The following is a 540,534-nucleotide window of genomic DNA, read 5'->3' as shown; positions in this document are numbered from 1 at the left end:
ACATAACAATCCAGAGGGCTTTTATCATGTCCTGAAACTTCTTTAAGAACCAAAGACTTGTAGCGCATCTCAACTACTCAATGCTGATGGAGCCACATTGATTAATGATAATGACATGGCCACAGAGAGATGGGCTGAACACTTCCAAAGTGTCCTCAATAGACTATCATTTATTGTTCAATGATAAAATCACTGATTGTGTTTACCTCAGTTGAAATCCAACTGAAGAAAAGATTTTTAATGTCATTTGACTCATTTTCTGTTGCAAAATACCTGATACTGATTCAATTCTAGTTGAGATTTGCAAGGTGGAGAATCCATTGGGCATCTATATACAAGTTGATTGAAATTTTCCAAATTATGGGGCAAGAGGAGATTATCTCCAAAAGTTTAAGAATGCCTTTATTGTCCATATCTATAAAGTTAAATGAAATAGATCAACCTGCGACAATCATAGTGGGGTTTCTCTCTTAGTCATTTGCTAGCAAGATTCCTGCCACAGTCCTCCTTAAGCTGATCCTTCAGCAGGAAGATAGTTGTTTACTTGAGAGTCAGTATGGCTTCAGAAAGGGCCAGAGAATGGTCAATATGGTATTTGCTGTCCCCAAACTTCTGGAGAATTGCCAGGAACAGAACAGAGATCTGTACATGATATTTGTAAAGTTGACCAAGGCTTCTGATACCAGCAGTCATGAGGGTTTATGGAAAATTATGTCAAAATTGCCCAGAGAACTTCATCAGTATTGTATGTTAATTTCATAGCAGCATGCTTCTGGATAATGGATGATGCTTTTTTACTTTCCCAGGCTCTAGTGGAGATTTCCAATGTTTTTTTAGCATGATATTATCAGTCATGCTGATAAAAGCCTTCAATGAGGATTAAAAAAGCATAGAGTCAGTTATCACACTTTTGGTAAATTCTTCAACTCAAAACAGCTACAAGCCAAAACTAAAGTAGAGGGAATGCTTGTGCAGATGATTGTGCTTTCAATGTAGTGGCTGAAATTGAAATGCAACAAAATGTGGATCATTTCTCCACTCTGGTGCTAATTTTGCCATCACAATGAACACCATCAAAACACAGGTGCTCGATCCATCCGCCTGTATCAGACCATCCAGACATAGAAGCATTGTTATAGCTAATGGAAAAGTTTTGAACACTATAGATAAGTTCACTTATCTTGGCAGTATACTTCCCAGGGATGTCCACAGTGATTATGAGACTGAAACATGCATTGTCAGAGCTAGTTCAGTATTTGGGGAGACTCCAAAGGAAATGTGTGAGAGAAGAGGAACTAGATTAACTATCAAATTAAAGTTCTACAGAGTCATTGTGCTGTCCTCATTGTTATATGGGAAACCTGGACAGTATGTTAGAGTCATGTCAGGAAACAGAGCATTCTGAACTCGTATTGGTCTGATCAGGCGCAGTTGGATACACTGTAACTTGATTCTAACACAGTGATATCATACTGGTCCTCTTCAAGAACAAAGGACAATAATTACACCATTAACCATTCTTCAATACTGAGAGCATGTATCCTGATAGAAAACAGCCTTTGGTCCTCTGGGAGTTTGAGACAAAAAGGACAGGATAATTGGCTAGTAATCTTTTCCCTGACTAAAGAAGAAAATGCACCACTTTGGAGCTAAAATTGTGTTTTTAGGTAAGATAAAAATTAAAACTAGAATGTTTATTTCTAGGGTAAAATTATTTCTAGGGTACAATTGTACTTTTATGATGAATGTTTTTTCTGGAAGGAACTGTGAAAAATTTAGTAAAGAGTGTGTGATCTATTGGAACTGAACTTTGAAATGGCTAACTACATGTTTGCTCACATCCAGCTTCAATGGCTACAAGTATATATATTTATATGTATTTACATATATATATGTATTTACATATATATGTATATATATGAGAAAGATTTTATTATTCAAAAAAGTTTTCTGTTGATATCATTGTTTTTATATTGCCTAAACTTTTTCTATAATCTTTCTCCTCCTCCTCCCAGAGAGGTATCCCATATAACAAAGAACTTTTTTATAATAAAAAAAGAAGAGGAAGAAAGGCAAAACAATTTACAAAACCAACCAATTCATCCAAAACATTTGGAAATATATGCAAATGTCCCATCCAGTTGGAACTCCCATCTCTTCAAACTGTCTTCTCACATTTCTTCTTTGAGGTCAATGCTTGTCTTTTAATTTTGTCAATTTTACTTTTTATTGTTTTGTAGTTATTCTTGCCTTTTACATTGATTGATGTAGTCACTGAGTATATTATTTTCTTATTTTTGTTAAACTTTGTGTCATTTCATGTAAATTTTCCCAGGCTTCTCTGCATACATCATATTTTTTCTTCCTTTCTTCCTTTCTTTTTTTGAGGCTGGGGTGAAGTGACTTGCCCAGGGTCACACAGCTAGGAAGTGTTAAGTGTCTGAGACCAGATTTGAACTCTGGTCCTCCTGAATGCAAGGCTGGTGCTCTATCCATTGTGCCACCTAGCTGCCCCTTATTTTTTCTTTCTTATAATACAGATGTATTCTTTTTTTTCTTTTAATTCATTTTTCCAAATTATCCCCTCCCTCCCTCCACTCCCTCCTCCTGATGGCAGGTAATCCCATACATTTTACATGTGTTACAATATAACCTAGATACAATATATGTGTGTAAATAACATTTTCTTGTTGCACATTAATTATTAGCTTCAGAAGGTATAAGTAACCTGGGTAGATAGACAGTAGTGCTAACAATTTACATTCGCTTCCCAGTGTTCCTTCTCTGGGTATAGTTATTTCTGTCCATCATTGATCAACTGGAAGTGAGTTGGATCTTCTTTATGTTGAAGATTTCCACTTCCATCAGAATACATCCTCATACAGTATTGTTGTTGAAGTGTACAGTGATCTTCTGGTTCTGCTCATTTCTCTCAGCATCAGTTGATGTAAGTCTCTCCAAGCCTCTCTGTATTCCTCCTGCTGGTCATTTCTTACAGAGCAATAATATTCCATAACCTTCATATACCAATTTACCCAACCATTCTCCAATTGATGGACATCCATTCAACTTCCAGTTTCTAGCTACAACAAAAAGAGCTGCCACAAACATTTTGGCACATACAGGTCCCTTTCCACTCTTTAGTATTTCTTTGGGATATAATCCCAATAACAGCAATGCTGGGTCAAAGGGATACAGATGTATTTTTGAAGAAGGCATTTATTAACTGGGCATGGTTGGTAGACAAAACACTTCTAATGGTTGATTACAGATTGATATCACTGATGATCATACTGTTGTTTACCTTTACACCACTAGCTGCATTTTGTAAGGTAATAAAGAGTTATCAGGTTCTTGGTACTGATAATCTAAGTGAAATAGCTATTTTACTGCAGAATCTAAAGTTGAAAAAGAATCCATCTCCTTATACATTACTTCCTACTATGTACTCTTTGATCCAGTGATACTGATCTCTTTGCTATTCCATGAACAAGGTATTCCATCTCCAGACTGGGTATTTTCTCTGGCTATCTCCCAAGGCTGGAGTGCTCTTCCTCCTCAATTCTACTACTGACTTCCCAATACTACTACTACAACTACTGACTACTACTGATTACTGTAAGTCCCAGCTAAAATCCTGTCTTCCATAGCAAGCCTTTACCAAACCTTCTTAATTCTCTCATTATCTCTTTATTAATGATTTCCTATTAATCAGATTTATAGCTTCTGTTTTGTGTTTTCCCCACTAAATTTTCTGCTCCTGGAAGGCAAGGGACGGTTTTGTCTCTTTTTATATCCCTAGAACTTAGCAGAATGCCTGATACAATGCCTAATTAATGTTTATTGTTTGATAGATAAGTGGATACAAATGCTATTCTAAAAATGATTAAAATGACATTTTCTTTAACAACTTTCAGATTCACAAAATTCTTATTGATTTTTCAGGTTCATCTCTCATGGGAGTGCATGAAGATCAAAACCAGAAATGACAAGATACTGATTTGTGGGGTATTGAGGTTATTTCATTCTTTATTTTTTTCTATTTATTATATTTACATTTTTAGCCATAGGAAAAATTATCCATATGCAATTGTTTTTTTTTTTTTTTTCTTTTAAGTTATGTATAATGTGCTGTTGTCTCCAGAAGCTGCTGATCGCTCTCTGGGAGGAGATCTGCTGTGTCAACTCAAATCTCTCGGACAGATTCTTCTTCCTGTAGAGAGCTCAACAGCTTCATGCTTTCTAGAAACCAAAAATAACCCAGGGGCTCCATGAGGGATTGAAGTAAAATGCACGCTGCTGAGCACCCAGCATGTAGAAATTGCTGCTGCTGTAGTGCTGAAGAAGACTCTCTACTTTGGACCAGAGTTGGCGGCAACTGTCTGGAGACAGGAAGAAGAAGCTGTCTGAGAGATTTGAGTTGACACAGCAGATCTCCTGCCAGAGAGCAATCCGCAGTCTCTGGAGACAACAGAATATTACAATGAAGAATATGGTATTGTTGAGGTACAGTCAGGTTCTCCCCATACCAGGCCATCAAAATGATATGGATATGGGGTATGACCCCAAAAGCATATTGAAGTTACAGGCTGGTGTCACAAATCATCCCCACAGAATTTGGAGGCAAAGACCTCCCATTCAAGGGATAAAGATTTTATTATGCTACTAAGATCAGGCTAAATTCCAAGAGGAATTAGAAAGGAAAGTTAACAGTTAACAAGGGGAAAGTCAAAGTTCCCTAGTGGAACTCACAATCAGCCAGGAGGAAGATGCCATAATGTGACTGGAACTTTTTTTTAAAAAATACTAGCTTTTAGTTTTTCAAAATGCAACAATAGTTTTCAACATTCACCCTTGCAAAAAACCTTGTGTTCCACATTTTTCCCCCTTCCTCTCTCCCTTTCCCTCCTCCCTTGGAAGCAAGTAATAATCCAATATAGGTTAAACAGGTTCAGTTCTTCTAAACATTTATCATGCTGCACAAAAAAAAAAAAAAAAAAAAAAAAAAAAAAAAATCAGATCAAAAAGGAAAAAAAAAAAAACAATAAGCAAGCAAACAATAACAACAAGGTAAAAAAGGTAAAAATACTATGTTGTGATCCACATTCAGTTCCCCTAGTTCTCTCTCTGGATGCAGATTACAAATCTATTGCAATTGGCCTAAATTGCTTCACTGCTGAAGTGCCAACTATATCAGAGTTAATCCTCACATAATCTTACTGCTAAGTACAATGTTCTTTGGGTTCTATTCACTTCACTTAGCATCATCTAAGTCTTTCTAGGCCTTTCTGAAATCATCCTGCTGATTCATATACTATAATTTATTCAGCCTTTCCTCAATTAATGGGCATCCACTCAGTTTCCAGTTTCTTGTCACTACAAAAAGAGCTGCTAATTTCTGCACATGTGCGTCTTTTCTCCTTTTTTATGATCTCTTTAAGATACAAGCCTAATAGAAACATTGTTGGATCAAAGGATTTGCACGGTTTGATAACCCTTTGGGTATAATTCCAAATTGCTCTCCAGAATGGTTGGATCAGTTCACAACTCCACCAACAATGTATTAGTCAGACTGAATTCCAACAAAGGGTTAGCAGGAAAGGGGATTGCAATGCTGACTGGTGGGCTAACTCTAAAAGCACCTTAAAAAGAGTTAGCTATAATAAAGAGTAGGTCATTGACTGATGGAGTAAATTCATAGAGAATTTAGGGAACATTTTTAGTAAAAGCAGATCTTTAGAAGGTGAAATATAGCCTCAGACATTTGATAGCATAACTTGGCTTTCTGATTGGATGCGTATAGGTAGGGTTTCTATAGGCCCATCTGGGGCAGGACTACAATCAGAAGTCCCCTGGAACAAAAGGCCCACTTAAAGATAAGATCACCTCATTCATGCTCTTCCTCCACTATATCTTATTTATCAATCTATCTTATCAAAAAGCTTCAGGCTTTTTCTGCTAAAGCCCACCCAGTTGTCCAGGACCTCATCAGTACCTTGGATAGGCCAATATTGAATTTTGGTGTCAGAAAGATCTCAGTTCAAATCTAACCTCAGGCATTTACTTGTTGAGTAATATTGGGCAAGTCACATAACGGTTTGCGTCTCAGTTGCCTCATTTGTAAAACAGGAATAATAAAGTGAGGATCAAAGGAAACTTTCCTCCCTTTTCTCCTTTTTCTTGTTTTTTCTTCTTGTTCTTGATCAACATCATCATCTTCTCCTCCTCCTTCCTCCTTCTAACTGATCCTCCTTCTCTCTCCATATATATATATCACTTTGAAAAACTAAATTTTTTTCTAGAGTCCTAGAATAATATCTGCATTCAAAACCCTCCTCTAATATCTCTATGATTTTGGACACATGATTGATTTTACCTCCCTAGACTTCATATGCCCTCACATGTAAAATGAAAGGGTTTCACAAGATAGCCTCTCAGGTTCCTTTCAACTCCAAATCTGTAAGCATAAATCACATTACTATCCTGGATCTCAGTTTCCTCATTTGTAAACTGAGGATGTTGCAATACAGAGTCTCTTTCTCTTTGAGTGAGACAATTCTTGGTTCAATGGATAGAGTATTGCAGCTGGAGTTAGGACGACCTAAGTTTAAATCCTGATTTCTATTTGTCACACTTATTACTTATGACTCTAGACAAATCATTTAACCTCTCTCAGACTCTGTAAAATGAGGATAATAATAGTATCTAATTCCCAGCAATGTTATGATGGTGAAATGAGATATTTTTTTTTAAATTTTTATTTTATTTTATAATTATAACATTTTTTTGACAGTACATATGCATGGGTAATTTTTTACAACATTATCCCTTGCACTTACTTCTATTCAGATTTTTTCCCTTCCTCCCCCAACCCCCTCCCCCAGATGGCAAGCAGTCTTATATATGTTAAATATATTACAGTATATTCTAGATACAATATATGTGTGTAGAACCGAATTTTTTGTTGCACAGGAAGAATTGGATTCAGAAGGTAAAAATAACAGTTTACATTCATTTCCCAGTGGTCCTTTTCTGGATGTAGCTGGTTCTGTCCATCATTAATCAATTGGAATTGGATTAGCTCTTCTCTATGTTGAAGAAATCCACTTCCATCAGCATACATCCTCGTACAGTATCATTGTTGAAGTGTATAATGATCTTCTGGTTCTGCTCGTTTCACTCAGGATCAGTTGATGTAAGTCTCTCCAAGCCTCTCTGTATTTCTCCTGTTGGTCATTTCTTATAGAACAATAATATTCCATAACATTCATATACTATAATTTACCCAACCATTCTCCAATTGATGGACATCCATTCATCTTCCAGCTTCTAGCCACTATGAAAAGGGCTGCCACAAACTTTTTGGCACATACAGGTCCCTTTCCCTTCTTTAGTAGTTCCTTGGGGTATAAGCCCAGTAGTAGTATGGCTGGGTCAAAGGGTATGCACATTTTGATAACTTTTTGGGCATAATTCCAGATTGCTCTCCAGAATGGTTGGATTCTTTCACAACTCCACCAACAATGCATCAGTGTCCCAGTTTTCCCACACCCCCTCCAACATTCATCGTTATTTGTTCCTGTCATCTTAGCCAATCTGACAGGTGTGTAATGATACCTCAGAGTTGTCTTAATTTGCATTTCTCTGATCAATAGTGATTTGGAACACTCTTTCATATGAGTGGAAATAGTTTTAATTTCATCATCTGAAAATTGTCTGTTCATATCCTTTGAGAAATGAGATATTTTTAAAGCAGTTTGCAAACCTTAACATGCTATACACATTTTAATTATTATTCACCAGAAATTCTATGATCTTCTATAGGGATATGCCAAAAATGTTGAAGTACAATAGTAGGGGTTGCAGGGTCCTAAAGAATTTAGGTTCAACCTCTGTTCAAGTCAAGCAAGGGCATTTATTTGGTCATTTACTTGGGGGTAAGGGTGACATACCCTTTAGTCCTCCTTAAAGGAGAAGGGCAAACCAAGAGAATGAGGTGAGAACTCAAAATGAGAAAATACAGAATTGGGCAGAGCAAGAAAATTGGATGAATTCAGAAAAAATTGCCATATATTTGGACAATATTTAAAAAATATATATTTATAATTCAATTTATAATTCAATTTTATATATAATTCAATTTATAATTCAATTACCCTGTAATTGAATTAAGGTGTGCATAGAAAAAGGTAAAAAATCCTTTTTTTTCTAATGTGGTTCCAGAGACTTATAGCAATAAGATTATTTGGACTGGGGCAGAAGCTAAAATTCCATGGCTTCCTCCTAAAACAGCTTCCTCCCAAAATGTTTATCTATCCCACAAAGCTGTGGGGTGGGGAAGAGTCCAACGAGATGCTAAATGTAAAAGATTTTGCTGTTTTCAAAGAGCCATAAGAATGAATGAAAGAGCTCAAGAAGTAGGGCATTGTGAAAAGCCAGTTCAAAAGCTAGTGACCACTATTCTTTTAATATTCTCAACCTGGGAATTCCAGGTCATGGGGTTTTCCCTTTTTATGGGGTTTGATCTAGATTTCCAGACCAGATTGTCTTCCAGAAATAATGCCCCGGACTATATTGCTGGGAGACATGAATGAGTGGAATTGTTTCCTGAGTAGACTCTCTGCAGTTGGGTTTGTTTCATCATCTCTGTCTCCTGTTCCCCGATCCCCAACGTTAAAGAGTGTGAAGTGGTGCCTCCTAATTTATCTAAATTACATTCCTGTGATCTTTAGTCAGTGGAACAGCAGGCTGAAAAAAGTTTTACTAAGACAGAAGTCTTTCTCCCCACCCCCACCTTCACCCCCTCCCCCGCAATCTGGTACACAAGACTCCAGTGAAATTGCCTTCACTCCTCTTCCCTTCTATAAATTTGTCTGATGGGGATATTCCCAACTCCCTGCGCCAGAGACACCCTATAATCTCTCAGTCAAAATGCTCCCAAAGAGGCCCTTTTCATTCAAGTACAACTTAAACTCACTCGAAACTGAACGAGTTTCGGACTAATTGGGCGTGACCTGATTTCACAGTAAATTTAAATGTATGGACGACGTCCATTGTTTAAGAAGTAGGTGTTTCCTTCTTAGGTATGCTTAATGAATTGAGATTTAAACAGCTGTTGAATTAGATCAATTAATTAGATAATGAGTTTACAAATCGAGATAAAGGAGCCAAAAAATTGGAAAGCAGAGGAGGATTTATCTTTTCCTAAAGCAGAGATTTAATCACATTTCCATTTAAAAAAAATTTATTTATTTTTTTTAAAATTTATAATTATAAATTTTTTTCTGATAGTATACATGCATGAGTAATTTTTTAAAAATAACATTATCGATTGTATTCATTTTTCCAAATTTTCCCCTCCCTCCCTCTGCTCCCTCCCCTAGATGACAGGCAATCCCATACATTTTACATGTGTTACAGTATAACCTAGATATAATTTATGTGTGTAAATACCATTTTCTTGTTGCACATTCAGTATTAGCTTCCGAAGGTATAAGTAACCTGGGTAGAGAGACAGTAATGCTAATATTTTACATTCACTTCCCAGTGTTCCTTCTCAGGGTGTAGTTGTTTCTGTCCATCATGGATCAAGTGGAAGAATCACATTTCCACGGCTCTCGCTTTCTTTTACATTTGCATTTTCCTTCTGGGGGTAGCTGGGTCAAGGTCTCATACCTCCAATCTGGCGCCTCCCCTTCTCCGTCATCCTTGACGTCTCCAAATTAGCCAATCAGAGAAGCCAGCCCGGCAATTTTAACTCAGCCCCATCCTCCCAGAGCCAGATCTTCCCCATCGTCCACGCCCTCACACCTCATTCTAACTCCAGGCGGCTTTCTTGGAGGACTGCTCCTCTCGGAGACGCTCTCTCCACCCAGCCAAGCGGAGCCGGCTCCGGCCCACGTCTGCCCCGGGGCCTCGGCGGAGGCCGAAGCGCCGCGCTGGTGGAGTCTGGGCCACCTCGGGGCTGCCGGAGGCCTGCAAACTCGAGGTGAGGACGCCAGCCCTCCTTGGCCCGGACAGCTGCAGTCCTCCGAGGACAAGGACGCTCTAAGCAGGCAGCTCCCCTCGACGTTCTTTGGAGAGCAGAAAGTTTGCGCCGCTCAACCATGGGCACCCAGCCGGAGGCCAGGACCTTCGATGTGTGGGACTACTTGGTGTTTGCCGGGATGCTGCTCATCTCCACAGCCATAGGCCTTTATTATGCCTTCTTCAAGAAAAAGCAGCAGACCCAGAAAGACTTCTTGATAGGTGGGCGGAAAATGACGGCGCTGCCCGTGGCGCTGTCCCTCACGTCCACTTTCGTGTCTGCCATCACCATCCTGGGTATCCCTGCCGAGATCTATCGCTTCGGGGCTATATTCACCATGTATGGCTTCTCCTACATCCTTATGGTGCTCATCACGTCGGAAATCTTCATTCCGGTCTTTTATAAACTGGGGATCACCAGCACTTACGAGGTAAGGAGACGTCACTGGCCACGACCTTTGGGGGTTTGCGGAAAGGGTTGGAGCTGGAAGTGAGATTAGAGGGGATGTCTCTAACAGAGACTGGGAGACCAGTTCTCTTACGTGCACCCACGAGAAAAATGCTTCAGACGAGATCCAGAACCCAGTCCACCCGCTCCACCTCGGGAGCACTGGCTTTCCTCTAGGTAAACAAATTAGAATACTTGCTGGATTCTTCAGCACAAGGGTAGGTTGCCTTTGGAAGCCAACGGGATTAAGTGACTTGCTCAGGATCACACATATAGTAAGTGTCTGAGGTCGCATTTGAACTCGGGACTATTTTCATTTTTATCTATGCGCTCAAAGCATGTTGTATAAAACTGCACAGAGTGGAAATGCGATTAATAAATGCACAGTAGAATTTTTTTTTTAAATGCGCGGGATATTTTTGATCATTCTCCTAGTGGCTTTTTCTAGAAGTTTTCAATGAGCATCTGTGAATGGGGCCCTTGCAGAGTGGAGGATGGAGTCTTTTTTTGATACTGTTGCACCTAAGGGAATGTGGGACAACTATCTAGGTGCAAAGCCAGAAGAAAGATAAGTGGATCAAAAAACAATTTAAGAAAATAGATGGGAGACCATTCAAGAAAAAAACCGATCATAAAACAATTCAAGGAAACAGATAATCCAAGAAAAAAAACAATTTAATAGAGCAACAGAAATTTAATATTTCAATTTAATTTAAATTAAGTTGAAAGATTAATTTTTTTTTTTTCTGAGGCTGTGACTTCCCCAGGGTCACACAGCTAGGAAGTGTTAAGTGTCTGAGATCAAATTTGAACTCAGAATTCCTCCTCCTGAATTCCTCCTGAATTCAAGGCTGCTGGTGCTCTATCCACTGAGCCACCTAGCTGCCCCCAAAATATTAAAATTTAATAGAGAAATAGATCAAGATAATATATGAAACCAAACTGATCAAAGCCTGGCTCTGCCACTAGTTTACTGTGACCTTGGGCAAGTAACTTAATTTCTCCTAGCTTCTGGTTTTTTCATTTCTAAAATGACAGGGTTGGACTCCATGACCTCTGGGTCTCTTCCCGCTCTAAATATGTAATAGTGTGGACAGAGTAGGTCATCCATACTAACGATTGTACCCTCATTTTCATTTTTTAAAGTATCTAGAGCTTCGTTTTAACAAATGCATTCGCCTCTGTGGAACGTTTCTGTTCATCCTTCAAACCGTAAGTGATTCTCCAGTGTGTCCCATCTGTTTCCCCTCATCCTCTTTTGTTTAAAATATTTTGGCAAAGTTATTTTTATCAAGATATTATTAAAAAGTGAAAAATGGACGAATTAAGAAGAGGACTAGAAAGATCTAGGAAGAGAATTCACAAGTTTCTGCCATTGCAGGCCAGAGGCCTCAGCACCGAGATACTGAGAATTTAGCTTCCTGAGATGATGGAATGATTTAAATTACACAATTCATTTCCTTTTCGTAATAGCTGTTTGTCCTGAATCCTAAATTAAAAAAAGAAAAAAAGACATAATTCAGATGACAAAGATATTTGATTACTTGATAGTACTCAGGAAATAACAATAAATAACAAAGTCCTTACAATTTTATGTAACAAAGTCCTTACAATTTTAAGGATTGCAAAGGATTTTCCTCCTAATTACCCCATGGGGATGTAGGCTGTAACTATACCAAGGATGGTAAACTAATGAAGGCTGTGAATATTCTAAGGATGGGATGGCTTCTGAAACGGGGATTCCCCTTGGCAGAACAGTCTGTCACCTGATCCAGTTGGCTACTGTGGTTTAAGAAATAAGCCTTAAGGACTGCAATATGATTACAGCTCTTGAGATAGGACATTTGTGGCTATCTAGCGTAATTCTTTGCATTTTACAGATTATTTTACTGATCTTGACCAGGCCACACCTATAGTCAATTAATGAGTTAGAATCTGAACTGCTCCTTTGAGCATTTAAAGGTACTTGCCTGAGGCATGGAGATAGTTTCTGTGTATACTCTTCTGGGTTTTTTTTTTTTAAACATTTGACATTTTTGAGTTTCAAATTCTCTCCTTCTCTCCAGTCTCTTACCCACCCATTGAGAAGGCAAACAATATATCAATTATTCATCATGTAAAATATATTTTCCTATTAGAGGTGTGATGTTAAGTCATTAGTTCCCATGTCAGCTTTGATTTGAACTCATCTCTTCCTGACTCTTATTTCATTCAGCAGAAAATCACAGAATCCTAAATTATAGAGCTTCAAAATTACCTTGAATATCAACTGGTCCAACCTTTTTCTTATATGCTTAACAAAACTGAGTTTCAAAGAGATTTAAATAACTTGTCTCAAATCAGATCAAGAGAATTTGAACCCTGGAACCAGAGCTTCCAATGGTTTCATAGAGTTCCATAGTACTCTATGGTACTATGGTTCTTCCCATGCTCTCACTTTGAACAATTAATCTTATTACCACCATTAACCCCTTTCTCTTTAGCCCCATTTTACAGATGAGGAAGCTGGTGTTCATAACGGTTTTGAACTCCAGATCTGTAGAGCAGGACTCTGAGCTCCACTGAAATGATAGGGTGAGAACTCAGTGTCAGAAAGGAAAAAAAATACTAGAAGGAAATAAGTACATTAAGTACCTACACTGGGTACTATCAGGGAGAATAGGGTGCTATTATTCTCTTTTACAGTTGAGGAAACTGAGGCAAACTTAAATGATTTGATCAAGGGCATACAACTAATAAGTTTCTCTGGTTGGATTTCAACTTCTTGTGGACTCCAAGCCCAGCATTCTTAACTGCTAAGATATATGGATGCATTGACATTCTCTAAGACCTTTCTAATAACTACAAATTTTGTTGCCCTAAAGACAAACATGAAGGCTCCCCAGAAATATCTGTATGAAGCTCACAAAATTGTTTTGTCTATAGTTGTTTTAAATGGAATTGCTCTTTCTATCTCTTGCTGATGAGCTTTGCCAGTAAAATATAGAAATGCTGATGATTTGTATGGTTTTGTTTTATACCCTGCAACTTTGCTAAAGTTTTTGATTACAAAATATTTGAAATGATATATTAATATTTGAGAAGCAGTTGGGGTTAAATGACTTATTCAGGGCCATAGTAACATAATTGTCTGGGACTATAATTTGAACTCTGGCCCCTAGAGCCTTTGCTCAATATACTGGACTACCTCAATACACTGGAATACCCTCATCTGTAAATTGGTTTTAATACTACCTCTCACCTTGTAAAATTGTAGTGAGGATTAGATGAGAATTACGTATGGCATTTTGCAAATCTTAAAGAACTTTTAAAATGCTACTTAATTCCTATTAAATATAAAATCCATCAAATGCACAGATTATTAGATTTTATGCAGGGAGCCCATTATGCTGGAAACAGAACCACATATGCTGAAGAACATAAGACTAGGAAGAGATGGAGCTCTTAATTCCCCATCCAAAATATATTACTTAGCATTCAAATTCTTTATTCTCTTCCTAAGTAAGTTATAATTAAGGTTTGATAATTTCATGTTCATATTTCATAATTTTTTTTCTAGGTTTTATACATTGGAGTTGTCATTTATGCGCCAGCTCTTGCTATGAATCAAGGTAAGTTTTATATTGTAAACAGTGTTACTGGTGGTCATTTTTGGATAAGCCCAATTAACTCTTGATTGGTGATGGGGATGAACTGCTAAAATCTTTCTATAATGAAGAAGGAGCTTTTGTCTGCTTTCATGGGTTCATCTAAGCGCTCAGAAAAAGATGAATCTTAGATATTGTTTAATCATATGTGACTCTTTGACCCCTCCCCCCTTGGAGTTTTCTTGGCAAAGATACTGGATGGTTTGCCATTTCCTTTTCCATCATTTCACAGATAGGGAAACTGAGGCAAACAGGGTTAAGTGACATGTTCAAGGTCACACAGATAATACATATCTGAAGTCAGATTTGAGAGGTCTTCCTGATGTCAGTCCTAACATTCTTGTGCACTATGATACCACCTAGTGGCCACTCCAGTAAAAATACAATAGAGAAAATCCTGGGTAGGAAAGTCCCAGAGTGCTGTCTGCAAAGGACAAAAAAACATCAATGGACTGTTTCATATCCAGAAACAGTCTGAATCTATCTATGGAGTCTGAATGCATATTGAAGCATATTTTCACTTTTTTTCAATCTTATGATTTCTCCCTTTTGTTCTGATTCTTCTTTCACAACATAATTAATATGAAAATATCAGAGTTGATTGTACATGTATAAGATTGTTTACTGTCTTGGGATGATGGGGGACAGAAAAATTTGGAGTTCAAAAGAGAAATGAATCTTTACATATAATTGGAAAAAGGTAAAATATGAAAATAGAAAAAGGGGTGTTGGGAGGAACCAGCCAACCCAAGGAAGGGGCCAGAAAGGACTTCTTTTTTTTTTTTAAATAGTATTTTTAAAAATTTTATAATTATACATTTTTGACAGTATATATGCATGAGTAATTTTTTTTATAACATTATCCCTTGTATTCATTTTTCAAGATTTTCCCCTCCCTCCCTCTACTCCCTCCTCTAGATGACAGGCAATCCCATACATTTTACATGTGTTACAGTATAACCTAGATACAATATATGTGTGTAAATCCCATTTTCTTGTTGCACGTTAAGTATTGGATTCCGAAGGTATAAAGTAACCTGGGTAGATAGACAGTAGTGCTAACAATTTACATTCACTTCCCAGTGTTCCTTCTCTGAGTGTGGTTGTTTCTGTCCATCATTGATCAGCTGGAAGTGAGTTGGATCTTCTTTATGTTGAAGATTTCCACCTCCATCAGAATACATCCTCATACAGTATCGTTGTTGAAGTGTATAGTGATTTTCTGGTTTGTTCATTTCACTCAGCATCAGTTCATGCAAGTCTCTCCAAGTCTCAGAAAGGACTTCCAAAAATGAAGTTCAGGAATAGAGCTTCCACAGGGAAGAGATAATAGAAGGCATAAAACAAAAAAGATTGGTCTAGATGATAGCTTTTGAAATGATAGCATCATAGGAAGATAGTCAATTACCCACGTTCAAATCCAGCTTCAGACATTTAACACTCATTAGCTGTATAAATCTTGATGGAATCACTGAACCCTACTTGCTTTGAAAAAATGCAAATAAAAGTCTGGTGGACTTCCTGTTTGATTAGAGCACAATTCAGGAAGTTGCCATTTTGTTCACAGCCGAATAATGAAACAAAATTCCATCTCTATGCTGATCTCAGTGTTTATCACCTGGCATTTATAAAGCTTCCTGTTAGAAATTGTTAGAAATTGTTAGAAATAAAATTTTTCCCCTGAGGCAATTGAAGTTAAGTGACTTTCCCAGAAAGTGTTAAGTATCTGACTTAATTCAGGTCCTCCTGACTTTAGGGCTGGTGCTCTATCCATTACACCAATTAGCTTGCTTTTTAAAATAGACATAATACTATTAATCAGAGGTACTTTGCATTCACTCTAAGAATGGAATTTTGTGTATCTAAAATGCTGTTCTATACAGAATTCTTTGAATGTTCTATAACATTGTCAGAAGTGCCAATAATGACTTTTGTAAATCTCTAATCATTAGAAGTAGTCTTCTTAAATTACTGGTTTGCTTGTTTATCTTTGTTTATCAAACAAAAATAAAACCTAAGTTAAGATAAAACAGTTAAATTTTAATTGAATTTAACAAGTTTTCACTAATCCCAACCTCAGGGGGTTAAAAGGATTTGGGAGGATTGGAAAGGCTACTAGAAAAACATTTGCTTTATACTTTGTGATCTACCTAGGAAGGTTAAGCTTCTAGCTCCTTTATTGAAATAGCTTGAGCTTAAGTAAGATCCAGAACTCTTGGTGATGAATATCTATAGCACTAAATGCTTGAGAAATTGATGCTTGATTTCAGGTTGGGGTAGAAGCCAATGCTTTGGCATCATAGAACCTGGGTTGAGGCTATGTCCCTAGCTGCCCCCTTTTTAAAGCACATACTATTTGAATAGCAAATAACTCTATTTATCCAATTTATAGCAAATGAAGTCAGAGAACTTATACTTATCAGAATATACTGAACAAGTCACAAAATGAATAAGGACCTCCTTAAGGAATTTTTATCCAGAAAGATAGATTTTATCCAGAAAGTTCTAAATTCTAACCTTCCCTTTCTCTCTCAGATGGTAAACAATATCATCTTATACATGTGCGATTATGCAAGACATTTCCATATTTAGTTATTTTGTGGAAAAGGAACAAGAAAAAGAAAGTGAAAAAAAAAAAGCTTTGGTCTGTATTCACACACTATCAGTTCTTTGCAGGCAGATAGCATTTTTCATCATGAGCCCTCTGGGAGTGTCTTAGATCATTGTATTGCTGAGAATAGCTAAATCACTTAGAACTGTTCATCATATAATAATGCTGTCATGATGTACAATGTTTTCCTGATTCTGCTCACTACATTGAATAAAGACATTTTGAATGTGGGATTTATCTTACAAAAGTCACCCAGTCCAATCTGTGCCCCTTCCACAAACCATACCTGTTGTCTTCCTGGAAGATTCCAGTGAAGGTGGAATCACTATTTCTACAAGCACTGTAAAATTACATTGCAGGTCATGGAATCATAGGGTCTAGAATGAGAAGAAACATTGGAAATAATCTGACCTCATCCTTTCCTTTCATAAGTAAGGGTACCAAGAATCACTTGTCCTAAGTGATATAGGTGGATTTTGAGAACTTGCTTTCTCTGATTCAAAATCTTGATTCTATAGTGCTTTGAATGAAGAGAGATGGGGTACAGTGCAATGCAGATCATTATAGAACAATATTCCATAACATTCATATACCATAATTCAGTTATTCTCCAACTGATGGGCATCCACTCAGTTATGAAATATTATTCTATAAGAAATGATCAGCAGGATGATTTCAGAGAGGCCTGGAGAGACTTACATGAACTGATGCTAAGGGAAATGAGCAGAACCAAGAGAACATTGTACACAGCAACAACAAAATTGATAGACATGGTGATTCAGACCAGTTCCAATGGTCTTGTGCACCTTGAGAGAGTATGGATCACAACATAGTAGTTTCACCATTTTTGTTGTTTGCATTTTGTTTTCTTTTTCCTTTTTGATTTTTCTTTTGTAGCATGCTAATTGTGCACATGCTTAACATTGGATTCACATTGGATTAACATTGGGAGAAAGGGAATAGAAAAAAAATGGAACACAAAGTTTTGTGGGGATGAATGTATACGTTTTAAAAATCAAGCTTTAATTTAAAAAATAAGCTTTACTTGTTAGCTCTTTGAGCGCTTTGCTTATATGCAATATATACATATACAGACATTGAGATCTATTCTGTCTACATGATTTTTGTGGGTTTGATCATATATTGCAGTGGTTTATCTCTTCTGTATCTCTTGGAATCACAGGGTAATAAACTCTAGCAGATAGGACTAAGTTGTAAACTTTCGTGATTCAGTTAACTCATCTGGATGACAGAATTCCTCTCTACCAATCAAGTCATCCCACACATTCTCTTTTTATATTATCTAGGATTACAACAGGAAACTATATTCACAGAAGCTGTCATTTGTCATCCAGCTCTTCTGGTGATTACTCATATATACTTATGTATATGCTCATGTACTCTAATCCTTCTGATGGAACTGGGGCATAAATCTTAACCATATATTAATACATAAGGTTTCCAAATGGAGGCCACATTGTTATCACCTTTCTTGTGAAATAAAATGTTACTAGAAAGCTTCCACTCCTCAAGACATAGTTATATTTATGTGAGCTGTTGCTAAAATGTATCACTCCTCCTTCCAAGATCGTTTTCAGGGCTTAATGCCACATGGTTCAAGAGTTGTATTATCACGCAGTTTACAATGAAAGTCCAGAAGCATAGTACTTTTACCTTGTTTTGTTTGCTTTTTCTTTGTTATCTTCTCCCTTTTGGTTTGTTTTTCTTGCACAACATGACAAATATGTAAATGTTTAAAAAGATAGCACATGTTGACCCTATATGTTGTTGCTTGCTATCTGGGGAAGGGGGAAGGTAACAGGAGGTAGGGAGAAGCATTTGGAGCACAAAGTTTTATAAAACTGAATATTAAAACTATATGTGTATTTGGAAAAAAAATACTATTTATTGAAGGGAAAGCTTTTACTGAAATAGTAGTTATTGAAGAGATGGCATATTGTAAACATTGGAATCAAAGGAACTAGGTTCAAATCCCAACTCTGAATAATTCCAATTATCTGACCTTGTTAGCATGTCACTTGACCTTTCTAAGCTTCAGTTCCTTTTGTAAAATTCAAACCTTAGACAAGATCTCAGGTTCCTTCAAATTTGTAAGTATGTGTGTTGTGTGTGTGTTGATGATGATTGGGTTTAAGTAAAATCCCAGGATCACACACCTAGGAAGTACAAAATGTCTAAGGCCAAATATGAACCAATGTTCTATCCACTGCTCCATCTAGCTTATATGTAAATATGTAAATGCTAAAATTTTGAAGGTCATCTAATCAATCCCAGAAGTCTCCATTTATTTAGAACCATGATTTGATTCCCCGAACCCAAATGAAAAGCTTTTCCCACTGAAGTTTTGTGAGATATCATTTTTAAGGAGTTGGAAAGTTCAGATTTCATGGGGATGTATTTATTTTTCCTGCAGCCACAGGACTCAATTTGTGGGGCGTAATTCTTGGCACAGGAGTGATCTGCATCTTCTACAGCTCAATGGTAAGATTATCTTCAATTTCCACCGGACATTGCTGATTACTTATACAGTTATCACTTCTACATCATTGTGATTTTGATATATTGTGCATTGGCATATGAAATTAGATGGGAATGTTGGGAGTTTTGTGGAAATCACAAAGAGGACACAAATTTAGAAACTCAGAAATACATAAATTATATACACAATATAAACATGTTTTATCTGTTAAACCATAATAATTCAGGCCAAAATTTTTTTTACATAGATTTTTCAGATTCTGTGAGTGACGTACTCCTAACTCCCATGACTTGGTAACATTTAAAGGTCTCCTGACCAAAAACCCTACTATATCTTGTACTCTAAACCTTACAGGTGTTCATAAGGAAATATTGTAGTGTTTATTTTTGACACTAATGGGAAGAGATTATTCCCTTTTTTGGGAGGGGGGGGGAGGAATCCTGGATTCCTTTACAAATTGCTGGATTTTTTTCCTAGTAAGGATTAGAATTATATGGGATTTCTCCTTAAGCTGAACTCAGGACTTGGTTTAAAATTCCTGTGTGACCATAGGAAGGTCAAGTCTCTGGGCTGCAGTTGTATCATTTATAGAATGAGTGATCTCAAAATGTTCCTTTTAGTTCATATCTATGATCCTATAATAGGAATGGCAATATGTAATATAAGTCAACAATATGATTAATGTAACAGAAATAATACATTGTTATGTGATTCAAACATATGCTATATTTTATATAATAGATTTTGGCACATTTTTATGATGTAATTATCATATAAAATGCTACAGATGATATACAATTTTGTATCATAATGTATAGTATAATGTTATGTGATGCATTGCATTATATTGCATGACATATATATTATACATACATTACAACAATATAATATGTTATATAACATACAACCACATAGAGCTTATAACCATAGGTATTTATTGGTAGACGGGACATTTACATTGTCACATACAGATTTGTGTATGTGATAAATATTTGTGTGCTATGTATGCTAAATTATATTAAATATATGATTTTTTATAACACAAAATATTCTTTCTCCAAAAGGGTGGGTTCAAAGCTGTCGTCTGGATACATGTTTTCCAAGCTGGGATCAAGGTTGCTGGAATCTTTGCCGTGATCATACAGGGTACTATAGTTGAAGGTGGAATCAGCAATGTCCTAAACAATTCCTATCATGGAGGAAGATTAAATTTCTGGGAGTAAGTTTCCATTTTTCATTGGGAATACATGTGTGTTTTCAAGATAAATCTTCAATTTAAAAATGGCTTTAAGGATGGCATGTAGTTCATCAGCAAGCACTTGGCATGCCAGGTCTTGTGCCTTGCACAGGGAAAATAATATGGAAAGATTGAAAGAGGCTGCCCTCAAGGAGCTTACATTCTAATGGGGGAGACATTATACATAGAAGTAGAAAAGGATAAATAAGCTAGGATTTAGTTGATATGCCGTGGACCCCATGTTTTAGGGTAAAGAATCAGGATGGAATCAAAAACCACTTCTGATATTTGTCACTTTTATGGCCATAGGCTAGGGAAATGACTTTTTCACCTTAATTTTCTACAAAATAAGGATGACACCATTAGTGTTTTCTAAAAGACAACATAAATTTATTTATAGGGTTGGCCTTGAGGTATGAATATTTGGGTTCAAATAATGACTCTAACCTATTCTTAGCTGTGAACTTGGTCATAATTTTCCTGTGGCCCAAGCAACTCCCTAAGGCTAAAGATTTGTAGATGAGTTGCCAATCTGGATTGGTGGAGAGTATTTTTATGTTGGGATTTCCTTATACTAAAGAAATCACCAAAGTCCTGACTTTAAGAAATAGATCTTAGAATAATTATGAGAATCAAATGATCATGAATTTGAAACATGTATAGATGTGAATGTCAGAGAAATGTCATCCATTGCCATTAGAAAAGAGGACAGCTAGATGACTTGATGGATAGAGCACTGGCCCTGGAATCTTGTCTTCAGACAAGATTTTAGTTACTAGATGTGTGACCCTAAGCAAGTCACTTAAGCCCAGTTGCCTTGCCAAAAAAAAATGCTATCTGGGAGATTGTAAGATTATAACTTTTTATAGATGACATATTTAAAGGTTGGAAGTTCCCAGATTTTTCTTCCAGTTTTTCCTCATTCATTGAGCTATTTGATATTCACAATTACCCACATGAAGTCACACAGAACATTTTTCCAGGGGAGGGGAGAATAATGGGATACTCTGGGAGAATGTCCTTTGAATTTGTCATAGAGACAAAAAAGCTTTACACAGGCTGATGTAGATTATGGGAGAGTGTACAATATTCTGAAGGGAAATTTTGAAGATACAAAGAAAAACACTTCTGATTTATAGCAAAATAAGTAGCCACTCTCTGAGAAAAATAAATACATGAATGATTAGAGCATATTGGTGCTGGAGGATCCTCTGGCAAGAGGATCATTGTATAATTCCATCATTTTACAGATGAGGAAACATGTTGTCCCATAGCTAACAAATGGTGGGATCTGAATCAAACTCTGGTTTCAGTGCTCTTTACTTTGTTCCCTAGAACCTCTTGTAAGCCAAATGCCTTATTTTTTAGACAGGGAAACTGAGGAAAATTATAGTTTAATAATCATAAGACCAGCCTCCCCTACCATTATGTATCAAATTTCAGTGGGAATTTTACTGATCAATGTGAAACCTTTGGGCAGTGTTCATTTCCTCCTGTAGTCTAACTTGCTTTCTGTTTTGTGTTTTTTTCTATTTTATTTTAGCTTCAATCCCAATCCTCTTCGAAGGTATACCTTCTGGACCATTATCATTGGTGTGGTACTATCACCTGGCTCAGTGTCTTTGGTATTAATCCAGCTCAAGTTCAGCGGTACAACTCCTGCAAAAGCCGATTCCATGCAAAACTGTAAGAGCTATTCCAGTATACTATATCATATATAAGTTAAAATATAACAATTATATAATTATATTTATAACATTATATTAATATTATATTAATTTAATTATTATATTAGATCTCATATAATTATTTATATATTTATTAATTAATTTATATTAATTAAATATAATTATATTTATAATTATATTTATATAATTAATGATAATGATGAGGGACAGACAATGAGGACAAGCATTAGAGTTAGTAAAATTGTATCTTGCTTCTTTTTTTTTTTTTTTTTTTTTTTTTTTTGAGGCTGGGGTTAAGTGACTTGCCCAGGGTCACACAGCTAGGAAGTGCTAAGTGTCTGAGACCAGATTTGAACTCGGGTCCTCCTGAATTCAGGTCTGGTGCTCTATCCACTGCGCCACCTAGCTGCCCCTGTATCTTGCTTCTAATGTATATTAACTGGGCAAATTAATTTCTCAGATCCTTAGTTCTTTGCCTAAGAAAGGCAAAGACATAGTTACAGGTACAATCCCATATCTTACAAAATGAGGAAACTGAGGCTCAGATAGGTTGAGGTTCGCCCAAGTTCATGCAAATGTCAAAAGTGAAATATGAACACAGGTCTTTGAACAAATCAATCAAGTATCTTGCCACTGGATATAGATGGGTCAGGAGGAGAAGGTGAGGCTGACTTTGCACAGTCCTGCCTCACTTAAATCTAGTTCAATTGCATGTTAAGATGTCTCCTTCATGATGTTGTGGTCCTCAACAACGAAGGACAAATAACCTGTGAATAGTAGTGCTGCTCCACCAGCTTTCTGACGGGACCAGGAATACCTTTATTTGAAAGTAGTTGGTTTATATCTTTGAGTCAGAGGAGTGAACGCATTTTGAGGAATAGAAGTCAACCAGTTTAAAGGCATGGAAATGAGAGATTGAACAAATGCCTTGTATGTGGAAGAGATAAGACCATTGTTTGGATAGTAGAAAAGAAAGGATAAATGGGTTGGAAGATGAAAGGGGGGCCAGATTATAAAGAGCTGGCTTTATTATAAAGCAAATGGCTTTATTTGGAGCAAATGTTTGGTAAAAAGAAATAGGGTTTATTGGGGCCAATTAATGGAGCATTTTTTTTACCCCCCAGTGTTTGACCTTCCTTTAATGGAGCATTTTGAATGCCAGATTACTGGAACACAATAATTTATATGCTAGTCTAAGGGAAAATAAGAGGGCTGTATGTATTTTTGAGTAGGGGATATCTGATCTTCACATAAAACTTCAGGTTGGGATCTGCCTTTGAGGAAAGTCACTTTGGAAGCTATGTGGAGAACATACTGGAGTGGGGAGACCCCTTGTGACTGGAAGACCAATTAGGAAGCTATTGGAATAATTTAGGAGAGAGATGAAAGTCTACTGGAGAGCAGGTTGCAGATGGTAGAAGTATTGTGGAGGGAGAAATGGCAAGACTTAGCAAGTGATTGGATATAGGAATTGAAGGAGAATTAGGAGTTGAGGGTGTTGCTAAGATTAGGAAAAAGGTCAGTTTAAGAGGGTGGGTTTCTTTTCTTTCTGTATAGCACTGGAGGGAAGCACTGGAAAGAATAATTGTCATTAATAAAATTCAATCAAATGAGCTGTAATCTTTTTTTTTAAATTTATTTTTTATAATATTATCCCTTGTATTCATTTTTCCAAATTATCCCCCCCTCCCTCTATTCCCTCCCCCCGATGACAGGCAATCCCATACATTTTACATGTGTTACAATATAGTCTAAGTACAATACATGTGTGTGAATATCATTTTCTTGTTGCACAATAAACATTAGATTCCGCAGGTACATGTAACCTGGGCAGACAGATATTAGTGCTAACAATTTACATTCACTTCCCAGTGTTTCTTCTCTGGGTGTAGCTACCTCTGTCCATCATTGATCAACTGGAAGTGAGTTGGATCTTCTTTATGTTGAAGATTTCCACTTCCATCAGAATACATCCTCATACAGTATTGTTGTTGAAGTGTACAGCGATCCCCCGGTTCTGCTCATTTCACTCAGCATCAGTTGATTTAAGTCTCTCCAGGCCTCTCTGCACTCCTCCTGCTGGTCATTTCTTACAGAACAATATTCCATAACCTTCATATACCATAATTTACCCAACCATTCTCCAACTGATGTACATCCATTCATCTTCCAGTTTCTAGCTACAACAAAAAGAGCTGCCACAAACATTTTGGCACATATATGTCTCTTTCTGCTCTTTAGTATTTCTTTGGGATATAAGCCCAGTAGTAGCGCTGCTGGGTCAAAGGGCATGCACAGTTTGATAACCTTTTGGGCATAATTCCAGATTGCTCTCCAGAATGGCTGGATTCTTTCGCAACTCCACCAGCAATGTATTAGTGTCCCAGCTTCCCCACATCCCCTCCAACATTCATCATTATTTGTTCCTGTCATCTTAGCCAATCTGATAGGTGTGTAGTGGTATCTCAGAGTTGTCTTAATTTGCATTTCTCTGATCAGTAGTGATTTGGAACACTCTTTCATGTGAGTAGATATAGTTTCAATTTCTTCATCTGAGAATTGTCTGTTCACATCCTTTGACCATTTATCAATTGGAGAATGGTTCGGTTTCTTATAAATTAGGGTCAGTTCTCTATATATTTTGGAAATGAGACCTTTATCAGAACCTTTAACTGTAAAAATATTTTCCCAATTTGTTACTTCCCTTCTAATCTTGTTTGCATTAGTATTATCTGTACAGAAACTTTTTAGTTTGATGTAATCAAAATCTTCTATTTTGTGATCAATAATGATCTCTAGTTCTCCTCTGGTCATAAATTCCTTCCTCCTCCACAGGTCTGAGAGGTAGACTATTCTCTGTTCCTCTAATCTATTTATTATCTCATTCTTTATGCCTAAATTTTTGATCTTATCTTGGTATATGGTGTTAAGTGTGGATCCATATCTAATTTCTGCCATACTAATTTCCAGTTTTCCCAACAGTTTTTTCCGAATAATGAATTTTTATCCCTAATGTTGGTATCTTTGGGTTTGTCAAAGATTAGATTGCTATAGATGTACCCTTTTTTGTCCTTTGTATCTAATCTGTTCCACTGATCTACCGGTCTATTTCTTAGCCAATACCAAATGGTTTTGGTGATTGCTGCTATATAATATAGCTTTAGATCAGGTACACTTAGACCACCTTCCTCTGAGTTTTTTTTCCATTAGTTCCCTTGCAATTCTCGACCTTTTATTCTTCCATATGAATTTTGTTGTTATTTTTTCTAGGTCATTGAAATAGTTTCTTGGGAGTCTGATTGGTATAGCACTAAATAAATAGATTAGTTTGGGGAGTATTGTCTTCTTTATTATATTCGCTCGGCCTATCCAAGAGCATTGAATGTCTTTCCAATTATTTAAATCTGATTTTATTTTTGTGGCAAGTGTTTTGTAATTTTTCTCATATAATTCCTGACTTTTCTTTGGTAGATGGATTCCCAAATACTTTATACTCTCAACATTTGTTTGGAATGGAATTTCTCTTTGTATCTCTTGCTGTTGTATTTTGTTAGTGATATATAAAAATGCCGAGGATTTATGTGGATTTATTTTGTATCCTGCCACTTTGCTGAAATTTTGAATTATTTCTAGTAGCTTTTTAGCAGAGTTTTTGGGGTTCTCTAAGTATACCATCATGTCATCTGCAAAAAGTGATAGTTTGATTTCCTCATTTCCTACTCTAATTCCTTGAATCTCTTTCTCGGCTCTTATTGCTGAGGCTAGCATTTCTAGTACTATATTGAATAGTAATGGTGATAGTGGGCAACCTTGTTTCACTCCTGATCTTACTGGGAAAGGTTGCAGTTTATTTCTATTGCATATTATGCTTACTGAAGGTCTTAAATATATGCTCCTGATTATTCTAAGGAATAGTCCATTTATTCCTATACTCTCAAGAGTTTTTAGTAGGAATGGATGTTGGATTTTGTCAAATGCTTTTTCTGCATCTATTGAGATGATCATATGGCTTCTTATTAATTTGATTATTAATATGGTCAATTATATTAATAGTTTTCCTAATATTAAACCAGCCCTGCATTCCTGGAATAAATCCTACTTGATCATAGTGTATTATCCTGGAGATGATTTTTCTTTCTCAGTTTTCGCAAATGAGCTGTAACCTTTAAGAACTTGCTTAATTTCTCTGGGCCTCAATTTACTTTTCTGTAAAATGAGGAAATTGGTAAAGATTGTATCTTGCTTCCCTTCCAGCTCTAGGGCTATGAAATTATAACCATGCTTCCAAAAAATTATGGTAAATATTATAAATAATAATTTTAAAGCTTTTTATTTTCAAAATATATATATGGATGATTTTTAACATTCATCTTTATAAAACCTTGAGTTGTAATTTTTCTCAAGTGTAATATAGATTGCTTTTTTTAAAAATAGGTTTTTATTTTTCAAAATACATGCAAAGATAGTTTTCAACATTCACCCTTGCAAAACCTTGTGTTTTTCACTCTCCCTCCCCATCTCTCCCCTATTCAACAAGTAATCCAATATAGGTTAAACATGTATAATTTTTCTAAACATTTCCATAGTTGTCATGTTGCACTTAGCTTGCTCTTTTGAGAGAGAAAGTGCCGTTCTAACCTGGATTCAAATATAGCAGCATGACTTGGACCAAATCACCTCACCTTTTTTTAAAAAAATGAACAAATGCTTATTTTGTGCCGCTCCTGTTTCCCCATTAAAAAGCAAGAAATAACCTTTGCAACAAATGAGCAAGTAGGACAAAATTTTCTCATTGGCCATGTCCAAAAATGTGTATTTTGCAAGTTGAATAAATCTTTTAGGTGAGGGTCAGCATTCTTCACCACTCATTTAGTCATGATATTGAGCAGAATTCTCCTGGTTGTGCTCATTTCACTCTGTTCCTGTAAGTCTTCTCAAAGTTCTCTGAAATTATCTCTTTGCTTTATAGAGCAAAATGCCTTCATAGTCAACTCATCTGTTTTCCTTCATTAGATGCTGTTATAAAGAGAAATGCTGATACTAGAGTAAACCAAGCAAATTTTCTTTTTCCAACTAAATGGTTTATTCATTTGCTTAATTAATTTTTATTCCCATTTATTTATTTGCTTAATGAAGCATGGAAGCAAAAGTAAGGCTTGTTTTTTCCTCTAGGTGATGTTTTTTAAAAACTCTGGCATGTTAATGATATTTTATTTATTTTTTGTAGGTCCCTTTATTTAAATCTTATAGGATGCTGGGGAGTTCTTGGCTGTACAACATTGTGTGCTCTTGTCCTTTATTCAAGATATCATGACTGTGATCCTTGGACTGCAAAGAAAGTGTCAGCACCAGACCAGGTTCAGTATTTCATATTTTATAAAAAACATTTTAAAATATTTTTATTTTTATAATATAATATAATATAATATAATATAATATAATATAATATAATATAATATAATATAATATAATATAATATAATATAATATAATATAATATAATATAATATAATATAATATAATTTATTTATAATTATAATTATATTATATTATATTTTTTATTTTATAAACATTAGCCATAGATTATGAAATAGCTAGGCACACTAGAAACTATTAAGATTGGGCAAATTTATATATTATATTTTATTTGGATATGTGTACATATATCCAAATGATGAATCCTAGGTATAAAAATGTGGAAACCTGAAGAAGATATTAAAAGAAATTGATATTTCTGGCTGAACAAGTATAATAGATCAGCCTCTGAATCAAATGGCTCAGATTTAAAACATCTTTGAAAGTTCAGTGTACTTAACACTTATGAAGCTTCTAGGGCAATTTTTCAATAGAATTGAATATTTTTCTTTTGTGTGTTCTCTTTTGTTTTTATATAATTTTCATTTCTGAATGAATCACTCCTTTCCACCCAACCTCTTGTAACAAAGAATCTTTAGCAGCATTTTTTCAAATTCATGTAAAGATAGTTTTTAACATTCACCTTTGGAAAATCTTTTCTCCCTTTCCTCTCCCTCCAAGACAGCAAGCAATTCAATGTAGATTAAACATGTGCATTTCTTCTAAATATATTTCCACATTCATCATGCTGTACAAGAAAAAAATCAAAAAGGAAAAAAGAAATAAAAAATAAACAACAAAAAGAAGTGAAAATACTGTTAGTCACATTCAGTCTTCATAGTTCTCTCTGGATGTGGATGGCTTTTCTATCACAAGTCTTGGATTTGCTTCATTGTTGCCAACTTTTCAACAACCCCCTCCAACCCATACACAACAAAAGAAATCAAACTTTCTTTTGCAACGTGATAAATGTGGAAATAATGTACATTAGAATTGGCTTACTTGCTTTCTTGAGGAAGATAAGAGAGAAAGGGAGGGAATCAAAAAAGGGTTAATCAAAATGTTCTTTTATAGTATTTTTCTACTATTCATCATTTCCATTGGTTGACCTGACAAGAGGTACCTGTGTTCCATTGGGCTACTCTTGTAGAAACCATCTTTAGAAAGTTATTCACAAGTCAGAGAGAATCAGGATTTTTCTGGAAGATGAGGAAAACATTTTGGGGACAGCTGTTTTATCTTCAGTAAATTTTGTCACATTACATTACATTGCCCATATTGGGGTACTTGAATATAATGGCACATTATTTCTATAACATTTTGTATTATAATGTGTAGTAATGTGAGTAATATGTAATTTCTGATTAATTCTGAAGGAAATGAGCTTGATAAACAGAAGCAGGGAGAAAATTTATTCTATACAAAGTAAAATAAGCAGAGCCAGAAAAAGTGTGTGTGTGTGTGTGTGTGTGTGTGTGTGTGTGTGTGTGTGTGTGTACACAATGACTATGATTATTTAATGCTATAATTTAAGTTTAAAAATCAATCACAAAATATTCAAAACTGAATATTGCAAATTTAAAAATAAGTTTGGTTATAAAGAAAATATGAGAAGACAGTTTTTCCTCACTTCATTCCTTGGGCCAAAAGGGTAGAGGGGGTATAGGAGGAGCAAGGCTGGAGGGAAGTATTCAGAACAAAAATCTATCAAATCTATATCAAATTTAAAACCTATTTAAAAGCAAAATATTCATCCATTTAAAATAGCTCATTCTCTGACCATACTAGATAAATGAGAAATTGATTTCCTTCAATGATTATAAATTCATTTCTATAAGGGCCAACATTAATAAACTTTGGACTTTTTCAGCTCATTCCCTATTTGGTATTGGACATCCTACGAGATTTTCCAGGACTACCAGGACTCTTTGTGGCATGTATATATAGTGCAACATTGAGGTATGAACATTATGTAATAAATGAAGTGCAATTTTTTTTGGGGGGGGGAGTGCTTTGTAAAGATCTTTCATGAGTTCAAGATTCCAGCAATAGGAATGATAAGCTTGTAACTTAGATGGTAGACTGATACCTTCACAGGCATATATATATTCTCTATATCTTTTATATATGGTCTTCAATATTTGCTCTAACCAAGAAACATCTCAAGTTTATATATAGTTGACCAGTATCTTTGGATGACTTCTATATCTGTATTACTCCTATCAGAAGTTGTTCTATCCCTAAGCTCCTAATTCTCATAATTTTTCCATATTTCCAGTGAGATTTCAATAATTTTATGTCAAATTTTTCACTTTTTTCACTATCAAAAAACAGATGCATGAGTTGTATGGCTCAGAAGTATGAAATAGTAGATAGTAGATAGAATGCAAGAGTCAAAAAGATCTCCATCCAGAACTGATGCTTCCTAGCTTTTGTGATTCAAAGCGTAACATTTGACATCTCTGGGTTGTGCTCAGTGTGTGGATCAGATGTGATCCACCTTTCCTACACTCTGTTTTGACAATCTGGTGTAAAAATATAGACCCCTTCTTTAAAAAAATGCTTTTAAATGTATAATGTAAAGTTTGATTGATGGATAGAGATCCTACAATCATGAAATCCTAGGTTATATCAGCATATAAGGATGGTTACAAAATGGGTAAAGACATGCAGAATGTAGAGTATCCATTTCTGTGAATTATACATATTTGCTGAATTTATATGTATTGATATGTATACTGAATTATATACTTATATTATATAATGAATTATTTACATTTGCTTTCTCAAGGATCCCATATTTTATGCCCAAGCTAGTTTAACTGAATTATATACTTATATTATATACTGAATTATTTACATTTGCTTTCTCAAGGATCCCATATTTTATGCCCAAGCTAGTTTAATCTTTGTGAATTATGTCTCTTGAGAACTTGGGATTCTCTGATTTCTCTTAGGGATTTATTTTAAGCATTAGAGATATGGTAGCATAGTGGAAAACTGGCCATGAAGTAAGAATGAAGTGGGGTTCAAACCCACCTACTAGTCATACTGGCTGTTGGCTATGGGCCTCTTCTGCAAAATGGGGTATTTTTATATTACATAGCTTCAGAGGTCCATTTCAGTTCAAGTGTCTGAAATCCTAGAAATAGAATAAAATATTGGACAATACCAATTTTAAAAAATTCCTGACAGTTTCTGTTTTAAATGGAGTAAAGCAAAAATTTTTCCTTTGTCTTTTCTCTAGCACCGTGTCTGCCAGTGTCAATGCTTTAGCTGCAGTAACAATTTCAGATATCATCAAACCTTTCTTCCCATCGCTCTCGGAAAAGACCATCTTTTGGCTTTGTAAAGGGACAAGTAAGTGACCGTTGACCATTTCAGTTTTTCATATAACATTCAAGAGAGGAATATCAAGCTTTTTGTCTCTGGGGACCTGACCCAGTTTGGGGGAAAAATATTTTTGCACTGACAGGGAATCCTAGAGCTAGAGGAAAGCTTAGAGGTCACCTCAGGAATTAGAGATCACAGGTCACAGGAGCTAGACAAAATTTCATTTGCTATTTAGTTTATCTCGTGTCTGAAAACTGGTGTCACTTCTCCATCATACTCAAGTGATTATCTTAAACTTCTGAAAGAAAGGATAAAATGTAGGAAGGGAATGAGAAAAAGAGAGGGAGAAAAAAGAAGGAAAGTTGGAGGGGAATGATGAAAAGAGAAAGGAAAGGAAATACAAAGGGGAAACAGAGAAGAAAGGGGAAGAGTGAGAGAAGAAAGGAAATAGCATTAATTATTTTATGTACATGACTTGGACTGCTGGGTAGTGAAGTAGAGTGATGGTCCTGAAGTCAGGAAAAGATCTGACAGTGACTAGCTGTGTGATCCTGGCCAAGTCACTGTCTCATTTGTAAAATGAGGTGGAGAAGGCAAGCTACTCCAGTATCTTCCTAGAATGGAGTCATGAAACAACATTAATGACTACATTCTAATGCAGCCCATTCCACATTCAGATAATTCTAATGGTTTCTTCTCCCCACCTCCACCCCTGTAGTCAAGGCTAATTTTTCCTCTTTGCAAATTTCAATTGCTTCTTTTGCCCTCTGGAGACAAAAATCCCTCTTCCAGGTAACAGATCCTAAAATACTTGAAGAGAACTATTAATCCCTCTAATTCTTCTAGGCTATGTAATATTAGTTTACACATGATAGATTTTTTTTAAAAAGTTGATCAATGATGGACAGAATCAACTACACCCAGAGAAGGAACACTGGGAAGTGAATGTAAATTGTTAGCACTACTGTCTATCTACCCAGATACCTTCGGAATCTAATAACGTGCAACAAGAAAATTGGATTTACACACATATATTGCATCTAGGTTATACTGTAACACATGTAAAATGTATGGGATTGCCTGTGACCTAGGGGGAGTAGAGGGAGGGAGGGGAAAATTTGGAAAAATAAATACAAGGGATAATGTTATAAAAAAAATTACTCATCATATATACTGTCAAAAAATTTTATAATTATAAAATTTTTTAAAAAAATCTATCATGTGTAAACTAATCTCTCTGGATGAATCTATTTTCATCATAAGTCTATTAGGATTATCTTCATTGTTGAAAAGAGCCATGTCCTATCACAATTGATCATCACATAATCTTGCTGTGGCTGTGTATAATGTTGTCTTGATTCTGCTCACTTCACTCAGCATCAGATCATGTAAATCTCTTCAGGCTTTTCTGAAATAATCTTGTTCATCAATTGTGGTTATTGTTGGCCCTTCTGTTTTTTGTTTGTTTGTTTGTTTGTTTGTTTGTTTGTTTTTTGTTTTATTTATAAGATATATGCATGGGTAATTTTTCAGCATTGACCTTTGCAAGCTCATCATTTTTTATAGAACAATAATATTCCATAACATTCATAAACCATCACCCAACAGTTTCTTGCCACTACAAAAAGGGCTGCTGCAAACATTTTTGCACATGTGAGTCCTTTCCCCTTTTTTATGATCTCTTTGATCATACACTGCTAGCTGGATCAAAGGGAATGCACAATTTTTAGTCTCAGGCCATATGAACTCAGATTTTTTTGACTTCAGGCCCTATTACTCACCATTTAGTCTACCTATTTACAATCCAATCTCTTTGCTTCAACTGTCTGGTTTTACAGATGAAGAAACTGAGTCTCAGAGAGGTTAAGAAATTACACAAAGGCAGCAGAGATAAGGTTCTGTTCATATACGATGGGGCAAAAACTAGAAGCAGTACAGAAGCTTTATCTTAGACCAAGCAAGAATGAATGAGATCTCAACTAGGGTAATTGGAGCTTTATGTAGAGAAGGTGTGAGGGATATTATAGAGATCAATAGACCTTGAATGTTAAATGAATATAAGTAGTGTTATTTATATATATATAGAAATGGGCAAAGCTAACTTGAGGTTTTAAATCTGGATGATGTAAGAGAATAGTGGTTTCAACAGGAACTTTGTGGAGGGTAATTATTTGGAATCCCACAGTGATATAATTTCATCTTTATCAAAAGAGGAAGAACTAAGCCAGGAACTACCAAAAGCCAGGGAGGAATATGTCTTATTTTGAAGAAGTGATGTATATCCAAGTAATGGATAACTTGGTTAATGAATGTTTGCTGGCTTGACTCTAAAGTAGCAATTGCCACACATGTTGTGGCAGTCTCAACCCATTAATCAACAAACATTTATTAGATACCCAATATGTGCCAGGTGTTATGCACAAAAGTTCTGGTCCCAATGACTTTATGGTCTGCTGAGGTGATAGCAATCTTATTACTTCTCCCCTGGACTATTGAAATAGCCTAATTGTTTTCTAGTCCTCAAGTGGAGAGTCCAAAAAGGTATGTCCATAACTCCAGTTTTCTGATTGGTCTATCTATGCAAGGGTCTGTCCATCCTCTACCCAGATGTCAAAGTTTTGGTCTCATCATATTGGCTGCCTACTCAATTTTTAAGGGTTCCTCCTTCTAGGTTCAAATATAAATTTTTTGGTCTAGCATATCAGTCTCTTCACAACTGTATCCTTTTCTCTTGTAATCATCTTAGGCTTTATTCCCCTTAATGCATCATTATGTCTATCCATTTTGTTCTCCTTGCTGTTACTTGCTCATGATATTACATATTTGAAGTGTTTTTTCCTTTCTTACCTCGAAATATTTGGTTTCTTTCAAGACAGAGTTAAAACCTTCTCTAGGAAGAGAACTGGGAACTGCTGGTGTTCTCTCTCTAAAATTACCTCTATGCATATATTGTCATCCTTATTAGAATATAATAGGATAGAATGTTTTTGTTTTTGTCTTTATATCCCCAACATCCAACAGAATTCCCTGGTACTTATTAAGCACTTATATTTATTGATTTTTGACTAATCCTGAAGTACAAACCTCAGGAGTCTTATCTATCAATTTTGCATAGACTTAGGAAAACAGATCCATGTTTTTTCTTTTTTTTTTTTTACCTACTTTTATCTATAATGGCCAGCCTTCAGGTCAGTCTCTAGGTTTTCTCTAGGTGTGAAATCTTTGAATGTATTACTTAGAGAATGTTAAATCATCTGCATCAAAATGATTTGGACTTTGTTTCCCCAGGTTTGTTTTATGGACTTCTGTGCATTGGAATGGCAGGTTTGGCATCTCTTTTGGGAGCATTGTTACAGGTAACACTTTTGTAGAACGTTCATAAGTCATCTTGTTAATATATATACTGTAGATTTTCTTTGGGGTTTTGTGGAAATGATCTTCACTGAATCCTGCCATGCTATTGTTCAAGGTATCATCCTAAAGATCTTTCCTTAGTCAAACTCCAAGAAAAATGCTGTTTATCTCTACCTTCTCTCTGATTTCTCAACTCTTTGTAGTCTGGCTTCTGACCTCATTTAACTGAAATCACTTTCCAAAATTGCCTTCCAAAAATTTGTTAGTTGATAAATCTGATGCTTTTCTTAGTTCTCTGCTGCATTTGGCCCTGCTAACCAAATTCATGTGTATTTTTGTCCCGCTTGTATCTTCTTACCTATCTGTCACACTACTCTTTGAATCTCCTTTTCTGGTTCAATATCCAGGCCATAAATCCTAATTTAGGTTCTGTCCAGTAGCTCTGTCCCTTTGACATGTTTTCAAATTTAGATTTATTTTCCATCAAACACTCCCATCAAACTCCTTTTCCATTTTGGAGAATTCACTGTTACTGGTCTCTAATCCATCCTTTTCTGTTCAAATTGGAAAACTAGCTTCTCACAGCTAATCCGCGGCATTTTATTCTCCTTATAGGTAGCAGTCACTATTTTTGGTGTGATTGGTGGACCCCTTTTGGCCATATTTACTTTGGGCATCTTGGTCCCTTTTGCCAACTCAATAGTAAGTATAAAACATGCTTAACCTATATTGAATGTCTTGAGGAGGAGGGAAGGAGAGGGAGAAAACACGAGGAGGAATGTCTCTATATGCATTTGGAAAAATAAAATACTAGAAAAATTTAAATTAAAACTTTGAATGTTAATACTGTATCTTCCCCTTTCAAGAATAGTGGAAATTAGTAATTTTCCCCAAAGATAGTCTTTTCCTAAGAGCCTTTGGCTTTTATACCCTCTTAGTCCCATTGCCTTTTTTCTAAAGGATTTCAAGAATTGTTTGAGATAGCTCTCTAAAAGGAAGTCTTCTGGGACTTTTTTGAAGATTTTAAAAAAGATTTTAAGATAAAGCAAATGCCATATTGTCATCTCTGACTTTTATGCTCTTTCCACTATAGCATTCATTCTTAGGTATATACCACTGTAATTTTGCTGCATATACATACTTTCTCTTCCTGGTAGAAGGGAAGCTCCTTGAAAGGAAGGCGCTATTTCATTTTTATTTTGTATACCCATTGCCTCACTTGGTACTTTGCAGGCACTGAATAAATGTTGACTGATAAATATACATGCCAGGTACTTTGCTGGGTTGTAGGGATTCACTGAACAAAATGCCTGTTTCAGACCTCTGTTATATTCAATTATACTTTAAGATGAATGTAAGAATTTTAGCTTTAAATACTACTGTTAATCATACTAACCAATATCTAATCTGCCAGTGTCTGGAGCTGAACAGTGCAGACCAGGCAAGAATGAGGAAGCAAACAGAAGTTTAATTTATTTGTGAGGAAAATGGCTTGCCAGTGGAGTCTTCTTTAGTAAGGAAGAAAAGAAACTAGACACAGATTGCTTTCTTTTCCTCCAAAGAGGGGAGGGAGTTAAAAAAAATTTACAAGATAATTTTATCATCTGAAATAAATAGTTTGTATACAGTTGATTTGCTATTTCATGTTCAGTCATAATTATGAAAATCCTTGCTAATAATTAATTTAATAAATTTTAAAATAAATTTTTTATTTAAAATAATAGCTTTTTATTTTCAAAATACATATAGTTTTCAACATTCCCCTCTGCAAAACTTTGTCTTTCCAAGTTTTTCTTCCTCCCTTTCCCTAACCCCTTGCCCTAGACAGCAAGCAATGTTAAACATGTGTAATTCTTCTATGTTTATTTTCACATAAAATTTTCTTTTGAAAAAGAAACTAATGTTTTCCTCTCATTTCTATTTTACAGGGGGTTTTTGTAGGGCTTATTTCTGGATTTATCACTTCCCTCTGGGTTGGAATCGGAGCTCAACTATATCCCCCACTTCCAGAGCACAATTTACCTTTGAAACTTGTTACTGATGGCTGTGACATGAACTTGAACACAACAGTAGGAGCTCCATTGTCTCCAAATGCTTTTGAAATTCAAAATGTTGAAAGGTATTGAAATATATTTCATAATGTCACTTTAATACTTAAGTAACAGAAAACAGAAGACTCCTTAGGGTTTTAATAACTGATAATACACTTTGGATTGATGATTATTTTGCTTCACTACTGATATTTATTTTTTATTTTTTAATAGGATCTAGAATCTGCAGTCTCATTAATAGTTGAACACCTTGTAAAAATGCAAATCTCAATCTTTACAGCAACCTGTCCTCATCCATGTCTTCCCTTGAATACTAATCACAATCGAGGAATGAGGAACTTTTTTAGCTTACATTTTAAAATATTTTAATGAGCAAAATTCTATTTTCTCTTTTCCAATCTCCCACTGACAAACATTTCCTACCTGTTTGATCCTCATCCATATCTTCCCTTGAATATTAATTTGAGGAATCAACTTTTAAAAATTACATTTTAACCTTTAATTCCAGTTTTTTAATAAGCAAAATTCTATTCTTTTTTCTACACTCCCACTGGAAAAAATTAAAACACCTCACACAATAATCTACCTACTCTGTTCCTTATTTTTTATTGGGCTGCCTATGACAAAATGATGGCATTATTAAAAAATCTATTTTCTGCAAAAAGCCTTTCCTGATCTCTCAGTGTTGCTGCTTTCCCTTTACAATTATCTCCAATTTATTTTGGCTGCATTTTCATACATAGATGATTGCATCCTGACCCCCTCATTAGAATGTGACCTCCTTCAAAGCATAGAATATTGTTTTTTGTTTTTCTTTGCCTTTCCTTGCATCTCTAGAACTTAGCATAGAGTGTAGTCTATAATAGATATTTTATTAAATACACACACACATACACACACACATACACAAATTAATTTTCTCATTTGAATACTGAGTCCATCACTTCTTAGGAGCTAGCTCGTTTCATCAAGAGTCCTGTGGGATTGTTGTTTTGATCAGAATTCTAAAATCTTTGGATTTTTTTTTTTTTAACAAGGCTTTATGTTGTATGTTGTATATGTTCTCTTGTTTCTGCTCTTTTCACTCTGAATCTGTTAATATTGTCTTCCTAGGTTTCTCTGATGCTTTTCATTACCTATAGTATAATAGTATTCCATTATGTCCACATGCCACAATTTATTCCACATAGTCCATAATAGTATTATTATGGTAATATAGTATTATAATAGTATTATGTTTACAGGTCTGTTCTTAATAGAGCACAGGAAGAATCAACAATATAGTAGTATCTTTTTGTTTTTTAAATGTTTTATGCAACATGACAGCTGTCTATTGGTGTTTTTATGAAATCTGTAGATTAATCTTTAATGAGATGTTTCTTCTTTTTTTATAGAACTCCCCTAATGGATAACTGGTATTCCTTGTCATATCTGTACTTAAGCCCCGTTGGAGTGCTTGTCACTATAATTGTGGCAGTAATTGTTAGTCTTTTAACAGGTATTTTTTCCTGTATTGCTATTCTTTTGAACTTTTACATGGCAATTTTTGGTTACTTGAATCAAATTAAAATTTGGCAAGAGAACTGAAATGATAGGGAAATGCAAGACAAGAAAAGTGGTTTGCTGGTAATATTCTAAAGGGAATTTTGCTTCAGGGAAGTGTTGGATTAGATCATGGGCATCAAATTGAAATAAAATGGGAGCCAGTAGTGCAATATAATGTATATACAATACGATTTCTTTTATAATATTTAGATTTATTTTGTAAACTATTTTTTGATTACATTTCAACCTCATTTGGGCTGCACTCAAGGAATGTCAGCCATTGGCTATGTGTTTGAAACATGTAATTAAGCTTTAAGAATGTGACTTTAAAAAAATTCTATTTCTATTTTTCAAAATATATGCAAAGATAGAATCAGATCAAAAGGGGGGGGGGAATGAAAAAAACACCAGCAACAACAAAATAGGTGAAAATATTATGTTGTGATCCACACTCAGTCCCCATAGTCCCCTCTCTGGATACAGATGGCTATCCAAATCCATCACATAATCTTGTTATTGCTGTGTACAAATATTCTCTTCTAATATGAAAAAGTGTTTTCTACTCACTTCATTTAGCATTAGTTCATCAGTTCAGGTCTCTACAAGCATTTCTGAAATTATCCTGCTGATCATTTCTTATAGAGAAATAATATTCTTTTACATTCATATGCCGTAATTCAGTCAATCCTCAACTGATAAGCATACAGTTCCTTGCCATTACAAAAAGAGCTGCTACAAACATTTTGCACATGTGGGTACCTTTCCCTTCTCTTTTGGGATATAAGCCCAGTAGAAACACTGCTGGGTCAAAGGGTATGCACAGCAGAGTATACTTTTCAATCAGAAATTCTGAAAAATTTATTTCAGAGTAATTGCTATTTTTCTGAAAGTACAAATGTTTGTTTTTCAGGGGGAAGAAAACAGGTCATAGATAAGAAATTGCTACTAACCAAAGAAGATTTTTTATCCAACTTTGATTTTTTAAAGAAGGTATGTCACTCTTCATGTTTCTTATAAGAGGAATGGATTGTAATTTTTCTCTGGAAATATGAGTAGGGGAAAAAACAATTATTGGACCTCTAATGGAAGGATTCTTTACCTACCTTGTGTACTGGACCCCTTTGCCAGTAATTCTCAGAATCATGCACATGTTTGCAAAAGTTTATTGTTTTGAAATACATTTACCAAAATATCCCCAAATCTAAAAATATGGTCATGTACCTCAGGGTAAAAATCCTTGCTCTAATTATACCTTCCAGTGGGTTCCAGTTATCAGCTATCAAACAATAGCATTTGTAGTCACCTGGGTCATTGGCTTTATCCTCACAAATGTCCATCAGTCAATCACCATCTATTAAGCACTTGATATGTGCCAAGAGGAACAACCAGGTAATGAATTCAGGAGCACATGAGTTGAATCCTGCCTCAGACACTTATTAGCTATGTGACCCTGGGCAAGTCACTTACCCCTGTTTGCCTCAGTTTCCTTATATGTAAAATGAACTGGAGGAGGAAATGAAAACCTCTCTGGTACCTTTGCCAAGAGCACCCAAATAAGGTTACAAGAGTCAGACACAACTGAGAAATGACCAAATGACAAACGTGTGGCAGGCACTGTGCTTAGCTCTGTAAAGCTTGATAAAGAGAAAAGATGGTCCCTGCCCTCAAAGAGCTCAGGTGCTAATATAGAAGCCAGCACACAAACAACTATACATGCACATTACCTATTAGATACGCTAATATATTTGAGTATATATGTATATGTAATGCTGTGTTAGATTTGAAATCAGGAAGACCTGATTTCAACGTCAAATACTTTTACTGACTGTGACCTTGGGCAAGTCCCAAGAGTACTCTGCCTCATCTGAAAAATGTTTCATAATAGCACCTACCTCTCATGGTGACTGAGATTCAAATGAGGTAATATATATGTATTTTAAAAATATCCTTTTATTTTTCTAAACATATGCAAAGATTTTTCAACATTCATACTTGCAAAATCTTGTGTTCCAAAATTTTCTCCCTCCATCCTCCTCTCCCATAGATAGCAAACAATCCAAAATAAGTTACGTGCAATTCTTCTAAACATATTTGTCATGCTGCACAAGAAAAAATCAAATCACAAGGTAAATGAAAAAAAGCACAAAAAACACACAAGTAACAATAAAAAGATGGTGGAAATATTTTCCTTTAAGGGAAGGGAGGTAGTCATACAGGGAAAGAGTAAGTATCTGTTGGACTTCTTTAGTGTCCATGGACCTTTGACATCTTTCTCAAAAAATTTCTTTCAGGAATTTAGTTCAAAGAGGAATCCTTTAGTGTTGAGCAGGAATTTGTCACCTGAGGAATCAGGTCTTTGGACAGTCCATTGACATCAGATCTTTTCAGATCTTTATTTTATTGTCAAATCAATTTTATTATTAGTCAATTAAGTTTTTATTAATTAAATTTTATTAAGTTGTGATACATTATAAGAATTTTTTTTTACCTTTAGGGTGAAAGGCGGTTATATGGAATCCATGTTACAATGGTAAAAATAATTTTGAAGTCCTTTGAATTCCAAATACTTTGATACTATTACTTAATACTCTATTACTTAATGTTACTCTATTATGTAATGATACTCTCTTACTTAATGTTTGAGTGACCCTGGCCTGGCCATATTAACTCTCGTGGGCCTCATGTAAATGAAAAAAATGGACTATATGGCTTCTGAGCCCCTTCTTGCATGAAGTCTATGATCTATGAATATTCATTAACATAATTTTGATGCAGTGAGGTTTACTAGAAAGTCAATGTAAGGAGATTTTTTTTTTTTAAAGAAAATCTTTGTTTTGTAGGTGAATACTTCTCCTGTCTCTTCTTCACTCTATTCCTTTTTTAAACTTCATTTTGGTAGGGAGTTAATTCTCAATCCTCAAAGCCTATATTAAAGGAGGCCAACTTCTAGTGAGAAGCTTTAAATATGGGTCTGGTAACAGATTTCTTTTTTTCCCTTTTTCTTTCATTGGAGGACTAGCCTAGGTAAAATTCAGCTCATGCCAAAAACTTAGTCATCAGGAGAAGATTTTCCCCAATCAAATGCAAAACATTTTTAAAAAACACCTCAAAAAAAATGTATCCTTTCATCTATATTCAGACACAATCGGTTCTTTCTCTAAGTAGTGACAGTAGTTTTCATCACAAGTCCTTCAGAATTGTCTTAGATCACCAAGAAAAGATCTTTGCAGGCTACCATAATTCATAGACTACCTATTATCTAGAAGTTATTATCCAGGGAAGGGAGAACCTAAGTTGATGGGACCATCATGGAATTTTTTGAAAATAATCAATGGAATATAACATAATGTATATAATATAATGAATACAATATAATGTATATGATAATATATAATGGAAATTTTTGAAAATCAGTGGTGTATAATATAATGGATAATAATCATGGAATTTTTTGAAAATAATCACTGTTAACTTTCAGGAGAATCAAGCTGTAAACCAACCACTTTATGTGATAGAAGATAGAGGAACTAAACGGGATCAACCAACTAATGAATTAACACATCTTTAAGGATCAACTACAGTGAACTATTCCTATTAGTCTGAATCTGTGAAATGGTCACATTTGAATCATCATTGCAGAGTTCCAATGGACTGGTGGCACCAATAAAACCAATATTTTGCATATAATAAATTTGAATAGTGCAAATCCAGATACAATTACCCCTTCCACAACATGACCCATCATGGTTTTGATGTTTTTAGACTTGGTATAAGAAATTAAATGGCAATTTGTGGGGGAGCTGTACACAACATAAGAAGGCCAGAAGGTGATGCAGAAAAAGTCTAGATACGTTTAGAAATGTATAAAGAACTTGTATTATGTAATATTAACATAGTTTATCTTTTAATAATTCAGCCTTCTGGCACAAAGGGAGAGCCATAACATTTTATGTTAATTATTGACATGAACTGAGAACTAGCTGCCTGATAGCTTCTTACAAATCAGAAGCACTAATATGTACAGATAAATATGAACTAGTCCTGCTCTCAAGGAACACATCAATTTGAATTTTGCAGATGACAATAAAAAGATTCTTACAACTGGGAGACAAGCATTTAAGTTCCTACTATACATCCAAGAATTGTATTCTGCATTTAAAAGACAGTTCTTGATTTCAAGGATGATGCATTCTTTTGGAATGTAGAATATATGCACATGTGGATTTTAAGCACTGGATTAGGCAATATGTGTTTTCTTATGTATTTAGGTAATTATAGAATTGATCTTTAAAAGATATCGGGATAAAGGGGAAATTGAAGTCAGACTTGGGTTTGACAGTTCATTGCTTTGTGAAAATTACCTAACCATTCTGAGCTTATATTTTCTAAATCTGTAAAATGGAAATATTATGATATCTACCTCATAGGACTGTTGTCAGAAAACTTCTTTGTAAACTTCAAAGTGCCATAGAAATATGGTTTGTTTTTGAACAAAAAGTAAATGTCTTTCTGGTGATAATAATAAATTTTACATTTTTTTAAATAGCTGTTACCATTTTGGAAAATTTCATTTCTATTTAACAAATAAATTGCTTCTTGGACCAGATTGAGCTGAAGCACTGAAGCCTATCCTCTACAGACTCATTGTCTGTAGAGACACTGCTTTTGAACTGACAGTCCTTGAGGACTTTAATAAGAGGTTATACTGGCCTTTTTCAAACTCTGGCTAATCATATTTCTACCTCCATGGGGGAAAATGACTTTAATTTTAGGTTGTTTTTAAGTTAGGTCTTGTGTCACCAAAGTGAGAGTAGATTGATAAATGGATGAAATGGATGGATGAATGGATAGGATAGATAATGGATGGATAAGTAGGTGTATAGCATAAATGTTAATTAAACAAATATAGTCACAAAACAGATTTACTGAGCTTTAAGAGGATTCAAAGCAGGGAAAAGGAAAACAAAAAACCTATAATCCAAGGGATACTTTAAATGTTCTCTTGTTCAGCTGGGAAATGGCTAAGCAGATGGTAGCATATAAAGATAATATTATTGATCATAAGATGATGAAAAAGACAATACTGAGCATTCTCGATGTATGAACTAAAGCAGAGTAAAGTGAACCAAATCAAGAGGACAATTTACACAAGAACAAGAACATTGATTTTTTTTTCCCACTTTCATATTTACATTTCCAAGTTGTCTCCTCTTCCTCTCCCATCCAAAGGAAAACAAAAGCCATTACAAGTATGTAATGGTGTAAAACATTTCCACATTAGTCATGAAATATAGTAATACTGTAAAGAAAAAAATGACTTTGAAAGGCTTGAGAACTTTGATCTAAACAATGATCAACTATGTCTCTATAGAATCTATGGAGAAGCTTATTACCAACTCTTAAATTGTGATGGACATCAAGTTCAGAGATGTACATTTATGGACATGGTCACTGTGCAAATGACTGAAGCACTCCTATTATAGAGGATTGCCACTTTTTCACTGGAGAAGAAAGTCAAGAGGAGAAAGACCCATAAGATGTTAGGAATGAAACCAAGGGAGATAGCTAGGGGGCATAGTGAAAAGAGCACTGGCCCTGGGATCAAGAGTTCAAATCCAGCTTCAGAGACTTGATACTAGCTGTATCATTCCGGGCAAACACTTAGCCCTTAATGCCTCTCCACTAAAAAATAAATAAAACCAAGGTTGACATTGGTGCTTGATGTGAGTGACTTCAATTTCTGGGAAACACTTGTTCCCTAAAACAAGAAAATTAAAATAAAATAAACACATTGCAATAGAACTTATGAAAAGCCTTAGAAATTGTACCTCTCATTCTGCTCTTAAATTTAGAATTGAATATTTCATGTGACTAGTATTTTCTCTTTCCTCTTTACTTCCCTGGAAAACTGGTAATTCATCAGTCTTAAACCACAAAGAAATATATGCCATTTTTCCCAAAGGGGGATTGTACTCTTAATGATAAAAATCACATGTTTTTATGGTGTCATTAAAGTGATGGGTGACTTGAGACCTAACAATAGTCTACAAAGAAATAAGGTACTGGATTGCTTAAGGGATCATGGGAAGCTACATGGTAAGTCTGAGCAGGCACCAAAGTATTTCCAAGGAATGATTCCATGGGAAATACAGGAAGCATCAATGGAAAAAGTGAGGAAAGTATGGTAAAACTTAAAAGATGGTTAAATCATACCACAGGAGTGGAAACATAAATTGTGGAGAAACCTTAAGCTCTACTGGTATTCCCCGTGTCAAGACATGTAGCCACAGGTTCTCTGGGCAGATTGGTTAATACTTTCATTATGGATTTGAGAATATGAACAAGTATTCCTTTGAATTAGTAGGAATGTTTGGATCTGTGTCACTGGGAGGAGTATCCACATTGTGAGATTATAGATATAGCAATCCATCAAAATAACCAGAAATCTGCCTCTGTGGAGTCGACACCAGAAAAAAATCTACCTTGTCCAAAGAAAGGACATTGCAAGAGGTGGAAGGCTCAAAGGCAGCTTCAGATATTAGAGCTCTTGGGTATACACTAATGAAAGTAGTTGCAAGCACGTCATCCCACTTTTTACCCTAAACTTTCCCCATTCTATTAACTCATACTTTCTAGCCTGTATCTGACATCAGACTACAGTGAAATTTTTTCCATCATAACAAGTGATTTCTAGCGTAGAAGTCCACATCCTAGTTTCTAATGTCAACGAGAAACCAATCTTGACCAGCAGAAGTAAAACAGGATTCTAGAAGAATTCCATTTCAACCACTCTGAAACATTTCCTTTTGTACTTTGCCCACCATAAAGTATCTTTCATCCCCCTCAATTCTGAAAAGAAAAGTGGTTTTTTTTCTGTACAAATATTACTTGAAGCCCCACTTTCACAGACAATCCAGAGTCATAAAAGGGACCTCAGGTTATTTGTATCTGACCTAACACAGCACAGTGCCTGGCTCATAGTAGATGGTTATTAAATATTTATTAACTATCAAGAATTTTAGGGAAGGGGACATAGAATAAGGGGAAAATGATTTGGAATGAGAAAACATCTGTTCAATTTCTGCTTCTGTTCTGTGGGCTCTTGGACAATTGTCTTAATCTTTCTGAATCTCTATCTTTCTGTAAAGAGAGAGATTTGTTCTAGTTAATTTTTGAGGTCCTCTATGGGTTGAAATCTATGATCTTATGTCTTCTACAGCAGGGATTCTCAAACTGTGGCCCGCTGAGGATGTTTATGCAGCCCACCGGGCTATGGCAAATGGGCTGAGGGGCAGAGACAGAGTGTGAGCTTTTGTTTTTACTATAGTCTGGCCCTCCCACAGTCTGAAGGACAGTGAACTGGCCCTATTTAAAAAGTTTGAGGACCACTGTCCACAGTATTACTGACAAATGGTCATGGGGTCATGCAATTCAAATATCAATGCATTTTGCATAATTGTGATTTGTGGATGTAGGAAGGAAACAGACTCCATGCTAAGTACTTTAAAAATATCTCATTGATCTTCAAAAAAACCTTCAAAAGGTAGAAGCTTATTATCCCCATTTCACAGTTGATGAAAGAGACAAACATGTTACATGACTTGTCCAGGGTTAAACATCCAGAAAATTTCTGAGGCCAAATTTGAACTCGTCTTCCTGATACTTGTGCTCTATCCAATGCCCTACCTCACTGCCAGAGTATTCCTAGGTTTTCCCATATTTCTGTGCATTATTCACTTTTATCAATTAGTCCAAAACAAGCATTTACTAAACAATTGTCAGATGCTGTATATTTGTTCTTAGGGTCTTCATTGACTCACTTGACATTAGTTTTAAAAATCAATGCCATTCCAAATCACTATTGATCAGAGAAATGCAAATTAAGACAACTCTGAGGTATCATTACACACCTGTCAGATTGGCTAAGATGACAGGAACAAATAACGATGAATGTTGGAGGGACTGTGGGAAAACTGGGACACTGATGCATTGTTGGTGGAGTTGTGAAAGAATCCAACCATTCTGGAGAGCAATCTGGAATTATGCCCAAAAAGTTATCAAAATGTGCATACCCTTTGACCCAGCCATACTACTACTGGGCTTATACCCCAAGGAACTACTAAAGAAGGGAAAGGGACCTGTATGTGCCAAAATGTTTGTGGCAGCCCTTTTCATAGTGGCTAGAAGCTGGAAGATGAATGTCCATCAATTGGAGAATGGTTGGGTAAACTATGGTATATGAATGTTATGGAATATTATTGTTCTATAAGAAATGACCAACAGGAGAAATACAGAGAGGCTTGGAGAGACTTACATCAACTGATGCTGAGTGAAACGAGCAGAACCAGAAGATCATTATACACTTCAACAATGATACTGTACGAGGATGTATGCTGATGGAAGTGGATTTCTTCAACATAGAGAAGAGCTAATCCAATTCCAATTGATTAATGATGGACAGAACCAGCTACATCCAGAAAAGGAACACTGGGAAATGAATGTAAACTGCTATTTTTACCTTCTGAATCCAATTCTTTCTGTGCAACAAAAAATTCGGTTCTACACAAATATATTGTATCTAGAATATACTGTAATATATTTAACACATATAAGACTGCTTGCCATCTGGGGGAGGAGGTTGGGGGAGGAAGGGAAAAAATCTGAATAGAAGTAAGTGCAAGGGATAATGTTGTAAAAATTACCCATGCATATGTACTGTCAAAAAAATGTTATAATTATAAAATAAAATTAAAATTAAAAATAAAAAAAAAATCAATGCCAGCAGTATAGCTAAAGGATTATGAATCCATGCATATTTTTTGACCTAGAAATATAACTACTAGATCCACATCCCAAAAAAGATAAAAAGCAAAAAGGAAAAAGATCTATAGATACAAAAAAAAATGTTTGTCAGCTATTTTTTTCCCTGAGGGCAAAGAATTGGAAATTGAAGGGATGCCTATCAATTGGGGAATGGCTGAATAAACTGTGGTGATTATGATGGCATAGTTTTGTAACATAAGAAACAGCTAGATGGTTCAATATAGAGCATCGGCCTTGGAGTCAAGAGGATTTGAATTCAAATCCAGCCTAAGATACTTAATACTTCCTAGCTGTATGATCCTGGGCAAGTCATTTAATCCCAATTGTCTCAAAAAAAAAAAAAAAAAAGATGATAAGCAGGATCCTCTCAAAAAACAACTACAACAACAACCTGGAAAGGCTGATGCAAAATGAAATGTACTGTGTACAAAGTAACAGTAATATTGTAAGATGCTCAGATGTGAATGACAACTATTCTCAGCAATACAATGATCTAAGACAACTCTGAAGGATCTATGATGAAAAATGTTATCCATATCCAGAGAAAGAACTGATGTATCTGAATTATCTGAATGCAGACTGAAGCTTATTAGAAATATTTTGCACGACTACACATAATCTATATTGAATTAATTGCATTCTCCATTGTGGGGATGGAATGAGAAAGAAGGGGAGAGATTCTGGAGCTCTAACTTTTAAAAATGAATTTTAAAAATTGTTTTTATATGTTAAAATAAAATATTGAAACAAAAAAATTAATTAAGGCCCCAAACGCAGCCTCTTTTCCTCGGGATCCTAACCAATGACCTGTAGGCAGGGAAGCATATGCCATTTGTAGTTGCCTTCCCCATCATACAAGTCAGATGAATCTAAAAGCTTCTATTCTAGAATTCCACCATTCCCTAGATATCTGAAATATGTAGATGACTATGGAAAAAACCGACAAAAGTGAATTAATCTCTGCTCTGAAGGCATTTATATTTAAACAGGAGAAATAGAGGCAGCTAGGTGGCGCAGTGGATAGAGCACCAGCCTTGAATTTAGGAGGACCCGAATTCAAATCTAGTCCCAGATACTTAACACTTTCTAGCTGTGTGACCCTGGGCAAGTCACTTAACCCCAGCCTCAGGGGGAAAAAAAAATAAACAGGAGAAATACACATATAGAATGTATACATAATATTTATAAAATGAATACAAACTAGTCTGGGAGGGTGAACAGGAATTGAGGGGAAAAAGGGAAATCAGAAAAGAGTTCATGAAAAAGACTGCAATTCAACAGAGTACAGAAGAAATCAGATTCCAAGAGACAGAAGTGAAGGAATGAATTCAGTACTAGCCTGGGCAACAGACTATGTGTTTAGTCTTTATTTGCTTTTTGTTTTTTTGGTAAAATTTGAAATTTATTTTAAAGTTAAATAGAAAATGAGAAAAGAAAAAAATTGCCATATACACAACAGAAGATTTGCTATAAAACAATAAATTTCCATTTCAAGAAAGCTTATATAGTAAATACTCCACATTGTTTTCAAAACTACTAAGCTTTTCTTTACTTCCTTGTAGGTCTTCTTTTGTTCTCTGTTATTCACCTTTCACTATTCCCCCCCCCCTTTAGTCCTTATTTGTTGAATTTATTCATCATAATTTGTCTTAATAGTATTTGCTCTCATTGGGCATCAGATGAGTTTCTGACAAGTGTGTAAGCCAATTCTTTGAAACAAATTTCTGAACCACTCTAACCCTAATCCAATTACACACATTGTTTATTTTGTAATTTGGATCAAAGGGAGGCCTGACAGGTGGGACTTAAATGAGGGGAATTCTCTGGAGATATTCTTTCCCTCTCATTTAAAATTGCTTCCTACTTCCCCAATCGACTGGCCCAAACTTTCATTTCCTCCTGGTTAGCTAGGGAAAGTTCAAGGATGCAGGTCTCCCCAAAGCAGCCACCAGCCCAATATCTGGCATTTAAGCCTCCAGGCTCCCTCGATGTCACTTTCGTGGACTGATGTCCAGCACATCCGGGACACCCCAATAGCGCAAACGGTTCCTCTTGATCTCCTTCCATACTCGTCTCTCTAACTCGATCAAGCACCCTTCCGAGTGGACAGCTCCCTTCCTTGATTTAGAAGGAGTCATCGCACTTTCTGGACGTTACCCTCTTAGGGCTCAGAGGCACCCTGCTGACAGAAACCGAGAGCAGGCGCTCAGCTCGCCAGCCTTGCCTGGCACGGAGCCAAGCAGCCACCGCGACCTGGCTTCTGCTTATTCTAAGAAAGTTTGCCATGGGCATCCGTCAAGAAACTGGGACTTTTGGCGTATGGGACTATTTGGTGTTTGCCGGGATGCTGCTCATCTCCGCAGCCATAGGCGTTTACTATGCCTTCTCCAGGGGCGGCCAGCAGACCCCGAAGGACTTCATGATGGGTGGGAGGCAAATGACAGCAATCCCGGTGGCATTGTCCCTCACCGCCAGCTTCATTTCAGCCATCACCGTCCTGGGGACGCCCTCTGAGGTCTATCGCTTTGGGGCCATTTTCAGCATTTGGGCTTTCAGCCACATTATAGTGGTACTCATCACTGGTGAGATTTTCCTCCCCGTCTTTTACAGGTTGGAAATTACCAGCACTTATGAGGTAAGGCCTTCTTTTGAGGGCTTAATGTAGAAGAAAGCTCACCACACTGTTTTGGTTTTGTTTTTATTTTTTAAAATTTATATTTTATAAATTATAAATTTTATATAAATTAATATGAATTTATATTTATTTTTTCTGAGGCTGGGGTTAAGTGACTTGCCCAGGGTCACACAGCTAGGAAGTGTTAAGTGTCTGAGACCAGATTTGAACTCAAATCCTCCTGAATTCAGGGCTGGTGCTCTATCCAATGTGCCACCTAGCTGCTCTTTGTTTTTGTTTTTAGCTGGAAAGGGTTTTCTTTCTTTTTTTTTTTTTTCCTGAAGCTGGGGTTAAGTGACTTGCCCAGGGTCACACAGCTAGGAAGTGTTAAGTGTGGAAAGGGTTTTCAATATACACAATGAGAAAGTTCTAGCCCAAATGTCTGCCCAATGTCACACAAGTAGCAAGTGTCTTCTCACTCTACATGGAGAGCTCTGTTATGGCCCCTCTGCTACTTTCCCATATAGCAAATCATCTCCTTTGCTTCTCAAACGTTTCTTGGGGAGGTGGGGCACTAAAGAGATATTCTTTTCCCCTCAATCTTGTTGTTTCAGAGGGAAGATTGTTGTGATTGTTTTAAGGAGCTATGCAAACCCTCTGAAATGTGAGCCTTGGCTCCAGAGTCACCATATTCCAAATTAGAGTTAGACTGGATTGTGCAAATAGAATTATTATCCCAATTTAGTGAGAAAGAGGAGAGACAATTGGGTTGGGAGTGAAGGGAAGTGGGCTTTGATCTAAATTTCCTCATTTTTGGCTTCCACAAGACAATGAAGCACCAGTGCCTATCTCAATAGCCATAATCTATATACCCTCCCTGTGAAGCTTCATTAAACACCTTCCTTGCTTCTCCTTTCCGAGTCTGTGAAAAAAGGAACAAGATAAATCAGCCCGCTCTTCTATTATAGCAACATAAAAATATTATGGCTCATTGGATAGCCACTGAGTCAGGAAGATGGGGATTTAAGCCTTGCCTCTAATCATGAGCTCCTCCATTAGACTGTGAGCTACTTGAGAATAGAGACTGTCTTTTGGTTTTCTTTGCATTAACTGAACTTAGCACAAAAACTGGCTTATTATAGTACTTAAGTGATTTCTGACTGACTAAAATATTAACTGTAAGTCACTTAATATGCCCCCAAGTAGCTCTCTAAGATAGGAAGTTACCGAGTATTGAACTTCATCAATGAAAGGAGTTTCCACCATTCTACCTCCCTCTTTTAATGAAATCATAGGTCTGGACATATACACTTATATACTCCAAATCTCGAAAGTATTTTAGAAAAAAAATGCCAAGTTTTGTAAATTTCCTCTTACGGTCATTTTTGTCTATGCTATATTCCTGTCCTGCAAGGATTAGAGCTGTGTTTTCTCTATTTTAAAAAATCTTCTCCAGTGCCTAGTAAAATGCTCTGTACATATTTACCACAGAATTTTTTGAGCTGAAAGGGACCTCAGTGGTTTAAGAATTAAGCACTTTAAGAGTTTACTGTGTTCCAGCACACAACTGATGCTTAGTTACTTGGTTGTTGGATTGAGATAAAATACAGGAATTGGAGAGAGAAAAAGGAAAAGGACATTTGAAAGTGATTTCAGGAAGTTCACATTTTCTTAATTATGGGGTACTTTGAAGTCTTAGGGAGTGCCATCTAGCAATCAAATATTTATTAAGGGTTTCTTTCATGCAAGTCATTCTTTATAACCTAAATTCTATTAGCCTATGACACACATAGAAAGCAATGTGTTTCTAGTTACCATTTCAGAATGGCCATGACTACATTTAGGAAGTGCATAGTTCTTCATAGAGATGGATGGTGGGTTAGGATTTCTCTGAAATTAGTCCTTCTCTTGAGATGGATACCTTTTCCAAATGGGAAAACTTTTGTGGGCAGATAGGAAGCTGTATAGAGCAACCATCAGCACTAGAGACTGATTTACAAGCTTGAGTTGTTGTGTCCCATATCACTTAACACAGCAATTATCTCAAATCTTTTTAGTTCTCTCGAAACCTCTCATGGCTCTTCCTCCTTCCATTCTCTCATCTGAGAACCTTGCCTCACATTATACTGAAAAAATTGAGGTTATTTTCCCTCCCCCCTCATCTCACATCCCCCAGATATCTTGTCACTATCTTCTCTCCTTCATTTTCATCTCACAAGAAGAGGTGAGTCTTCTCCTTTACCAAGGAAAATCCCTCTACATGAATAAGTGATCCCATTCCATCCCATCATCCCCAGTAGATTATACCTTCTGTCATACCTACTTCCTCATTTATCTTCAATCTGCTGCTTTCTATTGGTTGATATTCCTCTACGTATAAATATACTTCTTCATTTGATCCATTTATCTGTGCTAGCTACCATCCTATAACTCTCTGCTCTTTTACTGGTTAACCTTCTTGACAAAGTTGTCTACAGTCAATGTGTCCTTTTCCTTCCTCTCATTGTCTTATTATCTATTATCTAACCTCCAATCTCATTTAAACAAAATTTCTTTCTCCGAAATTACCAACAATCTCATAATTGCCAAATTCAACAATATTTTCTCAATATTCATCTTTCTTGACCTCTTTGCAAACTTTGACATTATCAATCATTCTCTCCTCTTTGATACTTTTCCTTTTAAGGTTTAATGATACTGTTCTCTCCTGGTTCCCCTCTTATTTATCTGACCATTCCTCACTCTTTGGGATCTTCTCATCTTTTCTCCCTCTCTACTATTTCATTTAGTGATCTTATCAACTCTCATGAATTCAGTTATCTCTCTGATGAATATTCTCAAATGTGTTTATCTAGCCCTAACTGCTCTGCTGACATCTTCACCTACCTATTGAACATTTGAGACCATTTGAACCATAGGAATGTTGGTGGGGAGGGATGGAGACAACATTTGCAAATGTGTAGAGGCAGAGATCAGACAATGGAGAATAACCCAGGGAATAGTGGGGAAAATGCTGTAAAGATAGATTGGAGCCACATGATAGAAAAGCCTTAATGTTCAAATAGGCAGTCCATGTTTTATTTTGATAGGCAATAAGGACTGGAATTTGTAAAATAGAGAAGCGATATTATTGAATTTGCCTTTTGGGAAGATTTCTTTGGCAATTATGTAAAAGATTAAATGGAAAGAAATGGGAGAGGTGGTTCAGGACAAAAAGATAAATCAGAAAACTATTACAGATTAAGATAATAAAGGTAGTGGCAGTAGGAATTGGACTGGAAAGGGGGCATGGATGTTTGAGCTAGTCTGGAAATAGAAATGAAAGGATTTGAATAAGGATTAGGGTGAGAAAAGGGAGAGGGAAATTGGAGAAGGTTTTGAACTTGGGTAACTGAGCTTGACAAAAATAGGGAAGTAAGGACATTTTTTTAGCTTCTAGCATTATTGGTCTGTGGGTCTGATATTAGGCAAATCTCACCTTTGTTTAGAGTTCATAATCTGGGGTTTGTGAATTTATATTGTTTTAAAAAGACATTTGTATATCTGTATTTTAATATAATTAGTTTTCTTTTTAAACTCATGCATTTTTTTTGCTGCATTTAAGAATTGTATTCTGAGAAAGGGGTCCCTAGATTTCACCAGACTGTCACAAAGGTATCCATAGCACAAAGAAAGGTTAAAACCCCCTGGCCTAGAGTTATTACAGCTTTCAAAACTCTTTCCTATAAAAGATCTCATTTGAGCCTTACAGCAAATAAATAAGAAAGGTGAGGCTCATATTGTTCCTGGAGCTTACCCAGGGCTAGTAAAGTGACAGCCAGATTTTGAACCTAGATCTTCTGGCCCCAAATCCTTTCTCTCTTGATCCAAATCACATGTGTAGTGTGGGTTACAAAATTTTTTTTTACTGATTTGAGATTTGAATCCAGGTCCCTAAAATTCTGTATTTTTCCCATAGATATATTTTGATAGAGAATTGTGATATGCACCCCCCCCCCAGAAGGAGATATAGAGAGAAATAGAAAGGATGGATCAAAGGACAGGAAAAGAGACAGAAAGATGGACAGACAGAGATAGAGACAGACACAGAGTGAGACAGAAAGAGACAGACAGCAAGACACACACACATACACAGAGACAGATACTGAGAGAGATATTGAGAAAGGGAGAGAAAGAGAGAGAGAAAAGGAGAAAAAAGAGAAAGACAGACAGAGAGACAGAGACAGAGAGAGACAGAGAGATTAGAAGTCCTTGTGCTGATGGAAAGTGACTTCATATTTGAAGACCTGGGTTCAAATTCTGCATTTGCAACTTACTATCAGTTATAACTTTTGAGATCATACATAATCTTTGAGGGCTTTTCTAGCTTGAAATATATGATACTATGATAGTGTGGGACACTGCTATATGAAACTATTGATTGTGCATATTAATGATTTTACCTTTAAATTTTTTTTTAAGTATTTAGAACTTCGTTTCAATAAACACATTCGTCTCTGTGGAACCATATTCTTCATCTTTCAAACGGTTAGTATTTCTCCAGAATCCCTTTTATTTTTTAATAACATAAAGTGTTTGGGGAAACAAAGCACTTTGAGTTTTTTTGTTTGATGCTTTGTCATCTGGTCATCTGTCTTAAGGAGTTACTAAGTGGATTTATGGAATGTTTAAATGAAAAATGAAGAGAAAAAAGAATTGGAAATAGGAAACCTGTTAATGCAGAACATTGACCATGGAGATCCTTAAATAGCCTTTAGAAAATAATCTTTTTTCCTAAACCAAGAGGTTCGAAGAAAAATCTAATTTAAAGGATAAAAAATATTTTCATTGAAAATTCTTTGGAGTTACGAGTTACTCCCAGATCTATGGGACGCTAAAGTTTTCAAGGGCTTTTCTTACAAATTTCTACGGTTATCTGAAGTGGAATAGAAAGCATTTATGTGGCAGCCTAGAATGGAGGTGGAAGACTCCCTGTTGTGGAAACTGTCCAGCACTGAATATCCAGTTCCAAAGTTTTCCACAAGTAACAATCCAAAACTACAGAAACATATGCAGGGAAAGTTGACTTAAAAGTTTGGGGAGATAGGTTTCTGAGAAGCAAAGGCTGTTAATTATCATCCGAAGTGCTTGGGGTTACCCATGTGGCCAAGTGCTACCACAGAGTTTCTCCTCTGATTTAGCTGCTTCAGCATTTTCTCCATTATGAATGAGGGTTTTGGTGAGGTGTGCTGAAATCTGATACCATGAAGAAGGGTATCTCAACTGTTATCCTTTTTGACAACTGAAAGCCATACAGAGAGCTCTCATGTTGACTCAAATGGTACCTAGTTCAAATTTGCACCCCAATTCTCCAAAATGTAGGATAAAAATATTTAAAAAGAAGAGGTGGGAAAAAACAATCTCAGTACTTGGCTTAAACCATTGAGCCCATGAATGTATGTATGTTGCTGGTGGTATCCATGTGCACTGCTAGTTGGGTCATCCCCACATCACTATCAGAAGTACTCAGAGAAGTTATGGGCTAACATTTCCCCCATTGTCTTCCCAGAAATGCCTATGGCTTGCTCATGAAATTTTGTCTTAAAGAATAGTGCCCCACTAGGTAGCTCAGTGGATAGAGTACCAGCCCTGAAGTCAGGAGGATCTGAGTTCAAATGTGATCTCAGACACTTAACACTTCCTGTGACCCTGGGCAAGTCACTTTACCCTAATTGCCTCAGCAAAAAAAAAAAAAAAAATAAAAAAAATAGTGCTCCTCCATCAAAATAATAAAGAAGCTGAGGGAAGTAATCCTACTAAAAGAAAATCCTCTTCTTCCTCCTCCTCCTATTAAAAAGAAAAAAGTAATCCTACTAAAAAGAAAATAAGGGACCTTTGATTTACTTTACTCTTTTTTAAAAAAATTTAATTTATGGTATAAAACAAGTATTTCCTTAACATAGTATAATTTTAGAAGATGACTCCATTATGTACAACTTGCTATTTCCCTTAAATATACAACAATTATAATTTAAAAGTCTTTTCCCCTCTCTCCCTTCTCCACTCACTAAAGATAGCTACTATTAGTGGAAAATGGCTAAGCAGATTGTGCTATATTAGTGAATATAATATGCTCCCCTAAAGACAAAGATAAAGTCTAGAAATTTGAAGACCTACGAAATGAAAAAAATTAGCAATAGAACCCCAGGAGCACAGAATGCCAGAGAAAGTGATCTTAGTGACTACTGAGCTCATCCTTTACCTGAGTAGATATTCCTTCTGCACTATTCCTTAATAAGTGGTCATCCAGTCTCCCCACAGAGCCTCCAATGACAGTAATTTCACTATCTTTTTTGTGGTTTATATACTTCTGGGGCAGCTAAGTGGTGCAATGAATAGAACTCCATGCCTGGAGTTAGGAAAACTCATCTTTCTGGGTTCAAATGCAGCCTTACTAGTTGTGTGATCCTAAGCAAGTCACAATACTGTTTGCCTCAGTTTCCTACTCCATAAAATGAGCTGTAAATGGCAAACTCCTTCAGTATCTCTGCCAAGAAAACCCTAAATGAGGTCATGAAGAGTTGGATAACAAAATTTCCAATTATGGAAGTTTTGCCTTTGGTAAAGTCTGATATCCTGTCTTCTTCCATACTTTTTTTGGACTCTGCCTTCTGGAATGGGAGCAAAACAAATCAAAATTTTCTTCCATTTCTCAGCCCTTCAGATACTTGAATTCAGTTATCACTCCTCTCCATTGCCATTACTGACAATTTTTATTCTCCAGGCTAAATATCCCTAGTTCTTTTGATCCCCTAATGATATGAAACATGCTGTCATGAAATGATTACAGTTCTTCAGATGTGTTCTGCCTTCAGAAGCTCTTGAAGAAATAATGTTTTTTATAAAAAATATGTATTCAGTACCTACAACGTATGGAGCACTGTAATAAATGCAAAGAAGAACAAGACATGAAGATTACTTTTATGGAACTCGAAATGTAGTAAGGGAGATAAGACTCATGTACAAAAAAATTAAAATAATACTTCAAAAGAAAATATTCAGAATTGGGAGAGTTTTACTGCAACATCATAAAACATATCTGTGTAATAACTAGAAGCTATTTTAAACAAATTTAAATATTTATTACGACACATTTCCAAATATGATAGAAGGGAACAGAAAGAAGGTAGAAAAGTGACCCATAAAATCACCATGAAGGGAGGAGGAATGCTGCAGAACCTCCCCAAATGGACCTTGGGGTCCAAAATAAGAAAAAATTCTAAAGTTCTAAGGGACCCAAAAGGGGTGAGGTGGGGAAAGGCGGTCAGCCAGGAGGAAAATATAAAATGTATTTGTAAAGCACTTTGCAAACCTTAAAGCAGTATATAAATGTTAAATATTATTATTATTAAAATTAGAATTAGATGAAGCTACAGCATATTTTGATGATCTATTGTCATTGATAAATGAATGAAAAAAAGCACTTACTATGTTTTGGGTATTATACTGAGTGCTGGCTGGACTAATTAACCGCTGGACAGCTCCAAGTTCTGAAAGTTTCATTTTGGGTAAAGTCTGACCTTCTGCAACTTATTGCTTTGAGCAGACAAAAAACAAAACAAAACAACAACAACAAAAAAACAAACCTTTCAGGAAATTTACATTCCAATAAGAGAAAACCACTTACCTGTTTAAGGGACTAGAAGAGAAAGAGCAGGGGGATGTGGAGGTTGCACTTCAGGTATCATTGTTTGAAAATGGCTGAGGGGATAAGATGAAAGCTTGACAATCAGAGTCCAGGGTGCTGAGTTCTTGTAGGAGAAGGATGAGGTGAGTGTGTGGTCTGGAGATGATTATACGTATAAATTTATCTTGGGTTTTGATTAAGCATTAAATCAACAAAGGATACAAATTAATCAGTGTTTTTCACATAGTGAAACTGCTTGTTCTAAACAGATGAAACTCAATGACCTATAATAGGGAACTAGGGGTGTACATGAGAAGCTCTTCCTTCTGTCTATACCCCAAAAAATTCAATTATAGGAAGAGGGAGAAAAATAAATGTGAACACTAAAAAGTCTGTAATATAAATGTCTTTATGTATTTAATTTTATATTCACAATTTATACTCTAGTTTTCCTTTTTCTAGATTTTGTATACTGGGATTGTTATTTATGCTCCAGCTCTGGCTTTGAATCAAGGTAAATTTTTGCACAATTTTGGGCCTACACATGGTTAATTTTGAATAAATGTCTCCAGAGAGAAGGAGTGCCAGGGACAGGAGGTATTGAGGAGGTGTGAATTTCAGAGATGAAATGATGGTACAGGAAGATGTGTTTCTAGAGACAATGGTGCATTATAGGGGAGCAGCCATGTGTGAAATGATGATGTGGTACTTCCTCCTCAAAGAAGGATCTGGGAGGAGCTTTGACAGATCACACCAAAACTAGATGCAAAGCCAGGCTATGACATCAGATACTCTCCCTCCAAATCCAACCCTATTTCAACAATATATCTGTTTTGTGAACTCTTATTGAAGAAAAAAAAATTTTACTGAAATTTTGGGGTGTGATTTTTGAGAGTCAATTGAAATGTATATATTTCAAGGGGATTAATTTTTTTCCCTCTTTTTTCTTCAGTCACAGGATTTGATCTTTGGGGTGCAATCATTGTCACAGGAGTGGTCTGCACTTTCTACTGCACAATGGTATGAGTGCCATTTATTTCTATTGGTACATGTCTCATGTGAAAATTCTAGGACTCAGACTGTCCCTCTTACTGTCAGAAAATGGATTGCCCATACATTTTTAATTACACAAGAAAGATGGGAATATTCAGAAGGAAAAATTAGATTTCCTCATAGTATTTGATGATTTCTTTACTACATTGGTAGTAGTGAGAGTGGGGTGAGAATACTCAGGAGGGAGTTAGGATCTTGATACAGTGCTATATATTGATCTAATAGGAAGGATATAGTGGAGGAACCCTTGAGAAGCAGAACCAAGACGGTGGAGAAAAATCTGACTTCTCCCAAATTCTCCTTTAAATAGTTTTAAAATAATGTCTTTAAACAAATTCAGGAGTAGCAGAACCCATAAAAGGACAGGTTGAAACAATTTTCCAGCCCAATGCAACTTAAAAGCTCAGCAGGAAAGGTCTGTCACACCTGGGTGAGGATGAAGACAGTCTACTGGAGTGATAGATTGAGCCAACTGAGCCCAAGCTAGACAGTAGGGCAATTCCTCTTTCTCCTTTCCCTCTGTTGGATATGGAGCCAGAAGACTGGCTTTTATTCCCTGGCTATGCCCCATACTAGTATATTATTAACTTACTAACTATATGTTAATTTGGAAAAGTTATTTAATCTCTCTGACCTTATTTGTAAATTTAAGATTTTGGATTAGGTAATTTCAAAGATTCCTTCCATGTCCTCTGAGCCAATGATCAAAATGGTAATATTTTAAATGTGCTTTCCCCAACAAAGGGTGGTTTCAAAGCTGTCATCTGGACAGATGTTTTCCAAGTTGGAATTATGGTGGCAGGACTTTTGTCTGTGATCATAAAGGCTGCTGAGATTCAAGGTGGGATCGACAATATTCTAAATGATTCTTATCATGGAGGAAGATTAAACTTCTGGGAGTAAGTTTTCATTTGTCTGTGCCTGTGCATATGTAAATGTGTGTGTGTGTGTGTGTGTGTGTGTGTGTGTGTGGTATTTGAATATTTAATTAATTTTCTGTTACACTTATTTAGTTTTATGAATTTTGAATGATAGATTTAAAATTTTAATTTTAACAAGAAAGGGCATCTTCTATTAAGCACTGAGATTTGCCAATTTCTGGATGACATTTTCTCAGATCAATAGATAAGTAGAGGAGCTCAAGTGATTGGTCGCATCAGCTAATCTTAATTTATCTCTATTAGACTTTAGTTAATTTAACTCCATTAGACTTTTTCACGTAAAATATGTTGTGGTCGCATCAGCTAATCTTAATTTATCTCTATTAGACTTTAGTTAATTTAACTCCATTAGACTTTTTCACGTAAAATATGTTGTGTATGGATCAGTGCCATAAGTTTGGGATAATTTTTAGGCTGGGATTATTACAAATGCAATATTTTCAGTCTCTGAAAGCAGTCAAAGAAAGTTTTACAGAGTTCAAAAATCAACTAGAGTAGTGGCTGTATTGAAAAATCAACACAAGGTGATGCACAAGATGGTAGTTCTATTGAATTTTTATAAGAAATACCAGTATTTTAAAATTTTAAATGATTAACTTTATAAGTTTTTGTTTATTGGTAGTATTTATGTTCCTGAAGTCATTAAATCTTAGAACTATCTTAGAACTTTTAGGACACCTTATTTATCTTGTTTGATCCTCACTACAAGCTTCCCAGTTGAGGCTTGTACAGTTGAGGAAACTGTGGCAGACAAAGATAAAGTGACTTGCCTTAAGTCATAAAGCTAGTAAGTTTCTGAGGCTAGCTTTCAACTCAAGCCTTCCTAACTCCACATTCAGTATTCTGGCTACTGTGCCATCTAGCTACCCAGGAATAGGACCTTATGTTTCTTTCATTTTTTTAGGTTTTTATGTTTCAATCTCCTAAGGGATGACTTTTTACTTCATTGGAATTAAATATGAAAAGTTTCTACAGTATTATACTCAGTGCAATAGTATGATATTTTGTTTCCTTTCCCTTCTTTTCATTTAGCTTCAATCCAAATCCTTTACAAAGGTATAGCTTCTGGACAATCACCATCGGGGGGACCTTCACATCAACCAGTATCTATGGCATCAATCAATCCCAGGTTCAGAGGTACATCGCTTGTAAAAGCAGGTTCCAAGCAAAAATGTAAGAGCCTTGGGTATCAACAGCCTTTAAATATCTTTCAGTTTTTCTATTTCACTCTTTGCATAATGGCAAATAGGGCAATTAAGTGGCAAAATGGCAAATAGGGCAATTAAGTGGCAAAATGGATAGAGTACCAAGTCTGGAGTCAGGAAGACTCATCTTCCTTAGTTCAAATCTGGCCTCAGATGCTTACTAGCTATGTGACTTTGGGTAAGATAATTAACCCAGTTTGCCTCAGTTTTCTCATCAGTAAAATGAGCTAGAGAAGGAATGGTAAATAAGGCAACTAGGTGGCAAAGTAGATGGAGTACCAGGTCTGGAGGCAGGAAAACTCTTCCTTTGTTCAAATTTGGCCTCAGACACTATGTGATTCTGGGCAAGTTAATAAATCTGATTTGCCTCAGTTTCCTCATCTGTAAAATGAGCTAGAGAAGGAAATGGAAAATCATTTTAGTATCTTTGCCAAGAAAACCCCAAATGGGGTCACAAAGAGTCAGAGACAACTGGAAAACAATTGAAATAATAAATAATATAGCATAATAATATAATAATACAGTAACATAATGATAAATGATGATGTTGAGGATGATTGAGATGATGGTGATAATGGTAATTATGATAATAATGGCGGTGATAGTGATGATGATGGTGGTAGTGATAGGAGGCAGTGCAGCAAGGTGTATAACCTGTTGGTAATGAAGTCATTTCTGAATTTAAAGCTTTACTCTGATACCTACCAATTATGAGATCATGGACAAGTTTCGCTTCACTGCTCAGGGCTCTCTGTTCATTTATATTCATTCAATCAACATTTACAGTCAAATTTTTCATCTGTGCCACTGGCTTTTATTCAATGATAAAATCACAGATCTGGACAAAATGATGATAAGTTGATTTTCATGAAGCATTTTAATTTTAGCAAAGTGCTTTACACATTATCTCTCTCTTGTTTCAAAACAACATTAACAGGTACTAGAGGTTTTGCCCCTAATTTACAGATGAAAGAAATGAGGCTAAGAAACTTTAAGGTTACACAGCTAGAGGTAAAATTTGGATTGAGCCCTTTGTGACATGAAGGCTTATTTATTTTTAAATTTCAATAGTATTTTATTTTTTCAATTACATGTAAATTACAATTACATTCATTTCAACACCGAGGCTTTAGAGAGACAATGTGATATACTGCTCAGAGCCCAGGATTTAGATTTGGATCTTAATTCTGTCACTATAGGTGTTGGACAACTTACCTCTCTGGACTTGTTTCCTCATCTGTGATTTGAATAGTTTGAACAGATGACCCTTAGATTGCTTTTAATTCTAAAGGAGGGAGAAGGAAAAGATTTCAATATCTTCAGCTAGTTATCACAGTGGATGGAGTGCCAGATTTGGAGTTAAGAAGACCTGAGTTCAAACCTCCCTCAGATACTTAGTGCTTCTTTTCAGGAGCAAACAACTTTCTTTTAGAGGACTTCAGTGAATCATTTGAAAAAGGTAGAATCACTGGACCAAAGACTGACATCTTTCCTTGTTTTCTAACATTAGTGGCTTGGATAGGGTGAACCATTTTGAGCTAAAGAATCCACCTAGGGATTATAGTTGATTACCATGGCAACATCACAAACTATTTTGTGCAGGTGGCTCTACTTGAATGACACTATGGTCAATTACAGTAATCACAATGTGATTCTGATGTGAATGTGACTGTGGTAAGTGCAGGTGTGTAGATCTGAATAGAAGAGTACCATAAATACCTGCACTTATTTCCTTACAAAATGGAAGTGAATACTCTTCTCCATCTTCCATTGTGCCTTCTAAATTCCAAAGTATCCAGGTATCCATTTAAGAGAAAATTAGAGGAGATACTTTTTTTTTGACACTATATATGAAAGTACAATGTTTGGAATAATCAAATATTTTATTAAAAACTTGGTTGTTTCATTATTATGTTGTATGATAATGTTCTTTGTAATGTTGTAGAATTATTTAAATAATATTTTAAATTACATGTAATAATAATCTTTAATATTCATTTAAAAATTTAGTTTCTAAAATTCTCAAAAATTCTTTAAAATTTTTCAAACTCTCTCCCTCTCATTCCCTTCCCTCTTTCCTTTTTGAGAAGGCAAGTTGAAACATATTATACATGTGCCACATGCAAAATATATTTCCATATTAATCATGTTATGAAAGAAAACACAAATAAAAAAAAAACAATCCCTTAAAAACCCAGAGTCAAGAAAAATAAAGAAAAAAATTATGCTTCAGTCTACATTAAGATACCATCAATTCTTTCTCTGGAGGTGGATATAAGTTTTTATCATGAGCCCTTTGGAATTGTCTTGAATAGCTAAGAATAGCTGGTTCATTCATAATTGAACATTATACAATGTTGCTATTCCTGGTACAATGTTCTCCTAGTTCAACTCATTTCACTTTGCATCAGCTGATATGTTTTCCCATGTTTTTCTGGAACCATCCTGATTGTCCTTCCTTATAGCACAGTAGTATTTTATCACACTCATATACAGCAACTTGTTCAACTATTCCCCAATTAATGGACATGCCTTCCATTTCTTCTTCTTTGTCACCACAAAAAGAGCTGCTATCAATATTTTTGTAAAAAAGACCAATTTTTTTCCTTTTCCTTTTTAAAAAAATCTCTTTTGGATACTGACCTAGTGATGGTACTACTGTATCAAAGGATATGTATGTACAATTTTACTGGGTATAATTCCAAATTGCTCTCCAGAATGATTGCATCAAAAGAAAACAGGTAGTGGAGAATGAAAGAAAAAAGATCTTGAATCTTGGTTCTCAGGCTCCAAGTTTAGTGGCTATAATATGATCTACATTTCTGATGTCATAAAGATTGTTAAATTAGAGCAAAATCCACTTTTTTTGGTCCAACTAAATGATTATGTGTATTTACTTTATGTAACTATGGAAGCAAAAATGGCAATACTTTGCTTTTTTTTTTTTAACACTTACATAATGCTACCTATTAGGTTCAATGATTGAATTTTATTCTTTGTTTTAGGTCTCTTTATATAAATCTTGTAGGACAATGGATCATTCTTGCCTGTACTGTTTTTTGTGGGCTTGCCATTTATTCAAGGTACCATAACTGTGATCCTTGGACTTCAAAGAAAATATCAGCACCAGACCAGGTTCAGTAGTGTTGCTCTTTCGTGAATGCATTTGTCAGATTAACCAAGCATATTATGAAATGATCATGCTTATTCAGAAAAATCCTACACATTAAGCAAAAAAAAATGTGGAAAAACTAGAAACTCATTGGATTACTTGCCATCTAGGGGAGGAAGTGAGGGGAAAGAGGGGAAAATTTGGAACACAAGGTTTTGCAGGGGTCAGTGTTGAAAAATTATCCATGAATATGTTTTGAAAATTAAAAGCTGTAATAAAAGAGTTGGTTTTAAAGATTTAGTGAATTTTCACTTTCAAAGTTATTACTAAAGGAATCTTGGGTACAAAATTATAACATGAAGACAAATTTTAAGAGGATGTATAAATAATGTGTTTGACAATAATTAGATGAATCTCAGTTGTGTTTTAGAAATTAGTTTAATTGCAAATATAAAGATTGGTGGAAAGCAATGAGGAAATCACACAGTCATAGAGAAGTATTGAAGATTTTTTAATCAATCAACAAACAGAAATAAAGTTTTGTTATAGAGCCAAACAATTATCTCACTTATTTATGTAAAATAATTCATTCTCTGACAATGTTTAGATGACTGAGAAATTGTTTTATCCCCTTTATCAGTTGGAAACTTATTTTCTGATAAGTAAATCTGGGACTTTTTCAGCTTATGCCCTTTTTAGTGATGGATATTCTACAAGATCATCCGGGACTCCCTGGACTCTTTGTGGCATGTGTATATGGTGGAACATTGAGGTATGGAGTTTATGTAATTCATGGAGTGTGATTTTTGGAGTGCTTTGCAATGACTTTCATATTTTCATGAGTTAAGTTGGATTTTAAATATAAGAACAATAAAAATGAAACTTATTCTATTGTATACTTCAAAGAATTGTGATATCATTGATGTCCATAGGATAAATGAGATAAAATTTTTAAAGTGCTTAACACGGTGCCTGGCACATAGTGAAGACTATATGATACTAATTATTATTATCATCATCATTTTTATCTAATATGTTACCATATTCTCTTTGAGGCTTCAATAATAATAAATAAATGTCATCATTGTTAACTTTCAAAAAGTTTTGATATTTACCAAAACTAGGTAATCTAATAATTTTTCATTCATGTACAGATATACACATATTTTTTCCCCCACAAATAACATTTTATTGCAAGGAATCCCTTTTCCATGTGACAAGACTTCAAAAACTTGGTAACACAATCATATCTGTTGATAAAGCACATCTTCCACCTCTTGACAAAGAGGTGCTGGATTAGAAATGTAGAATGAGGCATACATGTCCATACTTGGTCAATATGTTGAAATATTTTCCTTGCCTATGAATATTTCTTTTTTTTATTAAAGCTTTTTATTTATAAAGCATATGCATAGGTAGTTTTTCCAACATTGACTCTTGCATAACATTTGTTGCAAATTTTCCCTTCTTCCCCTACCCTCTCCTCCAGATGGCAGGTAGTCCAATACATGTTAAATATGTTGAATACATGTTAGATCCAATATGTGTACACATATATATTCCTGGTTGTGCAAGAAAAATCAGATCAAGAAGGAAGAAAAAGAAAAACTGAGAAAAACAAAAAACAAAAAGCAAGCAAATAATGAGAGTGAGAGAGTGCTGTGGTACATACTCTATTCCCACAGTTCTTTCTCTGGTATAAATGGTTCTTTTCATCACTGCACAAGTGGAACTGGTTTGAATCATTTCAATGTTGAAGAGGGCCATATCTATCAGAATTGATCCTCGTATAGTCTTGTTGCCAGTGCACATGTAGTTTTGCACATACCTATACATATATGTGCATGTGTGTGTCTGTACATGTGCACACACATAGAGAGGGAGAGATACAGAGAGACACACAGAGATTGACACACAGAGAAACATATGCAGAGAAGCACATACACACACAGAAAGCAATAGAGACAGAATGAAACACACACATACAGAAAGAGAAAGTATGAAAGAGAAACACACAGAAAGACAGAGAGACAGACAGAGAGATAGAGACAGATACACAGAGAGAGAGAGACAGAGAAAAACAGAGAGAGATACAGAGACAGAGAGATGTGAAGGTCTGGGCTAGCTCCTCTGAAGGGCTCAGACACAATAAGTCCTTGTCAGGATAAGCAAAAGTCCTTGCCCCATGTTGTGGGCACCAATAGGTAAAGGTCCTGTTGTCTCTCAATTGTAATCCTTCTCTGGGAGGAGGTTTCTTTTCTCTCTGAATCTTTTTCTCTGTCCTCTTCTTCCCCTCCAAAAGTATGGGATTGCTGGACTTGCGAATCCACGGGATGTCTTCTCCTTGACTCAATCCAGAATTGACTTTCCAGACTCTAACTTCTTCTTTTATCCTCCCAGAGAATGGGCTTGGGTGTACTTCAGGGGCTTGTGGGAAATTTACTTCAACTAATGAAATTGCTTGTTTGAACTAAAGGTGTGAGCTCTGAGCTAGAGAATTGTTAAGTACCGACTTAGCACTTAGTAAGAACCTAACAGAGAGAGACAGAGACACAGAAGCACACAGAAAGAGATAAAGGTAGAGACAGAGACAGCGATAGAGAAATACACATAGAGAGAAAGCCAGACAGATAGAGACAAAGATTGAAAGAGAGAGAGAGAGACAGAGAGAGAGAGAGAGAGAGAGAGAGAGAGAGAGAGAGAGAGAGAGAGAGAGAGAGAGAGAGAGAGAGAGACAAAAAGAGAGAAGCAGTATGGCATGATGGATTGTATTGGTTTTTATATTGGTTTTTGAGTTAAAACAACTGGATTCAAATTTTGCCTCATACTTTCTAGCTATATAATCATGGACAAATCACAACTTCTTTCTACCTCAGACAATGCTTCTAGAACTTTAGAATATAGAAGTATTGTTTGTATTTTTGGAAGGGATTCTTTTCTATTTCAATGAAATCCCTGGTTAGTCATGCATTGATGATTGTGATGAAAAAGAAAGGGGAGACAGCAAACACAATTATATATCGACAAGCTAAAATATAGACTAAATAGAAATGATTAAGAGATAGATGATACTAGAATTAAGAGAGGTTAGAAAAGGTTTCCTGCAGAAGAGTGGATTTTAGTTGATTCTTGAAGGAATCCAGGGAAGCTGGGAGATAGAGAGGAGGAATGAGAGCTTCCAGGTATGAGGGACAGACAGTGAGAGAGAGTTCCTAGAGTGGGGAAGTAGAATAGTTTGTGGACTAAGCATGAGATCAGAGTCACTGGATGAAAGACTATGTGATAGGGAGTATGGCATAAGTAAGTTGCAGCTAATAAAGGGCTTTGAATGTCAACAGGAGATATTATATTTGATCATGGAAATGATAGAGAACCAGTGGAGTTTATTGAGTAGGGGAACTTTAAAATATTTTGAAATATTCTAGCAATCATAGTTTGTGCATATTACTTGGGCTACTCTTCAACAACTTGTGCTCCAAAAGCACTGATTATGTCAACGAGTGCTTACGTAATTGCTGGAACTCTATCTTCCCAGAAATCAGCAGGAGTCAGGATCACTAAATGTCTTTATTCTAGATCTTTACCATCGCCTCCAACGCCAGGCCACGAGTGCAAGTGAGCGTGAGTTCCACCACCCAAGTTTCTCTTACTCCTCCCACACAAGTCACTTCCCCCTCTTTGTCCCACCAATCAAGTCAGCACAGAACAGCTGGGGAGGGTCAACCTTCAAACAAGTTAATAGGGAACCGTCCAATTGGCAATTAGTCTCACGTGCTTCATTATCCAAGTGCATTGCTCAGTTCTAGCCCTTTACACGTAATCAATGCTTTTCATACTATGCATGCTAAGAAACTTTCTCTCTAGTAAAATCATACATTGCCCCTTTCTCCATCTTTACTCTTCAAATAAAATTATAACATATTTTAAGGAAGATGGACTACTAGTTCTTTCATTATAAAGATGAAAAAAAACTTCACAATCTTTTTGTCTTCATCATGATTATCTCTTTTCAGCCAGAAGAGAGAGAATTCAGAGTATAGAAAGAGAATTGAGTTGAAAAAAGAAGATTAAAAAAAAAAAAAAACAAAACCAAGTCTGTCTCTTGTTACATGTGTTCCTCTCTCTTTCTAAAATGATTTGGACTGGATGATCTCTAAAAGTCCCTGATACAATATAGTCTTCCAGTAAGATGAGGGTAGCATTAGCAAAGTCACATTAGAATGTAAACTCCCTGAAGGTAAGAACTATTTTCCATTTCTGTCTCTTCTTCATTAATGTCTTACATGCTGCCTTGCTTGTGGATGGACCTCAATGAGTGTTTATGGAATTACATTGAATTCAATCAGGTACTACAATACTTTAAAAAATAAAACAGCATTGTAGTAATAAGGAAGCCTGAGTTTAAATTCTTGTTCTTCAGTTTACTTCCCATAAGACCTCGGTCAAGTTATTTGCTTTTTCTAGAACTTGATTTCCTTATTTGTAAAGTATGATGTCTTCCAACTTTATATTAATGATCTCATTTGTGGAATTAGGAGCCTAGGTTTGTCTTTTACTGCTTGGTATTGTTCTTCCTCATCTGTCAAATGAGCTGGAAAAGGAAATGTCAGAGCACTTTAGCATCATTGCCAAAAAAAACAAAAAACAAAAAACCAAATGGGGTCACAGAGAGTTGAACACACCTGAAAAATGATTAAGTAACAACAATTGTAGGTAGACTAGATATTATTATGTTGAAAAACTATGGAGAAATGCTTTACAATGAGAAACACATCTGTCTGTAGGCAGAAAAATAGAGCACATCTACCCTTTTTGCTGTAACCATAGCTCAATTAGCTATGGTTCTTTGCCAGGATATTCTAACTTTTACTTGATCATGGTGCTCCACTAACTAAACTGTGTATGTTTCTGGTACTCCCCAATTTTCTATGTCTCCATTGTTGAGTGTATTTTGGACTCCTTTCATTTGATTTTTTTATTTCTCCAAAGATGATAAAAATGTTAGGAAGATTTTGCTAATGATACTCTTTAGCAACTCTATGGCCTAATTGTTGCTTTGTGCTCATACGACATAAGAAATGTTTGGGCAAAAAAGAAAAATGCAAAGAATTAAAGAAATTAATTCATATATGAACTGAATTACAAATAATGATTACTACCATTTTTTGTTTTCCAACTTCCTCTTTATTTCTTTGGTCTTCATAATAGGTGACACAGTGGAAAGAATGCCAGCTTTGGAGTCAGAAAAACCTGAGTTCAAATAAGTCCTCAGCAACTTATTAGCTGAGAAACTTACTTACTGAGCAAGTCACTTAACCTGCTTGCCTTGGTTTCCACATTTCATACTGATAAAATAAGGTGAAAAGAAAATGCAAACCACTCCAGTATCTTTGCCAAGACAACTCTACAAGGGGCCAACATTCTCTTAAAAATGACTAAATAATAATAATAAAGTCTTCTTAAAATGCTTTAAAGTAATTAGGTTTTTACTTGTCTCCTTCAGCACAGTTTCCTCCAGTATCAATGCATTAGCTTTAGTAACGATTGAAGACCTCATCAAACCTCACTTTCGGTCACTCTCAGAAAAGACTCAATCTTGGCTTTTGAAAGGAACAAGTAAGTGACCACTGAATTTTTACAATTTTATATATAAAATCCTTTCATATAGATCATTAAAAATATGGATGAATGTTTGCTATATCAAAAATCTTTATTCCTACATTCAGTCTAGCTGAATTTAGGAAGGTCAACTATTTTTGTATTAAGAAGAGATCATAGATTTAGAAATAAAAGTTGCTGTAGATATCAAATAATTGTAGCTTCTCGGATGTGGAAGAGATCTCATTGGATAGAGGGTCCTACCTGTAACTAAATAAGAATACCCTCTGTAGCTTACCTAGTAAGTGGTAACCCAGTATTTATTTGAAGACTTTAAATGAGGGGAAACATTACTTACTCCCCCGATAACTCTAATTATAAGAGCAGCAAGCCTCTGTTTCCATTTTTAAGAATTCCTGTTTATCTTTCCTGGTTTTGCCCTTTGTACTTAGAGAAATTCTAATCCTTCTTCCATTTACAAACTCTCAAGTAATTAAGTAGAATCACCATGAATTCCTTAAATCTTCTCTTCTTTGTGCTAAATATCTCAAGTCATTTTGTCCAACTCCCTCCTCCCTATACTCCCCTTGTTTTAACAGATGGGAAAACTAAGGCTCAGAGAGACTAGGCAAATTCAGTTACATTCACTCACACAAATATTACCTAGCAAGGCAAAAATCTGAATTCATATCTTCCAAGCCAACTTTTCCCACTATTCTATGCTAAATTATAGCAATATCACAGGGAACAGGTGACATCTGAGCTAGCTTTAAAAGATGAAAAGTTAGAAATGAGGAGCAAGTGCATTCTAATATGTAGGATAGTCCCTATAAGTGTGCAGAGGCTGGAAGTTGAACTTTTAGCTTACGAAATAGCCATGTCAGTTTACTTGAAAGAGTCCTAGCTGTTCCATGAACAAGACACTCCATCTCTTGGCTCTGGACTTTTTCCTTTGATTGTCTCTCATGCCTACAATATTTTCCCTTATCAACTCATATTACTGACTTTCCAAACTCACCTGCTAAAGGAAGCCTTTTCCAGCTCTTATTAACTCTAGTGCTTTCCTTCTCTTAATTATTTTCCACTTATTCTGTACATAGCTTGTTTGCAGAAGCCTTTTCCAACCCTATAACTCCAGTACCTTCCTTCTCTTAATTATTTTCAGGATTTGTTTGCATGTTCCCTCCCCCTTAAGATTGTAATCTTTTTAAGGTCACTCACTGTCTTTTGCCTCTTTTTGTACCCCCATTGCTTAGCACAGTACTTGACCCCTAGTAGACATTTAATAAATATTGATTGATTGATTGCTAAGGTTAGACTAGATATTAGACAGAGAGAATGTGAAAGTGAGGAATGTGAAATGAAGTTAGAAAGATAGTCAGATCCCACAATGTCTTTAATATCAGGCTAAGAGGTTTTTATTTTATACTGGAGATTATAAGGACTCATTGAAAATTTTTGAATGGGGTAATATACACAGTGAAGTCAATGTCTTTGGATGCTTTTGGTGGGGGCAGCTCTACAAGGATGTATTATTTAGGAAAGACACTGAAAGTTGAAATGCCAGTGTCTTAGGCCAGGTACAAGCTGACCCAAATGTAGGTTCCCAATATGGAGAGATTGAATCAGTGAGGCAGATAATTTTATTATTATTATTTGCTAAATATAAATACTAAGAAAGGATATAGAAATAATGTTTAGGAAGAAAAGAGATGTATAACGTTCCAGCTTCCCGTCTATGGGAATCAGTGACAACAACTTGAGTGGTGATAAACCATTCATTTATCAAATGTGAAGTTACGGTTCCTCTTGACACTGGTTTATATGTCCTCCCCCCAAGAGAATTTGGGTCTTCATAATTAAGTGTCGTACATGTACTTCAAAATTATCATACAACAATACTAGCCCATTTAGGACCTGAGGCCTGTGCAAAACAAATAAAGCTCACATCATTCCACTCCTTGGTCTCAATCCTATCACAGCCATATCAGGACTAAAATCACAGATTATGCTCAATTGCAAGTAACTCCAATATCCATTCTAAAGACTAAAAAATAAGATATTCATTACTTTTTACAAAGATGAAATGAGTAAAATTTCAAACCCCAGTCATTGATGTTGCCTAATCACAAATTGCTCAGAAAGTCACAATGGAGCCAAAGGCCAATTGATAAAAGAAACCAGACAAATAAAACTGGCTATTATCAGAAGCACTTGAAAGTATTTTCTGTGCCAAAACATCTGAAATAAGTTATATATGGAAATGAAGCTAAAAGTTTAAAATATTCTTGCTTGAGACTTATCCTTTGACTCAAGATGATAGCTCCTTCACCCCCACTCTATTAAAATTACATATTTTCTAGATCTCTGACTATCTTCTTTCCATCTCAGGGATATCTTATCTTAGTTCCAATGTGTAATAATACTCATTATTTCTCTAGTGGTTCTATTCTCGATTTCCTCAACTTTTAACCATAAACCATACATAAGAATTAATTGGACAATATGACTTTCCCATTTCGCAAGGACTCATCAGAGACAGAATTAAACTCAGCAGGGAATTATCAGGGTATGCTAAGTATACAGTGGGTATAGACATCTGTAAACCAAATACCAGAATGTTTAGTAGTATCCAAATTTTCATAAGATACTATCCAGATGGCAAAACCTAACAGTTGTAGATCACTGGGAATATCACTCTAAAGTAGATAGTCAATGATCTTTTCATGAAAGATATTGGTAACTGTGAGCCTACACTTAGCATATTCTAGGATCCTGTATATCTTATTAAAGTTGATATCTGAGAAATATGCTGAATTAACATTCCTAAAATAAAATCTCAGAAAAAAATAACTGTGCAATATTTACAAACAGAATTTCAGAGGGAAAAAAGAATGGATTGGTCGACACAAAGACTCTAAATAGAAGAATGAAAGAAGAGCCAAAATAAAATTGAATGAAATTAGAATATTTGGAAAGAGAATAAATAACCTAGAAAAGATGGTGGAAAACTTTACCCAATAGTGAATTCTCTGAAAAATTAGAGTGGAGCAAAGAATTAATAAATTAAAATTTTTTATTAAGGGCTTGCTATGCTAAGCACAGAGGATGCAAACAGAACAGCAAGCCAGTTCTTCCCCTTAGGGAGCTTCAATTCTAGTAGAGGAGATAACATGTAAAGAAGTTTTCAGTTCCAGTTCAGATGGTTCCATTGTACTTAGAGTACAGCAGCAAAGCAGATAATGCCTTTCCCTTAATGCTCTACTCTTTGATAAATTCATACCAGCTTCTGGTAGTGAATCTTTTGACATCCCATTGATGGCAAAACTTTTCTATTCTGGTCTTCAGTAGCTATGGCTATAGTTCATAGAGGAGCAGCCCTCAAGTTGCTTCTCCATGATGTTGCTTCTATGATTGATGGCTACAGACATTGAGCTAAAAGCATTGCTATTGCTCAAGGCTCTTGGGTTCAAGGTCCTGGGCTGCTTCTATCAGATTATGAAGAGAACTAGTGGTTTTGACTTCTCTGGAACATGCTGCATTCAGGGTGTCTTGTTGCTTCAGGTAGGTTGACTTGTCTGCTCTGTATGTGGCAACTGGTTGAAAGTTAAAAGGGTTGGCTGACTTCTTCATAGGAGTTACTCTTTAGGATGATCTCAGTGAGGGACCAGTAGTCAATACAGGGGTATTGACAATCTGAGGGATCATTAATTCAATGTGACAACAAGAAACATTGGAGCAAAGCAAAAGACCAGAACAGAAGAAAACATAAGATATCTACTACTAAAAACATTATTAAAATTGTTTAGAAAACAGGGTATTTAAAGATTGTTAACTTTAAAGTATTTCTATATTAAATTCTTTGAGTGTGTGTTGGAGCCATCCGGTTATACAAAGTAGTTCTGAATAGAAGTACTGTGTTAGTGGTAAACTTAAAAAAAGTTATATAAGGTTTCCCTTAAGCACAAATGTTTGTGAAGGATTAGCTTAATAATAGTTCATAGGCTTATGATCTCCACAGTTAATTCTAGGGATTCTTTACTTGATGTAGTCTAGTGTTTCAACTAATCCTTAAACACAACACAAGGGTTTTGTTTATCAACTTTGTACATTGCTTTTGCTTTAGGAAATACACTCTATTTTTAACCCTTTTGCCTACTTTGATCTCTTTGGCAATCCATGGACTAGACTGTTTATCAACTTGTTTGAAAACTATGATGAATTTATTGCATTGGGAATATTAATTAGGCACATTGGGATCTAAGACTGCTTTCAATTTATTCCCCCAGGTGTGTTGTATGGAGTTCTGTGCATTGGAATGGCAGCTCTAGCATCTCTTATTGGGGTTTTGTTACAGGTAAGAATAGACCTCTTACAGTCCTATAGTGAAAACAGTGATGAGCAGTCACCATTGTGTTCTTTTTTTTTTTTTTAAACTTTAGTTTTCAATCAAAAAGCATTTATTAGGGTGAAGTATTGTGGTAGGTATTGAGAATACTAACACAAAGCAACAGATCCTTTTTTCAAAATCAAAATTTTTCAAAATTCATGAGGAATTGAGAAGAAGGAGAAAAAACTTTGCAGAGAAAGCAATGGTAGAATGCTTCTTGAAGGAAGAGGAACTCATTTATAAGGTAGAGGGTAGGAGGCTGTCCATTTCAGGGAAATGCAAATTGTAAAAAGATGAGAGTTAAAGAGATGATCTTGGCTGGATTATAGAAGCAATATCTAATGAGGTGAGAAAAATAGATTGGGATTAAGGACTTTAAATGTTAATCAGAAGCATTTCTAATTTATCCCAGAGGCTATAGGGAGCTGATAGAGTTTGTTTTGGAAAGTGATATAGTTATGTCAGTATTTATGGAAAATTACTCTTGTTGAGATATATAGGGTGAAGTAGGCAGAGATTTGGGACAAACAGACCAATTACAAGGGTTTAGTAATAATTTAGGTGAGAGATGAAGATAGCCTATGTAAGTGGAGAGAAGGGAATTAATGTAAGAAATGTTGTGTAAGTAAAGATAGTATGATTTTTCAATTGATTAGCCATATAGAATAAGGAAAGAATGAGAAATTGAGTATAATGCTTGGGTTACAAAATTGGGAAACTGGAAGAATTTTGGTGCCTTCAGAAGAAACAGGGAATTTTAGAAGAGTAGAATAGATTTGGGAAGAAATATTGAGTTTTGGCTCTATTAAATAGAGACCTACCATGTTGAATTTGAAGTACTTCTGGGACAAATTATACCTTATATATTCTATTTTTGGTTCACTCAGGCTATTGAAATGCATTTTTGTAACTGGAAAGCCAGGCCTGATCATTCATTAAAATAGGGGCCTTGATGCTAACATGAATCTTGGGATGGTCTCAGAAGCTGCAGGTTTTGTTGGCCATCTCATCAATTGATTATTCTTCAGTTATTAACTCATTTGGAGTTTTCTTGAAAAAAAATACTGGAGTGGCATTCCTAGTAGCATACCTTTCTGTTCATATTTATGACTAGTACTTGTCACTATTTGTCAAATATGGTCATTGTTAAATTTGTTTTTTTAATCCTTTCTGACACTTATCATCCTTTGCTGCTTTCTTCATCAGCATGCTATTTATGTAGGTTGACACCATAACTCTTGGTTAGTCAATCAACACTCTCAGATTTTAACTTTAAATCTTAGATATACTGCCTTCCTTTCTATTATTCTCTATAACAGAATCTGAGTTGCAAGATCATTCCAGTCCAACTCATATAGCTATAACACAGTGGATACAATCATCATTGAACTCTGTTTTTGCTTGAAGACCTGGAGTGAAGGCAACCTTACTACAATTCCATTTTTTGGACAGTTCTAATGATTAGGAGAAGCAGCAGTGGATACATTGCTAGGTTTGGTGTGAGGGAGATCTAAATTTAGTTTTGCATAACTTCATGTGTACTTTCTTAGTGGGGGCTGGGTGTGGGGATAAGGAGGAGAATATAGAACTCAAAGTTTTAAAAACAAATGGAAAAATATTTTAAATGCAAATGGGGAAAAATAAAAAAGATAAAAAATTTAAAAATATTAAACAAATAAATTAAACAGGAAGACCTGGGTTCAAATCAAGTTTCAGAAACTTCATAGCTTGCCTTAGGCAAATCATTTAACTTGATTGACAATGGAAAAGGAAATAGCAACTATTTCAGGATTGTTGCCAAGAAAACCCCATGGACAGAGAGGTCTGTGGGATTACAAAGAATTGAGCACAACTGAAATGCTGAACAACAATGATTAGGAAGTTTTTCTTTACATTGAATGGAATTGAATTTATAATCCAAAGCTTCTATTCTCCTTCTAATTCCATTCTTGGAAATGATACTCAATGTATATAGCATCAAAATCTCAGGGATTTAGAGTTGAAAAGATCTTGAAGTACAATCTTTTTATTTTTCAGATGAAGCATACATTATTCTCATATTAAATTGAGTGTCTGAGAAATTAAGCGACTGAGAACCACATAGCAAAATGAGTCTGTCAGTCAATGAACAAGAATTTCTTATGTTAAGTGCTGGAGTTGTGAAAGAAAAGGAGAAAACACTTCCTTTGTCCTTAAGGAGCTCACATTCTAATGGGGGAGATAACCTGTACATACAAGATGTAAAGAGCAGATGGAGGCAATCTTAGAAGGAAAACATTAGCTTGGAGAAGGTTAGTGGGGCACCAGGAAAAAAATCTTTTTAAATAAAATAGGATTTCTGCTGAGTCTTGAAGGAAACAGTGAGAGCATTCCTAGTACAAAGACCCAATTTCATGAGATTAACAAAACATAGTGAAGACTAGTTTCAAAATTGAGTTGGTTTGGTGTGGAAAGGGAAGGAACCAGTTAAGACTCTGTTGCATGAACATTGACTCCATCTTGTTCTACCCCATGTATTATCCTGCAGCTTGTTGTTTTTTCCTGCAAATCATTCATGAGAAACTAGATGGTATACAAGTCATCTATTGTTTCATAAATGCAGGTGAATGCAATTAATCATCATGTCTTAATTCTGGGAAAAGAAAGATCCCGAAACCAAGTTCCTCCTCCCAAGTTGACCGAAACTCACTCTTTCCCCCTCCCAACTTGTAAAGCCCCTAATCTTCCTGCTATTAGAAATTGGATCATTTAATTTTGTATGCTAGCTTGTATGCTAGCTTGTTTTCCTTTTAATTAATTGGTCTTATTTGATTGTTTTTAATACATAAAAATCTGTCTCATTCTGTATCAGGGTCTTTGGACTAATTGGGAAGTCCATTGATTTGTTTATTTTTCCTATTTTGCTAATAAGTTGTATTTCTCAGATTTTCTCAGTTATTGTTAGTTATCCATCACAATATGGTATTTTATATACAAGGAATAGCAAGTAACTATAATCCTTTGCCTATTCCACTATACCATGTTGCCCAGACCATACCATTTGTCAAATTTTCTGAGGCTTCATCACATCCAGATTTATCCTCATTAATTCTAGTGGCACTTGTTAGTCAGAAGCACTTATTAAGCACCACTTCGTGCCAGGCACTGTGAACTTATGTGTCAGGATCAACATTTTTAGGCTATTCTATCATCATAAATGAATTCTTTCTTACTCATAATATTAACATCTCTGGCCATATTTCAGCTTGGTCTCTTTTTCCCAATTACCCCTAATATTTCTCCACTTGTTCCCGGACTTGGTATTTACTTTAGCGTATTCATTGCCATAAATGTACTGAAACCAATTCAAACGGAGAGATCTGTTTGTTAAAGTTTTAGTGTGAATATTTATACCTCAGAAATCAGGACTTGATTTATTGTTTTGTTGATGGCTAGATTTAAAGAAACAATGAAGAAAATGTTAATAATGCAGAATAAACCTAAAAATGTGTTTTGTATGTACATTTATAACATTTATAATCTTAATTTACATAAAGTATACATAATATAAATTATTATAATTATTTATGAAAAATTATGCATGCAAATAAATTCCCATATAATATAAATATGTAGTGTGGTAATGTAATATAAATATATGCTGTGGCAATTAAAAAGGTTTGAAAGACATAGTTTCTGGGTAATGTAATCATTTTATTAATACAACCAATTGTTTATTGTCTGTTTATTGATAAAAAAGGGTCATTTCCCCCCTCCTTTTTTCCATTTTAGGAATGCCAAACTTATTAGTATATCTCTCCTCTTGTTTCCTAAAATCTAGGTTGGAGACCTATATTTTAATGAGTCTTTCACAACTAATTTGTGACTTCTTATTTTGTTCTTAGGCAGCCATCAGTGTATTTGGTATCATCGGTGGGCCCCTTTTGGGTTTGTTTTCTCTGGGCATCTTAGTTCCCTTTGTCAACTCAATGGTAAGTTATAAAGGATAAAAATGAATATAATGTCTTTCCTTAAAGTGTGGTGGAAATTAGCAGTTTTTCTCATTGGTAAAAATTTAGTTCATGATAGCTCAAGTTAGTAGCTTTTATTTAAATTTTGTTTTTTTTTAAATCTTCACTCACCCATTATTTATTTATTTTTCATTTTAATAGTATTTTATTTTCCCAAATACATGCAATGATAGTTTTCATCATTCACCTTTGCAAAACCTTGTGTTCCAAATTTTTCTCCCTCTATCTCTTCCTCTTCCCTCCTCAAGACAGCAATTAATCTGATATAGGTTAAACATGTGCAATTCTTCTACCCATATTTCCATAGTTATGATGTAGACAAGAAAAATCAGATCAAAAGGGGAAAAAAACATAAGAAAGGAAAAAAACCCAAGCAAACAAACAACAACAACAAAAAGGTGAAAATGTCATGATTTGATCCTTTGTTCTCTTTCTCTCTGGATGTGGATGGCACTTTCCATCATAAGTCTATTGGAATTGCCTTGAATCACCTCATTGTTGAAAAGAGCCAAGTCCATCACAGTTGATCATCACACAGTCTTGTTGTTGCTGTGTACAATGCTCTCTTGCTTCTGCTCAATTCCTTCAGCATCAGTTCATGTAAGTCTTTCCAGACTTTTCTGAAATCAGCCTGCTCACCATTTCTTATAGAGCAATAATATTCTATTACATTCATATACCATAACTTATCCAGCCATTCCCCAAATAATGGTATCCACTTAATTTCTAGTTCCTTTAAGTCTATGGCTTTTCTTGTAGATTAAAAATGCTTTTATTGACCCAACTGGGGTAATAGAATAGCAAATTTAGAGTCAGAAGAGACCTTCGATATCATATAAACTACAGGTGTCAAATATTCAGCTTCTTTCCCATGCGAAATAATATTTAACAAAATTAACAAAAATACAATAAAATGAAATAATATCACATTTTAAAGTACAGTTAATCTGTATCCCATAGAGATCCTTTGTTTGTATTTGAGTTTGACACCAATGATCTAGAACCCCATGTGGTTCATAATCTCATATAAGGCCTTATACCTGAAGGTGTGAAATTATGATTTATTATTAATAAATGTTTTGGTTAAATGCATATTTTATATATCTATAAACACCAAGGGTCATATAAAAATTTCTCAGGTAAAAAGGGGTCATGAGTGGAAAAAGTATAAGAAGCCATGCTGTAAACTAGCCCTCTCATATCACAGATGAAGGGACTTAAGCTTCAAGAGTTTAATCAGTCTCCCCAAGCTTCCATGCATAGCAAGTGACTAAGTGTGGATTCTAATTCATGTCCTCTGACTCTAGATCAGCATACCTTCCCCTCCATTTCTCCCTTATTCTAATATCCTATAGGCACAAAGCTAGCAGAAATCATATTTGTCATCCTAAAATAGCAATAGTCTCTGTTGTATTGTTGTATTGTACAGAAAAAGTACCATTTTTCCTATCTTTTAATTATTGGTAGGTGTTCATACAGTTCAGTCATTTTTCCATTGTGTCTGACTCTTTATGACCCCATTTGAGGTTTTCTTGACAAATACATTTGAATGGCTTGTAATATCCTTTTCCAGTTCATTTTACAGATGAGAAAACTGAAGCAAACCAGGTTAATTGACTTGTCCAAGGTCATACAGATAGTGTTTGAGGCTGTATTTCAATTCAGATTTTTTCTAATTCCAGCCCTGATGCTCTATCCACTGTGTCATTTACCTGTCCAGCTGCTCATAGGATGATAAGGATGGTAGTAATTGTTAGTACTTAAATAATTCTTTGAGATTTTTAAAACACTTTACAAACATTATTTTGTTCTCAAAACATATTGATAAGGTAGATATTATTAATGATACCCATTTTATAGATGAGGAAACAGGTTAAGTGACTTGTCCAGGGTCACTCAACTAAATAAGTTTCTGAGTTTGGATTTGTTTGAATGGAAGTTTTCTCAAGTCTAGTACCACCATTTAATGACAGAGATGATTTCCGCCAAACAGTTGATGTTTGTTTTTAAATTCTGAGATGTGATGTCATACTTTGTAAGAAAGAACTATGAAATCTGATCTTGAATCAAGTTGGTATTTCAACCAATCCATGATAAAATTTTCTAGCTTTGCCTGAGATAAGATGAAGTCAGGGGAAATATCAGGTCATGGAAAGAATTTTCGCTCACTTCATTGGATCAAGGACTTAGAGCTGGTGGGAGACCTTAGGGATCATCCAGTCCAGCTCCTTCTTTTTAACAATTAGGGAAACTGAGATGCTGAGAGGCAAAGGACCCCATGGTTCAGCTGAGTTTGGATAACTGATCAAACATTGCTATTGACAAAGATAAGGAACTTGAAAGAAGCACCTGATTAGTGAGGGAAGATGAGTTTGCTTTTGGCTTTGGTGAGTTTATCGATTGGCTGAATTTTCACAGTATTTTGGTCACAGAATTTCCAAGTTGGAAGAGACATCAGAGATTGTCTTGTCCAACCAATGTCAATCCAACAGTTTCCTACCCAACTTTCTCAAGGAATGATGATCCAGTCTTTGTTTGCAGATCTCTAGTGAGAGAGAACCCTCCTTCCCAAGGAGACCATTCCATTTTGGAACAGCTATTTAAGTTTGCTTTTCTGTGATTAATATTTCACTCATTTTCTTTCCAGTCCAAAGATAACTTTTTTTTTTCCTGAGGCAATTAGGATTAAGTAACTTGCACAGGACAACTAGGAAGTATTAAGTGTCTGAAGCCAGATTTGAACTCAGGTTCTCCTGAGTTCAAGGCTGGGGGCTCTATCCATTGTGCCATCTAGCTGTCCCCAAAGATAACTTTCTTGGTGTGAGATGCTCAAGTTCAGAGACATTTCTATTCCAAATGTTCACATGAACTATTAGTGTCTGACCTATGGTAGAGCCTTCTGAAGTCATCATCCATAGTCAGACACTATATTTTGACTCTAGTGTAGTGATGCCATTTTAATCCTCTTCAAAAATGAAGGACAGCAGCCAACCAATTTTCTGACTCTCAAGGCACTTCTATTTTGCAGGGAGGATTTGTAGGGCTCATGGCTGGATTTATCATTTCCTTTTGGATTGGAATTGGAGCTCAACTCTATCCCCCACTTCCGGAGAGGACTTTACCGTTGAGTCTCATTACTGATGGCTGTAACATAACTGGCTTGCACCACCAAGGGAACTGGAACACAACCACAGAAAGGTCATTTTCTCTTTTCATAGTTCTGAAAGGTATTGAAATAAGTTTTATATATTATTACTTAAAAAATCTACATGAGAGACAGGAAGAAGAAAGAAGACTTCTGGAAAGTTTACTGGATTTTGAATTAGAAGTCCTAGGTTAAAATTTCTTCTCTGCCATTCACTAGCTATGTAATAATGAATAAGGTCACTTAAGGTCTGTAGGCTTCATTTGTAATATGAGAGAATTGGACTCAGTAATATCTATGGATCCTGTCTAGAAATAAATTTATAATTCAAGGACATTTGCTTTTGACTGATGATGCTTAAATACTTCAATGTATCTGGCATCTTATCTATATTGGAATACTCTAGAACAATACAGATCCCAGACTGTCCCTGCCCCTTCATCCTATTAACTTTTTTATTTACTTATTTATGTATTTATTTATTCATTCATTCATTTATTTACTTATTCATTCATTCATTTATTTGTTTATTTATTCATTCATCTATCTATCTATCTATCTATCTATCTATCTATCTATCTATCTATCATCTATCTATCTATCTATCTATCTATCTATCTATTTACTTATATTTATTTTCTAAGGCAATCGGGGTTAAGTGACTTGCCCAAGGTTCCATAGCTAGGAAGTGTCTAAGACCAAATTTGAACTCAGGTCTTCCTTATTTCAGGGCTGGTGCTCTATCCACTGCACTAACTAGTTGCTCCCATCCTATTAATTCTTGTCTTTGTTGCCTCCACAGGGATATCCAACTAAAAGGGACTTTCCTCTCTCTTAAGATTTTAGGCATTCCAAGGAAATACTTGGGCTCTTCATTGCTTTGTGCAACTTTGCCTTGAGACTCGGTCAAATAAATAACAAACATCCTTTTTTTGCATTCTAGAACTCCCCTAATGGATAATTGGTACTCCTTATCTTATATGCACTTCAGTACCATTGGAACCTTGGTCACTATACTTGTGGGAATAATCGTCAGTCTCCTAACAGGTACCTATTTCTAGTTCCTATCTATTTGAGGTAACATTTATATGGTGATTTATAGTCACTTCTATTAATTATTTTTATTACAGTTTTGTTAGTAGAACATAGGAATTATTTCCTCCAGAGAGATAAAAGTATTTATTTGGTGCTTACTTTATATCACATAATCTGCCACACAATAGGTATACAAATACAAACAAGCAACATAGTCCCTACTGTAAAATATAAGAAACTTATATTTCAGTGACATGAACTGAATTAATAAAACTAGAAGCTATTTTAAATAGTAAAATATAATGAAATCCTAGCTAATTTGATTTTTGGAAAATGGGAGAGCCTAATTACTAATATCAAAAATGAAAAAAAAGAGAAGACATTAAGGTCATTCTGAGAAATTATTTTGCCAACTGTATACCAAAAAAAAATCTCACAAGTTAAATGTAAAATACTCAGATTACTAGAACAAGAAATAGAGAATTTAGGGAATTCACTATTGGGAAAACAAATTGAATCAGCTATAAATAAATTTCTCAAGAAAGGGAAAAAACCATGGGATCAGATGGATTTATAAACAAGTGCTACCCAATATTAAAAAAAAAAAACAATTAATTCAATATTGTACAAACTTTTTTAAAAATTGGAAAAATATATCTATTAGATTCCTTCTAAGATGTAACTATGATACTGATACCTAAACCCGGGAGAATCAAAACAGAGAATGACAGCCAAATACCAATATTCTTATTGAATATTGAAGCACTTTAATATTATTTATTTATTTAAATTTATTTTTAATACACATTGCTTTATGATTCATGTTGGGAGAGAAAAATCAGAGTAAAAGGGAAAAATTATTGGAGAGAAAAAAACACAGAAAAAGAAATGAAAATAGCATGTGTTGATTTACATTCTATCTCCATAGTTTTTTTTTTCTGGATGGGGATGGCATTTTCTGTCCAAAGTTTATTGGGATTGCTTTGGATCACTGAACCACTGAGAAGAACCAAGACTTTTATAGTTGATCAATCATCGCACATTCTTGCTGTTATTGTGTATGATGTCTTCCTCGTTCTGCTTGTTTTGCTCAGCATCAGTTCATGTAGATCTTTCTAGTCCTTTCTAAAATTAGTTTGTTCATCTATTTTTATAGAATAATAATATTCCATTAACTTCATATACCACAACTTTTCAGCCATTCCCCAATTGATGGGCATCTCCTCATTTTCCAATTCTTTGCTACTGCAAAAAGAGCTGCTACAAACTTTTTAAAAATTTTATAATTATAATTTTTTTGACAGTATATATGCATGAGTAATTTTTTTTATAACATTATCCCTTGTATTCATTTTTCCAAATTTTCCCCTCTCTCCCTCTACTCCCTCCCCTAGATGACAGGCAATCCCATACATTTTACATGTGTTACAGTATAACCTAGATACAATATATGTGTGTAAATCCAATTTTCTTGTTGCACATTAAGTATTAGATTCCGAAGGTATAAGTAACCTGGGTAGATAGACAGTAGTGCTAACAGTTTACATTCACTTCCCAGTGTTCCTTCTCTGGGTGTAGCTGTTTCTGTCCATCATTGATCAATTGGAAGTGAGTTGGATCTTCTTTATGTTGAAGATATCTACTTCCATCAGAATACATCTTCATACAGCATTGTTGTTGAAGTTGCTACAAACTTTTTGATGCAATTTTAAAAATTATAGCTTTTTAGTGACAAAACATATTCATGGGTAATTTTTCAACATAGACCCTTGCAAAAACTTCTGTTCCAACTTTTCCTCTCTTTCCCTCCACCCCATCCTCTAAATGGCAGGTAGTCCCATACATGTTAAATATGTTAAAGTATATGTTAAACACAATATATGTATACATATGTATAGGAAAAATCAGATTTAGAAAGAAGGTAACAATAACCTGGGAAGAAAAAACAAAAATAGAAGCAAACAACAGAAAGAGTGTAAATGATGCAAAATTTTAAAATAAAATATTAACAAAGGAGCTACAATGACTTATCACAGAAATCATACATTATGACCAGATTGGGTTTCTACCCAGAATGCTGGGTTGGCTCAAACTATAAACTTAACTGACAAAATTCTAATGGTATGAGACAACACAAAAAGAGGAAGTAGAAAGGGAAAGAGTAGGATATTCAAATGGGAACAAAACTGCTATGGAAGAGTAGGAAAAGAAGTTCACAGAGTGGAATTAGGAGATGGAATATTGCTGAGTCACTTCTTGAATTAGGGGTCTGAACAGTCAGCCTTCAATAAGGAGAGTGCATCTCAGGGTGGATGTCTCTCCAAGATAGCAAGGGGGCTGCTGAGGAATAGGAAAAAAATCCAAAGCATGAGGTTGAGAGATTTATAAATGGAGAACTTGGGAAAAGACAGTTTAATAGTAAGCACTTATTTAGCACCTACCATGTATGAAGCATTGTGATTGTTACTGGAAAGATTTAGATAAAACTGGAAACAGTCCTGCCCTCAAGAAGCTTATATCCACTTGGGCAAAAATGGTATATATACAAAGGAAACACAAGGTAACTTTGGGAGTGCTACAATTGGGAGGCTATTGTAAAGATTTCTTTTCAACTCATTAACCATTTTTAAAAGAGTCTACTATGTTATAGGGGATGGATATACAAAGACATGAAGGAGACAGTCCTGGATCAAATGATCTTACATTCCATTGGCATGGGAAGCTGAATCATTTGAGCCAATCTTGGAAGTGAGCTAAAGGTTCTAAAAGACAGAAGAATATGTCTTATCAAATCAACATTCTCTGATCACTTCAATTTTTTTGTTGGCTTGTTAAATGGCATGGTTTATTATGTCATAATATAACTGGATGATAAAGAAAAATTTAATTAAATGACCAAATTTTTTTTATTAGTTTTTTTTTTTCTTGATATATATGACTGACTTTTGTGGGTTCTGGGACTGGGATTTTTTTTCACTGTTAGGTCCTTTCTACTTGGAAACTCCCTCTAACATCAGTAATTCAAATAGTTTCAGAGAATTACTTTGTTACTTGTGTATGATATCACAGTTCATATCGTACAAAGGCAGGAATCAAACCCAGGCCTCCTGGATTTGTGAATGATTTCCTTTAGAGAAGAAACTGTTTTATTATTCTATTCATATTGTTAATAGATGGAAGACCACTTCTCCCTTAAATACTCCCCCCTTTGAGACAATTAAAGTTATGTGACTTGCATACAGTAAATGTCTTTGGTTGGATTTGAATTCAGCTCCTCCTGATTTCAGGGCTGGTGCTCAATCCATTGGGCCCCATAAATGTTTCTTCATTCAATTATTTTTTTATTCTATTCACTCCTCTATATTGCCATTCAGACAAGCGTTCTAGTCATTTGTTTCTGCTAGACATTTATAGGATAAAAACTGGGCATTCCAATGAGATTTAATGTTTACTACTAGCTGTGGCAGAGTACAATACTCCCTTTGATTCATTTCCAGAATGTCACCAAATCTAAAGAATATAAATTAGCATTCATAGTACTGGAATTGATGTTTCTGTTGGCTGATTGCCTGTAATGCCCTTTTGTAATAGTCTAAGTAATTTTCCTTCTTTTCTCATTTTTATAACAGCAAAACCCTATCTTACATTTAATCTAAGTATAAGCTCCATAGCAATGTTTATGGAATTCCCTTTTCATTACTTGATATAGGAAACAGACCTTAAAAATAGGCTTCAGATTTATGAATGTGAAAGTTTTCTTTTTCCTGACTTTAAAAATTCCAGTTGAAGGGTGGAATCCTGAAGCATTGCTTATCCATAATACCCGTGGAATTAATCAGAATGTAAACAAACCACCAAAATCTAAGATTTCATTTTTAATTATTTGGGCTTCCAGATTCTCAATGTGTTATTTTAGAATGAATGGAGAAACCTTAGCTCACATTTTCATTGAGTAGGTAACTCCAGGACCTATCCTGAGAAGATGGATGGGGCTATCTTGCGTTGTCCAAAGGAAAAGGAATCAGCTTTGTCTGCTGGGTCCAGAGGGAAGAAAATGGGGAAGGAGATCTTGGCCTTTGTATAAATAAGAACTTTCTGAAAAGTAAAATCACTCAAAAAAGGGGATGTCTTATGAGAATCTCTGAAATAGAAGATATTTGCGTTTCTAGGTTTGATTGATCTCATTGCAAGTTAAGGACTACCAGAACTTAAGGGTGTACAGAAGGTAAATCTAACAGCCCAAATATCAAGAAACAAATTATACACATACATGCAATACATATATATGTATAAACATATACATGTACATATTTATTGTATTATATTTATTTATTATGTTTATATTTTATTCAATATATTCAATTACATATCCAAATATTATACATTTATTTATTATATTATATATGTACACATTTATACATATGTACACAGATATTTATAGTCTATATATAGTCAAAATATGTATACAAATAAATGTAATAAAATTTAGACTATGGTAATATAATTGAGAGGTTGAAATTTATTAGAAAACATCTGAAAAAGATTTGATTTGCTGAGAATATTATGCAAAAGTTGCATTAGGTGTCTTTTGATATCTTTTCCAATTCTGTGATTCTGTGATGCTAACTGGTCTTGTCTATTTTACCAACTTAATTTTTTTCTTATTCTGTCCCAAACTTTCCAATTATCTGAGACCCCTGTTTAAAAAAACAAAACAAAACAAAAACAAAAACAACCAGAAGTATTAAAGTAACATCATGTTAGATTTTGTTGATTTCTTTAAAGGACTTTAAAACAGTAAACCAATAAAAATAGGATTTGTGAAAATGTTTAAAAAAAAAAGAGGGCTCAATTACAAAGTATTCCTGCTAGGCAAATTATTCTTAGTGATGTGATATTTCTAACTTGTACCAAAAAATAATTTGGAAGTGTGTACCTGAGACAAAACATTCACAAGGACTTCAAAAGATTCCAACTATTCCATAAGTTTAGGGAAATAAAATAATTAGGTAATCCTAGAACTTCAGACAATACCCAGTGTTGTGAAGTATTTGTGCTTTCTCTACTATGTGGAAAAACATGCCATGTGTCCTAGCATCCACATAAAAATCCGTAAAAATACTAGATTTAACTAAGCTACAAATTTAATTTTGGATTAGAAATTCAAAATTGGCATTGTTTCATAGACTAATGACTACAATTAGATTTTCTAAAAATGCAACCTGTCTTTAAATGGAAAATAACATCTAAAAATGCAAACTAATGTTTTTCAGGAGGAAGAAAGCAGGATTTAGATGACAGTCTCCTACTAACTAAAGAAGACTTTTTATCTAACTTTGACTTTTTAAAGAGGGTATGTTGTCTTTCATTTTTGTTAAGAAACTCCTGCATTTTATAATAATAATGTCATGACTTTTTCTCCCTTGGAAATATGTGGAAAAAAGACAATGATCTTTTGATATCTCCACCAAAGTTTCATTCCGGTGAAGTGAAGGTGACCCTTGGAGATTAAAGACAATGCCAACAAGATGGCAACTTGGGAAGATTTTATTGATAATGGAAGGCTTGGTGCCTAGTGTTTGAGAACCAGTTTATCTAAGTTTATTTTATCATTAAGATGATAATTTTTTCCAGTCAACTTATGAAGTCATATATTAAGCAATTTATGAAATCATATATTAAGTGCTTGGAAATATATGGCATATCATAGTGAAGAGAACCATCCTTGGGGACAGGAAAACATGAACTCATAATGTATGCTGGGAGTGTGATCCTAGGAAAGTTTTAGCCTCTCAGTAAACCAGGCAAGTCTCTAATACTATTGAGTTGCAAAACAGATGGAGATCTGAATTGTAGAGAGAGTTTCTTCAATATGAATCCCTTTCACCAAAAGAATCGCAGTTTGGACCTCTCTCCCCAATAAATTAAGGGGAAGCTGAATTACAAATAGGAGAAATATCTCTTCATAAAATAACTTGTGATGTTTAATGGAACATGACTGTTATGCATTATTCCATTAGTAGAATAGGAAATTCTAGAGATTTTAGAAATAGGAAATTAGGAATTTATGGAACTTTTAAAAGAAGTAGAGCATCATCATAATAACAGGATGATACCAAGAGATAATTCCCCTCTTCTCCCTTCTATCCTTCCCTTATAATTCATCCTCAGTATCTTTTCATGGTAGGGAGGGGATATGGAATTCTCAAACAATGGTATGTAAATTCTGACCACTTAAGATTGTTAATTATTAGCTAATTAAAATGAGTTTATTTGAGAATTTAATTATTTTGCAAAAATGTCAATTTTTTCTGAATTTGTCAAAGTTGAACAGTTGCTTAGTTTCCACTCTGCTCTCCTCCCAAGTAACTATCTGAGTTCATATTTTAATTTGTCCCTTTGAATGGTTTCGAGTATGAGTTTGCTGTCAGATTTTCTTTTCTGTCATCCAAGACCAATCTTGCTAAATTCAAAGAAATTCTTCATCAGAAGTGTGGAGGTAATTTTTTTTGTTGTCCTAGCAGTTCACAGAGACCATTTATTAACGCACATTAAAGGCTGAGATAGGCTGGAAACAGTTCCTTTTGGCTTAAATTTTCAGTGGAAGAATTTATACACTGGAAATTGATAAATTCTACAAACTGGAGTTTTATTAATTGTTGACTATCTTAAGGAAGTGGTACAGAAAATGTTATTAATATTGATTAACCTTAAAAGCCTGCAGTGGTACTTTTTTTGGGGGGGAGGGAAGGAGCAGATTGTTAAACATTTACCAGCACATCATTCCTTGTAGAAGTTGCAATCTGCACTAGTGGAGAGAATACCTACACAGATAAAAACCAACATTGCTTGAAGTATTAATGTAATCATTTAACTTTTCTTTTAGGAGAAACTAATTTTAAACCCTCAATCTTACACAAAGGAAGAAGGTGGAATGGATAACCCTACCTTCAGCTACATTGAAATGTACTCCACAGATGAGAGTAGAAAAATCAGTAGGCCATATTGATGCAGAATGAACTTGAATGCTGTGTTTTTTTTTAAAATATACTTTTCTAAAATTATTGAATTGAATTTAGATTTTGCCTTAAAATACATCTAGAGTTTGTATGTGCTTTTGCTTTTGATTTGTGTGCCTGTTTTTTCTTTCTTTCTTTCTTTTTTTTTTTCTATTTGCTTGTTCTGACTTTTAATTGAATTGTGTTTCTGAGATTTTGATGAAGTCTTGTTCTGTCTCTGCCTAACCCTACTCGGCTTATATCCCAAAGAGATCTTAAAGGAGGGAAAGGGACCCATAGGTGCAGAAATGTTTGTGGCAGCTCTTTTTGAAGTGGCAAGAAACTGGAAACTGAGTGGATGCCCATCAATTGGAGAATGACTGGGTAAACTGTGGTATATGAATGTTATGGAATATTATTATTCTGTAAGAAATGACCAGCAGGATAATTTCAGAGAAACTTTCATTAGTTAAGTGTCTCTTCACTGGTAATTCTCTATATCAATGAAGTCTCAAGTCTGTTTTCCCCCTGATCCCTACACCTCAGACACTCTAACTACTCTAAATTCAACCCATTTAGTAAGACACCTTTGAAAAGGCTTTAAATAAGACAATTTCTGATTTGTTTTCTGCCTCCTCGATAATTAGGCAACAGTGTATTGTACTTCTATGTTAAGATATATCGAATTAAAAACTTTTAAGAATGAAAAATACAATGGAAAGAGCACCAGCCCTGAATTCAGGAGGACCTAAGGTCAAATAAAATACTTTCTCCTCCACCTCCTCCTTCTCCTTCTTCTCTTCTTCCTCCTCCTCCTCCACCACCACCAACACCACTACCACTAACATCTCCTCCTCCACTACCTCCTCCTCCCCCTCCTCCTCGACCATCTCTTCCTTTTTCAAAATTAACCCTTGTAAAACCTTCTCTTCCAAATTTTCCCCTGCTTACTCCTTCCCTCTCCCCTAGATGACAGATAGTACAATACATGCTAAATATGTTACAATATATATCAAATCCAATGTAAGTATACATGTTTATACACTTATCTTGCTACACAAGAAAATCAGGTCAAGAAGGAAAAAATCTGAGAGAGAAAACAAAATGAAAACAAACACCAACAGAAAGAATGAAAATGCTATGTTGTGGTCCATATTCAGTTCCAACAATCCTCTCTTTGCCTGTAGTTGGTGCTCTTCATTACTGAACAATGGGCATTGGTTTCAGTCATCTCACTTTTGAAGAGAGCCACTATCAAAATTAATTTTCAATGATTCTAAATTTATTTTCTGGATCTTTTCTCTCCATCAGCTCCATGGCCATACATAAAAATTCTTTTTGTCTCTGTTTTTCTCCTTCTCCTCTACACTATGATTATATGACCTCTAATAACCTGTTAAGTTCTAAACTGATAATTCGTGGTACTGTAGAACTGTCACTAAGTCTGTGTGAGTGGCATGGTTCCCTGTGAGTTCTGCCCATGGCATTCAAGCTCCTTGAAGTGAGCCCTATTTTGTTTATCCTGTGTGTGTATATGGAGTATCTCTAGGCCCCACTGATAATGTCTATATATGGGAACAGATTTAGTGAGTAGCCTAGCCATCATTCATAGATTTCAAGTCAGAAAGAGCCACAGACATCATCTGCTTTAGGGGTTCTAAACCACATTTGTGTCATGGACCCCTTGAGGAGCTAGAAGCTGAAGGATCCCTTTTCAGATTCATGTTTTTAAATGCATAAAATATAGAAAATTATAGAGAAAACCAGTGAATATGGTGACCCAAATTGTATAAGTTCATGTACCACATGTTAATAATACCTGATCTAGTAGGTGTTTATGAAAAATATAAATGCCAACAGTTTACCATGTGTTGCTTATTACAAGACAAATTCCCTCACTTTACATTCAAAGAATGAGACCGAAAGAGTGAAATAACTTGTCAGCCCTAGAGAATCAACTAAAAACTGTTTATAAAGAATCCACAATTTTGGTAAAGTTGCAGGATACAAAATAAATCCACATAAATCATCAGCATTTTTATACATCACTAACAAAACACAACAGCAAGAGATACAAAGAAAAATTCTATTTAAAATAACTGTCCATAGTAGAAAATATTTGGGAATTATATAAGCAAAACTACAAAACACTTTCCACACAAAGTCAGATCTAAACAATTGGAAAAATATTAAGTGCTCTTGGATAGGCCGAGTGAATATAATAAAGATGACAATACTCCCTAAACTAATCTATTTATTTTGTGCTATACCAATCAAAGTCCCAAGAAACTATTTTAATGACCTAGAAAAAATAACAACAAAATTCACAAAAGATTAGGAATTTCAAAGGAACTAATGAAAATGAAATCATGTGAAGGTGGCCTATCTGTACCACATCTAAAACTATATTATAAAGCAGAAGTCATAGAAATCATTTGGTAGTGGCTAAAAAATAGACTAGTTGATCAGTGGAATAGTTTAGGTTCACAGGACAAAAATAGTGAAAAACTATAGCAATCGACTGTTTATCAAACCCAAAGACCCCAGCCTTTGGGATAAAAATTCTATATTTGACAAAAACTGCTGGGAAAATTGAAACCTAGTATGGCATAAACTAGGTGTCGACCCACACTTAACACTGTACAAAGATAAGGTCAAAATGGGTTCATGATCTAGACATAAAGAATGAGATTATAAATAATTGGGATTATAAGATAAATAGGAGAGTTTACCTCTCAGACCTGTGGAGGAGGAAGGAATTTGTGACCAAAGAAGAACTAGAGACCATTATTGATCACAAAATAGAAATTTTTGATTATATTTTTAAGTTAAAAAGTGTTTGTACAAACAAAGCTAATGCAGATAAGATTAGAAGGGAAGCAATAAAATGGGAAAACATTTTTACAGTCAAAAATTCTGATAAAGGTCTCATTTCCAAAATATCCAGGGAATTGACTCAAATTGATGAGAAATCAGGTCATTCTCCAATTGATAAATGATCAAAGGATAGGAACAAACAATTTTCAGATGATGAAATTGAAACTATTTCTAGTCATATAAAAAAGTGCTCCAAATCTCTATTGATCAGAGAAATGCAAATTAAGACAACGCTGAGATACTACTACACACCTGTCAGATTGGCTAAGATGACAGGAAAAGATAATGAGGAATGTTGGAGGACATGTGGGAAAACTGGGACACTTGATACACTGGTCAATGTTAAAAAAAATTACCCATGCATATGTTTTGTAAATAAAAGCTATAATTAAAAACAACTACAACAACAACATTGGTCCCTTGCAAAACCTTCTGTTCCAACATGTCCCCTCCTTCCCCCACTCTCTCCCCTAGTAGTCCAATACATGTTAAATATGTTAAAGTACAGGTTAAAACCAATATATGTATATATATATACATATATATATGCACACACACACACATATATATATACATATGTGTGTGTGTATATATATATATATATATGTACAGTTGTGCAGACTAGGAGACCCACTCCCAGGGCTGTATCCCAAAGAAATAAAAAGCAAAATGGAAAAGCATTTATTTGGGCAAAAATATCTACAACCGTTCTGTTATGGTGGCAAAGAATTGGAAATGGAGGAATAGCCCATCAGTTGGGTAGCTCAAGTTGTGATCCGTGAGTGGGTTGAAACAGCCTTGTGTTATAAAAGGGGACAAACAGATTTCAGAAAACCTCGGAAAGGCTTCCATGAAGTGAGGCAAAGCAGAGGGAGCAGAAACAGAACTTTGTCCACAGTCACAGTGATTTGGTCCAATCATCAATTCTGAATAAGGTGTCTCCTCTCAGCAGTGCAGAGATCCAGGACGATTCCGAAGGACTCTGAATGAAGGACACCATCCCATCTAGAGGGAAAAAAAAGAAACAAACAAACAAAAAATAAGAAAGAAAATGAATGAGAATCAGGCACACTTTTTAAAACCTCATTTCTTTCTCTGGGATTGGAGTGGGAGGAGGGTAAAGTACCAGCTTAACAAGCATGTACTTAAAGAAGTGCTCAGTCCTGGCAAGTCCCTGAAGATGTAAACTCTTGGCACAGTTTTCAAAACACTCCTTGAAGGCTTGTTCCTAGTCCCAAAACACTGTTTAGAAACTAAAAAACCTTTATTGTCACAACTAAACAGATTAAAAAAAAGATCATTTTAATTTATGTATTATTTTGTTTATTTATTTTTATAAACTTGGTCGTAATATTTCTGGATAAAAGGGTTTGGGATTTTACTGGTATAGGGCACAGGGTCAATTTAATTAACAGACATTGGCCTAGGTACTTTGCCTTAAGTACTTTGCTCCGAACATATAAAGTAGGGTTCCGCCTGCCGGCCACTCATTCCTTCACTGCACCAGTTAGGTGAGGGACGGTTCTCTTGGTCTCCCTTTCCCTGAGGAGACCCGTGATTTTCTGGGAAGAGTGGACTTGGAGTTCACTGCTCCAGTTAGGTGAGGGACGGTTCTCTCAGTCTCCCTTTTCCTGAGGAGATCTGTGATTTTCTAAGGAGAGCGGACTTGGAGTTCACTTCACCAGTTAGGTGATTTTCTGCAAAGAGTGGACTTGGATTTCACTGCAACAGTGAAGAGCGATCTGGAACTATGGAACCTAACCAAACCAAACAACTTCTCCTGAAGATGGTGAGATCAGCTCAGCAGCTGGACGCGCTCCTGGCAAGGGAGACAGCCCACCAAGAAGTTTTCCAGCCCCAGAATACGGCCCTAAGGAGCCAACTTGAACAATCTGCCATTCAAGTCATCCTGCTGAGCCCACGAGATTATGGGATGGCCGCAGAAGAGCTGCTGTGGAGGAAAGTGTACTATGATCTCAAAACCCTCTGGAAGATCAAGGGAGCACTTATGGATTCTTGGAGCCCAGAAGGTGCTTAACGGGAGCACTTCAAAAATGGAATTCATGTCTATCATCGCCTTTTTTTTTTCTATGCAAGCACAGTTTGAGCTGAAATTGGAAAACTACATCTACTGGCCTTCAAGCAAGCCTGTGAGCCAAGCGAGGAGGGCGGGCTCTCCCTCCGTGGAAGAAATGGACTGGGCCAGGAAGTTCTGCCATCTTTGTCTGCTTTGGATTGGAGACTAGTACCACTATCTGAAGGACTTCACGGCCTCCGAGGGAGAGAAGCAAGCTACTACCGAGCTCTGACGCTAATTCCCGACATGGGCCTGCCCTTCGTGCACCTGGCAACTCTGTATGGAGCTAAATTTTCTTATGTCGAGGCCACGTGTTTTTATCAGTCTTGCATCCAATCAAAAGTCCCCCACGCTGGAGCCCTCCTGGGTCTTCAGCAAATCTATCTGAACATTGAGGATGAATACAGACAGCTTCCGTGTGCTCCGCCGGGGAAACTAGGCCCAGAGCAGAAGGCGCGGGAAGATGTGAGAAGACTGCTGGTCAGCTTCGTGTATCTCCAGAGCCTCCTGACGCCCCAAGGCAGAAGACACCCGGAGCTGGAGAGACTGTGCGAGAGGGTCCTGGAGGACTTTCATCTGTGTCTCTCTTACCTGTCGATCCAAGCCGGCCAAGGCTGGGCCAGGAGAGCGGGGGCGGAGCAGAGGCAGGGCTCCTCGCTCTTGCCAAATCAACTGGTCTTCCAAATGGTCACCCTGTGCCTCTTGACTCTGGAGAACCTGAAGAGAGCCGGCTCGGAACTGAGCCGCACGGCCATCTCCTTCAGCCTGGTTTTCTTCTCTCATATCGTGCGCCTCGGGGGCGGCAACATCCAGGCAGCGCTGCCCAGCCGGTCGGCGCCAGGGACGGAGGAAACTCAGGAGCCTGAGACTGAAAAGCCTTGGCCGGAAGAGGGAGAACCGGGACCAGAGCTCCCGGCTGCCCACCCCGTCTCGGTTCACGTCGGCGAGTTCCCGAGAGCGAATGGGAGCCGCGTTTCGCCATTCCCCCTCCCGGCCCTGAAGACTCCAGGGAGGACAGCGAGCCGATGGAAGTCTGTGAGCAGGACGGGACCCGGGACTCCACCTGGGACTCCTACTATGTCTTAGACGACAGCGAAGATTGGGGGGACGGTTCTTTCTGTTCCCTCCCCGACTCGGACAGCAGCTTCAACGAAGTACCCTCAGAAGAAGAAGAGGAGAGACCCTCGGAGGAAAGCGCCATTGCCAGCAGCTGGACCCTTCCCCACTTGCAGGCTCTGCGAGAGCGACTGGACGTTCTCGGTGCAGAAGGGGGGCTGCTCCCGGCTCTCCGGGTCGTCCTGCAGTGGCTGCTCACCGATCCGGCCCTCACCGCCCTCGGCATGCACGCGTGCCCCGGCCTCTGGAGGGACCTGCTGCCAACCTGCTGCCCAGAGCCCAGGAGCTCGGAAACCCCCACCTCGGGCTGGCCCCCCGGCTCCGCGAGCTGCTCCCCCACTTTGAGCGGCCCAGCCCCCCCATCTCTATGCCTCTCCCGGAGGACACCATCCTGCGCTCTCTCCTCCCCTTCCAGGCTGCCCACGCGAGCTTAAACTTTGACCTCGACGTGTTTCCCGCTTTCTCCAGGGAAGATGTGGTTCTCCACGCCTGCCTCCTGCGCACATTTGGCCATTTCGTTGCCCACCTGCCTGAAAGTCTCCTCGTGTTCGATTCGAAGCTGGGCCTCTTCCTCTAGACCGTTCCGAAGGGCCAGCCTCCTTTGGGGGAGGCTTCGGAGAAAGGGGCGCCGCCCTGCGCCGGGGAAGGCCCGGCTCATCGGCGGCTGCAAAGACGAGTGCAGTCCACGGAGTCAGACGGCCCTTTACCCTTACCTCATCCCAGACGCCGGGGCTCTCCGGCAGCACCTGCCCCTCGTGAGGGAGACGGCCCAGAGCGGGAGCTTCGTCCTCATAGTCCCCGGGATCGTGATCGACGTGTTAGAGGGGAGGAAGAAGGAGGCCCCGGGCCGGTGCGCCCTGCGCTTCTTGGAAGAGGAGCTAAAGCAAAGGAACGGGCGCTTTCGATGCCAGGAGCAAGTGCGGGGCAGCTGGAGGTGGCCCGAGATAGGAGTGGAAAACGCTACTGCCTGGAACCTCTGCAGCATCCTCTGCGGCTACGGAGAGCTGCTGCGCGCCGGCGGGGAGGAAGCGGACAACGTTAGAGGCACGGTGACAGTCCTCACGGCCGTGAACCTGACGGGGGTGGGGGGTGGGGGGGAGGAGGGGGGCGGGCCCTCGTCGCCTCCCCTGAGCTCGGCGTTTGAGGCTGCTCATGAGGCGGGGGTGGCCATCGCCCATGTCCTTCTCTTCTACGCTCGCTGGAAGGCCCTCAGCTGAACACGGAGCTCATAGTTTCTTAGGGGACAAGATTTCATTCATGCATTTGTCTGAAACTTTATGATGTGAAAGAAAGCTCCAACCCTCTCCCCCACCCAACCCAAGACAAATCAAGGTGTTTTTTAAAGTCTGCCTGATTCTCATTCATTCTCCTGTTTTTTTTTTTTTTTTTTTTTTTTTGTCTTTGTTTGTTTGGTTTGGTTTGATTTCCTTTGGGTTTTTCTCTAGAGAGGGTCTTCCATCCGGAGTCCTTTGGAATCTCCCTGGATCTCTGCACTGCTGAGAAGAGGCAACTTCTTCAGAATTGATCATTGGACCCAATCGCTGTGACGGTGTATAAAGTCCTCCTGTTTCTGCTCACTCTGCTGTGCGTTGGTTCATGGAAGCCTTTCCGAGGGTTTTCTGAAATGTTTGTCCCCTTTTATAACAGTGCCCTTTCAACCCAGTCACGGATCACAACTGGAGCTGCCCAACTCATGGGCGATTCCTCCATTTCCAATGCATTACCACCATAACAGAACGGGTGTAGATAATTTTTGCACAAATAGATGCTTTTCCATTTTGTTTTTTATTTCTTTCAGATACAGCCCCGGTAGTGGGTCTCCAAGTCTGTGTCAAGGTGTGCACAAGCAAGATAACTGTATACAGATGTATACATGTATTGAATTTAGCCTATATTTTAAGATATTTAACATGGATTGGACTACTAGGGAAGGGTGAAGGAAGGAGGGGAAAATTTGGAACAGAAGGTTTGGTAAGGGTCAATTTTTAAAAAAATATATACTTTTTAGGGAAATTTTATATCCTTAGAGGCTTTCCTGAATAAAATAGAGAAAGAGAAGATCAATGAATTGGGCCTGCAACTTAAAAAGATAAAAAAAAGACCAAATTAAAAATCCCAATCAAATACTAAACTTGAAATACAAAAATTAAAAGGAGAAATCAATAATATTGAAAGTGAAAAAACTATTGAATTAATAAATAAAACTAAGAGTTGGTTTTATGAAAAAACAGTAAAATAGATAAACCTTTAGTAAATCTGATTAGAAAAAGGAAAGAGGAAAATAAAATTATTCATCTGAAAAATGAAAAGGGAGAACTTGCCACCAATGAAGAGGAAATTAGAGAAATAATGAGTTACTTTGCCCAACTTTATGCCAATAAATTTGATAACCTAAGTGAAATGGATGACTATCTCCAAAAATATAGACTTCTCAGAATAACAGAGGAGGAAGTCAATTGCTTAAATAGTCCCATTTCAGAAAAAGAAATAGAACAAGCTATTAACCAACTCCCTATGAAAAAATCCCCACGACCAGATGGATTTACATGTGGATTTTACCAAACATGTAAAGAACACATAACCCCAATGCTATATAAACTATTTGAAAAAATAGCGAATGAAGGAGTCTTACCAAATTCCTTTTATGACACAGACATGCTACTGATTCCTCTACCAGGTAAGTTGGAAACAGAGAAAGAAAATAGAGACCAATCTCCCTAATGAATATTGATGATAAAATCTTAAATAAGATATTAGCAAAAAGACTACAGAGAATCATTGCCAAGATAATACACTATGATCAAGTAGGATTTATACCAGGATTGCAGGGCTGGTTCAACATTGGGAAAACTATTGGTATAATTGACCATATTAATAACCAAATTAATAAAAACCATATGATCATCTCAATAGATGCAGAAAAAGCATTTGATAAAATCAAACATGGATTCCTCATAAAAACACTTGAGAGTATAGGAACAAATGGAATTTTCCTTAAAATAATCAGGGGCATATATTTAAAACTGTCAATAAGCATCATATGTAATGGAGATAAACTGGAACCTTTCCCAGTAAGATCCCAAGAATAATATCACCATTATTATCCAATATTGTATTAGAAACGCTAGCCTCACAATAAGACTCGAGAAAGAGATGAAAGGAATTAGAGTAGGTAATGAGGAAACCAAAGTATCATTTTTTGCAGATGATATGATGGTATACTAAGAGAACCCCAGAGATTGTGCTAAAAAGCTATTAGAAAGAATTCACAACTTTAGCAAAGTTGCAGGATACAAAATCAATCCACGGGAATCCTCAGCATTTTAATACTTCACCAACAAAATCCAACAGCAAAAGATACAAAGAGAAATTCCATTCAGAATAACTGTCGATAGCATAAAATATTTGGGAATCTATCTACCAAAGGAAGTCAGGAAAAAAATGAGCAAAATTACAAAACCCTTTCCATACAAATAAAGTCAGATTTAAATAATTGGAAAAATATTAAGTGCTCTTGGATAGGCTGAGCGAATATAATAAAGATGACAATACTCCCTAAACTAATCAATTTATTCAGTGCTATACCAATCAGACTCCCAAGAAACTATTTTAATGACCTAGAAAAATAACAACAAAATTCATCTGGAAGAACAAAAGGTCAAGAATTTCAAGGGAATTAATGAAAAAAAAAATCAAATGAAGCTTCTCTAGCTGTACCTGATCTAAAACTATGTTATAAAGTAGCAGAGAGCAAAACCATTTGGTATTGACTAAGAAATAGATTAATTGATCAGTGGAATAGATTATGATTACAGGACTAGCAATCTAGTGTTTGACAAACCCAAAGATCTCAACTTTTGGCATAAGAATTCATTATCTGTCAAAAACTGCTGGGAAAACTGGAAATTCATATAGCAGAAATGAGGCATGGACCCACACTTACCACCCTACATCAAGATAAGATCAAAATGGGTCCATGATTTAGACATAAAGAATGAGATTATAAATAAATTAGAGGAACATAGGATAGTTTGCCTCTCAGACTTGTGGAGGAGGAAGGAGTTTATGACCAAAGGAGAACTAGAGATCATTATTGATCACAAAATACACAATTTTGATTATATCAAATTTAAAAGCCTCTGTACAAAAAAGACAAATGCAGACATGTTTAGAAGGGAAGCAAGGAACTGGGGAAACATTTTACACTTAAGGGCCTGATAAAGGCCTCATTTCCAAAACACATAGAGTATTGGCTCTAATTTATAAGAAATCAAGCCATTCTCCAATTGATAAATGGTCAAAGGACATGAGCACATCATTTTCAGATGACGAAATTGAAACTATTTCCACTCATGTGAAGGAGAGTTCCAAATCACTATTAATTAGATAAATATAAATTAAGACAACTCTGTGATACCACTACACACCTGTCAGATTGGCTAAGATGACAGGAAAAATAAAAATATGCATATATTGTACTTGGTCAAAATGAATAGTTTCTTACATAAATCACTGCAATCTGTTTGGGTTTCATAAATTTTTGAGTCCGTATTGTCCTATATCTCATAAAAGGATTCTGGTAGATTCTCAGTTTTTGAGAATAACTTATGAATTATAAGTACTAATTGTTGTATACACTTACTAGAATTTTCTTGTGAATCTTACCAGGTCCAGGGGTTTTCTCCTTTGGTATAGTACAAGTTAGATCTTTTTCCTTTTCAGAGATTGGGTTAAATAAGATATCTGTGTGGTCTTCTGTTATTTTAAATATTTTATATTTTTGAAAGTATTTCTCTATTTCTTTTGTGTTCTTGGTTTTGTTTGCATATAGCTGTTCATAATGTCTTTTGATTTTTCCTTTTATTTCTTCTGATTTTGCTGTGATTTTTACCTTGCTATTGGCTATTTTATTGATTTGATTTTCTGCTCTTTTAAAATCAGATTATCTGTGGGCTTATCAGGTTTATTAGCCTTTAAAAAAACTTTTAGTTTGATCATTTTAGGGTTTTTGTTCCCAATTTATTTCTTTCCCTTCTGTGGATTTTTAATAGATCCTAATTTTGTATTTATTTTAGGGTTATTTATTTATTTATTCATTTTCCAGTTTTAAAAATGTATGTGTATTCAGCTCATTAAATCTTTTTTTCCATTTTGTTAATATATGATTGTAAAGATATGATTTATTTTCTGCAGGACTGCTTCTGGTGCATCCTAAAAATTTGGCATATTGTTTCATCATTATCATTTTCTTTTACATAGTTATTCATTGTTTCTGTAATTTGTTCTTTGAATCACCCATTATTTAAGATTTCATTGTTAAATGTTCTTTTGAGCTTGTATCTTTTATGTGTGTTCCTTGAGCCACTTTGTATTCTTACTCTATTATGGTTATATCTATCTTTTTTACATTTGTTTTAAATATTTCTGTGTTTTATATTTTGCAAAAGTTCCATGAAGTCCAGAGAAATTTATATTGTCTTTTGCTATTTCATTTAGAAGAAGCCATAAGTCTTGACTGTAGTTTCTTCAGCATTTTGTTTAATTCCATATTTTTCCTTTTAATTATCTTTCTTTTAGTCTCTTAACACTGTTGTGTTATTTATTGTCATTGTCTTTTTGAAGCTCAGAATTTTTTTCTTTTCAAATTTGAGTGCTAAGGCACTTGGAGCTTATAATTTTATTACTAATATTGGTTTGTTGTCTGTGGTTCCTTCCAACATATGGCTTTCTCATTTGCCCTTTTTATTTTTTGAATAAATGTTTTTGCTTTATGGGATTGTATGATAATAGCTCCCGCTTTTTTGAATTCACTGATGAATGGTAAGTTTTTTGTGTATTTTCAAAATACAGTTTTATTTTGTGTATTTTCTTTTTCAAGTGTGTTTTTTGTAAGCAACAAATTGTAAGATTTTTGCTTTCTTATCAAATTTAATCACTTTCATTTTATTTGGATTGTTTAATCCATACACATTTGGAGTTAGGTTTATATTTTATCCATCTAACTATACATTTTTTTTGAAGTTAGTTTTTTTCCCCACACTATTGTTATGAACAAATACTGTCTATTTGGTTACTTCAATATTCTTTTAAGATGGCTTTGTTCTCACTGCCTTTGCTCCCTTCACCTCAGATCACCTCTTCTCTTTTCTCATCTGTTTTCCTTTGGGGTTTTGTTTATTATTTCTTCTCTCCTACTTTTACCTGGTTACACATTTCTATTCCTTTTTTCTTCTCAGGAAGATTCTTGCTTCCTCTTCTCTTTAACTAGTCTTATTTTTTTTAACTTCATATTTTGGCCCCTTTCAAAAGGGATTTCTTTGAGTTTCTTCATTTTTCAACTTCTTTTTCTTTTTATTATAGAGCCTCATTCTCTGATTGATGATTCTTATATCTTTCTTCAATAGTTTTCATACAATAAAAACTTTTGAGATATCTGGTCTAGGTTTTCCCTCTTAGTTCTTTCTTATGTCTTGGATGGCCCTTTTCTATTGTGTCTTACTTCCCAGAACGGAGCCAGTTATTTTAAGTGTCAAAGAGGATATTGCCCCCTGACTCCTAAAACTTGTCTGAAAATCTTTCTGGTACTCTGTTTTTCTACTCTTCCAGGGGCCAGTTATTCCCCAGGGTTATGAGTATTCACTGGGTCTAATCCAATTCAAGCCTGAAAATTCTTTTGAGACATCTTGAGATACCAGTCTGTGACCTCAAACTTTTGGGATCCTCCTTTCCAACCTCAACACTATTATTCTCTTTTCAGTCTTTTCTCCCCTCCACCTCATCTATTCCCTTTGGGATATTTGCTTCCTGATTCCACAGAAATCATTCTGCCATGTATCATTTCTCTCTTCTGGTTCACTGATTTTTTCTTCCCCTTTTTCATGTATTCTCCCATGTTGTAATGCAATCTTAGAAAAGAAGCATTCATCTGTAGGTGGGGAGTTGCCAGATTCTGTCCCTTACGTGTCCTTTGCTTCTTCTCAGTTAATTCTAGCAGATTTCCACTTTTACTCTTGTCTCTTTCTGTACTTTTAGAAATAAGTCTCTTAACTAGTTTTTCTGTGGTTGGTACTCTCCTCCCTATGGCATTATGTACTCCTCCTATATTTTTGTTGTTTGGAGTGTTTGAGAGTCTGATAATCTCTACAGTTCCCCCCACCCCTCCCCAATATTTCAAATTATTCTTTATTATTGAATTCCCATTTTTGGTTCTGAATGGTTAGACTCGGATTTGCAAAATAGGTCACTTTAACCTGTAATTCTACACTCTAATGCTCTTTTCAATTCATTATTTATTCCATTGCCCCCTTTGGTTCTTAGTGGATGTAGATTAGTTTTATTTGAGTGGTGCTTCTTTTGTATTTGAAGGTCTTTCTCCATAGGAGAATTCATTGTTTCTGAATCAAATTGTTAAATTTAATGACTGTGTGTCTTGAATTTGTAGCTTTTTTTTTTTCTGGAGATGATCTATGAATTGTTTCAAATAATTTCATTTCCCAGGTTTAGAAGTTCTGGGTGGTTCTGTTCTATTATTTCCTTTATTATGGTATTAAGATTGCTTATCCAATCTTTTGGGAGATTTCATATCTCTATGCATTCTGTTTTTGAGTTCTGTATGTTTTGCTTGCATAGTGAGAATATTTTTATAATGGTATTGTTTTCTCCTCTTCTAGATTTTCACTTTTGTTTATTTGTACTTACTATCAATTATTATTTCTATGCTTTATTTAATCTGCCATTGCAGATTAAATTTTTTTCTTTCTGCTTGCTGCAGAGAACACAAATTTAGCTCTCATAATTCTTGTTTCTCTTTTATGACATTTAGGACAGCATGTTATGGTTTCACATTTTCCTGATCATCTACAAAGTCCTCTATCTTAAAGTATTAGCTCATTTTTCTGTTTTGCATTATTTATTCATATGTATGTATATATATATGTATAGATACATATATATATATACATATGAACTTGTTTACTATATCTGAAGACCATATTTCCTTCTGTTGTTACTGGTTTTTTCCATAAATTTCTCTGTTTATATTTCAAGGTCTTTTAGATTTTTTTCTTCCTGGAACCTTTGGTACTTTCAATCTTCTTCCTCCTTCTGATGGAATATAGCTTCTAGAGGAGACAGCATTAATTTTAAGGTCCCCTGACCTTAGGGGCAGCTTCTATTCTAACAATCTGTCAGTGATTCTAAATCTTCTGGCTTGAATCTGTGATCCTCTTCTGATGTAAGAATTCTATTGTTCTGTCAAAAATTGTAAAAGTTTTCTTGATGAGGTTTAGATTTGGGGAACCCAAATGAAATCACAGTTTGTGGTAGTCAGGGAGTTAAATGCAGTCTAGTGGCAGGTTCAGGATTCAGGGAATCAAATGGAATTCCCCTGCAACCCCTTGGGATTTGGCACAAGAGTAGGGAGTTTTGGGGATCTGGTGGCACAGAGGTTCTCTGTTAAAGGAATTTACAGACCCAAAAACCTAGATTGATAAAAAGAGGTTTATTATAGGGATTGGAAGTAGGGTAAAAGTCTAGTTAGGGAAATAGGTGAAGGTAAAGAGGGGATGGCACTGGAAAGAGTATTCCAGTGGGAAGAGGCCCTTGGCGTGCCAAGCATAGCATAGCATGGCATGTTTGGAACCTCTGCAAAGAGAGGATTTTAGTTTGGCTTTTTTTATAATGAGAGATTTAGCTAAAGGGGTCCTGTGGGTGGAGTTCCAGGTTGGCTTCTTGCTGGGTTTCAGTTAGGACTAGAATTTGAATTGAATTCAATGAGTTTCAGGACTGAGCCAACCCCACCCAGATAAAAAAGATGAAACTGTTTGTCCTTTGGGGTGGAGTCTCTCACTGAGGCAGAGTTGAAGGAGATTTTCTCATTGAAGGATTTTCAGAGTTTCAGGGTCCCCTCTTCATTCTGGCCTAGGAGCATGATAATATTTCTTCCCTTAAACTTTAAATAAGATATCTTTGTAATCCTGAGACTCTCTAACCTTATGATGCTATTCTAACAATCTGTCAATGATTCTAAAGTGTTCTGGCTTTAGATTAGCCCTAGGTTTGCTGGTCAGTGATAGTCAACTCTTCAGTTCTATCTAGGTCATCAAATTATCCTATCCGTAAGATGAAGAACTAGATAAATGTCTCTTTGCTTCTGGTTCTCTGCTAATTCATTTAAAACTTTACCAGCTTCAATTGGCAATACAATTACAATAAACTTTGCCTCTTGACTTGGATGTATGGGTTCAAGCCTGCAAATTCTTTTGAGACACTGGTCTGTAACCCCCAGCTTTTTGGGGGTGAGGTCCTTTCCCAACTTCAACACTTCCTCACCTTATTTTCCTTCACTCACTTCTAACCCTTTCCCACTAATTATGGTTTCCTTTGGGTCTTTCCACACTCCCAGTATGTGATTGGCTCAGATCTCTGCTCCAACTGACTTTTGGATGGTCAGAACTGACCTCAGTGGGATGCTTGCTCTTCCCTCAGGCTTGTGTGATGCTGCCCAGCTCCCTACAGACCCTATTCTGTCTTGCTAAGCTATTCTAGGCCTGGCACCGGTGGTTCAGAGTTCCTGGCCCCAGAAGTTCATTGCCTGCTGGCACTAGTATTTCAGAGCCTGCTTTCTGTGGGACAGAGAACTGAGTCAGTTGTAGCATTGGTGCTTCTGGATTGCAGCATCTGGCAGGCTTTTGCTTGAAGGGTTTTGACCAAGATGGTCTCCAAAGCCTGAGAAAACTTCTATAGGTAGAGCCAGGGACTAAAAAGGGGAAGGTTTTCGGTTTTTAGGGGTAGATTTTGATGAAAGCCTTTCTTGTATTTTTGGATCTGGTGTATTTGGAGCTGCTGGAAGTGTGTGAATGGGGAATAGGTACTGAATGAGCTCAAGTTTAGTGAGTGTCAGTTCTTGGGTTTTTCGTTCGCTTTAAAAAAAACAAAACAATCTTTTGAATTTTTGGTGTCCTCAATTATGGAAACAGCTGAGGTTGCTTTCTTTTTCATATATAATTTCTGTTTGAGGGAGGCTTGAGAGGTCAGAGGGTTGGAGCAGATGTTTAGTCCTCCATCTTGTTGCTCATATGACCCAGAAGCCACTTTTTGAGTTTAATATATCTTTGTTGAGTGTGTGTGTGTGTGTGTGTGTGTGTGTGTGTGTGTGTGTGTGTGTGTTTGGGTGTACATATGCTTATTTCAATCTTTTTTTCATCTGATTTAAATGAATGTGAGTCTTGTGATACATTCCTCCAACTTCCTTATTCCATGGCTACACGTTGTCCTCTGGTGCAGTAGTGATTTCTATTGATTTCTTCCTCTTCTTTTCCTTCTCATTATCACCTCCTATCCTTCTTATTTTTGTTTTCCTAAAATCATTTAAACAGAAGAAAACCACTCACACACTGTTTCTTATGTTAACCTTTTTCTATGACCCTTAAAGATAATAAGAGCTCTAAAAAGATATTGGCTTATCATTCCTGTTAACATGTAAAAATATTATATCCAAGGACTCCATTTCAATTTTACAAGTATATGTATTTTTCTATGTTTTTCTTGTCATTATTTTCATTTTCATTTATTTGCTGTCTGATCTTTTTGTCAGGAATGCTTGGAAATACTGTTTCACTAACAATCCATTTTTCCCCCATGTAGGATTTTACTTAGTTTTAGGTTAGCTGATTATCCTTGGGTTTGAAATCTTTGTTTCTTGTATTTTGGAAGTTGTATTCCAAGTTCCTTATTCCTCTGATCTTTCAGATGCTGAGTTTTGTATAACCTTTATTGTGACTTTCATATTCTTTCTTTTGGATTACTTGTAACGTTTTTGTCTTATTGACTGATATTTCTGAGAATTAACTTTTAGGATTTCTTTCTGCTGGTCACTTGTAGATTTTTCAATTTTTACTTTGTTTTTTAGTTCTAGGAGTTTTAAGAAATTTTCATTTATACATTTGCGAAATCAGATTTTTTTTTTCTGATGATAATTAGTATTCTAATAATTTTTAGATTTATTTCTCTGCACCATGTTTTCCAAATCAGTTGTTCTTGATATTTAAGATGTTTTCTTCTCTTTTTTGTTCTGTTTTTGACATTTTTGTTATATTGTTGAATCATTGGTTTTAGTCTGGCCCATTTTTATTTTCAGGGCATTCAGTTTTTGAATGAAATCTTTTTCTGAAGTTCTAAGATAGTAATTTCCCTTGCCATCTTCCCTCCCTAGCTTTTTCTCTTATTATTCTCATCTTTTTACCCAGTACATTTCAGATAGATTTGGTCTTGAAATAATTTACTATCTTATTGTTTTCTATGCTTGGTATTAGATAAATTATTGCATAGGGGATAAAGTGATTGCTCTTTGTAATTTAGTAAAATCATTGGGATGTAAGTTTTCTTTCGTGATCTCAATGAAAATATCTTCAGAACAGTTCTAGTAGTAGGTAGAGTTATGGATGATGACATATGCTTCATGTAGTTTTCATATACCTTTGATTTATGTCTATATTTTGAGAACTTTTAAGTTCTATGAAGATTGGAGATTATATTCATTAGTAACATTTATTAAAATGTTTAACTTAGGTTTTTATGGTTTCGTAATGTTATATCTGGAAGATAGTAGACACAGTTTTTTTCAGTGATATTGTCTTGTTTCATTACAGTTTGTTGTTTCAGTTCTCAAATTTGTCTGTTAGTTTATGAAAGACAATGAACTTTCAATGTATGAATCCAGCTACTAAGTAATAGCTTGCAATTAAAAAAAACATATTAAATGCATTGCTTCTACCATTTTTTGGGGATAAAATTTATGTTGGTTAGTAGAAATTTCAACTCTTAACTTTCCTTCATCCCATTTTTCTTTTTTAAATCAAATTTTATTTTTTCATTTGACAACATTTGTTATCTTAATTCTTTTCCCCATTAAAAAAAATGAAAACCCTTGTAACAAATTTACATAGTTAAACAAAACAATTTATGATGTTGGCCATGTTGAATGTCTGTTTCTGTACCTGTACCTTCTCCAAAGTTTGTCCTGGACCTTCTTTCCTTCTCACTTCATACACCACCTCTCCCCTAACTCCATCTCTCTTCCTCCCAGTTATTCCCTGATGCAGTCCCATGTTGGCAGTGGCTTATTGGATATTTCAGCCAGGATGTCACAGAGATCTCTTTACCTTACCAGATCTTAGATTGGCTGCCTTCTCTTTTGCCATAAAGCCTTTCTTATTTCAAACTCTTTTCTTTTTGTGAAGGGCATTGCCCCCATTCCAGTGTCTTCAGTTCATTATCTCTATAGCATCTTTTTATATTTATTCCCCCTTCCCCATTCTGTTCTTTGTCAGATTTTGCTTTTTCTACCTTCACAACATCTCTCTCATCTGACCTTTCCCTCTTGCTCACATAGCTGCTAGTTCAAACCCTATGAATGTGATGATTTTTCTCCTGGATGAGAGGAGAGAGGGTCTCCTTCTTCTAGGGTCTCCCCATTAGTCCATCCAACTGATTGCTTCTAAAGCAATTTTCCTTATATACTGATTTGATCATGTTTCTCCTCTACTCAATAAACTCTGTGGCTCCCTAATGACTCTGGAATAAAACCTGAGTTCCTCTGTTAAGCTTTTAATGACTTTCATAATCTGGCTTTCTTGAACATTACTCCCTCTATTCTCATTCACAGTTCTTTACATCTTGCCTTCATGCTTTTGCACCAGCCCTTTCTCCTGTCTAAAATGCACTCCTTTGCTTGTCTTTGATCTACAGTTCTTGAAACTCTAGGGGAAGTTTTGAGTCTTGACTGTGCCATTTAGAGTTGTGTAACTTTGAGCAAATCATACATCCTTTTAGAACCTCAGTTTCTTTTTCTGTAAAATTGGGATCACAATACCTCTAGTACCTGCCCTAAAAGGTTTTCCTGTGCAAGGCTCTTTGCAAACCTTTAAAACTCTATGAAAAAGTAAATTTGCCAGTGTATGTCCTTAATCTAGGCCAGATAACCCATATAATTGAAGCTTGATGCTAATAAGGCCAAAGTCATAGGTTAATTTTATTTTCATTGAGTAGATAATTTACTAGATCTTAAGCATGTGATAATGTGATGCAAAGCACTCAATGGGAATCTTTAAGAATCTAAAATGTAATGGTGGTAAGAATGAAATAATTGACACAGATGTATACCTTATACAAAGATGGGTATATAGAGAGGTAAAGGTTATAGAGATATTCACAGTGATTTTGGGAAGGGCATGTCAATGAGATATGGTGAGAATGAGTTTCATGAGTGGAGTGTCATATAAAAATAAAACTTGATTAATTAGACATAATTTTGAATATTATTTATTAATCTGTGCTATAATGTAGTGACTTTCAGAAACTATTTGAGGAAGTCTCTTATCCTGTGTCAAAGAGCCCCCAAACTTGTGTGATTTTATAATTCTTTGATCTTCTTCTTTTAAATTCATATAACTATTTTCAGTGTCTCTGTTTCTTAATATCCTATCTCTCCTAACATTGTAGTTTGGAAACTTTGTTAGAATGGGGGGTAAAATATGGTTTACTTTGATGTTTGAATTTTGTGACAACTATAACTAGTCCCCAAAGGCTAAATTTCTAGTTTATGCAGATTCTCAAGATGGTTGTAGTTGTTAGAATTCTGTCTCCAACATTAGTGGGATGTTACTGTAGTTGACTATGTGAGTGTACATTTTTTTGTGACTATGTTAACTTTATTTTCCTTTTAGATAAACCAAGTAGAAGTTATAGCACCACAAAATTAGCACATTGGAAGAAGTTGATCTTGAGAAACTTCATTAATGAAATATTTTATTTTCCCCCAATGTGCCTTGTTAGGTTTCTTCCCCTGGCTTCTCTACCCCAAGGAAATCACAAGATGAACCAAAAAAAGAGACTGCTGTATGGGAGTACTTGTGATTGTGTGATATGACTAGAATGCGGAGGGTCTCCCAGGGAGGAACCTCCTCCACCGGGGCAGGTCAGAGTCATTGAAGAGTTCTCTCAGTCACTAAGAAATTAATGACTTGCCTGGAGTCACCTCCTCCCCTTTGATTCCCATATAAATCAAAGGTAGGATTTGAACCTGGGCCTTCCTGTGGGACCCTCGTTCTTTGGCACTGCCTCTGATAGATATGTATATGTGTATATGTATTTATGTGTGTATATAGATTATATATACCTAATATGTCACATGTTATACATGTATGTGTAGATATGTGCATGCATTGGTTTATTTTTCTGTATGTACATATACATATGTGTGCATATTTAGTTGGGGGAGGCGACTGGATCCATAATTTTATTGGTATGAGGAACTCCCTCAAGCAATAGTGACTTGCCCAGGAGGCTGACCTGAACTTGAGACTTCCTATGTCTATGTAATCCTGTCTGTAGATTTATTCTGGAATTGTGATTTCATGTATGTAAAAATAAAACTCCATCAAGACCAGGGTGTTGTTCTTTCTTAGCCGAGAAAAAGTATTTGAGATTTTTGCCAGGTATTGAAAATGAAGCTATTAGTGTTTGTGTCCAATCTCGGTTCCCCTGGGGTCCTGATGAAGGCCCTGAGAGCTATGTGGAAGCCATGCTTAGAGCCAGTTTAGAGGACCCTTGGAATAGTATTGTTTGTAAGACCCCGAATGATCTCAGCTCTGCCTCTGGCCCTTTGTTAGTTTTAGATCCAGCCAGTTTTCCCCAGGATCTGCTCCTCTCCCTTGCCCTGCCTCTTTTTTGCTGCAGTCAGATTCGTGCAGGCGAACTCCTCGTTTGCCTTATAACCGGTGGCTGTGACTTCTGTAATTCCACAAAATCCTCACAGTTTAGGATTAGCTCTGTAGGCTTTCATGATCCATCTTTGAGCACGACAACCACTATGGAGGAATCTTCTGTCGGTAAATTGCTGTTTTTGTTTTTGTTTTTCCCAGAGAAGAGAGGATTGATTATAGGCCATTAAAAGACGTGATGATCTTTTGACAGCTTTGTCTCCTGTGAAAAGTGGAGTCTGTGTACAAGCACCGTAAATATATGGATTTCAAGAACAATAAGATGTCAATAAAATACCTGCAAGTTTATGGAGCACTTGGCACATTTTTGCCTTTGACTCTTTGACAATCCGTGAGAGTGCCATGATCCCCTTTTTGCCAATGCAGAAACAGCCTCAGAGAAATGCACAGTACTAAGTGTGACACATGTAGTCACTCGTTGTCAGAGGTGAGCTTTGAACCTAAGGTTTCTCCATTCCAAGTCTTTATGCTACTTAGGCCACAATGTCCCAAATTAAAATCAATAGATTTTTTTTTTTTTACTACAAAGTATAACTGATGTCAGAAATGTCAGGATGTAAATGGTTTGAGTAAACATTATAGTTTTTTTTTTCTCATTTCTTTTGGCTGATAATCCCTCTTTCCCTGTTCCAGTATACTTAGATTCCTCCAGTTAGAAATACTTAACGTATTTATTTTTTATTTGGAGCACTTAGTTTAAAAGAACAAAACAGAAGCTTTTCAGTAGACACCTATTGGTCCCAAAGATATATATGTAAAACCCTAGTCCTATATGGGCCCCTCTGTGAGGGATCCTTTGATAAGAGAACTCTGGATAGAGGTTCTTCCTCCTATGTATTTGATTGTGATAGAAACAGACTTAAGAGTTCATGCTAATTCAAAGAAAAGAAAGAAGGCAGATTTGGAATCAGAGAACTGGGTTTGAATTCTGTCTTTGCTCCTGTTGTGGCCTTGGACAAGTCCTGTAAACCTCCCTGGGGTTAATTTCCATATCTGTAAATAAGGGAGTTGGACAGGATGGCCTCTAAAATCTCTTCCAGCCGCTGTTCTATGATTCCAGGATATTCTTACGTAGGGGAGAGGGGAGCTTTCTCCACCTGTTTTTTGTGACTTTTCCTTACTCCAGTTTCAAGGAAGAGAGTCAGAGTTTTTTGTTTTTCAGTGCCATCTAAAGACAAAAACTCACATATTCTGCAGTGAATCTCACTTGAACCTGAGACTTCCTATTGGTGTCGTTCACACTGTTGTGTAGTTAATCTAGACCTGTGATTTTAGGAATGTCAAAATTCCTACAAGCCCAAGGTGTCACGCTCAGTTATTCATAGCTGTTCGTGCTATTCCCTGCAATTTCCTTTACTAGTCCTACCTATTACTGTGGGTTCCTTAAGTGGATGTTCATTTACTTTTTTTTCTGAGGCTGGGGTTAAGTGACTTGCCCAGGGTCACACAGCTAGGAAGTGTGAAGTGTCTGAGATTACATTTGAACTCGGGTCCTCTTGAATTCAAGGCTGGTGATCTATGCACTGCACCACCTGGCTGCCCCTCCTTAAGTGGATGTTTTTCTCTTTGGATACTCATATGGAAAAGGGAGATTCTGTTCTACAACACAAGCATGATTGTGCTGACCCTGTAGTCTCAGAGTAAACCAGAATTTCAGAGATAGAGGAAATGTGGTCTTCTTTGTGATAAGTGCCTACTTAGTGATTATAGAACTACAGATCTTTTCAGATCTGATGAAGAACTTGTATAATTATCTCAAATGAACAAACATTTATGAAACATTCGCCTATCTAATAGTGCAGGCAATTGTGAAAGAAGACCGTCGGTGACCTGGTCTTCCAAGTTTTGCAGAGATTCGGTTGGTGGTATTTGTCTGTCATTGCCATGGATACAAGGTCACAGGAAATAGGTAGGAGAATTAATTGCTTGGGAGAGAACTGAAGCCTAAGTTAGTCATCTCTGCTTTGTGGCTTGTCAGGCTCCCTTTTGGGAGACAGCAGCCCTCGAGTCGGCCCAGAGACAAAACTAGGAATGATGGTAAAGGGCATATTCTTTATCGCTGGATTATGAAGAGCATGGGAGAAAAAAAAACACTTGAATTGTAAGCTGCACTTGCATCTCTTAAACAGCGGGAAGACAGTTAGCTGTTGCCTAGAAACAGCCATTTCTTGGATGGATGGAACTTTTCTCAGAACAGAGCCCCCAGTGTCTACTGGTATTTAGTGATTCAGAAGCATTATAATTTCATTAGTTATTTGGGGACTTTCCCAAGAAAACTGTCCTTGTAGCATTTTTAAAGTTTCTCTAAGTGATAACCAACACATCTGAACTCTAGGATACTCATGGCAGGCCTCTAGAGCTTAAAGAGAGAAGAAAGAGTGGGGAAAGGCAGAAAACACTTTGAATTCTGTGCAGAGAAAATGTTCACCAACATTCAAAGATTTAGACTTAGAAAAGTCCAACCTTTTCATTCTCCAGGTGAAGACTTATTAAGACATATTTAAATCTAAGTGACTCGGGAAGATTATCCAAGTGGGGTCAAAGGTGAGACTTGAACTTAGCTTCTTTGACTCCAAATCCAGGACTTGTTCCATTTTGCCACCAAGGAATACTAGAGAAGAAATGGATGTCACTCCAGTTTCCTTTGATTCTTAGTAGATGAAAAAAATATTTGAAAATTAAAGTTGAGTGAATTTCCAAAGACTTAAACAGGAAACACTTTTTTGTGCATAATTTCATTTAAATTTTATTGCATCACATTATTGAAGCATTAAACATGGCTTTATGTGGATGACTATTTAAATGTGAAAATTCAACATTCTTTGTACCTTTTTGGCTATTTACAAATAAGGAATTTCTCTCTATGTACTTTATATATATTTATAATATATAACTGTAACTGTATGTACATATGTAGGGATTGGTGACTATACATATGTACATACACACATCTGTGGCCATACACTGATGGCTATGGAGATGTCATATGTAATAACTCTTCAGAAAGAGCTGAAATTTTAGAAAAAAAAAACAAGATTAAATTTGTAAACAGGGTCTCAGTTTTGTTTGGTGACAGATGTAGGACAATATTAGGTAGGAATGTTATGCCTAAATATCCAGATTTTGATATATATGTATTTTTTTGTTAGTGTCTGTAAAATTCACGTGGGTCATATTGCAAAAAAAGGTAGGAAACAGGCTGAAAAACAGTCCTGGTATAAGTTTTCCCTTGATTTTCTTTTTAAATTCACATATTTAACTGCCCGTGAAGTACATGCTTGCTTTGTCAAGAAAATGGTCTATGGATAGCAGTCATATGCTGGATCGCAAAATGATTTCACAGTAAATCCTCTGCAACGACCAACTTGCTATTGAAAATGTCTGTGACATGCACTGAAGTTGCATTTTTTTTCATTTTCTTAAAGGTAGAGCTCTTCCACAGTTGAAATAAGTAAACAGAAGGCGAATCCTTTGCATTCAAATGAACAGTCAGTGAACCTGGTTGAAAAGGGGGAAAACAGGAAGTTAAAATCACATGTGTAGACTGTACATTAAACACAGTAGTTTGTAGTGACTTTTCATCTGTGACACATAAGACTCTAAATATTGAATCATGCCTGTTTTGCAGAGGGATCAACTGAGGCAGGCGGGAGTTTGAAGACCACAATGCAAGGCAAACAGAAGCCACAGGATGATGTTTTGCTCAGCACCCGCCAAGGCGACATGTTCATTATTTGTCTCACGGGTAAAGTGCTGGGAGCACCAGCACATGGGGCTGGCTGGGGAGTGACAAGTTTGGGAAAGTTGGGATGCTGCATGAAAAAATGGTGTGTGACAGGAGGAGGAAGGATGGAGAGAGGTCCTTGAGAAACAGAGCAGGTGTGGGCCAAGAGAGGAGTGAGTGTGGAAAACCAGGTCATGGTACTGACAGCAAAGAGAAGGGAAAAGAAGGGAGCTTGTAACAAGGAGGTGAGAGAATGAGCCCCAATGGGTCAGGATGGGGAGACTGGGGAGAGATGATGGGCTCCTTGTGGGGCTTCCTCCTGGGCCCAGGTCAAGGAAGCACTTCATGCAGACAGAAGTGGATTGGGGCACAGGTGTTGGAGCAGGTCCCCTTCCCTGCTCCAGAAACAGTCCACAATGAGAAAAGGAAAGAAAGACTCTGGCAGGGCTATAGAAGGACACAGGGCAGTAATGGAAGAGAGAGAAGAACTAGGATGCCCTGCCGGCACCTCAGCTTCAATGTGTCCAATGTGGAGCTCCTTCCCCAAACTCCTGATGCTCATCCTCACTTCCCCTTTCTGCAGGGCCACCCCACAAGTTTTCCATTTTTACAGCTTTGGACTCTTCTTCTCTTTCCTTTTTTCTCACCTCTCATTATGTGTGCCTCAGTGTCTTCATGAGGGGCATGGATTTGATGCTTCTGTGTAGTGTCAAGCCAAGGGGAAAGAAAGTACCAAGACAGGGAGCATGAGGACTTGAAAGAAAAGGACAATTAACTGATGATTAGAAGTGTGCTTTCTGGGGACAGTCTCATGTGCAAGGAAGGGATTAAGAAGCAGTGGGGGGTTGTAGAGAGAAGGACCATAGAAGGTTGGATGAGCATTTTGTGTTTATCTGGGAAAGAGCCATTGCTGGAGCAAAGCACTGGAGAAGGAGAGAAGGTTGGATCTCAGGTGGACAGAAATCAGTTCTCATGTGGGTTTTTCTGTTGCCTTATTCTAAAATTGTGGGAAAGCCCAGTGCAGCCAAAGGTAGGTGGGTGTTCTTCTAGTGCCTGCAGCAAATAGGGTGCTGGACGTGAATCTGCTGGTGCCTTGTGGGCTCTTCCTTCTAGCCAGGCCTTGCCCTGCAATCTCTGGAAGCCAGAAAATGGCAGTGGGCCCCCTCGGCACTCCCCACTTCTTTTCAGAGAGGAACTTAACTTAATAATAAGAAAAAATAAGTTCACGAGGTCTGAAGCTGCAGGTGGCTTTTCCCTGCCTCAGGATGTGGGGCTGCTGCTGAAAACCACAGGTGTGGTACCCAGTTTTCCACTTTGCCCTTTCCTCCTGCTTCAGGTGAATGCATCTTAGCCATGGCCTGAGGAGAGACCTCAGGGACAGGACCAAGGACAGCTGCCTCTTTTCACTTACCAGTCAAGGCCACTCATTATGGTGAGCTTTCCCATTTTTCTTCCTCTCTTTGCGTTCCTTCTGGAGGCGTTCCAGTTCAGCCTCATACATCATCTCCTGAATGAGGTACTTCTCTCTCCTCATTCGATCCCTTAAATCTTTTGGAAGGTCTGGGATCAGGTAGGAAATCAGATGCTTTATGCAAAATACAAGATGCTAAAAAACAAGAGAAGACAAAAGGGATTCAGTTCTGGGTTATACATCCTTGCATTCGTTTTCAGAGGGACACTGAGAAAATATTCTGGCTTGGACCATCCCAGCTATTCTGATTCAGTCTGGACTGACTTGAGGCAGCAGCAGGGGGATACATTGGCTCTGGCTTCAGAGGACCTGGGTTCAGATTTTGCCCAGCACTTCCCCATTAGTCTCTTGAGTGTGCACAAAATCTATTGATTCTAATCGGTCACTTGGGGTTCTCTGCAAAGTTCCTCTCTGATTAGGGGTTACTGATCAGGTATTGGTTTCTTTGGGGCTATTCACAGGTGAGGATACTTTGGCCAGAAGTCAGTCACTGAAGGAGTAAGGGGCCCAGCCCAGGGTTGAAGCCAGATTTTTTGGTTCCCAGTTCAGGAATATTTCCTGTAGAATGTAAATTATGCCTCTTCTATTTAGGTTAAAAATGATATATTTTTTTAAAATGTTTTTTATTTTTATTTTTTTAAATTTATAGGCTGGGGTTAAGTGACTTGCCTAGGGTCACACAGCTACGATGTGTTAAGTGTCTGAGACCAGATTTGAACTCGGGTCCTCCTGAATTCAAGGCTGGTGCTCTATCCACTGCGCCACCTAGCTGCCCCCAAGATGATATCTTAAAGTACAGAATCATTGGGAGGTCGTTTTCCCTTGTTCACATGTGAGCAGGGACTCACATATGGGGCTAAGCAAGATGCTGGGTGTCTAAGTGCTTAAGAAACGCCTTTGGACCCACCAAGGGGGCTGTTCTCACAGGAAGAGTGAGGGGGGCTCCACCGGTTCGGTTTGAGTCAGGTCCAACCGACCGTACAAGTGAGGAAAGGGGGCCGCCTGATTTTGGGCACAGTGTGGGAGCCAGCGAGTGGCCCATGTCAGAGCTCACGTCTGGTGCATGTCAGAGCTCATGTCTGGTCCATGAGACAACACTGTGGAGTCGAGATTTTCCCTTGTACAAAGTGCCACAAGATGGCACTCTTGCTTTACCAAAAAAAAACCCTTTTCTTGTAGATGTTTCCTTTTCTCCTGCAGGTATGTCTCTTTTCATCTTTCACAGAGTTACTGTGGAGCTCGAATGTCTTTAAGATGTCTTGCAAACGTACAAAAGCACTTCTGCATTGAGTGTCAATCATTACTTTTATGTTTCTGTATCTCTCATATGCACATACATACAAGTCTGTGGTGTCCCCAAATCTTAATGTTCTTGTACATTGAAGAATAAACGTACACATAGAGACAATATTTACACAAACAATGGGAAGGGTCAGAGGCTAAGTAATAGAATAGCTTATTATTTTATTTCCCTCATAATTATTTTTCTTTTATAACCTTTAATTCTTCCCCCTTCTCCTCCCCGCCTCAGTTATTGATCCTTAAAGTGCAAAAGAGCAGCTAGGAGTGTTGAACCTGGAGCTAGGGAGAGGAGTCTTCCTGTATTCAAAACTGGCCTCAGACACTAACTAGCTTTATGAAGCTGGACAAGTCACTTTACTGAGACTCAAGTTTCCTCATCTGTAAAAGGAAATGGCAAACCACTCCATTATCTTTGCCATGCAAACCAGCTAGGGTTATGGAAAGTCAGTGACTTGCCTGGCATCACCCAGCTCATGAGTCTGAGGCCAGAGTGGAACAGAGGTTTTTGTGACTTCAGGCCCAGCCCCCTGTCCACTATATAAGTATCTATTCCCTCAAAACCCAAATTTAGTCAATCTAGTCATGTCTGACTCTGAACTTTTTTGAACCAGATATGAACTCAGGAAAATCCTAATTCCAGGCCTTGGACTTCATGCACTGTGCCACCTAAAGGTGCTGTAATACAGAATGTATGAATGCAAAACTATGGCAATGTACAGATATGTACAACTTTTTCATTGCCAAAAACTTCTCTGTCACTTCAAGTTGCTTTTTAGAAAAGCATTCTCTTGGAAAGTCACCTTTTTGAACAAAAATTCTTTGGATTAATTATAGTGTCAAAGCCAACCTCCTCCCTCCCCTCCACGAGCCAGAGGCTATTAGCTTGTCCTCATGCATGGGATGGTAGGTTTGAATAGTGATCAGCTTTATTCTCTTTCAAGGAAAGGACAATTAGTAACTTGGCTTTTCTTCTCAACTTTAATTGTATAGATAATTGTTTTTCTCAGCAGCTCAAAGGATATTTACCTGAGAATTCATATAAGCATACAGCCTCAAATTTATTTTATTTTATTTTTCTTTTCCTGAGGCTGGGGTTAAGTGACTTGCCCAGGGTCACACAGCTAGGAAGTGTTAAGTGTTTGAGGCCAGATTTGAACTCGGGTCCTCCTGAATTCAGGGCTGGTGCTCTATTCACTGTGCCACCTAGCTGCCCCATACAGCCTCAAATTTAGAAATCCCAGACACAATTGCTACATGTTTCCATTATATCAAATAATGATCTGATTTACCAGAAAACAATGAAGGAGGAAAAAAAATCCTTCAAATAACTAATTAGACAATTGACCAGTAAAAGTCATGCCCCCATGCTCCCATTTGTTCTTGCATTGATTCAGAAGCCATCCAGACAAGTTAACACTTTAAAGGAAACAAGGGAATAAGTTACAGGAACTGACCTCAAATACAATAATAAAAGCCAGACGTGCGGCCAGGACGTGCCAGAATTGCAATGTGTAGCCATAGGGGACCAGCGAGTGAGGAGGGTCTCTATAATCTCGGTATCTACAAAATAAAAAAAAAGCACATTATCTTTCAGAAAAAGATTGATTCTAGAGTTGGTCCAGTCTTTCTCCCATTTCTTGAGGAACCAGCCAGGCTACTCTCCCACCCCCCTTTTACTGATTAGAAAATGAGACCTCGAGAGGGGTAAGTCACACTCAAGGTCACATAGATGGGAATTGAAACCAACCCCTCAAAATCATTTTCCCCACTGTGGCACAAATCCATAAGAGGTATCCTAGAATTCTTGATGTATTTGCATCAAGACTCCTGGGACATGCTGTATAATTCTTCTTCTAGTCTCATACAGCGAGTATTCCTGTAGTGCTTTCAAATCTGCAAAACACTTTACATAGATGATCTCATTTGATCCTCATTATACAGTTGGGGAAATTGACACTGAAAAAGGTCACTTCTGAACTTAAATGAAAATGCTTTTCAAGTCCCAAATAACTGACTTAAAAAGGATCACAACTATAAGGTAGTACTTTTATAAAAAAAGTCACTTTTTTTTGAGAAGTTATAGATTTAGAGTTGGGAAGGAATCCTAGAAGCTATTTATACCATATTCTCATCTTTTAAATGAGGAAACTGAGTCTCAGGCTAAATGATTAGGTCATAACAGGTGTCAGATGTGGTTTGAACCCATGTTTTCTAACTCCAGAGCCAGCACTCTGGTACTGGCACAGGTAACATTAATGTGGCCTAACAACATTTTTAGAGACTTGTTATAATTCTATATTTTGCCTACTGTGCATTTTACAATTGCATGATAAAGACAAGTTAAAGCGAGGATGGACCTAAGAGACCATGGAGTTGAATTCTCTGGTTTTAAAGATGAAGAAACTGAGGCTTAAAGAAGTAACTTGTACATAGTTAATTGGAAGCCAACCAAGAACTAGTTTTTAAATTCTTTGCACGCTATCATGTTTCTCTCTTCCTCCCCTCCAGTATGGAATATTAAACTTAAGTCATTTAATAATGATGAACTTATCCCAAATGGTAATCAAGTAATTTAAAAAGATAGCAGTCATAGGTATATAATTCAATTGAAAAGAGACCAAATAAATTGTAATTATTTCCATCTCAATGGCTAGGACTGAAAATTCAAGTTATTCTTATGACCCTCAAATCCAACCTTATTTTACAGATGAGGAAACAGTCCTAGAGAAGCTGGATGACTTGCCCAAGATCAGACAAATGATAGCCTCCCCATTGGGAAAATCTAGGTTCCAACCCTACCTGTGACACAGGATCATAAATTTAGAGCCAGAAGAAGTCCCAGAGGTCATCCAGCCCAACACTTTGATTTTACAGCTTCCTGTGGGGCAGAGAAGCCCAGTGATGCCTATGTAATGTTCTTTCCCCTTTACTAGTTATGAGTAATAACATTTAAATGGAAAGAAATAAATACTTTATTCACATGGGGTTTTAAAGTTTTCAAATCATCAAACCATTTTCCACTGAAAAATTAAGGAAAATGGAATAATGAACACTTAGGGAAGCTGAAGACTTTAGTGTGAATTCTTTGTTCACTTGCTTGCTGTTTAATTGTGGATAAAAAGTTTGGGCTTCTCCAACATGGTCTTAGAGTCAAAAATCATGGATTTGTAAGATCCTCTCAGGCCCCGTTTTCATTGGATAGATGTAGCACCTGAGACCCAGGGTGACATATATACAATATATGTAATATACATTTCTAAAATAAAATTTAAGTCATCATAGAATTCCAGCATATGGAATTGCATCCTCTCTTCTCCAGTTCATTTTAAGATCAGTACACTAGCAAAACATAACAGAATACCATCCAGTGGCAACAGCCAAGATTACTGACATAGCGATAGCTGTCAACTATATGTGATCCAAACCAGACTTAAATGTAATTGGGAAATGTTTAGCAAAATAAAAAGGTAAATGACAATTATATCATGCTGAAATCATTGACAAAATCAGTAATAAACATAGTACAAATGCTTTAGCATCCAAATTCATAAAGGAAACATCCAAACTATAAGAAAATATAGTAATGCCATAGGGACGTCCCTCTCTCAGTTTAGATAAAAGGGAAAGTAGAGGGGCAGCTAGGTGGCGCAGTGGATAGAGCACCAGCCTTGAATTCAGGAGGACACGAGTTCAAATCTGGTCTCGGAAACTTAACACATCCTAGCTGTGTGACCCTGGGCAAGTCACTTAACCCCAGCCTCAAAAAAAAAAAAAAAAAAAAAGAAAAGGGAAAGTAGAAAACTAAAATAATGTAGAATTAAAGAACTTATGGTGTCTTCTAAGTAGGACAATAAAAGAAAATACATCTTTCTGAGCAGCAAGTAGAACTCTGATAAAAATTGGCCATAACACAATAAATAAATAAATTGGCCATCATGCAATAAAAAACAATTGTTTTAGGAATCACAAATAAAAGATTTAAGAATGAAATCCTTAAATAATGAGTGGGTCAAAGAACAAATCATAATAATTAGGTAAAATAATAATGATATAACATATCAAAACTTCTGGGGATGCAATAAAGATGATCTTCAGGGAAAAAAAGTCTTTTTTTAAAAATTAATTTTATAATTATAAAAATTTTTTTTGACAGTATATATGCATGAGTATTTTTTTAATAACATTATCCCTTGTATTCATTTTTCCAAATTTCCCCCTCCCTTCCCAATTTTCTTGTTGCACGTTAAGTATTAGATTCCGAAGGTATAAGTAACCTGGGTAGATAGACAGTAATGTTAACAGTTTATATTCCCTTCCCAGTGTTCCTTCTCTGGGTGTAGTTGTTTCTGTCCATCATTGATGAACTGGAAGTGAGTTGGATCTTCTTTATGTTGAAGATATCCACTTCCACCAGAATACCTCTTCATACAGCATTGAAGTGTACAGAGATCTCCTGGTTCTATTCATTTCACTCAACATCAGTTGATTTAAGTCTCTCCAAGCCTCTCTGTATTCGTCCTGCTGGTCATTTCTTACAGAACAATAATATTCCATAACCTTCATATACCATAATTTACCCAACCATTCTCCAACTGATGGACATCCATTCATCTTCCAGTTTCTAGCCACAACAAAAAGAGCTGCCACAAACATTTTGGCACACACAGGTCCCTTTTCCCTCCTCAGTATTTCCTTGGGATATAAGCCCAGTAGTAGCAAAGGGCATGCACAGTTTGATAACTTTTTGGGCAGAGTTCCAAATTGCTCTCCAGAATGGCCAGATTCTTTCACAACTCCACCAACAATGTATCAGTGTCCCAGCTTTCCCACATCCCCTCCAACATTCATCATTATTTGTTCCTGTCATCTTAGCCAATCTGACAGGTGTGTAGTGGTATCTCAGAGTTGTCTTAATTTGCATTTCTCTGATCAGTAGTGATTTGGAACACTCTTTCATATGAGTGGGTATAGTTTCAATTTCATCATCTGAGAATTGTCTGTTCATATCCTTTGACCATTTATCAATTGGAGAATGGTTTGATTTCTTATAAATTAGGGTCAGTTCTCTATATATTTTGGAGATGAGGCCTTTATCAGAACCTTTAACTGTAAAAATATTTTCCCAATTTGTTACTTCCCTTCTAATCTTGTTTGCATTAGTTTTGTTTGTACAGAAACTTTTTAGTTTGATGTAATCAAAATCTTCTAATTTGTGATCAATAATGATCTCTAGTTCTCCTCTGGTCATGAATTCCTTCCTCCTCCACAGGTCTGAGAGGTAGACTATTCTCTGTTCCTCTAATCTATTTATGATCTCATTCTTTATGCCTAAATCATGGACTCATTTTGATCTTATCTTGGTATATGGTGTTAAGCGTGGATCCATATCTAATTTCTGCCATACTAATTAGGGAAAAAAGTCTTACAAAATATATGAACAAACTAGAAAAAAAGAAAGGACTGAATACGTGGTTAAAAAATTAGAACGCCAATAACTAAACTAAAATAAGAACAAAAGAGGAAATATTAAAAAGAAAATAGGAAACCCCCCCATGGAAATGATACTAAAACCTAGTTCTTTGAAAAACTAATAAAATTGACAAACCCTTAGCTAATCTAATTTAATAGAAAACAACAGAAAATCCATAAAGTACAGTTAATACCTACACTGCATAAATTATTCTCAAAAATTAAGAAATTGATAAATTACCAGATGGAAATCAGTCTGACAGAAATTAGGCTTAGACTGTAACATTGCATCATATTCCATAGCATATTCTAAATGGATATGGGATTTTAACCAAAGGAGAGTCAATTAAAAAAGATAGACTAGATAATTTTGATTACTTGAAACAGAAGCTTCTGCACAAAATCAGTATACTTGATCAAATTGGGGAAAAATGTATTAAATTTCTGAGATGGGTTTGGTATCCAAGAGTATATATAAGCACACATGTATATATGATTTTTCCCGAGTCTGAAAAATACAGATGTGTTGTTTCTTTCCTGAACCCTTTCCTATGAGAGCGAATAGTCACCATATATTGAGTGCTTTACATATATTATCTCAGTTGATTCTAATAACAGCTCTGAAGTATGTACTGCTGTCAACCCCCCCCTTTTTTTTTTAACCAAGAAACGAAGGCAGATTTGTCCCAGGATCACATCACTTTCAAGTATATGCAGTTTTATATTTGATATGTATGTAAAAGACAGTGTAGTGTGATGTATAGAGAATTGTCCTTGGAATCAGGAAGACCTGGGTTCAAGTTCTGCTTCTGGCACTGTCTGGCAGCAAGTGCCTTCACCTCTGGGGGCCTCAGGTAGCTCTCAGCTGGTACTGGGAATTGCAGCACCTGGAAGTTTGTTAGCTCAGCAGTGTCACAGTTATAGGTCCTATGGTCTTCCTTTTTTGCTTGTGTGTTTTATCTCCAGGGCCTGGAAAATGGTAGCTGTTTAATCAGTGTTTGTTAGATTTGAATAGAATTGAATGGACTAAATGGAAAGCCTGTTTTATCTGATGTCCCTTTTTAGTCAGTCTTGTCCCCAGAATGTTACAAAGCGCATGCTGACACAGAGAATGGTGAGACATTGGGGATGAAGGTCCCTGGACCGGGCAGGGATGACTGTTATCCTCAGGCTACTGCATTGACTTTCCAGGAGAGCGAGCCTCGGTTGCTCCCTCCTTTTGACTAACGATGCACAAGATGCTGATTCTTTGTACGTTGTTTTCCCCCACAAGAAGGTGAGAGAATAAGGGCCATGCATGTGCCCAGCCCTCAGCAAGCACTTTAACAAACACTTGTTGATTGACTGGCTGCCTCCTCGGATCATCAGGAAGACACCAGGAATCCAGCCCAGACAGCGATGAATGAGTTCAGCCATGGCCATGAGGGCTAGAATGAATGACCTTTGAGGGCCCTTCCATCTGTGATGGGCTGGGTTCTGTGCTCTGGGCCTGCTGCTGAATGAGACCCGCCTCTGGGGGAGTGGGCACCCTAACTAAACTTTGCACTCCCCTCTTCTCCAACATCCTCTTGTCCTTTTTGATAAGGGCACATATTAATGAAGTCGGAGGTAGCATTCAGGAAGGACCATCAGTAGTCTGATTTTTTTCCATCAGCTCCTCAAAGGGGAGCTGGTAGAGACCATAGGGGCCATCTAATCCAGCTTCCTTATTTGACAGATAAAGAAACCCAAACTCAGTGACTTGTCATGTTATATAGATGGCTGAGTCAGGATCCAGTTCCCCATCTAGTTCTTTCTTCAGTGTCCCATGCTGTAAGGGCCTCCTTGATCAACACAGGTCAACTTCTTTATGTCTTAGGTGTTCTGTGGTTAAAAAAAAAAGGATCTCCCCCTCAACCTAATGCTTAGCTTCTCCAGCCTTAGCTAGGTAAGCTGGTACTTGGACAGCAGTACCTGATGCTCTTAGTATTTGCAGAATAAATCTGCTAAGTTTCCGGCAGAAACACCCATGGAGTCTTTGGAATTCTCACTAACAATATGCTGTCCTTGGCCAGTGGGGAAACTGCTATCAAATTCATGTTACAAAATGGGAATTAACAAACAATAAATCTATATTTCCATCAAATCTTAAAAATGATGGGGCTTGTGGAAAAAGGATAATTTGTAATTTGATTTTTACCTTAGTTTTAGCATCTGGAAAAACCCCCAGTACATTTGTTTGTTATTTAATAGGTATGTATGTCTTTTTTTTAGAATGCATATTTGTCCTTGAGAAGGAGCTTTCAAGCTTGAATGATGAGCAGTTGGCATTTTTGCTGGTTTCAGGTATAACCTAGTCATTCCTACATTCCATAACAGTAGAGAAATCTTTCAAGAAAACCCTTGATGTATAAGATTATTATTTTTTGGTAATCTTTCTCTTTTTAGTCAATAAAATGCTTCATTACCCCAAATATGAACGTGTATCTTATTTTGAATAATTTTACATGAGCAGCTAACTTTGAACTTAGGAAACAAATCAATTAATGCAAATCCTATGCAATTATGTCCAAATCAAATGCATGTAGGAGACAGCAAGATGGTACAGTGGATTAAGTATTGGATTTTGCAACCTCATTTATTTATTTAGCTGTGTGATCTTGGGTAAATCATGTAACCTCTGTCCACTTCAGGTTCCTCATCTGTAAAATGTGGATACTAGCACTTACCTCAAAGGGTTGTTGTGAAGATCAAATGAAATGACATATGTAAAGTGGCTTCAAAGTGCTGCATAAATATTAGCTGTTAGTGTTAATATTCATATACACTCCAACCTTTCCAAGTGCCCAACTCCATTTTCACTTAGATTGCTGGATTCCTGAGGAATTTTAAATGTCCCTCGTTTGGCTTGATCTCCCCTCCAACTTAAGTGGATGTTTAAGTCTACTAGTGTAAAATACTGAATTTAGGTTAAAATAATGAGTAAGGAAATAGAAAGATCACATAGGAGAATTTTTATACACTGCTACTTTCTTCGGACAGTTGAAAACACTGGATCTCACTAAGAGACCCAGGTGCATTTTCCCTTCTTAATAAAGAAAAAAAGGAAGGACATACCGACCTCACAGGTTATATACATATACGGTTATTAGGAGTGGGCCTGGGGAGCCCATTAAATTCCTCAGCAAAAATGAGGGGATCAAACTGGATCACCCCAGAGCACCCTTCTTCCCCATCTCTGGGCTCTGAGCCCTCCCTCTGGCAGTTCACAACTGGGTAACTTGGGGCATGAAGCTTAAAGTAAAGGGGGATCAAACTCGATGACCAAACAAGGTCCCTTTGGACTGCAGGACTCTGGGTCTAAGACTAGGTAGACTTGTCCAGTTGTCACCTGGTGATGCAAGCCCCACAGCAGGGAGTAGGACGAGCCAAGTGTCCATGGGGGAGAGGGGCCAGATGGTTCCCGATTCCCCTCCACCTCCTCTGGCTCTTGGGATCTGCCTCCTCCCCCCTAAGCCTCTGGCTCAGTTTCTTTACGATGGTTCTGAGTGAATTCTAAAATGCATCCTTACATTTATTTTCCAAAATTTGTCAACACAAGCCTGGGAGGCGCTATACCATCCTGCAGGAAAAGGACCAGGCTGAAGAAGAGCAGGGTTCGTCCTCACCTGCAGTATTTTAGTGGTGTTCCCGAAAATTCGCTTCCGTCCGATGCAGGCTCAGATCGATTTTCAAAGTCAGAAATGAGAAACACAGACAGGCTGGCGTTAACATACCCCACCATGCATCTGCAAGAAAACCACAAATTTCTCATTAAAAATGTGCAAAAACAAACTCCTGGAGCAGTTAGGTGGTGCAGTGGATAGAGCATCAGCCCTAAAGTCTGGAGGACCTGAGTTCAAGTCGGGTCTCAGACATTTAACACTTCCTAACTGTGTGACCCTGGGCAAGTCACTTAACCCCAATTGCCTCAACAAAATAATAATACTAATAATAAAATAAATCTTAATAGAATGAAAAACTTTTATTAGGGAGGTCAGCAGGTGAGACATAGGATGCTATAATCAGATTTTTGTAGTGCCTTTTTTTTTAAGGTGTTTTTAGGTTTGTAAAGTCTCTGATTTGAGCCTAGTGACATCCTGTGGAGGTAAATGCTGAGGATATCCAGACCAAGAAAAGTTGATTGTCCTGTGCTCTTTGGTTAATAAACAACAGTAACGCATAATAATGATAGATGTATATAACACTTACCATGTGCCAGGCACTGTGCTAAACATTTTACAATGATTTTTTATTTGATCTTCCCAACAATGTAGAGTTGTTATGTTCATCTTACATATAAGAAGCCTGAGGCACACACAGATTGAGGGATTTGGAGCTAGAATGTGTAGGAGGTAGGATCTGAACCCAGGACTTCCTGACTCTAACTCCAGAGCTTGGTTCACTTCATCCCCTCGCTGCCTCCAAAGTAATTCTCCTCAAGTCACTTAGCTAGAGAGTGCCAGGGGCAAGATTTGAACCCAGGTCACCCTCTTTCCAAGTCTGGGCACTGAAAGTTACCTTTTGCCAGGATCATTTTTCATTTAACGATTGCCACCTTCCCTCCAGTTACACTTCAATGCTGTTTGTTGGATTTTACATTTCAGCCTTGAAATGTAATCTCCTCTCCTCCCCCAGAGATCTATGGTTTGTGGGTGTCAGAAGCTCCTTCTACCATCGGAGGCTGATACCTTCTCTGAAACTCAGAGCAAGTAAGTGAAGTGAGCAGAACCAGGAGATCATTGTACACAGCAACAGCAAGATTGTACGATGATCAGTTCTGATCTTCAGGATGGACATGGCGCTCTTCCACAATGAGATGATTCAGGCCAGTTCCAATGATCTTGTGATGGAGAGAGCCATCTGCACCCAGAGGGAGGCTGTGGGGATGGAGTGTGGATGGAAGGGCCCAGTTTTCCCACACACTATGTTTTTTTTATTATTCTTTAGCTTCCTTGTTTAATTCCCCCCAAAAAACCCACCCCAAACACAACTAACATCTTTACCACATGGGAAAAGCAGGCAGGTAGTGTGGTGGATAGAATGCTGGTCCTGAGATCAGACTCATCTTCCTGGGTTCCAATCTGGCCTTAGACACTTGCTAGCTGAGTGACCCTGGGCAAGTGACTTAACCCTGTCTGCCTCAGTTTCCTTCTCTGTAAAATGAGCTGGAGAAGGAAAAGCAAGCTGCTCTAGTATCTTTGCAAATAAAACCCCAAATGGGGTCAGGAAGAGTCAGATACAACTGAAGTGATTCAACAGCTCCCACACAGGAAACCAGTGAGTCATTGTGGGGTCGGGGAATGGGGCGACTGACAATCCAGTCACTAAGGCAGCCATAGAACCCTGCCCGCCACCTGGAGTTTAAGGAAAAGCCCACTCCATGCTTGGCGACCGCTCGGCCTCCATGACAGCTGGTAATCTCTGGTCGATGCAGCCTCCAAGGAGGCTCCTTGGTGATAAGGCTGGATCCAAGTCCACGCTGTGGAGCAAGTGTTTATTAACAGCTAATTACGGGTAAGGTGTTTGTCGCCCCAGCAGTGGATCCGCCTCTCACAGCATTTGTCAGGCCATCATGGACTCCTGCTCAGTTCTCTCTCCTGACTCTCCTCGGAGGATCAGAAGGGTTTGGGCACAGGAGAGACCATCGCTGCCGTGGTTGTCAGGGCCCTGACCCAAGCCAGCCAGAATTCCGATCACCTCACCTCACCTGTGGACTGTTTCCCTTGTGTAGGAAACGGCTAAGGCTTGTCAGCATGGAGACGCAGACACAGGGCGGGCAGAGGCAAATAGGTACAAGGGAGAACATGATAGGACATGAGAGACACAGAGTCAGAGGCTGTGTATGGGCCTGTTCTCAGGGAGGAAAAAATCACTGTTTCATGAAATCCTTGCACAGAAACAGCCTCCTACATCTCCTTGGGGCATGAGAGGCAGTGCAAGCAAGGAGCTAGAGAGAGAAGGGGACAGGGAACCGGACAGATGTTGACCCAAGCCTTGCCTCTCACACTAACTGGGGCCATTCTGATTCCCTGAAAACTCATGAAAGGCCTTAGAGATGGCTTCAGTGTTTGACCCTCTGCCCCCTCTTGGTGCTCAGCCCCTCCTGTAAGAGAATGGAGCTATAAACTCCTCCCAATACACAGGAACGTTCCAGGGAACCTTTCGCTTTCCCTTAGTGGCTCCCACCTCCCAGAACATCATGCTCCCTTGCTGGGGACACCCATAGGTCCCTAGTTCTACCAGGCCTTCAGTTCTAGTTTTCTTTTGTGTGTCCTGCTTCCCCCCATCAGAACCAGGGCATGCAAGCCCTGTGCTTAACACAAGAGAGAATGGGATAAGAACGATAGGATTTCAATTCAGCTTGGCCCATCGCCTGAATGATTTCGCCAGATCCTGCAGACACAGAGAGGGGAAGCGTGATGGCCCGGGGCTCTCAGTGGGAAAGACCTTTAGTTTTCTACCAAAGGAATGCAAAGGCCCAGGAGATATGAAGGCCCATTGTGTTGGCTTTGCGGCTGCTAAATTCTGCCCACACACATGTGATTTCCAGGGAACTGGGCCACCAAAGTGATTCAGCCCGTCTAGTTCTCCTGCAGTTGTATCCGGCTGGGTCATAGCCAACAGCCCTGAATGACATTGTTTTTAACTGTATATAAGGTTAATTCACAGAACTTGTTTGTTGTGTAGCACATTCAATCAGATTGGGATTCATTTCCTGTATTCAGGAGACATGTCTCTATTACAGAATCACAGAGGGAAGAGACCTTGGAGATCCCCTAGTTCAGCTCTTTGATTTGATGAAGTAACTCTCATCCAGGGAAGTGAGGTGATGTCTCTGAGGTGATGTTGCTTAGGATAATCCTGCAAACTTTGCTGACTATCAGATACACAATCTGTCAGTCAGTGATAACTAAGTTCCTGAGACCTCAGTTCTACCTCTGGGCCATAAAGTTAGCATGTCAGTGACATGAAGAACTGGATAAATTTGTCTTCTTGCTCCTGGTTCTTGCTAAATCCTTTTGGAACTTAGCCCGCTTCAATTGGCGTTACAATTACAATAAACATTATCCCTTGACTTGGAGATGGGTCCAAGGCTGTAAATGCTTTTGAGACACCAGTCTGTGATCCCAACCTTTTGGTGTCTCCTTTTGAATCTCAACACTCTGATTCCATAGCTTGTAGTTTTTCAGCTGTAATCCACTTTAAGATCTCTTTTCACACTCACAACTCCATCCCGTATACTTAATTGTCCCTCTCCCAGTTTTATCCCTACCCCAACTATTTAAGAAATAAGCGGTTAAGTACAGGGTGGCTCAGTGGCCCACACTTACTTTTGTCCAGCTTCTCCTTGGCCTGCACAAGGTCCGTATTTGTAAGCATAAACCAGGCGAGGGATGAAGTCCGATGTTATGGCTATGACAAATGCATTTGTGATTACAGAGAGTATCCCAATGCCTTCAAGAATTCCATACCAGATTCCTGTGCAGGGCGGGGAAAAAGGCATTTTATTAACTCTAGGAACATCTCTTAAGCAACAAGCCTCTCTACCTCTCAGTTACATCACATTGCCTGTTCTGATTCTTATTATTATGCAAATACAAAAGCTACATCTTTGCCCTTAAGGAGTTGACAGTCTATTAAAGGAAATCTAAATTGTGTGTGGAGAAACAATTTCTGCTGCAGCCTTCACTGCTTGTAGGTCCCCATTCATCGTCCCATAAGACAAGGGCAGCCAGACAGGCCTTTTATTCTCCGAAGGCGTCCTGGACAAAGAGTCCGCACACACGATGAATAAACTCCTCAGGATCTGATGCTCAGGCAGAGCCCTGGCCAGAGACAGCTTGGCTAAATCTCATCCAGTTGAGTGGGCAGCCAACAGGCCATGATGGTTCATTATCAGTTCATTATCAATGCCACAGTCTGAGCCAAAAACATTAACAGTGGAGGCTGTCCTTGTTCGGGGTCCATTCTTGGATTTCACAGGCGTAGCCAATATTTCTCACCCTAAATCCTATTAACTTCCAAGACAAAAGGTTATCCTCATGGTTGAAAAGCCTGAATTTAGGGTCTCTCTGGCCACTGCCCAGCGAACTTACAATGCTCCAGAGCTTTCTTGTAAAACCACAGGAAAAAGGCTTTCTCAAGGCCACATTATTAGAGTCAGAAGCAGAACTTGAACCCTAGACTGTCAGACTCCCAAGTCTAGTGCTCACAGAAATAAAGGATTTAAGAAATGGAAAAGATATTCTAACCTTCTAGATCAACCTGTTCCTGAAAGAGAATCACTTCTATGGCCTACCAAGCCAGTAAAAGAGCTCCAAAGACAGGAAGCTACTACCTCCCAAGGAAGTCCGCTCACTTAACTTACTGTTAGGAAGGTTTTCCTGACAAGAAGCCTAAATTTTCTTCTTTGTAACTGCCATCTCTGTGTCCTGTGTCTTCCCTCCGAGTCCAACAGAACAAATTTAATCACTTCTCCACAAGACATTTCTTGCAGTATTTGAAGACAGCCACTATTTCCTCTCTGAGTCTTTTCTCCTAATCAATAAGCCATGCTACCTCTCACTTGGACAAAAAATAAAAATATTTTTTCATAGGCAATCCCAGATTCATTCCCAACCCTTTGTAGAAAAATCAATATTCATGGAGTAGATTTCGCTATTTCTATTTTGATTACTTAATTTTTTTTTAACATGTTTAACACATATTGGGAGGGAGTAGGGGGAAAAGAGGAAAAAAATTGGAACGCAAAATTTTGCAAGGGTGAGTGGTAAAAAATTATCCATGTGTATATTTATTTTACCAATAAAAGTGGTAATAAAAAACAAAATATAAAAATATATTTTAATTACCAGTTGGACAATCGCACAAGTTCTCCCATTCATACACGTTTTGGCTCACCTATGTCTTTGGCTCTTGAAGCTAAAGGCCGCCTCCACTGCGTCACAAATTTGTACGCATCCAGTCGGATTTCAATAATGTTGTTCAGTAAGGCGAGGAGCGGTGCCAGGGGGAAGGCTGCGACAAAAATAGTGGTGAAGCCGAACTGAAGAACTAGAAGAGGGAATGGGAAAAGATCACAGATGTCAGTCTTCAACCTTCCCTTTTGGAAGGCTCAAAGCTAGCAGATACCATTACAGCTCTCAGGGTTCTTGATATGGGAGCCTAGGGGAGATCTTTTCCCAGTGGGCAATTTAGCAAGCATTTTTTAAGCACCTACTATGTGCAAGGACCAGTGCTGGGGATAAAAAACAAAATAAAAATGATCTCTTTTTAGCAAACTTCATGGAGTTTCTATTCTGTGTAGTAGTATAATTTTAGGAGATATATACAAGTAGATATTTGAATTATAGCTCCTCAAATTAAAATTTGGTGCTAGTGGGGAGAAGGGATAGTCAAGCTCATTTTTTTAAAAAATCATCCATGTAAGAGGCAAGTAGTTGTTGGAATGACTATTCACTATTGGGTCTTCCCAGCAATCCATTCGTGATAAAACAATGATTAGTGAGAAAGAGCTGATTTTTCATCTGGAAAGAAAACTAGGAAGGTGAAGGGGTCTATTTCTCACAGTGAGAAGATGCATATAAAGGAGAAAAGGATTTTTGTACAATAAAGGCCTGAGGAAGACATGTCTTCATGACAATAACAGGTACATGAAAGATGGAAAAATGTGGCTAGACAACTGGCTGTTTTTGGTCTACATGACACCAAAAAAAAAAATGGTGTTGATGGAGATGTTTCCCAAACTAAGTACTGGTGAGCCATCTGAATCCACTATACCAACCAATCGTTTTAGTGCAGTGTAGACAATTGAGTTCAACTTTTAATTGAGTCTCAGTCAGACAAGGCACTGTGCTAAGTGTGAGCAATGGAAAGATGAGGGAGACATGGGACCTGTGCCCAAATTATGATCTAAAAGGAGAGTTAGAGGATATAATATGAACATTAAGAGCTATAATTTCTATTTGCCAAGAACATCAAGAGAGGTCCGTCCAAAGGGTTATGACAAATTTGAGAAGGAAATGGTTGTTTCCAGCTTCGAGGGTCAGAGGATCTTCCTGGACACCTTGAAGAAAGCAAGGATTGGGAAGAGAAAGATGAAAGGATAGTTTGTTTTATATGTTGGCGATGATGTGAACAAATGCATGAGTACAGGAGAATTCAAGATGGAGGGAGGGTGAATGGTCTAATTTGGCTAGCATGTAGGGTATGTGAACAATAGTACGAGGCCAGGCTGCAAAGTTGATCTGGGACCAGATTGTGGAGAGTCTTGGAAGATAGATTAAGAAGTTTACTTTCTGTTTGTGAAGTCAGTCACTAGAAACATGCATTAGTTAGAGATGGTGGGGAAGAGATAGGAACATCAACTAGGAGGCTATAACAGTCCAGGAAAACGGATGAGACTCTAACCTGGTAGTCACACACTCCACAAGAGTGGAAAAGACGTAAATATTACAGAAGGCTTGGCTAGGATCTGGTGAATCCGAAAGGGGATGATGGAGCCATTAACTGGAATGGAGAAACCAGAGAGGGACAGGTGTGCAAGCTAAGATGGTAGGTGGATCTGGAGGTGCCAGGGGTCATCAAGATGGAATAATTTAGTCAATCAACGAACATTTATTAAATGCTCTCGGTTGTAAGGTATCAAGCTAAGGGCTGGGGATAGAAATAAAAGTGAAACTTGCCCTCAGGGAACCTACATCCTAATGAGAGAAACAACCAGTAAACTTATCAGAATAGGAAATCTATGCAAAATGAAGAAAAGCTCACACTCACATAAACAATCTGAGTCTGGGCCACCTCGTCCTACTTAAACCTGTAAAGGAACGTCCTGTATATTGTACCTGACAAGTAGTTATCCAGCCTTGACTACAAGACTTCAAGGGAAGGGAAACCACTGCCTTCTGACGCAGCCCATTCCATTTCTGGAAAGCTTGGCAATTTTTTTTCCCTTTATCAAATCTTAAATTTACCTCTTTGCAACTCTGACCCCTTGCTACTTGTTCTGCCCTTTGGGGACCAAACAGAACTAGTCTGATCTGTTGTCCTAATGTCCCTTCAAAGTCTTGGAGAATTTGCCTTTTCCCTTTTGTTTCCCCCCCCCAACTTCTCTTTTTCATGGGAAACATTAGATGCAGAGAAACATTGGGTCATAGGTAAGACTTAAGAGTGAGGAACTTTAAGATTACGTCCAACTCTCTCAATTTACAGATAAGAAAACTGAGACCCAGAAAAGTTAAAAGGCTTGTCTGAGGTGACCGGGATTCTGTGTCCTTGAGTTCAGTGTTCCTTCTACTCCACCATGCTGCTAGCCCATTTTGTCTAATTCTCGCACTAATTCTCATATTGCATGGCCTTGAAACCCTTCACTTTCCTGATTGCTCTCCAGCTTATCAATGTCATTTCTAAAATGAGGGACCCAGAAAGGAAGTTACTTTCACTGAAACACACACCCAAATTTCCAGTCCTCTTAAGATTTAAGTTTTCTCTTTTCAACTATTCTGGTTTGTTAGTGTCCTCTTTAAAATATAAGAACTGAGCATAATAACACTGAGTGGATTCTAACACTTAGATCATCACCTTTCTTGTTCTTAGCATTATATCTCCATTTTGATTTGAAATCTAGTTTTTGATGTCAATATCTTTTGCTAGTAACTTGAAATTATTTTTAAAGAAAGCTTTAATTACACATGGACTTCATGCATGAAATGATAAAACTAGAAAGCTCTGAAAGTATAATTTGGCCAGATGTAGGGAAATCTCTGATGCACATTGATTGATTGCTATTTCATCTAATTGGCCTGCCATATTTTTTGAAGAATCTGAATAAATTTTTATGAAATCTGAGATATTTGATCTATATTATACTACATGATAAATTGGATTTAGACTTCTGTCTGCCAATTGGAAATAACACAATAGCCAAGAAAGTTTTCAAATGGACAAAAATTACTATAATTTTTACATTTTCATGAAAGCTAGGGAGAATTTTGAGAGAAGCTATAATTATAGACTCATAGAAATAAAATTTACATTAGAAGAGACTAGGGAGGCTTCTAGTCCAACAGCCTCCTTTTACAGATAAGGAAACAGACTCAAAAACTTGACTTGTCCATGGTTGTACAGCTCAGAGATGGAATTTGAACTTTTAGATTCTAAGTACAGAATTCTCTCTGGTTCATCCTAGTTATTAGGTTCTTTCACTTATGTTTGACTCTTTGTGCCCCATTTGTGGTTTTCTTGGCAGAGATACTGGAGGGATTTGCCATTTCCTTCTCCAATTCATTTTAAGATGAAGAAGCTGAGGCACACAGAGTTAAGTCACTTGCCCAGGTCACACAGCTAGTATGTGTCTGAGGCTTGATTTGAACTCAGAAAGATGCGTCCTCCCGACTCCAGACCTGGCATTCTGTGCTTTACAGCTGCCCCAAGTATCCTCGTACTACTTAGCAGAAAGCTTAGTTCCTTCCCTTTTCAGACTTTAAATCCCAAAAGAGCAATGACTGTATTTCATCTAATTTTGTTTCTCTCCCAGCACAGAGTAGATGCTTACTGACTGCTGAAGAATGAATGTTTGAATGGATGAGAGCAAAATGAAAAGAAATAAGCAAAGTGAAAAAAAGTAATTAGAATGTGTCCATGGGGATTATTTGAGTCATCTGAGAAGCAAAAATATTATGGGAAGCTTCAAAGACAAATGTTTAATAATATAGAGAATTCTCTCTACCAGTGCTGGTTGATAACAAAGTCACAGAAAGTTATCCGGGGGCTCACCCAGGAGGTATCAGAGGCAAGACTAGAAGTCCAGATCTTCCTGGCTGAGAACAACTATCAATCTCCTAAGTATTATATAAATTTAAAAAGAGTTAAGTTTGGGTCTCCCTGGACTATAAAGGACAAATGAAACCAAGAGTATAAATTATAGTGGCTTGAGATTCATCATGGTAAGACCTCCATTATAGTAAGAGAAATAATTGTTTCTCTGCTTTGGCTACAGGAATTTCTCTTTAGGTAATAAGGTTTTATTGGTGATAAAAAGAAAGAAAAGGTGCTGTCAGTATTCTATGAAAGCTATCAACAACCCTCCTAGTGCTTAGAACTTAAAATCAGAAGATGACATGTACAGTGATGAATTGATGTAAGATTTTTCTTCCTCAGTGTCCTCAGAAATTCTAGGCGCACCGCTTGCTCCCCTTCCAGCTCACAGTTCCCATCAGACGCCTTGACTCTGCTTGGAGTTCAACTCATTGACTTCATGAAGCTTTGCCTAGGACTACCACATCAGCACAAGTCCCAGTCTTGACGCCCACTTACCTTCTGGCCTACTCTCCATACCAGCTGCTTTGCCCCTACTTCAGTACTCTCCTTGCCCCTTCCCCCATGGGCTTTCCAATTCCCCTTATGGGCTGTTTTCCCCTATTAGAATGAAAACTATTTGAGAGTAGGGATCCTGCTTTCATGTTCATGTGTTCGCAGGGCTTAGTATCTTAAATGCTAAGTGGCAAATAATAAGCACTCTTCCTTCCTTCCTTTTCCATTCTTTCCTTGCTCTTCATTTCCTAATTCTCTTCTTTTCTTTTTTTCCTTCCTTTTCTCCTTCTAGACCTGGAGCTCTGTGCCTTATAGCTACTCCGAGTATCCTAGTAGTACTTAGCAGAAAATTTAGTTCCTTTCCCCTTTCAGACTTTAAATCCTGCAAAAGCCCCCTTTTCCCCTTTTTTTTCTTCCTCCCCTTCCTTTTCAATTCTTTCATCCATCCACCAAAATTTCTCTTATTTATTGAGGAGGAAGAAACAGTGCAGCAGTGCCTTCAAATGAGTTTATTCTATTAATAAATCGCATTAATTAAATTCTGAATAAATGTTGAAATCAAATTTGATTTCAACTTGATATTATATTATTCAGGCATCTTGTAACTGAAATTCTAAAAACATCAGCAGATATTTAGTGCAGAAGCCATCCAAAAACATTACATATCACTTGGATTTTACTACTGTCCCAAGAGATTTGGTTGTAAATTTTTTTAAACCAAGAAAAGTATTTTAATGGGGGAAAGCTTTTAAGATGCATTCTCAATTTAGTCTCTTAGACTATTTTTCTTACATTGATAAGAACTTTTTTCCTTTGGTTTGCTATTTTCTGATAACTCATTTATGTTCTCCAGTGACTCTGAAAGATGGGAACATCGTGATCTTTCTGGAACACTCTGAAACCTGTACACTTGATGTCAAAAACAAATTAATCAGATTTTTTTTTCCCTTTGTGTTAAATTGTCTGCTCTTTTTGCTATGGTGAAAACACAAAGTCTTTTAAAGTAATAACCCTAGAGATCTGGAGCTGTAAAAGACCTCAGAGACCACCTAATTCAAATCCCTCATTTTATAGATGGGGAAACAGAGGCCCAGGAAAGCGAAGCAGTCTGAGGTCATTGGGTTGAGAATGGAGGCAGGTTGTCTGCCTCCAGGGGTCAGTGCACTTTCCTCTGTGCCAGGGTGTGGCGTTCCTGTGCTTGACTAGAAGCTCCTTGAGGACAAAGGCCATTGCTCGTCCCATTGGGCACCCCCTGGCAGCACTTAGGATGGTGCCTTGCACACAGTAGGTATTTGCTTATCATACTACCAGTCAAACATTGTTCCAATAAGAGGAGTAGATTTAAAAAAGAATAACCCAGAAGGCTAAATTTACATTTAAAAAATAGGCAAAAGAACTTTTCCATACTCATTTCTAGGTATTCATCAAAGAGCCCATAAGCATTCATGGGCTGCAGGTTATAGTCCCTTTCCCATTGTGGGAAACTGGTTTTTCTCTGTGTGCCTTGTTCTTGACGGACTTTTCTCCTGGTCCACCAGTTCTGAATTAACCTGTATGACAAAAAAATCAATTTGGGAAAAAAATGTATTTATAAATGACTTTCAGGGACCAAAGGAGTCACCATATGCAAACACAGTAAAAGGAGAAACTGAAAACTGAAGAATATGTTCAAGACAAGGGAAGGAAGGACCTAGACTTTGGGTCCATGGTGATGGCAACACTGGTGGCGGCAGCTGGCTATTGTTTACAAGCTGCTTTGTGGACAGTTATCCGCCCTGGGACATAATTATAACAACTAGACCTGAGATTTCTTCCATTGGCAGATGGAATTCTGGGGTGGCCAGTGGTGCAGTGTGGAGTACTGGGTTTGGAGTCAGGAAAACCTGAGTTCAAAGGCTGCCTCAACTAGGGATTAGCTCTATGACCCTGGGCAAGTCGCTAATTCAGCCTTAGTTTTCTCATCTCCAAAATGGGGACAATAACAGCACCTATTTCCCAGGGTTGTTGTGAGGATGACACTCGCAAATAACTTTGGGCACCTTAAGAGACCATATAAATGCTAGTTATTGGTGTTGCTGTTATTATGACTACTACTGTTATTAATTATACCAGCACAGACCCACACCTGTTCTGCAGCTTAATGTCTTGGAGGGTCAGTGTCCACCTCCCAGGTCACATTTGGGTTGTGGAATTATTTGGTATGTTTGTTGTCCCTGCTAAGTTTCTTGTTGCACTTCCTATGGCCAAACAAGGCCCCCAACCTAAAAGATGAGAAAACTGGCGCCCGAAGAGGCCGTGACTTGCCCAGGACTGAAGGCTAGCCCATAGGAGGCCAGAGCCAGGACATGTCCCATCAGCCCAATGGGGAGCACCAGCAATAAACCCTTTTTGGGTTTCTGAATAAACCGAATGATCCCATTTGGGTAATTCCGCAGATTTTACTATTCCCGCTCTTCCCTTTCTTGCTGCATGAGGGCCATGGGTCATCAATAGAAAGGGGAGTGTGTGAAGATCAGTGAGGTGTGGGCCGTGAATGGGCCTGGAGACGCCTGAATTCAAATGCAGCTTTGGACACTCACTAGCCGTGTGATTCTGGGCAAATCACTTCACATCTGCTTCAGTTTTTTCATCAGTAAAATGGGAATAATAACAGCACTGATGTTGCAGGATGAAATGAGATAACTATATAACTCTTTGCACAGTTCCTGGCACCCAGTAGACACTGTATAAATTCTAACTATCATCATCATCATCTCCCATTATTAGTACAGGGTCTGTATTTCTTAGCTTAAATTACTTAATTAAGGCATCAGGGTCAGCTTTCTACCTGTAACTGAAAGACATAAAGGGCAATACAGGTAGGGAATCATGCTTCACCTGGGGAATGAGTAGAAAGGAAGAGGATGGGATGGGGAGAAGCTGGGGGGGGGGGTTGATCATCACAGGATGTCCTAACACAAGCCAACAGGAATGGGGGACAACAGGAAGAGCACGGAGCAGTACAGATCTATAGCCCCGTAAAATTAACTGACTCAAATTGCAAACATGGCCAAATTAAAAGGCTTTCCTTATCTAATTATAACAAAGAGCTCATGATAAAGTACAGGGTGTATGTCCACATGTGCCCCCATAGACTTGCATTATTTCTGCTTGGAGGTCCTATGCAGACTGTTCAGAGGCAATCTTCTGGGTCTGTTTTGTTCCTTTTGCTTGTTCTCTGAACTCTTCCTCACGCCCATGTTCTCAGAGGATCTTAGACCTGAGCTAGAAAGGTCTTCACAGGGTAACCAGTCCAACCACTTCATTTTACCAACAGGAAACCGAGGCTTAGAGTTTATAACTGATTTGCCCAAAGTCACACGGGTAATCTATGAGATTGGAACCCTGGTCTTCTGCAGGGGCAACCTCAGAGTTACAAAATGACTCTCTTTCCATCTCTTTCTAAACAGCCGCGGGAGTTCCTGGGCACATGCACAGTCTTTCTGCCATGAAGTTCACAATCATTCCTTGATGTAGGATGAATGCCAGGAGGTGGGGAGGGGGGACCAAGGTGGGGCCCACAAGTTCTTCATCTACTAAGTTCTCTGACAAACTTTCCCAGCCTATCTGCTATTTTAAAATATCACAATCATGGAAGGACTGTATGGTATAATACAGAGAACTGGCTTTGATGTCAGAGGGCAGTGCTTAGCATATAGTAGGTGATTAATAAATGTCTGTCGACTGACTGACTGACCAACCAACTGACCAGGGTACCCGTCCTGGGTCTGTCTCCTCTGAATCCTCATTTCCTTATCTTTGGAATAAAGCAGTTGGACTGCGTGACTTCCATGGTCCCTGGCAGCTCTAAATTGATGATACTAGACAGTGGCTACAATCAGCACTTTGGCCATTAAATACTCTAGAGCAGAGTCAGATTGGGTCCTGCCTGCCCCCAGATCTCCCCATCTTACCCCCATTTTGCCGATGCAAACACGGAGGCTCAGAGAGGCTCAGTGACTTTGTACTATTTCCTAGTTAGTGAGAGTCAGAGGCAGAGGCACAGGTTTTGAGCTGGAAAGAATGTACAGGGGACATTTAATCCACTCCCCTCATTTTTACGCAGGAAGAAAATGGTTCCCAGGGAAGCGAAGTGGTTTGTTAGAGGTCACAGGGCAGTGAAAGCCGAGCTGGGATTCGCACCCGGGTCTCTCCAGGCTCCAAGTCGGGACTCCCTTCCCATGCTACCATGATGCCTCTGGCCATCACTCTGGACCACCGACCGGTCCCGCCTTCCCCATCCCCAGGAAGCGCTCGGGCCGGCCTGCCCCACTGGCAGCTACCCACGGGCCTTGGCCATCCATGCAGGCTCCAGGGCCGTACTTACGGGTAGCCAAGCTCCATGAAGTTGTTCCAGGTCTGCTTTAGCACCATGATAATACCCATTTGCATACAGAGATCAATAAGGCATCCGCTAGGGTGGCACTGCAACAGAAGCAAACACAGACATTAGACCAGAAGCCCCCGAAAGGCAGGTCTGCCTCTGCCTCTTTTTGTGTCCTTGGGGCTTAGCTCAGTGCCCGCACAGCGGCTGGTATTTCAGTCATGTCTGACTGCTCGGGACCCCACTTGGGGTTCTCTTGGCAAAGACACTGGGGAGGTTAAACATTTCCTTCTCCAGCTCATTTTACAGATGGGGAAACTGAGGCAAACAATAATGTGACTTATCCAGGGTCACAGCTAGTAAGTGTAAGAGGCTGGATGTGAACTCACGAGGATGAGACTTCTTGATTCCAAGCCCAGTAAGCACTGAATGAATAAGGAGAGGAGGAGCATGGAGCTTGTTCCCTTCCTGTCTCACTTCTTCCCGGTCCTCCTCGCCCTGTCCCAACCCTCGAGGTGGAGGAGGGCCAGAATTACACATCCTCTCTCTAGTTTGACTGTACCAGTGATCAGATACAGGATCGGAGAATTAGGGCTTAGTTATGAGCTGGGGAATTGGGGTAATAAGTATATAAATAACTATATAAACACATAAATAAAACATTTTCATTCTATAAAATCCTATATCTACACATACAAACATATGCCTGATTAAATTAGCATCCTCTTTCCTCTTCCCTCCCTTGTTTCCCCCTCTGAGAGTAAGAATTCCTACTTAAATCTCTGCCCAAATGAAGGATTTCCCTTCTTTCCCCACGATGTTACTTATTGGAAGGCTTTAGAAAATCAGGTAACATGAAGAGAATACAGACCTCCTCTAGTCTCCACCTGTTTATCAGCCTCAGATAAGCACCTGGATGTCCTGTAAACCTTTAACACAAAAGACCACATTAATACAAGGCATTCTCTATTTGTGCTTGACACAGTTCCTTGTTCAAAACAAATTGTTATGCCACAGTTCTCAGTTTCTCTAATTATCCTGACCAAGTTCTGACTCAGTTTCTCTGCTTCAGTTTACAATAATCAGCTCAAAGCTCAGTCCTGCAAAACTTCCCCTCCCTCTTTATCAGAATACTTGATAAGGATAAAAGATCTTATGATCTTGACTCAGTTTCTCCAGCTTTACAAAATCCCTTAAAATGATGGTGTTACAGAGGTTAGCAACAACTTCCCTTTTTCAAGAAAGAGAGCAGAGTTTCCAGCTGTTCCAGAACTCGGTTGCCCATGGGCAAAGAGACCGGCTCTCCCTTTTTATTTTCTTCCCATGTTCACTATTTGGCATCTGGTGCAATAGGGTCTCCCGACCCCAGAGCAGGCGTACAACTAGGATAAGGAGTGTGTATGAGCATGTATGGGCCCTTCCCTTAGAACAGTATTATTATTACTATGCAAGCTACTGTAAGAAGCATTTTTATAAATCTTGGATAAAATTTAAGTTTTCTATTTCCTTAAGCTGGCTCTCTAGGGCAATATCCTTCACTCCTGGGAAATTAAATTATTTAGGACAGAATTCCACGCTGGCTGAGCCAGTAAGTGGAGAGCTGATAGGAATAATTGTCTTTCTCTCCCCAGGGCATCCTTCCTCATCCTTCTTTTCTGCCTGCCCCTTCCTTGTTCCTCATAGTAGTTTTTGGTGGATGGGTTCATTTCACAAGTCCATTGTTTCTGAGCAGTTCTCAAGCTGGGAGGGGAGGTCAAGAGGGGAGGCTTCATGTGGTGGTCTCTATCAGCCCCATTCTCTGTGACTCAGTTTTTCCTGATGTCAAATCTGTCTCATCATTTTTCTATTTCCTCCTGGTCTCTTAGTAGTGGAGATTTATTCACTCCCTCATGAATAAATGGGTGCAATAATAATTGCACCCAATAATAATAAATGGGCCTCAGACTTTGCTGGGGTGACAGGACATGGGTGATGGGAGGATCTAATGTTCACAAATGCAAGTGAAGTGACCTCCACTTAAATTGGGCAATAAAAGCACAAATGGAAGTTTTAAATGTTGAGAGGAGACGGGAATATGTCCTTAACTGTGGGGGGTGGGGGGATACTTTTGGGGGATAAAGATGCTTTTTGTATTCTTTTAACAGGCCAACCAAGGTTGGGGTTAAGATGGCAGCTGCTCAACCCTATTTTGGCGCTGGGCACTGATCTGCCACACCAATAGCCTTAATAGGTTTCATTTCCTTAGTAATTAGCCCATGGTCCTTCCTGAGAACGACAGTTTTCCTTCCTCCCTTCCTACATCCTTCCCCCTGGCTAAATAATTTTTAATTTCTAGGACGTTTTCATCTTCTCTCAATCCCAAAGGCAAAACACTCTGATGTATTCCTTTCCAGTGATCTCTAACCTCCGGCCAGGAAGCAAAGACGGAGGAGGGCCTGGAATGACTGGGATATAACGGGTTGTCGGCCAAAACTTGTTCCACCTCTCTGATAGAGACCTGATGGTGAAAGGGACCTCTGAGACCAGCTAGATCTAACCCCTTATTTTACCATGTTGAAAAGGAAGGCCTGCGGAGACCATGTGAGCTGGAAAGGACACGAGCGGCAGGGACCTCCTCAAAGCTGTGATATAAAGAAATAGTCCCCAAGGTCCCATCTTGCTATAACTCTATAAGAGGGATTTTCCAGCCATAGGGAACTTCCAGCTGCTTCTTTTAGTGATGAGGACACTGAGATGGGCTCCAGGTCAGACAGAGAACAGCAGCACTGAACTCTAGAACTTTAACTCCAGAACCAGGGCCCCTTCAGTGGACCACACTTCCTTTTCCCTCTGTTTCTAGGACATCTCTCTGTTGTACTCTATTGTAAAAAAGCTTTAGGAGAGATGGATTTCCTCCAGAATTCTGGTGCCAAGTTTTGCGATAAAACTGGGGTAGGATTAAGCATGGGAAGTTTGGGTTTCCTTCTCCAAGAACAGCCTAGTCCCCAGACTCTCCTCTGACAGAATGTCGCCCATGCCCCTGGCTACTATGGAGGAGTGCTGTCTCCGCTCAGCTGTGTGCCCACTCTCTGCTCCCTACATGGGACAAGATGCCCGCGCCCAAGTCCTTACCTTCCAAGGAAGAATGCAATGTAAAAGGTAGAGCTGTTCAAATTGACAAACTGAAAAAGAAACATTTTCAAAGTGAAGCTGTTCTCCCATTCAGATTCAGTGCGAGGCTGCTCTGTGGACAAAGAAGGAGCACAGATTGAGAGCCGTAATCGGACCCTCCGGCCCTTCCCTCGGAAAGGTCCCACCACAGTGAACCTTCCTGCTTTCAGAGGCTTGCTGGCCCCGACCCATGAAAGTCATTAGAAACTAATTGCCAGCTTGGTGAAACAATACAAAGACATATGAAGAAGAAACTCATTGATTCAATCCAAAAAGCATTTTAAGTTCCTACAATGTATGAGTGAGATAATCTCACTTATATGGCAATTGGCAAAGAATCCCGACATTTAAGGTCATAGGATCACAGATGCAGAGCTGGAAGGGATCTCAGAGCCTTATGAGGCTCAGGGAGGCAAAATTATTTAGATAAATAGATCTGTGAAAAGCACTTTACGTCATTTAGAATCCAATATGTTCATCTTATATATGAAGAAAGTGATTTCTAAGGAGGTTGTATGACTTGCCTAAATTCACACAGGGATCTGAACCCAAGTTCTCTTATGCTAGAAACTGTACTTCACCACATCACCATCTAGTAGGTTTTAGTCCATGGCAATGGAGTCAGTTCCCCATGACTTTCTTTTTCTGTGAAGCTAGAAAGCTTAAAAATACAGATTAGAAATAAAATTCATAAAATGCTCTGAGCCCTCAGGCAATCTGTTGATTATAGAGATGAAAAGGAGATTTCCTAGCCAGGGGAATTTCCTATAATCATATATGCACAGGTTCTCACCCTTATTGCATTCTCTACAGAGAAGATTCTTAGCCTTTTTAGTGTCAAGGATTCCTTTGATAGAAAAGCCTATGCACTCCTAGAATGATGTTTTTAAATGTATAAAGTAGAAGATATAGAATTACAGAGAAAACCAATCATATTGAAATAGTTATTTAAATGTTTTAAAATAGGACAAATTAATGGGCACCCTAAAAGGAAAATAAAACAACCCCCCCAAAGCAACCCACTCTTGTATTTCTTTCTCTATAACAACTTCCAAAGAACATCAATGGTAATGGACCTCAATATGAACCCCAAATAAAAGATAATAAAACATTCTTCCTCTTAGTTGAGAAGTGGTGTGTGTCATTATATTGGTCAGTTTTGCTTACCTATTTTTCTTTGTTGGAAAAAAAGAGTTTAATGGGGAAGGAAGTTGGGGTAGGAAATGATCAGGAGATGACTATGCCATACAGACAAAAGACACTAAATACAATTTAAAAATGTATCACTTAACATGGTTCCCCATTACCTTAGGCCTATTCAGAAATTGTTACTACCTCTTTCTTAACATAAGGCACGTTTACCCTTTACTCTGGTGAGTAACTTTGCACATCCCACCCTGAAGTTAGGTGAAGGAAAATATTAGCACTTACCTAAATTTGTCAGAAGAAGAGCAACTTTTTCATACAGCTGCAAGATAAGGAGAAATATATTTCAAAATTCAGAAAGTGAAGTGCCCAGACCCCCAAATATAAAACTAAATAAGAAGGAGGTGATCCAGCAACCAAAGTAGTTTAAAAGAACCCATTCATTTTTATGGTGCCCATGTTCTAGAGGGACCTTGGAGAGGTCAATAAGTGCCACATTTTCTGGGCTTCTTTTTTAGGAGTCAACAACCACTTTCAGGTGGAAATTAGTTGCTATTTTCCTTGGATACATGATAGTTTCTCAGGACCATGGAGAGCTATGGCACAGTTAGAGAAAACAAGCTACAGTTTCAGAAAGTCCTGGGCTCCCATGTGGCCTCTCACATACTCTGGCCCTGGGATTCTGGACAAGTTGATTATTAACTCAGTGCTTTAAGGCAAGTCTATGAGAAACTATAAATTATCCTGTAGGGGCCAGTCTGAGTAGTAGAGGGACTTTTCATGCTTCAATTCCTGAGCACAATGTAAATATCAGCCAACACTTATTGAAGGTTTACCATGTCATGGAACTAGACTTCTCCATTAAGGGAAGCATTCAAGTAACCATCTTGCAAGATGGCCTTATGGAGAAACAAAAAGTGTGAGGGTAGTATAATTTTGATCCATCCCTACAATTAAAATTGAGAAGAGAACTAAAATTCACTATCTGATTATTGGTTATTCTATAGAAAGGATAGACCATTATTGGGTTAGTATTAAATAACCCTCGAGTGGTCCCAAAGAGTTTTAGGGATTCCCACTAAATTATATTGTAAAACTATTGAGAGAAGGGACTCTTTTTGTATCCCTAGTTGCTTAGGAAAGTGCCTGGCACATAGTAGGTGCTTAAAAATTTTCCCCAAGGAATTGATTAGTGATTGATTCTCAGAAATTCTTGTATTTCCATTAAAGACAGTAAGAAAAGAAACAAGCATCAGTGTATTCATTTTGTATATGCTTATGTAGGGACATAATTTCCTCCTTGATAGAGGGGATTATTGTAGACTTCTTAAGTACAAGGACTGTTTTGCTTATGTCTTTATTTCCCTAGTGTCTGGCACATAGTAGGTGCTCGACAAATGCTTGTTGTTTGATTGATGTTGTAAAGTATTTTTTTCCCCCTAAGGATGAACTGGCATAGATGCCTTCTAAGTAATCTGATTTTTATGTGTCTGATTGCCCAAGAACTTTTGATCTATTTGAGGAGAAAAGATGCACAGAGAGAATTAAATTACAAGGTAAGCACATAAGTGCTTAATGGCCGCTTTGGTCAATAAGAGCTATTCATAGAAGTTTCATAGTGAGAGATCACTTACTAGAAGTGTGATTAAGGACGGATTTCAGAAAAAGTATGGATATTAAGAACAAAAATGAGGGGCTATTTATTTTCTCTCTGTCAATATCTATTTTTCTAATGATTCATTTATCCTAGACCTGTTTTCTCATCAACATAGGGTGAAGCATATACTGATCCGATTGTTCCCAGACCTGCTTGTCAGTCAATGTTGGAGGGATGAGGAAAATGAAGTCCCCTGATATTTGTCATGTAGTAGAGAGATACCTGTTTGTATGTAGAAACCATAAGATACTTTTCTACTTTGGGAAGGAACTGAGATGCAACAGCTCCACTTCTTTTGTTGCTATAGTTCTTTCTGAATTATCTTTTATCTTGTTACAAAAGTAATCCATAAAAGCTGTGGCTCTATTTTCAAGCCATTGCTGATCTCCATTGATCAACCTCTCAACATACTGGTACCTTGACATGCTTACAATAAACTCTTTTAAATTCTTTTGTCCCAAATTTTGCTTCCTTAATCAGGGTGAAAGCCCAGAACAAAAATATTCCTTTCAATACAAATGGCCAGAATTCCTGAGTATTATTTCAATTAATTGGAAAATGTTTAACAAGTAAAAATATAGTAAATACAACATAGATAATGAAAATATATGGAATTAAAAATCTATATGTGGCTACTGTTTCTATTTGAGTTTGACACCAATTAATTAAATGATCTCCAAGGCCTGTTAATCAACCAATCAATCAGCCAATCAGCTGCAAAGTATCAATTACCCCAAAATGGCAAACATTTTGTGTTAAGAATTGGGAATACAAAGAGAAAGGTAATACTATCTCTGCTCTGAAGGAGTTTAACCATATGTTTAGAGATACAAATTCATCCCTAGAGTCTATGAGCTTGTCTTTCTTTTTCCAATTAAGCTGGTAGTTGTTGGTGAACACTAAAATACCAAATGAAACTTAAGAGAAAAGATACTCTTCCCCTTTATCCCCCTCCAAGAAAGCAAACCAAATTGCTCTGGAATCTTAAAACTAAGCAAATCTGGAGTCTTAAAGTTGGGAGCATTAATCATTTATTAGTTATCAAAATATACAAGATGATGGGAATTCACAACGCTCTGGATGTTGGCAGTTAAGTAAAAACGATTCATTCAGTCACCCTCTAGGGACATTTTGTGAATAATGCAGTGATAACAACAGACCATTCATTGTAATTTAAGGCTGTGAAAGTTGAATATTTTTCAGTTAGGAATACTGGCACGGATTAATCAGACAACTTAATATGATGACAAAATACTCAAATTATTAGCAAATATACAACATTAAAATCCACTCTACTTATCTTTATTTTAGGGGACGTGGGGGGAGGGTTATTAGGGTTAAGCGACTTGTCTAGTGTCACAAAGCTAGTTAAGTGTCAAGTGTCCCCAACTGGATTTGAACTTGTCCTCTTGTCACCAGGGCTGTGCTACACAGCTGCCCCTACTCTACTTATTTAAAAACAAACAAAAAATCCACATCTTTTGGAGAAGAAGCAAAGGCACCAGTACTGGACTGTTGGGGCTGATTTTTTTAAAATTTAATTCTGTATGACCTAAAATTAAGCATTCATAGTGAGGAAGTGGGTAAGAAGCACTGGCTTTGAAGTCAGAGGATTAGATCTGATTTTTACGATGTGGTCACCAAATGTCCCTGAGATTCAGTTTCCTGCTCTGTAAAAGGAAGCAGTCAGACAAGATTGCCCCCGTGGTCTCTGCCAGCTCTGGATCTCCCACCCTGTGATTCCACAGTCTGGATTCCATTGACGCCCACTCTAGGGGTCCCATATCCACCTTGTATTACAAATGTCTCCAAAACCTTTGCAGCTAAAACCATGTTGTAGCACCCCAGACTCCGAGAGCACCATCAGTAATAAAGTTCTGTTAGTACAGTCGTGGAACCCGATACATATTAATATTGTCACACTGGATACAGTGAAGGTTGGACTCAGTGGGAGGATAATCCCAACAGCTAAGACATAGAAGGTATTTTAAGCTTTGTTTACATAATCTCCTTTGATTCATTTCCCCTGTGAATCAGGTACTATTCTTATCCAGCAGAATAATAATTCTGATAAAACAGTAATTCCCAAAGAAGGATTTCTTTTTAAATGATGAGGAAGTGTTTAGATTTAACCCCTGGATTCCTTCAGAGAGAGAAACTATGGAACGACAGAAAAGTGAGCTCCTAACCAAGAGGTCCAGGGTTCAAGTCCAGCCATGAGACATGCTGACTGTGTGATCCTGGGCATATGCTCTGGGCAGCTCTCTAAGATCTGAGTCAGGAGGAGTCCTTCCATCTCACTGGGAAATCTCAGGTTCAGCCCGTTTCCTCCTTCACAGCAATGGATTCAGACTATGTTCTCCTGGCTACATCTACTACTTTCTAGGTGGATTTTCCAGTGTTGCACCATCTATCATCGTGTGATTTCTCAAATAGATGGGAAAGAAAGCCCGTCTCTGACCAGCCCATGCAAACAAAGCACGAGAACGGTTATACGGTCTATCCCAGGCTGTGGCTGGTAACTGCCTGTTATCCCCCCCCACTTATTCAGAGCTTAAACTTTTTACCAGAAGGAAGCATACAAGACGTTTCACACTCTGCCTACAACTTTTCAAGGACGTGTCCATTTTATGAATTTGAAAAACAAAATGGATTTAGTTATTTCTCCTCCATTTAAACTTTATTATCATCATCAAAAAGCACAGTTTTTGAAAACTAGCGGTATATGTGCTTTAAAGAAATATCAGTTTCTTTTTTGCAGGACTAGTTTACTTCTAGTGACATTATTTTGTTCAGAGAGGACAGCAACTCTGCTATTTGACTGGCAGGGAACAGGATAAAGGTTGCCCATCCCAGGCGGTCCCTTTCAGGCTCACTCCCAGAATGTGACTTGTATGGGCAAGGATTAGCATTATAGGAGTGGAAAGAGTCCCAAATCAGATGATTTTCTGTAGTCAGGTTGTGACCACTGGGGTAGAAATGAGCCTGAAAGCCAGAATGTAGGCTCCCTGTGAACAAAGATTGTTTCCCAGAACCTGAGATAGAAGACACTCAATAAAAGCTTGTTGAAAGATTAAATAGATTAAAATTAAATTAATTTAATTTTGTTATACATAATACATATTATTATATATTATATTATATTATTGTTGGAGGCAGAGTGGCTTTTGGGAGAAAGAACTGGCTTTGGAGTCAGGACGGATTGAATTCATGTCCCATCTTTGCCACAGAATATATTATACATTATTATTACATATTACAATATTATATTATTTATATCACATAACACTATATTATAATTTTAAAAAAAGATCAAAATAAAATAAAATTTAAAAAAAAAGATTAAAGGGGCACTTTTTGTATCCTGGATATATTTGACAAAGCCTTTCGACCTCTTTGCAGAACAATATTAACCATCAAAAGAACAATAATGACAGCCATCATGACTATTAAGGTACCTAACATTTACATGGCACTTCAGATTTATTATTTCATCTGATCCTCACAACAACCCTGAGAGGTCAGTGCCCATTTCATATATGATGAACTGAGGCTGAGAAGGTTAAGTGACATGCCCAGAGTCACGTATCTTTTAGGAACTGATAGATGATAAACTTCCTGTTTGTGATAATGAGATTTCAAAATATAAAATAGTCATAGACCTCAAAGTAACCTGGAGAATTCATCCAGCAAATTGAATTGAGATCAAACCATTGTTATCGACCGAACTATTTCCCACAGCAGACTTAAATTTGATCCATAAAATTTAAGAGCTCCATTTTTCACAGATGGCACCATACCAAATACTTCTAACTTCTAAACTATATGAAACAAAAAAGCTTTCAAAATATAGAGATTTAGGAGTTTGAGGATGCTCTTGGTGAGGCTATAGAAAATGAAAACCTACACAATTATTTTATCTGCCCAATAGCTTGTAGACATTAAATGACCAACAATAATAGCAGGAAGGCCCTTTTCAGGACTTTTACTATTAGGGATCCCATCAAAAATAATCATGATAATGACTCATTTTAAATAGTTAAGATTTGCAAAACACTTTCTATGCGTTTCCTGAAAGTCTTAGTACAGTTTAAGGTTAAAGTCTTCATGTTTATGATTCTCTATAGCAACTCCATAGAAGCAGGTGATAATATTATCCTCATTTTGAAAATTAATATGATTTGCCACAAGTCTTGCAGCCCTTCTATGGCAGAGATGGGACGAGAACTCCATCCTGACTCCAGAGCCAGTCCTTTCTCCCCAAAGCCACTCTGCCTCCAACAATAATAATTATAACAGCATAAATATAGCAGTATATTAATGTAGATCCAGAAGGGCTTGATATGCATACTGATATGTGATCATCACAATGGCACTTAAGGACAAACAGCCTCAGAGATTAAGTGGGGCTCAGGAGGTAAGGCTCACAGAGTTAGCAAGCCCCTGAGGTGGGATGGGAAGCTAGGTTTTTAGCCTCTCACCCTTGGTCTCTGTCGCTCCTGCAGCTTGGGAGGGTACCTTATGCCCAGTCACCTGGGGAATGGTAAGGTGAGAGGCAAGTCAACCCATGGAGGAGCCTCCCTGCTCAGAAGAGAAGGATCTTCCAACCAACATCTCTCCCCTTCCCTTCCCCTCCCCTCCCGCTTTCTTACCACGTTCAGCAGCATGATGATACAAAAGTTGATGCACACTGCTGTTCCCGTGGTCGCAACCTGAGAGTTATTCCTGATTAAAGCCCACTTGAAGGCAGCGAAAGTACTGACAGTCACAACACGATAAATGACGATTCCGAACACGGCGGCAATCACCACACAGATCTATGGCAGAAAAATGGAGAGGGCTTGGTGGGCTTCGTGCCTTCAAGAGAATCATCTCCATCAGAAACACTCTCCTATGGGTGACGAAGCAGGACCTGGTGTGACGCTCTAGATCTGGGAGTGACCAGGAAGGTCAAAGCCAGACAGACGCCACAGATGGATGGCCTGCTGACTCTGAAAACCACCCCGTTATCCTCATTGCATTTCTATTAATTCTATCCTGTTAAATTTAAATTCTATTAATTTTTTCTTAAACATTTCCCAATTATATTTTAATCTAATTGACCTTCTCTTCAGGGCAGGGAGTTTGACACCTCTGATCTAATCAAGGAATATGTTGGGAATAGACAGCTCAATAGGCTAAAAGCTGATTGTTAAATTTTTAATCTTTTAATCTCAATCTCTCTCTCTCTCTTTCTTTTCTCTCTCTCTTTCCCCCCTCTGTCTTTTGTGTGTGTGTGTGTGAGAGAGAGAGAGAGAAAGATACTATCCACTATACCATCTAGCTGCTTCTGATAGTTAAATTTTAATTTTTCTTTTTTTTAAATTAAAGCTTCTTATTTTTAAAACACATGCACAGGTAATTTCCAACATTCACTCTTGCAAAATCCAAAATATGTGAAAGCATGTGTAATCCTTCTATACATATTTCCACAATTGATAGCTAAATTTTGCTTGGAGCACTATTCCTTGGAAATTAGCAAATGTTACAAATCAGGGCTAGATTTATTGTTTGTTTGTATTTTAATTGTCTAGTGTTGAAGTAATGGAGAAAATGTTAATAATGTAAATCCAACTTAAATGCCTCATGTTTTTTTTTTTTTTTTTTTTTTTTTAGCCTGTTATACATTTATCAGCCTACCTTTGATCTAACTCCTTATTTACAGATGAAGAAACTGAGACTTAGGGAGGTTGTGATTTAAGATTTTAGGTCCCAAAATCTAGAGCTGGAAAGGACTTTGAAGGCTTTTAGGTCAACCCCTCAGTTGGCAGAACTTAAGTCATTAGCTCGATGTCCCATAGAAACATCAGAGATGGGCTTTGAACTCAGCTCGTCTGTCTCAAGAGTCAGTTATTTCTCTTTTTACCGTATCTGGCTGCCAAGTAATCATCATTGATATCTTGCTCTCTTGCTCTCACTGTGTGTGTGTGGGTGTATACACATATAAATATATACATACATTTATAAATATGTTTATACATACCTAGATGTATACATACACACATATTAAGAGATCTTTTCATTACATCATCATTTTCCCTGATGCATTTCTGTCTTTTTTGGGAGTATCCTATCAGGAATACTGAATTTACTCGATTGTGAATGATTTACAAATGAGTAACTCATAAAAGATACTTGTCTCTTCACAGTTCTCCATCTTTTGAGATGTGTTTCCCCAGAATGCTCCATTCTCCAACTGGGCTTACTGTTCTATACTTTCTGAAGACTTTAAAATGTGTGTAATATATCATAGAAAAGATAGGTATAAATCTAAACCTTGCTGCTCTGCAATGCCCACTGGAATGAGCATGTGGTAAGTCCATGAAGAGAATCCAGCTCCCTTGGACCTGTTCCACTGAATTCCACAGCCCCATTCTAAAAGTTGACTTTTCTAATCTCACTGGGTCATAAGTATTCTCAAACCAAAATGCTTTCCTGAGTTGTGCTCTCTGGAAAACGGCAATCGTGGAATTTTGGGATGCCAGTACACCCCAAATCTGACATACTCATGATATACCCTCCAACCACAAGTCAGCCTCATCAGCCCTGTCCCTCCAGACATTCTTTATTAAACCCTCTCTGAGTTACTCATGTTAACTGCTAAGTAACAATAACAATAACAAAACCGGAGCTTATGTTTCATAGCCTTTTCAAGTTTATAAAACATTCTCTTTTACTGCCTGGAATGCTCTCCTTCCTCTGCTTTCATTACGTCCCAATTAAAATCCTGACTTCTACAGGAAGCCTTCCCCAGCCCCTCCTTCATTCCAATGCTGTCCCTCTGCTAATTCTTTCTAATTTATTCTATACAGAGCTTGCTTTGTATATATGTATTTGGGCTTCTCCCACATTAGGCTGTAAGCTCCCAAAGGGCAAGAAATGCCATTAGCTTCTTTCTGTATCCTTAGCATTTAGCCAGCCACCTATCAGGTGCCTAATAAATACCTAGAGATGGGTTGACTGACTGTGCCTTCACAATACAGTGTAGAGGAAAAATTGACCTTGGAATTACAAGACCTGGATTTTTGCTTTAGCTTGGGCTAGATAACCTTAAGCAAGTCACTTCTCTTCCTCTGGGCCCCAGTTTCTCCATCTGTAAAGTGGGGATAATAATCATTCTTTTTTCTCCCATCTGCCTCTTGGGGTTAACATGGGGATTAAATGAGGCCAAATTCTCTGAAAGCACTTTATACAAACATGGATGTCAGTTTCATTTACATAAAAACAAATGGAAAAAAGTCCTCAAACCATAAAAAATATTCCAGATGCAGAAACAACAAGTCTGCTGCATTTATCTGTAAATGCTTGATAAGGTTCAGGTTTTCCCGAGATGGGGTTCATCCGCTCTTTCTTGGAGTATTTGGCTTCAAACTGGGGCCGTATTTCTTCCTAAGGAAGAGATGGACAACTTTTATGGACAGGGCAGTCATATACAGGAAAAACCAACAAACAGACCCACCAACAAATAATTCTTATATATTAGCATGCCATTCAATAGTTTGGTACTAGCTTCTCCACTCACCAAACAAGCAACCAAGTTAGCAACCAACCAGTCTAATATGGCAGTCTCTGAACTCCATATCTTAGATAAAAAGTAGTCATATTGAAGAAAGTATACCCCAGATCCACCATTATTGAAAGCAAATGATTCAGATGGATATTTTTGGGATCTCATAAGTATTTCCATTATGTATTAAATCACACTTATAAGTCTCAAACCAAAAAGATTCTTTTAAAGTAGTTCCCTAGTGATCTGAAAGAATGAACGAATTTCCTTTCTACTATTAGGGTGTAACTCAAACATCACAATGAAGATGAAAATATTCTATGTTGGAAAATGGAAAAATGCATTTCTCAGTGAGCTTCTCTTTGTTATCTTATTTGAATAGCTAAAAGTATGACAATTAAATTTTTTTTTATCACAAGCAATCCACCTTTAATCAACTGATTTTATATAAAACAACTGACTTCAGAAACATACTAAAAATCTCTCAAAAACCAGTTACATCTAGGGCTTTTGAGGACTCTAAACAAACAGAGATTTGATTTATTTAACTGAAATAAGCCCAAATAGGAAAGGTCACAGAATAAAAAGAAATTTTGATATTAGGAAAAGAACACTAAGGTGTTAGGTTCTAGTTGAACATTTATTTAATGTTCATGTGTCTTTGGACAACAGAAGAGAGGAGCTGAAACTAGGCTTTTCACAAGGTGGAGGATGTGCAAGCCTAGGGAGGAAGCTGGCCAGTTTTAGGATGGGGAGAAGCCAAGTGTTGAGGAGGGAAAGCTATAGGGGAGATGAACAAGAAGAACTCGTGTTTACAGAATGAAGATTTTCAAAGCATTTGACAAATATCACCTCACTTGGTTCTCACCACAACCTCAAGTACTAAGATCCTCATTTGACAAATTAGAAAACTGAGGCAGGGAGAAGTTAATTGACTTGCTCAGGATTACATAGCCTGAGACAGGACTTGAACTCAGGTCTTCCTTACTCTAAACTGGATGTGCCAACTGAACAACCATATGGAATTCCCATGAGGTTTATGTGAATTAGCAGAGTTAAAATAGAGCAACAGTTGTATCTCTAGTGCTTTTCACACTTCCTGGCACACAGTAAGTGCTTAATAAATGTTTCCTTATTATACCTAGGCAGCTTCTGGAATGAGTTTAGCTTCACTCCATTTATTTGGAGGATAGACACAGAAACTCTAGAAGGTCCCCCTCTACTACCCTTAGATACACAGTTTCAATTTTTCAACTCTTCCTATTTTGTCTTATTAGAATATAGCTCTTACTGAATAGGAACTATCTTGTTTGCTTGTGATTGTATTCCCAGCTCTTGAAACAGTATTGAGCTTTAGGAAACACTTGTTTTGCCTGTCTGTCTGTCTGTCTGTCTCTGTATATATAAATATCTCTATCTAAATTATCTGTCTATCTATCTATCTATCTATCTATCTATCTATCTATCTATCTATCTATCTATCTATTCAACCAGAAGGTAGGGAAAAGTACATTTCTGAATGACTCTGGGTAAAAAGGCAGGGATAGATACTGGATTTGTGATAGGTGACTCCCAGGGAAGTCTTTACCAGTATGAGTCACACTGTAGGTCTCTTGTTAATTTAGAGATTTACCTCAGGCAGTGACAGGTGTAAGGGACTTGCCCAGATTTCCACCTTTAGCTGTGAAAGGCAGAACCTTGACCAAGACCTTCCTGGCCCTAATTCTGGCTTTTTCCATCATGCTATACTGCTTCCATTGGTACAGTTGGAATCTTGGGATCACCCTGGGGAAGGGGATAGTCTTTTAAGCTGAGGGGTATTTTTTCATACAAACCTCCTCTTCTTCCCAGTCGATTAAGTCCCAGTCATAAGCAATTACTGCTCTCCTTCTCTTCCAAAACTCCAGGAAAACGGTTGCTGGAATGGGGAGAGAAGGACAGATAAATAAAAGAGGCTTTGAAGGCATTGGGAGATGAATTGTACTATCGAGAAGGCAAGCTTGAGGACAAGGACTGTTTCAGTTTTGGATCTTCTAGACCCAAAGCCCAGCATTCAGGAGGACTGTGGAATTATATCCAACAGAAGGTGAAGTAGCATTTGTTGAAATAGGGGATAGGGACTAGACTTGTGAGTTCACAGGGAGAAGAGAGCTCCCAGATGAGGAAAGTCCCTCCACTAATACAGGGTGAACCCAAAGATGTTTGGGACTCCTTGTATATTTGGGACCTTTTCTGAAACTTATAGCCTTAGGAAGCTGTCTTCTTCCTCTCCCACCAGTTTCTCTACTTGGTTTCAGCTCCACCATCTTCATCATATTCTTCCCGGATGATCACCAGCTCAACTCATCACCAAGAAATGCAACATCATGGAGACTTTCAGCTTTGGCACTTACCCCTCAGCACTGCCCTTAGTTACTCCTGTTTCTCTGGAGGGCAGAGCAAAAGACTACTTCCAAAGCCTTCCTTCAAAGAGAGCTCAAAATCCCAGCCATCTCTTTGTCACCAGCTGCTTCTGCTCTATCATCATCTTCATAACACCCTCATGTTACTCCTCTTTTTCAGCTTCTTTTTGGGCCTTGTCTCCCTCATTAGACTGGAAGCTCCTTGAGGGCAGGGACTTTTTTTCTTTGTATAGTATAATGCTTGGCACACAGTAAGTGCTTAATAAATGTTTATCATGTCCTACTGTATTATATCAAAGGTCACTGAGAAGTCATAACTTGCCCAGCATTACTGATGATATAAAAATAATACTAATTTTAAAATAATTAACAATAATAATGGTTATCATTTTTATAGTTTTTTAAAGCTTTGCAGAGTGCTTTGTAGAGATGATCCTGGATGCCTTAATATTTTACTAGTGTACAATGTGATAGCTATAACTTTCTACCAAAAGATAATCAAATAGGCTAACAATTTTAATTCATCCCCCATTCTTTGCTTTCTTTTTTTCTTTTTTTTTTTAGACTGGCCGGGCGAGAGCCAACTTATGCCTAAATTCAAGTGTCACTAGCCTCCTGAGTGTCTTTCTCTGGTCCAAGAGCTGAGCATAATCATTAAGATTGTCCCAATCACAGCCATCCATAAATCAACAGGCAGAGGAATGGCGTGGATATTAATGGCGGATTGGGGAGGCTTTTTGTAAAAGATAGGATTCTAGATGGGACTTGAGGAGAGCCAAGAGATAAAAATGAGGTGAGAATTTCACATATGGGGAGGAAAAGCCAGGAGGGCAAATGACACCAATTATCATTAAATACAGTTACACACATTTGCCTTTGTGTGAATATATATATATATATATATATATATATATATGTGTGTGTGTGTGTGTGTGTGTGTATACATATATGTGTGTGTGTATATATATATATATATTTATAGTCAAATGTGTATATGTATATATATATATATATGTACATTTTATATATATATATACACACACATATGCATAGGTACACAGGATAACTGAATATATATAATAGGCTACAATTTGAAATAATTCCTCATACATGTATACATACACAAATTATATATAGTTATATAACCATATACATATTTCTATAACCACATATATTTATATACATGCAAATATACACATGTATGTATATATAGATATACCTGTATTTCTATACATATATATATATATATAATTCTATATTCTCTATATATACAGATATATATATACACATGCATGTGTGTATATATACAAAAATGAAAAGTGTATGTATGTGTTTGTTAAAAACAAAAAATCTGAAGTCAGGTTAACATATCCTTGGATTAGGGAATCCTTAGCCAATATCACATTAAAAAATGTAAAATGCACAATTAAGGTTGAGCAGACTAGACATATGGCTGCTTCTTTCTGTGCTAGAAAACTGAGGATGTCCAGGGATGCTGAACATCAGGCAAAGGGGTTCCCAGTTCCAGCTCTTTCAAGATATTTAAAGGGCTTATGCAATTTTCTGTCTTAATAATGGATAGCATACATTTATCTTCAAGGAGAAAAATATATATTGATTTTTTTCCCTTTGTTCATTAAAAAACAAAAGAAAGGAAAGAAAAGAAGTCTGGGAATTTAAGGAGTGACTTTTGGATTTCCCCTTCCTTATCTTTTTGGAAGACCGTTTACTGCTCACCTTGTGTGGCCAACATCATGGGCAGTGTTATTGAGAACAGAAACAGCCTCTTTATTTTACTGTTCTATTTTCCCTTCTCATTTCTACAAGGAGGCCTGCCCCTAGTTTCACTGGAAACATTTCTAGGGGAAAACAATATTCTTTTCTCTGGAGGGTAGGTTTCCTGTTGAATGCGCCCTATACTTAGTGACTATTTGCTTTATGTAACCTATTCACATGACATCTTCCCCGCCACCACCAATTCATCTTTTTATATCATTTTTATAGGTTTCAAAGCAAGTTCATATTTATCAAGTCATTTTCTCCAATAAAAGGTGAGGTGAGACAGTGGGATGGAGGAGATACAGCATGGGGCTCAGATGCAAAATGACCTGGGTTCAAATTCTCTCTCAGATGTTTACTAAGTGACTCTGGACAAGTCCACTGTTCTCCCTAAATCTCAGATTCCTTTCCTTTTTGTTAAAATGAGGACAGCCCCTATTCCACCTATTGGTGGGAAGAGCATTGGAGTCAGAGAACCTGAGTTCCTATTCCATCTGGGCAAATCACATATTCATCTATAAAGTGAGAGGAGTGGCCCACTTCAGCTCTAAATATCTGACTATCTATAGACACTCTGTGGTTAAGCACTTTGGAAATGCTATGTGAATTCAAACCATCCCCTTCCTCATTAGGCAGCACAAGGATTGCCATCCCTGCTGAGGTGACTGAGAGCTTAAAAACTTACTTAAAGACACAAGAATCTGAGGAGACAAGGGATGTCACCTCACTCATCTAATATTCTCATTGATAGATCTTTTATGCAATTAAAAATCACTTTTCACAATCTCTTCAGGTTGATTCAAGTTGAAATTTATAATTAGCACATATAGTCCAAAATAAGGAAGGCTTGAAATAGATTGAGGGCTGATCTTGGAACTAGGAAGATCTGCATTCAAATTCTGTCTCTAAAACGTCTTAGTTGCCTGCTCCCAATACTCCACCCCACTCTCTGATTGGGACATTGAGAAAATTGCTGACTTACATCAGTGAATGGAATTTTCATACTAGAATTTTCCCATACTGATTTAGATACATGTCTAGAACCTCTGCTCTATATCCCCAAATTAAATTAAATTAAAAATTAAAATATTTTACAAAATTAAAATTAATTTAGAAAATTGCAGTATAAGCAAATATCTTTCTCCTTCCCTCCCTTCTTTCTTTTCTTCTTTCCTCCCTCCCTCTCTTCCTTCATCTCTCCTTCCATTCCTTACTCCTTCCCTTTCTTCTTTCTGCAATGAGAGTCACATTAAAACAGTAATTTATTTTTTAGATCTGGACCTGCAGGGTACTCCTAGGGTAAAAACTTCATCTACTAATATAGATCAGCAATTTGTCTGTAAGTTAGTCTTAGGAACTACCTAATTCTTGATATTAATAATAGGGATCTTGAGAGGTTAAATAACTTGTCTATGCTCATATAGTTAGCAGTTGTTAGAAGCAAAACTTGAACCCAAGGCTTTCTGCCCCTGCCAAGCTGCTTCTCAAACACATAATCATAATCTTGACATTATAATTATACTTGATGAAGATCTCGCTGTTTATTGAAGAGAATTTATTCTTAGCAACAACGAGAGAACAAGGGACCAAAAAATTCCCACCCAAACCCCAAGAGATCAGGGGGACGATCCACTCCTGACTTGTATCTGGCAACATCTGGCTCCCCCCCATTGCTGAGGGCATTTTGTGCCCCCCATTTCCCCATCCTGGGGCGAGAAGCCAAATTGGATTTTGTAATTGCTATTTCTGTGGTATGTTTCTGAACAAAATCCAGCGCTAAGGAAAAGCCTCAGGAACTCCAATTTATGGAGGACCAGCCATCAATTTTACTTGGCAAGGGGCCAATCATCCCTGGAGGTAGCCTCATCTTGGCTGGTCCATGCAGGCTAAAGCAGCCCGCTCAAAACAGAGTCTTGCAGAATCTCTAGAGAAGATGAGAATTGGAGCCAAAAGCAAACAAGGGAACAGACAAGGGGTGTTGCAAAGGCTGGCTGCAGAGAACCTGCATTTGGTTGTAATCTTTGACTTGCCTTTCCATCAGCCAAGAAGCAATGATTAAATACCTGCTGTATGCCAGGCACAAAGTGGTACAGTAGAAAAGGAGGGGAGATGGTGTTTGTAAAGAGTTCTTCATACCTTAAAATGCTAGATAAATATTATTATTATAACCACGTTTAAAATACTAATATAAATGCCTGCTGCCTTATTTTCTTCTAGAATGTTAGCTGAAGCAAATGAAGAGATTCAGAATTTAGTCTTGGACTTAACTTTTTTTTTTCTGGCCTTAATTTTACATTGAGAAACAAGTAACTCCAATTTAGTCAAAACTCTTTTTATGTATTCAATGTTGGAATTTAAAAAGTACATATTCATTGAATTTGGGCAGCTAGATGCTATAGAAGATACAATTCTGGGGCTGGAATCTAGAAGACTTGAATTAAAATCTGGCTTCTGACAATAGCTGTATGACCCTGGGCAAGTCACTTCACTCAGTCTGTCTCAGTTTCCTTATCTGTAAAATGAGCTAGAAAAGGAAATGGTCAACCACTCCAGTATCTCTGCCAAAAACCAAAAACCAAATGGGGTCATGGAGAGTTGGATATGATAGAAGTAACTGAACCACTCATTGAATTATCAGACACAACTATTAAATGGCTCCTGTTTATTGCTACTCAATCACGCCCGACTCTTCATGATCCCATTTTGTGTTTTCTCGGCAAAGATACGGGACTACTTTGTCATTTCCTTCTCTAGCAGCTAAATGCTGAGAGATGCAAAGATAAATAACATGTGGTTCCTCCAATGAGATGCAGGGTCCTTGAAAGCAGGAACTGTTTCTGTTTCTGCATCCCCAGGGCCAAGTCAGGCTGGCCCCTTAAAAATACTTTATAGGATTGCTTGCTGAATTATTTTCTAGGAGCTCACAATCTATAACAGAGAGACTGGGACATAAATACACACACACACAGAAAATTCAAGTTAGATGGGGTATTGGTATCAGATTAGATCAGGGAGAACTGTATTATGCAGTCTATCCGGAAGAAAGTACTTACTGATATATCTTCCAGCAACTTACCCCAAACTGCCATGAAAACAGCAAAAAAGACGGTAGCTCCATTGTCAAAAAGATGGGTTACCTGGGGACAACAAGAATCATGAGTTATACGCAGAGTTTTTCTAGTTTTTTTCTTTTCTGGTGTCTACAAGAACCAAAGTGATTGGTAACTCAGTGATTTCTTCAAAGGCCAGATTTTGAAGGGGGTACTTAAAGCCATGAAGTCAGACAAAGAATGGTTGAAATCTTTTGGAGGAAAGGAGTCGTTACATTAAGGAGTCATCAGGACATTCTCAGAAGGTTAAGGATCAGATTCACATGTTTCTCTGTAATTATAGTGATTCCCATTTTATAAGAATCCCATGCTTTAGGAAGGGCATTAATAAGTGGAGGATAATCAGGACAATGAAAGAACTCAAGAATACCACACATTTATGTTATATAAGCTCAACTGAGCTCTCACTGCTTCTAGGCAATGCTGTCATACCTCCCTCATCAACTCACTTTTCCACTCTACTCCCTACGTGACTCTTCCAACTTTTCATCTTTCCTCAAACCTCCCATGACTCTCTTTGCTTCTACCTCTCAGCTGAGAATTTTGTCTATTAAAATTTTTTTTAGGTTATACAGGTACATTCATTTTTACATATTCTATATGAATCATATTGGGGGAGAAAAATCAGAACAAAAGGGAAAAATCATGAGAAAAGAAAAAAAAACAAGAAAAAAGTGAAAACAATATACTTTGATCTGCATTCAGTCTTCAAAGCTCTCTCTGGATGCAGATGGCATTTTCCATCCAAAGTTTATCAGAAGTGAATTGGATCACTGTATTACCGAGAAGAGTTAAGTCTATCAAGTTGGTCATCAATATTGCTGTAACTATGTACAATGTTTTCCTGGTTCTGCTTGTTTTACTCAGCCTCAGTTCATGTAAAGCTTTCCAAGGCTTTCTGAAATCAGCCATGCTCATCATGTCTTATATAACAGCTGCCTCATATTTTACAGAAGTTGTTGAGACTATCAAGCTCCCTTTTTCTCCTTTCTCATCTTTTATCCCTCAGATACTTTTGCCAATCTCTCATCCTTCACCCCTGCCTCACCTGGTGAGGTAGCCCATTTCTTACCAAGGCTTCCCCTCTACATATTGACCTGACCCCACTTCACGAACAAGGCACTCCATCATCTCTCAATTCCAGGTGTTCCCTCCTGCTGTCCCACATACCTGGAATACCCCACCCTCCTCACTACTGACCTCCCTGGCTTCCTTTAAGTCCCAACTAAAATCCTACCTTTTACGGGGAAACCTCCTCCAGCCCCTCTTCATCCTAGTACCTTCCTTCTGTTAATTATTTCCTATTTATGAAGTATATAACTTGTACTTAATATACCATAGCACTTAATTATTTAAATTTATATTTTAAATTAATATTTGATTGGTTGAAGAGGGTAAGTGGAAATAACAAGGAATATTCAGCTGATGGATGAAAAAATTGTTTGGGTTTGGGGATGGGAGATAGAGGAGACATGTTAATTGGCTCCAAATATTTGAAGGATCATTTTATGGAAAGAGCCTGGATTGTTCTGCTTGCTGTTAATACATAAAACTCGGAGCAGTTCGAGATAGCTATAGTGAGGTAGATTTAGATTTGATGTCAGGGAAATCTCTATGACCAATGGAATGACCCCAAAATGGAATGGGCTGCCTTAAGAAGCTAGTCAGTCAACAAATACTTACTAAGCACCTATTACTATGTGCTAGGTGAGCAGCTAAGTGGTGCAGGGGACAGAATATTGGGCTTGTTAGCTTAGTTTTCCTCAAGAAGCTTGGGACCCTTGAAGAATATTGTTCCCCATTTTCATTAATTTCTTATATTTAGACAGTCTTAAGATCATGGAGCTCAAGGGATCTGAGATTTTAAAGGTAACATGAGACAGTAGGAAGGATGCTCAATTTGGAGTCCAAGAACCTAAGTTCGAATCTTGGATTATCACTTAGTCTTCTTGGGCCTCAGTTTCCACATTTGCAAGATGAGTCCTTTCCAACTGTTGATCTGTGTCCCACTGCAGCAGAACACATTTAGGATTGACAGAGTCTTCAGGGGAAAGGGTAATTATCCTGGTGCCAAAATCTGGGTTTAAATTTTGGCTGGCTTACTACCTGAGGGATTTAAACCTAAGTGGGCACTTAGCTTTTCTGGGCTTTAATTTCCTAGTATATAAAATAAGGGGACCGAATTAGATCGTATTTGAGCTCTTTTTCCAGCTCAAAACCTGTTATTTTATAATCTACTGCAGAAATTCTTAACCTGGGTCTGCAGATACCCCTTCCCCTAAAGAGGTCTCTAGTTGTGAACTTGAATGAGAACAAATTAAATTTATTTTACTAGAACTGGTTTCCTCTTAAATTCTGTTATCTTTGCTTTATTAAGTGAATAATTCGTTCATTCACTCACAGGAAGAATATTTTAAAATACTCTTTTAATACTAGTACCTTCCCTCAGTTGATAGTCACCTAATTACTCTGTCTATATTTTATTGTCCCTCGTTATTTATTGTCCCATTAGACTGGGAGGTTCTCGAGTGCCATGACTGGGCTTTTGGTTTTGGCTTTTCTTTGTATCGGCAAGGCTTAGTACAGTGCCTGATACACAGGAGGCTCCAAGCATATGCTTGATGACTTAAATACGCTCTGTGTAAACATGTGGGGTTTTGTTTCCCCCAATCTCCGAGTTCATAGTTTCTTCATATTAAAAAAAGCCATAGCTGTTTCCCAAAGCAGGCTGGGCTAGCTAAGCCACGGAAACCATCGTTTTGACCCATATTAATGTCTCTGACTAATAGCTATATTTATTCTTTACACATGACAGAGACAGCAGGGGATTTCTGTCCCCCTTGGATCACTTCTGTAGCAGCAAGGGCCCGGGGAGGAGTGCGAGATCCCTGCCAAGCCCAGGCTTTCTATCCTGTGTAAATCACACCGGCACCGACGCCAAGCTGCGATGAATGATGCTTCTTGGCAGAGGAGGGTGGTGATCTTTTTTATGCTCCTATATAAAGCATACATTATCCCCCCTCTGAGAATAAGCCTGCTGCAAAGAAGTTGTTCTCTTCTCTATTAAGGTGCGATTGATTTTAGCTTCTTCTTGAAGCGGGTAGCTTGTTTTTCCCTGAACAAAGGGAGAACAGCAGCTTATTGAACACAGGAAGAGAGAAAGGAATAAAACCTGTATCCTCATCTGCAGTAGAGGCTCTTAGAGCGCATGCACAGGGCTACTAGATAAGTGAAGGAAAATGCATCCAGTAAGCACTTACTGTGTTCCAGGAGCTAAGCACTGGAGACACAAATGCAAAAAGACAGTCTCTGCTTTCAATAAGAAAAGTCTGATTGTATATTTGTGGCCAGCCTTCTGTCTAGTTTTGTTTTTCTGGGAACTAATATTTTATGAGATTTTTCATTTTGGAGGGAAACTGCCAGGGTGGAAACTCCCTTCCCTGGGGCAGACTGGGAACTCCTCTAATTCAGAGTCAATCTTAGAGTCAGTCAGTTAGTGCTTCAGGGTGCTGAGATTGTGTCACCTGCAGGACTCAGACTTCTGTATAATCTTCATCAGAATATTCTAGCAGCATCCCTTTACCTACATTATCTCATGCAATTCTTACCATAGTCCAGAGAGGTTTCAGAGTCATTCTGTCACCATTTTACAGCTGGGAAGACTGAGGCTGAGGGGAGTTAAATGAATTAGGGTCATGGCTGCACCAGGACCTATGTGATGTTAGGCAGTGGGTGCTCTGACAGAGCATTAATGCTTACAAAGCCATTTATAGAAATTGTGTTGTTTGAACGTCACAACAGTCCAGGAAAGCCGAGCTCCAGTCGGCACAAGTTACTTCTCCGGGTGGCAGGGGGCTGGGTGAAGAGCAGACTCGAGATTTGCTGCCTCTTATAACTGCTAAATATCAGAGGTGGGATTAGAACCCCCGACATCGGCCAGGGACGCTGAGTAGAAGGGCAGCATTTACATTGTTGGTAGACCAGTATACCAAGCTGAGGGGCAGCGAGGTGGCACCATAGTGTGCAGAGCACCCGGGCAGGAGTCACAAACACCTGAGTTCAAGTTCAGCCTCAGACACCCACTAGCTGTGTGACCCTGGTCAAGTCACTCGGGCTGTTTGCCTCAGTTTCCACATCTGTAAAATGAGCGGGAGAAGGAAACAGTGAACCATTTCAACAGCTTTGCCAAGAAAACCTCACAGGGGGTCCCGAAGACTGGCTCACAACAACATATAAGGCTGACTGGAGACTGAATCAATTATTGATATCAATGAGACACTGTCTTCAGTGGAACCACTCCAGTCTTTTCAGTGACTACTTTTAGGATCATCCAACTAAAAGGGACTTCAGAGATCATGTAATCCAGGGTCTTTATTTTACATAGAGAGAAACTGAGCCACGGGGAGGGGAAGTGGCGAGCAGAAGAAAGGGGTCATGTAGAAGTGTAATCTACTCTAAGCTGGTTATTTTACAGGTGAGGAGACAGAGGTGCAGAAAGGAAACTCACCCAATTACCACATAAGTAATGAGCTTCTGAGGCGGGTGGTGAACCCGGATCCCGCACTCCTGAGGCAGTGCTCTTTCTATCTCACCATTTCGGTTACCCATCCTCATAATAGCTTCCCCCCTCCCCTCTTTCATTTTACTCAGCCCACATTCAAGGCCAGCTCTGGATAGAGAATACAAACACAATCTAGTTCTCACCTTGGGGTACATTCAGACACAAAATCATTAGAGTCCTTTGGAAAAAACCAGGGGTTTATCCTGTTCCAATATATGTTTCTTTTAAAACTTTTACGATGGATATTCTCTTAGAAAACGCCATTCAAGTCTTACCAGAGACTTTTTTTTTTAAATGTAAAAGCAGCAGCAGAAGGGACCAATCCAAGCTTTCTGAGCAAGAGCAGATTTGAAACCAATCACTTACGGCTCAGAATCTGCCTTTTAAACTCAGTTATGTTTAGAAGGAACTTTCCATCTTCATCCAACTTAAATTTTCCTGACTCCCACTGTGGTGCTGCTCCCCTTCATCTGCTCTCTCCTCTGTGGAATAGAGTTTTCTCAATATATTTCACTTCTCTGTACGCTTGCCAAAGATAGCATGCTTTCTTTTATTCCTTTCAGAGACTCTAAGAGCTCAGACTTAGTCTAAAAGGCAGCAAGATGGCACAGCAGGTAGTGTGATGAACCTGGACTTGGGAGGACTTGAGTTCTAATGTTGCCTGAGACACTTAATAGATGTGGTAGCCTGGGAAAGTATGTTAACCTTCTTAAATTGTATCTTATCCTCAGTTTCCTCATCTGTAAAATGGGGATAGGAGTGTTGTTATGAGGATCACATGAGATTTTATAGCTATATATATATGTATATAACTGTAAGTATATACTTATTACACACAACATATACCTATTATATGATGTATTTGTATTATATATAATAGATATATACATAACAAATATATATTATATATAATACACATATACATATATAATACACTCATTTTCCATCTGTCAAATGAGAGGTGGGCTTTGAGAACTCTTCTTACTCTAAATCTATGATTTTACGAACGTTCCCTCCCTTTTCTTCTTCTTCTTCCTCCCTTCTTCTCTCTCTCTTCCCCCTTTCTGACTTTTCCCTCTTTCTTTCTTCTGTCTTTTCTTTTTTCTTCTTCCCTCTCCCTCACTTTCTTCCCACCTCTTCCCTCTATTTCTTCTCCCTTTTCTTTTCTTCCTCTCTCCCCATCTCTTTTCCCCCTTTCTGTCTCTTCCTTGTCTTTTTTCTTTCTTCTCTTTTCTTTTTTCTTCCTCCCCTTTCTCTCTCCTTCCTTCCTTCTTTCATTTTATTTCCCTTCCTTTATTCCTCTCCCTCTCTCCCTCTTTCTTTTTTCTTCCTCCCCTTTCTCTCTCCTTCCTTCCTTCTTTCATTTTATTTCCCTTCCTTTATTCCTCTCCCTCTCTCCCTCTTTCTTTCCTTCCTTCTTTCCCTCTCTCTGTCTGTCTCTCTCCCCACCTTCCCTTTCCTCCCTGTCACATCTCTGTCTTTCTGTTTCAGGTGAGAGGACAAATAGAGGAAACCACACAGAGCAGCTAAGGCCCCCCTTTGGATCAAGGAGAAAGTATAGCTAAGCCATAGAGAAAACGTAACCTAGGGAGAACATTTACCTTGGCATAAACACAGCTGTCTGACAGCCTCATGAAAGGACAATATTTATCGCACACAGGACACATGATGATATCGGTAGCTTGGCAGACTTCTTTACTGGAAAAGAGAACAGACATGGGCTGCTATTTCACCACACAAGTGTAATTCTTCTCCAACTTTCTTCCCCAGGAGATTGAATCTATCTGGCTGATTACATTTCTGCTTTCACAAGCTCGACAATCTTTTTTTTTTGCTGACGATGGTAAGAATTGTTGATGCCTGCACATTTTAATAATGTGATAAACCATCTTATTTATGATTGTGTCGCCTAAGTCTTACATATTAATAAGCTAACATCAGAAAACTATATTAACCGACATACTTATAGTTATTCACAAAATTAGCCACATTTACCCAAATTTGATCATAAAAATTCAGGAGCTGAAAGAAATCAGTGTCTCTCTGTTTCTCTCCCTCCCTCTCCCTCCCTGCCTTCCTCCCTCCCTTGCTTCTTCTCCCCCATTCTCTCTCCTCCTTCTCCTCCCCCTGTTTTTTTCTTGTATCTCTGTGTCTGTCTCCCTCCCTCCCTCTAGCTCCTTCCTTCCTTCTCTCCCTACTTCTTTCTCTCTCCTCTCTCCTTCCCTCCTTCCCTCTCTTTTCTCCCCTCCCTCCCTTCCTTCCTCCTTTCCTCTTCCTTTCTATCTGCATCTGACTAGCAATAGGATCCATTTTCAATTAATGATGACTGATGTAGAACAAAAAACCATGGATTTTGGTTAAAAAAAAGTGCTAAGCCTTCAGCAAGTATTTTTTAAAGCACATGCTGTCTATACTCAATGTGTCTTGAAATTAGTCCTGCCTTTATGGAGATTACAAGTGGACAATGTAAAAAACAAATAATAATAATAAGATGATGATCATTTACATAAGGCTTGCTAAGCATTTTACAAAAACTATATTATTTTTATTATGAAAGGATTTAATTGCTACCTTGTAGAAAAGTCAAACTTAGCTATTTTAAATACATTGGGTAATTATTTTGTGAGTTGTTAATGCTACAAATGTCTCCAAGATCTGCTGTTTTACATGGGAATCAATTTCCTTCATGAATATTGGTTGTATATATATATATATATATATATATATATATATATATATATATATATATATATATATATATATATATATATATATATATATATATATATTTTTTTTTTTTTTTTTGTTATAGAGTCAGTAGTCTTAGATAACTGGTGGGGATGAAAATCATCAGCCTGTGGTCTACCTGGAGATGAATGCCTCTGGTTTTGGCTAGTCTAGTCTTGAAGGAAAAGATGTCTTCCATCACTGAGTCCCTGTTTGAAGACTTTCTAGAGGGCAGGACTAGAGCTAGAACTAGACCTCTGGGAAGAAGGACTTTGCGTTTAACACAGCATCATCCCCAGATCACTATGGGGCATTAGAGGAAGAAAGCCACAAATACTTGATCTCTAAATGCAAAAGAGAAAGGCTGATTGGGTGCTCCCAGCCATCCCTTCTTACCTGACTTGGCAGTGGTCCAGAGTGGTAACTCCATACAAAAAGACAAAGAGTCCAATGAAGGCAGCTGGGAAGAGCATTCCTGTGTACCAGCCCAACCAGGCAAAGTACAGACCGATCTTCTCGCCAAAATACCGCCTGTGTAAAATACAACTTGCAAAGTCAGACTCGGGGGTCAAATTTCTGCAGAACTGTATAAAAATGCAGAACTGTGGGATTCTGCAGCACTAGGAGGACTACAGAGGTCATCTAGGATAACCCCCTCATTTTACAGATGAGGAAACTGAAGCTGAGAGTAGGAAAGGGACTTGGCAAGATCCCAAAGGCGTTAAGTGGAATACTACGTGAACCAGTCCTCATGCTTCTGAGGCAGCTTACCGAGTGCATGTGCATCACTAGTTTAGACTTTCAGTATGAACATTGTCTTAGGGCTTGGGAAGGACCTGAATTTCAACCTTGCCTTGGACAAATGTGTGGCCTAGTTACAAAGTCTGGCTGAACCTGTTTACACCTGTAAGGCAGGGACAGGCTATGGATAGGGACTGATTTTCCTCTCTATGAAATGGGTTAAATAAATGACACTTTTAGTTCCAGCATTGGGGGATTAGGAATTATTTAAATAATTGCTATAAAGTGCTTGGCAAATTTTCCATCAGTTATTTAAATGTCACTTATGCCTCTGACATATAACTTAATCCCTATGTGTATATATGTGTGTGTATGTGTGTGTATGAATTATGTATATATATATATTTATATATATATATATACATATATATATATACATATATATATATATGTATATATATATATATATATATATATATATATATATATATATATATATATATATAAAATCTATCTATCTATATCTATGGGGATCTTGTGCCTTGTGTCTCAGTAATATAGAACCTACCCAATCTAGAAAAGAATTTGCTACTTCTAAAAATTGGTCTAGGCTTCTAATTTAATTGGACTAAAGGCATTCTATAAAGAAACTACCGATGGAGATAAGGCCTCCTGGGAATTTCTATTCTTAGAGAGCTGCTTGGGACATTGAAAAGTTGTGACTTTCCCAGAAGTACCATGGGGAAACTTGGTCTTCCTGATTGCCCTTCTCTCCAGCAGAGCCTAGTTCTGTATCTCATATGCTGCCCTTCTTAGCTGTGACTCCTTTTAAAAAATCCATTTTGTTTTACTTATGGTTCCAAATTCTTTTTCTTTCTTTCCCCCTCTTCTTTCTCCCTGCTCTGCTGAGACTTGATTCGTGTCTGAAGTCAGAGTCAAACCATTGGATGGTTGCACCCGACTCCATGACAATCACTGATGACCTAGCATTTCATCCCTGATATTCAGGACCATCTACTTTTGAGATTTTCTACTTTAAAAGCATTACTGTTTATGATGGCCATTCATTTAATGGCTTCTAATAATTCATATTTTTAATGTTTTGCTATCTGCGTGCTGCAATATGAGGGAAGTTTGCTGAGTTGAAACAAAAATATACTGATATGTCTTTTCCTATTCAATTTCATAGGCTTACTGGTTTAGAATTAAAAGGGACCTTTGATGTCGTGGAGTCTAACTCTCTCATTTTATAGAGAAAGCAAGCGACACAGAGATCAGGTGAATTGCTCAGGATCACAAAGCTAGTTAAGTGTCTGAGGCAGGACTGGGACCCAGCTCTTGAAGTCCCCCTCCACTCCTATATCATGATCCATGTTATTGGCTCATTTTTCTTCCTCTCTGCCATGGAAGATCACTCTTCTCTGGAAGAGCTTTCACAATATGGTCTATCTACTTCAGTCCCCAGTGAAATCAACTGATTTTCTTAGTCTTTAAATTTTTTGTACTAATTTTATGCTTCACCATAGGATAACAGAAGAAGAGCTAGAGGGAGCCTGGTGGTCAGTTGGTCCAACTTATCCATCCCCTTGATGGCACACCCCAATATGTGGTCATTCACCCTCTGCTTAAAGAACTCAGAAACTCACTACTTTCCATGACAGCCCCTTCCACCTTTGGCAAGGTCTAATTTTTATAACAGTGTAAGTCAGCATGGGGTAGTAGATCAAAAGCTGGCCCATAAGAGTTAGAAGACCTGGAATCTACTACCTGTGGGATGCTGGGAAATTCACCAGGATCTGGTGAAAAATGGTTGCAGGTATACTAGGGCATTATTTTGGGCCCTCTCTGCCCCACCCCAGCTTCTTACCTGCACAATAAGTTAAGTATCTTAGCTTTGCTCCTTCTATATCTGGCAATCCAGAAAATATCCTTAGCACCAAGGTCTGGGTGACCCTACTATTTGATGACACTAGCATCATGTTAGTTCTTGTCTAAAACTCTCTAACTTTGTGCCCCAAAGGGCTCAGGGTCTTTGAGTAGAATGTGAATGTTACAGTACCACTGAATGTCCAAAGCCATTCCCTGGGTGCCGCCTGAACACTTTCTATTTCCCATTGGCATCTGTTCTCCTCCTCCTGTGAACAGCAGCAAAATTTTGTCAGATGCTCTCCCCGGTGTGGTGGTGCTGTTCTCCATCAAAACCATTCCCTTCCATATTATACCGTGATTATTTAACCTCTTACTGCCTCAAGTGACTCTTAAAAGCAATTTTTTAAATTTAATTTTTCCATGTTTTTATATTTTTATTTTCTGTACTACATATAAAGCAATGTTTTATATTTGTTTTTAAGATTTGGGTTCTAGATTCTCTCCCTTCTCCCCACTATTGAAAAGACACATATGAAGTTATGCAAACATTTCCATAAAAGTCATGAATCAAAAGAAAATAAAGTTCTCTGTCCTTCTTACCCCTATATCTCCCCCAAGCCCCAACTCAGGCGACTCTTTAATATTTAAAGCTACCAAAAAATGGAGGGGCCGATCTGCACTGATAGAAGAACTTTCCTCATCTGGAAGTTCTTTATTATAACATATATGGGTCTAGCCCAAGTGTAACACACATTATGATGCTGCAAATGTGTATTCAGCACCACATCTGGTCCAACATGCTTGTTTTATAGAAGAGGGGCTTAAGTTTCCAACAAGCAATCAGAGATCAGAAGCTGTCTGATCTCACCCCTTCACTTCACAGACCCAAGGAGCTTAAATGATGCTCCCGGAACTCTTTATGTGAGGAGAGATAGAACCAATTAAAAAATACAACCACACGCTGTTCATCCATTTCTTATTCCATATTAAAATCATACCCGTGAAAATAAGTTCTTTCTTCTGGATAGAAGTTGCATCTTTCTTTGTGAAAGTGCTATTTCCAAACCCAAAGTTAAAAGATTTTTTTTTAAACAGGATTTTTCCGGTGACCTTCTTTTTCTCTTTTACTATATAATTGCTGCTCAAAGGATCATAGCTTTAGGTCTAGAAAAGACCTTAGAGATCACTGAATTCAACTTTCTCTTCTTAGATGAGGAAACAGACCCAGAAAGGTTAAGCCGATTGCCTCACATAGGAAGCAAGGGCTGACTCTGAGATCCCTTTTATTCTATAAATTCTGTAAATCAGATTGTAGTTGGATTGAAAGCTAGGACCATTTTCCTAATTTCTTCCTTATATGTCACTGCTGTGCACACACTTTAATTTATATTTGTTTTTGTACTTTAAAACTCCAAATTGAAGTCACAATTATGGATCCATCTTTTTCTGCCTATGGAAGTTTTTTCTAGTATCAGTCAATGTAATGTCATCCTACTGGGGCAAAGGCTGGGAGGATTTGGTTGCCTTTGCTCTCTTAAACCCTATTTTATAATGCCCATGTTGAGTTGAAACTCCATGGCTTTCTCTGATGCAAAGGAGATTGAATCAAAGGGGAGGGATTTCATTTTAGCAAACATTTCCCATCCATACAGATCATCAGACCCACTTTTCACTTGCACAAAGAAGAGATTTAGAAAACATCAATCTCTTTTGATCTCCATGAGTGAACAGTTTCAATGGTAACAAGCACACAGGTACCATCAATGATTCTCCAGGGAAATGAAAATGCAAATTGGGAAGCATGAAATTTTTTCCCCCACCCGGCTCACTTTTACTGCCACAGTAAACATAAAACTAATCCAGCATATTTAAGAAACAATCCATGACTCTTCCCAAAAGAAATCCTGAAAATTGGGCTAGTTGGTACTTAAGGCTGGTAATTAGTTTCTGGATAATAGCAGAAAATGTGTTTGTAGTTTCAGCGGAACAGAGAACTGCTAGGAAAGAAAACTCTTAACAACTCAAGGTAGCCCCTATTTTGTGTTCTATAGTTTTAGGGTGTTACAAGCATCTTGCCCAGATTCTTAAGAATCTAAATTTGCTTATATGCAGACCAAGGCAGCCTTAAAATTGAACTGGCAGCCTTCTTTGAATGACCACTTTCCATGGATTTCCAAAGCTTGTGCACAGTAGTATTCAATGTTCTGAAAGCCATGGTGAGAAAATACTATCCATGCAACCATGAATAAATCAGTTAACTTCTCAGTGCTCTCACAAGACTTTCTAAGATCTTTTATCACTGAATGGAGTTTCCACTCCAGAATCTCCTTTTATCAGTGAAATCACAGGTCTGGACAAAACACACACAAGAAGCACAATTATTCCTCTGTGGATAATGTAGCTAAGATTAAAGGATTACTGCTATATGAGGGCCTTCTAGGATCCTTCTTTGAATGGCACTCTCTTGTCAATTAAGGAACTAATGTTGAAGCTATGAACTAGGAAACCCTGATTCCTTTCCCCCTAATGGAGAATGACATGAGACTCAACCTGGTGTACATATTTCGGTGCTATGGGACAGTATTAGTTCTTCTCAGAGCCTTTCTTTAGCAAACAAACACTGTCCTCCTCTGTAATGGGCCAGAACTCTGGAGAAATATACTTGAAGCAAGGATTCTTACAACAAGGTGTTAACTCAGTGGAATTGATAAGATAATAGTCAGCTAGTTTAGCATGGTGATTAATAATTCTCTAGTTCAGGATGATTGATTTAATCTTACAACAAATAATGGTTCCCTAGTGATATAATGATTGATTTATACTCAATAGGATGAATTGATTTAATTATAATAGAGTATGTAAACTGGAGACAAACTCAGCCACAAGAAAGAAGACTTCACCAGCCTCATGGCTCTCCTGTCTTCATCACTTCTTCAATAAGACCAAGGACTCGGGCTGGTCCTGAGATTCTCCAGAGAGCTAGTCTGGACACTATATTTAAATTCACCCTGGTTAGGGGGCTCTAGAAAGCAACGGTACATTTTGTTGCCTCAACTTGGGGGCTCTAGAAAGCAGGACATTACATTTGGATGTGCAGACTGCCCACTGGCTGACTGGCTGAGACTGCTGATGCAGACTGGGAGACTGAAGGAGACAATAAAGACTTTGGACTTTATCCCTGACTATTCTTGTGGTGATTATTATGCTGAAATCAAGGCTGGTCCCGAGACCTCCAGAAAGCTAGCCAGGACATTACACTCCTCACAAGAAGAGCTCCTTCAGTAAGAAGGCAGACAATGGGAAAAGAAGCATTCCTTCCCCCACGATGAATCATGAACCCTTAGATGAGGGCAATTGGATCAACGCAACATTTGGGGATTTCTGCTCCCTTTTTTCTTCTTATAAGGATGGTTACTTCTGCCTGCTGTTGCTCTCTTACTATTAGATCTTGGACTACGGACACGTTTCTGGTCACAAGCAGGTCAGAACTCACCGTATGAGATCCAAGGGCTGGTACTTATACCACACACCCCAGGAGGCCCAGCATTCATACAGCAGGTGCCTGTGGTTTTCTGCTCCGTGAGTTCTAATGGAATTTTTACTTCTGTAACTTCCCTAGGATTGGAAAAAAAAGAAAGACTGTCAATGCTATTACTGACCACTGAGCAATATCACCTAACGACATTGCTCTCTGACATTGGATTAGAAATATAAGAGCTACACGAGCATAACTTCAAAAAACTAATTTCATCCAACATACGTGTATTATGTAGCGACTATGTGCTGGATTGGGGATATAAAGACAAAACCCAAAGCATCCCCTGCCTTCAAGTAGCTTACATTCTACTGAGGGCCTATGGTATATACTCAGATAAATGCCAAATGTGGGAATATAAAGAAGAGTGCTTACTCCCCAAGCAAGAGTGTTGCTTACAACACTCGAACATTAAGCTACTTGTCCAGGATCAGACAGCTAGGACGGTATTAGAACTCTAGCTGTTCTGACTCCCATATTTTCTAGTATCTACTTTTATATGGAATATCTACTAGTTTAAAAGACATAATTTGAAGAGGTACAAAGTAACAGAACAGTATGTCTCTGAACTGTTTTGTTTTACTTTGAAAATACCTTATCTGTAAATTCAGGACTTATTTTAGCAATATTTCTGTAATAGATGTGAATAAAATGTGTTCTCCAGTGTTCCATTTGACTTCCATACTCTTCAAGAGCAAGTCACATTTTATATAGCTTCTGCAGGAGAGGCTTTGGGAAATAGGGATTATTTTTCTTTTGTATGGAAAAAGCTGATAAGCCAGTTGCTGCACAGACATAATATATACATAATAATAATGTAACAAAAGATCATATCTATCCTAGCCCGAGATTAAAACTGGACTATGCCATGTTATTTAAAGCTAGCTTAAAATGCCAATATGAATTTTGGGACACTATTTGAAGTAGGCACCATGGTGTTCTTAGAATTAGCAAGACCTAGACTCTGACAAATATTGGCAAGTCCTTTAAACTTCTAGTCTCCCAGACTCTGTAATATTATAGGTTACACATGACTTGCTAATCTGTATTTGAGAGAGGAAGTCTCTCAATTGGAAATCTTGATATTTAAGAATTAATAGGCTTTTTTAAGTCTTCCCAGCAAAAATGTTTCAGTAGGGCAAAGATCCTGATTTCTTTTTATTTTTAAACTTTTTTTATTTTAATAGTTTTTATTTACCAGATACATGCATGGGTAATTTTACAACATTGACAATTGCTAAACCTTTTGTTCTAATTTTTCCCCTCCTCCCCCCCCCCAGATGGCAGATTGACCAATACATGTTAAATATGTTAAAGTATATGTTAAATACAATATATGTATTCATGTCCAAACAGTTATTTTGCTGTATAAAAAGAATCGGACTTTGAAAGAGTGTACCATTAGCCTGTGAAGGAAATAAAAAATGTAGGTGGACAAAAATACAGGGATTGGGAATTCTATGTACTGGTTCATAGTCATCTCCTAGAGTTCTTTCGCTGGGTGTAGCTGGTTCAGTTCATTACTGCTCTATTGGAACTGATTTGGTTCATCTCATTGTTGAAAAGGGCCTCATCCATCAGAATTGATCATCATATAGTCTTGTTGTTGAAGTATACAACACAAAGATCCTGATTTCTATAAGCCATGCATAAAAACTAGATTTAGTATTTTGTGATCATATTATGTGTGTATAAAAAAGTTTTTTTGGGGCTATTAGATCCATGGTTTTATTGGTGTAGCGGTGTTCATGATGGAGAATTTACTCTATAAAATATCAACCAGTACCTTCTCTACCACATAGAATTTTAGGGAGTTTTGGGGTTATTTCAGAGGTTACATGTCCTAGGGTCAGATGACCAGAATAAGTGGAAGGTGGAACTTGAATACTGACTCCAAAGCCTGTTTTTCATCCACCATATTGGGTTGTTTCTATGGGTATTTTGATGGTGGTGGGGGACTGGACAATGACAAGTCATGGGAAGCTGGAGAGCCAGCTTTTGGAAGGTCAAGATAGGATTGGATGGGGAGGCAACTGTCTGTGTGAAGACAGTCGGATTGTACCATTGACTGTGGTGAAGAAAGGACCTTGTGTTTGGTTACCGAGAGTTCACTCAGTGGCCGACTACTTCCTTTTTTCCCCTGGAGGTGATGGAGACAGAACTGCTATAGGCCTTCAGATGGGGAAAGTAGCACAATGGCCTACTTTCTTTACCCAGGGCCACAGATGGCTGTGAAAACACAGAATCGCTGCTCTTTGCCAACGTGTGAACCTTTTTTTACTCTTAGGTGAGGGAGTATTGGAGATACTATAGGCCCTTGAGCTTCAGAGGTATAAAGGCAGAGCCACAGAGGCCCAGTGGGCAGGTGAGACACCAACAAACAGTTAAGCTAGATCCATGCTAGCCTTTAGCAAGGGGGTGACTCTGATTCACTGAGAAATGAATGTGGTCCAGGCGAATGCTTTACAGAAAGTTCTTGAAGTTTGCATCCACTCAACCTAGTGACCATGGCTCAGTACAGTATGGAGTGTACTCTGCTCCATCTCAATTGGGAGGGGAGGCTTTGTGGTGTCCACTGGTGCTGTTTCATCACAGCAAATGCATCTTTCTAAAAGTCATTTGCTTAAGGTGTTAAAGTAATAAAAATTAAAGTAAATTAATGATTTTGGAGATGCTAACTGTAACCAGAAAATTATATTGGGAAGAACACATCAAAATGGTGGCTCAAGCAGAGATCTTTAGAGAAAATCCCACTTTATCTCAAGGAATACCTCTTAGAACCTTGTGTGCAATTTGTAGCTGAGGATACAAATCATTAGTCTGAGTGGGAATTGGGATAAAAATCTAGGGTTTCTCTGGATTGTTTTCTAAGACAAAAGTCATATACTTTTATCATATATATGATGTATCACTTGTATATGACTTATCTTAGAAAACAATGTTGAGTTGGTTTTGTTTCTACTCATAACTAATGTGATAACATGGTATTTTCAGAATAGGTGCTCATCAGACACTTGATGATAGAATGAGATAAATTAAGATATTAACAGACCACGGAATCATCAGTACAGATAACAAAGGAAGGAAACTGCTTGAAAACATGCCAATTCCTCACAAAAATGAAAGGCAGCTTGATTTAGTGCATGGACAACTGGCTTCAGAGTCAGGAAGACCAGGGGGGCAATTTCACCCTCTACATATTTTGGCTGTGGTGACCTGGGCAAGTGGATTAAGCTCTAAGTGCTCTGGGCAATATTTTGCACTAGAGGGTGCCAACCTGCATTGGTGGAAGCATTTTTCTTATCTGGGAGTTCCCCTATCAATGGCATCCCTGGTTAGTCTTTATTTCCCCCAATCCTGAAAATCCATGATTACATTGTGATGATGATATTTAGCATTTATATAGCATTTCATGCTTTGCAAAGGACTTTACAAACATCTCTTTTGATCCTTGCAACAACTCTGGGTGCTATTTTAACTTCCAATTTACAGATGGGGAAACCAAGGCACAATGAGGTTAAATGACTTGCCCAGGTTCACACAGTTAGTAGGTATCTGAAGCCGGATTTACATTGGTCTTCCTGACTCTGGGTCCAGAGCTCTATTTGAGCCGAGAACCTCTAGGTGACACTAATTACAATCACCACCATGTTTTAAAAGATGGCTTCACAAACTAGTGGGGCCAAAGAGATCGCTGCTAATGAGATTCTTGGTGTTCACGCTCCTGGAGAGAAGCCTTTTTACATTTAGCAAGGCTTAGCTCATGGCGGCTCTCCCTCCCCAGGCACATCCCTCTGAACTAGGTAGCTCCTGCCAGATGTGTGCTCCACTGGAAGAGCTTTGGAGAAGCTACAGTCCCCTCTAGGGGCCAGAAGAGGACTCGACTGCAGGGAATTTTTAGCAATCAGGATATAAGAACAAGCTAGGAATAGAGGGGGACAATACCTCGTGAAGTGGAAATGCAGCTTCATAGGAGCCATTAGTAAGCAATCGATTCAGACCTGGAAAACACAAATCCATCTTAAATCAAAATAAAGCATGAATCTTTGGGAACCATATACATAAAGGTGGAAAGAACCCCTGATTTTACAGGTGAGGAAGTGTAGGAAGGCTTGGTGAGTGTAATAAATGTAAAGGATTAAGTCACAAAAGGGGCAAGTAGAAGCTGCAGGACTTGGAGACTCACAGCTGGGGAGCAGGAAGGAAGCTGGGAGGTCACTTAGTCCAACTCTTTCTCTCATCTTGGAGAGGAGCAAACAAGCAATAGCAGAGAAGATTCTCGTCCAAGATCCCACAGAGAAGATGATATTTATATGCTGGTCTCCTGATTTTAGAGTTATTTCTCCTTCCACCACACTATCAGGCTCGGATTCTCTGGGACAGGAAATCCTCCAATTGTTGTATTTTGGTTCCTATCTGTCAGCACCAGGGGTAGTGCCTGTAACTTACAACTTTAGCCTCTAACTCTTCCCTTTTCCCTTCAGTTATTAAGGGATTTTTGAAGTGCTGACCTTTTTGCAGAAGTTTCTTCTCATTTCCTAAGTAGGACAACCCACTCTCCCCCCCCACACTGTGACATATACTGGGTATGTTATTTAATTAACCTCTTTGTGCCTTAAGCATCTAAGACCATAAATTGCAAAGAAGGTGCTGATCTGCACCTGGGAGTTCCCTGTATGAATGAAGTCAATGACAAAAATTCTATTCTTCTTTTAAGTAGGGTGTCCATAGACAGATGCCTCCTTCAGACAGACATCAATGGTTTACTTCCTAATAGAAGCTTTACAAAGCTCTTTTAATGTGTTTAGTGCTCTCATGCCATAGCTAATCTTGCTTTTTGGGGGGTAATCTATAAACAGACAAGGATCACAACATTAAAGACTAGAGGTCTGTGGGATCTGGAGATGGAAGAAACCTTAGAGAGTTGGAATTATTGATCTACCATTAAAAAGAGAGTAGATCTGCATATCTGAAAATTTCATTTCATCAAACCATTATCTTGATGCAATTTAAGTCTTGTGGTGAAGAGTTCATGAATGTTTCTTGGGAATTTTTTCTGGTGAATTATGGGGGAACGATTGAGGATTCCATCACTTTATAGATAAAAAGTTGATTAGGAGTCAGAATTGGACAGTTGAAAGAACATTGGATTTAATTTAGAAGGCCTGAATTGGAATCCTTTCTTTCTTCCTCACCAGCCAATGACTTGCCCAGGGTCATATAGCTAGGAAGTATTAAGTTTCTGAGGCTGGATTTAAACCCAGGTCCTCCTGACTCCAGAGCCAGTGCTCTATCTACAATGCCATCTGGCTGCCCCTCAAGTTAATCTTTTTGAGCCTCAGATTCTTCATCTGAAAAATGAGGAGGAAGAGGAATTGTTAAGTTCCTTTTAATTATAATTGTATGACTTATTAATTATGTGACTCTGGGCAAATCATAGACCCTATTACACCACTGTTTCCTCATTTAGAAATATTTCCAAAATGGAAATAATAATAATGCCATCTTCATGAAATGTCATCAGCAGCAGATGAGTTGATGTATTTAAAGTCCTTAGCAAATATCAAATTGCTGATATGAATCAGCTTCTGCTACCCCTACAACAACCATAGCAACAACTACTAATGCTACTATTACCAACTACTACTACTAGTACTACTACAACTATTAATACTACTCCTTCTAATACTACTATTAGTACTCTTCAACCGATAGTACTACTACTTCTACTACCACTATAACAGCCATAACTAGCACTACTATTACCAATTATTACTAGTAGAACTGCTACAACTAGTACTACTACAATAGCTAATACTTCTACTCCTTCTAGTACTACTGATAGTACTACTAATACTTCTATTACCATTACAACAGCCACAACTAGCACTACTATTACCAAGTACAACTAGTAGTATTGCTACAACTAGTACTACTATTATAGTTAATACTACTACTCCTTCTAGTACAATTAGTACTACTTCAACTGATACTACTACTTCTACTATCACTATAACAGCCACAACAGCAACTACTAGTACTACTACTACTAGTAGTACTACTACAACTAATACTACTACTACAGGTAATAATACTATTCCTTCTAGTACTACAATCATCAGTACTGCTTCAATTGATACTACTACTTAACAGATCATTCTTCTAAGCTGGAAGATAAATGAGACATTGTCATATAAAAGAGACATTACAAATCTTAAAATTATCCAGAAATGAATTCTCCCTCCTGTGAGCAGTAGACTTTGTCAACCAGTAGCATTTCCTGAGATCACTCACCAATTCCACCTGGGCTAAGTGATTCTGACAGAGTACTTACCAATTTTGTTTTTCCCTTCTTCATATTTAATTCTTTGTAAAATGTGATGCACGATTCTACTTCTGGTGGCGTTGTTGAAGAAAGTGTCTTTGTTGTGAATGATGAAGCTGCACATACATATATAAAAACAGAAGGGTGAGGCATTAATTATAAGCAAGGGGACAAAGACCACCCCAGTTGTTGAGCTGTAACACAAGAGGAGAACCCTTAATTGGCTTGAATGCCTTTTATGTAAATTTTTATGTGACCATGTAGTCTCAATCCAGAAGTCTCAATTCCTGGAGGGCAGGAATCGTTTCATTTATCTTTGCAGCCCTATCATCTAGCACAGTTTATGGCACATAGTAGAGGCTTAATACGTGCTTACTGATTGACAGATCATCTATGCAGTTATTATCCCTAATAAAAAGAAAATTTCTAGCGGGACAGAATCTGCTACAATACCTGGCATAAGGTTAGGCACTTAAATATTTATTGATTAGTTGATTGTCAAAAAAAGGTCAGCTCCTTGAGGACAGGGACTAATAAAATCATTTTTGTATTTGTATGCTGGTGTTGATCACAGTCTCAAGCACATTTATCATTGTTCAGTTGTTTTCAGTCTTATCCCATTTTTATGATTCTATTTGGGGTTTTCTTGGCAGAGATGCAGGAATAGTTTGCTATTTTCTTCTCCAGCTCATTTTACAGATGGGGAAACTGAAGCAAGCAAGGTAAAATGACTTGCCCAAGATCATATAGCTAATAAGTGTTTGAGGCTGGATTTGAGATCAGGAAGATGAGTGTTCCTCTTTAGGCCCAACACTCTATCCACTGAGCCAGTTTAGTACACAGCTGGTGCTAAATACTTGCTGATTGAAAGACTGATCTGAAAACAAACAAAGATTAACATAATGCAAGCTGATCCAACACTGAAGAAATTGCCAGAGTGATAATGCCATATTCTAGGTTGAGGTCCTTAATATGGTCTCCAGATCTTGAGGAGATTTCAGAGATCACCTTTTTTAAGAACCACATTTTATAGTTGAGGAAACTGAAGGCCAGTGAAGAACAGTCACATATACAAGGTCACATGGTTGGGAACACAGGAGCATAGGTTTAGAACTTTTACAGATCACCTAGTATTACCTTCTTATTTTTCAAACAAGGACAATGAAATCTAGCTCAATTAAAGTAAAATTCCTTAAATTGTGTGTTGTGACCCCATATGGGGTCATGTAACTGAATGCGGGTGTTACAAAATTATGATTTCTTATCAGTAAATGTTTGATTTATACCCCTATTTTATATACCTATATACTTGGGGTCATAAAACTTTCTTAAGTGGAAAGGGATTGTGAGTGGAAAAATTTTCATACTTTCTTAAAATTAAAGAGGTAGAAAATAGTAGTGTATGAATTTGAACTCAAGACCTGTAACCTTGAATCTGGTATTTCCCCCCACCTCATTCCTCAGACTCACAATCTGGGACATTGATTTCAAATATTAGATAATGTTAAAAAAAATAAAATCATGCTTTGTTTCTTAGCAGGAGCACTAAATTAAATCAACCAAAAAAATCTAGCTAAAAACAATAAACTTGCCAAGAAAACTTTAAGAAAACATTTCTCTCATCATCTTAGATCCAGGAACTTTTTGTAAAAAAAAATGGAAATAGTAATAATAGAGACTAGGAACTTCTTTTGTTAGAGGGCAGAGTTGGGAAATGTGCCCTAGACTGGCTTTGGGAGGGGGAGTAGGGAATGAATTCAGACAGTTTCCTATGTCTCTCCAAGTTTCTCCTCGAACTCAGGAAATATATGTTCTGTCAGAGCTGGGAACTTTCAGGACTGCTGGTGACGGCATTTCTCTGAGCATGACTAGTGTCATAAAGTGACTTCTGAAATAATCCACGAGTCATAAAGCATGGGTTTCTTAAGCCCTTACAATGTGCCAGGCACCAGGGCTGGGATTTGGGGACACGATTACGAGAAGTGAGAGCTCCAGGATTGCCTGGAAGCAGCAGGGAATCTATGCTCCTCTCTCTGTCCCAGTGTCTCCTCAATGCCACTAATGTTACTGAGAAAGCTCATATTAACTCATGGTGCTAAAGGAAGTGAGCAGAAATGGGAGGATCATTTGTATTATAGCAACGATTCTGCAAGACCCAACAACTCTGAAGAGCTAAAGGTCTCTGGTTAACACTATGACCAACCAAGCTCTGGAGGACCAGGGAGAAGCAACACCATCTATTTCTGGATGGACTTGGGATACAAAATGAGGAACATAGCTGTGGACATGGCCAATTATGGGAAATTATTTTGCCTGACTGCATATTTATTGTGATACTTTTGTTTTCCTTTTCTTTTTCCCATGGAACAAGCAGGAGGTAGAAAAAAGAAACAAAGGCTTATTAATAAAAAACATAAATAATATTTAATTTAAATACTTACGGGGTAAAAGCACTGGGAAATTACCAGGGACCACTGTAATAACTAGGTTCAGAGAAAAAGAGCATTGACTGTAGCAAAAGAGGCCCTGGGTTCAAATCCTCCCTCTGCAACTTGTTACCTGTGGAGTGTTGGGTGATACTACTGAGTTTCACTGGGTCTCATTTTACTTATTGGTAAAATGGAGTTGGATTTGCTGGTTTGAATTCTATTAACTCCATGCCTGAGATCATGGCTCTGCCTCCAGCTCTCCCCATCCTGCCATGCTAGGAAAAACTCAAGTGGAAAAGGGGCTGCTTTTGCTAACAGAACAGCCAATACCTCCTTGATAGATTTGTCTACTGAAGAGCTGAAAAAGAAAGTCATTGTCCTGAGTAGCGTTAAATTATTCATTGACAGAAATGGTTTTAACCAGTTGAACTAACTCAAAAGGAGAAATGTTTGTGTTACAGGTCAATTTCCTCTCTGTATTCTAACTAAAATAAATTATTTGCCACCAGAATAATTGGGTCTTGCTATCTGGCCTGCTGGTATACCTTGAGTACCATGGGGCCTTCCCACTTAGTCAGCAGTAGATCCCCAGTACAAGAAGGCACTTAACATTTCTGGTTAATGCTTAACACTGGCTCCCTTTGGCAAACTTGGTGAAGTCTACAATATTTTTTTTGCAGAGGAATGCAAATGAGTATGAATGAAGTGCCTGCTGAGTGCCAGGCCAGAGGGGCAGAGACTCAAAAATGTGATAGCTCTCTTGGAAAAGCTCCTTCTGAGACTATTTCTTGGGACTGCAGGGGAAGAAGGGGAAATGCTGACATTATCTCAGATGAGATGACTTTGGTTTTATGCCCTTAGCTCTTTCATCTTATCTGAAACACATCATTACATTTTAACACCAAATAAAGTGGCCATAAAAAGGAGACAACAAGTAAGAGGGATGCCTTTCTGATTTGCTGGCTACGATGATACCTGAAGCCTGATAAGTGAGACTAAGCTGGAAAGACAATTTAGAGCTAAAGGCCCATTTTAAAAGCTCAGTTAAACTACCTCTCCTTCCTTCTCTCTTAATAGGGCTACAAAGAGTTTCTCTTTTTCAGATTCACCATCATGCATTAGGCTTCACTAAACAGCAAGAATGGGCTTTGGAAACAATGATTTTTTTCTTCCTTACACAGAAAGGTTATAGTGTGGGACACAGTATAGTACAATGGGCAGAACTATGAATTTAAGTCAGAGGATACTGGTTTGAATCTTCCTTCTGATAGAGCTTGTAGCTTCTATAACCACAGGCAGATCACTTTACTGCCTTGGGCCTCAGGGGCTTCATCTGTAAAATAAGAGGTGACTTATATGGCTTCTAAGGTCCCTTCCAAGCCTAGATCTATTATCCTGGGATCTGAATTCCAACTCTGCTTCTTAGGCTCATAGAGAACTATAAAGAAAGACTACCCAAAAAGAGACGTCATCTTATGTGATAGGAAGAAGAGATGTCTCAGGAGTGAATGGACAGATCCAGAACTCCACAAGCCTCCTGATAACTTCTGGAGAAAGTGAGGGAAGGTTTGCAATGCACTGGGTAGACCCTCTGTAGCAAACTATAGAGAGAATGATGATGCACAAGATGGGAAAGCATGGATAGGGAGTGATTCATGTCACTAAAAGGAACTTCCGAATTGATGAGATCAGAAATCTATGAGAGGATCTACATATGATTTGCAAATAACTTCCCTAGAATACTTCTATAATTACCTTACTTTCCAGATGAAAAAACTGAATCTCAATGAAATACGGTGACTTGTTTATGGTTGTGAAGCTTAAATTAGAAGTCTAACTAGAAGGCTTTAAAGACTCAAAAGAGCAATAGTCTTACTGCTGCACCCATGGGACAACATCAGACTTGGTGCTACCAGAGGAAGGAGTAAGTTAGCTAGCTAGTAAGTTAGCCTTCCCTGACCAGGTAGAGGCCAGACACCAGGGCTTCATCTGCTGGACCACTTAGTCTCCTGAATCCAATCTTACTTCAGGGCAAAACTGGGAGGTTGATTTTCTTACCTTTTATAGGGGAAGGAAGATATAATTTGCTGTTGTAAGGTTAGCAAAATGTGTTCTCCTCCCCCTCTACTGTAAATCAGGAATTTAGACTTAAATGTGAAACGTTGGTGAAAACTTGAAGATGGAGAAGACTTCAGGCATTGATCATCAAAGGACAAATGATACTGCCTGAAGGAATCTAGAAAGCTTTAAAAAAAAGAGTATGAAAGTGTTGGGCAATCAACCGACCAACCAAACACAATCACTATCTTAGGTTAGGACATCTTAATCTCTTTGTATCATGAATGTCTAGACTAGTCTGGAGAATCTTTTCTCAGAAAAATGATTTTCAATGCATGCAATATAATATATAAGGCTGCAAAGGCTACCAATTATATTGAAATAGTTACAAAATGATAAAATCAACAAACAAATAAGTTCCCTGATTTAAGAATATAGGGAGATTTTTCTTATCGAGGCAGACGAAGGCAAATTTGAGAAATAAAGGCAGTTAAGAAGATTTGTTATCTGAGAAAGGCTGCTGACCAGGGATGGAATGTAGTAAATAAGGACTGACTTTTTAACAACAGTATTTGCCCGGAGTCCTTTAAACATAATAAAGAAGACTTTAAACTGCAAAGGAAGGGGGAAGAGAAAAATGACGACAAATACCCACAAAGTCATAGAGTACACCCTACAGGATTCTTAACTTGGGATTTGTGAACTTCGCCTTTCTGTTATATTTGACAACTATATTTCCATGTAACCAGTTTCCTTTTTGACTTCTCTCCCTCTCCACTATTCTCTCTCTCCCTCCCTCCTTTTTCCCCTCCCCTCCCCCTCTCTTTCTCCTCCATCCTATTTCTCTGTCTCCCCCCTCCTTCTCTCTCTTTCTCCCCCCTTCTATCTTCTCTCTCTCCTTCCCCCCTCTCTGTCTCATCCTCCCTCTTTCTCCCCCTTCTTTCTCCCTCTCTCCTCCCTGTCCCCCTCTCTCTCTGTGTATGTATATTTAAATGTATGGATATATTATGTATATATGCATACTTAACAGGCAGATAATTGTTACATTGGTAGAGTGCTGGGCTTGAAGTGAGGGACTTCTGAGTTGAAGTCTGCCATCCAACACTTCCTAGCTGTGTGACCCGGGGCAAGTCACTTAACCCTGTTTGTCTCAGTTTCCTCATCTGTAAAAATGTGCTGGAGAAGAAAATGGTGAACCACTATAGTATCTCTGCCAAGAAAACCTCTAAAAGGGATCGTGAAGATCCAGACATGATAAAAAATCACTAAACAACAAGTTTTATTTTATGTATTTTAAAAACATTATTCTGAGAAAAGTTTCATAAGCTTTGCCAGACTGTCTAAGGGCTTCATGACATAGAAAACGTTTAGAACTGCTGCCATAGAGAGTAGTTCCAAAGGAATTAGAATTATAGCATTGAAAGCTTCCAGGCACTCAAATGTGAGAAAATCCAATAAGGAACTATCAATAAAAACTATGACCCCAGAAATCCAAGCACAAACTTACAAAGAAGAGGTTACAGAAAAGGAATAACACCGAAAGATAGTCAGCATTTATAGAGCACTTTAAAATAAGTCATTTGATTTTCACAAGTTTGGAATATAGGTGCTATTGTTTCGCTTGTGTTACAGGTGAAGGAATGGAGGTAGGCAGCAGTAAAATGACTTGCCCAGGCTCACACAGCTAGTAGGCCTTCTACCCTCCACACTCTGTCAAATATGATTCATGTCTAGAAGATGTCTCGAAGGATGCACCTTATTTAAGCAGAATAGGATTCATCAAAGGGATGGTGTTGGTAAAAAGGCATAAATTAAAGTTTATGTACTTTTGTTTATTGTTCAGATGTTTCAGTCATGTCCGACTCTGTGTGACCCCATTTGGGGTTTTCTTGGCAGAGATACTAGAGTGATTTGCCATTTCCTTCTCTAGCTTGTTTGACATGAGGAAACTGAGGCACACAAGGTTAAATGACTTGCACAGGATCACACAGCTAGGAAGTCTCTGAGGCTGGATTTGGATCCTGAATAATCTTCCTGATTCTAGCCCGGCACTATCTACTGTGCCCCCCCAAACACCCACACACATATGTATATATATATATATAAATATAAACATTTATATATGTGTGTATACATATGCACACACATATGTGTATGTGATTACAGATTAAACATTTGAATTTAATCACTTAAGTTTAAGCTTTAATCATTTTAAACTGCACTAAGAATTTTTGGACCTCCTGTACTAAGCTGATATACTCAAATGTAAAAATCCAGCAATCAGAGAAGGGAAGCATGGGTAAAGATGGATGGAAATTAAAAAATAAGTGCTCTAGTCATCAGGGCTTACCCTAGGCTAGAAGAGTCAAACTCACTGTCCATTGGCCACACAGAGCCTGCAAAAATCTCTAACATAGCCCCGAATCAGATTATGGCGTATTTGGAAAATGTTTAATAAAATAAATAAGAATACAATAAATCTAATGGTATTTTGTGGCTTTCAAGGTCGATATGAAGCCACAGGGATCTGGTTCTGTATGAGTTTGACACCCGTGCATAGCTGCCTTGAACAAAACAATGAGACAGAGATGGGAAGCACAGGGTCACGATCATGGCCAGGAGCCATGGTAAAGTTAAGGCCAAGGAGACTTCAGTGAGCCATACTTCTTTAGGGATCTGCTGAAAAGCAGATAGTTAATGACTTCTTGACTTAGGCTGGTGATCATTTCAAGTTTCAAAAGGTAGTAGGAAGAAAGTAAAGTACTAATATTAAAGATCTGGTTCTCAGCAAAATGGAGGAATGGACTGTTAGAGTAGAAATACTGGTTACTTAGGAACTGTTCTGCCGTGGAATGTGTGATGGAAAAGGAGAAAAGCTGGGTCTCATCAACACACACCAGATTTTAAGAGAACAATTTTAAAAGTTAGGATGTCATGGCTTAACCTAAGGGTTAGGAGATGGAAAAACTCCAGTTAATAATGAAATTCAGTGTTGCAAAATTACAAAGAATAAACTTGGTATAAAGAAGAGATGTGAGAATATCTTTCGCCCACGCTTCTGCAGAGATGAGGTGTTCACAGGTGTCAGTGCATATGATATCAGATTTTCTTCAACATACTGATTGATTTAGCTGAATTTTTGTCTCTTAAATTAAAAATCTTTAATATAAGGAAAGGCACTCGGAAAGGGAAAAAGGAAAGAGCTGAGAGGAAATCAAGATGACATAAATCAAAAATATCATTAAATATAATTTTTAAATGAATGAAATTCAAAAGACACAAGGAGAAACAATTCCAATGAGAAATAAAGGGAAAGTCATCTAAAGAGATAATATGGATGCAAAGAAAACTCACATTTTAGTTTTTTGTTGTTTTGGGTTTTTTGTTGTTGTTGTTGTTTGTTTGTTTTGAGGGGATGGGGCACAAGGAAATTTGGGTTAAGTGATTTGCCCAGGTTCACACAGTTAGGAGGTGTTAAGTGTCTAAGTCTGGATCTGAACTCAGATCCTCCTGGCTTCAGAACCATTGCGTTATCCATTGGGCTGTCTAGCTGCCCCCAATCAAGTAGATTTTAAAACATAAGTACAGGCTCGACAAAATAGAAGAAATATAAAATTGTGGCAGGTACTCTGAGAACTTAGAAAAGTTGATTCTGAACAGAAATGCTGGGGACAACAATAGTTTATTTTTTGTTTTTAATTTAGCTACAGGAGCAAAGAAGAGGAATACCAAAGATGGCCTTGGAATACTTAATTGGACAAATGGGATGATAACATATGACAGAGAAAAGGCAGATAGGTTCAATTCCTTGTTATTTCTATTTTTTCTACCAAGGAGAATGACTTCTAGACTGGAAGTAAAGAACAAAAATAGCTAGAAGGGAGATGGTGACCAAGATAAGCAAGAAGCAAGTAGGTGCTCTTCCTATATTCAGCTCAGAAGGCTGGGTGAACTTACATACTAGGGCTGGAATTCCTAACTTGGCATCCACAAACTTTAAAAAAATATATTTTACTATCTGTATTCCAATATAATTGGCTTCCTTTTTTTTTTAAACAGTGAAAATACCATATTGTGAACCACACGCAGTTTCCATGGTCTCTCTCTGGTTGTAGATGGTCTCTTCGTCACTGAACAATTGCAATTGGTTTTAATCATTTCACTGTTGATGAGAGCCATGTCCATCAGAATTGATCATCATATAGTCTTGTTGTTGTCATGTACAGTGATCTCCTGGTTTTGCTCATTTCACTCAGAATCAGTTCGTGTCAGTCTCTCCAGATCTCTCTGAAGTCATCTTTCTGCTCGTTTCTTACAGAACAATAATATTCCATTACATTCATATACCATCATTTAGTCAGCCATTCTCCAATTGATGGGCATTCACTGTTTCCAGTTTCTAGACACTACAAAAGGGCTGTAATTGGCTTCCTTTGTATACTATATATTTTGTTTTATGTATCTAAAACATTTTCCAGAGATGAGTCCAGGGGCTTTGTCAGACTGCCTAACAGAGCCAGGAATGACACATCAGAGGTTAAGAACTCTTTCTTCAGGCTAGTGAGATGGCTGCAGATGTGACGGCTGACATTTAGAATGGTGTAGAGAACAGGATTGGAAAAGGGTAAATATGTCATCTCCCAATCTCTCTCCCAATCTTAAAGGAAATGAACTTAGACTACTAGTCAGTGAGCTTGCCCATAAGGTCCAGCAAAAATTGGGATGATTAATTAATATCTAGAAAAGAAAGCAATGTTCACAAAGAATCGACATGTCCTCATCAACCATAGTCAATATCTAACCTAAATTCCTTCTCAAAAATTGTTTCTAAACTAGTAGGTCAAGGAGATACCTACATTTTACTGGAATTTTATCAAAACATTTGGCAAAAATCTCTCATGCTATTCTCATGGATAAGATGGATTGGTAGATTAATGCAGATGAATGGCTTTGGAACTGGTTAAATGGACAGATTCAAAGATAATGCTGGCAAGTATTTATGTGGAGATTTGTAAAATGATTTACAAATATTATCTCATTCAAAGCAACCCTAGGAGTTAGGTACTATCTTTATCTCCAATTTGCAAATGAAAAAACTGAGACAAATAGAGATGACTTGCCTAAGATTAGAGAGCTAATATATCTGAGGTAAGATTTGAACTCACGTATTCCCGATTTTTTTCAGGTCCAGCACTCTAAACACCGCCACCCTGCTGTCTCACATGAGTAGTGGGTTAATGGTTGGAAGATCTCCAGGGGAGACCCCCAGGGACCTGTGCTTATCCCTTTCCTGATTAACATGTTTATAAGTGACTCGAGTGAAGGAATAAATGCTGTGCTTCTCAAATTTACAAATGACACAGAATTGGGAGAGAAAGTAAAAAAAAGTTGGATGACAGCCATGGTCCCCAAAGCCATCGCAAGGCTAGAACTTTGAGCTAAATCGATTAAGATTATAATGTGAGAATGATGGATGAACGTGAAGACTCAGATTCAATAACATAAAGCCCACAGGTATAATATATAGGCTTCATAGCAACTCACCTAAAAACAGATGATCTGTGGGTGTTAGCAGACTGCAAGCTAAGCAGTAATAATGAAAGGTAGCACTTATAAAGGCAGCATGGATCGAGTTCCAGGCCTGGAGTCAAGGATATCTGGGTTCAAATATGTCTGAGTGATCCTGAAGAAGTCATTTAACTTTGCCTACCTCAGTTTCCTCATCAGTAAAATGAACTAGAGAAGGAAATGGCAAGAAAACCCCAAATAGGGTCATGGAGAATCACAACTGAAATGATTGAACAACAATGAATCATTTAGAATTTTTAAGACTTGCAAAGCACCTTATAAATGTTCTCATGTGTCAATTTTCAGATAATGAAATTGAAACTATATCCACTCATATGAAAGTGTTCCAAATCACTACTGATCAGAGAAATGCAAATTAAGACAACTCTGAGATACCACTATACACCTGTCAGATTGGCTAAGATGACAGGAACAAATAATGATGAATGTTAGAGAGGATGTGGGAAACTGGTACACTAACACATTGTTGGTGGAGTTGTGAAAGAATCCAGCCATTCTGGAGAGCAATTTGGAACTATGCCCAAAAAGTTATCAAACTGTGCATACCCTTTGACCCAGCAGTGCTACTACTGGGCTTATATTCCAAACAAATACTAAAGAGGGGAAAGGGACCTGTATGTGCCAAAATGTTTGTGGCAGCTCTTTTCGTAGTGACTAGAAACTGGAAGATGAATGGATGCCCATCAATTGGAGAATGGTTGGGTAAATTGTGGTATATGAAGGTTATGGAATATTATTGCTCTGTAAGAAATGACCAGCAGGACGAATACAGAGAGGTTTGGAGAGACTTACATCAACTGATGCTGAGTGAAATGAGCAGAACCAGAAGATCATTATACACTTCAACAACAATACTGTATGAGGATGTGTTCTGATGGAAGTGGAAATCTTCAACATAGAGAAGAGCTAATCCAATTCCAATTGATCGATGATGGACAGAAATAACTGCACCCAGAGAAGGAACACTGGGAATTGAATGTAAACTGTTAGCACTACTGTCTATCTACCCAGGTTACTTACACCTTCGGAATCTAATACTTAATGTGCAACAAGAAAATGGTATTTACACACATATATTGTATCTAGATTATACTGTAACACATGTAAAATGTATGGGATTGCCTGTCATCTAGGGGAGGGAGTAGAGGGAGGGAGGGGAAAATTTGGAAAAATGAATACAAGGGATAATGTTATAAAAAATTACTCATGCATATGTACTGTCAAAAATGTATAATTATAAAATTAATAAAAAATAGAGAATCAGGAAAAAAATAAATGTTCTCATGTGAGCTTCATAATAATTCTGGGAGGTAGGTGATATTATTATTATTATTATTATTGTTGTTGTTGTTGTTATCCCCATTTTACAGACGGGAAAACTGAATCCAGGATCACCTAGCTAGTAAATGTCTGAAAGTCTTTTTTGAGCTTAGTTCTAATCGTACTATCCACTGCCCAATATGAGGTCAATAGTGTAATATAAAAGCCCCCAAATCTCATGCAATCTCAGATTAGGATAAATTAAAAGGGCTAGGGAGGTGATAGCCTTATTGTCCCCAGGCCTGGACACGCCTATGGCAATATTTTCAGTTCTGGATACTATATTTCAGCAAAAACCTCGTTGAGGTGGAAGGTTTCCAAAGGCAGACAACAAAGATGATGAAAGCCCTCAAGATTAAACAATTTGGGGAGCAGCTGAAGGAACTGGACATGTTTAACCTGGAAAAAAACACTAAGAATGGGCAGTAGGGACCCAATCTGCTTCCATTTAAGTTCTTGAAAAACTGACTGTCTGTTCTGAATGACCCTAAAGGATTGAAATTGAAGACTTAGAACTTCAAGAATCTGAATCTAACAGATCATCTAAGCCAGCCTCGGGAGAGCAGGGAGTGATTGAAGGCTGCGACAATCAGGCTGCAATATTTCACTATGGCCCATTCTTGCCTAGGAAAGAGCCTTTCTAGAAGGAGAGAGAAATGAAAGAGCAGTAGTTACTAATTAAAGGCCCCCAAATATTTATGATTATGATGCCAACAAAGAAAGTTATTGGGGAGAGAGATAGGTCAAATTAATGGCAGACACTAAAAATCTCTTTTCTAATAGCTAAATTTAGTTTGAACACAAGGATGGGTTTTTAAAAAGCACAGGGCAGAAATGGCCCCCAACTGTACACGTTCCCAAGCCTTGCAAGCATCAAAATGAAGGTTAATTGCTTTGACAAGAATATTTTAGGTAACTTATTTAATGAGACTTTTAACTGGAGATTTCATTTTTAACAGGGAGAAACAAAGGTGACACAGCCAACTGTCATTTAAATAATGGCCCTGGAAATAATGAAAACCCAAGGAAGAACAAAGCACCCAATTAATTTTAATCTTTCCCTCCAAATGTGTGACAATCCCTACATGGAGATTTTTCTGGGTTTTAGTTCCCATCATGCATAAACTTCCCACTCGGGAGTTCTCTTAAATACATTTGTTAGCAGGAAAAGGAAGAAGAGAAGGTACAAGCAGACTGACAAGTGATGTAACAGGTAACATGCAAATATCCAGTAGTCTGGCAAAGGTAATTTGTCATGCTATATTCCTTTGCGGAAGATGACAAGTTATTTAAATTGCATCTAACAAGAAGCATCTTGGCAGGTGTGAAAACAGACAGATAAATCATTTATTAAGTGTTTTCTACGCACCAGGCACTGGGCTAAGTGCTGGGAATACAAATACAAATTGCAAGACAGTCTTTGCTCTCAAGAAGTTTATATTCCCCCCCTTTTTTTTTTCAGCTCACAAACTCACCTAATACCCAGGACAGCAGAAAGGTGGGAAGGTAAGAAGGCTGGTGTACAGTGGGATAAGTACACAACCTTCTATCTGCAAGTTTGGCTTTGAATCCTGGCTGCTACTTACTAGCCTTAGGACCATGGGTCCATAATTTAAGTGCTCAGAGCCTTGGTTTTTTCATCTGAAAAGGGGGTTAATGGTACTTGTACTACTACTTCATGGGGTTGTGATGAAGAAAGTATGACAGTCATAAATGGAAAAGCCTCGTGGTCTGGTGGAAAGAGCAGAGCCCTAGAAGAAGACCTGAATTTAAACAAAAGACTGGGATTTATGACCAGAAGAAATCACTTTGCTAACTCGGGCAATATCTGTGAAATGAGGGAGCTGGAGCCAGACAACATCCATATTCCGTGCTAATGCAAGACCTATGTAAGGTCTGCTAATCTTTTGGGCTCTAGGCCAGCTCCAAATCTAGGACCCGATCGGTTCTCCTTATATTCCATACTATAAGCTTAACTTTGTCGGGGGGAGGAAGGACAGGATGGGCCTATTTGAGTCTAGGAATTGTTGTTCTCTAATCCCCCGATTATTCTGATAATTCATTTAAAAGGGATGATTAAATGAAGGGGGAAAAACATTTCAGATTCTATTGGGAGTCTACATAAGTAGTCCAGTATAGTCAGCAGATCATACCCAAATAAAGGAGACATCAAAGTGTCTGTCCCATACTGGACTGGGAATTAGGACAACCTGAGTGCAGATCCTACTTCAGATAATGACTACAATTATTGCGTGACAATTACTACAATTACTGTGTGCTCCCTGGTGAATTAAGGACTCACTGAATCCCTGACTCAGTTTTCTCAACTGCAAAGTGGGGCTAATAATAGCAATGAAAGGGCTGCTAAAAGGATCAAATAAAATAACACGTATAGGGCTTTGCGAACCTTAAGATGCTTTATAAATGATATGGATGATGATGATGATAACATAGAATACACTAGCCTTGGGATCAGAAAGATAGATGTTTAAATACTATCAGTACTTAGCTTCTAGTCTGGTATGTAAAAGGAGCATAATGAATGGTGGCTGATTAATAACCAACTGTGTAACTCCTGAGTAAGTAACTTTTCTTTTCTCTCTCTCTCCCTCTCCCTCTCCCTTTCCTTCTCCTTCTCCCTCCCCTCCTTCCCTCCCTCCTTCTCTGTCTGTCTGTCTATCTGTCTGTCTGTCTCTGTCTCTTTCTCTCTCTCTCTCTCAGTTCTCTAGGAGTTATTTACTCGAAGTTAGATGGGTTGAGATCTATTTTAATAGAGGCAGTGTGTATAAAAGTGCTTCTTCATATAGATAAAATCTCCAGTCCTTTGCCTGTAACTTAAGTTAAGTTTTAGTAGCAGATGGGACCAGAAGATATAAACAACAGTGGCCATTTCACTTTGAAGACAGATTGTGATGAAAGAAGCAGTCTTGAAATCCATTAGAGTAGATTTTAATAAACCCATCTGTCTATAAACATGTTTACCTGCTCAGCAATTCCCAAAGTGTTGGACTCATTTAGCAACATCAGAATAATCTTGAATCTTGATGTCTTGAACAAATAAGGACTAAGAGTAAGTGCTGACTTTCATATTTTATATATTTTGTATTTTATACTTTCATTCAAAGCCTAACTTATCTATAACCTAAGAAAGTGCTTCAAGGTACAATGAAGAGAAAGAATGCTCGATCCTAAAATGGGGAAAAAAACTGGGTTCTAATCCCATGTCTTCCTCAGGATCTTGGGCAAATCTGTTACATTCTCTGAACCTGAGTTACCTCATCTAAAAATGTTCATTATCTATATAATAGGATCATTATAAGGATTGAATGGGTCAAGAATAGAAAGTCCAGCCTTCTTTTTCCTCCTCTTTTCTTTCCCATTTATTACGGCTTCATGATTCATCCATCCATCCAAACAGATCGTCTTGCTTTCAACCATGCTGATTGCCATTCTGAACCAGCACTCTATGCACTGGACCTTCAGAATCCAGGCTTCCTCTTCCTGGAAGAAATGGATGGATTTAGCTCTGGAATTCCTTTCTCAGGGTTGAACTGATAAGATGAGTACAGATTTGTCTTGCCAATTTATAACTGACTAGGTCCCATTTCAGAAGACTGCTTGGCATCTTATCCAATCATTAAGATAGGCCATTTGGGTATCTATCTTGCTGTTGTCTATCCCTATATTTCCTTACTTTTCTTTCTTTCTTTCTTTTTTTTCTTCCTGAGGCTGGGGTTAAGTGACTTGCCCAGGGTCACACAGCTAGGAAGTGTTAAGTGTTGGAGACCAAATTTGAACTCGGGTCCTCCTGAATTCAAGGCTGGTGCTCTACACACTGCACCACCTAGCTGCCCCTATTTCCTTACTTTTTAACTCTTGCTTTCGGCTAAGTAATGGCACTGCTGTTTTGTGCCTAATTGACTATCCTATAGATTAAATAATTATTCCTGTGATTCTCCAGACCAAAATTCTCTTTCCCAGCCACCATTCCTAAGGGTGTTGCCTCTTTTTATTATAACATACACACCTTGAGGGCAGGGAATGACAGAGCCCAGCCCTTATCAGAGTGTCTGGCACATAATAAGTTCTTTTTCATTCAATTATTATTAGTCTGGAGCTATAGGGACCTCCCAGCACAGACATGCCCTCTATTGATGTATAATCCATCTAATTTAGAATCATGGAGAGCTGACAGAGGTCAATTAGAATTAATTCATTTGTCCATGGTGATACAACTAAGATTTGTTGAAAGCAAGGGCTGAATGCAGATTTTCCAGATTTGAAATGTGGCCCTCTATACCAGGCTACCTGTAGTTTTATTATCCCCACTAATAATAAGCATGCTCAATGTCTCTGTGCACTGAAAGGATTTAAATACCACAAAACTTTATTTATGAATTACTTGGATAAAGATATAGTGGGATATTTAACATATCTGTAGATGACACAAATCTACAAAGAAAGACAATAAACTGGATGATAGAATCAGAAAATGAAAATATCTTCAGAGACTAGAACAAGTAGGACAAGTCCAATATGACAAAATCTAATAGAGATAAATATAAAGTTTTATATTGGGTCCAAAATATCAATTTCATGAACACAAAACAGATAAGACTTAGCTAGATATCAGTTTGTTTGAGAAAATATTTGGGCTTTTTTCTTTGGGAGGAGGAGAGATGCTAAGGTATGGACAAGTCAACAGTGGGATAAAATATCAAAAAACCAATTCTATAATTTTGTGGATTCCTAGACCAAGCCACCCCTCAGGGATGAGGGCAGAAGAGTTTTTTAGCTTCTCATTTCCTTGCTTCTTCCCACTTGCATTGGAAGCAAAACCATGTCATTAAGAAGTACGTTTTCCCTGCTTTCAGATTTCATTTGACGTTTCCTTCAGAAAGCTAGTCTTGCATAGCGGAGTTCCCATGGTTAAATTTTTATAAAGTACTTAATCTCTACTGAATTATGTCAACTCTCTTTAGAAAAATAATGAAAGCACTTCAAAAGATGAATTGGCATAATTCTCAGGAAAGAAAAGAAAAGCTGTTAGTAATAACAATTCACCCAAGTTAACTTAGGCTAGATAAAAACGTATCGATGCAGAGTCAGGAGGGCCTGAGTTCAAATCTGCCCTCAGACACTTCCTAGCTGTGTGACCCTGGATAAGTCAATTCACTCTGTTTACCTCAGTTTCCTCATCTGTAAAATAAGCTGAAGAAGGAAACGGCAAACGACTCCAGTGTCTCTGCCAAGGAAACCCCAAATGAGGTCATTCCAAAGAACCGGACATGACAAACAAAACTCAATAACAACAAAAGATGTTTATCCTCCGGGAGAAGGGAGGCTCAAGGTTCGAGGCAGAGATGGGATCTGAAGCCAGGTCTGTTGGATCTCCAAGTCCTCCCTCAGCTTCCTTCCTGATGAACAGAATGGCAGGTAATGAATACTGACATGGGAGCAGGAGGAAATAGGAGATAAGTTTTAAAAATCTGCCAGAGCTGGGGTTAGAGAAGTCATGGGGGAAGTTAAGGAACTGCTTTTCTGCTTCCAGCCTCACAGTGTAAAAGGCAGAGAGAACAATACATTCTGGACTTGCCTTCCTAACATTTTCATCTTTCTAGAGATAAAGCAAACATCAGAGGGACTAGATTCTGGACCCAATTAGGACCCGTGAGAAGTAACTGAAGCAGAAATAGTAGGAATCCTGAGTGGAAGAGATAGCATAATCTTGGGGGACTTGACATATAAGGGGAGGAGAAAAAAGTGTCTTCTCAGCTATCCTTGTCAATATTCTGATTCAACAGCTGATACCAAGTTCCCTTCAAGCAAACAATGAGGAAGACTGGATTGAATACCCCCTCATCCCAAGACAGAAAAGGGGTCTTGATGGGTCCTGATGGCTGGACCGCTGAGATAACTTCCTACTAAGGCTACACAAGATCCCCTTGATTCAGAAGTACATGAAATCAACTAAAGATAAGAATTTGGAAGCATATAAAGAAAGCAGAAGGGCAGAATGGATGGAGTGATGCTAATAGCTTAGGAGGAGAGATCTACCTCTTACGTACTGTTTTTATTATCTTCGTAACAGACAATGCCAGTCTGTAAGACTAAGTTCCGCATGTATTCCAACCTATTTAACATGTATTGGACTACCTGCCAGCTAGGAGAGGGGATGGGGGGAAGGAGGGGAAAATTTGGAACAGAAAGTTTTGCAAGGGTCAATGTTGGAAAAATTGCCTCTATGTATGTTTTGTAAATAAAAAGCTTAAAAAAAGGACTAAGTTATAGGTAAGTCATCAAACTGGGAGGAATTTCTTCACCAGGAGTTCCTTCAGACCAATCATACCCCCTCTCACATATACACATATTTGTACACACACACACATAAAAACAGGAGGAAAAGCACATGCAGACTGACTTAGTTTGTTAAACAGGAGTGTTCCCTCTGCTTTGTCAAACTCCATTTACCCACTTGGCTATTGCTAAGTCTTATAAGTCATGTCCAGCTCCTAGGGACCTTCCTTGGGGTTTTCTTGGCAGAGACACTAAAGTAGAATGCCATTTCCTTCTCCAGCTCATTTGACAGAATTGAGGCAAACAGGGCTGGAGTTGATTCCAGGATGAGAGCTCTATGCAATATGATGTCACCTAGCGGCCTCTATTTTACCTACTCATGAAATGGGACATTCAGATGACTTGCTTTGGACAAATCAAATTCATTTCTGTCCCATGTATGAATATCTCAGACTTAGCTTCAGAGTTTTTTAGGCTCTGGGGACACAAAAAATAAGAATAAAACAATCCGTAATCTCAAAGAGTTAAAATAGTTTCAGAGTTTGTTGGCTAAAGTCACCTTCACGTTGGAGAATAGCTCCTCTGGACGTGGGGTAGATCTACTGTATTTAAGTGAGGTCATCCTTCTCTTATCCAGAGCATCACATAGGGGCAACTCATCTTAAAATTCCTTTACGGACAAGGGAGGAATACAATGGATGAGTAACTTGGGGGAAGGCCATATTTCAAAAGCAATAAATCTATCCCCTGATACCCCAGGCAGAGGCTTTTTCTTTTAACGAATCGGCCTTACTGCCTGAAGAAGAACTTGATAAATAACATCTTACTGAACAGAAACCCCAACTCCTGCAAAAATTGAGCCTCAGACGGCATCATTTGCTTAATATTCATAATAATCTCAAACTTTCTCAAACTCACATGGGTTTCCCCTGACAGCGCAAATCGATAGAAACAACCAGCATCCTTTTGGAAGCCAATAAAGAATGAAGAAAAGTAATAAAACAAGTGTTTCGAGATAATTTGTAGTCACTGGGGGGCATAAAAATGAAACATTCAATTCAATCTAAATGAACCCCCAACCTCCTTCTCCTTTCCTGAGGGATTTCTCTCAAGTCTTGAGATCAATAAAAATAAACACAGTCCAAAGAGGCGAGATTGCCAAATGCATCTGCCAGATGATTTGATCGATTTAAGGTACTGGCTCTGTGTGTTTACAAAGTTAAATATGAACATATACTGATGGGTACAGCAAAAATGTGCCTTTAATATGTGAATGATACTTGGCTTAAAATGATAAGTTCCTACTTAAATAGGCAGTGGGAGAGCTCTGCCCAGGTTTAGACTTAACAACATCCCTCTTGTTTAACACTCTTGTAACACTCCATGTGGCTTTGAGCAAATTCCTCGATTTCTCATTTTTTTCCTCAAATACAAAATGAGAGGGCTGGCCTAGAAGAATCCGAAGATTCCTTCTGGTTCTAAATCTAGGATTCTAGGATTTTCAAGGGGATAGTCTATCTCTAGTGTATCCCTCTCTCCACTTCCTTTTCATCACCAACTAAATTCTTTCCAAGTACTCCCTCGCTGTCATGAAGCAGAGAGTGTCCTGTTTGCTTCTGTCCTCAGGCAGTAGCCCATGTTCAGGACAACTCAATCCCCATCGCCATGGTCTCTTATTTTCTTGTTATATTTCCTCAAACTTAGGCACCTAAACCACGAGGAGATCCAATATATTTATCTGTACTAAGTCATTAGCGGCTAAATGTGTTCCTCTTTTTAGAGGTCTCCATTCCCCCTGATGGCTTGATCACAGATCCAGGCTTGGAATGGACCTTCGAACTGGGAGGTTTCATCCTTCTCATTATAAAGAGGAAGAAGTGGAAGTCCAAAGAGATAACCAGACAGACACCCATGTACTTCAGCCAGCTAATCCGTACTACAAATGTCCCTGACATAAAGTTTACAGCATTTCTCCCCCCCAGAAACACCTATTGGGAGGCAGTGCTTTTTAGGGATTTGGTTGGCCATTGTCCTTCATTCTCAAAGAGATCCAAAATGACAAAATGAGAGCACTGCCCCTTCCCTGATGAGGTCCTGTGCCAGTGTCTCCCATGTTGTGCAATTGATCCTAAAGTTCTTTGGAGAGACTCTGAGAGGATGTCTGGGCAGTCTGTCCAGTGAGCAGAGAGCCAGTGGCAGCTAGATCTGGGCCGAATGCTACCTCTGACAAAAAATTACAGTCTCTTATCCTCTGGGTTAAGTTGCTTCTCACTACCCAAGGGAACTAGCCAAGCCTGCTGGGGAGTAGATGGTAATCTGCTCTGGCAGAGGAAGTTTCTACATTGGGAGGTCTCTACCAAGGACAGATCCATTCCAATATGGACACATTTCCTGACTTCTTTGTAAGGGTTATAAGAATGTTCTAAGTGCACTGCTCTCTCTCTCTTTCCCTCTTCTTCTTTCTTTTCACTCTTTCTCTTTCTCCCCTCTCCCTCTTTTTTTCTTTGTCTCCACCCCTCCAGATCTATCATTTTTTGCATCCATGCATCTGTGATCTTATCATAATCACTCCCTCCTCTGGTAAGGATTCCAGTCTCCCATATTATTCTTTCACATCTCATGTACTTGGCAGCTGAGCCACCTCACAGCTTCTCCATAAAAGGCTCACCCAGTGCTCTGGGAGCTTTGTCCTAGGTCCGCTGTACTTCAAGAACAGCTGCAATATCTCCAGGCTTGTTCTTCCTGCACAAAGGCAAGCTCTTTTTTATTCTACCTCTTTGTGTCTGAGCTAATGTCACCGATTTCACCCTTCCCTTGCTAGAGAGAGACAGCATGGAGTCCGGAATAGTTGGGTTCCACTCTTGCATTCAGCAGCATCACAGACTTAGAGCATTTGAATAGAAATAGTTTCCTTTCTAAGTCAATGTATTTTATTATGTGCATTTAACAACATAATTTGGAGAAAGGTCCCTAAGCTTCATCAAACTGCCAAAGAATTCTGTGACACAAAAACAGGAAAGAACACAAGTTCTACTCCAGGGCTTTAACTTTTTTTTACTTGTGACCCTGAGATATTTTTATGTGACCCCGAGTTTATAGGTATATAAATATTCTTATATATTTATATAAAATATGTAATATTATATTTATATATAAATATATATTTATATAGATAATATTTTATATAAAATATGAAAAACCAAACACTTATTGATAATAAACCATAATTTCATAACTACCACATTCAGTTATGTGACCTTGTATGGGATCAAGATCCACAGTTTTTGAGAATCTTTGTTCCAGTCTACCCCCTCATTTTATAGATGAAGAAACTGAGATAATTCTCTGATTCCAGATGCAGAAATCTTTCCACCATCCCAATTTGTCTCTCTTACTATTTGCAAAAATCACTTAACTTGGCTAATCATCTGTAAAATGGGAATAATAATAGCACTTTACCTACATGGTTGTTTAGAGGACCAAATGAGGCAACCTATGTAAAAGGCTTTGTGAACTTTAAAGGGAACTACTGAAATGTGTACTATTACTACTACCACTATTATTTAGTCCAGTGATGGTCAACATGGGACTTTGCATTTCTTTTGGGGTCTCCTGTACTTTTGGTCCTGCTATTTCATAATTTGCAGCCTTTTAGTCAAAATACCAGTGAATGGACGTATGAATGAAAAAAGCATCTATTAAGCACTTACTATGTGCCAAGCACATGGTTTAAGATGACGAGCCATTTTAGCAGTGAGCAGCTCGGGATCAATGAAACTCTGGGCAACTTCCCAAATGTGACCTGGCTTGATTTCTTTTTTCTATTTAATTCTGGGCTCAGGTTTTGGTCCATCTGCAGAGCCTGTCAGAAGTCCAAAGAGTGATAAGCACAACGAGGTAATTGAGAAGGATTTTGATGGAAGGCTTATAATTAGTTTGGAGAAAAAGGCCGGATTGTCTTTTAGAAATTGTAGATCCTAAGCTTCTATCTTAAACAAAAGCTTATCTTTTTAGTGCCAGTAATTTTCTCGTGATTTTGGATAGATGCTATTCATGGAAAACCAGGTTCTCTAAAGAATTCAAGTTGAGGGTCACCCAAAGGGCAAGACAGAGGAGTACGGTGGGAGTGAGTAGACTGCTACAAAGGAGGAATTATTTAGAAATGCTTTGGTTTTGGAAAAGTAATGCTCTGGTCATCACAAAGCAAGAACAAGGAACAACCTTTACCCAGCCTGCACACTGTACTGGTAATTACACAACATTCAGAGAGTATAAAGACCTCCCCCCCCCATGTTGGAAGGATCTTAAATGACAAATTTATGGGAGGACATGCATATGATTTAGTAGATCTCTGCCTGGGTGCTGAGTCATACTGTGAGATTGGGGATCTACTGGAGTAACAGAATTGAGAACAGGGGAGAAAGAGAAAGGAGACGGAGAGGAAAAATAGTACAGTGCTGCCTTTAAAACCCAGAACACCTGGGCTCTAATTGTGTCTTTGACACACACTGGCTGTGTGATCCCAGGAAAGCCATTTAACCTTTTAGTTCTCTAAGAAACTCTCTAAGAATATATATTGCAGAGAAGATGGCAAGGTGCAAGTGTGGGGAGAATTTCTTCACTTGGGAGCTCCTTATACCACTGAAATGTATAGTGATGTGTAAGCATATATAAAATTGAGCAATGGAGCTATTTGAAAAAGTTGGTCCTACAGGGACCTTAAACATATATAATATATAAGAAATACATATACATTTACATACATACACACAAATACATATACATTTACATACATACACACATATACAGTATATGGATAATTCATCTATATTTACAATATATACATGTAAATTGTCATGGGGTATATGTGTGTATGTGTGTGTGTGTGTGTGTGTGTGTGTGTGTGTGTGTGTATGTGTAATTTTCCTGGACCTGTGCTCTTACTGGTATTGGAAACTCCTAGTGAGAAAACCCCTATCATAGAAGATTAGCAACTGTTCTTTTAGTTACTAAAAGCAACTCTTTTATTCCTTTTTAGTTGATTCTATATCTATTCTCTACAAAGACTACCCCAAACCTTTTCTTCTCTCCTCAAATCACCCACAGTTCCCCCGGTCCTCTCTCTCAGTTGAGGGTTTCATTTAATATGTTATTAAGAACTGAGACTAGGGGGCGGAGCCAAGATGGCGGAGAAGAAACACACGACTCAGTGAACGTCCTCACTCCCTCACAACCAATTAGATAAATTAAGTCTCAAAATTAGCTCAGGACTGATAGATACCACAAGGACTGGAAGCACGACTTACCAGCTGAAGAGAATCTGGAGTTTCAACAGGAAAGGTCAGTTCTCAGGGGAGGAATAAGAAAGACCAGCACAGACGGTGGGGTAGGGGCACACTGCGCCCATTGCGCTGGGAGGGGCTCTGGGATCAGAGAAGCCACTGAGGTAAAGGAATCTGGCACAGGCTGTTAGCTCTTCTCTGCTAATTATTTAGCAGTTCAGAAGAGAAAGCCAAAATATTTTAAAACTCAGATTAGATTCCCCCCCCCCCACCCTGGGGGTGACTCAGGCACCAGGGGGTGTGGCCTCAGCTCCCTCCTGAGAATAGTTAAGAGACTGACAAGTGGGTGGATACGGCCCAAGGCAACACACGCGGCCTAGCTTAGCTGGAGGGAGTGGAACTCAGCTCCAGGAAGTCCCAGAGAAGCGGAACCTTTGAACTAGGGACCGCGGTTTCTGGCAGACACTTCCAGTTTGAGCACAGGGGCTTCTCACGTCACCTGCTGCAGACATCCACTCCCCACCCGGACACATAGGCTGAGCTTCTTGCTGTCTTCACTATTCTACGCCCTCGAAGCACAGTAGTGCTAATCACCTCTGGGGCGCTTCCAGGGAGGGGGTGGGGAACTCTCTCCCAGAGCTCTATCTTAGCTCAGGCGCAGGAGCCGCTGCATCCATCCGGTCTGGGAGGAAGCTGGTAAAGAAGTAAATAATTTCCTACCCCAGGGACAGACCCCAAAACATTTTTTAAGTATGAGCAAAAAAGCTAGAAAAACTATAGATTCCTTCTATACAGAGAAAGAGCGGGTACCCAACCCCGAGGAAGTTAACAGCAAAGACTCAGAAGATAACAACCTAAAGGGGAACGATTCCTGCCCCCCATCACATAACTCTCTCCTAGAAGAAGCTCTTAAAAAATTGAGGGAGATCGAAGAAAAATGGGGCAAGGAAAGGGAAGTTATGATAGAGAATAACAACGTCCTGAAATTGGAGTTGGAAAAAATAAAGAATTCACAGGAGATGCAGGGAAACAAAATTAGTGAATTAGAAAAGGTTAAAAAAACACAGGAAAGTAGGATTTCTGAATTGGAAAAGATAAAAAAGTCTCAAGAAAATAGAATTTCTGAATTGGAAAAAGAAAATAATTCTCAAAAAAAAAAATTAGGGAAATGGAAAAAAATTCAATAGAGCAAAACAATTCATTTAAAAACGAAATTGGGCATTTACAAAAAGAACTAAAAACTGTGAAAGAAGAAAATAACTCCTTAAAAGTCAGGATGGAACAAATAGAAATGAATGATTCACAGAGAACCCAAGAATCAGTCAAACAAAACAAAAAAAATGAGAAGCTGGAGAACAACGTCAAATACTTACTGGGAAAATCTATAGACCTGGAAAATAGATCTAGGAGAGATAATCTGCAGATTATTGGACTTCCAGAAAACTATGACCAAAAAAAGAGCCTAGATTCTATTTTACAGGAAATTATCAAAGAGAACTGTCCAGAGATAATAGAAACAGAAGGGAAAGTAGATGTGGAAAGAATTCATCGAACTCCTTCTGAAATAGACCCTAAAAAAAGAACACCACGGAATATTGTGGCTAAGCTGCAGAATTACCACACAAAGGAGAAAATCCTGCAAGCAGCTAGAAAAAAACAATTTAAATACCAAGGTGCCACAATAAGGGTCACCCAAGATCTGGCTGCCTCCACATTAAAAGATAGAAGGGCCTGGAACCTGATATTCCGTAAGGCAAAAGATCAAGGACTGCAACCAAGAATGAACTACCCAGCTAAGTTTAGCATCTTTTTCCACGGAAGAAGATGGTCATTCAATGAAACAGAGGAATTCTATATGTTTCTAAGAAAAAAACCAGACTTAAACAAAAAATTTGATCTACATCCACAAGACTGAAGAGAAACAGAAAAAGGTACACAGAACCCTTGAGAACTGTAACTCTGTTGTGGGTATATAAAAAATACTCAAGGATAATTTGATTTTACTGATATAAAAGAAAAAAAGGGGGGTGTAGTAAAGGGAAGGAGGTCGGTTCAGAAAAAGGGGAAGAAGTGATAAAAAGAGGGAAACTACATCCCAGGAAGAGACATAGAAAATACACCATATCTGAGGGAACTTAGTGAGGGGGAGAATCATTGTGTGAATCTTACTCTCATCAGAAGAGGCTCAAAGAGTAAATAATTAACATATTTGTTTTTCAGAGAATTTTCTCTCACCTCATTAAAAGGGGGGAGAGGAAAAGGGAAAAGGAAAAGGGGAATAAGTGAAGGGACTTGGAGGGAGGGGGGAGGGATCCTAAAAAAAAAAAAAAAAAGAGGGAGGGTTGCGCGTCACAAGGGGGGTCTGTAAATTAAATATCGGGGAGGGGGATCAGGGGGGTCAAGGGAAAAAAGCATAATCTGGGGATAATACGATGGCAGGAAATACAGAATTAGTAATTTTAACTGTAAATGTAAATGGGATGAACGATCCCATCAAACGGAGACGGATAGTAGATTGGATCAAAAAGCAGAACCCTACAATATGTTGCCTACAGGAAACACACTTAAAGCAGGGAGATACATACAGAGTAAAGGTAAAAGGTTGGAACAGAGCCTATTATGCTTCAGGTAAAGCCAAAAAAGCAGGGGTAGCTATCCTTATCTCAGATCAAGCAAAAGCAGAAGTAGATCTCGTTAAAAAAGATAAGGAAGGAAACTATATCCTGCTGAAAGGTAGCATAAATAATGAAGCCATATCAATACTAAACATATATGCACCAAGTGGTATAGCATCTAACTTTCTAAAGGAAAAGTTAAGAGAACTGCAAGAAGAAATAGACAGTAAAACTATAATAGTGGGAGATCTCAACCTTGCACTCTCAGATTTAGACAAATCAAACCACAAAACAAACAAGAAAGAAATTAAAAAAGTAAATAGAACATTAGAAAAACTAGGTATGATAGACCTTTGGAGAAAACTGAATGGCAATAGGAAGGAATATACTTTCTTCTCAGCAGTTCATGGATCCTATACAAAAATTGACCATATACTAGGACATAAAGATCTCAAAATTAAATGTAGGAAGGCAGAAATAATAAATGCCTTCTTCTCAGATCACAATGCAATAAAAGCTACATTCAGTAAAAAGTTAGGGGTAAATAGACCAAAAAGTAATTGGAAACTGAATAATCTCATCTTAAAGAATGACTGGGTGAAAGAGCAAATTATAGAAACAATTAACAATTTCACCCAAGATAATGATAATGATGAGACATCATATCAAAATCTTTGGGATGCAGCTAAAGCGGTAATAAGGGGAAATTTTATATCTTTAGAGGCTTATTTGAAGAAAATTGAGAAAGAGAAGATTAACGAATTGGGCTTACAACTTAAAAGGCTAGAAAAAGACCAAATTATAAACCCCCAACCAAAAATTAAACTCGAAATACAAAAATTAAAAGGAGAAATCAATAAAATTGAAAGTAAAAAAACTATTGAATTAATAAATAAAACCAAGAGTTGGTTTTATGAAAAAGCCAATAAAATAGATAAACCTTTGGTAAATTTGATCAAAAAAAAGAAAGAGGAAAATCAAATTGATAGTCTTACAAATGAAAAGGGGGATCTTTCCACCAATGAAGAGGAAATTAGAGAAATAATAAGGAGTTACTTTGCCCAACTTTATGCCAATAAATTTGATAACTTAAGTGAAATGGATGACTTCCTCCAAAAATATAGGCTCCCTAGATTAACAGAGGAGGAGATAAATTGCTTAAATAGTCCCATTTCAGAAAAAGAAATAGAACAAGCTATTAATCAACTCCCCAGGAAAAAATCCCCAGGGCCAGATGGATTCACATGTGAATTCTACCAAACATTTAAAGAACAATTAGCCCCAATGTTATATAAATTATTTGAAAAAATAGGGGATGAAGGAGTCCTACCAAATTCCTTTTATGACACAGACATGGTACTGATACCTAAACCTGGTAGATCGAAAACTGAGAAAGAAAATTATAGACCAATCTCCTTAATGAATATTGATGCTAAAATCTTAAATAAGATATTAGCAAAAAGACTTCAGAAAATCATCTCCAAGATAATACACTATGATCAAGTAGGATTTATTCCAGGAATGCAGGGCTGGTTTAATATTAGGAAAACTATTAATATAATTGACCATATTAATAATCAAATTAATAAGAACCATATGATCATCTCAATAGATGCAGAAAAAGCATTTGACAAAATCCAACATCCATTCCTACTAAAAACTCTTGAGAGTATAGGAATAAATGGATTATTCCTTAGAATAATCAGGAGTATATATTTAAGACCGTCAGTAAGCATAATATGCAATAGAAATAAACTGCAACCTTTCCCAGTAAGATCAGGAGTGAAACAAGGTTGCCCACTATCACCATTACTATTCAATATAGTACTAGAAACGCTAGCCTCGGCAATAAGAGCCGAGAAAGAGATTCAAGGAATTAGAGTAGGAAATGAGGAAATTAAACTATCACTTTTTGCAGATGACATGATGGTATACTTAGAGAACCCCAAAGACTCTGCTAAAAAGCTACTAGAAATAATTCAAAATTTCAGCAAAGTGGCAGGATACAAAATAAATCCACATAAATCCTCGGCATTTTTATATATCACTAACAAAATGCAACAGCAAGAGATACAAAGAGAAATTCCATTCCAAACAAATGTTGAGAGTATAAAATATTTGGGAATCCATCTACCAAAGAAAAGTCAGGAATTATATGAGAAAAATTACAAAACACTTGCCACAAAAATAAAATCAGATTTAAATAATTGGAAAGACATTCAGTGCTCTTGGATAGGCCGAGCGAATATAATAAAGATGACAATACTCCCCAAACTAATCTATTTATTTAGTGCTATACCAATCAGACTCCCAAGAAACTATTTTAATGACCTAGAAAAAATAACAACAAAATTCATATGGAAGAATAAAAGGTCAAGAATTGCAAGGGAACTAATGAAAAAAAACTCAGAGGAAGGTGGTCTAAGTGTACCTGATCTAAAGCTATATTATATAGCAGCAGTCACCAAAACCATTTGGTATTGGCTAAGAAATAGACCGGTAGATCAGTGGAACAGATTAGATACAAAGGACAAAAAAGGGTACATCTATAGCAATCTAATCTTTGACAAACCCAAAGATTCCAACATTAGGGATAAAAATTCATTATTCGGAAAAAACTGTTGGGAAAACTGGAAATTAGTATGGCAGAAATTAGATATGGATCCACACTTAACACCATATACCAAGATAAGATCAAAATGGGTCCATAATTTAGGCATAAAGAGGGAGATAATAAATAGATTAGAGGAACAGAGGATAATCTACCTCTCAGACTTGTGGAGGAGGAAGGAATTTATGACCAGAGGAGAACTAGAGATCATTATTGATCACAAAATAGAAGATTTTGATTACATCAAACTAAAAAGTTTCTGTACAAATAATACTAATGCAAACAAGATTAGAAGGGAAGTAACAAATTGGGAAAATATTTTTAAAAACAAAGGTTCTGACAAAGGTCTCATTTCCAAAATATATAGAGAACTGACCATAATTTATAAGAAACCAAACCATTCTCCAATTGATAAATGGTCAAAGGATATGAACAGACAATTCTCAGAGGAAGAAATTGAAACTATATCCACTCACATGAAAGAGTGTTCCAAATCACTACTGATCAGAGAAATGCAAATTAAGACCACTCTGAGATACCACTACACACCTGTCAGATTGGCTAAGATGACAGGAACAAATAATGACAAATGTTGGAGGGGATGTGGGGAAATTGGGACACTAATACATTGCTGGTGGAGTTGTGAAAGAATCCAGCCATTCTGGAGAGCAATCTGGAATTATGCCCAAAAAGTTATCAAACTGTGCATACCCTTTGACCCAGCAGCGCTACTACTGGGATTATATCCCAAAGAAATACTAAAGAGCGGAAAGAGACATATATGTGCCAAAATGTTTGTGGCAGCTCTTTTTGTTGTAGCTAGAAACTGGAAGATGAATGGATGTCCATCAGTTGGAGAATGGTTGGGTAAATTGTGGTATATGAAAGTTATGGAATATTATTGCTCAGTAAGAAATGACCAGCAGGAGGAATACAGAGAGGGTTGGAGAGACTTAAATCAACTGATGCTGAGTGAAATGAGCAGAACCAGAAGATCACTGTATACTTCAACAACGATACTGTATGAGGATGTATTCTGATGGAAGTGGAAATCTTCAACATAAAGAAGATCCAACTCACTTCCAGTTGATCAATGATGGACAGAGGTAGATACACCCAGAGAAGAAACACTGGGAGGGGAATGTAAATTGTTAGCACTAATATCTGTCTGCCCAGGTTGCATGTACCTTCGGATTCTAATGTTTATTGTGCAACAAGAAAATGATATTCACACACATGTATTGTACTTAGACTATATTGTAACACATGTAAAATGTATGGTATTGCCTGTCGTCGGGGGGAGGGAATAAGGGAGGGGGGGTAATTTGGAAAAATGAATACAAGGGATAATATTATAAAATATATATATATATAATAAAAAAAAAATTAAAAAAAAAAAAAAAAAAAAAAAAGAACTGAGACTAGTCATAGTGAGCTCCCTCACCTTCCCTACCCCACATGTCAAAATTTCTTGACATCATCCTTCCTACTCTTCCCCTTTCCTTCAGTCTCTGAGAAAAGACAAATCCAATGTCTCTACCTGTCCCCACCATCGTTCTCATCTGATTCTTCCATCAAACAGTGCTTCTATCTCCCAGTTCTTTCCTTGCTCCCTATGACTCACCTAAATTTCCACCATCCTGAAAAAAAACATCCAACTGTACCATCCCAAGCTACCATCTTGTATCACTCCTCTCTTAAGTTTCTTAGTTTTTCTAGGAAAAGCAGCTTCCTATCCTCAATACAATCAGTCCCAAACTTTTTTCCTCTCAGCCCTTTGCATTCTGACTCTTGCTGTCCTCACTCAGCTGAACCAGCTGTCCCCAGTCATTAATCTCTTAAAACCAATTTTTTTTAAGCTTCCTCCTTCTCAGCTTCTCCTCAGCATCTGACACACCTTCCCCTCCTATCCTGGAGGGTACTCCAGCTTTTCTAGTCTCTCTTAGTTCTCTTCCTTTCCGTTTGCATGACCATTCCTTTTTGTTTTACTTTGCCCTTCCATCCCCCAAGCACTGTCCTACCTATGTGAGCACATCCCAAGATTTGTCCTGGACCCTCTCTTGTTCTCTTTTTATTGTCTCACTTGTTGATTATCACTTTCATGCAGATCAATCCTAAATCTTTATATTCATCCTTAGCCTTGCATCTGAGCCTTAGTCTCTTTATCTCCCTTTGCTAACTTGGATGTTTCAAACTGAATGTGCCCCACAGGCATCTCAAACTCAACAAGTCTAAAAATTGAGCTCATTATGTCTTCCCATCAGCCCATCTTTTTTCCAAGCCTATGTATTTTGAAAATACCACTATTGCTCTAGTCAGAGACCCAGGTTCACAATGGTGTTGCCTATCTTGCTTCTTCACTCTTCCCAATCCATATAACTAATTTAGTTGCCAAATCTTGACATATGTACCTCTGCATATCGCTTCCATCTGACCTCTTTTTCTTTTCTTTTTTTAAACCTCTGTGATTATTAGTTCAGATGTTTAGTATTCCTCCTGAAATTATACATAGACAAATGTAAAACTGAAATAAGAATCTGAGTCAAAATTGTATAACAAAACAATACCCCATCGCAAAAGTGTGTAAAATTACAAGAACACTATTTTTAAAACACTGGAACTTAAGAGAACCATAATTTCAAAACCACAAAACTGCCAAATTGTCCTCCAAGATGGTAAAACAGGTAAACATGTATAAATGGTCAGTTTTAATGAACACACTGTTAGCTTTAGTTTTGGAAAGGAAAGAAATTTGATCAAAATAAGACATTTGTTCCACATTTTATCTGAATACCAAAGTTTGAGTGTATTTTCCATCAAGGTCTGTTTTATTTATATAGGCTGACCTCTCTTTACTCATAAATACCTTCTTAGTTTAGGCCCTTGAGTTTTCTCCTTTACACTACTGCAATGGGCTTTTAAATGGGTCTCCTTTCTTCAAGGTATTCCTTCACTCTAATTCTTCTAAAGTCATTTTCTTAAAAGGATGATTCTGTAAACATCACCCTTTTATTTGTCCAAGGTTATTCAGCTTGTGTGTCAGAGTTATGTCTGGATGTACTTATATCTTTTTTTGTCTATCTGTACCCTTCTTTCCCTTCCCCTCTTCTTTTCCTTCCCTTTGCTCCCCCTTTCTCTATGTATGTCTTTGCATGCATATGTGTATGTGCACATGTACACATATATAAAGACATACATGTATATGTCTGTCTCTATCTTAATAGAAGGGGCACTTGGTAATGCAGTGGATAGAGTATCAGGCCTGGAGTCAAATAAACTTGAATTAAAATCTGACCTCAGATACTTACTAGCTGTGTGAGCCTGGGCAAGTCACTTCACCCTGTTTGCCTCTGTTTGTTTATATGTCAAATGAGCTGAAGAAGGAAACGGCAAAATTACTCCAGGATTTCTGCCAAGAAAACCCCAAATAGGGTCATAAAGAGTCAGACATGACTGAAAAGACTGAATAACAACATCTTAATATAGATGAGAAGCACTATGGTGCATACAATAGATGGAAAGCTCTCCTCAGAAGTAGGAAAATCTGGGCTCAGTCTTGCATATGATCTTTAGTGCCCAGGCCAGATCACATTGGGGAAATTTCCCAGGATTTCAAATATCCCAATAAGTACCTTTACTCCTCAATGCTCTAGATATCCAGAGAGGCTACAGAACCGAACTGGGAACCAGGAAGAACTGGGTTTGAATCCTTCCTCAACCACTGATTGACTATGCAATGTTGGGCAAGTCATTTAGTGTTTACCTCAGTTTCCCCATCTGTAAAACTGGATAGGGTCATTGTGAGGATTCCATAAGAAATCATATGTAAAGAATTCTGCCAACTTAGAAGTGAATATTAGTTAGTGTCATTATTGTTCCCATTTTTCTAAGTCTCTAAGTCTGTAATTTATAGAAAAGGGAGGGAGGTTCCTCACTCTGCAGTTCCCCATATCATTGAGGTCCCCATTTCAGTCCCTGTACCTATTTTACCCTTAATATTGGAGTAATCCTCCACACAGTTGGTGCTATCGCAGTGCTTCTTTGCTTGGTGGATAAATCCACAAGCAGTAAAGGAAGCAAGCTCCTCATGAGGCTGAACAGATCAACAGCTGGGCTGCTGCACCCATGAAATATTAAAAGAAGCAAAGAAAGTTTTCTTGTAAATGGAGTGGATTCTGTGGGGAGCATTTTCAGCAAAACCCAGTCCAAAGCTACACAAGCTAAACTGATAGAGAAAATACAAGTATCCAGGATAGTTTTTCAGGTGCAGTGAATGAAGTGTGCTTTTGTGCTTGTATACAACAGATTTCACCTAATTGCTTTAATTCTAAGAGATCTATGATATCATCTATTTGAGTTCTCCATCCATCAACACAGATCACTACTCCTTCACACTTTGTTAAATCGATGGCCAAACTAGATCATCAGCAGGGATGGTGTGGTTGTTGTAAGGGTCAAATGAGATAATAAATGGACCTCTCTGAACTTGGCTAACCTGATTGGGAATCAAGAAATCTCTCTTTGGGCTGTGGATTGTTCATCAGTAAAACGTTTGGATTAAATGGCTTCTAACCCTGAATCTATGATCCTATAGAAACACATACTTTGTGAATAAAGGGCCCCATGTGCCAAGCCTTCAGGCTTGGGAAGATCTGCTCAGGTCCATGAAAAGCTGACATATACTTTGGTAGTCTAAGGTGATGATAAGACAGTAATAGGACTTCCATGGAGGAAGAGAAGACATAGTCTTTGGCAAGAGAATATTTGCAATATATACCCATGGCATCCTTGTTTCTGACATTTCCATTAAGGATCTGCCAATCTTAAAAAAAGTAAGCCTTTGACTGTTTTACACTAAAAGAAAAGAAAGAAAGAAAGAAAAAAGATGGCCCAATGGAAAGGCAAGAGGCTGATAATAGGAAAGCCTGAGTTTTGCAAATCTGAGAAAGGCACAAGAGATCTTCCATTAGCATAATGGTTTCCTTGAATGGGAATTCAGCACTGATTAATTCTTGGGAAAAGATAGAGGAGCTGTCTCATGAATCACATATCATTTCGTGACATTTGCTTCCCTTTGCCTAGCCAAAGAAAAAGTACCTATCATGGGATTTGCTCTAAGTAATCACTGTCCACAATATCATTTCTAATGACATTTCCAATATGAAGGGCAGTCATATATAACCAGAAAAACACTGAAGAACGAGAAAGCAAATGGAGAACATGTGGATTCTGAAAAGTGACCAGTCCTTGTCTTCGGGTTTGACAGAAGTTGAATTTCTAAAAAAGATGTGTTTTGGTTTCCATGACCATGTGTTATTATTATGCTATGGTTTTATTACTGCCATCATTTCTATGTCAATCTCATCCACTTTGAAGACAGACATACCAGACATTATTGACAAGTCATGCAAAAAGTATTTCTAATTATAACACAACAAAGTATTTATTGCTGATGGCTTGTTTCCAATGTCTTTGTACTAACCTCATAACAGTACGAGAAGTAGAATGGCATAGGGACTATGCAATCAGCTTCAAAACCAAGAAGAAATGAGTTCACGTCTCACTCATTGATTATGTGACCCTGACCTGATACCAACTACTCATTTGGGAGGAATCATTTAATCCAAAGAGCTCAATTAATTGACAGTAAGTATGGTAAAGTAGATAGAGGCACGTCTTTGGGGTCAGTAGGATTTGAGTTAGAGTCCCTTGCTGACCCACATATTGGGGGACGCTTTCTGGGACAAGTGCCTCTCAGAACCTCAGACAGCTCCCTAAGATGAGAAGTTGCAGGGCTGGAGCTGATTGGCATTAATAAGGAATCTTCTTGCCAAGACATCTCCACCCTGATAAAATAACATATATTACTGTCTCTTTCCCCCCTTCCCACACACAAAACTTCAATTAATTGAAGGTCATCGATGACTTCCTCACTTAGCAAGTTCATTGAGGTTTTCTCAGGCTTTCCCATTCTTGTTTTTTTAGTGAGTCAGCCTCATTTTTTTTTTTTTTTGACAATCTCTACTCCTCTGGCTTCAGCGACAATGATTATCTCTTCAAAGGAGGAGATTCCCAAATCTTTAGCCCCAACAACTCCCTAGAGACTCATTCTAACATTTCCAACTGGACAGAGGGACCCATTTGCTCCATTAGGCAATTCAAATTCAATATGTCCGGTACTCAAGTCATTCTTACAAATCATTCCTTCCTTCCCCTTTTTCTGCCTATGGCATCTTCTCCATCACCCTCACTTGCTCACTCAGTCACCTTGGTGCCTTCCCTCTCCTTCACTCCAGTTTCTAGTCATTTGTCAAGTACTACTGGTTCTACCACTATAATATCACTTGAATCTATCCTTTCTTTTAAAGGGGAAAGGAATAAGCATTTATATAGCACCAACTGTAGGCACTATGCAAAGTTCTTTAAGAGGTAACTACAGTTAGATTTTTCACATCATAGAGATTAGGGGCATGACACTCCCATGATCTGGAAAATGCACAAAAAAATTTTGGCCCTTCATACCAGAGAAGAAGTCTGAATTTTTCCTTTACTTTTGTGGGTTATTTATAACATCTTACTGTAAAATTTGGGTAGACTATATCATACCATACATAAATTTGATGCATTTCTGAGTTTCACATTTTTTCTGTCACCTGCTAGCCTTCCTACGCCTTCTACAACTTCTATAAAACTTCTCCCAAATTCCCATTTAATTTCTTATGTGGACCTGTGACATATCAAAACCTTGATGGCGAAAGTTGCTGGTGGATCTTGGTTCCAATGGTACCTCAGATGGCATGTGCCCTGGAAGACTTTTGGTGAGTCTTCTCCATGAGAAGACAGGGAATGGGGCAGGATAACATGATTTCTGGGCTCCTTAGCAGTCTCACTTCTATGATCTTATCATCTCTTGGCCTCAGTTTCCCCCATATATAATGGAAAGTCTGGATTCAATGGCTTCTGAATCTTTATGAAACTTTGCTTGTTATGAGATTACATGAGGTTATACCTTTGGCGATATTTTTATGACCTAATAAGAAAAACAATGATCTACTTAGCATCCCACTCATGACAAAATTATAACTTACCTTATGGTTTTATTTTACAGAGATTCCTCAAGTTGCTTTACTTCTGTTTGCTTCAATTTCTTCAACTGTAAAGGGGGGAATAATAGCTCCTATCACTCCCCCCCCAAGGTTGTTGTAAAGGTCAAATGAGATAACATTTGCAAAGTTCTTAGCACAGTGCCTTAGTAGGTGCTTAACTAATGATTGTTTTCTTCCTACTTTCTCTGTCCTATAACAACAGCATGAATAACTAGCCTTCATATGGTACTTTACATATATTATCTCATTTTTGTCTTCACAACAACCCTGGGAACTGGGCACTAATATTATTCCCATTTTAGAGATGAAACTAAGCCCATGCCTTTTCTTACTCTCCTCCCTCTGGCACAGCTAAGATACCTGACCTGCCAGTCCAACGCTGAAAAGGATGAGACCCTAAGTTTTGTCCAAGTCTTGCTTATTATATTTAAGAAATGAAGATCGAAGAGTTTGGGTGACCTTCAATGGTGGTTCAAGGGAGGCTCTAGATTATGAAAAGACTTAAATAATAGGTTGTTTTCTTTTTTATTTCATTTGGTTGGCAAAAGGGAGCCATTTAAGGCTTCAGAACAGAGGAATAAGACCATCAGACCCACACACAAGAATACTGGTATCATAAAAGACATTGTTGTTTGTCCTTCATTCCTGAAGGGGATCAGGATGTCAGGGGGTGCAAATGAATTGGATTTAAATGAGGGAGGACTGGGCAAGGTCACCTGCCTCAAGATGTATCAGAATGCCCAAAGTCCAGGCCAGTAGTCCAGATCAGTAAGGATGGAGGTTTATAGTAGGGTAATGACTTGGAGAGAGAGGGAAAAGGACAGCAGAAAATTTTTCAGAGGTAGGACCAACAGGATTTAGTTACAGGAAGTGGAAGTGAACCAGTTAATGTAATCTAATGTCCAAAAACTCAAGCTTTGATCTTCCTGGCAACCTATACCGTATTCCCCTTCTTCATTCAGATCATACCCATGTCCACAGTGGAAGAAGGGGGCTCGGGATCTCTAAAGTCCTTCTCAGCTCCAGAGATATGACCCTGTGACCATTACACATTTTTAGAGGCTGTTTTTCTCTTTAAAGGAAGTTATACAAAACTTAGCAGATTTGGGGGAGAAGGTCCCAGGGATGCTGTAGATAATATCATTTGCTATTGATGGAGAAAGGGACTCTGAAACAATGACCCCAGCAAAGATATGGGGAGAGGGAAGCGTTCTCTCCACCCATTTATCAGCTTCATTTTCTGGTTAGTACACTAGAGCTTCAGAAAACATGGAATTCAAGTGAGACATCAGGTGGCAATCTGCATGTTAATTAGAATCAAGAAGATTTAATGGCAACTATTATTGTGAATCTCAGAAATCTCAAGATTAGCAACTGAGACATGACCAGATTTTAAATGAAAAGTGATAAAAATTTCAGGGTTTTTGCTGTTTTTTTTTCTTTAGGAAAAATACTCCCAGTCTTTGATCTCTAAGTTGAAAATTAAACTTCCCTTGATTCTCATTATCAACTCCTGGAGACTTAACTAAGTTGAAGCAATAAGCACATTGGCTTAGGGTATGTATGGTCCTTTGGCCCTTGCTCTGCTTCCCAGCTATGGTAGCCATGGCATCTGACTAGTATGTCAAGGTCTTTGTCTTTCCACAAGGCAGTAATATCCTGGTTACCTTATCCTCAACTGAGTCACTTCCTTTGCTTGCTTCCCTTCCTCCCTCTTTCCTTCCTTCCTTCCTTTTTCCCTTCCTTCCTTCCTTTTTCCCTTCCTCTCTCCTTCTCTCCCTTCCTTCTTTCCTTCCTTCCTTCCTTCCTTCCTTCCTTCCTTCCTTCCTTCCTTCCTTCCTTCCTTCCTTCCTTCCTTCCTTCCTTCCTTCCTCTCTCCCTCCCTCCCTCCCTCCCTCCCTCCCTTCCTTCCTTCCTTCCTTCCTTCCTTCCTTCCTTCCTTCCTTCCTTCCTTCCTTCCTTCCTTCCTTCCTTCCTTCCTTCCTTCCTTCCTTCCTTCCTCCCTCCCTTTCTTCCTCCCTTCCTTCCCTTTTTTCTTCCTTCCTTCCTTCCTTTCTTTTTCTGTCTTTCTTCCTGCCTTATTACTTCCTTTCCTTCCTTCCTCACCCCTTCCTTCTTTCTTACCTCCTTCCCCTTCTTCTTCCCTTCTTCTCATTCTCCCTCCTTCCCTCCCTCTATTCTTTCTTTCAGGGATGGTGGGCCCATCCCTGGGAGGGTTATAAAACAGGCCATGAGGCAGCTGGTAACCAGATGGTGGAAGGATGCAAACAGCAGGCTGATGAAGAGAATGAACTGGCTGCTGCACTGTAGGACCTTAGCCTGAGAGCTGGGAGGGCCTTCAGAAACTGTCTCATTTTATAAAAAGAGAGAGTTATGAGCTCAGGATCCTAGATCCATACCTATACAGGATCTCAGAGACTGGCTGTCGACACTACTTCTCTTACTTTTACCGAGAAGGAAATGGTGACCCAGAAAGAGGGAGCAGCTTAGGATCTTAAATCTGGAACTGAAAGAGATCTTGGAAGCCCTTGAAGCCAACTCCTTTATTTTACAGATGAGTAAACTGAGGCTCAGGAAGAAGAATCAGTTTAAGCTCCTAGACCAAGATTAGGTGTTCTTTCCTTGTTTTGTGTTGCAGCTCCCCTCGGAAATGTCTCATGAAGTCTAGACACCCCTTCTCATGGTTTTAAATGCACAAAATAGCATATTAGGGATTACAAAGTAACCTGTGGCACCGATATACAGTTTTCTATTAAAAACCAAGTTCACAGATTCTTCTAAAATAAAAAATTTAATCAACTCCCTTATTTTAATATGAGAAAATGGAGGCCTCAATAGGTCAATGACTTGTGGGTAACAAGGAAACTGACTTAGAGAGAATACTCAGCTGAGAAACCCAAATCCACACTGGGATGGGATCTGATCAAACTGCCTCATTTTATTGACAAAGAACTTGATGTTTTCAAGTGTAATCAACTTGCCCTAAGCCCATCAGTAGAATTTGAACCCCACCACGCTCTGCTGACAGGGCCACATTGCCTCAGGATTCTGTTCTGAACTCATAGTAGTCCTAACTCATTCAGAGCTGGTCTCCCAAGTGTGGTGCTGAAAACCTGTAGTCCCTGATCACTGAGGAGGGGGTCGAGACTGGTGGATTAAGCACTTGAGCTTGAGAGTTCTAAGCAGCAGTTGGGATGTCTACACTAAACCACACGAATATGGTGAGCCTCTAGGTGTAGGAGGCCACCAGGCTGCCCAAGAAGGGGTGAATAGGCCCCGGTCAGAAAGGGACAGGTGGAGGCTCTCAGATTGATCAGTGGTAGCATCAGGCTCACCACTGGCTGCTGCATTTCCAGCTTGGACAATGCTGACAGAGTCAATCTCAAAAAAAAATCGTATTTAATAAAAATTTTAAAATTGAACTATTCTTCTTCCTGTCCACTCTCCCACCCCACAAAGCTCTAGGGGAGGGAAATGCTCTATCCATGCTCAGGGAGATGCTTTTAACCAGAAACACTCACTGATGGATCCTTTGCTGACTGAAAGGGGCAGTGTAGCAGTCATTTTCCTCCAGGTCTGGCAGTGTCTCCTTGTCCAGTCTCATAGGCTTTCTAGGTAACCATCCTCGAAACCTGCTTATTTGTTTATCGATCCTGTGGTACATGGGAGGCAAGATCAGACAGGAAAAGTCCATCAGCATTGCCCTGGGATTCCTCAGTGAAGTCACAGAGGCTCAGTCAGACTCTATCTGAAACACAAACATCCCTCCCATATTCCCCGAGGATGACCCAACGTGCTGAGAGCCACGCAACGTCTCTGACGGCTCTGAACGCCAGCCCTTCTAATGGGCAAGTTGTGATTCCACTGACATAGAACCTGAGACCTTTCATGGCACACAGCCTGAAACAATCTCATTTTCTGTTTGGAATCTCCCCACATCGTGTGTGGGCATCTCTGACTAAAACGGAGCAAGGGAAATTAATGACATACTGGGGGGAGGACAATAACCACAAAATAACTGGGGGGCAGTGTGTACAATAGAAAACCACAGCACTAGGATGTCCTAGCCATGGAACGTCACAGCGGTTCAGGGCCTTGCCAACACGATGTTGTGGCAATGGGATAGAATGGCAGCAAAGTGTCCTATTAATGGAATATTGTGACAGTAGAATATCATATCATATTAATGTTATGGCAGTACAATGTCATGGCTGAATGGCATGGCAATGGAATAGCCTGGGAATAGAATGTTGTGGCATTGGAGTAACATGCTGGCAAAATGTGATGGTAATAGGATGTCACGTCAATGGAACATTGTTGTAATAAAATGTGGCAATGGAAAATTATGGATGTAAATTGTAATAGCAGTAGACAGTAGTAGACAGTCATGGTGGCAGACTATCATGGTGGTAGACAGTCATGGTGGCTAACTGTCATGGCGGCAAACTATTATGGTGGTAGACTGTCATGATGGCATCCTGTCATGGCGGTAGATTGTCATGGTGGCCGATTGTCATGGCGGCAGACTGACATGGCGGCAGACTGTCATGGTGGCAGACTGTCATGGTGGTAGATTGTCATGGTGGCAGACTGTCATGGTAATAGACTGTCATGGCGGCAGACTTGTGGCAGTACAACGCCGTGACAAATCATATGGAGCAAATAAATTCCTTCCTTCATTAGAATTCACTAGAAGCTACTACCCCATATTGACTTATGTGTCCCAACTGGTCCATTAGCAGATAGAGCTGGTGCATTTATTTTAACATCCTTCTTTTTGAGCTGAGACTGCAGATCTCAGGGAGCTGGGCTATGTTATGAGTTTGGACATCCTTGTGTGCAAAAATGTATTAACTGATGCTCTTCATCCAGGAAAAATAAACGTGTCCTTCAAATGAACTCCTAACCAAGGATTATGGGTCCCTTGGGAGGATGAGCCAGGATTGTGCTTACTCGGCAACAAAGCAAAGGGACCTCCCAAAGAGGACCAAAGTTTAGCGCATAGGAGATCGACCGAGCAGGCTTTGTTCCCCGTTAGGAGCATCTGTCTATTGTCTTTCCTTTCTGTGCTCTTTTGGCCTATGACACAATAAGGACAAAATCAGCTTGAAAGTGCCATGATTCTAAGTTATATCTGTACAAAAGCCGCTAGAATAACTGACAGATCACCACTGGCCTTTTTATGGACGGATAATAACTCCTATCACTCGTCCTGTGCTTTTCTTTTTTCTAAGCCTCTTTTTTCCCCCTATTTGACGAAATAGTCCTAACATGAGGAAGGCGTTATTCCCATTTAACAGAAAGTCAGTCAGTAGAGCATTTATTCAGTGCTTGCTATGTGGCAGTCACTGTGCTAAGATAAAGGACCATAAGCTCATTGACCAAGGAACATTCAAAACTACCTAGCTCAGCCTCAGAATTCTACAGCGGACTAAACTAAGGCTCAGAAAAGGAAAGCATCACTGGATACTGTGTGTTATAAAGAACCTTACAGCCTCATGATTCCTATTTCCCCATCTCATAGATAAGGAAACCGCATCTGAGATGACAAATGACTTCCCTGGGGTCACACGGCTCTGTGGTCTTCCTGACCCCAGTACCCAACATGGCTTCTCCCACTGCAATCTGCAAGCTTTTGGAAAGCAGAGACTGTCATTTTTGCCTTAGCATCCCCAGCTCCCGGCAAAGTGCTTTGCACCCGATGGCAAATTGCTGTGAGGGTTTCACTGATTAGGATGAAGTCATGTAGAGCTAGTTCTGGAATCAGTCAGTGATAGAAAGGAAATCTCCTGGACCTTTCCTTCCTCTCTAGAGATTAAATGATAATTTCTTTTGTGAAGATTAGCCGAGGAGAGTACAAAGAAAAGTGAGGGGGCTACGGAAGGTAAAATCAATCAAGGAGAAAAGCCAAATGTAGTGACTTATTCCCAGAGCTTGTCTTAGAGTTTTTCACCTATTTGGCACACTAATGGACATGACACTTAGTCACACAGCAATGCAACTCCCCCCAACTCAAACCAAGCCCACAATGATGGACTCATCTTAGATTGAGCCCTTTTCTCAGATCTGCACCTAGTCTTGGTCTTGACCAGTGGTCCTCAAACTTTTTAAATAAGGGCCAGTTCACTGTCCCTCAGACTGTGGGAGGGCCGGACTATAGTAAAAACAAAAATCCATACTCTGTCTCTGCCCCTCAGCCCATTTGCCATAACCTGGCGGGCGCATAAATGTCCTCAATGGCCGCATCTAGCCCGTGGGCCATAATTTGAAAACCCCTGGTCTTAACCATCATCAGCTCCAATTCCAACCTCATCAATGATTTGGGTCTCACTCCTGGCCCCAACTGGCCTTGTTGATAACTTAGTCCAATGTCCTTTTGTTACAAACGTGGAAACGGAGGACTAAGGAGATAAAATCAAGAAATCAATGGAGAAGTGATTTTGAAAAACTATCTACTATGTGCCAGGCATTGTGTGGAAACTTGTCTGTCACTTGATGAGAGCTCTTATGGTAAAAGAAATGGGAAATGTGACTTGAAAACTTGAAAATATCCTAAATTGAGAAGAGCTGAGTTGCACAATGGATAGAGTTCTAGGCTTGGGCTCAGAAAGGTTTGAGTTCAAATCCATCCTTAGACACTTAGCTGGGTGAGCCTAGGCAAGTCAATTAATCCTATTTAATATAGTTTCACTATCTATAAAATGGTTAGAAGAAGCAAACTCCAGTATATTTGCCAAGAAAACTCCATGAAGGGTCAGACTGAACAACAACAAATTTTAAGTCTCAATGATGATGCAGATGACAGTAGCTGACATTTATCTAGTACTTTAAATATTAAAAGTACTTTAGATATATTACCTCATGTAATATAATTATAGCTAGCATTTATAGATTGCATTAAGATTTGCAAAGGACCTTACATATGTTATCCTCATTTGATCCAGCAATCCTGGGAGTTAGGGACTATTATTATCCACATTTTATGATTTAGGTAACAGAGGCTGAGTTAACTGGTTAAGGTATGATCAAAGTAACTGAGGTTAAGGTCATACAGCTAGTAAGTGCTTAACACAGAATTTTAATTCAGGTTTTCCTAACTCCAGGTCAGGTACACTATGCCCTGTTCCATCAATGTACTCTACAAATAGTAATGCAGGCATTATTACATGTATATTTTAAATGAGTGAATGAGACAGGTTGAATGACTCGTCAAAGATCAAATAATGAGTATTAGGAAAATCAAGATTTGAATCCAAGTTTTTGGTTCCCAATCCATCACTCTCTTCACCAAATCAAACTTCCATTGAGACACAACTTTTAGAATAATGAGGTTAATTACTTTGGTACTTCACCATGGCCAGACCATATCCAGACAATTTGTTTAGTTTTGGGTGCCAACTTTTAAGAATATCATTGATAAGCCTAAATGCATTTTGAGAAAGCCAAATGAGATGGTATAAGGTCCAAGGAGCATGACAGAAGAAGACTTAATTCCTCGAAGGAATTATCGGGTAAAGAGAGGACTTGAAGACAAGAGAGGGGTCTTCAAATATATGAAAGCAGGCCACGGGAAGAAGAATCAGCTTTGATCTCTTTGTCTCTAGAAGACAAGATGAAGGCTGCAGAGGGTCATATTTTTTTAAAGGGAAAACTTTTTAATGATGAGAGCTCCAAATGCAGAACAGGCTGCTTTTAGGGATGGGGCAGGGTCTTTCATTGGCCATTACCAGTTAGTGGTTGGATAGCCAATCAATAATTATCAAAGATTTAATGCTTATTAAGTGACTACTTGCAGAGGATGGCCTCTGTTCTGACCTTTGAGGCCCCTTCCAAGTAGCTGAATCTGTAACTTATCTAAGGTCACACAACTAATTTAGTGGCTCAAACCATAACAAAAGCAATGGTAGCAGGGAAGAAGGGGCTTGGTCATTCTCTGCCTCTTCTGGTATCCCCAGTGCTCAGCATAGTTCAGGCATATAGTAAGTACTTAGGAAATATTTACTGATTGAATCAATAGGTAAATGCCTATATACCATTAGAACAAAAGCATCTTAGAATCGGAGATTATTTCATTCTTTGTATTTTTAAACCCCAATGCTTATAACACGAGGCCTTTGATTTCACTGGCACAGGCAAATGGCCTCTACCAAAGCACACTGAGATATATTTTGCAATTTCCACAGAGAGTTGCCTGGCAGTGTCTTTCCAAAGACTTTCAAAATGCACAGGGATAATCAATTCTTTCTCCATCATTTAAAGGATAATAGAAACTAATTTTTATACTTTTCTTATTCAGAGCTAATAGATTTCTAATCATTACTGCCCCGGGCTCAGGGATCTTCATTCTAAAAAAGATAAATATACCTTGGGAAAAAAAAACACAGAACATAACAAAGGTGAGACAGTATGGAATAGGGAAAATTATGGACTAGCTCTGAGGGGAGTCTTGGTTTGGAGCCAAGCTTCAGTACTTGCTGGTGATGTAACCATGGACATATTACTTAAATTTTTGAAAATGACATTTCCTCCATCACAGGCTGGTTGGACAAATCAAATGAGACAATGTAGATAAAATGCTTTGCAAATCCGAAAGCCCTAGAAATGTCAGCTATTATTACCATTAGCTCACATGCCATCTTCTTCATGAATCCTTTTCTGATTCCTCTCAAATCATGTGGAATGAGCCAAGAGGAAGCCTGTGCTCTGCCTTTCCAATGATTATAAAAATAATTCATTAACAATCATTCATTAAACACCTACTATGTGCTTAAATGAAGCAGTCCCTGCCTTCAGGGACTTTACATGTATATAAATTGACTCATCAAGTAGTCCTAAACAATTCTTTACCTTACAAAGTGAAAACACGGGAAAACTCATGAAAAAAAAAATAACTGGAACATTTGCCTAAAATATTCATTTAAAATATAGCAATAGCAGCTAGTGACATCTTGTCCTCTCATATATTCAATCTATATTCTGAATAATATATTAGTATAAAGATTTTTCATCATATCTGAATTCAGGATCATGGTGGGAATGAAAACGAATTATGGAACTAAGACTCCATATTTGTTGTCTTTTGGTTTGTAACCATTAGTAAGGGAACTTCCTAGTGTGAAGGTTTTTCAAGTTTTGCAGGTTCTGGAGTAGGTTTCTAATGGGGAATATGAAATCTCCTTCCCTAGAGATTATTTAGAAAGGGCAACATGACTGTAACAAATCCTACCTCACAAGCCCACTGCCGGGGGAAATTGGACAAGTCACTTCTCCTAGGCTTCAGAAGTGGGGTAGGATTTTATAGGTTACTGCCAGCTCTGGCCCAGTTATCTTAGGACCTTATTCATTTACAAGCAGTGTTACTTCTACACCTATAAAAATGTGGAAGCTGGACTCAGTGATCTCAGGTCCTTTCCAATTCTGGCTCTCTGATTCTACTTTTTCCTAATTCTGGAACAGTTTTGTCTGAAAGGAAGGGGATGCTATACATGGCTTCCCAAAGTTCTTTCTAACCCCCAAATTTTAAGTTCTGATGCGAAAAGATTAACCTGATTCTACTCTCTTTCCCATTCAAAATTCCCCTAAAGCACTGATTTGGCCAGTGAGAGAACGCACCCATCTAGTTATAGCTGAGGAAAACTCTTTACTGTGCTAATTTTGCTCCCAGCGAAATTTTGCCTTTAATTGCCAAGGGAGAAAAATGAGGGGTTAATTTTTAGTGTACAGAGAGTCCCCAAATCTTAGTTCTGAAACCTAAAATGGTAGACTTTTTGGGATACCTTGTACATTCCTTGCCTCCCTCATATCCTTTGTGAGAATCCTAGTCTAAGCTAGGATGGACATAATAGGTGACCCCCTAGGTAAGAGTTGGAGGCTATACAGCTTATTAGGACATATCAAGGGAAGTGAGGAATCACATATTATTGTCTTGGCTTGACCATCAGCTATCTGTGGGTCATTGAAACTTTCTGGGCTCTGTTCCCTCAACTCTTAAGTTCTACTGGATTCTAAGTTTCTACTAGGAAAAAGTAACATCAGAGAGCCAGAATTGGAAAGGACTTGAGATCACTGAGTCCAGCTTCCACATTTTTATAGGTGTAGAAGTCACACCACTTGTAAATGAATAGGGTCCTAAGATAACTGGGCCATAACTAGAAGGGAACATGAGTAGTTCAAGCCCCATCACTTTACAGATGAGGGAACTTCCAAGGAAAGCTATGCAGGCATTATTTGGATGGCTTTCTGAAAACATACTCAGAGGGGAGAGTCAGCCTCAGCAAGAAGGAACCTCTGCCAGATCCAGAAAGTTTATTACTGGTAATTTTAACACCAGCAAAGTTTTGATTAACATTATTAAAAGCAACAAACTGTAATCAGGAGAGAAATAATTCCTATTTTATAATACAACATGGATTTGCATTCAGAAGACTTGCCATCACAAAAATAAATTTCTTCCCCTCTAAATCCCAGACCCATAATGTAATGAAGACTATATTCTTATGATTTACAGATTAAACACCTAGTGGAAGTACTCATTTGAAAATCCCTTGGATATTATAAAGTTCAAGAAAATAAAATAAAAAATCTCATCTTCTGATGAACATTTTTAAATAAGTGGTTCTTTTTTATTTGGGATAAAAGCAGAAATATTAACTAGGGTGAGGCAAACAGGGCTTTGTCCCAGAGTCTCTAAATTCAGAATAGAGACACAGAGATCAGTAGAAGTTACTTTAGTAAACTAATTAACCTACCCATTTATTTGACGAGTAAATTACCATATTATTTTTCACATGGTGAATTATAGAATTCATTTGAGGGCAGCATCGTGGTGCTTTCCCCAAGTAACAAAACTGCTAGTGTGATGGCTCTAAACCAAAGTTTTAGTACTTGTGATACTTTGGAAAGGTTACTCCATCTCATTTTTCTTATCTATAAAATGAGAGGACAGACTGCATGATCTTGGAGATCCTCTCAGCTCTAGATCTATAACCCCATTATTCAGTATTAATTCTAGGCTGAAGGATGACTGACAACACTCTAGTATTTTCAATGTCAAATTCTTCCATGTAACAAAAGAAGGATTCTCTATACAATAGCACAGAGAGAAAATGGCAGACTGCTGAGCTATGTCTAGTTTTGATGTCTGCCCAGATGGAGAATATTTTGACCTTAAAGACTAGCATCATTAATCAAACTTCATGATAGTCTAGAGACTAGCCAGCTAACAAGTAGAGAAGAACAGCCCAAAGTAGTTCACTGATACTTCTTAGAGTTCTTTATGAAAAGCACATGGGCAGGCAGTCAGTCAACAAACGCTGAGCAGGTACTTCTGATGTGCTTAGATTGTGTTGCAGGGAGACACAAGAAGAAGAAAAGATTTCTGTCTTTTAGGGCTGTCCCACCGAGGGACTGAAGTAACGATTCTAGCTTATGTGTTTATGGAACCTGCTGCGGACAAACTTTTGTCATTCCCATATTTGGGGGGATTTATGTAAAAGAGGAGCAGTGTAATTTAATGAATAGGGGCCTCAGTCACTAGTTACACAACTTTGGTCAATTCCTTTTTCTAGGACTCAGTTTTCTTCTCTATAAAATGGAGAAGTTGGACTTAATGGCCTCTGAAGTCCTTTACATCTCTGAACGGAGGACCTTAGGATCTCATGTGATCCTTGTTCATTATCTCCATTTTACAAATGAGAAAACTATGGTTTGGGCAAGATAACACAGTCGAGGGATGAAGGCTGGTCTTTTGAGTCCTGAGTCTAGCTCTCTTTTGATCATATCATGTCATCATTTGCACTGTTTTTAAATGCTTTGATATTTCATCTATCCTACACCATCACAGATCAGAGCCCTCTGCATCCTGACTTTGAAAGGTCTGGCTGAACATTTCCTGTGGTTGATTTGATGATAAGTCTCTAGAATTTGGCTAAGCTGCTCTGAAGATAATATCCTGCCATGGGCCCATACTGGAAGGCTTCCCAGTCATAAGAGCATGGGATCCCAGACCAAGAGCTGGAAAGGAACTTCAGAGGCCAGCTAGACCAACCCCCTCATTTTACAGAGGGGGAGATTGAGGTCCAGGAAGAAATGACTCTTCTAAGATACCAATAGTCATAAGTATCAAAGGGATGATTCCAATACCAGTCATAAACATTTATTAGTTACCCATTGCTTGCTGGGCATTATGAATCCAGAGTCAACTTTTATCACCGTAAGTTTTTTCATTGCTCTCACAGTCTCTGAAAACCCAAAGGGCTCCTCTCCTCCCTACCTTACTGACTCAGTACACAAAAATGACGCAGGCATGATTTGGGATACTACTCAGGTCAAAGAATGGGAGATATCGTAGGGTCATGTTTTCATCTTCCAGTTTGGATATGTGATAAAGTCAAAGGAATTATAGAGCGTATTTAGCTTCAATAACTCTACAGAGCTGTAAGTGAAACCAGCTGGTACTGATTGCAGTCAGATATAAGTGGGACTGGGTTTCTTTTTCCTTTCCTTTGGGCCAAATCCTCCCAGACCCCAACTACTCCTTGGATGCAAAGTCCAAGTCAATAAGCAACTGTTTTAAGCACAAAGAAGTAACTTATTGAATAATCAAAGGCTTTTGGAAATATAGCAATTTGTTTTCTAGACAAGATGAAATCTGCAATTAAAAAAAAATTAGGGTGTAAGAGTGAGACAATTTCTCTATTTAGTTGCTGGTCAAGATGTAAATTATTTGTCACGAACCAAATAGGAGAGGAGAGAACTGCCCCAGATAAGACAGAAGAAAGAACACTGGTTCTGAATCAGGGGGTTAGGGTTCAAATCCCACTTCTGACATGTGTTCAGGTCACGCTGGGCTACAGCTTCCTCATCTACAAGATGAAACATACCTACACACATACTCACATGTTCCATATTCCATGTATATATACATATATACATATATATATACATATACACACATACATTCCATATATCCATTTACATCTACAAATTTCCCTTATGGATACACATGTACATATGCACACATATCCAACATACACATATAGTTCCTGCATGTTCAAATGTACTTGTGTCTATATGTACACATATATTCTATGTATATATAAGCATATATATATATTTATATGTTCTGAGGTGCCTTCAAGCTTAAGATATATAATGATAGATACATATTCTAGATACATAATTCAACATGATTTTGTCCCTTCTTGGGCCTGAATTGCACCATCTACAAAAGAAGGAACTGCTGGAGTCCTCTCTACCTTGAGATCTACAATGCAAGTATTCCATTTGGTAGGTTTTCATGGGAGTCATTTGCCAAAAAGAATAGTTAGAAGTCTCTGAAATGATGATTAGGAATCAGATTATTTATACTTTTCAGTTCTGTTTTTATGATAATAAAAACAATAATAGTGCTTTAAGACTTACAAAGCATTTTACTTCGGTTTTCTCATTTTGTCCTCACAACCACCCTAGGAGATAATTGCTATTATTATTCCTCTTTTACAGATAAAGAAATAGAGGTGAAAAGAGATGATGTCTATGGGTCACATCGCTAGAAAGGCTAGCTAGAGGCTAAATCTGAATGCAGGTTTTCCTGATGCTTTGGAGACCATTTTCATAGTTCAATATGAAGTTTTATGAATAAAAATATATTTAAAATTGTAATTTTAGGTAATAAAATATATAATAATATATACTTTATTCACTAAATACTGATTAAGCATTTTGTCCATGTGAGCCCTGCCCAAAGTGCTGGATAAGAGACAAAAATAAGACAAGTTTTTTTTTTTTTTCCATAGTTCTCTACAAGTTCACAGTCAGCATTCATGTGTAATGTAGTTATGAATGAGGTCCCTCTCAACTCGGGGATTGTGGGATAGCATTTGGACTTGGCCTCAAAGGCATGTAAGGTAATGTAAGGTAAGATATTGACAGAAATGGGGAAGGGAGAGAGTTCAAGGAACAAAAAAGAAAGGGGGCAGAACCTTGTTGGGGGACAATAAGCCATTAAAAAAAATCTAATATATAATGAGGAATCAAGTCAGGTAGCAGTGTATCAAATGGGTGGGAGACTCATTAGGAGATTAATCCAGGAAAACTCCATTAGAATGTAAAGTGTTTGAGGGCAGATTTTTGTATCCCATCTCCAGGATCTAGCACAATGTCCAGCACATGCCAGGTACTTAATAAATGCTTATTAATTAATCAATTGATTGATTATAAGGGCCTGCATGAGGGTGGTATTAGAGACAGCAAAGATACACTGGGAGAAAAAATTGTCAGGTCTTAGCAAGTGATTAGTTATAGGGGAAGAAAGTAAAGAGGCATCCAAGATTTTCAATTCCTGTCATCTCTAGGAGAAAATAAAATAGAAGTCTCCTCTGTCTGGCATTGAAGACCCTCCATTGTATAGTAGCTCCCCTTTCCTGCCTTTTTCTTATTTCTTAATGTACTTTTCTTTCCTGCCACATTGTTTTGGCCATTGAACTTTTGAGTCCTTGTACGTGTGGTTTCCCATTTTGGAATGAACTTCCCTCTTACCTCTACCTTGGAGAGCTCCTAGATTCCTGAAAGCAGCAGTGGCTCATGTTTTACCCCTTAGAGGAGATCTGGGCAATCCAGACCCCAAGTATTAGTATATTCCTCCTCTTAAAATTACTTTGCATGTAATTTCGTATTTATTAGTCTGCATGTGAATTGTATTATCCCCAATAGAACAGAAGGTTCTTGAGGGCAGGAATGGTTTCCTTCTTTTGTTTGCATCTCCAGTACCTGGCACAGAGCAGGCGAGACATTCTAAGGTACTTCATAAAGAGAGTTGTTGTAGGATCAAATTTAATAGCACACATAAAAATGCTTTGTAAAAGTTAAAGCATTTTACATATCAAATTATTATGGGGCAGTCAGGCGGCTTATAGCGAATTGGACCTGAAGTCAGAAAATTTCAAATTTAAATGCACCCCTAACCTTCAGTGAACCATTTAAACTCCATTTGCCTCAGTTTCCTAATCTGTAAATGGGAATAAGTAGTATCTATCTTCCAGGGATGTTTTGAGAATCAAACAAGATAATAGCCATAAAGCATTTATCATAGTACCTGGTACAAAGTAAAGACTACATAAATATTCTTTGTTATTATTTTTAAAAATCTGGTTAGAATGAAAAAATTCAAAGAAATCAGCTTGAGAGAGAGAGTGGCAATATCTAGCCAATTACAAAGAGATTGAACGGGAGGGTTTTTAATCTTATTATGGCATAGAAAAGGCAAGTCACGATATTCACACCAGCCCTCTCTTTCCTGAGGGACACTACTTGAAATCGATAAAAACAGACAAATCCAAGGGGAGGGGGATAGCTATAAATGTGGCTTCAAAATAAACTCTTTGTTGAATGATTATTTTTCTACTCGATTTTCAAATAGTTATTTTTAGTGTCACAAAGACCCACAGTCACAGCGACTCCCTCCAGCAGGTACTAAATTCCATTCTATCAGAAACCAGGACATGCTGGACTGATAATGGCTGGAGAGATTGGGTTAGATTTCTTTCCTTTCCTTTGATCCAATTTTCCCTTCATTGTCATTTGGAGACACTAAGGATCTTGCTTTTTAGCTCTCTCTGGTTGGACAATTACTGTTGGGTATGCTATTGCTTCAGTGACTGAGAATAAAGAGTTACTAACCACAGACTTACTTTACACTGTGTGTGTGTGTGTGTGTGTGTGTGTGTGTGTGTGTGTGTGTGTGTGTGTGTGTTTTCATGGTATGGCTTCCTTTATATTTATTTCTGGGGAAGACAGCTTCACCTCTGCCCAATCCTATCCCTCCCCATTTAAGTCTAACTCTTTTCTACTTGTGTTGCTAATCTCATTTCCTCCTCCTTATAATTTATTTTATGGATCATCCCTTTCTCTAAGCCTGAGTTTCTCCCTCTCTCCAGGTTCCTTTTCCTTTGCCTACAAAGAAGCTCAAATTTTCCTCAGAATAAACTCACTTTTTACAATCGTAATACTAGAGCATTCTTGTTTTTTCTTGTTCCTTTTCTTCATTACCAAATTTCTGGGGAAAACTGTCTACACGCCTTATTCCTCAATTCCCAGTCACTCCTTGGTCAGAGACAAGGACTGAACCTTGATTTCACTGGGTTAAAGAACTCCCAGGTGAGGAAACTCATTTTACCAGTGGATGGCAGCACCAAGTTGAATCTTGAGAGTTGCCTGGGGATTCTCTTTGCCAGGGTCACCCAGCAAGTGGATGTCAAAGGCAGAATTTAAAACTCCTCTTTTCTAGCTCAGCTTTTAATCTGCTGTGACATGCTGATTATACAAATCCTTTCCAGTAGGTATGGGACATTACTTTTATGTATTTATTTATTTTTGGTATTTAAGTTTAAAATTTAACATTTTAAAAAAGTATATGTGTACATATATATATATATATATGTATATATATATATATATACACAATGCATGTACATGAACACATGCATATATGTTTGCAAACACATTTAATTTAAAAATTATGCATATATGCATATATATGCCTATTTTCACAAACTTAAAAAGATCTATATACATACATACACAGACATATATTCCAATCATTTTTTCATGTCTGAGTCTGTGACTCCTTTCGGGGTTTTCTTGACAAAGATAGTGAAATGGTTCTGCTATTTCCTTCTCAAGCTCATTTTACAGATGAGGATGTGTCTATGTATGTATATATGTATTCTCTCTCTCTTTTTTTCTCTCTCTCCTTCTCTCTCTCTCTCCTCTCTGTCTCTGTCTGTCTCTTTCTCCCCTGTCTCTGTCTCTCTTTCACACACACACACACACACACACTAATTTCTTAACCCTCTTGAAATGAGCTTCTGGCCTTGTCACTCTACAAAAATGATCATTCTGGAAAATCCTGATAAACAGATCCAGGGATATCTTCTTTGGAGGAAAGCTTTGATATCTGGATAGCAGCCACCATGTTACCCATGCTTCTCTGGTTTCCTATCATCTATCTTGGCTCCAGAGACCCTCACGGTCCTGGTTCTCCTCCTGTCTGTGAGGTTCCCTCTTTCTCTTTCAGGACTGCTCATTTGCCTTCCAATCCCTAAGGTTCTTTCTTATACTCTTCTCTAAACTTTTTCCCAAGGTAATTTCTTTCTGCTTCACTCACAATCATGCCTTTGTTTATCACCAAATGTATTTATTTGTTCATTTGTTTGCCAACCATTTATCAGAGCCAAACACTGGACGAAATAGGAAGAGACAGGATAATTAAAATAGAGATCCTGGCCTCATGAAGCTTATACTCATAAGGTACAATAGCATAGAGCTAAAGAGGATCTATCTATCTATCTATCTATCTATCTATCTATCTATCTATCTATCTATCTATCTATCTATCTATCTATCTCCTATCTATCTATCTACCTATCTATCTATCTAGATAAATATATATTTATAACATCCAGGACACTGAGAACAAGGGCCTTAATCCTCCTAGCTAATAGTCCCCAAATCTAGGGTACTGATACATAAATATCCAATACTTAACTATGCAATAACTGCTTAATACAGAGCATAAAAGTGGGCTTTAGGACAGGAACAAATGTTATCAAAGAGTACAGAAATGCTATTTTAGACTAATGGGACCAGGACATGTTTCTTAGAGGAGATGCCATCTGAGTTATGTCTTGAGGAATGAGTAGGAATGTGGGAAAATGGAAAAGAAAAGGACTGGAATTTAGGAGCTCTGGGTTTTAACACCTGACATTTTGCAGCTATGTGCCCTTGGGGAAGTGATCTTCCATCTATAAAATGAGGGGATGAGATGGGATATTTTTCATCTACCGGCAAGGTGAAAATCCTGTGTTTTAAATAGAGATGTATGTTCCACTGAGTCAAATTTATTTTTTAAAAAAGTAAAAATTTAATAAATAAATAGAAATTTATTAAAAATTATAAAAATAATCCCCTATTGATAAATGATCAAAAAATATGATTTGTGCCCAAAGAGCTATAAATTCATGCATTTCCTTTGACCCAACACCACCACTACTAGGTATGAATACCAAGAGATTAAAAAAAAAAGGAAAATGACCTATGTGTACAAAAAAATAATCACAGCAGCTCTCTTCTCAGGGCAAAAAAAAATTGAAATCGAGGGGATGCCTATCAATTGGGGAATGGCTCAATCAACTATGATATGTGTTTATGATGTAATATTGTTGTTCTATGGGAAATGATGAGCAGAATGCTCTTAAAAATAAAATAAAATAAAACACAAAACCTGGAAAATCCTCCATGAACTCAAGCAAAGTGAAATGAACTATATACAAAGCAATAGAAATGTTCTGGAATGACCAGCTGTAAATGACTTTGCTATTCTCAGTACTACAATCATCCACGACTACTGTGAAAGACTTATGGTACAAAATTCTATCTGTAACCAGAGAAGGAAGTGATTGTGTCTGAATACAGATTGAAACATTTTCTTTTTCTTTATCTCTATTTTTAAAAAACGTACTTTTTCTTGAGGGTTTTTATTTTTATTAGGATGGGAGATTTATGTTTTCCTTAACAACTTGACTTTTATGGAAATGTTTTGCATACCTTCACATGTGCTTTCTTAATTATGAGCGGAGATAATGGAGAGAACCTAGATTCAAAAAAATTTAAAAACAAATGTAAAAATTGTTTTGAATGAAACTGGAAACATTAAATGAATCAAATACTACAAAAATTTTTTTTAAAAAAAGATGCATATTCCAGAGGAAGAGATGAATTAAAGAATGGAGGTGGAAGGCAGATATATGTGACTAGTCCAAAATGCATAGTACAGAAAAGACTAGGAGGTGAGATTATCTGAAATAGGCCTGGGAAGGCAAGAAGGAGGCAGGCTGCAGATGGTCTGGATACAAGGCTACATATTTTGGACTTTAGTTAGAATGGACCAGGGAGACAATGGTGGGTTTTGAATAGGGAAATAACATGTTCAAATCTGTAGGTACATGAATGATTCCTGCTACTAGCTGCACATAGCAGCTGAAGCACAGACAAGTTAAATAATTTAACAAAGGTTATAATTTGAATCAGTCTTTCTAACTCCAAGTGTAACATTCTATTGGCCTCTACCAGATCTGCATATAGGAAAGTTTAATCTGGTAGCAATATAAGGAATGAGGGCAGCTAGGTGGTATAATGAATGGGCTCAGAGTCAGGAAGATTTGTGACTTCAGGTTCTTATTGTGTGACCCTTAAACTTTTTTGCCTCAGTTTTCTCATCTGTAAAATGAGTTAGAGAAGAAAATGGCAAATCACTCCAGTCTCTATCAAGAAAACTTCAAATGGGATCATTAAGATTCAGATATGACTGAGATGATTAACAATATAAAAAATGGAATGGAACAAGAAAAGACTAGCCATGAGAAGACCCTTTGGTTGCCCCACAAGAAATGAGGTTGAGCCTTCAGTTGGGCCTCTAGTGCTCAATAGAGCCCTAATGTTCAATTCATCTTTCAGCAGAGGACACCAAGGTACAAGAGAGACTCTTTCCTTGGGTCCTGGATGTTTGAACCACTTTATTTTCTTCTACTTTTGACTATATACAATAGTCTAAAGCAGTGGTCCTCAAGCTTTTTAAATAGGGGGCCAGTTCACTGTCCCTCAGACTGTGGGAGGGCTGGATTATAATAAAAACAAAAACTCACACTCTGTCTCTACCCCTCAGTCCATTTGCCATAACCAGCGGGCCGCATAAACGTCCTCAGAGGGCCGAATCCGGCCCACGGGCTGTAGTTTGAGAACCCCTGATCTAAAGAGTCCAATCTATTTGAAATTGGATCCAATCTTGCTGTGAAAGGGGTGGAAGATGTCCATTCTGATCTTATTTATTGCTCCTTTACCCAAATGTCTTTAATGAATCAAATTCTTATATTTTACAGATAAGGAAACCAAGGCCCAATTTGATCATTTGCTCAAGCTCATCGATTTTTCTATATAGGAGATCTGCAACATGAACCAAGGACTTCTTAAGCTTTCAAGTACTTTCAGAGTCATGGTGCCTCTTTTAGTAATAAACTCTAAGCAATCACAAACCAGTTTCTCTGGACGCCCAATTCCTGCTTTGGATGTCAAGTATAGTCTCAGTATGTCTCCTGCCTAAGGACCAAACTAGCTATGAGGAGATTGATTGCAGAGAGATGCATTTTTCAAGCCACAATAATTCTAGACGGGTCGTGGTCTAATATTATACTGAAAAAACCAGCAATCCTTAATGTCTTGAGACAGGTCAACTCTCCATATAGTATTGAGCAAAGTTAAGGAGAATTTTATTAAGCTGCTCCACTAATTAGCATCATCATAATTAATTGTGGACATTCTAGTCTCCCTTCTTGTAAACATATAATTAAAACAACACAGAATCCCAAAACATTAGACTGAAATGAACTATTAAATTTTTCAAAAAGGACCCATTAATTGTCAACCTAATTAACTCACTTAAAAGGAAGAGAACTATTGTGATTCTGAAATTAAAAGTCTCTTTCTCTAATGCTTATTAAGGGAGACATAAAAGAACACTACTCCACCACTCCATCATCCCCCTCCCCCTTTCTTCCTTCTAACCAATCAGAAGAAACAAGCTTTGGGAGGATGTGGAGTATTTGCGACATTTGCCCAATACAGCTGTTCTCACAAAAGGGATAGGTTTTGGCCTCTGCCAAAGTTATTTATTTGCCAACTTTACTAATAAAACAGCTATCAATCTGAGATGAGACTCGCAGTGAACCAAACTGGAACAATCAGTTCCTAAGAGGGTTGTCAAATACAGTTTAATCTGTTCTACTTGAAACAGCTTTTTAGGGCTTTAGAGTAGGAAAGACATGATTTTAACTGGGAGAAAAAAAGAGCAAGCCAAAGAAATTAAGTGTTCAAAATTGGAAAGGGCTAAGTCATCTGATCTCAGCACAGAAAAGACTTTCCCCTCCAAATATACTTGTAAAATGAACTGAGTTCCTCCAGGTATGGAGGACTGGCTTGCTGCAGAGAAGACTTTGAGAAGGCCATTTTTAGCTTTGCTCCTTTTTATGCCATTTGGAAACAAGAACTTTTTAAATCTGGAATTTAGCAGGCTTTCCTACATGGCAAATACCCATTGTCCCAGCTTGTAACTCTGGCAGTTGTTGGATCCACCAATCAGTGGGCCAAAAAAGTGCCACCTGGCTTGAATGGGTTACTAACCTGCTCATGAACTTGTACCGGCGGGGCAGGTAATAGATTTTTCTCCTGGAAGAACAGCAAAAATGAAGCCAGTCGAGAAGAAAACCCATCGTCAGTTACAGTTTGAACTAGCAAGGAAGGAAAGGAGATTGAAGATAGAAGCCTGTAAGAGGTGAAGGAAAAAAACTAAAAAGAGATTAACAGTGAGAATTGAAACAGGAACTTGGGGCACACATTTCCCAAACCACACAGTTTTATGGAGCCGTTTTAATTGTTTGCTCATCTCCTTTACTCTCCTATTTCACAGTCAATCCTACATATAACATGTGGGAAACAGGGATTTAGACTCCCTCCTTGGGCCTCAGTTTCCATATCTGTAAAATGAGGCGGTTGGCTTCCATGGGCTCTGAATTCTTTTTCAGCTCAAGAGGCTTTATAATACCATGGTCCTAAAGGCACTTCCTGAGATTTCCCAGAAGGTACTGGGATAAAATTGTGTGAGTCGTGAAGATGAGTAGCTTAAGAAATTAGCTTTTCTCCAGAAAAATGCAAATTCTGGGTTAGGCTTCAATTTTAAACTTAATGAGATCTTAGGCAAGTTGACCCTGATTGAATTAAATGAGGGGAGAGAAGAAACTCAGAAATTCAAGAAAGCAATGAAGTCAAATTGCAAATATGCAAGCTGTACATATGGCTGTCATCAGTGGTTTTAACATATGAGAGAGAGAAAGAGAAATGGAAAGAGAGAGGGAGGGAGAGGGAGAGGGGGGGAGGGAGGAAGAGAGGGAGAGGGAGAGGAAAAGGGAGAGAGAGAAGGAGAGAGAGGGAAAGAGAAAGAGAGAGAGAGAGAGAGGGAGGGAGGGAAAGAGAGAGGGGGAGAGAGAATGGGAAAGAGGAAGGGAGGGAAAGAGAGAGAGAGAGAGGAGGGAGAGAGAGAGACAAAAAGAGGGGAAAGAAAGAGAAAGGAGGAAGAGAGAGAGAGGGAGAGGGAAAGGGAGAGAAAGAGGGAGAGAGAGGGAAAGAGAAAGAGAGAGAAGGAGGGAAAGAAAGAGAGGGAGGGAAAGAGAGAGAGAGAGGGAGGGAGGGAAAGAGAAATAGAGAGAGAGAGAGGAGGGAGAGAGAGAGACAAAAAGAGGGGAAAGAAAGAGAAAGGAGGGAGAGAGAGATTGAGAGAGAAATAGAGATTCAGAGACAGAGAGACAAGGGGGGGAAGAGTGAGAAAGGAGGGAGAGAGAGTGACAGAGAGAGAGATTTGAAAATTTAAATGTGAAAGTGTTTAATAGCATTCTTTTCAGCATAGTACAGATGCTTTATTGAAATCTGGTCTCCTGCTCCTAATTTTGACCATCATTCACTGGGGATTTTTGTTCTTTAACCAAGACAGTTTCAATATGTTCTCAATTGCTCCTGATCCATCTCACTTCTGGAAAATGAAGGCTTTGCTCCCCACAACTTATCTTGCATATTTAGGCAAACCTGCAGATCTCCCAGTGCCCATAAACATGATTCAGAAGCAGATTTTATTGGCAATTTCCTACAATAAAAGTGATTATGCTGTTTTTCCTTTCGTTTTGCATATACTGCAGAGGTGATAAATCAAAGGGGATTGAACTTGGAATTTCAATGTGCAGGATACAGGAAATCATAAATACATATAAAACTTGATGTGGCTTTTAAAACACAGCTCCAACTGGATGCTTTCTTGTTATACCAAAATTGTTTTCAGTGAAAGCTCTTCCTCTTGCATGTGTCCAGGTTCCCTTCAAGGAGCTAGAATTCGTAGCCTGATTGGAGAATGAACAGGCATCGTGGAATGCCCATCCACTGCATGTTAATAAGCCATATTATTCCCCACTACAGATGAACATATCAGCCCAGAACTGCTAAGGGGCAGAAATGGCCAGATCATGGTGTCACTTATAATTATCATTTTCATTTTAATTGTTTGTCCTCCTAGACAAATAAGTAATTCTAGAGACACAAACCTTGTGATTGTAGGACAGGTCTTGATAAACTCTTGCTAATATGGTAAAATCTTTCCAAATAGCAAAGAGGTAACATGGAGTAGAGGAAAGAGAGCTGACCAAGAAAATGTGGCTTCAAGCCTCACCTCTGACACATATTGTTTGTGTGACTGGGAAACTCTTTAGTGTTCTAGGCAGCTCTTTAAGATACAGAAAAAAAGATCCACATGCATTGGCAGAGAAAGTTTTCTGACTACAGAGATCCCTATTATCAATGGAACTATAGGTCTGGTAGACCATTTAAAAAGGGGTTCTTAACTTTGAACCTGTTTAAAAATTGTTTTAGAATGATATTTTTAATATAATTGGGCAACTGATGGATAGAGACCCGGAGACAGAAAGACCTGAGTTCAAAATCCAGCACTTCCTAGGTGACTGAAGCTGGACAAGTTTCCACTCACCGTCTGTTTGCCAAAACGTGTTCAACTGCAAAATGGGGATAATAAACTTGTACCTCACAGGCTTGTTGTGAGGATCGATGAGATAATATTTGTAAAGTGCCTTGCAAAACTTAAAGAACTATATTAATGCTAACTATTTTTTTTATTAATATTATTATTTGTCTCTTATGTAATCTCACATTTTATTTTATACATTTTAAAACATGATTCAGAGAAGTGGCTCAAAGGTTGCGCCAGACTTCTGAAAATCCACAACACAAAAAGAGTTGAGAACACTTGAAGAAAACAGAAATAATTGATTTTCTAGATTTCAGCATCTACTTTCTGTACCAGAGATTAGAATTGTTCTGGCACAGATCCGGTGATATTTTTATTTAGTTTGGGTGACTATTTCAATAAATGTTTCAGCAAGATAAATATATAAAATTTTGTAATGAATTACTGGCTTCAAGGTAAACAACTGCAAGAAACTACTTTTTAAAAAATCCTGATTAATGCATGCCTTAAAAGACCCAGAGCTAAAAGATATGATATAAACAAGGAACAAAAATGAAAAAAACTTATAAATCAGTAGCAACCAGGCATTTTCAAAACTGATTTTAGCTCCTTTTTTAGCCTCGATGCTCATATCTGCTTTACAGTATGCCCGATTCTCCACAGCTCATTAAACCGGGGTCCTGTGGGCAAAGACACCAAGAAGACTTCGTCCCTGCCTTTGGGCTTGGTTTTGTGGGCAGACAAATAGCAATCTGCCACTCTGAAGCTTTCATTCTATTAAAACTGACCTTGAGTCAAAATTGTCCTTCACTTTTGGGACTCCTCCTCCCCCCTGCCCCTGCCCCTTCCTGCTATGGCTATGGCATTTATCTCTTTAATTCTATGGCTTTATCCACTCTTCTTTCATAAATGAGGATTCCCTTTTTTCACCATAAGCAAATGGAAAATAAAAACATGGCTGAATCGAATAAAATGAGCTTTTGGAGATAACCAAGTTATGCATAAAATATTCTCAATTCTCCCTTGAATAGCAGTGTCCCAGAGCATTCTGACTTCATTTCCCCTCACCTTTTTCCTCTTTTTTTCCTACTAGACCTTCAAAGTTATCTTCACTGCATTACAATGTGTACTGTATACTCTACCATAACCTAAGTGCAGTATATAATCTTAAAACTTTCTTCAATGCTTTACTACTTAGAGAGATTCCTTTTTTAGGATCTCACTGTCAGTATTAAGTCAGTTGATGGGACTTGAATTTAGGTCTTCCTGAGAATTCCTCAAAATGATACCATGCTGCCTCTAATAGTGTGGATATTTAAAGCAGTAGTTGACTCGTTGATGGAGTCACCAAAGCTAATGCATATGGAGTTGAGATTCAAGATGGTGAGTTTATCTTGGACAGATTCTTTTGCAGATTAGAACTAAAGTTCTTGAAAGACACACACACATACACAGAAAGAGAGAGAGAGAGAGAGAGAGAGAGAGAGAGAGAGAGAGAAAGAAACAGAGAGAGAGAGAGAGAGAGAGAGAGAGAAAGTGTGTGTGTGTATGTGTGTGTAGCTTGTATCCTATCATTACATTGATATCAATAGGATGACCATTCAGAAGTAGCAACATATGTTAAATAGATCTTTAAAAATAGCAGCTCTTTAAAATGAAAATAGCATTGAGAATGGTGTCTCTTTCACAAGATCAGGCTGTTCATATATGAAACTAACTGTAAGAATTCTCCCTGAAGAGCAATGAATTCACCACTGATCATTCTACCTTATTTGCAATTTCTAAAGGTATGAAGTATTTCTTCGAATTATTAGGTACTAATTATTCCTCTAATTATTTTTTCTCTTGATTATTAGAGCCCAATAACTTTTCCATCTGCACTTTGGTCATATTTTTTCTGAGTTCACTAGAAATAGAGAAAGAGACATTAAGTGCAAAGGGAAGAAACAAAGAAAAAGGGGAGAAAGTGTATTAACCCTTACCTGAAAGGCATTCTGACATTCATGACTTCTGCATATCTGCCTAGCACCTCCCAGGGGGCATGCAACTTCACGAAGATAATGTCATTATTTATGACAGAGGACTGAAAGAAAAAAACAGATTAAGTATTTCAAAGTCATTTAGGGCTTACTTTGGGATGGGTGGGGAGAAAATTAGTGTATGTAGGGTGCTCCTACTTAGCATCTGTATTACTTTCCAGTGACCACTAGAGCGAGCAGAGAGATGGATGGAGCACTTATTTATACAGTGCATATTATGTGCCAGGCACTAGGTTAATTGCTGAGATTCTTAGGAAGTTACACTGATCTATCCCCAAACTACAGCAACATTTTTTCCCAACAAGTTTCCTCATGAGATCATAGATTTAGAGCTAGAAGCCGAATAGGTCAATCTCCTTCAGTAACTATAAGTGGATAAAGGAGGGATAAGGTACAGTTCCTGGCTTGTAAAACAATGCAGGTTTTCCTAAGGTAGAGCCACACTCAGTGGGCTGTAACTTCCCCATTAGGTAGCCTTCTAAATAAATTCCTTATATGTGGTGTTAAGAACACTCTTTCGGTCACTCCATGAGGAGGTTTTCCTTGACAAGTGATCCCCATTGATATAGGCCAATCCCACTCCCTGCATCAGCCCATCAAGCTCCCTGAGAGCCCACCAACCCCACTGTTCATCCCGGCCAAGCTAGCCCAGCAGAACTAACTTAGGAACAGTGGGACACAAGCACTCTGAGCTGCAGTAATAGAACTTTTCTTCCAAATCCTCTGCTTTCAGTGTATTCTTCCAATTCTAAATTCTTTCTAGCAGATTTCATTTTAATAGACGAGGACATTTGAAGTTCAAAAGGGTTAAGTGACTTGGCCCAGATCATACAGGTGGTAACAGATGGAGGCAGAATTTGAAAGCAAGTCTTTTGATTTTGAATCCATTCATGATGGCTCTTCTGGGTGGCCATTCATGTGGGCTCCCACGTTGATATTCTCTTTGACACTATTCTCTCTCCTAAAGCTCTCCTATCAATCTGTTATTTGGTCCTATTAATTATACTACCGCAATATGTTTCACATTTGTCTCTTCCTCTCTATTCCCTCTGCTATCATCTTAAAAGAGGCTTTCATTATCACTATAAACTAGACTACTGCAATAGCCTGCTTCCATGATCTCTGCTCTTGACACAAGGGATGCTGTTGAGGTAGAAAGTGCAATACTTCAATTGATTGGACATTTGGGGTGAGGGAGAATGCAAATTAAGGATAATCCCAAGATTACAAATCTGAGAGACTGGCATGGTGGTGGCAGCTTGAACAAAAATGGGGCAGTTTGGAAAAGGAATGAGTTGGGATGACTGTGTGTGTGTAAAGATAATGAGCTCAATTTGGCCAACTTGAAGATAAGATGCTTTCATGAAATCCACTTCTTTTCCAATGTCCAAAAAACAGTTGGTGAAGGAGAAATGAAGCAGAAGAGGGTAGTATTGGGTACAGAGATTTGAGAGTCACTGATTTAGAGAAATCACTGATTTAATGAATAAGGTCACCAAAAGAGCATGTGAAAAGAAGTAGAAGGCATAGGACCAAACCCTGGAGAATGCCCACATGGCCTGAATGATGAGCCAAGAAGAGAGCCTCTAGGTCGGAGGAGAATGAGGTGAGAATAGTGTCATGAGAACTTGGAAAGGAGAATATGGCCAGGAAGAGAGAGCATGGTCAGCAGAGTCAAATGCTGCAGAGAGACTGAGAAGGATGAGGTGAGGGTGGAGAAAAAGGCCCCTGGAATTAGAAATGAAGAGCTCATTGATAACTCTGGAGATGACGAATTTTGGTGAGTAGTGATGTGAGAAGTCACACTGGTGAGAAGTCACACTGCAGAGAACTGAGGAGTGAAGGGATAGCAAGTAGAGACAGTTAACGTAGATAACTTTTTCCAAGTGTTTCATAGAGAAAGGGAAAAAATATATAGGATGAGAGCTTCAGGGAAAGGTGAGGTCTGGGGAAGGTTAAGGATGGAGAACACTTGACATGCCATTCTTATTCTGTAGATGTGCATCCATGTCTTCACAGTCTCTCCTTTTCTGAATGTAAGCTCCTTGATAACAGGAATTTAAACATTCATTCATTGTTTCCTACTCTCTGGTGTGGAACACCTGGTCCCTGGCTTAATATAGAGTCATCACTTAATCACTTGATTGATGGATTGATTGTTTTCATGGCCAGAATTATCTTTCTTTCTTACAGAGAGATCCATTTGTACCATGATTCTGAGCAAAAGTCTTCAATAGCTTCCTACTACCTAAGTGAAAATCAAACTCCTCTATCCTTCAAAGTATTCATTGGACCCCAACTCATCTTTCTAATCTCCTATTAATTCTCTCTCTATATTAGATAAACTGGGCTACTTTGTATTCCTTCAAAACACAGACCTCTAAAGTACTGATATCTTTATTATTGTTTCTCCCCGTCTCTTTCCTATTCCTCTTCTCCTATTTGGTTCTTACTCATCCTTCATAGCCTGATGCAAATTTTAGTTCTTTCCTGATCCCCATCAATAACTTACTTTGTGCCTGCAAACATTTTTTAGCTTCTACAGATAAATAGAAAAGAATTAATTTCTACCTAGTGTTAGTGGGAGGATGCACTTCATTGTATAAAATATTCTGATCAATACGATGGTATTGTTGAAAATAGTTATGTTATTCACAGTTGATCATCTTATGATATTGCTGCGACTGTATACACAGTATATTTCCTTTTGTATCAGCTTATGGAAGTCTTTCCAGGATTTTTTTGAGAACGTCTTGCTCAGCATTTCTTATAGTGTGGTAGTATTCTATCAAGAATCCATACCATGATGTATTCATCCATTCCCCAATTAATGGATATCCCCAATGATCTAAGACAACTATGAAGGAGTTATGATGAAAAATGCTTTCTATATCCAGAGAAAGAACTGATGGTGTCTGAATGCAGATCAAAGTATACTTTTTAAAAGTTAGTTTATTTTTATAAAAGGTTTTTTTTGTCTTATGTTTTCTTTTACAACATAATTATTATGGAAATGTTTTGCATGACCATGCATGTATAACTTGAATTGAATTGCTTGCATTCTTAATGTTGGAAATGGATGAGTGGGAAGGGAGGAAGAGAGAGAGTCTGGAACTCAAAATTTTAAAAATCAATGTTAAAATTTTTTCTTAGATGATTCTTATAAATATTTTAGGAAGAGAAAATTGATATATAAGGTCACAACTACTGATATCATCTTTCTTTACTAACTGGGCTAATTATAATATTTTCTATGTTTCTGCAATATTTCTCCCTTTAAAGAGTTTTGAAATAATAATATTATTGTGGTTGTTATAACTACACTTTATATAGTGTTTAACATTTGCAAAGCACTTAACATATTTTAGTTGATCCTCATAATAATTATCTGAAGCAGCTGCTTTTATTACCTCCATTTTACAGATGAAGAAACAGTAAGAGTATTAAGTGATTGCTCAGGATCTGGGGCAATATTCAAACTTAGGTCTTCTTGATTCTAATTGCAGTGTTCTGTCTTCCCTGTCTCCTAGGTATCTTGAAAATAGATTCCTGGAGGCCTTTAACATGCTCATCCCAGTTTGGATTTCTTCTGGGTATAGTTGGCCAGTCCCAGACATTGCTCAAAATTTCATCTTTCTATGAACTTCTGCTTCTTTTTTTTGGGCTTATTCAGTATTGAGGTGGTAGAGCTCTAGTATCATTGCTTATAGGAATAGAGCTACCTCTGCTACTGCTGCAGCCTCTTTTCTGGTCTCTTTCTATTGTGAACCTTGCCATTTTCCCAACAAATGCTCTCAGAATGACTGGGTTTAGCTGGGCCTTGGGCCAAATTTTTGGCAGGTTAATTTTTTTTGCTCTTTTGTGAGTAGATGCTGAGTCACAGAATCTCAAAGGTCATCCAGTTCAGCCTATAAGTGAACAAGAATCCCTTCCACAATGTATGTCATCTACTCTTTGCTTGAAGACTGCCAGTGAGAGACCCCCCCCACTATCTGGTGAAGTGGCCCATTCTATTTTGGATTATTTTAATTATTGGAAAATTGCTTCTTATTTTGAGCCTAAGTTTGGCTCTTTGAACTTTCCATCCATTACTCCTCACATTTTGTCTTCTGGGGCCAAAGAGAATAAATCTAAACCCATTTGTGATAATTTTTTCAATAATTTAAGACTGCTCTCATGTTCCTTTTAAACTTTCTCTTCTCCATGGAAAATATCCTGAGTGCTTTCAACCATTATTCTGATAGCATGATCCATTCACAGACTCCATGCCTTTGCATTGGCCACCCCTCCCAATTCTACGCTTGGAACACACTCTTTCTATCCATTTACCTCCTGGACTCCTCCTGGGCTTCTTTGGAGACTCAGCTCAATTTCCACTTTCTGCAGGTTGTTTTTTCTGGTATGCCCCAACCCAATGCCTCCCAACTTATTTTTAATTTTTATTAGCTTTAACAATGTAAAATTAAGGATCTTACAAACTCTAGCCTATGTATGTGAATGAGATAAGGATCAAGTTTTCCAACTTAAGTCTGCCTGCCCCTGTCTCAGGAGACCATCTCTTGAAGATCCCTGGGCTCCAGTTCCTGAAGAGAGGAAACTGGTAAAGCTTCAGAAGCATATATCAGAGATTTGCCTTTTACTCCCTCTCCGAAGAACGATGAAAGCTCTTCTCATGTGGCTACCATCCTACACACTTATCTGTCAAAATTATTACTATGGGGCCACTGAATTTACTGGGAAAAACAAAATGGTGGTAGTCAACTATTTGTACCTTTCCCTTTTTTTTTTTTTTTTTTTTTTTAGCATTTAAAAAAATTATCAGTTCTGAATTCTCTTTCTCCCTCTGGTTCTTCTGCCATCCACTGAGAAGACAACCAAAATCATTTCAATTATACATGTAAAATCATGCAGAACATATTTATATATTAGCCATGTTGCAAAAAAAGAATATCAAGAAAATCTCTTGTCAGCTCCAAAGTTGTCTCTCTGATTAGGCCGTGACTTCTTTTGAGGTTAAGGACCATTTTCTGCATTTCTTTGTGCCTCTAGTACTTAGTACATTGCCTGGCATATAGGAGAAACTTAATAAATGTCTGTGGCATTTCATTAGATACCATATAAGCTCTACTTTGGGGTTTTTCTTGAAGTTTCTTTGTGTGACTGATTCCAATGTGAAACAAAAGGGTTTACCTCCAATTTCGCTTCCATCACTTACAAACAGAAAGACATTTAATTCTTCATGGCTAGTGATTTTGCATGGATATGGAACATCATGCTCGGAAAGTTCCCTTGTGTTCCCCAACCCAGTAAGCAAACACCTTGACTGCTTTCCCATATGTGTGTTCTCTGTTTTTTTTTTTTTTTAAAGATCAGGTTTGATGTGTCCATTTGAGGGTCTTTTTAAAGAGCCCAGCTTTCCTCAACCATAAAATTTTTTTTTAAACATGCTCTTGATACACTTCTTAACAATCTGTGGAAATTGCTTTTAAGACGGGTTCATTCTAAAGAAAGATAGCCTTCTAGTAATGCAGAGCAAGGATTAACCTCTTATATACAAACATATATGTCTTGAAGACAATGTTTGTCCACTCTGCATTTAAATTGCTCAGGAATGTTAAAAGCTAGTTGGATAGTAAAGAGAAAATATTCTTGCCATTTTCCTAAGTAATGATAGGTTTCTATTGCTGTTGAATATTTAAAAGCAGAGACTTAAAAGTACAGGACTTTTGCATCACTAATTTTCAGCTTTTCCAAGAGCAAACAAAAGAATGAATATGAGCCCACTTCCCAAGACTGAGTATATTATGAAGATCATCCTATGAGAAAATAAATGTGAAACAACTGATTATTAGACAAATCTGGAAAATATTTTTGCTATTTCCTCCATATATGTTTTCCTAGGTACTAAGCATTTCTTTTCATAGAAACTGAAATTAGTTTAGTTAAAATAAAAATAAAACCTCCGAAATTTCTTAGACACTGATGCTTTTGTCAATATTCTATTTTTGTCAACCAATAGGATTCTATCACTAAGAACTTTAGAGATAGAAATGATTACAATGCCCAAGCTTGGATCTAAAAAAAGAAACCTATTTGGGAATTAACCTCCCTTCTTTTTTTGGAAAGATGGGGAAATAAGGGTATGGAATAGTATATATAATCTTGGACTTGGTTATTGCACTGATTAGTTTTGCTTAATTTCCTTTTCTATTTTTTTCCTTTTTATACTTTGTTAATGGAGATAGTTTTCTGGGAAGGAAGAAGAAGGAAAAAATAATAAATGAGGATGATATTAAAAACAAAAGATAGACTTAAAAAAAAAAGAAGATGAAGATGAAAGTAATTGAAAAAGTGGCAGAACTTCTGGTTCTTTTTCCCACAAATGCCGAACCAAAATTTACTAGTAATTTGGCTTTAGCTAAAGATAGAAATAGATAAGATTTAAGCAAAATGAAGTTAGTTAAGACTGTATAGGAAAGAATATTATATTTATACACATATACATACATAAGTGGATATAACTCTTTTCTATAAGGATTGTTTGTTTGGGACCTTCTCCTCATTGATAGAGATCAATGCCCCAGAGCTGTAGAGAAGGATGGTAGGGGGGTACTGAGTAGAAGAGAAGAGATCTAGGTTCTTCTGGCTTCTAGTATCAAGAGAGAAGATACCTGTTCAGGTTGCTGAAGGGAGACAAAAGAAGCCAGTATGAGAGGAGCCAGAAGTCTCTAATCATACCCTTATCCCCAGATTGCTACATTAGACACTGTGGGGAATTTTTTTTTGGCTGAGATTTGGGGCTCTTTCCTGACTGAACTGAGTTACCTCATTTCCATAGGGAGAGTTTTCTTTTAAATACCAAACAACTGATTTTATATTTGATATTGAAGGTAGCAGAGAACCACTGTATTTCCTATGTAAGGGATAGGTGAGATAACATTTACAAGCATATATGAATTCATTCATTTGGTTATCTATCTCTTCCTCTCTCCCTCCTTCCCTTAATTCATTCATTGCGGCAGTCAAATTCTGTCTTCCTCTAGAAGCCAACAGGAAGAGCCAATAATCTTTTTAATAGTGATATGATGCTTTATTTTCTAGGTATTCTTACACACGGTCATGGGTGACACTATATGACTGGGCCCTCACAGAAGTCTGATGCACTCAACTTGTGACTCTATGATTCAGACCAACCCCATCTTAAAACACACTGGCACGTAACAATCCTATTGGGTTCTTGACCGCTTGGTAATTTGTACAAAGGGATTATTTTTATTTTTCCCCTGCTATTTGTTCTCTTGGATGTTTCTCTAAGCTAGCCATCCCAAAAAGACTTTATTCACTCCTTTTCCCAAAGATAATGATTTGACCTCTTAAAAAGTTTCTCAGGGAAAAATTATTGGGGAACTAGATGAAGGAACAGAAAAATGATCCGGGGAACTTGAGAAAAGACAGAGCTCATGGGCCAGGGTTGATTTCAACCAGTCTGTGCTATTGTATTCCTCGATACTCCAGACCAAGTCACCCAGCCTCCTCTCCCTACTGTCTCAGTCTCAGGAAACTCTTGGGGCTCCTTATTAGTTTCAGGATTCCTCTGTTTGGAACTGAAAGAATCAAAACTTTGACACTGAAAGCTCTGGACAATGTGACCTGTTCCTACCTCTCCAGTCTTTTTATACTTTGCTTGCCTTCATTCACTCTGTAGTCCACTCATACCATTTACCTTATTATTCTTCACCCACAATGTTCAATCTCCCATTTCTATGACTTTGCAGTGGTTTCCCCATGCCTAGTGGGATCTTCATCCTCATCTGGTTATTGAGTTTCCTACTTTTTTCTTTAAGATGCAGCTCAAACATCACCTTTAAGAGGAGAGTTCTTCCCATTCCCCAGCTATTAGTCCCCTCTAAGCTTACTTTCCAAATGTCCTATAGATTTTGTAAGTACCTATTTATTTACATGTTGTCTCCTGCTTTAAAAGTGCCCTCCTTGAGGGCAGGGGATATTTTTGTCTTTTCATTGTCTCCTTAAGTCCTATCAGGATTTGGTACAGGATCTGGCACATTGTAAGAGTTTAATTAATCAGTACTGATTGACTGACATCACAAATATAAATATTTAAGCATTAGACAGGTCACAAATGATTGAAAATAACAAAGTAAAGAAATATCTGGATAGGTATCCAAATAACAGCTTTCCCATGTTATATTGCTTAATGAGCAATTTCTTTCGTTATGGTGGGTACACAAATAAACAATCTCAGGGAAGTTCTCATAACCTGTGCAAAGTCACATGGGTTCTAAAGGGCAGAACTGGGACTTAAGGCCAGATCTTGTGATTCTAATTATGGTGTAGTACCTTCTACTGCTGCTACAGCCTCTCTTGGGAAACACAAGAAGCCAGATAATACATATTCCTACATTAGAGCTATCATGTACATGCACACACATAATACACACACTTATATTGGATCTATCAAATACACATATACACATGATACTTATAATATAAAATGATAACTAATCACATTTATATAGCATCCTAAGGTTTGCAAAGTACTTCAAACACATTATATCATTTGATCTTTACAAGAACCCTATGAAACAGATGCTTCCCCATTGTAAAGATGAGGAAACCAGGCCGAGACATTAAATCACATTAAGACTAATAAGAAATATTTGTGGGATATCTATAAATAGCAGAGTACCTTGCACATTATAGGTCTCCGAATGAATGAATGAATAGTATGTCTTTCAAAGAACATGAATCTATCCGAAAAAAAAATAATAGTGTCTAACATTTATATAGTGCTTTAACGTTTGCTAAGCAAGGCTATCTCATTTGACACCCTTGTTCTTCTAAGGTAGATGCTATTATTTACCATCCTTTTAAAGACAAGGAAACTGAGAAAGGGTAAATGATTTGCTCAGGTTTACATGGTTAATAAACATGTGAGGGAAGATTAGAACTCAGATTTGTCTGACTCCAAGTCCAGTAGTCTGTTCCCTGTATCACCTGGCTGCCTAGATAGATAGGTCCAACTATTTACTACATACAGATCCAGGCACAGACAGACAGACACACACACAGACCATCTGGCTTGTAAATTCTTCCTTGTATCAATGGAGACAGTAATATTCAGTACCATTCAGGCAAATCACCACATCTCACTTATTTGGGGTCTAGGGAATAAGTGATATTGATTTGAGCCTGTAGTTAAAAAGCATACCTACACAATTAAAAAAATAAGCCAATTTCAAGCCTTTGATTCTTGATGGGATGTGGTCCTCTTGTGGTGTTAGGTTTTAAAATATTATAATTACTCTCTAATCACTAACTCCTCCCAATCCACACCTGTCCCTTCCCCAATACTGCATTACAATGGGATTTCCGAAAGTGATCCTTTATATTCGGTGGAAACTTTCAAAGCATCACTTAGTGATTATTACCTAGGAAAGAGACTCCCATTTATCCTGCATTATTTTATGGGATTAAAGGGAAAAATACTTCAAACTAAGTCATAAGATTGTAAAAACAGAGCAGGAATGAACTTTGGATGACATCTTCCCTATCCACCAGTATGTCTGTCATTGCTTGTCTGTCTCTGTCCATTTCCTTCTTTCTTTTATTCTGCTTGTCTGCCTTTAAACACACACATATTTATATGTAAACATACACATTTTACATATATGTATGTGTAACATGCATATATGTGCAGGGTGCCCCAAAAGTCTTAGAGCAGTTTAAGCTATTAGTGTTTTAAATTACAACACTTGTGGGACACCCTGAAAGTTACACTGATTTACACACACATTTTAGATACTGATGTAGATCTAGTCATATATTTGTATAGAGAAAGATATAGACATTGATATAGTTGTATAGATATATAGAAGAGAACCAGAATGGCACAAGGAAAACCCAGCTGTGAAAACAGAAACATCTGTATTCCAGTACTGACTGACACATAATAGCTGTGTGATCGTGGGCAAGTCTCTAATTCTAATGCCCCAACTGACTCTCCAAGACTAGAAGCTGTAGGTATTCTGACTTCAATGGGAGAGGGAATTTCCTCTTCTTGGAGTTCCTGATGCCAATGAATTCACAGGATTAGTCCTTATCCATAGAGATATGAGTGTGATATCTATCTGGTTATGTATACACATTTGTGCCAGTGTCTACATGTAAAATATATATATATGTCTATATAACATAAACATACATAAACACATATGTGTATATTTATACACACATGTATATGCGAGTATATGTATATGTATATCTACTATCAGCCATATTCTGATTTGCAATTTTTTGGGAGCATAATGCTGTACAAGTATAATGGTAAATGGTCTTCCAAAGAGATTTCCAATCTTTCGTCCATTAATGCTGCAAACATTTATTGAGGACTTACTATATGCAGAGCATTGTGTTAACTAAGCATACTTCGATTACGTTGTATAAAACCTCTCTCAGAATCTGAGAACTTCATAGTCGGAAAAGACTACAAAGACATGCATGAATGTAGTGAGTGAAAAAACTTTACTTTTTTGAGTAATTATTACATGCTAGTCATTGGGATAAATTCTGGCTAAACAAATGAAAACAAGTAAGGCAATAAAACCATAAACAAAGCACAAACTTCATCCCTGATATTTCAGAAAATTGAACATCCAGCCTTTATTTAATGACTTTCAGTGATAAAAGTCTTCTTCCTATTCCGTGAGACAGGCCATTTGTTTCTGGGCGGCCCTAATAATTAGGAGGTTTTTCTTTCCCTCGAGCCAAAATATATCTTTCCGTAATTTCTACATATTGATTCTAGTTATGCTTCTTTCATGCATCAATAAGGAAGAAAGTGTAATCATTTTTCCACCAGAAAAGGAGCTATCAGGGCAGTCTCCATCTGGATCCTCTCTACTTTCCCTCTCCCAATTCCGTACTTAACCATCTCAATTCCCCCTCCATATGCCTCCTTCCCCATAGTAAGAAACCTTTTGGACTATCTGTTGATAACCACATTGACTCATTCTATAGCTTAAAAAACAGAATGAATTTTAGGAATTTGCAACCACAAGTTCTGATTTTGTTTTGTGAATATTAAAAGAACAACAAACCACAACCCAGTTTTAAGAAGAATATAAAAATAATTTCCCTGCAGCCAAGAGAATCTAGGCTACTTGTACAGTGTCAGATGGAAAACTGCCTTTAACTGTGTGTTTATGGTGGCTGTGTTAATTAGTAATCTACTCTATAATACAATCTGCTTTCATGTGTGAAACATCCTAACAAAAAAACTTCCCTGATGTATGGAAATTAAAAGTTAGAAATATTTGTACTAAGTAATGAATTTATTGATCTACAAGCATTTAATAAGCACTTAATATATACCAAGCACTGTGCTAATGAATTGATGAATTCATTGATTAATGCAAGAAATTCTAACATGAGAGAAGATTCTTGTGATATGTTTCATATTTTATAGATATTTCATATATATATATATAATAAATCTTAGTTTCAATTTATATAATTTTAAGAAAAAATTTTAAAAATCTCCCTTATCTATCTTTCTGTATAAAATGCTTTGGCCACAGCAAACAATTTTTTCTCTCAGTTTCAACTAGAAAGAAAAATGGGAAAAGCAAAGTCAAAAAAGAACAATAGTGATTACAGAAAAAAAAGACATCAACATTCCTCACCCAATAGAAGGTAAGCTCCTTGAGGATAGGGACTATTTCACTTGTTTTTTTCTTCTCCTTAAGGAACTTATATTCCATTCTGGGAAGTAACCAGCACATAGGGAACCATTGGCAAATGTTGAGTAGAGCAGTGACAAAGCTACATCTGAACTTTAGAAAAATGAATATGGCGGCTATATAGAATGTGGAGTGGAGTCTTGGAGTAGACGGTCAGGGAGACTAACTAGGAAGCTATTGTACCAGTCCAGTGAAGAGCAGAGAGTGCTTGAGCTGGGGCTATGATCACAAGAACACAGAGAAAGGAAGAGATGGAAGAGATGTGGTGAGACAGAAAGAAGATTAGGCAACTGGTTAGATATGAGTGTGGTGGTAATGGAGTGTGAGAGAAACAAAGGTCATAAACCTGGATGACTAGAAGAATGCTGATGTCATTGGCAGACAGAAGGAACTTAGAAGGTTAGTTTGCAAGAAAAGATAATAAGAGTTAGTTCTGGACATGCTGAGTTCAGGACATCTATTTTGATAATAGAACTACAATTATCTCTTCGACATCATGACTTCACTAATATTGCAGGCCAGCCTAAGAAATTAAATTGGAATTTTGGGGGAGTTTTGCAGAAGTTGCGGATAACATATGAAGACCAGGCCAGTAGATGATACAGAAAAAGTTTAGAAACTCAGAAGTGCACAAATTTAGAGTACTGTGTAAGATATTTTAACATATATTTTAAATAAATATTTAAAATATATTTTATCTTCTAATACCATCAGAATTCAGTTTTCTTTTTTAATATGAAGGGAAGGCCGTGTAATTTTACTTGGGTTTTATAGATCATGGGGTGCCGTACTCCAACCCCCATAGTTAAAGTTCAGGAGAGAGACTAGGGCTACATTTAAAGATTGGGAACATTTACATCAAGATAATTGAACACATGGGAGCTAATAAGGTCACCAAGGATAAGAATGTAGAGAGAACAAAAGATAATGGGAATAACAAACAAGTGTGGTCTTAGAGTACAAAATGAAGTGGGGCAGAGGAGTTTGGTCAAGAGAACTCATTAGTCATAAGTAATGCTTTTTCAGCAATCCAAAAGGCCAGTCCACACATGGATGTCATCAGATGGCCAATATTGAAACCAGGCAGCCAAAAGTGGAATTAATATAGTTAAAAATTGTTAAATTAAAGTTTAGTTAAATTAAAATATGTTAAAATTTAGTTAAAATAAATTAATTAGTTAATTATCAGTTAAAATAATTGGTTATTTATTAGTTGAAATAAGACCTGGAATTGAATGTGGCTCAGATCATGAGTCTCTTATTGCAAAATCCAGGCAAAAGAAAAAAAAAAGTAGGGAAAACCATCAGACTGTATGAGTCTGACCCTAAACATCAAGGTGATGAAATAGAGTTAAAGGATCAGATCTGATACAGAATGCCTGAAGCACTATGAATAAAAGGGGTTCACAATATTGCACAGGTAGTAGCAACAACAACAAAACAACTATACCAAACAAAAAGAGCAAAAAAGTGTTCCCTAAGGTTCTTTTCTTGGCTACAGTTTTTCCAGCAGCAATGTATGGCTGTGCAAGTTGGATTATGGGAAAGACTGATAGCTAAATTAATTAATACTTTCAAATTCTGGTGCTGGGGAAGACTTTCAAGAGTCCCCTGGACAATAAGCAGATCAAATCAATCAATATTTAGAGAATTATTTCAGACTACTCCTGGAAGATCAAATACTAAAGGTAAAGTTCAAATATTTTAGCCTCATAATGAGAAGATGGGGCTCATTGGAAAAGATCCTGAAGCTGGAAAAGATTGAAGAAAAAAGGAGAAGGGGATGGCAGCTGATAAGATGGATTGATAGTGTCATGGAAGCAATGAATTTGAGTTAGGTCAGACTTTGGGATATAATGGAGGATAGAAGGGCAAGATATACTATTGTCCCCGACATCTTAAAACATTGGACATGACTTAATAACAGTTGATTGGCTGACATAAACATATGCTGATTCCCTCTAGAAATAAATAAATACATATATATGTACATATATATATGAAATATGTATAAATAATATATATGAATACAAATTACATATATGTATATATATATATGGAGAGAGACAGAGAGAGAGAGAGAGAGAGAGAGAGAGAGAGAGAGAGAGAGAGAGAGAGAAGGAAAGAGAGAGACAGAGAGAGCAGTAGGGAGGGGAAGGGGGAAAAGGGAGGTGGTAGAGATGGAGAGAACACTTTTTTCTGTCTATTCTTTGTTGCTCAATAGCACCATTCTCTGCCTGTAATTTTCCTTTATTATTCTAAACTTTAGAGAGGTTCTCATTTCGATTCAAAAAACGAAAGAGTTAACGATAACTGATATTTGTCCAGGGAAGGGATTTTAAAATATTTCATTACCTTTTAAAATGTAAAACCTAGGATCTACTATATGACTAAGACCCATGACTCTGAATAAGTTAAGGATGAGCTTTCCAAACTATGTCTGCCTGCCCCATCTCAGGTGATCAATCACCTCTTGAACATTCCTGGGCCAGAGATCTTGAAGAAATGAAACTGGTAAAGTCTCACAAGCATATATCAGTGATGTGCCTTTTATTCCCTCTCAGAAGAGGGAATCCTATGCATTGATCTGTCAAAGCTAGTATCATGAAGCCACTCATTTGCTGTGGAGTACATAATGCAGCCCCAACAGGATATTTGGGAGGCATTCAATTATTTGTGTCTTTCTCTTTTTTCTCTTTAACATTTATTTTTAAAAACAAATTATCCATTCTAAATTATTTCTTTCCATCTAGTCCCTCGCTCACCAATTGAGAAAGCAAGAAAATTGATATCAGTTATACATGTGAAATCATGCAGAACATATTTCTATGTTAGTCATGTTTCAAAAAAACTAAGAAAAATAAAGCTAAAAAATATATTTCAATATGCACTCAGAATTCATCAGATCTCTCTTTTGCGATGAATAACACTTGTCATGATGAATACTTTGGAACTGTCCTGAATCATTATCTTGATCAGAGTAACTAAGTCTTTCACAGTCAGTCACTGTTGCAATAATGCTGTTACTGTGTATAACGTTCTCCTAGTTCTGTTCACTTTGCATCAGCTCATATGCTTTCCCAGGTTTTTCTGAAAACACTCCCTTTATCATTTGCCATAGAACAATAATATTCTATTACGATACTACACTACATGTGTTCAGCCATTTCCCAGTTGATGGTTGCCCCTCAATTTCTAATCTTTGCCACCATAAAAAGAATCGTTACAAACATTTTCATCCATATAGGTCCATTTCCTTTTTCTTTGATCTGTTTGGGATGCAAACCTAGTAGTGGTGTTGCTGTAAGTAAGGGTATGGAGAGTTTTATAGCTCTTTGAACATAGTTCCAAATTGTTCTTCAGAACAGTTGGACTAGTTCAAAATTTCACCAGAAGTGCCTTAGTGTCCCTATATTTTCACACGCTTTCCCACATTTGTCATACTCCTATCATGTTAGTCGATTTGATAAGTGTAAGGTGGCACCTCAGAGTTGCTTTAATTTGCATTTTTCTAATCAATAGTGACTTAGAACATTTCCCCCCCACATAATTACAGATGATTTCTTCTTCTGAAAGCTTCCTGTTCATATCTATTTGACCATTCATTAATTGGGGAATGGCCTTGCTTTTATAAATTTGACTCATTCTTGATAAATGAGACTTTTATCAGATAAATTTGCTAAAATTTTTTTCCAGTTTTTTGGTTTTCTTCTAATTCTTGATGCAGTGGTTTTGTTTGTTTAATAATTTAAAAAATGTAATCAAAACTCTTCATTTTGCTCCCCATGATTCTATCTCTTGTTTGGTCATGGTCATGGTTTTAACCATGAATTTAATAGGAAAAATTATCTATGTTCCCTTAATTTGTTTATATCATCCTTTATGCCTAAAAAATGTACCCATTTTGACCTTACTTTAGTCTTTATCCTTATTTACTTGTTTGTTTTACTAGAGGAATGACTCACTATAATTCTATCTGCCAACCAACCTCACTAGAATACATGTCTACATTTTACTTTTCTGGAGCACTATGCTTCATAAGTATCTATAACTCCTGGAACCTCCATTTTGTGAAGGGGCTGTGGCAGGTCTAGCTTCAATCTCCTCTAGGCCATTTTTTATTTCCTGTGACTTTGTCATCATCGCCATTTTTTATTTCCTGTGACTTTGTCATCATCCTGGGTAGCTTCATCGTTCTCCCAACTGACACTTTTCAATTCTCTTTAATTTATGCTGTCTTCCTCCATTAGAATGCAAAGTCCATGAAGGCAGGTATAGCTTTCTTTAGGCCTCTATTTTTATCCCTAGGGTTTAATATTGGGGCTGGCACATAGTATTTACTATTTGCTCTTTCCCTTCCTCTCTACTTTCTTTCCTTCCTTCCTCTCTCTCTCCCTTCTTCCCTCTCTTCTTCCCTCCCTCCCTCCCTTCCTTCCTTCTTTCCTTCCCTCCTTCCTTCTCTCCCCTTCCCTTTCTTTTCCTCTATTATTTGCCCAAATTCATACAACTAGCGACGGAATCATGATTTGGATGTGTATCCTTTGATTTCAAACCCTGGGCTGTTTCCATTTCCCCATGTGACTCTCTTACATGATTATGAAGAGGATCTGTTATTTCATTAGCATGGGGCACTCTTGTCTGACTATCAGTCCAGATTTCAACCCTTGTTTGATTTATTAAGGAAGTGGAGTCGAGTAAAACACACACAGATATGTTAAGTGACTTAAAGCCATACAACTACAGAAGGAGAATCCTTTTCCTGACTACAAACTCAGCACTTTAGCCACCATTCCATATTGTTTTATCACAAATATAGTTTATTTTGCCTGCTCTATATATCTGCTAAAACAAAAAGAATTGAGTTTAGCTGGGGATATTATTTCATTTTCTAAAATTAAAAAAAAAAGCCTGGATCTGTGATTTTTCTGGGATAAGGAACTTTTGCTAAGAAATTCCTTTTATGAACTGAACAAATTGTGGTATGTGAACATGAATACTACTGCCCTTTAAGAAAAGATGAGCAGGTGGATTTCAGAAAAACTTATATGAACTGATCCTAAAGTGAGCAGAACCAGGAGACCAGTGTATCCAGTAACTGTGACATTGTGTAATGATCAATTATGGTAGACTTAGCTCTTTGCTGCAATGTAATTATCTAAGACAATTTCAAAAGACTCATGATGGACAATGCTATCTATATTCAGAGAAATAAATGATGGAGTCTGAATGCAGAATAAATTATGTTATTTTCACTTTTTTTGTGGATTTTCCTTTTTGTTCTTTTTTTCTTTCACTATATAACTAATATGGAAATATGTTTAACATGACTGCACATATATAACTTATTGCTTGCTGTCTTGGAGAGAGGGGAAGCAAAGGAGGGAGAGAGAAGAATCTGGAACTCATCATCTCATAAAAATTAATTTTAGAAACTATTTTTACATGTAATTGGAAAAAACAAAATACTATTTACAAAAAAATTTCCTTTTACTAATGCATATTGGTAATTGTTTGATAGTTTATAATCTCATAGTCTTCATGTTGAAATTGAGAGAAGTTAACTTATTTTTCCAAGTTTAAACAATGAGCATGTATTGAAAACTTGGCTTGAACCCTAGACAAATCTTTCTTACTCTGAATTTGGCCCTGTAAGCACTATACCCCACCATTTCTTAGTATTATTTATATCATATCTGAAAATACTGTACTTTTTCCTTTTTTAAGAAGTATATGTTACTTTCTTTTTTTTTTCTGTAAAAGTAGAGGCCTTTGTACCCATAGGCCTCTACTTGTGGGACCATCAGACTCAGTGGCTATGTTAGTTTTATGGAATTGCTTAAACTCCCTCCACCCTTTTACCTCTTTTTCTCTTATTTATAAGGGTTGGCTCTTGAGAGCAGGAAGGGAGATATGTGGAGATAAAGGTGATGTAAAAACCAAATATGCTAATATTCTTTTTTCAAGTAAAATAACAAGAGAAACAAAGAACAGGAAAGAAAGAATTAGAGACATGAGAAGCTTTGCTCACAAGGATATTTTTAAGAGTTTGAATGTTAGAAACAGTAAAAATTTCCCTCTTATCTCTCATAGAAAATCCTGCATTGAAGGCAACCTTTAGGCCTCCGAAGTAGTGACTGAAGTCTATGAAAGGTTGAACTTTTTAGCATTTACTTGTATTTATACATGGGCAGAATTCTCATAGCACCTGCATCTCCCTCCTCAGACCCTGACTTAGTTACCCGCAGCAGAAACTATATATTGGACAGAGAGAAGGCAACTAAGAGATGGAGGGAAGGAGCAGGCAGAAGTGAGGGGCCTAGGGCTGAGAGGGAAGGAAGCATTGCTGAGAATATAATAAGGAAAAAGGAAGCCCTGACAAATTCTCTTCTTGATGGCTGCAATGTTTTTCAAGTGAAATCCTAGACAGAAAGAATCTTCATTTTTCTATTTACTTCCCAGTTTATGGCATATAGCTGTTCTCATTAATTTCAAAGACTGAAGAAGGAAATTAGAATTGAGATGACAATAAGAATTGATGGAACTAAAGAGAAAGGGAATTTAGGGGGCAGAAAATGCCAGAGTCTCTAGAAAGAATTCAGTTGCTCTTGAAGGTGGGGGAAGAGGAAAGGCACTCAGATTAACTCTTGGTCTTTGTGATCTGAAACTTGGTTCTAGGTGAAGCTATACTTAAGTGAGGAAAAGGGGGCTTTGCCTCAGAGTATGGACATATAAGCGGGTTTTTCCTCTCAATAATAATGGACAATTCCACTCCTTTGCAATGTGGAATGGATTGCAATATGATACAATTAACCCTTGATGCTTTCTCCCATCCATGGTCTTTACCTGTGGTGCCCCTGTCTATGAAGGAAAGATGCACATCCCCCTAACTTCTTGTACTTTGCTGCTATGCACCCTAAACCCCAGCAATTTTTCTCCAAGATATAATTTTTTTTTTTGCTAACTTAAGGTATTTAGGGTTAATCAAGGAGCAATGGCTTATTAAGAAAGTCTATAGAATGTGCATAACATCACCTGAAGGTTGAGAAGTTGCACGTCACACAAGGCACCCAACACAGACTTTTCTTTGAGAAAACACTGTGGTAGAGGAGAGACTTAACTTTGGAATCCAAAGACATGAGATCAAATCCAGCCTTTGTCAGGATGACCCTGGACCTTTCTCTGAATCTCTCTAGGGTTTATGTTCCTCATTTTAAAAATGAGAAGGCTGGACTGGAAGGGCTCTGAAGTCTCTTTCAGGCCCACACTCCTAATCCTATTGTGAGATCATTCCTCAAACCTACCCTTAAAGCCATAAAATTAGCAAATAAGTAATTAATATGAAGCTCTGGTCCAACTCTGTCCTATAATCTATCTCTTTTCTTTCAGTTCCTTGCTAATCTCTTCTGGAGTTTAGACCATTTCAATTGATGAGAGTTAGAAAAGGGGGAACCCCTTTTGGTTTGCTGCAAGGATACATAATTATATGAAGTCTAGTGATGGCGCAGAGTCCCCTGTAAAGAAATTTATAGGTCCAAAAACCTAGATTAATTTAAAAAAAAAAGGTTTATTGTAGAGTTTGGAAGTAAGATTAAAAGATAGGAAAACCAGAGTGGCTCTGGTGGGCAGAAATCCTTGACATGACCAGAGTAAGTATGCCATGTTTGGGACCTCTGCAACGAGTGGACTCCAGAGTTTCCTTTTTATGATCTTGAAGGTGGGTGGAGTCTCAGGCTCCGGCTGGTTTTCAGCCAGGGTCAGCATTGAATAGAATTCAATGGGTTTTCAGACAAGGAAGAAACTGTTTGTGGGGGTTGGGAAACCTGAGCAGATAGTGGGGGGCTGGGAAAACCCAAGTTAGCTCAGATCTGGTGGGGGCTGGGAAAGCCCAGATATCATTGGAATTCAAAAAGGTGCTTTTTGACCAGGATTTGTGAATCAAAAGATCCTAGCTTCTTCAGCCATGAGGGGGGGGGGTTGGAAATCAGAAAGGAATCTTAAAGGGACCTCATCCCCCATCACAATCAGCATTACAATTCCAATAAACTTTGCCCCTTGACTAGGAAAGGGGTTCAAACCTGCAAATTCTTTTGAGATACCTTGAGACACTAGTCTGTGACCCCAAACTTTGGGAGTCTCTTTCCAACCTCGACACAAATATTCTGGAAAGCAATTTGGAACTATGCTCAAAGGGCTATCAAACTGTGCATACCCTTTGACCCAGCAGTGTTTCTACTGGGTTTATAATCCTAAAGAGATCTTAAAGGAGGGAAAGGGACCCACATGTTTGTGGCAGCCCTTTTTGTAGTGGCAAGAAACTGGACATTGAGTGACTGCTCATTAGTTGGGGAATGGCTGAATAAGTATATGAATGTTATGGAATATTATTGCTGTAAGAGAAATTATCAGAAAGATGATTTTTAGATAGGCCTGGAGAGACTGACATGAACTGATGTTAAGTGAAATGAACTGAATCAGGAGGATCACTGTATACAGACACAACAAGATTATATGATGATCAATTCTGATTGATGTAATTCTTTTCAACAATGAGGTGATTCAGGCCAGTTCTAATAGTTTTATGATGGAGAGAGTCATCTCTATTCAAAGAAAGGATTGTAGGAACTGAGTAGATCACAATATAGTATTTTCACTTTTTGTTGTTAGCTTGCATTTTGTTTTCTTTCTCATTTTTTCCCTTTTTGATCTGATTCTTTGTGCAATATGATAATTGTGGAAATATAAATAGAATTGCATATGTTTAACACATATTGTATTACTTGCTGTCTAGGGGAAGGGGGTGGGAGGAAGGAAAGGGAAAAAATTTGGATCAAAAGGCTTTGCAAGGGTCAATGTTGAAAACATGCATATGTTTTAAAAATAAAAAAGCTTAAAAAAAGAAAAAAACTGCATTTCCCTATAGGTCCAACTTAGCCATTTGCAGATAACAACCACCAGCTGGTATCAAATGTTTGCAGGCCCCAATAATTTGATAAAGAAACCATATGAATCCAGTTAAAATTCTAGCCCTTACTTCCAGAGATATGGTTGGATCATTATTTTGAAACAAGAGTAAATTAAACTTGGTTTCTTGTTAATAAAATGGCTACAAAATATGTCCATGTATCTCCATTAATCTCAAGAATGGGACACAGACTTTAAATGTTATTATCATATTAATGAAAAATTAAGGTTGGTAGCCATAGCACACCATGAATAATTTCAGTGATATAATATTAAACACAGAGAAAAATCCAGCCTTTCAGTGCTTCAATACTTTATACCAATAACAAACATGACCAGCTCACAATGGTCATGTTAGAAATATTTGTAATGTTATGAGGCTAAATGCATTTAAAATTTTTAAAAAGTAATTGTAGGTCTGCGACGGAACCAAAGATTCTTCAAACTCTTTAAAATTCTTTTTATATGATGATTTAGGACTATAGGCTCAGATCTAGAGCTGGAAACGGTATATACCCCAGATGAGGGAATGGGGATCCACAGAAGGTAATTTGCCTAAGATCACACAAATAGTGTCAGGGTAAGATCTGAACCCAAGTCCTCTCTCTTCAAGGATGGTATTCTTTTTACTTTGCAATGCTACTTTCCTGTGTACAATCACAGAATCTCATAACTAAAAAACCATCTAACCCAATCCACTCATTTTACAAATGAGGAAACTGAGGACTGACTGGGAGGAGTAGGAAAGTGAATGATTCAAGATTATAGAGACAATGGACATTCGGTATTTACACCTTGGGTCCTTTGATTCAAGAATCAAAGGTTTTTTCCCCCACTGTTTCACAGGCATTAATGTGATTTTAAACACCAAGGTAATGTTCTGGGGGGGGGGGGAAATATTTCTCTAGTTGTGGGTCTTTGGACTCCTGGAAACCCAGAGAAGAAATGCATTCATATGCATACTAGTTATTTCATTAAATGATTCAGTCTAAATAAATAAGATTCCACTTTTTTTGCCTTTTCCTAAGTATATATAGATGCTATTAACAGCATTTTAATATATATTAAATATATATCACTTAATATATATTAAGTATCATATATACTATAAATCATATATCTATATAGACATAGCAATTAATGGATAAAATAAACTCATTTATTTAAAAGTTCTACTGAATTCCTTACCTACACTAGTTTTACTTGAACAAATGTTTCATTTATTTATTTATTTTTAAAGTGTAATCAAGAATGTCTACCTTCTGTGAACCTGTGTCTTGTCGGTCAGGAACTCTTTTCCTATCCAAGGATCTGAGAGGCAATCTCTTCCTTGTTCTAATTTGTTAATGAAGTGACCTTTTAGTAGGTTTTTAACAGTCTGTGTTTTCAAAATCAATGAATATTAATAGCGATGGTATTCATGTGTTTATGTGTATGTGCCTATATGGGCCATGCATAAAAGGAAGCCTTGTGCTTATGGAATCTAGGGATGTTAAAAAGGGGTTTTTCTACCTGAAGAGGCTGGAAGCCACCAGAAAGGCTAAAGGCTGGGAGCTGACCAGGTTGATGTTTTTGTTTGCTCTATTTCTAGCTTATAAAGTAACAAACAAAGCATCCCTAGCTTCCTACAAAACTCAGCTTAGAAGCCACCTTTCACACAATGCTGCTCTTTATCTTCCCTACTTTCCCTCTTGTCCTAAAGTACTTAATAATTTCTCCCACCTGAAGCACTAGGTATATATTGTATTTGTCCACATTTATCCCCCTCCAATAGTCTAATTTCCTTGAAGGTAAGGGCTGATTTTTCTTTTTTGATCTTTTTATCTTTATCTTCCATCTTGTCTTGTACATTTTGGGGGGTCTGTTTAATGCAAGGAACTCCTGAAAATTCCCTTTAATAATATAACAGCAATTCATCTATAACTTTTCATCCTAGAGCCTGGACCATTGAGGGGTGAAATGCCTTCTCTAGAGTAAGGAAGCCAGTGTACATGAATAAAGAGTACATCTGAATCCCAAACCCAAGGCTGGCCACACTGCTTCCGTCGAATTGCACGCAGTAGGTATTTAAGAAAGGTTTGCAGACTTGGAGCACAACTAAGTAGCACTCCTCATTCAGCTGATGGCATGCCAATAGATACTTTACTCTCTAAAGTAATAAAAATATGCAAAAAAGTTGTTGGAATATCATAGTATGAAGTATTAACAGGTATTGATAATTAAATGTAAGCTTACAGGGAGTATAATTTGTTTTACCATTTGTATGTATTTTTAATAGCCTTAAGTATGAATAAAGTGACTGGTGCATAATGGTGTTTAATAAATATTTGTTCATTCATTGACTGATTTGTGGCCCCACCCTCATTTCCATCTATATTTCCCAGACTTTTCATTGTCTTTCCCTCTCTTCATCTGACTCATACAATCCTCTTCATTAGAGATGCAGCTCAAGTACCACTTTCTACCTGAATCCTTTTATTATTCTCTCAATTGCTGCGGCCTACTTTGTTTTTATTTTATATATTCATTCTTTAATATGCATACATGTGTTTATGGAAACTCTTTGAGAATAGGGATTGTTTCAGTTTTTGTATTTGTTTCCCAAGTGCCTCACATACAGGAGTCACTTAATAAATGCTTAATGAGTAGTTGATTAAACCATAATATAATAGGATAGCATAGCATTTACCATTGAGTAGTTGTTGCCATAAATATGGATTGGATTATCCTTACAACTCTAAATTTAAGATGCTTACATTCCATATTAATTTCCTTACTTGCAGGCACAGCAGCTGCATTATAAAGTCTTTGAAGGGCTGATTATAGGGAGGTGCTGGAACTACATCATATGGCTCATGAGACCCACCATGAGCATTAGCACTTTGGAAACCTTTAAATCCTATAATCAGAAATATGATTTAATGTTTTGTTGATTGTCTAGATTTAAGAAAGTGATAGACAAATGTTAATAGCATAAATTATATTTAAAAATGTAACTCCCCTATCCCCAAAGAGCTGATTTAGTATTTATTAGATTTTTATTAGATTTATTAGATTTAGCACATCTAATACAGAGGTGGAAACCATGACTACTTCTCCCAATATTCATCTCCAAACAATTTTAAAACAATTCCTAAAAACAAATTTTAAAATGATAGAGTCAACAAAAGTCAGAATTTTCCACCCTTAAAAAACCCAGGAGGTGGGCATAAGAGATACCCTGTGATACTAGGGTATAGGCTGGCTGGGAATATAGCAGGATCATTAATGGTGAGCCTTATAGATGGCTGGGCAACTGGGAATAGCAGCAGCAGCATCTTCGGAAACTGTCAGTCCAGAGATTGTAAGAGAGTAAGACAAAGGTTCAAAAAGGAGCCCTTTGTGCACGGATGCTGACTGGCACCTTTATTATTAATATGCAATTTTAGGGCCCAGAGGACTGCTAGTACTTCTGAATGCAGGAGAGCAGTGACTACTACTCTCTCTGAATCACATCATGTTGGAAAGGACTGAAAACTTGCAGACCCTCAGAATTAACTCTAAAAACAGCAGCATGGAAAAATCTTGAACTTTGGGACAGTGCCTACCCACTACCAGAATGAGCAGAGTCCATCTTTAACAAAGTTTGAAGTCAAGAAATAAGTTGGAAAAATGAATGAACAATAACAGCAATAAAAACTGGATCATACAAAGCTACTTCAATGGGAGGGAAAACCAAGACATAAATAATGTGAAAACATTTACAAGAAAAGCCTTAAAGAAAAAATTGCTAATTAGATCAAAGCACAATAAGAATTCCTGAAAGACTTAAAGAGCAGTAGAAGAAAAATTTGGAAAAAGAAATGATAGAAGAAAATTATGAAAAGAGAATTAACATCTTTGTAAAAGAGGCACAAAAAATACTGAAAAAAATAACACCACTGAAGAAAAAAAAAATCTTAAAAAGCAGAACTGGCCAAATGGAAAAGCAGGTACAAAAACTCATAGAAAAAAATCCTTAAAAATTAGAATTAGACAAATGGAAGCTAATGATTCCATGAAATATTAAAAAATAAATAAATAACAAAAAAAAAGTGAATAATATAAGAAAATGTGAAATATCTCATCAGAAAAACAACTGACCTGGAAATACATAAAAAGATCAATTTAAGAATTACTGGACTACTTGAAAGCTTAGATTTTTAAAAAAGCCTATGTAAAGGGCTAGAACTGAGCAGATGCACTTAACATAAGATAACCTACCACTTAAGGCTAATTACCAATTGGACAATTCTCTATTAACATATGCTTGGAGAATGACCCTCCCCAACTATTCTGTGCTGGCTGGATTGGTGGGTATGGACAAAGAAGGGAAAGAGAGAGATCAGAGGGTGGAGTAGGACAAGCAGGATCATTCTTTGGCAGTGGAGAGAGAGAAAGGAGGGTGTGGAGATTCCTATATCTAATCCCCTGACCCAAAAGACCAAGAATAAAGACTTTTGCTTATCCTGACTCCAGCTGCTTCTAAGATATCCAGGGCAGTAAAGCGGGCACAACAGCCTAGACATGATGTTTCAAATAATTATCAAGGAAAGTTGCTCTGAGATCTTGGAACTAAAGGATAAAATAGAAATAGTAAGAATCTAGTGATTACCTACTGAAAGAAATAAGAAAATGAAAACTCTTGGGAATATCATAGCAAAATTCCAAAGGAATTATATATGTATATATTTAAAATAATATCTTTTTATTTTCAAAAATATGCAAAGATAGATATTTTCGGCAAAACTTTGTTCCAAATTTTCTCTCCCTTCTCCCCACCTCCTCCCCTAGACAGCAAGTAAACCGAAATATATATATATATATATATATATATATATATATATATATATATATATATATATATATATACATATATATATATATACATATATATAATGTGTGTAATTCTATACATATTTCCATAATTATCATGCTTCACAAGAAAAATCAGATCAAAAACCCAAAATTCAAGCAGACAACAACAAAAAAGGTGAAAAAACTATGTTATGATCCACATTCAGTCCCCACAAGTACTCTCTCTGGATGCAGATGGCTCTTTCCATCTCAAGTCCATTGGAACTGGCCTGAATCAACACACTAATGACAAGAACCACATCCATCAGAATTGATCATGGCATAATCTTCTTGTCACTGTGCATAATGTTTCACCGAAGAAATACTGAAGCAGCCAGAAAGAAACAATTCAAATATCAGGGAGCCACAGTTAGGATCACACAAGGTTTTAGTAGCTTCCATGTTAAAGGGCTTAGAATATGGTCTTTTGGAAGGCAAAGGAGCTACAATCAGAATAACTTCTAAGAAAAATTGAAAAAAAAAGGATGTTTAATGAAACAGAGGGCTTTCAAGCATTCCTGAAATAAAGAACAAGGCTAAATAGAAAATCTAATGTTCAAACAGAAGGTTCAAGGGAAGCATAAAAGGTAATCTTGAAAAAGTAGTCATAAGAGATTCAATAACATTGAGCTGTTGTTGTACATTCATTTATGGGAAGATGATACACATAACTCCTAAACTTTTTTGATTACTTGGACAGTTAGAAGGTGTCTATATAGAGGATTACATTGGAGATAATTCTCTCTCTCTCTCTCTCTCTCTCTCTCTCTCTCTCTCTCTCTCTCTCTCTCTCTCTCTCTCATACACACACACACACACACACACACACACACACACACACAAATGAAAGGGTGAGAGAGGAAAGGAAAGACAGAACGGTGAAAATTTTCTCACATAAAAGAAATGTGCAAAGAAGAACTTTTATAAAGTGGAAGGGGAAAATGCATACACACATAAAATCTATCTTACCTAGAACAGAAATACGAGGGGAAAGAAATAAGAGATATATGGGAGGAGTGATAAAAACAAGAGCAGAGTAAAGGAAGCAGTGGTCAGGAAAAAAAAAAAAAAACTTGAGAAGGGACAGGATGAACAAAAGAAAAAAGAAAGATAAATCAAAGAAAACAGGATGGAGGGAAATGCACAGTAATAACTGTGAATATCAATGAAATGAGCTAAGCCATTAAAAAAAAAAAAGCAGAGAGCAGAATGGATTAGAAACTAGAATCTGACAATATATTGTTTACAAGAGACACACTTGAAGCAGAAAGATACACACAGAGTTATCTGGAGAAGAACCTATTATACTTCAGCTGAAGCAATGCAATTATAATCTCAGAATAAAAACAAAAACATCTCTAATTAAAAGAGATAATCAGGGAAACTACATTTTGTAAAAAGATCCCCTAGACATTGAAGTAACAAAAACAATTTAAGTTTCTCTTACAACAGCCTCATTTCTCAAGTTTAAAGAGAATCCAATTTATAAAATTAAGTCCAATATATAAAACTAAGAGCTATTTCTCAGTTGGTAAAAGGTCAAGAGATAAGAACAGGCAGGTATCAGAAGAAAAAAAATCAAAGCAATTTATGACTACATATCTCTATATTTATGACCATAAATATTGAAAAAATGATCTAAAGCACTATTGATTAGAGAAATGCAACTTAAAATAACTCTGAGGTATCAATTCATACCTAAAGAGAAAATAGGCAATTTACTAAGCTGTTTGTAGAGTTGTGAATGGGCCCAATCATTCCAGAGAACAATTTGGAACTATGTCCAAAGGATTATAAAATTGTACAAAGATCCTTTAATGGAAGTCTATACGTTAAAGAAATCAAAGAGAAAGAAAAAAAGGACTTAAATGCACAAAAATGTTTATAGCAAATCTTTTTGTGGTGGCAGAGAACTAGAAATTGAGAAGATGTTCATCCAGTAGGGAATGGCTGAACAAACTATGGCATATAATTGTGAGAGTACATCTTTTTTGGTATAAGAAATAAAGGGGGGGTGCTTTTAGAAAAATATGGCAAAACCTCTGTGAACTTAGGCAAAGGGAAGTCAAAAGAACCAGGAGATCATTGTACAAAATAAAAGCAGGATCATAATGATAACTGATGACAAAACATTTGGATATTCTGATCAATACAATCCCAAAGGATACATAATTTTTAAAAAAGGCTAGCCACTTCCAGAGAGAAACTGATAAATTCTGAGTAAAAAGTGAAGTATAATTTCCCACTGTAGGTGTATGTGGGTACATATATATATACACACACACACAATACACACACATACATAATACACATATATAAACACACAGCTTTTTTTTTGTAATTGGAATGTTTTGCATGATTTCACATGGATATTTGATAATATTGTTTGCCATCTTAGTAGCTGGGGAGAGGTGGGAGGGAAAGAGAGAATCTGGAACTCAAAATTTAAAAAGAAAAGGTTAAAATAAATAATAAAAATTTTTAAAAAGAAAAAATATTTAGTAGCATACCCCTGAGATTTGACTCTGAATTCATCACGGTTTTTAACAGCATACTTTATTCAGGAAGCATGAGATTCACCCAGCTTTACCTGGTAAGTCACAAAACAAAGCTTATGAAACCTCCAGGGAGCCCCTATGTCTGAAGAGTGCAGTTGCATGATGAAATATTCAACATCCGGCTAACTCCTGGTCCTCAGAATACAAATCTTTTGTGGATCTAGAAAAGGCCATTTCATTAAAACAGAAATCATGATCTTTTGATTCAGAAAGGAACAGAGGGAGGCAATGATTAGTCATTTCCAAGACTTGAGATGAGTTACATTCTTTGTTGTTGTTGTTGCTCTTCAATGTGAAAACTCAGGAAAATAGAAGAGGGAGGAGAAGATGAGGAGTGTGAAACACAAACAAAAATATGTTAGCCAAGAAGAGGAGGAATAATTTCAAAAACTCAAAAGCAAGATTTAGCAGGGATTAATCAATGGGATAACAAAAGATTTCCTGTAGCTTATGTCAATTGAAAAATGATAGATTTCAGTTCAAGGAGTTTTCCTTTTTGAAGCAATGATCATAGATTAAGGGGAAAGGCCATCAAATGGGAAAAAAAACAGCCTGTGACCTTACTTTTCTGACTTTGGACAAGTCACTTCAATCTCCTCAAGCCTCAGTTTCCTCATCTGTAAAATGAACCATATGACTTGTAGAGTACCTTCAAACTTTAGATCGATGATTCTTCGAGAAAGAATTATCTTTTCCCAAAGGCCACCAATGTCCACAATATCCAATATCCAAATTCTCTGAGTTACATCATTTTCTTCTTGGAAAACTTTCAGACTCAAGTCTCTTGTTTTTAGAAATATCAATGTGTGTCCACGTCAGGAAAAACAAATCTTGGATAATTCTACTAAGGCTCTTCCTTCAACCTGGCCAAAATCCAAGTTTGCCCAAAGGCTCCCAAGATCCCTTCTGTTGCTTTGAGTAGGATGTATCCATTTATGGGACAAAGATGAAGTCTCCCATCCCCAAAGCAGCCAACATTAACAAAGGTAAAACCAAAAACTTTGTGCTTTAGGAAGATTATCAGGGGGAGAGCCAGCAAAAAAGGACAGTCATGTAAAGGGCCTGGATTACAGATTTAGAGTTAGAAAGGATTTTAGAAGCTGCTAGTATAACACCCGCATTTGATAAATGAGGAAACTGAGGCTGGCTCAAGGCTGTACAGGTAGAAACGGATAAAGGTAAGATTTAGAGCCAAATGCTCTGGCTGGGAATTCACTGATGTGTCCACTGTACTACACTGCCTCCCACCCTCCCTCTCTCAGAGGGCTCAGGATGCACTCCCAGTAGTTCTTGACCCTATCCTTCAATCTCTGTAAGAGGAACAGGCAGAGAAGAGTGGTGGTCAGGGAAGATGGATCCTGCAATGGAAATTAGCACAGTAGGAACCTAAGGGTGGTATCCTTGACTTGGCAAATTATGAAGTCTTTGGAAAGCGGCTTGGATGAAGCTCAGAGGTGATAGGCTAGAAGACAAGCTTTGGAATAAGGGTTCTTAAGTTTTCTCATCACTATTTGGATAGTCTAGCAAAATATAAGGATTTTTTCTCAAAATGACATTTTTAAATGCATAAAGTAAAACGCTTAGGATTACAAAGGAAACCAATCATGCTGAAATACATTTATGAAAATATTCTTTAAAACACAAATTTGTATACCTGAGAATAAGAACCCACATTCTAGAAGGAAGCATGCTTTAGTACCTAAAACTCCAGTAATTCCGCCCTAGTTAAGAGCTGTGAGCTACACTAGTCCAAAGATGGAGGACTCACAGGTAGGAAGCTAAGGAGAGCTATTTCACTGTATGCTACTAGCTCCTTGCCATTTGTGCAAACACCAGAGACCAAGCCTGGATAAATAACCACCTCCATGGAACTGGAGCAGTCCACTTTGACTGACTCTTGTCATGGAAAAGACCACAGAGGTAGAGTCGATAGACAATGCCACATTACCAAAATGCATTTCACGAGATTATAAATCCAGGGCTGGAGGTGACATGAGATGGTCCAGCCCTCCCATTGTATTGATGAGGAAATGGAGGCTCAGGGACACGTCCAAGGTTACACAGGTTGGAAGTTGGAGAGACAAGATTTGAACGTAGCTCCTTTGACTCCAAACACGACAATCTTTGCCTGGTGTCATGATTCTGAGCACTCTAAACTGGTAAAGTATAGTCAAATGAAGCAGTTAACAATAAATGGGTATCTTCATTTTAAACATTTCTTATCTTCTGGAGGACTATATGTATATCTTACACATTTTTATTCAAATGCTTACCTCCTTCTCCATTTGCAAGCCTTCTGCTCTAATATTTCTTTCAAACACTTCCCTTTTTTCAGTCTGGGGGTTGGTTTTCCTGTACACAAGGATGTAGTCAATCCGACATTTTCCATCTCTAAAATAAAGCCCATTGGATCTGTTTTTTTCTGGGGCTACCTGCATAGGAAAAAAAAAAGGAATCCATTTAAGAACAAAGACTGAGACTCAACATGTGTGAGAAGTTAGGCAGGGGTTAAGTAAATAAGTAAAAATAAATAAAGCACACACTCACCACATCCTTCCCTGTCCCAATACAAATACCCTAAAGAACCCTGGGACTTGCTGTCCACCCTGCAGCTGAGCTCTCCTATAGTGTGGCTTCCCACAATTAGAATGTCAGCTCCTGGACAGCAAAGACCATTATTCTTCTCTACATCACTGTAGCTTAAAGGCACAGTACTTGGCACATGGAAAATGAAGGTTTTTCTCCCAATTTCTACCCACATGTAGACATTTCTGTGTAGCTTTATACATTTATGCATATGCAAGCCATTTACATACAGGTACACGGTATACCCTGAGCATATATACATGCCTGTGACTCTGTGTAACAACTGGAAACGATCAGAACAATTTTTTCTGGCTTCTGAAGTTCATTCATGACAAAACCCAAAACGGGATGCTACTGAAAGTTTGGCAGATTACAATCAAATTTCTCAGAGAGATAGTTTTTTATTTTAAAGTTTTGCCAATGTCTTTTGTTTTCACAATATAGTCATTTCCTGACATAGGGGCCCTTATTATAAATGAGTCCGTCCACGAGACTCATTCTTGTAACAAATAACAGTAGCCACGCAAAGTCCAACAAAGGAACAACTCATGGTGCACCTTACATACCATTTCACATCCACAGCCCCCCACCTCTTTATAACTGAGATTGGAATATGAAGAGTACAAAGGGGACACTGAAGTGCCAGGACCAATTCCAGGGGAGCATCAGCTTCCACTTGTGAGGAGCAGATGGCACGTGGGCAGGGCTTTGAAGGCAGCATCTCTGAACTGGATTCACCCTCATCAAATTTCAGAGGAAGGAGGCGAGTTTTCTGTTTGAGATCTGGCACGGAGACAGATCGTTGGAACCAGAGTTGGACTGTCTCACAGGGTTGTTTCCATTTACTTTACTGTTGGCATGGCAAGGGTGGTTCTCCAGGTTCTGCTTATTTCCCTTTGAATCATCAAACATTACATGAGAATGAAGGATGGGACAGCTGGATGGGGCAGTGGATAGGGCTCTGTGCTAGGAAAATGTGACTTCAGCCCCAACCTCAGATATTACTAGCTAGCGACTCTCAGCAAATCACTTCTGTTTGCCTCAGTTTCTTCCTCTGTAAAATGGGATAATAAAAGTACCTACCTCCCAAAGTTGTTAGGATCAAATGAGACAATAACTATAAAGTGGTCTGGCACGTAGTATGCACTATATTGTTATTATTATTATAATGCTCACCTTTATCTCTGGCAAGTTGAGCTAAGCAGGATCATGGGATTTAGCATTTGGCAGCAGAGAACAAGTGATTTTCTAAAGTTATAAATAGGGGGAAGCTAGATGATGCAGTAGATAGTGCACTAATCCTGGAGGAAGAAGGACCTGAATTCAAATTTGGACTCAGATACTTGATACTTACTGGTTGTGTCACCCTGGTCAAGTCACTTAATCCTGATTGACTCTTCCCCTGCCCCCCCAAAACCCTCAAATAGAAAATAAAAAATAACTCAAAACCAAAAATTATTCATGAAGGAGATAAGCATACCAGGTATTCAGGAGAGTTATTAAAACTGTCCTTTTGTACACATCACAAGCAAAAATCCCCCTTCCCGGAGAAGTCACAGGGTCTCTAAGCAAGAGTCATTTGTTAGGTAAGTTTGAGAGGAAATTCTCATTTGGACATAGATGTAGTGTGGCCTAGGGGATAAAGAACTGGCCTTGAAATTAGGAGCAACTCAGATTTCTGATACACACTGGCTAGGAACCCTCAATCAATCATTACTCAAGGCAAATCTTAATGATTTTTACTATTCATTTTTAAAGTTTTCTTTTTAAAATGTTTTTTTCAGCCAATAATAAATGCTCACTAGCTATTTTGGGTAATAGATACAGGGCAATCTACTAAAAGTGGATATGTTCTTCTCTAAGTAAGCATTTATTAAGCACCATCCATATACAAGGGGGCATAGTTTAGTGGACAAAAAACATCTTCAAAGCCTAGAAGACCTGTATTCCGGTCTGGCCTTTGACATGATGGCAACTGTATCAACTTGGGCATGTCACTTGACCAGTCTTTATATGTAATCCCTTTCAATTAGAAATTGCATAGAAGGTACTGACCTACATCGCTAGATGAACTTTTCCTCATCAGGGTGTTCCTTTTAATAAGGTAATGACAAGCCAGATCCTTACACTGGCTAAGTGCTAGGAGGTATAAAAAAATGATAACAAAATAAAGCAAGACTTTGGGCTTGAAAATGTGTTTTCATGGAATTTGGATTTAAATTTCAAAAATGTGAGTTGTTACATATTAGCTAGGAAAACCCCACCATGGTTTAAGCCTTAATAAAGAGAATTCCAAAGTGATAATCAAATACAATAGGTTTTTTTTTTGCTCGATTATTTTTTTCTTTCTTATTTTTCCCCATTTGATCTGACTTTTCTTGTTTAACACAATTTATATGGAAATATGTGTAGAAGAACTGTATATGTTTAACCTATATTGGATTGCTTGCTAGGGGAAGGAGGGAGAGAGGGAGCAAAATTTGGAAGACAAGATTTTGCCAAGGTGAATGTTGAAAACTATCTTTGCATGAATTTGGAAAAACAAAATATTTCTTTAAAAAGCTTACAAGAAAAAAATCAACAATAAAAATACAATAAATGACATTTATGGAGGTCTCTAAAGTGTATATGCATTATACTATATGCATTAATGTAAGATCATTGAGGACAGGAACTGATTCAGTGTTTCTCTTAGTATCTTTAGAGTCTAGCCCAGTTCTAGGCACACAACAGGTACTTAATAAATGTTTACTGACATGCTCCACAAAACAGCCTGGCAAGGTATATCTTCCAAATATATCATCCCCAGGGCACAGAGGAAGAAACTAAAGTTGGAGCTATTAAGTGAACTGTCTATTTCAAGAGAACTGGTAGAATGTAGTCTTCACAGGAGATAAAGAGTACTTCAGTTTTGCTTTGGTAGCGGCAATGTTTGGTAAATATCTTGCTTATTAAGTACAGGAACTCATTGAGTTCTTACATGTGAGAAAGGATTCAAATCTGGAGCTTCCTGTCTCCAATTTCAACACCATGGTGAGAAGAATAGAATTAAAAACATTTGTAAGAACTTTAAAAGATGGATTTCAGCATTTTTATTCAACAGTAAGAGAAGAACTTAGAATAAGAATCTAGAGAAAATTTCCTTCCATCATTCACTTCCTTGGACTATATGCTCAATGGCATAATTGTTGGATCAAAAAAGATGAGCAAATGAGTGATTTTTCTTAAATAATTCCTGTTTTCCAGAATTGTTGGATAAACCCATATTTCTACCAACAGGTTATATGTATTTGCTTATTTTTGAGGTAAGAGTGAAAAAAAGAAAGTGGTGGAAGACAAAAGAGCATAATCTGTTAGTTACATGCATACTTGATAATCTCAATTTTGAAGGAGGAAAATAATAAAGTCATGTGAGATGAGTGTTCTACTGACTGTCCATTACTTACACTCATTGCATGTATTCACTACAGTGGTATATGACAACTTCACAGAAACAAAATCTGATAATGAAGCATACCCCTGAGCTAATATTTATTTTGTCAAAACGACATTAGACAGATGGAACTAATCCACACAGTAATTGCAATGATTTTCTGGATTGCAGAGGCACATGGAAATATAGGTAGCTTTAAGATAATAATTATTGAGGATGAGTTATATGCAAAGCTAGGTGGTGCAGTGGATAGAGCATTAACTCTGGAGTCAGAAGACCTGAGTTCAAAGTAGGTCTCCAGTACTTACAGCTGTGTGACCCTGGGCAAGTCACTTAACCCTGTTTGCCTTAGTTTCTCCATAAGTAAAATGAGCTGGAGAAGAAAAGGCAAGCCACTCCGGTATCTTTGCCAAGAAAAAAACCCAAAGGGGTCATAAAGAGTCAAACACGGGTAAATTGTGGTATATAAAGGTTATGGAATATTATTGCTCTGTAAGAAATGACCAGCAGGAGGAATACAGAGAGGCCTGGAGAGACTTACATCAACTGATGCTGAGTGAAATGAGCAGAACCAGAAGATCGCTGTACACTTCAATGCTGTATGAAGATGTATTCTGATGGAAGTGGATATCTTCAACATAAAGAAGATCCAACTCACTTCCATTTGATCAATGATGGACAGAAATAACTATACCCAGAGAAGGAACACTGGGAAGCGAATGTAAATTGTTAGCACTACTGTCTATCTACCCAGGTTACTTATACCTTCGGAAGCTAATACTTAATGTGCATCAAGAAAATGGTATTTACACACATATATTGTATCTAGGTTATATTGTAACACATGTAAAATGTATGGGATTGGCTGTCATCGGGGGGAGGGAGTGGAGGGAGGGAGGGGATAATTTGGAAAAATGAATAAAAAAAATAAATATAAAAAAAAAGAGTCAAACACAACTGAACAACAACAGTAACATATGCAAAGCATTTTTCTTGGGATATGGAATAGTACTAAGGAAGTTGAAGACTTTCAAATATTCTATTCTGGTAGAGATTACTTCAATGAACACTCAAATGGTCAATCAATAAACACCCATTTTAAAAATATTTTTTCATATTAATTAGATTTTAGTGGGTGGGAATGGGACAAATTGACTATATTCCCACTAAAAGGTTCTTTCCATCGTATTATAAGAGAGAGAAATGGAAGCATCTTTAGAGGTCTCTTAGTCCAACCTCTTCATTCAGCAATTTAGGCTTCCAAAATCAAAGTGACTGGGTAAACATCACACAATTGAAAAGTAGAATTTAAACTTACTAGATCATACAATTAGTAAGTCTTTCTAATTAGAACATAAATTTGTTGAGGGGAGGGAACTGTTTCACTTCTGTTGTTGTGTTCCCAGAATTTGCAGTATTTGGCATATAGTAAGCAGTTAACAAATGCTTGTTAATAGGTTAATTAATTGACTCATATGCCTAGAATATGAAGTCAGGTTCTTTGACTTTAAACCCAGTTCACTAACTATTATACTACACTGCTTCTCCATAATTGATTGACTGGTTATTTGGGAAGAGGTCTGTGCATTTATTCTTTGAAAAGCATTTTTAAAGTGTTTTCATGATCATAAATAGTATGTAAATTATGACTGGAAAGTAAATAAGCAGTTTTTAAAAACAAAGAACACTAATAAACTTGTTGGAATTATGAATTTATTCATGACACTTCTGGAAAACAATTTGGAATTATGCAAGAAAATGGTTCAGACATTCATACCTTTTGATACAATCACCATATTATTAGGCATTTACTTCAAGGAGACCAGTGACAGAGAGACAGGTTTCCTTATAAAAGAAAATACTCATAATGCATCTCTGAGTGGCAAAAACATACAATTATAACATGAATGTTCATCTATTGGGGAATGGCTGGACCAATTGTGATATGTGAAGGAAATGGAATATTGCATTGCAAGAAACAATAAGTATTACTATTATTATTGTCAGATAGTCAGAGAAGTGTTAGAAGACTTTCATTAATTGATGAAGAGCAAGGTAAACAAGAGAAGAAATGGCTACAAGGATGGTCACAAAAATGAACTGAGGTTCATTACAGTAAATAATTTTTGTTCCAGAGAAGAAGATGCAGGCAGTGACAGATGCAGAAAGCACCATGTGCTATCAGTTACAGGTGTTTTGTCAATCTTACTTAAATATTTTTCTTTAGAACAAAAGTGGCTTCAATGGTGGTGATGAGGGAAGGGGGAAGAGTATATATTTGGAAATGAAGGTAAGGTTTAAAAAAGGAAGGAAAAAGAGTTGATTAAAATGAAAAACAAAAAAACCCCACTAATTCACAAATAAAATATTATTTACTCTCAAATGAATTCAATATTCTCCCAGGACATTCTAATTGATCAAAAGTCTATAGGCACAGCATGTACTATACACTAGGAAATACATTTTCATCTTTTACTAAGGTATGGAAGGTAGCATGTTCCATTGGGCGCAACAGCAAGAATTACATTTTATAATGCTACTAAGTCTTACCTCTCCCACAGCTTCCAATCTACTCGCATCATCTGAAGTACTGGTCAAGTTACCGGGGTGAAGGAGAGAATCATCATCTTTGCAAGGACTATTGACAGCTTCTAAATCATCAAAAAAAATGTTGACATCCTTGGCCACTAAAAGGAACATAAAGAGAAATCAATTCAGGCATCCATTTAAAAAATCAATATGCTTTACAAAGACAATTAAAAACATTTTCCCCATCAATTATAGATATGAGGGTCACATAGAATCTCAGTCCTATGTATCCAAAAAGTTTTCAGAAGTATACTCAAATAAAACAGAGACACTTTCAAAGGTTCCCTAATGCCTCAAATTAAAAATATGAATTCCTTTGTTTAGCACATGAACTTTTGTATTTGAATCCAGTCTATTTTCCCAGGCTGATTATAGTTTGTGTTCAAAGTTCCAGTGAAACAGACCAACTCGATCTTCTCCATATGTGACTCTTCTTTCCCCTCTATGTGCTTTGCATAGGTGGTCTCTCAAAGCTAGAATGCTCTCCCCTCCCACTTCTACCTTTTGGATGCCTGTAAGGCTCAGCTTAGAGTCTGCCCCCCTTTCAAAGACCTTTCCTGATTCCCTCAGTTGCTGGGAAGCCATCCTCTCCTGTCCCCACCCAACCACCTTATGTTTATTTTTCACATATTCTATATTTATCTCTGAACAGACTACTTCCCCAGTTAAAGTAAGCTATTTGAGTGCAGAAATTATCTCATTCACAGTCTCTCACTCCCTAGAACATAGCATACTGCTTAGCACATAGTAGGTGCTTTAGTTTTATCATTTTATTAAAAAGACAATGGTCCTTTAATCAATGAAGCTGCAAAATGAAGCAGGAAGAATAGCATCACTAAACCTGGAAGCCATGTTCCATCAGGAGTTTACTACATCAGAAAGATGAAACACATAGGCAAAAACACAGGGCTTACAACACTTCCTGTGTGACCAAACCATATTAAAATAAAATTGGGAAATATTTAACAAAATAACTAAGATCACAATCAAATATAGATAAGATTAACATGTGATTTTCTAAGTCAATATTTGCCTCCTGGATCTTTATGAATGGTTTAGTGTGGCCCCTGTTTCTATTGATATCACTGACCTACATTGACAAGTAAGTATTTCCTTGGGCCAAATTTTTTTGTGTGATCAGTAGTTATTAACTAACCTGGAATCTGTGGACCCTTAAGAGGGTCCATAAACTTGGATGTGAGAAAAATTGAATATTTCCTTTAGTTACCTAAGAATAATATTCTGAGGAGATCATAGGATTCCCCAGAAGGAAGTCAAAGATAGACAACAAAGATAAGAATCCATTTTAAGGATAGAGCAGAATCTCTAAAAAAATGCATTTGAGTTATTTGAGGATTCTACTAGAACAGATGTGGTCTTAGTTTTGAATTTTAAGAAATGGGAAGGAGAAGCACTAGAATTCTATCTCCTTGTGTGTGTGCTCAGTCACGAAAATGCAATTTTTGTATATATATAATGTACCTGATTTAGACAACAAGATAAGAAATGGTTTTGATAGGGCCCATTGTTGTTCTATCACAGACTTAAAAGATTTGTTGGTTCCACTGGTCATCTAGACATGACTCTAAGAACTCCGAGGATCATTCTCAGAGAGGAAAACAATAAGCCCAATTTGCGGGAGAACCAAATCCTGTCTGCCTCAGTTTCCTCATCTCTAAAATGAACTGGAAAAAGAAATAGCAAGCCACTTCATTATATTTGCCAAGAAAACCCTAAATGGGGTCACAGAGGGTCAGACATGATTAAACAACAATTTAAAGTACAAACTCCTTGAGAGCAGGGACTGCCTCACTTAAGTATTTATATATTTTTTTCCACTTTGCCTAGTTCCTGGTCCAAAGTGAATAATAAGTGTTTTTGTCTTCTTTCTTCTCTTCCTTTCTTTCTTCTTTCCATTTTTATTTCCTTCCTCTCTCTTAAGAGACATCAGAATTTTCAATTAATAATTATTGGAATCTAAATGGAACAAATGGAAAATTTACATATAAATTTAAGATACAAAAAAAGAAAGCTGTGTAGCATCACCCAAGATGAAGTGTTTGTTTCAGAAATCATGGGATCAATAAAAATATTCTTCTGGATACAGACTGCTCATCCTCTTCTGACACTGGAGAGATTGCTCAGGTACTCTTAATCCTTTTATAATGATGACTTCCACAGTTCTACAGAGGATGGTATATTCTGAACTAAGCTATGTCCCACGAAGCATGAAGTTGCAATTTTGATGGCTTTTAACTGGGCCCTTTGCTTTTAAAGCACAGCCATCTGATTTGAAAGGGAAATGAGACAAAGGTCCTTCACTTCTCTGTCATGCCCCATTGCTAGTGTCAGAACGTCATTATCAGGGGGTGCCTTTTGAGTGTTCATGGAAATCATTCCTAGTGGATAAATGACTTTATAATATTGTTGTTGACTGATCTTCCCAATAGCATCAGCTGAGAATGTAATCATTGTACTATCTATTCAATATGGCTTTGTAGAACATGTAGAGCAACGGAAGATAGGTGACAAGGGCTTGGTGGCCCTTCTGCAGAAGGAATCAAGTCTTCCATTGTAGTCACATCCATTGTGCTTCTGATAGGGATCCATTAACTACAAAATGTGTTTTTTTTCCATTTTAGTTTAGGCAACATATTGAAAAGCTAGAAAGTATCCAAAGGATAAGAAAAATATCAAAGAGTTTTCATGATATGTAAGACCAGGCTGAGATGTTCAGCCTGTAAAAGAAAAGATTCAGGGGGAACATGACACTTTCTTTGGGTACTTGATTGTGTGGTACTGGGATTAGATTTATGGATACTGGAGCCCAAAATTGTTAGAAATGGATAGAAGGTACAGAGAGACAACTCCCGAGAAGGAACTCCTTAATGATGAGACCTGGGGAATGGGCTGCCTCAGAAGTTGGTGTCTTCTTCCTTATTTAAGCAAAGCTTGGAAGATTGACTGTGAGAGATGCTTGATGAGATATGACTTGGACTGCTTGTTCTGAATCTCCTGCAATGGACTTTCTGTGATTCTTGGAAGTTACAAGAACTCTTGATTCCAATTTATGAAGATTCGTTTCTTGTAGAGCTTTAGCTTCTAAGTTACAATATGAAGATTCACATTTTTTTTCTGGGGAGAGTCATCTGGTCAGCGTAGATAGAGTGCTAGACTTGGAGTCAACAAGACCTAAATGAAAATACTAGCTGTTGGCTGTGGGTTTCTGTTTCCTCTGTTTCCTCATTTGTGAAATGGGTATAGTAACAGCATCTATCTCTCACAGTTGTTGAGATGAACAAATAAGATAACACATGTGAAATAGGTTGCCAGCTTTAAAGTGCTCTATAAATAATCCCTATTAGTTGTAGTAGGAAGATAAAGAGGAGAAATAGGTCTGAGGGAGAAAGAAGAACTTGAGAGGAAAAGGAGGAGGAAGCTGTACAACGTGTACTTTCTTGACAATGCAGTATCTCTAATCATTTTTCCTTCTCTTAAGCAAATAAAGGTTTAATAGTTCTACTCTGTCCAAGAGAGCTCTGTTCTGGGAGTCTTAAAATGAGGAAAGTACTTCATTTCTCTTCGGGCTCACTTTAGAATGACTACATGGAGAGAGAAAGCACCTAATCAAGGTGCATCAAGGTACCTAATGCCATGTTCTAGCCTACTTGCTTTTTGTCATACTGAAACAAAGATGTGTTATTTTTTTAAAGACCGCTCTGGTGGGCGGGGAGCAAGAGTGGGAGTCTGGCCAGACCATTTGGGGCAGGAACTCTGAGCCACAGAATCACAGAGTTTTGGAGTTGGAAGAGACCTAGGCAGCCATCTGGACAGGGGTATACTGGAGCCAATTCCTACCAGCTATTGAGAGTTGGCTCAGAAATAATAAGCAAACACCACAAATTGGGGTTTGATATATTGTTTTGCTAATTGTCAGGACTTAGGAAGTGATTCACTTCACTTCCTCGGAAGCCTTAGTTTCTTCATGTGTACAATGAGGTTGAATTAGATGACCTCCAAAGTCCTTTCTAAATCTGTGAATATAGCTATATTTCTATCCTTAAGATCAGACAGATTTCTGGACTGCTGTAGATAACAAGAGATAAGGAAGCTGCTTTATATAACATTTGTAAAGGTATACATGTGCATAAGTTTATATGGGCACACAGGTATGTGCACACACCTATGCATGCATGTATTTTGTACTCATTTATTTGTTAATAAGACTAAAATTAAAAGAACTTCCAGCTTATTTTCCCCCCTTCCCCCCCCTCTGCTTCAGAGAGCTGGTTGTTAACCATTTTTTACCACAGTTCCCCTTCATCCAAACCAACTCATACACAAAAGGAATCTTCATTGTAACAGACACAACAAGTGGTCCTTCCACCTCTTAGTGAAGAACTCCAGGGAGAGTAGAACTCACTTCTAGATAGCTTTAATCTGGATATATTAGTCAAATTAACAGAATAATTTATTTGCTAACAGAATGACTAGTGGTTAAGATACCAGCCTTCAAGTCACAAGACCTACATTCAAATCTCCCCTCAGACTATGTGACCTATGTCAGTGTCTTTACTTTTTTTGGTTGGTTATCTCAGTCTCCTCATCTACCTTACTCAGAGAATAAGAGACAATGGAAAGGAGGAGAAGGGAAAAGGGAAGAGAAAAGGAGAGGGAGAGGGGGAAAGGAGAAAGAAAGAGAGAGAGAGAGACAGACAGAGACAAAAAGAGGGAGAGGGGGAGGGAAATGGCTATATTGGCTTTGGAATCAGAGAGAAGGCAAAGGAATGCATGCTATCTGTAGACTTCTGGGACCTGGGCTGGAATCCTAGGTTTCTCAATTAAATGCTCTTGGTAATGGGAAAGAGGGGGGACAGGAATCTCAGTCACTAAGGCAGTTGCTTCAAATCTCTGGGCCTCAGTTTCCCTTATCTATGAAATGAGAGACTTCTAAGACACCTTCTACTTCTAAATCTTTCCATTTCTGACTTGATTGTCAACTCCCAGATAACATCATCAAATGCATAGATAATGGTGCTGGGGACAGAAGATAAGCTTTGGAATAAGAAAAAAACCCCAACTGAATTTTTTTTTCCCAGAAAATAAAAGGTCCTTAGACTAGTCACTTCTTTTCTTTGAAAGTCTTGTTTCATCATGCGTACATGGAGGTTAGATTAGATAACCTCTAAAGTCCCTTCTAAGCCTGTGAATATAGCTATATTTCTATTCTTAGGATTGGACCTATCTCAGACTTGCTGTAGATAACAAGACAAAATGAAGCTATTTTACCTAATATCTGTATATGTATATGTGTACACAAATGTATACAGGCATATCTATATGTGCATATACCTATATATGCATGTGCATGATGCATGCATGAATTTTGTAGTCATTTATCTGTGTCTATGTTGCTTCCATCTTGTAAATAGGAAGTTCCATGAGGGTAGGGACTGTTTCCTTCTTTATCTTTATATTCTCAATGCCCAGCACAATGATTAGCAAATAGCAGATATTTACCAACTATCTGTGGAATTTAATTGAATTACTAATTTTTTTTTCCTAAATGGGTAAGATATGAGTTATGCCATGATAAAATGGCCATTCCTTTTCTTATCCAATAGACTATGGATAGGAAATATGGCAAATGGTTAAGGAGCAACAACTCGGTAGTTAACACCAGCAACATGTCATTTGAGAAAAAGGGAAATTTTGTCTTGCTTAAAATACAAACCAAGAATAAGAAATATAAATCCTAAATTATTGGCACTATAATATGATGCCATGATTTTGGGGGGGTTTATCCAACATATCATTGGATATGTTGAACACAATTCAACCATGGAAATTGCTTAAAACACTCCAGAGATTTTGATTTCTCTTTTGCTTTGTATAAAAGTCATACATTTCTTTAATGCATTCCAATTCTTTTAAGATAATTTCAGTGATTTACCAATCTTTTCCTATTTCAACAATGAGGAATGTGTATGATGTTGATTAGAGACTATGGCATGGAGTACACAACAGTAACCTTGGTGATCTGGCCAAGGTAATTAATTCCTGAGGGGAGCAATTGGATATTAAACTCAAATGTTTCATTGACTGTATTTCTATTTTTAGGATTGGACAGATCTCTGGGTTGCTGTATCATATCAAATGATATGATGAATCTACATACATATTGAACACATGTATATAAATGTAGATTGAGCATACACATGTGTGCAATATACATAATACAATATATACATGTATGTGTATAACATATATATACATACATGTATATAAATCTATGTATTTAAATGATTGTGTGTATATATATACCTATAGTATTACTACATAACATATACATAATATATATTATATACATATATAATGCATATGTATATAGTATATACATAATTTATATATAATAATACATAGTTTTTATATACAATTGTGTGTATATATACCTGTACATATACACATATGTTTTATGTATACACATATATATTCATATGTATGTGTGTGCAAGTATGTATTTCCAGGAGTAAAAACTACCGATTTAGCTTTTGTCTCATGAGAGTCTAATTAATTATTAATATCTAGTCTAATTAATAAATAACATAATAAATAAATAACACATAAAATAGGTATAAAAAACCCAAACATTTTCTGATAATAAATCATAATTTCCTAATCCCCATATTCAATTACAGTCCCATGTGGTGTTGTACCCACAGTTCACGAAGCTTTGATTCTAGTTCAATGCCTTCCCCCCACCTCCCAGTTTTACTTATGAGGAATCTAAGACACAGTAAAGTTAAATAACTAATCCAGGTTCAAACAATTTATAAAGGTCTGATTCAAGATTTGATTCCATTCCTCTTGGCTTTAAGTCCAGCTTCTAATTCACTTCACCATCTAGATGGCTCATTCATTCTTTCAAAACCAGAGAAACGTAAGAATAGGATGGCATCTGAATAGGTTATTTGCTCTAATCTGTTCATGAGTAGGAATGTTCTCCAAACACCACGTCTGACAGTTGGAGAGGAATCCAACTCGCGTGAAGATCCGGATCTACAGGTAGTAAGAAAACTCACTATGTGGGAGACAGCCCTAATTGTTGGGATGTTTTTTCCACATAATGAGTCAAAATCTGCTTCCCAGTTTTGCCACTGTCATGTCTCTGGAGCCCAATTCAAACATGTCCAAATGTTCTGTTTTGCTTTTTTTTTAAATTATCAAGCATTTGTATTCCCCCAAGGAAAGAAAAAAAGGAAGGAAGGAAAAGAGAAAGGTGGGAGGGAAAGACCATGGGAGGGAGAAAGAAAGAGGAGAGAGGGACAGAGGGTTAGAGGGGAAGAAGGACAGAAGGAGAGAGGGAGGGGGACAGAAGGAGGGAGGGAGGCAAAAGGGGAGTGTTCTGGGGAAATCTTTTAAGCTCCAGCTTCTTAAACTGTGCATCTTGACTCCATGTGGGATCTCATAACAGAAGTGAAGGTCATAAAATTATGATTTATTATCAATAAATGTTAGATTTATATACTTATATGCCCAGACTTATGTAAAAATTTCCCAGTCATAAGGGGATTATAAGTGAACAAAGTTTAAGAAGCCCTCTTGGACTACATCTTTAGAACAGTTGACAATTGATAATTATGGAGAAAAAAGCATACCTAAATAAAACCACAGGTCTAGCTGACCCATGTATCTTCCTACCTACCACACTCCCTCTTTTACACTCACAAACTCATGTCCAATCTACTAGTAAAATAAAACCAAAACCAACCAAACAAAACCCGTTAACTCTCTCTTCCACAGGAACTGCATTGTTCTCATGTATGAAACCTACAGTGGAGAAATATAGAAATGTCTTGACCTCTCTCATCTCAAAGTAACTTAGAAAAATAATGCCTACAATTATGGTTAATTGATGTAAAATGCCCATAATTAATTAAGGTTTCATCCCGCCTCCCCCCCCCCAAGTTTTGCATTTATTTTCCTAAAGGTCTGAAAATGAGTCCTACTTTATAGTGGAAAATTTAAGAAACATATGAACAATAGTTTAATTTACAATAGGTACCATCTTTCAAATTGAACATTATCTTTTAAGTCCCTATAAAGAAGCTGTTTTTCTTCAAACTGCTATTAATTCAAACTGGATTATCTTTTTTTGGGGGGGAAAATTCAATTTCTTATATGAATCAACTCAATATAACAGGACCTCCTGATTGGAACACTAAGGAATAGTTATAATTTGGTGAAAACATACCCTGTCTTCTGAGAACTTTTCCTGTTTATTATGAAATTAACTTTATTCAACAGTATGCCATTAAAAGTTTCATGTGATAGGATTTCATGGGAAGAAACAAGGGAAAAGAAAAACTTGATTCTAGCCCTAACATGATTTTAGGGATGATCTTGGATAAATTGTTTTTATCTTTTTGAGCCTCAATGGTTCCACCTGTAAAATGGAAATAATTATTTCCTAAGGTACAAGGAGATGTTCTGAGGATAAATGGCATGTCATCAATAAATAAATGTTTTAAAAGAAAAATAATATAAACATAGAATGTAGCATCATCACTAAATCTTACCAATTATATTTCCTTTTTTTAAACCTGCCCCTAATTTAGTTCCTCATTAGCACAGAAGTTAAGGAGATGCAATAGAAGGAGGCATTCCATGTCTCTGGATCCCAATATCTTGATCTGCCAAACAGGAAGAGGTGAAATGGTCTAGATGGCTTTAAGGTCCCTTAACTTTAAATTTATGATATTATGATCTTACTTCTCATTACTTTCAATTATATACACAAATGTTAACTGCTGGTGAGTAGGGGTGGTTTTATTCACTGTCTCTTTACTCTAGTATCCGTTCCCAAGCCTGACATACAGGAAACACTGAATAAAGGCTTCAAGTTCTATAAAACTTAATGATCTTTATAATTCTGTAAGTTGCTGAGAAGGTGATGACTTGTGTTAGGAACTCCCAACGCCAATAAAAATCACAGGTCTAGTCAATCTCGGTCTCGCCCCTCTCTCTTCCCCTCTCCCTCTCTTCTCCTCTCCCTCTCTTGGCACCCAGCAAATTTCACTTTAGTATTTGTGTTTGCTGAATGAGTAAGTCCTTGGCACATAATAGCTTCTACATAAATGCTATTTATTATTATTATTAAACAGACAGCTATTGTTAGAATCAAAAAAGTCTGGGTGTAAGTGCTGCCTCTAACACATGTGGGCTGGGTGATTCTGGGCAAGAGCCAATCTCAGGGTCCTTGGCAAATTTCTAAGATGAAAAAAATGTGGAACAGGTAACATTCTATACCAGTCTTAAGAACTTTCTCATTGGGAATTCCCTAGAGTGAAGACATCACATTTTTCCCCTTCCCTCAAAATGAAATAGAACAATGACCCAGGGAGTTCACCCTAGAGATGGCATATATCCTAGTTATTCCACTGCTCAGATATCTGGAGTCCATGTGAAGGGAAGGCTTTATTAAAGTTTTTTCCAACCAACCTTAAAGAAAATCCAGACATGTCAATTGCTTAAGAAATCATTCAATTTCATGAGTAAAATATTATTTCACCAACCATCCTTCTGTTACAATGCAATTATCTTTTGGATTCCCCTCTTTCTTTTGGGGAGTCTGGCCATCAACTTGTGTCTTATCTTTATTTTCAAATTTATCAGTCCATTTCAGCATTTTGCTCTGGATCGTGCTTTAGTAATTAGTTTGGAATGCGAGCAAAACTTACTTTCTTGTATTGCATTAAGAATTTCTGAAAAGTCCACGTCACTCTTTGGGCCGTCAGTCTGCATTGCCATATCCAGTGGGTAACCTTGCAAATCCACCCGGCCTTCTAAAAGAATGAAAAATATGCATGGAGTTTGCACTTTTTCTGCAGAGAGCCCAAGAGAGCATTTGGACTCCAAAGAGAAGAAGCGTCAATTAAAAAAAAAATTTAATTGAACTGTTTCCAATGCAAGGACCCACTCTAAGAAGTGCCTTTCTTTTCTTTCCTTTTTAAATCTACAAGGATATTTTCTCATTTTGAGGCTAAAGGAGAAAACTGTCTTTCTATAATGAAACTGTAGCAATGATTTAATTCCTAGACCACCAACTTTATGAACTTAATTATTGCACTGCTTGATAATTTTCTATGGCAGTGAATACAGCAGGCTGATGTTCATTCAAGGTGTTTATAAAGTGATTATTGGTGCTGAAAAGGCAATCAGCACTTAATTGCTGAACAGCAACTTCTTTGTTTTTAGTTAGTGATTCAATAATCGTAAAAATAAAACAAAACAAAAATCGATTCAAATTGTAGGAGTCACAGAACTTCAGTTAGAAAGAAACTAGCTTGATTTGTACTTTAAAAGCATCTCCTTTTTAACATTCCAGTGATCCTACTGGAACTCCAGTGAATAAGAAATCACTCCCTGAGGCAGACCAGCTAAAAGTGTTAAGATCTTTTTTTTTTTTTTTTTCTCTTCACACTTAGCTTGGAGACAGAATGGCACAGTACATAGGGTGCCAGATGCAAATTCAACAAGAACTGAATTCAAAACTTGCTTTAGATTTTTATGAATTGGGTCATCTTGAGCAAGATACCTAACTCCTCTGTGTCTTAGTTTCTTCATCTGTAAAATCATGAAAATATTGCTTTTATAAGGATCCTTTTAACTTTAAACATATGATCCTAAATTTGTGTTATTAATATTTCCAGCCATTGCTATAAATTCTGCTCTGTGGGATCAGAAGTAACCTGATAATTATTTTACATGTTATAGCATAAACACTCACTTCAATATAATTCAGCATCCAAGTCAGTAAAAGGCTTTTTTTTTTTCTGTATGCTGTTACAAGCCAAGGCATGAAGAAGCATTACCTGCACATGCAAATGGACTTCTCAGTATAAATAATTCCCCAGAGACATAAAGAAAATCTAGAGTCATACAACTGGTTAGTCTTTGGCCTTTGGAGCATCGGGTTGGATTCCAAGGAAAAGGAGGTAGAGACTTTCCTATGTCTATTGATAGCCTCAGGATTCAATAAGAGGATAGACTGGGTTGTTTTTTTTTTTTTTGGGGGGGGGGGGTCTTTGCTCAAGACAAAGGGTAAAAAAAGGGTTTAGGTTAGGCAAAACTACCAATTTTTTAAACTGCATAGAAGCAAATTCCAAACATGGTATCACTGAGGTCAAGAAAGAGAAAACACAATAGTCAGCTCTCTCTCTTCCACCATACGTATCTTTGGTTACTGGAAAACAATCAAGTGTCTCTCCTGGATCTTTCTGGAGAGCTAAGATGGGTCAGGGGAAAGTATATTGACTTTGAATGCTGGGGGATCCAAGTTTTAAAATTACCACCACTTCTTATTACTTGTGTAATGACAAAACTTTTAAACTCTCAGTTTTCTCATCCATAAAATGGGGAAGTTGCACTGGATGGTGTTTGAGGTCTTTTTCTGCTCAAAATGTATTGACCTTAGCTTTAGCCTAAACGTCCAAGGATTTGGGAATATATACATTCAGCTGTTACAGCAAAAAGCTCGTAAGCAAGACCATTTGACTTAATATTAACTTTATACAGGATTATTTTAATATTTAACTATATGAAACAGAAAAGATGGAGGCAGTCTGGTGCTGTCGGGAGAGTGCTGGGCAAATACCACCTTTAATGCTTGCTGGTTGTGTGATTCTGGAGAATTTGCTCCATCTTTTTGTTTCTGAAGCATGTCAGTAAGATTTATCTTTTGAGTCATATAAGGTTAGAGGAATATATGTTGGGGAAAGGAGTTCTCACACCAGGAGTTCCTTATCCTGATGAAATCCCAATTCTTTGATTGTGAAATAGAACATGCCATTCCAATGCCACAGGACTTTGTCCAGATTCCTACCATATGCTTATGGGTCTGGTTTAAAATGAAGATTCAATCTTTTTTTCCCCCCTCTATCAAGTGATTTTTAACACATGAAATAAATAAAAGAAAAAACTCACAGGAAGCAGGCTTGACATTGCAAAAGTACTTCAAGAGCTACTGAAAGTGACAGATGAGGGATTTCTAATGGGTCAGTGACCTAGTATGGCCAAATTCCAAGGCTGAAATAAGAAATATCCGGCAGCAAGAATGAATGGGTGAATGCCCTAACATCTAACATTTTTGCATTTAGCCTCCTTGATATAAAGCCAGCCCTCGTTTGGACTTCCTAATTGGGTGGTCATCACCGAAGCTCGGACTAACAGCTGCTGGCACAGAAAAATCCTGCCTGCCATGCCATGTGAAACTTTGTTTCCATGGAAGTTAAATGACCTTTATGCTTCCCAGTGAAAATTCTTGTGGCAAGAAACTTGGGAAAATTCCTCTCTAATTACTTAAGTTGACTGTATTAAATATGAATAAGCTGAACATGATTTTTGTTTTTAAAAATATTGGTTTTTCAGCATTTGCTCCCCAAAGCACACATCCCCCTTTGACAGGTAAACATATTAGAAATGACAGAAAAGTAGGTTGCTTTCATTAAACAATTATTTGGTGCTTCTCTCTCAGAGTTCCCAGCAACCCAAATTAATAGAATTTGAATTTTCTTTTTAAAGAAAATGAATCAAACTTTTTAAATAAATATATAGGCTCATTATCTAAGCAGAAGAATCATTTTTTAAAAGTTGGCCATAAATGGATATTTAGATTGATTTCAAAACCCACTTATTTGTATAATTCAGTCTATAAATTTGAAAGGTGAGGGTCAGATGATAGTATAAGCTTCAGCTTCAAGACTGATTAAATAATACTAACCCCCTTGTTACTCTGCCAAGTGTTAGAATATAGCAGACTTAAGGGATATCTCCTGGAGTGTCCCAGGGATCTGTCCTTGGTATTATGCTGACCAACGGTTTTTAACCAATAACCTGAATAAAGGCAGAGATGTCATGCTCATCAATTTTGTAAATGACACTAACTTGGGAGGGAGGGTTAACGTACTGGACAGTAAAATCACTTTCCCGAAAGATCTCAGCAGTTGAAGCAATTGACTTAATCTAATCCGATGAAACTTAATTGGGAAAAATGTCAAGGCTTGCCTCTTCTGGTCTCCCCTCCAACCTCCCCGGCCCCCGACTCTCATACTCAGTAACTCCAGAGGCTTCCTGTGACCTCTAGAATCAAGCATTTGATCCTTTGGCATTTAAACTTCTCACAACCTGCCTCCTTCTCCCATCATCGAGTCCTTTCCATTAACTTTATGATCAAACCACATTAGCCTCTTTGCTCTTCCTCCTCACATAGGACTCCATCTCCCATCCCTAACCGCATGACTAAAATGCTTTTTTCCCCTATCTCTGCCATTTAGCTTAGTTGGTTTTCCTTAAATTAAAAAAAAATCTTTCTGAAAGAGACTTTTCCAAGTCCATATTCTTGCCCTCCACTCCACCAGTACCTTTCCATTGAGATTCCATATACTTTATAAATCCTGTGCGTACCTGTGTTGGGAGATAAGCTCCTTGAGGAAAGAGATTGCTTTTTCCTATTTTTTGTATCCCAGAAACCAGCACCGGACTTGGTATATAATAAGAAATTAATAAATAATATAGTAAGCTAATGAATTAATTAATAAGGCAAAATATATAACAAGCAATTAATAAATTAACTCGACAAATTCATAAGCACAAGAGGATGGGGTAGATCGGAAGGCAATTACTGTGGGAAAAGTTTTTGGTGTGTTCATAAAATGTCAAGCTCAATACACATCAAGAGCATAACATACTGGTACAAAAGTTAACTTACTTTGCGGCTGTTTTTGCATAGTGCTTGAATCATAGAGGATGACTCTTACTCTACTCTGACTGGATCAGACCGTCTATGGAAAATTGTGTTCAATTTTGGCATTACATTTTAAGAGGGAAATTGGCAAATTAGATGGAATAAGTCCACTGACTGGAAATTGGTATAAGTGAAAGAAACTCAAGACAAAGTAATATGAAGAAAGCTTGGTGGAACCTAATTCATTTAACCTGGAAAAAAGGAGATTTGTGAGAAAGGGAACAATTTTAAATATCTGAAGGGCTAGCAATTGGAAAGAGATTAGACTTATTTTGCATGGCCCTAGAAGAAGAAATTGAGAACAGTGAGTGTAGGCAGATTTTAGCTTAATAAAAGGAAAACTTTAACAATTAGAGCTGTCTGAAAAAGGGAATGGTCTTATATGTAAGATAGTGAGCTCTCATTCCCTGGGGATTACAAACATTTGTAGCTTCTGTCTCTTTGAACTCTGTTGTTCAGTCATTTCAGTTGCGTATGATTTTTCGTGACCTCATTTGGGTTTTTTTTGGCAGAGATATAGAAAAGATTTGCCATTTTTTTTCTCCAGCTCCTTTTGGAGATGAAAAACTGAGGTAAATATGGTTAACTGATTTGCCTAGGGTCACATAGCCAGTAAGTGTCTGAAGCTGGATTAGAACTCATGAAGAAAAGGCTTTTTGAGTCCAAGATTTTATTGTGCCGCTTAGTATTCACTTCGAACTTTAACAAATCTTTATTAATGGTAATGCCATTTACCATTCCCCTCTGTTGATTATTTCCAATTTCTCTTATTTGTTTATATGTCTTACTTGTACAGGGTTGTCTGCATGTGGTCTCTCAAAAAGTCTTGACCTCCTTGAGAGCCAGTACTGTTTTGTGCCTTTCTTGGTATCCCCAGCTCTTTGCACATAACAGATGCTTAATAAATACTTGTTGAATAGTTATTAAATCTTAACACCAAAACTCAAGTTGCCAGAAAGTTTCACAGCTTGGGCTGTGCTCAAGGGCTCCCGCAAGAGACTAGTCCTATCAGCAAGCCCTAATTGAGTGCACAGCAGGTATAGAGCAAGTATTCATGGAGGAAGGAGAGCTCAGGGAGAAATGAGGAAGAAATTCAAGAGCGCTTCTCCAATTTTGCAAGACTTCCCAGAGGAGAAATTTCAAGAGGTTGCATGGCCTTTATAAGAGTGGGGCACTTCTTCCCCAATGATCACCTCCAGGATTTAAGACCTGACAAAGTAAATAACTGAAAACACACACACATACACACACATCACTAGGATTTCTATGTAATTTGCAAAAAATATGTCTCTGCATGTTAATTCCAATAATGACTATTAAACCATTTGAGCATGATCCACTCCATTCCTTCTTCCCAAATGGTGCTTGCAGTTCCCACATTTATTAAGTGACAAAATCTAACATAACCTGTGAGATTGATCTTTCTCAAATGGGAATGTCAAAGGCTTTCACACAAAATTTAATTAATTGCTAAGTGAAACCAGCTGCAAAGTAAGCTAAACGTAAAGAAATGAAACATTGAGGTTGCACCTGATGAATAATCACTAGTGACTAATATGCAATTAAAGATGGCACCAGGGGAAGATGAAATTTCTGAACATGTGCTCAGGCTACCAGCAGATGTCTGGCTGCTACACTAGTACTAAAACAACTTTTTGCCAATTCTTCCCCCTCCATGTCCACCTAACACATGGAGAATGTATGATACCGCTAAAGTTCAATGCCTACTTGGGACAGATACAATTTAGTTCCATTTAATTTCATTGCATCTGGATATAAAATGCCTCCCAGTACACAGAAAGTACTCTATTTCAATGCCATGGGCCACCTGTTGTATGTAGACAAAAATGAACAGTAGGATATACACAGTAGGATATAGCAAAAGAGCTGGGATCATTAAACGCCTTTGTGGGATTCTTATAGCCCTCCACTTGGGGTTGAAAAGAAACTCAGAAATCATTTAGTCCAATCCCTCACATACTGCAGATGGGGAAACTGAGGAAAGGTAACTTGTCCATGGTTACAAAAGTTTTAAAAGTCAGACAGGATCAGAAGTCAGGTCATCTTGCTATAAATCTAGCACTGTTTCCACAACACTTGAGAATTCAACTCAATAAGCATTTGCTGGGGGGCGGAGCCAAGATGGCGGAGAAGAAACACACTACTCAGTGAACGTCCTCACTCCCTCACAACCAATTAGATAAATTAAGTCTCAAAATTAGCTCAGGACTGATAGATACCACAAGGACTGGAAGCACGACTTACCAGCTGAAGAGAATCTGGAGTTTCAACAGGAAAGGTCAGTTCTCAGGGGAGGAATAAGAAAGACCAGCACAGACGGTGGGGTAGGGGCACGCTGCGCCCATTGCGCTGGGAGGGGCTCTGGGACCAGAGAAGCCACTGAGGTAAAGGAATCTGGCACAGGCTGTTAGCTCTTCTCTGCTAATTATTTAGCAGTTCAGAAGAGAAAGCCAAAATATTTTAAAACTCAGATTAGATTTCCCCCCCCCCCCACCCTGGGGGTGACTCGGCAGATTCGGCACCAGGGGGTGTGGCCTCAGCTCCCTCCTGAGAATAGTTAAGAGACTGACAAGTGGGTGGATACGGCCCAAGGCAACACACACGGCCTAGCTTAGCTGGAGGGAGTGGAACTCAGCTCCAGGAAGTCCCAGAGAAGCGGAACCTTTGAACTAGGGACCGTGGTTTCTGGCAGACACTTCCAGTTTGAGCGCAGGGGCTTCTCACGTCACCTGCTGCAGACATCCACTCCCCACCCGGACACATAGGCTGAGCTTCTTGCTGTCTTCACTATTCTACGCCCTCAAAGCACAGCAGTGCTAATCACCTCTGAGGCACCTCCAGGGAGGGGGTGGGGAACTCTCTCCCAGAGCTCTCTCTTAGCTCGGGCGCAGGGGCCGCTGCATCCATCCGGTCTGGGAGGAAGCTGGTAAAGAAGTAAATAATTTCCTACCCCAGGGACAGACCCCAAAACATTTTTTAAGTATGAGCAAAAAAGCTAGAAAAACTATAGATTCCTTCTATACAGAGAAAGAGCGGGTACCCAACCCTGAGGAAGTTAACAGCAAAGATTCAGAAGATAACAACCTAAAGGGGAACGATTCCTGCCCCCATCACATAACTCTCTCCTAGAAGAAGCTCTTAAGAAATTGAGGGAGATCGAAGAAAAATGGGGCAAGGAAAGGGAAGTTATGATAGAGAATAACAACGTCCTGAAATTGGAGTTGGAAAAAATAAAGAATTCACAGGAGATGCAGGGAAACAAAATTAGTGAATTAGAAAAGGTTAAAAAAACACAGGAAAGTAGGATTTCTGAATTGGAAAAGATAAAAAAGTCTCAAGAAAATAGAATTTCTGAATTGGAAAAAGAAAATAATTCTCAAAAAAAAAAATTAGGGAAATGGAAAAAAATTCAATAGAGCAAAATAATTCATTTAAAAACGAAATTGGGCATTTACAAAAAGAACTAAAAACTGTGAAAGAAGAAAATAACTCCTTAAAAGTCAGGATGGAACAAATAGAAATGAATGATTCACAGAGAACCCAAGAATCAGTCAAACAAAACAAAAAAAAATGAGAAGCTGGAGAACAACGTCAAATACTTACTGGGAAAATCTATAGACCTGGAAAATAGATCTAGGAGAGATAATCTGCGGATTATTGGACTTCCAGAAAACTATGACCAAAAAAAGAGCCTAGATTCTATTTTACAGGAAATTATCAAAGAGAACTGTCCAGAGATAATAGAAACAGAAGGGAAAGTAGATGTGGAAAGAATTCATCGAACTCCTTCTGAAATAGACCCTAAAAAAAGAACACCACGGAATATTGTGGCTAAGCTGCAGAATTACCACACAAAGGAGAAAATCCTGCAAGCAGCTAGAAAAAAACAATTTAAATACCAAGGTGCCACAATAAGGGTCACCCAAGATCTGGCTGCCTCCACATTAAAAGATAGAAGGGCCTGGAAACTGATATTCCGTAAGGCAAAAGATCAAGGACTGCAACCAAGAATGAACTACCCAGCTAAGTTTAGCATCTTTTTCCACGGAAGAAGATGGTCATTCAATGAAACAGAGGAATTCTATATGTTTCTAAGAAAAAAACCAGACTTAAACAAAAAATTTGATCTACATCCACAAGACTGAAGAGAAACAGAAAAAGGTACACAGAACCCTTGAGAACTGTAACTCTGTTGTGGGTATATAAAAAATACTCAAGGATAATTTGATTTTACTGATATAAAAGAAAAAAAGGGGGGTGTAGTAAAGGGAAGGAGGTCGGTTCAGAAAAAGGGGAAGGAGTGATAAAAAGAGGGAAACTACATCCCAGGAAGAGACATAGAAAATACACCATATCTGAGGGAACTTAGTGAGGGGGAGAATCATTGTGTGAATCTTACTCTCATCAGAAGAGGCTCAAAGAGTAAATAATTAACATATTTGTTTTTCAGAGAATTTTCTCTCACCTCATTAAAAGGGGGGAGAGGAAAAGGGAAAAGGAAAAGGGGAATAAGTGAAGGGACTTGGAGGGAGGGGGGAGGGATCCTAAAAAAAAAAAAAAAAAAAAAAAAAAAGAGGAGGGTTGCGCGTCACAAGGGGGGTCTGTAAATTAAATATCGGGGAGGGGGATCAGGGGGGTCAAGGGAAAAAAGCATAATCTGGGGATAATACGATGGCAGGAAATACAGAATTAGTAATTTTAACTGTAAATGTAAATGGGATGAACGATCCATCAAACGGAGACGGATAGTAGATTGGATCAAAAAGCAGAACCCTACAATATGTTGCCTACAGGAAACACACTTAAAGCAGGGAGATACATACAGAGTAAAGGTAAAAGGTTGGAACAGAGCCTATTATGCTTCAGGTAAAGCCAAAAAAGCAGGGGTAGCTATCCTTATCTCAGATCAAGCAAAAGCAGAAGTAGATCTCGTTAAAAAAGATAAGGAAGGAAACTATATCCTGCTGAAAGGTAGCATAAATAATGAAGCCATATCAATACTAAACATATATGCACCAAGTGGTATAGCATCTAACTTTCTAAAGGAAAAGTTAAGAGAACTGCAAGAAGAAATAGACAGTAAAACTATAATAGTGGGAGATCTCAACCTTGCACTCTCAGATTTAGACAAATCAAACCACAAAACAAACAAGAAAGAAATTAAAAAAGTAAATAGAACATTAGAAAAACTAGGTATGATAGACCTTTGGAGAAAACTGAATGGCAATAGGAAGGAATATACTTTCTTCTCAGCAGTTCATGGATCCTATACAAAAATTGACCATATACTAGGACATAAAGATCTCAAAATTAAATGTAGGAAGGCAGAAATAATAAATGCCTTCTTCTCAGATCACAATGCAATAAAAGCTACATTCAGTAAAAAGTTAGGGGTAAATAGACCAAAAAGTAATTGGAAACTGAATAATCTCATCTTAAAGAATGACTGGGTGACAGGAATTATATGAGAAAAATTACAAAACACTTGCCACAAAAATAAAATCAGATTTAAATAATTGGAAAGACATTCAGTGCTCTTGGATAGGCCGAGCGAATATAATAAAGATGACAATACTCCCCAAACTAATCTATTTATTTAGTGCTATACCAATCAGACTCCCAAGAAACTATTTTAATGACCTAGAAAAAATAACAACAAAATTCATATGGAAGAATAAAAGGTCAAGAATTGCAAGGGAACTAATGAAAAAAAACTCAGAGGAAGGTGGTCTAAGTGTACCTGATCTAAAGCTATATTATATAGCAGCAGTCACCAAAACCATTTGGTATTGGCTACGAAATAGACCGGTAGATCAGTGGAACAGATTAGATACAAAGGACAAAAAAGGGTACATCTATAGCAATCTAATCTTTGACAAACCCAAAGATTCCAACATTAGGGATAAAAATTCATTATTCGGAAAAAACTGTTGGGAAAACTGGAAATTAGTATGGCAGAAATTAGATATGGATCCACACTTAACACCATATACCAAGATAAGATCAAAATGGGTCCATGATTTAGGCATAAAGAGGGAGATAATAAATAGATTAGAGGAACAGAGGATAATCTACCTCTCAGACTTGTGGAGGAGGAAGGAATTTATGACCAGAGGAGAACTAGAGATCATTATTGATCACAAAATAGAAGATTTTGATTACATCAAACTAAAAAGTTTCTGTACAAATAATACTAATGCAAACAAGATTAGAAGGGAAGTAACAAATTGGGAAAATATTTTTAAAAACAAAGGTTCTGACAAAGGTCTCATTTCCAAAATATATAGAGAACTGACCATAATTTATAAGAAACCAAACCATTCTCCAATTGATAAATGGTCAAAGGATATGAACAGACAATTCTCAGAGGAAGAAATTGAAACTATATCCACTCACATGAAAGAGTGTTCCAAATCACTACTGATCAGAGAAATGCAAATTAAGACCACTCTGAGATACCACTACACACCTGTCAGATTGGCTAAGATGACAGGAACAAATAATGACAAATGTTGGAGGGGATGTGGGGAAATTGGGACACTAATACATTGCTGGTGGAGTTGTGAAAGAATCCAGCCATTCTGGAGAGCAATCTGGAATTATGCCCAAAAAGTTATCAAACTGTGCATACCCTTTGACCCAGCAGCGCTACTACTGGGATTATATCCCAAAGAAATACTAAAGAGCGGAAAGAGACATATATGTGCCAAAATGTTTGTGGCAGCTCTTTTTGTTGTAGCTAGAAACTGGAAGATGAATGGATGTCCATCAGTTGGAGAATGGTTGGGTAAATTGTGGTATATGAAAGTTATGGAATATTATTGCTCAGTAAGAAATGACCAGCAGGAGGAATACAGAGAGGGTTGGAGAGACTTAAATCAACTGATGCTGAGTGAAATGAGCAGAACCAGAAGATCACTGTATACTTCAACAACAATACTGTATGAGAATGTATTCTGATGGAAGTGGAAATCTTCAACATAAAGAAGATCCAACTCACTTCCAGTTGATCAATGATGGACAGAGGTAGATACACCCAGAGAAGAAACACTGGGAGGGGAATGTAAATTGTTAGCACTAATATCTGTCTGCCCAGGTTGCATGTACCTTCGGATTCTAATGTTTATTGTGCAACAAGAAAATGATATTCACACACATGTATTGTACTTAGACTATATTGTAACACATGTAAAATGTATGGTATTGCCTGTCGTCGGGGGGAGGGAATAGAGGGAGGGGGGGTAATTTGGAAAAATGAATACAAGGGATAATATTATAAAATATATATATATATATATAATAAAAAAAATTTAAAAAAAAAATGAAAGAAAGTAAAAAAAAAAAAATAAGCATTTGCTAAAAATCTATATGTCTTGTCTAATAACCACGGAGTTCAGAAAAGGCTGATACTTCAGATAGCACTTGTGAATTTTGATGGATGATGGGGATTCTAAGTTATAAATGAAAAGAGTGTACATTCCAAATATATGCACATATATGAATGGAGGTGGGTCATGGTATTATCCCGTTTATAGAAAAATGCCAGTAGACCAATTTGACCATAATAGAAAAGACACAAAGAGAGGAAGTAGTATGAAATGAGAGAGGAAAAGGAGTTTCAATGTCAAGCCAAGGATGCTTATCCCAGAAGGATGAGGGAGTCACTGGTGAACTTTAGGAATGTCAACTTGGCAGCCCAAGCTCTAGTCAACTGAACTGATCCCAAAATATCTACATCTAGCCTGTCTTCCAAAACCCTGAATACCTGTAACCCACCTGTTCTTTTCACAGCACCCTCACAAATCCTGGTAGTCTCTCTCCCTGACAAATCCTATCTACCTTCCCCCCCCCCCCATTTCCCTTCTCTTAAGCCTCCGCTTCCTGCACAGTATCTCCCAATATCCTCCAACTATGGAAATTCTGGATGACCATTATTATAGCCTCACCAAGAGTAGTCAATCTCCCGGAAACCTTTCAGAGAGAACATTCTACTTGACCACTTATTTAGCACAGGGCCTGCCACTATGATGCTTGACACATGGAGAACATTGGGGGGGAGGGATACAGAATATTATCTGAATGAGAAAATGAAGGAACAGAGAGAGCAAGAAACCTACTCAAAGCAACCTCTGAGCCTATTGAAATATGGTCTTCCTCTCCTCTGTAGACACAAAAATTACACTCACTGTGTAGTAAATAGGCTTCCAATCTGAATCTCAGAATTACTATATATTCATTTTGGCTTTGTATAATATGTTCCTATAACACCATGTAAATTCCTTGAAAGTAATGATCCTGTCATTCATTGTATCTGTATTACCAGGGCCTAGTATCTGGTATAATAGATGCTTAATGTGTATGTGTTGAATAATTAGTCAATAATGCTTATCAATTAACTGTATGAGGTTTTCAGATAGGACTGAAAAGATGGTGCTTCTCTTGGCAGAAGTAGGAAAATTAGAAGGATGAGTGTAGGAAGGAAGATGATGAGTCCTGTTCACCCAAAGTCTACTCTTCTCCATTTTGAATATCTCCAATTACTGCATATGGCATGATCATCAGGTTTACACTATTCTAGTCCTTAGAACTGTAGAGTTGGGGGCAGCTAGATTGCACAGTGCATGAAGAACTGGCTCTGAATTCAAGAGGACCTGAATTCAAATGTGGCTTCAGATACTTACTAGCTGTGTGATCCCGGGCAAGTTACTTAATCCTTATTACCTCATCCCCCCAAAAAAATTAGAATTGTAGAGTTAAGAGTTGGAAGCAACTTTAGAAATGACCTGGTCCCACTCCTTCCTTTAACAGAAGAGGAAGGAGATACAGAAAAATGAAGTGAACAGATCAATAACACATAGATAAAGTTAGCAGTTCATAAATACAGAACTAGAAGGAACCTCATGGGTCATCTAGCCCAAGCTTACCAATTTTACAAATTGGAAAAACTGAGGTACAGGGGATAAAGTGACCTGTCCAAGCTCATCAGCTATGAAACAGTAGAGATCAAATTTGAAAAGCAGAGTCTCCAACTCTGGATGGGATGATCTTTTTTTTTCTGTGCTATGCAGCAGATAGTTGTTTTAAAAAGCTAAAATCTGTTAAATAGCTTTAATTGTGTAAATATCTAAAAGTCTGGTTTCCCCCCCAAAGTCAAAACATATATAAATAAATAAAGATCTTTGATGTCTCAAGCCAATGGCAACATTAAAAATAAGTAAAATGTTAAGAAAGAAGATTAAACATCAATGAAGTCAAGGCAGATTTGAGGAAAATAAAATTTATTTGAAATAAAATCATAATTTAGAAAAAGTTAGAAACCTTTACCCTAAACCTTCTACCCTTCCCCCAACATTGGCATAAACTTTTAAATTCATTAGCGTAGGGAACTCCCAGTGTGCTCCACTGAGGCTTATTAATGACTCATCTAAAATTTGTCATCTTTTTTGTTGTTGTTCAGTCATTTTAATTGTCCTTCACTCTTTGTGATCCTATTTTGGGGTTTCCTTGGCAGAGATGTTACAATGGTTTTCCATTCCTTTCTCTGGCTCCTTTTACAAATGAGGAAACTGAGGTAAATAAGGGGTATGTGACATATTCAGGATCAACTAGTGAACTAGAAAGACCTGGGTTCAATCTACTGGCTGGGTGATTCTGGGCAAGGTACCTAAAATGTCAGTTTCTCCAAATCATAATATTCTTTATTGAAAGACTTAGATTGGTCAACTTGCCATCTCTTCTTTTGCATGTAAGAGCTTCTTCTGCCTGTCTCCATCATTAACTTCCTTTAGAGTCCTAATAAAGGTTTTCCATTCCTCACACACCAGCCTTCATCTCCCACTTCCATCCCTTTGTATTGGCTGTTCCCCATAACTGGGATGTCTTCTCTCTTCATGTCTGTTTCTTAGAACCCTCAGTTTCTTTCAAGACTCAATTTGAAGGCCACCTGATATTTATTTTTTATACATCTTGGATAAAATTTTTGACGTCCAAATTGTCTTTCTTTTTAGAATTTAAGCTCCTGTAGGGCAAAGATCAGTTTTACTTTTTGTTTCTATGCTCAGTTCTTAGCATGGTACTTGGCACACAATAGTTGCTTAATAAAAGCTAGCTGATTGACTTTAGAAAAACAAAAATCTATTTCTTCCCACCATCCAGGTCACACTTTGTCCTTTCAGTGCACTTTCCTTGATAAAGGGAAGAGGAAATGCACATGTCTAAAGAGAGAGTTTAGTGTGTATTTTTAGAAACCACAATTTTGTTACTCAGCAAATAATAGCATGGAAAACTGATCCTGATGTGCACATTGGTTCAGGCTAAAAATACCCCATTTCCCCCCTAAACGTCCCCCACCCCACGTCCTTCTTGACTAAGTTCTTATCATCCTATCACACATTTTTTTAAAAAATCCTAATAAAAAAGAAGAGATTCAAGTGCATCCAGTGAAGGATTAGTGTTTTTTCTAAATCAGAGGGCAAACTGTCCTGAAACATACTGCATTCACCTTCAAACTGGGTCAAACATTCATACTGAACTACAAAGTGCACTTCATCGCCTTTTGTACACAAGATTTCAAAGTTTCTTGGGAGGCTACAGGTTCTAGCACTGTGGGAAGTCACTGTCCAGGGAGAGGAACTGAAACATCATTTCCTTCAAGGTCAATGTCCCAGAGAAACATGGTGGGGACAGAGCTTTTCCTCCCTCCAACATTTTTCCTTCTTTTGTTTCTTTGAAATACATCATAAAAAGCACAAATGTCTTAGCACACAACATAACCAAAAAAAAAAAAAAAAGATTGTAAATGAAACTATGACTTTTAATCAATGGATTTCTCAACTTTGGTTTTCCTATCTTTAAAATGGGGATAATTATAGCAGGGCTGTTATGAGGCTCAAATAATATAGGTGAAGCATTTTGCAAATCTCAAAGAACTATGTAAATATTAGCTATTATTTGGAGGAGTTTTTAAACGGAGGGAGAAAGCGAGAATGAGATCGAGAGACAGAGAGAAACAGAGAGTGAAAGAGAGAGCATATATCCTTCATCCCTTTCTTCTTCCATCACTTCTTTCTTCCATCTCTCTCTCTTTACAATACCTCCTTTTCTTCAAATTGAGGACCAGGAACATAATACTTAGAAGCTATGACACGGTGAGTTAACTGGGAAGAGTATACACTGTGTTCAGGAACAGTGGTGGCTGAACATTCTCTGGGCCATGGGAAACAAATGATTATTGCTTGGCACGGGAAGATTCAGGTAGACTTCTAAGGTTTTCCCCTCTCTTACTCCTTCCAGTTCCTTAGTAGTATTACCAGCTTGGCATGGACCAAGAATGACAGGACTGCTAGTGGGGCATCATCCTGAATCACTGGAGTTAGCCTTCTGCAAAACTTGTTCATTTAGTCCTGTATGCTTATGTCTTATCTGATCTTAAACCTGAGAACTCCCTTGGACAGCACCTTGTAAATAGATAGGACACTGGATTTGGAGTAAGGAGAATCTGGGTTCAAATTGAGTAATCACTTAAGCTCACGAATGCCTTGGTTTTCCTTATCTGCAAAATGTGTGCCTGTATGTGTGTATATATCTTAGGCTCTAGAGTAGAAAGCCATTTTTTCTTGGGGTCTTGGCTTTTACATCTGCAAAACAAGGAACCTATATTTGATTCTGCCTAAAGTGATTTCTAGACACTCTACACCTTCCCCCCAAAAAACTGTCTAACAACAAGGATAGGAGAAATGTTTGTTATGGAAAGAAGTAATTTTGCAACTAACAAAGAAGTAAATTTGCAACAAAAAAAGAAACAAATGAATGAATATATATGTAGAAACATAAACTTACTGTGCCTCAGTTTCTTCATTTGTAAAATGAAGGGGGAATTGGAATAGATGGCCTTTGAGTTCTCTGCTAGCTGTAAATACACATTGTTTTTCTAATCTGATTATAATTATTCAGTGATTATTTTTTTACTTAAAAAGAAATAAGGAAGCGGAGAGTATAATGGAAAGATACTGTGGAAATTGCTAGCAGGGCACAGGAAGACCATCAGTGGGGATGGCTGTTAAGTTGAAGATAATGACATTCAAGAAGAAGAACAGTAATAAAAACTCTAGCATTACCTATCTAGACTGAAATACATAGATCTTAAACTTGAGGAGATGATGTAACCTCACTGATATCACAAAGATGTTGTGGTTTGTGACTCATGACTGGAACTCAACTATGGAAGAGCCAAAAGACAAAAGAGTTAAAAGTAGCACTGAATATAAAGAATAGTATCCATTTGAGAGAGCAATTGAGTATGTGTGTTCGGAAGGAAAAAAACATAACATTTTACTATGGTAGGACTGTATTATAGACTACCTGGCCAGAAGGAAGATATAAATGATAGAGAAAAATCAGAAATCCAATGTGAGGCATGCTGTAGCATCATTAGGAGGCTCCAACTATCTAGAAGTTTCTCAGAGTTCTCTTATAAAAGCATTGCAGATGATATTACTGATTTCCCTTAATAATAATTTCAATTCTTCAAAAGAAGAGGTAATGAGGGAAAATGTTCTTCTGGACCTTATTTTGATCACTAAGGGGCAACTTATTGCTGAGGTAGAAATTCCTGGGAAGAAGTAGTCATTCAAACACAGAGTTTCTGATAAATGAGGAAGAAAAAATTTCATCTAGTATGATATTCACCCTAGATTTGGGGAAAGCAAGCTAAAAAGAAGGCAGCTAGATGGAGCAGTGAATAGTGCTGCGCCCAAAGTCAGGAAGACTCATCTTCTTGAATTCAAATCCAGCTTCACAAATTTACTCAAATGAGGAGTTCAGAACAAATCACTTCTAATGTATCTTACAGCTCTAAATTTATGATCCTTATGTACAAAAAGAAATTGACTCCAGAGAGATGGGGAATTTGAAAGAATGAAATCTCAGGGTATTAGACCATGAGCTCATTGAGAGCTGGGATGGTGTTTTTGCTTTGTCTTTGTACTTCCAGCTCTTAACATGGTGCCTGGTACATAGCAGGTGCTTAATAAATGTTTGTTGATTGACTGATATATAGGAAGTCACTTATGATATAGAAAAGAAAGAGTAATGGATTCAGAGTTAGAGGAAATGGATGTGAATTCTAGCTTGGTGACTTGCTTTCCAGTTAACCTTGGGCACATAATTTTAATTTTGTAACGTAAGATACGACAAATAGCCCAACTACCAGAGTCTTAGAATTTCTGGGCCCTTCAATCTACCAGGCAAATGAATTTTCCTTTGAAGAGTTGTCTTCCCAAGTGAGACAGTAATCTTACTGAAAACAAAGACTGCCTAGGTTTTTCCTTTTTTCTTATGTCTAGTACTTAGCCCAGTGTTTAGCACATAATAAGTGTTTATTACATGCTTTTAATTTATCTATTAATTTATTCATATATGTCTTCTCAGCTCTTTGAACTTATGCTTGCTCATTTGTAAAATAAAGTTGTACAAGATGATCTCTAATATGATTTCATGGTCTAGATTCTATGAACCCATTTAGGTGCATGGAATAATGTACACAAGTATCTAAGATTGAAGAGGAATTTAAAAGAATATGGCACAAAACAGTAGTATCAAAGGCGCTAAATTTCCTAATAATTTGAAGTTGGTGGTGGATGATAGCTAGGGACAACAAAAATGGATTTAAAAAATGATATCAGCATTAAAAGAAAGAGCAAAGAATGTATACAACCATACCAATCAAAATTGATGGGGAAAAAAGGAAAACATACATGTGAGAGAAGGCACAAATTGCTGACTCTGATTTTCTTTTTCATTTTCCTTGTCATGGGAAACAATCCTGACAGTGGGAAAGGTAGAAAAAAAAGTAGGTAAGAAGAAAGTTTCCCATGAGTTCAAGGTACCAAAATGGAATGAAATATTCTAAGGGACTGACAGAATTAGAATATGTGACTGATGGATTTTTAGTAATGATATTTTTCTGTTGCTTTTAAAATTGATTCTCTGAGTATTTTATTAGAAATTATTTATTTTTAATACACATTGCTTTATGAATCATGTTGGGAGAGAAAAATTATTCCAAAAGGGAAAAACCATGGGAGAGGGAAAAATACATTTAAAAAAGAAGTAAATATAGTATTGTTAATTAACACATTCACTTTCCATAGTTCTTTTTCTGAATGCAGATGATATTTTCTGTTTAAAATATATTGGGATTGCTTTGGATCACTAAACCACTGAAAAGAATCAAATCTTTCATACTTGATCATCACACATTCTAACTGTTTTTGTGTACAACGTGTTCTTGATTCTGTGTATTTCGCTCAGCATCAGTTCATGTAAATCTTTCCAGGACTTTCTAAAATCAGCTTGTTCATCATTTCTTATACAACAATAACATTCTATTATCTTCATATACCACAATTTACTCAGCCATTCCCTAAGTGATAGGCATCTACTAATTTTCCAATTCTTTGCTACCATGAAAAGAGCTGCTACAAACATTTTTGCACATTTGGATCCTTTTCCCCTTTTTTATTATTTCCTTGGGATACAGACCCAATAGTGGCTTTGCTGCGTTAAAGCGTCTCCATAATTTCATAGCCCTTTGGGCATAGTTCCAGATTGTTCTCCAGAATGGTTGATTCATTTCACAACTCCACCAACAATGCATTAGTGTTCCACATTCCCTCCAACATTTGTCATTATCTTTTCCTGTCATCTTTGCCAATCTGAGAGACATAAGGTGGTACCTCAGAGATCTTTTAATTTGCATTTTTCTGATAGTGATTTAGAGCATTTTTATGACTATAGATGGCTTTAGTTTCATCATCTGAAAATTATCTGTTTATATCCTTTGACCATTTATCAATTGGAAAATGACTTGTATTTGTATAAATTTGACACAGTAATTTCTATAGTTAAAAATGAGACCTTTATAAGAAACACTGGCTGTAAAGATTTTTCCCAGCTTTGTAATCCCCCTTTAATCTTGTTTCTGTTGATTTTGTTTGTGCAAAACATTTTAATTTAATATAATCAAAGTTTTCCATTTTGCCTTTCATAATGTTCTCTATTTCTTCTTTGGTCATAAATTCCTCTCTTCTCTGAAAATCTAATAGGTAAATTATTCCCTGCTCTTCTAATTTGTTTATGATATTCTTTTTGCCCAAATAATGTACCCATTTTAACCTTATTTTGGTGCTGAGTGTGAGATGCAGATCTATATCAAGTTTCTGACGTGTCATTTTCCAATTTTCCCAGCAATTTTTGTCAAATGGCGAGTTCTTATTTCAGAAGCTGGAGTTTGGAGATTTATCAAATACAAGGTTATTATAGACCCTGATTATTGTATCATGCGCATCTAATCTATTCCAATGATCCACCACTATTTCTTAGCTATTATGGTTTTGATGGTTTTGATGATTGCTGCTTTATAATATAGTTTTAGATTTGGTCCTGCTAAGTCAACATCCTTTGATAATGATATTTTTTAAAATTGTGGAAAATAAGGGACGAACTTGAGAAACCATAAAGGTAAATGTAACTTTTTTAAAAGGGAAAAATAGGATCACTTAAGCTATATTCCACTGCTCTTCACTCTTATTCCTGGCAAGATTTTAGACCATTTGAAAAGGAAGTGGTGACTACTAAGAATTATGATGGGTTCCATCAGGAACAATTTCATCTTGTGCACAGGAAGTAACTGATAGATTAAGAGATTATAGATACATTATACCTATATCTCCGTAGAACACTTGACAAATCTTTTCCTGACATCCCTGTGTACAAAACGTGGACTGGAAGACAACATAATTATGCAGATTCAAAGCTAGCTGAATATCTGGACCTAAACACTGATAATTAATGGATCAATGTCACCTTAGTAAGAAAGTCCTGAAGTGGAAAGTGCTGAAGATTTGTTCTTGATCCCATTTTGTTCAGCATTTTTATCAATAATTTGGATGAAGGCAAAGACAGTGTGATGATCAGATTTATAGATGAGATGAAGCCTGAAGAGATTGTTATTCTGTTACTCAGGCTATCTGTAATAGGATAGAATAATGGAATATGAAATTTAATAGGAACAAACTTGCCTTGCAGAAGAAGAGGATAAGAGAAGTATGAGCAGACAACAGATTGAGAAGATTTATGAGTTTTAGTAGCCTGTAAGTTCAATATAAATACTAGTTTGATATGGCAGATGAAGATATTAATTCTATTTTATGCTGCACTGAAAAAAGGGTATATGGAATGGTAAATGCTGCTATGCTGGTCAGATCACATTCAGAATGTTATGTTCAGTTATGAAGACTATATTTTAGAAAGAATAATAAACAATCTAAATAGTATCTAGAAGCAAATGAGTAAAATGGGAAGAAGACTTAAGACTGTACTCTGTAAGGAGCAGTTTAAAGAACTGGGAACATTTAAACTGGAAATGAGAAGAGAGAAGGGGCTACTTAAATAGTAGTCCCATGGAAGGATAATGCTTGCTACATTTGCTATCAAAGGTCAAAGGGAGGAAAAATGGGTGGAAATTACAGAAGCTAATGTTAATTTGCTCAAAAAACATATAAATATGAACATTGCCTGAAAATATAATGGATTGGCTCTAGAAAGTGAATTCTCTGTCTCTGGATATCTTTAAACAGAGGGAGATGTCTATCTTACATTATTTGTTATTGGGTAGAGTTCAGACTCCCAGTGATATCTATAGTGTCTTTTAACTTACCAATTCTATGAATATATGTGGGTGAATAATTAACCTAAACTGAATTAATGTTATTCAATAAAGAAAATCATGATTCCATGCGTGCATCAAAAATAAAAAGCGTATTAAAAAAACAAACTTCTCTAAGCATAGGGTTAAGTTCAAGCATGAAAACATTAGAAAGTAAAAGGTTTGAAGGGATAGGGATTCAAAAAGGGAAAAAATGGGGCCAAAATACTCACTGTATGTTTAAACTATGGGAAAAAGAACTTTAACAAAAAAAGCAAGTTGGAAAATCATTGAAACAAATAACAAAATGAATTTATTAACTTCTAAATGAAGGTAAGGACCTATGTGGTAGCCATTTTGGTTCAGTAAAGGAATGGCAGCCTGAATCTAATTATAGTCCCTTCCTCGAAAGTTTGATAGGCCTGGGAGACAGAGATAACACAGTTAGTAAATATTTATTCTATTCCAATTTCAGATTCCATCATGTAGCATATTAATCAATCCAGGGAAATTCTGAAAATCAAAAGATATGACTAAGTATTCTAACTCCTGCATTTTACAGATAAAAAAATTGAGGCCCAATGAGATTAAATGACTTGTCTAAGGTCACACAGATGACTGTTAACTATGGACACAAAAGGTAAGAGACATAATTCATAATTTCAATATATTTGAGAGGCTAGAACAAGTGTAACCTCAGAGGATTCAGTCCTAGATCTAATACAACTCAACATATTCATCAATGACCAGGAGGAAGACTCAGAAAACACATTCAATCAGTCTGTGATTTAGAAAAGTAACTTCAGGCTTCAGAATGATCTGGATAAATGAGCGAAAGGATTAGACATAAATGAAGTGAAAGAAAAAAAGACCAATTCCTCAAACAAAAAGGGTATAAATCATCACAGAATGGAGTAGAGGGAGACTAGAGAGACTCATTGAGGGGTCAAAGAAGGACTAAAAATTTTCAGCATAAATCTGATGACTCATTAATATATGTGATGATACAGATATTATAGCATCAACATAGTTTTCTTTCTATTATTCCCATCCTTCAAAAAGGGTATTTAATATTCAAGATACCTCTCTATGGCAAATGATTAGAAGAAAAGATTAGGAGAAAGTGTAGATGAAAATCCATCTTTGCTTTGGTTTAAGGAACTAAAATTATTTGCAAAAAGCAAATACAAAAAAAAGCAAATTTCTCTACAAAAAGTAGAGAAATTCAAAAGATCAAATCATTGAATCAGGAAGTCTTTATTAAATGCCTACTGTATGTCAGACACTGCTAGGCATGGGAGGCCAAAAACAAAGATTGATCTAATAGTTCTTATGAATGATAGAATCCAATTTAATACATTACAATAAGATGTAAACTTCTTGAGGATAGAGGCTGTTTTATTATTGCCTCTATCTCTAATACTTGGCACACAATAGGTATTTAATAAAGGCCTATTCAATCAATAGGAACCTGTTGTTTCATTCTTGATGAAAAAGAACTATTATAAGGAAAACAGTCAATGTGAATATTTTATTAAGTTCTTACACAACATGGTATAGTAAACAGAGATTGAGTTTTCAGTTGGGAAGACTTTGATTCAAATCCTCCCTCAGATATTTACTAGAATTAATGATGATCCTGGATAAGGACCCTCAGTGTGTCAATTTGGGAAATGGGGTTATTAGTGACTTTCGTCTTACAAGACTGTTATGATGATAGTGAGATGAGGTAAGAAAAATACTTGGTTAATCCCAAAGCAGTATAAAGCACAGGTGTGACCATGTCATCCCCTACTGAATGAACTCTAGTGGCTCCCTATTTTCTCCAGGACCAAATCCTCCATTTGCCATTCAAAATCCTTCCTAGTCTCGACTTCTAACTTTCTAGTCTCTTTACTTCCTTAACTTCCAATTATACTTTGCCATTTACTTGAGCTTTCATTATGACAACATCTTCTTGCTACTTCACGAACAAGATATTCCACCTCTTAGTTCTGGGAATTTTCTCTGGTCTTCTGCATGCCTAGAATGCTGCCTTTCCTTATCTCCATCTTCTGGCTTTTATTTCCTTTATGTTCAAGTCTCAGCTAAAATGGGACCTTTTTTAGGAAGCCTTTCCCAACCTCTCTCAATCCTAGTACCTTCTCTCATTTCCTATTTATTCCATATATAATTGTTTTTTGCTTGCTGTCTCCTAATTTCCTTGTATATCCAGCTTTAACTAGAATGCTTGGCACATAGTAGGTGCTTAACAAATAGGACCTACTATGTGGTACCATGCTGAGTGTTTTATACTGATTAGATCCTCAGAACAACAAACATCATTGCACTTTATTGTCACAGCAACGTCAGGAGCTCATAAATGCTTACTGACATTACTACTGTAATGGCAACTGCAACTGTTATTAGGGGTATTGATGAGGATTGGAAATTTAATTTCAATGATAAAAGGGAACTTTCAGATAAAGCAACCTAATCAATAGTAATAATAATAGGGAGCACCTAAAGTTTACAAACCTCATCTTACTTTATCCACACAGCAATTCTGGGGAGATTATTATCTTCATTTTACAAATGAAGAAACTGAAGTAAAAAGCGGTCAGGGGACTTTTCCAGGGTCACACAATCATTCAATATGTGAGTCAATATATGAACTCAGAACTTCCTGTCTAATTCTAGCATTGTGCTACTTAGCCTAGAAAATATTATTTCAGGGAGGGAACTCTTTCTTCCAATTCAGATGAACACCTTCTCTGCAACTTTTAGACTTAGAAAGATACCCCAGAACTCTCAGTTAAATGCTTTCCAGGTTACAGTCACAGGTACCAGAAGTCTGACCTTCGTCAACATCCTTGTCATTGTCTTCTGTGTCATCATTAGCACTGTGATCAGTATCATTTTACCAGTTAAATTTTGAGAGTATGGAGTACTCCAGGTGAGCAAATCTCTACCCTAATAGTCTGACACCATCCCTGTAATTTAGAAGACAGTCACCTGGACCATGGAGAAATATAATGACTTTCCCAGAGTCACAAAGCAACTTAATTTTCAATGCTGTAAGTTGAATGAAGATCTCCATTCCCAGTTCTATTTCCTATCCACTATGATATAATCACCATCCCTAACAGTCTATACATCAGTAGCAAGTTTGAACATATAAACTAGGATAGGATTAGAATCAGGTGCTAGTTTGCTTGAGTACATGGATTTTAAATTCACTTAAAATAGATGTATACTGATAATTTATAGCTTAATGTTAATTACAACTCTGGGCTAGAACTGATTATTTACCTTTTAAAATTCCAATGAGCATATTTAATTTTCACAGCCTTGGGACAAAACATTAACACATTAAGTAGAAACACAATCTTCTAAGCTGGTCATCTAGACAACGATTGTGATTTTTTAAGACAAATGAAGAAATCTATATTAATATTGGGGCAGTAGGGTAGTGCAGTGGATAGAGCACCAGGCCAGAGTCAAAAAGACCTGAGTTCAAATTCAACTTCAAATACTTACTACCTGTTTTAATCCTAAGCAGGTCACTTAACCCTGTTTGCCTCAGTTTCCTCATTAGTAAAATGAGCTGGAGAAGGAAATGGCAAACGGTTCCAGTATCTGAAAACCCCCAAAGGAGTCACAATGAGTCCAACATGACTGAAATGACTTAACAATAACATATTAATATTAGAGAGCTGGTCTTGGAGTGATGAAGACCTGGCAAATAATTGCCTCTCTTGTCATCCCCAGACAACTAAGAATATGACTTGCAGAAAAAGTGCTGACTTAACTGCATTGATAGAGGGAATTTTCTTCCATAAAATCAAAGGTCCAGGACTTATCTCTATAGTACAAATTACATTCATATTTACCACTTGAATAATTTATCACAATCATTGATGACTAAAAGAGAAACAAGACATTCAACTATTCCCATACAGGCCTTTGATTCTTTGCTCACGTTGTTGTCTTTATACGTCCCTCTCCCTATTGAAGATGACTGAAGTGAATTCTTTCCATACTTTAAAGTTCAATATTAATGCCATGTGCTTTAGGACGCCTTCCTTGATCCTCCATTCCCAAGTGGATAATGAACTTCACTTTCTTGAACTAAGAAACTGAGCTCATCACCAGTCCTGTGCAGTTGTCACAGATTACTTTGGACTGGATTCATTTGCATCGTGCCATATTTCCCTTTATTATATTGCAAACTCCAGGTGTATAAAATGTTTTTGGTGTGGGCTGAAGCAGCACAAAATGCCCCCCTTTTCCTCCTTCTTTCATTGGCTGGACCGTGACTGTTTTCCTTTCTCTTTGGGCCACCTGCTCTAGCTTCTGTGAGGTCATAGGCTCATAGCCTATAAGATACAAAGACATTAGTCTTCAAATGTCACCAAGGAGGAACCATACTTGTTATTCTCAATAACTGGGGCAAAGGCCCAACTGTTCTGCTCTAGGTATAGTTCTGCCTAAAGTATATATCTTTCCCCAGTGCCTACCACAGACCTATATAAACAATAGGTACTTAATAAATGTTTGTTAAATTAGAGTGCATTATAAGGATAACCACCCCACAATAAAGAAGGAAAACAGAGATGACCCAATTATAGCACTGGCTTTTACAAATCATTACAAGACAGAGGATGGCATTTCTTAGAAGCACATGAGCAAGAATTTCATAGGATGAGAAGGAACAGATAGTTGCAATCTCCTTAGTAAAGAGAATTCCAACAAGGATAGTATTACATATCAATTAAATGGTAAACAGAGAGAAAATAATTAGAAACTAGATGGAAGGCATAAAAAGGGACATTCAAACTCTGGGGCAATGTAAAGAAAAGCTTCCTTAAAAAACTAAGTGCTGATTAAAATCACAATAGTCTACTTTGTGAAGTAATGAGCTCGCTGTCTACTAATATATTCAAATTAACCATCTCTCAAGTGGGTCACAAGCTAATTATTGTACCCGATGCTGCCGTGCTGATTCTTTTCACCTCCAAGATTTTTTCTGTCACCTTATTCTTCTGAATTTTTTTCTGTGCCTAGCATATAGACTTACACAGAGATTTTAAATTGGGGATCTCTGGACTTGATTGTTTTAATCATGATAACTAGTTTAATATAATTGGTGTTTTCTTTTATTTTCTGCATTAAAAAAACCATAATTCTGAGGTGAGGTCCAGTGGCTTTATCAGATACCAAAGAGATTGATGATACCCAAGAACTATTTTACATAGAGAAGATACTTAATATATTTGGTGAAGTGAATAGAATATTCTATAAACAAATATTTAGGGGCTGCTAGGTGGTGCAGAGGATAGAGCACTAGCCCTGAAGTCAGGAGGACCTGAGTTGAAATCTGGCCTCAAACACTTAACACTTCTTACCTACATGACCCTGGGCAAGTCCCTTAACCCCAGTTGCCTCAGCAAATAAATAAATAAATATTTAAATAATTTAATAAGCCTAGAAACTAATAGAGAATAATTCTGAGTTGTTTATTACAATTTGGAATATAGCTAACATTTACTTATGGTCAATATAAATATATCTCCATAAAAAGTCAACTTAATATGCTGGGTCTACCCTATTTTTGTCCGCCTGCATTTTTTATTTCCTTCACAGGCTAATTGTACACTATTTCAACGTTCAATTCTTTTTGTACAGCAAAATAGCTGTTTGGACATGTATATATATATTGTATTTAATTTATACTTTAACATATGTAACATGTATTGGTCAACCTGCCATCTGGGGAAAGGTGGTGGGGAGAAGGAGGGAAAAATTGGAACAAAAGGCTTGGTAATTGTCAATGCTGTAAAATTACCCATGTATATATCTGGTAAATAGAAAGCTATAATAAAAAAATAAATTAAAAAATAATAAAAAAGAGGATTTACAGGGTTTCAAGTTCAATATGAAAATGTGGTATAATATTTTGGTTCTAGAGTTATAATTATTTTTAGATACAATGACAGAGAAATTTACTAGAATAAAGAAGCAATAGTCTCTCTGTATTCTGCCCTAGTAAGATGACATCTTGAATACTTTTGTTTAGTTTTGAAGACCTCTCTAAAAATCTTATTGATAAACTTGAAAATGTCCAGGAGGGCAGCCAGGAAAAAAAAAATATATATATATATATATACATATATATACTGGGTCTAATTATTTCTCTTTGGTAGGACACAGTACATTGGATCAGATAATTCTGCCCCTAAAATAGGTGTTGGGGGTGAATAGAATTACTCAGGTGGGACAACCACAGATTTGTTCCAGGGCATGAAAATGTAAAAGATACTGATCATGTTTATTCTGCAACACAGACACTACTAACCTAAACACAAAATGATTAGTTGTAAGCAGTGGTTTCTTCCTTTGAGGCCGGACCTCAGACTGCCCTTGCTCCTCTCCTCCTTTTCTCTTCCTTACCCCTGAGAGATATTCCAGGATTATCTATCGTTCGTTTTCTCCATCAAATAAGCTTGTTTATTGAAAGATGCCATTCAAGTTGCTAGACTAAAACATCTTCTTTTTGTCTTCCGTTTTGCTGCTTATATTATATAGACAATTATTAGTCATGGCTCTGGGGATGGGTAAGTATCTCACTCATTTCTAAAGCAACCAAGGTAACCAAATAATAGAGCAGCTCTCTCTGTGTTTTGCACTGTGGGATACAGCAGGCCTAGGAGTCTTTCTGAAGTGGAGAATTATGGACCAGGCTTTCAATTTCGACTTTTACCACTAGAGGAAGATTTGTGTTGTTTTTTTAAACAAAATTCTGACACAGACAGTGTATGCAGGGCTAACGGACATTAAAGCCTTCATTTCAAGCATCTTGGAAACATTGAACACAGCCCCAATTCAAACTGAGCATGACATTCAGCTGACTTTGCCATTCATCAAGACAACGGAGGGCTAAGAAACATGCCAGACTGACAAAGAAGTACATTCTGAATGAAAGCATAGCATTATGGAGGATCAGCACCAAGGCACGGCATACAACAGTCAGCTGCTGTGGTAGCCTCCCGCTCCTATCTGTCATGCATTACCTGGATGAAGAATTTTGGTTCTCCCATTGGTGACTCCAGATGAGGAGGCCTCCATTTTTATTGGCCTTCGGACAGGTGGAAGTGAAGAATGTCTGACCACAAGTGGTCGATGGGAGGCTGGACGGCTGGCCACACTTCGCCTTTGATGGATTTGCAAACGCTTTTCAGCCCCATGAAGAGATAAACTTAAACCTGGAATGAGAAACAGCACCAGTCTATTGCAAAGATCAGCTTGAGGGAGCTAAAAGGCAAATGAGTTTAGTTTTAAGTTAATAGTTAGCTACAAGTAAGTTAATATCATCAAGTCCACAGACAAACAAGTGTATATCCTTTTCAAAATATTAAAGGAAGCTAACTACATCAAAATTTGCAGCCCAGTGAATTTTCATGGCACTAGTTTTCTGAATGACAATCCAAAACTGAGTTATTTTGCAGTTTCTCTCTTCCTCCCCCTCTTTTTTCCTCTCCTCCCCATCTCTCTCTCACACACATATGTTTATAGAGAAATAGATCAATTTATTTTTTCATTTAGGACTTTAACAAGCACAAAAGAAAATATATAAAAAGAGGTATGGAAAAAATAAATACTAAATTCAATATATATTTTTCAAAATTCTTGTGCTTATCAATAGATACAATTATGTTCATTCACCTACTTATCCATCTACTCATCAATAAGTTCTTATATGTATCTTCTATTTTCATCCATCCTCTTACTAATTCATCCATCTGCCCACCTACCTATCCACCTACCTACTCACCCATCCACCTTTCTATCCATTCACCCATCTATCCATCTGTCTATTTTTCCATCCATCTGAGTATTTTTCTATCTACTGAGATAGAAGTAGCAAGTTCCTGCTCTACCTCTGACACAAAGTCACCAGTGACCCTAGGCAGATCACTGAACCTCTCAACTGACCCTCTCAGGCTACTCTCCAAACTATGTTACAGACAAATGGCTGTTCTGCACTGTTGTGCAGAATTTCCACAATGAAAGTTTCCAATGTTTCCAATTCCAATACTTGATGTCTAAACCAAACCCTTTTCCCTCACACATTCCAACTAGAGATATTTGTATTTCTATCTTCAGTAATTGATGGCAATTGGCTTACTAATACTTTGTGTATGTCATTGCGTCTGGAGTTAGAGAACTAGGGTTCAAATAAGCTCTTTGTCACTTAGGAAAAGTCACCTAATCTCCCCGGGACCTGGTGTCCTCACTTGTGAAATGAGGTGGTTGGATTTTAGACTGAATTTTTCTTCTAGACACAACAAACCAGTGAGATGTCACTGAACCCATTTTATAGAAGAAGAAAACTGAGGCAGGACTAGCATACAATGATAGCTTTTAAAGTTGAAAAGTCCCTCAGAGATCATCTAGTCTAATTTCACAAATGAAGAAATTAGGGCCTGGGGGTTTACATAACTTACTTAATGTTGCAAAGATAATAAGTGTCAGAGGAAGGTCTATAACTCATGTCTCTAACTTTCAAGATAATACACATTCCACTCCATTTTTTCCAATCTCTTGTCTTTTTCTGTCAAAGTGTTTATCTTCACATATCTGCATATACTTATAGCTACCCACATATATGTCCAGTTTTAATTATGTTATCCTAAATAATCATTAGACCTTAAGATTTCTAGGTCCCATTCACTTCTCCAGAAAATCCCAAAGGGAAAGGGGCAGACAACTTCTTTGTTTCCTTATGGATGAACTTTGATGAAACCTTTAAAACTGGAGAGCCTAGGTACAGACTCTAGGATCTCCTCAAGAGAAAATCTCCCTCTGAAAAGATCCAGTGGAAACACTGGATGTAGCTTACTAACTCTTGAGGTTCTTAGCACTTTTATTTGTACGTTGTACATATTTCATTACTCTTCCTCCTTTTCTCACTCTAGTGTAATTTTAAAAATGACAACTATTAGGAATTCAGAGAAACACAGAAGATTTGCATAGAATAAAATGTCAAGAACAAAGGAAATAATATATATGGTAATTACAGAAATGAACAGATAAATGAATATATGAATGAAAAAAAATTATGAAGGGTCTACTTTGTGCCAGGTATTGTACTAACCACTGGAGATACAAATACACAAGTGAGATAGTTCCTGATGTCAAAGAGTTCATATAATGGGGGAGACAACACTTATATCAGGAAATGGTCAGAGAAGCAACACAGGGAATGGGAGTAAAGTCATTGGGATGTGTGGAATGGGGGACAAATGTAGTAGGAATTAGAGCAAATGGCAAGACACCAGGAACGGATGCTATATGGAATGTGTGGAACGGCTAGCAGGATAAGGTAGGTTAGTTGACTTTATACTTATTCCTTATTACCAAGGAAGAAATATAAGAAGGGGTTCTCCTTCTGTCTCCTTCATGTCAGTCCTGCATTGTAAGGCTGAACCCTTTTTTTTTTTTTGGCTATATTGATTAGTTGAACTGAACTGCTTCCTCCATCACCCATCCCAACTTCAATTCTTTGTTATGGAGGGATGGGATGCAGAGGGAAGTAGCAGAAAAGCAATAAAGATTTTTAAAACAGAAATGGGAGTTCTAACATTATCACTGTAGCAAAATCTCATTAAGTGTCTTGTTCAAGAGCAATTCCCCAGCAAATAAAGCAGTAATCCTGATCTTAAAACTGACTCCCAATCCTCTTATGGAAGTAAAAGAGGCTGCAGAGAAGAGAGGGGACCAGCAGAGCAGTTCACCATCTGCCCATTCATGTAGCCTTTACTCTATACCTATTAGGTGCTATGCCCTGGTAATACAGACAAAAAATGATAAATAGACCCTGCCCTCAAGAAGTTTGTGTTATATTAGGGGAATCAGCACTTATGATCACAAGAAAATGCAAACTTTTTCAAGTAAATACAGAATCTTTCTAGAAAGGATACTACAAATGGGGGAGGGTTTGGGAATCTAGAATGGTGTCAGGTAGGAAGAATCGCTTGAACTGAGTTTTAGATAAAGATAGGCATTCTAAAAGGAATATTTTAAGTGTAAGGATATTCTGAATAAAGATAGGGATTCTAAGAACAGGAGATGAGGTGTATATATTAAGTATAAGGATATTGTGAAGAAAGAGGAAAAGGAATATAAGGGACAAGGAACAGCAAGTAGTTAAATATGGTTAGAATGGGCTAGTAAAAGTAAATAATATGTAATAAATCTAGAAATGTAGGCTGGAGCCAAATTATAAAAGGCTTTAAGTACCCAATAAAATAATTAGTGTTTGATCCATCTCATAATTAGTCAACACATATTTATTTAGCATCTATTATACAGGGGATACCAAGAATGAAACAATCCCTTTTCTCAAGAGACATATTCTAATGAAGTCCAATGGACAATAGATGCATATAATACACACAGTTATGTACAGTATAAATATAAAGTCAATAAATGTAAAGATATGAAATACAATACAGGTTATAACAGGGGGCATGAGTCATTGAGGGAATCGGGGGAGATTTCATGCCAAAGTTGGTCCTTGAGCAGAGTCTTGAAGACAAAGATGGCTTTTAGAAATACAAAGACATATGTTTGGGAGATAGAGAAAAAGAGAGGAGGCGAGTTTGTCTGGATTCCTGGGGAACAAGCAGTAAGATCCATTGAGACTGGGAAGATAGGTTGGAGTCAGGCTGCATTTGACTTCAAAAGCTAAACACAGCTGTTAATAGTTTATCCTAGAGGCAAAAGGGAGCCACTAGAGCTTCTGGAGCAGGGGAGGGATGTCACAGATGTACTTTAGGGATACTCATTTCTACTAGAAAATGTATAGAAATAGCCTAATTATCTCACTGAGCGATACATCAAAATTTCTTCCAAACAAAACCAGACTATTTTTATTGTCAAAACATTAAACCAGAAACTCCAAGAGTCATATTAACAGAAACATTTGTAAATCCCAAATGTGTGTTCCTACTTTTTAACTTTATAGAAGAAAACAAGAAGTTTAAATATAGACACTAATATAAGGAACACATGAAAGCTATGAATGTTCCTATGAGTAGGGATGGGGGGTAGGCAGATGGGAAGATGCATTTTCTTTCCTAGTATAGACAGGTTTGTTTCAATGTCCCATGAATTTAAGTTCTCTCTCCCTGAATCCTTTCTCCTCCTTTTAAAGTTTCTAATTATTGACTGAAAATACTATATGGATTATAGAAGGATTTAAGTCAGTATGAATACAAGTTGATGTATTTTGTTAAAATATACAAAGCTGTTCCCCCCAGCATTTAATGCTTGATGATTCTAGCAGGCTAAACATTCCACGAAGAAAAACATAGCTCACACTGGGAATCTTCCACACTTTAACCTTTGGTCAGCCCATCCTATCTACTAAGCCACATGGTACATGGAACTTTTCCTGGTCCTCCCAAAGGCTTGGACCTTTCCTTACAAAATCCCTTTGTATCTATTTTATTGTTCAGTTGTTTTCAATCATGACCCATTTTTAGGGGTTTTCTTGGCAAAGACACTGGAGTGGTTTACCATATCCCTCTCAAGCCCGTTTTCCAGATGAGGAAACTGAGACAAACAGGGTGAAGTGACTTGCCCACAGTTATACAACTAGTGAATGTTGGAGATGGATTTGAATTTCTATCTTTCTGACTCCAGGCCCAGTGCTCTATCCACTGCCACTCCATTTACCTTGTTTATGTATGTGTGTGTGTGTGTATGAGTATGCATGTGGGTGGGTGGCTAGGGGGGGTGTTATGTGTGTGTACATAGTACCTATAGTAATACAAGTAAATTGGGTTTAAGTGAGGTAGGGTTAGGCAGAGTCATCTGCCTCATTTTCTCCTCTAGAACCATCTGTCCAGTGACAGTTATAGATCAGGATGCCTGGAGATGACCCCAGATGCAGTGGATGACCTTGGCCTTTTTAACAGGTCTCAGTCTGACTGAGGCAACCCCAATCAGTGATTAAGGCTAGATAAGAAATGAGACATCTCTTTACCTAATTTTAAAAAATCAAACGGGAAGGGAAAACCCTCAAGCTCAACCCACCTGCTTCCCCCTTGTAAAATGCACACTGGAAGGTAGGTGCTGTTATTACATCCGCTTTTAAGATAAGAAAATTGTTTGATTAAAATGAAGTGACTTGCCCAGGTTCATATAGCTAATTAGAGGTGAAATTTGAACCCAGGTCTTCTGACTCCAAGTCTAACATTCTATCCACAGTGCCTTCTATTTGTCAAATTGCTCTTTAGCATGGAATATCAGTCTATGGACAGTTATGGTCACAGGTTGCCCAACAATAATGGGAAATAGGGTGCCCCAGATAACTGTCAAGAAATTACACATAAGAAGATAGATAAAAGGCATTATTACAGAAACATATGACTACAAAAGTGGATAGGCTAGTTATCAAGTGTGGGGGAGGCCAATGGAGACTCCATGCTCTTTATGGAGATCTGGAGGAAGGAATTCAGAAACATCAGGTGGGAGCCCATGTCAAGAAGGTGCAGGAGAGCACGGACTTGGACAAAGAGAGGGAGAAGATGTGGACATCCTACAGTCTGCACCTCTGGAGGGAGAAGCCAAATTGATGTGATTATAGATCCATCAAAAAGAATCACATTTTTCTTGTTTAATTCATGTGCTTTTTTCCAGCCCAGGAAGCTTATTTTCCAGGCTTGTTCTTCCATCTAATTTCTGTCCCTGGGAAGCCAGAGCCTAAAGATAAGGCAGGCTATGCATCTGCCTTAGAGGCATCTGTGACTGCAGATGTGGTTTCTAAAATGGTCCTGCTGAGACCTCACAATTGGACCCGGAAAAGTAGAGCCAATAACCAAACTTTTCCCCAACAGGCCCTTCTGGTTCCCCAGAGTCTCCGTGAGCTTCTCCAGCACTTTGGTCTCCAGCTTCCTTTTGTACACACAAAAGGGCCTTGATGCTCATTTTCCAAGTTCATTGCAAACATTCCCATTGCACACTCAAAGCAAAGAAACAAAAATCCTATTTTATCCATTACTTCTAAAAATTACTATTTGAAATGAGATATACGAAGCACAGATATACTACAGTTTTTCATGGTCTCTGAGGTTCTGTCCATCCTAAACCTAAGATGCTATGACTGAATGAATGATCACCATACTATGCTCATTTATCTTAAGTTCTCTGAAATCAAGGAGACTTTTCCTTTTTTGCTAAATCTATGATCTCACTTACATGAACTGATGCTGAGGGAAATGAACAGAACCAGAAGATCGCTGTACATTTCAATGTTGTATGAAGAGGTATTCTGATGGAAGTGGATACTTCAACATAAAGAAGATCCAACTCACTTCCAGTTGATCAATGATGGACAGAAACAACTACATCCAGAGAAGGAACACTGGGAAGTGAATGTAAATTGTTAGCACTACTGTCTATCTACCCAGGTTACTTATACTTTCGGAATCTAATACTTAACATACAACAAGAAAATGGTATTTACACACATATATTGTATCCAGGTTATACTGTAACACATGTAAAATGTATGGGATTGCCTGTCATCTAGGGGAGGGAGTAAAAGGAGGGAGGGGAAAATTTGGAAAAATGAATACAAGGGATAATGTTATAAAAATTACTCATGCATATATCTGTCAAAAATTTTATAATTATAAAATTAAAAAAATTAAAATAAAAATTGCAATGCAAAAAAATTATTGAAGACAATTTCACACTCAAAAAATGAAAACTTCAAATAACTTTTGTTTACATCAACTACATCTATATCTTTCTGATTAGAAATAAAAAAATTATTATTAAAAAATAAATCTATGATCTCAATGACTGGAGGAGAGAGTGAGGCTGATGACATTGCATAACCCTACTTTAATCCAGTTCACTTGCAAGTGTAGACATCACCCTTGTGTCTGCTTTCAGAAGGATGACTAACAAACAACAGTAACAAATCTGTGTTTCTAGTGATAAAGACTTGCAACTATGAACCTTGTGTGATCTAGAGGAAGTCCATAATTTCTATAAGCATCCATTTCCCCACCCATAAAATGAAGAGTTTGCATTTGATGGCCTCTGGGTTTTCTTCTGGTCCAGGTTTGAATCTTGGGTCATCTAGGAAGCTAAGTTCTCCATACCCAATTTCCTCTTTTGTAAGACTAGAGGGACCAGACTTGATGACCTATTAGGTCCCTTTCTATTATCCTATGATTCTTTTCATCTCTAAATCCATCAACCTATTACAGTTGAGTGTGATAGTGAAGGAGATGGGGAAGGAAGTCTGGATACTTTTTTCTCCCCTGGATATATCCACTTCAATATTTTTGTGTGTGTCAGAATTTTGCTAAAAGTGAAAGTCAGCAATCTGTTGGCAATTTAGTCTTAGTAAGTTGCCAAGGCTCTGTGAATATAAGCAACTCTCCAGGATTTTCTGGTCAGTGTTTATAAGAAGCAGAGTATGAATCCAGATGGTTCAGACCCCAAGCAAGGCTGATACTCTCTGTTCCCTAGCCATATTGAACCTAAAGAGATCACTTGGCCTAGAAGGCTGAGCTTTCTTCGCATGATAGGTGCTTCACAGGGCAGAGGCACCCTGACTGATTTTGGACCTCATCTCCCTCAATATGCTATATGTCTTTTCTTCTTTCCGTAATATCACGCCTCCTTTTTTTTCTTCCTTTTTTATTATAGCTTTTTATTTACAATATATATGCATAGGTAATTTTTCAGCATTGACAATTGCAAAACCTTTTGTTCCAATTTTTCCCCTCCTTCCCCCCACCACTTCCCCCTGAAGGCCTACTCCTCCTTTCAATGGAGAACTCTTCTGTATTCTTCAATGGAAAAAATGAAGTCGATCAGTATGACCGCCCCCCCCCACTTTTCCTAATCTATGACTCAGATTCTCTCTACCTCAGCCTTCCAGTTCCACGCTCATCTTGGGATCATTGCTTCCTTTAAGACTCAACTCAAGTACTTCCAGGAAGTCCTTCCTGGTTCCTGAAGATGGAGTGCCAGCCCTTATAAGATTCACTCTATCTACTTTGTATTTATCTTTGTGGTTACTATTATTTTCTATTTGGTCTTGATACTCCCTTTAAGCCATCATTCTTACTCTCCTAGCTCAACTTGTGGAAAAAGCAGACTTCGGATTTTCATCACTTCCTCACTTGTCATCACTTTCCTTGAAATCTAGATTCCAACTTCATTGCTCAAATTAATACTTTTTCCTCTGAGGTTATGAATAGTCCTTTAGTCACCAAATCTGATGGTTCTCAAGGCTCATTCTTGATCTTTCTATAGCACTTGACATCCCTATTAGCCATTCTTTTCCTTCTTCATTTTCATGACATTGTTTTTTCGTGGTTTTTTTTTTATTCATCCAATTGTTCCTCTTCATCTCCTTTCAGAAGGCAAGGCAGAGCAAAAGAAGGCAAGGGAAGGAAAGAAATGCATTCCTAGAGCATTTTAGGATTTGCCAAGTATTTTACAAATGGTACCTCATTTGATTCTTACAACTTTGGGAGGTAAGAGCTATTATTATCATTTCCATTTTACAAAAGAGATTAAGTAACTGTCTAGGGTCACCCAGTGAACAAGCAAATGAGTCTAGATTTAAATTCAGCACTTTTTGACTTGGCTTTATTGACTGTGCCTCTTAAATACCTAGATTATCATTCTTGTCTCATCCCTTATGAATGAGAGTGTACCCCCAGACTTTTTTTTTTTTTGAGGCTGGGGTTAAGTGACTTGCCCAGGGTCACACAGCTAGGAAGTGTTAAGTGTCTGAGATCAGATTTGAACTCTGGTCCTCCTGAATTCAGGGCTGGTGCTCTATCCACTGCGCCACCTAGCTGCTTCCCTCCCTCCCCCCCGACTTTAATCTGGTTTCTCTTTTTTCTTTACATACACAATATTCCTTTGGTGATCTCATAAGCTCCCATACTATCTTTAGTCATATGACTCCCAGATCCAAGTATCCCATCCAATATCAATGAGCTTCATATATCACCAACTTTCTATTGGTGATCCCCAGTTGGATGTCCAATAGAATCTTCAACACTTGAAATGTATGAATCAGGAGTAAGTACCTTTGCCCTTACAAACCTTCTCTCTAAATCCCTATTTCTACCAAGGGAAATATAACTCTTCTAATCACTTGGGTCTTTAAATTTAGAGTCACCCTGGACTCTTCCCTATTATTCACTATGAATATTCCAGCTGATTATATCTCCACAAGGTATTCCTTTTACTCACCCCACTTTCACCATAGCTGAAATCCTCTTAACCTTTCACCTGGACTAGCATAATAGCCTACTAACTGGTTTCTCAGCCTTTAGTTTTTCTATAGTGTACTCATACTGGTCTATTTACTCCCTTAATAGTCAACACTCCCTGTCCATGCCTTTGACAGACTGTTCCCTCTGCCTGTAATGCTCTTTCTCCTCATTGCAAGTGATACCTTTGGTAGGAGGAGGCCTTTTCCTGGTACTAGCCATAATACTCTATGGCTACCTTACGTCAACTCAGTATTTTTCTTGTATGTACTGACTTATATGGATTGTCTCCCATTCCAATGTAAGCTTCTTGAAAGCAGGTGCTGGTTTTGCCTTGCTTTTTCTTTCCCACGCTTGCTATGTGATAGTGATTCATAAAATGCTTGTTGATTGATTGATTTGTTGGACACAGAAATTGAGGCTCCAAGAAATTTGTGTCTTTTGAAGAGTATACATTGCACAAATAATTGCTAGTTAATATATTCTGAAGGTCAATATCAAACCTCCAGCAATGTGGCCCCCCTCTCCAATTTTCACTGAATTAGCCAAAAATCATTTCTAACCCTCAGTAAATATGAAATCTCCTCGATAAGATACAGCTCATTCTTGGCATGTTTCCCCAAACTGAGAATCTGATGGCTCTGCCTCTGCTAACATGATTTGCCTTGTGTTCATCAAAATGCTATTACTATGACTCATAAGATCAATGTTTCATATGATCACAGGTACCTTCTTCAAGAATGCACAATTTTTTGGGCTCTGTTCCATGTGTTTTACCACTTTCATTGTCATTTCATGCAGTAAATTACCTTTCAAATCAAGGAGTAATTGCATTGTGAGTGCTATTAACACTGGGACAAAAGGCAGCAAGATATGCAGACATCCAGGAAACATGATGCTAATCGATAAGATTAGAAATTTTTCTGACAACCAGTTCTTGGCTTTTTGGTGACTCAGAAGAATCGTAAAACCTCTGAGGCAGACAGATTCTTGGGAGACATTTAGTCTGATTACTTAATCAATGAATATTATTAACACTTCTATGTGCTAGACACTGGCAATCCAGAGACAAAAATAAAAGTCTTTGGCCTCAAGAAGCTTACTCAATGTTAGAATTTTCTTTTAAATCAAACCACAAATGACTACTACATATTTCCAAGAATATGGAGTTTGCCACTTTACAAGGTAGAGTATGCTGTTTTTTAGATAGCTCTAAAACTATCTAGGAGGCAGCCAGATGGTACAGTAAGATGGAGCACTGGGCCTAGAGTCAGGAATACTTGAGTTCAAATTCAGATTCAGATGCTTACTAGCTTTATGGCCCTGGACTTTAATTTATTAGAGAAGAAAGTGACAAAAACCACTCCATCATCTTTGCCAAGAAAGCCCCACAGACAGTTTAGCACACACAGGATTATGGACACAAATGAATGACTGAACAACACAAATTCATTTGGACTTTTTTTTTTTTTTTTTTTTTGGTAACCAATTATTTTACATCTTATAGATTTTTTTTTCCTTTTTCTCTTATTTCAAAATTTAATCCTACTTTACTTGGCAATTCTTTCAAATATTTGAAACTGGGGCAGCTTGATAGTCAGGAAGATCAGAGTTCAAATTTGACCTCAGGGATTCAACACTTCCTAGCTGTTATGTTAACCTGCGCAATTCAGTTAACTCCAAGCATCTTGATGAGATTAGATTCAGGGAACCAAAATGATGAGATTTGGGTTCCTGGTGGTCAGGGAGTTTAATGATGAAGTTAGTGGCAGGTTTGAGGTTCAGGGAACCAAATGAAGAGGTTTGGCTCCCCTAAATCCCCTTGGGATTTGGCACAACATAGGGAGTTTGGGGAACCCTCTTCTGGCAATCCAGAGGTTCTTTATAAAGGAATTTATGAACTAAAAAGCTAGACTGATACAACAAAGTTTATTATAGGCATTGGGAAGTCAGTCTTTGCTATGTATGAATAGAAAGGCTGAACTCCTTAGTGGCAAGGTCCCAACAAGGCAGAAGTCCTGGCAGAGAAGTTAAGTTTCTAGTAGAAGGATCCTGACAGAGAGGTATAAAGTCTGGTTAGGAAAATAGGTGAAGATAAAGAGAGGGTAACACTGAAAGAGAATAGCACGCACTTCAGCGGCAAAGGCTTTTTTGACATGGAATGGCATGTAAGGTCCTCTGCAAGGAGTGAGTTTAAAATAGCAATTTTTATAAAAAAATCTGAGACGGAAGTTTCCCTCAATGCTATCACTGCCCCCAGGCCTAGCTGACACCACTTCCTGGGAGTTAAGCCAACAATAGAGGTAGAAAATCTTAGAATTGAATACTTTAACTAATCCCACCAAGATAAACCACTTTATCTTGGTTCCTTGGAGTGGGTCTCACAGACCCAGGATTCAAGGAGACTTTCTCCTTAAAGGAGTTTTAGAGAGTTTTGGGGCTCCCTTGTCAGTCTCACCAAAAAAAAAAAAAAAAAAAGCAATTGAAGATCTTTTCCCTCAAAACAAAATACAACCAACCTTTTCTTTCCCAGGCTTTATATACAACTCTTTCTTGTTTTTCATAGGTTTCTATCCTCACCCTTGTGAAACCTACTCTTTTTTGGTGTGTTCCAATTATATATACTTCAAGTTTATTTTTATTTACTTTATGACAGACCAAACAGCTTTGTTTCTTTTAGGCCACATTTTCCACTAAAAAGAATTTGGGATGAAAACATTCCTGACTTATTGTATTCTTGGATTTGCTAATCTACTAAAAACAACAATTTTTTTCTCTCATAATCCAAAGTATGTTTCAAATGCTATTTTCCAAATAAATTTTCTTTTAGATACAAAAGAGGAAAAAAGCTCAAATATATAGGCTTTACCTTTCATGGATCTTATGTCCATGAATCACACTGCCTTTGAAAAAATTTCTACCAATCTGCAGTTCTATCAATGAATATGTTTACATATTTCTTTACATCCCCTTAAGCATTGAGTTTTGTCACTTCAAATTAATTTTGCCAATTTGATAGGAGTAAAATAATACCTCAGAATTATTTTCATTTGCAGTGCAATAATTATTCATATGGCTTAAGATCATTTCTTACATCATTATTGGAATGATTCCTTCTCTCTTTTTTTAAAAACAGATATTTAAAAATTTTCAGTTCCATATTATCACCCTTTCTAGTCTCCCCACAATCCATTAAGAAAGCAAAAAATATAATACCTATTATTTGTGTGAAATTGTGCAAAATATATTTCCACATTTGCCATGTTGTTAAAAAAAGGAGAAATAAAGTAAAAATATGTTTTAATTTGCACATACAGTTTAATGATTAACTTCACTTTAAGGTTCAGAAGGAATTAGAGAAGAGGATTTGGAAAGGAGGTGAACTTGAAAGAATAAAAGGAAAGGAAAAAGAAGAAATAAAAATGTCAGAAAATGATCAAGCACAGGTAGATATGTGGTCCTGAAAATGAAGAGAATGGGTCATAGGAATCAGCGGGTCTTGGTTGGGCATGGGCATTGGTGCTGCTTGAGGATGGAGAGACAGTGGAACTGAGTCATTCAAGAAAGACTGATGAAGGAAAAGCTAAATACAAGTTCTGCTTCTTGATGGGATGTGTTACCTTGGGTAAGCCTCTTAATATTTCAATTTTCTAGGCAACTCTCTTACTATAAATTGTAGACCAGATACTGATCTGCAATGGTGGGAAATATTTCCTCATCTTGGAGTAACCTTATAATAATGAAATGTCAGGACTATCCTCATCCCAAGAAAAAAGGAACAAATATTGTATCAGTTGTGGAAAAGCAGATTATAGATGTATTTAACTATTCAACAAAGAGTAGAAATTATTAGGGATGTGGGAAGATCAATAAATATGCATAACTTTGTATTTATTCAGAACAGGATAATATAACCAACCTACTAAGAAAAAAAAGTTAGAGAAACTATTTGCAGTAAATAGGTCACATAAAACTTATTTATGTGATTTATAAGGAATTAGATATTCAAGGACAAAATCCAGTCCTTGTTAGATAAATTGTCAAAAATAGTGAATGACCAATTTATAAGAGAAGATGGAGATATTGTAAGCAATCACTGAAGAACACATTCAACCTTATTAATAACCAGAAAAATGCAAATTAAAAACACTCCAAGGTATCAATTCACACTCATCAAACTGACAAAATTAAATCAAAGATACAAAACTCATTTCTGAAAGGGTTGTAGAGAAGATGGTACATTTATTCATTGTTGGTAGAATTACATTTTGGTTAAAAAAATTTTGGATAACACTCTGGTAATATACAAACAAAATTATCATATCCTTAAATTCAATAATCTCATTATTGGGAATAGACTCTAACAGTCTAGTCATAAAGAAAAGAGTAAATATCTCTTTTTAAAATATATTGCTTGTAATTGCAAATAAATGGCAGCAACTGAAATGTCCAGTAGTTGGTGAATAACCAAATAAGCATACACATCATAAACAATAAAACAGCATAGTAGAGTGATACAGCAATGTAAGAGAATGTTATATCATTAAAATGATAAATACGATTTAACGAAGACCTATAGGAAGAAGTGTGAAGTGAAGAGGAGGATTAGAGCAAGAAACAGACTGACTGTAGTTAATTAAATTTAAAAAGACTTTACTCATTTCCTACCATGAGCCAAGAACTGTATTGTTAGGCACTAAGGATAAAGAGATAAAAAATAAAAACAGTCCTCAGAGGCACCATAAACAGATAGAAATAATATTTAGGATTGGGATCAAGAGACTTGAGTTAGAATCCTGTTTCCTCCACTAATTTTCTGGACAGATCTTAGGCAAGGGACTTAACTTTTTGGGGCCTTAGTTTATTCATTTGTAAAAGGAGGGGTTGGACTAATGATCTCCAAGTTCTTTTCTGTCTCTAAGTATATAATCCTGTAGTCCTACCTTCAAGGAGTTTACATTCTACTGGAGGGAAACAAGCACAAATAAATGAATTAAAAGTGCGCATGTATGCACATATGTACACATATGCAGAGATACATATATGTACACACATATATATATATAGGTATACACATCTGTATATGTATACACACACATGATAATTAAATGAACATTAGCAACAGGGGCAATAAGGAAGTAAAACTTGGACTTTAATCATTTAATTATCAACTATAATTAATGCCAATTGGGCATCCATTGTCAAATACTTTAAAGACCAGACTGTTGTTGTATGTAACTGAATATAGGATAGCCTTGTAATTAATACTGGTGTTTCTGTGAGTCTATTTAATTAGAGGACTAGCATTTATTAAGCACCTACTATGTGTCAGGTACTTCTCTAAACTAGTCAGCATTTATTAAACACTTAACATGAGTAGACACTGTGTGTCTTCAGCTAGATTTGAGAAAAAAATCTTGTGCTCGTGTATAAGGTAATAATTTATCCCTTTGTCAAACTCATTTCCTCCTTCTGAGTATTTTTCCAAATGTAAAATGAAGTGTTTGAACTAGAACTTGATGGTTTTTTCCATCTTTAATTCTATGATCGTAAGGTGATGTGTCCAAGAATTAGAGAAAGGGGAGTAGGCAAACAGAGACATTTGGCTTAAAGATCAAGAATATTAGATCCACAACTATGATGGAACTGGCTCTTTTCAACCATGAATTAATTCAAGGCAATTCCAAAAGACTTGGGATGGAAAGTGCCATCCACATCCAGAGAGAGAATTATGGAGATTGAAAGTGGATCAAAGCATAGTCTTTTTACCTTTTGTTGTGGTTTGCAGCTTTTTTTTCTCTCATGTTTTTCCCCTTTTGATCTGATTTTTCTTGTGCATCATGATGAATATGGGAATATGTTTAGAAGAATTGGAAATGTTTAACTATTATTAGATTGCTTGCTGTCTTGGAGAGGGGGGAGGGAAGGGAGAAAAATTTGGCACACAAGGTTTAGTAAAGGTGAATATTGAAAACTATTTTTCCTTGTATTTGGAAAAATAAAATATTATTAAAATACTAGATCTAGTGAAAATGGGAAATGGAAAACTGAGGACTTTGGATTAGGTAAATAAAACTTGATCAGACAGAAATGATATTAAAACACATATGGCTCAATGAAGAAAGAGAATGAAGTTATGCAAGATGAATATTTAATTCATTTCAATGATCATGAAAAAAAACATTAATTTAGAGAAATCTAAAAATTTGTTAAAACTGACTTAAGAATATGATCCTCTATTTACTGATTACAGCTTCAAGTTAATAATGGTCCAATTAGATTTCCAGCAAAGCTGATTAAGCTTCTGGAGAAACTTCAGTTTAGGTCATATGAACATATGTTTGAGATACAAAGTTCAATGAGCATTAAATTATGGAACATTAGAAATTCCTCAGATTTAAAAAGAATGAAATCTACAACAGAATTTGCATAGCAAAAACTTTAAAAACTTCTTTCACTAACAAAGATCTTTCAAAAAAGACAAACATGGCAGATGAGAGAGTATACTGGCTTTAGAGCCAGAAGAATGGGTTGAAATCCTGGTTTGGCTATTTACTAGTTTTATGACTTTGGGCCAGTTTTTTTCCTACCTAAGTGTCAGTTTCTCAATCTGCCAACTGGTAACTAGGAAGAAGCAAATTGGATTTTGCTTGAAATGCTACCATTTCGCAGTGTGGATTTAACTTCCTGGGAGGATGACAATCACATGCAACTCTTCTTTTGCCATCTTTTCCCATTTCCTGTACAGTCCACCTGGCCTTGAACCACTGAGGCCCAGAATATACAGGCTTTCTTAGCCCTTTTGTGTGTCCTAGACTCCGTGGGCAGCATGGAGAAGTTTACTGATTCATTCTCAGAACAACAACATTAAATGTATAAAATAAAAAGCACAAAATTGCAAAGAAAAATCAATTATATTGACATATTGTTAAAAATATATGTATTTTAAAAACAAAGTGTCAGATGCCAGATTCAAGCTAGCAGATTAGGAAGTCTTCTAAAACATAACAATCTGCTCAAGGTCAGGGACTAACCAGCTGTGAACCCAATGTAATTATAAGGTTTCTATATAATCTAGGTCCCCGTGGCAAAAGGCTTCTTTCTATGTGCCAACTGAATAGAGGACTGGGTTTGGAGGCAGGAAGAACTAGGTTTAAATCCAACTTCAGACACATAATCGCTAGGTGATCCTGCATATTGTCACTTAACCTTTTTGTGCCTCAGTTTCTTTATCTTTCAAATGTGGATAACAACACATTTTCTTTATAGGATTACTGTGAAGAACAAATGAATTAATAAAGAGAGAGCTGCTTTCCTTTGTTACCTGGATTCCATATCTTTATTGGTTCTGATGCAAAAAACACCCTAGAAATCATCTCTTCCAACCCTCGCATTGCATAATAAAGGAAATTGAAGTCTGGAGATGGGTATAGCTTCATTACCACATAGATATAAATTAATCTCTATTAGAGCTGGAATTTGAACAAAGATCCTCTGAACTAAACACCTTTCTCTTTTACCTTATTTCTCTAAGTAGAAAAGATTTCTTTCTTTTCCGTCTCTTCGGCCATTCTGTTTTATAACAATCATTTTCAAACTTGATTTGTACTGATATAGTCTCATCTCCACGTCACTCCACCTTCCCTTAGACTGAGAGGTCTTTGAGAAAAGGAACTATGAAGTTTTTCATCCTTATGTCTCTAGTAATTCAACTAAATACAATAGATATTTATTAAGTGGCTATTGTGTGACAGACACTTGGCTAGGAGCAAAAATGGAACTGCTCCTCTATTCAAGGAGATAATATTTTAATTAAAGGTACATATATGCATACTACACTGGAAAATATGCTGCCTTTTGAGTTTTTTGAAGTGAAATTAAAGTTCTATCTTTTTCTACCTGTGTGACCTTGAGCAAATTAGTAAACTCATTCATATTTTTGGGTTTTCTCATCTCTAAAACTAGGACACCAAACTAGATGGTTAAGCTGGAAAGTCTTCAAAGTCTTCACATGAACTATGTGATACATCAAACTTGTTTTCCAAGTATCAAAACAAGCTGAGTGTAGAAACATTCATCACCAGTTTTATGGCCATTTGATTTCTTTTTTTTTTTCTGACCAAGGCAACTTTTACTATAGCCTATTTGAAATCATAATATTTTGTTCATTTGGTTGGTTTTTTGGTTGTTGTTCAAATGAAACATTTTGCTCTGGCTCATTTCAACCCAAAGGATCTTTGTGTTTCAGGATTTTTTTGTGAACTACATAACATTCTGCTTTGTAATCTCACTTGCACTCTCTTCTTTTTTATGAGTGTTCGTTCCATTCACATTCAGAGTGATTATTGTCCCAAACTTCTATCCAAAGCAGATTTTTTAATGCCAAAACTATAATGCTATTATACAGTGCCACCCATTGAACACTAAAGTTCCCATAGAACTGAAGATGAGGATCACACAAAGGGCAAAGGTAAAGTATATGATGGAAAACTACAATATGGAAAGTGAGGAATTGCAGAAAAGTAAAAGTAAGACTATCAGAGAAATTTATGACCCAGAAAAAGAAATGGGCTGGCATAAAGATCAAATAAAAACTGAGTACTGGGCTTTTGCACAAAAAAGGAAAAAAAAGTAATAAGGTTAAATAGTTGGATATTTGACATACATCATCTCCCGAGTAAATGCAGTGGGAGGAAAAAAATGGCAATTAGAAAGAAATCTCACTAGAGAAAAAATTAAGAACTATTTAAATAATTTCACCTTATCCAAGAATAAACCATTGGCTTGCTTGGTCCGCTAGACATTTTCAAGGTTTTTTCTGTCCTCCTTAAGAATATACTTATAACATGCCTTCCTAGCAGTAAATACAAAATAACTACTTTATTCATTATATGCAACCTTTTAATTTCCTCATTAACTCATTAATTCTTTACATTCCTTTATTCCTTATTTATTTAAATAGCATACCTTGTTTTCTGATTTATGTTTTATCTTTTCCCATTTCATGCCCAAATTCAATTATCAATACTTATACTTCTTTTTCCAATGAAAAATTCCTCTCACCAATACTCCAAATCTAAATAAAAATTTTTCATGAACTATTACGGCAAAGGAATTCCTTCTTCTGAGGACCTTCTATCTTGCCACCTATCTTCTCATAATATTGTTTAAAGACACACAAAGGATGAAATTTAATGCAGTATCATAATGATTGATAGAACCTCATACAGTGCCTATAGTACTGTTGCTGTTCAGTCATGACTGATTCTTTACAAACTCATTTGAGGCAAAATAATGGTGTGTATTGAAATTACCTTCTGTAGCTCAGTTTACAGATGAGGAACTAAGGCAGACAGTGTTAGGTGACTTGTTCAGGATCACATAGCTAGTAGGTGTCTGGGGGAAGATTTGAATTCATAAAGATAACTTTTCCTGATTCCAAGGTCAATGCTCTATCTACTGCATCACCCAGCTGCTTCCATAGTATATAATAAACATTTAAATGCTTGTTGATTAATTATTCAAAGGGAGAGTAAAACAATAATTCACTGTGCACCAAATATGTGCTGTATTCTGTGCTAAGTGCTTTACAAATATTATCTCATTTGATTCTGAAAACAACTCTCAAAATAGGTATTATTATTATTATCCCCATTCTATGTTTGAGGGAAACTGAAATAGACAGAGGTTAAGTGACTTACTCAGAAAGTATTTAAGCTAAAAAGTATTTAAGACTAGATTTCAACTGAGATTTTCCTGACTCTGGTCCTAGTACTTTATTCATTCTTCTATAGTTTCATGCAGAAACCCAACTAGACTTCAGAGGCTTTCCAGTGCAACCCATCTATATTATATGTGAGGAAGTGAAGGCCCAGGGAAGTGAAACACATGAGAGAGATTTATGACCCAGAAAAAGATATGGCCTGGCATAGATCAAAAGGAATAGCTGAACAATGATTTTTTACAAATTTTTTTTTAAAATATTAGATGAGTAGATTCTTGTAGTATATTTTCTCTTGGCAAATATAGTGGGGAAAATGAGGCAAATTCATTAAAATGAAAATTATGGAGGTATACCTTGGGCTTGATAACCAAAACTTTGGTCCCATGGAAAAGTAGAATTGATAACATCAGCCTGAAGAATTTCAAAAGGACTCTGGTTGATCATTTGTCAAGTAATGCTATAGAGTTGATGGCTATTCAATTATAGATTGATTATACATCCCTCTAAGGACCTTTATAACTCTGAGTTTTATGATTTTGTGATTATTTTTCCCCAAAATTTAATACAGTAGACTCTTTATAAATATTTGTTCAATTAATGAAAGCCATAAATAGCTGTTACTAAGAAGATCAGAAAAATGTTTGTTTTTTCCTCTGCTTTTAGCAAATTAACCTATTTTCCAATGGTGTATGCATGACAACTTGTTATGTACCTCTCATTCACTTTCTAGATCATGTACTCTGGTTGAGCAACGTGTCAATCAATGAGACATATTCTTAAAACAAATGAAACAGCTATCATTCAATTTTCTTTAACAAGTACAGAGTGTTTGCCAAATAGTTAGCAATGAAACAAATACTGTGAGATATAGGAAGAAGTAGAAAAGCTATGAAAAAGAGGAAGAGGGTCTAAGGAACCTGAGGCAGGCAGAGCAAACATTTAAAAGAACAAAAGAAGTTAACAGTTTTAATAAACTTACACTTTTTTTGCTGAGGCAATTGGGGTTAAGCTAGGAAGTTGTTAAGAGACCAAATTTGAACTCAGGTCTTCCTTACTTCAGGATTAGTGCACTATCCACTGCATACTTAGCTGCCCCTAAACTGACATTTGCAGGAAGAGTATAATGCAGCCAATTTTTGAAGACAAAAATCATGAGAAAACTCTAAAAATTTAAACATGGAGTTGATAAAAATACTTTGGTATCAGGGAAACAATAATAGAGTTGTCTGCCATTCCAGATATTTCTGTCCACAGAGCCTCTCCTGCTTCTGAGTGAGGAAATTTTATCGATTTAATTTGGACCAGGCTTGATACCCATTTTTTGAAAGCTAAATTATAAAAGGGATTCCTATTTACATGTAGATGGGAAAAGATAAGCACTTCAGTTCCTTCCAAGTATCAGACAGAGACTTCCCTGCTCCTGTGATTATTACTGCCTCAGTCAATAACCTGGTTCAGTACCAAGATAATGGACAGCACCAGTGAGATGTCATACTTTGACCTCCCAAATTCATCTTTGCCAAGACTTTTAAGCTCTATAATTAAAATGTGATGTATTGTTTGTTTTAAGTAGCATCCATTTTATTATGGAAATGCTTACTTACCAAAGAATTTAATAATCAAAGTATCATTATAGCTAAGTGCCAAAAGTACAGTGCAGTACATGATGTGGTAAGGGGAAAAAAGCAAAGATTTGAAATGAAAGGGCCTGCATTTGAATACTGACTTACACAATTGCCACTAGCCTGATCTTTAGCAATTCACTCCACCTCTCTCAGCCTCAGTTTCCTTATCTGTAAAATGACGAACTAAAACATCTCTGATATCCTTTTCAGTTCTATATCTAATATCACATGAAACATGCTGGTAAGATAGGAGTAGAGTAGGTGATAACATCAGATAACTGAATAGGTATTCAGATAGATTTTAAAGAACATGTAGAATAAAATGAACATTTATCAGAAGACAGAGATAACTCCAGACTTGGGAAGCTATGGGTTCTGATACATGCTAGCTGTGTAACCCTGAGCAAGTCAGTTAATTCCCTATACAATTTTCTAAGACTTAGAGATGAAAAAAGGTGTTGACATGCATTGAGAGGAGGGGATTCCTCATCCTTATACCAACAAAATCAGTTGTGATCCCCTCAATGCAGTAATTAGTTTATACAATTGATTAATTCTAGAAGTACTTATCAGAAGTGGTACAGAGGATAGTATATGAGATTATGAAGCAAGGAGTTAAGTCAATCAAGAATTATTAATTGCTTGTTAAGTGAAGACTTGAGTTTGATTCTTACCTCAGACACATACTAGCTGTGTAGCTCTGGGCAACTTATTTAACCTCTTTCTCTATCTCAGTTTCCTCAATTATAATACAGGAGGAATGATACCATCTATCTCTCAGGCTTATTGTGAGGAGCAAATAAGGTGATATTTATGAAGGGCACAATGCCTGACAAACAGTATATGCTGAAGATTTGTTTAATTGATACAAAGAGTTTTGACATGCTCATGCACCCAAGCAACCTGAATACTGTATTGGAAAAATGGTCCCATAATACACTAGTTCCACATTCCTTTGATTGTTGCCACACAATTGTGGGTAGTGGGACAATTCTCTTTCTGGATCTAGGTAATTGCGCCTGTTTACTCCCATCTCCTAAATTGAAGTCTCCAATCATTCATCCAATTAGAAATTAGATTCTTCCATGCCCAAAGGGCTATAAAACTGTGTATTCAGTAATGTCACTACCGGATCTGTATGCCAAAGAGATCATAAAAAATGGAAAAGACCAACATGTGTAAAAATGTTTGTAACATCTCTTTTTTTGTGATGGCAAAGAAATGAAAATTGAGTTGGTGCCCATCAACTGGGGAATGGATGAATAAGTTATGGCATATGAATATAATGGGATCTTATTGTTCTAAAAGAAACAATCAGCTGGCTGATTTCAGAAAGGCTTGAAAAGTCTTACATGAACTGATGCTGAGTGACGTGAGAAGAACCAGGAGAACAGTGTACACAGTAACAATGATTGTATGATAATCAACTACAACAGACTTAATTCTCCTCAGCAGTGTTGTGATCCAAGACAGTTCCATAGACTTGGGATGGAAAATGCCATCTGCATCCAAAGAGAGAATTATGAAAACTGAATGAGGATCAAAGCATAATATTTTTATCTTTTGGGGGGTTTGCTTTTTCTTTCTTGCATTTTTCTTCTTTTGTTCTGAATTTTCTTTTACAATATGACTAATGTGGAAATATGCTTAAAATTATCGTACATGTATATTTATATCAGATTGCTTGCTCTCTTGGGGAGGGGTAAATAAGGAGGAATGGAGAAAAAATTTGGAACTCAAAATCTTACAAAAATGAATGTTGGAAAATAAAATATTATTAAAAAGAAACTAGATTACTTAATGTTATATTATTTCCTTTAAATTAATTGGTCTTGTTTGACTTAAATAAAAATAATTAATAATAATTAAAAATATACATGCTATGTTCTTTTTTCTTCTGTTTTTATTTTCCCATGGTTTTCTCTTTTGCTCTGATTTTTTCTTTCCCATGATTCATATGGAAATATGTAAAAAAGAATATATATGTATATTAAAAAGTCATTTTACATGGGAAAATGAAAAAAAAAAGTTAAAAACTCAAAAGAAGAGTTTGTTTCACTATGTATGTCTTCAGGAACTTAGCCTAAGCTAAATAGTTTTGTTTAGTTTCTTTTTTTTTTTTCCCCGAGGCTGGGATTAAGTGACTTGCCCAGGGTCACACAGCTAGGAAGTGTTAAGTGTCTGAGATCAAATTTGAACTCAGGTCCTCCTGAATTCAGGGCTGGTGCTCTATCCACTGCGCCACCTAGCTGCCCCTGCTAAATAATTTTGGCCCTGGTTTATTGGACAGCTGCCATGTATTGATTAATAAATCAATATGCTCACAAGATGGGACCATTGTTTCTTGGGTCATTTCATCTTTCATTTGCCACAGTTACTGATTTGATTTCTACCTCAGTTTCCTTATCTGTAAAATGAGTTCTAAATCTATAATTCTATGATACATTAAAATGTGAATTAGAAAAATTATTTTCTAGTTAGTGGTTGGGAGAAGGGAATATCAATGAACTTTTCGTGGAAAAGGTGACATCTGATTTAAGTTTTAAAAGAAGGGAAAAATTTCAATTGGATTGAACAAGAATTTTAATAGTTCAGCATGTTAGGGATAGGAAATAGGGCATCTATTCTAGCTCTAGGGAACATGAAATAAGAAAAAAATCTAGATAAAGAGAAGGCAGGAAATGGTCAGGAAAGAGACAGGAGTTCAATGTGAGCATTTTTTTCCACATGATTTACTACCCTTAGACAGCATCAGACCTGGCTCCTGTAGAGTTTCTTGTCTCTTAAAGGATCCTGCAGAAAGATGCTATATATCATTCTTCCCACTAAACGTTATGGAACTCCCTGCTATTGGTCTTCTCCTTTTGTGGTAAACCAGAACTGTGATATATAGAACATTGTGGGTTTTGCTATGCAGTTAAATATTCCTGCTTTCATCATGGTACTTTTTCTTTTTATCAATTGTTGCTGCCTGCATGAATGTGAAATGATTTTAGGTAGCTTTGCATCTTCTGGTCCCTTTTGTACTTTCACAGTTTTCTTGTGCAAATTGGCACTATCTTTTTTGTCTTTGCTATATTGATTCATATCATTCCTCACTCAGGGTTCATTTCACATCCAGTTTACATAAATCATGAGTTATTCATCTGTTTTGTGTGCCCTGTAACCCTGTAGTAATCTGTTGAAGCTTATGGACTCCTTTTCATGATGTTTTTGGAAGCATAAAAATACACAGGACTGCAAAAGGAAACCAATTATACTAAATACAAGGATCAAAAAATTCTTTTGAAAGGTTGACAGACCCCAGGTAAAGATCCCTTGATGGATAATGTAACATCTCTGGGAGGTCTGGCCTGGAAAAAAAGAATCGGCTATGGAAAAAATATTGGATTTGAAATGAAATGATATGAAAACCCTGTTACTTACTATCTGTATGATTTAATACAAGTTATTTAACATCTCTAGGCCTCTATTTCCTCAAGTAAAATGTAAAAAAAGAAAACCTCTCTAGCCTTAGAGCTGTGATATTATCCCAAATGAGACCTCTCCTAGCTCTCAATCAGTGATCTTCTAAAATCTGTAGCAAGAATGTGACATTTACCTCAACTCCTAATTCTGTATTTTCAACTGAGTTCCTAGATCAGTTCCTTTCAGACAGCCATGAACAGTTTAGGGGAGTTCTTACCTTCCTGTCAAATTTCTTTGTGGGTGTTAAATTGTCACGATTCTGCAAAAATGCCTAATTTCAATTCTGTACCCAGTGTTTATCTCTGATAAACATCAGATAATATTGTGGGGGCAGAACTGACAGAAGCTCAATTTGAGTCAATACAGTGAAATTCCACAAATGTTTATTAAATGCCTACTACGTGTAGAACATTTTGTTTGACAGAAAGAACCAGGAAGTCAGATTTTTAAAGGAGGATGTCATTTACTTCCTCTTCACTTTTGCTTCCCAAATTCCCTCCTTTCCTTTAGACTTAGCTGAAGCATCATCTTCAGCAGGAAATCTTCCTTGATCTCCATCCCCAACCATTACTACCTAACAAAAACGGTAATATTTCTCTTAATAGCTGCTTATAAAAAATATAACTATTACAAAAGTTGTATGAGCAATAGCTATCTGTAATGGATAGAAAGCTGGAAGATAGATTCAAATCCCACTTCTGACACCCACTGACTTTATGAATGATCAAATCACTTAATCCTCAAAGTACCCTGAGGAAATTGACACTCAAATTTTAAAAATTCCAATCCTGAGAATCTCCTTATGCAGGTATTCCATGTATCAATATATTAATGTAATCAAAGTTCCAAGACCATCCTTTCTTAAATACATTAATATATGTGCATTCCATCTTTTCTCTTTTCTCCTTCAATCCCATACAATAATGTTCCATAAGGATAGGACATTTCATTTTTTCCTATCTCCGGTTCTTGCCATAAGCCTAGCCAATAAGAAGTCCTAATAAATGTTTATTGGCTTATTGAAATATGCGAAAAAAGCAGCAGTGGCACTAGGCATTTTGTACCAAAAAATGCCTCTCTTTGTACAAAAAATGTAGAAAAGATGTATGCAAATATAATACTCTTTGCCACAGAATGTAAATTTCCAAAAAGTATCAGGAAAGCTATTAGTTTGTGACATGTCTGTTATACTTTCTAAAATGGTAAAATTAAGCGATTTCATAGAGTCAGTTGGTGGCTTTTTATTATTATAGAGGCTTACACATAAATGAAAGTGAAAATAGGGTCATTTTTTTGAAGATTTTTTTCCCCTGAAGTACAAATTAGCAGAACTACTCCTGTAATATTATTAACAGTTAATTGCATTTACAATTGTTTGAATGGTTTCCTTAAAGAGAAAAATAGCCTTTTCATAGATCATAATTACTAGAAAAAGGAACAGAAAAATAGTCTAAAAGAAAGCTATTGCAAAGATAAGAATGAGATATTAAGTACCAGTCACTGTGCTAAGTACCAAGGATACAAACTAAAAACCAAAATAGTCCTAGCCCTCAAGGTGCTTATATTTTGATGGGAGAGACAAGATATATACAAAAGGTCACCTATAAAATACTTAGAGAATAGGCAGCATGTAACTTAGAGGAACTTTCATCAACAGCTAGGAAAGACAAGAAAAGATTGCCAGAAGGTAACCAGAGCTGATGTTTGAGTGAGAGGGAACAGCATTTCAGGGAGTAGGGACTGCAAATGTGAAGGCAAAGGGACGGAAGATGAAGAACAGTTTGTGAGAGACTATATGAAGCCAATTATGGCTGGAACAACTTTTCTAAAGTCAGGCACTGTGCCAAATATTTGGGATACAAAAAGGAGCAAAAATACAGTCCCTCTCCTCAGGGGACTCACCTTCCCAAAGGACAAATAATATATAACTATGTATATACTAGATGTATACAGAACAAATGGAAAGTAATTTAAGGTGCATTAGCATCTGATGGAGAGAGGGGAATGGTCTCCTCTTAAAGGTAGAATTTGAGCTATGTTTTGAAGAAAACCTGGGAATTTGAGAGAGAAGCGATAAGGGAAAGCATCCTAGGCATAGGGGACAAGTGCTCACAGCACACACACAGGGCTGGGATATGGGGGATCAAAGACAGGGGAGAGCAAGTAAGCCAGGATAGCTAGATTGAGGAGCACATAAAAAGAAATGATTTATAAGACTGGAGGAGTAGGAAGGGGCAGGTTTTAAAGGCCTTCAAGATCAGCAGAAGCAAAGACAAATAAAAATGGAGCCTCTCAACTATACACAAATCCCTCCCAATGCATGTTGACCTATAAATCTATATATTAATATTGCTTATATTCTAGTGCATTTTTATTTATTGTGTTAAATATTTCCCAATTATATTTTAATCTGGTTAGAGCTGTAGTGGGAGTGCTGTAGGTTATTAGGTCCATGGGCCAACTGTTTTACCCATTTGCTTTAGATGAAAGAAAGGTCCAGTTCACATCCTCTTCTATAAGAAACATTTCTAGATTCTCTCTTTCCTTCTTATTTGACCTTGGACATAATAGGGAGCCAATTTTTATTGAGTGTGGGGCTCACTTAGATCTGTACTTTAGCAAACTCATTTTGACAGGTATGCGAAAAATCAGAGTGAGGAGAGACTTGAAGCAGGAAATCTATTGCAACTGAAGGCTATTGCTATTGACCAAGAAAAGCTTAGGAAAAAAATTTCCAAGATTCAGCAACTGACTGAATATGTGGGCTCGCTGAGAGAAGAGTAAAGGATGGCCCTGAGGTGAACTTGATTAGTTTAAGGCTTAATATAGTCCCCATAAAATCCTCAGGAAGTTCAGATGAGAGGTGAGTATGTAGAAAAAAACAAATTCTGTTTCAGAAATGCAGAATTTGAGATGCTTTTAGGACATGTCCAATATGTAATTAGTGATGTCGTCCTGGAACTCAGGAGAGAGACTGTAGTTGGATACACAAATCTGAGAGACATTTTAATTCGTTGCTATTCAGTCATTTTCATCCACATCCAACTCTTCATAATCCCATTTGGGGTTTTCTTGGCCAAAATATTGGAGTGGTTTGCCATTTCCTTCCTCATCTAGTTTTACAGAGGAGGCAAACATGATGTAGTAATTTGCTCATCATTCTGCAGTTAGTGACTGAGGCAGGATTTGAATTCAGTTCTTCCTGATTCATGGTCTGGAAGCCTTTAGACTATGCCATCTAGCTGCCCCTGAAATTTTTACAAGGATAATCACCGAACCATAGGAGCCAATGAGATCACTAAGAAAAAGTACGGAAAGAAAAATGTGGGAGGCCCCAAATCAAGCTTTGGGGATACCTACAATTACTGAGTAATTGATGAAGATACTACAAAGGAAAGTGAGAAAGAACAGCCAGATAAGGAGATGGGAAATTAAGACAGAATGGTATCATGAGAAGAGAGGTTATCCAAGAATATAAGGTAGTCAACAGGGTCAAGAGTGGCAAAGAGATGAAGGAAGAAGAGAACCAAGATGACATCGCCAAACTAGACAAGTATATGATAATGAAATGATAAAGAGGCCACTTTCAGTTGAGTAATGAAGTTAAAGACCAAATTGCAAAAAATTTAATAAAAGTGAGAAGAAAGGATGTTAATGCACAGAGCATAAATGGCTTGTTCAAGGAATTCAGCTGATTAGGAAAAAGATACCTATAGGCCAATAACTGGCAGGAGTAGAAAAACATACTGAAAATGTTTGAAGAGTTGTGGAGTCATAGTATATTTGTAGGTATCAAGAAAGGAAATAAATAGAAATTGAGCAACTGAATTGAGATATAAAACCTGGATTGGTCATCATCTCTCACCTTACCTATTTCTGTGACTTCCTAAATGATCTTTCTGCATTCATCCTTTTCTTTCTCTAATTCATCCTTCATGTAGTTTCCAAATTAATATTTCTGAAATACTCAATAGCCAAGGGGACACCCCAGCTCAAAACATACATAAAATACCAACTTTGTTAGCATTAGAATTACTTTGCAAACAGGCCCTACTTTGTCTTTCTAGGCTAATTATTCCAACCAAACTGGCTACTTCCTGTTCTTGGCATTTTTGTTTTCAGTCTTCCTGCCTTTGTTCAGGCTACCCTAATGAATGGAACTCTCTTTTTTTCTTACCATGGCCCAGTATGTACAAGGTCCAATTCACATCCTCTTCTATAAGAAACATTTCTAGATTCTCTCAAATATTAGTATGTTCCATCCCTTTTTACCATTATTATGTATTTAGTTTTATATTTAATCTATATTGAATGAGAAGTGTCATATAGTCCATGGGGGAGGGGGAACAAATCAGGAAGTCAGGAAGACCTGAGTTCAAATCTTACCCCTTGAATATACTAACTCTGTGACCCTGGACAAGTCACTTCATTTTTCAATGCTTTGAGAAACTTTTGAGATAAGGTAGTATGTGTAGGCATGTATTGGGAGAAGTTTCCTCACCAATGAAATCTCACGTTCAGTCATAATCCTTATTTGTCGTGATTTATCTATATCTGTGTTATTTCTACTTAGTAGAATGTACTTTTGCATCTTAAGGATAGGGACCATTCTATTTTCCTTCTTTATATTCTTATTACTCAACACAACGTTTGACTTACAGTATAGACTTGATAAAATGTTTCTGGAATTCAGGTAATTCATAACCTTTCATTATAAAATGAAATACAGCCCTTTGGATGGAAACCTCTGGGCTCAGGTCTAATGAACTAAGACTTTTGGTGTAAGGACAATGAGAATGAAGTTAAGATCGTGAGCTAGATTTTCCTATCAGCATATAAATCTGCTATTGCTTCAGAACCACATATCATACCGCATCCCCAAGTCACTCCCTTAAGAACCTGTGCCTTTGGTTGCCAGAATAATTCATTCACAAGTCAAGGCAGCAGCATCATGACATCATTGGTTCTCTTTGAGAAGGAAAGATGAGCAACAATAATAAGAAGACCAAGAAACTTTATTGCATGATCCCCCCTAAAGCTAGTACCTCTCCTTTCTGATTATGTCTATTGATTCACAGTTTGTTTATTTGCAGTTTCTGACATGTTGTCACATGTTAACTGTGAGCTCCTTGTGAGCAGAAAATGCTTTTTTAATTGCCTTTTTTGTATCCCAATGCTTAGCACAGTATCTGGCACACAGCAGGTGATTGATAGATTTTGACTTGATTTGATAATAGCATTTATATAAGAAGGAACAATGGGGCATTAGGTAGTACAGCAAATAAAGCATCCAGCCTAGAGTTATGAAGAACTTATTTCAAATGTGGCCTCAGATACTTACTAGCTATGTGACTCTGGGAAAATCACTTAACCCTATTTGCCTCAGTTTCCTCATCTTTAAAATGGACTGGAGAAGGAATGGCAAACCACTTCAGTATCTCTGCCAAGAATTATGAATGAAAAAATAACTGAATGACAATAACATGGAATAGTGGAGAGACAGATGATCTTAAGAGTCAGGAAGATCTGATTTCAAGGCATGCCTTTACCACATAATGTTATGTGACTTATGGCAAGTCACTTCTATAGGCAATTTTCTAAAACTAAATTGCAAAGATGATATCAATCAGAATTATTAGAGGAAGCTTAGCTAACGGAAAGCGCCTTACATTGATGAAAGCCTATTCTGATCCCAAAACAAAAAAAAAAAAAAGTCAGTTCTCTATAACATTTAAAAATTAACAAAAGGTTTTTAAAATAGGTTATCTCATTTTCTTTTGGAATCCCTAGATTCCCTCAAAACTCAGTTCAAGTTTCACTTCTACATCTGATGTACCCAAATGCTAGGGCCCTTCCTACCCAATTAACTTGGATTCCTTTTGTTTATAATCTCTACCTATTTACATATGTATATTTTGCTTTCTTTGATAGGTTATAAGTTCCTTGAAGGTAGGGTCTGCCTCACTTTTGCTTTAGTGTTCTCAGTACCTGGTAAAGTACCTGGAACACAGCAAGCACATAAAAAAATCCTTTTTTTGATGGACTGGACAAGGATTGTGATGCAGAAGGGATGATGAGTGATGACAATGACATTTCATCCACATTCTAAGGCAGGAGTGGGGAGCCCTTTTTTCTGCCAAGGGCCATTTGGTTATTTATAATATCATTTGAGGGTCATACAAAATTATCAACATATAAGAACTCAAGCAGGGGGAGGTGTTAATATTTGGCTTTTAGCTCATCATTGCCTGTAGGTGCCATAGCAAATGATTTTATGAGGGCCTTATAAAGTCTTCAGGTTGGAGTTCCCCATCCCTGCTCTAAGGCTTGCAAATTCTGATGGGCACCTCTCAATCATTCTGGGAGGTAGGTGTGACAAGAATGATTTTCTATATTTTACAGAAGCTGAAAATGACGCCCACAGAGATTGTGACCTGCCCTGGTTTTGAGTACTTGTTTAAGGCAGGATTCTACTCCAGTCTACATGACCACAAATCCAGTATTCTATCCATTATGAATCAATAGGCCATGTACCAGTTAAAATTAAATGGTAGTATTTAGTCACTTTATTTATGTCTGGCTCTTGTGACTGAATTTGGGATTTTTTGGGCAAAGATAATGGAGTGGTTTGCCATTTCCTTCTCCAGATCATTTTATAGCCAAGAAAGCTGAGGAAAAACAGAATTAAGTCACAGTCACAGGATTAGTAAGTATCAGAAGTCAGATTTGAACTCAGGAAGATAAGCCTTTCTGATTTCCAACCCAGTGCTCAATCCACTGCACCACCTAGAACAAAAAAGACCATTATTCAAATTTCTTGGATCAGATTTATCACCTCTCTAATACTTTACCCAAAGTTTTGTTGAAGGTTAAAGTCTCCTCTCCTCTCCCTTACTCTCTCTTCTCCTCCCTAACCTCATTAGCTCCCATGGGTTTGTCTATCAACTCCATGGAGATGACTCACAGATCTTACTGTCCAACCCATCTCTCTCCTGATGTATAGTCCCACATGACCAGCTGTCACTTAGATACCTCAAACTAGAAATGTCAGAAACATCTCGAACTGAACATGCCCAAAGCTAAATTTATTATCTCCCCCTTCAAATTTCCTTATTTTTGTCAAAGACATCACCATCTTTTCAGGCTTCTCACTTTGTAAATCCAACAGTATCTAAGATGTCTCACTGCCCCCTTATCCCATATAAGTAATGAATTGCCTAATCTTGCTCTTCCTATCTTCACAACATCTCTCAAACCTGACTCTTTTTCTCTACTCACAAAGCTACTGCATTAGCCAAATGTTTATTGACTGACTGGCCACTCTGTTCTAACCTATATACATAATCAATTTGTCTGTCTTTAAGTGTCAAACCCTCATTCAACCAACAACGGGAGCTTACTACACAACTTGACCTCAATCTATTCTTCTATCTTACTGGATATTACTCCTTTTCCCAAATTCTAGGCAACTCTCTAAAACCAAATTGCCAAGATCAGTCCACCAGAACTGACCGATCCAGCCAAACCAACCTTCTCTTTTGTTTCATGCTCAATTTCCTCTCTCCATGTCTTTATATTTGCAATTCTCTATGCTGTATTCCCCTTACAACAATAATTCTTCTCTTCTGTCAAGACACATCTCAAGCACTGCCTTGAATATTATATAACAAATAAGTTTTATACTGCCATAGACCTTCCTGCAGTTAGGTGAAGCCTTATGGACCCACTTTCTCAGAATAACTTTACAAATGTCATAATAGAATGAAATGTTCTATTTCAATTAAAGGTTAGTGCAAAGAGAAATAGAATTTTGTCCCATATAATTTCATATACTTTCTGAAATCTATAGACTTAAAGTTAAAACTCTATTTTACAAAAAGTCTTTCTTTTTTACTCCAATTGCTATTCACCCTCCCAAATGCCCCCATTCTTCTTAAGTTTGTTTTAATATATATTCTCTATCTACTTATATTTGTATAAGCTATATTTCCCAATAGAATGTAAGTCCCTGGAGAATAGCTATTTTTTTTTCATATATCCCCCAATGCCTAGCACAAAGCCCAGCACAGAGTAGGTGCTTTCTGATTGCTTAATTTATATATTCTTTTTGAAGAATAAATAAAAGAATGACACCAGAGAATATTTATATTTATTTTCCAGAAGTGTAAAACTATTGAAAATATAAATAGGGTGGAGGAGAATTTTACTGGAAGTGATTAAAAACCAATGCAGCTTCATCTTTCCCCTATGAAGACTTATCATAATTATATAGTTTTTTTAAAAAAGAAACCATTCCCACAACAAATGAGTAAGTGTTGCTTTCTGGGAAATAAATAGACAGGGCACACATTTGCCTTGCTATTGATTTTCTGGAACATCCATTGTAAAGACATTAGAGAAGTTCTGCTGTCATTTAGAAGAGAAATGAGGCGTGCTCTCCTTGATTCCACAGGGAAGAACTGGGCTGAATGGGTACAAGGTGCCAACAGGACATTTTGGATTCCCCATAAAGACAAACTGCCTAAGCATGGGAGCTGTCCAAAAGGGATGTGCTGCCTCATTGGTAATCTCAGCAGTTCTTCAAGTAAATGCTATATAGTTGCTGTGCTGCACAATCAGATCTAGAACTCTAAAGTCCTTCCTTTCACCTCTGAGATTCTATGGGATAGATTTCTAGTGCTGCAATTCCCCCTCCTTTTGATGGTTTTGTGATTCCAATTAATGGCAAAGTAAAAAAAAAAAGTCATTCAGTGTCACAATGACCTACAGGATTGAAATAAACTATACTGTGAAAACACAAGGATGAAACACAAAGCAAAAAAAAAAAATCTAAATAGAATGGTTGACCATTCTCTCACTCATCTATGCTAGAAATCTCAGTAATGCTCAATATTTCATTCCTCTTCATATCCCACATAAAACCAATTGTCTAGTTCTGATTTCATTTCTATAATCTCTCATAACCATCCATGTCTATCTATTCTCAGTGTCAGGCCTGGTCCAATCTCAATGTCTGTTTCCTAGACTAGTCTCAGGACCAAGGTCTCCACCTTCAGTCTAAACTGCAAAAGATCTTGAATCTCACACCTAGGTTTCAGAAAGAAAGAAATTCAGAGTGGGTTAAAATCCTAGAACTTCTACTTACTAACTGCATGAAATTCTTGTTGATTGACTGGCTAATGTTTTGCTATTTATTTAACTTCCCTGCATCTCATCTTTCTCAACCGAAAAGTCATTGGCTGGACTGGATGAATGAACTGTAAGTTCCCTGAAGCTTTATCAATCATTCATAAGCATTTTTAATGTAACAGATGCCTAAGACTCATCTTACATAGCACTACCAGAAAACCTTCCCAATGCAAAGAGCTGATTGCATGATTCCATCACTCAGAACTAGTTAAGGAGTTGGAAAACCTGAACCTAGTTCTGCTTCTCATTATTTTTATGGTCTCAACCAGTAAAGCAATTTTTACAACCCTGGTTTGCTCCCCTAGAAAATGATCCTTAAGATTCCTTTCAAGCCTCCAAAAAGGTGGTCCAATGAAGTACCCTCTACTGTAGGGAGGGAGATTGTAGCAGCCATCCCTTATGTCTCCCCTTTCACCCACTCTAAGCTGAATTCAATCCAAGGACTACAGAATATGTGAAATGTTGTATATGACAGCTCCCACTATAGAATATAAGCTTCCCAAGGACAGGGATTACTCACTTTTTTTTTTTTTTTGCCTTTGCATCTTCTGTTCCCACTACAATTCCTACTATATAATAGAACTTTATTAAATACTTGGTGACTGATTGGTGGAGCTAGAAGGGATCTAAGAGATCATCCAATCAAATCCTCATTTTATAATTTAAGTAAATTGAGAACTACAAAAATGAATCAAGTCAGTCATACAGGTAGTAAGTGGTAGGGCCAGGATACAAATTCAGGCTCTGTGTTTCTGCCACTTATTATCTATGTGACCTTGGACAAGTTCTTGGGCCAAAGTTTCCAAAATGAAAGGATTGGATTTGACAGCCTTGAGACTCTAATCCTATACCAAGAATGCTTTCCTGTCTTAGCAGCCTTAACTCACACTTGTTCCCTTTTCTTCCTCAATGGTCAGCTGAAGCACAGTATACACTATTTATATAAACACATTCTATGCGTTCTGGCCTGTGCATCCGCACTAATGCTATCCCCTATGTCTCTTAATATCTCCCCTTTTATCCACTTTCAGCTGAATTCTATCTACTGAAATAATATTCACTTTTCAAGATCTAACTCAAAAGCTACATCAAACTTTCCTTCCTTATACCCTTTGTGTCCCATCCTTGGTAATAAATGGAAATTTCCTTTTTTGGACTTTAAGCATCACTTTGTATCTTTGTATCTTTTAATCATATTTTCTTTCAGGCTATAGTGACTTGTACAGGTACCCTATCCCATCTCCTAGATTCTGAACTGACAAAAGATATGGGAGCTGGAAAGGCTGAAGTGGTTGAGAAGGATATGTAGGAGAGTCATCAATGTGAATTTGGAGGTTATCAAGGACCAAGAGTTAGATTAGAAAGGCTGGTGTCCAAGTCATGGAGGAATCAACAAATCTATCCACAAGCACTGATTATAAATATGGATTATGTAACAGGTAGGAAGATTTGGTCTGGGAACATAAATGTAGAAGTCTCACATATCCTCACCATAAGGAGCTTACATTCTATGTTGGGAAATTAACATAATCAAAAAGAAGTAGATGTAGGATAGGAATATATTAAATACTAAGTCACTTCAGAGGATGGGCACTAACTTCCCTCATATCCTGGAATAGGAAAGATATCTTGAAGGAAATAATACTTGAGTTTAATGTTAAAGGTGGCCAACAGGCAAAGGAAGAAGGGAAGCAATTCACTCATGAAATTTGGCAGGGTGAGTGAATACCACTGATGGGAAGAGTCAAAGAATCATAGATTTAGAACTGGGAAGGTACTTCATTTTACAGAGGGAGAAACTGAGATTCAGAGAAAGTTAAGTGAATTACCTAAGGTGACATGGATAGTAAGTGGCAGAAATAGCATTTGAACAGAATCTTTCACTTTGAATCCAGTACTCTTTCCACTATCCCTTGCTGAAACTTGCCAGGATTATTGTGAATGTACTAGATCTCAAAGCAGAGGGTAGGAAGGCATTCCATGTTTCCTATTTGGATCTCTAGGATCTATGGTCAATTCTCTCACTTAAATCCAACTCCTTGATATCATGGTCATCTTCAAAAATTAAGAACAAACAACAAGAAGGTATATGGCAGGTAACATGGAACCATGGGGAAAGCACTGACTTTGAAGTCAGAGGATCAGTGTTCAAATCTTGCCTTTTGAGTTTACTGCCTATTTGGCCTTGAAAAAAACACACTAATTCCCCTTTTAACATCAGTTTCCTTATATGTAAAGTAAGAAGGTTAGAGTACAGAGCCTCTGAGGGACCATCCATATCTGGTTTATGAATCTAAGCACTTAATATCCAAAGAACTTTCTTAGCAGGAGAGAAAGAGACACAAAAAAGGTTAGCAATGCCAGATTTGTGAGGAAACATTCTACACCATAAAGTGCTACCAACTAATATTATTTTGTGAAATGGGATGTTTGTCATTTTCCAGAAGCTCTGAAAACATATTGGTGGGGAGAGAGAGAATGGTACATTGCCCACTGAGAGGACCTTAGGCACTATGGGAAAAACTCAGACAAATATGTTCTGCTATTTAATGGGAATTATGGACAACTGAATGGAAAGAAAATACTCTCTGAGCTTCTGTTTCCTTATCTGCAAAATGTAAATGTTGGACTAGCTAAGATGCATTTAGGGTCAGGGTTGCCAGCCTAGATTAGTTACAATTCTAAGACCATGAGCCTAGTGGTAGCAGTGGGTTTGGTGATCTCCTAAGTAAGGTTTCAAAATCTCCAGGTAGGTTCTAAACCTCAGCCTGGGTTCTCCTGTGACATGGTATTCCAGTTAGAAAGGTACAGGTAGGGATTTTCAGTTCTATGTGGAAGAGCAGAAAATCATACTTAATGGGATTTTTGAGGATTAAAATAGCTTTTCTAGGTGCTAGAGCTACATCTAATGAAAACCCAAAAAATAAAATTCTTATTATTCAAGTCCTTGGCACTGTCAAAAAATTTCACATCAGAATTGGATGTGATTTTATCAGTGGAAATAACATTAAGGAAGTATTATCAACTTTTTTGCTACTGCATTGTAAGGACTATGGGATTATTCTATGTACTCTTTCCCCAGTAGAATATAGGCTTCCTTCCAAAATATATAGAGAATTGACTCAAATTTATAAGAAATCAAGTCATTCTGCAATTGATAAATGGTCAAAGGATATGAACAATTTTCAGATGAAGATTTTAAACCTATTTCTAATCAAGGTGTTCCAAATCATTGTTGATCAGAGAAATGCAAATTAAAACAACTCTGCGATACCTGTCAGATTGGCTAAGATGACAGGAAAAGATAATAATGAATTTGGAGGGGATCCAGGAAAACTGATTCATTGTTGGTGGAGTTGTAAATGAATCCAACCATTCTGGAGAGCAATTTGTGCATACTTTTTGACCTAGCAGTGTTACTACTAGCCTTATATCCCAAAGAGATCTTAAAGAAGGGAAAGGGACCTGAATGTGCAAAAATGTTTGGGGCAGCCCTTTTTGTAGTAGCTAGAAACTGGAAATTGAAGGGATGTCCATCAGTTGGAGAATGGCTGAATAAATTGTGGTATATGAATGTTATGGGATATTATTGTTATATAAAACTAACCAGAGAGGTTTGGAAAGACATACATGAACTGATGCTGAGTGAAATAAGCAGAACCAGGAGATCATTATACACTTCAACAACAATACTACATGATGATCAATTCTGATGGAAGTGGCTCTCTTCAACAATGAGAGGATGCAAATCAGTTCCAATTGATCTGTAATGAACAGACAGCTACATCCAGATAAAGAACATGGGAAATGAGTTCAGACCACAACATAATATCCCCACTCTTTCTGTAAATGTTTGCTTGCATTTTTGTTTTTTCCTCTCAGGTTATTTTTTACCTCCTTTCTAAATCCGATTTTTCCTGTGCAACAAGATAACTGTATAAATATGTATACATATATTGTACTTAACATATACTTTAACATATTTAATATGTATGGGACTACCTGCCATCTAGGGGAGGGAGTGGGGGGAAGAAGGGGAAAAGTTGGAGCAGAAGATTTTTCAAGAGTCAATGTTGAAAAATTACCCATGCACATGTTTTGTATATAAAAAGCTATAATAAAAATTTTAAAATAAAAAAAACTTTAAAAAGAATATAGGCTTCTTCAGAGCAGAGAATTTTATTTTCTCTTTGTTTCCCCAGCATACTTGCAAAATCCTTTATTTAGTTATTCAGTCACAAGTGATGGCTAATCCAGTCCAATCATTTATACTTACAACTCAAAGTTGTCAAAAAAAGGTAGAGATGTCCAAGTTGTTCATGATACCATATGGATTTATCAAATAAATGTCAGAAAGGACTGCATAAATTCTCTGAGATAGTCACTGGCGAAGGCCAAGAACTATATCACGACATTTCTGTTCTTTTCTCATTTTGCCTTCTCTCTTATTTTATGCATTTAGAATATAGTCTGGTCCAGAGTTTATGAGTTCAGGATGCAGCAAAAGGAAAAATACTGAGATAAATAAAATCCATTACCAACAGAGTGAATTGTTTCATTAACGTGATCATTCCTCATATGCATTATCATTAACTGCAGAGGAAAGTACTTCAATAACAAAGCTTTCTCTCTCCTTAATTTTTTTAAACTGAAAGTCCTAGAAATAGCTATTAGCTAGCTAAATAATTTGCAACCTGAGAATTTTCTTTTTCTCCACTTGGTAAAGCCTTTGCAGAAAACCTTATTTTGCCATTAATCCTAAAAGAAAACATATTTGCACCAAACAAACATGATGGTGGGACTAAGAAAATGTGCAAGATATCTTTTGTCTCTGTCCCTAGCTGTCTCTCTTTTAAGGAATACTGTAGTAGTATAATTGTATAAGTAAGTCTTCATCCTCCTAGAGGAAGTGCTATCTTAGACTTCACAGGATGTGAAATATTTCATCTCTCAGCCAAGGCACATCATTAAGAATTAGAGTTTAATATTATTTGCTTAACTACTTAAATATTATTAATAGCCTTTAATTAATTAATTAATTAATGTCCATAAACATTCATTTCCAAATCTCTCTAACTTTTCCTCCTTTAAAAAATATTGTTTATTATATGGAATAGTTTTAAAAGAGGGAAAAAAACAGGTCAGCAAAACTAACCAGCATGTCATTTGAGTACTATACTATCTGCAACGTTCCACCCCATACAGATCTTTACATTTGTAACAACAAACCCCCCCACCAAAAAAAAAAAAAAAAAACAAATAGAGGAGGGAGGTATGTTTTCCAATCTCTTCTCTAGGGCTATTTACCCAGTGGTTACTTTTTGGGGGGATGTCTTTTTTATTTCCATTGCTGTAGGGATATTATTTTTCTGATTCTACTTATTTTATTTTGCATCAGTTCATAAAAGCATTCCCATGCTTCTCTGAATCCACCATATTTATCACTTCATATGATGTAGTACATTTATGTGGATGAAGAGGGAATAAATGATAATACTATATAGCACCCACTATGTGTCAGGTGTTTTACAAATATTATCTCATTTGAGCCTTACAATAACTGTAAATTAAGTACTGTTATTATCCCTATTTTACAGTGGAAGAAACTGAGGGGGAAACATTAGCTGACTTGCTCAGTGTCAAAGAACTTCTTAGTGTTTGAGGCTAATTTTAAACTTAGGTCTTCTTGACTCCAGCTCAGCACTCCATCTACTAGTCTACCTAGCCACTTCACAGCTCACACATCAAAATTTATTTAGCCCTTCCCTAATCAATGGACATTTACTTTATTTCCAATTGGCTGCCACCATAGAAAAGTCTGTGATGAATACTTTGAATCTAAAAGATCTTTCTCCCTGTAACTGATCTCCTTGATTTATGTATCCCATGTGCTATATCTGGGCCAAATGGTTTTGGTCATTTAAAAAAAAATCAGACAGGAAGCTAGATAGTGTAGCGGATACAATACCAGACCTAGAGTCAGGAGGACCTGAGTTCCAATGTGACTCAGACATTTAACTCCAATTGTCTCATCAAAAAAAAAAAAAAAAAAAGTCATGAATTTTTTTTGGTAGGTATGGTTAGAACAATTGACAGTTCCACCAATAACACATTAGTTTGTGTCTGTCTTTTCACAGATTCTCCAATACCATTTGTATCTTTTGTCATTGCTGAAAATTTGCTGGGTATTAAGTAAAACCTCAGAGTTCTGTTGTTCTATCTCTTATGATGAATGTTTTGGTACTATCTTTCATACAATAGTTAATAGTTTGAAATTTTTCTCTAGAGAATTTTTTGTTCATATCAATTGACCATAATCTTTATCCAGTGGAGAATGTCTTAATTTATATGTTTGTTTTTATATATGACCAAAATAGGTAATCATTTTAAAAGCTCCTTCTCATTTTAAATTTTGGGAGTAGAGTCTGCCTGTTTGTATTTTCAGTGCCTAGTATCGTATTTAGCACATAGTGGGTGTTTAGTAAGTATTCACTGAATACCTACATCAGGGTCAAAGAATCTTAGTTGAAAGGATCCTTCAAGGCTTCCAAGTCCAACCCATATGAAAAAAAAAATCACCTCATCCACAATATTCTCTCAATAAATGGTTCTTCAGGTCTTGCCTGTAGATTTCTAATGGGAGGAAACTCAATACTGCTAAAGTAGCTCATTTCCCACCTGAGAAGGCTCTAATTGTTTCTATTATTTTTTTAGTTTATTCTCTAGAGTTCTCTATATATACCATCATATCATCTGCAAAGAGTGATAATTTGGTTTCCTCATTACCTACTCTAATTCCTTTAATTTCTTTTTCTTCTCTTATTGCCAAAGCTAGCATTTCTAATACAATATTGAATAGTAATGGTGATAGTGGGCAACTTTGTTTCACCCTTGATCTTATTGGGAATGATTCTAGTTTATCCTCATTACATATGATGCTTACTGATGGTTTTAAATAGATGCTACTGATTATTTTAAGGAAAAGTCAATTTATTTCTATATTCTCTAGTGTTTTTAATAGAAATGGGTGTTGGATTTTATCAAATGCTTTTCCTGCATTTATTGAAATAATCATATGGTTTTTGTTAGTTTGGTTATTGATATAGTCAATTATGCTAATAGTTTTCCTAATTTTGAACCAGCCCTGCATTCCTGGTATAAATTCTACTTGGTCATGGTGTATTATCCTGGGGATGATTTTCTGTAATCTCATTGCTAATATTTTATTTAAGATTTTTGCATCTATATTCATTAGGGAAATTGGTCTATAATTTTCTTTCTCTGTTTTCATCCTACCTGATTTAGACATCAGTATCAAAGAAGGCTCTAACTGTTAGGATTTTATTTTGTCTTTAAATGAAGGGTTTTTGAAAATACCCAAAGAGAGACCCATTATGTCCTGAGAGAGCCCACTATACTTAAGGATAATTCTAACTATTAAACAGTTGTATTTTTTAAAAATAATAGCCAGGCTACCTTTGCCCTTTGCATTTTTGCCCATTAGTTTTAGCTCTGTCTGTCCTTTTGTGCCAGAGTAGATAAAATCCTTTTGTACCTGACAAGTCTTAAAATAAAGCAATCACATCTCCCTCTAGTCTTCTCTTCTCTAGATTAAACATCCCCCAATTCTTTCAACTGATCCTTCTTTCAAACGGACTTGAAATCTTTCACCATCCTATTGCCTTCCTAAAACATGGCACCTACAATGGAACCCATATTCTATCTAAGCTCATCTCATACTTAGGATGACCCAGACTCCTTTTCACCAGAACCAGATACACTGCAGTGAAGTCCATAGTTTTCATCCAAGCATACCAGCAGATCATCAGCAGAACACTAAAGCATTCCAGGAGGTTCTGACCAAGTTAAGTTCTCCTAGCGTCTTACTCCAAATAAGAAACTTTATATCAGTATTATGAAAAGTGCTAAACCTTTGGTATAAAATCTTTTAATTGCAAGGCCTGGAGGGAATATGTGCTGGCTCAGCACCCAGTTTCTAGCCATTTTAAATGCAAATATACCAAGCTCCAGGGGCCAAAGTTGCAGGATCAGGGCTTTTAAAAATGAGGATTTAAACACTGAGGTGGCCAGAAAAAATAAAAAGTAAAGCTGACTCATGAAAGAAAAAGAATTCCCCCAAAAGCCTCTGAACCAAGGTGTTGAAGCCATGTTCCTCCCACACCCAAGTACATTGAATGCATACAGAAAGCTGGCTAGCTGGATTGATAAATGACAGAGATGGAAAAATAAATTGATAGATAAATGATAGAAAGATAGAGCATTTAGTAAACATTTACTATATGCTAGACACTGTACTAAGGGCTAGCTTTATATATAAAAGCAATCAGGATTGTACCTGTCCTCTAGGAGTTTAGAATCTAATTACAGAAGTAGCATATCAGGGGAGGCTGGAAGTGTGGGGTAGAATAAACTGATATGGTGAGGAAATACCTGGGAGGTAGTACGTAGTCATATTCTCAAGCAAGATCATTTATCACTGATGATGGAAAATGCCATTCACATCCAATAAAAGAACTGACAGATTCTAGATGCAGAATAAAGTATGCCATTTTAATTTTCTTTACCTTATTTTTTCCCTTTCAGTCTGTTTTTTCTTTTACAATACGACTGATATGTAAATATGTTTTACATGATTGCACATATATAATTTATGTAAAATAAAATTTTAGGAGAAAGGAAGAACATTTCAGAACTCAAAATTAAAAAAAATTAAAATAGTGTTTATATGTATTTGGAAAAAATACCATGAAAAAGGAAAGATAAAATAGAAAAAAGAAAAGAAAAGAAAACATGCCCATTACAACGCATACTGGTTCCTGAAGAAGAATCCAAGGTTTTGGGGGCAGGAGTTAGAAATGATGGCCAGCATGTAAGGCTTAATATTTGGATATTGTTCAGTTTTGACTATCAGTTTCATACAATATGTTTAACTTTTTCTTAAAAGGATCAATCACTTTACAATGATTTTCATTTTAAAAATAACCAGATTTGTTTAGTTTAATCCAATAGCTGTAACTAGGATGGGCAAATGGGGCTTAGTCCCAGAGTAATAACATCTTAAAGACATTCTCCATCCCTCCAGCAACCACTGTACCTGCTCCTCTCCTCACAGTCCTATCAGCTGAATTTGGCCACCAGTCCCAAAAGTTTGTGGCTATGGAACCTTTCCTCTGATTTAATTCTGTCTTTCTAATTCAATTACTATGGAAGAGAAGGTTTGAGCTTCTCCTTGAGGGAGTAATCTCTCTTGTAGACTGTCCATACTCACAGATAATCAATAAGTAAACAACATTCCCAAACATCTGGGAAGCAAAGATAATAATGACAAATCTCTGCCCCTAAGAAACTCATATCCTCCAAAAGGGAGTAAACACCCCACCCATTCAAGTGTCTGCTAGATATATACAAGGATTGTTTATCTAATTGGGAAGTTTCTGTAATAAAATGGAAATGAAGAGAGCCGATTATAGAAGACAACCAGTGTTCACATTTCACCACTTACACTATCTGTATGCTCCCAGGATTGACCTCTTTGGTCTCAGTTTCCATATTTATAAAATAAGTCAATTGGACTAAATGGCCTCTTAAGGTCCTTTCCAACTCAAGCTCTAGGATCTAGGAATCACCTCCAAATGTTGAAGGTCTATAAATTTAGATTTCTATATAAGTGATTTTCCTTAAGTAGGACACATTGCATGTGGACTGAAGAAGGGATAAATCAGATAATTTTACTATTACAGAATTTTGGAGTTCATATAAATATAAATGTGAGGCATTTGAGCCCAGAGAAGGGATACAATTGTCCATCAACACATATAAATAGCAAAGACAGGATTCAAACCCAGAATCATTCTCCAGATTCTGCCGCCCTTTTGGTAGACTAGTTGATACGCATTACTTGTAAAATCTTAGGCTAATTATTTATTCTTCTTCTGTCTGTTCCCTCAAATGTAAAATAAAAATAACAGGTTAGATGGTTTCTGAGTTTCCTTATAGATTTTAACATCCTGTAAATCTACTTGAAAATGTGTTTTACATGACTACACATGTATATAACCTATGTCAAATTATTTAGCTTCTCAATGGGAAATGGGAATGAGAGAATTTGGAACCCTAAATTTGGGGAAAAATGTTGAAATTGTTCTTATATGTCTACAAAATTCCTTCCAGATTTTGGTTTATAATCCCGTATAGAGCTGTATTTCATCTGAGGACTTTTTCATTTCAACTTCTTACTACTTTCCATTTTCATGTACATGGATGGACATGTCTTTCCTAGAGCTGCTTAGCAAAATACTATTGCACTAGCAGAATGCTGAAATACACCATTTTGTAATTTCAGTTTAAAGAGATCGTTGTTATAGTTACAGCTCCAGGCAGCTTTATAGAAAATTAAATTTCTTCCCCCAATTCAATGCCCCCCACCTCCATTCAATCAGGGGACTGGTTCTTGGGCTCTGTTTACATTTCACTCTTCATGGGCTTCTCAATATGGCCATCACTCTGGCAGTGGCATCAATGTAGAGAATTAAAGTTGGCATTTTCCACCTGTGCAACTAAACTAATGCAGCAATAACCTCATCTCCACATAAGCAGGTTTGGAACACTGAGGAGCCCTAGCTAATCTTTGTCTTCCTCCGGCTATGCATCGTTTGTTGCTAGGACACTCGGTCCATTTAAGCATCCATTTGGAAAAGATGCTATGCCCCGAAGGAGCATTTCAAGAAACAGAATAAAGCTGAGGAGACTGTTTAAAAAAAAAAAAAAAAAAAAAAAAAGGTAACGAGCAACAGCAGATAGCTCATGGAAGGTGCTTGTGTTCGTTCAGCTAAATATGTTGTCCAAACCCCAAGTCTCTTAGACCAGACAAAAAAGGATGTAACAGATCTTACTTAGCACCCTGACTGACACAAACTCAACTCCACGGTCAATGATATCAGTTAGCATTCTAGAGTTCATGCTGGACCTAGGTCTACCATATTGTCTTCTTGTCATTCACTATTTCAGTTGAGGAATCCCTCCCTGTAAGAAGTCACCCTATAATGTAAGTAATATAAAGGCTGCTATCATCACTATTTTACAGAAGAGGAAACTAAGCCACTTGTCCGGAGTCACAGCTGATTACTTTGATACATTAAAAAATTCCCAAGGCTTTCTTTTTCTCCATTTCCCTAACATTTTTAAAGCATTCCTAATTTGTTGAGCATGAGCTATGGGAGATATGAAGTTTAGGTAACAGAGGACCCTAACTTTTAATGAAACTATGAGTCAGGTAATGGATATTTGTGTGTGTGTGTGTGTGTGTGTGTGTGTGTGTGTGTGTGTGTGTTTATAAATCTGAGTTTGTAAGACAGCTTGGATCCATTTGCATACAGTTTCAGAAAATGTTTTAATTATTTGATTTTCTTCTTTATTATTTAAGTTTTTTAATGTCTTGAAATATTTTTTTTCCTGAGGCAATTGGGGTTAAGTAACTTGCCCAGGGAAGTGTTAAGTGTCTGAGGTAAAATTTGAACTCAGCTCCTCCTGACTTCAGGGCTTGATGCTCTATCTCTGTGCCACCTGGCTGCCCCTAATATGAAATACTTGTATGAGGACTAGTCACTCAGTCTGAGGCTCACTTAATTCTCTGGGATCATAATTTAATTACAGGTAGACTATGGTCTGTGCCACTAGAGTTTCACTCTGCTGAATTTGCAGGTGCTCGAAGCAAATGCCTTAATTAAATGCTCTTGCTATTGGACTTGTGTATGTCTGGCATGTGTAACACCAGATTGGAATTTGGGCTTCGATAATTATCTCAAACTAATAGAGCTGAACCCGGGGATAGACAGATGAGGGAAATGCTCACATTCCTCACACAGACAGTACTGTGTCGTGTGCTGGGAAAAATACAAAGTTTAAATAAAACTGTGACTCTGCCCTCAAGGAGCTCACAATCCAGCAGGGTGTTGACACACACATAGATAACAATGTGACAAAATATTTAAGTGGAGCGAACTAGGGCATAAAAGCATCCTTCTTGCAGGATCCAAAATATCTCATCTGTTACCAACCCACGTGGAAGTTTAATGAGTACTTCCAGATATGGTATTGGAGAGGTCATTTTTAAAAATTCAACAATCATTTTAAAATATTAAATGACACTATAGTTGTGCAAATCTGAGAACCAGATGTAATACAGAGATAACGAATTGGAAATCTCTGACTTTAATATCAATGAGTGGTACCTGAAGCATTTGTGATGACATTCAAATTATCATTCACCATTTTTTCCTTTTAGCTTTCTCTTACTTTCTCTCACTCTCTTCTTCCTCCTGTCTCCTTCCCTCTTTTCCTCCCCTCTTACTCCTCCTTCTCCTCTCTGTCTCTATCTCTCTCCCTTTCTCATTCTCCTATTCTTCTTTTTCTTTTCTTTAACTGTGACATTTTCCTTTTTCTCTATCCTTCTAATTCCTTCTCTCCACACTCAAAATGCAAAATAACCCAAAATGTAGTCCACTTTTCTCCTTCCTTATCCTTGTTTCCTTCTTCATCACAAGTCTCTAGTTTGCCTTGCTTTCTCCCTTAGTTGTCAGCCTTTCCTTCTTTTTTAACTTTGATTTTTTAAATTTTCAGTTCCAAATTCTCTCTCTCTGCATCCCTCCTGCATCCATTGAAAAAACATGATACTTATTATAGAAATGAAATCACACAAAAATATTTCTACATTAGCTATGTTATGAACAAAGAGAAAAAACATACTTTAATCTGTGCTCTGAGTTCATGAGTTCTCTATGTAGAAGTGGATGACATTTTTTTCTAACACAAGTCCTTCGGCGTTGTGATGGATTATTGTTTTGATCAGAATCCCTAAGTCTTTCACAGTTGATTATCATTATGATACTGCTATTACTGTGTGCAATGTTCTGGTTTTGTTCACCTCATTCTGCATTAGCTCATGTAAATCTTCCTAGCTTTTTGTGAAAGGTCATCATTTCTTACAGCACAATATTATCATATGCCATAACATATTCACCCATTCCTCAGCTTATCGGCATCCCTGTGGTTTTCAATTCCTTGCTATTACAAAAAGAACTGCTATAAATGTTTCTGTACATATGGGTCTTTTCCACTTTTATTTAAATACTTTGTGAGACAGACCTAGTGGTCTTGCTGGGTCAAAGGATATGGACATTTGTGTAGTCCTTTAAGTACAGGGTCAAATTGTGGGACTGAATTGTGAGTGTCTGAATTAGTTCACAACTTTGTGTATTGGTTCTATCATCTCTGGAAGGAGTTCCTTCTCTCCTCATTTCAGGATAAATACAGGCACTTTGACTTCCTGTGTAGTGATAAAAAAAAAAAAACTTTTAATTGGTTGCTGAGATAAAACTGAGTATACATTATAAAAGGTTACCAGTAGAAACATCTCTCTAATGAGAAGAAATTTGGTAAGGTTCCCAGTTGAGAATTACTGGCAAAGCTGCCTATATTCCCCACCACATTATGAAACTATAACCACATGGTGTTTTCCATCTCCACTTCTTTCCTGATTTGACCATGCTATAACCATAAGAGCTTCAAAAGACTGAATAATCATTGGGCCCAGAAACTGGAATCCACTGTATAGTCTGCTAGTAGCTATAGCAACTGAGTTCTAGGAGGAGTCGGCCTTGCTTGATCCCATCCTGCCCAGCAGAGAATTAACCCTGAATTTATGAATCCAATCCTTCAAGCCAGGCAATCAGATCTGCCACAACCAGAAGTTAACTTGGTTTGGGAGAGGATGGGAGAGAAGGGAGGCGAAATGTTCATAGAAACCACTTTAAGTATCAGTTCTCTCTCCCTAAGAAATGGGGTGATTGGTAGAGAAAACAGAGTTTCCAACTCTGGTCTTTGCTCAGCCTTTTCAGTAAATATCCCTTTGTAAAAACTAAGGGATTGTAAGGAGATATCAATTTGTCAGATAAGATTGGAGAGATAATAAATTACAGGAGGGGGCATAGCAGCTGGGGGTTTAAGAAGGATTGGACTAGAACCTTCTCTTCAACCCCACTGGAACCTTGATAAAAATATGAGTCAAGCTTGGTGGGACCTGAAGTGACAGGATGGAAGTGAGTTGGGTTAATGGCACCAGAACCTGTATACTACATAGTATGTACACAAGGATAGGTGTGAACCAAAGCTGTTTGTTGAAATTCCATATGAGGTTGTGTAACTGAATGAGGGAGTCAAGAAATTGTGATTTTCATCGGTCAGTGTCTGATTTGGATATACTGATTTTATATACTCGGAGTTGTGTAAAAATTTCTCTGTTGAAAAGGAGTCATGAATAGACAAATTTTAAAAAGGCCTAGTGTAAATACCAAAGGCTAGCTCAGGGCCATGTTGGGAAAAATAATGTCTGGCTAACAGGGCATCAAGGAGGACTTCAGAGAGTAAATGATATTTGAACTGAATCTAAAATAGTCAGGGAGGTTTCTATAGGTAATAAGCAGAGATGGAGAGGGCATTCTTTGGTGTAATGTATGAGCAGCAAAAAGACAGAATCAGGACATTTTAATATATGCAAGAAGTGGCAAACTACACACTGAAAAAGATTCTGGTAAAGAAAGAAGGGTCCCGGATTCCAGGAATCGGTTCTAACCCTGACACTCCTATTTTTCACTTGGGTGCAATGGATGATTTATATTCTCTGTTAAATTTGAGGGTTGAACCAGATGCTCTTGGAAGACCTTCCCAGCTCTATACCAATTATCCAAAGTATTTCAATTTGGTTGAGGTGTAGGAAAACAGTAAGTGATAAAGTTAGAAAGGAAAGGTGGTACAAGGTGGCGGCTGAAACAGAGTAGGTAAAAGATGTTCAACTTTATTGAGTGGGGGAGAAGTAGACCCTGTAGGATTTAAAGCAAACCAATGCCATGATCGATCCTGGCATCAAGATGATAATTGGACAGTGATATTAAGGCTGGATTGTTGCCATGATAGAGAATGGGAGCGGGAGAATCAGGAGATAATTGCTGCAATCGAGCCATATGGCAACAAAGCTCTTTACTAAGGTGGTAGACATTAGAATGAGGAGCAGAAGATGCTTGCAAGAGATAATTGCTACAAACATCCACATTATTATATTATTATTATTGTTACGATATGAGATGCTAGATGATACAATGGAGAGAGCACCAGTTCTGGAGTCAGGAAGTCCTGAAATCCAGTCTCACACACTAGTTATAGCATATCACTTTATCCTTTCTGTGCTTCAGTTTCTTCACCAGTAAAATGAAATTGCTGGATGAAGTGGTCAGTTAGCCTCAATTTCCTCATCTGTAAAATGGGGATACTAATAACACCTGCAGGGTTGTGATTGCAAGGGTCAAATAAGATATGTGCAAAACACATCTCATAGCACATGGCATACAGTTAGTGATAGGGAAATATTAGTTATTATCATGAAGTCTTTTTTCTATTTCAAAATTTATATTATTATTGATCTCAGTTGCTTAAATGTAAATATATTTACCTTTGTATTTATATTACTAAATAATATTAATTTTAAAAAGTCTAGACCTGGGATTTTATAATTATAGGGAATTCCCAGTCTAGAAACTCTCTCCACCCAAGTAACTGCTCTCTAAATTGCAAAGAATTTCAGGGGATGCAAAAATATGAACATATAGACTCACAAAACAATGTGACAGAGTCAGGACTTGAATTCAGGTCTTCCTAATTACAAAACCAGCTCTCTTCCCACTCTGTTCATTGCCTCTTAACATAATTTAATTCTATTTAAAATAAACTATACACAGAAAGTCATTTTAATAGAAATTTGCTGCCTGATCTCTTTTTACTTTTCTCTTTTGGAGACAATGTGACTTGCCCAGCATCATGCAGCTAATAAGTGTCTGAGGCTAAATTTGAATTGAATTAAAATTGGCTCCAAAGTTGGTGCTCTATCTACCATATCACCTAATTTTCTGTATAGTTTTTCTTTAGGCATGGCTTTGTGGTAGAGTCAAAACAATATTAAGATGATAACTGTCACAAGACAGGATTGCATTGTCAATATATCATTAGACCTTGAAACAGAAAGCGACACTTATGTTACTTGTCCTTCTGTGTTTCTAGGTTTTTTCATCAGTAAAATGAAGGTGTTGGACCAGGGATTTCTATCCTGAAATGCTGTATAGCCATGATTTTTTTGATTCTATGCCTTATCTCCTGAAAAACCACTGCAATTTGTCTGTGAAACTTGCTAGATTTGAGTTTCTCGATAAATGCACAAGTCATGATGCCAAAAGACTTCTTGGTTTAAGGTTATCTTCTTTCTTTCAAAAAGATTTATTTTACTTAAAGAGGATGATTTTTCCAGCTACTACCTCTTTATCTTTTCCCTTTAAAATGGACCCCTGTTTTGATCCTAATCAAATAAATTAAGGAATCCATTCTGTACACACAATGATACTAAGCCCAATGAGGAGACACAGAGAACATAAAAGATAAGGTCCTATCTCAAATAATTAGAAATATAACTGTGTACAAGAAATAGGTACAATGTCAAGACAACTTGTAAATAAATACATGACTGTTGTTCTACATAAAGCATTAAGAGATTGCCAAGGGAGGAAAAGATCAGAATGGGGTAATGGTGCTCATAGCAGGCATCTTTGAGTGGGCAAAATCTTTAAAAGCTTATGTAAATTTAGAGTGATGAAAAGGAGATGGTAATCAAAAGGATATCAGAGTACAAAATATAGCAAGAGATGAACAGCCCAAGAATTATTTGAAGGCATTCAAGTTACTGTTTCCATAATCACAAATATGGCGGCTGTATGGTATTCAGTCAGAAGATGGTGTCTGAACAGTTTCTTAAAGAAAGGGAATGATTCTAAGAAACAGAGAGAAGGAAAAAACAAATTACTCACTACTTATAGTGAGAAGTGCTTTTGTTTTCTTTTTTTCTTGGCATTTTCTTTACTTTAGACAAGCAAATCTACTATCTTCCAGGAAAAATTGGCTCATCAGTTCCACACTTCCTTTAACATTTCCCCTCCACCTCCATTTCTTTAAATCTTACTTAAAAGAGTCCATCAGCAACCAATAGACAGTTGTTTAATGTCCACTGCCAGACACTATACTAAGCACCTAGAATACAGAAATAAAAAAAAAGAGCTCTGTAAACTCAATCAAAGGGGCAACAAGCCCATATTACGCACTGGCTTTGTGTCAAATGCTGGGCTGTTCACTGGAAGTACAAATACAAAAAGATGAAACACTCTACCCTTAAGTAGATTGTTATTTACTGGGTGAATAGCTTACATATATAGGTAAGTAAATGCAAAACAATTTCAGGGGTGATGGGTGAGAGGTTAACTCTATTGTAAACTCCATTCGAGCTCCGAAATTCTAGGAGTTACTAAATATTGTTAACTAACACTCATGGTAATATGGTGCAGAGAACAGAGAGAAGAACTGGGATTTGTGAATTTTGCCTTGGACCTTGACTTTGTAACCCCGGCAAAAGTTACTTAAATTCTCAGTGTCCCAAGTAACTCTAAGACTCTCATGGCAGAGATGGTTCAATCTGATGTATAGATTGATTCAAAAACAGAGTTTTTTGGGAAAATAAATGGTGTAGTGAATATGGTGCTGGACTAAGAGTCAGGAGGACCTGAGTTCAAATGTGGTCTCAGACACATACTAGCTATATGACAATAGGCAAGTCATTTAATCCTCACTGCCACAAAAACAAAACAGAGTTCCATACATCAGCACACTCACGGATATAATTCCATCCCAAACCTCATGGTAGACAGCTATCACTCTACTCAGAATACCCTCCAACTATGCATCTCTAGGTCTAGACAGAAGCAGGGAAATAGAGCTAAATTAGGAATAAGAAGACTCGAGTTCTAATTCCAGCTCTGCTTCTCACTATCCATATAGATTCTGGCAAGGCAGTTTATCACTTTGCATGTCCTTTCAGTTCACTTCATGTTCAAAAAATACCTACTATGTGAATATCCAACTCTCTGGGATCCTAGATTCTTTTGATTATGTCCAAAGCATTGGGAAATAGAGAGACCCAAAAAGAAATAGTCTTTGTCCTCAAGGAGATTACATTCTACTAGAAGAGATACAATTCATAAAATAAACAAAAAGCACATACAAAAAAAATGCACCATGGGAGAAGAGCACTCACCAACCAGGACGTGGATTAGATCTCTAAGCTTTGGTTTCAGCTCAGGAACTCAATGATTTAACACATGGACTAACAGTCATGGTGGATGAAGATGTGACTCATGACCAGCTTGCCACTTTCTAGACAGCTGCTTAATGTTTGATAAGGTCTGGGGGAAGAGTAACATTTCTTCTGCTAAAGGACAATCTTGAGAAAATAATTCCCAACCAGAACACTCAAATGTGTAGAAAGAATTGGAATATATTCAGTATTGCAAATATACTTTGCTTTATGAAAACGATTCTTCTTTAAATAAAAAAAATAATTCTATTGTGAATTATTTTGTGGAGCAAGAAATTATCTCCTAATTTATTTTATGCATAAATCTCAATTTTCATGTGGTATGTTTTCTTAAAGTAAGCTTGTCTGTGATGAAGTAATAGCTCATAACCAGATTTTCAATAGTTAATATCACAAAGGCAGTGTGACCTAGGGGGAAGAGGATCAAACACAGAATTTGAATCTGTGTTGTCTAAATTTCAAAGCCTGCTTTTTATAACAAGCTGCTTCTCCCCTAGCACACAGTAGGAACTTTCCAGCTTTTTGATATTAATCTACTCCATACATTCTAAGCTCCAACAACACGGTCTTTCTTGCTGTTTCTCAATATAACCCTTCATTTTTTCATCTTTCCATCATATTGCCTGTTTTCCCTTCTCACTTCTGCCTACTGACTTTCTTTAAAACTGAGCTGAAGGCAGCTAAGTGGTACAGTGGTTAGACTGCTGGCCCTGCATCAGGAGGACCAGAGGTGAAATCTGGCCTCAGACACTTAACACTTCCTAGTTGTGTGACTCGGGGAAAGTCACTTCACCCATTTGCCTCAATTTCCTCATCTGTAAATGAGCTGGAGAAGAAAATGACAAATCACTTTAGTATATTTGGCAAAAAAAAATCCCCAAGTGGGATGATGAAGAGTTTGAAACGACAGAACAACAACTGCCACTCTATTCATCAGGCAAGATACCTTTCAAAAGTCTGGATACATCTTTCAGTTTAATTTGGGGCACCTAGAAAGCACTTGTCTGGGAATCAGGAGGATCTGAGTGCAAATCTAACCTCAGATGCTAACTAGCTATCTGATGTTAGGCAAATCATTTGACCCTGTCTCTCTCCCCCAGAAAAAAAAAAAAGAGCTCAAATTCCCCTTGTGCTAGAGTCTATTCCCATTCCCTCTTCTCCTTCCCCCACTCTAAAACCCACTCTCTGAGATTACTTTCCAGCTAATTTGTATATATCTTGTCTTGTGTATATTATCTTTTCTCATTAGAATGTGAATTCCTTGAGGGAGATACTATATATTTGTTTTTCTTTCCATTCCCAGGGCTTAGCACATAAACTTGATAAATGGCACTTGATAAATGCTTACTGGCGGATTGTTGTTTGAGTGATTTAAGAAATATTTGTGGCATTGAAATAAATGGCTTAAAATCCATGAACCTGAAAATGTAACTCCACCTTTAGTGTAGAGAAAAGGGGAGAGAGACAGACATGACATCACTGAGAGAACACCCCAGCCTGACAGATGCTGCCTGCAAAACCGGCGTCACCTCAGTGCCACAGACAGAAGTGATAGGGGACTCTGACAAGCAGGACATCTGCTGGAGGGAGAATTCTGGCAAAGCAGAGAATCTGAGAGATTCCTGAAATGCCTTAATGATAATGTTATTACTCAGAGGGTAGAAGAAGCAAGGGAAGGGACTGTGACTTGAGAGATGATTCTACAAATCGGGAAAAATGTAAAGTATAAGTCATCAAAGAGAAGGGAAATCCCCCCCTTTTAAAATTTTATTTTTCTTTCCAAGGGAGAGAGAGAAGAAAAGGAAGAGGGAGGGAGAGAGAGAGAGAAGGAAAGGAAGAAAGAAAGAAGGAAAAAAGAGAAGGAAAGGAAGAGGGATAGAGAGAAAGACAGAGAAAGAGACAGAAAGGAGGGAAGAAGGGAAGGAGATAGATAATAAAGCACAAAGAACATGTTGACTTGCCTTGAGAGGGAATGCCACATTTGGGAATTCACTGTACCAGAGAAGTTATAGGTCAGTACTTACCCTTATATCCACAGCTTAGGGGCATTTTTGAAGCAAATTTCTTTCAGTTTAATAGACAGCTGCCCTGCTACTCCACCCCTACTATGCTTTCTCTAGGAGCTGCATTATTATCCTTCCAGTCCTCCAGGCCAGGAATGTTCTCCATCTGTGTCTTCCCTTTCCTTAAACTCCTGCCTCCAGCCCATCACCAAGACTCATGTCTTCCTTCATAATATTTCTCAGCCATGTCCTTTACTATCACCATCTATTTTAGGGCTTTGTCACGTTGTGCCTATATTTCTACAGCAGCCTCCTGGACGATTGGATTACACATTGAAAGGCAGAAGACCAATCTGTCCATTTTTTACAGAGGAGGAAACTAAGTCAAGAGGAAAAAACAACTATCACAATGTCAAAGAAGAAATGAATTGAACAGTCAGGCTTCAAAAGTGGATGCTCTAATTCCAAATCCTCCTTTCCTTCTCCAACATCAAGCTTCTTCTCTTCCCATAATCGCTTCCCCAAAGCTTTTATTTTATCATTTACTTTCTTAAGTACCTTTATTGGCTCCCTATCTGCCTGACCACAGCAAATCTAAACTTGAACTTCCACACCTGCCATAATCTTGTCCCACATTCTCTCTACATGTTTATTTCCCACTTTTCTCCAACACATCACTTGGGCTAGAGTACAGCATGCTGACTTAATGTAGACCACACTCATTTTGTTCAGTCCTAGGTGGATCTGCTTATAGAATTTCCTGGCAGTCTGGAATGATCCTTCTTGGGTTCCTTTGTTTTGAGCAGAGCTCATCAATCCTAAAAAGCTCGATTTAAGTTCTATCCCCACTCCCCCAATATGCTTTGATACCTCCAGTCTATAGTGACTCTTCTCTGCCTTCCTTGGTTATTTATTACAGCTAGGTGGTGCTATAGGGGATAGAGTGCTGAGCCTGGAATCAGGAAGACTTCAGACAAAATCTCATAGACTTACTATAAGCCCATAGACCCAGGGCAAGTCATTTAATCCTGTTTGCTTCAGTTTTCTCCTCTGTAAAATGAGTTGGAGAAGGAAATAGCCAACCGTAGCAGTATTTCTGCTCAGAAAACCCCAAATGCTGTTGCTGAGCATCAGACATGACTGAACAACCAAAAACATAAGTAATAACTCATACACTTGGACTAAGATGTTCTCTGTTTCACGTGTTACTTTCGTCTTCCCAAAAACTAGAAATTCCTCAAGGGAAGAGACCAGATACTAGTCTTCTACAAAATCCTCCCCAGGCCTAGATATACAGCGGACACTTGACAAAACAGGGTTAGTGATTTTTTAACCTATCTCAGTCAATTTTTCTTCAGAATCATTGTGTTATTATTATAGAATGTCACATGTGAAAAGATGGCAAGACTAGCTCCCTGAATTCTATAGCACAATATTTAGTAATGACAGCAATAACATCAATTTTAATATTAATATGGCTTTTTGAATTGTTACTTATATTAACTTATTTGAACATCACCATAACCTATAACCGTAACATCACCATAATATCACCACCTGTGATATGGGAACTACTATAATGTCGGAGAAACTGAGGCAAGATAGAGATTAGAGAGTTTTTAATATTTTATTAATTGGAGAGTTTAATTGATTGGACAGGACTCTTATCTCAAAGTATCCAGTGATGAATGGGAGAATGCCAAACCCTTTTATAGCTTTCAAAGAAAAGAAGAGCAGGAAAAGTTCTTACAGAACCTTTTGGTTCTGTCAGGATGGGGAGAGCAATAAAATTTTTACTGAAAACCAGAGTCAGGATGTTTAAACAAGCAGGAGTAAGGATGTCAAGTGAAGTATCCGGGATGGTCTTATCTCTTGGAATATTTTAGAGGGACAGTGTCACAAATTCTTTGAAGGCAGAGGGAGCTAGAAGCCAGGAAGTCTGATCTGCTGCTCATCTCCCATTGACAATTGATAACCTTAGAGCAAATGTTCCTCAGGCTTAATGAACCAGAGGAGTTTTACAACTAAGGAGACTGAGGCAGAACAGTTAAGGAAACTGAGATAGAACAATTCAGGGAAACTCAGTCAGGACAATGAGGGAAACTAGTGCAGGGAAAGTGAGGTAGAACAACTCAAGGAGACTGTGGCATAACACTATGAGTAGTATTATGCCTGATGAGGAAATCAAGACTCAGTGCTGTAAATTCACAATCAGGGAGCCAATGTCTGTGGAGTACAATGAAACTCTGGTTATCCCAATTGCAAACTCTATATTCTTTCTATATAGGATGCATGCAGGGATATGCTAGCAAATGTTTAACAATTAGCTCTCTGTAAAGATAATTAGTACATATTTTTAAATTAAATCTTCAATATTAATGTTTTAATTACTATCAAGATTAGACAGTCAACAAAACAATAAATCAAAAGATGATTGCAGCTGGCTGATTTTCAACTCAAATTGAGAATTTAACAATTAGCTCTCACTAGCCTGTTTGAGCTGGTTCCAGCATACCCTTGGCAGTAAAGAACCATGGTGGCAATGAGGAAGAGGCAACTTATACAAGCTAAGGCTCTTCCGCCATAGAGAATACAGTTTACTAGAGGTTTAAGACTCAAGAGAGATAACTAAAATATACAGTAGAACATTATTGGTCCATTTAATAATTCTCAATAAATTTATCATTTCACCATCACTTACAGGATAAGTCTAATGCTTTGAAATGGCCTTTGAGGCCTGTTAATACAATCATTTCATTTTCCATATGGGGAAACAATATCCCCCCATTAATGCATGCAGGACTATAAGATAAAGGTTTAGAAGTGGAATAGATTCTAGACGCCTATCTTATTTCATGGGTAAATAAACTAAGGCAAATGAAGTGACTTTCCCAATATCACAGAATCAAGGTCAGAGGTGGGATTGGAATATAGGTTCTCTGACTTCAGAACCAGGGTTCTTGGTGAAAACATGTTAACAAATGGCTAATTGGCTGGATAGTAAATAGAAGGCTGGACATAGAGATAAGAAGACTTGAGTTCAAATCTTGACTCAGTTCCCTTATCTGTAAAATGAGATAGCTACTGAGGCAAGTCACTTTTCACTGTGCAGAAGGGTCAATTCTCACTAGATGTTGCTACTTGTAAGAGACATTGCCTGTGCTTTTAAGATTTCTAGAGATACAAGAATTTTTCCCTTTTGGTCTGATTTTTCTTTTACAACATGACAAGTATAGAAATATGTTTAAAATATATGTTTACATATATTTAACCTGCATCAAATTGTTTGATGTCTTGGAGAGGGGAAGGAAGGAGAAATTTTTGGAATGCAAAGTCTTGCAAGAATGAATGTTGAAAAATATCCTTACAATACCTGAAAAAATAAAATACTATTGAAAATTTAAAAAAAAATTGGAGATGACAGATCCAATAAAACCCTAAAAAAAATCCACAGAAGAAAATAAAAAACTCAAAATGAATAGCAAACATATACCTTGAACTTTAAGCTTTGCAAAGCATCTTCCATGCATAAGCTCATCTTGAAGGGACCCTGAAACTCTAAAACTCCTGGAAGGAGAAAATCTCCTTCAACTCTGCCTCAGTGAGGGACTCCGCCTGAGGGAAACAAGATGAAAAGCTTCATTCTGTTATCTAGGTGGGGTTGGTTCAGTCTGGAGCTAAAAGATTTCTAACCCTATTCAATTAAAGAAACTAATTCAATTCTATTTAAATTCAGCTCAAGCTGAAACCCAGCTTGTAGCCAAAGCTCCTATTATTAGACACAATCTAAAATCCTCTCTTTGTTCTAAACATGCCATGCTATGCCAAGGAAGCCTCTGCCCATTGGAATAATATTCTTTTCCAGTGCTACCCTCTCTTTATCATCACCTAGTTCCATAACGAGACTTTTTGTCTCTTTGTCGGGATCTCTCTATTTCTCTGTCAGACTTTGCCTCTGAGTAACTCAGCCTTTCTGTTCTTGTATAGTCAAGGCTGACTTCCAAATGCCAATAATAAACCTCTTTTATCAATCTAGGTTTTAGGGTTTGTAAATTCCTTTACAGAGAATTCCTGCACCGCCAGAAAGGATTTTCCCCAAACTCCCTACTCTTGAGCCTAATCCCAAGGGGATGTAAGGGAGCCAAACATCTCCATTTGGTTCCCTGAACCCTGAACCTGCCACTAGATCTCATCAATTAACTCCCTGACCACTAGAAACCCTAATCTCATTTTGGTTCCCTAAGTCTAGACCTCTTCATTTGGTTCCCTGACAGGGAACACCAAACCTAAATCTCATCATTGTGTACTCACAACAATTTATTAGGGAAGATGTTATTGTTAAACCCATTTTACAGCTGAAGAAACTGATGTGAGAGGGTAAACAAATTCCATAGCTGATAAGGATATGAATCCAGAGCTTTCTGAATACTCCAAATCCAGCTTTCTTATGCACTGTGTTACTAGGCTGCCCCAGCTAATTGGTCAAATTTAATATGCAAATTACCAAAAAATCCAACAGAAGTTCCAGGATTCATAAACAATCCTATTTCTTTTTGCTTTGCATACTGAATGGTTCATGTTTTCTTATGCTTATTAAGATCATGACTTTAAAAACCAAAATTAAAACAAAATTAAACAGATGAGATCTGGAAAGATTTGTAGAAAATCAATAGACACACGTATCCTCCTTTGCCTCCTGTTCTCCCACTGCCTTAACTGTAATAATGGCACTGAGCCAAGAAATAAATAGGTGATATGTATTTCTCTGTGTGTGTTTTCTGTATCCCTTCCGCAGTGAACAAAAGCTACTCAAGGACAAGGACTGTATGTACACATAATATATTTAATGCGTTTCTTAAATTGAACTGGCCACCATCACCTTGTATACCTTTCTTCCCTGGTGTGCCAAAAGAACTTGGCAGGCAACTTTGGAAGGGCTACTTATCCTTGATTTGGTCCTTACTGCTCACTTGGTACAGTGTTGGAAATCCTTTGGGAATTCAAATCCTAAGCCACTGGCTGAATATTCATTAAGGGGAAATTTCAAATGACTGTATGAAAATCAACTCCAGCTCCCCATTAATTTAACAGACAGAATTTTAAGGAATGAATTAGCATTTTGTCTGTGTCTTTGCATTTCTCTACAGATGAATGAGGCCCTAAGGCTCTGGCCTTCCTGCCACTAATTGAAATTTGTTTTGTTGATCTCCAGCTCACTTGGTTTTGTTGATTCATGTAGCTCCAGTACTTAATTAAATAATACAAATGCTTGATTTCAGAAGGGCCTTGATTGTATTACTCCAGAATACAAGGAGCCAGACAGAAATGGGCAAAATTTTGGTTTGTGGGAAACTGTAGAGGCCGGTGCAGCACACCTTAAAGTTGAAGGCTATCTCATGGGGATCTCAGTCATGTACTTGAGCCACAAACCAAGTTATCATCACCAATTGTCTGGTCAAGAAGTCATCACTGAATTTTTCAGTGTACTTTTTTTCCAAATGTACTTTTTCTCTTTTGTCAATAGCTGAACCATAGATTAAGAAACAGAAAGGATCTTAGGGGGCAGTTACTCTAGAGGCTCTTAAATTGTGTGTATGCTATGACCCCTTTGCAGAATCATGTTTTTAAACATATAAAACAAAATATATAGGCTTCCAAAAGAAACATAATATTGAAATTAAGATGTATTTTTTCCATTCAAGTTTATGAACACTGAATTCTATGAATGAACCCATACTCTTTGGGCATCCTTGAATTACATATTAAGAATCTTATATTGAGTATTACATTCCCATTTTACAAATGAGGAAACTGAAATCCAGAGAAGCAGAGTGATTCATGTAGGCAGTAACAGATTCAAAACCAATTTTTTCTGACTCCAAAAACTAATGCTTTTTTCTGTCCTATATCCATGTCCATATAGTAGATTGATAGGTAGTTGCCATATTATGTATTTAAAGGGAGTCTGGACTTATGCTTTCATCATGTAGGGAGCTAGTGAGAAGGAAATTTCCTCAGCCAACATAGACTTAGAATTGTTTCATAATTTAAGAGTCTTACAGTCAAGTATTTATTAAAGGTAACATTTATTAAGTACAAACTACGTATCAGGCACTGTGGTAAGTGCTGGGCATATAAATACACTCCACTTTTCTCAAAAATTTACAGACTAATGCATTTAAAATAACAGAGAAATGCCTGGGGGTATCAAGGTTAAGTGACTCACTCGGAGTCATATAAGTAGTACACATGAGAGTGAGAATTTAAATCCAGGTTTTCTTGACTCTGAGACTAGTTCTAAGTTTTATTCCATATTGGTTCTCCATTCTGGAATCATTTTCTCTGTATCTATCCATAGTAATAATTATTTCTATTATCATACTTATTACTATAAATAGGCTATACTTCAACAAAAGTAATGTTGCTTTTGTATTCTTTGTGATTTGCCCAAAATTATAATAAATGCTTGTGGATTTATTTCCTCTAAGTTTCAACCCAAAAGAGCTATAAAACTATGCATATACTTTGACCCAGCAATACAATTACTTGGTCTATATTTCAAAGAGATCAAAGGGGAAAGAACCTATTTGTACAAAAGTATTTAATATAGCTCTTTTCATGGTGTCAAAAACTGGAACTCAAAGGGATACATATCAGTTGCATAATGACTGTATGAGTTGTGGTATATAATTATAGTAGAATACTATTGTATTCTAAGAAATTAGTAGGATGCTTTCAGAAAAACCTGGGAAGATTTATATGAACTCGTGCAAAGCGAGGTGAGCAGAACCAAAACACTATATACAGTAACTGCAATATTGTAAAGATGTTCAGCTGTGAAAGATTTAGACATTCTGATCAAGACAATTACTCAAGACAATTCTGAAAGACTCACAATTAAAACTGCTATCTACCCCAAGAGAGAGAATGATGAATCCTGAATAAAGATTGAAGCAGGTTTTTAAAAACTTACTTTATTTTTCTTGGGGTTTCTTTTTGGTCTTTGTTTTCTTTTGCAACAAGCTAATATGAAATATTTTATATGGCTTCATATGTATAATCGATATTAAATTGTTTGCCTTCTCAAAAAGGGGTGAGGTATTAGAAGGAGGGAAAGAATATTGAATTAAAAAGTTATTGTTAATTTTTCCCCTAATCATTGGAAAATGCTTAATGAAATAAATAAAAATGTATCAAAGGAGCAAAAAAAGAAACTTTAAGTTCAGAGGACAATTCTGACAATTCTATATGTTTGTTAGAAATAAGACAATTATGATAACAAAATTAGAATAACTGTTGAGTGTGAAGTTCAGAGGCTTAGCAGAAAGCAAATATTCTGTATCATTTAGGGATGAATGAAATATTTCTGGGAGAACCAGCAGTCATCTAAATCTTATTTTCCCTGTCTATTATTTACCCAGGAGAGCATCATTAGGAGGATGGATGATCTGAGATTGCTCAGTGAATTCATTTAGGATCAGACAAGTTTCCATGCATCTTCAGAGGCAGAAATCATGGACTTGGCAGGTGGTTTGTGAGCAAATGCTCAACAGAGATAAATTAGCTAAATATTCTTAAGCCAAAATAAATGACCCCCAATGTCAGAGGAAAAGAAAAACGTTAAGCTAAGTGGATACTTCATAAATATTTCTAAGAGGCCAAAATGATCACTGATGACCCCTTGAGATGGCGGTGAAAGCTTCCAAATATCCTTGTCTTCAGACAGGTTCTTTGTAAGCTTATTAAAGGGGACAGAGACAGAGCTCCACAAATTTCATGCACTTTCTTTCATGGGTATTTTATCATAGCCCTTGGTTGTCTTTCTCCTCTGACTGCCCTTGCTCCTTGAATTCACACTCTAACAAAAAGTTATTAACTATTGCCCAAATGGTCTGGCCAGTGTGACAATGCTCATTGCTAGCGAGTTTGAGAAAGGTGCATAAATGCTGAGAGGAGATGTGGGAGCTGGGGAGCTGGAAGTGCACAGGAGCTTTGATCAGATGATCTTCAAGGTTAGCCCATATAATCACTCTAAGTCTCACACCTCACACTGGAGAGCCATGAAACTCCGGGCAAGTGACTTGACCCCAGTGTCCCACACAAATCTCTACAACTCTAAAAGGAAAAAACACCTATCAATTTATGTTGTTACAAAGAGATTCTATACCCAGGAATTCCCTAGAACAGAGAAATATCTTGCTATATTGACCTTTGATGACTCAGGAAGAGAGAGGGAGGCTGATGACTTTGCACAACTCTGCCTCATTTAAATTAAATTCACATAAGTCAAGTCTCCACCCATGATGTCAATGATTCTCTTCAAAAATGAAGGAGGAATAAGATCAATAAAATCAGAAATTGGGTTAATAAGAAGCTTTTATCATATATGTCACAAAAACATAAAACTTTAGATGAACAGGACCTTGGAGGGTTTGTGGTCCAAGCTCCTCATTTTATAGATGAAGGAAGTGAATCCAGAGAGATTAGATACTATTACTTAGGTTTTAGGATTCCTAGTCTGATATTCATTTCTGTGGCAATATGCTGTCCTCTTAGCAATACTATGTTATCAGAATGTTCTCAAATGAGAAGCTTTACAGAATGATCAGTTGGTGCTACAGAGGAGAAAAAACCCTAGACCTAGGAGATCTTAGTTTAAGAATGACCTCAGACACATATTAGCTATATAACTCTGAGTCCCACTTTACTCAATGGTAAAATGGAGAGAATAACATCATCTACTTTCCATCTCATCCTCTCCCTTCCTTTCCCTCCTTTCCTTTCTCCTGCCCTCCCCTGCCCTCCCCTCCCTTTCCTCCCTTCCTTTTCATTCCCCTTTCCTTCCCTCCTCCCCTTCCCTTCCCTTCCTCCTTTCTTTCTCTTCTCTTTCCTTTCCTTGCCCTTTTCATTTCTTTTCCTTTCCTTCCCTTTCCTTCCTCCTTTCCTTTCCTTTCATCTCTTCCTCCTCTTCCTCCACCACCACCACCAATAGTAACTACCACTACATTACTACTATTACTACTACTATACCCCACCGCTACCACCCCCATCCCCACCACCAGTAACTACTACTACTACTGCTACTTTTCAGGGTTGCTGTGAAGATTAATTGAAATAATATTTGTAAATTGCCTAACTTATTGCCTGGCAAATAGCAGGCACTATAAAAATGCATATTCTTTTCCCACCTATACAAAAGAACTTTCCAAACCATAAAGCTCTTTATAAATACTGGTAGCTCTTATTATTATTAGCAAAAGGATGAGAAAAACTCCTTTTCAATTGACTTTGGTTGGTAATCTAAAAAATAAAATAATGTAGACAGGGGAACAGATGGAAAAGGAAAGTTGTGCAATTTACCTTATTTCCCTATGTCATAGGATCATAGACTGGGAGTCGAGCAGGTCCTTTTAGTGCCATCCAATTCTGGCACTGTTTAGATGAGGAAACTGAGGCTGAGAGAGGGGAATTCACTTGTGTAAGGCCACTAAGTTAGCAAGAAACAGTCGAGATTCAAACCCAGCTCCTCTGACACCAAATGCAGTTTACACATGGAGAAAACCAGCACCTACTAGGCTATTAAAGAGGCTATGTAAAGCACAATAGTTTCACATCCTTTCTAGTAATAAAGATGCCGTTATACTGTCAGAGAGCAGCACAGGATATAGAGACAAGTACTAGATTTTTGAAAGTTCAAAAGATTACTAGTAGTGTAAGGAAATAGGTGTTGAGAGGACTAGCTATCACACTGCCTGGTATTTACCTTGTTTAATGATTTTAGTAAATGTCCTTTGCTTTACTATATATATTGCCACCTATTTGGGGTTTGGTTTGGGAGATTCACTACAAATGGGGGCTCATGAATTGTTGAGAAAAATAAAGAATTATCCTTTGAGCAATATAATCTCCAAAAAAAAAGGCAACTCTGGGTCTGAGTAGCCCCTTTAGATATTCCTGGATGTCTCACTCAACCTCTTTTACTTAAATTTCTAGGATCAAATTTTCATAGATTTAAAACAAAAAAATTGGGGATGAGCCATCTAGTTGAACCTCAAAAGTTAACAGAAAAGGAAAATGAGGTTGAGGGAAATTAAATGACAGTCTATAGTCTTGCAATGAAAAGCAGAAGTTGGGTTTGAACTCATCTTTCCTTATCTCCAAGTCAGGATTGTAGTTTGATTTTTTTTTTTTTTGCTTATATCTCTCTGAGTCGGGGTTCCCATATTATTGCTAAAGTAGGGACATATGTTCCCTGACCTAACTTTTCTCTGAGCCTCATTCCCTTGTGATTCTCCTTTTGCTCCTAACTCATTGAAAAAACTGAGATTATACAACAGAGAGCCAATTAATACCATAAAGTTCTCAGTTACTGGTTTTAATTACTTATTATCCTCAATTTACTTCAGATTGGCCTTTTTTCCTGAAAAGTGAATCCAAAAACTACATATATTCATCTTGAGATTTTAAAAAAAGCAAGAGCACTCAGAAATTATATATTATTTCTCCCCCTTCTACAGAAAATTATAATTAGGTTGGATCATTTAATCCATATATTAAATCTTATATACAGAAAAAGCATACTAAAACAAGAAGTAAATATTTCAAAGGTCAGCTAGTTGTCCCAGAAATAATGTAATGAATATATTTTTATAAATATAATCACATTTTTAAGTATTACATAAGCACATCACTAAGAGCTTATTAATTAAAAATAATGGAGAATTATTCCACTTGTTAAATTGAAAAATTCATACTATATCTTTTGCAAAAGCATATTTCCATATGGCAGGAACTTCAGCTGGTGATAGATATACATAAAAGATAAAGGCATACACACTATGAAAGTAGATATAATTGTCTTCCCTTCTTAATTTAACTTTTATTCTGACTCCGATTCATATGCATACCAAACTAGAAAGGATTTAGGGAATTTCTAATCCTAAATTACATATTGATCTGGGATAATGACCTGGGATTTGGTCCCACACACAGAGAATATTAAAAAGGAAAGAGTATGCCCTTGGTATGACAACATGCTTACATGTACAGGGCGATTCATCATCTTTAACGATAATTAAAAATCAGAGAGATGGAGAAAGACAGAGCCACAGAGAGAGACAGAGATCACTCTTAGTCATTGAAACTGAACAGATGGAAACTGGGATGGTCATCATGAGGTCCTGAAGAGATGAACCCCAGAAACTGATAGTAGGGAATCATACCAAGTAGAGATCATGAAACCAACTGGCAAGAGAACATATAAAGGCCATAAAAGGGCAAAAGAGACAGCTTTCTGATAGACCCAGAGGTTATTAGCAGCTCTGTAGTGTCATAGAGTAGCTCTGGCCATGTGGTTTCTGACATTCTCTTAATGACTACATCTGTTCTCTACATAGATAATCCCTGGTGCTATGACAATATGCAACCAAGTGTATTCCCCAAACCTTAAAGACAAACTGTTTTCTTGATGTTTATTGGCTATGCTATATGATTAAAGGTCTTTGGTTTAAAGTAATATATTTTCAAGCTGGCTGGTAAAATGAACATATAAGTGGTACTCCACAAGATTTGGTTCTGAATAAATACATACCTTACACCTTGGGAACGGGGCTGCTCCAAGTGCCATGTATAATAGATTTTCCTGAAGTGGCCAGCTTACAAAGGGAAACCAGTGAAAATATCTGTGCCCAGTTAATTAAATAGGGATAGATAGAAAGGAAACATCTGGTCAATGTTTGTTGACTGGCTGGTTCAAGCAAAACTTGAGAGAAGTACTTTTAGTTCTTATTTTGGGAGACCAGTAAAAAATGAAATTGGAGCAATCCAGCTGAGAGAATCAGAGCTTCAAAGGGAACTGTGGCATAAGGGCCAAAGAGAAAAGGCTGTTTTCTGAAATAGTCTGTCACAATCAGGCAATTAGAGTCGGAAGATGTCATAGAAAGAAGGGACTCGGAGGCCATCTAGTCTAACCTATACCTTAACAAGAATTCCTGCTACAACTACCCAATTAGAACTGATGAGATGCAAAGTAGACTAAAGAAATAAGTATGAATATGGAAGTTTCTAAGTTGGAACCCAAACTTGGAATTCATTCTCTTTCTCCTCCATCTCCTCTCTCCTTCTTTCTCTGTACTCACATACACAGTATATGCTATATATTATATAAATATATATATATATTACTTTACTACATTATAAATAATATATAGTAATATGGAGACAGACAGATACATATACACATACAGAAGGAGAGAGAGAGAGAGAGAGGATTTCATTCCTACATCCCTTATCTCTATAAAATGGAAGAAAGGACTTTTTCTTGATACTTTTTTTTCTGGGGTCAGGTTTTATGAGAGCTTCTTAATTCCTTCTTCTGAACCTAAGGTTCTTGTATAAGAAACCTTAGAGGAAAGTAAACCTTAATATTAATACAACCCTTCCCAAGCCCATAGACATCATCTTTGCCTTTCTGATTTGCATAAAAATTGACAGCCTTTCTTGAAGCTATCTTTCCATCAAAGCATCACTATAATGCTTTCACACCACATTGCCCAAGTTATCGATTATGTCTTGAGCACCTACTTTGGAGCAAGTATTGTGGTGGATGTCAAGGAAAATATATGGCCGTTGCCCTTTAGGAACTTAATGATTTAACTAGGGGAAGTAGGAAAAAACACAATCACCAATTATAGAGCATGGAGAAATTAATACAATCATAGATGTTTTTCTCCCTGGAAATGACATCCAACTCTCATTTTAGAGATGAGGAAACTTTAGATTACAATCAGTTAATTGATTTGCACAAGGTCACACAAATAGATGCTATTTGAACCTTATGTCCAAATGGTATCACACTGCCTTCTGTGTCAATGGGATGAACTTTCAGGGTGGTGAGCATCTGCTTGAAACTTGGATAGTATCTTACTATGGAAAACATAGACATGCTGGAAGATTTTTATAGGTCATGCTCAGAAAATACTTCATTGAAAAGGGGCCTATTTTTAAAAATCTAATTTATCCAGCATGAATTAATCGATGTGTGCTGACTCAGTTTTTTGTGTCAGACCTAGAAAAGACAATCTTCACCATGATCTTGGACTCCTTTTGTCTTTTTCTTTCTTTTCCCCTCTATATCTGAGCATATGTCCAATTCCCAAATCTGGGATAGCAGACTTGGGTCAAGATTGGGTTGTATAGATATCCTCTGATAAGCCCCAGGGTCCAAGACCTGAGAGCAAGGATGGAAGTGCTAATGAATCAATGGCTCCTTATATTATATGAGTCCTACAAGAAGAGTAGTTAATTGACAAGCATTTATTAAATAACGAGTATGTTTAACCTATACCAACTTACTTTTTGATTTGGGAAGAGGGGTAGAAGGGTGGGAGGGAGAAAAATTTGGAACACACAATTTTGCAGGAGTAAGTGTTGAAAACTATCTTTTCATGTATTTGGAAAATTTGGAAAATACTATTGAAAAACATTTTTGACCATTTTTTGTGTTCAGTGCCAGGAATTCAAGAACACAAATGAAACAATCCTGTCCCCAAGAGGCTTATATTATTACTGTTTTGAATCAGTTGGTAGAAAGTGTTACAAAGAATGATAGCAACTACAAGAGGAAATTAAATAAAGTCTGAGTCAAGCAGCTCACTCTAAGCTAAAAGTTTGAAATGCACCATGAAAGGGGGACAGAGATCATAGAACAAATGGAAATTACACAAATAATTGACTTTAAAGTCAATTTAAAGTACTTTAAAGTTAAGTGAATGTCAGTTATTATTATCAATTACTTGTGCAAAAGCACACTATTATTGATCTTATTTGACTGAAGCATCATGGGCAGTGGAAAGAATGGAAGAAGGTACATTTTCTTCATCTATACACCAAATATATATATATATATATGTAATATATATATCATGATCTATATGTGTTATATATGAAATTTTATATAATAGAATTACTACGTGTCATATTAATACATTATAATATACAGTACTATATATATCTTGGAATCTTAGCTTAAATCCTATCCCTGCTATCTACTTACAATTTGTAGAAAAATCCCTTCACTTCTTCGAGTCTTAGTATCTTTTTATATAAAGAAAGGCTTGGATTAGAAGAATTTTAAGGCCTTCACATCATAATCTTATGATCTTCACAACAACACTATGAAATAAATACTAAAAGGACCATCTTCATCTCAAAGTTGGAGAATTGAGCTCAAGAGAGTAAATGATTTACTCATGATTTCACAGCTGGTGAAAATCCCAGTCAGGACACAACCCTGGTTTCTCTTGAAGGTAAATCCAGCATTTTATCCAAGATTCTAAGCTGCCTTTCTCAAACAAATGCAACATTCGCTATTCTGAGTTAATTTAACAACCTGACATCTCAAGTGACCAAGATACAAATTGCAGTGAATCAGGTCATTTCGTTGAGGTTATAGGATATGTTAGCAAATAACCCAAAGCAGACAAATTAGCACAGTCCAAACTATTTTCACTCTCTGGGAAAAATTGGCAATGGATGATTGGAAACATGACTCACCTGTGTATAATGGACTAGCAAAACAGGCATAGAGGGAATACATGTCACTCTCTCTGTAATTTATGCCCCATTGGTTCAATGAAAAGGATATGGAATTTAAAGTCAGACAACATGGATTTGAATTTTAGCCATCCTCTATTTGTATGATAGCTGGGGGTGTTATAATGGAAATATCATTGAATTTAAAATAAGAATGAATGAGTACATGAGAAAGCATTAAACACTTGTCATGTGCAAAACACTGGGTATACAAATGAGAATCAATGCAATTTTCCCACTCAAGGAACCCAAATGGAAGTTCCTTGGGAAGAGAAAACATACATGGGAAATTTCCCATACAAGGTCAGAAGACTTGGGTTCACATTATACCTCAGATATCTATTATTCATATGACTTTGGGCAACTTAATTTAATGTGAGAGCCTCAGTTTTCACATGCCCCAGTGTGATAGATTTCATAGTCTCTCCCATTTCACTTTGGAATACCTCTAATTACTAAAGAACTTTCCCTTATCTTAAGCCAAATTTTGCCGGTCCATTCTCCTTGTTTGTCAGAGCATCTGATTTGCTTAAAAACGAAACAGATAGTTGGTGGCAAAATAAGAAGTAGAATCCATTGTGTTATGTATTTCTTATTTTTCTTTCCTTTTTGGCTCTTTTATCTTTTTTTTTTCTGATGCAATTGGGGTTAAGTGACTTGCCCAGGGTCACATGCTAGGAAGTAATGCATGTAAGGCTGTATTTGAACTCAGGTCCTTCTGAGTTCAGGGCCAGTGCTCTATCCACTGTGCCATCTAGCTGCCCCAATTTTCTCTTTATTTTAAAGAAAAATTCCTTTTAAAAAAATCTTCAGCATTTAAATAACAACAAAAAATGTAAGTTTTTCCCAATACAAAGAATGGGGAAAATGAACTATACATCAAATTACTCATTTCCATCGCCATAGCTTTTATTAATTGAAAGTTTATAATGCTTAGTTCCAAAGGGTGAATTTTTGCAAATCTGCTTCTGTGGAACTGTCCAAAGCCATATAAGGTCTGTTTTTCTTTGAAAATGAAAGACGACTAGGGTTAAAAAAATTGTTCTCCTTGGGGGGAAGAAGAAAGCAAGAAAACAAGGTGGTTGAAAAAATTTTCTTCCCTCTTGAATTTTCATTTCCACTTAAAATCAGGTGTTAGGAAAATCAAAGAGGAAATTTGATCCAAGAGCATCAAAAGCTGGGGAGGTAAAGAATTGACTGTTTAGGCTAAAACAAAGACCAAGGACATAACTTGGAAAGGAATTCTGTGATGTTTGATGGATCTGGCATGAATACAAATTTAAATATTTCACAGCACAACCAGAAGCTAGGATGGGACTATCAGGCCAAGAATATATTCATGGAGTATTTGTGACCAAGAGCAACTGTGCTTTGTCCTTTATATCTCTTAGAAGACATCTTATGTTTTTAGAGGTAAGGAAGACTTCAGTCTATCCACTCCTTTTTTATACTCTTTTTATACTTCTTTTATACTCATGGAAACTGAGTCCCAGAGAAGTAGTGACTTGTCTAGCATCATAATGGAAGTTCCAAAGACAGAATTTGAAAATCAATCCTCAGGCTCCAAGATGATAATTTTCATTCATGCTGCCTACTAGTTAACTGGCATTGTTTGAAGTTAATTTTTCCAGGATTGAAGATACTCCCTTATTACTTTTCCTTGTAAACTTTGCTTTAAGTGGGGCAAATTTCTTCCTGGAACATTGCTTTTGGACTCAGTTCTGTAACCTATAAACTCATGTTTGTAAGAAAGATGCATTTTCTTGGAAATCATGACATTTCTTTTTTGCTCAACATATGAACTATTTAGAGAAAAATAACAATTCTCCAATAACAGTAAAAAAACAAAACAAAACAAAAAAACCCCAAATTTGTAAGCAATAAACTAGGAAAAAAAATAAGTTTTAGATACTCAATTCATATGTTAATCACATGACTCCAATGACCCAAATAAAAGGATACTATGAATATGTCCTATTGATATTTGTTCCCATAATTAAATTATGAGATCATGGATCAAGCCTAATCATCTTTTTTATTCCAACCTATACAGCATCTTGAACATAGTTGGCATTTTGTAAATGGTCACTGAACTGAACTAAACATCATAGTTTATTGTAAGGGCAATAAAATGCTTGGGAAAAAATAATTATAATAGTTCAGCTTATCAATAAATATTTATTAGACTCATACAATATACTAGGTACTGAGAATAAAAAAAATAAACTAAAAAAAATTCCTGGTTACACATACAACATACAGACATATGAAAACACACAAAATATATATAAATAAATGAATACAAGGGAGTTTTGAGATTTGAAGCACTAGTAGTTTGAGGACCTAGAAATGCTCATGTTGTGCTGTTTAAGCTCATTTTTGAAGGAAACTATGGAGTTGGAAAAGTACAAATAATCAAGGCAGAGATGTGCAATAGCAGAGTGGGCAGAGGGGAGAAAGATGTGAGAAGGCAGGAAAATTAGGAAGGGCCCAGGTTGTGAAGAGTTATACAAGTCAAGTAAATGAGCTTACGCACATAGGTGGCCACAACGGTTAGAGGCCTGGAATCAAAAAGTCCTGAACTCAAATGTCACCTGAGTGAAGTGACTTCATCCCATTTGCTTCAGTTTCCATTATCTATAAAATGAGCCAGAGAAGAAGATGACAAATCCAAATGGAGTCAGAAGAGTCGACTGTGACAAACAACGGAACAACAAAGGAGCTTAATGCTTGTTGTTTATAAAATAGGTTTGCACAGAATCATAGACTGAGGATTAGAAAAGACCTTAGAAGACACGAGAACAACTCCTTAATTTTACATATGAGGCCCTGACGGTGTAAATGACTTGTCCAGGGTCACACAGCTATTGGGTGTCTGAGGCAGGATTGGAAGTCAGGAAATTCTGAGTCCATATTATGCTGCTTTTACTAGCATCTCTATGATGCAAACAGTATAAGTGGTTCTTTTTAAGAACTCAAAGACTCTGGGGGTCTGTGATTTCATCTGTTCAGGAATACCTTTTCATGATGGAGACTGCAAACCATTCATGCCTGCTTATTCTGTCTGACTGATGTCTTTTCATAAATTCACCGTGGGACAAAGTACCAATTGACTTGAGCTCTCTCTCTTTCTCTACTCCATAAGGATGCCAACAGAGCACACAAGCTGTCTAATCAAGAAGTGAATAAAAGATGTGCTTTAAATGTATAATTATAATACATACATAGTAGTAGCTAACATTTAAAAAGTACCTACTATGTGCCAGACACTGGAGCCCTTTACAATTATTACCTCATTGGACTCTTACAACAATCTTGGGAAATAGATTCTATTATTAATTGCCCTCTACAATTGAAGAAACTGAGGCAAACTGACATTCAGTAATTTGCTTGGAATTATAGAACTAAGTTTCTGACATCATATTTAAACTTAGGTCTTTCTGACTCCAGTCCAGAGCTCTATCCACTGCATCACCTAGCTGCCTTTGTGCCATGAACTGTGCTAGTCACTTTGCCACACAGCTTACTTTTTCCTCCATCCATCCATTCCTTTGATCACATTAGAGGATGTCTTATTGTGTTTTGCTTTCCTAATTTATTTGTAATGTGTTGAAGCTTATGCACATCAATGGGAGCCTCTCTTATACCCTTTGGCTAATATTTATTTTCAATTTTTCAAAGATTATAATGCTTGATGACACACAGGCATACAATAAAACCAGAAAAATATCAGTATTAAAGAGATGGTTCATTCTTTCACAGACAAGAATGGGGTCATTAAAAAAATTGATATTTCTCAAAAGGCAATTTAATCTACCCTTTCTCCTATTTAATTCTGAGCATAACTGATTGTCTACTTTCAAGAAGTATCCAAGGGATGTGCGGATGTATATGTAATGTCTATGGGTTTTTCATCCATAGCCTAAAGACCAGGCCTTCTTTATCCAAATGGATTTTGTTGAGTGGACTGCCCGGCCAAACTCTTGTGGGTAGCCATAGATCTCATCCTGGAAGCTCTTTGGTGAACCAGAGAAAAGGTCACCAATAAAGTAGGAGTATAACATATTTCATTATCTATAGAGAATCTCTCTTCAGTTTGGATGCTTTTTTCTTTTTTTTCCCTATTTCTTTTTTTATTAATTATATAATTATAACATTTTTTGACAGTACATATGCATGGGCAATTTTTTACATCATCCCTTGAAGTCCCTTCTGTTCCAAATTTTCCCCTCCCTCCCTCCACCCTCTCCCCTAGATGGCAGGCATTCCCATACATGTTAAATATGTTATAGTACATCCTAGACACAATATATGTGTGCAGAAACGAATTTTTTTGTTGCACAGGAAGAATTGGATTCAGAAGGTAAAAATAACCTGGGAAGAAAAACAAAAATGCAAACAGTTCACACTCATTTCCCAGGGTTCCTTCTCTTGGTGTAGCTGATTCTGTCCATCATTGATCAATTGGAACTGAATTAGATCCTCTCTTTGTCTAAGATATCCACTTCCTTCAGAATACAACCTCGTACAGTATCATTGTTGAAGTATATAATGATCTCCTGGTTCTGCTCATTTCACTCAGCATCAGTTGATATAAGTCTCTCCAGGCTTCTCTGTATTCATCCTGCTGGTCATTTCTTATAGAACAATAATATTCCATAACATTCATATACAATAATTTACCCAACCATTCTTCAACTGATGGGCATCCATTCATTTTCCAGTTTCTAGCCACTATAAAAAGGGCTGCCACAAACATTTTGGCACATACAGGTCCCTTTCCCTTCTTTAGTATTTCTTTGGGATATAAGCCCAGTAGTTGCACTGCTGGGTCAAAGGGTATGTACATTTTGATAACTTTTTGGGCATAATTCCAGATTGCTCTCCAGAATGGTTGGATTCTTTCACAACTCCACCAACAATGCATCAGTGTCCCAATTTTCCCACATCCCCATCCAACATTCATCATTATTTTTTCCTGTCATCTTAGCCAATCTGACAGGTGTGTAGTGGTATCTCGGAGTGGTCTTAATTTGCATTTCTTTGATCAATAGTGATTTGGAACACTCTTTCATATGAGTGGAAATAGTTTCAATTTCATCATCTGAAAATTGTTCATATTCTTTGACCATTTATCAATTGGAGAATGACTTGATTTCATACAAATTAGAGTCAGTTCTCTATATATTTTGGAGATGAGGCTTTTATCAGAACCTTTAACTGTAAAAATGTTTTCCCAATTTGTTACTTCCCTTCTAATCTTGTTTGCATTAGTTATGTTTGTACAGAGGCTTTTTAATTTGATGTAATCAAAAATTTCTATTTTGTGATCAATAATGATCTCTAGTTCTCTTTTGGGCACAAATTCCTTCCTCCTCCACAGGTCTGAGAGGTAGACTATTCTCTGTTCCTCTAATCTATTTATGATTCTCGTTCTTTATGCCTAAATCATGGACCCATTTTGATCTTATCTTGGTATGTGGTGTTAAGTGTGGGTCCCAGATTGGACTCTTACACTGGGCAACATCTAGATGAGGTGAGAGAAAAACTGAAGTGACTTCTGGTCTGTTACATAGCTAATAATGATCAGAACTAACATTTGAACTCAGTTCTTACAAGTCTGGGGCTTTCATCTCTATACTATATTGTGCCTAATGAGATCACAGATTTGGAGCAAGAAGGGACCTTAGATGTTAGAGAGTCCAACTGTCTTCATTAGAAAAATTAGGAAACTGAAGAGCAAAGAGCTTAAGTGACTGGTTCAGTATCACACAGCTAGCAAATGTCTAAAGCAAAATTTGAATTCATAAGGCCATGGCCACTCCATATAGCTTTGTGAAGCTAATGGCAGCCAACATGATAAAGCATGACACTTCTCTAAGAACTTATTAATGCACTTAATCATGCTTTAAATGGATTCTGTCCATGCTGTTTCAATCAAGTTTAATTTTAATCATATCATTTTGATTAATACATGATTACTTTGTATAAATTCTATGAGGTTCATCCCAAAATAATCTAAAATATTGTCATCATGAAGAAGTATGCCAACTTTTTCAAGCATTAAAAATTACAGAGACAAAAATCTGAGTAAGTGATTTTAAACCCCCACTGAGCTCTTAAGGGATGGAATCACCACTTTTGCAGCTTAAATATAATAACAAGGAACATGTCTATATTGTATCCTACCTATAGAATATAAGCTCCTTGTGGAGAGGGACTATTTAGTGTCTTTGTATCTCCAAGGTCTTATGTATAGATGGTTTTGTGTTGAACTGCACTGTGAAAATACAGGAAGGTTCTGGGAATTCATCCTTACAAAGAATTCCCCACATGGGAACTTTCTCCATCAATACAGATAAGAGTCCATATATCTTAGTACATAAAAGAAAAAGTTGCCTGAACCAAACACATTAAGTGGGGTGGCCAGGGTCACCTATGTGGTAAATATCAGAGGCTGTATTTGATCCTGGGCATTCTGTATGAGGCATTTCCTGATTTCCACCTCTAGCTATTTTTCCTACTTCCAAAGTACTTTGCATTTCTCTAATACATGTTCACATACATTATATATATATATATATATATATATATATATATATATATATATATATATATATATATTTTCACAGACATGAGAATATCTGTTTCCTTGATAACATCCTCTCCCACATTGTACAATTTCCCTTTTTGTCATATTAGCCACTCTGAGTGGTGCGAGATGGTACCTCAGAGTTGTTTTAATTTGCATTTTTCTGACCAATAGTGATTTAGAGCATTTTTTCATGACTACAGACAGTGTTGGGTTGTTTTTTTTTTGTCTGAAAACTGCCTATTTATATCATTTGACCAATTATCAATGACTTGTATTTTTTTTTATAAATTTGACTCAGTTCTCTATATATTTGAGAAATGAGGCCTTTATCAGACATGCTTGTTGCAAAAAAAAAAAAAATCCTCCCAGTTTTTTCCTTTCCTTTAAATTTTGGTTTGCATTGGTTTTTGTTTGTGCAAAAACTTTTTTAAAATAATAAAAAACTACCTATTTTACATTTTGTAATGCTCTTTGTATTTTCTTTGGTCCTAAATTCTTCTTTTGTGGATTTTCTCATTTTCTCAGCAAAGACACTTTTTGCCATTTCCTTTTCCAATTCATTTTACAGATAGGGAAACTGAGGCAAACTGGATAAAGTGACTTGCCCAGGGCCACACAGCTAGTAAGTATCTAAAGTTAGATTTGAACTGAGGTCTTCCTGACTCTAGCCCTGGCATTCTATCCACTGTATCAACTAACTAACTGCCCTCAGAATGCAGTAATGCTTAATAAAGGATTTCTAATCGACTGATTCCTGCCTTGAACCCCAGAACCTTCCTTATAACACCACTGCTGCCTCTCTAATATATTAAACATTATTATATCAAGAGTAGAAAGCTGGAACAGACCAGATGTGCGGTGATTTCACTGCACAAACACTTCAGTCTGACTCAGCACTAGTGGGATCTGCTATCTTGTCTTGAGCAATGAATAAAACTTGGCAGTTGGTGGGATGATACATCAAATATAGGCTACTGTATTGTGCCCAATAAGATGATGTGATCAGGGATTCTGTAATTCTTTTGTAAGGATGATTTCTGATTAAGACTTACTGGTGAACTGCAGTGAGATAAGGGGCAGTTCAGAGAGAAAGCCAATTTTACTTTGTAGAATGCTGTTGTTTATACCAACCCCCTGTATCTCACTTTGTCTTTAACAGAGGAATCAGAAATTCTCAAGCTATTTGAACAGAACTAGTCTTTTTAAATGCTCCTTCATAACAGGAGAGAGAGAGAGAGAGAGAGAGAGAGAGAGAGAGAGAGAGAGAGAGAGAGAGAGAGAGAGAGAGAGAGAGAGAGAGAGAGAGAGAGAGAGAGAGAGAGAGAGAGAGAAAGAACAGAAATAACCTTAGAATCATTTTGTTTTATCATAGGAAGGAACTTCAACTAAGCAAGACAAGGACTGGATACTATAAAGGAGATGAAGGGAATTATGGGAAACAGCTCAAAGAAGAAAAAGTAGCATAGAAAAAATAGACAGTCAAAAGATTTATAGGCCAAATCCTCCAATAAAGCAAAGATTCCAAGCTTCAGAGACATTGGAAGTCACAGGATCACAGATAGAAAATACCATCTAATCCTTGTTAACTTGATAGATGATCTAATCTAGGCTCATTGAGGTTAAGTTACTTGCCAAGGTCACTTAGGGAGTGACAAAAGTATAATTTAAACTCAGGTCCTTTAATCTCTCAATATATGTCCAATGAAACATACTCCAATGATCACAAAATGTCCAATGACAAATTCAAATTAAAAAAGTTTAACAAGCAAGATACTATATTAGGTAATAGGAGTACAAAGAGAAAAAAATACATTATCAAGATGGAAGATCAATTACATTACGTTCTCCTTGTATCTGAACATTAATTTCTTCTGTAGTATACCTGACAAGTGGCAACCTAGCCTTTGCTTGAGGACTTCTCATAAGAAGCTACTTTTTCAGGAAGTCCATTCTGCCTCAGGATGGGCTCACTCTCAGGGAATCTTTGCTAACATCAAGCCTAAATCAGCTTCTTTGTAGCTTCCACTAACGACTCCTAGCTCAGCCCTCTGAAAATCCTGACCTCAAGCAGCTTACATTCTAATAAGAAAGATTTTTCAGGGCCATTTATCAGTCCTCCCAGTATCACCTTTTATATTTAAATCATGAACCCATTTCGATCTTATCTTGGTATAGGGTGTTAGGCATTGGGCAATGCCTAGTTTTTGCCATACTGTTTTCCAATTTTCCTAGCAATGTTTGTCCAATAGTGAATTCTTATCCCAGAAGCTGGAGTTTTGGGGTTTATCGAACACTAGATTACTATAGTCATTGGCTATTGTGTCTCATGAATCTAACCTATTTTACTGATCCACTATTCTATTTCTCAGCCAGTACCAAATGGTTTTGATGATCGCTGCTTTACCATATAGTTTTGGGTCTGGTACAACTAGGCCAACTTTGTTTGCATTTGTTCATCAATTCTCTTGAAATTCTTGACCTTTTATTCTTCCATATGAACTTTGTCATTTTTTTTTATCTCTGTAATTTCTTGGCAGTTTGGTATGGCACTGAATGAGTTGATTAATTTAAATCAAGTATTATATAAGTGCTACCTATCTTTTGTCCCCAGCATCTAAAACAATGTCATATATTGTGGCTGTTTAATAAATGTTCTGAAATTTCTTTGCCAAAGACAATAGTGGTAAATAACCTGAAATTTAGTTTCTAAATATCAACACTACAAAGGGCATGGAGATGTTCATAAAAATGAACATCTGGCTTTCTCAATTCAGTGTTTGTTGAATATTAAATCAGAACTCAAAAATCTATAGTTTTTTGCTCAATAAAAATTTAACCAAATGCTAAAATTTCATTTCACAAAATAATTAATTCAGCAAAGATGAATTAAGGACCAGAATCCAAAATAAGGTATCTCTCCACTAGTAAAGGTACATTTCTCCATAGGGAAAAAAAGGAAGAAGAGTACTGGGAGAGCCCAGGATTTGGAGCTAGAGGACCTAGAATTCCCATTTCCACCTTTTATTATTTATGTGACTTCAGGGATGTAACTTCTCTGGGTGTTTTCATCTATAAAGGGATTGAGGAGGGCTGCATTACAGATAAGGTCATTTCTAGCTGGAAATCATGCAGTTCCAGGAGAAGCTATAATGGGAATCCTATTACACAACAATCTTATCCCTGAAATAAAACTCCAATAAAAAGTATGAACCTCAGAAGAAAGCAATAGGGATATTGTTAACAAAGTAGTCAAATTCCAGATGATCCTATAGATATTTAATAAAGAATTCAGCAATTTATTTAAAATTCATCTAAACATGCATTTATCAGATGCTTGATATTCACACTATTTTTCTAATGCTTTTGGGATATGTGGAAGAAGGATAATAGTAAAGAAGTTAAAGGAACATTCTTATGTCTTCAAGAAGCTTACAACTCAGGTGAGGAAGTTCAGCTCTCACTTGTTAACTTATGTTTCTTCTTCATTTATTTCCTTCAGAAAAGGAGATGAATAGTTTCTTCTGACAAGCACAAAGGTTGACAGATGAAAGGTCCAAGACATAAAAAAGCTCCCATTCCACTGGCTGGACCCCCGATAACCAGCTTGTCAGAGGACAATGACAAGGGTAAAACAAGATAAGTAGGCAAGGATGAATTTCAATTTAAATCACTGGAGGTATGTCCTAAATGGGCAACATTAAAGATCCAATGAAAAATCAGAATATTTATTTTTCTAATCGTACTATATTGAGTAAAAATTCAAGGTAAAAATGTCCTCCATTTTAAGCAAGATTATTCAAGAAAGTGTTAACTAGCTAAAAGAAAATGGAAATGTCTTGAGATCTGGTAGCCAAAGGATTTTCCCACTATTTGCTATGTGATTCAAGCTAAATAATATTTTTGGAGGGATGGGATTTTCTTCTCCAATTAAATCACAGATACAGACTGTCTCTTAGTAATATCTAGGATATTGCACGAGGCCTTAAAGCTCAAACATGTACCAACAGTTGCATCAGGAGTTTACATTCCATTAGAGCTGTGCAAATAAAACAACGCAAAGTGATTTGAAGAAAATCATCACATGAACGCCCGGAGAGATCCCAGGGTATTCTCAGAGGAGGTGCCTTGGAGGAGGTAAAAGAAGGAAGGGATTCACATAGGCAGAGGTCAAGAGGAGCACATTTCAATCCTGGCAATAGCCAATGTAAGGTGGTGGGAGAGTGTGTGAAAGGGAGTCTTATAAAATCATCTGGAGAAGCAGGCTGGAGTCAGATGGAGAAGGTCATTACAAGCCAAACTAAGGACTCAGCTCCATTAACGGAGGGAGTAATTCCATTGGCTGGCTATCCTTGCCAGGTTCTACAGCAGAGAGCACAATTCTAGGGGCTGGCCATACTGTTTGAATGCCAAACATACACTTACCAAAATTAGTAATTTATGGAGAACTCACATATGGCAGGTGCTCATCAAGTGGTCAGGAAAAGGACACTCTCAAGGTCTCTTTAAGAACTCTGGATTTCATTGTGTGATGTGGGAGACACTGGCACAGGGCCACCCAGTATGGCATACTCTTATAGAGAAAGTGCAGTGCTCTATGAGAAAAGACGACCTCCAAAAATGTGAGATGTATAAACTGAGGGAATCCACCCTAAATGCTCACATGGCCTATGTGTGCCTAACCTGTGGTGGAGCATTCAAGCTTGTATTGGTCTGATCTGCTATGGTTGGACTCACTGTAACTTGTAATATAGTGATGACATTTTGGAACTCTTCAAGAATGAAGGACAGCAACCATCCTTGCTGGGAGGTTCTCCCTCCTCATCTCTGCCTTTTACTTTCCCCAGCTTCTTTTGAGCCTCAGCTGAATTCCACTTTTTGCAAGATCCCTTTCTAGTTCTCCCAGTACCTTTTCTCTGCTGATTATATCCATTCTATCCTTTCTAATATATGTGTGTATATCTACATATATATCTCTATATACTTATCTGTAGATATATGTGTAGATATATAGATATAGCAGAGTAGCTAGGTAGCATAATGAATAGAGTGCTAGGACTGGAGTCATGAAGAACTAAGTTCAAAACCAGCCTTAGACACTTATTTGTTGGGTGACTATGAGCAAATCACTTAACCCTGTTTGCCTCAGTTTCCTTATCTGTAAAACGAGATGGACAAGGAAATGACAAAGTGCTCCTTTATCTTAGCCAAGGAAACCCCAAATGGATTCGTGAAGAGTCAGACTTGACTGAAAAAAAAAACCTGAACAACAATATCTTGCTTAATTAAGACAACTCTGAGATACCACTACATACCTGTCAGATTGGATAGAATGACAGGGAAAGATAATGCAGAATGTTGGAGGGGATGTGGGAAGACAGGGACACTGATACATTGTTGGTGGAACTGTGAATACATCCAGCCATTGTGGAGAGCAATTTGGAACTATGCTCAAAAAATTATCAAACTGTACATATCCTTTGACCCAGCAGCGTTACTACTAGGTTTGTATCCCAAAGAGATCTTAAAGAAGGGAAAGGGACCTGTATGTGCAAGAATGTTTGTGGCAGCCCTCTTTGTAGTGGCTAGAAACTGGAAACTGAGTGGATGCCCATCAATTGGAGAATGGCTGAATAAATTGTGGTATATGAATGTTATGGAATATTATTATTCTGTAAGAAATGACCAACAGGATGATTTCAGAAAGACCTGAAAAGACTTACAAGGCCATTTTCAACAGTGAGATGAACCAAATCAGTTCCAATAGAGCAGTAATGGACTGAACCAGCTACACCCAGCTAAAGTAACTCTAGGAGATGACTATGGACCACTACATAGAATTTCCAATCCCTCTAATTTTGTTCGCCTGCATTTTTGATTTCCTTCACAGGCTAATTGTACACTATTTCAAAGTCCGATTCTTTTTATACAGCAAAACAACTGTTTGGACATGTATACATATTTTGTATTTAATTTATACTTTAACATATTTAATATGTATTGGTCAACCTGCCATCTGTGGTGGGGGGAAGGAGGGGAAAAATTGGAACAAAAGGTTTGGCAATTGTCAATGTTGTAAAACTACCCATGCATATATATGGTAAATAAAAACTATTAAAATATTTTAAAAATAAAGAAAATAAAATCAAGAGCTAGAGAAAAAAAAACAATATCTTACTTGTAAATAGCTGGTTTTATATTGCTTTTATTATTAGAGTATAAATCCTTAAGAGCAGAAACATAATTTTTTAATTTTTGTTTTTTTAATATGCCCTTATTTATGTTCTAAGTTCTTAGCACAGTACCTGGCACATAGTAAGTGATTAATAACATGCACAGCTAACAGGGACAGCAATGTGGTTGAGTTGACTGTACCCCCAACCTCCATTATGATTTTTTGCACCATAGATACCCCGCCTCCTCCAGAACTCTAGATGACTTCATAATTCATGGAAATGCCATTTCAAAAATGCTGCTGAGATTTTATATAGCTAGAAAAATACTAACAAAATTCATCTGGAAGAACAAAAGGTCAAGAATATCAAGGGAATTAATAAAAAAAAAAATGCAAAAGAAGGTGGCCTGGCTGTGCCAGACCTCAAACTGTATAATAAAGTGGCAATCATCAAAACTATTTAGTACTGGCTAAGACATAGAGTGATGGATCATGGGAATAGATTAGGTATGTATGACACAGTAATAAATGATTACCGTAATCTATAGTTTGATAAATCCAAAGACTCTAAGCTTCTGAGAAAAGAACTTACTATTTGACAAAAACTGCTGGAAAAACTGGAAAATAATATGGCAGAAACCAGAAACCACTTCACATCCCATACCAAGATATGTTTAAAAATGGGTTCATGATTTAGACATAATGGGTAGTGCTATATAAGCAAATTAGGAGAGTAAGGAATAATTTACTTGTCTGATTTTTGGGAAAAGGGAGGAATATATGACCAATAAGAAATACAGAACATTATGAAATACAAAATGGATAATTTTGATTACATAAAGTTAAAAAGGTTTTGCACAAACAAAGCCAAGTGCAGTCAAAATTAGAAGGGAAATAAAAAAGATGAGAAATAATTTTTACAGCCAATGTTTCCTATAAAGGTCTCATTTCTTTTCTTTTTTTTTTCCTTTTTTTAATTATAGCTTTTTATATACAAAACATATGCATGGGTAATTTTTCAACATTGAACCTTGCAAAAACTTCTGTTCCAATTTTTCCCCTCCTTCCCTGCACCCCCTCCCCTGGATGGCAGGTAGTCTCATACATGTTAAATATGTTAATATATATGTTAAAAACAATATATGTATACATATTTATACAGTTATCTCGTTGCACAAAAAAGATCGGGTTTAGAAAGAAGGTAAAAAATAATCTGGGAAGAAAAAAAATGTAAGCAAAGAATAACAGAAAGAGTAGATAGTGCAATATGTGCTCCATATTCATTTCCTAGTGTTTTTTCTCTGGGTGTAGCTGGTTCTGTTCATTACAGATCAATTGGAACTTATTTGGATCCTCTCACTGTTGAAGAGAGCCACATCCAGCAGAAATGTTCATCATGTAGTATTGTTGTTAAAATATTTAATGATCTCCTGGTTCTACTCATTTCACTCAGCATCAGTTGATGTAAGTCTCTCCAAGCCTCTCTGTATTCCACCTGCTGGTCATTTCTTACAGAGCAATAATATTCCATAACATTCATATACCATAATTTACCCAACTATTCTCCAGTTGATGGGCATCCATTCATCTTCCAGTTTCTAGCCACTACAAAAAGGGCTGCCATAAACATTCTTGCACATACAGGTCCCTCTCCCTTCTTTAGTATTTCTTTAGGAGTAATACTGCTGGATCAAAGGATATGCACAGTTTGATAACTTTTTGAGCATAGTTCCAGATTGCTTTCCAGAATTGTTGGATCCATTCACAGCTCTACCAACAATGCATCAGTGTCCCAGTTTTCCCACATCGCCTCCAACATTTGTCATTATCTTTTTCTGTCATCTCAGCCAATCTGACAGGTGTGTAGTGGTATCTCAGAGTTTTCTTAATTTGCATTTCTCTGATCAATAATGATTTGGAACACCTTTTCATGTGACTAGAAATAGTTTCAATTTCTTCATCCAAAAATTGTCTGTTCATATTCTTTACCATTTATCAATTAGAGAATGACTTGATTTCTTATAGAGTCAATTCCCTATATATTTTGGAGATATAAAGGCCTCATTTCTTAATATATGGAGAACAGAATCAAATTTATAAGAACACAAGACATTCCCTAATTGATAAATGGTCAAAGGATATGAACAGGCAGTTTTCAGATGAAAAAATTAAAACTACGTATAGTCACATGAAAAAAATGCTCTAAATCACTATTGATTGGAGAAATGCAAATTAAAACAAGTCTGAGGTACCACCTCATACCAATCAAATTGGCTATCATGACAGAAATGAAAAATGGTAAATATTGAAAAGCATGTGGGAAAACTGGGACATCAATGCAGTGTTAGAGGAGTTGTACATTGATCCACCCATTCTGGAGAGCAATTTGGAACTATGCCCAAAGAGCTATAAAATTGTAGAATACCTTTTGATCCTGGAATACCACTACTAGGTCATTATATCAAAGAAGTCATAAAAATGGTAAAAAATGGAAAAAATTAACAAAAACATTCATAGCAGCTCTTTTTGTGGTAGCAAAGAACTGGAAATTGAGAGGATGCTCATTAATTGGGGAATGGCTGAAAAACTTATCTATGACTGTAACAGAATACCAGGCAGATTTCAGGAAATGATGAACAGGCAGATTTCAGGAAAAGCCTGGACTTATAGAAATTGATGCTGAATGAAGTGAGCAGAACCAGTAAAATACTGTACACAGCAACATTGTGTGATGATCATCTATGGCTTAGCTCTTCTCAGCAATACAGTGATCCAAGACAACTCCAACAGACTTGTGATGGAAAGTAGTATGAAGAGAGAAAAGTATGGAGACTGAATGCAGATTGAAAGCTACTATTTTCACTTTTTATTTTTTTCTCTCATGGTTTTTCCTTTTTATTCTGATTTTTCTTTTCCAATATGACTAATATAAAATATATTCAATATGATTGTACATATATAACCTATGTCAGATTGCTTACTATCTTGAAAAGAGGGAAGGGAAGGAGGAAGGAGAAAAATTTCTAATTCAAAATCTTTTTTTTCTCCTCTCTCTTCAATTAGTTGCTCCTACTTCTGCTCATGGGGACAAAGAACAGCTTTAATCCCTCTCCCAATTCATCAACCCTTAAAATACTTGAAGACAGTCATCATGTTCTTCCCAAGTTTTCTCTTCTTTAGTCTAAATGCCCTCAATTTCTTCAACTAAATCTAAAGCCTCATGCTTTCCACTGTCCTTACTTTCTTGGTTACCTTTTTAAAAGATTTTTTTTAAAAAATCACATACTGTTATTTTATTTTTCCAAATGAATGCAAAATGTTTTCAATATTTATCCTTGCAAAACCTTGTGTTCCAAATTTTTTCCCTTTCTCCTTCCCTCTTCCTTACCCAAGGGAGCAATCTGATAGATGTTAAACATATGCAATTCTTCTAAACAAATTTCTACTCAGATCAAAAGAGAAAAAACATGAGAAAGAAAAAACAAACAAGCAAACAACCACAGAAAAGTTGGTCCACATTCAGTCTCCACAGTTCTCTCTCTGGATGTGGATGGCATTTTCCAACCACAAGTCTATTGGAATTACCTTGAATCACATCATTTTTGAGAAAAGCCAAGTCCATTACAATTAATCATCACATAACCTTGTTGTTACTGTGTATAATGTTCTCTTGGTTCTGTTCACTTCACTTAGCATCAGTTCATGTAAATCTCTCCAGGCTTTTCTGAAATCAGCCAGCTCATCATTTCTTTTTTTTTTAATTAGATATTTTATTATAGCTTTTTATTTACAAAACATATGCATGGGTAATTTTTCAACACTGATCCTTGTAAAACCTTCTGTTCCAACTTTTCCCTTCCTTTCCCCTTCCCCCTCCCCTAGATGGCAGATATTCCAATACATGTTAAAATATATGGTTAATCCAATATAGGTGTGTGTATACACACACACACACACACACACACACACACACACACATATATATATATATATATATATATATATATATATATATATATATATATATATATACACACATATATATGTATATATCCATACAGTTATCTTGCTATACAAGAAAAATCAGATCTAGAAAGAAACAAAAACCTGAGAAGGAAAACAAAAATGCAAGCAAACAATAACAGAAAGAATGAAATGCCATATTGTGCTCCACACTCTGTTCCCACAATCCTTTCCCTGGCTCTCTTCATTACTGAACAACAGAACCGATCTGAATCAATGTTGAAAAGATCCATGTCCATCACAATTGATCACCATATAGTCTTGTTGCCATGTACAATGATCTCTTGGTTCTGCTTGTTTCACTGAGCATCAGTTCATGTAAGTCTCTCCAGGCCTTTCTGAAATCATCCTGTTGGTCATTTCTTACAGAACAATAATATTCCATAACATTCATAGACTATAACTTATTCCCCAATTGATGGGCATCCATTCAATTTCCATGGAACTCGAAATCTGAAAAATCAATGCTAAAAACTATCCTTTAGTGTAACTGGAAAAGAAACTAAATTATTAAGTGGGGGGAAAAAGAAAATTTGTTTCTGAGAAAATTAGTATGAGCATCTCAATGATTTACTAAGATATATCATGTTTTTTCCTCTTTCAGAGTAAAAATGGGAGGGGAAGACATGGTAACTATGATGTGGTACAATGTTCACAAATTAAGACAGTAAAAGAGAATAATTATGAAGTACAAAATACCTACAAGCTGTTGTAATAAAATTAAATCAAAGAATGATTTTGAGGATGGCATTGAGATGTGATCTAATAACTGACATTTATATAACATAAGTGATAGTTTGTGAAGTACTGTTTATTCATTTCTATCTGCTATTCATTTCAACCTTGAGGGAGGAACTTCAATTATTTGCATCTTCATTTTATAAATGAGAAAATTGATCTTAGAGAGATTGACTAATTCAATGTCATAGCATATCAATGCCAGAAGTGGGATTTGGATCGAGATCTCTCCTACCTCCTGCAGGCTGCTCTAGTATATCTATTTCCATCTTAACTATCCAAGCAAGAAATTAACTTAGAGTAACTAGAGTGTTTTTTTTTTTTCCTTCTTTTTTTTTTCCTGGATTTTTTGTTTTAATGTAGTAGAGACAGGAAGTTTCAGATAATACTGACAAGATACCAGAAAAGCTAGTCTAGTGTTTTGTTTTTTTTTTTTGTTTTTTCTTAACCATGGGAAAAGAGAGAGAAGAAATAGGCACCTAGATGTTAGATGTTATAAGAATAAACCAAGTATACACCCTTTGCTTTCTAAGGAATAATCAATTAAAATTGCAACCCATGACACGGCAAATTTGCTTGTTTATCTTTTGAGTGAATCTCCTTTTCACAGTGCATTCATTATACCACAGGGATTCCAAAAGACCTAAAAAAGGCAATGTTTGTAACTGTGAGCCATTTCAGTCATGTGTGACTTTTCATGACTTCATTTGGGTTTTCTGGCAATGATACTGGATTAGTTTACTATTTCCTTCTCCAGCTCATTTTACAGATGAGAAAACCATGGCATACAAAGGTAAGTGATTTATCCCAGGTCCCATGGCTAGTGTCAGATATGAATTTATGAACATAAGTCTTCCTGTTGCTAATTCCAATATTCTAACTACTGTGCCACAAACCTGCCCCTGGCCATGACTCTACCCTGATCCCTATACAGGTGAGGATGGAACTCTCCACTGCCCTGTGAGGCACTTCCTGCATCCTTGCATAATAGGAGAACTGGCTCACAAAAGCCCTGTGTGTGCTTAGGATTTGCCCTTCTTGGTGGGTTATACAAAACACAAGCAGATGTTCTCTCCCCAGTTTCAAACCAACACATAAGGCTATTTCTGGGCACAAGTGATTGAAGGGTTAGTGCTGTGTGGAGATAAAAAGTCTTCCAGCTGTCTGAGGAGACAGTTGCTGATCCCAAACTGAGGTAGATGCCCTAGGAGTGACATGACTCACTTCTAGTTTGTGTTTGTATGTGTGTTTGTTTTCCTCTCAAGCAGTAAGGGATGCTTATGACTATAAACTGCTATATTTGAGGAATACTGCCTGATGCTCCTTCTGAATCTTCACTATATATCCCCAAGAATGCATCATTTCTGTCTCTTTTGAGTTTATTCATTAAGGGATTGTGAATCTCTATGATGGAAAGGAAGGCTGCCCATGGAAACAGAACGATAGGTCCTTGAAGATATCAGCATCTTCATTTCTCATGGGCCCTGCAGAAAGACACTGATACTGGAGGCCAATAAAGAGCTCCTCTTAAGGTAAACTTTTACAAAGAGAAAAAGCCCTTTGAGGTTCAGAGTAGAAAGAGACACCATGGCCCTATGCATTCCCTAGACCTGTGCTTGACTACTGATACACTTTAAATCTGAACCCATTCTCCTTAGAGGCCTTATGTGCATAAGAGGAAGATGCCTCTCATATTTCATGTGAGGAGAGAAGTAGGCTGACACTCTCTAGGAACCCATTTGACCAGTTAAAGAGAAGAGAAACCCCAGAGGGCTTTTAAAATTTGTTTCATATATGTCACAGATGGGAAATCAAGGCTCTGTTCTTCCACTTCTCAATGTTTTGTAGAAATTCTAGCTTTTCATTTGCACCTAAAGAAGACTGTGGGGACTGAGTGTGAATCACAACATATTATTTTCCCTTTTTTATTGTTGTTTGCTTGCATTTTTTTCATTTTCTACTGATTTTTCTTGTGCAGCATGATAATTGTGAAAATATGTATAGAAGAATTGCAATGCATTTAACATATAATAAATTATCTGTTGTCTAGGGAAGAAAGTGGGAGAGAGGGGGAAAATTTGGAATACAAGGTTTTGCAAGGGGAATATTGAAAATTATCTATGCATATGTTTTAAAAATAAAAAGCTTTAATAAAAAATAAAAAATAAAACATCAAAAAAATTCTGGCTTTTGGTCTACCAGTTCAAGGCTCCTAGAAGTCGTCATGGTAACGACTGAGAGGCATGGGACAACAGTTTTGGAAAGGAAAATCTTCTGATGTTAATTACCTATGTGATCTTATAAGCAAATCATTTAATATCATTACACTTTGATTTACTCATTTGTAAAATGATGCAGTTAGGCCAGACAGCCTTCCAGCTGTAAATCTATGGTCTCATGATCCAATGATGCTATATTTCTGATCCACAGAAGGTCTAAAATGGAGGGTAGGGAGGTGGGGGGGAAAAAAAAGAAGGCAAAGGGAGAAGAGGAAGAAAAGCCTAGAGAATTAGCAAAGCTCAACTCTGCATATTACATGTAGAAAATACGTATGATTAGATCTAGATAAAATCAATTCTGGACAACAGTTTTGCAAATTAGTATGTGCAATTTATACTATAGAAATTATTCAAAATAATCACATAATTAGATTAGCAGTTTTCCTAACTTGAAAAGAAAACTGGGCAACCTAATCCCATATTTTCCTTACTAAATCAACTCCAGCTGCCAAACTGAGTGTTAAGTGTAAGATCTGGGTGACTGGGCCTAGAAACCAGGCTCCATGGTATGGGTGAGGAGCAGATCTTCTGTGTGAAATGTTAATTATCACCAGTGAAAACTATTTTGATGTGACTGAGTAGGAGGATGGTTTATGATGAGCGACAAACATGGGCTCACAAACATTTATATCTAGGCGAAGATTCCATTTTTACAGAGTTTCAGAGGCAAATGCACTACAGATTTTTTATGTCACAGGTGTATCATAACTTACACCTTTCCTAAATCTGGAAATGACATTTTCCAAAGAGCCTCAAGAACAAAAAAAAAATCCCTATCCACAGTAAATACTAAGTTAAATATCCAGGAAACTAGCCCCTTTGCTTCTACATTCAATTTCCAACTACATCAATTAAATTGTGAAAACCCAATATGTTGGTTGCTATGACAACCCAGTCATTTGTTTAATGAGGCTGCCTTAAAAAAGTAAATATTCCAAACTTTAGGTACTTCATTGATATCATCTCACCAACTGCTAGGCTTGGTTTATTCCTCACACATAGGGATGTGTTTGGACAACTAATGTGTTCCCATCTGCAACAAGTTGGCTTGAACCTGAGCTCTCCTCCTGCACTTCCTGATGGCCTGATGAAACACAGGTCTATATAATACTAGTTTGCTCTGTGGGCCAGGGAAGTATTTTGTACTCTTTGGAGAGAAAGCCCTGGGGAAAATATGTCCCACAATAAACCAACTACAACGGAACTGAGCTAATAACTGCCTAGAGGATATTTAAGAAATAACATGTTTTCTTTATATTTCTACTTTACATTCTTAGGCAAAGAAGAGACTTTTTAAGCCTGAAGAGACCTTAGACATCATGATTTTATAGGATCTGCAGGTAGAAGGCAGCTAGAGATTATCTGGCGGAATCACCTTGTTTGTCCTGGACTATGTCCTCAAGAGAGAGAGTAAGAAAAGAACATAGTCTGGAGCAGGAAAGGACCTTAGAAGCGGTCCAGCCCCAGGCATTCATTTTAGAGATGAGGAAAAATGAGGCCCAGGAAGTCAGAAAATTCCAGATTTAGAGGTGGGAGGCATTTTAGAATATCAATTCAATCATTTCATTTTGCACGTGAGAAAACAGAGATTAAATGAAAGAAAGTTACAGAGAAAGGCAGTTTGAAGCCAAATTCTCTCACTCCAAATTCCTTCCTTCCTCCCTCCCTTTCTTCTTCTCCTCTCCTTCCTTCCTTTCTCTTTCTCTTTTTCTCTCCTTTATTTCCCCTTCTTTCCTTTTTTTCTCTCTTTTCTTTGTCTCTTTCTCTCTTTTTTCTCTCTTTCCTTTTTTCTTTTTTCCTTCCTTCTTTCTTTGTTTCTCTCTTTCTCCCTTATATATTTTTCTCATTCTTTCTCTTTTCCTCTTTCCTTCTTATCTTCCTTCCTTCCCTCCTTCCTGTTTTTTAAGCAAGGCATTTGGGGTTTTCACTTGCTCTGAGTCATACAACTAGTAAGTATTAAGTGTCTGAAGTCTAATTTGAACTCAGGTTTTTCTGATTTCAAGGCCAGTGTTCTATTCCCTTGCGCCATCTAACTGCCCTTAAAGTGGGTTTTTGGTGTCTTGTACCTAGTATAATTCACCCCTTTATCTTGATGTTTTTTTAAATATTATTGAAGTCATTCTTTTTTTACATCATTGTCAAGTCTGATTATTTTACAACCCTCTTTCCTCACTTTCTAAACCTAGTATTAAACTCTCCCTTGTAACAAAGGGAAGAAAGAATCAAGGTAGTGACTGCATCTGAAAATAAATGCCATTTTCTCTTTCCACAAAGAAATCTCAATAAATCAGCAAACACTTGAGTTCCCACCATGTTCCAGACACTATGTTAAATTCTGGGTATATAAATATCAAACTGAGAGTCTTTTCCTCCAGTGAGTTTTGTATTCTATCAGGAGGAAAAATGGATACATGTAAGCCCAGTATCAATAAACTTTCCCCCAAAGACCAAATATTTTATTGTATTCTTAAGAGGTAAAGTGATTTTTAGGACAAGAAAGTTTAACTGTGGTTGATATTTGAAAGAAGATGGGGGAGAAGGGAGAAGGAGAGGATGAAAGGAAGAGAAAAAGAGGAATGTATAGAGGGAAGATAAGAGGAAAATAGAAAAAGACAGGGAAAAAAAGGAGAGAGTACCATGGATAAGAGAAAAATTAACTGAACTACTTTCCTGAGAAACTTTGTAAATTAGCTAGGAAGAAAAGACTATAGAGAATTTTTTTTTAATAAAGAAGTGATTGTAAACCTTATTTTACAAATATCATTATGAAGAAAATCCTTGAGGAGAAACTTCTGAAAGAGCTGAATGGTCAAGCTGTGTTTTCAGAGTTGAAGGGAAGTTATAATTGTTCTCTCCCACTGTACACTCCTAAAACAGTCAACTATTTTTGTTATTAGTTAATGACACAGAGTTAATAAATTGTTTAACTAGTAACACAAATACTATAGATTTGATGTATGGGGAGGGGTGGGGATTGATATTGAGAGAGATATATGAAGGTTTATGGCAAAAGAAAGGAGGGCATTACTTTATTAAAAAAAAAAAAAAAAACTACTTCAGGAGCTCAATTAATTAGGCTGTTACAGTGGACAGAGTGAGAACTAGGCCTGTCATCAGAAAGACTCTTTTCCTGAGTTCAAATTCAGCTTCCGACACTTGCTAGCAAGTTATTTGATCTCAATCTGCCTCAGTTTTCTTAGCTATAAAATAGGGGATAATAATAGTGCCTATATTTCAGTGTTCCAAGCATCAAATGAGATAATCTTCATTTAAAAAGTGCTTAGCTCAGTCTGGCATATAGTACATGCTATATATATGAATTTTCACTTCATTACCCTTCCTTATAACATATTAATACAAAGTAAGATGATATATGTGTGTGTGTGTTTGTGTGTGTGTGTGTGTGTGTGTGAAACAGTATCATATAATACAATGCAACATTATATAGCATCACAATGTGTTATTTTTCAATCGTACCCAATTCTTCATGGCCCCATTTGGGATTTCTTGGAAAAAAAAAAAACAAAAAAACTGGAGTGACTTGCCATATCCTTCTCCAGTTCCTTTAGAACACTTAGGCAAAAAGGGTTAAATGTCTTGCCTAAGATCACACAGCTAATAAATGTCTAAGGCCAGATTTTAATTCAGGGAGATGCGTCTTCTTGGCTCCAAGATCTGCTTTCCATTCACTGTGCCATTTAGCTGCCCTATTATAATGGGATATATTCCATAGAACAAATCAAAAATATATCTGTATGTTGACTTCCATATCCATATTCACCGATGCTCTGATTTTTCCTTCCCATCTGCAGATCAGCAACTTATCTGTGATTTCAAATTTTAGAGAGGTGTTGAAAAGTTAAAGACCATATTCAAAATTACATAATGCATATTAGTCCAAACCAGAACTTAAGTCATGGATTTCCTGAGACTGATTTACCCACTCTCTGCTATACTAAATAGTCTCTCAAACTCTTCTATTACTGTATACCTTGACCTGAATTATAATTACCAATCAATCAGTTCCAAAGCACACCACCAAAACAGATAAGGCCATTTTCCCAAATAAAATGCAAACTTGGGCTATTTTTGGAACCTTAGAAAACAACAAGGAAACACTTCTTTTGTGGACTGATAGCTTTCCTAAAGATGATGTGCTTGCATTTATGTTCATAAGGTTTAAGGGGGGGAAATTTGTAACTTCAAAGGAACAGACTGGCTTTCTATGCTAGGCAGTTTTCTATAAGTAACAAAGAATTGTTTTAAAATGCCCCGGGGTTTGCCCTATTGGTCCAAGTGAGACTTTCAGAGTTGTTGGGTTTCATTTTCCTTAGTTTCCTATCTAAGCAAACCATCACCATGGTTCTGCCTCTTGCTAACAGTAATCCTTAAGAGTTCCAGTAGAATATAAACTACTAGAAGGTAGGGGATTGCTTGAATTTTTGTATCATAAACACCTCCCATGGGGCCCTGCATATAAAATATTTGTCAGATGGGTAGATTGAGAGTACTGAGAACAAAATCCTGATATCTTAGATTATAATATCATCAAGATCGGCTTAAATTGGGTTGAAGTACTTTTCTTTCAGTTAGCTCTTTCTTGTAGTTCCCCAAGAGGAAATGTAAAGTTTCTTCAGGGCAGGAATAGTTTTAATTAAATCTTTATTTCTCTCTAGCATTTAGTTTAGGGACTGGCACAAAGCAGTTGTTAATAAATAGTTGACTGATATTTACTTTACATATGTTTTGTATATACATGTCTATGTCTGTCAGAACATAAGTTCTCTGAAAGCAAGGAACGTTTTAGCTTTTTTGTCTTTGTACTTCTGTACTTAACACAGGACATATTGCATGGAAACCATTAATACCATTTGATGATTGATTTTTACTTTACATATATTTTATATATACTTCTCTATGTCTAACAGAAAGTAAGTCTCTGAGGGTAGGAACTGTTTTAGTTTTGTTTTTGAATCTCTAGAACCAAACCTGTCTTGACACACAGGAGGTGCTTAGTAAGTTAATATTATTTTTATATATTATATTATATTTAATATTATATATTACTATATATATTTTAGCCTTCTATATATTTTATACATATATGTTCCTGTAAATGTTGTAAGTTCTGGAAAACTGTAAGTTCCCTGAGGACAGAAACTGTTTAATTTTGTTTTTATATGCTTAGGACTTAGCAGTACCTGACTCTTTAAAAACTCATGGTGAATATCATAATCCATATTGAATCTAGCTTTAAAAGTTGATGCTTTAATTCTGGACCATGTAGTATTTGACTTAACTTGCCCCACAGTTTAATATTTCATGATATATTGGAAAATATGTGTACAAATGGAATGACCTCTAATCCAAGTATCCATTTCTCAGTGCAATCAAATAATAAATTTAGGCCATTGTACCTCTGTTTCAAATGGAAACTGTTACATAATTCAGGGAGTAGGTGGGAAAGATGGCTTACTGCTTACATTGTACTGAGGAGAAATGCCTCACACATTACCCTTCTCCCATTATGCTCCATGGTACAGAGCATTGGTATCCTGTACTTGTTCTAAATATACGTACTTTCTTTGATGGAAAAGTTTTTTCACTGGTTTTTTCTTTTGATTGCTAGAACCTCTAGCTTCTAGCGACCCCCCCTCCCAAATATATTGTGTTTTTTGTACATATTTATCCATTTAGACATTGTCTCTTCTGATAGAACACAAGATCTTGGAGGGTAAGGAATGTTTCATATTTGTTTTTTATAGACTAGTTACTTTAAACAAAGAAATACATAATCAATATTTGTTGGGAGATTAATTGCTTTTGCCTACAGTGAATAGTAATGGGTAAATAAAAGCAAAGGCACATATGAAAAAGGTTTCTGATCACTCTCTTGATTCCTACAATCTCTAGCTTCTAGTGACTCCCCCTCCAAAATTGCCTTGTGTTTCTATATTTATTTTGTATCTTTTGTATATTTTTAACCATGTACACATTGTCTCCTCTGATAGAATGCAAGAGCTTAGAGGACAAGAAACATTCTTTTTTGTTTTTATATACTAAGTATCTTAAACAAAGAAATAAATAATCAATATTTGTTGATAGATTACTGATAGAGAAATAAAAGCAAAAGTACATATATAAAGAGGAAGATTGTTTTTTCTCCCTGATCCTTCCATACTTAATTAGTTGCCAAACCTTGAGGACTCTGTTGGAAAGATCTGAGTTCAAATTTGGCCTCAGACATTAGTAGCTGTTTGACTTTGTGCAAATTAGTTTCTTCAACTGTAAAATTGGGCTAACAATGGACCTACTTCCTAGGGTTGTTATGAGAGTCAAAAACAAGTTATCTGTAAAGCACTTAGCACAGCGCCTGGCAAATAGTAGGAACTATATAAGTGCTAATGATTAGTAATTGATTAAATTTGCTGCCATAATATTTAGCATGTTTGTCCATCCTTATCTATGAAATAAGGAGAAAAATAGTACTCATCTTCCAGAATTAATGTCAGATTCAAATTAAATAATAGTTATAAAGCATCTGGTAAAAGTTCAGCAGAAGGGGGAAGGGTGGTATTGTCAGAAGAAGGGATGTCAATGGGAAGCAGCAGAGAGGAGAGGATCCCATTACCCCTATGATTCCATGGACACCAAGACAAGCAGGAGGACACAAGGCTCAAAGCTACTTGGGTAATATAATATGATGTGAAATGGTATTCCATGACATGACATTATATGACATGATATATAATAACATAACATACTATCATCTACTCATACACACACACACACACACACACACAGATATACATATATAATATAGCACCAATAAGAGATCTTCCTTTCACCATTGAAGAAAGGGAGCGAACATCATCTGCCTTGGTGACGAGAAGAGATTCTCTGTTGCCTATCAAGGAATGAAAAACAGGGAGCCAGGAAATTTAAATCTAATTATTCCACAAAATAAAAGTGGTTGGGGCAAGGAGACACCAGATCAGTCATGTGTTAAAATCCCCAGAGTTAGGGCCAAAACAGTTAACCAGTTAAACCCGTACTAGATTGTAGTGACTCACAACAACTTAAAATATTTTTAGCAGTTGATAAAACTATTGCTCTTTGAAGATGGGATACATAGAAAACATTATATAGCAACCAGAACCAATAATGCTCATGATAACACATGGTTGTTTAAGATAACTACATCTGTTCCTAAGTTACTTTGGGATTACAAAGTACTTTCCTCACAATAATACTTTAAGGGAGGGAGTATACATATTGGTATCCCCACTATACAAAAGAAAAAATGAGAGACATTAAGAGATAGAGGTGCAGAAGAGGCCATTCATTTTCAGACACATCCAATGTGTTCATTTCTTTTGCTTAATGGTACCTGTTACAAGGTTGGAGTTCTAGGCTAGGTATACAATACATAGAAAAAAAGTAAACATAGCAAGGTAATGTTCACTAAATCTGAACATCCAACTATTATGGTAAATACTCACTATTCAACAGCAACAACATAAACATCACCACAACCATCTTCACTAAGCTGGAAAGCATCTAGAAATTAAGCATCAAGCAACATCTTATACCATCTGCTAAGATAACCTCCAACTCAGTAAATGATTGAGATATAAAGGGTCACAATCATATAGAAATTAGAGAAGTAATGAAAAGAATACTTTTTTGTAATTACAAAAAAGAGGAAAACTTCATGACTAAGGGAGAGAGGTTCACATATATTAAAGTGGACAAATTTGATTACATAAAATTAAACAGGTTTTATACAAATGAAACCAAAGCAAGTCAAATTAGAAGACAAATATTTAGCTGAGGGAAGAAAATCTTTGCAGCAAGTTTTTTCCCCTCCCTTCTTTAATCCCTTCTTGCCCATTCTTCCTATGTGTTATCTCTATTTTTAGAAATGAAGTTCCTTGAAGGCAGGTACTGATTCACTTTGGTACTTGAAATCATAACACATACTAAATTATTAAGAAGTGATTTTCATTCATTGACACATAGATTTAAGTTAACATTTATATAGTACTTTAAGACTTTCAATGCAATATCTTTTTATTTTTACTACGCATGCACACATATATTTGTGTGCATACGTGTATGGGTACATGGGTAAATGTTTATAATATGTATGTGGCTATGTATATATTTTGGTTTCAACCATTTCCTAGAAATTTGTTCCTCAGCTTTGATTAGCCAACTTCTGGCATAGTGAGAGACCATATGGAAGTTTATTAGGCACAAATACACCACACTAAACAATGGTTATAAATATAAAGATGGTGATTATCTCCAAAGTTTTGATGGAGTGAATCTGTAAGCTCAACTAAAATAGAACAGACTTCCAATTCTGACAGCATGTGGCATTTTTATGTTAAAATGGGCAAAGATTTGGTTTGTTAGATAACAATGCTTTTGATTATACCTCAAAAAATCATAGGATCAAAGCTCTGGAATGAACATGAACATGAAGAGTATCCATTTTGTCTGATCCCTCATTTTATGATGAGATGACTGGTACCTCTGAGATAACAGAATTACAACTTACCTGGAGTCACCCAATAATTTACAATTTAGAGCTGGAGCGGACCTTAGAAGCTATGTAATACAACCATGTCATTTTGTCATTTTTTTTTCAGTATGTGAAATGAGTTACCTAAGGTAACACAGATAGAAATTATACTCAGATTTCAAACACATATTATCTGACTCCCAAGTCTGACTCCAATGGGTCATGCTTTATGATCCAGTTTAAAGGGTAGAATGACAAAAATAAACAGCTTTGGAATCAAGAAGACCTGGGGGTTCAAATACTGAATCTGACAAATACTAGATGTATGACAACTTAAAAATCTGCAGTGCTGTGACACAGCAAGAAACTCCAGGTGCAGACCATAAATAAGATAGAGTTTGGTGATAAACCATCCTTTCAAAAGGAAGAGAAGGTAGTTCTGCAATATATTTGAATAGTACTTACACAAAGGTTGGTTGATGGGATTACTCTCCCCCCCCCCCCATACACTTATTGAGAATCCATTCAGCATGACCTGAGCCAGCATGGTAAAATAGAATCTTATGATCCTGATGACCCAGAAAGCCATATGTGTTGTGGAATTAGAGCTGCCACCCCATTCAATCACTTACTCATTCAAAGATATACTGAGCAACTGCAATGTATAAGACAATGAGATAAGTACTGGGATTATTGCTGTTCTGGTGTTCAACTCTTTACCATTTGAGGTTTTCTTGGCAAAGGTACTGGAGGTTTGGTATTTTCTTCTTTAGCTCATATTACAGATGAGGAAACTGAGGCAACCAGCGTTAAGTGATTTCCCAGGGTGACACAGCTAGTGTCTGAGGCTGGATTTAAATTCAGGTCTTGTCAACTCCAAGTTTAGTACTCTATACACTGCATTCCCTAGCTGCCTTGCATGTTGGGGACACCAAGGTAAAATGAAAACATTCTATTTCCTCAGAAAGTTTACAGGTTAGAAAATCCCCAAATTTTGGTTGTTGCTAATGTCTCTGCACAAAATAACCTGGTAGCTATTTTGCATCCATTTTCTATATAATTATATGAATACATGTCTCTCCGGATAGAATGCAAGCTTCTGCAGACATAACTATATTTCATTTTTTGTCTTCATATCTCCAATCCTTACCTGGTACATAGTTAGCACCTAATAAATACTTTTGGATTGGCGAGTTGAGATTTTGTGTAAATTCCAATCTTTATTCAACCTTGAAGATCTCACTGGATATTTTCAAGTGGAGTCTAAATGACCATGTGTTAGGATCATCGTGGAGGGAATTTCTATCCCTGAACAGGTAAAACTAGACAGCCTCTAATCTATCTGCTAGTTCTTAGACAACAGCAGCAATAATAAATAATAGCTGACATTCAGATAAAACATTTAAAACACTCTGCAAATTTATCTCATTTGGTTCTTTCAAAAATCAATATACTACCATTATCACAACCTTTATTTTTAAAATGAGGAAATTGAGGCATACAGAAGTTAATGAATTTTCTGTGCTTGAAGAACTAGTAATAGAAATGTATTTAAATTCATATCTTTCTGATTCCAAATTCAGAGCTTATCCACTCAACCATGCTGTACTGATTTCAACAAGCATTAAATAAACTAAACATTTCAATTTACAAATAAGTATTTCAATAAACTCAATACTGTGTGCAAGATACTCTTCCGGGTACTAGAGATACAAAGAGAGAAAATATTGCCTTTCCTAGAAAAACTTAAATTTTCCTAGGGATAGATAGGATAGGGTGGGATACTGTACATACAATGTTAACTAGCTATGATGCAACTTAAGGAGTTTCCCTGTGATGCCAAGAAATATCAGGGAATACTCTCCCATCCCTCCAGACATTATTTACCCCCATGTGGACCAATTATGGGAAGGCATAGACAAGAGAATTGAGGATAGGTAGCCCCAGTTGGGCTACAGTCTGTATCACTGGAGGGAATAACCTCAATAGGGAGATCACAGATCCACCTGAGGATCTGAATTTTGGTGAGAGACAAAGTGATAATGGATGGACCAGAAATGGGCAGCAGATAATCTGATCTTCAAAGGATGAGAAAGATTCCAAGATAGTGATGAAGGACTACATTCTAGACACATAGTTTGGTTTATAGGAGTGCACAAGCATAGGAATCAAAATTGTGATTTCAGATACTAGGTAATTATCTAATCTAGCTCCAATATAGGAAATGCAAATCAAAGTAATGTTAGGAATTGGGGATGCAAATACAAAAAAGGAAACAATCTCAATTTACAATAAGTTCATGATAAGTGAAGAATTCGTTTCATTTATTAATTCATTCCTTCATTCATTTATTGGGACTGTCTATTACAAAGACAGGAAATGGCAAAGTCTTTGATTCAAACTAGTGTGTTCTGACTCCTCTAAAAGCAAAACCAATACTCTTCCCACTGATCTTCACCAAAACCCATTGATTGATTCCTACAATGAAAGACTTGGGTATGTGAGTGTGAATTTATTTACTTTGAGAACCCAGTTGCCTTACAATCAAAGAGTTAGTGTGCCATGGACTCATCTGAGCTCCTTCCACTGTTACTGAAACAGTAAATTCCAATAATTTACTGTTGGAAATTATTGAAATAATTTCCAATTATTCCAATTGCTGTTATTTAGCAAAGCACTTAATCTTTGTGAACCTCCATTTCCTCATCTACAAAAAAGGCAATTTAGACCATATGAGCTCCAAGTTTCTTTCTAGCTCTAAATGTTTTAATTATGTCCTGCTCAATGACAGAAATACTGATATCCCAGGGATGATCCAGAACAAGATTTAGGCACATTCCTATGGCCTTAAGGACATTGGAGCAGCCAGTGGAAATCGATTCAGATCTGCAAGCATTAAGGCCATTGTGGCACGTTCCTTTTTGCTCCTCCCTTTTTCTTTTCGGCGCATCTTTTTTTCTCTCTTCTGCCTGTCTTATAAGGTGATGAAATCCCCTAGACCCATTAAGCACTTCTTTTCTTTCTCCTAAGGATGCTTAGTTCCAAAAGTTCCAGTGACTTTTTTGTATTTCTAATGTTTATCTCAGGACCTGGTATACAAAACAAACAGAATCTGCTACTGGTAGAAAGGCATAATAGACAGGAAGGCAGGTGTGGTGGGTGGTGGACAAAAGCCTAACCTCCTTAGCTTACCTTATGTTCCAGCTCAGCCAGAGGAGATCTTGGGAAAGAATAGCTAGCTCTCAGAGTTATCTGTACAAGTGTTCTTTCTGCTCAGCTAGCTTACCGTCTTTATTGTGACATTTGTTATCAGCAAAGTCTTATTGCTTTGGCACTGTACTTTAGCCACTGAAAAATGACCTCTTCTCACTACTTTCTAAATTCTTGTTGAACTGAATCCAATAGTCCTGCAAGTGTTCCTATCCCCTGATCCTTAGGATCAGTGGCTGGAGCTTCAACTTAGTCACTATCCACAATACTGAGGGTGGTTGAATGTATGTAGGGAAAGGGAAGAAATGGAAACACACACACACACACACACAAACACACATACTTTTTACCTTCCCTCCCTGGCAACCATCTCAATTCCTACACGCTCTCATCAATGCATTTTTCAAATAACACCATGAATAAATCCTTCCAAATTCACCCAAAACGTGAAAAATTTTAGTTGACTTTTTTTTTTGCCATAAAGAGTCTATTTTTAAACTTTGTCCTCATGTACTCAAAGCAGATCCATAACTAGGGCAGGGCAATCAGGGCTTTCCCATAGGATCCCAAAATATAGGGGGCACTATTAGCACTTGTACTCCTTTAGCTGAATTTAGCACCTAATTAGAAAGAATAATTCATTAAAATGTAAAACTACCAGGTAGTATGCTTTTTCCCAGAGCTGAAATTGGGGCATAGTACTTTGGTGACTACATATAAATGAGTGGTTCACTACCTGGCCCCACTCTACTCCCTTCACTTGTGATGACCTCTTCAACAGTAGACAGTCAGAATTTCTACTCTCTAGGATTTGAATCCATGTATCTCCACCTACCTCCCACCACTTATGGTAGGCAACCTCTCTAGAATTACATGTCACTAGAATTATGGATTTCAAGTCCAACAAGAGCTATTGATGTAGACATACATATAAATATAAATATATATATATGTGCATATACATATATATATATATACACACATATAGATATGTAGATATTGATATATGTGACATAGGTCCAAAGATCATGAGATACCATCTCTTATCAACTAAAATTAAATATAGCATTATACCCATAGATAGTATAAGTCCCAGCTTCTTAAACTGTGGTTCATAATCCTAGATGGAATCTCCTAAATGAATGCAGGGGTTGCAAAATCATGATTATCAGGAAATGTTTTATTTGTTTACCTATTTGATTTGATTTTTTGGGTTTTTTGTCACACAGCTAGTAAGTATTAAATATCTGAGGCCACGTTTAAACTCAGATCCTCCAGATTCTAGGACCAGTGCTCTATCCACTGTACCATTTAGGTTTTTCTTATATACCTGTTTTATATACTTATATACCCAAGGCCACATAAAAATTTCTTGGATGAAAAGGGTTCATGAGTAGACAAAATTTAAGAATCCCTACCATAGATTTATATATAGTTGCATAACATAGAATACATCTAGTAAGAAACATAGATACATGCACAGATGATATGAATATAGATATAAGTAGTATAGATATAAATGATAGATACAGATGTCTACTTTAGACAGAATTTGAGACATGTAGCCTAGAACCATTAGGGAGCACCTGACATTTCAAGGTTGTCTAATCTAAAAATATTCAGAATTTCACTAACTGATAAAGCTGCATTTGGATTTTTATAACTCAGTTAACTAAAATATCTCTGCTTTTTTCATCTGCTGAATCCTGTAAAGTAATGTACATTTCTAGATGATGCAATTTTCTAAAACACAGTTTTTAGCTAAAATATGATGTCTAAGTATTGCCATGTTAAATAGCATTTTTTCTCCTTAAAACAATGTTTGTGTCAAACTGACATTGAGCAGAGGGAAGCTGTCATCTTTCTGGAAGAAGAAGCATTTCAAGTAATTTTGAATTTCCTACAACTTAAACTTTCGAATGAAATATGGTTGTGGGATAAGTCCTTGCTTCTGGTGGCTCGAGGCTAGAAATATATGGAAAATGAGTCAAATTTATAAGAATGCAAGTCATTCCCCAATTGATAAATGGTCAAAGGATATGAACAGGCAGTTTTCAGATGAAGACATTAAAGCTATCTTCTAGTCACATGGAAAAAATGTTCTAAATCATTATTGATTAGAGAAATGCAAATAAAAACTCTTTTTAATCATTTGATTTGGAAGAGCAAAATGTCACCTTAAGCGCCCTCTTTTCCATTCATTCAGACAAAATTATACAAGAATATACAAGATATAAAAACAGAGATAATCTTGCTTAACAACCCTCTATCACAAATATCAAATAAGACACTAAAAAGGGAGACTTATGTCTGCCAACAGTTTTTGCTGCAATCTTAGAGGAGATACATACAGCATTTAGATAGATGAGGGAATCTACAGATAATGAGATCTTCTACTTTCAGATGACATCACCCTGGTTGCAGTAAGTTCTGGAGCACTGAAGAATCTTCTGGAAGTGATTCATCAGCACTCAAAAGAATAAGAAATAATCATATTCACAGAAAAAACCAAGTAGATAAAAGATGCCTAATTGCCAGACAGGACAATTTGTTGGCTCAGTGGATAGAATGCAGGGCCTGGAGTGGGGAAAATCCTTTTCTGTAGTTCAAATCTGTCCTCAGGTAATTGCTACCTATGTGCTCTCAGCAAGTCAATTAATTCTATTTACCTCCATTCCTTTATCCATAAAATGAGTGGGAGAAGAAAATGGCAAATGATCCTAGTATCTCTATCAAGAAAACTCCAATGGAGTCATGAAGAATTGGACATGGAGTTAGATTAACAACAGATTTAATTCTCCCATCCGTATATATTTACGTATATAAACATATATGCATACCTGTGTTTATATAAAGTCTTCTAAATAAAAATAAGTGCATATTTTAATCACCATGTCCTTCTATGCTTTATAATAAAGTACAGGTGACCTAGTATTCCTTAAAGCTAAAACAAAGGATAAAAGAGCTCTCGCAAGTTCTATCAAGCCAAAAGATTTTTTTTTCTGAAAAAGATCTGGCTCAATGATTTAATGATGTACTATGGAAAGATAATACAATCTTAGGTTTCATTAAAAGAACCCTAGCATCCAGGCTGAAGGAAGTAATAATCTTACTGTACTGTGACCTAGCTAGATAACATGTATAGGATTTTCTTTGTCCTGGGAGTCACAGTTCAGAAAAAATCTTGATGAACTGGAGAGTATCCAGGAAAGGAAAATCAAGATGGTGAAGCCTCTTATATTTTTTCCATATGAGGAGCCACTGAAGGCACTAGGGATATTTAATAGGAGACCTGGGCATGGGGACAGAGAGGAAGTACATGATAATGGTCTAGGAAACTCTCAAGAATAGCCATGTAGAAGAGAGATGAGACTTCTGCTTGGCCACAAAGGACATAGCTGAGAGCAATGGTTACATTAGAAGGAGATAAATGTAAGCTTTAGGGAGACATTAGAACACTCTGAAAGTGGAATGCACTGCCAAGGGAAGTAGTGAGTTGACCTTTATTTTTTTGAAAAAATTTTTATGTACTTATTTTTATGTACATTAATAATCTATCCTTCCTACTGCCCTCTCCTCTATTGAACAATAACTATCACCAAAAAATAAACAAAAAACCTCTTTCATAAACTTGCATGGGCCATCAAAGCAAATTCTCACACTGGCCATGTCTAAAAATACATATATTTTCTTTACATTTTAAGTTTATCACCTTTCTTAGTAAGAGGTGAGCATTATATTTCATCTTAAATTCTCTGGACTCAAGACCTAACAGTGTACCAATTAGATGGTTAATATATAATCTTAATGTCTTTCAAAGTTGACATTCTCTATAATACTGTCATTGTATAAAATGTTTTTCTAATATTGTCATTTTATTCCATATCATTTCACATAAATCTTCACAGTTTCCTCTGACACTATTCATTTTATAATTTCTTGTGGCATTCCATTACATTCATATGTAATTATTTGTTTAGTTATTCCCCAGGAAGAGACTATCCTCCATAGTTTCTAGTTTTTTACTACTAGCAAAAGAACTATTGCAAATATTTTTGTATTTATGAGTCCCTTTCTTTATTTGATTGCTCTAGTGCTTTGGACCTAATAATAGTATAACTGCATCAAAAGTTAATCAATCAATGAATGCTTGTTCATGTACTGAAACTACATGCAAGATGCTGTGCTGAGTATTGAAAACAGAAAAAGAAGCAAGAAGTTTATATATTAGCAGTGGAAAAAGTAAGGGGGGAGGTTGAGAGAAAGCATGCAAACACTTATAAAGCAAGCTACATACAGGAAAAATAGGAAGTAATTAATAGAGAGAAGGCACTTGAATTAAGGGAGGTTAGAAAAGTCTTCCACTAAAGGATAAGATTTTTATTGGGATTTAATGAAAGCTATATGCAGTGTATGATAACTTCAAAAGTAAAGTTTTCATAGCTTTCACAACAGTGCTAGAGTGTGCCTATTTTTCTGTAGTTCCTCCAACATTTGTCATTTTCCTCTTTTATCAATTTTGGTAGGCTGATATGTATGAGGGAAAACCTTAGTGCTGACTTAATTTGATTTCTCTAAGTATTAATGACAGGGTATTTTTCATATGACTGGTGATAGGTTGAGTTTCTTCTTTTGGAAAATACCTATTCAATTCACTGACCATTTATTCATAAGGGAATAGCTTATAATTTGTAAATCTGAATTAATTATTTATATATCAGATATGAGACATAAGGGAACAAAAGAAATTGTTGCTGATTTTCCATTTATGTTTTTCTTGTAATTTTAACTTTTAGATTTGTTTCACTAACTTTTAAATTTTACATGTAATATCAAATTAAAAAGCTTCTGTACAAACAAAACTAATGCAAACAAGATTAGAATGGAAGTAACAAATTGGGAGAATATTTTTACAGTTAAAGGTTCTGATATTTCAAAATATATAGAGAACTGACCTTAATTTATAAGAAATCAAACCATTCTCCAATTGATAAATGGTCAAAGGATATGAACAATTTTCAGATGATGAAATTGAAATTATATCTACTCATATAAAAGAGTGTTCCAAATCACTACTGATCAGAGAAATGCAAATTAAGACAACTCTGAGATACCACTACATACCTGTCATATTGGCTAAGATGACAGGAACACATAATGATGAATGTTGGAGGGGATGTGGAAAAACTGGGACACTAATGCATTGTTGGTGGAGTTGTGAAAGAATCCGGCCATTCTGGAGAGCAATTTGGAACTATGCCCAAAAAGTTATCAAACTGTGCATACCCTTTGATTCATCAGTGCTACTACTGGGCTTATATCCCAAAGAAATACTAAAGAAGGGAAAGGGACCTGTATGTGCCAAAATGTTTGTGGCAGCTCTTTTCGTAGTGGCTAGAAACTGGAAAATGAATGGATGTCCATCAATTGGAGAATGGTTGGATAAATTATGGTATATGAAGGTTATGGAATATTATTGTTCTGTAAGAAATGATTAACAGGAGGAATACAGAGAGGTTTTGAGAGACTTACATGAACTGATGCTGAGTGAAATGAACAGAACCAGAAGATTGATGTACACTTCAACAATAATACTGTATGAAGCTATATTCTGATGGAAGTGGATATCTTCAACATAAAGAAGATCCAACTCACTTCCAATTGATCAATGATGGACAGAAACAACTACACCCAAAGAAGGAACACTGGGAATTGAATGTAAACTGTTAGCGCTACTGTTTATCTACCCAGGTTACTTATACCTTTGGAATCCAATTCTTAACATGCAACAAGAAAATTGGATTTACACACATATATTGTATCTAGGTTATACTGTAACACATGTAAAATGTATGGGATTGCCTGTCATCTAGGGAAGGAAGTAGAGGGAGGGAGGGAAAAATTTGGAAAAACAAATACAAGGGATAATGTTATAAAAAAATTACTCATGCATATGTACTGTCAAAAAATTTTTATAATTATAAAATTAATAAAAAAGAATTTAAAAATTTCCGTGTAATAAAAAATGTCCAATTTATTTTGCATTTCCTTCTCTATCTTCTGTTTGTTAATAAATAATTTCCTTATTCATAGATATCATCTTTTTTTTGTCTTTTTAAAAAAATGCTATGGCTTATCTAGGGGAGGGAATGGGGAGGAGGGGAAAATTTGGAACACAATTTGGAACAACAATTACCCAACATTGTAAAAGTCAATGATGAAAAATTATCCAAGCATATGTTTTGAAAATAAAAAGATTTAATTAAAAAAAAGAAAAGTGAGGAGAGAATGAGGGAATGATTTTTTTGGGAGAAGAGAGAAGGAAGAACTACATTGGGAAAAATTTCCTCACACAAAAGAGAGGTTTTTTTTTTTTTACCTTTTAAAAAATATTTATTCATTTAAAGCTGAATACAATATAAGAGGAAAATAGAAAAAGAGAAAAAAGAATAAAATAATACAAAACAAAATATTGTTATGTGCCCAGAAGAACATCAAGGGAGAATTCAAAATATGTAACAAATTTCTATTTCAAGAAAAAAAAAAAAGAGCTATTCTTTCTCTTGGTATATGATGTGAGGTATGGGTATAAATCTATTTCTGCCTGAATACTGTTCAGGTTTCTTTGTAGTTTTTGTCATTTGGTGAGTTCTTTTCCTAAAAACTGTGGTCTTTAACTTTATCAAAACATGTGCTACTCTGTTTAGTGCTTTTGAAAGCTGGATAGCCATTTATTAAGTATGTTATAGAAACAATTCTTCTAATGTGCAGGTCAGATTAAATGAATCCTGAACTCCTTTCTACCTCTAGGATTCTGGTATTCTGAGTCCAGAGATATACTGCCTGTTACCCAAAGATCAGCTTAGTGAAGTTTAGAAAAACATCACAAATTCTATCCCCAAATTTTACAACAGTAACTGTTGGCCTATCTGCCAAGACCCAAGTGAGATCTATTTTCGTGAAGGAGTATTCATATACACACAGTCATAGCTTTTTGAAGCAAGCACTCAAGCATTAACTTTAATATTTTAATACTCTGTAGAGACCTTTCAAATCAAGTAAAAAAGATGATCCCATTAAGAAAATTCATGTCTTCAGGAAAAGCATCCACCACTGAATGAGTGTATTTGCTATTTTCCAGGCTAGAATCTATTCCTAACTAGTAAACCAAAATGTTTATTAAGGGCAGGAACCTTTATATTGGCATTATCTTTTTTATGTGATTTCTAAGGTGCTCTTTGAGAACTAAATGTCAAATTAAAATATTCATTGAAAAAATAACATTTCTAAAGAACTCAAGAATAATAAGGCCAAAGGGAAAACTAACTGGGCACCTATTTTCATTTTTCTGCTTCCAAGAAAACTGCCACTTCAAGGAAATATCTACTGCATCATATTTTTTAGATTTTTAAAAACTGTTGTTGCAGTACTGGTCGATTGGACTTGAAGTATATGAAAATATTCTCTGCAGGTTTTAGTACAAGTGACCATGTGGATGACATAAAGGCTGCTTCCATGTGGTGATGAAAAGCCTTTTAATTGGATTCTGAGCCATAAGAACTGTTGATTAAAGGGGTAAGATACAGAATTGAATGAGTATAAATAAAGAGTGACATACCCATTTATTGCTCTCTCTTTGATGAGGCAGGAATACTTAGAGTTAATTCAGAGAATCAGGTGGGAGAAAAACAGCATTCTTGACTCCTGCCTGGCCATGACATCTATGAATACATGGTTATTGCCACTTTTAAATGTTAATTCTTTCCCAATCCTGACTGAACAAATATTCTCAGACACAAATATCTAAGAAACTGGTGAGTTCAGAAGATCCAGATGTCCCATCAGCTCCCACTGGTGGATGGACATGAGTGGCGCCCACAGCAGGGGTCACCAGGGGAAGAGTAGTGAATTGGCTACAGACAAATACAGTTATAAGCTACAGAAAGAGCCAGTAAAGAATTGCAGCATGTTTAATGATTGTGAACCTTTGTGAAAGAGAAAAGTACTGGCTATAGAATAAAGAAAAGCACCTATTCAGGAGCCCAGCAGAGACTTATACCTGAGGGGAACCTCCATGGGACTCTACAAGAGAGAAAAGGGTTGTGAGGGCCAGTAGAAGACAATCCTTTGCTATGTATGTTCTCTATACATGTGCTTCGCTACCAATATATTTTAAATTAGTTCTCACTTTCCCCTTGAACTATATCTGGATTTGGGGTAGAGTTAATCCAAGGTGTAGGGAGGTGTTTTACACTTGTTGTCCTTGTTTTTTTCAGCAAATACTTTTATTAAAATCTAATTGAGCCTACTTGCGGATAATCAATAAGAAGCATATGAATAGGGACTCCTGTGGAATGATTCTAGAAGCTCCAGTCCCACAGCTTTATCTCTATAACTATCCCTCAGGGGAGAAGTAATCAACTGAGTTTGTAAATACCCAGTTGGAGGTGGAGTCCCAGAGAGGGTATTACACCAGCTTCATTTCTAAACATACCCCTTCTCTTTATCTCCTAAAGAAAAACAAAATAGAAACAAAAAAATAAATAAAAATATATATATATATATATATTTTTTTTTACAAAAAAGAACAATTCAAGAACACTATTCAACCCTATCAAAAAAAAAATATTCCACATCTTTATTCCCCCACCTTTGTAAAGAGAAAAAAAAGGCCTTATCTCTTCTTTAGGACCACAGCCAGTGAAAGTTTTTGAGTAGAAGTATGTAACCAGATTTTTTTTTTTTTTTGCAAGCAGAAGATTTTAACTTTGTTGTTCTATATCACCTAATAATGTGTTCTGCACAGAAAAGACCATTGATAAATGTTTATTGAAAAAAAGGTTCAACTGAAATGGGTTAAGTCAATCAACAAACATTTATTAAATGCCCTCCTCAGAGAAGATACTGTGCTGTAAGAGCAAAGCAGAATTGAATTAGCCCAGAAGAAACATGAGATGTGCAAAGTTAGAGAAGCCACTCCAAGGGCTCATGTGAATTTATGTCTGATCTGTGGCAGAGCCCTCCAAGCTTGTATTGGTCGGATCAACTATAGTTGGACATGCTATAACTTGACTCTAACATAGTCATGCCATATTGGTCCTTTTCAAGAATGAAGGACACCAACCAACCAATCAACATACCAACTAACCAACTATATACCAGTAAGTGACATAGTGAACAGAATACTAGGCCTGGAAGGAGTCAAGAAGACCCGAGTTCAAATCCAGTCTTAGATACTTATTAGCAGTATGACCCTGGGTAAGTCACTTAACCCTTTCTGCCTCAGTTTCCTCATCTGTAAAACAAACTAGAAAAGAAAATGACAAACCATTCCAGTATATTTACCAAGAAAAACCCAAATAGGATCATGAAGAGTCAGATATGATTGAAATGATTTAACAAAAACATTAACAACAAATCTACTGGACCTTCTGCTTAGTGCTCCGATGTTAGTGGTCTTGTAAATGTCAAAGGCAGGATTTGAAGTTTTGTCCTCAGACACCAGAGCAGCACCCTTTCCTCTATACTCCAATGCTACTCATGTCTTTTTTTTTAAATAAAAGTTAAACAGTTCTTGTCTTCATAAAGTTTGCAAACTGATAAAATTCAAAGAAGAGACAGATCTAGTTAGAAATGCAATGAGCTTAATGTTAAACTGTATTGAGTTTAAGGAGCTAGGGATACATTTATAGAGCTATGTTCTATAGATAATTGAAAACATAGTTCTGGAGCTGAAAAGAACATTCAGGATTATAAATAAAGATATGTATATCATCTAGATAGAGGCATTTGGTAGAACCACAGGGAAGAATGAATCTACAAAAGGAGAGAGAAGACAACAAGACCATTCCTCATTTTCCTTTGAAAGTTCATCATTGATCTCAAGCCCTGAGTGTGGGTTCTGTCCTGAAGACTCTCTTCTTCTTTCTCTGTACTCTCCCCCTGGTAATTCTGTCTATTCCAATGGGCTCAATTTTCAATTCCATGCATGTTATTCAAGATCTTCATGTCCAACCTTAATTTCTCTCTTTAATTCCAGGCCTTTACCATCAACTACTTGGTAAATATTTCCATCTGAATGTGCCATCAACAATTCAACCTATGGAAGCCTAATCTCCCTCCCATATTTCAGAGCATAATTCTGTCTCTGATGAGAGTACCATGTTTTATCTCGTTACCTAGTTTTTTATCTTAAATTCACTTCTGACTGCTCTATTTACCTTAGTATAGGACTATAGACTCATAGTCTATAGTTAGACTATAGTCTAACTATATAGTGTTTTATATATATATATATGCATATATACACATGTATATACATGTATATACATATATATATATATATATATATACATATATATATATATATATATATATATATATATATATATATATATATATATATATATATATATATATATATATATATATATATATAGTTTTAGAGTTAGAATGGACCTCAGGGATCAACAGTCCAAGCCTCTCATTTTACAGATGAGGAAGTTGACAAACTCAAGGACATTAAGTGGTCTTTTAAGTATCAAAGGCAGGATTCGAATCCTTGTCCTTAGACTCCAGAGCAGCACTTTTTCCACTATACACCAATGCCATTCATGTCTTCAATAAATCCATTATTAAATATAATGTCAGAATCAATGAGAAAATGGCTTGGTCCATATGTAAAATGAGAAATGGAAAGTACCTAACCGCAAAGAACTTTCATGTCAGGCCTTAAACAAAAGTAAAATTGAAAAGTCATTCTTAGTGAGTTAAAAGCCATTTAAATTCATTTTAAAATCTTACAAGTTGAAGATGAGGGAAAAGATAATGAAATTACATTGAGTTTTGAAATTTGAGAAGATCACTGTTTACTCATTCTTTTTTTTTTTTTTTTTTTAGCTCAATTAAGTAGGGTAGTGTGTGGGCTTTTTGTTTTGTTTTGAAGTTCCCTTACATTTTAAGCTGTGAATTAAGCTTTTCTCTGTGCTTGCCTCAGTCCCATCTGCTGATCTGCAAAAGACGCAGGTCTGCATTTGGGTCATAACAACCCCGAAAAATCATTAATTTTCCAAAAGACATTAACTTCTTACTTCTTACTGCAGTGGCCGACATTATATTTCGGTCATGGCTTCATTCTGTGAGGCATTCAATTCAATTCTCAAAGAATATCTCTGTTTACTAGCAGATAAAATTATTTGCCATTTACACAGTGTATAATAATTCAGAGCAGGGGCTTTATTATACTAACAATGCAACCTAAAATGTCATCATAACTTTAAACCCATCAAGCAGGAACATAGCTGTTTTGTCAGAACAACTTCTTAAAGGCTTAACAATTGTTTCAACAAATAATTTCTGAGTAACAAGAAGCTGTTGCTTCTGAAAATCTGCAATGATTTTATGTCCAATGAAACAAAGCAAACAAATATTGTGAGAACTGGGGGAACCAAAATGTGTGATCCCTGAGTGTGTTCCTCATGAGATTAAGCATGGTTGCTACTAAACTAGGGATCCTTTATTGAATATGGGGTGTTTGATGAGTTCTATCTCAAATTGGCCAACTGTAAGGAATCTGGATTGAAAAACAAGAATATTGCTGAGAATTGCATAGCTAATAGGGTAGGTGGAACACAAGAAAGAGAAGACTCAGGAGGGACACGAATAGTGTTTTTGAGTATCTGAGGGGCTGCCATGCAAAAGAGGGATTGAGTTCCCCTATTTGGTCCCACAGGCCATAAGCAGAAACAGGAGATGGAAGCGATAAAGAGATCTGATGATGATAGGAAAAACTTTCTAACAATGAGAGCTGCACCAATGTGGAAAAGAAGATTAAGAGGAGAGGCAGATTTTCCCTCCTTGAAGCCTTCAGTTCAAAAAGCAGATAACCTTTTTTGAATATGCTACAATGGGGAGTTGAGATAGGGGTGGCAGAGAATAAGTTAGATCGTTTCTAAAGACCTCTCCAGTTCTAGAATTACATGAATCCGTGACACTAAATGAGGAGAAGAGGATAAATATAAAAAGTTGGTATGAAAAACAATATAGTATAGAAAAAATAATAGCCAGAAGCCTGAATAACTGAGTTTGGGTCCTAGATCTATAATTTACTAATCACATGAAAGATATATTGAAGAATGCAAATATGGGTGTTAGGAAATATAATTGGAAGGTTGGTTGAGTCTTGTAAGTGAAAGGTAATGAGATCATCAAGGTGGTAGTCATTTGAGTGAGCAGGAGACAGATGGGAGAGAGCATTGTGGTGGACTTTGCATCTGATTTGAGATAGGGAATAAACAGAGAGAGATTTTGTACTGGTGATTCCACCATTATAAATCTAATGAATGGGGGGAGGAATTGAAATTGAGGCATTGGGAGAAAGAGGAGTTAAGGACAAAAAAAAAAAAAAAAAAAGATTCCCTACATATCTCATGGCATTGTTGTGAAAAGAAAAATGAATCACGTATATAGAAAATACTCAGGGAAAAAAGATGCAATTAAAAACAAATAGAAGGCATTATTAAAGAGGCATTCAATGGGGAGGGTTTTAGGACAAGGATAAATATTTCTGCCTTGCTCTGTTGGGTGTCAGCTAGCACTGAAATATATGGATGGAAATGCCTTACAGGCAAAGATATGTAACTGGACCCAGAAAAAGGGATTGAGCATGGAAAAAGGTTTAAATAAGCATATTATTTAACAGTGAATTAAAGTGAGGCAATGGAAAACACAGTGAATAGAAAAAAACTGCTTCATTGGTACTCTGAAGTACAATTTTGAACAACAGTGCTGAGCAGTGGATCTATGGTAAATCATAACAATAGGCAGATGATCTTAGTTGGTGACAATCAGGAAGGGGGTGACCCTTTCTGACAGATATCTTTAAGCAGATTTTGAATTTAAGAGGCCATCACAGTCATGGTTGTTGAAAACAAAGACTGAAATACTGACACCAATAAAAGGACAAAACATGAGGTAGCAAAGAAGGAAAATGAGAGTAGGTGATGGAGAGAGAGAATGAAAGAAACTGTTGGCTATATACTAAGTTACACTCACAGATAACATACAGTCAGGACATTTTTACCTTCACATTTAAAGGATAAGAGAATAAAAATGGCCTAGGAAAACTTAGAAGGAATAACTTCCTGAGGAAGTGAATGTGAAAAGAAAAAAAGAGGAAGAGGAAGGCTAAAAAAGGATTCTTCCAAGAATCCTTGTATCATGTAAATAAATTAGGAAGGAAAAGAAAGATCATTAGAAATAATACAGAAAAAAAAAAAACAAAAAACCCATCAACAAACAAGCATTGAACTATTCAATGAATTTATTTACCCATCAAAACTATGAGGACTGCGTAAGAGAAATCACTGTCCTTGGTACTGAACTATATACAACAGTAAGTGCTATGGTCACTGCTTTCAAGAGATAATTTAGGGGAGTTAGGACATGCACAAATGGCCGTAATAAAAAAATAAAGGGGTATATTCCTGTTGGCTATTATTTTCAATAAACATTCACATAAATATCATCTGCTTCCCTCATACCTATTTTTTGAGCAGTCACCTTCCTGAGTTCTACTTCCATGCCTTTGTTTAAATATTTTCCTTTGACTGGCATGACTTTTCCACTAATCTACACTTGTTCAAATCCCAAGATTGGATAACTTCAATAAGAATTATAATTTTGAACCCATTTTCCTAGCAGGAAAGTGATCTTTCCTTCCTTGAGCCTTGTATAAATTTTGAAACTTCTGGAATAACTACAAATTTGTCTTGCAACTATTTGTCTTCAAATATTTCTTATCCCTCATCTCTCACATCTGATCAGCTACCAAGTTATCATGAGAACAATTCCCCATTTTCTTAATCAATAAGTTTTTAATATTTTAATTGTTGTTGTTAAGCTCATCCTCAGTCTATATATGAAGAAAAATTTAGTTTTTCCTTAAAGAAATGAACTGTTATTAGGTTCATTAACTCAGTCATTTTCATAGAATCATAGAATTTCATAGAATCACCAAATATGAGATTAATAATAAAATTAAGTTAAAATTAAAATAGTAATAAAAATTAATAAAACTTGCTCAGTTCCCCCATTTACAGATGACTAAATGGAGGTACTGAGTGCTAGAGTAATTCACTCAAAATCATAAAGGCAGTAAGTCAAAGAATTAGGATCTAAATCTAGATTTTTTTTATTACAAATACATAATCCCCCCTGCAACTAACAGTAATGTGCAGAAATGATGGCAGTAGCATCCAAAAGAAGTGACTAGAAAGCTTTCAAAAATAAATTAATAATCAACAAATACTTACTGATCACCTATTTTATATAAGCCTCTATGAGAGGTGCGGTTTAGGACACTTTCCTCAGGGAAATTGCAATCTAACTGGTGAACTAGCATAAATATATAAATATTTCATAACAAAAAATTGAACTAATTTCACTTTTTTGCTTATGCCTATGTGTGAAATACAACTAGTCTTCCCTGTTCTTATCTCTAGACTAGCACAACTCTTGAAACATACCTTTCTGTTGAAAGTCTTTTTTTTTTTTTAAGATCTACCTTCTCTATAGAAATTTTCCTCATTCTACCCTCTGGAACTTGGAAGAGCAAATAAACAAATGCAAGAATAAATAACAAAGACAAAACTGTTCCCCCTTACATTGCTTACAATTTAGTAGGATAAGAAATGGCTATTTTCTTTTCCCTCTCATAACATTTTGTCAAATTTCTCCCACATATTTAAGTTCCTCTTTACATGATTATAACTAGTGTTAGCCCTACTTATCCCTAATTAAACTGTAAGTTCTTTGACGGCAAGCACTATGTATTATTCACTTTTATATGCACCTGTGCATAGCAGAGTGCTTTTTGCTCAAAAGTTGGCTTATAAATGTTTATCTGAATTGATGAAACCAATGGTTCCTGACCAGAGCTTCAAGATTTTTTTAACAAGAGGCCATTAAATATATAAGTCCATAAGTAATCAAGCCCATACCTTCTAAAAATAGGAAAAAAAATCAAAGTATGATTTTCTTTTTGAATGCAATTTTATGTGTACATATGTACTATTGTGATTGATAAATTAGAAATGCATTGAAAAGAATTCATGAATTTATAATCTTTGGGAGAATCAATGGATATAAATAGCAGGACTCTTGTCATATGAAGGCATCATGGTGGATTAAAGAGCCTGGTAGACTTCAAAAGACTTGGATTCAAATTTCTACTGGTTTAATTTGAAGGTAAACATATATGAAGATAGTTATATCTTAACCCTTAACTGTTCCTTAAGGCGTTTTATCCCTTTCATAACCTGAGCTATTTTGCTTTATGAATTCATTCAATCAACAAGCATTTACTAAACCAATGAATTCTAGACAAAGTACTTCACATTCTAAGGAAACATCCTGCCAACATGTAAATAAATATAAAATGTAAGTAAAAGGTAATTTGATTGGGGGAGAATATAGGTTTCTGCAGCTTTTTTTCTCTTTCTTCTTTCTGATATTAATTCTCATTGTGGGTCACTTCCTCTTTCTGGACTTGAGTTCTTTCATTATAAAACGAAGGGTCTGGAGAAATGGGTGACTTCTAAGAACTCTTTACAGCTTAAAAACTCTATAAGTTTACAATTTAGTTGGGACACATCAATCTGACTTAATATACTTTTTTCACAAGCAACCAGAAAAATGGTTTCATGTCCCTCAGGCAGGTTTTTTCTTTGTTTTTTTACCTTTTCATGTTCAGAAAAATTTTAAAAGTGGATGCTAAGTCATATAGAAGTGTACAAATGGGGTTCATTATGGCTTCATGGAATTGATTTTCTGAACAATTCTCTCATCTACATAAAATTAATTTATTTATATCACAGAAATTTATAAAATAATTGGATTTCTACTAAATGTCTTGAGGTTAATTGCCAAAGAAGGATAAATATGAGCTACTTATTAGCATAACCCCCTAAAGGCCTTTGAGGGAAGGATAATAGATTTGCAGTTGAGAGGGGCCTTAGTGGCCAACTAGTCTAATCCCCTCCTTTCACTGACGGGAGAATTGAAGTGACCTGCATAAGGTGACCTCATAAAGAATAAATGGGAGAAATGAGACTTTGAGCTTATTGTTGACTCCAAAGCCAATGTGGTCTTCCCATCATGTTTATAGTCCAAGCTCACCAATGGGAATTTTGATGGTCTCTCCTTTTCAGACTAGCCTAATTTAGGCTACTTCTGGAATTTATTTCTATTAATTTTCTTAATTTTTGAAAAGTAAAGCATATTCATCTGCACCTTGCATTCAGGCTAAGTTACCAAGGACAGAGGAATAATGAACTTATACACTTGAGCTTCCCAAGTCCACTACAAGTTCATGTTATAGGGGTCTTAGCAAAAATAAAAAGTTTATATAAGACAGTAACCCCCTTCTCTTATAAAGCACATTTGATTAGAAGTGATGATTTCCTGTTACCACTTCTCATGATACTTTGCAGCTCTCCTACATTCCATTCTCAATTAAAGTTGTATGTGTACAACTTCTTTCTCCCCTATTACAGGAGCTTTCAACTCCAATTGGGTCCTTTGGGAAGCTCTCCCGGATCCTAATTTGTAAAGATCTTCCCTTCTTTCAACTCTTTAGAGACAACATGATGTAGTGGATACAATATTTAATCTGCAATCATGAAAAGATAGATGTAATATATACCTAATACTTGAAGCTATATGACTCTGGATAAGTCACCTAATCTCTCTGAGCCTCAGTTTTCATACTAAAAACTAGTATTATACACATCTATAAGAATAACAAATGGTGTATGAGTTTACATTTCAATCAATAAATGTTTACATTATTCTTATAACTATTCCAATTATTAATGATTAAAATTATCCAAAGGGACATGCCAAATTAATTTTCATTTTTCAAAATACAATACTTACTATCCAATTTCCAGAAATAACAAACAGCCTTCTGTATATGATATGGCACCCTCTAATAATTTCATTTTTGCCTCAACTCTCTAGATGCCCCAGAAGTCTCAAAGCTCAGTGCAAAGACCCACTGTTGGGTTCCATCATGGTTGTGACTGGTCCCTTGAGTTATATACAAGTCATTCCTGGAGTCATACTGCTTTGAATAATTAGGTTCTCTGATCTGAGGAGGAGCTGCTAATGTGTTCACAGTCTTTTTTTAAATTTTATTTTATTTGAAAGACCATCTGCTCAGCAGGCACTGTTCTAGTCAAAAATTAATTTAAGGTCCCAGGTAGAAATGACTCTCCCTCCTTCCCTAATCCACACCTTCTAATATGTGGCAGCACCATTTCTGAAGCACTGTCCTGACCTGCAAGGAAGGAAGAGTGGAAGAAGCAGGCTTTGCACCACTGATGGTCTCAAATGAAGTCAATGGCTTAAAATAAGAATGGCTGGGGGGAGGGAGTACAGATTACCCCCTCTATACAAAACTATAAAATCTTAAAGATAAATGCTTAAAAGATCTGAGTTCTAATCCAGGCTTTCCTACTGAATAGTTATAGTCACTTCCATTTATTTACCCAGGTTCTTAACCTTGGAATCTCCCAAATAGAATCAGTTACCCAAGTTTGCCATTTCTACATCTACATCTTTCATCTTTTTGTTCAGTCACCCAGATACTGTCTCAGTGTCTCTTACTTGGACAATTGAAAGATTGTCCAGTGGTATATTCCTTCAACTTTTAGTCTGTCCTTTCTCCAATTCATTATCAGCATTCTGGATTTGAAAACCTTTCTCAACTGGACCTGTGAATTCGCTGACACAGTAAGTTCCCAGTGTGGAAACCTTCTCCATCAATGCAGGTAGAAGCATTTATCTATTCTGTGGTCTAAGGTTATTTGGAGGCCCTGGAAGGCTGTTTTCCCAGGGTTACATAGCCAGTGTGGACTATTAAGTGCCTACAATGTGTATGAAAATGCCAAACATTGGTGATTTAAAGACAAATAGACTCTGCCCTCAAGAAGAAGACTTATGGAGGAGCTTATAACATGCAAACAAGTAAATGAGTATAAAATGCTCTGAGGAAGGTAAGAATATTGAAGATTAGGAGATCAGAAAAGGTTCCAGGAGGTCTAAACTCAATAGAGGCTTGTAATTATCCAAAAGTATTGACTTCAATTTGATCTCCCTCAGATTTCTTTCATTTTCTAGAATGGCAATATGAGTATAGAGGGAGGTGAGAAGGGAGAAGAGGTGTCATAACAGGTGATCTCTAATGGTCACAGAATCTGAAATTCTGTTGATTCTAGGAATTTCTCAAAGCATCAAACTGTTTACCCAGTTCTTAAAATGGTCTCTTGTTAAGCAATGGGATTCATTTATTCCCCTTCTATTTTCTGGGATTCTAGAAGCCTAAATACAAACAACATTTATCCCACTAACTTCTGGGTGACTTTGCTATGGAATATTACATTTATATAAAATAAAGAAAATTAGTGATTAAAAAAAAGAAATTGCTTTATATTTAGTTCATCATTTTCTATTTTACATGTGTGTTTGAGGGAAGCCAAGATGGCAGAATAAAGACATAAACTTGACCAACTTCTCCCTCAAACCACTCCAAATTCCCTCAAATGATGAATCTAAACAAATTTTAGAGCCTCAGAACACCCAAAAAGATGTAGTAGAACATTTTCCAGATGAAGATAATTTAGAAGGTCAGCAGAAAAGATATGATTTCAGGGTAGAAGTCCAGTATATAGTCCTATGCAGGCTGCCACCAGTGCAGCCCCAGCCCTAGCCCCTAACCCAGTGAGTCTAGGGACCTCTAAATCAGCATTAGTACTGATGGTTTCTAGAGCAGACAACAGAAAAAGTGTCTGGCCATAGAAAATTACTCTGATGCCAAGGAAGATCAAAAACACGCTCAGAAGAAGATAAAATTAAAGCTCCTACATCCAAAGCATCTAAGAAAAATATTTATATATATATATATATATATATATATATATATATATATATATATATATATGTCATTTCCCCCAGTAGCATTTCCTTGAAGGGATTGTTTTCTTTGTGTCTTTATATCAACAGTGTCTAACACAGTATCAGACACTTTGGAGGGACAGACTGAGAGAGTGGAAGATGCTATCTGTGATTTCATTGATATAGGAAGATCCTGGTGAGGAAATTCACTTTGTTATTCCAGACTGGAATCTGCTTTGAAAAAGTTGGTGTGAGTCACTGAAAAGTTAATTCATTGTCAGGTTTATCCAGTCATTAAGTGCTGGCATCAGAATTTGACTCCAGTTTTTGGCTCTCCACTAGATCAGACTCAAAAATATCATATGAGTCAAAGGAAGGAGTACTCAACTTGGAATCATGAAACCTGAGTTCACATCCCCACTCTGCCACCTCCTTTCTTTAGGATGTTAGGTAAATTTCTTAATTTGTCAGGGTCTTAGTTTTTTCATATATAAAGGGAGGGGCAGTTAGACTACATGATCAATCTGTGATGCTGGACTTTCTTCTCTTTCTCTCTATTATCCTATTTGGTTATTTCATCAGATCCCATGAGGTCCATTATCTTCTCTATATGGTGAGGTCCAGTTCTATAAATCCAAGCCTAACTCTCTCCTGAGCTCTCATAACATCAATTCCTCTTTGACATTTAAGATTGGATGTCTTATACATTACAATTCAGTGTGTCCCAAACAACTTCATTATCTTTCCCCTTCAAGCCCCTAACTTCTCTGTTACTGTCAGGGATCCCAACATTTTTACTCATGCTTATGACTTTGGTGTTATCCTGGACTCCTCTTTCACACCTATTCTACTTATGCAAACTATTGCCAACCCTTGTCGTTTCAACCATCACAACATTTCTCATATATGCCCTCCTGTCTATACTCACAAAATTACTACCTTGATACATTACTTTGCATCTTAACTAGTGCAATAGGCTTTTAGCTGCTCTGCTTGCCTCAAAACTCTCCCCACATTAATCTCTTCCTCCTTCCTCCTCTTCCTCTCCTTCCCTTTCTTTTTTTTCCTCTCTCCATTTCCTTTTCTCTCTTCTACTTCTCCCCCTCCCTCTCTCTCTTCCTCTCCTTTTCTCCATTTCTCCCTTCTTCTTTTCTCCATCTCTTTTTCTCTGCTTCTCTCTCACTTTCTGTCTCTCTCTCTCTCTCTCTCTCTCTCTCTCTCTCTCTCTCTCTCTCTCTCTCTCTCTCTCTCTCTCTCTTTCTCTCTCTCTCTCTCTCCTTCCTTCCTTCCTTCCTTCCTTCCTTCCTTCCTTCCTTCCTTCCTTCCTTCCTTCCTTCCTTCCCTCCCTCCCTTCCTCTCTGTCTCTCTCTCAACACCATGTCATTTGACATATAACGAAATTAATGCATGATTAATTAGAAATTATTTGAATGAAGCACTGTTGTCTATGCTAGTCTCTAGAAGTTCAGTCTTTTTTCAGCTATTCACTGGGGACACCCACCAGGAGACCATCAAGAAATATTTAAATAAGTAGTTTCCATTTGTTTCACAATCTGTCTACATTATCTGAAGATGATGGGGTCAAAGTAAGAAACCTAATTAAAGGTTCTGAAATACCTGCAAAATGTATTATTAAGATGTTGTTAGACTTTTTTTTTTAGCAATAAGTGAACCTCAAAACACCATGCTGATTCTAGAATGCCAGATATTGCCTCTGAAGATGCATTTTCTTCTTCTCTGCTCCATCACTATAGGGCTGTGGCTTGGTTCCCTTCCAATATTCTGTCAGTTCTCCCTGTTGCCCCCAGGAGGCAAACCTTGCGATACATGTTTTAATGACAGTCTGAGTAGGAGATCGGGCTACTGAGTGTGTGGGTTTACCTGAGAATATGTTCCTGTGGATGCCATTCTAACAGAAACCAGGAGAGAGGATCAGTGAAGAAATTCAGTATTGTGCACCACCTGTGTGGCAGCTTGCCCAGTTTACAAGCTCCCATTCTATGGGCAAAACTATATGTAAAATTCTTTTCAAAACAGTCCCACGGCTGGGGCCATAAATGGTTTTCAAAACCTCCTAAAGGCATACTATTCCATAAGGCTTGTGTGGGAAGCTGACATTACCCTGTTTACTATGGGAAAAGTTGCATAAAAAACTCTCACAAGAGTACAGTACCATGGTTGAACCAAAGACTAGTTAAAAAGAATAATAGAGAAAAAACCTAACAGCCTGAATGAAATGAACGAGGAAAAATCAGTTCTGTTCAGTTAATTAAGGAGAATTTTTATCCCACAGAAGCATAGATTTAGAATCTAAGAAACTTCATTTAATCCTACTTCTACTGTAGAATTTACAGAGAAAGGATAAAAAGTATCTTGCCCAAGTAGTAATTAGCAGAGCAGAGCCAAGATTGAACCCAGGATCTTAGAAATCAAATCCAATAAATAGCCTTTATATTGCATCCTGTTTCAATCAAACCTTATGTCATGTCCTTCTCATGTCTTTGTCTCCATTCTCTTTCCTATTCTTCTAGGTCTTTTCCATACAAGACCTTCCCATTCTCATCAATGTACTTTTTGTACAGATACTTTTCCATGCCTGGAATGCATTCCCTGCCCTCCTCTACCTCTTGCAGGCCCTAAATTACCTTCAAAGTTCAAGTTAAGCATCACCTTCTATACAATGTCTCTCCTGTTCTCCCCCAGTCACAACTATACCTCATCTTAATGATATATATTCTGAAGATATGGGCATATCATCTCTCCTGATAGAATATAAATTCCTTAAAGACTGAGACTGATTTGTTTTTGCTCTTACATCCTTAGGGCCTAGAAAGTATCTAGTACAAAGTATGTTCTTCATACAAACTTAGTAAATAATTGTTCTCTCCTTCTCTTTCCCCCTTCCCTTTTTTTTCTCTCTCCATCTCCCTCTTACTTTGTAACATGGTGCATATAATTTTCAGGTACTTATAAAGCCATGGGCTTGGAATCAGAAAGATTCATCTTCTGAAGTTAAAATTCATTCTCAAATACTTACTAGCTGTGAGCTAGCCACTTAGCCCTGTTTACCTGGATCTGAGAAGGAAATGGAACACCACTTCAGTTTCTTTGCCAAGAAACCCCCAAAATAAAGGTTGGGTGTGACTGAAAACTACTTAATTACCACAACATTTTGTAAACATTCTGTATTTCTCCAAAATAGAATATAATCACTTGACTTGGGGGCAAACACTATTTCATTTCGGTCTCTGAATCCCCAGCATGTCATTCAGGGCTTTGCATACTCAGGAGGTGCTTAATAAATGTTGAATTTCATCAACTTTAAATGGAATCTCCAGATTTCAAAGATCCCTTTAGCCTGCAAATTGGCTAGATATATTTGGCTAGTCCAGTATAGTCTCCTACTGGATGTCACTGATTAGAATGCAGAACTGTCACCCTATTTCTGGTGCTGATAATCAAGTATGGAAAAGAGTTTGGGTGACAAGAAAGCCTGCAGGAGGACAGGATGATGTTTCTATTCATGGAGGGCAATTTCTTCTGCTTTTGACATGATTAAAGCTTCAGCATTTGAAGTTTGCACAGCTAGGAGAGAAATGTTGTGAATTTCCACAAAAGCTTCTATGTCCTTTTTGTACATCTGCAAATTTAAAGCTTAAAACCACACTAAGACTTTTGGACACTTGAGTATAGATATGTGTGTTGGGGTATATCTGTACATGAAATGTTTGTGAGGAATAGAAAAGAAAGCAGAGAGAGAAAAGGAAAGAGACATTTATTATGCCTCTACTATTTGCCAGGTATTGTGTTAAGCATTTAATCCTTCCAAGTGCTTACTAAGTGCTAGTCACTATAGACATTAACTCAAAAACCAAGAAAGATATAGAGAGATACACACAGAAAAGAGACAGAGGCAGACAGAAACAAATTCAGAGACAGAGAGAAAGATGTGTAAAATATCTGTAAAATAACTTATCTTTCTACCTGTTTGAGAGGAATTTTAATTTGCCATCAATTTTTATTTCTATGTATTTTTATTAACTATTTTCCCTGAAAGTCTTAAGAATGACTAGTTTCTTTTTTTGCTTGTTTATTTTTTGTTTTTTTTAATTAAAGTTTTTTTTTTATTTTCAAAGTATATGCATAGATAATTTTAAACATTCACTCTTGCAAAACCTTGTGTGCCAAAATTTCCCCCCACTCCTCTTTCCCTCCATTTCAAGCAATCAATATGTTAAACATTTGCAATTCTTCTAAATATATTTCTATAATCAGATTTAAAAAGTGAAAAAATGAGAAAGAAAACAAAAAGTAAGCAAAAACAACAAAAAAGAGAACATACTATGTTGTGATCCACACTCAGGCCCCACAATCCTCTCTCTGGGTACAGATGGCTCTCTTCACCACAAGACATTGGAACTGACCTGAATTACCTCACAGTAGAAAAGAGTCACAGAAGAACTAGTTTCTAACCAATAACTCTTAAGTACTCCAGTATTCAATGTCATTCACATATTAAAATGTATATTTCTACTGGTGACTAGATTGATTCCCCAGGAAAGAATTCATAATTTCATCAACATTATTCCCATTGACAGCATTTTGTAAAAATAATAACAATTTGGATTAATCAGATGAAACTAAACTATACTGGCTGTTTTTAGCCAAAGTTTCTAACTTTTTTATTTTTAATATAAACACAATTTTAGTGTAGCAAGTCAATGTTTATGACAGTCTATTTATGGATGTGGAGGCCTACATGTTTCTCCCAGTGAATGGCTGAATTAATTTTTTTAAAAATATCAATTGCTAGGAAAATGGAAGAATTAGGGTTTAGTTTTGTTTTTACAAAACAATTTAAGAGCGAGTGAGAGCAAAAGTGAGTGAGAGAGCGAGAATGAGGAGAGATAGAGAGGTTTTTAAGCTTAGAAGATTTCAAAGGCAATGTGCATTAATGGATGGACTGCTGGAAATCTAGCTTCAAATATCACCTCCAGTATTTAAAATGATAATAGTATTAGCTATCATTTATAAAGCAATTTATAAATATTATCTCCTCAGATTCTCAATACCATCCCCAGGAGGTAAGTATTATTATTCTAATTTTGCAGATGAGGAAACAAGCCCAGAAAACACATTTACTAAGTGTCTGAGGCCACATTTGATTTCAGGTCTCCCTGACTCCAGGACCAGTGTTATAGCTACTCTACACTACCTAGCCACTCACATAAGAGTAAGTATTTGGATAGCACTTTAAGAATCACAAATGCTTTACAAATAATATCTCATTTTATCCCCCCAATAACCCAGAAACTACTTCATACCTCTAAATCTGACCATCATTTGTCACCAGGGAAAGAAAAAAGCTTATATTTACAAAGCTCACAAAAAGTTGTGAGCTTCCTATGAGGCTATAGTTGTAAAGCATTTTGGAAATGTTAAAGCATTATGTGTCCATTATTTTTATTATATGATCATAAGATGAATAAATGAATGAGTGCATGAAAATACATTTATTATGCCTCTACTATTTGCCAGGCATTGTGCTAAGCATTTAATCCTTCCAAGTGCTTACTAAGTGCTAGTCACTATAGACATTAACTCAAAAACCAAGTTTATCTCTGCTCTAATAGAGTTTACATTCTGATAGAGGAAGATAACATATACAGGGTGATGGAGACCAGGAGGCCTGAATCTAAGAAGTCACAAAGACTATAAGTTTTGAGTTGTGGGGCAATTGATAGTGCTGGAGAGCAGGGACTGTAGGCCTAGTTTTAGGCTAGCCATGGAGAACCTCATCAAGCAGGAGGCTAGTTTCCCAGGGTAAGAACTAGAGAGACAAAGACCATGGGAAAGAGGCATAGGATAAACTGGACCACAAAGCAATGAGGCTCAGTTTCTTCATCAAAATAATAAATTGAACAAGAGGCCCTCTGGTGTCTCTTCCAGTTCTAGATCTAATCCAAACTTAATCCAAACTCCTCATTTTACATACGAGGAAGAAACTTGTTCAAAGTTACACAGGAAGGCAGCATGTGAACTCAGGTGAGCTGCCTCCTGAGTCACTGATCTTTCCCCTGTACCCTCCATTATTATATGGGTTTATCTGAAGTTTGCAATTAAGTCAAAGAAGTCCAGAAGGTATATAGTTGGATTTAGAGAAAGGTCACTTCCAACAGAGATGACAAATACAAAGCTCTAAATTCTTGCCAGAAAGGCTTAGTTGAGTACCATTTGAACCAAGGTGAGTTTGGAACAGCATGTTCCTCCCTAGCACACCCACTCAGACAGACCAACAGACAGACAGACAGACAGACACACACACACACACACACACACACACACACACACACACACACACAATGTTGCAATGACTTCATCCCACCCACAGAACTCTGATCTCATTTCAGTGGCCACCTTTCTCTCTCCCTTTTTCACTCTCACTTTTCCTGCAGTAGTTTTCTATGCAGCCTTCATACCCACTGCAAAAGAATTCACATGACACCATGCTGTGAAACAAGGAAATGCCGAGGACTGGGATCCAGGATCCCAATTCTGAGAAATTCCTCTCAAGGGGTTTTCTGCCAAGGGGGTAGGAAGTAGGGGAAGCCCTGCAAATGCAAAGCAGGACAGGAGTATAAGACACTAAAAATCACATCACTTCTTTTTCTGCCTCTGGTGTGCTAGAAATCAGTATGCATTCATATTCTATACCATTGTAAGAGGACTTATAAACAGACATGAAAAAGTAAAATACTATATGATCTTTAAGTAGAAAAGGAGATAAACATGTACATAGATGTAGAAACTACATTGAATAGGTAACAGGATTGATGCTTCAATTCCAACAGGAAATACTGTCAAATAAAGAGAGATCTCTGGATCTATAAACCCATGATTTTATGTAGTTCTCTAACAAAGTATGGTTGATCAGCTCTCCTATCCACTCCCCAACTCCAGTTAATTTTTTCATGTAAAAATAAACCTTATCCTTTATGTGTCATAAATTATCTGCAGTAAGAAATGAGGAACCCATTTTCTTGACATCCTGGTTAATGTTAACCTTTTCCTTCAAAGATTTAAATGCCTTAATCTGAGAATTCTAAAACTAGAGTTTTACAAAGAAGGATACTGATACTCCAAAGAGGATAACCAACTAATTTAAGATCACATGATTAATAAGAATAGCAAGTAGGATGACAATCAGGAGCCTCTAACTCCAGAGTACCATACTGTTTGTATGTCATCTTTTCAACTAGAAAAAGAAATTGAAGATATTTCATTTTATAGCATTACAAATGGTCCTGATTATTTATACATGAAATAAACACTGGATTTCACTTCATACATGGGAAGATGTTTCTTTCAGTCTATATTATAATGATTGGCTATCCAGGAGCTTCAGACCATAATTTCATAAAGACAGCAGAAAGTGGATAGCACAATAGCTTCTCTGGTTAATGCAAACCTATTTCAACTTTATGCAACAACACTGGAAGGCAGCAATATCAGGGCTCCTAATACTCTCTATTGTTACCCATTTCGTAGTTATATTCTCTTATTGACTAGTCATTATCTAATTAATTCTAGATGTTTATATAAAAGTAAGCTTTCAGTCCAATGGATCCAAAAGCACTCTTAGAGCTCTCTCCTGTGCAAAAAAAAGAAGAAATCCATTTAGGGCTTTAGTAAGTCATCACAAAGTAAACAACCTCAGGTCTTCCACTGCTGCGTTAAGAGAACTGCCTAGCTAGTGAGGCATTTTAAAAGCCAAGTGGAAGAAAGGGAGAGAACACACTGTTTCAACAACTTTAGTGCACTAACCAGCCAATCAGCAAGAGGAATAAAAGGGGTAAGGGGAAAAAAGCATACCGCATTCTCTGGCTTCTACATTTCTCAACAAAGCATAAGAATAAAACCCCCTGACAAATACTGGTTCAATTACTTTGTTTCCAATGAATGAAAAGAACGGAGACATAATCTGCCCCACCAATTCAAATGAGATAATGAGACTCCAGTCCAAGCTGGAAAAAGCACCATCACAATCCAAAGTAAAGAGCTCCATCCTAGGCACACTCCCCTTTTGCAGGTATTGCAGCAAGTGCACGCTCATCCTTGCATGGCATTTCCTGCAATACCCAGGCTCCCTAGGATGACAACTCCACATTTTCTTGCTCTCTGTGGGCTCCAGTCAGCCTGTGATGTAGTCAGAACTGGAGTGCTAGAGCATAACCCTGCAGTGAGCCTTTGGGAATGACGGAAAGTGGTACAGTATAATTCCTAGAGTAACATAATGGGGACTAGACCAGGGAGAGTGAGCAGCTAGCCCACCTGGGGCTCTCTTAATGCAGCTTATGTTTAGCTCCTTCATATATGCAGAGAGAAGATAGTAATCAGAAGGGATAGCCATCTGTATTTTAAAGTGTTTACTCCCTTTAGAGATGCCAGCATCCCCTCTTTTGTTTAACCCTTCCTGGCTCAGGGTTTAGTCAAAAGGGTTGCAACGAGAAGGTTGTTATGTGGGCTGTATATCTTCTATAAGGAAATCAAAATTATTCAAATTACATCAAAGGGTCTGAGAACAGGATGATATTAACACAAGTAGGCTATTTTCCCACTCCTGAAAACATCTCATCCTCCCCCCAAAAGGACCCCCTAAGAATTAGAAGTAGAAAGTACCAATGAGGTCATAGAGCAACACACCCCCTCCAACCCCCAGTTAAGGCAAGGCTCACTCATCTCACTACGCATTTTTACTGCCCAAATTGCAATCTCTGAGAAACAATGTACGTCTCCAGGACACATACGGCTGGGTCCTTCAGAAACAGGCACCGACACTAGCATGAGACACACGTGTGCACAAGTCCCCCCATATAACGGGATGAAATAGTTTTCTATATGGCTGCACATGCAGGGTGCTTGGTCCCTTGAGATCCTTAGAGGCTCCCTTAGGGGCTTCATCTCTCCCCCTTCCCATTTGTTTTTCAGCTCCCCCAGACATCCCTCCACCTAGCACACTGCTGCAGTTTACAACTGTGAGCATATTTCCATGGCTCCTGTTTCAAGGACAAAGCCACAGCGCTTCTGTTCCCATCCCTGCCAAAGGACTGAGCCGAGCAGAGACAAGCAAAGGAAGGTCAATGGCCCCGGGTAGTTTTGTTTTTTTTTCAGGACCACGGACAGAGCTCAGTTGGAACACGGGGAGAGACAGAAGGAAGGTCACTAAGCCCCTAAGCTACGCAAAGAAGCATCCCCTCTGCAGCAGCAGCAGCAGCAGCAGACAAGCTCTCCTCACACTTACCATAAAAATAGAAAGTGTCCAAGGGAATGAGACCAGGGATCCTTTTAGGAGATTTTCCACAGCGAGAAATCCACCAGGAACTCCTCCGCACGGGGCTGGCCAAGAGCAGGCAGACAGAGGGGGGGAAGCCCTGCGACCCACCCCCCCAGCACAAGCTCTCTCTCCCTCGCAGCCTTCCTTCAGCAACGCATGCAGCTGTTTGTGCTGGGAGAGCTTAAGAAGTCTCGAGCAGGACTCCTACATAGAGAGCCGGAGTTACAGCAGACTGGTGCATTTCTTCAATCACTAAGGCTGCTCAGATCTCCTCCCCCTCCCTCCGTGGACCACTGCTGGACATCCTCACCCAAAGCGGGGATTTCCTCTGGGGAGGGGGGAGTTGCAAGGGTCAGGTGAGGTGGGGGATCCAAGAGCGGAGGAGCGGGAGGGAAGGGGTGACGGGGAGTGCTGTGCAAGCGCAGAGGGACAGCGGGGAAACAACATCAGTATTCCAGAAGAGCCCCAGCCGCCAGCCAATTCGGCACACCCTGAGCTGTGTCCGTCTCACAACGGACCGAGGAACGGAGAGCGGAGTTTGGTGGGGAGACAGTGCATCCAGCTCCTGGTTTGCAACACGCAGTCGGTCTGATCCAGCGTCCTAACCCTTCCACTTCCCCGGGAGTTGGTAATTCGGTCGTGATTTCCAGAGAAACAACACCCTGCCACCACACTCTCTCAAACCTCAGCAGCAACTTTTCCACAATTCCTATACAATCCCCTCAAGTAATTCAACTTGAAAAGAACCCTAAAATCTTACTGGTCGTCTGGTATTCTAGCTTATTTAAGGTTCTAGACCTAGAGCTGGAACAGTCTTTGGATGCCATCTAATCCAGCCATTTTATTTTAGAGATGAGGAAACAGAGGTCACAGGAGTGCGCATCAAAAGTGGGATTTGAACTTGGGTCCTTTGAGTTCAGAGCTAGTGTATTCGTTCTTCCTCATATCATTTACCCTGGTGAGGTCGATCAAAAACACCATTCTGATTTTAGATCTTAACAGTTTAGACTGAGAAAAACTAGGAGCCTGACTCCTAGCCTTAACTGAGCTTGTGAGTGTGTGTGTGTGTGTGTGTGTGTGTGTGTGTGTGTGTGTGTGTGTGTGTATGTGAGTGTGTGCATGTGTATTGTACTTGCAATGCAGCAGAACAAACCTTAAAGCCTCATTTTATCCCCAGGGAGACAAGTGATTTTACCCCCTTTTTTGTAGGTAAAAGTGCAAAGTGGGAATCAGAAGAAAAATCCAGCTATCCCCCCAACATTTTATCCCCTACTCCCCATATTTACAAGGTGTTTTTAATTTTAGCTCCTGCTTTTGCCTCCAACTTGAATTGCATTTGAATATTTTGTTACCATTTATATTCCTCTGAAAGCTGACCTTTTCTTTTTTCTTCCTGGGGAAGGTATAGCCAAATGTTAATGCTTTAAATGGAAGTCCAGCCTTCAGGGAAGTAGCTAACTCACCACTATAATAAGTCACAGTAGCAGACCATAGAAACTCCCAGCATCAAAGATGATTATAATAAAATGAACAATTAAGAGGGTTTTTTTTTTAAACTTCATTTCTTTTAGTGTGTCCCTCTGCAAGACAAGTGACAAATCCCCAAGGAAGTGCCAATACAACTCTGGTTCTCATACTTAGTTTCCTATATCAGAAACTTTAATATTCTATGAAAAATGTTTTTCCACCTTTAGATTTGGGAGTGAACTCCATGAGCCCTACAAAAGCAGAAAAGATTTTTATGTTTTCATGTTACCTGGGTAACATCAGGCCTTGAGAACAGACTACCACTGCTCTCAGATCCAATTGAGGGGAGCAGGACTACTCATTATAGCTCTGAATTAACCTTAGAAGGTCATCTATTGGAACTGAATGAGTAAGAGTCTTTTCACTGTAACCATTATGCAAATATAGCAGGCACAAGCTTGAAAAAAAAAAAAAAGCAACAACATTTAAAATTACAGGGTACTAAAATCAACTTCCTCTACTGCAGAAAATGGACAACATAATAAAAATGCTTTAAAAACAAATACTTTAAAGCTAAAAAATTTAGATTAATTGTGATTTTTATAAATCACTACTCTCTCTCTTTCTACATATATATGAAATATGATAGTATAGCAAATAATACATAAAAAATTGATTTGTTAATGGTATCCAGGAAGGCCACCTTGATGTATTTTCCATTCTATTACTTGAATTTAATTTAAATTCAAAAGACTTATCCCCTTAAGACAAAGGGAACAAAAGGCAAACAATTTTTCATAGCAACAATAACTGGTGATTATTGTTATAATTTATTGTTAAGAAAACACAGGGTCTCTCATTTGACCCTTAAACACACGAGACAAACCTGTGAGTTAAATATTACTGATATTATTCCCATTTCACAGATGATGAAACTGAGACTCAGACATATTATGAGATTCAACCATGGTCACACAACTAACAAGCATTAGAACAGTCAAGACAAATAAATGGCACAAAACTACCTCAAAAACTGAAGAGAAAGTCTCTTCCCCCCAGGCAGAAACCCTGGGGTACACTATGAGGCTACTGGTGAAAAAAAACTATTGTCCAGGAGAGAGAATGGCCAGGCAACTTGAGGAAAGAGGTAGTTAGGCACAGACCATATGATATTTCTGTATTTTCATTAATTATTTTCGTTTCTTGGGTGCTAAGTTCATTTGCTTCTGTATTGCTGAAGGAATGAAAACTCTTCCAGCACCATCTAAGTTTCAATGACCTGTGACAGAGTCCCATTTTCCCAAAACTAGTTTAACTTGGTAAGAGAGGTAGAATTTGTAACCAGAATTTGGCAGACTTTAGGTTCTTTCTACTACATCATGCTGCCTCTTATGACTATAACACCCAAATATTTACAATATCAATAAAGATCTGGAGAGATGTTGAAGAGATGATCTGACCAGAACTCTCTAATCCATTGTTTGTTTTTGAGAAAAGGGGAGAGAAAAAAGAGAGGGGACAAATGGAAGAGAGAGTGAGAGAATAAAAGAGAGAGGGAGAGACAGATAGTAAGAAGAAAAATATTTTTGAGGAAGTGATACTAAATACAAAAAGACAGGATAAAATAGATAAAAGGTGAACTCAGTATGCTGGCATCCAAGGTCTTCTCTTGCTAGGTTGTGATGTATTTTTCCAACACTGAATTTCTCCTACACTGAATTCACTGGCTTCTCCTACACATTTGCTCCATTCTAGCCAAACTAATCTATTAAGTAACCATTTTCCTATTTTTTTGCTTTTCCTAGGTTGTATAGGAAAAGGTTTCACTTGGTCTATAAAGCCCAGGGCCTGATACATAGTGATCACTTAACAAAGCCTTGACAGACTGATAGCTTATAACCTCTCCTCCCACCCCCCCAGCCTAGAATATGCATCATCTCTTGTTACTCCTTTCTTCCTCTGAACATAGATTTTTCCAAATTCCAAGGGCAGCACTTTCTCTTGTAGCAAAAACTTCCTGGAAATAAATGAATGAATGTGATTGTTATTTAAATCTGATCAACAGCAAGACAGATAAAAACACCTAGAACAAGGAAAGAATACTGACCCCTATCAAAGGCTCTGGGTTCAAACCCTGCCTTGAATGTTTACTCCTCCCCAGGTTTTCTCATGTGCAAAATGAAATGACTTCTGAGCTGCTCAAGAGCAGCTTGAAACTACATATCATATACTTACAGAAAGAAAATAAAAAGATTTTATCCTTATTTTTTCAATAGGAGAAGGGCTGGGCAGTAGGGAAAACAAAAACCTTTTAATTGAAAAAGAAAAAAAAAAAAAGTCAAAGGAGAAATGAATATTTTGTCCCAGTTAAGTCAGAAACTTTATTTTACCATAGAGATTAAGCATAATCCTCTTATACTGTAGATCTGGATTTGAAGCTTGTCATTTAAAGACTCAGATAATTTGCATTTGCAGGTTTAGACTCTTCCCCTCCCTACCACCACCACTCTGTTCCTACAATTAATTTTAAAGCCAGGATGAGTGATCCTCAATTACAAGAGAAGTGGGAGGAAAACAGTAATCCAGAAAAGTGTGGGATCTAATGCAAATGGTTACAATATGGTCCCTTTTAAAGTCTATTCAAATTTCTCTCTGGATTTCTCTCTGGAATTCAGCAGAAGCCCTGAGCTGCAGACTTCACCAGAGTCTCCTAATGCTGATGCCCCAAAGGTCACTGACTGGAGATAATTACTCCAAAGTGCTTAGTAGGCGGCCTTTCAAATGTGTGATAATCGTCCAAAATAAATGAAAGCCAAACCATAGAAAATGTACAGGCACAGCAGCCAAGCCTGCTGAAAAATCTTGTACTCTGGCTCGGCTGCCAACAGAGCCCTGCAAATCCTCCCAGATCTAAGATCTAAGTGAGGGAAGGAAATCCAGAAGATAAGAGTGTGTGTGTGTGTGTGTGTGTGTGTGTGTTTTTCTTCCCCACTACAATGATATCCAAGAGAGAAAAGAACAAGAGATGGCAGTAGATTATAGCCTCCTTGAGGGCAGGAGCTATGTGTCATTTGTCTTGGTACACACTGAGACAGCTAAGTGATTCAGTAGAGAGTACTGGAATTGGAGTCGGGAATGGATGTCTTCAAAGGCAACTGGAAATCACCTACCCAAATTAAGTGATTTGTCTTAGGTCAGACAGTAGCAGAGAAAGGGTCTGACTAAAGGTTTTCTAAATATAAAGGTGGCCTTCTTTTCTTGGAAACTGGAAAGGGTAAGGAGGCAGAATGCAGAAAATGAGAGGAAAAAAGACAAGGAAAGACTGGGAGACATGGGAGACAGAAAAAGAGAGTGGTGAAAGGAGGAAGAAGAGGAAATGAGGAGAAAAAGGAAGAGATAGAACAGAAAATTAATTATTTGTCGAAAGCCTTAAATTCCAAAGACTTTATACTTTATCCCAGAGGTAATAGGGAGGCTATCAAGCAAAAGAATGATAAAGTGAGACCTAGGCTTTAGGAAGGCCTTTTAATGGCAACTTTCATGTCTACCATGGTTATGACTTGGTAGTAGATGTTGAGACCCATACAAGATGGAAGCATTTATATAGCACCTACTATGTAGCAGACATTGTACAAAGCCCTTTCCAAGTGTTATCTCAACAATCCTGTGAGGTAGATGTGTTCATTTTACAGTTAAGGAAAGTGAGGAAGACAGAGGTAAAGTGACTTGGCAGGGTCACACAGGTAAAAAGCTGCTAGTCTTCCCAACTACCTATATATGAGGAGCTAGCTAGGTAGCCTCTTGATTGAGCAATGAGCCTGGAATAGAGAAGACCTGAGTTCCAATCAGTTAAGATACTCACTAGCAGTGTGGCTCTAGGCAAGTCACTTAACTTCTGCCTTAAAGCATTGAAAAAGGAAATGCCAAACCTTTCTATTATCAGTGCCAGAAAACTCCATATAGGATAATGAAAAATCACATGTAACTAAATAATAAAACCACATATATAGTAGATATGTACATGTGTGTATATATATATATATATAATATAAAAGGTATCTATGCATATAATCTATACATATTCATACTGATATATATTTACACATATTTAGTACCCACATTGTAGTTTGCAGGCAGAGAGCACTGACAAAGGAGAGTGATTAAGAGAAACTTCACACAAAAGGTGGTGGTTTAAAAGAATTCATAAAATCTTAGGAGTCTGAGAGGCAGGGAACAAGGTGTATATTCCAAGATTGGTGGACAGCCCCTGAAAGGCAGGGAAGCAAAAGCCAGAACAACTACACGTAAGCTGGTTTACTGTAACACAATGTAGAGAGAAGATTGATGTGCAATATGCCAGCAGGAAACACACACTCACACACACACACACACACACACACACACACACACACACACACACACACACAGAGATTTCTATTTTATTGACAATGAAAAAAGGGAGCTATTGAAAATTCTTGAGTAGGAAAGTGACATGGTCAAATTCACCTCTCATTTGACAACTATGCAGGAGTATTAGAAGAGAAAGACATTAGGCAGGGACTCCAATTAAGAAGCTATTCTGTATTATTGTTCTGTAAGAAATGACCAGCAGGATGAGAAAGGCCTGGAGAGACTGACAGGAACTGATGCTGAGTGAAATGAGCAGGACCAGGAGATCATTATATACTTCACCAACAATTCTATACATGATAAATTCTGATGGATGTGGCCCTCTTCAACAATGAGAAGAACCAAAGCATTTCCAATTGTTCAATAATGAAGAGAACCAGCTACACCCAATGAAAGAACTATGGGAAATGAGTGTGGTTCACAACATAGCATTTCCAATCCCTCTGTTTTTGTCCACTTGTATTTTTGTTTTCTTTCTCAGGTTATTTTTGCCTTATTTCTCAATCCAATTTTTCTTGTGCAACAAGATAACTATATAAATATGTATACATATATTGTATTTAACATATATTTTAACATATTTAACATGTATTGGTCTACCTGCCATCTAGATGAGGGGGTGAGAGGAAGGAGGGGAAAAGTTGGAACAGAAGGTTTTGCAAAGGTGTTGAAAAATGACCCATGCATATGCCTTGTAAATAAATAAATAAAAAGCTATAATAAATATAATAAATTATAATAAATAAATAAATAAAAATAAATAAATAAATTTTAAAAAAGAACTCAAATCTTCCTTGTTTCATAGAGAAAATTTCATAGTATCTGTTATGTATGTAGAACATCTAGATTATTTTCAGAGCATATACATTAAATTATCTATTTATTATAAAAAAAGAAGCTATTCCAATAATCTAGGCAAGAAGTGATGATGGTCTGAGCTAAGATGGTGTCCATGGGAATTAAGAAAATGGAATGGATGTGACAGAGGTCTCAGAAGTAGAATCCACTAGATTTGGCCAAGGATTTGATGTATAAAGTTATGGTTATAATGTTATAAAGCTAAGAAGGACCACTAGAAGGATGACAGCTATCTTCAACCAAAACAAGGAAGTTTTGAAGAGGAAAATGATACTAAATTTCATTTTGGACATTGGGTTTAAGATACATATGGGACATCTAATTAGTGATGCAAGTCTGAAGCTCAGGAGACAAACTAGTACTAGGTATGTAGATCTGGGAGTAAACTGCATTTTTCTTATCATTCAGTCATTGTCACATCTGACTCTTCCTCACTCTATAGTATATCACTCCATTGCTATTCACGGAGTTTTCTTGGCAAAAATACTCTCATGGTTTGCCATTTTATTCTTCAGTGGATTATGGTCAACAGAGGTTAAATGACTTGCCCAGTGTTATACAGTAAAATGTCTAAGGTTGCATTTGAACTTGGGTTTTCATGATTCTAGGCCAAGAGCTCTAACTATTGGTCACCTGGCTGCCTCAGCTGTATAGAAATGTACAAATGATAGAAATAATAAATTAATCAATAACAGTAGATAAGTTCATCAAGAAAAAGAAAATAAGGCAGCCCAGGATAGGACCTCCAACATAGTGGGGAAGAACAAAGAATTAGGATGGAGAGAAATCTTAGAGAAAATCTAAACCAGCCCCTTCCCAATGAGGAACCTGAGCCAGAATAGGCTGACTTCTCAAAAACAAAGTAGTAGAGTCAGGATTTGAAATCTTGATCTTTGACTTTGCTTTCACTACTACATCATATTTTCTCTCATGTACAAGTAACATTTTAGATGACACATATGCATATTTTGCATGACATACTGGAAAAAAAGGATTAACCTGGAAATCAAAAGAGCAATTCATCTTTCTTGTTCATTCATCTGTAATGTGAAGTCATCTTAGAGGACCTGTGCCTATCTCTTGATCCTTCCTCAATTAGGGGACCAAGACGTCCATTTTCATAATTTCACTAAGGAGCAGAATGGCTAGAGACCTGGACCTCAGAAAGATCTGCTTTAGACATTTCCCAGTTATGTGACTCTGAACAAACCACTTAGCTACCCTGAATTTCAATTTCCTTATTTAAAAAAAAGGGGAATCTTACAAGGTCATTGTGAGCATCAAATCAAGCATTATATATAAATTCCTGTGCAAGTCTTTCAAGGCAACAAAAATGTTAGCTACTGCTACTGTTGCTACTGAAGCTGACTACTACTGCTGCTACTGACTACTGCTGTTGCTGCTTGCTGCTTGCTATGGGCCAGAACTCTGAACTTAAAACAAAGTCAGTGGAATTGATACAGTAGTTAGCTAACTTAGCATGGTGCTTAACAGCTCTCTAGTTCAGTACATGTACTTAGTGCTTACTAGAGTTCTACAAGATTCACACCTTTAAAAGACCACATATAAGCTAGGAGCCTCAGCCAGGATTCATTCAGGGAGATTCAGAAGCCAGAGCTCAAGCTCTCAGAACCAAGACTACAGAAGGCCTCTAAGAAAGCTAACCGGGCAGTAGGAAAGGAGACAAGACTTGGAAAGAGACAATAAAGGATTTGGATTTTAACACCTGGCTGCATTTGGGGTGATTACTGAACTGAAAGGAAGGCTGCCTCCAGAGACCCCATGAGAACCCCAATAAGAGAATATTGCATTTTAGAATATTACAGCTGCTGCTGTTCCTATTATTATTATTACTACTGCTGCCGCTGCTTTTGTTGCTGTTGCTGCTATTACTACTACTACTACTGCTACACTATTATTACGACTATTACTGTTATTTCTATTACTACTATGCTGCTACTATTACTATCACCACCAGCACCACCACCACAACTACTATCACTGCCATCATTTCATTGCAACCTCAGGGGTGGGCACACAACAGATGTCAATATATCTCTCTTTTATGTCTCTTATAATGAGTAAAGAATGAGTAAGCAGCAAGCCACATGACCTCACAAATTAGTCTCATATAAAAAGCTCCCAAAGCTCCAGTCCAGCTTGATGCTGGGGAATAAGTTACAAGGCTCTTGATCTCTTTTGTTCTCCTAAGTATAAACTAAATAAAGCTTTCAATGCATTACTAGTTGAAGAGGTTGGGAATTCCTATAGCATTCCTCTCCTCTGATGGCTTCTTGGGGTGGTATGCAAAAAGCCTCTGGAAAATTCCTCCTAGAACATCTCACATTGCATTTCCGGTTGGAGCCAGTTTTATGTAAGGTGAAAAGCTTAAGGCATAAATCACCATCAAAAGGACTTGCAATAAATGAAGGTTAATTCCAATGGTCATCTGGAAGAACATCATTTTCAATTAACATAGTTTTCGATTACCAATAGCATGCCAAGTCTCACAAAGAGATCACAAATAAATCTTTCACTAAGAGGAAGGTGTCTTTCATATACTGTTTCTTTAAAAATAAATAAAAACCTCAGATAAATTAGGAATCGCTCAAAATTTTTTAAAAAGATGCCTACACTTGAGGAGGGGCAAGAGAAAAACTAAATTCAATTCATGTTCAATTAATGTAAAAACTTTCCAATTTAGTGTAATAGAAATTGCCCATTTTACCTTACGCAATCCCTCTTTATTCCTCCTTTGATCACAAACTTTTTTCCTATTCCTAGATATAAAAAAAAAAAATGTTCCTTGCTCCTTTAATTGATTTATGTGGTGACCTTTTATATCTAAGCTATGTACTCCACATACTGAGATAAACTTTGATTGTCTCACTTAAAAAATGTTTCATGGATGACTTAGTTTTAACATAGCTCTCATTTGCCAATAACTCCCCTTTCAATCCTCCCTGAATAGACACCAACCTCGTAAAAACCGTAGATTTACAGGAAACAGTAAAGAAGCATTTATTAAATGACTACTATGCACCAGATACCACACTAAACACTTTCTAAATATTAACTCATTTGGTCCTCACAATATGATGGAAGGATTATTATTATTTTCATTTTGAAATTGAGGAAACCAAGGCAAACAGAGGTTAAATGTCTTGCTCAAAGTCAGCCAGCTAGTGTCTGAGGCAGAATTTGAGCTCAGATCTTCCTGACTCTTAAGTCCAGCACTCTCTCCATAGCACCATTTTGGCCATACTTAATGATGTTTATTTTATTGATGTTTATTTATCACTGCCAGCTCCCCCAAATCTGTGGTTTTCCTTTCCATTGTCAAAGTCAGTTGCAAATTGTGGCTCTAGGTCTGCATTTATTCATATAAATCTTCTTCACTTCCCTAAAGTCCTTAAAATTCATTCTTATCACCTTATCTGATTTTCTCATCCATTAGTGCTCCCAATAGCCCACTCCCTGAAATTACTTGGCATTAATTTTGTATGTCAATAGAGTGCAGCAAGGTAGTACATATTGCACAAATGCCCTTTATGGTTTTATAATCTTTGGTAGGTCACTTCAATTTCCAGGGCACCCATAATACTCTAAGTTTTAATCATAGGTACTCATCTGTATTGATGGAGGGTACTTCCTCACTGAGAGCTCCTTTTACTGATGAAATTGCAGTCCCCCCCAAATTGTTTTACATGTCATTAATAGCCTTGCTCATCCACTCCCAGTAGAATAGAAGCTTTTTGAGGACAGGGATTACTTTGTTATTCCTTGTATTCCCAGAGATTATCAAAGTGAGTGTCACACAGAAGGCACTTAATAAATGCCAGTTATACACATGTAAAATGTATGGGATTACCTGCCATGGGGGGGGAGGGAGTGGAAGGAGGGAGGGGATAATTTGGAAAAATGAATTAAAAAAAATAAAAATAAAAAATAAAATAAAATGTGGTGAAAGATAAAAAAAAAATAAAAAAATAAAAAATAAATGCCTGTTATAGAATAGAATAATAATAGATTCAAAGTTTTGAAGCCAGAAGAGACTTTCAGAGATTATTTAGTACAACCAATTCATTTTACAAATAAGGAAATTGAGGCCATAGCCAAATTCCAAAACCCCCAAGTCAAGGAGAAAATATTCTGAGCAATAAGAAAAAAATAATTCTTTGAGCCAAAGAAGAACTGGAGTACATTATGGAATGCAAAATGGATAATTTTGATTTTATTAGGTTTAAAAGGTTTTATACAAGCAAAACCAATGCAGATAAGATTAGAAGGGAAGCAATAAACTGGGGGAGGGGGGGAAAGCTTTAAATTCAAGGATTCTGCTAAAGGTTTCATTTCTAAAATATATAGAGAATAGACTAACATTTGTAAGAATTCAAGCCATTCTCCAATTGATAAATGGTTAAAGGATATGAACAGATAATTTTCAGATGAAGAAATTGAAACTATTTCTAGTCACATGGAAAGGTGCTCTAAATCATTATTGATCGGAGAAATGCAAATTAAAACAACTCTGAGGTACCACTATGCATCTCCACCAACAATGTATTAGTGCCCTACTTTTTCTACATCCCCTCCAACATTCATCATTATCTTTTCCTGTCATCTTAATCAGAGAGACATATCATGTTTTCTCCATGTTTTGAAAATAAAAAGATTTAATAATAAAAATAATTCAAATTTGGTAGAGCTACAACTGAAATCATACAAGACCTAGCAGCAGCTATATTAAAAGACTGCAGATATCAGAACAGTATATATCAAAGAACAAAAGAACTGGGCTTGCAGATGAAAGTATCACACCAAGCAAAGTTAAACATAATCCTCAATGGAAAAAAACTGAACATTCAATGAATTGCCAGACTTTCAGGATTTTGTTGCAAAAAGATCTGAATTTAATAGACAATTTGACATATAAGATCCAAGAAAAATGCAAGATAAACATCAAAGATTAATTACAAGGGGCTATATAAGAACAAACTTTTTATGTTTTATTTGTAAAAACCATATGTTTACAAATGTCATTTGTAACTAGGCAATTTTAAAGAAAGATTTGGGTAGAATGGAGTATGATGCAATTCTAAAAGCAAAACCATGTAGGAAAAGATAAAAATAAAGTATGAATGAGATGCAAGAAAAGAACTGACACAGAGGAATTAGATGGGGGGGGGGGGAAGAACTGGTAGTTCTGTAACCCTACTGTCGTCAGGAACAAGTTAAGGGAATAACATATATCTATATTACATGTAGATGTAGAGAGATATATGTTGAGAAAAGTATAAAACTCTTCTAAATTTATTGAGGAATTAGAGGGGCAGGGAATTAGATAAGGGAGAGTATAGAAAGATGTGTAGATAAAATACATCAAAGATAAAAAGGATGGAAAAGAATAGGGATGGGAGAGGATAAGAGAAGAGTCAAGACCAGGTAGTAGGCAGAAATAAAGCAGAGGAATCAGCAGAGATAAGAGATATACACGAACATAATTATAATGATCAGGAATAGAATAAAAAAAAGCAGAGGTAGTAATCATTGATTTCATATAAAGTTAAAGCTAAAATAAATTTAATCAAAAGAAAAATAGGGAAACTACACTATGTCAATTTTTGTTTAAAATAACCAGACAATATAAGGTTGGAATATTGCTGTAGTACAGGAAATGATGAGCTGGTGGAAAGACTTGAACTTATGAAGTGATATTACCCAACTTCAGAGAAACAGAGGACAAGATGCCCCTTTACATAGATGATGTATATAAATATGTGTGTGTGTGTGTATATATATATATACATATATATATATATGTATGCTTACAGGTATATATGTATATGTATATATATACATACACATATAAATATAACAATAATTGTAGCCTTCTTGGGGTATGTGAGGGGAGGGAAGGAGGAAAGAGGAAAACAAGAATAAAGTTCAAAAATGTACAGCAAAAGGAAACAAAAGAAAACCTACAAGGAAACAAATACCAATAGCTTTGAATATAATGTGTAGTATTTATTAGAGTTTCTTAAAATGGAAATTTCTTGTTTCATTCTTTAAATCCTCATGTTCTGCTATATATATGGCAATTGTTTTTTTTTTCTTTTGTATTTGTTTTAAATAAATTAATTAAAAAAAAAAAAGAAATTGAGGCTCAAAGAAAGTAGTTTATGTATGTGCAGTAATAGAAGTTTTCAGACTTTCAATTCACTATGGTGCCTTCCTGTAACTATGATATGCAGAGACCACAATTTGTTCCAGTTAATTTTCCATGTGATAAGTATTGCCCTCACCTTCCCCACCATTTAAAACATTTTCTTATAACTGTGAGACTTTCCAGTAATTAATTTGTTCCATAAAAGTTCATCCTCTGGTACTCATCAGTTCTCATGACTAATTGGAGCACTTTGGAAACAAAGGAATATACTAAATTAATTGCTCATGTTGAATAAACACTACAGATATAATGGCACTGATTTCTGCCTCAAGCCTCTCCCCTCTCCACCCTCCACTCAGCTGTCAAAGTAATCTTCCCAAAACACAGGTCTGACTTTGTCATCCCTACCACTCTCACCTCCTCCCACTCCCCAACCATTCAAGAACTCCAGTAGTTACCAATATCTCCAGTATTATCTCCAGTACCTCTAGCATTCAAATCCTTTATAACCTGCCTCATTCTACCTATATAGTCTTCCTATACTTTATCCCTCCCCTTAGATCCTGCAATCCAGTGACAGAGGCTCTTTGCTGTTCCTCACCCAACCTTATCCTCAAACTCCCTTTTATTGGCTTTGTGATCAGTTCTGAATTTGATCTGGGAGAAAACAAAGAAGAGTTTAAAGGGCTGAGGCATAAACACAGATTTCAGCAAATCAAAATTGACAATAAATTGGGTTTTCCTTTTATGATTTTTTAAAGAACCCTTTTCACCTCTAACAAGAAGCCATTTGAGAATACTTTTATGAATTATTAATTTTGCATACCTGTCATTTTAAGCTTATAGGACTTTTTTTTTTTAAGAAGGGAAGAACATTAGAGAATCCCCACAAATGCACTTATCCAGACATCAACATTGGCCGAACAATGAATGGATGAACGTTCATACATTCATCAGGAAGAATCACACAAATCATCATATTTCAGTGTGCTTGAAAATTCATCCCTAGAATGGTTTGTTTTATACCAGTATATGAGGCACATTTTTGCCAGATTTGTGGACTGAATAAAAGCTGTGAAGGTGAACCCTGGCTAACCACATTGAGAATAAACATGAAAACAGACTTTTCTTTCTTCTGGTGTGGTACAATGGAAAAAATAATGGATTTGTAGTCAGAATGCATGGGTTCGAATTCAGACTCTGCCCCTTAGTAAGTGTATAATCTCAGGCAAATCACTACCCTGTCTCTGGATTCTATGTTCCTTATATGTAAACTGAAAGATTTGGGTGAAATAGGTGGCTATAAAGATCCTTTCCATCTCCTAATTTATATCCATCCATCTTTCCCTTCTTTCCCCTCCCTCCCTTCCATTCTTTCCATTACTTTCCGCAGTAAAAGTAGGATCAAATAAGAAGTGGCTTTTTTGTTGCTTTTTTAGAATAGCAGTCTCCCTCAATTACATTTTATAGCCTTATTGTTACAGCTGGCATTTCTAGAACTGGATCAATTAATGGTGCCAATAATGGACATGTTTGTTTTGCCCCTGATCTTTTTGGAAGGATGTATATTTTATCCTTATTACATCTAAAAATGCTGCCCATTGATTTAACACAGAAAGAAGTCTCAGAAGGGATTTGACCAAGAGAAAAGTAGGTTTGGAATCAACTAAAATAGCTTTTGCTACCTGTATAAGTCATCCCTCTCTTTGCCTCTTGGTTTTCTCATCTGTCAGATGAGGAGAGTGGACTAGATAATGTCCTAGGCTCCTTCTAATAGCAAATGAATAATCCTAAAATCCATCTAGAAGTTAATAGTATTCAGAAAGAGAATCTAGCCATTTTATCTCTCTAATGGGAATTAAGCAAAAAAAACAGAATGGGTCATGGAATGAGAAGTTTGCATGTTAGCTTCATGGCTGGGAGGTACCTTAGAAACCAGCAAGTACAACTAATGCATTTTACAAATAAGGGGGAAATGAAGCTTGCCCAGGGTTACATAGATATTAGGCAACCTTAAAATGGTTTCAGATTCGAGGGCTCTTTCAGAGTTGGGATTTCTTCTATATATGAATTGAACCCAATGCCCACTGAAGACCTTTCCAACACTAGAATTCTATGATTTTGTGTCTGCCTCAAGCCATATAACTATAAGCAGCAGAGTTAGTTATAATAATAGCTCACATTTATAAAGCATTTTAAGATGTGTGAAGAACTTTGTTCAGAACTATTCTGTATTCATACTCCTATGTGTACTAACCCTAACTTACCCATGTGTAAGTATAAAAGTTATTTTCTTTAGGCTGTGTTGATTGCGTTTTACGGAAGCATAGAAGTCATCCCTGGAAATTGGTTGGACTGAAGGTCTAAGGGGATTATTAAAAGCCCAGCCTGGATGGAGATGGGATGGGATGTGTTCCAGAGCATTAGCAGAATTTCCACTGTCCTGCAAGGATACTTGTCTCATCAAATGGCCCCACTACTATGGGGCATAATGTCTAGAAGGGAATAGCATTTTACTTTATTAAGAAGGAATTGTATCCTTTTGAATCTTATGCTGAATAAAGTTGTTTTTATTGTATTTTATGGTACATGTCACATTGCATTGCGATCTTCAATCTGAATCACTGAACTAGTCTGAGTCAGTCTGCCTGAAACAGAACTGTATCTCACAGATTAGATTCAAAGAGGTCTCACAGCTGATAAAGAGCAGAGCTAACACTAAAGGCCAAAGTCTTTTGGCTCTATATCTCCCACTCTTTCAAAACAATCATGAAAGTAAAGAGAAAAAAAGGTATTTTTAAAAATAGTTAACAAAGCAAAATGGAATTCTCATCTTTGAAATATCTTGAAATACAACATAAAACTTAGACATTTTCTGTATGATTCTCCCTAGTGGAAAAAAGACAAGATTAGATATGTGATTTTGCATTTTCATCAACATCCCCTGTTGATTTTACCAATACAAATTCCTTTCCATTATTTTAGTCTCACAGAGACGACTTATGGTCACATTGGGTACTATTTTGTAAATGAAACTGTAAACTAAAGTTATTCACCAAAGACTCTCACGACCACAAAGGAGGTGAGCCAATAATGGCAGGAACAAAGAATAACAAATCAATACCTTGAGTGTTTTACTGATATCCATCCAATTTTAAGAGCTCTAAAGAAAGATCCCCAGAATAATAGTTGAACCTTCTATGTAGAATACATGAATGAATATGGCCAAGAGATGACCCCAATGGGTAGGTATAAATGAGTGACAATCTACACAATGATGGGAATATTCCTGATGCCAAAAGTATAAATCCATTGAAATATAAAACTTTGGATTGGACCTGTCATTTTATTAATGCTTTATAAGGGGCAGGTATACTTCAGAGTTTATGAATTTGAGGGGGTTTTAAACATTAAAGTAGATCCTTATAACTACTGACAAAGACCTTTTTTTGTAATTTAGTTTAAAAATTTAGTAATTAAGTCAAAATTGGTTGGGAACCTCAAAAACCATTCTGCAAGAGTAATTTTTCTGAAAATACACAATTAATCCTAATAAGGAAAAATCTGAGCTAACTGGACACAACATTAATATTCAGGATGATGTTCACAGAAAAACTGTGGTTTTAAGAATAGAGAGATAATATGGCACAGTGGAAAGAGTACTGGACTTGGCGTCAGGGAAGATAAATTCTAATTCTACCTTTGATCCTTTGGATCTGATTGTGAATGCAGGCTTTGCCGCTGGCTTAGTAATCAAGGCAAGTTGCTTAACCACTTTGACTTTCAGTTTACTCATTTGTAAAATCACCACCTAGGACCAACTTAGGTCAGGTCCATACAGCTAAGTTAGACAACATAGATCACCAAAACAATGGCAGCTGACCTGTGCTCTGCATTCTAGCCTCGGTGCCCATTCTCCATACATCTGTGGATAACTAAAGGCTGGTTTCATCAATGACAGGCTGAATGTGGATGGTCAACTTCATGATTTACAAGCCCTCCTTACTGATTCACACAATCTTAGTTCCAATTGTGCCTGGCAAATGCATTGAGGTAAGAGAGGGAACAGCAAATTGGGGAAGCTGCTAGTTAACTTATTTAGCCATTTTACAAAATACACTGAAGGAAACAATATGAATTAATGTACACAGGAGGCAAGCAGCAACTAAATCTTATCTTAGAGGCCCATTTGTTACTGAACTAAAATCAAGAAAGTGCTAAGCTAGCACAAACCAAGATATAAAACCTTCTTTTCTTTCACACTGAAGTAATGGTACAAAATACAGTGATTTTTTTTAAACCTGTTTTGATTCAATAACATTCAACAAATTTCTTGGGGGAACCTTCACTGTGCAAAACTCTTTGCTCATCCATGTTACGTATTTCATCAGTCACCAAGTCTTGCCAATTCTGCCTCCACAGTATCTCTTGAATCTATCTCTTTTCAACTCTTATGATCACTAGCTTGGATACTCATTACTTTTCATCTTGAAGATTTTTAACAGCTTCCTAACTAGTCTCCTAACATTCATTCTCTTTTATCTCTAACTAATCCTCTGCAGAGCTACCGAGACAATCATTCTATGGTATAACTGTGGCCATATCACTACCCTACTCAAATATTTTTAGTGGCTCTTCATTGCCTTAAGGGCAAAAATGCAAATTCAGAGCAACTTTTTAGTTCTTCAATCATCTGAATTCAGATTCCCTTTCTAGTTTTGTCTCAAGTTACTTTATTCCATGTAATCTATATTCCAGCCAAACCATTATTAGCAGTTATCTATATCTGTCATCCCATCTCTGATTTCTGTATATTTTCTAAGGTTGTCAACCACAGCTAGAATATATTCCCTCCTCAAGTTATCCCTAAAAATCCTTATGTCTCTTTAAGTCTCCATCAGGTATTGCCTTCTCTATAGATTCCCTGGGTATTAGTGTCTACTTTCTCCTCAAATTATTTTGCATCTCTTCATCTCTATCGATGCTACAATATCACCATCATCCTGTCCAGTGAAATGCAAGTTTTCCCAGGTATAGGGGTGCAAGCCTATAATTCCTGCTACCAAGGAAAATAAAGTCGGTAGAGCATTTGCTCTCAGGAGTTCTGAGCTTCAGTAGGGCAAAGCTAAACAGATGGTCAAAGTCTGGCGTGAATATGGGGAGCCCTCGGGGAACAGTGGGGACACAAGGCTGCCGAAAGAGGTCAGAAATAGAACATGTCAGAGTTTCTGTGCTGATCACTCATACGCTTCTAGCCCAGATGAGACAGGGAGACCCCTCCTCAGAAACAGACAAGTAGATTGCTAGATGGTAAAGTAATATAAAAGGATGGATTGATGGATGAATAGACAGATGTAGAAGTCAAAAGAGTGAAAATGAAGAAGAGAGAGAGAGAGAGAGAGAGAGAGAGAGAGAGAGAGAGAGAGAGAGAGAGAATGAATGAGAATATAGGGAGAGTAAACAGGAGAGAAAGGGGGACAAAAGGAGATAGAGAAACAGACAAACAGTGAGATAACAGCAACAGAAAGAATGAGGGCAAAATGGCCAGGACAGATAAGTGGCTGACACATAAGTGGGCAGCCTTTCACCTTTGGTCAAATGCTGCCTGATTATATAGAAGCAGAGGTTATATTTCTTCTCACAGTACACATACATAAGTATGTACATGTAAGCATATATATATATATATATATATATATATATATGGGCATATATGTGTTAAAATGAAAATACACACGTGTATATAATTTTTTTCTGTTAACCACAGACTCCCAGTGAGATATTTCTGCCACTGAAACTCAGTGAACTTATAACCATAAAACGTTGCCCAGGGTTCTAAAAATTATGTGATCCGCTTAGGATCACATAGTCAATATGTAGCAAAACTAGAACTTGATCTCAAGTCTTCAAGTTTCAGAGAACTACTCTATATCCATTAAAACTACGACGTGTGTGTGTGTGTGTGTGTGTGTGTGTGTGTGTGTGTGTGTGTATAGAGGAGCATATTTAATGACTTTTTAAAAAACTTTTTTCTTGTGTGGTTTTCCATCTCTTAAAGCCATGCATTATCTTTTAATGCAAATTTTAAAAGTACAAAACAGAGTTGTAACTAGGGCACTACAACTGGGGTTTTGTGTCAGGGTGCCAGATTTAGAGGGAGCCAAATTTAGAAGGTGCCAACAGCATTCTCAATCTTTTAGTCACAAAGAAACAACCAACTTTACCATTGCATTTGTGAGAATAATCAAAAAAGGAAGCTGCCAGATGTAAGCTTGAGGGAACTACTCCCCTACACATCTCAGGGACTCTGCTTCTCCTCATGGGATAATGTCCTAGCTCCCTTTGACTAAGGGCTTACTTCATGCCATCTGCCCCAGGTTCAGTGTATCTTACTTACTTTAGGTGCAAAAAAACCCTACTGGTAATTAAGAAAGTTCTAGAGGGGAAAATTTAAATAAAACTACAAATATAATTTCAAAAATAATTTTTAAGTAGAGGGTTAATGTATTGGATCACCTACTTCTCTGCAGCTTAGCTAACTTGATCAAGGTATTAACAAAGTAAGTGATTTTCCCAGTCATACAAACCAGAGATGCTCAATATCTATATCTACCTGCTGCCTGGAAGGGACAATTCTCCCTCCATAATGCCTGATTTTCAGCTGTAAAATGACCACCCCCTTTTAAAAATCCCTCTATTAAGTTGTTTCTATTTCTGGTCATCGTAGAAAAAGCAGCTGCAAAAATGGTACCCAACTCTTTCTGGATTCAAATTACAAAAAAATGAATGACAAACACCACATTTTATCTCATTTTGGCCTACATATCCCTTTGTATTTTCAAATTGTATCCTATTACAGGATAGCTTAGGCTAAATGGTTTGATGAAGAGATCTTTAATGAATTAGGAATTTAGAGATTTCAAAGTTTAAACTTATTCCCACTAATGAATAACTAAACAAAAGCTCCAATCATTTCAAGGACTATTAAATTCTTTAGCAACTTAATATGGAGGAGCTGATTTCTTCCTATATTCAATTAATTGCTCAGTATGACCTAAAAATTACTGGGTTACTCTAGTCTCTTGTTCACTAACCCCAGCTAATTAAAAGAAACCTGGTTTTTAAAAGGAATTAACACTGGATTTCATTTGGGGTTATTAGCCAAAATTTTAGTCAAAAGCAGTCCCAGAATGTTTTGGGAGGCACTTGCTTAATCTCATAATTTCTTTGAATTAAAGATTTTTTTTTAACTTTTAACCAGTTAACAAACATTTTTAAAATACCTACTATTTGTAGGGCTCTATATTGGACACTTTAGTTGACAGAATGAAAATATTTCATACATTGCACTGTCCTATTTACAATCAATTTCTTCTCCTTCTAGCCATGGCAAGGTGGACTTTACAAGGTCAGCTCTAGATGTCAGGTGACTAGATAAAACTTCACAGAATTAAAAGTCTCAGGAGTGGAAGAGATTTCAGAGGACATAGTCCAACCCACTTATGAATGAGAATTCTCACTACAATGTAACTGACATACAGTCATCCAATCTTCTTTACCTGAAGATTTCCAATGAATGAGAACCCATTCCAGTCAAAGACAACCCCTTTTACTTTTGGATGGCTCCAGGAAAATTGGACTTTTTCCTTTATATTAAACCTAAAAATGCCTCTTTGCAATTTCTGCCCTGATTCTACTTCCAGATGCAAGCAGAACAAATCTTAGTCCTAGTCCATGACATAGGGACAGGGATTAGACCTCTAATTTCTTTGGAAAAAAGCTCTCAATGGAGAAATTCTTCCCACCAGTCCAGATCAGTGCCATCTCTGCAATTTATAGTTTATAAAGCTGCCCAGGGACTGGAATAAATGCTTATGACTTGACACAGATACAATCTGAAGTAAGCACAGCCCAGATCTACGATCTGTGAAATCCAGTAGTAGAAATCCAGAGGAGGGATACATGAGCAAAAATTAGGCAAGAAAGTTAGAAAAGATAACTGAAGGGGGAAAGCTTCACTGCAGAGTTGAGAGTTAACCTGGACTTTAAAGGAGGGAAAGTATTCAGATTCATGGAGAAGAACAGAGCATTAGAAGGCTAAGAGAATAACATGAGCCAAAGGATACAGGGGTGGCTTAATTAAACATATGAGGGAGGAGCGGGAGATGAGGTTGGAAAGGTAGGATGGGGCATGATAATGTACACCCTATCCCATTATAACTATCCTTTATGGGCTGTCTTCCTCATTTAGAATGTAAACTCTTTGAGGACTGGGATTATCTTACGTCTTTATATTGATATCCCCATTGCTTAGTACAGTTCCTGATATATAGTAAGTACTCAATAAATATGTCTTTCATCCATTTATGGCTGTAGAAGGCTTTCCAAATAAGTATTTCTTAACCCAACTCCATGGACACCCAAGGGATAGACTTCAGAAAGTTCATGATGATTAATAGAAAAAGATTAATTTTTATTTTCATTAATATAATCAATATTTAATATTTCCTTCAATTATGATTATTTTCTTTAAAAGCGTTATTCTGAGAAGTGAAGGTCCACTAGCTTCACTAAACTGAGAAAAGCAGCCGACAAAGCAAACAAGATAAAAAACCCCATATTCTAAATCCAACCTTCATGGCTTTAGGAAAGCCACTTAGAGCCTTGGCCTCCTCTGTAAAATGAAGGGCTGGTCTCCATGCCCCATGAGGTCACTTTTAGCTCTGGGTCTGGTATTCTGGTGGTCTATGAATTTTTAAGTGTTGTGAAAGACCAAGATTTATGATGAGTGGTTTTTCTTTCATGCACTTATATTTATCATAGAATCATATGTCCAAGAGCTAGAAAGAGCACCTCAGAAGTCATCCAGTCCAACTCCCTCATTTGAGAAATGAGGAAAATGAAGTCTAGAAGTATTTAAAGTACTTGTCAAGGTCACAAGTAGTAAGCACCAAGGGTAGGATTCAAACCCAGGTCCTCTGACTTCACAGCCAGGGGTCAAAATGATATAACTAGAAAGATCACTAGAAACACTCCATCCACCTCTTTATTTTACAGATGAGGAAACTGAGGTCAGGAGAAAGGAAATGACTTGCCTAAGATCACCCATATACTCATAAATACCAGAGTTGGGATTCAAGCCATGTTCTTCTCAGTCAGAGTTAAATGTTCCTTTCATGCTAACATATAGTAACACTTCCTCCCAGGCAAATAAAGCTTGCATTTCATCTAAAGACTTCCCCTACCCAACATCATCTTTCTGTGTGATCAAATGACAAGAACTCTTACAAAATGACCTGGAGGCAATTTATCTTTCAAAAGTGCCAAAAAGGCACTGGGCAGGTCAGGTATCAAGAACTGAATTTCATGGAAGCAAAAAACAAGTGCTGTGAAAACTGAGCAGTAAGGGCTAATAGTTTTTTTGGACAGAGATGGACATAGGGAACACAAAATTATTGATTCCATTTTTCAGCAGAGTTATGATCTCATTGTGCCAAGTAATGATGAATGACTGATACACAGCATTTGATAAAGCTTCCAAAACTTCTAGCTTGAAAGTGTTAGGAATACTCAGACCTAAAATCAAAGGAAATCTTGAATCAAAGGAAACCTGTTACTGTCTGTGAGAACACAAGACAGAAATAACAAAATTCTGGCAATAATCCTCCTAACACCCAAATCTCTGTTGTCAGCTATGAAAAAAAAAAAAAAAAAAACAGGCAAAGTGTTTACAAACACACATTATATGGTCCATTTTCCCTAAAATACACTTCATTTTCATGCTCTTTCTTCTCCTAAATCCTGAATCCTTCTCTGGAGTAAAATCCAGCAACATTCCACTGTTGAAGAATTCAAACTAGAAGGCTTAAGAATGTTGGATTTGTTTTCCATGTCACAAATTAAAAATAAACAAATGGGAATTAGGTCAATACAGCATGATGTATTAATGGCTGGTGCTAGCTGCCTAGTCATTAGCCTTAGCTGCTAATAGACCCCCAGGTGGCTTAGGGGAGCACAGGACTTGGAATGATGAAGTTCAAATACTGCCTCAGATTCTTTCCAGTAGGCAGGTCACTTAACCTCTCTCTGGATAATAGGGAATGAAAAAACACCTATTTCATAGGATTGCTGAGGATAAAATGATATAATATTTGCAAAGCATTTTCCAAAGCCTAGAGCTCTATATAAATGCTAGTTAGTATTAGTGAATTAGATGAGTCCTGATGCTCATTGTCTTCTGAAGTGTTTCTTGACTGAGGAGCAATGGGACTTGGCCCTCAATGACTTCTACATTCTCAGTCTAAGGCAGGGAGGGAGACTATGTCTCAACAAAAAAAAAAAAAAAAAAAAAAAAAATCCAGTGGAGATATACAAAAGAGATCCCTTTGGCAAATGAGGGAACAAAGGAATATACATCAAGTGCATGAAGAGTTTCACAGTAGAGAGTCTGAGAAGAGCAATGCTACAGCAAGTACTGAGCTGGCAAACTGGCTACTTTCTGAACCCTGATCAGACAACAACTAAGAGTATGGCTGAATTCTAGTGGCTGCTTTTACAGAGCACACTCTAGGACTGAGAAAGCAATGGTAAGAGCTGTCAGACCAGACCAGCTATCATGAGTTCAAATCCCAGAATTGCCACTTAACATCTATATCACTCTGGGCAAATCATTTTTTCTGTGTCTCAGTTTCTTCATCTGTAAAACAAGAATTTTGTCTAGATGATTTCTGAGCATCCACAAAACTCTAAATGTATAGTCCTATGGCCTTACAACAAATTACCACATTAAAAAGCACACAATCACATGTCCCACAAATTACCTAAACACTTTGGATTTCAATTTCCTCATCTATGAAATAACAGAATTGGCATTAGAAATTCCCTTCCAATTCTAGATTTAAGATAGTGTGACTTTATGGCATAATGATCATGTAGCAGTATTTCACATTTATCAAATCATCAAAAGCAAAAAAAAATCAAGCCAGTAAAATGTGTAAGATAACATGATCTGTTACTAGAAAATGACTTTATAATCTACTGCATTTAATTATATCCCCAGATCCAGACAGAAGGATTCACCAAGCATAATCAGCGATTTGATTAGTCCGCCCATAGATAATTGTGTGGACCATACTTTGAAGTTTGCTTTGTTAGCTCACAAAAGGCAACTCGGAATTCTATTAAGTTTTTATTATCTTGCTGAATATCCAAGCAGTCTTTCTGCATTATTTATTAAGAGGTCGGATCAATTTCTGTAGCAAGAGCCCAAGTATCTTCCCTTTCCTATTAAAACCACAAATGCACGGCTTTTCTCTTTATCTTGATATCTTTGTTAAGCAAAGCATTTTGAGATGAGGAGACAAAAAGAAATAATTTGGTGGATCAAATGATAGTAACCCAATCAAACTAATCTTGGAAGTCTTCCTTTTACTAAAGGCAGGTAAGCTGAAGTTTAAAACAATAACATTCTTAGTTTGGGTTGTTTTTCCCAGTTGACATGGGAATATTCGTCACCAAAATAGGCACCTACTATTACAGGCTTGTTCATCCCCTAGACTTGATAGTGGTTGAAGTAAATAATTCAGAGAATTATTCTTTTAAACAACTTTTGAATGTTTAGATTTACATAAAGTTAAATCTTTTTTCATTAAAAAAAAAACTGAAATGCATTACTTCAAGAACTAAATGCACATGCTAGCAAAGGAAATGCTATTTAAAGAATTTGGTCATACACACAATTCTATGAGATGGTTAATTATCAAGATATAATATATTATTTCCTATCAGTATAGTGATATACAGTTTATAAAATATTTCCATATACATCATTTCTTTTACCCTCACAACCATCTTATAAGGCAGATAAAATGGATATCATCCCAGACTTGGTCAAGATACTGAATCTCAAAATAATTATGATTTTTCTGTGGTTCCATCATTAAGGAGAAAAGCTAAAACTAGAATAATGCAATTTAAGGCTGTGAAAAATTGAATTGAAGTGTAAACCATGGAGCAGCACTCTAAATTCTAGGCTTACACTAACTGGAACCAAACTTCAGGTACATTACCGAGAATTACAACTCTTTGGTTCATGTTGTTTCTGCTTCTTCCTCTTACAAGCAGTAAATGTACATGTATTTTGTTCTAATTATTTTTATTATTTCCTATAGACTTTTCTCATAGTTTTCTTAGTTTCATCGTACTTTGCATTACATCAATATATTATAATTGATTTAACCATCTTCAATTGTTAGATATCAAAGTTGAAAGTTGATGACTTTTTGTTTTGCTTCTTTTTTTCAAGAAAATAATATTGTTATGCTATCATAGTTTTGGTTTTTTACTCTTTTGAGGTGGGGTATATTGATCCAATATTCTTTTTATAACCCCACAAATCAACAAACTTTGGCTGACTGTTGCAAAGACAGTAACTAAAATGCCCATGTTCTTAGGTTCATGTCCCATGGAGGGCACTGGTAAAAATGGAAAGCTCTAGGAATACCAAAATATTTACAGCAGCCCCTTTTATGGTAGCAAAGATGTAAAAGGCCAGAACTCTGGAGAAATATACTTGAAACAATGATACTTGCAACAAGGTGTTAACTCAGTGGAATTGATGAGATGATGGTTCTCTAGTATACATATTCTTAGTACTTAGCATGGTGATGTCATGGTTCTCTAGTTCACACATACTCAGTATGCTGTAATGATGTAGTTACAATAAGGTATATAAGGGCTAAGAAGGACTAAAAGAGGGACCTTCCATTTTTGACCATCCTCCTCGTGGCTCTCCTGCCTCCTGCACTCCTGCAATAAAATCAAGGTTGGTCCCAAGGACCTCCAGAAAACTAACTTGAACATTATACAATGTAGATTCTGCTCAACTAGAGAAAATGGTGACACATGATGTGCTCTAAGATATGATGAATATAGAAAAGAAAATTGTTTGAAGACTTATATGAACTGATTCAAAGCAAAACAATCAGGAAAAATATAAACACAAAGGCTAGAATGATGTAAATGTAAAGAAAGACAAAAGAATCAAAACCGAATGTTGCAAAATTCTAAACAAAACAACAACCCCTTCCAAACTTGGCCCCAAAGAAAAAATTTGCAGAAATGAAGGATTGTGGATATGGGATGATATAAAATCAGGCTTTGTTGCTACTACCTTTACTTTTGCAAAATTCTTCCTTCCCTCCTTTCTTTCTTCCTTATTTCCTTCCTTCTCTCCTTTCTTCCTTCCTCTTTCATTCATTCTCCATTTTTTCATAATTTTAAGGGAAAACTTTCTGGAAAGAGGTAAAGAGTGGACAAATGCAGTGGGAAATATAGGTAAGGAAAAAAAAAACAACTTATTAAGAAAATTTTCATTAAAGAAAGTCTTTTATTGGGTAGGCACTGGGATAGGTTCTGGATATACCAAGACAAAAATAAAATGGTACCTGTCATCAAAGAGCTTACACTGGCAACTTTGGAGAATGGTCATGGGAATGAGATTTTTTTTTTTAAACCCAGTGAAAAATGGCCTTTTAAAAAAGTTATGATTGAAAACATACCTCTAAGAATCCGCATATACCAAATGATATTACTCATAAAGAGTATCATTTTCACCTCAAATGTGAAAAAAGTCATCTATCACTTCCCTATTCTGATCTTTTCCTGTGAATCTAAAAAAAAAAAAAAAAAAGAACACTTTAAATGACTCTCATAATGACTTCATTCCTCCATCAACACCACAGCAATACACATACACACACAGATACATACACACACGCATGTAGCTTGACTGTTACTGAAAGAATATTTCTTGCCTCAACTTCACAAAGAGATCATGACTTGAGAGCAGAAGGGATTATTAATGAACATGTGGTCTAAGGTGTTTTACTCTTTTTTTCCCGCATCATGGACTCTGCAAGTCTAATGAAGGCTGTGGTGCTTTTCAGAACAATGGTTTTAAATGCATAAAATGAAATACATAAGACCACAAAAGAAGTCAATTATATTCAAATAAACTATGAAAAAAGTAAAAAAAACCAAACCAGATTAAAAACCCTGTGATCTAAATCCAAGCTTCTCATTTTACAGATAAGGAAACAGACCAACAACAAAACTGTGGCTTGCCTAAGATCTCAAGATGGCAAAGATAGCTCATAAAGTATAAAGGAAGCCAAAGTTGGCTTTGGAATAATGGCAGCTAATGAAATCATCACCATGACCCCATCTGCTCTGATTACATGCAATTGTTAGGTAGGAAGGGGAGAGGGACTGGAGCTATGTGGGGTTTAAGGCTTCCCTTAACCCATTCCTCCTCTCTTTCCTTCTCCTCTCCCAAGGGTAGTATTCAGCCCTTCTAGGGAATAGGGAACATTCTGGGCTTTGGAACCAGTGTAAGGTTCTGCACGAGGTCACCAGCAGAAATGTCCAATCACCTCTGGTCCCAGAATAAAGACACAGCACTCTGAGGATAGAAATGAACTGGAATGCTTAACTCTGGAGGCCTGCCTGCTGTCATATAACCCAAGAGCATGTTCCAACTCTTCCAAGCTGACAATAATTGCCTGCTTATGATCATTCATGCAGTTGTGATGGAGGACAAAGGAGAAAGACAGATCGACTTGGAAGCCTATCTAAAAATTAGGGAATCCCTGACCAGAAAGACATTAAAGGTCTTTGGGATGCTGGGATGTTTTCACAACTGCTCCTAATGAAAGGCAGAAACTTCAAAAAGAAAAAGAAAAACTAGGAAGGGAAGTCTTAGAAATTTTCAGTTTCTACAATAGTCTTAAAAATCATCATAACAATATTAACAGTATCAATAGTATTTATTGATCACACTAAATTTGTAAAACACTTTATTCCAAAAGATGCTTGCTTATAACATCACTGGGGTGGGGGGAGACAGCAAAAATGGAGGTGATAGAGGTGCTTTTAATTATTCCGCTTTTATAGATGAAGTAACTGAGATGGAAAGAAAGCTCAAGTGACTAGTCCAGGGTCACACAATTAAAAACTCAGCTCTTCCTGGTTCCAAGTTCTAAACCACATATCTTAGGAGGGGGCATAGGTGTAGGAGGCAAAGCATTATGCCTCCTCTGATAAGAATGGCACCAGCAGAAAGAACATTCCCTTTATAAAAAAAATTCCATTTTCTGTATAATTAGTATGATTTCTTTAACACTTGACTGAAGTCCCAGCTTCTGGGAAAGAGGCCCAGTAAAAGGACCAATGAATCCAGCCACTTACAAGGATGATAGCATTTTCCATAGCAGGAATGATCCTCTGCACCTAATCACACCTATTTATGGATTGCCACAGTTGACTCTTAATTAGCTGCAGAGGAACTCTTAATACTTTGGATTTAATTTTAGAACACATTGCAAGCATTCCTTCAGTAAGGGCTGCAAACATTTTCTTGTAAAGAAGTTGTAAGAACCTGAGAATATTTTTTTTCATTTTAGGAACAATGTTAAAAGATTAGCAGGCTAGTCCAACAAAGAACCAGAATGTACAAAGCATCTCTCTAAATGGTGGCGAAGAATTGGAAATGGCAGAGAAAACCATCAATTAAGGAAGTTGTGGTTGGTGTATGATTGTGAGGGAATATTATTGTGTTGTAAGAAATAATGGACTCAATGATCTTTAAAAAAACATAGAAAGACTTGCAAGAAATAACGAAGAGTGAAATGAGCAGAACCAAGAGAACCTTGGATACAGTAATAGCAATATTATTTTAAGAACAACTTTAATCAATAAGTTATTGTGATTATGATAAATACTCAAAACAATTATAAAGGACATAAGAAAAAAAGACATTACCTGCATCTAGAGAATGAAGTGATAAATAGATGCATAAATTATATACATGCATGCACACATACATATGTACACATGTATATACACATATAAACTATGTACACATATTGTTGTGAGCATGTGTGCATGTGTACTACATACATATGTGTGTGCATATGTGTGTATGCACATATACATGTACCTAGATGTGTCCAATAGCTATCTCTAGGGTGGGGTTGGGGGAGGAAGAAAAATAATGGCATAATAACTGTTGTATATTTAAAAGAAACAGCAAGTTTTACATAGTGGATTTGTAGTTTCAGGAGCAATCATCTTTTTAAAAAAATATTACACTATGCTATGGAAATGCCTGTCTTATTCCATACATTTAAAATAAAATAATTTTTAAAAAATAACGTCTTCCCCCTGAAGATGGGAGGACTGTGTGCCCAAATTCAGGGATAAATCACCCAGAGCCAGCCCAACTAATCCAGATGAGACTCAGGGCCAACCCAAAGACAAATCAGTGGGCTCTGCCTCCAGGTCATTTATCACCAGACCACCCCTGTCATCCTGGGAAGCCCCTTCCTTGTCCCCAGTTTCATCTTGCCCTTTAGTCCAAGTCTAAAAAAAAAATGGCTTTTTTCTCCTCTTTCCCAAACTCCATGCAGTGATCAATCCCTTTCTCTTCCCTTCAAGACCCAGTGATCTTCTCCTTAAAACCTAAAGTTATAAGCCACGACAGAAGTTATCAATCCTTGCTTTCTGGTCACTTGGTTGGGCCATAACTTCTCCAGCTAGCACTTAGCCATGTTCTAACAGAAATGCACTAAAATGATGGGTATATTATAGTTGAGAGTAAAAGATGCTGAACTTGAGAGAGAGATGACCTGGGCTTCCTTCCCATCTCTGATACTTATTACTTTACAATCTAGCCATTCCAACCTTCTTGCTGTTCCTCTGCCAATCTACCATCTCCAGCTAATCCCACCTTCCCTGTTACAAGCTCCCTTTCTTACTCTGCCAACTGAAATCCCTGGATTCTATTAAGATTCAGTTCAAACACCACCTGTGGCAGAAAGTGTTTCCTGACTCCCCCCACCTCCCGCCCCTTTAGCATGTCTTCCTTGTCTCTAGGGCAGTGATGCTTAACCTAGGATCCCTAAACTTGATTTGAAAGAAAATTCTGATAATTATATTTTCATATAATTAGTTTCATTTGCAATCTTCTGAATTCAGTTTTATCCAATAAAACCATGACTCGGAGCAGGGTTCAACCAGTCAAAGCAATACATGACCCCAAGAAAAATTAAGAACCAAGCACTGGAGTTGTGTCCCATCTACACTGTGGGTACAGAGCACATACATATGCACACATGCACACGCTGATGTGTTTGCATTTATTTACAAATGATTGGGAATGCACACTTTGCAATGTTATGTGTGCAGACATGTGGGTATATGACGTGTATGCTGCTATGTGTTTGTATTTATCTACATATACATGGGAGTGTATACTCTGCAGTGCTGTGTTTTTTCACAGATATACATGTGTGTATGACATTTTTGTGCTAATCTATTCGCATTTATATACATAGGTATGCAAATGCACACTCTACATTGCAATGTGTGTGTACGTGTGGAAGTGTGTGTGTACATATAAAATATGTGTGTGAATGTGTTTGCATCTATCTACATATGCACTAAATGAACACTTTGCAATGCTATGTATATATATATGTGTGTGTGTACATATGATATATGTATGGGAATGTGTTTTCATTTATTTACAAATGCACATAAATGCATACTTAGCAGTGCTATGTATATATACATGTGTGCATATGATGTATGTGTGGGTATGTGTTTGCATCTATCTATGCACTAAATGCATATTTTGCAATGCTGTGTATACATATGTGTGTGCATGTGATGTTTGTGCTATGTTTGCACTTATCTACGAATGCATGCCTTGCAATGTTGTGTGCATACATGCATGTACCTGATGTGTGTATACTTTGTCATGCTATGTGTGCTGATGTGTTTGCATTTATTTCCATATGCATGGGAATACATACTGTGCACATGCTCTGTGTGTATATTAGTATGTACATGGGTGTATATGACACTATATAACCATTAATAAGCATTTATAAAGCCTTTTATAAGTATTTTTAAATGCTTGTTTATGGAAGGAGAGATTGATGTAGGACTTTAGGTAAGTCACTTTTCTCCCTTCCCTGGGCCCCAGGTTTTTTCACTTATAAAATAAAGGGATTGGATTAGATTCTCTTAAAGGCCCCTTTTGCCTCAAGATCTATAATCCTACCTTTAATTTCTCTAGACCTTTCAAGAGAGCCAAAATTTCTGTGGGGAACAGCCTTGTCTGGTAGAATTATATTGACAATCTAGAACTCTTTTAAAAAGCAGCAGCTCTCCCCCTGCCGACCATCGGGGGAATTAAAAGAAGCCTTCATCTGAGCTCTTCTGGGATGTCTGCACTAAATTTAAAGGGAAAAAGGTTTGGAAGGATGAATTAAACTCTGAATTCGTTGATTTGCATCTGGAAGCAAATTGGTGAGGACAAGTGAGCAGAGAAAAAGCAAGAGAAAGTGTTCAGGTACCCACGAACAGAAAATCAAGCAAATATACTATGCTTTAAAAGGCCTTTCCCCTGAATTGTAGTGTGTAAAATGTTCACCTTTATTGTCCTTGTTGGAATTAAAGTTAAAATGTTAGCTTAAAGACCTTAAACAATTTATTACCAGCAATGAGATAGCATGATATAGCGCTGAGTAACAGAAATTCTAGGTTCAAATTCTAGTCTTGTCATTGACTATCTGTATAATCCCGTATAATCTGTATAAACTCTCTTAAGGTCTCAGTTTCCTTAACTGTAAAATTATAAAGATGAAGCCTTTAGAGTATCTTTTCTGATCTAAATGTATACATTTATAATGTATATGCACACGGATATACTATATATGTGTGTGTGTGGGTATATATATATATATATATATATATATATATATATATATATATATATATATATATATATATATATATAATGTAAATGTACATGTTTATTAGCAAAGAATAATGTGGTCAAGATTTTTTATGGAGGGAATTTATATGTTTTTAAAATTTTAAGAGAGTCCGAAAAGAAGAAAAGATTAGTAGCAGAGAACACAGAGAAGGGACCCAAATGCCTTGAGATATTATGACATCATTGGAAGGAGTGTCAAGGATCAACAAGAGACAATTTTCTATCCACTTCATGATTTCTCCTAAGTCTACTCTTGAATAGTGATTGAAAAATGATGCTTGCATTTAGACTTCGCTTCCAGCTTCACTTTTTAACTAAGCATCTTTTGTTCAAGGAGAATGACAAGGCAGCTGCTACAGCCTCAGCTCAGGGCTTGGATGCTCCTGGTAGGATTCAAGGTGACTTTTTCCTTCAGGCCCTTCCAGTACCAAAGGACAGATCCAGGGCAGGTAACAATCTGTTTGCAAAAAGAAAATCTACAGAGCACAACCAGTACTGGATAGAAGGTTATGAACTCAATTTCTTCTCCACATACGTAGACATATATGTCTCTCTATACAGACATGTATGTATATGTTCATGTATACACACAAAGGTTATGGACTTATGGCACAAAGGAAAGGGTTACTTCTTTAATTGATAAAGACAAAAATACTTTACAAAATAAATTTCCTCTACGTCCAAAGGGCTATCAAACTGTGCATACCCTTTGATCCAGCAATGTTTCTACTGAGTCTATTTCCCAAAGAGATCATAAAAAGGGACAGGGATCCACATGTGCAAAAATGTTTGTGGCAGCCCTCTTTGTAGTGGCCGGAAATTGGAAATTGAGTGGATGCCCATCTGTTGGAGAATGGCTAAATAAATTGTGGTATATGAATGTTATGGAATATTATTGTTCTGTAAGAAATTGCCAGCAGCATGATTTCAGAAAGGCCTGGAGAGACTTACATGAACTGATGCTGAGTGAAATGAGCAGAACCAGGAGATCACTATATATGGCAACAACAAGATTACATGATGATCAATCCTGATGGATGTGGCTCTTCTCAGCAAAGAGGTAATTCAGGCAAATTCCAATGGTCTTGTTAAGAAGAGAGCCGTCTACACCCAGAGAGAGGACTGGAGGGACTGAGTGTAGACCACAACATTGTATTTTCACTTTTTTATTAATTTTTATTAAAGCTTTTTATTTTTCAAAACAGCGGGCAATTCTTCAACATTAGCCCTTGCAAAACCCTGTGTTCCAATCTTCCCCCTTTGCCCCATGCCCTCCCCTAGATGGCAAGTAGTCCAATATATGTTACACATGTATTTTCACCTTTTTTATTGTTGTTTGCTCACATTTTTTTCTCATTTTCTTTCCTTTTTGATCTGATTTTTCTTGTGCACGATGATAATTGTGGAAATACGAATAGAAGAATTACACATGTTTAATATAATTGTATTACTTGCCATCTAGAGGAAGAGGCAGGGGAAAAGGAAGGAAAAAAATTGGAACAAAATTTTTTGCAGGGATGAATGTTGAAAATTATCTATCTAAACTGATGCTGAGTGAAATGAGCAGAACCAGAAGATCACTGTACACTTCAACAACAATACTGTATGAGGATGTACTCTGATGGAAGTGGAAATCTTCAACATAAAGAAGATCCAACTCACTTCCAGTTGATCAATGATGGACAGAAATAACTATACCCAGAGAAGAAACACTGGGAGGGGAATGAAAATTGTTAGCACTAATATCTGTCTGCCCAGGTTGCATGTACCTTCGGATTCTAATGTTTATTGTGCAACAAGAAAATGATATTCGCACACATGTATTGTACCTAGACTATATTGTAACACATGTAAAATGTATGGGATTGCCTGTCGTCGGGGGGAGGGAATGGAGGGAGGGGGGGTAATTTGGAAAAATGAATACAAGGGATAATATTATAAAATATATATATATATATAATAAAAAAAAAAGAAAATTATCTATCTATCTATCTATCTATCTATCTATAAATGTTGAAAACAAAAAACCAAACAAAATAAAAATAAAGTTCTTCAAACTATGCCCATATATCTAAGGGATCGAAGATAACAGAATATAGAGAATTGAGGGGGATCTCAAATATCATTCAGACTCATTAGTTCCTTAACAAAAATACCCTTTATAACACACATGAAACATGGTAATTCATTCTTTGCTCAAAGATCTCCAATGAGAGGAAACCCCCTAGCTCCCTAGAAGCCCATTTACCTTTTGGATAATTTTAATTGTGATGGAATTGTTCTTACCATCCAGGTTAAGTCTTACTCTTTATAACTTTGACCCATTGCTCTGAGGTTAAGAAAAGTCGGTCCGATTGTCCTTCCCGTGACAGCCTTTCAAATATTTAAAAGGAGCTAAAAGTCTCATTTAAATCTCTTTGGCAGAGTGATCACTCCTACTTCCATCAAACATTCCTCATAGAGCAAAAACCCAATGTCCTTCAACTTCCTGGTCACCCTCTACTAGAAATGTTCTTTACCTTACTGATATCCAAAAATGTCCCCAAAACGGTACACATATTATTCCAGACATAGTCTGACCAGAGTAGCACATAGCAGGATTGTCATCTCCCAGGTTCTGGGACACTCCACCTCTCTTCATGTCCCTTATCATTTGAGGGGCCTTTGGTTGCCATGTCCCATTATTGATTCACTTCAAGCTTAAAGTCCAGGAAGACTCCCAGATCTTTATTTAGGTGTATTGCTGTCCCCCTCTCCCTTCCAGGACTTGTGAACTTATTTTTTCAACCTAATGGTAAGATTTTACATTTAACAATTTCATGCTATAAGATTTGATTTACCTAATGTTTTAGGATCTTTGGGAATTCAGACTGCCATCTAATATTCTACTCATTCCTTCTCAATTTAGGCTATTCCAGAAGCATGTGAGTTAGCTCATATTGTCTCCTGAAGGTTGATTCAATGTGAGTCTTTCAAATGCTACAAATGGCAGCTAGATTTATTGTTTTGTCAATTGTCTACATTTTAGACTTAAGAAAGCAATGAGAAAGCGTTAATATGTATGTGTACAGTTTTTCAAAGATTTGGTTATTAAACATTTATCAGCCCAAAACCAATTATCTACAAACATGGTGTATGCCTCTATCTATGGCACTAGCAAATATTACAAAGAACATAAATCCAAGCTCAGATCCCTAAACATCCCACAAGAGACTTTCCCCATACACTTGGATCAAACATTATTTAACAAATAAATACAATTTTAGGGAGCAGATCAAGGAGAAATACAAGAATAGTCAAACTAATTGAAAATGATGATTCAAAAAAGAATCTTGATACAGTATTACTGGAAATTATAAAAGAATCAAGAAATAATTTTTTTAAATTAGAAAAAAGAAATTATCAAGAAAAATTTCCCTGAAGTTCTAGAACAAATCTACTGATCACCACCTGAAAGATATCTCAGAAGGAAAAGATAAAGGAATATCATAGACAAGTTTCAAAGTTCCTAGGATAAGGAGAAAATATTAGAAGCAACAAGAAAAAAATTAAATATCACGGATCTTTGTGTAATCAAGGCTTACACAAGACCTAGCAGCTACTATATATTGAAAGACAAAAGTCTTGGAATTTTATATTCTGTAGAGCAAAAGAGCTAGGCTTCTGACCAAGGGTAATTTACTCAGCAAAGTATAATCCTGAATGGAAAAAAAAAAATGGACATTTAACAAACTCAAAAACTTTTCATTTTTTTGTGACAACTCCCCCAGAACTTAAAGGAAAATTCAATGTATAGCATCTAGGAGAAATATAAAGTAAACATGCTACCAATTATAAGGGACTCAATAAGATCAATTTGTTTACTTCTCATATGTGAAAAGATTAGTAGTATTCTTATTATTGTCATTATTTGGGTAGTTTAAAAGAAAGGCTTGGGCTGAACTGAATATGAGGTGATTCTAAAAAGATAAAACTGTGTAGGGAGAGATAAAAAATAATAACTATCTCATAAAATGAGGCATAAAGGAAAAAAAAAGATACCAAAAAAAAACGCCAAAAAACAAAAATCTTAGGAGGGGAAGGGAAGGTAGAATTGGAAATTTGTTGTCCTTGGGAATGGGTTAAAGAAGGAGTAACATGTGTGTCTGTGTATACATACACAAATACGTTTGTGTATATACATATATATGTATATATGTATATAAACACACAGATATGTTTTCTAAACTCAGAAAGAAATGAGAGCAAGGAGATAGGTGGAGGAAAAGGATAAGGGAGGGACTCTTAGAAAAATGGGTAGGTTAAGGAATAGAAGGGCAAGATAGTGGGTAGAAGTAAAATAAAATAGTGAGAAGATATGAGGTAAATAGGAGAAAAGATTATTGAGGGAAAATAGAAAGGAGAAAAATACACAACAAGCAATTGTAGCTTAGAATGTGAATATGATGTATTTATCTATAAAAAGGAAATGGATAGCAGATTAAAATTTTTAATTGAACAGTATGTTGCTTTCAAGAAACATTATAAAAATGAAAGATACACACAAAGACAAAATAAAGGGCAGGAGTAGAATTTAGTTTATTTTTAAAGAGCAAGGATAATAATCTCAGACAAAGCTAAAGTTAGAATAAATGTAATCAAAAGTGAAAAATAGAGAAGCTATACTATGTCAGCAATATTATTCAATATTGTTTTAGACCATTTAAAATACCTAGGCAATTTAAAATAACTGAGCATATACCTCCCAAAACAGACACAGAAACTATATAAACAAAAGCACAAAATACTTTTTATACAAATAAACTCAGATCTAAATAATTGAAATAACATTTATTGTTCATGGGCAGGTAAGGCTAATATAATTTTTAAAACAACAATTTTGCCTAACCTACTTATTCAATGTCATCCCAATTAAACTACTAAAAAAATTTTTTACTGAGTTAGAAAAAAAAGAATAGGGGGTGGCTAAGTGGCACAGTAGATAGAGCCTTGAATTCAGGAGGACCCGAGTTCAAATCTGGTCTCAGACACTTAACACTTCCTAGCGGTGTGACCCTGGGCAAGTCACTTAACCCCAGCCTCAGGAGGAAAAAAAAAAAAAAAAAGAATAGCAGAATTCATTTGGAAGAACAAAAGGTCAAGAACTTCAAAGAAACCAAAGGGGAGAAAGAGATAAAGAAGTAGATTCAGCAGTATCAGATCTTAAACTATATTATAAGGCAAGAGCATTGTTGAAGTGTAGAAAGCATAATTTCAATTATTTCAAATTACAATTTTCTTGAATAAATAAAATGTAGCCAAGAATAGAAGGGATGCAGAAAATTGGAGAAAAACCTTCCATAGACAATCTCTCAGATCCGATGTGATTGAGTCGGAATATTGCTGTGGTGCAGGAAATATCAAGCTGGTTGATTTAGAAAAAACATGGGAAGACTTGACCTTATGAAGGAAAATATTATCTACCTTCAGAGAAACAGATGATAGGAAGAAATAAACATAGTATGGTCTAACATATATGTGTATATTTATCAATATCTATAGGTATACATATATAGCTGTGTGTACACATACACACAATATCACTATATACACATAATACATATCTCCATGCTTAACTATAGCCTTCTTTAGGTAGGGGGAGGGGTGGAAGGGAAGAAAAATAAAGTAAAATTGCACAGCAGAGAACGAAAGAAAACCAATAAGGAAGCCAAAAAAAAAAAAAAATCTGGGAAGCTTTTGAAAACAATGTGTAGTATTTATTATATAGGTTTTCTTGAAATGGAAATTTGTTTTATATTGAATCCTTTCTTTTGGTTTGCTGTGCACATGGCAATTTTTTTCTTTTCTCATTTTGTATTTAAGTTTAAAATTTACAAATTTACAAAAAAAATAAACAATTTTGGCAACAGATATTCAAATATGACATTTAAATTCAGCTAGCAGCTGAGTGCAACTAGCAGTATGGCATAGTGACTAGAGGGCCCTGAAATCAGAAAAAACATGGACTCAAGTCTGGCCTCTGATGCATCCTAATTCTGGGACTATAGGAAATACATTAACTTTTCAGTGTTCCAGGTAATTCCCTACATGTATACTGCTTCATTTGTACTGATGGCAAACGTTTCCAAATCACCCATACTGATAAAATCATAAGCCCAGACCAGAATATTAAAAACAAAAAAAATTAACTCTAGGACTAAGGAAGATACAAGAATAAATACAACCCATCTTTTGTCCTCAAGAAGTTTAATAAGAGAAATTAGTCAAGTTCATCAAGATCTTTAATACAAAATAGAATGTAATAGGTAGGCATGAGCCAATTATTATGAGAGTTCAGAGGAGGCAGGATCTCTTAAGGGGAAATGGGGACCTTTCATTAACTGATGCAGAAACATTTATTAAGAACTTATTATGTACCAGGCTAGGGTTTATCAATGGGGAAAAAATGAAAGTCCATGTTTTTGCTGAGCATAGGATATTTGGAGACTATACAGATAATAGGGTATAGATGGGTTGGGGTCTATCCCACTGGAAATAATACTGTATGAGAGAGAACAGGACTCCCATGAGTTACTACATCACCTCTGCTCCTCTGGGAGGAGACAGCGCCCAAGTTTGATCTCAAAGGCAAGGTTAGATTCCAACAGAGATTGGGGGTTAGGAAAGGACGCAATGGCTTGCCTGATTTTTCCATGCTCAGGTGGGTAAGAACAGTTAGAATCTTTACACCTGACCCAAAGGTTCCACCGCCTTTTGCAGGAAGCCTCTCAGGGCTGAACTCTCCGGCTTCCCAATCAGCTTGCTCTACTTGGCCTTTTGCCTTGGAGGACAACTTGAGCATCAGCTGGTACACCAGTCAGGTCAGTGCCCATCTGCTTTGGTCACATGGAGCAAATAATACCTAAGGCTCTCACCATCTGGACTAACTTCTTAGTTCCAAATGCAACTCCACAAAATATTGATCTGGGATCAAGGGCAGGTCGCTGTGGGAAATTGGTCCTTTCAAGACTAGAGTAATTCAGAGGAACCAAAGCATTTCAGAAAATAAGTCCCTGAATATTAAAATAAGGTCATAAATAATAGGTGCCTTTATTTCTACAAATTTTTTATAAATTTCTATAAATGAGTTTATTATTCATTATAATCTTTCAAGACACAGATTATAGCCACCATGAATTATTCTTTTTTTCTTTTACAGAACTTTTCCTTTTATAAAAGGAGTTTTAAGTGTTGGAAAGACTTGACTTAAATTTTGCATTAACAGGCATCAATTAGATGGTATAGTGGGACATTGCACCAGACTTGAAGTCAGAAAGTCCTGAGTTCAAATCCTGCCTCATATCCTTATCAAACAAGTCACTTAATGCTCAGCCTCAGTTCAGGCCAGGACAAATGTAAAAGAAAGTAGTTTAGGAAGTTAGAGGTTATGTATACATAGAAAGAGGGTAGGGATTCATTCTATTATTCTTTATATCACTATTACACCTAGGACAGAGCTTCAAACAAGAAAGTTGAGCAATATTTGTTTCATGAAACATGTACAGCAGTATGATATAAAGGAAGGAGCTCTGGAATTTGTGTCCAAAAACCTGGATTCAAATACCACCTTTTTTTATAACTGGCTGATTTCAAACAAGTGACTTTAATATTTTGAGCTTCTTTTTCATCCTTAAAAGGATAATATTAAATGAGATTATCTTCAAGATCTTTTTTTAGCTCTGAATACTACAATCTACTCTAAAAAGAAACCTTACAAATTGAAAGATAAGGTACAGTTGAAATATCACTGCCTTTATAGTTATAGGACATGAGTTCAAATCTCACCTCCAAAATTTACTACCTTGTGACCTTGGAGAGTCACTTAATACTCTCTTAGACTTCAATTTCTTCACTTGTAGAACAAAGGAATTGGTCTAGAAAGTCTCTAGTGTCCCATCCAGTACCATATCTATGAGCCAATGAATCTCTGAATTAGAAAATGAGAGTTGTATAATCTCTTTGATTAATAAATTTGTAATGTATGGAGCTTAGCAGATCCACTTACAAGGAAATGGACATAGTGATTGAAAAATCTGTAATTTTATATAATCAGGTAAGGGCTCATTCTTTGACAAAAACTAGTGGATCAACTGTAGACTAGCAGAACACAAGTTTAGATGAATATATCACCCCAAATACAATCTGATATAAGAATAAGATACAAAAGATCGTAACTAGGGCTTAGGGAAGAATTCTTTATCAGACTAGAGATGGGATTATAGGAAATAATAATACAGTGCTTTGAAGTTTTAAAAGTGCTTAAATGTGTAATCTCTTAACAAAATGGATAATTTTGATTACAATGAACTTTAAAATTTTGCACAAACAAAATCATTATAGTTAGAATTATAATGGAAACAGTTTCCTGGGGGGAAATTTTTTGCAGCAAATTTCTATCATAAAAGTCTAATATCCAAGATATGTAAGAAATTGATATAAACATATAGGAATGAAAGTAATTCTCAAATATATAGTCAAAAATATGAATAGGAAGTTCTCAAGAGAAAAGCAAGCTATACAATTATATGTGAAAAATATTCCAATAACTAGTAAGAGAAATGAAATAAAAATTAAAACAACTCTCAAGTTCCACTCCTCACTTATCACAATGGCAAAGATGAATTTTTAAAACAGGGAAACATAGGAAAATGTCAGTTGTTGAAAGGACTATGTGGGGGACAGGCATATTAATACACGGTTGGTAGAACTATGAATTGTTCCAACAAATCTAGAAAACAATTTGGAACTATATCCCAAAAAGTCACTAACATAACACTAAAGTGTATTCCTTCTAGTGTATTCATTACTAGGTATATATCCTCTAAGAAGTCATGGAAAGAGGAAAAAAAACATGTAATGCATAAATATATTTTATAGTAGCAAATTTTAGTCCAGAAAACAACTGGAAACAAAGTGAATGCCCATCCAATTAGTAAATAGCTGAATAAATTATGGTGTGTGATATATAAATGTGATACATAGTATATGTAATAGATTATTTTTGAGCTGTAAAAAACAACAAAAGGGAATGATACAGAAAAATCTGGAAAGTCTTCTTTGAATTGACAGAGTACCAAGAGCAGATTCAGGAAAACAATTTCTATCATGATTACATTATAAAGAAAAACAACATTAAAAGAAATAAGAACTACAATCATTGTAACAATCAATCATAACTCCACAAAAATACCAATGAGGATTGCTTCCCACCTCCTAGCATAAGGGTGATGAACCAGAAGAACAGAGTAAAGCATGTATTTTCAGACACAGATAATATATTAATTCATTTTTTTGACTACATTTATATGACAAGATGGAAGGTAGAGACCTGAGTTTTGTGCTTTACATATATTACCTTATTTAATCCTCATAACTTTGGAAGGAAGGGACTGTTTTTAATCATAATTTTAGGCAATGATTAAATGACTTTTCAAGTCAAGAAGCATCAATTAAGTACCTACTATGTGACAGGCACTGTATTAAGGGCTGGAGATACAAATAAAGTCAAAAAAGCAGTCCCTCTTCCTAAAAATATATATAGTTTAAAGATAGATGTCCAAGACCACACATCTAGAAAATATCTTAAATCAGTTTTCAAACTCAATTCCCAAATCCACACTTTATCCAATATGCTACCTCGCCATCTTAAAATGCATAGAAGAGAACAGAAGGTCTGGATAGGAACATAGAAACTATCATCTTAAATTTAATGTATAATTAGAAAAAAATCAAGCAGATAAAATAGATTCACATGGTTTCATGTACAATCTAATTTTTTGTATCATTCAAATGTGGAAATGTTTGTGTTTTCTAAATATTTAGCAATTCATGATAAACTAAATTTATATAAGACTTTATTTCTTCAAATGAGTAGGCCTGTTTCCCAAAGAAAACTGTTACAGAATTCTAAGAGTATTGTGGTTTAACATATATTGTATCTGGGTTAAACTGTAACACATTTAATATGTATGGGATTTCCTGTAGGGGAAGGAGTAGAGGGAGGGAGGGGAAAATTTGGAAAAATGAATACAAGGGATAATGTTGTAAAAAAAAAAAAATTACTCATGCATATGTAGTGTCAAAAAAAATTATAATTATAAAACTAATTTAAAAAAAAACAGTATTGTGGTTTAAAATATCCATATATATTTAATCCGTAGTTAACAAATAAGGAAACTAAGATGCAAAAAAGCACAATGTATGGCCTATCTCAATTGCTTCATCTGTAAAATGAGAGGTTAGGTGGGATAAGCTTAAAAGAACTTCCCAACTCTGAATCTTATGAAAATAAATTGATCTTCATGCAAAGGTCAGCATTTTATTTTAATAATTCTTCCAGCCGAATTCACACAGTTGTTTTCTTCCTAGGCTGTGTGCCAGTGACTCTCAGCTTTCTATCTCCAGAATCAGTATCTCTCTTGAATGTCAGCAGTAGGGACTGTTCAAAAGGTGGCATTTGAGTTGAAATCTAAAACAAACTAAGGATTTCTAAGGGCAGGTGTGAATAAGGAATGCATTCCAAGTGTCAACCAATTAGTAGTTTTAAACATTTATTGCAAATATTATTAATTTATTTCTTGAGCTTTTATTAAGTGCTTTCTATGTGTCAGTTATGTGGCAGTACCAAGACAAAAGTTAAATAGTCTGCTCACAAAGAACATTCTAATTGAGAGAGATACATAAATATGCAGTTATCCCCAAAGTCTAAGTGCCATTTTAAAGCTATTTTGAATACCCTGTACATAATATATACACAAAGTAATTTTGAGAATAGAGGGTTCAGTAGACAGAACTGAAGACAGAGGGTTCAGTAGACAGTCTGGAATCACGAGTTTGGTTGCGCAGTCATTTTTCAATCATATCTAACTCTTCATGACCCTTTCTGGAGTTTTCTTGGCAAATATATTGGAATGGTTTGCCATTTCCTTCTTCAACTCATATGACAGATGCGGAAACTGAAGTAAACAAAGGAATTCAAATCCAGCTTCAAATACGTACTAGCTGTGTGACCCAGGGCAAGTCACTTAACCTTGGGTGCCTTAATTCACTGAGGAAGAAAATGGCAACCATGCCAGTATTTTTTTGCCAGTAGAGTCCACAGAGTCATGAGGAGTAGGACATGAATGAATGACTAAACAACGTCAATTCTGAAGAAGGAGGCCCTTATCTTTTCTAGTGACTAAATTGCAGGCAGCGGGAGTAATGAAGATGTCCCCAAGTGAATCTTTGAGCTGTCAAAAGAATAGTTTCCAAAACATAGATATCCAGAAAGAATGAAACTTGAAAACCACAAGGGGTTTTCAGTGATGATAATGATGTGAGTCTCATTCCCATCCTTTTGTTTCCCAACAGACTTATCCCAAAGATATTCTCAGGGTGTCTAGAGATGATGAACTTAGAATATAATAATTGTATTCAGTCACAAAAAGCTGTCGCTTTTCAACCATAAATCAAGACCATCATGAAGCATGCCATCCACCTCCTGAACAAAGGATTCAGGTTGCAGAATGAAAATTGTACATAGCCATACATACATATGTGATCCTGAATGAAATGGAGTGAGATTTCTCAAGACAGTTGTAAAAATGGAGTAAGACTTCACTAATCCCACTTGCCCTTCCTGCTATTCTTCCATGGCATCATTTCCTTCCTACCTCAACCTAAACCAAACATAGGCAGTTATGCTCTTATTGGCCAAAGTTCAATTTCCTGAGGTAGTTCCCAGGATCAGAATGTAAGACCCTCAGCCAATGAGGATGAAGGTCAGTGGTGAGAGGGGTTTTGCATAAGGGACTATTAATTTAAATAGAGATTGATTGACTGATTTGTCTCTAAGGTTCCTCCTCCCTTAGATTGTTTATTCCACTGGAGTGTTGCCTGATGCCCACTGTTCCCCAGAAGGTATAATAAACCTTTATTTTGCTCCTACAGATATCTCTAGCTTTTTTTTTTTTATGGTTCTCACTCACCTCTCTGAGTCGTAATCATGTGTAAGTATTTGGCATGACCAATGTGGGATTTCATTGTTTTGTTTTTCTATCTGTATTTATTACATAGTTTGGTTTTTCTAATGGAGTTGGGAAGGGAAAAGATCAGGAAATAGATTTTTAACAGAAAAAAATTTAACTTTAAAAAGTAGTATTTTATGCACTCACAGTAATTCACAACAAGGCATTTAATTTTAAAATAATGATAGCCGCAGAGCTATTGTTGTAAGACAGTTGAGGAGAAAGACACATCAACAAGATTAGGGCACTCCCTTGGTTTGTTCATGTATCTGCAAAATAATTCACATACTCAGTCTCTAATTTTAAGGAATAAAGATTTATTATTATGATAGCAGGCTAAGTTCCAAAGGAGTTTAGCAAAGGGGCAAAAACAAGAAGAAATTACACTGCTGCTTGGCAGGGGGCTAATTCCACGGGAATTAGAGTCAGAATCAAGGACATAATTGTGACTCTAATAGAAGCAGACTAAAGTTCCAAGGGAATCTTGCTAAGAGACAGAAACAAGACAGCTTTATGGGGAAGAGAAACAAAGATTAGAGTGATATGCTATTATGGATTAGAGATACAATTGAGAAATGGTAGGGGAGTTGTACAGCTTACTGACTCACAGAATCAGTATTTAATTACTGATTTGTGGCAGTACTGTTTGTGGCACTCTCAAGATTGGCTAGCCTTAGAGTTTTCTCAAGCGTTGTCATTTTTTCACCTCTAATCAAGGTCATTTCTCTCCAAACCCTATTGAAAAAGATGAGAATGAAATAGTAACAATAGCAGATGTATATTATGTTCTCAATTTTGTAAAGCACTCTATATTTAATCCTCATAACCACCTTTTAAAGCAGATATTATTTTATAGATGAGGAAACAAGTTGAGAATTAAATTAATTTTAGAATATAAACCCAGACTCCCCCAGATAATGGGAAAAAATTGGGAGGGGGGAGCTTCTGCATTTAGGGTCTATTTAATCTTGTGTTTTGCAGTTTGTGCATTGTACTCCTTTAATGACAACACCTTGTCTGTTGGGAGTTGCCCTGTCTTGTAATATCATAATAAATCCCTTTTTGCCTTGGTTTTACCTCAAGAGTCTTTGATTGAACTGATGCTGAGGGAAATGAGCAGGACCAGGAGATCGTGTATACTTCAACAATAATACTATATGATGATCAATTCTGATGGATTTGGCCATTTTCAACAATGAGATGAACCAAATCAGTTCCAATAGAGCAGTAATGAACTGAACCAGCTACACCCAGCAAAAGAATTCTAGGAGATGACTATGAACCACTACATAGAATTCCCAATCCCTCTAATTTTGTCCACCTGCACTTCTGATTTCCTTCACAGGTTAATTGTACACTATTTCAAAGTCTGATTCTTTTTGTACAACAAAACAACTGTTTGGACATGTATACATATATTGTATTTAATTTATACTTTAACATATTTAACATGTATTGGTCAACCTGCCATCTGGGGAGGGGGGGAAGGAGGGGAAAAATTAGAACAAAAGGTTTGGCAGTTGTCAATGTTGTAAAATTACCCATGCATATATCTGGTAAATAAAAGCTATTAAAACTAAAAAACTAAAAATAAAATTTAAAAAGTCTTTGATTATTTTTGTGGTCCCTACTGTTCCACACACATATCTATGGGAAACCTCTTTATACCCTGTCTCTTGCTTAAACCAACATTTCTGAAGGTAAATGTTAGGACCATACAACTACTTTTGCTACTTTTGCATCAAGCATATATCAACTATGTCTTTTCAAAGCAGTTGTTTCCTAAGGCTGCCCTGAGGTCTGATCTCTAGATAGTAACTAGTAGGGACTACATTTTTTGAGGGAGCCCCAGCCATGCTTCTCACTCTATTCCCTGATAAGCTCACTCTTTATCACTTGTCCATCTTCTAAATGGGTATTCTTCATTTTTCCCTCTTTCCTTTTTCATCTCACTTTTGTTCTGTCTTCCTCTGTTAGAAAATAGGTTTCTTAAGAATACTGAAAGAAATGATTATTCCTTTCATATTAATAGCCAATTATTAAAACTGTGGAGAGCCCAGCTTTTTTCTCTATTCTATTTGTCCAACATCTCAACAAGACTGATGGAAAACAGGATTAACATTTTCCTCATTCTGGGTATTGCTACTCTACCTAATTAGCTCAGGTTTGGGTGAGGGATGTAGATTTTTTTGTTTAGATTGCCCAAGATTGGTCTCTCGGTCTAAAGAAGGAAGTTATGTTGATCTTAGTTCCTCATTGAGATGAGCTTACTTCTCTTTGTAAAATCTACCTCTCATTAACTGTTTCCAATCAGAGTTGATCACCACCCTCCTTTCCTAGGGAAGATAAGCCTTGAGGGAGCCACTATGAGGATCTTTACCATTTGAAAGTGGCATTGACCTTTTATAAAAAATACAAACATTATTAATAAAATAATTAAATTATTAATAAATTATGTCTCAATTTTTTAAAATGTCCCCATACTTACTATCCCCCAAACTTAATACAGTGCCTGGCACACAATAAGCACATAGTAAATGCTCTTTCTGTCAGTATATTTCTCTATGTATGAGTTTGTTTTTTTCTGTACTCATGTATAACTTAATATAACCAATCAAAATAGAGGAAGCATTTACTTTGATTATGTTGTTCTTCTGTATGAAACAGTCTGTATTTGTACTCAGAAATTATCTGTCCATCTCTGATACTTTGTGAATAAAAAAATCAATGTACCCATAGTAATTATGTGCAGGAGTTTTTCTTTCAATTACCAACAAACCCAGATTTACCAATCTCTTATTACCTTCTTTCCCTCAAACCATAGTGTGACACTTGGGGTTAGAAATAATTGAGTTCAAATCTCATCATATTTATAAGCTAAGTGACCCTGAGCAAATCACCAACTCTCAGAACCTTGGTTACTTTACCTGTAAAATTAAAAACCTGTTTACATCTCAGGCCTTTTCCATCAATAAATCTATGATCTAGGTAATCTCTTTGGGCTTCAGTTTTCTCCTCTGTAAAATAAAGGAGTTGGACTCAAAGTGTGACTAAACATGGGCAAAATGTGTCCTTTCAAGACTCCTGCCTGGAGCATAGAAGAGTGTAAAGGTTGGCACTTCAAGGGAATATTTGACCAGAAAAAAAGAGGCATAATTAGGAGGAAACTGAGAAGTCAATAGAGTTGATCAGTCTGTACTGTCAAATGCGAATCCCCAAGAAATCCCGCAAAATAAATACTTAAGAATATAGTAGGTACATACTTCATTTCTCTCAGATAGGCTAAAATGATAGGAAAAGATAACAATAAATGTTGGAAGTGATGTGAGGGAAATTGGGACACTAGTGCATTGTTAGTGGAGTTGTGAAGTGATCCAACCCCTCTGGGGAGTCATTTGGAAATATGTCCGGAGGGCCAGGAAGCTGCTGTTTGATGATAAAAGAGGGAAAGTGACCCACATATGCAAAAATATTTGTAGCAGCCCTTTTGTAGGGGCAAGGAACTGGAAATTGGGTGGATGCCCATCAGTTGGAGAATGGCTGAATAAGTTGTGGTATATGAATTTAATGAAACATTATGTTTAATGGGGAATGATGAGCAGGCTGATGTCAGAAAAGCCTGAAAAGACTTACATGAGGAGCAGCCAGGTGGTGCAATGGATAGAGCACTAGCCCTGAAATCAGGAGGACCCGAATTCAAATCTGGCTTCAGACACTTAATACTTCCTAGCTATGTGACCCTGGGCAAGTCACTTAACCCCAATTGTCTCAGGAAAAAAAAAAAAAAAAAAGACTTATCTGAACTGATGCTAAGTAAAGTGAATAGAACCAAGAGAACATTATACATGGTAACAAGACTGTGCGAAGATCAACGGCTGGACTTGGCTCTTCTCAGCAATGCAGTGATTCAAGGCAATTCCAATAGACTTGAGATGGAAAGTGCTATTCACATCCAGAAAGAGAACTATGGGAACTGAATGTGGAATGAAACATAGTATTTTCACCTTTGTTTGCTTGTTTTTCCCCTTTTGATCTGATTTTTCTTGTGCAGCATGAAGAATATGGAAATATGTTTAGAAGAACTGCACATATCTAACCTTCAGTGGATTGCCTACTGTCTTGAGTGGGGGGGGGGGAGGGAGAGGAAGAGAGGAAGGGAGAGAGAAAAATTTGGAACATATAGTTTTGCAAAGATGAAAGTATCTTGGCACATAATTGAAAAAATAAAATACTATAATAATTTTTAAAAGGAGTATAGTAGGAAGTAAAGAGATTCACCAAGGAGAAACCAATTAATGATAATCAGACAGATCATCAAGAAGAGACTGTAATGAATGATTACAATTAGATAACAGGAAGCTAAGGATTAAAGAACAGTGCATTAGTTCAAGGATGAGTCCCTTTTTTCAGAAAAGGGGCTTAATAACATGAGCAAATACTTCTACATTTTAATAGCAAAGGAACAATAAACAGATGTGATAAATGAGCCCCATTTTAGGAAGGAATGGAGGACACATAAGAAAAAAGGAGATATGATGATGATAGCATTTATACAGAAGCTCCCAAAAGTCTTAGTGTATTTTGAAGCTTTAGCAGCTACTTTCTAGTTTTAATTGAATGATAATTTCTTGAATGGTTCCATGTTATAGTCTGTTCGCATCCTCTCCCTGCATATTTCCATTACCCTTTGAGTGACCTCCAACTTGAATTCCTTGTGATTGACATTCCACGATTTCCAGGTGATGAGCATTACTGGACAAAATAAAGCTGCTAAAATTTAACAGTTTATGAATTAATGTCCATCACTTGGAGAATGGCTGAATAAGTTGTGGTGCATGAATGTTATGGAATATTATTGTTCTGTAAGAAACAATCAGCAGGATGATTTCAGAAAGGCTTGGAGAGATTTACATGAACTGATGCAAAGTGAAATGAGCAGAACCAGGAGATCATTGTACATGGCAATAGCAAGATTATACGATGATCAATTATGATGGACATGGCTCTCTTCAACAATGAGACAATTCAAACCAATTCCAATTGTTCAGTGATGAAGACAGCCATGTAGTACCAGAGAGAGGATTGTGGGAACTGAGTGTGGTTGACAACACAGCATTCTCACTTTTTCTGTTGTTGTTTGCTTGCATTTTATTTTCTTTTCCAGTTTTTTTTTTTTATTTTCTTGATCTGGTTTTTCTTGTGCATCAGGATAACTGTATAAATATACATACATATATTGGATATAACATATATTTCAACATATTTAACATATATTAGACTACCTGCCATCTGGGGGAGATGGTGAGGGGAAGGAGGGGATAATTTAGAACTAAAGGCTTTGCAAGGGCCAACATTGAAAAATTACCCATGCATATGTTTTGTAAATAAAAAGCTTTAATTTTAAAAATTGGAAAAAAAAGATTTAACAGTTTAAACTGCATTGAGACTTCAAGGGACACACCATATAACACTTTCAAGTTTACAGAAACACTTTCCATTTTATATTATAGAGGAAGGAGGAGGCAACCAATGGGGAGAGGAACAGAGGAATGGAAGAAAAGGAGAGCGAGGAAGAAAGAAAAAAAGGAAGAGACAGAGAGACAGACATAGAAAGTGACAGGGAAAGAGAGACAGAGGAGAGAGAGGGAAAAATAAGAGAGACAAACAGATAGATGGGGAGAGAGAGACAGAGATGGAGAGAGAGAGAGAGAGAGAGAGAGAGAGAAGAAGAAGAAGAAGAAGAAGAAGAAGAAGAAGAAGAAGAAGAAGAAGAAGAAGAAGAAGAAGAAGAAGAAGAAGAAGAAGAAGAAGAAGAAGAAGAAGAAGAAGAAGAAGAAGAAGAAGAAGAAGAAGAAGAAGAAGAAGAAGAAGAAGAAGAAGAAGAAGAAGAAGAAGAAGAAGAAGAAGAAGAAGAAGAAGAAGAAGAAGAAGAAGAAGAAGAAGAAGAAGAAGAAGAAGAAGAAGAAGAAGAAGAAGAAGAAGAAGAAGAAGAAGAAGAAGAAGAAGAAGAAGAAGAAGAAGAAGAAGAAGAAGAAGAAGAAGAAGAAGAAGAAGAAGAAGAAGAAGAAGAAGAAGAAGAAGAAGAAGAAGAAGAAGAAGAAGAAGAAGAAGAAGAAGAAGAAGAAGAAGAAGAAGAAGAAGAAGAAGAAGAAGAAGAAGAAGAAGAAGAAGAAGAAGAAGAAGAAGAAGAAGAAGAAGAAGAAGAAGAAGAAGAAGAAGAAAAAAGAAGCATCCATTTTTACCAATAACTACTCTGTCTTCTAATAATAAATAGGCACCAAGGCACCATCTGCAGTTCTTGGCTCTGGAGTCAGAGAGACTGAGTTCAAATTTTCTTTCTGTGACACTTAATTCACTTGTGTGACTTTCGGTAAATCATCTTTCTCCTGTAAGTCAGTTTTGTCATCTACAAAAGAAAGCAGTTAAAGACTAGAAAACCCAAGAGAGATCCTTTCTACCTCTGCCTCTAAGATCCCATAATTTCCCCAATGTTATTATGTTACATCCTGCTCACATCCACCCTGAATCTTTTTCTTGCCCTTTGAATGACCTTCAACTTTAAATCTAATTCTATTTAAATTTATGGTATTCCATGATTTACCATGATCATTACTGGACAAAATATAACTGTTAAAAAAAATATGGTCCTGAATAAAGGATTCCATTTCAAGATGTGCTCTTTTCACCAATTTAAAATTACAGGTTCAAATTCTCAAACTCCCATGATTAAATTTAGAAACTGCACGTCTCAGCCATCATCCTTCCCTTTTCCCATAGTGAGCAAAGGATCAGTCAAGATCAGAATTTACTGGCCAGAAGCAGCACCTCAGAAATGGCAGGGGAATGCAGCAGCTCTCCTCCCACTGATGGCTCAGCTCACAGGTGATGGACATTGTACTGAAACCACAGATTCTCATTTTCAGCATTCTCGGCTTCTGACACATACACTTTTACAACTGATATCAATCTCGAAAGACTTGGCAAATGTGTCAGTCAAACTCCAGGGAATAATTAGGAAAAGATGGAAGAGTGATAGGCTAGAATAACCTTGTTCCTTATTATAGGTCTTGGTCAATCAAAATATAAGTTGAAAGGCTCTGGGATTTGCCTTCCAAGGAATCTTATCTCTCTTATTCTCCAAATGATAAAGATGGAAAACCAGGGAGCAGATAATGAAAAGGAATGAAGGACTTTTTTTATTTCAAGTGTCTCCACCCCCATCTCTCTTTTCAGGGACTCCCAGCATAAAGATCAGCAAATGGACAGCTCCCAGGTAAAACAGATTTGGAGAGTTTCCTAGGATGTTAAGAAATGATTTGTCCACTGATCCCTAGCTATGGTGGGGAAGAAGGAAAGGGAATTGATTTTTCCTGATGCAAAGATGGCCTTCTATATATCATACTAGGTGACCTCTAGACATTTTCAAATATTTCACTGATTTGAATACCCCCTTCAGTAATACAAGTCACACCCTATCCATATTTGACCATCCCAGGCATCTCTTGTCCTTGTCATCCCATGGTTTAGTCACAGGAGGTCTACACAATGCAGCTCTCAATGTTAGTATTAATTCTAATAATAATGTCAGATTTTTGTGAATCAGTGTTTTGGTTGAGTTTGTCTAATTTTTTCTCCTTCTTAAAAAATTCTTTGCCATAAAGGATATGTCAGGAAATGTATGCTTTATAAAATAAAGATCAATATAAATCTAATGATAATAGTCTCACTGAACAGACTGAAGATAAGACTGCATCCTAAGAATAAAATAAATAATTAACACTTCTGTGGCACTTTAAGGTTTTTAAAACCCTTTATATATGTTATTTTATTTGGTCATTTTGTTCATTTTTTTAAGTAGCCATTTTTTTTTTTTACATCAGTGCAATAGTTCACTAAAACTGATAGAACATTAGGTCTTGAATTCAATATGAAAGACCCAAGTTTAAATGTAATCTCAGACTGTGTAGCCATGGACCAGTCATAACCGATCCCCATATAACCATCTGATGATGGTATTTTAATGAGCTTTTCACAGTGCACACAGCAAATGTTTAATGCTTGTCTCACTCCTTCCTTAAGTGTACAAGAATAATATCAGCATAACAATGGGCCCCAGGACTGTTTCTATTTGAATTTCACTGAACAACAATTACAAAATGAAGAGAATATGAATAGCTAACACATCAGCACTAAAGTTTGAAAAACTCTTCATGTACATCATCTCATGAGCCTATTAAAAACTCTATGAGGTAGGGCAGGTATTACCGTTCCTTTTTTATAGTTAAAAAACAGATTCATAATCAGAGATTATGTGAATTGCCCTGACAGTGAATAAAGGTCACAGGGGCAATCAAACTTGCTTTTATACTATACAGATACACATACACCCCTCCCTAAATCCAGTACTAATCCCACCCCAGCAGGATTAAAGATGCAAGTGCTTTGTATATAGTAGGTGTTTAATAAATGCATACTGAATTAGAAGATACCTTCTTCCTTGCCTGCAGCTGTTCAACTGCATTTTCTACAGTTAACTGTGTGCCAAGGTTAGGATTCAAGGACATCTCAGAAGAGGCAAGAAAATGATGGAAAAAGGAGGGAGGGAGAGAATCAATCAGACCAAGGAAAAGGAGTAAGTGCCAAATCACTCTCCCATCTGAACACCACAGCTAATACTAAGTGGTCACTTGCTACTTGTTAAGTTATTGACAAATTTCATATAGGATCACATATCTAGAGCTAGACAGGACCTCAGAGGACCCTCTCATTTAACGAACGAGGGAACAAAGAGCCAGAGACATTGAATACTTTCTCCAAAGTCACACAGGTAGTAAGCATCAGAAACATAAATCAAATCCAGATTTTTCTGCCTATAAAGTCAGTGTTCTTTTTACTGGGGCTTGTTCAAAATAAAAGTCTTTCACACCCTACCTCCCTCATCCACTTCTATTTTAGGTGTCTGAGATCCAACTGATAGTAGTGGGGTTCCCAGTGAAAGAGAATTTCAATCTCCTTGAAGGAACCTTAGAGATCATCCAGTCTAAACCCTGCATCTTACAAGTGAGGAAATTGAGATTGGAAGGCCTCCAGGTCTTGTCCCCAGGTCACAGGAGTAGTTAAGCAGAGGAAGTATTTAAACTTAGACCTGAAGACTTCAGATAGACTTGGCATTATGTCATGGAGCCAGGGATGTAGAAACTGTCTGAAATGTTTTTTTGTTGTGGAGGTCTAGCCCCAGGTACAAGTGTGTAGTCAATGCTGGCACAATCATTTCTGACATTTGATGAAGACCCATAGCTTTGCTTCTAACTGCCCCCCTCCCCTTTTTTTCCCTCTGAGGAAATCAAGGTTAAGTGACTTGCCCAGGGTCACACAGCTATGAATTATTAAGTGTCTGAGGCCAAATTTGAACTCTGGTCTTCCTGACTTCAGGGCCAGTTCTCTATCCACTGTGCCATCTAGCTGCCCCTAATCAGCCTTTTTCCCCACTTCATCTTTCTATTTCCACTCTATTCCCATGAATTTTTTGGTCCCAGATTAGATTTGAATGAGAGCCGGTACCCATGATGTTAAAACACTTCCGAAACTGCAAAGTACTAGTGGAGAATCATGTTTATGATTTAAGTCTTAGAATGCCTCATTTTTGGAAGCAAAGTATCCCAAAGGGCTTTAATTACTATTTACCTACAAGTTAAGAAATAGCTCCTCCTTCTGGAACAAGGATGAAGTAAATGTTCTGTCTATATTGTAGGTCTGACCTCACACTCCAATTTCTCCTCCACACTGAAGTCTCCTTCTTGGTTAGAGGAATGGTTTCTCTCTGAGAAGCAGTGGTTTTTCTTTTTAAATAATATCTACAAATCAGGATCGGAGGATTTGAAGTCAGGAGGGACAGAACTGGAAAGTCTCAGAGTTGGAAGGATTTTTAAATGGCATCTAAGCCTCTAGAGAGGAATCTGGACCGTACCATTCCTAACAAGTGGATTCTCAAGCAAAAGTCTGAATGGGAGCCCACAACCTTCTCCCAGGACAACTTCTTTTCCAATCTGGGAGATAGAGTAATATCATGAAAAAAGTCACTGTGTTTAGAGTGAGAGGAAGTAGGTCAACTCCTAACTCTGCTACTTCCTACTTATGTAACAACTTCTCAGAGCCTTAGTGCACTTGCCTATAAAAGAAATGGCTCTAGATGTCCTCTAAGGTTACTCTAAAGAATGTTATGCTTATCATTAAAGAGTTTTTCCCTTGCTAGAAAGAGCTAAATCAAATCTCAGCAACTTCTATTCGTTGGTTCTAGACCTGCTTTCTGGAGATAAACAGGACAAATGTTCTCTCTCTTTCCACATTCCAGCCCTTCAACTTGAAGGCAACTAATATGTTCCATTATCTCATCAATTCTCCTCCAAGTCACCATCCCCAGGCCACTTAATTGGTCCTTAGATGGGATGCTCTGTTGCCCCATTCCCATGTTGGTTGCTATGCTCTTGTATTTAGCTAACCCAGACTTCTTTTTTTAACAGCTGAAAAAATCAAGAAAAGACAAAACAGATTCCCCAACATTGCACAGCTAGTAAATGGCAAAAGTCAGATAGAGACCAGGTACTTTGATTCTCCTCACTGAAACAGTTCTTTCTCTATCCATCAAAGAGAAAGAACATTCATATGCCATCACTGAGTCATGGAAGAAAGTACATATTAAACTATCAAAAACTCCAAAACTGGTAAATACCATAAGTGAATGATTTGCCAGTAGAATAATAATATGTTTGTACCGATACAAGAAAGTTGGCCAGAGATGCTTTTCTTGTCGCTGAGGCTTTTTGTTTTGTAACCACAAGGATGTATTTCTATTCTGCTTGAACTCAAAATGAATTTTTCTATATAAAAGATGTGATAAAAGTTCTAGAGTTACCTAGTTATATGTATCACACATTCTTTTGCAAACTGACCAAGTATCTATAATCCTTCATAACACTCTTTTTTTGATTTTTCATTGTCTCTTTAATGCTCATTATAGTACCTGGCACACAATAATTGCTCACAGGCTAATTGCAACTGTCTTCTATATGGGAAATGTTTTCTGAGTTTCAAACAAATTAATTTTTTTGACTTTTATAAACTATTTCCTTAATGGAAAAAGGCTCTGCCATACTGCAAAGGATTGGATGGTAAAGAAGAAGCATTAGATTTAGATGGTTTTTAAAGCACATTTAGAGTGGAAGGAATGGGGAAGGAGAGAATACCACTGCTTAGAAGTAGAAACATCAAAAAAATGGGAAGTTTTGTTTGCTGTTTAGGAACATGGAGATTTGAGCTTTTATGTTTCTTTGCATCTGACTTGTTGAATATAGTGTGTTATGCACACTGCATATAGGAAATCATTTAAAATATTTATTGAATGAATCTATGCATGAATCAGTGAACACACTTTGGGATTCAGGATCATAGATTTAGAAGTGAAAGAAACTTAAGAGGATCATCAAAGAGAAAGGAACCAAACCTGAGATTTATTCAGTGAAAGAAACTTCCAGGTGAGAAAGTTTCCTCTTCTGAATGAAAGTTGGACCTTTCACTGAAACTGACAGTTTAAGAGCATTGCCTATGGTTCATCGACAAACCCATTCATCATCATATGTGACAGTGTCTTCTCAGTGCCCATCATCCTCTACTTCTCTACTGCTCTGAGCACAGTTGACAGGCAATATCAAATACTCCATTCATTTTTGGATTTACAGATACCACAAAGGAGATTTGAATGACAGTAGATTGATCCCCTTACTTCTAGTCAATTCTCTGCCTCTTCAACTGGACCAGTTCAAGTGAGTATTTGTTAAGGGTCTATTCTTGGCCATCTTTTCTCTTCTCTCTACCCCTTAGAAATCTTATTCTTCAAGATTTCAAGATTTAAATTTGCATCTCCAATTTTTAATCCTAGATATATGGTTCTCATAATTTTACTTCTATCTCTGGCTTCTCATCCATTTCCAGCTCCTCTCCGTCACTCTTAGGACATCTCCATGCAATGTCCTACCACTATTTCACATTCAAAATACTCAACAGTTTTTAATCATCCTTAGTCAATTAATCCATCAATAGACATTTATTAAGAATGTACTATGTGCCAGGCACTGTGCTGAATCTTAGCAATACAAAGGTAAAAGTAGGCCAGTCCCTGGAGGAGCTATAACATGTTCACAGAAAAGTGGAATATCTAGAAAACATATACAAAATAAACATTAAATTATTGCTAGAAGGAAGACTAGCAGCTCAAAGGGGGCAATGTTTAGTTGAGCCTTGAAGGTAGGGAGAACACTCTCAGAGACAGAGGGGAGAGGGGAAAGCATCTCAGGCATGGAGGAACAGCAAAGAGAGGCAAGAACTTTGAAAACATGTTTTTTGCTCTGAGAGGCAAGAACTTAGGAAACATTTTTAACTGCTTCTTACAACTATAATTCTTATCGTTACATGTTAACTATTAGAATTATATTATGTGACCAAACCCATGATTTTTTTTTCCTGTTTGGGAAATTCCAAGAGAGGAATTTCCTCTGCCAATACATCCTGGCACCCTCTCTGCTACTGAGAGTCTTTGAGAACTTTTTACAATACAGAACAGGGTTCCCAGTGATATCTGAACCAGATTAAAATGTAGTTTCAATTGGATTTTAATACAATATATTGTATTAAATTGTATAACAATATCAATAAAAAAGACACTGACAGGGATTCTTAAGTACAATTTAATGGTCCCCATTTCTAATTGTTTGATGTAGCTTCCCTAGGTCACTGATAGGTTATAATACTTGGGATCACACACTCAATATTTCATAAAAACAGAACTTGAGACCAGATCTTCCTGACTTTGGACTTGGGCCTCTGAATATTATGTCATGCTGTCACATGTGTGTGAATGTACCACACATTCTGGGGGGGGGAGAGATCTCATTCTAATATAGGTTATGAGACAAGATGTTCTCAGAAATTCCACCTCAATTCAGCCATCCTGTTCAAATGCAGACTTTGCTTGGGTCTGTGGGTCATGAGATCATAAAATCTAGGGCTCTGGAATCATTCCACATAAGAATTGGTTGAAGAAAATGGACATGCCTAAGCTACAGAAGATTTAGAAAGACAAGATATATCAGTACTTGAAGGGCTGTCATGTGAAAGTGGGAGTAGATTTCTTCTCCTTGGCTCCAAGAGCAATGGTAGAAAGAAGGAAGAAAGGAAGGGAGAGAGAGAATGAAAAAGAGAGGGAAAGAGAGAGAAAGAAAAGGAGGGAGGAAGGGAGAAAGAGAAAGAGGGAGGGAGGAAAGGAAGGAAGAAAGGAAAGGAAGGGAAGAAGCAAGGGAGGGAGGGAGGGAAGGGAGGAAAGGGAGGAAAGAAACAAAGGGAAAAAAAGAGATAAATTCAAAGAAGAGAGAATCCCTAAAGTCAGTGTTTCTTTCCTCCAGTTTTCCCTTTCTCTTGTCTACTGTGACTCATCTTCCATTAATGACACCCCAAGGAGTCCCAACATCCTCCCACAGAAAACTTTTTAGACCAGCTGCTTGATGCAGGATAGACAGCAGATGAAGAATGAGGATGAGAGGCACAGAGGAGTTTTGTGTTCTTTCTGGCAGAATAATCTACCACTTTTCTGGGGGTCAAATTACCTAGCACCCAATTGTCCCTTCAGGGGCTCGAGTGGCAATGCCTAATTCAATGTACCCTCTCTCTGACATGTAAGACTCATTGCCTTTCTTTAGCATTGGTCCTAGTGATGTCTATTCACATTCTACTGGGAAAAGGTGGAATTTTATGGCAGATAGAAAATTGGGGTGGAGGAGAATCAGATTCAGGGTACCTCATCTCATCCAAGGAAAACTAATGACAGGCAAGAGCTTATTTTGAGGCTACAGCACAGTATGTTTCTGAAGGATGGCGAGACCAGTGATCTTATCTAAAAAGGTCAATAAATACCATGAATTTCATGGGAAGACACATGTGATCCCTCAAACTATCTTAGAGAAGAAGCTAGAAGCCTAGGACATTATTATTTGTACTGAATGGTAATTAGCACTATATGCTGATCATACTACTCTTTTCAACTGAATAAAATTCATCCTTTACTGGGTGAAAAGGAACTAGTTGGTACAGAGAATGGATTACTAGAGTCAGGAAGCCTAAATCCAAATCCTTCCTAAGATACTTAATAGCTGCATGATCTTAAGCAAGTCAATTATGCACTCTCAGATTTCTTTAAACATGTCTAAAATGAGGACAATTGTAGCACCTATTGGTTGGTCTAACAATTAAATAAGATCATCTACAAAGTACTTTCTAAACCTTAGGGCACAATATAAATGCTAGCTATTATCCTCATCATAACCATAATTATTCATTCAGTTTCTAATCTTCAGATCCACAATGCAGCCCAGGAACTAAAAAATTCATATAATCCTACTAATAACAATAATCATGTCATTATTATTCTAGGATGGGAAATCCCCAAGATGACTATTATTTTATTGTCTTACTCAAATCTTATTTGATAAGGTTGATAGAAATGATCCTGAGACAAGTTATTCTACTATTCTTTCAGGCTTAAGGCGCAAACATTACTGATTTTTATAAGTGAATAAAAATTTGGAGACATAATCTCTGTAGGCTGAAGGAATCAGCAGATGACAGGGGTAAGTAATATTACAAAAGGCATTTGACATAATGCTCAGAGTTCAAGCTCTTCCTAACACTTACTAGTAGTATAACCCTGGGCACGTTACTTAAACTTTATCTACCTCAGTTTCTTCATTTATACAATGAGGGAGTTGGAGTAGGTCAGGGGCTTTTCATGATTTTTGTTTCTGGATTCTCTGTTGCATCTTGGTAAAGCTTATGGACCTCTTCTCAGAATAACAATTTTAATTGCATTATAAAATACAAAAAATTACAAATAAAACTTTTTTTTAATTCACAGATCCTAACATAAGAAGCAGCCCAGACACACTCAAATGGATACAGAGATCTAATTTATCCTACAGGAAAGTAGGAGGGGAAGGGGACAAGAGAAAAGAGGAAAGGTGGTGATAGGAAGGAGGGCAAATGGAGGGAGGAAGTAGGAACAAAACACTTTTAAGGAGAGATAGAGTGAAAATAGAGAGGAGATTAGAATAAATGGTGCAGGGGTTAGAGGGAATAAGATGGAGGGAAATACAATTAACAATTGTAATTGGGAAAAAAATTGAAGCAATGTTCTGTGAAAAAGGCCTCATTTCTCAAAGACATAGATAACTTAGTCAATATTCCTCAAAAGATAAATGATCAAATGATATGAACAGTTTTAAGATGAAGTAATCAAAGCTATCTATAGCAATATGGAAAAAAAAAGTGCTCTAAATCACTATTGATCAGAGAAATGCAAATTAAAGGAATTCTTTGTTACCACCTCACACCTATAGATTGTTTAATAGGACAGAAAAAGAAAATGACAAATGGTGGAAGGGAGTTAGGAAAAATGAGACTTTAATGTTGTGAAGATTGGAAGTGATTCAATCATTCTATAGAGCAATTTAGAACTATGCTTAAAGGGCTTTAAGCCATGCATATCCTTTGATATAACATTACCAACACTAGGTCTATATCCCAAAAGATATGAAAAACACAGGGAAAAGAACATATATGTAAAAAAATATTTTTATACCCACTTTTTTTCTGGGGGCAAAGAATTGGAAATTGAAGGGATGTCTATCAATGTGGGAATGGCTGAACAAACTGTGGTATGTGGTGATGATAGAATTCTATCATGTTATAAGAAATGATGAGCAGGATGCTCTCAGAAAAAACCTGGAAAAACTTACGTGAGCTGATACAAAGTGAAATGCACTATATTCAAAATCACATTAATATTTTAAATTTGAATTACTTAGTGATTCAATGATCCAAGACAACTCTGAAAACTGATGATGAAAAATTCTATTCATACCCAGAGAAAGAACTGATAGTGTCTGAAAGCAGATTGAAGCATACTTTTAAAAAGCACCTTTATTTTTCCTGAGGATTTTTTTGGGGGGATCTGTTTTCTTTCACTAAGTGACTATTATGAAAATGTTTTGCATGATTACCCAAATATAACCTATACTATATTGCTTGCCTTCTCAGTGAAGGTGGGGAATAGAGGGAGAAAGGGAAAGAATTTCAAACTCAAAAGTTTTTTAAATGAGTATTTTTTACATGTAATTGGTGAAAAATGAAATACTAAGTAAATTTAATAATAATAAAGAAGCAGCTCTGAACTAGATGATCACTGAGATCCCTTCCAGTTCTTTCCCACTCCCCAAATCACCCAATTTCTCAGTGCCTAAGACAACTTTCTAAAATTATAAACTCTTGAGTGGCTAATTTATAATAATGGCAACATCATTTTTGTCTGGAGGAGAAATAAAAGAAGTAAGGGAAAGAAGGAGGAAGAGGAACAAGATGAAATGGTTATGTAATTTTATTACTATTACATACTTATATAATATTGTGAAGCATGAAGGAAATGATGCTCTAATCCTGTCCTCAGTTTTGGATATCACATTCCAAGAAGGATATCAAGAAACTTAATTTCTCCAGCCTTAGAAAGCCTTTTCCAATTCCCTTATGCCTTTCCTCTGTTAATTATTTCCATTTTATATTGTTTACAACTTTCTGCACAGAAATGTTTACATGCTATTTCCCCCATTAGCCTGTGAAACTTCTTGTTAGGGGGCACTGACATGCATCTTTCTTTGTATACCCAGCATTTAGCGAAGTACTTAATAAATGTTTATATTCACTGACTGACCTCAGTTTCCTCAACTGCAAAATGAAGGGATACAACTAGATTTATAAGACTCTTTGCTGCCATCCAGCTTTAGATCTATTTCCCCATCATTCTTTAAGCTATGACAAAACCAAGAGCTTTTACAAGTATTTAACAGTCTCTTACACATAAAAGAAATTCAACTAGTTCTGTTAAGCTCCATGGTGCAGAAAAAGGGCAAAAAGTAGAAACTGCAGATTTCAGTGCCATTAAGAAAAAAAAATCCTAACAATGGGAGCTCCTCAAAAAATGGAATGGCCAGCCTAAAAAAGTCAAGAACTACCTAATGCAGAAGAGAAGTTCATGAGAAGTTTGGACAATCATTTATTTGGTGTTATTTAGAGAAGATGTTTTTGTTTTCCCAGGTCAGGCTGGACAGCTCCCACTGAAGTGACATATCTGAGTCAATGGCCAATCAATTCCAAGCTACTTTCTCTTAAGTCAAGCAAAAGAAAGGAACAGATAAGAAATGAGGTCAATTCACCAGAAAACCGATGCCTCTGGAAAAAAATAATGTACCAGCAACCATCTATATGTTCATCTTTGTAAGAACTCAGTCTAGGGAAGTTGAGCAAAAATTAAAGAGTTGCCTGAGAATCTAAGTAGCTCAGTTCACAAGCATTAATTAAGCACTTCTTAAATGCAAGAGACTATGGAGAGATAAAGAAAGACAAAGACATGGCTCCCTATTCTCAAGAAATTCACATTCCAATGGAGGAGACAATATACAAACAACTACAAAGACAGAGAAGAGATCTATAAATAGTTTTGTTTTTTTTTTTAAGTTCATCTCAAAGAGAAGGTATTCATCATAAGAGTAGAGGACAGGGGATTGGAGAACTTGGAAAGGCGTCCTTCAGAAAAGTTGGTATGTGAGCTAGAATCAGAAGGAAGCCAGGGGATGCAAGAGGCAAGATTGATAATGGAGCACATTCTAAGCACAATCATGTATGAGAAACAGCACCTGGGCCAGGAGACGAGAAATGACATACCCAGAGTTAATAAGTGACAGAAACAAGATTGGAATGAGGGTCTTCTTTGGTACTATAATAGATTCTCAACTGCCTTCACGTTAGATTGGTAGCAAATAATAATAATAATTAACATGTATATAATGCTTACTATATAACACTGTACTAAGAGTATCACGATTATTATCCCATTTAATCCTCACTACTGAGGCAGAGGTTAAGTGACTTGCCAAATGTCATGTAGCTAGTAAAGTGTCTGAGACTGCATTTGAACTTAGATCTTCCTGACTCTAGGACCCAATCTCTATCCACAGTGATATGCTATGAAAGGATCCTGCCTGTAATTTAACCAATAAAGGAACCTCCCAGAGAAGAAAACTCCCTTTACTAATGCAAGTGCACACCTTACAGTCTTCTAGAGTTACCTAGAACATTTGAGTGGGGTCACATAGCCTGTATCAGAGGGGAAAGTTGAGTCCAGGACCTCTAGTTCTTTAATTATGATGTTATGTCATTGTTATTGTTCAGTCACATCCAATTCTTCCTCACCTCATTTGGGATCTTTTTGGCAAAGATACTGGAGTGGCTTACCATTTCCTTCTCTAGCTCATTTTACAGATGAAGAAACTGAGGTAAACAATGGGTCACATGGCTAGTGCCTGAGACCAAATATGAATTCAGGAAGAGGAATCTCCTGTATTCCTCTCCAAGCTCTGTACTTCACCAACTGAGCCTCCTAGCCACCCCTATTATGCCATGTTACAAAATATTCATTTTTTAAATCAAATAACCATCATAAGACATCTTGAATGCAAGTGTAAGGCTGTTTTAAACATAGACAAACTACAATTTTCAATTTTAAAAAGAAAATTAGCTGCTGCAAAGTAGTATATTTAAAAGTCCTTCCCAACTTTGTGAATCTATCAAAAAACAGCAACTTGATTGCGTTGGAGGGGAATTCAATATCTTATTGCTAACAGCAAGACTCCCAGGAATCAAATAGCATTTTGTATTTTTATAACTGCCAGTTAAAAATAGACACTGCATACCGAAATCAGATTGCTTCTGATTATGGTAATCTAAAAGAGAAAAAAATACTTCATTGTAACAGAGACATGATGAAATGGTAATGTGGCAGTTGTCACCTCCCAGGAAGCTTCACTTTCTGCAGTTCTCTAGATTCTTATTTTCCCTGGCCAGAGAGCATACTGCCCCTTTATTTCACCCCATCTGAAGCCATTGTGTACAGATCCCAGCTTTCAATAAAAATTCAAAGAGACAGGCAGAAAAGTGATGGACTAAATATGCAAAATGAAATATATTTGTTGAATGTGGTGCGTGTGGGAATTTGTTTTACTTAATTATGAATGTTACAAAGATTTGGTCTTTTTTTTGATAAGAGGCATAGAAAAAAATAGATTTTGTTTGTTGATAATAAGTAATTTTATTTTTAAAAAATTGATTGAAATAAATTAAGAAATTCTTGGTTGAAGTTATTACTTTTACAGTGGCAGGCTCAGATCATTTCTGGAATTTGGATTACTGATTTCCAATCAAATTATACATTATGGGAGAAATAATTATCATTAAAAAGGGAGGAAGGACATATTTCTATGTATGACGCTAATGAGGCACCAGTTTTATTTGATAGATTCTCAGAGGGCATTCCAAAAATTTAGTATATGACACTTGATTAAACAACTTCATATTATATCATAACCACTTCCTATTCAATGGAGAGATCTCAGCTCTAGGTGGCAGCATTTGTGAGTTCTTACAATTAAATGAATAATGAAATCCATGTGTGGAAGATTTTTTAGATTAGGCAAGTTAGTTTTTTGATGAAACTATTACCTCCAAAGTTCCATTATCCACATGGGGAAGAAATGGCAGAAGGAAGTCTACATAATTCACACCTCTAACTTACATTCAAAAAAAAATTTTTTTTAATCCAAACCTGTGATTCCATCTCTATGGGTGACTCCTAGTGTACAAACTCCCTCCATTACTCTTAGTCATCAGCACCTTTGTAATTAATCACAGGCTTACAAATTTCAAGTTAAGGAATCTCTGCAGCCAAATCTTTTGACCCCTTCATTTTACAGATGAGGAAACTGATGCCCAGGGAGAGGTCATAAATACAACGCATATCAGAGTAAGGGTCTGAACCCCAATTATTTTGATTTAAGAGTCAAAATTCCTTCGGGAATCCCATGATCAATGAGTGTTTATTAAATACTTACTGTTTTCTAGACATGTAGGACTTACATGTTTTCTAGGTCCTCCCCCCCCCAAAAAAAAAGCAAAAATAGTCCCTGCCTTCACCAAGTTTACGTTCTAACGGGGGAGATTACATATACACAAAAAGCAAACAAAAGAGAGAATAGATGAAAGACAACTGTGTTAATGACCACATCTGAGATAAGAATGAAAAATAGTTCTTCCTTACTCCAAAGTCAACTCTTCCCACACTGTTTCTCTTTCCAACTTAAATGCAGGGACAAAGTAGACTCAACCACTTTTGTGTTTCTACATTTCTTTAATTGATTGAAGATAATCTTCAAGGAATGAAGGGGAAAAAAACAAAACACACTCCTACAAACATTTCTCCCACTCTGGTTACTCAGAACACTAGACCTAACCTCTTATGTGCTAAGTGCATGACCCATGGAGAAAAGGGACATCAACTTGAGAACAAGGAGAGTGGATAAATGGTCAGTCAGTTCTAGATTTTTAAATATCGAATGAGAGAGCTAAATGAAAATTGAAGAGCTGGGCCTTCCCCCCCCACCTCCTTTTCACAGCTGTTAAAATTTTTACTTTCATTTCTAAACATCTTTATTTCCCCATTCTTCACCTATTTAATGAGCCATCTCTTATATATCAAAAGAGGAATGAAAGGTCAGGGAGAAGGAGGGAAGGAAGAAATGTAGGAAAACTAATCAATATACCACAAAATCTGCCAGTATAAATAATATTCCACATTCTAGTCCCCCGTCACTGTTGAGAGAGGAGAATGTTTCACCACCATCTTTTATTGAAGATTAAAACCATTTGAATCAATACTTCATTATTTTCTGTGGTGGGAACATAGAAACCAGCTCCATGAGAATCCAGCTGGCTCTTTGGCAATCTGGCTGTCACACAATCAAAATTTTAAATACAATTTATGTTTCAATATGATGCAAAAAGAGACTAAACCCCTGAGTCATGCCCTCTCTCAAAGAAGCTAAAAGCTCTTACCTGTTGTATCTTGACTGAGAGTCTCTTGGCTGCTGCTACTGTAAGAAGGCACTGGAGTGATGGACAGTGAAGCTGGGCAAGACAAAGGGGTAGCTAAGTCAGTCTTTCGAGTAAAAGAGCGATGATACACAGGAATGCCTGCATCTTTGGAGATGAAAAGAGGCAGATCGGATGACAGTGGAGGTCCACCTTGAGCATACGGATTCTTCCAGTGGGACAACCCAATAGCCACTGGCCCAGCAACATCATAACCTGCAAACGTAAATATTTTAAGTCAGTACAAGTGAATTAGGCAATAGTATGCTGATCCCTTATATTTTACAAAATCTCTAGCAGTGATATCACTCAAAGAAAGTTCTCCTTGAGATAGACCTGATTCCCAGAAGAACAATAAGGATAATTTTTGGTCTCAACCCAAGATTTCATGGGTGTAAGAAACTTCTGAGTGAAAAGAGTCCCACTAGAAATGCAAATCATCACTTGGACAACAACCTGAATTCAATAGCTCATCTGTAAATTAAAATCTTAAAGATCAAGTCACTGACAATGGCAACATCATCCTCCAAAAGCACCATGGCTGGTCTTGGAGGAAGATCTGAGGTCAAATCCCATGAGTGTCATCCTGGACTTAATTTCTCATTGCCTCAGCTATTCTCTTAGATTAGAAGTTGCAGAAAAGATGCTGACCTATATTTATATAGTTTCTTTCTTTCTTTTTCTTTTCTTTTCTTTTCTTTTTTTTTTTTTTTTTAGCTGAGGCAATTGGGGTTAGGTGACTTGCCCAGGGTCACACAGCTAGGGAGTGTTAAGTGTCTAAAACCAGATTTGAACTCAGGTCCTCCTGACTTCAGGGCTGTTGCTCTCCACTGAGACACCTAGCTGCCCCTAGAGGAAGTTTCTTTATTGGGAGTTTCTTATATCTATAAAATTATAGGTTACACTCTCTTCCCATCTACTTATGTTGATTAAACTATATAGCATTTTAATGTTTGCAAAGTATCTCTCATGAGATTCTCAATTGTCCTCAATTAAGTCAGCCACTACACATACAATTATCTCTATTTTGTTGATAAAAATAAACTAAAATTTAGAGGCATAATATTACTCAAAGGTCCAAGATCACATGGAAGGGCAAGACTTCAAAAACAGCTCATAAATCTAAAACTGGTAGTTCCATGAGAGACCATATGGTCCAATCCAGTCATGTTGCAAAAGGGACAACCAAAGCCCAGAGAGGTTGCTTAATGTCATACAATTAATAAGAGCCAGGATTTGACTTCATGACCTATGACTCCAAATTCAGGGCATTTTCCAATTATGTTATCAAATGGCTAAGAGCCTTAAACATAAGATTAGTGAGTTTGGACTTCATTCTTTAGATATTTGGAACCATTGAGGTTTTTGATCAAGACAAGTCATGAGATAAAACTAGGGCTAAAGACATCAATTAAGAGACTCACATATCCTAACCATCAGGCAAAAAAAGGATAAGAATTATATTGGTGGCAATTAATGGAAAAGAAAGGAAAGAGCTATGAAATTTTACCAAAAAAAAAAGTAGTTAACACAATCCAAAAGCAAAAGAAGAGTTGAGGATGCTTCCAATGTTGATCTTCTGGTCAACCAGGAAGATAGCACAATTCACAAAAATGGTGAAGTCAGAGTAGAAAGTCTATGTGGGAAAGATGGTTTCTTTTAAAGACATACTTAGTGTATGTGTAAGTGAGAAGGGTCCTATCTAATTGAAGCTTAGGAAAAAAAATTATTTCAAAGTCATCTACAAAGTTGGATTTATATGATTGGATGGCTCTAATCTCAACAAAGACAGAGGAGAGATCATATGTGGAGAATGAGACATTCAGAATTAGGATTATGTGTTTAAGGCATATAAAGACAGGAGCAAATCTCCAACAGTTGGAATTCTGGAGAATTTTCTGGCTCATAGACTAAGAGTCAGAAGGAAACTCTAGAGGTATCTAGTCCAGTCATTCCCTCCTCTACTCCTTGTTTTATAATTAAGAAATCTGAGGGTAAGAGTGATGAAGTGATTTACCTAAGCTTACCCAGAGAACAGTATTTTGCAACAAATCCCCACTTATCTCAAATATGCAAATAACAGTAATAATAGTAATAAATGGCATTTATAGAGTAGTGCTGCTAGATTTTTGAAGCATTTTATTTATACTACCTAATTTGACCCTCACACCAATTCTGTGAGACTGATGTTATGCCCATTTTATAGATGGGAATCTAAATCTAAATCTGGATTTTCTGTGTCATCAAATGATCTTTTGGGCGTAATCTCCTGCTCTCAATCTCTTTGCACTCAGCTATAAAGCCAAACTCAACTACTGAGCTTTTCTCCTCTCACTCTCCACCCTTGTACCTATGTTCATGTGGTTTTTAATTTTAGAATGATTTTCCACCCCACCCTATTTCTGATCATTAAAGTTCAGCTTAAAGGCCATCTCTTCTAGGATATTTTCTCTGCTTTCCCATTCTCAGACCTCCCAAAGCACTTCTTCTTATATGTCATCAAAGTACCTGCCAAAGATTATTTGAATTGTTGATTATTTGTGTAAATACTACATTCTCATACTAGACTATTAGTCTAGTTCCATGAGGGCAGGGATGGTATTGTCTCTAAATTTAGTAACTCTCTAGTGCTCTATACCCAGTAAATACCAAAAAGTCATCTGCTGATTTGACAAAGCAGAAACATACTTTTCATTTCAACCCATCCAAAATTTTGCCCAAGAAGATTATGGTAGATATGATGGATAGATAGTGTAATCAAAAGAACATTCTGGATTTCAAGTTGAACTATGAAGAGTATGGTTCAAATTCAGATTCTGGAACTTTTTACTCATGTGATTTATTTTCCAAGCCTCAGTTTCCTCCTTTGTAAAAAAAAAATAAGTTGGCCTCTGAAGTCCCTTTCAGCTCTAAAATTTTAAGATCCTGTGAAACACGCTTATGGACTAGACCTACAATTTCATTTATATATGGAACTGCTGGAACTGAAACTCCCTCTATTCAACATAGGTTGACACTTTCTTTGCAACATCTAATCTTAGGGAGGATAGCTAGATGATACAATGAATAGAGAACCAAACCTCGAGACTCATTTTCCTGAATTTAAGTCTGATCTAAAACATTTATTAGTTGTGTGACCCTACACAAGTCACTTCACCCTGTTTGCCTGAGTTTTCTCACCTGTAAAATGAGCTGGAGAAGGAAATGGCAAATCAGTCCACAGTCTTTGTTTTGAAAACCTTAAATAAATTCACAAAGAGTTGAACTCAACTGAAAAACAACTGAATAACATCTTGAAGAACCACCTGGAATGCAGAAAGTTTCAGTGATTTGCCTAAGTGTCACAAAGCTAGAAAATGTTGGAAGCAGGACTGGACTTCAGGTTTTCTTGTCCTTTGGGGGCAGCTCTCAATCTACTATAACATGCTCTATAATTCAATGGATAAATTTATTTCTGATAATTAAAACAATCCTTCTCTAGCACCATTATTCTGACCGCAAGTTCTCATTAAACAATAATGGAATATGCTTATCTAAATACTGATCTATAAACTGGGAGGTCACTGTGATTTAGGATTCAACAATCAATAAACATTTATTAAGAGCCTCCTATGCGCCATATTATGTACTAAGCCCTGAGAATTTAAAGAAAAGTAAGAGACAGATCCTACTTTCAAGGACCTTCACAATCTAACAGAGGTAAGGAGGCACAAAAACCCTATAAACAAGATATAATTAACAGAGGGAAGGTCCTAAAATTAAGACAGGCTGGAAAAGACTTCCTGTAAAAGATGGGAGGTTAGTTGGGATTCAAAGGAAGCTGGGAGCTGGTAATGAGGAGGGAAAATATTTCAGATATAGGGAACAGAGAGAGCAATTAAAAGGCAAGGGAGGGGCATCCAGAGGGTAAAAGATTTTAAATGCCCAAAAGACCATTTTATATTTGATCCCTATTGAATGAAATGTTTATTTGACAGCATGGATTTAAAAAAAAAATCTACATCACCAAGATTAGCCATCTTGTATCTCTACTGCATACAGAACAAACTTGGACACATAAATTCAGTTACAAGAAGGTCCTAATTGTTTGAGGTGTTATTCTTCTTTCAGTAAACATTTCCAAATTCAGAATCCAAAATTACTATTAAAGTAATCATTAGTTTACATTTTTAAAGTCTTCTAAGACTTCTAGAAAGTCTTATTCATTCCTGAGAATGAAGGCAGCCTAACTAAATAGTTGGGTGGTTCTAGATAGATTGCTAGACTTGCAGTAAGATACTTTAGTTGAAATTCAGCTTCAGTAATTACCATCTATGTGACCTTGAGCAAGTCACTTGTTTGCCAAATCTTCAACTCTAAAATAGGGAGAATAAAAGCACCTTGGAAATAGGGTAGCCCTCAAAGGTTGCCATGAGGATTAAATGAGATAATTTTTGCAAAGTAGGCATCATATTTCCTTTCCTTTTCCCACCTCTCCAAAAAAAGGGGGAAAAGCACTGGATTTGGAGGTAGCTGTCCAAGGTTCCAAACTCACTTCCAATGTATACTAGTTATGTGACCCTGGACAAATCACTTACCTTTTCAATGCTTTAGGTATTTCTTCAAAAGTATAAGTTGAAGTACAAGTGGTGGGAATTTTCTCAAGTGGGAGCACCCCATATCAATAGGAAAAGTTCCAACTCTTATTCCTATCATCTCTATTTCACAAAGTTTCTGTGGAGAAAATGGTTTTTTGAAACCCCAAAGAGCCATATAAATCAAACGTTAGAATAGCAACATCTTTTTCTGCTCTCTTTTTGCTTCCTTCGTAAATGTTAGTTTCCTTGTCTTCCCTTCATATTTCCAACACCAGCTGGAGACATTGTAATATAAAAAAAATAGCCTGAAGGCATTAGGTTTAATAGTCCCTGAGGAAGCTTGTAGCATGCCTGGAATTTAAGGCTGTTTTGCTTTGTTTTCTTTTTGAGACCTATCTTTAGCTGATTTATGAGTTCTGTTGGATTGGTGTTGATGCATGGTCTAGAAAACTAAGGAGGCTTTTTAATTTTTCTGGAATTTCCACTTAGAATTGAGGATATTAACAAATATTTTCTTCATATAATATTTAAACAAAGCAAATCATTGGGAAGAGTATCTATTCATTGCTCTCCATGGAATTTATTTTATTCTCAGTGTTGGATAGAAATGAATTGGTCTTGGTCAATCAGACTCTCTATAGATAAATGACATCAGAGACAAGGTCAGAAATATAAAAAAAAAATTGGATGCTACTCTCTGGAAGGAAGGAAAGAAAATCCTACCAGAGCTTAACCAGTGTGTTTTATCGTTGGACATACTGACTGTCCTACTTCTACAAGTTGACCATTCCATTGCTGCAAAGATCAGGAAAATGGGATTCAAATGTTCTGAGAACTTCATTTTATTGACATGTAAAATGAGGGGTAAACATGATGGCTTCAGAGTTCCCACCTGACTCCAGTTCTATCATATTCCAGATGCTTAGTAAGAGAAGAAAGACCAGGACCCAGGTTCTTCAAATACAAGGCAAGCTTTTTTCAATAATTACTTAAAAGTAAGCTTCACCCAGTTGCCATCTGATTAAATTATTCATACTTATTCTCCCCTTCCACTCTTCTCTCCTCCAAAAACCTTCAGAATGTAAATGCAAGATAGCATAAAGCTTCAGGTATATTCTCAACCTGTGCTTCAGGTATATTCTTTTCATGTGCTAAAACAGGGTTTCATAAACTTTTCCCACACGTCTCCTTTTCTCCAGAGAAATTTTTACATGACTCTGGGTATGTAAGTATATAAGAGAGGAATACAAATTAAATATATACTGATAACAAATAATTTCACAACCTCCACATTCAGTTATGAGACCCCATATGGGATCACAAACCATAGTTTTAAGAAGCTAAGCATTAGACTACTCACTGTTTCCCCTTTTGGTCCTATTTTCACCTCCAGACATTTGTATGCTATGTTCTCTTTATTTTGAAACCCTTTTATTTCCTTCAAAGCTCAGCTCAGGTGCAGTTTCTTCCATGAAATCTTTCCTGATTTTTTCCCAAAAAGAAGAAATTGTTCCATCCTTAAATCTCTCAATTTGACTTCTCTTGTGAATTTAATGAATTTCTCTTTTGTTTTTTGGTATCCACAGCTCATTGACAGAGTGAATCTATAAGCTCCTCTGAAAAACAAGGACTGTTGATATTAAAATGACCAGTTTCATAATCTAATTTAGAAAATTGATTTATCTTGTTTATTTATTATTTAATTTATGGATTAATGTAATTAATTTAGAAAGTCTTTGATTCTAAGCCGAATAGACTTCAAGACTCACTTCAATGATTCAGGGCTTCATAGAATCACAAGTTTGGCACAGGAAAAGGCCCTTAGAAGCTGTCTAATCCAAGATCTGATTTTATCATTGAGGAATGGAGAACAAGGTTAAATGGCTTGCCCAAAGTAACAAAAGTAGTACCTAACTAACAGATAGGAATCAATTTCAGGTTTTATAACTTCAGAATTAGCATTCTATTTTTAATGGTGCTGGGCTGCCTCCATATGGGTACTCCATCCATTTATCATCCATTTGACAAGTATTTATTTATCACCTACTGGGTGCTAGGTTCGGGAGATACACAAACAAGGAAATGGGTCCTTCATTGTTCCCAAGGACCTTACATCCTACTAGACCATGGAAACAACATGGACATTGATATATGGTAGGTACAAGATAAGTACAAACTAAATGAATACTGGCTCTGGAATAGAACATTGCTTGGGTTTTTGGGGGGTTTCTTTGGTTATCCAATTGTTTCAGTCACATCTAACTCTTCATGACCCTATTTGGAGTTTTCTTGGCAAAGATATTGAAGTAGTTTGCCATTTCCTTTTCCAGCTCATTTTACAAATGAGGAAACTGAGACAAAGAGGATGAAACCATTTGCTCAAAGATACACAGCTAGCAATTTTCTTAAGTCATATTTGAAACTCAGGAAAATGAGTCTTCCTGCCTCCAAGCATGATGATGATAATGACATTAATGATATCTATCATTTATATCAAATACTTTAAGGTTTGCAAAGAACTTTACAAATATTATTGCATTTGATCACCTCCACAATTTGGGAGGTAGATGTAGTATTATCCTTACTTTATAAATTATAATGACAATAAAAAGAGCTAACATGTATAAAGCAACTACTGTGTTCCAGGAACTGTACTAAGTCCTTTATAATTATTATCCCATATGATCCTCATAACAACCCTGAGTGGTAGGTGCTATTATCATCCTCACTTTATAAATTGTAATGATGAAAGTCAGCAATTTTTAGTGCTAACATTATTATATATAGCATTTACTTTGCTCCAGGCACTGTGCTAAATCCTTTAAAATATTATCTAATGTAATCTTCACAATCCTACTTTTACAGATGAGGGAACAGATTAAATGACTTGCCTAAGGTCACATAGACAGATTTGAACTCAGGTTTTGCTGATTCCCTGTCTAGCATTATATCTTGGCTATTCCCATTAAAACAGGTAGTTTCCTTACTGGGCATTCTCTAGACCAACAATATCACAGACCAAATTAAAAAAAAAAAAGAAAGAAAGAAAGAAAGAAAAAAGAAATGACTTAAAACAATTCAAACAGTTGAAATAGGACAGAATTGGAAAAAAAAAAAAAAACCATGAAGCCACTAACTCCAAAGTACAGGGTGAGCCATTAAAAGCTCCTTAAGCAGTTCACGCTTCTTCCCCCAATGTAACTATCTGGCTTCCTGGGCTGAGTGAGAGAGTGTGAAGACTCAAATGGATTGTGAAAGTTTTAAGTTCATTCATACATTCAAGAAATAGTCATTGAAAGATGCAATGTGTAATCATTGCACTGCCGAATCTCTGAAAGAAATATTTAAAGTAATGATTTATTCTATTTTTGATGTCTTATAAAGTTCTAAAGAAGTCTTTTTTTTTTTCTGTTTAGATAATCTGAAAGAACAGTAAAATGTACTTGACATTCTAAGCTTTATGGATCCCTAGGCAAAGAGGGAAGGTATAATCATATGTAAGTCTATATTAAGACCTTCTTCACAGATAGAATCAGAAGTAGCAATACTAGGCAAACTCTGTTGTGGTAAGTTCCCAGGAAGCCAAGAAGAAAAGAAATTCTAAGCATAGGATTTAGAATATCTGGAATACAAATTGTCAAGACCCCAGGGAAAAGAGATATAAGACTGATCCTCTGGGGAGGGCATATCTAGCTCTGTGTTTTAATTTAGCCCCTAAGTATCATGTATCTTTTCTATTATTCCTAATAATTTAATAATAATAATTATAACATTGTGAGGTAAGATAAAGAATTTTCCTTCTTTAATGTTATAAAAAGTTCCTATAGTTCATTAAAGAGGCTTCCAACCACCCTCTTCCCTCAAGAAGAGGGCTTGTAGCCCAATTTGACCCCAAAACCAAATTTCCAGAGCTGAGGTGTCTCCAATTTCCACATGCATAATATTATTTTCTAAAACAAAATGGTGCCTATTTGCTTACCTATGGTGATCTGGCTGACACAGCTATAGTAACTTCCTGTCGTTGCAGTGGAGAGGTTGTAGCTCCCACTGCTAACCTCTTTGTCTGTTAAAACAAAAAAGAGAGAGAGAGAGAGGTGAGTCAGCATGGGTTATATGACTTGGTTGAGAAACTAAAGGCTAGGGCTTGAAGCTTGATATATGGAGCTCCTAGGGGAGGAAATTCTCTCTACCAATGTAGATTGGCACCTTCTCTGCAATTCATTCCGAGAGTTGCCTAGAGTTCTGAGAAGTTCAGTGTTTTGCCCAGTGTTATACAATTAAGTGTCTAAAACCAGATTTGAACCCAGGAAGAATCTTCCTGAATCTAGACCCCACACTCTATGCACTATGACACCAATTACCAGCCCTAATTGTTACATTACAAATAGGGGAAATTATGCATAAAAAATCATTGACATGAATAAGCAAAACATATCTAAGACATATCAGGCACAAGAACTGCAATGAAGAATTCTTCCCCGGAAGCAAAAAGCAATATGGGGTGGAAGCAATGTCAACACAAACAGAGGAAATGACAGTGAAAGGTATTATACAACCATAAGTCCAAACAATAGGTTGGGAAAGGCTGCTCCACAAAAAGCCCAGTTTGTGCTCCCATATACTAATTGAAAAGGAGAGCAAAATTGCAGAAGATCTCAATTCTTGGGCATTACAAACTGTGGAACCCCCGTAGGATGAAAATATTATCTTGGGCAGAAGTGTATCACCCTGTAAGCATCCCAACACAAAGAACTTGTTTCCCTGTCCTGGTTATATATCTGAAATGTATTTTTGTAGAAGCAATATGGGGTAATAGATGAATTGCTGAACTTGTAGTCAAGAGGCCCCAAGTTCAAATCCTGCCTCAGCTATTTATTGGCCAAGTCCACTTTACTTTTCTAAAACTCATTCCTCACCTGCTAAGTGGGAATAAAATAACTCCAGTACCTATTTCACAAGGTTTTTATGAGGATCAAGTGAGAAAAATTATAATAAGTGCCTTGTAAATTTTAAAGCATTATAAAAGATTAATTATTATTGACTATATTTACATAGCATCTGTTCGTCAACTACATGTCAACTTATGGTCAAGCCATAAGTTTAGAAAGTTAAAAGGAAGAGGGTAAAGGGTCCTGAAGATCAGAGAGGAGTTTGAATTTGACACCATAGGTGACCGCAATAACTCTAAAATAGTAGAGGAAAAGATCATAGAAAGTTGGAGAAATTACTCTAGCAGTTGTATGTCACACAGATCATCTCATCTATGTAGTTCTACTATCCATCCATGTTCAAATGAAAAATAACACTGCTGAATAACTAATTTTAAAACTGTCAGGTTCCTAATTTCTTAGCTAATCCTTCACTGGTAGATTGTGTTTGAAGTCCTTGCCATATGAATGCTTTTTTTTCCTCCCAAGAGAAAAGATTGATCGATAGGGATTACAGGAGAAAGAGAGAGAGAGAGAGAGAGAGAGAGAGAGAGAGAAATCCTAAATAGAGCTTATCCTCTAAGGGTCCCAACCCCTTTTTTCTTCCAAAACTTGCCTTTTTTTGTAGAGGGTACCATCATCCTCCAGAACCAAAATCCCATCCTTACATCCCCCCTGCCTCACTCCCCCTCCAGACTCAATTTTCAGGTCTAGCTGATTTTGTCCCATAACATGTCTCAAATTAGGTCCTTTCTTGATACTCACAAAATCAAGCAATAGAAATTAAACCCTTGTGTGGAGTAGGGATTCCTATCTCACCCAGGACATTCTAGGCGATCACTGAGATTTCTTCCAATTTTCAAATTCTATGATTCTTGTCCTTGGGGACAGATACTTTTAATTTTTGTCATTTTATCCCTTTTTATCCCTATCCTTAGTACGGTGCCTGGTATAAAGTGATCAAAGAAAATGATCTGAGTCGTGCTAGAGGCTGGTGATACAGAGACACTAATTAGTTGGCCCTGTCCTCAAGGAGCTTACATTCTACTGAGACAATACATGTAAATGTGTTGGGGCCTGCCTTCTCCCTTTGCCCAACCACATACACATACACACACTGCATATATAGATGTCTCTGGTTACTTCCAGTAAACCACATGGAAACTCTGAAGAATTTACTTCTATCTAGCCATGACTCACTGATGTGTTAATTCCCGACTATTGGCTGTTGAGTTGATATTCTAAATGTATCAAAGGAGATACCCACATCTTCTATTGTGGAAGAATAATTCTAAGCTGTCCAGAGGGTCCAGTGATGGTCCCTTTACCCCACAAAGCCACTATCCAAGAACAACATATCAAATTAGTCAAATCCCCTTTTGTATCTTCTTTCCTTTAATACAGTCCTTATGAGCACATAACATGCTTGGAGGACTATGGTGTCAGAAGTAGCATCTTCCACTAGCAAGTGAACAGCTAGAAAGGGAAAATGGCTACAGCAAAAACACCTGTTTCAGACAGTTCAATTATTAATAGACTAGACTAGAGAACCCAAGCCAAGAGAAGAGCAATATTGGAGAGAAGGAACCATAACAATCAAATTCAGTTGATTGACTAAACAATTCCACAGAAGTGAAATATAACATGGTAGTGATCAGTCTTGCAAAAACTGTGTCCCAATAAGAATTGAATATTGGCCTCCCAGTTAACTACACTAGGAGTAATAAATGAGTTACTGAATTCTTTTGATCATTTTATAACACACTATGATTCTCTTGCTCTTACCATGGTTTTCTTTGAATAAGAATAAATCTTGTATTTATTCTTGATTCACATTGATTATCTTTTATTTTCTCTCTTGGAGAAAATCTTATATTATACTCAAAAGCAATGCTTCCCCACAGTAGCCAGGGATTAGACTTGGGGGTTTATAAGATGGTTCCTTCTAACATCCAGAACTATGATCTTATGATTCAACAAAAAGTTTCGTAATGCATAAGAAGTAAAGGAGAGTGATGGGGGAGGGAGGGAGAAAGCAAATAGAGCAGCAAAGGAGTAAAGAAAACAGCAAAGGAGATTGGTGGCAGGTGGGGCTGGAGTGCAACAGGGCAGATATTGGAAACTTGAGCAATGTAGGGAATAGAAAACATGAATGAAAATTGAAAAGGCTGGATATTAATGAAGAGATCTGAATAAGGACTGATTTGGTTCAAAGGGTAAGCTCTAGTTACCATTTTGGAAACCAAGAGACAAAAAGACTTCGAGAGTATGGGCAAACAGCTGTTGAAATAAAGGCACTGGCTGTTCAGTGAGGGATAGGGAGAAGAGGGGGAGTCTTAACTATTGGAATTCTGTGAAACACTCCCAAATCTTCTGAAGATAAGCTTCTGCTAAAGAGAAACCAGCCATTAGTTGGATTTTAAAAATTCATTAAAAAACACTATAATAAACAATGAGATGAACCAAATCAGTTCCAATAGAGCAGTAATGAACTGAACCAGCTACACTCAGTGAAAGAACTCTGGGAGATGACTATGAACCACTACATAGAATTCCCAATCCCTCTGTTTTTGTCCGCCTGCATTTTGGATTTCCTTCACAGGCTAATTGTACACTATTTCAAAGTCCAATTCTTTTTGTAAAGTAAAACAACTGTTTGGGCATGTATACATATATTGTATTTAATTTATATTTTAACATATTTAACATGTATTGGTCAACCTGCCATCTTGCAGGGGGGGGAAGGGGAAGGAGGGGAAAAATTAGAACAAAAGGCTTGGCAATTGTCAAAGTTGTAAAATTACCCATGCATATATCTGGTAAATAAAAACTATTAAAATAAAAAAATAAAAAAACACTCTAATAGTTTGAATAGACCTCCAATGATACCTATTACAGCTCTCTTATTTTACTAAGACCCAGAGATGGTAGATAAATGCTAATGTCACACAGGTATGTCAGGAACAGAGCTAAAAGAGACCTTATTGGCTATCTACACCATTCCTTCTACCATTTCCACTTAAGAGCTGAGGAAGATAGGTCCCAGAATGGGTAAGTGGCTTACCAAGGGTGCCAAGGTAATGGTGGTAGTAGTGATAGTGGTGGTGATGGGAAAGGGAGGAGGAAAAATGGTATTAAGAGGAGTGGTGGTGATGGTAATAATAATTATACATATAATAACCCTGAATTTCTTATATATTATCTTATTTGCATCTAAGGAGAGATACACAATAGAAGTTTTCCACATTTCTTCCCTATCTAAGCCACATACATTTTTTTCCAAACTGTGATTAAAAACCACTTCATATCTATTTTGAGATTTTTAGGTTCCATTTTAAAGAATTTTTAAATATTATATCCCACAGAAAAGGGCATGAGCTGCAGTCAGTTAGCTGGCCTTAGGATGACAGACATAAAATTCATCAGCAGAGCTATTCTCAAAGCCTTTCCCTCTTGGGAGTCCCTCTTGGGGACTCAATGCTGCTCAATGCTAGCAAATAGTCTTTGATAATGCAAGGTCACCTACATACCACAATGAAAGATCAGAGAGGGACCTTAATGGAGGGGCAAATATTGCTTTATTGATACTCATCAAGCTTGGCTTTGCCTTGGATTCTACTCTGTCCAGTTTTACATCAAAGGCCCTTGCAGCTGCCTTCCATTTACTATGGTTTAAAAGATGCCATTGTTTTTCCTCTAGTTATTCTGCTTCCTGATTCAACATTAAAACCCCAAATTGCCTGGTTTTGCCTTTGCTTGGGGAAAAGAATCCAGCCTATCACTTTTTTTTTTTTTAGTGCTGTAGGTTAAGTTTTAGCTATCAGTACTTTCTGCTAATCTCAGAAAAGGCCTGACGTGGCCTTCCAAGCACCCATGACCAGCTTTCTGACCACACAGCATTCCTCCACCTTTTTTCCTAAAACAGACTGGAGCAACAACAAAAAAAAGACAGATTCCAGCCATCTTTTGTTTGGCAGTGTGACTTCCCCATGACTGGCCTTTCCCCAGTCAGGACATATTTGGTTCTTCCCAATCCATCTCTCTCAGACCTTCTCTTTGAAATAATATTTTGTCTTACTTTTAATTTTACCACATTAAGTGTACCTGTTAAACAAAAATCTGGTTCTCCTAGATGGTTTTGAGCCTGGCCTTTAACATATACTACCAAGATCCATCTATAGAGTAGGAGAGTTTAAAACCTTTCAGAGTAGATTTCAAAACAGACATGAAATGTTATCTTCACAGTACTGAACATTCAACTGATATGTGCTCATATTGATACATATTCATTTGATGTATGTTAATTTGATATATACATTCATATTTAATATATTATTTAATTGAATGTTCATTTGAACTATAAAGAAAATACTGTTTGTTTTAAAAATCTAACGCTCTATTTTAAAATCTTTTAAAATACTTTTTTTTTTTTTTTTTTTTTTTTTTTTTTGCTGAGGCAATTGCTATTAAGTGACTTGCCCAGGGTCACACCGCTAAGTGTCTGAGGTCAGATTTGAACTTAGGTCCTCCTGACTTCAGGGCCAGTTCTCTATACACTTCACCTAAAATACCATTTTCTATAAAAAGCATGAGTCATTTAAAAGTGTTAGAAACTAGGCATGAAAAAAATCTAAGGAACAGATAAGACAGGATAGATACACTATATGAATACACATATGTGCATATATATGTAACATATACATATTCAAATATTTGTAAAATCAGGAATAAGATTTAATTGACAATCAATAGAAAAGTATCTGACTATACCTATGTCTTTAAATCCCATTCCAAACTGGGACATAATCACAACTCACATTCACACATTTAAATAAAGTACAGTGGTAGAACACCACACCTGAAATCAGGAAGACTCATTAACTAGCTGTGTGACCCTGAACAAGTCACTTCACCCTGTTTGTCTCCGTTTCCTCATCTGTAAAATGTCTTTGCCAAGAAAAACCCAAATGGGATCACAAAAAGTCATACACAATTGAAACATGGGAACAAGATACTTACATTCTTATTTTATTTTTAAAATGCATACATATTTTAATCAGAAAATTCAGATTTCTATGGTTTGTGGATGTTTTATGATATCATTTTATATCTTACAGACTGAGAGGCAGTATGCCATAGTGGTTAGAATACCTGGCCTGGGAAATGGGAAATCCTGGTTTAAAATCTGACCTATACTAGCTATGTGACCATGGGCAAATCATATAACTTCTCAGTGTTTTAGGCAACTCTTGAAAATTGTAAGTTGCAAAGTAGGTACTAATCAGCATTGGTAGTGTGTGTTCCCAATGGGAAGTTCCCTATATCAATTAAAGCTATTTTAAATAAGTTATAGGAAAGGATCAAAGTTTTCTACCATACAAGGGATGCCATTTTCAAAGGTGGGGGCCAAGGAGTGAGGTGTAGAACATACATACAAATGCTTTCTCCACTATACTTAAGGTTCTCCTCTCTATCTTCATGGGACCCTTTTTGAAGAGACCATTTCTTGCCTTTTTCCTTTTATTATTTCTCTGCAATGGATTTGAATTTCAATATTGCACTATAAATGGAAATGCTAGTGAGGGTCTGGCTTCTTCTCCTAATCTACTTAATTAGTCTGGGTCCAGGTTCATCTACCATAGATAGGTTGGAAGCTCCTTTGAACGTGTCAGGTGTAGGATTTTGAGATACAAAGACAAAAATCTGACCACAGGATTTATTGGGAAAACACAGTGAACTTTGCAAAAAGGGCAAAATGAAGGGTGTAAATTCCTTGTTGCTGCCACCTGCTGGATTCCTGGCTTTGTTTGACTCTGGGAAATGATGCCATGTTTGGAATTGCTCCCAAGAAGTAAGCTTTCTCCAGACAATAGGACAGCCACAGTGTGGCCCAGAGATATCAGTGATTGATTTTCTGCTCAAGTCAAGCTATAGGAGAATTGTTATCTTCTGGTAAACAAGGCTATCTTGAAGAAGCCAGATCAGGCTAAAGCCCAGTTGGTAGAATTTCTTCAGGATTTATGCACATAGTCATCAGTCACTACTTGTCCACAAATCCACCCTTCTCTTCTAAGGAAGAGGCCGGCTCTAACCACTCTGCACCACTCCTTTCAGGTCTGTGGATCTATTTCTAAATTTCTTCAGGAATTTTACTCTGAATTTGGTTCACTAACCAATGGCATTTAAGTACAACTTCAAACTCCTCTTTTGAAAAGTTCCTTTTCTCATTGCAAATGACAAGAGAGTTTTTTTTTTTTACCCAGTGAAAACAGAAGACCCAAGCTGCCCATGGATATGGCTATTCCCTATTCACAGAAATCAGTTGGATAAAAATTGATTTGTTTTGACTTAGTCTTTCTCTTAATCCCAAGTCTTACATGATTTGGAATCTTCCTCTTATTTTTCCTCTCAAATCTGGGCTCCCATTTCATAATCAATAGTGCTTTCACTAAGCATTAATTAGGGTTCTTTTAATTAACTTTATTTTATTTAATTTATTTAATTAATTTAATTTATTAATTAATTAATTTAATTAATAAAAGCAAGTACAAAACCGTTTTTAGGAATGGAAAAATATTTGAAATTTTAAATATTAAAATGTAAAAATACTAAGTGCCTAGGTGCCATGGAAATAAAAACAAAAATACCCTGCCTTTAAGGAGTTTTCATATATTGTGGAGAAAACAACATGGATATAGAGAATTATATATGTGAATATGTACATGCTATATGTTGCAAGTAATGCATATGTGGATAAGATATTTGTGTACACAATATATACAAATTTAATTCAAGCAATTTCTGTGGGGAAAGGAGTTGTAGAACATGGGGCCATCATGAAAGGCTTGTTTGAAGTAGATGATACTTGAAGGGAATTAGGATTTCAAGAGGTGCAGCTGAGCAAGGAAAATATTACAGGAATCTTGGCAGTGAGCAATGGAAAGCAAGTAGGAGAGTTTGGCTGGAATTTGAGGAAAGGAAAAAGGGGAGAGATAAATGAGAAGAGAAGAGAGCACAGAAGTAAAGGAAGAGAGAAGAGGAAAATGAGGGGAGAGAAGGGTGGGAAAAGAATAAGGGAAGGAGAGAGGGAAAGGGGAAAGGAAAGAAAAGGGGAATGGAGAAAGAAGGGGAGAGGAGAGGAGAGGGAAAGAGGGAAGAGAAAGAATGGGGAGGGAAAGTGTGCAGGGAAAGGAGAGAAGGAGAGGAAATTAGTCTAGGGAGGTTGGAAGCAGACTTTGAAGAGATCACATCCTTTGATGGCAGTGGTCATAGGGTGTGAAAGTGAGGGTTACAACATGTACCCAAGTAAATAGGAAGTATCTAAGAAAGGAGGGAGCACTAAGAAGGGCATCAGGAGAACCTTCAGTGAGGAGATTGCCCTGGAGCTGAATCGGGAAGGAAGGTAAGAATCAAGGAGTCAGAGGTGAGGTATGGAAATGAAAGGGAATGTGGAGTAGGAGGGACATTGTGAATGGGGGTTAATTGTTAGGAAAACAGAGCTCAAAAAGGACTGTAATGTGGGAAAAACAAAACAGAATTGTAGAAAATGGGAGCCCCATTGCAGAGGGCTTTAAATACCCTCTTGGATTTTTTTTCCCAGAAGTGATAGGGGGATGCTCCAGGATTTGAACAGAAGAATGATGACACTGTCAGCCCTGAACTTCTGAAGGATGATTTTAATAGCGGCAAGAAGGATGCTTTCAAGAGAGCAAAGAATGGAAACATAGAGAACAATTGGTAGGCTACTGAAAGAGTTCAAAGGAGGGACATTGAGGGCCTAAACAAGGCTGGTTTCTAAGTTAGTGGAGAGAAGGGAATGACTTTGAGGGTTGTGGAGGATTGAAGTGGCAGAGCTTAGCAGCCAGTGATGGAGGGATGGCAAGGACTGGGATCTGAGATGACATTGATACAGAGAACTCCCAGAATGAGGAAACTCCTACTATTGCAGGTTGGCACCTTCTCTTAACTTATAGTCTTGTCTCCAGCACTGAGACGTTGCATGAGCAACCCAGGGACACACAGGATTGTGGAATCAAGATGGCAGAGTAAAGACAGAATCTTGACCAAACTGTCCCAAATTCCTTTAAATGATGATTCTAAACAAATTTTAGAGCATCAGGATACACAAAATGATGGAATAGAACAATTTCTAGCTGAAGACAACTTAGAAGGTCAGCAGGAACAGTTTGTAACAGCCCCTGCTCAGATCTCAGGCCAGGTGCCAGCAAAACAGGAATAGGCCCTGGGCCTCTGAATCACCAGCAGAACAGGTGGCTTCTAGATTTCCCAGCCCAGAAATACCAAAGACAACTTGGAAGTTTGAAAGGAAAGATTTGTTAGTAGGGTGAGAGGGCCCTGGGATACCAGCAATCAGGAGTGGGTGTGGGAGTGGTGGCTGCTACCCTGAGGAAGGAGCCTGTTGCTTTAGCATGCTAGAAGTCACAGTGTATCATGGACATTCTTCATAGTTCCAGGGCAGAAAAGAGTGCTGGGGATCAGATCCCTAGAAGGATCCCTGAAAACAGTTTGAAACAATGCACCATCCACCCTGGAAATGGAGCCCTACCTTAAACAAAGAGTTAAAAGGCAGGTAATTGGTGGGAAAATGAGCCAACAATAGAAAAAGATTCTGATCACATAAAGTTACTATGGTGACAAGGAAGATTAAAAACACACTCAGAAGATGTTAAAGTCAAAGCTCTTACATCCAAAATATCTAGTAAAATAAGAATTGGTCTCATGCCTTGGAACTACTCAAAAAGGATTTTGAAAATCAAGAGAAATAGAGGAAGAGAAATAAAAGTGATGCAAAAGGAACTATAAAAAGCCAAAGAGAAGAATGCCTTACAAATTAAAACCGGAAATGGGAAAGGAAAATTAAAAAAACAGGAAAATAATTCCTCAAAAATTAGAATTGAGCAAATGAAAGCTAATGACTTTGTGAGAAGTCAAGATACAATAAAACAAAACCAAAAGAATGAAAAAAAAAAGCTTAGCAGCTTCTACATTAAAGTATCAGAGAGCTTAAGAAATGATATTCCAGAGAACACTGGAGCTAGGATTACAAATAAGAATCACCCACCGAGCAAAACTAAGTATAATCTTTCAGGAGAAAAGGTGAACATTCAATGAAATAAAGGATTTCCAAGCCTTTGTGATTAAAAGACCAGAGCAGAATAGAAAATTTGATTTTCAAATACAGGACTCAGGAGAAGCTTAAAGAAGTAATCAGGAAAGGGATATTTACCTGTCTACATTCCTATATGGGAGAATGATAATTATAACTCATAAAAACTTTCTCGTTATTACGGCAGTTAGAAGGATTATATATTATCAGAGAGCACATTGTGGATTGAATATGAAGGGATAATATCTAAAAAATAGAGAGGAATGAGAAGGGAATGGAGTGATAGAATGAGAAAGGGAGAGGTAGAATGGCATAAATTATCTGCCATAAAAGAGACAAGAAAAAAAAATTTTCAATGGAGGGAAGAAGGGGCAAGGGAAGGAAAATGAATGAACCTTTACTCTCATCAGAATTGGCTCAAAGAGGAAATAACATACACATACTCAATATAGGTACAGAAATTTATTTTACTCTGCAGGAAAATAGTAAGGAAAAGGGATATGAGTGAGGGGGAGGGTGATAGAAGAGAGAGCATTTTTTTGGGGGGGGGAGGTCAGTAGTAAAACACTTTAAAGGAGGGTCATGGTGAAAGGAGAGGGAGAAAAAGGAGAGAAGAGGAGGAAAAGGAGAGAGAAGAAAAAGAGGAAAGGGGGAGAAGTGGCATGAGAATAAAATAGACAGGGGAAATACATTTAGTAACTGTAATTGGAAAAAAATTTTGAAGCAAGTTTCTCTGATGAAGGGCTCATTTCTCAAATCTATAGGGAATGAGTCAAATTTATTTTTTAAAGCCATTATCCAAATGATAAATGATCAAAAAATAAAAACTATGACCAAAGAGTTATAAAATCATGTATTTGACCTGACAATTCCATGCCTAATGGCATGAATCCCAAAAGATATTTTTAAAAAGGAAAATAACCTATATGTATGAAAATATTTATAGCTGATCTTTTCTTAGGGCAATTAACTAGAAATTGAAGGGATACCTATCAACTGGAGAATGGCTGAGTAAATTATGATATGTGATTATGAAGGGATATATTGTTTGTTCTATGGGAAATGATGAGCAGGATGCTCTCAGAAAAACCTGGAAAGTCCTCTGTGAACTCAAAGAGAAATGTATTGTGTAGGTAGTAATGCTGTGAATGACTTTGCTATTCTCAGCAATAAAATGATCCAAAAGTACTCTGAAGGAATTATTTTTAAAATGTTAGCCATACCCAGAGAAAGAACTGATTGTATCTAAATATAGATTGAAATATATTTTTAAATTTTTTTTCTTAAGGCTTTTTCCTTGGGGTGGGGGGATCTATATTTTTCTTTTGCAACATGGAAAGTTTTGCACAACTTCACAGTGCTTTCTTAATGGGAAGGAAAGAATCTGAAGCTCAGTTTTTAAAATAAATGTAAAAAAAAAATAAAAACATTAAATAATTGCAAAAAAGCAGGACTTGAACCCATTTTTTTCCTGCCTTAGAGACCTCTCCATGACACTCTGCCTAATCCTCCCTTCCCTCCTCCTCCTCTTTCCTATCTCCTCCATTCACCCCTTTTCTCCCTCCCTACTTCTCTTTTCCCTCCTTTTCTTCTTGTTTTTTCTCTCTCCTTCCCCCCTCTCCTTTTCTTTTTCCACACACATGTATATATACAATATATGTACTATGTACACAAATATAACACAATAAACATATATTAATAGGCATACATAAATAAATCCACACATATTCATATATAAATTACATAGACTATATAATAATACATTTAAAGTGTTTTGCAAATTTTAAAGTGATCAGTAGTACTATCATTGATAAGATGGAAAATAATTGTTTAATGATTAATTATATTTATAGTTAGTTACATCAGCTTTTTATAATTCAAGGACATTCAAAAGTCAGTGCAATTTTAGGCTTTAATAGCTTAATATACACGCAAACTTTACAAAAGTAAGTGATTACTTTACAACTTGGAATGGGATTTAAAAGCATATAATTACCTAGGTATATCAGATTTTTTCCAGTTGTTTTTAGTTTTCATTTCTTTTATTAGTAACCTAGAATTTTCTCTAGCTGCCCTTATTTAAATATACTTAAAAGCATTCCTTGTTTTCCCCCACTGAAGGGTATGTCCCAGATGTACATCTACTCCTGGTACATCATCCTGATCCTAATTCTGCAGGGTGGTATATATGATAAAGTGCTGGAATTGGAGTCAGAAAGTCACAATCTTTCTGAACCTCTCTTTTCCCATTTTATAAATGGGAAAATTAACAAGATAAGGCAAATAAGGAATTTTGATAAGAAAATTCAAGATTTTTTTTTTAATCTCTGCTTTCCTTGAGTGTTTACTACCATTCCCTGCTCACCATAGGGCCTTAATAAATTATTTGTAAAATAATTAAACCAAAGATACCAGAGCTATATGATCATTCATCTAGAGGTGGAAGGGACTCCCAAGGACTCTGATTCCAAGTGCTTCATTTTACAGATAGGAAAATGAAGCCCAGGATGACTGATTGTCTTGCACAGGGTCACATAGGTGCTACCATAGACCTGGGATTTGAACCCAGGTCCTCTGACTTCAGGTTTTTCTATTTACTGAGTAGTTAAAAATAACTTAGGGTCAATATCTTGAGATTGATGCTGACGGTTCTCCCCATTAGAATATATTTGTGAAACTATAGCATCAAGCATCAAATCTCCTTTCTCCAAGTCAGTTTTTTTTTTTTTTTTTGATGAAAGGATTGGTTAACCTCTGGCCTGTTACCAACATCATTAGATTGAGGGTACTACCATCTTCCTTGCCAACTAAGTACATATCCTTAGAGTTTCTTTTTGTTTGCCTTTTTTTGTGAGTCAATCAGAGTTATATAACTTGCCCAGTGTCACACAGATAAGTGTTAAGTGTCTAAGGCCAAATTTGAATTAAGATCCTGGACTCAAGAAGGTGTTCTATCCAATGCCATCTAGCTGCTCCCTGTTAGACCCTTTCCTCTAGGTCACTGACACTTCTACACTCACACAGAATAAGAGGCCAAGTCCTCTTAATTCTACCTGAAAAGTCTTTCTTCTATCCCCATCTCTATACAGATAGACACCACGCTTAAGATCCTTCTCATCTCTTGCATAAAGTGTGATTAGTATCCTTTTCTTCCCCAGCATTCCATAGCTGTATATACTCTGCATTATATCCTCTCAGTAGAGAATAAGCTTCTCAAGGGCAGGGATCATTTCATTTTTTTCTTTGTATATCCTTTGTACTCCTCGCCATCAACAGTTAATTAACTAAAGCTATTGAACTGCTCCACAAGCCCCATGGTGCCTTTTTTTAAGCTTTCCCAAGTACTAGTTGATATCTTAGTTTCCTAGCATACAAGACAATTTGAGCAAGGAGTTTATAAGCTACCAGAGACAATCATTTTCCCTACTGTATAGAATTAAGTTCCCTGGTACTTTCCTTACACAGCTTGAAAATAACAACCTCTTCTCTACAAAAGAGCCCCAGCCAACCAGCTGTGAACAATGACTACATTGTGTTATGAGTTAAAATTAAAATTTCAAAAAGGTACATATAAAATAAGCATAAAGTAAAAAGAAAGAAAAATACAAACTATCAACAAAGAACAAAAAAAAATTTTGTTAATAACCTTTTATTAGTAATAAAAATAATGAAAATTAAAAACAACTGAGGTTTCATCTCATAACCAGCAAATTAACAAATGTGATAAAAGAAGCAAGTCACTGCTAGTAGATAAGCTAAATGAACATAAACATAACAACATACAAATAGTAGAGCTTCAGATTGGCCCAAACGTTTAGGAAAGCAATTCAGTTATTCTAAAAGAAGTTGCTCAAGTATTCATATCTTTTGATTCAGCAACAGTTGTCAAATGATATATAATCTCTAAGTACAATTACTGCAGGATAGCTGGTTGTGCTTAACTTTTCCTTCAGTACAGAAAACAATATAAGGGAAGATTTTCTATGGTATATTTATAGGGTTTTTTTCCTTAGGGATGACAAGGGGAAATTATTAGGAAATAATTAGCATTTTTAAAAGGAGTTTTCAAGCTTAACATTATAAATACAAGGATCCTTAAAAACTAAGGACATAAAGTATCAGAAATACGCATTTTATAGGAGTTCATCCAGTAATCTATTGAATATTTGAGTGTCCACTATATACAAATTGAAGACACACAGGTAGTACAGTAGATAGAGCAATAGACCTGGAATCAGGCTCATCTGAGTTCAAATCTGTCCTCACTTCCTAGCTGTGTGACCCTGGGCAAGTCACTCAACTCTGCCTCAGTTTCCTCATCTGTAAAGAGAGGTGGAGAAGGAAATGGCAATTCACTTCTGTCTATGCCAAGAAAACCCTCAATGGGGTCAGAAAAAAATTGAGCATAACTGAAAAAATGACTCAACAACAACTGCACAGACTATTTTGTATTCTTTAGCATATAACCAGTCTTCGTTTCTGTTTTGATGTCAACCAGGAAAAAACCAAGACCAAGCTTTCTCTGCTCTCCCAAAGGGCAAGATTTTGTACGAGATTAAGTTTGGGTATTTGGGAAGAAAGCAAATAATTTTTCTGATCATCAAGTTAGCTACTGACAGTGAGGACTGCACATCATTCCTACTTTCATGAGTTTGGGCAAACTGTTTCATTTCCTTATCTGATGAAGTTGAGACAAAGGTCTCTTCCAGCTGTAGAACTTTTACCCTGTGAGCTCTCTGAGTTCATCACTAAAATCGGGAAGTCTAGCTGGATGGCCTCTAAACTCCCTTGCAGTTTAAAAATCTCTGATTTTATGATTCCAGCTGTGTGACCTTGGATAAGCCACTTCATTTCTCTTAACCTCAGATTCTTCATCTACAAAATGGTTAAGCTAGCTGGATTCTGAAGTCCCTTACAGATCTAGATTTATGATATTGCTTTATGAGCCATATTTAGTTATCTTATGGGTGGAATACTTGGAAACGGCTTACTTTGGCTCCCTTCTTTCCTCAGGCAAACTCCTTTCTATCCTTCCTGCCTCAGCTGAGATAGCATCTCCTTCCTGAGCCCTTTACTGATTCCCCACAAAGGGATCTGCTTCCTATCTTGAATTTTACTAATATTTTTCCAATGGAAAAATATGTACCTTGTACTATATGAGAGGTTGTTATTATTTTTTTTTGTATCATGGCAGCCTAGTGAAGTCTATGGTCTCTTTCTCAGAATATTTTTAATTAAAAATTTCTCAGATTTTTAAAAAAGAAATGCCAATTTTAAACTGAAAATAAAGAAATCATTTTTCTTATCCAAGTTCAGACTCCCCAAAAATCTATAAATTGACCTGATGGGGGAACCATGAACCCCAGGTTGAAAACCCCTATATCACAGTTACCTAATTCTCCTTGCTAGAAAGTAAACTGCTTGGGGTTTTTTTTTTTTAATCTTTTGCCCTTTCTTCCTGCCTGTTTCCAAACACTCTGTAAAATGTATGTTGCATTAAAATTCTAAACTTCATCAGAACCTAAAATGTCCTAACAGGGAAACTGGTCATCACTCAGGCTCTGCCTTGCATCAGGACAGATCCATTTTCTTACACAATAAAAACAAAATTAGATATCTCTAAGACCAGGGTAAGAGAGATACTATTCAGCCACCTCACGTCCAAGCATCTCAGCAGAAGTTCAATTTCATGATCACTCAACATTCTCTTAAGCCTGACTCTGCCTTTGGACAAGCAGATGAGTTAAAACACGGCAGGAGCAATACTATCTTCATATTGGAAGCTATGTATCCCTAAGGAACTAAGGGAAATAACTGGAGGGGGTGAAATGCTATTCTCATTAACTTGTTTGCTTGATTTGAAAAACTTGATGGAATATTGCCTTCTCTCTTAACTTTATTATTATAGATGTTTGAATACCAACTCTACAGATAATTCTTACTCAGAGACCAAGGGGGAGAAGGGAAAATTCTGGGAAAGGTATAAACCAAATGTTCAAAAAATAATAGATTCCTAGAATTATAAGATAGGATCCCGAATGCGTCTCAGAGGTCATCAGGCCAAATCTCTTTCTTTTACTGATACAAAATGGAGCAGCAAAGAATTATAAGGTCACATAGCTAATCAGAGGCAGAATTTGAACTTGGGTCTCTAGTATATTTTATTGGTTTTCAAATCCCTTTGGCATAAAAAAAATCTGCCTAATTTTTAGTTGTGAAGAAATAACTTGCTTCCCCTTTAATTAGTGAAGTAAGCTTGCTTTTCAAGTGATTTAACTTATTCTGAATTCATTTTCCCCACTTGGATGCCCAATTAAGCCTTGAAAGCTTCTAGACGTTTATAGCACCCGTTATTATTTAAGCCTGGCATTGAGAGCGTACCCCAGGCAGCCTGGGAAATTTAAAATGCAGTCAAGTACAAAAGTTGGATTCCTCTGATAGCGGAAAGAACTAAAAATAGATGTCTGTCAATGAACGGATGTATTCCTAAATCCTCATCAATGTGCTTACCCATCCCTGTAAGAATCTGTGAGATTCTTCAGATGCAAAAGAAAAATTGTTAGGGAGTTGAAAAGTGCCTGCCAGGAGAACCATCCCCGATCCCAGCAAAGGCTTAGAGGGGGAAAAATAGGTTACCGATGCCATCCATTACCTGTTTGCCATTTGTTAGCAATTCACCTGCACATCCATCTCCAGCTTCTCAGCAGTACCTGAGTGATCATTTTAAGTAATTTATGCCCTGTAAGGCAGGTCCCTTTAAAGCTTGAAAGAGGCAACAAGAAATGGATGTAGCCTTCTACATACAGATTTGTCTTTGTTTTTCTCACCTTGTGCCTAAAACTCTTAGGTTATCCCACAACAGGAGCTCTTCAGGCAGTGGCTAATATTTTCTATAATTGCTTACCAGCCTTTACTTTTTAAATACCCAAATCTGTGTTATTTCTCACAATTGATTTAATACAAGGGGAAAGAGAAAAATCATTCTGAGTTTCTATTTCCTAACCAAGTTACTCACCAGCATCTCTGATAAAGGATGAACTAAATTACTTTTTCCCTCACACGCAAACAGAAACAGTGATAAGAAGCCCCTAACCGATATCTTTAACACAGCTTCTAGTGCTGGGGCTGAAATCTTGGGGACTGTGACTTATTCTAAAATTGGAAATATTTACAAAGAGCAGTAGTATCTTCTCTCTACCCAGCAGCTTTATTTTCAAACTGACTTATTTTTAGGGTCCCAGATTTGAAATTAATTTCAATGGTGAGGTACATCAGGTAAAGGAACAAGTAAACTCATTTCCTGGGTGCAGTAACGGATGGCATCCAGGCTCTGGGTCTCAGGTTTTCAATTAATTTCCACTCACCACAGCCGGGCGAGGTAGACGCTGGCATCCCCCTCCTAGACATGTGGCCAAACTGAGGCCTGAAGCTCTTGTCCAAGGTCACCCAGGCAGCGGCTGCCTCAGGAACAGTTGAGTCTCAGCCCTCTCCTCTCCTACCCCAGCCTTCCTCCCTCCCTCCCCGGATCCCTGCCATACAAATGTCGCTCCGGTGACTTAGGGGGAAGAGAATTTCCTCGGACGCCAAGTGCCCACTCCCAAGCGTTAAGTTTTGCAAGACTGCTGGTCCTTGCCGGTAGCTTTCTAGAACTCTGCCCACTGCCCTGATTTCCCAGTTGGGCATCCCCAGAACGATGACCCCGACCTCTTTGAAAGTCAAGTTGCGATGCCCCCACCCACCCTTTACCTCGTACTCACACTGCAACCCCCTTCCAGAAGTTTCCCTCTGATCACAGAGGGGCAGCCGGGGAATTGTCCACACCACCACGGGAGAAAAAGAAAAAAAAAAGGAACAAGTAAACCTATTTACCGTACGCAGCCACGGACGACATCCTGGCCCGGGGTCTGCCCAGGCTGGCACCCGAGCCGGACAGCGCAGCGGCGTCGGGCCCTGGCGCTGCCCGCTCGCTCCCATGAGCGGGCTCCACCTGGCCGGGGTAGGGCATACGCTTCCCACTTGCAAGCCCCAAATCTCCTGCTCCTGAGCATGCCCAGTTCCCCGGCGAAAGCCACGGACAAGTTTGAGCGGGGAGCTCAGCTCTCACCAGAAAGGGGAGGAAGAAAAAGAGAGAAGGAGGGAGGAGGGAGAAAAAGAGAGAAGGAAGGAGGAGGGAGAAAAAGAGAGAAGGAGGGAGGAGGGAGGAAGAAAAAGAGAGAAGGAGGGAGGAGGGAGGAAGAAAAAGAGAGAAGGAGGGAGGAGGGAGGAAGAAAAAGAGAGAAGGAAGGAGGGAGGGAGGGAGAAAAAGAGAGAAGGAAGGAGAGAGAAAAGACGGGAACAAAGCTTTGAGTACTTGGCCTGGGCAGAAGTGGGGAGGGAAGCCAGGGGCCACGTCGCGGGGCAAGGGGTAGGAGGGGCAAGGAGGGAAGGTGGGAGGGACACGAGGAAAGTCGGATCCCCTCCAGCTGAGGCGTCTGCTCAAATCCCAGAAGGGAGGGACTGCACGCAGGTTCCCTCCGTGGGACCCACAGGAGGGAGTTAGAGGAGGGGGAGGGGAAGAGTGTTCATCCACGCAAGTTTCGGATTCCGGGACGCCGAAGGATCTAGGGTGTCTCCTGTTTCGGCGTCCTAAGCTAACCGTGGAACTAACCCTCGCAGTGAAGGGAGGGGGCAGGAATTGGGGGATACTGAGGATCATCCAGGGAGATACCTCAAAAGCCCATTCATCCAATTCCCGTTTGTGTCTGCCCGTTTCCATCTTGTGTGTCTCTCCTATAAAATCATGACTTATATTTAACAGAGAGCCTACTATGTGACAGGCAATATCTCTCCTGTAATAGTCTTGACTTATATTTAACAGAGAGCCTACTATGTGATAGGCAGTGTCTCTCCTATAATAGTGAGGCTTATATTTAACAGAGAGCCTACTATGTGACAGGCGCTCTAAGTGCTTCAAAAATGATCTCTTCTGATCCTAACAAGGGGGGGGGGGAAGCAAATGCTATTATTATCCCCATTTAATGAGTAAGGAAACTGAGGCAGAGATTGACTTGTCCAGGGTCACATGCTTAATCTGAAGCTGCATTTCAACTCCGTCTTCCTAACACCAAGCTTAACTCTATGCAATTGTGCCAACCAGAGTGCCTCTCTATGTCTGTCTTACACTGGAGCAAATTGAGGAACTGAGGGGGATGTGAAGTGACAACCCCCAAATCACAAAGCTAACGACAGAGCTGGTATTCCAAGACAAACCCTCTAAATCCAGAGCCAGGCACCAAGTTTGCCTCCTGTTGTCATGAAGAAGTGGGAATAGGAACTACACCTGTGATTTCATTGGGAAGGGGGGGCACTCCCTCTACACGTGGGCACCTCCTCTTCAACTTATCTAGAGAGCATAGAGAGGTTGGGAAGTACCCATGGTTACAAAGACAGTGTGTATCAGAGATGCGAGAAAGGATTGCTCAGCAGACTTGGTTGGGGGATCGAGGAAGGAAAGGGAGGGACAGAAATCAAATGAGTCCCCCTGCCAGAATGTTTCAGGAAATATACTTAGAAGCCAAGAAATGCTCACATCCTGGGTCATTTTTCATTCAAAGGGGAAGCTAAGACTCCTTTCTGAAAAAAAAAAATTAATAGAGGTGTTAATAGTTGGGGAAAATGGCCATATTTGGAATTCCTACATGCCCATAGCATCTCTTTCAGACAGATAGCTTCCTTGGAGCCATAGGAAAGGAAACACAGAACAGGACCTGTCCTCCTACTGGCTGCTGGCAGGCACCCCATCACTGCCCTCACCTTCTGACTCTTTCTCCTTGAGAGAGCTCTCTGGCTTTGCAATTCCACCATGGGGTAGGTCCAAAAAGACAAGGAAAATTGGAGATCTTGGTGGACTCAGGGTATCCAGGGCAAAAGGTGGGAGATTAGATCACAGAGGATCGTTTATAGGATAAAAATGAAGCCTTCCAAATATAATTGGTAGAACATGAGGTCCACACAAACAAACCTTGATTTCAGGGGCCTCTGTGATTAAATAGATTGCAGCTATAAAATGGCTTGATTTTTTTTTTTTTTTTATGAGAGACAGAAAACTAGAAGAATTTTCTTCCTCACCAACTCTCTCTCTCACACACACACACACACACATATGAGTAGATGAGGCCGTTATGGCTTTAATATTTTTTTAATTTTATTTTTTATTAATTTTTAATAATTATAACATTTTCTTTGACAGTACATATGCATAGGTAAATTTTTTTTTACAATATTATCCCTTGTACTCCCTTCTGTTCTGAGTTTTTCCCCTCCTTCCCTCCACCCCCTCCCCTAGATGGCAGCCATTCCCATACATATTAAATATCTTATAGTATATCCTAGGTACAATATATATGTGCAGAACCAAATTTTGTTGTTGTTGTTGTTGCAAAGGAAGGATTGTATTCGCAAGGTAAAAATAATCTTGGGAAGAGAAACAAAACAAAACAAAACAACAACAACAACAACAACAACAAAACAATGCTCACAGTTTACATTCATTTCCCAGTGTTCCTTTTCTGGATGTAGCTAATTCTGTCCATCATTGATCAATTGGAATTGGATTAGCTCTTCTCTATGTTGAAGATATTCACTTCCATCAGAATACATCCTCATACAGTATTGTTGTTGAAGTGTATAATGATCTTCTGGTTCTGCTCATTTCACTCAGCATCAGTTGATGTAAGTCTCTCCAAGCCTCTCTGTATTCCTCCTGTTGGTCATTTCTTACAGAACAATAATATTCCATAACATTCATTTACCAATGGCTTTAATATTTAATGCAAAAAATTTTTTCTGGTCTCTAATCCTCAGTTGGCTCTCTTGTAAAAGGACAGGGCTGAATACCACCATCTCTGAGGCTTCCTCCTAGCTTTAGCAAGCTGCATTGTTTCTGCACATAGCTACCCTCTCCCTTCTCCTTTTCTAAATTATTTCCTCTCCTCTCCTTTTAAATTTATTTTAATAGTATTTTATTTGTTCTCAGTAATATGACAAGACAATTCTTAGTGTTCATTTTTTCAAGATTTGAGTTTCAAAATTTTCTCCCTCTCTTCCCTTCTCTGGTCGACAGTTTGATGTAGTTTATACATGTGCTATCATATAAAATATATCTCCATTTTAGTCATAGTTGTAAAATAAGAGATAGAGAAAAGAGAGAAAACATCATGAGAAAGAATAAGGTAAATTGGGGGGGAAAAAGCTTTAATCTACATTGAGTCCAACAATTGTTGGATGTGGATGACATTTTCCTTCATTAGTCCTTTGTACTTATCTTGAATCTTTGTGGAGCTGAGAAGATCTGAATCTTTCGTAGTTAATCATCAAACGATGTTGCTGATAACGTGTACACTGTTTTCCTGACTCTTTTCATTTCCCTTTGCAATAGTTCATACAAGACTTTCCAGATTTTTCTGAAATCTGTTTATGCATCATTTTTATTGCATAATAATGTGTCATTAACATTCATATACTACAGCTTGTTCAGCCATTCCCCAAATGATAAGCATGCCCTCAATTTTTAATATTTTGCCACCACAAAAGGACTGCCATAAATATTTTTGTGCATGTAGATCCTTTCCCTTTATGATATCTTTGTGAGTATTCCTTTAATAGTGGATCAAAGGGTATGCTTAATTTGGTTGTCCCTTGGGCATAGTTCTAAGTTGCCCTCCAAAATGGTTGAATCAGTTTTCAACTCCACCATTAATGTCCCCATTTTACCATAGCCGCTCTAACATTGATCACTTTCCTTTTTTGTCAAATTAGCCAATCTGATAGGTATTAGGTAGAATCCAAGAGTTGGATTTCTTTATTTTTGCATTTCTCTAATCACAAGTGACTTAGAGTACTTTTTCATATGTCTACAGATAGTTTTGATTTCCTCATCTGAAAACTTCCTATTCATATCCTTTGACCATTTATTAATTGAGGAATGCTTGTATTTTTGTAAATTTGAGTCACTTTTCCATATATATGAGAAATGAGGCCTTTGTCAGAGATACTAGCAATAAAATTGTTTTAAAGCTTTCTGCTTTCCTTTTATTCTTGATTGTATTATTATTGTACAAAAGCCTTTTAGTTTAATATAATCAATTTTGCATTTTGCCATACTCTCTCTCTTATTTGGTCATGAATTTATTCTCAGCTCCCCCTCCCCCAATAGATCTGACAGGTAGACAATAAGCTCTTTTAATTTGCTTATGGTGTTATCTTTTATGTCTAAATCATGCACCTATCTTGATTCTCAGTATGAGATGTTGATCTATATCTAGTTTGTGTCCTATTGTTTTCCAGTTTTCCCAAGGTTTTGGTCAAAAAGTTGTTAGTCCAGAAGCTAGGATCTTTGGATTTATCAAACAAGAGGTTACTATGGTCATTGACTACTGTGTCCTATGTACCAAATCTATTCCACTGATCTACCACCCTATTTCTTAGCCATTACCAGATAGTTTTGATGTTTACTGCTTTATAATATAGTTTGAGATCTGGTAGTGCTAGACCACCTTTCTATATATTTTTGCTATCACCCTATCATACCCTATTAGTTTACTTGATGTTATTAACTTTTTATTTTTCTAGATTTTGTTGTAATTTTTTCTAGCTCTATTGGATAATTTTTTGGTAGTTTGGTATGGCACTGAATAAGTAAATCAGTTTAGACAGGATTGTAATTTTTATTTAATTGGCTCAACCTAGCCATGAGTAATTGACATTTTTCTAGTTGATTAGACTTTATTTGTGTGAAAAGCATTTTGTAATTGTGTCTACAGAGTTCCTGGATTTATCTTGGTAGGCAGACTTCTTCTAAGTATTTTATACTGTTTACAGTTATTTTAAATGGAATTTCTCTTTTTGTTTCTTGCTGCTGGGCTTTGTTGGGCATATAAAGAAATGTTGATGATTTATGTGGGTTTATCTAGTATCCTCAAGTTTGTTAATTATTTCAAGTAATTTTTTTATTGATGCTCAAGGGTGCTCTAAGTATACATCATATCATCTGCAAAGAGTGATAATTGTATTTCCTCTGCCTACTCTAATTCCTTTGATTTCTTTTTCTTCTCATTGCTATAGCTAATGTTTCTGGACTATATTGAATAATAGTGATGGTAATAGGCATCCTTGCTTCACCTCTGACTTTATTAGGAAGACTTATAGATAATACTTGCTGATGGCTATAGATAGATACTGCTTATCATTTTAGGTTATGCTCTCTTTATTCCTATGTTTTCTAGTGTTGTAATAAGAGTAATGAGTGCTGTATTTTGTCAAATGCTTTTTCAATATCTATTGAGATGATTATGTGATTTCTATTAATTTTATTATTGATATGGTCAATTATGTTGATAGTCTTTCTAATACTGAATAAATCCTGCATTCCTAATAGAAATCCCATTTGGTCATAACGAATAATCTTTGTGTTGTATTTTCTGTAATTACCTTGTTAGTATTCTTGCATATAATTTCTGAATTGCTATTCATTAGGGAAGATGCTCTATAATTTTCTTTCTCTATTTTAGCTCTACCTGATTTAGACATCAGCACCACATTTGTATCATAAAAGCTGTGTGGTAGGTCTCCTTCACCTATTTTTCTAAATACTTTATATAATATTAGAATTGATTGTTCTTTGATGTTTGATAGAATTCTCTCATGAACCCATGTGGCCCTGGTGATTTGTTCCTAGGAAGTTCATTAATGGGTTGTTCAATTCTTTTTTTCTAAAATGGGATTATCACCAGTTTTACTCACATTATCAGATTTTTAGCATATAATTGGGCAAAATATTTCCTAATGATTGTTTTAATTTCTTCTTTAATTTTTAATGTTGAAAAGGATGATTTTATCCTTTTCATTTTGATATTGGAAATTTGGTTTTCTTCCTTTTTATTTAAACATATTGATGAATAGCTCATCTATCGTTTATCTTTCCATAAATTCAGCTCCTGGATTTATTTATTAGCTCAGTAGTATGTTTTTTTTTTTAAACTTTCAATCTTATTAATCTCACCTTTTTTTTTCAGGATTTCCAATTTGGTGTTCAGTTGGAGATTTTCAACTTGTTCTTTTTCAAGGTTTTTTTTTGTTTGTTTTTTGTTACATGCACAATTCATTGATCTGTTATTTTTTTCCCATTTTGTTGATATAAGAATCAAGAGAAATAAATTTTTCTTCTAAGTACTGCTTTGGCTGCATCCCACAAATTTTGGTATTTTGTCTTATTCTTGCCATTCTCTTGAAATGAAATTATTGCTTATTACAATGATTTTTTTCCTTTGGCCCACTTTTTCTTTAGGATT

At 36.9% G+C, this 540,534-nt stretch overlaps 3 protein-coding genes across 10 annotated transcripts; 2 read left to right on the top strand and 1 right to left on the bottom strand.

The window, feature by feature from the left end:
- The first annotated feature begins 9,956 nt into the window (after positions 1-9,956).
- LOC141544805 (sodium-coupled monocarboxylate transporter 1-like) lies at positions 9,957-41,496 on the top strand. Its single transcript, XM_074271365.1, is given in 17 exon segments — positions 9,957-10,457; positions 11,621-11,686; positions 14,034-14,085; positions 19,167-19,234; positions 20,297-20,451; positions 22,013-22,064; positions 22,067-22,155; positions 27,385-27,514; positions 29,382-29,470; positions 30,759-30,871; positions 34,133-34,200; positions 34,814-34,900; positions 36,127-36,317; positions 37,644-37,747; positions 38,705-38,784; positions 40,289-40,324; positions 41,273-41,496. Coding segments are annotated over 17 exon segments (1,821 nt in total). The 5' UTR covers positions 9,957-10,106; the 3' UTR covers positions 41,363-41,496.
- A 7,037-nt stretch (positions 41,497-48,533) lies between these two features.
- LOC141543149 (sodium-coupled monocarboxylate transporter 1-like) lies at positions 48,534-88,397 on the top strand. The gene is made up of 15 exons (XM_074268049.1): positions 48,534-49,252; positions 53,693-53,758; positions 57,360-57,411; positions 57,850-57,917; positions 58,695-58,849; positions 59,924-60,064; positions 63,102-63,231; positions 63,892-63,980; positions 68,712-68,824; positions 73,096-73,163; positions 77,081-77,167; positions 80,235-80,404; positions 81,295-81,398; positions 86,660-86,739; positions 88,273-88,397. Exons 1-15 carry the CDS (start codon positions 48,902-48,904, stop codon positions 88,393-88,395), a joined length of 1,797 nt encoding a protein of 598 aa, XP_074124150.1. The 5' UTR covers positions 48,534-48,901; the 3' UTR covers positions 88,396-88,397.
- A 23,556-nt stretch (positions 88,398-111,953) lies between these two features.
- On the bottom strand, positions 111,954-534,703 carry ANO4 (anoctamin 4). Of its 8 annotated transcripts, XM_074271356.1 has the most exons (30): positions 534,077-534,700; positions 516,132-516,215; positions 507,540-507,791; positions 314,765-314,956; positions 286,923-287,027; positions 277,144-277,280; positions 270,848-271,006; positions 240,365-240,465; positions 235,982-236,026; positions 218,272-218,403; positions 179,453-179,559; positions 177,064-177,119; positions 173,077-173,198; positions 167,370-167,504; positions 165,848-165,944; positions 159,652-159,712; positions 154,230-154,312; positions 152,136-152,276; positions 149,501-149,665; positions 143,477-143,513; positions 142,007-142,118; positions 139,767-139,824; positions 138,899-138,996; positions 135,940-136,082; positions 130,123-130,275; positions 128,553-128,700; positions 124,848-124,967; positions 117,186-117,291; positions 114,370-114,564; positions 111,954-112,732 (listed from the first exon to the last, which is right to left on the bottom strand). In XM_074271356.1, the coding sequence occupies exons 1-29, from the start codon at positions 534,210-534,212 to the stop codon at positions 114,373-114,375; spliced, it is 3,477 nt and encodes a 1,158-aa protein (XP_074127457.1). In that variant the 5' UTR covers positions 534,213-534,700; the 3' UTR covers positions 111,954-112,732; positions 114,370-114,372. The 8 variants fall into 8 exon arrangements, with proteins under 8 accessions (XP_074127457.1, XP_074127460.1, XP_074127458.1 ...); XM_074271359.1 differs by lacking the exon at positions 218,272-218,403 and having other exon boundaries at positions 534,077-534,703; XM_074271357.1 differs by lacking the exon at positions 235,982-236,026 and having other exon boundaries at positions 534,077-534,699.
- Between the last annotated feature and the right edge of the window lie 5,831 nt (positions 534,704-540,534).

Source organism: Sminthopsis crassicaudata, chromosome 5, assembly GCF_048593235.1.
Source record: "Sminthopsis crassicaudata isolate SCR6 chromosome 5, ASM4859323v1, whole genome shotgun sequence".
NCBI lineage: Eukaryota > Metazoa > Chordata > Mammalia > Dasyuromorphia > Dasyuridae > Sminthopsis > Sminthopsis crassicaudata.
This window is presented reverse-complemented; position numbering and strand designations above follow the sequence as displayed.

What these genes read in the sequence shown, in the direction of transcription:
- ANO4 (XM_074271356.1), bottom strand. Translation starts at nt 534,212, where the DNA reads ATGCCCTACCCCGGCCAGGTGGAGCCCGCTCATGGGAGCGAGCGGGCA. An exon ending in TGTTTTCATGGCAGTTTGGG is followed by an intron (nt 154,313 to 159,651) that starts GTAAGTTGCTGG and finishes TCCCCATTCCAG; the next exon opens with CAACCGTTTTCCTGGAGTTT. An exon ending in TCGACTGGGAAGAAGAGGAG is followed by an intron (nt 152,277 to 154,229) that starts GTTTGTATGAAA and finishes TCTCTTCCTTAG; the next exon opens with GAAGAAATACGGCCCCAGTT.
- LOC141543149 (XM_074268049.1), top strand. Translation starts at nt 48,902, where the DNA reads ATGGGCATCCGTCAAGAAACTGGGACTTTTGGCGTATGGGACTATTTG. An exon ending in TTATTGGGGTTTTGTTACAG is followed by an intron (nt 73,164 to 77,080) that starts GTAAGAATAGAC and finishes TTTTGTTCTTAG; the next exon opens with GCAGCCATCAGTGTATTTGG. An exon ending in AATCGTCAGTCTCCTAACAG is followed by an intron (nt 81,399 to 86,659) that starts GTACCTATTTCT and finishes AATGTTTTTCAG; the next exon opens with GAGGAAGAAAGCAGGATTTA.